Genomic DNA, 505,266 nt, shown 5'->3' with positions numbered 1-505,266 from the left:
TCAATTTTTTCAACATACTACATTTTCACTTTTTGGCCTTCTTTTGGATCTTTTTTTTCAACATGCTATGCTATTGCACGTCTTTTTGAACTATAATAAGCGGTTTTCAGCCATTTTTGAGACGGGTCAAAATTTGAGATTTTTGCCATACTATACTATGCGATTTTTGCTCAATTTTTCAACATGCTATATTTTGACTTTTTGGCCTTCTTTTGGATCTTTTTTCAACATGCTATGCTATTGCACGTCTTTTTGAACTATAATAAGCGGTTTTCAGCCATTTTTGAGACGGGTCAAAATTTGAGATTTTTGCCATACTATACTATGCGATTTTTGTTCAATTTTTTCAACATGCTATATTTTCTATGACTTTTTGGCCTTCTTTTGGATCTTTTTTCAACATGCTATGCTATTGCACGTCTTTATGAACTATAATAAGCGGTTTTCAGCCATTTTTGAGACGGGTCAAAATTTGAGATTTTTGCCATACTATACTATGCGATTTTTGCTCATTTTTTCAACATGCTATATTTTCACTTTTTGGCCTTCTTTTGCATCTTTTTTCAACATGCTATGCTATTGCGCGTCCCTATGAACTATAATAAGCGGTTTTCAGCCATTTTTGAGACGGGTCAAAATTTGAGATTTTTGCCATACTATACTATGCGATTTTTGTTCAATTTTTTCAACATGCTATATTTTGACTTTTTGGCCTTCTTTTGGATCTTTTTTCAACATGCTATGCTATTGCGCGTCCCTATGACCTATAATAAGCGGTTTTCAGCCATTTTTGAGACGGGTCAAAATTTGAGATTTTTGCCATACTATACTAATGCGATTTTTGCTCAATTTTTTCAACATGCTATATTTTCACTTTTGGGCCTTTTTTCAGACCTTTTTTCAACATGCTATGCTATTGCATGTCTCTATGAACTATAATAAGCGGTTTTCAGCCATTTTTGAGACGGGTCAAAATTTGAGATTTTTGACACACTATACTATGCGTTTTTTGATCAATTTTTCAACACGCTATATTTTGACTTTTTGGCCTTCGTTTGGACATTTTTTCAACATGCTATGCTATTGCGCGTCTCCATGAACTATAATAAGCGGTTTTGGGCCATTTTTGAGACGGGTCAAAATTTGAGATTTTTGCCATACTATACTATGCGATTTTTGTTAAATTTTTCAACATGCTATATTTTGACTTTTTGGCCTTCTTTTGGATCTTTTTTCAACATGCTATGCTATTGCGCGTCCCTATGACCTATAATAAGTGGTTTTCAGCCATTTTTGATACGGGTCAAAATTTGAGATTTTTGCCATACTATACTATGCGATTTTTGTTAAATTTTTCAACATGCTATATTTTGACTTTTTGGCCTTCTTTTGGATCTTTTTACAACATGCTATGCTATTGCGCGTCTTTTTGAACTATAATAAGCGGTTTTCAGCCATTTTTGAGACGGGTCAAAAGTTTGAGATTTTTGCCATACTATACTATGCGATTTTTGATAAATTTTTCAACATGCTATATTTTCACTTTTTGGCCTTCTTTTGGATCTTTTTTCAACATGCTATGCTATTGCGCGTCTTTTTGAACTATAATAAGCAGTTTTCAGCCATTTTTGAGACGGGTCAAAATTTGAGATTTTTGCCATACTATACTATGCAATGTTCGGTCATTTTTCAACATGCTATATTTTGACTTTTTGTCCTTCTTTTGGATCTTTTTTCAACATGCAATGCTATTGCGCGTCTTTTTGAACTATAATAAGCGGTTTTCAGCCATTTTTGAGACGGGTCAAAATTTGAATTTTTTGCCATACTATACAATGCGATTTTTGCTCAATTTTTCAACATGCTATTTTTTGACTTTTTTGCCTTCTTTTGGATCTTTTTTCAACATGCTATGCTATTGCGCGCCTTTATGAACTATAATAAGCAGTTTTCAGCCATTTATGAGACGGGTCAAAATTTGAGATTTTTGCCATACTATACTATGCGATTTTTGCTCAATTTTTTCAACATACTACATTTTCACTTTTTAGCCTTCTTTTGCATCTTTTTTCAACATGCTATGCTATTGCACGTCTCTATGAACTATAATGAGCGGTTTTCAGCCATTTTTGAGACGGGTCAAAATTTGAATTTTTTACCATACTATACTATGCGATTTTTGCTCAATTTTTCAACATGCTATATTTTCACTTTTTGGCCTTCTTTTGCATCTTTTTTCAACATGCTATGCTATTGCACGTCTTTATGAACTATAATAAGTGGTTTTCAGCCATTTTTGAGACGGGTCAAAATTTGAGATTTTTGCCATACTATACTATGCGATTTTTGCTCCTTTTTTCAACATGCTATATTTTCACTTTTTGGCCTTCTTTTGCATCTTTTTTCAACATGCTATGCTATTGCGCGTCCCTATGAACTATACTATAATAAGCGGTTTTCAGCCATTTTTGAGACGGGCCAAAATTTGAGATTTTTGCCATACTATACTATGCGATTTTTGCTAAGTTTTTCAACATGCTATATTTTGACTTTTTGGCCTTCTTTTGCATCTTTTTTCAACATGCTATGCTATTGCGCGTCCCTATGAACTATAATAAGCGGTTTTCAGCCATTTTTGAGACAGGTCAAAATTTGAGATTTTTGCCATACTATACTATGCGATTTTTGCTCAATTTTTCAACATGCTATATTTTGACTTTTTGGTCTTCTTTTGGATCTTTTTTCAACATGCTATGCTATTGCGCGCCTCTATGAACTATAATAAGCGGTTTTCAGCCATTTTTGAGATGGGTCAAAATTTGAATTTTTTGCCATACTATACTATGCGATTTTTGCTCATTTTTTCAACATGCTATATTTTGACTTTTTGGCCTTCTTTTGCATCTTTTTTCAACATGCTATGCTATTGCACGTCTTTATGAACTATAATAAGCGGTTTTCAGCCATTTTTGAGACAGGTCAAAATTTGAGATTTTTGCCATACTATACTATGCGATTTTTGCTCAATTTTTCAACATGCTATTTTTTCAGTTTTTGGCCTTCTTTTGGATCTTTTTTCAACATGCTACGCTATTGCACGTCTCTATGAACTATAATAAGTGGCTTTCAGCCATTTTTGAGATGGGTCGAAATTTGAGATTTTTGCCATACTATACTATGCGGTTTTTGTTCAATTTTTCAACATGCTATATTTTCACTTTTTGGCCTTCTTTTGGATCTTTTTTCAACATGCTATGCTATTGCACGTCTCTATGAACTATAATAAGTGGTTTTCAGCCATTTTTGAGACGGGTCAAAATTTGAGATTTTTGCCATACTATACTATGCGATTTTTGCTCAATTTTTTCAACATACTATATTTTGACTTTTTGGATTTCTTTTGGACATTTTTTACACATGCTATGCTATTGCGCATTTTTATGAAGTATAATAAGCGGTTGTCAGCCATTTTTGAGACAGGTCAAAATTTGAGATTTTTGCCATACTATACTATGCGATTTTTGCTCAATTTTTCAACATGCTATATTTTGACTTTTTGGCCTTTTTTCCAACCCTTTTTCAACATGCTATGCTATTATTGCAAAGAATCTTCATAAATTTAAATAATGCAGTCCAAATGGTGTTTTTTTTCTAAGAGTTTTTCTGACTTTTGAATCACGTTTTATCAAGCAAGATAAAATTCTTTTTTTGGTGACTTTAACATGCATGTCTACTGTCCTTCTTAGACTTTTGTCAATGATTTTATAGGTATTCTGGAATCTTTTAATCTCATTTAGGCAATTCTATGACTAAGGATATCTATGTGTCTTATCACAAGGTGGTTTTATTAAGTTTGATTTTTACCCAATGTCATTTTATTTAGCACACTTTTCTTTGGACAACATACTACACTACGACATTTCCTCATGGTTTTAGAAGACATACTATACTACAACATTTTTTCATGATTTTGGACGACATACTTTACTATGACATTTTTAATGACTTTGGGCGATATACTATACTATGACATTTTTGCATGATTCTGGATGACATACTTTTCTATTCAATATATAAAAATGTATATTATGTCACAGTATAATTTTATAATTTGCTGTCAAAAATCACAAAAAAATTGCATAAAAAATGTCACAGTATACTATGTCATCTGAAACCGCATAAAGAGTCATAGTATAGTATATCATCGGAAATAGCATTAAAAAAGTCATAGTATTGTATGTCGTCCAAAATTGCTTAAAAAGTCATACAAAACTTTGTCATCCAAAATTGCTTAAGTATAGTATGTCGTCCGAAAAAGCAGAGACATCACAGCATAGTATGTCATCTGAAATACCATAAAACGTCATAGTATATTATTTTGTATGAAATACCTTAAAAAAGTCATGATATAGTATGTTGAATGTTTTGCATCAAATATATCATAGTATGGTATGTCTTTGAAATATCACAAAAAAGTCATACTATAAATACCATAAACACGTCACAATATTGTGTGCTGTTCAAAAAAGCATAAAATAGTCATAGTATAATATGTTGTCCAAAATTGCATGACAAATGTGATGGCATTTTTGGTCATTATTTTAACCCTCAGATGACCAACTCTGAAAGTTGAAATCATTGAAAGCTTTTCCCAGTTTCATGACTCCTCAATGACAGATTAAGAACAGTATTATCCTTAACACAAGGAACTTTTTTTCACTTTTTTAATTTGGTATTAATAAATATGAAATAAAAATGTTTTTTTAAAAAAAGGAAAAAGTAAGTTATCAAAAAGTATAAAAATATCAGATGCAGTGATGAAATCTTAATGGAGGCAGACGACCAAGCAGCCAGGTAGTTTCATCTGTTTCATCCGTCACGGTTTGTTCACACCGAACGCGATGTGAGTGTATTGCATGGCGAATTTACATACAAAGTTAATGCAAAGACGCGAATAGATGCAAATTCATGGTGGGTGGCACAACGGACTTGTTGGTAGCAATGTGACGGAAGCGAAAATGCGTATTTCAGGTCCTTGCGTCCTTCACGCAATTTGACATTTTTTAACTTGAGCAAGAATGTTGTGTTGTGTTTTGTTGTGATAGCCTATCAGCATTAAGTCTAGCTGAGATTTTTGCTGACATTACTGAGATCCAAAAATGAAGGATAAACTATGTCACTGTCAGTGGACACACAGAGCTACACTCAGCACAGAGATACAACAAATAAGGACCTGCAGGACTCAGACATCAGTGAGCAAAGCTATAACATTACATGGTAAGCTGTGAAAATACACCTGTGTCTTGAGTAAGCTATTTTTGTTAAGTTGCTTCTTAGCAAAATGCTGAGTAATAAGTTGGTCTTTTATTTTGGAGAGTAAACCACAGATGTGCTGCCCTAAGAGTCTATTAAATAATAAAGAGTGTTCGCGTCTGGGCATGGAGACTCTGTGTTTACGTGCAGCTTTCTGTTGTATTTCACTGCAAACCAAGTTAGCCACTATCTTCCCCTCCTAGCTAACGCAAACACAACCACGGCTTCTGAGGGTAAATGAGCTGCAAAATGCTTCAAAAATACTCCAGCCGCCATATACACTAGAGTAACATGACACAAAAATGTTTATCGCATTCGGTGTGAACAAGGCTTTAGAATAAACCGTGTTGGTGCTGTCGTCTTTCATCTATTACCTCCCTGCCTGATAAAAAAAGAGCTAAAAAAACAAATTGCAATCATTTTTTATGTACCACAAACAGAAATCAGTCATTAAAACAAATTATTTTACCAGAAGCAACTGAACCATAAAATTTACAGCTACCTGTGAAAAGATCGTCCCTTCTACAACTTGATTTCTGAGTGAGATGTTCACAACAAAACAGTACAATCTGCTGAGTTTATCAAGAAAGCTTGTTTTTTCTCCAGTTTTAAGAGTGACATGCCAAGAAAATGTCCAAAAAAGTTACTGCATTCTTTCCAAGTCAACCGTTGATATTTATCTTCATTTCCAATCTCTCCAGTGCATTTAACTGTTACTCACATTTCCCTCCGGTGAAGACAAACACCTGAAAACACCTCAGGGTTTTTTTTTTCTCTCCCAAAGAAAGCCTTCAGTAGTCCTGTATGACTTTGAATTTACTTCCAGAAGAGGATGTTCCAGAAAAGCAGCCAGCAAGGATAGACAAGCAGGGCTATGAGCGGGTAAACCAGAGAGCCGTACAGGAAGTGGTCCAGGATGCCCTGCGAGATGACTGACAGGTAGAGCAACCATCCATCCATGAAGCTGATGGGCATTTCCTGCAGCTCTTGAAAGAAAAAGACAGAAAAGAGGAGTGTGCAGGCAGGGCTGAGGATGACCAGGACGAAGGCTGACAAAATCCTGAGGGGAGAAAAGGAGGAGAGTAAAGGTTTACTTCCATTTAACAAACACTAAGATCAAGCTAAGATCAAAGACTCTGTGCAGGTATATTACTTTGGTACGTGGGGTGTGATGAAGGCAGCCACAGGCACCAGCGTGAGAGCCAGGATGAAGCCCAGGGAGAAGTTGATGAGGGCGGTGCAGCCCAGCAGCACGGCGAGGTACAGCACAGCCACCAGCTTCAGCACTTTCCAGCCCTGCTCCGTCCCCTCGCCTGACAGGAGCCTTCAACAAGTTCCACACCGTCTCAATCATGTCATGCTTATTTTCAGATAATTGACAGCATTTTTAATTATGTGGATTTCCAACACCCTTAATAAACCTGTATTGATAATAATAATTAATAATTTTTTTCTACGCCTAAATATACTATGACATTTCTGTATGTCAATGACTTTTTCTATGACTTATTTTATAATATACTATATTTTTAAGAGCATTTTTATGACTTACCATACTTTGACATTTTCTATGACTTATTTGATAATGTGCTATATTTTTAATAGCATTTTTATGACTTACCTTACTATGACACTTTCCATGACTATTTCTGACAAGCTATGGCTTCTTCATTATTTTGTAAATTGTAAACTTAAATGTTTCAAGCATTTTTCTGTTTTCATTTTGATGATTATGGCCTACAGTTAGAAAAATTTGAAAATGCATGTTTCAAAATGTTAGAATATTTCGTTTCAAGTTTGAGTAATTACTTTTCAAACAGTATAAATACTGTGTATCTCTAAGTGTAGTTCAGTTTACGCAACCACAATCATGGGGAAGACTGCTGACTTGACAGTTGTCCAGAAGACGATCATCGACACCCTTCAAGGGAGGGTAAGTCACAGAAGGTCACTGCTGAAAAGGCTGGCTGTTCGCAGAGTGCTGTGCCGAGTATTAATGGAAAGTTGACTGGAAGGGAAAAATGCGGTAAGCAAAGGTGTACAAGCAACAGAGATGACCGCAGGCTTGAGAGGATTGTCAAGAAAGTCGATTCAAGAACTTGGAGGAGCTTCACACGGAGTGGACTGAGGCTGGTGTCGGTGCATCAAGAGCCACCACACACAGACGTCTTCGAGAGAAAGGGCTACAACAGTCACATTCTTAATGAAGTATTGGGGTAAAAAACGACGCAAAAATACAGACCAGCTGCTGCTGTCAAAGCAAAGTGGTCTTCAATAACACCTGAACATTGCCACAGGTTGATCGCCTCCGTGCCGTCGTTGATGCAGGAATCGAGCCCGAGTGAAAGAGCCCCAACCAAGTGTTGAGTGTATAAATGAACATACCTTTCAGAAGTTGAACATTTTTGTTTTGTAAATCATTCTTTGAATGGTCCATGGAAATATTCTAATAATTCGAGGTACTGGATTTCTGATTTTCATAAGTTATAAGCCATAATCATAAAAATTAATACAAAAAAGGCTTTAAATATTTCAATTTATGGGCAACGAATAAACAATGTATGAAAGTTTTCAAGATATTCTAATTTTTTTTAGATGCACCTGTACTTTGGCTTTTTTATCCTGTTTTTGTCGACATAGTGTAATATGACTTTTTTCATTCTATTTTGGGTAACATATTATATTACGTCTTTTTTTATGCAATTTGAAATGACATGCTGTTGGTTGATATTTTTGTGTTATTTTGGTCAACATGCTATAGAATGTTTTTTATGGTATTTCTGATGACTATGACATTTTTATGCTATTTTTGACAGCATTTTATTCTATAACTTTTTTAATGCTTTGTCAGACAATTTATTATAGTGCGAACATGATATAATATTTAATACTATTTTAAAGGACATGCTATGTTATGACATTTTATGCTATATCGGATGACATAGTATACCATGACTAGTTTATTCTATTTAGAACCACATACTACACAATAAGACTTTTTACATTTATTTTTAATGACATGCTATTCTGTGATATTTTCTGTTACTTATTTCATGACATTGTACAATATTTCATGTTAAATGATTATTTTCTGACAAATTCCACTACGTTTTATGATTTTTTTCATGTAATACTTAACTATCCCTTTTTTAATCTTTTTATAAGATAGTGCCAAATTATATTACGCCATTTTAAATTTTTTTAATGATTTTTTTACATACTATACTATGAAATTTTAATGATTTTATGAAATACTATAATATACTTTATACTTTAATAATTGCTTCATTATAAATACTGTTAAATTTTTTTAAACTTTTTGTATGACATATTATACTTTGACATTTTTCACGAACTTTTATGAATGATTATTTTTATGACATACTACACTGGTGAAGAAATGTACAATACATCGAGTGTTGCAGGTGTGAGTAGGTACCTGTGCGTGTTGTGAGGCAAAGCCAGGCCTGCTGTGTAAACAGCAATTGCCGTCAGGACCACAGCCTCGGTCTCAGACACTGGGAAGTGTTCAACAGCCATCTCCTGAAAACGTATGGGCAGGCTGTACAGAGCTACTCCAGTCAGATGGCTGATCACCAGAGGAGTCAACACGGACAGCACACCTGGACTGGACATCTGAGAGGAAGCAGATTAAACTAAACTGGTGATTTAACTGCCTCTTGTGAATAGTTTTATTTCTGGCCTGTTGTCGTGATGTGCATCTTACCTGCTCAGGGTCAGCGACTCCATCTTCTGTTCTTGCCGGTGGTGTCGACAGCTGAACCCACAGATCTAAGGCCTGTGTCATAGTCAAGGGCAAATCTGAAAATCATGCACAGTATCAATAACAATGTGTCATCAATAACCTGTGCTGCAATCAGGATAGGTCTACATACATGCATGCGATTAATTTGCTTTATCTCCATCGTATTTTTAGATAAAGTCAAACTGACAGTAAAATAACTGAAAGGATACACGAAGGAGCAGGATGACGGCAAGGAGGCCAAAGGCTGGCATGTAGTAACCAATGGAGACAAAGTGGGAGAGGGACGGCATGAGGTAGAAGAAGTACGACTGGTGAAGGCGCTCTAGAAGGTTATTCAGTTTACGGTACATTCCTTCCAGGAGCCTAAAGGATATTCAATGAGACAAAAAATAGTAGAAAAAGAGAATCATTAAAAAGTGTCAGCTTATGAAGGTGAGATCTAAAAAAGAAGCACACAAAGACTTAAAGGGACACTTCACCCACCCCAAATGACCAATTTAATATCAATTACTCATCTTGTGTTACTTTAACTTCCTGTGGATGGAGAATCCAAAAAAGGGAAAATTCTTAATAAATTGAAGTATAAGGGCTCCTGATTAAGAACAGCAAAGCTGAATCAAAATATCAGTTTCCAACTCGCACACAACTTATACAGTATAATCCAAGTCTCGTTCATTCAGTCAAAAGCTCAATACTTCCCAAACAGACGGCCCTTTCTGACAGAGAACTAGACTTAAATTGAAACTTTGCTCACTTAAAAGCCAGACTCCATTGACAAAAACAGTAATTTTATCTCACTGAACACAGAAGCTGCTGCCTCAGCCAGTTAAATTTATTTTGTGTTGTTGTGTGTCTTCTGTGTTTTTTAGGGATAGTTCAGATTCACTGAAGCCACACAATAATGCAAACCAACTACCAATCAAGGCAGCGGTAGACCAGCAGCTCCCCTGTTCTGTGAGGTAAAATTACTGTTTTGTCAAAGGAATCCAGCTATGAAGAGAGCATAGATAAGTTTTACTTTTAGCGAAGTTCCCTGTTGGTAAAGTCTTTCTGATGGCATGGTAATGTGATGTGTATCTGGATATATGTGACCTGAATTACACTGCACGAGTTGTGTGAGACATCATAATCAGATGTTTTGATTAAGTTTTGCTATTGACATGGACCCCTTTTACTCCAATTCGTCAAGAATTTTATATTGGATTATCTGTTTACTGGGGCGTGCAAGAAAAGCAAAGATGTTTTTCACAAATCAGTGTAATGTGGTGAGTAAGAGGCATATAAACTGTCATTTGGGGGTGAAGTTTTCCTTTCCAATACAAACACTGGCTCTGACCTCCCAATGGTGGTGGTGTCGGTCTTGTACTGCCGGAAACTGTTGATACCCTTGACGGTGGCGGCCTCAATGTGGTATCTCAGGAAAAGGCCATGATCCCCCCAGGGCCGCCCGCTAGCCTGCTTCAGCACCATAAGCATCATGGTCTGGACTGCATGGCTGTAGCCGGACACGCTGTCCCAGTCATTCCTCTGCAGCTGCAGAGACATCCACAGAGGAAAAGTCAAATAAAAACCAAAACACCATCAGGTATCTATTGACAAATTGTGTTTGGTTTCTACTCCATCTCATCACAAGCCTTCACCTTGCCCTGGATGGTGCAAAGGACTCCAATCTTCTGACAGAAAGCATAGAAGAGGTTAGCTAAATCCAGATTGGGAAGCTGGCCGTTGAGGCCTTCCAGCACCAGGTCCAAACTGGTGATGACATCACTGCTGAGCTCCAGGGACAAAGCAGCCTGGATCGAACCGCCGCGGCCTTGAAGTGGAGACCAGTCCATACCTGGATGCACCATCAATGAATAAAAGTCAACTGAGGAATGCAGTCTTGTAATGCAGATGATTCAGGAGATATTGAGCGGTGTGTTTTGTAACTGAGCGAATGCTGGTGATTACCTGTAGTGTTGGTGTGGTGGTAGCCCTCCAGCCAGGCCTGCATACCAATCAGATCATGCTCATTCACGAGGAAGATGATGTCCTTGGCCCAGTAAACCTGACCTGTTGACGATCAGTTGTTAAAACGTGATATGAATTATTCAACAAAAACCAGGAAGGAACCAAGGCACTCATCTTTAGGAAAAAAGTGAAATGCCTTTATTACACTGGCAGGTTCTAAAGGTAGAACATGATTAAAAACGTGTTTTGCTGTCCATACTTATTCAGGAAGTTACGAAACTGAAGTAACTTCCTGAAGAAGGCTGGACGCTGGAATGCGTCAAAAAAGTAATAGTTTTTAATCTTGCTCTACCTTTAGAACCTGCCAAGTTCCTTCCTGTTTTCTTCTCGATTTATTCACGCCCTTCACCAAAGAGCACCAGCTTTTTAATACTATTAATAGTTTCAAGAAGCTCTCCTCTTTTTAGGCTATTTTAAGATATTCAAATGGTGGAGATGGCCGTTTGGTTTCTGTACTCACTCCTGAAGTACTGTGCCAAGCCAAGCAGCAGCCCCACTGCCTGGTTGTTGTTATCGCCTGGGGAACAGGGGGCACTCAAGACCAGGGCTTCAGTCCGCGGAGCTCTCGGGGCCCGTAGGATCCCATACACATTTGTGCCCAATACTATCTGAGAGGAGACAGTAAGATAAAAAGGAGCAAAGGAATATGAAGAAAATGTATATAAAAACCAGTCAATCTCTTGTTGAGAGCAGGAATTTGAGAAAAAAAGGTGTCCCTATTTTTTCAATCACAAACTCACATATCTCTCTTTGTTTTCATCGGGGAAGGGCAGTGTGCGGGAGAACCTCTGGGTAAACACCTCCAGCCCTCGAGCCTGCATGGTCTTCACCAGCCAGTCCACTGGCATCCCACTGCAGAGAAGCAACTGGTCACATTAGACTGGTGTAACAAGGGCAAATATTACTGGACCTGCTTAGAGGCTTAAATAAAAATGAGAAAAGTGCTTACAGTAGGGTCGCAACAGTATGAGATTTTCATGGTACAATGACTGGTATCAAAGTATTCAAAAATTATTATTTTTATCATTGACATGACCCTTAAATGAATGAAAACAGAAGGGCTTTTGTAAATTATACAAAAGTTTCATTATTATAATTGAAACTTGAGGCCATAAAAAGTCTCCCTTTTGAAAATGACTAAAGTAAAGGTGAGATTCTCCTTACAGTTGCATTTTTACAAAACCATTAAACAACAAATGTACAAGGTATTATAACTGTCAATTTTAATATACACGTTGAAACTGGTATATCGAGAGCAGATCTCCACCAGGCGGTTGCCTTGCTGATCATGACCACTCTAGACTATTGTTGTAAGTCGAGCAGATGTAGCACAACACCTTTCAGAAAGTACAATATAACTGTGAAAATGAATGTATTTCAAGAAGAAAAACAGCCACAGATCTTATTCCACGTCATCCATAACTGGAATTTTAATAGTATTAACTTTTTTCGTAGGCTACAGAACAACTAAGAGGGAAATAAAAACAATAAACACAAAACAAAGAAATAATTAAACTACAAAACCTACTTAGTTATTTGTGGGTTGGCACAAATATCAAGGAAAAGTGACCACATCAACACAGGCTCTCACTGGTGAGACCCTGTGACCAAACTTTTCTATGGGTGCCAATTTTTGAGCCACAACGAAGGCCAAAATGTGGCCTGCAACACACAAGGCTTGATGTTTTTAGCCAAACTAATTTCCAAAAAACGTTACGGCCCTTACCAGCCAGTTAAGAGGACTGAGGAGTCATCAGTTAATTACTGTGCAAAACAGTCAATAAAACCATTTTTTGAACAACTGTGAATCACCACCATCACATGACGTGCTTGAGCCTTCAGTCACTATTGTACACACAAAATATTAGACTGATCCCTTCAAAAAACATGCTAAGAAACTTTTTATATCAACCTTTGAAAATATACACGTTAAGCTTTTAGTGTATAAACAGTCTGACCCAATGCTACAGAATAACCAGTGCGAGCTGTTCATAATACTCCATCCTACTTGGCACAGATCAGTGCTCTCGACAAAAACTGACATTAAAGTCTAAATCAGTGCTTTAAACTGACTTTTCCACTCACGTTGTGTCTTCTGTGTCTGTGTTTCTTACCCTGCTTTCTTCTTATGAGCTGCAAACTCTCTGCCTGTGGCCAGCGCCCTCTCCCCTGCTGGGAAGCGCTCCTCCACCATGGTGGACCCCATGGCATTCTCCGACATGTACGTCCGCAGAGTGAACGGCTCAAACGACAACCCCATGAACCAGGCCAAACCCGCAAAGTAGCAGACCACACTAAGATGCAGAGATGGAAGAAAAAGACAGAAATCAAACAAGTTATATGCTGATGCACAGTACATTGGGTATTTTTAGAGGTAAAAAGTAGCAAAGTACATTAACACGAGTACTGTGCTTAAATACAAATTTGAGGTACTTGTACACCACTTGAACATTTTAATCTCATGCCACTTTGTATTTCTACTCTACTACCCTTCAGAGGGTTATATTGTACTAACTCCACTACAGTTATCTGATTACTTTAGTTACTGGTTACTTTCCATCTTCACTTTTTCACACTTATTTGCACGTTTTTTCTTTTTTATTGCTCTTTTTAATTTGTTTGGTTTTTTTTTGTTTGTTTGTTCTCTGTACATACCATAATGTACATTACAAATTCGGATTTACTCACAGAACTTCATGAAAACAAATATGTTCATCTTAAACGATTAGTGAATTGATGGACAGAAAATTTATTGATATCAAGTCTGATAATATTTTAAGTAATTTTTCATGCAAAAACATTTTATTTTTCCAGCTGCATTTCCTTTAATTATTTTAAAAGATTAAATTGATTTTAATTTGTCTGCACTGAGTACCTGTACATTTAATACTTAACGTACATTTTACTGATTTTACTAAGATACTTCTACTTAAGTAAGGTTTTCAGTGCAGAACTTTTACATATAACAGAGTATTACAGTGTGGTATTAGTACTTTTACTTAATCCTTTGAAATCTGGGGCAACATCATTTTTTGTGCTGCTTTCAGTTGCCGTTCATAAGTATTTAACCCTATGAACCCTGAGCACATTATTACAATTTCTTTCAAAAACATGGGGAAAAAGGCAACAAGCAACTTACTAAGAAATGTCTCATAAACTGCAAAAATTTGTCGATTTAGAAGATGAATTTAGAAAAGCTAGGGAAAAAAGATTTATATTCATAGATAATTACACACTGAAAATGATGTTACAGAATTATTAATGTTTATTAGTTTTTATTTCTGTGTCATGCCATTTCTGGCCCACTCCACATGGGATTACAAGACACCATCACAATACAAAGCATGTGTCATTTTACATTTTCACATTTATCAGCAAACAGAAAAAGTAGGTACATAAAATAAATCTAGTTACAAAATAATATATGACCAGTATTCTTGCAAAACTTGAATTGTACAGTGAAGAATACATTTTACAAATCTACAGTTGATGCAAAGCTTTAAGTAAAGGATCTGAATACTTCCTTCACGCATGGCGACTGTAACAAAACTCGTGTGCACTGATTTTGTGATTTCATTTCGGCACATTAGTCTTTCAGTGACTAAAAACTCACCAGATTGGAGCATTGAGGCGAGTTAGCAGGCTGATCAAAGCCCGTCTCCTGTTTGGGTCCGACAGCAGTCCCATGTTGTTGTCCCTTGTAACGTGAAGCCTGGACACACTGGACCCTGAAGACAACACAAGCACACTTGATGATACACGATATGTGTTTCCACACAGCTAAAGCTGAGAAATCGTTTTCCTGCCTCCATTATCACAGCATCTACTGACAGCTGAGGTTAGCTTGCTGCTAGCTAGCTAACTTAGCTCATCACTTTCGCGTGATCGACAATGTTTTAGACTGTTGTTCTCCGAGACGGTGGTTATTATTAAAGGATGCACGGCTATTTGCTTCCAATTTCACATTATCTGTATGAAATCGTACCTTTTTCCAGTGCAAAGCCGGTCACATCCACCTGCAGAGATGGAGCTTGTTCATCAACCGCTGCTAAGTGTTTCACAACTTCCTTGTTCCTGCGGGAACATTACTGCGGCGGACTGACTTCCGGTCAAGAAACGGAACAAAATGAAATACAACAAAAAATAAAGTATACATTAAATCCAACGGAATTAATTGAAAATAAACTTAGCATAGCAAAAAATATGAATTTATTAAATTGTCCCCAAAATATAAACTTATTAGTTTTGAATCTAAGGTTATTATATTGCCTTTCCTCAGCTATTTAAAATAGCCTTAACAATTTGATTTCTGTGTATTAAAAGCTAAATTCAGACATTAAAAGCTAAATTCAGACTTCAGATTTCTGTGATGAAATACAGTATGCATTTCACGTTTTCTATTTCACATGTTCCAGAAATTCAGATTTTTACAAGTTTTGTGATTTTTTGGAAATACTGAAATACTTTTGAATCACTTTTTATGACAATACTATGCCATTTTATTGATTTATATTATCCAATATACTTAAACATTTTTAATTATTATTAATGGCATAGTATGTCAGAACATTATTGCTATTTTTATGAGTTATTAGAAATAAGGATTCTTTAAATCATTATATATATATACACATGACATTCTGTTTACATTTTTATGATGTTTATGACATATTATCCTATGACATTTTTATAATTGTATAATATGATATATTACACTATTACATTGTGCTTTAAAATAAGATAATGTATGCATCTTGCGTTCACAATTTCAGATTTTCACTTACAGAGGTCAACTCAGTATTTTGCGTTTCCAGAATTAATTGTAACGGTTATGTAGACATTTTTTATTACTGTTTACAAGCTACCACTATTTTACTCTGAGACTAATGATCTTACTTTTGAATACTTAAATGCAAACACACACAAACGGAAAAGCAACACAAATGGTGCAGTATTGACATATTTATGTGAGCTGCAACACACACAAACTGTACAAAAGTATAATTTCCGTGAATACATAAAAACTCAGAGATTCTTCCGTCACTCCTCTCCATTAAGTCCAATAACACTTTCCAGTCTGCAACAAAGACAACAGTCTCGAAGTTCGCCCCCCCCCTCACTGCATCACTCTCTAGAGAGTGTAGAAACTTCTTGGAGATGTTGTCGCACCACCTGATCCAGCACCTTGCTCACACCTTTACAGGCTGTCATGGCGGCTTCGATAAGAGACTCTAAGTGATCCTGGTGTAGCCTGGCGTCCATCTGCAGCAAAGCGATCTGTCCGCCCCGGGGGAGCAGCGCTAAGGCCAGAGAGCTCACTCCGCCACTTTCCTCTGCATAGCAAAGGTCAGCGAGGGGCGTCTCATCCACAAACCCGACTGTGCAGGCGCACACGTAGTCCCGCATGGGGATGCCGGCGTCAATCACGGCCAGAGTGGCAGCGTTCACACACACGCTGTAGTTTCCTCCATCTGACTGCAGGATCTGTTTGGAAGGAAAAGTGCAAAATAAATGTCTGTTATTAGTATTTTTCCCAAGATAGAGATCTTAACACATCAAATTCACCTCTCGCCGCTTAACACGAACCTTTACGTAGATGTCTATTTGAGAGCGAGGATAGAGCTGAGTCATCACAGCAGCCTCAAACGTCTGCTTCAGGTGGAGGCTCATCTCCGTCGACTTGCGGTCCCCATGTGGTCTCCTCTTCCTGTCCGCCGTGCTGAACGTGGCCATGCTGTACTGACAGTTGATGACGGCTCGATCGTGACGAACGCGGCTGCGTGAACCTCGAATCTAGCAGTGACAAACACATCGTATTGATCCGGCCTTCCCCATTCAACGATGTAATGAAATCTAATGTGCTGTTAAAGTAGGGCTGGTTGTTAGTTTGACATCACCATTTATAAACTTAATGTGAATTGTTGCAGCTTTTAACATGTTAAAACTCGATAAGCGAAGAAGTGATTTAAAGCAAATTATCGTTACAATCGGGAATACAGTGTACGGCATTAACCCTTTGAGCAATTACACGATTTCTTTGAAAAACATGGTTAGAAGGCAACAAAAGAAATCACCTAAAAATCAGCAAGAAATTAAGAAGTACAAGAAAAATACGTCCTGTAACATAATTTTAGACATGTAATTATTATATATATAGTTATCCCTAGTTTTTTTTTTTTTTTATTTACCCTAGACATTATTCCCTATCTTTTTAAAAAAAAATAATTTTCTAAATCTACAAATTTCGTGCAATTTGTGAAACATTTCTTACCAAGTAAAAAATTTAACAATTTTACTCAGTGTTCAAAGGTTTAAATTCTTCTGAAAGGCATCTGAGAGCAACACAAGGAGAGTGATGTTGTTCCAGCTTAAATATCAAAATGAGCATTTTAAATATGTGTTTTTTAATATCATGGCCCTGCTGGAGCTACAAATATTTTTCCTTGAGCCTCCGTGAGTGCCAGGGATTTGCATAACCTTCCCTCCACCATGAATAAACATATTTCACAGTTTAACCTCTCATAAATAATGAACAGTCCTAAATAAAGTGGCCAGAGGGAGAACAATTGTAACTATATATATATATATATACATACACACAACAACACACACACAATGAATTTTAAGAACCGATTTTGACCATATTTCCAGCCTCCATTAGTTACTATACATTACGGGTCGACAGATTATTATTGGGGCCGATATTTGGCATTTTGCAATTATGTGTATCAGCGTTTTATTTTAATGATCGCCGGTAAAGTTAGTTAAAAAGTGCAAAGAAAGTGTAAGCATGGTAGGAACTTTTACTTTGTGATACCTCAGGGAGGGTTTTTATTTATTAATTTTTAATTTGAATTTCTTCTTCAGAAAAAAAAGTTAGTGGGGAATTTTCTGTAGCCTATACAATATTGAAAGCTCTAGTTTTGATTAAACATTTGCTAAAGACGTTTGAACAAAGTTTTGTGTTGGAGTTAGTTATAATCCAAATTCTAAACACTTACAGAAAGATTTTTCATTTTTATTGTAAATGCATATTGTTTCCAAATATCGGTTATCAGTCTCATTTTCTACTAATAATCGATATCAGTTGAAAAAACAACATCGGTCGACTCTACATTACTATGTGTATGGCTGTTTGAGAAATTAAGCAGTTCAGACGATTTTGGCTCATAAATTTGACCTGTAGGAACTAATGATATGCATTATGGAAAGTGTTGTTGTCAACTACTAGATTGTTCAAGACAACAACAACAGCAAGCAATGGTATTTCCTTTGGAAATAATAACAAGCTCCTGCTGACACATTTGCAGTGTATTATTATTATTATTATTATTATTATTATTATCAAGAGCTGATGAAGACAGCCGTGTTTTGACGCTATTATAGCTGCCCGCTATTACCGCAGGCTAACGCATCCCTCCGCCCACTGCTAACTCACCTCATGCGGTCCGTACACCACAGCCAGAGCCTTCGTGTTTCCCTGCTCCAGATACGCGGAGCCGTCCGCCTGAGCGAAGACTCCCATCCGGGCCTGAACCTTCCGCAGCTCGGTGGCTTTTCTTCCATCCAGGCGGTAACCCTGGTCAGACAGCAGCTCCATCCCCGCCATGTTTCCGCAAACTTCGAATGAACAGCGACGTAACAAACCCACGTGTCTGCCGCTGTACTACATTACCCATAAACCTATTCGCTGGGAGGACTACGGCAAGGCTAAACGCCCAAAATACATTTTGTCTTATTAGCGACAAATGAAAATATATATTTGTTAGTATAGCCCGTATAGCCATACAGTTATCATTCAATAAAATAACATACATGTATGTTTATCTACAAGCAACTCATTTTTAAATTACCTATAATTAATGCTATTGATGTATATGTTTTGTTGAATAGCATAAAACATATTTTATATTTCTTAACCTTTACATACTAGTTTTATACTTTGTATTGTAGCATAATGAATTTTTCTATATTTTACATACTCAGCACATTATACATATTTTATATTCTTACTATTTTACATACAAGTGTTTAACATAGTAGCATAAAGAACATATTTTATTTTTATATTTTACATACTACTTAAAATTGTCTGTGCTTTTACATCAGAGTGGCTAATAATGTCACAAATCACAATATCCAATATATTCATCAAAAAAAGTATTTCTGATTTACTTTTCTCACTGTTGTATCCTTATTTTGATTATTATTTAAAGTTACACCTTTGACATTTTAATTCCATTATTCTGTGTTTCTGCACTGAAAAAAAAAGGGGGGGCGGGGGTAATCCCCACAAAACTGGCAACTAAACCTTTTTTGTTAAATACTGTATTAACCTACATTTTTGTACTTTTGTACACTGGATTTGTGAGTACATTATTTAAAAATATGATTTGAAAAGTCCACTCCCTAAGTACCTGTTCAAGGGCCACTAGATATCCAAATGGGACAAATTTACCCATGTCATTTCTATAATTATCTAGTTTTCCACTTCATGTGTTGGTACCAACGTACAGAACTGTATACTGTGATCTGCCTTTATTTTCAGTGATTTAAGTGAAAAGTCAGTATTTGCTCTTCTGACTCTGAAGACTTCAAAGTAAATGCTTCATAACCTGGGGACCCCTCCGGATCCCTGGATTAATTATTTTATCTAAATTTAATCAATTAATCACATCTAAATATCTTATTTATCTGTTTAATTTAATAATGCACTCGTTATCAACCACTGTGTTGAAACAAAGAAATCAAACTCTGCGTTTTTATTAATTTTACCATTATTTATCAAAATTATTTATGTGGCAAAATTTGGACCTGGCAATATGGTTTTTATGCAGGTGCTGCCAGTGAACAGATTCTTGTAGCAGTCAGCCTCACAATGCATGAAGAGTTACACAACTTCAACACTTTTAAAAATAAAATTTATTAGCATCTCTAATGTGTATAAATAAAAACATATATGAAACAATGTATATACGTATGATGTAATGAGTTTAACAATAACAGGGTTACATGTGATACAAAGGAGCAGTCTTTATTTTTAGCCAGTGTATTGTGAGGAAAACTGTACCTTGAAATCAAGCCTTCAAATATGCATACCTAGAAGTTGCAAATCTACATTCTTTGATAAGAATGAAACATAATTCTGTCCGGGGGTGGTAAAAGGGAGAATATCGTATGCAGTTTTGTGTTCCTGTTTCTTAAAATTTTAAATCATCTTTGATTGAATACATTAAAAATTCTGTACTTTTTTTTTTTTTTTAAGGTTTCACTGACAATGTTGAGGCACAGAGCCACAACACTATTCACACCGACCTTCTCAACGTAACATTACACTCAATAAAAATCCTAAAAAGGATTTCACATCACTCTTTTCCATTTACTGAAGTCACATTGTTCCACAGACTCATAACAAAGGGCCTTTAGAAGAAGCCCTGAAATCTAGGGACAATATGACTATAATGTTAGACACAGCGACAAAAGAAGAGTTAGATACCAAATGACAAATTTAATATGTAACTAACAGATCCGAAAGGATCAAACAAACAACTCGATTTGCTTTTTACTAATGTAACAAGGTTTGTCATTTTCTGCGATGGCTTGCTGTGCCAGGGTCAGAATACCAAGAAGACAGTGAATGGATGCTTTTGTGGGGGGTTAGAGGACTTGGCTCTCTAGGCAAAAAGCAAAGAAAGGAAAAGACCTCTCTTCTTGTGTCACCCAATGTTTTCTATTTGGTCATGCTTTCAACACTCAACGTGTTCAAATGTCTTACAAAACTGACAGATATGCACATAGGACGAATGCTACCTCTGGAAGCTGGCCAGAATTTTACAATAGCCAATGTGATGTGGACTTGTAACAGACCGTTTAATATACACTGCTGACGACTAGAGGGAGAAGCCTGCGACCCACTCAACTGTGTGTCAAACTGCCATAGACGAGTCAGTTACAACGTGTGGACTATTATTGGCCATTGTCGCAGTTTTTCCTCATAAATTGAAAAATATCACATTTTAAAAGGGGATAACAACATCCAAGACTAACTGCTTCAAAGTTAAAAAAAAAAAAAACAGTGGGTAGGTACAAAAAAAAAGAAAAAAGTGGTGTGTCTGCTTTAATACGCAGGTGTACGTGACAGTGAGAGGTTATCGGCACCCAAGGATCATGGCGACCTCATTCAGCCTTATGGAATGAAGGGACTATGTAGTAGATCTGAAAAACGATGGTCTCTGCTCCATCCCAAGTCTTTAGAAGAGTGCAAAGATCCCCTTATTTCCCTGATATATCCGTGTTCTCGCATCCTAAAACTCTGCAAACTCCTTCCCGCATTTTTCCGTTAAAGAAACGCGGATCTCCTCCTCCTCGTAGTCGTCGAAGTTGCTGGTGTCCCCTGGACCTCTGCACTTTGGTATGAAAGGGGCTTCCACCTGCAAGAGCAAGAGAACGGTTTATTTTAACAGGTAGGTTTTATATTTTGTGTCTACACTGCAAAACAGAAAAACACCCATTACAGTAAAACGACAGTAACTGTTTCTCTGAGGACGGACAAACTGTCTCACAGAGAAACTTCAAGAAACTTAAAATTCCTTTTTACAAGTACCTTTCATTGTCAAACTGGCAATAAAAAACACTGCTAAAATACACTGAATATAACTTTTAAGGGGTCAGTTTTTGAAGTTAATATGCTGCCAAAACTTAACAAAGAGAACATGTTTTACAAATGCCCTACAATTTACTGACAAACACAATGTAGTTTGCAAATAAAAAACATGATTAACAAACTAAAGCATGCTGTTTTGCAAATGCAAAATGTACCTATCAAACAAATACGCACATAATCAAGCTTCAGAAACAAACACGTCTTACAAGTATAAAAAAATATATTCTACAAAGACAAAAAAAATAGTCTGACAAAGTCTCTGAAACTATTTTTTCTCATCTTTTTTGTTTGTTTTGAAATCCTCCCTCATCAAAAACAAGTGCACCACCATGAATTTCTTGGTTAAAGGAGAGACTGTCAGAAAGTGTGCACTTTAATCCCAATTTTAACACATTCTGTGTCCCTTTGTTGTTGACAGCAGGCCTTTTAACCCACCTTTAAGTACTGCATTAGAAACAGTTTTAAACACGTGCCTTCAGACATGGTTGGAAGAACTAGTTCATTTTAAGCATGAAAGGTACATAATGTCGTGGATCTTGTTCTGCACCTGCCTGTAAACCTTGACTTTGATAATTGAGATTAACCATCACGACTAAATGGATACCTCTGTTTTTAACCAACTGTTTAGTCACACTGTACGGTTGAATTTTTTGCAGATAATTACTCATCATGTGTTTCTGCATTCACTTGTACACACTCCTTGTTAGAAAGTTGTGATTGGTTGACCTTTTATTGATTAAAACCCTGTGACTGGGAGAGTTTATGAAACAGCATATGGGTCTCGCATTGAAGTTCCTGAGCCTTTTCTACAGGGAAACTCAGTCAAGTGTCGATAAATGTCACTGTCACATCTGTGTACATGTTTACACACTTAGCACTAAGTACCAAGTAATAGTCATATTCTTCGAAGCCACCGCTTGACATGACACAAACTTAAGTCAAAGTTGTCAGTCAGCCTCCCTCAACCCCATATTTACTAAACATGTGGTGTGTTTGGCTGTCAGAGAAAAAGACGATGAAGGTGGAAAGCTACAGAGATATATGGAACATACAGTACATCAGGGATACACAACATGCTTTGCTTGGGGGGCCCTTTTGTAAAATGACAGGAGGTCAGGGGCCAGTCGCAGCAGCCCCCAACATCTTTCTAGGATTTTTGCACATTTCTAGGATTTTGGCCTGTGGGCCATAAGTTGAGTATGACTGCGGTGCATGGGTGTGTTTGTTTGCTGGTCAAGCCACCTGGAGATAAGTCCTTTTCAGGACAATGAAATGTCTTAAAAACAGGACTCAAAATGTTTCATCATATATGCTTAAATTGGAATTTAATGTAAATTATGATTTTTTTTATGTGTTTGTTATGTTTTTGTGCTTACTTTGCAGCACAGATGTACAAAGTTTGATATTTTCTTATAGTTATTTCATGAGTACAATGCGAAAATTTTATGGAAAACTACAGAGACTAAGTCTCATATAATCTCTTTGGATTTTGGACCGCTGGTCCAATAACAGACTATCTATAATGAAAATAAATGTTGTGAAGACAAAGGTATAATCTAAAGATAAGAAAGGGTGAAAGAGTAAGAATATCCTAAAAAAATACAGTCTAGCGTTGTCATACAGCTGTTTAAAGAGCAAAATGTTTTTTTTTCATTGAATAAAAAGGTGTAAATAGACAACTTTTATTATGTTAATAATAAAAAAATTAATACCATCCCATAACAAATCACAGCAATTTACAGATGCTTTTCAAAAAAAAGAGACTAATCTAGAGTCCAAAGTTTATAAAACCACAGAATGACTGCATAATGATAAGGTTAAACTGAACCAACAGATCAATGAGCTTCAATCCTGAGCTAATTATCTACTTTGACTAATCGAAGAACTCCATTATCATTGTCATCCTGCAAAATGGCACGTGGCACTGATGGCTCACAGTCAGCAGTGGAGCATGAAAAACAATCCGCGTGACCAGTTGTGAAATCACTGCTAACACTCAAGCAAAACATACTTCGTAAATATAATAATATATATAAATAATGACCATAACACAGGACCATAACTGATTAAACGTCCTCAGAAAACTTTACAGCAACAAAAAGTATGAAACAATGCTGTTGGAGCATCATAGCTGGCATAGCAAAAAAATAAAAATAAAAAAATCAATATCAACAAATCAATATCTAATTAACTTGGATTCTTAAAGGGGTATCAGTGTTTGGTGTCACTACAAAATGTGTGTGGTGTCTTACCTTTCTCTCATAGATTGCGATCCAGTCTGTTGTGGCGAACCATTTGTGGCCCTTGATGTCGTTGACGCCGTTCTTCAGGTTGCCGTAACGTTTGGTCAGATCCACCTGCAGCAGGTTTCTCAATAGGTCCTTCAAGTCGGAACTGAAGTGGGATGGGAACCGTACCTAGAAAGAGGAAGAAAGATGTTTAAATATGCGTTTTATGCATGCGCACCTAGACCTAACTTATTCTCAAACTACAGGTTGGAAGCACATTTCAAAATAAAAGTGGAACTATAACTAGCTCCATATAGCTACAAGGTAAACATGTAATCATGGTTCCTGATGTTGTTAATTTCGTCCAATTTTGGATCATATTTCTCCTGGAACATGTCCAATTGTGTTCAGAAGTTTTTATTGTTTTTTTCTTTTCCCAATAGAAAGTGACGCCATTCTTTGTTTTAGTCATTTTCCCTCCAATGACGGAGCAAATATACCATGATGTGGACGACCTGGAAACGCTGACCAATCATAGCAGAGACAGAAAGACGGGCGCTAAAACGGAGGGTGAATATAGATAGCTGTCCCAGCACAGACTTTATGTAGAAATATCTAAAAAAAAAACTTTAAAAAACTGCTTACCTTCCCAGACACGATCTTCTCATAGATCTGAATTGGTTGATCTGCAAAGAATGGAGGGTAACCAGCTGCCATTTCATAGATGAGGACTCCGAGGGCCCACCAATCCACAGCTTTGTTATAGCCCTACAAGGATTTGAGACAGATACACCTGTAACATCTTTAAAATTCAGAAAGAAACTTCCCAATGCCTCCTCCACTTTCAACTAGGTAACACTGAGCAAGAGCGCAATATAACCTCAATGTACAGTATAAAGAAAACACAAACTTGCTAGTGATATTTCTACCAAAATGTCTTCATTTTAGACACGTACTAAAATAAAAAACCTACCCCTTTTATAGTCTGCATACGATACATTTATGCTGGACTGTTCTGTTCTGATTTACTTTATGTAATACACCTTTTTTCAGCCTGACTCATACACTTCAGCTGGTGATTTCCTTGATTTTCCAGAATGCAGCTGTAGGTTTTACTTGTCAGAAGAGAGAGATGTTTTACAAGGTGGTAAAAATTAAGATCTGTACCCCTTACAAACAAATGCAATGTGTCTTTTTTTGCATGACACTGAAGTTTAACTGAGGCAACAGTGCAACAAAATTGGTGTTGCTTCTTCTTGTTGAGTGGATTTTGTTCTGTATGATTGTTCAGCATGGAGAACTTGTGAACATAGAGGAGGGGTAAGAAATTCCTGTCTCCGCTCACAGAGCTGTTTCCTCTCTGCTCACCTGTTATAAACCACTATGCTAAACACTGCTCAACGCTTAACTCAAATTTTATCCCGCTCACTGCTAGCCCATTTTCCTTTTGAAAGAACTTTGTAAACTCTGTTGTTGAATTACAGCAGCCAATTTTCGACAGAAAATAACGAGTGCGCGCAATACACAAATGCAATCTGAGCCGTGCATGCATCAAACTCATGGTGTGAGCAGTATCGAAGTGAAATTGGAGTCAGAGATGAGGCAATAATCCAACTTTAAAATAAATAAATAAATCAAATTTGCTCTGTGCTCCATAGAATATCTTTCCACTCTTCTCACATGTTCCGTTAAGCAGGAATACAAGCAAGTCTAAAAAAAAAAAGACTGACTTTTAATAAGGACACTTGAATTGATGTGACATCTGCTTTAAAACTCGTTTGAAGCTGTGCTCGAAACGTCAACATAACTAATCATGGTTCATGTTTTTCTAGTCATTGACAAGAGGAATAATGATAATAATCTGTTTCCCAAAAATGCAATATGTTTCAAAGGAGTTTTTGCTTGAGTACAGAGAAAGTGGAGTGAACATTGTGAAATCTGCAATTGAAAATTACATTATCTATCAATCCATCTGTTCTGACATTAAAAAAAAACCTCCATACTTTGCTGAGAATGATTTCTGGCGCCAGGTACTCCGGTGTCCCACACAACGTCCAGGTCCTTCCTTTTACCCGCTTGGCAAATCCAAAGTCTGTCACCTTCAGGGAGCATACAGAGAATACATGAATAAGTGAAGACAGAACAGCATTTGTTATTTATTCGTTGTTGTTCTAGCTCACCTGAATGTAGCCGTGGTGGTCGATGAGAAGGTTCTCAGGTTTCAAATCTCTGTATATGAGATCTAGCGAATGGAGGTACTCAAATGTCAGCACTATCTGGGCGGCATAAAACCGTGCGTGTGGTTCACTGCAAAGGAAGAGGAGAGAAGTGTGGTCACTTCTTGCTTAAATCTTGAAAACTAATCAATGTATGTTATGACACACAGCAGATAATACCGCAGAAGATTTTTAAACAGCGATAGCGCTTATAGGGCCGCTACAAAGTCCCTTCTTCATGCCTCCTTTACATTTTTACACAAAACCAAACAAGAGCTGCATCTTTTATCTCCTGTGTGTTATTTTAGAGAGCATGCGCGCATCGCAGAGGCAAAAGACGCGCAACAAGTGTGACGTTTCACACAACATCATTCACTAGTGCAACACACAACATACACATTGGCAGTGCTCTCTATGTAATAACAATTTCAAAACACGGCAAAAACAATAATTTACTATCCCTGTTATATAGTGGCTGATCTCGCCCTCTGCTCGGAGGTTAAGGAGTTCCTTGACCTCATTGTTTTCCCCATTTGCAGAGATTTTTGGCTGCTGTTTTTCTTCTTTGAGTTAGCCGTTAAGTGCTGCTAGTTGCTTTTTAAATCTCCTGTGGTGGGTTACACAAATAACTGGTCATTTAAACGTCACCCCTGTCCTGCCAGCTCTCCCTTTTATACAGACTTTGATTTGACACTTTAACTACCTCCATTGCTGGCTTAAAGGAAGGACAATTCTGCCCGTCCATTCTACGACAGTACCTTTTACACTCAACAGCCTACCGAGAAAAATATTGATACCACAGGGGAAAAAAAATTGACATTGAGTGCATAAAAATGAAAATGTATATTTATAACGACATCATAACATCACAAGTACGGCTTTTCTTTTCTTGGTTAGTAGCAGAGTACAGCAGACTGTAAACATTAACTTTAAGGCAGCGGGAGAAAGAGCAGCTGGTACCAGTGTATCAATGCTGGCGAAAATGAGACATTAAAACATTTGGAATATTTAAAATTGCCAAAAATATTGATTTATTGATACATATCAACAATCTTACTGAACAAATCTCACCTGAACCTTCCAATTCGTCTTAGGTGTGAGAACATCTCTCCTCCTGGAACATACTCCATCACCATGTACAAATTGGAGTTGTCCTAAGAAAAGGAAAAACACACTTATACCATGCTCCAAACTGAATAAAGGGATTTCAGTTACTAAAAAAAAAAAAAAAAGAAAGTACACTTTACCTTAAACGCATACTCAAGTTTGACGAGAAAGGGGAAGCTCACAGCCTGTAATATCCTCTTCTCATTTAGTGTGTGTTCTATTTGCTTGAGTTTCACCACCTGACAGACAGAAAGAGATAAGATGACCTTGTCGGGTAAATCTCACTTACACTAGCAGCAGAGATAGCAAGCACTGAGCGGAAAGGCAGCTTTTAGTTCTTTTTTTTAACTTGTGTTCCCTAGTAACCAACAAGAACAAGTTCTAATGTTATTTTTTTTGGGAGATAAGACTGTATTTGTATTACTGCACATGCCAACACTTTTATTCATTTGAAAACACTTGACACATGCTTCCACTGACCTTCTGCTTGTCCAGTATTTTCATGGCAAAGTATTGCTCTGTTCCTTTGTGTTTCACCAGCATGACTCTCCCAAATGAGCCAGTACCCAGAGTCTTTAATCTGTCAAAGTCATCTAGGCACGTTGTGCTCTGTGAAAATAACACATTAGCCAGTCAAGGTTCCCACACGTTTTCATGATCAAAATTTCAAAACTTTAAAAAGCCCCATTATAAAATATCCATGACCATTCAAAACATATAACACAAACAAAGCGTAAGAGTAGTAGGCCTATACTTAACTCCAAATTTTGATTATTATATGAAAAATAAAAGGCAACCTTTCCCATTATCTAAAACATGGTTATGTCCATATTCACTTCAAATACTTTTAAAAAGTGCAAAGTCAATACACAGCACTTTCCAAAAGAAATAAGCTTTATGAGCACTTCCTACTGAAACATGTTATATCGCGCTGTCACAACGTTATTGTTCTTGCCCAGGGTTAGTGTCGCAATACACCGGTTTCAGGCAATACTGTACTATATACATTTACTTATCTACTGTATTAAAAAAAACTACAATTGGATGGAAATCACATCTTTATTTCAGTTATTTCCAGAAGGGAGACTTTTTACAAATAGTTTCATTTAAAAATTGTAATTATATTGGCCTACTCAAGCGTTTGTTCAATCAAAAAAACCTTATGTCTAATATGGGAGTTGACTGTGAAAATCTCATACCATTGCAATCCTGAGGGTTAATCAAACATATCAGATTCAAATTCTACAGAGACATAAATCCAGCTAGCCGGCATACATGGAGGGAGAGACAGAGCGCAGCGAGAATTTTAAGAAATGCATGTTATAATAAACAAAACATCATACATCTACACATTTTAGAGCTACATTATATCAACAGCTACAGAAAATAAATCTACCGCTGCATTACATTACGTGGAAGGATATCCACGGGAGACTGGCGTAACAATTAATAACATTAAACAAAACAAAATTACATGATTTTTCCAAAACATTTGAGGATTAAATTTATTCTGTGATTTTTTTTCTAGGCTTGGAAAATGAGATTTCTCTTTCAGGTTTTCAGGTTTTTCTTGACCGTGGGAACCCTGGCCTGTTCCATGGACGCAGCTACAGTTGCAACGGTATGAAATTTTCACGACAGATAACCATCTCAGAAAATATCACAGTTTCACGGTATACAGCATTACACAATTAGCCTTAAAAGAATGAATACAGAAGTTTTTGGGGTCTAGCAAATGCTCTATTGTAATTGAAACTTGACACATTTTTTTAATGGAAGTATGTGTCAAGGGGGGAGGGAGATGTGCAGGCGCAGGAAAGACTCTCCATCGGATTGCATTTTTTTTAATACCACAGATAATGGTCTGATAACCGTCAATTTAAATACTGCAATATACCTTGAAACCAGTTATCACTGCAACCCTAGGTGCAGCTACCAAAAATATTAAGTTTTCATCATACTTACCTGTGGTGGGCATTCCCATTTCCGTAAGAAATCTTCTTTGGCTTTGGCTAGAAACTCTTTCACTAAAAAAAGAGCACAGATGGATACAGTTAGCATTTAGCGCTTGTCTAGTGAAACTAATTGGATTGTTGCCATTAAAAACACATTTGGGTTTTAGATTTTAGTCAAAAAGACCAGATACTAATGTACTAAGAGGTAAAAGGGAGAAACTTTTAGGATGGAAATTAAACTGTAAATCACTGGAGAAGAACATAGGAAAAGTCAACTCTCATCTGGACATACATTAAATGGGATAATAAAAAATAATAATACTAAGACAAATCACAAACACAAGACAACGACATCCACAGGCAGACAAGTAATGTTAAGACACTCAGAGTATTTGTTTCTGTTATTTAGTAGCCTTACTCAAACAGGGAGAGGAAACACAAAACTCAGAATCACAGGGAGGGTTTGCCTGAGCTTCTAGTGCATCACTTAATACAGTTTGGGAGAAGGCTATTAAACACAGCATAAAAAAATGGTAATCAAAGACAAACCAATGTATGAAAAATCCAGATTGAGAGAATGTGGATAACAAAAACACAGACTTATTATCAAAGCACACAGTGAAAGAAAAAGCAAGCACATCTAGCAAGTAGTCACACTGAGACCAATGCCGTTCTGCCATTCTGGTCATCTTTTGGAGGAATGAGCATACCAAAAGTCTCTATTGATCACCAAGGTTTTGCAGGAACAATCACCCACATGGATGGGATGATACGGAAGAAAGACAGAGAGAAATATAGAGTTCATGTACATAACAACAAGTATAAACACAATCAACAAACATGAAGCAATATGTAAGTGCGTAAAAGCGACAAGAATGAAAAACAGAGTCGACATTCACCTGAGGAATTTAAACACAGACTGACTGTCTACGGTGGTTTTCGAAGAACAGGTGTATCAAAATGCCATGTCGCCGGAATTCAGTCGTGCATATTAGTCAGATTGACAAGATAACGCTGCAGACTGGAGAACAAAATATTTAAAACCTACTTTATACTACAAAGCTTAAACATTTCTGAATATATAATGAAGGCTTTCATTTCTGCACCTTAAGCTGACAGCTTCACTCCCTATAACAGCTTCGAAATGATGATGACTGCTTTGAGGAAAAAGAGCTGAAAGAATCCACAGAAATTTGCAACCTTTTTAACAATCAATTCATTGTCATTGTTTAAGCATAAATGCCAAACATTTGCCGGTTTTAGCCTCTCGAGGAGGATTGTAAGAAGTTACTACTTTTCTTTGTTTTTTTTAGGACTGCAACTAACCAATATTTTTTGCCATTAACTAAACTGACCTTTTATTTCAGCACTTATTAATTTGGTCAAACCGTCCTTAAATCCAAAGATATTCCATTTCAAATGATCTAAATAAGAGAAAGGCTGTGAAATTCATTTTTGAGATGCTGGAACCATTCAGAATTGTTGCTTGAAACATGACTTAATTAATCAAACAAATAGAGTGCTCCAGTAATGAGTCCTAAAACCTGGAAATGAGTTCACATTTTAGCACGGTTTCCTCGTCTCAAAGTCAATGAGTTTTTTTAATGGGTTTTTGGTTAAATGCCTGAAAAAGGTCTGTGGTTAACACAAGCTTAATAGACTAATGTTTTGCACGACGACATACGACAAAGTCATTAAAAAAACCCACTCAGGAATTTTAAAGTCTTTGTGTCTTTAAAAAGGTAGTTGTTGCGGCTAAATCAGACTACTGAACCTGCACAGACCTTGGTTTGAGCAATTAATCATTATTATATTTCTACAGAAGGAAGCATGCATCTACTGCTTGCTCACCTAGCACCACTCAGCTTGCTAACATTACAGCTCAGCTGAGGAGGACGCCATTAATGTTTACATCTTACTCTATCATGAGCATGAGCCTCTCGTCTATGAGTAGATGCATGCTTCCTTCTGTGCACTGTTACAGTCGTTGACTGTAGTTTGGTACAAAGAAAATAGTTCCTACATGAAACTGCTCACAACAAGGTCTGTGGATAATGTTGAGTATCCGGGTCATGATATCTGGAGAGACATTGCTGTCAAGTTTTTCCATTTTTTTTGGCTCTTTGAGCACCACAAGCTGAGTGCCATATAGTCTGTTCGTACTAGAGAGACAGCTGACTCTACGGCCGATATCTCTAACACTTGGCAACTCACACCAAAACAATCTTGATTAATAAACAGCAATGCAGATAAAAGAAAATATATATTTTTCATTTTAGGGTGAACTATCCCTTTACTATTTCCCATCCAATCACAGACATTATATTTCAAAAAAAGTTAAATTTATGAGGTCATTTTGTACATGCAAATGTCTCTCCAACATTTTGTACCTAGAGGAACAAACCAATTGTTCTGCAGCCAGCACAGTTGGCCAGCCCTTCCTGACAGCAACGACAAAATCAAGACAAGCAGAACATGCTTTAGTCATGTCGGCCTGTTCTGTTACACTACAGAGGGAAACACAGTACATGAGCTCAGTGAAATAAAAGAGGTGTGATGATGGCAGCTGTTTAATCTTCCCGTGCAAGCGTGACTGTCTCTGTGCTGTTCCAACTGTTTCAGCTCGTGGCAGCTATATACAGTAAACACAGGTACTATGGTGTATATACAGCTCTGTAGGTAACCAGGTCGTCTTGTCAGAGCGGCTACACTCCAGACAAATCTGCAGCTCAGGGCACAGTGTCAGCTTAAACGGGTTTAACAGTTAGCTTGAGCACAGGATCTAAGGATCACAGTTACACTCAAAAAAATGCTTGGCAGTATGGGAACTACAGCTGATCTGATCATCTCTGTCTGCATGAGTGGCTCTATTTGGCACTGTTCACTGTGCCTGCCTGCCTGGTCTCTCTCAACAGGTCAATAAATCTCAGGGGAAGTATTCACTGCATCATAAAGTGACACTCCTTTAAACAAAATCAGTGCTTAACTTAACACAGACAGTTCTTTGCATTTTTCTCATTTTTTGCAAGTTTAAAAATACATGAAAGTAGTTGATTTTAGTGCATAAGTGACTGGTTTCAGGCGGTTACATGCAATTAATTTTGGAAAATATTACACAGCTTTTATCTTTACAGCCAGGTATAGGGAAACATTTGTGATTTATCACACAGGGTGTTCAACGATGACCAGCTGCACACATCAAAGTATATGAGCGCAAAGTAACACTGGCCTAGGCCTAGTTACGTCAAACCTTTCAAAGCTTGTAATACCCCTTATCCTCTGACGAAGGTCTGATGACAAGCTGCTCCAGTCAATGACGAGCTGAATGTGAGAAATGAGCCTTGTGGACCTCTACCACAGCAAGATAAGAAAAAATGGGACTCCAAATAACCCCACAATTCAAGTGTATTTGTCTCAGTGCGTGTGCATATGCCGGGAAGACAGTAGTAGGTCCCACTTTTATGAATGGAAAGAGGGCATTTGTCATTTCTTCACCATATTTGGTCAGGTTGCAGTACAGAGGGAAAGCTTTGTTTATGTAGCCAAGAATAAAATGTGGCATGGAAGCCCGTGGCTGAAACAGTCCCACACTGCCTTCAAGTAAAATTTATACCCCATTTATAACAATTACTCATGGGTTTGTGGTTTATTGCTGCAGATTTAACATCATCAGTACAAAGTTTCAGATAGCTGTGCTGCAGCTTAACATACAGTGATTGTTATTCACATAAGTTGAGGATGACACCACAGGGGAGATGATGAGGTGATGCCAGCCTGGAGACATTATCTTTAGATATAAAACGACTACACTCCTCTGCTAACTGTGTTATGTATGTGTACAGGCCTGCACCATCAAGAGGCAATGAAATGACAGGGGCCTTCTGAGGGCTAATCCCCCCCTCATAGCTAAAGTTAGCAGGCTAGCTGGTCACCAAGCTTGATCCCTCTTGTGATCCAGTTGACATGCAAACACCCCTTTAACGCCTGAAATAATCAATAAGGGGAATTTATCGATAAGCATTGCTGTAAGAGTCTTTAATAGGCTGTTAACACTTCCCCACCCCCCTTGCAGTCAAGAAAAAACATCCACGGGGGTCTTCTTGCTGCTAGCTAACTTAGCTTGCAAATTTTACATGCAAAATCACAAAATTTCCTGCATGTTTATTTATTTTTTATCACGAACTAACGAGTGTTAGTGGAATAACAGTGCGGGGGATGACGGACGGACGGCCCTCCCCTCTTCTTGAACGTTACTGTAGGGCACTTCATGTGTTATAACAGGCTAGCTACACACTTTGAGTTGCTTTTACGAGTTTCAGACGCATAAATGCAACATAAAACACATGTTAGGCCAAACATTAGCTCAGACTCACCGCTCTCTAGCTCGTTGCCCTTCTTGGCGGTGGCAGCGTTTCCCATGGTGTGGAAGACACGGCTCCGACTGAGAGGAGATGGCGGTGGCTAGCTAACCTTCCTACAGCTGGTATCCCCGAGCTCCTTTAAAAAAAAGCTAAAAACCAAAAACGATGTGATTATTGGGTCTTTTTAAGGGAAATACAGTCCAGTATCCCTTCCAGCGGCCCCCCTCTCTCCCTCTGTCTCTCCCTCTCCTTCTTCCCGGTGAAAGATTTCCGCTCCTGCTAGCTCGTCTGTGTGGTTGACATGTAGCTAGCGGTCACTTGTGTTTCGGACTCAGCTGCTCCCCCCCAACCCTCAGCTGCATTCACGGTGTGCTGCTGCTGCTGAGAGGAGCCGGGCTGAGCTGAGATGACTGTGTCAAGATACCAAACTTGTCTTGCTTCCGCGGTTTTCAAGCATCACGATTGCATTCGCAGATAAGGGGATGGCAATTGAGCACTGCGTGACTTTACTCCAGAGGCTAAATATAACTTAGGCAGGCAGGGACGCGTCTGTTTAATTTGTGTTTTTGCTACTAATCCAGCTGTTAATGGCCACAGCTGTATCCTCCCTAGTGTTTCTGCAAAGACTCTTTGAATGCATTCAAAATGTTTGTAAATTAAAAGTGCAAACATGTTTTCATCAAAATCATGCTGAATGGCTAATTTGAGTTATAGTTCCTTGTATTCAATATTCAGTTCCCTTACTTAAGTAAAAGTACTAATACCACTCTGTGAAAATACTCTGCTAAAAGTAAAAGTCCTGCATTAAAACTGTCACCATAAGTAGAAGTAAGAAAGTCTAATCTGGAAAATATACTTAAAGTATGAAACGTGAAAGTGCCTGATTCAGAAAAATCTGAAAATAAATAAATAAAAATTCAAAACTGTTAAAAAAGTGGAAGAAAAGGAAAATGACTTGAGTGTTTATTGAAATAATTACAAAAATACCCCATTCAGGAAAAAATAAAAACACCCCAAAACCTCAATACTAATTTATAAAACAATAAAATACAAAAATATTTTGTAAAAAAAAAAAAAAAAAATAGAAAATGTCATAAGTGTTTAAATATGCCAAAGTATCCAATTTAGAAAGATTTAAAAATAGCATACCCCAAATCAAAACTATTCAAAAAAGGAGGAAAAAAAGCAAGAAAATGATGTTTATCAAAATAGTTGCCAATTAATTATCTGTAGATCAGCTAGAAACAAGTAGAAACAAGTTTATTTGGTAGTTTAATTTGTAACAAAACATATTTTGTGCTCTCTTCTTATATGAAAAAGCAATCATAATTTGTAAAGTTTTCAGATAAATGTAGAGAAGTAAAAATACGATGAAGTACAAGTATAAGGTGGGATGAAAAGTAAGGACTCAAGTGAAGTACAAGAGCTTGGCATTTGTACTGAAGTACAGTACTTGAGTAAATATACTCAGTTACATTCCACCTCAGATTACATCACTGCATTATAATTAGCCAGGCATTCATAGGTCTACATCATATTAATGTTTCAGCTGGTAAAGGTGGGGCTCATTTTAATTAGCCTACCTCAGGGGCTTAAATGCAGGCAGTGCAATTGCACTGGGGCCCCTGGGTTGGTGGGGCCATAAAGAGAGCAGGACAGGCCCCCAGGAAGTACGACAGGCTTTGAGGCCAATTTTGCTAGTGGCCCAGCCATGGATATATTAAGAAAACCTGGTTACAGCATGGAGGCGGGGCCCCATTCATATGAGAGCTGCTCAGGGGTGCATGAAGCAAAAAATGCTCTATTTACATGTTATGAAAGTACCGGGATCTTCTGCATCATGGGACCCATAGAGCATGCCCACCAGAAACTTATGGCATCCGTGCACGGCCAAGTGTGTCTTAGCAGATAACTTCCACCAGCGGAGCTGCAAACCAGTGGTTTAGCATTTTAATAGCTCGAATAGTGATCAAATAATTTCATCTTGTGGCCCTTCAAATGTTATGGAACTGAATGAATTAAATCTTCATATTGAAATGAGATGTTTTGCTGAAGTTCTGTTACTCAGAAAAATATATCCACATACAGATGTCTCTCTCCCAATGTAAGTCAATGGGAAAAGTCTTTCTAATCTTTAAAATGATAAATAAATAAGAGCGGTGCCATTTTTCCATATATGCCCTTGAAAAGGCAAACCCGTCTCCATTATGGTTTTCTTTTCTTTTTGGGGTGTAAATAATAGGTACCAACTTACAACAAAAAAGGTTATATTCTATAGTAAATACTACAAATTAAGTATAAAAAATATAAAAGTGAAATACTGCTTGTTGTGACAACCTTAAGTCATCTGGTGTCAGGTTGGTTGAAGACCATGTTTTAATTCACAAGTAAAATAAATGTATTCACAATGGCAGTTTTTTTGTAATTTGAATGTAAAAAAATATAAAGAAGGTGCTAGCGTGCATAATGGAAGAAAAAAAAAATCAAAATAGATCTTGTTTATCCATAAACCAAACAAAAAAAGCAAGTGGGGAGGGGGTGCAGTGGAAGATCCTGCAGATTCCCCGAATGTTTGTAAATTCTACAAACGCCCCTGGGTGCACCTGATTTGTGCATGCGGGACTGCTGAAAATAGATTTGCTCCATTTATTAATTTGAGCAGATAAATACCATTAATGTTTGTCTTTTGACAGGGCCCCTGGCCTCTTGTCATTATGCAAAAGGGGCCCCTGGGCAAAGCAAATTCAGTATCCCCGCTTTATATATACTATTAGGTAGGTACCTTAACCTATGACAATGCATCTTACTTAATAATTGATTTTTATTATTTATTAATAGTTTAAATATGTAAAGCCACCTAAACTATCAAATAAATGCTGTGGAGTAAAAATTAATATATTTGCCTCCAAATGTTATAGTGTATAAAGTATAAAGTAGCAAAAGTAGTAATTAATTTTACTACAGCCCCAAATCAAAGAAGGGCTTCGAAAAAATAAAAAGTGAGTACTTATGTCCTTGAAAGTAGTAAGTATAGCACTACAATGTTAAGTCATTACATTACAGAATAAAAGTAAGTGTTACTTAAGTAAAGCACAGAATTATCATTTTAATATAAAAAATATATAAATCTATATATAATATATAAAAATCTTTTTTTTAATTTAATTTAGAAAAAGAAAAGAGTTGTTAAAATATACAATATTAAAAATAAAATGCGTTAATGGTCCAAGTCCAAAAAATCAAGTTTTAATTTTCAAGGTACAGTGCAAGAACCTTGTGCATGACCAAAATTTATTCAGTTACAGGAATTACGAACTGGTCATAAAACATTTGGTGGACTCCATTTTTCAGCACAGAGGCAATCCCTTCTAGCTACCATTCAGTTTTAAAATTTTGACCACATTTAACTGCATGCCGTCAAAATTACATAATTGCATGATGTATTAATTTGGCTCAGCAGCAGTCTATAATGTAGCATTAAATCACTGTAGTGACCACAATGAGCACTACAGATACCAGTGTGCAACTTTTTTGGTACAATTTGGTTCAGCAGTTTTGAAGTGGTGGAGAGTAACGACATCAATTTACTCAGTGAGGTGCAATTTTGTGGTGTCTGCACATGAATATCTACGAGTTACACTAGAGAGGGGAATTTCTGGAGAAAAAAAACTACAGTGTGAATGTTGGAAATCTAAAGCAACACTGCATTGGCTTGAATGTGTAAGAAGGTGAAGTCGTAGGAATAGTTGGAAAAGTGGGGATAGATTTAATTAGTATGAATGTAAATGTAGGTTACAATACGTGACTGAGATGTCAGAACTCACTGCTCAGCTCTATTCACATCTCATGCGTCTAATTATCAACAGCATGTGGGATGGGAGGTTCCTCCTTCACTGACACACTAATCCAGCTGTCATATTTTGATAAGGTGTCTGATGATTAGTGTTTCCTGTTTGATTGCAGGCTCACTGTATCGCTTGATCTCCTCTGTGGGGTAGTAATTACACTGTTCCAACGAAGGCTTATTTATGTTCCCCCATAAAATATTACAAGGGAACATAAAAAGTGTTCAAATTTACACGATTTATTGTTTTATAAGGCTCTAAAATATTAGACAGTGATGAAAAATGCCCATCACAAGTTCCCAGAGGCCAGAATGACATTTTCACAAATTGTTTTGTCCAACCAACAAGCGAAAAAAAAAAAAAAAAAAAACCCTGACGATATTGAAGTGACAATGATATGAAACAGCATAATCCTCATATTTGAGAAAATGGAACCAAAGTATGAAAAAAATGTCTTGAATTGTTGATTGGAAATAGTTGTAGAATAATTTCATGATGATAAACTGCTATCAACATTTCTGCTCTGTAGTTGAAAAGTGGTATTTTTTTATTAACCACACTTTCTCTGCAAGGGCATAGGCTTTATTTCAACATTCTCTTTTTTCTTATTTTCAAGTATTTTCTGCTAATGTTTGGGTCATGTTTTGTAAAGTTCCTTGTTGCCTTCCCCCTCTTTATTCTTCCCAGCCACACACACCACATCCCCACAAAAACAGGAAAGCACAGCTTTTTTAGCAGGATAATTGTACTCTACAGGTCTCAGTAATCTTAAAATGATAGAAGCTTGCCATTGCAATGTTGCTGGTTTGAATTCAAGCAGGAGGAAGGAAATTCAGGGATCCAGTGACAACCAGAGGCTGGAGAGCTGCAAATATCACATGTGAAGTTTAGGGGCCCTCACTGTGAGAACCAAATACTTAATTTTTTGCATTATGGTGAATTTGTATGCACAAATGAACATGGCATGTTCCTAAAAGAGACTGGCATAATAAATTGTTCTGTAAAGGAACAGCAACATGGAAATGAATGACTACCAAAAAAAAGGGGGATATGTTTTTCTGATAGAAACTCCTGAACAATCATATTTTTTCTGGCTGTTAAAAACATTAATTCAGTGATTCATGTTCTCTTTAATGACTCGCATGAAAGATTTGTGGCACCAGGAGAATATTAGCAAAATACTTACCAGGAAAAAAAACCCCACATTTTTTAAATTTATTTTGTTTTTTTTATTATATTATTAGAAAATTTACATCTTCCAGTTTTAATAAAACAAATACAATGGTTTCAATACAGATACAAGTGTTGGAAATGCCTCCAGTACTGCCTATAATGCAATTCTCCAACTACTTTTTAGTTTTTCATTAAATCTAATTTAAATGGAGTGTAATTCGGCCATACATTCAGAATAGAATATTGGGACACATTACTGTAATACAAATTTGAGGAACTTGTATTTTACTTGTGTATTTCCATTTTATCTTCATTGAGTGATACGTTTCTTTATGTTTCTTTATCTTTACTTGTAGTTCACTAAAAATAGAAACAAACTATTGTAAACAGACTTCTAGACATTCAAATAAATAGCTTAAAAGATATGATGATCTTCTAAAATATGTTACAAATCATACTGTAGGTATGTCAAATTGTCCTATTGTATTTAACCAGCTAAAACAGTAAAATAATTTACACATTATTACATTGATAATGTAATAATTACCCAATTATACAACACAGGGAGGTCTTTTGTCACATTTTTTCAGTAGTTAATTTTGCTGATAATATTTACATACTTGTATTTAAGGGGCATTTTCAATGCAGAACTTTAACTTGTAATAAAATAATTAGAGTAGAGTGAGGTATTCTTTACTTGTTCAAGTATGTAAAGGATATGAATACTTCCTCTACTACAGGATATACCTTTTTTGTCTTACTCTTCTTGTGTGGAAATTATACAGTGGTACACAAGAGGGCAGCAGATCTCTGTTCCATATCTGTGCTAAGTCTGTGTGCAGTGATGTTTTTGCTTTGATCGCAGTCACAGGGACTTCATTTAATTTCTTAATTTGAGTTAATTGTGGTCAGTATTGCATTCTCTGTTCAGCATCTCTAATTATATTACATTTGGCTCATGCAAGTCTGCTGCTCATCTGCTGTGTGGATTTTAGATATACAAACAGGGCTTTCTTCTGTAAGCAAGGAACACTTTTTGTGACAAACATGTGACAGTGCACTGTGTCCTGTTAGAGCTGTGGTATGTCTGATGCTTAAAAAAATAGAGTATTCTGTGTGTCCATTGTTCCTAAGAGTTTTTCACTCATCAAATAAAGTGAAGCGCTTCATGTTGTTTCTCACAGAAAAATGCGCGCTCGCCTGTGAGGAGATATTTTGGTTATTGAATGTGACACTCATCTGTTTTCACTCTTTTATCTCCTCATTTCTCCCTTCTTTCTATTTTCTTCCCAAACAAACAGCATGTCATGTTCATCCCAACTGACCAGCTGTTCTCCATATTGGCTTTCTTATGTTCCTTGCAAACAGGCTCGGCTGCGCTTCAAAGAGAATGATTTATGCCCTTAAATGAATGAATGAAAACCCATATCTTTCCTGTTTTCAGATTTGGTCTGCTTAGAGCTGTAACTAAAGACTATGCTGCGTTTATTTCAGCCTGACACATGCATCTGGTTTTAACAACACAAACGATAACAATTATGAGGATTTTGTCCACTTGTTTACCAAGATGGTTGGTGTCAAACATTTTATAACTTAAGCTCTACTTTGAGCCGTTATTTGTCCAGGCAATTGAAATATTGTGTAGAGCGGCTGTATTTCAGACACACCCTGCTACACATTCACACAGGAGCAGCCGAGTACAACCACAGATTTCCTCTGTTGGCTACCGACCAACTCCACTCCAGTGGTTGGGGCTTGAGTGCCTTCCTCCACAGCACATCAACTGAATTTATAGGGAGTGGGGTGTGTGATATTTGCAGCTCTCCAGCTTCTGGTTGTCACTGGATCCCTAATTTTTCTTCCTCCTTTTCGGATTCAAACCAGCAACATTGCAATGGCGAGCTTGCTTCTATCATTTTATGATTACCTGGAGAGTACAATTATTCTGCTAAAAAACTGTACGTTTCTGTTTTTGTGGGGATTTGACATGTATGGCGGGGAAGAATGAAGACTTTAAATGCTAAATATGATTTATTAACCCTTTGAAACCTGAGAGAATTGGTTTGATACCTTTCAAAAAGTGCTAAAAATAAATATATATATATATATATATATATATATATATATATATATATATATATATATATATATATTTTTTCATGTGACATCATTTAAAAATAAATCACTTTAATTACTTTTTAATTCACTTTTTAATTTTTTTTTTCTTAAAAATTCTTCCCTCTTTTAAGAAAATAATTTTTAGATAAAATTTCTTGCAATTTCTGGGACATCTCTTTACAATTTGGCCATTGCCTTTTTCCCCATGTTTAAAGAAAAAAATCAACCCAGTTTGCTCAGTTTTCAAAGGGTCAAATAGCTTGTGAAAGGGGTCGTAATGCAGCACTAGAAAACTTGTGTCAATCCGGGTTTCAAAGGGTTAAAGCTTTGCAGGTTAAAAAAGGGGAGCAATTTATGTGTTAATGTGTTAAAACCTGCATTATTTTTAGGTTTGTCAGCTAAAGACAGAAAGGTTAAAGGTTGCAGACAGGCAAAGATGAGCTGGTTATCTCCTTATCAAGCACTAGCTCCTATTAGGATGTTGCCTGTGGTTCCAGGACATTACCCATTTCCTCCTCTGTATATCAAAGCCTCCAGGTCCCCCTCCCTCCCACAGCCTAATTCACTCCAGATGAGCACAATGGGACATTTGATTTAGTGTGCAAAGACACATGTATACAGCTGTGTCAGCCTGCCTCAAACAGCTGGCGTGGAGCTGCAGTACAACTTTTAATCATGCATTTGTTTATGTAATTAAGCACCGAGGACTGTGTCGTATTGTCCTCAGCTGCAGACCGATCAGATATTTCAGTGTGATGTAGGTCCTGTCTTTGTTGTAGCCCATGCCGCTCGCAAATGCTCATAGTTTAATGACATGCAGGTGATACAAATCATGTGCAAACTGCAGAAGGTCTTCCAAGTGTGTGTCAGCACGCATGACAGCTCTCGCGGTGAATATATTTCTGTTGAATATGTACATTGGATGCAAGACAAGAGGCTCAAATGACCTGTTGCAGAGGTCGAAAGTATGATTTTGTAATGAACATGTAATAAATTTTTTGCTGCCTTTAAGACATGGAAAACTGGAGACAGAACAGAAGAAAACGCAGGAAACAAGCTGTGCAGAACACGCCTTATTCTCACTTCCTATTTGTGCTTTTGTAGCCGTCAAGTATTGATATTTGGTGCCCCCTTCCTGTGGCAGCCCCGAGCAGGGTGAGCTCTGGGCATCAAGAGGTATCATATGTATACAGTAAGTCTGTCTGGGAATGTTGATCTGAAAAACATGAGGGCTTTTCTGTATTCACTGTACTAGGTCCCTTTTGTGGCTTCATGCGGGGAATGTCCACGTTTTTTTGTCCTTTGGCAGCCTCAGTGGTGCACTACAACATAAATGCCTGTAATTTCACAACCACAAGATAATGTATTCCTACCAACAGAGGATGGTCTCAAAGTGCTCAGACAGTTGCACAGGCAGCTAATTTTGGATAGATGCACAACATCCCTTTGAAGTTGTGCTTTAGTGCAAGTGCTCAAACACCCCCCCTTAGAAAACGGCTTCTCTGTAGTACACTATTTTAGTTGCTGAGGGGAAGGTAATGTTGCATTTGATTAAGTGGAAGCTGATTCATTAACAAAACCGGGCATGCATGAGGAGTTTAAGTGCAAAGTGTGGCAAGAAAGTGGTCCAGGTCACCTTGCCTGAGTCATACTCAGTATATTTCATTTCAAAGATTTGTGTTATTTTCTTCCACGACAGACTGAATCATGTGTTTTTTTTTGTATCTGGAGTTCCCTCAGAAGATTTCTCTCCAGTTTTCATACATAGATAAGGTGATTCATGTTTTCTGCAAGGGGTGGAAATATTGGCCCAGGCAGTGCAGAGACAGAGAAACCCTGTCAGTGTCTTTTCCACTGCAGCATTTCAGAGATGGCAGAGATTATGGGAGGATAACACTGCACAACATGGCCGCCCCAAACCAGATCAAAGCAAAGACAATCAAAGCCAGAGTGAAAGCTACAGCAGTAAGCTCTTTTAAATGTCTGCCTCCCCCGCCCCAACTGAGCAAGAGTGTTACCCTCAACTCAACTGTTTCCATCCCCAATCTTTCCACTTCTGGGATCGACATAAGCCCCTTTTGCATGAATGCTGGACAGTGAGTAGGCTGGACATAAATCCTTCAAAGCAATGTAAACAGCACAGTAAATGACCTATGATAATATTAAACCTGAGCCATCGTGCTGTAAAGCCTGCATAATGCCAGTGCTGATAAGACATGACACTGGTCGTAATCATTTATGGCGCTGGATTTAGGCTATATAAGATCATCATGACAAACGACTTGTCATGACTCATGTATGGTTTTACATGAAAGGGTGTAACCACAGGGCTCCCGCACTGCACGGTCAAAGCGGAGTTTTGACCCACTTTCTCACATAGCTTATAAAAGCAGGCTGCCGAAATCACCTCCCCATACATCTCCGAGTCAAGCCTCCTTGACTTTTCAGCCTTTGACTTTTGACCCCCTCGACTTATGCCCACATGTTTTTAGATTGATGAATGCATTTTTTCTACCTCCCAGACAGCTACTGGTTTCAGTTCATTTCAGTTTGGTATGAAAATCAACATCAGAGACTTGCTTGAAAAAGGTAATCCATCATAATGGACATTCAGTCATCTTTATACTTTGTCAAGGTTATGTTAATGGCTGCATGGTAATGCACTTGAAAGGCTCGGATTATTTTGAAAATGTTTTCAAGAGCTGACAGGAAGCCAAGAGTTTCTCTGAGGTCGGCTGCTGAACAGCAACTGTTTTAATACATGAGGCTACAAATTCACATTTTCATGTAGTGAAGTGACTTTTAAGTTCCTCTTTTGATTTAACATTTTTGATTAAACATTGATTAAACCCCTAAAAACTCATCTCTGTACATCAAAATTACATATTTAATTTTTTTTCCACTAAAAAATCTCTTTATACCTTAAAATGGATTATATAAATGTAACTCTACACATTTGCCTTATTTGGTGCATGGATCTACGGATATGCAAATTAGCCTTGCGTCTCAACCCTTTCACCTGCAGCTTAAGCGTACATGCTTACCTTGACTGTGCTCATCAAACACACAATACTCTGTATAATAGACAATAGATTAAGCCTACATCACCCTTCAGTTTGATTACAATATCAGAGATCTAATAATGTGTTGCTAATGTCAGATAAACCTTGTCCCCGATCTCCAGCTCTGACAAGCTGAAGTGAAACTAAACTTGCAAAAATATGGCTTCTCCAGTTTCTCCGCATCATATCTGATTGGTTCCTTACGCTTGTGACATAACAAACCCTCAAAGTCTGAACCTGCATTTCTGAGACTGTTACTGGTACACTGCAACTCCAAGGTAAAAATGCTCAGCCATGGTGTTGACTATTTATTTTGCTCTTGATATCTATTGTAGCAAATTTAAAATACATCATATGGACATGTTGACATGGCTAAAATTTAGATTTTTACTGAAGGGGGTCTTTAAACCTGCAATCTTTTATGTATACTGAATTCGTAGGAACAGATATCAGTTCTACAACTGGTAGCTTGTAGACATTTTCAGTTCAGTTTTGCTTTCTCAGTGCACAGTAGTACTGCATTGATGAGTCCCACTGCTCTCATACAGCCTTTATTATAAACTCATAAGCAGTTATTTACAGCAAAAACTTTGGACAAAAGTAGTGCTTACAGAATTAAATGGCAGAGACCTAATGCAAAGTAGCACTGGAGAAGAAATTCAAGTAACTAAGTTAAAAATAGCTACAAATATTCCTTTGTGGATGCGAGCAGAGCTTAAAGGCGACTGAATAGTGAACTCACATTAATCTGGTCTTGTGAAACTCAAGTCAGATGCCATTGCTGCTCTGTTGATAGAAGCCTTTGAAACCTGGATTGACATCAGTTTTCCTGTACTGTTTTCAGATGCCTTTTATAAGCATCAAAAGCATCAAAACCTGTTTCCTCTATTATAAAACTTGGTAAAAAACAAACAAAAAAAAGGCAATGAGCAAGAGATGCCTTACAAATTGCGAGAAACTAGGAAAAGTTGACAAAAAATGATCTGGAAATGTATTATTATTATTATTATTATTTGTATTTGTTTTTTTAAGGAGAGACATGTAAAATTATTAGGAATTTACTATAAAAGATAGGGAAAATGTCCATAAAACCATTTACAAACATATAAATATTATACATTTTTAATCTAATATTAATATATATAATTCTTTATTTAATTCTAATGATATATTTAATCTGTGTTACAGAAATATGTATATGTATGGGTACATTAGCACTTATTTCACTTTTCTTGGCTAATTTCCAGGTCATTTTCTTAAGTTCAAATTATTTATTTATTTTTCAACCTTTTTCTGCCTTTGGATAATTTTCAGGTCATTTTCTTGTTTTTTTTTTTATTTTAATAGCATGTTTTTATTTCAGTTTGTAGTTTTCAGGTCATTCTCTTGTAACTTTATTTTTTCTTAATACATTTATTTGGAGTAGTTTCTTGTTAAGTTTCTCATTGCGTTCTACCCATGTTTTTGAAAGAATCAAGCCAATTTACTAAGGCTTCAAATGGTCAAAATGGAATTAAACTGAACTGTATAAGAATGAGGTATGTAGTTCATGTTACAGCGATACAAGAGCTGTGTTGACAGCCCATACTGAGCCTTAATGATCTAAAACTCTGATAGTGTAAAACAAGAGCAAAGCTAATATTAAGTTGCACTCAATAGTTAGTTATTCTAAATATTTAGTAGCAATGGGTAGCCACAGCACCCAGGAACCAACGCAATTACTGAGGACTTGTATGACAGGACTGTGTTTATGTTTGCAAAATGTTTGTCTTCCAGGTTTGAAAGAGAAATTCCCACCAGCACATGAATGCACCACCTGGAGGACACTTCAAAGCAATCCATCGTTTCAGTGGTATCACCACAACATGTTACTGTTAACGCAATAATTCATAAATAAAGTCTAAAAATATGTGCTGTAATAGATGAAGGAGAGTTTCAAATCCCTGCAAATGAATTTCAAATTGAACTGGCATGAAACAGTAAACAGTGGCTCCCTAGAAAGCACGAAAAACACATTGATTAATCTAAAAAGCTGGGGTGTGCTTTGAGGAATGTTTGGCAATATAAACAATTTAGGGAATGGGCAAATGTGCAGAAACACAGGTATGCTGCCGTGGAAATATCTACCAACTCTGCTCCTGACACTGCTGTCTATAGATGTTTGATTTCGCCTCGGGGACAGAGGTGACAGGTAGACAGAAGCACCTCCCAGGGACAGGTTTACCTCAGGGAGCATGGATCAAATGTTTCACCTGGACCTGCAGCGTTAGGGGACAAACCTGTGTCAATTAAAAGCATCATAATGATTACGACAGAGATCAAACACCCGACCTGGCACTGCTTGTCAATTCCACAGACAGCTGGGATGAGCACGCTGAGGGGGAACTCTCATTTTGATAATGTTTCATCAGTCTGAAGGTTTTTTTGGTCCCTTTTTTTTCCTTTTGGCTGCACTGTTGCTCGGTTTGCAAAAGCTCGCAGTCTTGGTGACTCATAGCAATGTTTTGCTGTCCTGGGTGTCCTTGAATATCTTTTATCAACTTGTATCAAAGCTAGCTGAAAGCTCTTTGTGGTATTACCACTGATTATATGAAGTCAACCCAGACACAATTTGTAGGTGGGACCCATGTGGGGCCCAAATGGGCTAAAAAGTAGGTCTCATATGGAATTGTAAAATGGGTTCTATTTTCTATTTGGGATTGTCAGCGGGTTCCATAATGGCCCCATGCCAACTACCCATATGGGTTTCACACAGGATTACACTGGGCAAAATACAGGTCAGCAGGTCCTCTACCAGTCCACCATGATACACCACCATGTTGCTACAGTAGCACAGAAAGGATGAGGCTCTAGATTCACATTTTCATGTCGGCCACTGTAGTTAGCAGCCCCTCTGGGATGAGCAGATTCGAAAAAACCCTGATTTTTTCAAACACGAAACTGCTTTATTCAGTGTTTTTACCTGTTTGAATCACCTAGTTGTTTTGGAGAGAATAATGCTGCTCCAGGTAAGAACCTCCTGAACGTCTGGATTTTAGGTTATTAGAAAGAAAAGGTCAGCACACATCAGCAGGTGCTGAGCTTGCAGCCTGTCTGTGATAAGCCAGACAGCATTGGAAAAACACTTTTATAATGTGAACCTGCTTTATTCAGTGTTTTTACCCGTTTAAATCATGGTTTCTGTTGGATCTGGACAGGACAAGATAACTCAGCTCCAGGTAAAAACCTCCTGAACATTTGAATCTTAAATTATCAGGAAAAAAAAGGCGAGCACACATTTGCAAGTGCTGGACTAGCGGCTCGTGCCTACTGAGACAAACAGTGTGTAGAAACACTGATTTGTAATGTTAAACTGCTTTGTTCAGTGTTCATGACCCATGTGGATAATTCAGTGTACTACAGTTTTGGAGAGGAAAACACCTCTTTGGATGCTGCGGCTTTCAGTTAAAACGTACTGATCAGTCAACAGTGGAGGAATCCTAACCTGGAGTTTGTACTTTGCACATAGGAGAAGAATGAGCCAGTTGTAATCAGCAATCACTGCTAGATGCCTCTAAATCCTTCACACTGCTCCTTTAAGTGTTTTTCTTGCTGGTTTGTGCAGAACTTTCCAGGTCAAATTGAAAATGATCGTATAAATGATAGTTTTCTTATCGGGTTAATCTTGGGTAGGTTTTTGACTCAACTTTATCTCTGTATTTATTCTCAGTAGTGCCAGCTGCTGCTTTTTTAATCTTCAGCATGGCCTTGTTTTATATTGACTGTTATTCTTATCAATAGCATTTCTGCGTTCGTGACAGTTCAGTTCATAACTTTTGTATTGTTCTGTTTTCCCACTCCTTAGTTTCCTGGGAGTTTTTGGCACCAGCACAGCACACTGCGGTTGTGTGTTTCAAGCAAATAAAACGACTGCTGCCTCTGCTCTAAATATTTAGCCATTGCAGACCTTGAGTTCATGCACTGTGTCTACTTTAATAAGATGTGATGGTGTCTGGATTTAAACTTCATTCACATTATTACAGTTTTCAAATAGCTGTATTTTTTTACCTTGGACATGAGAGACAGTTCTGGCCCTAGGTACCAGTGTTCAGCAGGGAATGAGGTTGTTAAATAGCTTAAAATCAGAGCTGAGGAGTCTGCACAGGCTTCTCACACATACTACTCAAGACATTGCAGATTCAAGGACTACTTTCTGATCTTTCAGTATTCAGTTTGACTCCAACTTTCCCTTTATACATCTAGTATGTGGGAGTGGTATTCTCTTCTCATCTTGGTTTTTTAACTCTCCTGATAGCTCTGCTTCCTATGTTCAACATCTTTTTGTTGCCCAGGTCTGTCTGCTGCCGTTGTAATTAAGACCAAGAATTAGCCGACCAGAATCAGATGAAAGGCTCATAAAGCACAGCTGAATTCAGTATTTGGTATGCCAGGGGGCAGCTCAGTTACAGACTTAATTCATATTCCCTTTGTTCCTCTCCAATCTCACAGAAGGCTTGAGGCAGCTGAAGGACTAGTGACAATATAACAGGTATTAAATAGACCATTTCCAGTGTCACCATGTGGTAACTGAAGGCTTCAAAGAGCCAACAATTTGCTATGAAATTAAACCAGGGATCAGTCTGGCCCACATGATAAAGTATATCTTCAGCCCTGCAATGTGAAATGTCACAATCCAGACACTTAAAATGCCCACAACCCCAAACAACATCATATTCTTGAAGATATTAAGGCAATCATGTGAAAGAGTTATGTTCATTCATACTGTATATAAATCAAATGTGTTTTTCTGACAATGTGGCGTGAGCTGGAGCATGCTACATGATCCGTTTTGCTTTCCCTTTTTTTTCTTTTTTTTTGGCTCAAACCCTGTAATAGGCTGTTTCAAGTCTATTTCTGTAAACATGGCAGAAATTATGCAACCTAACCTTGCAAGTGAAACGATTCTGTTTATAAAGCCTGTTTGGTATTCCAGTCATTCCCAACCGAACCATCTGGTGGCGGTCTTTGCTCTCTCCCAGTGGAACATTACTCTTAGTGATCTTGTTGTCCTATCAACTTGCTTCCTCATTAAAATGAGTGATGATAATAAATCCCACAGGCCACGTGCAATGAAATCATATTGATCTGCAAACACACACATGCATATCCCTCCCATCGTATGCACACTTATCAATCCATACACACAAAGAAAGCCCCTGCAGAAGCAGTATGAACCACTCTACTATTACTCAAAAATATTTCATTTCAAATCCCTTTTCACAGCCCAGCACCTTTGTAGGTGCTCACTACATTTACACATACTGAAGGCTGGGTTTTCAGAATACAGACCAGAGATGAATGTTTAATCAGCCAAGGTCACTCACTGTATGTTGCCACGCACTGTTGTTGAGGGAGGCTGTGGGAGAATAGAGGGACCATCTCTCATCTGTATTCTCTTCAGATGGCTTGCGTTAGTATGATCATGCAGATACAGGATTTTTCTCCCAGAATTAAAGCCCCAGATGTCATGCTAACAGACACACACATCCTCGCCACAGTAAAATATTATTTATGGCCATGCAGTCAGCATAACTAATGCCTCACACTCAGCAATCACTCACTGTGAACAAAGAAAAGATAGTCCTCAATTTGAACTTGTTGTCAATGATCCGTTTCGACCCATGTACCAGAATTTATCTGCCCCCTGCTAGCTCTGCTCACATACACACACACACACACACACACACACAGTCACACAAAATTGAATTTTTTTTCACACAAAAAGCAAAAAGATCTGCTGTTTCCTTGATTTTAATCTTACTTTGGCCTCTGTTATTTCTGGATGTTAGTGTGAATGTCAAAAACACTGACTAAAGGGACTTTTACTGCATAGAGGGGCACTGTAGTGGGGGTAAAAGTGGGGCCGATTACTCTGCACACCTATGAAAGGGGGACTGTTGATAAGATTGGTATGAAAAGTCTGCTTTTGTTTGCAAGTTTTTTGTGCGATTAACTCAATTAAGATTGGCTGAGTAATCTGTTTGACTGAAAAAAAAATACTGGAAGCTCTCACACAGTGATCATGCTGTAAGTCTCCTCTTTATGCCTCCTTTGCATTGCACAGAATCAAAAAATGGCAGCATCATGCCTCTTCCGTGTGTGATTTTAGATAGCATGCCAGCATCATTGAAGCAAAATTTGAGGACATTTTGACAGCTGTTTTTCATATTTGAGTTAGCCACTAAGTGCTGTCATCTGCTTTTTAAATTTCCTGCTGTGGGTCGCACACATAACACGCCATCAAAATGTCACACCTGTCCAGCCCATAATCCCATCCTGCTGGCTGACTTTTACACTGACACCATTTCAGTACACTTACTGCGTCCGTAGCTGTCTCAAAGGTGAGACAACTCTCTCTCCCCATTCCACAATTGTAACTTTTATACAGAGCGGCAAGGTCGCATTACAGTGCAATATTCCTTCTCGAACATATTGTGTAAAAGGGGTTTGTGTCTCAAATGCAGCTAGAGTCGACTGAGTGACTGCTTATGCTGCTGGAGCTCCAGTGTAGACTGTCATATCTTTTCCCAAGAAAGGAAATCAGGGTTCCACAAAAAAGTAAGTAAGGAAAAAGAAAGACAGCAAACTGACTTTATAAAATACATTTTTTTAAAAGGTTTGTGAGAGAGACATGGATCAAAACAAGAAGGGCAAGGGGCCCACAGAGATTACACAGGACCCAGAATTTGGTGCTACGTCCCTGACTGCATACAGTAGGTTAAAAAAAGTCTACACTTTGAAGATCATATTACACTGAATGGTAAATGCAAACACACACACACACACACACACACACACACACACACACACACACACACACACACACACACACACACACTGCCTGCTGCATTTGAATGTTTCATGTAATGTTCAGATGTGAAAGGTGTGAATAGTAAATTCAGTTAATTAATAATTTCATGCCAAGGTGAAAAAATTAACATTCACATCAGATATGCTATATCAAATTGCCTTTTCCCTGTACAGAAACACACACACACACACACACACACACATACATACGCACACACACAGATATGATGACAGGTCACATAGCACCAGTTTTTCTCACAAAGACATTTTTAATGCATTTCTCTTCATTTAATGTAGCTATGATAAATTCATGTGTGCAGAGCATCCCCATATCTGCAGATAAATTTGACAATATGACATGTTCATATATTTTGTTGTGTGGCAGAAATCCCACAGATCCATCCTGAAGTGGCAATTGACTGAGCTACAGATACGAAGCTGCCGAGAGCCTTTTGCATAGAAAACGGCGGCTTTGATGTTCCCAGATGAATTGTGCTGCAATAACTGCGTCTCAACAGAAGAGATAACATCAACACATCACAGGTACAAGCAATGTAACAATATGACAACTGTTTTTCATGCGATATTTGATTATGCTAATGCACCAAACAAATAAGGCTGAGGCATGAATATAGACACCAAAGAGCAGTTTAATATTTCTGTTATTTTGCTTTGAGACCAAAGAAGCTACAATTACTATTCTTGTGATTTCTACCTTACAAAAGAGAATAAATATCCCAACTTTTTAGCTCATAATTCCCCAACCCCTGATGGGATACAAGTGTAGTATGAACTATTCTGCCCTGCAGGGATCAGTGCCTGCATACACAGTGAAGTTGAGAGAATCAAATTAACCTAATATTTTTAGGCTTTCCAACAAACTGGTAACATATGCTTTATTTCATGTCTTCTGGCTTTACTGAAAAAAAAATGCCATAGCCTATATAACTGACATAATAGACTAATTAACTGAACACAATACATATGTTTACGTCTTGTCTTTAGCTTGCTTTTATAAAGAAAATAAACCTTATTTTCATTATTTAGTGTTCGTATATGTATTCGGTGTAGGCCTAACATTGTATTGCTATTGGTGGTAGTTTGTCCAACTATAATTATTTTCACTTAAAAAAAAATAAGGTAAGGGGTAATCATTATTTTAAATTGACTTTTTTAGTTATCAAAAGTTTTTGGTTTTTAGTATTTAGTTAACAAAAACCCATATCTACTGCAGTCATATGACCCGGGTGTGAATTCCAATTTTACACATTCTGATTGCATTAAAAAGCCAGATGTTAGCTATTTTTTGTGCAGTGGGAATGAGGCTTTGCTTTAGCTGTCCTCACTGAGTTACAATTTTTTCACAGACATTTCCGTTGCCTGTATGTTCTTTTTTCAGAGCCCCTAAAGTTTTGAAGTTTATACTTTTTTAATCTTCAACATTGTCTTGTGGGAGCAAGTTAATTATCTTGTGTGCACAAGATAATTTGCTATAAATTCACATGCATCTCTAACCACTTTAGATGCACACACCATAGCCTGTATGAGGAGAACTCGGCTGATCAAGTTTTATTTTCTGCAGAGCCCCAAAAGACCCGTAAGGTGATATTTTTCATCTAGTGTGCACAAGTTATAATTTGCACAAAATAATAACTCATACCCCCAAGATTTAAAAACAAAACAAAAAAAAAAACATCTTTAGGGCCTCCATATTAAATAGATGTCCAAAAGTCAGATTTGGGTTTAAATTGAATTTTGGCTAGATATCTTGATACTGCATTTTGCCTTTGAAGGGCAGTAGGTGCTTCGTGCAGTATGCTGGATAAAAATACTAAAGTAAAAGAAACGGAGATTTTTAATTTAATATTGTTCTAACATTTTTTGGCAAAACACAATTCTTTGGGGAACCAGTGAGTGAAACCTTTTTGAGCCTGCCTTTGCCCATATTACTGCATTCCCCATCCTGTCATTATAATTCCACACAACGGAAAAGCACTCTGAGCCAGTGCCAGCCACCTATACTTAGAGCGGAAGACATTAAATGGAGACATACCTGAAGTGACACAAACTTGGCAGGGCTGAAATAGTTTCCAGATAGTTAATTAACCTTAGTGACTGGTACCATAGTCATGCGTGGCTGGTCAGTCGCAACCTGCGTAGGGATAAATACAACCAGTCATGTTGACATGTCACAGTACATACATGTCATGTGTGCACTGCCAGCCTTTACACTTTGTTTAGAGCTGAGTTCACGGGGCATTTTCATCAAGGAGGGGAAAACGGTGCATAGACGTAATGTTATGCAAACATACCAGAAGTCTCTCTGCCCATAATTAACTTCAGTTTGTAAAATGGTACTTATGTGGACTGGTGATACAGACTTTGTGTTTTTTTCTCTCACTTTTGATATTCATAACAAATGTACATCATCTGTAGCCTACCTAAAGGCTCAGTTCACCCAAATGACAAAACATATTTTGTCACCTCTCTATGACATCCATGGAGTTAGTTGTGGTTTTACTTTTCCAGTTTTTAAGAATTCTGAGTTAAAGCAAATTTGCCTATGGTGCCACCAGCATTAAAGGTCCTGTTTAATGCTCATTTTCAAGCTCATACTTATATTTTTGATCTCTACAAGAATATGTCTGTTTGCTTTAATGTCTTTCTCATATTGTCAGTCCCTTTTTCACCCTCTGTCTATAAATGCTCCATTTTAGAACTTGTCTTTTTAAGCTCTCCTCCCTCAAAAACCCAGTCTGCTCTGATTGCTCAGTGTTTCTTTCACATCTGTGCTCTCTGCATCTGCACTGTTATTGCAGCCAGGAAATGATTGTAACGACACTGTAGCGGCAGTTTTTTTACTTTTTATATGCATAGCTGTGACATCACAACTTCACGGAAGTGCTGATGGATCGTTTAAAGCAAAGGCTACTTCATATGGACTGTGTGTGTTTGTCTTTTGACTGAGCACTTTGACACTTTCACAATGTTTATATTTATATATAACAAGAAAGACAAAGAGATCAGACTTTTTACTATACGGGTCCTTTCAAATTACATTTGAAATAAAAAGAAAGAATCTCTTTCCAAAAACACTATCCTAAAACTCTTAATAATTGAAAGACCTCACTGGGAAAAGTTTTAATTGTTAACAACCAGAAAATATCTGAATGTCTAAAATAACACTGGAGGTAAGTGGGAAAATATGTTTTTATTCGGGTTATTTTGGGAAAAGTAAACCTTAACAACAGAAATTACACCATCAAATCAGTTTAAAATAAAGTAAATGAGTTGAGTAAATTATTTGATTAGCAAATTAATCTGCAACAGATCTGCACTGTTCGTCGGGTGAAGCATGACATTTTAAATGTGGAAAATCGTTATGGACAATTTTCATTCTTTTCTGACATTTTAAAGACTAAATGATTAATCAGTTAAATGAGAAGAGTTAACTGCTAATGAAAATCATTGTCAATTTCAGTCTTAATTGAGATACTTTATTTCTAGAATGGCGAATGACTGAATACGTTATCGTTCTCCTCAGTTGGGGAGCAGTTTTAGTGCAGATAGGTAGTGAAAACCACCCTGACGTTTGAAGTATTACAGTGGTTTGCTGCATGAAGTCCAGATGTCACTCTGCTGTGATTTTATGGGGAGAAAATGTCAAGCTAGGAGGTGGCAGCCCAAAGTAACTATTAAGTCCACAGTGCGACACAGACATTTACGTGGATCACTCTCCCGGTTTGGAACATTTCCATGTTTCTCACCACCATCACACACATAGCTACATTTCAACAAGATAAAATCTAAACGTCTCCATGAGTGGACTGGGAATGAAACATCTGGTAAGTAACACCTCACAGCTCCTGGGGAAAGCAAAAAAAAGTCATCACATTTGTTGAAAGAGATTGCATGTGTCAGAGAAATGGATATAAAGTTGGTGGAATGAACCTCGAAGTAAAATGAGGGAATGATGACACTTGCATGGCTGCGATTGCACAAATGAATTGAAAACAGGTGGAATCGGCATGCGGCCGCTAGAGACACTCAATTTTGCCAGTGTTAATTTTTTGCAGGCTGTTTCTCAACCAAGTTTTGTGAGAAGAATCCCCCTATTTTGTACAAAGAATTCACACATACTTTCTTAGCCACAGAGCCTCCATGTAGCTTTTCCCACTGTATGCATGACAGTTTCTCATACCAGGCTCATCCTCTTAGTTCAAACACTGAGGATTGAGACCTAGACCTGGAACAAGGCCAGTCCTATCAGTGGAAAGACTCTATTAAATCCTCTAAATAGATGCCTAAAGACTTTTGTCCTGACAAACAAACTGACAGCGATATTTTGCATCAATTTGTTCAGCAAACGCAGTCAGTCTGAAAAGGTATATTAGCATGATATTGATGCCAAAAACAATCACAGCTGACATGCTGGATATCCCAAATTCTTTCCAATGTAAGCTCTATGAACGTCATACCCCCATGTCCATTGCCTGACGCGTCCCTGTCAAATTGCGCCCTGATATTTTGTTTTAGCAGAGCTGAGGTGATTTAAGAAAGCCTAACAGAAGAAGACATGCGGTTTGTATTCTCATGGCTGTCTCAGCTTAAATGTCTCCAGATTCTTTATGGAAGGGATTGTAGGGGGTGATTTGCTGACGTTATTTACATGGAGAAGGTTTTGCAGCCTCCCTGTTGGCCAGAACATCAGGATTTTGGAATTTTTCAGCAGTGACCTACATCTGGATTTCTGCACTAGAGGGTGCCCCACCCCCTGTCAGCTCTCTCACAGAGCCACAAGCCTGACTTCTCTCTCCTTTTCTCTGAGTCGCATTGCGAGCTGCTGCCGTTGTGAATGTAACCCTTCAGTGTTCCCTGTCACACCTATCAGAGCACAGTCCAGCTGAAAACAACACTTCCTCACTGGATCTCTTAAAAAAATGTGAGGCGAAAAAGAGACAGAAAGCAACGCCCGGGCCTTATTCTTTATGTGGAACAGTATGTGGAGCACCCAATCTGGTTTTCATCCTTAGTGCCCCACCCTGGCTGAAACACAATGGATTGGGAGCAGGCCTGTGACTTTTAACTCACTCTGCAGATTCTACGCTCTGCCGCCAGTCTGGCCAATCTGCAGTCCAGAAAATTCCCTTGATGTGTCGGCCAAAGCAGCTTTGAATCCAATCATAAGGCCATAGGTTCCCTTGTAATAGTTCATCCATGTTCTTTCACTTAGACACAGGGGAATTGCGTTTATGGTCAGCAATGTGGAAAGACAGATTGATTTTAGCCATGAATCTCGACTCCATAAGTGATGTATTGCAAGACACAGATAGTTTAGTAATCTTTCTCAATCGTTCGTCAGCGTACTCTCCCGGCATCCTTTGGCTTGAAAACACTTCAATTGGAAAGTGATGTTTTCAATTTTTCAATTCTACCCCCACCTAGCTTCACCAAGCAGTATTGTTGTTGACGCCACTGTCGCGAAGATTTGTGTGATTGCTTTCCGTTTTCGTCAGAGTGTAGCAACGATTCACAGACGAGCGATCAAAACTAAACATCATCAACACGCAAAGTAAAAATATGTTCATTTGGGAGGTGAAATTATTTTGTAATTATTTTAGAAAGACATATTTTTTTTCGTTTTAAAAGTCAAGAACCCGATAGTTTCTGAGATAATGTGAGTTTATTTCCATGGTACTTGATTTTGACTGTTGCTATGGACACCATTTGTGGCAGATCACCTACATTCAATTGCTTCTGGAAATAACATATAACTTTCCTTTTAAATTGCTAAACTCTTACAAACTTATATTTGGGACAGATCGCCATAGATTAACATCAGAAATTCTGCACTTTATTGTGATTAATTAAAATCAATCATCTGACAACCTTAGTTTGAACAAAAACATTATCTCTGGAGGCTTTAAAATTCTGTTCTTGTTGCCTGTTGTTGAAACATGACCATAATTTCAATATCCAGTCACATATACAGATTGGCGCATTTGATTTGTAATCAAATCTATATTTGTCTTCCAGCCTGTTATTGAAGTACAGTTTTCCATAATAGAACAAGAATGGACACTTTAATTAAAGAAAGCTGGGATGAATGAGTGAGTGACTATGTCAGTCTTTGAAAGCCCAGTTGTTCATCCGTCAAACTTTGAACTGCTGTTCTACAGACATTCGTGTCTCCGCAGTGGGTTTTGAATGATTTTCTTGTTGTAGCCACCGTACAAACAAAGGCACCCTGTAGATTTATGTCTCATCCCTCTCTCTCATATTGGACTCTGAGGGCTTTAAGGCTGTAATTAAATTCCAATCCCCACTCTCACTTCTCCGCTGACTGTCCCCGTCTCTGTGGGAGGTTGAGAAGCTGGGTTTACCGCCTGTTGTGGTTTGTTTGAAAGATCCAGACTTCTCTGGAAACCCCAGCCATTACGATAGAATTCACACATGTGGTGCAGAGAGAGAAAGAAAGAAAAGGCCTGAGCTCATGCATAGACGTGGGGCTGGTGTGACATCCGGTCTGCTCGAGCAGTTGAGACATGTGTGCGTGTTTTACCCTCGTCGCCGTTTCTCCCTGTGAACTGCAGGATTTGAGGATTCTCACGTCAAAGTCAGGGACTGCCATTCCAACACGTTGCTATTTCATGCATATGATAGTGCTTTTTGGGGTGTTAAGATGCCCATATGAATAACTCCATCAGTGTACCTATCAAAGCTTTTCCTTTACCAGACGGCCACCCACTGCCAAAGCACAGATTGCTGGCATCGGCCCGTAGCAGGGCCAACAAACTGGAATCAGCTGCAGCAGCAGGCTGTCAGATGGGACTCCTGACAGCGATATGAGGGGCTAGACTGAGCAAGTCCAGTCCGGCGGGGACCAGCGGGAGAGGAAGGATGAGTTCTGCACCACTGATCCAGAGTGACAGTGATGGACAGGTTCAGAGAGGAGAGCTGATGGCCAAGGTTTTTCTCCTGTCTGGACAGTGTTTGAAAAGATGGACATGACGGTCGCAAGGCTTCGAAGTCCAACAGGGCATGTGTGCCTGAGTGTGTGTGTGTGTGTGTGTGTTGTCTGTGAGTGGCTGTTCCAGAGTGTCGGTGTGTGTCAAACGGTCAAGCAGAGCAATAAATTTGAAAAGTGACACTGAAATGTGAGATCAAAAACTTGTTTATGTTCAATTGTAGCTCAGCATAGACAGAGGGATGAATTGAAAACACATGCAATTTGAAAATTGTAAACAAAGTATGGCTGCAAATGATTTTCATCATCTATCGAGGGATTTATTATAGATAAACAGAATAATTACTTTGACCTTTAACCCTTCAAAAAATGAAACTTGAATTTCTTGAACTATTTGGTTCAAAAATGGGAAGAAAGCAAAAGCAACTTATGAGAAGTAATTATCCCAAAATTTACAAGAAATTAGTAAAAAGTATAAGGAAATTCCCTGATAGTAATCACCAAAGGAGGGTTTAAAAAAAACACCAACAACAAGGAAATGGCCTGAAAATGTTCTTTAAAAAAAATAAAAAAAATAAAAATAATAATAATTATAATAACTGTAATAATAATAATAATAATTCTGTAACATACTATGAAATACATATCTAATTATGATAATTATAAATATAACTTTCCCAACATTTAAAAAAATAACTTTCTAAATCTACCAATTTCTTGCAATTTGCAGGATATTTCTTGACATGTTTCTCATTCCCTTTTTTCCCATGTTTTTTATTTTAAAGGAATCAAGCGAATTTAGTAGAGTTCAAAAGTTTAACTACTTGTGTACGGCCTCTGAATGCAAGAACTTTGATGTTTATCCAGGTTTCAAAGGGTTGAAAAAATTTTAAAAAGCACATCAAAAATTATGAGAATCCAAGGATGACATGTTCACTCTTTCACATGAGAGAAATAAAAGCATCACAAATGAGAAGCAGCAAGAGAAATTTGGCATTTGTTCTTAAAAATGCTGAAAGCAATTGTTTAGTTAGTTGCAGAATATTTTACTGTTTTAGTCAAACAATCAATTAATAATTTCCGCTCAGAAATGCAGGAATTTATGAAACAACATTCATATTAAATAGGATTTTTCTGAGGCCTATGCTGCAGCTGCAATTACTGTACAAGCACCAGTAACAGAGGGACACATTTGCTCTTTAGCGTGCTGGGAATCCGCTCCGTCTTGTTAAAAATCTGAATTATTTGTCACAAAAACGTGCTCCTCCGCAGCTCATGTTTCATCAAGAGTCAGGGCTCCCTGTGACAAGTAATTACGTCAAGAACAAACGTTCCCAAAGGCAGCAATTAATGCTGAACTCATAACACACAATGATGCCCAAGGCCCTGGATCTAATATGAACACTGGCACCCCTTGTTGTGCAGTTTACCCCATTTTCCCCTTTGATGACTCACATTCGTCAACAGATTTTCTTATTAAGTTGTGTGCATCCGTGTGCATGTTTCATTCACCGGCTCAGTTCTTAATTCTGCTGGCCGATGTCTTAGAGACAGATTATACGTGCTCTCATGCCCAAGGACAAGTCATAGAACTCATTTTTTCAGACACATACATTATCGAATACAACTCCAGCATGCAGCCTGGCTGTATATCCTCTTTATGATGGAATGAATCTTTTTTGACTACGACTTCTCCTTCAAGATTTGCTGCACCTCCAGGAAAAATATGTCCAGTACATCCAGGACAGATCCCTCTTCCCCCTTTCACAAGCCCTGTCCTCCCCATTTCTCTTGGATGCCTTCAAGGTCTCCACTATATCTCACACTCCCCAGTCCAAATTTGAATTATGTTTATTACAGTTCAACCGTGGTCAGGAGATGCTTTCAAAATCAATACTTGATAGGCTCGGTCAGAGGAATGAGAGTGAAATGGCCATTGCATCTGCCCCGATGTGGAAGATTGACATGCAGCATTTGGAGTCTGCGGTTTGAGGGACTGCTTCCTCTTTTGCGTGAGGTGGTCACAGACAGCTCTAGGTTGAGGCTTTAGGGGCTTTGCGAGGTTGTTAAAAATGTTCCTGTTCACTTTTCCAGCTGCAGCCTTTTAACGGTGCATTAAACGACGGTTACCCCCGGAGAAGTCACCAGGGAAAACAAGAAATGCCGTTTGAAAATCAAGGGAGGGTCAAGAACAATCCTTTTGGACTACTCAATCTTTTTAGGGGGGAGTTTTTTGGATGTGCAAAGAGAGAAAACAGATATACTTTTAAGGCCATTTTAGATAGGAAAAATTATTTAAACTCCCAGTGAAACAGTAGGCCTCTTTTGTCTATCTGTAGTTATAAGATATCTTATGAAGACATATTTTATATTACTACAACTTTTGCAGGCTTCCTATATTTTATAGGCTGTACATTAAGAAACTATAATATCTGCTTATATCTACCATATAGCGTGTTTTCAATCATTAATTAGGGCCAGATTGATTTAGGCTACTAAATGATACATTGGATTATATTGGATTGAAGTTGTTTTAATTAAAGTTATTAAAAATTCACTACAATTTATCGAATAGTTGATTGATTTTAAAAAAAAAAGATATTCTAGTCATTGCCAAAGTGGTGGACCAACCAATATAAAGCCATATGCAGCAAAGACTCCTCTGTTACTCGGTTTTGTACATATATTCCCTCTGTTGTGCTGTTTTAGGCAGAAAGCCATATTTTGATTTGGATTAGTTAGAGGAGGTTCATTTCTCCTTACACCTCAGAGAAAACAGCTCGCACTGAAGGACACATACTGTATATTTATCTTCATTTTTATGGGTATAACCCAAAGATAAATACCCTTTGCCATTGCTTCTTCTCTTATTTCTTCCACAACATTTCACCTAGTGAACGTCACAATACAAAAATTTCACAGTCTCAGCACTCTTAAAGCAGTCTTGAGTCAAGACCTGTCTTGATATATGGGAAAGTAAAATGATAAAGAAAGCAACAGTGGGCACACAACACAGGCCCTGCATGCAGTTGGGGATTTTACATATACATTTGCTGAAAATACCTTTCTTGCCCTTTTTGCTGAAGATATGAGTTCCTAAAATGCACATCCTCAAAAAGTAGACTATGCTTGTCAAATCACATCCAGTATGAGAAACAGAAATTTTTCTCCATAAATATTTGTAATGATTAAAAGATGAAAGATGATTTTCTTCTCTAAATATTTGGTGTTAAATCGACTCCAAGACACTGGATGGTCACTAAACACCTCCTGCTTCATGTTTCCTGTCGAAACAGCAACAGTGAACACAACAGCCGTACACAGCTGATCACTCACAGATCTGCTATACCGTTTGTTTAAATCACAGCCTCACGAATGCACATGCTGAATATAAACCAATGTGTTACTTGTAAAGCACATCTGGTCGGGTGTCTCTCAGTGTAACAGGCTACAGGATGAGCTCAGTTTCTCACAGTCACTTGTTTTTTGAACACTGGATCTGTCGCTGATTAGTCAATAAACCGGTTGACCCCCCCTCCGATGTCTGACCGAAGGTTCTGGCCTTGGATGTGACCAAAGTGGTAACAAATGTTTCACTGTGCTCTCCATAAAGTGAAATATGAAAAATGTGTGGGGTGAAATCTTGGAGATTTTTCGTGCCACCTCGAGCCTTTTTGGTCTGATCTCTCACAGAAGAGAGAACACAGAGCTGCAGCTCAGAGTGACTTTCCACAAAATCTCATGGTTTTTCTGCTGTCGACTTCTGACTGGCTTTTCTCTCTTACACTGCACAAATGAAAAAAAAAGAACCCAGACACAGAACAACACAGAAGCAGATATTTGCACTTGTATTCATTATTTATTTCGCATCATTACATTTCTTACATTTCTTTTCTATCCAGGAATCTAGCAAGTCTGTGTGAGCATGCTGGGTTTTTACCCGCGCTCTGATTCATATTCATGCAGTCATTCACAACCAGGAAAAACTATGGCGCAGTTGGAGGAAAGATCAAGAGGGTCCAACTGTGAACCTCAAATCTGTGGACCCCAGGTCGGAGAATCAATGAGAGAAGAGCAGGGTCTCCACAAAATTATGTGCGTCAGTTCCATTGGCAGTTTTTTTTCAGGGTCCCCATGGGATCTTGAAATCCTTAAAAGTTGGTCAATATTAGTTAAAAAAAAGAAGGATTTTGAAAATAGACATAAAAGGGTCCCTGTAAGTGCTTGAATTGTATGTATTTTGTGCAATAACAGAAATTCTCTGCCTCTGTTGCAAAATATTGTTTTGCTGTGCTGTGTTAGAGACCACACAGTCTTCCATCACTGAACACAGCAAATTTAAGAAGTGTTCACACATGCAAGCCTCTCTGTTTCTAAATATTGTCTTTTAGCTTCTGTACAGCCTGCTACTTCTCATTATAAAATGTCTCGGTGTTGTAACAGTAATCACCTCCATCTATGTCTCAATTATGCCATGTTGGGTCTTTGAATTTGGGGAAATTGGGCCTGAAAAGTCCAAATATTGCCCTAGAATTTGATTTTTAACAAGGCAAAACCTTTTGGTCAGTTTAAAGACTAGCTAATTTGTCTTGTAGTGAGTTGAGGGGGTATGGTTATGCCCAATCGGAAACCTCCAGGGCTTAAAAATGAAGCCAAGTTTCCAAGTCACTGCAGTAGCTATGGCCACTTGTAGTTGACTCCAAGAGTGAGCAAAATCCCCAAAGACCCCCATTTTAAAATGCCCAACTAAACCGCAGAAATAAACACATTTACAGCCCAGTACAAAATACTGCTTTGGTCTCTATAGCCAATTTCAACATACATGATAACCATGTGAATTTTTATATAATTCACTCATTTTCAATTTATTGAGGCTTAAAGGTACTCATGACTGACAGGCTGTCCGCTGAAAGTGTCCTCGGCTTTTCAGTCAGATCCACCTCTAACTCCTCCACAGGTCAAGGCCACTCGACCAAGTACGATTACTTCTGGCTCCAGAAAACCAGCATGGTGTTGTCCAAAATACCAAACTGAAGGCTTCAAAATGGCAGTCCGTGCACACTGTTTCACTTCATTTCAAAGAAACATGTCATTCAACCCTGAAACTGTAGCAAAGCAGTGAAAAACTGTTTTTATACTGAATGTGTCCCAGTTGGAACAAATGAAATTCACTTAAATCAAGGTCCATCTCACTATTTACGTACCAATATTCTGCAGGGGTGTGCAAACAATAATAAAACCAAAAACTCAGTTTTTATTGATTTTCGTGCTAATTTTTCAGACAAAAATCCTTGGTGTGAAATAACTTGCTATTACTTAAATTCAGGTGATCTGTTGGAGAAGCTAACATTTATGTTCACCTTATAAAACAAAGTATAACAGAGTGTAAGATGATATTACCTCTCAAATTAAACAGAAAACATTCTTCTGTTGTTGGTGACAGTGATTTTAATCGAAGTTAGTGTGCCTAAACTCATACTGCCTTCTGAAAATATACAGTACAGAAGTTCAAAAAAATTAGCTCCTTCCAAAAATCTTTATAAGACTATAGATGAAATAATATTTAATGATATTGTAACATTTCACACTTTGCAATGTGTGGCTTTTCTTTAAGTTTTATTTCCCTTATGGCAGATTTTCAGCACTGACGATTCTCTAACCGTCTTGTTCAGCAAAAAGATTTGAATTAACCAGAAAAGAAGTAGCTTATATGCTTTCACACTTTTGTGGCAGAAACTGAAGTGACATATCTCACTTGTGGGGACTCCACTTTGTCTCCATTTGCTCAGACGTGAGGTCCGATCCCCAGTTTGTCTTTTTCTTGAGCAGATGCCTTCAGGGCTCGCTGACAGTAGGAAGATGAAACAGCTGAGAAGCTTCTCTCTGGAATTTGATCTCCACCTCCTTGTAAAAGTGTCAAAGATTTTTCCAGAGCATAAAAGTGAAGCATACTCAGTGTAGCAATGAATCAGAAAGTTTATGATTTTTTTAAAACATTGTTTAGTTAGCAAAAAACTTCCCAAAACAAATGTCACAATGAAACATTTTAGTTATTTTGTCCTAGTTTTTCCTCTGTTTTTGTATATTTGAGGGTGCACGGTTTGGAGCATGTGTGTGCCCGTCTTAACTCCTAAACCAAATATTTTGATGAAATATGAACCTTTGTTGATGTGGTCCGCAGTGAAGGTCATTTAGCGACTACAAGAAAGCAATAATCAAACATGTCACCATGTGTAGTGGCTCAGCTCATCACGGTTTCAAAGCTGAAGCTAAATCTTTATTCAACTTACTTTCTTTTTTTTTGGACCCGTCACTTTGATTTTCTAACCAATGGCCCAAGAAAACATTGCTTTGGGCATCTTTTGAATGCAAGTTCAAGCATGACATCGATTATCATACCCTCATAATTATCTCCACATGCTACTGTATCACTGTATTTCACATTCAGACGTGGCTCCGTACGTCCTGGGTGAGTGATTAGAATAACTGTAAGTAAATTAGCTGTGGATAAAAGCCTTTTAGTCAAAGACGCCCTGCAGTTTAATGCTATAAATTTTCTCAGAGATCAAGCAGTGAAGTCACAAAAAAAGGACAAAACTCACACTGTTGGACAGAAAATGACTTACGTGCAACAACATTTTTATGACATTAAGCTTTTTCATTTTAAATTTGAAGCAGTTACTTTACTAAAAGAATCAGCACCTCATTTCAACTTGTTTTTTCTCTCTTTTTCATCCTTTTTTTGTGATATATTGGAAATGCAAAATAGGTACAGATGTGTTTGTATAATGGCGGGTTTTCGTGTAAATAACGGACACACAGCTTCAGAGATATATGAAAAACATCTGCTGCAATTATCACTCCGAAACACCACTGAATAAAACATTTACACAATGGAAGTTTCCGCCAGGAAAATAAATCTCTGTCTTATTTATCAAAGATTTTCCTGTCCGAGCTGTTTTTGACAATACTGTCTCTCTGAATTGGCATATCAAAAGGCACTTTGAAGTGGGACATACCGTAAAAAAATGGCCATATTTTATGTTCAAATGTGTTTTTTGAAGTCATGTTGGATAAGCTTGACTGGGTTTTATTCGCACATTCACATTTTTTTTCTCCTGAAATTGCAATCATTACGTTTTGTCTCAAATGGCCAAAAACTGTGGGACCAATTGCTTAAATAAGGGAAAATTCCTCTCTTGAGCTTTTGACTAATAGCAGTCGTATGTTATGTTTGCGTCCCAGGGGAATGCATTGCTATTATTTTAACAGAGACAACCCCAACAAAAACACGGGCCTCTGTTGAGTGTTTACTGTATAATGGGTGTGACAGGCTACCTTAGCCAAATTCGGAGGTCACTGCTGGTGTTTCCTACGAGGTATGACAGTTTTACAACAGCAGGGGCTCAGACTCGGATCATTTCTGACATCTTAGACTGCTGCTGCTCTCTGTCTGTCTCGCAACTCTTTTTTCTTTCTCTCACTTTCTCCTCTCCGGCTTCTCTATCTGAAATGCCTTCTTTCTTTCATTCCCTTACACACACACACACACACACACACACACACACACACAAGAAATTATATCAAGCCTTTCTCAGCCGGACTCAAAGGGGACTCTTGAGCATATTTTAAGCCTAAAGTCTTAATCTCTCATAATAGGCCTCTTTGTGGAAGTCGAGGAGGAAGCCCGTATATTTCTTCTTAAACAGCCCTCTGTTGGTGCTGCAGGGGGCGAGTTGTGTTGATAGCCTAAAAAGCATTAAAACAACAAACTACAAATGCCATAAGGCTAAAATTAAATTTTTGGCATCACAGTTAAATTGCAGTAATTGCACCGGGAGATTATGCAACAAATGCTATTTCTAGCAGGATTTTCAGGGCAATATTATGTGGTGTGTACAGCTTTTCCTTGACACATATGCTCATACATTTACATCCAGCCTATATATTCATTATGCGCCACAGTTGTAAAAAATGTAAAAAAAAAAAAAAAAAGTGAGTGAGCCCTGAGTTGTTTTGCTGTTTCTCTGCAGGCAGGAATTCTTCTGTCTTTGCTGGAGCTTTAAATGCACACAGAGAAGCCGAGTCAGCCAAGGCAGCGCGGTGTTGTTCAGTGGGACGGTGGCAGCAGAGCAGGAGCGATTCAGATGTTCTTTATCTTCCTGCTGCAGAGTGAAATGTAGAGGAATGTAAGCTGTACATTTACAGAGGCCCTGAGGAAATATAATACTCCTTCTGCATTGTGGCTGTGCTAATGTAATTATGCATAGTTTCTGCACCAGCTGAGGAAAAGATTGCAATCCACCAATATAAACATTGTCTGCAAGAACGCCTTTTTATTTTAATAATATTATTATTATTATGTCTTTTTTTTAAAGCCTGATCTGTAGGCGGAGCGGGTCAAAAAGCTGATTCTGTAAACAAGATATTCATTCCAGTTTTTAGCACAATTTGGAAGAATTCATGTGGAAAAATAATATGTATACCTCAAGTACACATACAAGCACTCTGCACACACACACACACACACACACACACACACTCGTGTGCGTGCATTTTGGACCAGGCTCTGTGATCTGATTTTGAATGCAGCATCTTGTTTGATGTCTTTTTGATGATGTCCAAATCACCAGAGGTTAGAGTTTCTCACATGATATTCACATTGTTCTGATTGACTCCAGGAACTGTTCACAAGACGTCTTTTTATGTGACAAACACGTTTTCTAACATGGTAATCAAGATGTTCTGATCGACTCGGGATGTCATTTAATGTGACAAATGGGTGTTTTTTCTACAATATTCTGCTCTATGTACTTGGCATAGAGTCTTTTTATCTGAAATGATTGCTGTTCATGTATTTTTTGATTTGTTTTGCTGTAGGTGGTAAATCATACTCTACACTGGGGCTATATTTATATTTACCTGTATTTATGTAGATAAATGTATGTACACATTTTTGCAGTTTTATTTCCCTTTTTTTCTTTCTTCTTGTCATTGCTTTTCTACACGTTTTTTCTTTTTTTTTAAACAGTCATGATACAATTAAAGTTCATATATAATGCATTGATGTTTTTTAGTCGTGACATTTCTGTCTTTAAGAGGCTGTACTGGATGTCATGATAGCATTTAAGGAAACACTGTTAAGTTAGGCTAAATTTTGACAAGGAAAAACAGCATTGCCATTTCACAGGGGTCCCTTGACCTCTAATGTCGAGATATCAGCATGAAAATGGCTTTTTCGGGTACCCACGAGTCTCCCCTGAACAGACGTACCCACTTAATGTCAGTCACATGCAGTTTTTTTGCAAGCAGTATAAATGTGTTATTTATGCATATCATATTTGTGTATTTCTTTATACTGGGGTCCCTAAACAGTCTTAAAATTGCTCCCACCTGTGAGCTGATGACACAGGTGCAGCTAATCGGACTGATGTCAGCAGGAAACTGCATCACCAAAGATGGCAAAGAATCGCCTAAAACCTGTGGATGAAGCTAAGTAGAAAACGAATGCTGTATGGGCGGCAGCTGACCGCAGACCATCCAACATCAGTCAACAAATGCTGTCATTTGATTTCAAACCAGTCTGGTAAGAATTGCTTCATTTTGCCAATACGGACCTCAAAACTGTTTTGAAATACAAAATAATGGAATTGTAAACGTGATAAAATACCTAAAATGATTAACTACTGAAATTCAGACATTAATTGTGATGTAAAAAATGAAAGCATTTGAAAGCCCTATAGTCTAAATGCGTATTTATGAATGGGAGCCTGCTTGGTAACCTGTCAGGTGACTTGGCATGTAAAGGTTCGTGTCTACAATGTAACTTGTGTGATGAGGAGCATCTTTTGTGCTGTGTTCAGATTAAAACTTTTGGAACTGAAGCAAGTTGGTTTTATTCCTAAACATGGGGAAAAACACAATGAGCAACTTGACAATATCCTGAAAAGTGCACGAAATTTAGTAGATTTAGAAAATTATTTTTAAAAAGCAAGGGGAAAATGTCCAGAAAAATATAGTTAAAATTATGTTACAGATTTATCATAATTTTAAACCTTCTTCAGATCGTTTCCTTGTTTGTTTGTTTGGTTTTTAGTTTATTTGTTTTACTTTCCGTCTTTATTTGTACTAATGTTCTGGTCTTGCCAAGTAATTGCTCATTGTTTTCATTCAGGTTTTTAAAAGGTGAAATATTTATGGGAGCACAGTCTAGTTTGCAAACATTATTTTTTCTTTTCTTATATAATCTCTTGTCCAGCAACTAGTTTTTTGTCATCTGGATGTGTGTGCTTTCTGATTTTTTTTGCATGAAAAAAACATGTATACCTCAAATACATGTACAAGCAGTCTACACACACACACACACACACACAGTAGTGTGAGTGCATTTTGGACCAGGCTCTGTGATCTGATTTTGAATGCAGCATCTTGTTTGATGTCTTTTTGATGATGGACATGAAATAATGTCCAAATCACCAGAGGCTGGAACATCAAACAGATTCAAATGAAAACACGGTAATGCCTCCTCGGACTGAGCCTTATTGCGCCTTCATTTGCCACTGCCCCATGGAAGCCGGGCTTTGACTGTGCACGGATAAAAGATGAGTCGATAAATGAGACACTTTCATCTTCAGCAAACTTCGACAACTTTTTTCATTGGCGGTGCAAACACTGCATGGCTAATATGCTGCATCATAATGTAATCGGATAATCACAGATGGTGATGTCAGCGACTCAATGAGGAGTCAAAGGTGGAGGGAGTATCTTTTGAAGAGGATGAATGGTCGGAAATCATCACAGCGGGATAAGGAGAGCCCAGGATGTGCTGATCTTTGTATCAAGGAGCCCTCCAGTCTTATTGGGGAGAGGACGATATCGTCTGTATATTGTTCAATTTCAGAACCCAATGTTCTTTAAGATAATAGGGTGAGCGAGCTAATACAGAGCACAGGTGACTTAGTGATAATGAACCAATATATATGCATCATGCAAAACCGATCCTTATGCTTGACAAAGGGAGCTCAGCACATTCACTCATCACGATTTTGTCTGTTATGAAAACGCAGACGGGGAAACTTCCCCTGCTCGCCGTGACATCACACACGCCTCCCCGAAGGGTTAGTCTCATGTGAAGTCGATTTTGAGCCGCCATGTCGATTCTTGCGTGTTTATAATAAAGAAGCTTTCACAGACAATGCCTGGCTCGCTCCTGACAAAGCGTGAGCGGGTCATCGACTTTGCATTATATTTGATTTATATCTGAACAGAAGCCAAGTTTCCGAATAATTTACAGACCAGTTCGGTGTCTCTCCGGGCTTTTTGGATGGCTCTGTGTAAACTGAGAGGCTGATGTTCAAACAACAAGGCACAGAGCCATAGTGGACTCAGAGCTTTGCCTTGGCCTCTGCGTCGAGTCTCCTGACAGCAAACTGGCACCCAGCTCCAACTAATAAAGTGCACCACCCAGATCCTACTGCGGCTGCATGTACTGCACGTCTGCCGAGTGTGTGTGTGTGTGTGTGTGTGAGAGAGAGAGTGTGTGTGGTCAGCTGGAGCAGGACACTCCTGGAAAAGCCACGGATGAAAGACATATCGAGCGCTAAATCTGCTAAATCTGTGTTGTGAGTCTCATGCACTCTGTCTCCTCTTCGGATGATCTGCTCACAGTTCAGCACGTGGAATGATTTAGACACCGATCAAAAGTGATTACGCCACATCTTGTTGAACTCGCATAATTACTGTCATAGTGTATGCTTACAGTGGCAGTGAAAGGATGAGGCTGGAGATATTCAGTATTTTAGTTACTGCTGACATCTTCACATGCAAAATATTTAAGCCAACTGTCAGAACTTTCAAACATTTAAATGATTTATATATTTAATCACTTTATCATAAAATAGCCAACAGCAGATGAATGTTAATGCAAAATATTTTGCGCAATTTATCGCATGCTAACAAAATTTTTAGTTCACAGGTGCAACTCCTCAGCTTTCTCAGAATACATTTATGCCACAATATATGGAATTATTGTATTTCTTCCTGTTTCCTGTCAACTTTCTTATAGAGGGGAAATGTTACAGCAAAAAACCTGTGGAGTCTGTCGAAACCTGTGTTTGTATATCATCACCTGCAAAGAAAATTTGACTTCATTACTGAGTTAAAATCTCAATGAGAACTGCATTGGTGTAAAATTTGGGGGTGATGCTAGGGACATGTCCTGCTCAATATTAAGGACACTTTTGTATTGTTAGACTTCAAAGCCAACTCTTTGGTGCTTTTTTTTTTTTTTTTTTTTACTGATTTTTATGTTTCATGAAATTGGTTGACAATAACAAAAAATATTCACAGCTTTTTAATTTATTGTTTTCCTACATGTTTAGATCATTTCAGATTTTTCATGAATAAGTAGCCAGACATATGCGAACAAGAAAAAATTCACATTTATTTGATATCAAACAGGAGTTGAATTAAATATCAGCTGATGATGGGCTCTTACAAAAGAAATAAAATGAACCTAATCAGTGCTGCAACAACTTTTCACTTTCCAACCATGTTCTTTTTTTTCTCCTTTTTTTAGTTAATAAATTAATTAGTGTCAAAGGATGAAATATGTCCGCCAAAACTGCAATATCGCCTTGACACGAACATAAGTCTTAAACCTGACAATTTCTTTCAAGTAAAATAAATTACACAAGTTTCCAATTCATTTCAAATCTGTGCATGGCGCCGGTGTTAACGAATATACTACTGGCAAAAAACTCATCATTCATGAAAGCAAAAAGCACTTCACAAGCAGAGATGTGAGCATGATTTCATATGGACTGATAGCTCCGAAACATTTTTTTTTTCATATTCAATACATACTACAACGAGTCAAGTGTGAGAGGAAAAAAAGCACATTTCCACCATTTTGATTAACCTTGTCCCTAACTGTAACCTTGAAGAATCTTATTAACATTGAAAGGGCATTACTACTGAATGGTTGCCGTTTCTTTTTTTTTCTTTCTGTTTTTTTTGACTTTTTACACTAGTGGTACAGCAAAATATATTTTCTTTAGCTGTTACTTTGACAACAGTTAAATGTGCAATAGAGAAAATATAAGGCCTGAGTCTGAATTAGTGGTTTCTTAACTTTACAGTCCTGACTGTGTAGTGGAGCCACACTAGTTCTAGTTCTGTACTTCATGACTAAAAAGACCCTGGTTCTGCAAAGTCTCTTAAGAATATGTCAGGAATTTCATAGTTCTTTCCTTGGAGTATGTTTTCGTCCCTTATTCTTCGACAGTACAGTACAACAGAAATGCCAGACTTCTCTCTGACGTGGCGGCCCGTGTGTTATTCTCTGCACCTCTGAAGTCCAACAGCAGAGCTTTCACAGTCCACATTTGTCTGGCCTCGCATGGACGTGTTTTGTGTGTTAATGGGATCTGTGTGCAAAAGTCTTCATTCCTTTTCCCACCCAACAACATTTCACTTCCTGTCCTAACAGGAAGGGCATGTGGGGTGCGGAATCAGACTTTGTCGGCTCTCTTGACATCAAGCGAAAGCACCCATCTGTTAAAACCTGTGCAAACAAAGAGCGCCGGCTCAGAGGCTGGTAATGAGCTGCATTTGTCCGTCACTGGGAGCCTCTCCTTCCTGTGCGCAGTCTTCGTTGTTGGGCGGGATGATGCACCCGTCGCTGGTGCCTCGGTTTATGTGGTAGTAGGACAGGGGCTGCGGCGCATCGCCGAGCTCGGGCATGCTTTTATGATACGCGTCCTCGCTCTCGCTTCGAGGTGAGGGGGAGAGCTCCTCCTCCTCCTCCGGGGGGTACGGCGAAGCAGAGGGCGAGGGTGAGTCTCTCAAGTTTGGCATGCTGGTGTAAAGGGAGTCTCTGTTATTGTTGGGTGAGTTGGAGCCCGTGTCCTCCACTGCGGTAACAGTCTCAGAGCCATGGCCGCCCTGCCCCTCCAGGCGCCTGGGGGCCTTCTGGGCGCTGTAGAGCAGGGAGTGAGTCCTCTGGGGCAGGAGGGGGGCCTCCAGCGCCTCCTTGTGGTGGGGGTGCAGGAGCAGCTCCAGGGTGGCGTGGCCTCCTCTTCCACTTCCTCTCTGGGGGGATGAGGCCTCGGCGTGATCCGCCACAATGGCGTCATCCTCGCTGCCGCTCCCGCCCCCACCTCGGTCCACTGTCACTCTGGTCTGCGGAGGCAAGGCTCTGTCCTGCTGACTGGGGGCGTCGCGACCTTTTGGGGCCCCGCGGGGCCTTAGGTTGTTGTGGACAATCTCAGATATGATCATCTTCTCAAAGGCGGCGTCATCCAGGTTGAGGCCCCCCAGGTCACCCGGGGCTCTAACGCCCACAGTCTCATAGTCGTCGTCTCGCAGGGAGTAGCTGTTGTTGAAATTGCCATTGAGGGGGAGGGTGTCCATGGCACTGATGTCCCTGCTGTTGCTCAGAGAGTGCTGTCCTGCAACGAAAGGCAAAAAGAGTGCTTGAGATATGATTTTTTTTCTCTTTCTATAGAACAAAACAGTGTCCACTACACCATCCACATACAACCTGATACTGCTCAGGACACTTCACTCTTGTGCTCTTTGATCTCAGGGTTAATTTTAATTTTATTCAAATACAGAAAAGTTTTAAAAATCAAAGGAGAACCCAATCAGCTCCCCACCATGTCCATCCTCATTATGGCTGAATATCATTAAAGCCAATCTAAAAGATTATCCTGAACAATATTGGAGAGATGAGAACAAAAGATGACTTGAAAAATAGAAAACAGCAACACGCTACAAAAAGTAGCTGATGACCAGGTAACAACACAGCCGCATACAAGAAGCAATACCATGAGAGCAAAAGAAATAAATTAATACAAGCTGATGAGGAAGTGTTGTGACATTCACAATGAATAAAACATTCCACCTGTTAAAAAAAGAAGGCAAGACAAAAGAAGTAATGTTGAACACAGATGGCCAGCCACCTCTCTTTGCACTGGGGCCCCACAAGCACGGCAACAACCCCCACACACCACGACAGGCAGGCACGGTGCAATGACTCACTTTGCCAACACTCACATCAAGTGTGTCTGCTCAGGCTATGTGGCCTAAGAACAGCTGATGTGCAAAAAAAGTAAAACAGATGCTTTTCTTCAATTGCAGCAGAAACAACAAAATCACTGAAATAAGACCAAAGTGGAAAGCTCGTAACATCCAGCCTGGATTCAGTCCATCCAACTCTTTGTGTCCTTGCCATTAACTGTAATTTTTTTTAGCCTGTGCGATCTTTTGGAGAATGACAGCGAAATGATGTGTTGAGAGCTAAAGGACAAATCAAGGACAACTGAATCCTGGACTCAGCAGGTGAAAGGGTTCAGCAGCAAGCACAGTCTGTTTCTTAAAACCTACAGTCAAAAAAGGAACATTTCCTGTTGAAAATATTTCTGAATGACATTTTGTTTTCCCACTTTGAAGCGCACATCAATTTCAAACACACACACACACACACACACACACACACACACACACACACACACACACACACACACACACACACACACTGTGGAGTACTAATTTTGTGCAACCTGATGACTAAGCGCAATTAGCAGGATGATGTGAAGAGGGGCTAGTTTGATTTGATACGAGGATTTTATTTACTGCGTACGCTGTGTGTCTATTAGGTTGAATATTTGCAAGGTGAGGAGGGATGTCGCCGCAGGCAGAAAAAAAAACTGCAGTCTTTCAAATGAATGTGTCAGAAAACGGATGATAGCAACTGAAGAAAAAAAAAGCTCCAAAAACAACATCAAAGACATTTCTAAAAAGAGTGAAACGAGAGCACGGAGAGCAAAAGGGCAAAAAGAGGGGGTGGAAGATTATTAGACACCTCTCTGAATAGACCCTACTTGCAAATTTGCATTTGTTTATGCTGTGATTTTATTGCAGACAGGTATTGTCTACCAGGAGGGGGGGGGGGAAATGATGTGAACAGAATTCAACTGGACACGGCGACAGCTGCACTCTGGGAACCGTTCCAGCGGAGATTCATCCAAGATGTTCTCCTTACCGATTTTACTGCATCGCATGAACATCTGCAGAGCATTACTTAGTATTAATACTCTTATAATAGAGGACACGCTCATCCTTTTCCAGGAGCTAAATGTAATGACTATAGCAGGCGAAATTTTGAGAAAGCTTATGTTAAACTTGACAGTCTCTCGGCACATATTTCATACTTGGTTGGTGATCTTCACACCAGGTTTTGACATTTGTGTGTCATGCCGGTGCCTGCAGTCCTCGAACTAGTTTCCATGTGGTTTTTTTTCTTCTTTCTTTTCTTTTAAAGTCGCTGCTTCCTGTTGTGTGAACCTAGCACATTGCAGCAGGGGTTCAGACTTGTTTCTAAAGGTAAAGGAGGTGTTTATGCTGAAACAAAATTAAGTGCTAATTAAATTATCGCCACATTTTTATACGTCTCTGGTGCTCCAGTGTTAACATGCAATTACAACAATGATTAAGCAGGTAAACATTTTAGGGCAATAAAGCACAAGCTGTCTGAGCACACACTGACTTCTGCGTCTGAGCTGCTGCTGAGCTCACAGAAAAAAAGAAATGTCTTTGATTTTCTTTGCCGACATTGTTTGGTCCCAGCCCTGCTTCATTATCTCCGAGTGTGAAGTGCTCTCTTTGTGCTGTAAGCGAGCTCACAGCACAAAAACGAGACCGTGATGACTGCAGCAGGTTAAAGCTATACATTACTGCATATCCTTACACACTTTCGCCATGCTGCTGTTTTTGTATATTCTCTTTTATCATCAAATGCCTGGGAATATCTGAGGGCTACGACTCTGCCCGCATTGCGTCATGAGCTTCTGTGTTTTTTTTTTTCTTTCTTTGATTGGGTTTCTTTTGCTCTGCCAGTGAGGAACTAGGTCACCATAAACACTGACATGTTTTAAATTGATCTAATTGGAAATAAACTAAAGACAATTTAAACATGGTATCGTCCATGAAAAAAGAGAAAAAGCATAAATGATCCAGACCAGCGTGAGAAGCTCATATTCAACAGATAGGAATTCCCATATGACTGCTCAGTGGAAGAGATAAGATAGCACTGACATTTATCTCCTTCTGTGTTTACAAAGGAGAAACTCACAGCGATAAGAATACTGGAAATAAGGCGAGGGTGTGAATGAAGAAGAACAAATGGTAAATCTAGAGTAATTATTCTCAACATAATGCATTATGTGTCAGAGTCACAACGAGATTTTTAATGTTTAAAAAAAAAAATCTATCATTTATATGAGAGACACCCACCCTTGCTACTAAAAATAGGTTTAATCTTGTTTGTTTAATCCATATGAAAACTTAAGTGCAAAACAAATAATGTGCCATTTCTCTCTGGCACAGTGCTTGCCTGGTTTTGCTTTCACATGTCACAAAGATTTTTCTGCTAGTTTTGGTGATTTTATGTCTCAAACATTTGACACTGAATATGAATACTGATTACGGTGTTCCTCAAGAACGTATTTTGGGTCCTTTTCTTTTTTCTTTATGCTCCCTCTTGCCAACACAATTTGTCAGCATAATGTCAATTATCACCGTTATTTCTTGCTTGGAAAACCACAAGTTGTGATTGGACTTGGACAATTTCTGGCCATGAAACTTTTTGGATACAGATACACTAGGAATAAAGCACATAATATAATTTGATCTCTGCCTTTGTACGTATATGTGTATATATCTGCATGTATGTCAATTTATATACAGCATATATTTTTGTTTATCATTTGGTTTTATTTGTCTGTGTTTAATTGGTTATACTGGGGTGGAGGGTAGGGATGGTCAGATATGTGCTGTCATGTTTATATGTTCACTCACTGGTGATTACTGTACACATCTTAAATCACAAGATGAGGTAAAAAAATAAAATAAAATAATTACTGTTATGCTTATGACACACAACTATATATCTCTGTTTTGTCAGAAAACACCAGTACTTTAAATGCTCTTTTAAACTGTCCTACTAATATCAGCATTTGGATGCGTATATTTAAAAAACAATGAGGAGAAAAGAAAAATTCTACTTGTTCCAAAGGCAGAAAGACAGAGACTACACTCAGTGTTTGCTATCCCGTCCAAACAGATTAAAATGCAATTTACAAATCTAGGAGTGATTTTAGACTTTGATTTTATTTTTATTTATTCATTTTAATAAGGTTACGAAAACTGAGGAACATTGCCAAAATCTGTCCGCTCTCAATTTAGAACGATGCTGAAATGCTGTACAAGCTTTTATCACAAAGCAATTAGATTACTGCAGCTCTCACACTGGTCTCCTTCAACGCCTAAGAATATTACTATCAATTCAGGATGCTGCAGCCAGAATTTTGACCGATACAATTAAAAAAAACAACAAAAAAACAGACCTCTGCTTGCATCACTGCACCTGCTGACTGTATCTTTCAAAATTCATTTTAAAGTCCTTTGAGTCATCTACAAAGCCTTGCATAATCTGGCACCTTCATATATCAGTGACTGCCTTTTATATAAGTTGCAACAAGAACCTTCAGATCTTCCACTGCCATTCTTTCAGAAGTTCCTAAAGTCTTCCAAAAGAAATGTGAAGCTCCCTCCCCTCAGATCTTAGAAAAGCAACCCCCTTGGAATTATCAAAGAAAAAAAAAGAAAAGACCAATCTTTTTAATTCAGCTTTCAATTTGGGTTAATTTTACTGGTATCATTGTTAAAGTTTTAATGTATTGTTACCAATACAACATCGTTAGTTTTGTTTTGTTTTTCTCTCACTTATTGCTATAGCTATATTTGCCTTTTTTTCTTCTTATCTGGATTTAAACACTGCATTAAATCCAGATAAAGGCTGCATTTCAGCATGAATGTGCTGTATAAATAAAGCTATTTTTTATCATTATTTATTTTTCTTTATTTTTTATTGATTTTGTGCTGGATTATTTATTGGCAGGGGGAAACTTGTAATCACATTACATTTATCTTTAACACAGCCATGTAATGTTTTACAGTTCCTAAATTCAGTAATCACATTACAGCTATGAATCAAACAATTATGTCGTTACTTGTGTTACATAAATTCTTCAATTATCTGCATAATGGGCAGATAAAAAATGATCAAACATGCCGACAACAAGCGTGCAGTGTGCCTGTGGAGAGGCTCTTAAGCCTGAGAAATCTTGTGCAGACTCTGAGGACAAAAGGATGTCTGACAAACAATTTGACAGACTCCTCCTTATGAGACATCACCACTGTTTTAGTGATAAACATGTCAAATACGCTGGACCAGTCTGTGATAAAGACCAAGCAGGGTGGAGGGTACACACATCCAAAAACTTCTACAGGAGCTATGATCAAAAATATCAGACTAAGGCAAGAATCAGGCAGGAGATCTGCACGCTGTACTAAAAGCTCCCAGTAATTTTCATTGAGGCAACATTTCAAACTAACAGAGATCTTCATCTGGCAGTGTCAAACCACCATTGCAGAGCAGAACAAGCAATATATAGGCACAAGCACATTCACCTCACAGGTGACTGTGATCTGCTTGATTGAGAGTCAAACTTCTCTCAGGTTGAAACAATCAGGCCAATCAGAGCAGAGCTGCATGGTGCTCTCTGATATTCCCATATGGGGGACACAGAATGCGTCCATGAAAAGTAACCAGAAACAACAAAAACAAGACCATACAAGCATAATGAATGAATCAAATATATATCACAAATCATTTGAGATACCACAAACTATTATATAGACAAATAAGTGAAGATCTCTTGTCTGATTCTTGTCCTACTTCTTCTATAAAGCCATGTTTTGGTGAGCAAGCAAATCAAGTGTGTTTGGCAAATAAATTCACTTCATATACCATCTAAGAAGTTTTCTTTTTCCGCTTTACGTCTGTCATCATCCAATGGTGTTAGGAAGGCCAGTTTCTTATACTGTTTTGAGGCCTACTGATATATGATTTTTCATATTTGTATAAGGCGGTGTAATGAAGGCCAATCTCTTTGAATTTATTTTTAATACATTGACAGTTTTTTAGGCAGTTACAGCCAACTGCAAGTGCTCACTTGATTCTCCTATTGAGCCTAGTTTTGTGCTGATATAATGCCATATGTAATGTTTTAACGTTATTTTAAAGGGGAACTATGCCAATTTTCAAAATTGGTATTAGCGAACATGAATAACTCTTTCCCAAATCAAAAAACTAGAGTGCCAAAACATACTCCATAGACAATGAATGGGAGCCTGATTTTGTGGTTCCACATAATGTTTTCTTTGTTTGCTTTTTATACCCAAAATGAGCTTTATTCTATTGCACTGTTCTCAGTTCTGAAACAGAAATTGTTCTTGTTTAGACTGAATCACAATGCCTATTCACAACAACCCCCGCACAAAAAATCCTCACATAACGCACATAAAATCAAATCAAACGCTGCCCTGTTTAGGTAGTTTTTAGCCACCTAAAAAAAACAAAAATCAATATCAAGTGTATGCTTATTTAAAATATTTTCATCGCTTTTCCTTTTTGAGCAGGTTATTTAGGCTATTACATCAAAGTCACCAAACTCCATTGGCAAAAACAGTTATTTAACTTAACAGAACACTGAGCTGCTGGTCTGCTGCTACACTGATTGGTTAATGTTTGAGGTGAAGCGGACCAAATATTCAAATATAGCACACACTTAAACTTACTTAGATTTTTTTTTAGGTGGCTTAAACATGTTTTGCTGCGGCCTTGTCCACAGGTCAGACTAACTTTACATCTTTTAATGTTACAGTTAAGGATAAAAATGACAACAGAAATAAACAAGTTTGCCAGTTTTACATATTTTCATAACTGTAATCAGCTGCACACTGTCTACCTGGAAGTGTTTGTTGTTGTTAGCGGGACGCCGCAGTGATGTGGTTTATCCTCAGAGCATTTCCCTGGCTGCTCTCCGTGACATCGAAAACATCTTTCAGGTTTAAGACTTCTCTGGTTTCTGGTTTTGAGGGAGTAACTCACGTTCACAGAAACTGATTGAACTTTTCTTGGCCATGTAAATAATATATTGGGATTCTTAACTCAGGTAGTGTTTCTCGTTTACATCTTACAGTTACAATGCATCTCACACAATGTTGCTAAGAAACCCAAAAAGTGATGCAATGAGTAGTATAAGAAATGTTTTCTACAGGGAGAGATTAAGTAATACTGCACTTTTTTTTTCAAAAAGTAACTTTTTTTGAGAAAGGACTCAAACACTGGTTGTGACCAATAACGTCTCTGAGTCTCTGTTGGTTGCCAAGCAACTGATCTGGTCCAAAAAATAATCCAGCACTCAACCCACTTTCGTAAACCGTCAAATTCTCATTTTTGAATGCAGTAAACAAACAAGATATGACAAGTTATATAATTATTGAGCATTTGAGGAGGAGGATTTTGTTAGTTTTGGCTACGTGTTTCCTCCTGTTTTCAGTCTTTATGCTAAGCTAAGATTATATATCTAACATGAGAGAGACAGACATGAGAGTCGAATCGATCACCTCATGTTATGCCGCCCCAGAAAGCCAATGAATGTATTTTCCAAACTGCTGAACTTTTGCTTTAAAACACACTCACTCACACACACACACACACACACACACACCTACACACAAATCGATGTAAGAATAAAAGTGGAGGGTGGATGTGCACCTGGGGAGTGAAAGGCCGGTGGAGAGGGGGTGTTGCACACCACTGTTTCTGCCAACAGGTTGTTATAAGGGTTAGTGTCGTGGGTTCGGAGAAGAGGGTTAGTTAGGAGGTAGTTGCCAGTCATCCCTGAAATAAAAGGAAGAGAGAGAGAGGGAGAGAAATCAGGAGGGAAAATAACAGCAGAGGAAAGAGAGCTGGAGGTGCTGTACTTCATGGTCTGTGGTGGTGCGCTGGGTAGCCATCGACATAAACAAACACTAACATTTGCTGTCCAAAATCTGACACCGCAAAAGATTTATGACCCGTCTGCCTTCTATTATGGACACAAAGCAGCCATAGAAACGTTGGTCAGAGCAAGACATTATCCAAACAGTCAGCTGATGTAACTGACAAACAATATTATCACGACGAGTGTTGACCAAAGCATAGCAACACAATCAACTCCAGTGTTTACGTGAAACATATTCATCCAAACAAACTCATCCAGTCGAGACACTAGACAAAACATGTCTAAGTGGCCTGCCATGAATAATACAGTATCCCTATCATCCTTAACATGCTTGTGTAAATCCCCAAGAATGTAATAACTATCCTCAGTCATTTGGACGGACCGCTAAGAAACTTTGCGCTGGCATGCGAGTAGAAAAAAAAATGAAGCTAATTCATAACTACAGCCAAATCTGCGCTGGCAGAGTCTGCAGCCTGAGATGCCGGGATCACTCCCAAAACCTGCTCTGACCTCAGCCTGACTTTGCTCATCTCCTCCACCTCTACCTTCATCCCGACAATCACTCCAGGGTGAAGATGAGTTAGCGCGGCTGCAGCACAGTCAGACTCACTGGCTTTTGAACTCGAGTCCTCATCAGTAACATTTGTGCCACACTAAATATCTCTTCTGTCTCTCGCTTTTTACGTGATTCCAGCGAGCAAGGAAAAATGCTGTGAACTTTGGTACACAGGCAGCATTTAACATTTTTTTTTTTTTAGAGCTTACTACTAAAGAAATACAACATTAAATCAGGTCTTATCTTCCTTTTTTCCCAGCTGCCGCAGAGCCACGGAAGCCGCATCCATTGATGTGTTTATTGTGAATTCAGAGCTTCTTCACAAACAGAATGGCGTATGTGTCTCGTCTGGAAGAAAGTCTTGCTTACCCTGGTTGAGTGTGGAGGTGCTGTTTATGTCTCCTGAGATGAAGGAGGACTCCGACTGCTTCCTCACAGTGTCGTTCCACATCCGCCTGATGCGGCTCTGGGTGGAGGGAAAAGCAGCCATTGATCAGAACTCGACATGGTGCCGCTGTTATTCAAGGCTCTGGATTGAGTAGCTACAGGGGTTTTGTGACCCTACACTTGTATACAAGATTCAACTAACCCCCTGCTTGATGACATGGTCATGCTACGATGAAACAAAGCCTCCGCACCTGCTTTTTATCCAACCGATGCCAAAAATGGATACTGCATGAATCTTACAGCTTGTAATTTGAGAGATCGTCTCAGAGCAGCTCTTCTTTTCTCTGGATAGTTAGAGCAGAAGCCGCCAACAAATTCCCAGAAGTGCTCTTAAGATAGATCTTACAAAGACCCGTCTGTCCAATTCATCCAATATTTTCATCTTTTCAAAAAATTATCTTAGTTTCGTGCTTTTTAAATAGTTCATGGCAACAGGTATAATAGATTATTTAAAAGGGAAAGTTTAAATATATGAATGCTGTCTGTCTGCTGGCTTTACTGACCTGTAAAACAAAAATCATTCCCAACCCTTGTTACATGACCTTGACAGTCATAGAATTTAGAAAAGAGTAAAGGCTGAAATGAGACAGAAAGTGCTGCAAGTTTCAAGTTTCTACTGAAATCCTTAAACTGTGCATAGTAATAATAATGATAATTATTTTTTGTTTGATAGTTACATTGCAGTTTAACATGGCTCAGTGTACATCTGGCAGTAGCTGATGATGGTGGGTGAGGACGACAGCCTACTTTTGTTTTGTTTTTCTTTTAAATGTGTGTGTCCCTTTGTATCATTCTGTGTCCCCTCTTTAAATTTTGAGTTTTTTTCCCTTGTGGTCTATCTGTTCAAAACTGACTGATAGATAAGAGGACCAGTTTCTGTGAGTGAATGCAAACTTTTAGACCCAGTACAATGAAAGCTTTAGTTACATTTTCTACTGCTCCATCTGTGCCCAGAGTACGTTTTGTGCTCTGAGAGTTTGGTGCTATAAATAACCAAACAGTATCGATGCAGATGCAAAGCTCTAAGATATAATCTGGTACGGTGCATCAAATGGTAACAATTATGTTTGAAACTGTGTATGGTCTCTCTTAAATTAATACATTATATATATATATATATATATATATATATATATATATATATTCATATATATTTCAACTATGCTCCTAATGCATGATCTAGTTCCAAAAACAGAAAATCTATTTGTGGCAGCAGATGTTTCAATCGTGGCAGGCTACCACAAATAAATTAATGGGTGTGAAACCATATAGAAGCTCAGCTTTACAATTATGTTTACTAAAGGATAACACTGATGTGTACTTTCTAATGTCAGAAAATCTTGTGCAAAGACCAAAACTAGTCTGTCCTATTTCCCCAGCTTCTCTGTAGCTCTAAGCCACAAGGCCATTTGTTCGTCAGAACATAAATCTTTACAGGTGGGTTATAAATATATACTTTCAGAGTTTGAAAAGGCCTCCTAAATTCCTAAAACATGTGGGCACTGTAGTGTTTAATCAAATGTTACAAAAAACTGCTTTTAATGTCTAATTAATGTCATATGAATTTTAATGTTGTGTGTATTTTATTATGTATTTTAATGTATTCTATTTTGCCACTTTCGCCGTGGCCACTGCGTTAGTGAGTGAATGGTGCATTTATTTAGGACTATTTTCAGCTACAACTGAATACACATTTGGTGCTACTGTGATTATTATTATTATGAGTGAATGGTGCATTTATTTAGGACTATTTTCAGCTACAACTGAATACACATTTGGTGCTACTGTGATTATTTACACCACCAATTTTGTGTAAATGGGATTACCTCAAAATAAACTGCAGCGCCTAAGTTCATCATAATAAAGGAATGCGTCACCCACTGCAACAGTGTGACTCATTTATGAGTTTTAAACAATTATGGAGGTCTATGAGTGCAGAGAAGAGAAAAGAGTGAAGAAGCGTGTCTGTTTTTGGCTGCATAGACAAATAGTTGTTAGCAGGATGAGTTCATTATAGTGTTGTCAAAGATACTCATTCATCTATGTATCGATTCTGAATTTTTGAAACTGCCCCAATACTCATTCAGTATACATACATTGGTATCTCTCGCTCATTCTCTTGCTCTCTACTACGAAGAAGAGAAAAGTGCTTGTTGTCACATTATAGTCTTGTTACGTTTACCTTTTGATTAAAAAAAAATGTATGCCCTCAATCAAGTTCCACTAGCTTTTTGTTGGTTTTAGTATTTTCATAGGTTTTTTTGTAAAATTCAAAACCTAATATCACTAGGCGTATTGTCCAAAAAAACCCCTGACATATAATTAACTAGATTTAATTTACACACAAAGCTTTTCATACGTTTTCTTTAAATCCTAAACCCCGATGTATCTGTGTCCCAAAGGTGTACACGTACTTGTGTTGCAGATGAGTAGCGGGCTGTGGATCGAGACGTAGCTGTCTTGGCTGCACTGTGGGGACCCTCAGATGGCAGCGCGCCGCAGCACTGGGACTGACGGAAACATTTGCTGTACTCTTTGCGGACCTACAGAGGAACAAAAGATCAGGAATGACTGAGCACTCAGAAAGCGACACAAACCCCCCCTTCCCATGAGAGATGCAAATCCCTAAATCTTCATCAAATGCCATCCAGCTGACAGCAGTTTAAATGCCATATCTGTAAGGACAGCAATAACAAAGCACTGTGATAACATGCCGAAATGTTGTAGAGAGGAAGCACTGTGATGTGTTGTGTCTGTGAAGTGTTGCTGAGTAAGAATTTGTTAAGTATCATGAAATGGCTCGTGTAAAATGTCAAAATGTTGCAGTATAAATATTTACAGATCCCACCTGCAGTACAATGATTAGATAGATTTGGAAAGAAACAGACATTCTTGTCAGTGGCATGTTTGAATTTTATGACAGTAACAGTCGACATACACAATGTGGGCGAGTTTTTTACCTGCAACACAACCTCCATCTTTGAAGCATTTTTGTTGCATGCCAGCAGACTGTGTGCATATTGAGATTTGTCAAGTGAAGATGAAGTTTGTTATTTGGGGTTTTGGACGTGTAGGCTATATTAACTGGTACTCAATTCATTAACTGGATTGTTTTATCTACAGAATGCATAGATTTATATTGATTTATTTTAATGTGAAATGTAACAACACCCAAAAGGTTGCTCTGCTGCACCACATTGCTTTTATTTTACAGATTTATCAGTTAATTGTTTTGTCAATACGTCAGAAAATTTTCCTGAGCAACAGGTGATGGGACGGATTTGACCAGAAACTTTAAACCCCAAAACCTCAGTTAACTCTATGAGGATTTTTTTACCTCGTAATTTGTTTTAAATGCACAAAATAGGAGCTTACAGTATTCCATTTTACTGAAACTGTATTTATTTGATCTTATCTGATAAATAAATTAATCAACATTAAAAAAAAGAAATGAAGAAAATCTCACATTAGAGAAGCATTTTTGCTTGAAAATTGGCTTTAATGATTCATTAATTAAGAAAATAGTTGCTGAATAATTTTCTTTTCAGTGACTAACTGATAAATCCATTACACTGTAGATTAATCTGTCAGACTTTGGGGGATCAGTTCCTTATTTATTTAGTCAATACAATTTGAGAAAATAGTGAAAAATGACACAATTGGTGATATTTTCAAAATTATTTTTCTTCCAAAACTTAAAGAATATATATATTTACATACTTATAAAATAAACCCAAAAAATAAAATCAGCAAATTTTTCATATTTAAAAAGATAAAAGAAGCTTTTTCCCCCCATTTTGTTTGCAATTTGGTTCATAAACAGCTTATTATTCATTCATCAGCTGTGGCTTAGTTAGTAGAGTGGGTCGTCTACTTATTGGTAGATCAGCAATTCGATCCCTGGCTCCTCCTCAACATGTCGAAGTATCCTTGGACAAGATACTTAATCTGAAATTGCTCCAGATGCTGCACTATCGGTGTGTAAGTGTGTGTGATTGGTCACTGAGTAGCAGGTGGCACCAGCCACAGACAACAGCAGCCTCGTCCACCGGTGTGTCAATGTGTGTGTGAGTCAGTAAATGTGACTAGAAAAGTGCAGTCCATTTATCATTCATAAAATCTGTTGTTAAAGTAAAAACAATTGATGCATTTTTTAAGATTATAATTTTTGGCAGTATTGCCTTATTTAGACAGGAAACGTGGGAGAGAGAGGAGGGATGACATGCAGCAAAGGGCCTCAGGTCAGTATCGAACCTTGGCTGCTGCAAAGGACTCAGCCTATTTGGGGCACACACTCTGCCAGGTAAGCTAGAGGTCATCCAAAACTAATTTTTTTATTTGATTATAGTTAAAAAGGCTCGGAAAATGATCGCAGACCCCTCCCATCTCCTCTATTTTGAGTTAAAATTGCTTCCATCAGGTAGACGCTGTATGGTCCCAAGTAAATACAGGAGGAGACACATGACAGGGGCAGTGTTGCACATATTCTGTTTCTGCACTACGTACATATTTTTATGCAGCAGCCTTAATTTCCAAGACAAATTTCCCATTCATCTATTCATTCTTTTTATTTTATTCAAAGCCTTGGAAAACACATTAAGGGTGAACCCTCATCTTCAATACTGAAGAGGTAAATACAACACTCAACTCAAAACAGTCATCAACAAAGTACAAGGCCTTTACAAAATGAAAAGAAATCAAAATTACTTTATTTGTCCCTATGGACAGAGAAATGTCACCTTGATCATTTCAGAAGAATGAAATCTGACCTTTTTCTGAAGGAGGCAGTGGAAGATGAAGATGAACATCCCTTGCAGAGTGTTGAAGATGGTGAAGAGGTAAGCCATCACTATGGACGATTCATTGAGGAAAAACAAGCCAAAGGACCATGTGAGCCCCAACAAACAAAGAAGGGCAAACGCTCCCAAAACCCACGACCTGCGAAACAGAAAGAACAGTGATAATAACTTGAAACAGTAAAGTTGCAGGAGATCTCATTTGGTTTCTCGGCTCCTGGACAGCAGCTTGTTAAAAAAATAGCAGATGCTATTTTGCGATCGGACAAGTTTCACTCACGGCGTCATGGTGTATAAATGCTGATACAAAGTTTTGGAATGAATGTGCACTTGGTATTTGACACTGAGTCAAAAAATATTTCCTTGGTCTTCCTTGGAGTTGTTGGCTAAAGAGACTGCAAACACAGCAGGTTTTCTCGGCGGCTTCCAGGAAAGCTTAGAGGAAATAAGATAACTTCACAGTCAGTTTCAATGACGATGGCTATTCGTTATTGATACACAAGAGAGCAATGAGTCACGCTGAGAGAGATATGGTGAAGAGGGAAGAAATGGGACAACAACTTGTCACTGAGAGAGGATCCACAGAAAAATGAGAGTGATGGTTGATTCAACTGGCTGTCTAGTTTTTGGTGCTTTTTTAACAATAATTATTTATTTAGTCCAAATAATTACACTAAGTGCCACCAATTATTTCACTTTTGACAGAAAAACTAAACAGAAGGGGGATCTGAGGTAGACCCTAATTAATGACAGTTAATGAGTTTTAATTTTTAAGATAATGTGTGAAATCCAGCATCCACAAATATGGGCTTTCTCCGTGCTAAAACAAAACTGAAGCCAATTCTATGCTTTTCTTTGTATTTTTTTTGTGTTTGTTTTGGACCGAAAACAGAGTGGCTGCCTTAAAATCAAGCGCCCACATAACATATGTTGGCCTGCCCTCAAAACACATTGTCGAACAAGAATCCAGGCACAGAAATGGACAGGGACTTGTCTTTTTATCGAGCAAATGCAGCTCACTTGAAGCAGAAAGATGGAGGAGGGGTCTTTTTTTCCTCCCCGTTTTCACCATCTTTAAATCTATAAGTCATGTGGTTGAATCCGTCTTCCAAGGAAGCCTGTAAACTATGCCAGCAAAGGAGCGCAAAGATACCCAAAAGGTCAGAAACTCAGTTATGAAGAACAGGCAATATAACCCTGCGTAGTGCAAATACTGAAATCATAAAGAGAACCAAAAAAGCACCCTCTGAAAGGACCGAAATAAAATCTGAAAGGGAAAAATATTGGCATGGTCGGGTTTAAGAGAAGAGGAAATCAAATAAACCTGTTGGTTGAAAGCGGCTTTTGAAATTTTCAGGAAGGAGGCAAAGGCAGTAATGGTGCATATTACCAACAACCCTGCTCGATATACCACACGCACGCACGCACACACACACACACACACACACACACACACACACACACACACACACACACACACACACACACACACACACACACACACACACACACACACACACACTCTCAACAAACCACAGTGCAGCCAGCTAATCTCCCACAGTGACAGCCCTCACCTGATGCCCCCAAGTCTGGACGAGTCTGGTTTCATGGAGGTGGAGTGCTTCACCATCTTGAACATCGTGACCACCAGGAAGATGACATTGACCTGTCAAAACAGACACGTATCACAGTTAACAGACTGCACTTAGAAAGGCATCCAATTCCTGGTGCTGACAGCAGCTGGACAAAGATCCTTTACTTTAGTAAAGGTACTAATATCACACTCAATAAATACTCCATAATTAGTAAAAGTCCTGCAGTACCGCTTCTTATACTCAATGTACAAACTATAACAACTTTCAGGACAGGTCCTTTTTTTTACATACTGGTGGTGGCAGTTGACATATCAGGATGTTGTCTACAAAACAGCTAAGAAGAGCTAAGAAAGTTTTTTTTCTGATCTTTGAGTCACAGTGAGTGACGTTTATGATATTGTGCCGCCAGGCTTTGATGGTCATGAAAGAATAGCATGCATGCTGGTATCTTTACCATAATATATCATAAGATTAGTACCACTCATTCATTAATGCGTAAGCAACATTTTACTGTTGTAGCTGGTTGAGGTGGCGCTCATTTTTTTAAATCATTTCAACTGATGACCACTTTCAATTTGAATTATTTTCTTTATTAATTGGTTGATGACAGGATTTTAAAAAAATGAATAAATAATGAGAATCACAATTACTTCAAAACTCAAAATAATGATCATAATACATTTACAAATTATTGTAAGACAAAGCAGAAAATATTCACATTTAAAAATATGGAGCCATAAAATATCTGGACTGAATTCTGCAAGAAAAACTGACTATTATCATCATAATTTTCAATTTACTTCCTGTCAATTAACTAATCGATTAATTAACTAACTGTTTTGACTGTACTTGTACGAGGTGTGGGCCTCACAATGTTATCACCACAAGTCTTAATAACTTATGTCATATGCAAATTATTATCCCAACGGAAAACTTTGCCAACATCTGTTTTATCTGTTTTATATAACAAATGTATTACAAATAATGTTATTTTTATTGTAATTATTATTATATTAATATTAATATTTAAAAAAATACTTGGCATCTGTGTATCGATACCATATGCCCACATAAATATTGTGATACTGGGCTTTATCTATTCCCCACCCGACCCTTTATTTGTACATCATGTTGGGCGGTTCAATCAAAAACAAAGGATTCTAAAAGCTCTTCATGTGTTCTTCATTTGTAAGCTGTCAATTAATAGTAGTGGAGTAAAAAGCACAATGTTAAAATAATAAAAAGATATAAAAAAAAATATATTAAAGTGTGTGAAATTTGTACTGATGTACAGCACTTGTGTAAATGTTCCTAGTTAGGCCCCAGCACTAGTTGCTACCACCCATAGTCGTGCCTCACACCGACTTTAAGTATTAATAATCTTTAGTGGTTTTGGCTCTTATAGTGAGCATCAACACCAGCATACCTTAACGGGAGAAACATAAAAATTTAATGCCTCAGTGCAGATCATAAAGTACACCAACTTCCAAAGAGAAAAACAACAGTGAGAGTTTAAAGCTTCGGTCTACTTCACACAGCATGGCCTTCAACATAAGCTGCACTGAACGTTTCTTTTCTTGTCTGACATTATAGTCGATCCCAAAGTGCAAATCCTCATTGAATACAAGAATGTATATCCGATGGACTCCAAACCGACCTGATGTATCATGGACAAAAAGCTCCAGAAAAACACAAAAAGGAAAGTACGGAGCTCAGTGCCATATTTTAGAAACAATTTTTATTGAAGCCAGGAAAAACATTTAAGTGATTCAAGCCATACATCTAGGGAGGTTTCCATACTTTCGGGATGACTCTCTAAGCACTGGAGGGCCCATCGCCACCGAGGGAAAGGGAGGAGATGAGCTTCGATTTGGCCCGATACCATATTAAACCTTTGAAATGCACTTCTGTAAATATTCAATGGAATGAAAGTATATGTTCAGATTTTTTATGTTTTTAAAAACTTGTATCCCCTATCTACTCAGGGTGTGCGTTTTGAAAGTGTGACCAATCGACTATACACAAAAGAAAACAAAAGACAAAAAAAGTTGGCAAGATAACAAAGCCTAATGATCTCCATGTAGTCTCAGTTTATCAAATACTTCATTTTCAATTCTACTCTCACAAATAGGCAAAAAGATCCTTAATTATTATCCCATATGGGCGCATCGTGAAACACTACAAGGCAACAGAAAAAAAAGCTCTTTAAATGGAAACAAAGAGAGTGCGAGTGGAAAGCAGATGGAAACCAGCAACAGCAGGGGAAAAGATGGAAGAAAAAGGAGTGGCTAAGACGACCGAAAGAGGCTTTTAGATCACAGCTTAGAGTAATGCCGAGTTTTGTCTTGCAGCCACTGGGGCCGATTTACGTCCGCATGAGTCGAGTGGCTGGAGATGCATTTAACACAGACGCAAGTGATGACACAGATCCGATGAGACAGACGGACGGACAGACAGGCAGGGAGGCACTCTGCAGAAAGCTGAGGCAAACTACATATGGCCCCCCCCCCCCGATCTCCAGGGGGCCGTCCTCTACAATATTCAGGTCTCTCACTTCTCTGCCAAATACAGCGCAAAAAAACAGCACCGCTGACACAGCACTTCCCTAGTTTTTGCATGTATTTACAGCTTACGGACAGATTTACACACGTGTTACCATATACGCCTTTATGGATACACGGTGAGTGTTTGTTTAGGGCTGTATGCATGCATTCCTGCATGTATGCATGTGTGACTGTGTGTGCGCGTGCACTGAGAACACCCAGTGCAACACATAAAATATTAAAAGGTGAAGATGGAGATGTCCATGTGCTGGGATTGGCTGGGGACGTGTCATGATCCTCAGCAGGGCTATGAGCTGTGGTAATGGTTGTCTGGCCCACCCACTCATTACTTCCATGTTCACCCCCTCCTCTCCACCACCATCACCCTTGTTTTCCCACTGAGCAAATGACCTTCATGCCTGAGACGATTTCTCCTCCTGATTGCGGGAGGGGAGTATTCTCTAGATGTACAGCAAGGACCAAACAGCTTTAAGTTGTTGCTGTGCACCAATTCTGATTTCAGAGGATTTCACAGCTGAGTGGACACTGATGTCCTCATGTCAGCTATAATGGGACCACTTTCCTTTCATGCAAATTGATCTGAGAAAGCACAGCTAAGAGGCTGCCAGTACAGAGAGACAGAAAATCTATAAACTGTTTTCAAAGATTTTCTTTGAAAGGAAAAAAAAAGTTATCACACGCGTGCGCAACATTATAACTTACCACGATTATGAAGGTTACAGGTCCGATAAAGCTCCAGATGAAATGGTTATCAACCCTCAGCCAGCATCTGCAGGTCACAAAAGGTGATATTCAGTTCATTAAATCATCGCATTGCCAAAACATAGTTGTGTCTCATCGATCAGGGCCCAGCAGAGCTGGCGGGATGATAGGCCACAGCAACAGAATAGAGACTCCTCTGACCACAGAGAAGAAAACCCGACCTTGAGGGAGCGTTGGCCTCGTGCCATGAGAGGCTGCAGTCTAGAAGGCAGCGGTTATTGGACTCATGACTTCACGGTCTGCAAATGTCTACAAATGTGGGATGTCTGACTGTGTATACTGAGACTCTGAACAGTAAACAATGTATTGTAGACAGTTCAGGAACAAATTGCACCTCACTCTGTGTATATCGCCAGGAAACAGTAATGAAGTGAGGAGTACAGCAATAAAATTGAGTTTGAAAAAAGCATTTGCTTAAATTCCATAAATTAGAGGACTGCAGTCTTACAAATCATACAGCTTGCTGCTTGGATGAAGACCAGCGGAGAAGTGCATAAACTTTTAACTGACAAGGACGGCAATTATCCTCATGCAAAGAATAAAAACCCAGCAGGCCAGAGCAGCTAGCCAGCACGTTCATTAATGTAGCAGCTTTGCTCACAGCCTCTTGAAATTAAGCAGGGGGGCAGAGATAGACTACTTTTTGTGATATTACTATCATTAGCACATATATGGGGCAGAAGGGATGACTAATGCTTCTCAATTTTATCCCACAAAAAAAAAAAAGAATTTCTACAAAGATGTCACACTCACGCCCTCTGTGTGCCGTAGCTTCTGTAGTCGATGGCTGCTGAGATGCCCACCACCACTGCCGGGATGAGGTATCCAGAGACATAGTAGTACTTCCTGCGCGAGAACTCGCTCTCAAACACCTCGACCAGCATGAGGTACAGCTGCACGCCCTCCAGACACATCCAGGCGAACGCAGCAAGGAAGCAGAAGTGGAGAACACCAGCGATGATGGAGCACACCAGCTGACAGAAAGAGACACGCAGACATTATACACAAAGTTATAGATCTGTTCAAAGGGAAATTTTGGGGTTAGTTGAATGTGACTGTTTTATGTTTTTGATAAGAGTTAAAAAGTTCACTGACTGGTGATGTTAGCCAGTTTAGTCAGATTACAATTTCTATTAAGGACTGGCTCTGCTCAAGGCTGCTCCGATCAATATTTTTGACTGGAATTAACAACTGCATATAATGTGAAAGGGGTTGTTTGAGCTTTCTGAGCATTTTTCAGCTCCATAGTCTTCTGCAGTAACAGGCAGCTGTTAAAAACCATTTGATGAACCTACTACCTGCCTACAACGTAGACAAACTTAATTAACTGCCAGTGAACAGAGTGGATAATTTAGCTGCCAAAGAGCCAAATCGTTCCCTCAGGAGATAAAATCAGGGCTAAAGAAGAGTAAATACTGGCCTTACATTTATCAAGTGGACAGAAACACTGCCCCAAATGAATGCTAATGCTGCTCCATGTCTGCTGGATGTGTAAAAAGGCAACCACTAACATGATAAAATGGCATTTTTTAAACCATAATTATTATTACATTATTAACACCTCAGAAATGAGGTAATGGTATTTGTGAAAATTTTAATGCTAGACCTAAGAGTACAAATACTTATCTGAGAATTTAAGAATGTTTTTTTTTCTATGTTAAATGGCACTGATTTATAACTATTCGATACATTAACTAAGCCATGCTAATATTACTAGCCAACAACAGGCATACAGTATTATACATACAAAGACATTTATGAGTTTTCTGCATTCTGACTAAGTAGAAGAGTAGCGCAAAATGTACAATTTCCCTAAAATCCACTGGTGGATCTTTCGTTAAAATGCACATTCCACAACAAAGCTTCGTCCAAAGGCTGAACATTTCATTCTCAGTTTTACTCAAGATCCCAGAGTTTCAAAAGATATAAATGATGTAGGAGGACTATGCATAAAATCCTGTACTGAATATTTCTATTTGATAAAATCATGTGGTCATAGAAAAAAACAGCCAAAAAAAAGTTGTCCTGCTTGAATATTTCACTCACACCTCTTTTCCACCACTGCAGATCTGTGCATTTCAACAGAAAATATACTTCTTTTTTTTTTTTTAAAAAATGCTTCTGGCTAGGAAAACTAGAAAAATATTGCAGCATCAAACTCAGGTTGGCCAGAACCTTGAAATTTGTATGTCACAGGCTGGGGGCAGGAATATTGTAATAACTTAATGAACGTAAACAATTGTTTCTGGAAGAGCCAAATGTTAGGTAGATCCCCTCCTCTTGAATACAATGACGACCAGCACTACAAATTTGATTGAAAAGTCCTGTTTGGATGCTGATGTAGGCTTGTTAAGCCAGGAGACAATTGTAAAGTTAAAATGTAGTTCGCCATTGTTGTTGCTTGAAGTTGGTGTTGGTGTTACTAGGAAACCGTAGCGTTTATAGAGATGTAATAACTTGGCTCATTAGTGTGTGGAAAGTCAGCTCGTAGAAGGCTAGAAAATGAACTTTGTTTGAGATACGTCTTTGTTTGTGCAATATACTCTTGCAATATTAAGCAACAACTGACGCCCATGGATATCAGAAATTAAGCTAGATAAAAACGAGCAGCAAAATGAGGAACAAACATTAAATTTGTACTGTATATGGTGTTGTATTGTTTTGAATCAAATTAAATCCATCCACACAACATTTGCTTCACCTCCAGACCAGGTTGGGGTATGCAGGGGAGAGATGACCAAGACCACTTAGGAGACGGGAGTGAATACCATTTCGTATCACTGGCGCAGCTTGTAATGAGGTAACTTCTGTTATAGAGTATCTGTGGTTGAACTAGCCAGCACAAGCCTGGAACCACAACTGGGTTTGAGTTGTCAGAAAGGGATATGAGAGTCTGCATCATAGATCCTCATGTATTCATGATACAAAATATACAGTATATGTTGTGGATTTTTGCCACTCAAGGAAAATTGAATGAAAAATTCAAATGGTTAAAGGTTAAGAGCGCAGACGAGCCCCTTCATCAGCAATATGAACATTAAAACCCTCTGCAGTATAATTTCTGCCTTACCTTTGGTTCTGTCATGTTGATGCCCACGAGGTAGACGAGCTCGCCAATGAAGAGGTTGAGGCAGAGGTTTTTGTGGATGGTGTTGCGGTCGCTTTGCAGACCTCTGAAGAAGCAGAAGGTGAAGAGGCTGATGGCGAGGCAGACGAGAGACACAGCGATACCCATTCGTGTGATGACAGTGAGAAGAAGCTCATGGACGCTGCCATCCCCCTACAGAGAAACAGACACATTGTCATATAACAGTAGTCATACGCCTGTATGTACACTGAAACAGCTGTTTTCTGATTATTTCTCCTGTTCAAACTTGCCCAAAAATGCCCCCTCCTAATGCTCTTTTAATGGAAAAGATGAGATATAAAATCCACAGTTTACATGAGTTGGACAAATCAGGTAGATATCTTCCAAAGCAGGAGCGTAATTTACAGGGGGGACACAGGGGACATGTGCTCTGCTCTTTTTCAGAAGACAGTATTATTACACTGTTTACAGTCCGAAAACTAACTTTATATTAAAAAAAGTTACACTCTTTTTAATACAAAATCCCTCTTCGTGCTTCTACAGTGTTCCCTGTTGAGCTGCAGTGGAACGACAGTAATAAAAAGACAATAACTTTGGAAGATATCCACTTGACTTGACAAACTCAGACTGTTGATGCCTCATATTATCTTCAGAAAACTGATCCTTTAACCTGATCATACCTGATGACAATTGGCGCTCAAACCATGCTTAAATCACATTATGCAGCCCACGATACAGAAAGCGACATCAGTTTAAAAATCTGGACCGCGTCATGTGACGTCCACATGTGGGTTCTCCTTTTTAAGGTCAAATCACACTGTGTGTCAGATCTTAAACTGAGCGCATTTCAAGATGGGCACCAGGCAAATTCGAAAATAGCAGACTTGACCATACAAAACATCACTCAAGGACAGGGTGGCCCGAAAGTGAGGCAATTCCTCCTGTGATATTTGTAATTTTTATTGGGGGCAGGAGTTGCAGTCGAGGTGATGTGCAGGGAATTGGTGTGAGGCTAAGCCTAGCCTCAGGGCTCTGGTTTCAAGCTGTGGTTAAGGTTGAGGTTAAGACAGATGACAGGGACAGAGTTCATGAAATGGGACGTATTATTAAACCAACCACAAACTTATCCCCCACATTTATAACTGGCTAGGTCCCTGCTGCACATGCTATTTATCATGTAATTGGATTGTAATTGCATTTCGCGACCGAATAGACCCTACACCACTTCAAGAGGGGTGGAAACATAAGTTAAAGCTGAGGTTGTACTGTTTCTCATGATTCCCAGGGACATATGCCTGGAGGAATATTAGACACGGACCATAGGTAAAATATAATTACCTCTGATAATGGTACGGTACTTCCTATCCTGATCCACAATCTCGCTCTTTTAAAGTGACAGCCCGCTTCCTTTCCTCCTCCTCCCCCACCCTTACCTTCTCCTCCAGCAATAATCTAATTATCTCCACTGAAATGCCATTCTTGTTCTTGCCGTGTGTGCACAAATCTGTCAGCGAGATGGAAGAACAACCAACTGAGACAGAAAAATGGCCTGAGCAAGCCACAAAACGAGAGGGGCCACTTACCACGTTCCCCCGGTGAGCCATGAGGATGGCAAAGTTGGTCAAGTGACTGCAGGAGCAAGTAGTGTGGCTCTTGTTGGTTTCTAGCAGTTTGCAGCCCTGAGTGGACCAGTATCCCATCATGCTCCGCTCCGAATAATTCCAGAAGGAACAGTTGGGATTGTAGTAGTGCTCCTTCTACAAAACACAAACACAGAGAGAAAGAGAAAGATGATTAAACATATATGAACATGCGCTGCAATATGCATGATCGTACACAAACACACCTTGTATATTTCATATCTCTAGTTGTAAGAAACAGGATGTCAGTGAACCTGATGTGTACATTGTGCTATACCTATTAGCAACTGTGCAATTAAAGTCCTTTAAATGCAATCGAATTGTTAGAAAAGGGATGCAGGAGATCAAAATAAAGACATTTACAAGCTCCGACAAAGGTTGGCACACTGGCACAATACAAATGCCCTCTCTTTTACTCACAACAGTTTTTCTACAACAATGATCCATCAAAGTGCTGTGTTTGCCCTTCACTACAAACGGCTGTGCAGCTGGTTCAGTATTTTAACACCCAGGCTCTATAATGTGGTCCGGGCGAGTCTCAGGAGGAGGCTTACATCCAGGTGCTCCAGCGTGAAGATCACGGGGTCTGCTACAAACACACGGCTGGACTCCTTGGTGATGGAAGCTGACAGAATGTGGGAGTTGACGGTGAGCGAGAGGTTGCGTTTGTTCAGGTCCCCCATTCCCCTCAGTGTTGCGTTCTCGGTGCTGAGGAACTGACCCAGGTGCTTGTAAAGTACAAATACCAGCTTGGCCACACCTGCAACCGGCAAAAACACAAATATTACACATACAGAGGGAGCAAAAGAATGGAAAATACAAATGATTTACTTTGTGAAATGAAATGCAGGGCTGTACCAGACTCAGAATTATGCCAGTCAAATCGGATTTGGGTGTTCAGTGCAAATGTGCGACGATTTGATTTGTTTTCCACACAAAGTTTTAAAGTCTGAATGGGCTCCGTGAGACATTCAGTGTGACAGCAGCAATCACGTTATATAATAAACAAGTTAACTGTGCTAATGATAGATGCTAATGCACAACAACATTTTATGTCGACACTAGATATCAAACAAAAGTCAGAAACTGTATCCTATTAACTTGCTGTGAGCTGTAAATTCATCACGTCTTCATCTTACAGTGCGGTCTCTGTTTCGCTCTTTGCTGCTGCCTGCATGTCCACAACTGCAAAGAGTATTGTGAAAGTCAAGAGCACTCACTCCACAGCAAAATCTGGGGACCAAAACATCCGCAAATGCAAGAAAAAGAACGACAGCTTGACTTTTGAATCTTAATCGACTGAGGGTCTCTGACTGATAATTCAAGCCTCCGACTTTCCGGGGCCAGCCCTAAAGAAATGTACCTTAAATTTTCAAATAGTGAACAGGGCATTTGTTTACCTCAAAAGTGCCTTTATATGAAGCAGGTTCATATTAGAAAGAGGCTGTTTTTCTAAGTTACTCTGTTTGATAGTATATTTGGTCATATTTTAGAATGAAATTTTCTTCTTTTCTCAGCTGCTCCTGTTTGCTCTCTTAATTGTTACTGATGTATGGCACGGCCACACATGCACGAAATTAACATTGGTGAATATTCTCCTGTTCACTTCCACCCAATGCAAGCGGGGTGAATGAAATATTTTCTTGGGTTGCAAAGCAAATTTGCGCCTTCGAATTGCGTGGAGGTTCAACTTTGGTGAACTCTTATTGGTGTCTAGCCTCAATCAATACAGAGAAATGTGTGGAGGAGGCTGTGATTGTTGCCATATTAACCAGCTGCCAAGAAAAACCAAAACTGCCCCACATGAAAGATGATGCCTGACAAGCAGTGAGTCAGGAGACAGGCATGGAACATAAGAAAAAGGATAATCTACCAAGAAAACCATGTAAGATAAGATAAGATAAGATAAGATAAGATAAGATAAGATAAGATAAGATAAGATAATCCTTTATTAGTCCTACAGTGGGAAATTCACAAATATATAACATATTTTGTGTATTTATTGGCAAGCTAGCTCATGTCATTATGCAATTATTTTGTTTCAGATCAAAAGCCCTGTAGCATTTCAATAGACAGAAATAATTTATTTCATAACAAAGCTTTTATTGTGAAAAATTTGCTGGGTTCCCGTGCGGTACTTGAAATATAGTAACTGCTATCTTGTGGCTCTTACTGCATTACTACAGTTTTTAATTTTTTAAATTTTAACATACAGTACAATAAAAACAATAAACAAACACATTTGAGATGAGTAATCCAGAACAACAAAATAGTGAAAATAAAATAATTACATTGTTGAATTTAATAAATTAAAGTAATGGAAATATACATTATTCTTAGTTCAACAGGCACCAGGAGTTTATCCACCCTTTATTTTCCATCGCTTGTATTTGAGGCCGGCTATTATTGGTTCGTATTGACCACTCACTCAGCAATTTTTAGAGTCGCACGCTTTGGGAAAATTGCTCATTCACATTCTTGATTTGCAAAGCTGGATACTTAACTACTTCATTTTTTAAAAAACTTTTGAATAACGTCAAACTATTCCTTTAAGATTATGTTTAAATATTGCTTTAATGGACTCATCACTACTCTACATATCCATAAAATGATGAACAACTTGGTCTATAGACCTTTTTCACAATAGACACTTTGACATGTCTTAATAGGAAAAGCACAGGTGTCTTCAGTAAAATTAATTATAGCTGTGTTCCACTTAGAGAGGCCCTGTCTGTGGCTCAGGAGGTAGCGCCGGTTGTCCGCTAATCTAAAGATTGGGTTGGATTTCTGGCTGCTCCAGTCTGCATGTCTAAGTATCCTTGTGCAAGATACTGAACCCCCAATAGCTCCCGATGGTGTGATATGTGTGAGAATGGTTAGAGTAGCAGGTCGCACTATGTGCGATAGTATTGGCCACCAGTTCGTGAATGTGTGTGTCAATAGGTGAATGTGACATGTAATGTAAAAGCACTTTGAGTGGTGGGGTGACTAGAAAGGCGCTTTACAAGTGCAGATCCATTTACCAAGAATGACAAGTCAAAATGTCTATTGTGAATAAGGTCCATTATTTGCTGAAGGCCACAGGTGTGTGAGTGTATTTTCTGATAAAGGAAACAGGGGGCAGCACTAAGGTCATTATGAATTTCAACCATGAGAGCTAAATTTGGCAGCCTTGCTGCCTTTTTTCCATCCGTGGCCAATCAAGATACTGCAATATAAGTATAAAAGACACATCTCTACTAGCTCGGTGTTCAATTTGATCTTTTTTATTTTATTTTTTTAATTTTTTAATTTAAGACGCACAAACTGTTGTTCCCAGAATCCAGGGTCAAGTATCTCTCTAATGAGATATCATATCTTGGTAAAGGACTAGTTTTACAACTTGCAAAAGTAACCAGTCGCGACTTGCCTGGGTCTGACCTTATAATCTTTACACTCCATCGAGTTAACTGATTGGTCTGGCATTGTGACAAGAAAATTAATCCAAAAAGCTCCTCGGGGAACCAACACTTGTCAAACTGTTATTAAGAATTGTCAAGCAGTGCACAGCAACCAATGAGCGAGCAGTAATAAAAATGGTGAGCGCAATAGACGCTGCTATTGTGGCAGTTTTAAATCAACATCATAGTTTGCTTATACTTTGCTCTGCTTCACAAGTATGCCGGCATGGCTATGCATTGGTGTGGATTTAAGGTGGCTTTAGATTCAGCTGGAGATGTTGGTGTCTAGTGAATGGTGAGGGGGAAATTGATTCTTCCTCCCTGTACAAAATTGGTTAGCGTGGAGGCAATTTCTGACTGAAAATAGAAATGGAGTGTTACAATTCTTTCTGATATTATAATATTCATGAAATTGAGCACACAAAATACACCATGTTAATTTGCTTATGTATTTAAGTTTTGGACAGAGCTAGGCTAGTTGTTTCTCCTCACTTCCAGCATTTATGCTAAGCTAAGCTAACTACTTCACACCTTTAGTTCCTCAGTTAACGCACAGATATTAGAGTGGTGTTCTTGTTTTCATCTAACTCTCGATGACGACAGCAAAGTTTCTGGGGTTTTTTAATGTCTTTTTAAATACATGTGTGTACAATCTGTGTCCACGCTTGAAATTCAGAGGAGTCATGGTGGGCCACCAAAAATAAATGAATGTGTGGGAAACCCTGTAGATGAGCGTATACCCCAAACTTTAAAAGTATCTGATGTGACTGTCCGCATCTTCACTGCACAAAAGACAACTAACACGTCCATCACCGGTCAACTCATTAAACAACCTGAAAAGGAAAAGAAAAGCTGAAAACTGACCATGATAAAATATTTGTTTTTCTCACCATTTTTGCTGTTGACTTTGACCGTGTTGGAGGAAAGCTGAAGAGATGCTCCACCCTTGCTTGTCTGAGGAAACCTGAAGTCCTGCACCTGACCATCGGTGCTTAACACATACACGTCCAACACTGAGAGATGGTGGGAGGTGAGAGAAATGAGCAGAAGAAAGAAAGAGAGAGAGATGTATTACTCAACATCTCAGAGGCAGTACATGGTGTTTAATAGAGCTGTATGGTTAAGGCTCAGCAGGGTATGTGTGAAGATTCGAGGTTCATTGTGCCATTAAAGGAATCTAATCTTATTGGCAAGACCCTGTAGAGTGTCATTTACTTAAAAAAGCATGTCACTAAGCTGTTGGTTGGCATTGTGAAAGCCTCTGAGGCAAGAGCAAAAGAAAAAATAACAACAAGGGCGGTGATAGAGGATGAGCAAATGCAAGCATGCAGCCTACTGCAGCATGAATGTCAAATATTCATAGGATCAAAAATATCATTGAGCTTTTACTTTTTACTTTTTCTCTCCCCTGTGGGTTTAGATAACTCTGGGCTCGACGAGCAAATCTCTGAAAATCCTCCAAATTCCAGCAGCCCCTCTCTCCGGTATGCCAGCTGCCGGGTGGTGCTCCCTTTGATGTGTGAAATTACTGAAGGGTCAGGAGGACACACGTATCAGCACACTCCCTCCCATCAGAAACGGCCTCACTTCCTCAGATAGATGGCTTCTGACAGACAGACATGAGGAATTGTTTTCTTGTTGCACTCCTCCCTCTGTTTAGTTTCTCGCTTTCTCTCTCTTTTCCTCCGTCTTGCCCTTGTTGCTCGCCTGGAGGTGCCGTTTTGGCTTCGACAAACTGCTAATTAGGAGCAACAATCATTTTCACATTTTTGCCAACTCTTCAAGGGAGGTCAGGTAAGCTGTTCACTGAGGTTGTGTCTCTTTCTTCATGTGGCTGTTTTTATGTTTCCCTGCTGGAATATTATCTATAATGCGCAGATAAGCGAGAGCTTGACATACTCATAAAAACTGCCTGAATGCGGTGATTAAGTAGCCAATATACAGCATATTACACAATGTATTAATCAGTGCTTTTGCTAGAGACAGCGCAACTAGTCCTTATCAGCTTAGCTAACTACCACTTAATGGGAAAGGCTTGGAGAGAACAGATAGAGTGCTGTGTGAATAGAACAATGCCATTCAATTGGTTTCTTTGTTTTCCCCCAGAGGTCTGGGCAGTTCATCTCGCAGCACACAGTGAATGAGGTGACTTTACTATGCAAGAAAAAGATTAAAAATCAATGAGGTATAAGACAAAAAAGGGTGAGTGGGAGACCATAACCATAGCAACAAAGAGCTGTGAGTAGAAATATGACAGTTCACTGCACCAAGCTGACATAAATGAAAAAGATCATGTTGCTAATAAACTGCCTGTGAGGACACAGTTGTTGTTTATTTGGACAAATATTTTTGTGACATCAGTGAGATGCTGCGGTTTTTAAAATCATATTCTCCTTGGGGAATAGCTAAAAAAAATCACCCTGGTGACAATTTTACCACTTAGGTTGAAACACTTTCACTGAAAGGTAGTGCACAGCCAAAAAAGCACCATTAATTGTGACTGACGGATATGTCGAGTGAGATGGAGGAAGATGCCCCCTCCCACGTAATTCCTCTCCTGACCAATGGCACTAAATCTAGTCATGTATTGAAAGGCTATGCTATAGTGGATTGTTACATTTCATCTTAACTGCTGCATTCTTGACATTTATTCCACCAGGACCATTTCAGGGTAAACTGATTTTTTTTTGTCATTGGGCAACAATAATATATGTTTTTATATAGAGCTGCACATAAAAAGCTTTGATATATATGATGATGACGACGATGATGATGATGGGGGGGGGGGGGGGGGGGGGTTGTCGGAGAGTCCTTTTGGGGGCAAGAATCCTGCCTCTGTATATTATTTAGTTAAATTGTCTAATCTACAAACATATGTAACTGTAATTTTAAAATACATGCGTACAGTAGTAGAATAGTATTGTAGTTTCAACAGCTAGAATTAGCTAGAATTTGAAAACAATTTTTGCAAGCTTCCTGGGGCAAGCCATCCTGAAATAATAAGAAGAAAACACTTAGCCTGAAGCAAAGGCTAAAGGGCTTCTAGGTAACCCATCAATGGGTCAGGGCTGGGATTTTATTTATTTAGATAGCTTGTTTTGAACTCTGGTGCTTCCTGCCCCAATAGTTGGGAAGGTAAGCTAAGGTGAGCTAATGTAATTAAGAAATAAAAAATCTGGAATACAAACATCATTGCAGCGATAAGTTTGATTCTGTTTTACCATAACTATAAACAGCCATCTCAACTGTTTGGTAGAGGCTTAAATTAAGATAAAACTATGGGGTCTGTTAAAAAATATACATTACTTTTTTTATTATCATAGCCCCAAGGACATAAAATATGCAAAGAAAAGAAAATTCCATTGTGTTTTTCTTGGTGGGAACATTAGGGGGGCATCACCCCCCCCCCCTTATGCTACATGTCTGTTTTTAGCAATCGGAGAAAAACTTACTTATATTCTCTGCAGGAACTTTGACGATCGCTGGCTCGATCAGGTTTTCCGCAAGGACAAACGCACCCTCCTCCAGGGTATCCAGAAGCATTGTGGCGGCGTGCGTTTGTTCCGTAGAATTCATGTCTTTCCAGGATTTCAGAGCTTCCTGCCTCAGAAGGTTGTCAACAGTGTCCACAATTGCCTGTATCCATGGAGACAAGTGAAATGTCAGCTTGCTGTTTCCCTCCCATCATAACTTCAGTGTAATAACAACGAGGGGGGGGGGGGGGTTGGGGGTAGCAAATGATAAAAAGGGCATGCATGGCCAACAGTGACAGCAGCAACAACGACTGACACTGATATATCAAGATCACTCCGACTGAAAGCATGAGGGTTGAAGGAAGTCAAGGGTAGCTGAAATAATAATGACAATAAAAAATGCAGTTTTATTTAATATTCTGTTTACGAAAAATAGACCTAATCTAAGGAAGTTTCACTTTTGAATAATGTAAAAATGCTTTAGGGGAAGAGGAAATACAAACCAAATGCTTTTTCCCTCCACTGGATGAAATTATCTGCAGCTATATGCTGCATTCTCAATTGCCTGGTTTTAAGCAGCTATTTTCCAAAAGAACAATTACCACCATGAACAACAGTCTTATTTCCCTGACAGGATCTGCTCATAATGGCCTTGAACACTATTCTCCTGGAGGAAAAGTGGGCATTATCATGAAATCCAGTGTCCAGAGTGGCAGTTTGAGTCAAGACGGAGGAACATTTAAACTTGTTTTCAATGGTAATCCTTTCATTTCCTGCTTTCTGATAAGCAGTAAGTAAGCAAAACATTCCACAAAACCCACACAAGTATCATATGTTGATAAAACAAGAGTTTCCTTTGACCCTGGCAGGGTGAGTTCATGACTCCTAGGTGACACGGCCAACCACAACATCGCTAACTTTCTAAAATCACACCCGACACAGACACTTGTACCAAGATTCAGAATGTAGCTCAACTCTTGGTGTGATTAATCGGAGTGACAATTTAACCATAGGTGCCATTAACCACAGCAATGCCCACCACAATAACGGTAATTAACCACAACAAGCCCTTGCTCACTGTACCAATTAGTCACAGCTGTGATTATCCAAAACACTAATTGACCACAGACAGGATTATCCGTTTGCCTGGAATAACAAGAAAGGGGATCAACCGAAGTCTGCACCGATATATGATTAACCGCAACATTTAACCACTGAGCTCATATTAACCACAGCGATGATGACTGTATCCAGACACAGGGCTCTCAGCATGTCTTTATGTTTCGGCCCGAGCGCAGAAATCAATCTTTGTGGCCCTGACCTTGCAGGCAACTGGAAGCTTGTGAGCATTGACTATGATGGGAGTTAAGTCGTGTGTGTGTGTGTGTGTGTGTGTGTGTGTGTGTGTGTGTGTGTGTGTGTGTGGGAGAGAGCAGTGGCCATTACAGGGTCGGAGCCATTACAACCAGACAGACACTAAATGGTCTCCCCCGTCCCCTGGTGAGCCATCCTCAAAGGACCCATGAAATCCAAAAGGGGAATAAAATGTCGGCTGTCTCTAATTTGTGTAGCACAGAAAGAATCCGTGTTCGGACTGAATCCTCTTTAATTTTCGCCTGGGTGGAGGTCACTTTACAAATCACAGGGGTGCTACAAGATGAGCCCCCATAGCTCACTATAGCTATAAATGAGCTCTGCGAACAGCAGCACTGTCTTCAAGAGAACAGCGCATGATAAAAGGTGAGCGAATTTGTGAATCGTAGGATGGTGAATTAACGGCCGGCTTTACTCTGCCTTACTCTACCTCTTTTTCGCTTTTCCTGACATTCTTAACCTCATCCTAACCAGTCACATTCCTTCTGCCTAAACCTAACCAATCCAACGAAAGAAGAGCACCTGCCAATCAGAGTAAGAGTTGGGAGGACAATTTTTTTCACTAGTATTCACAAATCTGAAACACAAAAACAAGCTAGCAGCTCTGTGGTGCTGTACATATTGTTGCCATAACAGTGCTTTAAGCTAAATATTACCATCACATGCTAACATGCTCACAACTATAATCATCATTTTAGTGTAGCATGTTCACAATTGCTAATGAGCGTCATTGTAAAGTCATCAGTTTTGGGGTTTTAAATTTAAACCTAATGATGGTGCTAGATGAGAAGTTAATGAATCAAAGTTATTACAAGTCATTATTAGGGTGACATGAATGTCTGGAGCAAATTTTATGGAAATCCACACAATAGTTGATCAGATATTTTACTAGAAGAGGAACTCCACCGATTTTAAAAACTAGTCTGTTTACAGATATTGAAATAAGTCATATGGGAGTGGCAAACATTTTCAGAAAATGACCTCAAGTGATGTCACTTGAGTCAGCATCAGTCGCAGCAGAAGTCTACAAGTTTGAAAATGATAAAACAGCAGAACAGCACAGAACAGCAGAAATGTCAGATAGGTCCGACTACCATAATCTAGCTATCTATCTATCATCTAACTATATATCTAACTATATATCCTTAAATGATAAAGTCACAGCTGAAAATGACAACATAAATAAACAAGTTTGCAAATTTGACATATCTCTGTAACTGAAATGTATTGCCTGTTGTCTATCTGAATGTCACTCTTGTTGTTAGTGCAACGTAACTGTGATTTGGTCAATAAAAGAGGTAAATGCTGGAATGTAACCACCGATGAAGTGTTTTGCTTAGTCCCGCCCTGCTGTGCCGTGAGTACATGCTGCGGTTGGTGCGTCAAGGTTGGAGGTGGTTAGGGTTAGTACTAGTATAGTAGCACAGTATCATAGCATAGCCAGGAGGGATTGAGCAAAACAATGTCTTTCGGTGGGTACATTTAAGCACCTACAAAAAAAAGCTGATCTGGATCTGCTGCACTGATTTGCATTCTTTTGAAAAACTGTCCATCGAGAGTCTGACAATATTATAGGAGTACAATGCTAAATCAGTGGGGCATACTTTTAAACTACAAATGTCAAACTCATTGTGGCGCTATCAAAGGAAAAGTCAGAGGATCACCAGAGTCATTAGGATTCATCCTCTGGGCACCATGAACGTCTGCACAAAATGTCATAGTAATCTATTTCAGTCTGGACCAAAATGGTGTACCGGACAACATGACCATCCATTGAGTCACGCTGTTAGACCGGCTACAAAGACATTTCTAAATCAGCTGAGGGAAATGTATCGCCCTTTTCTTTCAGTAAAATGAGACCTCAAGTGAAAACAACTCCAACTTATAGGGAGCCCCCTGAGCCACTAAAAAATACAAAATCTGTTCATTTGTATTAAGCCATGCAAGGCATCTCTTCCCCAGTGTTTACACCATGCCCTTGTCTTTGAACGGAAACCTACCAGAGGAAAAATACTCAGCACGGCAAAGGAGAAGTAAAATGTCTGGGGGACAGAGCGAAAAATCAGACTGGAACACAAACATATTAATGGGCTCAGAAATTAATCTCACAGATAAAACACAACTACAACGCGAAAGGAGACTTTTTTTTGCTAAAGGGACAAGGGAGACTAGAAATTGTACAATGTAAGCAAGTGAAAATTGAGCACATTGCCACTTTGATCACACTTCTGGCTGACAGGGAGGTGCAATTACGACCGTGGGAAGGCAATTATTCACACAACGTATGAAGAGCCGACAAGAGAGATGGAGAGAGAGAAAGAGTGTGGGGGGGAGGAAGAAACGGAGGAAGGAGAAAAAGGAAAGAAAGATGTACAAGTGATAGCACACAGAGGAGGGGAAACAGGACAAAGACGGAGTGATATTGACAGTGGCATCCTCACATGGACAGAATGACGAGAGAACAGACAGCCGAGTCAGATGAGGAAGCGGCCACATCTCGTACAAGCAGCTCACCAGGCATATACTATAACAAGACAATCAAGGACATGACAGTGCTGCATGCTGCTGATCAGGCGTTAGGGATCAGGGTACAAAAGCAACATGGAAAGCCTACAGTAGTAGTTATACCTTCATGTACGCCCTGCATGTCTTCTCTCGTTTTTGAAGCTTTTCCACACAACGAGAGGATCAAGCACAAAAGACAGATTGTAGAAAGAGGTGGTAAGAACACAGGAAGCATTAAATCATGCCACTTACCATAAATTACAGAATTAATGAAAAGAGGAAAGGTCTATAAACTGCAACCTTGAAATGATCCAACGGCTCTAAATGCATTTCGGGGGAATACTAAATATGAATATGGATCACATAATAGTGTGAGGAGGAGATGAGGAACGCACAGTAGTGTGGAGGGGAAAATGCTGAGACCAGATTCTGAAGCTCCCCATTAGTGATACTTTAAACTACATTGAGAAGATAAATAATGTGAGATGGGGTCATTTGTATTTCAAGGCATAGAGAGAAAAATATAGCATGAGCTCCTTTTTTAAAAACCCTTTGTAGGTATCTTGGCATAAAATAAGTCGCCTCCTCCTGACTAATTGAGTCAAACCGGAGAAAATCACATACTGTAGCTCTCACACAGAAACTAAAAAGATAAAATGTTCTTTGTATCCAGATTTACAACCTCCTAATCATAAACACCTCCTGCAAACACACACAGGAAAATATCTCTTACACCAAGAGAAGATTGCTGCCATGGACACAAAATTTACCACTTGTTAGCTACTTTTACATTGCCTGTTCAAGGCAGAGTGTTTCGCTGTTATTCCACTTCAGCAGTCTGTGTAAAATGTACGAACACAGAATGATGGCGGAGTTGTATGGTTGTTCTGCTTTAAGCTGGCAGCAGAGGTAGTAACAAGGCCAAAACAAAGTCTGTTTAAAATTACACTAGACACATTCGCTGTTGAGTTAAATGTTGTGCCTCTTTTGCTTCCAGAACACTGGCATACTTCCTTAAATCACAATTAAATCCATTTTGCACTGCCTGTTGAGGGTGAAAATGCTGCACTGTTATTCCAACTTGTCGTTCTATGTAAAAAGTACGATTGTGTAACTGGCAGACAGAGTTGTTCCGCATTTAAGCCGGCTGCAAAGGTTGTAACAGGGCTGAATCAAGATCTGAGCAAAAGGGACAGCTGGCGTGATCGACGAGTATGATGTTTTGTCGATGTGAGATTTACAAAAACAGCTAACAGCTAACTGAAAGAAGAACAGCAACCGAAAATGTGCTTATATTGGAGAGACAATGAGGTCCAGGAGCTCCTTACCCTACAAGCAGGGGATGGGATTAACCGGCAGCTAAATGACTGTTACTGTTTAAAAACACACTAGAGGCCAATGCTGTTGTGTGACACGTCATGTTGCCTCTTTTTCTTCTGTAACGCTGGCATGCTATCTAAAATCACACACTGGGGCAGCATGATGCTGCCAGTGCTTTGTTCAGTGTAAAAATAGCAAAGCTGACATAATCGTGGATCTTTTTTACAGCAGTATTGCAGAATAAATAATTAATGGACGTATATTCGAGTTTTTTAAATAACCTTTCTGTTTTATTTTTTCTGGTGTGTCACATTTGCTGTCAAGAATGCACCGAAAAACAGGGTTAGTTAACAGCTGAAAGCAGCCTGGAGGCCGGTGAAAATGTTATAGTGGTTACTTCTTTTTTGTATATGTTTCATGTTCAGTCTATTGATGCAGACTAATTTAGAACTATATCCGAGCACTGCTTTAGGCGGCGACGGACAGAATTTATGGCTGAGATAACTTTCCATTGCGCTGGAAAAGGGGTGAAAATGAGTGTGTCCACCCAGGTATCATGTTTCCATTACTGTCTAAAAGAGCCAATAAGACTTCCATCCATCCATTTTCATCCAATTATCCAGGGCCGGGTCACAGGGGCAGCGGACTGAATAAGGTACTCCAATTGTCCCTCTTCCCAGGAGGGTTTTCTAGATCCTTGTGGGGGATCCTGGGGCGTTCCCAGGGTTAGGGATATATAATCTCTCTAGCATGTTCTGGGTCAACCCCAGGGTCTCCCACTACTTGGACATGATCGGAAAACTGGAACCTAGAAAACCCAGAAAGTCGGAGGTGAAGCTAATAAAATACACGTGACTTCTGCAGAATCATTTGTCCCGAGAATAAATGCAGATTGTAACCTTTCCAACTAAAGACAAAAGTTGATGTTAGTGAGTGTTAGTGGATTTTTTGTCCAGTGTGAAAGGTTCTTTAAAGGACCATACCAATGTTTTAGCTCCATGAATACAAATAACATGTATGTGATTTCAAGTAAACCAGTATGGTCCTTTAACTTTTGTCATTGTTGCTTGTCATCAGCCATCACATGCTGCTGTTGTTGAAATGTATGACTTTTGAAAAACCTGTAAGCTCTTATCTTCAAATGCGTAATAGCAATGTAGCTGTTATGAACATAAAGGCACAAACAGCAGGCCTCATTTTGGTGAAAATAACCTTGTTTACAACGCAACTGCTGTCTAGAAAGTCTGAATAACAATGTAATTTTTCAAACTGTCACTCATCTCTCCATGGGACTGCCTGCAGCTGAGAGAAGTAGGTATGTCTTGGGCCTACTCTTTTCTTGATGAGCGCCTGCAGAAGCTCTGGGAGAGAGCAGCTCCACACTTGTCAGCTATGAAGAGTTATTCTTTGTGTTGGTGGGGGGCTCATGGCCATTAGCTCCTTTAAGTTAGAACTGCCAGGTGAGCCTGTGTTTCCAAAGCTGGTAATTACCAGGTAGCTGTAAAGGAATGAGCTTCCCCTCGGGGCCTGACCTGCCTCCCAAGCCCCCTCACCTGAGACGTGTGTGTCCATGAATGTCTGTGAGTGTTAGCGCATGTTTGTGTTTGGTGGGTGTCATGCTAATGAATTTCCTGAGTCATGCTGACAGAGAGTCGAGGCAAAAGGAGGACAAAGTTAAGGCTAGACAGCAATTTCACAGTACCTTGTTGAAGCTGCGTCCAGCTGAGTCCTTTTCGCTGGGTCTGAGCTCCTGCAGCTGAGCATCCAGGATATCCACGAGCTGCTCCATGAGGCGCACCGAGGAGCTGACGTCTCCGGCAAACACAGGGCCCTGTGTGTGGCGTGCCAGCTCATTGGCTAAATTAGCAGCATTTTCACCACTTCGGATCTAAAAACAGCGACAAGAAAAACGGGGGAGTCAGTGAAACAGGCCTAAGATGAAGGATGAAACTGAAATGAATTATCCCACATATACCTCAGAGTCATAATCCATTGCAACATTACTTATTCAGAGGGAAAAACATTGTTGTGTGTATCATGTATGTAAAAACAGGGATTGCATGTTTAGCAGGGAAAAAAACAGAATAACTGTAACGTACCAGCTGAAGAAAAGAAAACACTAGCTGTCAATGAGCGTGTACTCATCTGTGATCAGTGTCTTCCAGCATTTATTTTGTGTAACTTCTTTGGTGCACCGGGCCTCTCCCAACCAGACTTAACTGAGCTGTGACCCAATTTCATACTAATTTCGTACGATATATACTAATCTTCATGGTATGATGCTTTTGCAGTTAGTATACAGGAAATCAATTTACTTCTCCATTTTGTACAAAGAGGAAATGAAGCAAAACATGCACGCACATCAATCAAAATGTGACTCTGGAATTCCACTGCCAATTAAACTTCACAAAGAGAGAGCTAATGCAGTGATCATGTCATATCATACAGGCCACAATTACGAGTGACAGAGTGAGAACAACTTGCATGGCACTCAGATTTCAAGGTGTAATTCCGCGTCTGATACACCAGAAATTTCTGACAACTGTGATATCTCCTATTTGGTGAAAATAACCACAAAAAAGTTGATAAATCAGTGGCATAAAGGCTGCAAAAAAACAAAAAAACATTAGGCTGTTTGAGGGGGACATGGTGGGACAAGGGGGGACGCCATCCCCCTTGTTGGCAAAATGATCAAAAGGAGTTTCCCTTGTTAACCTGACATCCCTCTCCAACCCCTGGGTCCAGATCCAGACCCATTATCATTGAATTATTGAGAGTGGTTCAATATTGATTCAAGGCCTCTATTTTACCCTTTGAAAGCTGGAGCGACATAATTTTTCTTGTGCTGCCTTCAGAGGCCTTTCACAAGCATTTAAACCTATGAACCCTGAGAAAATTAGAAAATTGGTGTGGTGTCTTTCAAAAACATGGAAAAAATGTAATAAGCAACTTGTTAAGAAACGCTCCACAAATTGCAATGAATTAGGAGATCAAGAAAATTATTTTTTAAAAGCCAGGGAAAAATGTCAAGGGAGAAAGGAACAGCTTGGGAAAAACGACATTTATTATTATCACAATTACAGATAATAATTATGCAACAAAAATATGATTTTTAAGCACTCATTTTTTTACTTTCTCTTTCTTTTCTTTTCTTTTTTTTAAATAATCGGGTCATACTCTTGTACTTTTTACTAATTACTTGCTCATTTCCTTTTACATTGCCTTCCTCCCATGTTTTTTGAAAAACATGAAGCCAATTTGCTTCGGTTTCAAAGGGTTAACCAGAAAAGCATTTGTAACACTGGTTTAGCAACCAGCAAACTCACAGGCAATTGAATGTGTTAAGCCATCTCACATGACGCTACTCAGCCAATCAAACCTATGCATGATGACTCAAGTGAGTGAGATACACACACATCAGGGAGATGAGATGAGAAGGAGAGATCAGAGAGTCAGGGAAAAGTAATTTCATATTGCGTGTTCTAACAGAGCAATGGCGAGATGGAGCTTCATGAGGCATTAAAGCTTTCCAGCAAACTGGTTTGAGTGTAAAGAGAGTAAAAAAGGCATATAAATATTAGAGATGATCTCAAACTTGTTATCTGTGATATATTATCTGTAATAGCTATGAATTTTGCTCCAGTAAACGTTTGTAAATAATGACTGTCAGCAACAAAAAAAAAGTAATGCATCACTTGTGCACAAATCAACCCTTTGGCCAATAATTGTATGATAATGGAGCCCAATAATGGCAGAGAGAGAAATATTGGTGTTCTAAATCTGGAAAGTGGCAGAGGTTTAACCAGGCAAGGGGGCAGCGAATTTGCTTGTGTAACTAGAAAAATGATGTTGAGGTGAGACTTAATTTGTTTTCATTCAAAAACAATAATTTCTCAACTGCTCAACGGCTTTAAGTGTCATCAATGATGTCACAACACAAGCCTTGATTTGTGCTTCATGTAAAACTCATTCATTGACACAGGCTCTGATGTGTCCATTCTTCCTGCAGGCAGTTCAAAACCAGTGTGTCTCATCACGTGTTCAAAGACCGTGGATTTTTAATGAGCAAACATGACCACTAAAACACGAACTGAGGGCATGGAAAATAAAATCTTTTATCTGAAATTTATAACATTGTTTGTGGTTGTACTAGCTTCAGTGTGTGCATGCTGAGTTTTGCAAAGTTGCAACACAGTTGTTTATTCAGAGTTTGCAAGCATACAGGCTGTATTAACTGGTACAGAATCAATTAACTGGATCGTTTTAACTACAGGATGCATTGATTTGATTGACTTGAATGTGAAATGTAAAAACACCCCTAAGGTTGCACTGCTGCATGGCCTTGCCAATGGTATAATCAATAAGGGTATTTACTTTTATCATTTATGAACAGAGTGTTCTTGTTTTTTACAGTGTTGTGTAGTTTTAACCTGTAGAGAAAAACAGAAAAATAGACCAGCAACATGCATGGAGGTTCTGCCTACTGTGCAAAACCACAACATCAATACTTACATAATCAATTCAGCCAATTATACACTTTTGGTATTTGGTTTCACTTGTTAATGAGCACATGTGTGGAAATAAAAATACCTAGCTAAGGTATTTTTTTTGGGTAACTACAAGGCTAGGAACAACTTCGAAATAATAACTGAGCATTCCTAAATTGGCGTGGATGCAGCATTAATGTGTATCAAAAGATTTCCTTATTTTGTTTTTTCCAAGGTGATTTTGAGGCTGTATCATCACCATCTGCATTTATTTAAATGTTTTGCGTCTCTGTCTATATGAAAATTGTGTCAGCCACACTCTCAAACACCAAGCTGATTCAGTTCTTAAGTTTGTCAGTTTTTCAGACTGACAAAAAAAAAAACCTGCACATAATTAGCAGTGTAGTAAAGAATTGGGGCACAGTTCTTCACTTAGTCATGTCTATCTGTCCCAAAATGCCTGCTGACAGCAGCCAGAAACACTCTCTGAACCTTCTGCATGTGCAAGGTGTTTTTCAGGTCAACAGAAATCTCTTCTTTGACTGCAGTATGTTGCATGTTTGTGCATTAGGGTCTGTTCAGAAGACCGTTATCTGCGCGTCTCCATGAGATTTTCTACCGGCATGACTGTTGAGCATCAAAGCAGAAGAGTCAGCGAAGAAAGAAGCTCTGGCTCTTTGATTCTCGGTAACTGACTGCAGAACTTGGCATTTACTCCTCATAGCTCATTTCTCTCTGCTACCACACTAGCTCAAGTATTTTCATGATATTTACCCTTGACCAGTTCTCTTGCTGCTATAAGAAAAATAAACCAAGCAAGCAAACAGGTCAAAGAATTGCCACTAGATGTTTGATTCTAGACGTGTTTGTGTGCTGTTATATTTTGTAATTGACACATTCCTGTTTTACCTTTTGTGCCACTTGAGTCACCCAGTGGGAGGTGCAGTTGCTGAGGTCTGGGCCTTTGGAGCACCAGGTCCCTGCCACAGTGCAGAGAAAGGAGGCGATGCCTGCAGGACCATAGAATAAACACAACAGTTGGAAAGGGGCCAAAACCCTGCTTGGATACAGTTTCTCTTGCTGATCCTTCATTCATACAGACTCTGTGGTGCAGGAAACTAACTGTTGGGCAGGAACAACCGCTTCCAAACAATTTGAAAGGCTGTGAGCGTTGTAAAGTCTACACAAACTGCAGAAGGCAAACTTAAACATTATCAGGTTCCTACACAGCTTGGACAAAACTGAAAAAACAAAACAAAACAATGGACTCCGGTTTGTTATTGCCTGTAAACATTTCAGAATAGTAAACATTTTATATGCTATCCATGTCCGAATAAAAAATACTCCTAATGAATGCCTTCTCACTGACAACAGCGACAACATACTGTATGTAATCAAAGACTCGTTCCTTTTTCACCCCCACAGTCAAAACATTGTCTCTTTTTCGCTTTTATCCGCCAATAGCCCTGCTTTGTATTTTGACAGATCTGTCAGTCTCTGTGATGAGGTGTTAAGGTAACTTGTGAGAGATTCCTGTGTGAGTATCATTGTCAACTGATCTGGTATAACAGCACAATGTTCCCCTAGCTGCTGCTGACTTCCTACATTTCCAGACGCGATTTTAAAAATGAGAAATAACTGTGAATATACTGTCTGAATTTAATTTAGACAATAAGTAGACATTGACGCGCATTCTGTTTCATAACTTCCCAAATGGTTTCTGTGTTCTGCTAGGGGGGAAATGGGCAGCAGCATTTTTCTCTCTCCATGCACTTTGCAAAAAGAAATGGGTTTCAAAATTACACACAAACAGGAACAATGTCGCCAATTTTCGGGGGAAGTGGCAGGCTCTAATCATGCTACATTATATTTTTAAATTTGACATGCCCTCTAGCTGAAATGTCACAGACTTGGTACATGGAGGCAAAGATGGAAATAGCGCATTACCTAACTAAATAAGCAAAAATAAAGTGACAGGGCCATTTGTTTAAACACTGATTTCATCAGGTTGTTTGTAGCTTTGCTCCTGTTCATTTGTAGGCTAAAAATGTAATTCTGAGACTATTTGAAATGCTTGATTGTTAATGGGAAAAAAACACTTTACCCCCTACAGAGTTGTAGTAGTGCGAATAATCACAAGGATTAAAAATAGCTGAACTTACAGAAGATGAAAAAAATAACAGAAAGACATGGACACAATCAAATACGATTGACATTGTTTCCTTGGGAACACCTGTGCAATGTACTTGGATTTGTTTGACACATCACTGTTTTTTTAAAATGACTGCAAAAACAGGTGTACAGGACTAAGTCATTGTTTTACAAGTCACAGGTAAGCTTAAACTGCACTCTATCAAGTCAATTTCAAGTCAAGCATCTAGTATCAGGTCCTAATTTATATTGAGTACTGAGTCCTAAATAAGCCATAATTAAGGCTGAGTGACGTTCACATTTGAACAGATATTGGTTCTATTACCTGTAATTTGGTACTAGCACCCAACAATCCCTTTTTTCTATAATGACTTTCTCTGGAATAACAAAAATGTATTTCTGGGGTGCTGCAGAGGTGATGTAGTTGACTAAAATACAATTCAGCTTCTCTGCTCTTTTCTATCACTCATGGAGCTAATCCTCTGTCTCTGTCTGTCTCCTTGTCTCTGCTCGTCATAATATTAAGCTATTATTAAAATGCTATTTTAAAAAAAAAGACCTGACGCTGAAACTATGGCAATGGATTGGCACTGCAGTGATAGTTTTGGCTTGCTGGGAAGTCGATGTAGTGACTGTGGAGCTCTGTGGCTGGCTTCCAGGCTTCAGGGCTTTTTACTGCACTTCTGCCTCTTGTCTTAACCCAACGTTCTCACACAGATATGCTCTCAGGTACCGTCATTTGGCGATGATGGATTTTCATGAATTGGTACTTGGTAGTATGGATGTAATTTGGTTGGTACCCCTAAAAGTAAGGTAAGTAGTGTAACATTTGTTTTTTTTCTTATGGTTCTTTCCAAACTAAGCTGTAAGCCTTTTTATTTTGTCAAGTCAAATCTAGAGTCATAAAATTTGTGTCTTGAGTCCAAGTCATGTGTCCACATCTCTGTTGTTAGCTGTCCATAAATGTTCTACATAGTGCTTACATCCTGCAGGCAGAACAGTGGTTGGAAAAGGGTAAAAAACTCTAAAAACATTAGAAGAGATTACAATATAAATATTGAGATAATTCTAAATAAACTTATAACATGTCATCAGTATGTATCAAACACTAGCACACAGACTGTGGGGCCTACCTCTGGTCCCTTTGGGGCAGGGCCTCTCCACAGTGCTTCCAGTGTGCGTCTGGGGCCAGTCGATGGCTCTCCTCCTGGTCGCCTCACAGAAGCGTCTGGGCGTTGGTGGCAGCTCGGGGACGGTGGGCTCTGCTGTACTTGAGCCACGGCTGTCCTCAAACGGGTCCCTTCCATCTCTTGGATCTGCTCCTGCGACAGTGGTGTCACCCTGCCCCTTCACAGTGGTAACGGCGGTGGTGGTGATGACTATGGTCTTTGGCATGGATGACGAGACTGAGAAATCATCGCTGGTTGGCACTAGAGTGAGAGAAGAGTGAAGCTGTTAGAGCTGGAGTCATAAATGTCCTTGCCTTGAACTCCCATCGTTTCTAGCAGCGGGGGAACTGCGACTGTTTGGAGTCCCGTGGCTTGTTGGTATTGCCAGAGTTACTGCTGCCCATAATTCCTGGAAATAAAAAGCTTCGTGCAGCTTTCACTTGTAACTCCACCTCTTTTCTGCTCCTTCCCTAAACAAAATCAAGGCAACGCTGCCAACACGACACATCTATCTCTTGCTATTTTTATTTTACTTAAGCCCATAAATAAGACAAGCAGCCGTGGTGGTGCATCCTTTGACATCGCAGTGATTTCCTCCCAACAGAGTCAGTACCCTGGGCTGATTAAATGTCAACAATGAAGACAAAGCCTGTCTGCATTTTGCTTTTTTCCTGCCCAGTTCATCTCTCTCACTTTGATAAAGCTGGTGCGCGGAAGGAGAACTGCATTGCTCCAAGCGAAAAACATACATCAGCAATAATGCGATTCCACTGTATTCAATTCACGCCTACCCTGCGAAGCAAATCTATGTGTGAACATGCACATGCACGTGTGCAAGAGCGCTTGTGTTTGCTCTGTTGCTCAGGTGTGTTGCTTAAAACCTCAGCTTCTGCACAGATGGATAGGTGCTGCAGAGAGCCGAGAGATAACAAGGACATGAGAGCAGAAATAGGAAATCTATAAATTTTATACAGTATGAATTGCCAATATGAACAAAGCAGAAAACACAGTGAGTGTTTGTGTGTACTTGCATGTCTCTGCATGGATATATGACTCTTCTGTATGAATGATCATACATTTTTACCCACAACCACCTGATTGTATTTAGAGATAAAAGGAGCTTCCCACAATGAGGTCTGCCTTTGTGAAAGGCACTACAGTGTTGTCTTCACGTTCCCTGGGTGCTTCTGGGAAAATGCAATATCATGCTATCTGACACTCCATCATCAGACACATATCTCCATTTCCTGAGAGAGAGCGGTGACAAAGCCCACATTTCACGTTTCACACTAATCAGTCAGTCAGGGGAATCTTTGCTTTTTCATTCCTGTGAAATATCTGAGTTTATTACAAAGTTGATATCTGACAATATCTGGTCAGGAGGCCCCAGCAGGGAGGAAACACTGTTTCTGTGATGCTCTCTGTGGAAAAAAAATAAACCCCAAGCCACCCTACAGTGTTGGCTGAGTTGTGACATTTTACTCAATGACCTTTTCCCCTGGCAGCAGCTCTGGCTAATTACCTTACACTCTTTCAGTCATTGTGCGTCTGTCACCCACACATTCACAGGCTGGCCGGGGTGTAAAAAGTAACAACTGACGTGCAGTTAACAAGAGCAGATGATCATGCAGTGGTTTGCACTCACAGTTATGAGGATGTCCAGAAATACTCCTAGGGAACAAGGTAAGAAAAGGACCTGAGATGATTAGAAATGTCTTGTTACATTTCAGCCCTGTCTCCTATAAACTAGTTTATATTAGGGATGATAATGATTGAGGGACGATCCATTAATTAGTCCCGAAGAATTTGACCTTACATGTGAAGTTAAATCGATTGAATAAATATGTGATTCTGAAACGTGTAGCAATGTGTATGCTCCTATTACATTCTAGCTATAAGCAGAATTTTCAAAGCATGTTGCAATGATTAGCATCAGCAAACAAAAGGCGCAAATATTTTATTCTAACTATTTTAACTATCTAACTATTAGCCATTCTAACTATTTCATTACAAAGTGGCCATCTTGGGGTCTAGAAGAAAAGCTCAGCAGCAACATTAGGAAAACAAAGCTGGCAAAGCATAGCGTTCTTCAGTTAAATTGATTTGTTTTTTATGTCCAGGCTACTACATCTTCATATGTTTTTTCATAGGCAATGCAAAGCTGTCAGAGGATGTGCAATGTGTTGCTGTGATCTTTGCTCGGGGGACAATTTAATATTGTGTGGTATTAGTTTTTTTTGTAAGTTTTTATAAGGTTTTTAAATCATGATTAATCAATTAATTTCATTGATATTTTTACCAATGATCGATTAAAGAAAGTGCTTACAGTTTGCAACCCTGGTTTATATACAACCAATTTGTAACAGTGAAAACGTTTTGTGGGAAACATAATGCCCAGCATATTATGTTTTCTATTAACATAATGAGGAAATGTTGCTTATTAGCATACCTCGCAGGTTTCGCAAGTTATCAGTAAATGCTCACTTACATCTTATTTCAACTCAAAAATAGGCAATCTTGATATATACTATCAATTTAAAGTAACATTTTTTCTCTGCTCTTTTATAAAAAAAACTTTACCAAAATCATGATCTTTCCCTAACCTTAACCAAAGTACTGCAGAGGGAGTTGCTTTTGTTTTCTCTAGAATCAGTTTAATGCTGTGATATTTATTATTTATATATTGTTATTTATTGTGGTGTCCTCTGTCCAGACCCGAGCAAAATGAGTCCCCCATGAGGACTATAAAGGACATCTTATTTAAGCTCTGTTGCCTAAACCCAATACCCCTTATTTCTTTTTTATATCTCTTACCTATTCAGTCGCTCTTTTAAACTTGGTGCAGACTAATTTGTAACGATGTTTGAGCACTACTTGGATGGAGGCGGACGGTATTTTGTGATGGTGTGCCATTGCATCTTGCAGCTTAAGGGGATAAAATTAGCATGCTCATGTTGTATTTCCATCTGTGCTGATTGGAGCCGGAGACGATAATTAACAATGACTACTGCAGAGTCATTTTAACTGTGTGTGAATGTTGATAGTAACCTTTTACATTACAATCAAAAGCCTGATGTTAGCGAGTTATTGTGCAGTGGAAAAGTGGCTTAAGACAGGAGTTTGGGAACAAACTTGAAGTTCTGACATCACGGTCCTGCATTTTATGCACCCAACATCCTCCCCAATCACCTCTTTATGAAGCCTGTGAGGTACATGAATGTCATATTTCTTTTCCAAAAAACGCATTTTCTCTGAACTAAATCCAGGCAACTATTCCTTTGTCACGACATTGTAATTCAGAAGCAGTTTATTTACATAAAGACAGTGTTGTATATTTCTTTGTGAAACACAGGGTCACTTTTTCAGAAGATATATAAATTTAAAAACTTTTATTTATTCCTAAAAAATAAATAGCTGGCTATGTTTAAAAAAGGGTGAAAGAAATAAGTGTTTCAAATATATTATGTATTGCCAGTGATGATTTTTTTATTGACTCAGGAAAAGAGATGATTCATAGGGCTGACTGTTGATTCAATATACCCATATAATGCAATACAAGGGCAAGTGTAATTGGGTTTGAGAATATTAAACCTCTCCATACCTGAGCAAACGTCTGCTTCTCCACAGGCTGATATGAACCCTAATATGCATCTGCCTGTAACAGCTTGCTTGCATCTACTGATTAACTTGCTCCTGAGCCACTTTTGTCCGACTCATGAGTCCAAAGCCCTCGACCACCCACACTTCATCATAAATTATCACACGGCACACAGCCATATCTTGTTCGCTCTTGGCATTTTGTTTAAATGTTTCTTTGTCGTGTCAGCAAATGCTTTTTAATAGCATACATTATTATCAGTGATTCAATCTATTCAGAGATGATGCCAAGAACTCCAAATATTAAGTGAAAGATGATACAGAAATACATTTTATCCACATCTACATGTTACTGCTGCAAAGAGTATAAACTAATCTGATGATCATTCAATTGTAGAGCTGGAAACCAGTATTTGACTATGTGGATATTTGTTCCTTAGGTGTGGATTCCAATGTGGTTTTCAATTTTAGGATTTTAATACTCAACAGGGTTTTTTTTTTTCTTTTTTCCCCCATAGCACTTTGTCAGGCGTTATAAATGCTCATAGTAGTATAAGCGTTTATATCTATAATTTATCCATGATAAAAAATGTCACAAGCTGTTAATATGTTTTAAAAAGTGCATAAACAGGATTACAAAAATGCATAAAACACACCAAAACACACCAAATACCACTTTCCCAAAGGCATCTTCAATTTTCATTTGACTGTTTAACAGTCAAAGACAGTTTAACAGTTTAAGATACATTTATTTTCTTCCAGGGCTAAGAAAAACAGTAAATATTTAAATATGAGATATGTGACTTCAGCCCTATTTGCACGGGACTAATATTACAGTAATTTGCAATAATTGTCGAGGTCAACTGTGATCATAACTCATGAGAATATGCCACTGCTGTTATTTTCAAGCAAAAAATCCCCAAAATTGCCTACCATGTTTGGCCAAACCGAGAGGTCATGTGAAAATATTAGTCATGTGCAAATCCGTGTATCTGTGATTTAGGGTTGTTTTAAGACTTTTTGTTTTCGCTGTATCTCGTTTCTATCTCTTTCCCAGTGAGAATTACAGAGGCTGTGTTAGCAATTAAGAATAAAAGTTTGGACAGCACTTTGGGTGCAGGGGGCGCAACTCACCACACAGCATGGACCTGTTAGCAGAAATACCAAGCTCAAATCCATCAGAAGAGCAAAATCTCGAAAGATGGTAAGATGGATAATAAGTGCCTGTACATCACCACTTGTGGTGCTGTGTAATATTTCTGTGTTGTGTAGACAGGATTTACAAATGACATGTCATATTCGAGAGGTAACATCAGTACACTTGAGTAAAATACAGGCTTACACCCAAATGCGCTGCACGAAACACAGATCTTGGGGGGAGCCAATGTTTAAATTACATGAAGTCTCCAAGTAATTCTGTTCCCACGTGAAAAGGACATTTAAAGCCAGTTCAATTTTTTGGTATTTCTTTGTGACACTTAGCAATGAAATTTAATTAAAATGTAATTTATTTGGAGTTTAATAGTTATAACTAAGCTCATCTGCTTCATCAGTGTCCACTGTGTGGACGTGCTTTGAACGAATTTGATTGACAGCAACAAAACAACCCACCAACTGCCATCACATTGTAATTCAAATATTGCTGGATCCTGATGTGACATCACCACTATTTAATTTAGTCCCACCCACTTCAAACCAGCAAGAACAGCATAGAGAATTAAGAAAACTAAAAAGACAAGAACTAAACTAAAAATAAACAAAGAAATACATTTTCCTCACAGAGAATAAAAGAAAAAATAATGTGTTTTGTGTGAAATGATTAAAACTTGCAATTTTGTCAGAAAACAGATTGTTTGTGTAAAACCACATTGATCATTGTTAAACGCTGACTGAGAAAATATGTTTTCAGGGCCTTCAAGAATTCAGCAGTTATCTAAAATGTTGTCAGATAATTTTCTGTGAATCGTTTCTTCTACCTGTGTCAAACTTTCTAAAGAAAAGATGTTATTCTTGGCATTTCCATCATGCTTTCTTGGTGACACATACATGCATTTCAAAAAATTACATACACATTACTATTTCCATTTGAGTTGAAACAATTAGATGAGTAATCCATTAGTCAGACATTTTTCACAGTCATTTTTCAAGCAAAAACACCATTTAATCTCTGGTTCTAGCTTTAATAAGGATGAAGATTATCTTTCACTATTTTTGACATTATAGAGACCAAATGATTATTCTATTAATAGAGAAAATGATGAAATTGTTAGTTGCAGCCCTCATCCCATTAATCAATCACAAATTCCAATGGAGATAAAATCGTATGAACATTTATACTCATAAATGATATTGACACCATGTCTAGTTGTCTAGTTTCTGAAAAAAAGCACCACATTTCCTTTTTTCTACTAGTTAAAAATATTATTTTATGCTTTGGTCATTGTCTCTTTGATGTTCGCTCTCTCAGGCAGAGTCATGAAATCATATCGCTTTAATTAGGAGGGGCACTCAGTTGTCGACTGAGTGATTTTTTTAATCAAAGCAAAGATGCTATCTTTGTAGATATTTACAGTCAGCATGTCTTGGGTTATCAGAGTGTGATTGTGAAGGACATTGAGAACATCAAACAAACATCATATTTATTTAATACCACATCAAGTTATGAGCTTGCCAGATGTCGAAGCATTTTGTGGGCTTATTTTGATGTCTCTGCACCATGAGCGCTACAATTTTCTTTTGATTGCGAAGAACAAATTCCCCTCCAGTAAGAGCCTCGTGTCCTCTGATAGCACTCAACCAAAGAGAGGGCTGCTCCAATTAGCTGCCATTTCTCTCAAGAGGCAGTGAAGTCACTCTTTATGGGCAATCTGACACCAAAGGCATACTGTTGCCATATGCTGAATAATACCTCTTGTAAATAATGGAAGAGTTTGAGATTGAACACTTGACAAATGGCTGTCACCAGAGTCTCAAACGGAGTGTGTAAATTAAAATGGAGCTAAAAGGAAGGAAAACCATTATGCAAGATCATCAATCAAGACATCAGAGATGAAGCAGAATTAGTTTTATCACTTTATAGCCCCCCAGAGTCATTTATGTATCTGCGAGGGAGATGACACAAAATATTAAACCATAATCAGATGATCGGAGGTCTAGATTTCATGTTTGTCCTTGCTTTTGGAGCTTACAACACTGCATTAAAAGAGCATTTTAATCTCACATTACACACACAGTGTCAAGAACAGTAAATGTTATCTACCTGTCCATACAAACGCCACGATAAATGGATTATAAGCTCCCTAATACCTGCTATTAGAGAAAGGCCATGACAACTAGAAGCCAAATCAAATTGTTTTTAATTGGTTTAAATTTTTGAATATGAATCACTTACAAGGCTAATCTTCCCAGTACAATGGCAAATACACAGGTATAGTTGAAAGGAAATATCTAATAGGCAAAGCTCAGTTAAAAAATCATCTCTACATTAGCAGGGTCTATTTGCACTATTAAAAGCTGAAAATCTGTGTGAGCCACAATCCTTTTCTTCTCCTTGGAAGTTATGAAAGGTACCTGACTCAGCTGCACACTTTTATAAATGAAATAGTGTGCAAACTTCCTTTTGTCGATTCAAACGAAAAAGAGAAAAGAAAAACATGCAACAGCTGGGACAGTTTTCATTTTTCTTTTCATCATACTGTAAATGTGATCGAATGCAAAAGCAGGCAAAGAGTAAAAATACAGCACAATAACCCTAAACAAAGATGGACGACATGACAGCTCCCCCAAAAAGAAGCCAAAACATTTTAATCTCCCCCTGGTGGCTGGCTCCATGGATCTATTATAAATCTGGATACAGCCATGGGGGCGGGGCCTCATTCATTCCTATGAGAGCTGCTCAGTGGCGCATGAAGCGAAGAAAACTCTTTTTCTGGATTTAGAAAAGTGTAAAATACCCGGCTCTACTGGCCCAAATACGAGCTTGGAACTGGCAGCATACAGATATATAAAACAGTAAACTTGATTTACTTATGTTGCTAAAACTTAAAACAGATTATGGTAATTTAGCGTGCCAATTTTAAGTTACAGCAACTTCAATATTGAGTAAATAACCAAATTTTAAGTTAATTTAACAATTTCATATAACATCAACTTAAATTTAGATTAATAGTTCCTAGACAGTTCCTAACAGTTTCCTAGATTTGAATTTAAGCAAAGTCAACATGTCAGATTTCACAGTGTATGCAGACTCTGGCTCCAAAAAGACAAGCTGATACTTTCCATATCTGTGATATTTTGGCTTAATTGATATACAGTGGGAGGAAGTTGAGACGCATATGCAGTCTGTGATATAGCTTGGTAAATAAAAGGCTAAAGCCAGCAGCTTGTTAGCTTAGCTTAGCATGAAGAACAGTCGAAAACCACTAGCTTAGCTCTGTCTGAAAATAACAAAATCCAACTAACAGCACTTCTATAACTCACTTAATAAATATGTTAAATACAATTGTATTGCGATTTAGATTTCACTCTCCCACATAAAGCAAATAAATGTATTTCCCCTAAAATGTTGCACTTTTGCTTTCAACAAGGGCGCGTTCCCATGCTAACGGAGCCCAAAAGACGACAATACGTAAAGCATGGCGTGACTCTGTGTGTGTGTGTGTTTCTTCCTAGATCTTTATTCATTGTGCATTTAAGCTTGACACAATAACAAGACTGTCTCAGAGGATAAGAACTGTGTGCGAGCTACAGTTGGTCTTTTTGCCTCTTTACCTAGAGCCAGTGCTGGTAATTAATGACAGAGAAACAAGTCCCAGAAGACATGAATTTTACATTAGGCTGTTTATATGCGCTCATGCTGTTCTGCTTCATCAGAGCCTACGTGACGTGAGCACACAGCTTGGCATGGAAGGTAAAGGGCCGACGGACAATTTTTCTTATTCAACGTTTTGGAATACCATGTCTATATTTCTGCTGAAAACTCAAGCAGTTGAGAAATAGTTTCAGAGCCTCGCTGCTTTATTGACACTTGTTCTTTAAAGAGCAGCAGACAGAAAAAGCTCTGCCGGACATACCCTGTGTCTGAGCAGGGTAATTTATGTGGCCTGAAACTGAGCACTGTGGAGCAGCCGACACAGTGCTGTCACAACTAGACAGTCTGAGTCAGAGGTTGCTCACAATGAAGACACATGCATGCAGGAAGATATATGTGCAAACAGAAATACACTCAGAGGAAAACACTCTGTCATCTACGCCTATAGAGTCCACTTTAACGGTTTCCTGCCATAATCTCACCAGCACTGATCCAAAAGCAGAACAATTAGAGCCCCTGCAAATCTCCTGACTTCTTTACTCCAGCCTCTATTTCTGTTGCCAAACATCATGCCTCAGAGGGTGGAACACAGGCTTAGTGCGCGATACATCTATAAATGTCCTCTGTCTTGACGGCTCACCTGGAGGTGTCGTTCAGGGATATGAAAGCAAAGTGCAGCGAGGTGCACAGCTGGGTTTAGCCACAAAATGGCTGAGCAAAAAAAGAAAAAGTAATGATAGATATCTATCATGTGGCATGCCAGATATGAAATAGTGGTTTTGCTTGACATTTCAATTGAGCGCTGTGCCCACTGCTACCAGATTACGCCGAGTGGTTGAGCCTTTTGGACAAAGCCATTCATTTTATGCCTCTCGTTTTAAAGGCCTCAGATCAATGCTACCTCAAATACAAATTAATTTTCTCCTTTCCCTCCTTGTTAGTTTGAAACGCTCTCAGCAATTGCCTGCTCCTCTGATTGCTTTTTTTTTTTTTTTAATTCATTGGATTGAAATCAGTTAATGCCTTTGCACATCACAGAGAATACATTACTAGTGTCCCTCTAAGTTTTGTAACAGCGGGCGCTTTGGTGTGCTTTTTATTGGCATCCACCTCTTTTAGAGAAACCTCTGAGGAGATGGACTCTCTAAGTATTGATCATTGCTGTTTTGTGTTCACAATGCATTAGCAGAGCGCAGACGTTTTCTTTAAACGCGTGTGAATTGTTTGGAACAATAAGTGGGAAGATCAATATTGGGAAAGATCTTGGCTAATCACTTCAACCAGAGCCAGAATTAAGCAACCCACAGCGTTACAAACGCTCTACACAAGGTAAAGGAAAACGCAGACAAGTTGCTGAGATCAATTATTTTCTGCTTTGATCACTTTACTAAAACTCCGTTAATATAAACCCCTAATCCTGCCGACACTTTAGCACCTCTCCAGGATGAGCATTACAGCCAAGGTTGATGCTTCTGACAGAAAAGGACACAGACGCTCATTGTGTTACACGAGTTCTACAAAGGAGAGAAATACACTGGGTTTGGTGTTCGAGGTAACTTCACTCTGTGGTCGATGAATCTTAATGGGCACAATTAATTTCCTTTACGCCTCAAGTGCCCCTCAGTTTCAGAGAGAGACATTATTTCAGCACCATTAGATTACCCTGCAGAATAGGTTGTTTAATTCAACACCATATCATGGGCAGCAATAAATCCTAATAGCTACACAGTAAAGAAGTTAAAGGTGTAGATCTGAAAAAAAACCTAATAAACAAGAACCAATTATTTTCAAGTGCCATTCACATCGCCCGGCGTGCTGCTGCTGGCCGTGGCATCTCAAGATGCCTCCTCTCTTCTTCTTGAGCTCACAACATTTCAAAAATGTTCGCATAAAACACACTTAATGATCCACAGTGACAAGCTCTGGTGCAAGGACGCATTTCTGATTGGAGCTCCCTAACAGGACGGCAAAGTATTTGGAATGAGTGAAATCAACAACTATGTACTGTTGAGTTCCTTGATTAAGCGCACTGTTCCCGACACAAGTGGCAACACTGAGCCTATGTGGCATTTATGTTTACCGAGGCATTACAGTAGCTGAGAGAGCACATTAAACCCTTCATTGAAAATGCTCTGTGATGGCCACTTTCCTCCTCTCCCTGAGCCTCTTTTGAGACAAGAAGGGTAATTATGATAATTCAGTTGTTAATTACATTTACATACATCAGGACGTGAACAGTTGAGCAGGCAGTTTGCATGCGTGGAGAACTCATTAAAGTTTGAGCATTTTTCATATCTCTTCTAACATACTCTTAATTGAGGGTTTGGTTGTTCAGCAGAACAGACAAAAGCAGCTTTAACACTGCCTGTTCAAGGTGGGAATAGCAGGCCATTATGCCGCCTCGCTGTTCAGTATAAAAGGTGCATCGCGGAATAAAAGCACAGTGTGTCTTGTCTTTAAGGTAGCAACAAGGCTGGTGTCTGTCGGTGTCTGAAACGGTATTGCAATTTATTACCATGTGGATGCAAATTATGTCCCAAAAGGAAAACTTTGTTAGCATCTATTTAAATACTGCTTTTTTTTTAAATTTATGATCATTCGATTTTTGTTTTAGCTTTTTGCCTTAATTTGATAGGACAGCTTTTAGTGTGAAAGGGGGAGGGAGGAGGATGACATGCAGGAAAGGGCCGGGGTTTAAACTGAACCTGTGGCTGCTGCGGCAAGGACACAACCTTCGTATGGGGGGTGCGCTCTTCCAGGTGAGCTGCTGGTCACCCCTTATGTTTTTAAGATGTTTAAAGGGAGGTATTCATACATCCAGCTATCTTGGATGAAGGTGCATTGGAAAATATCACTTGATTCTTGAAAAGAAGATCCTGCACACTGCTCTTGCTAATCACCATAATTTATTGATTATAGTAACGTTTCGGTCCTTCTGGACCTTTGTCAAGAGTATTAACACTCTAATACTCTCCAAGGTCCAGAGGGATCAAAACGTATGATACTGCTGACGTGTATGTTTTATGTCTCACTAGAGGCCGACGCTGTTGTGTTACATGTCACGCCTCTTTTGATTCCATTTTGATGGCATTTTTTTTCTATAATCACACACTGTTGTTTGGTTCTGTGCAAAAATTCAAATGAGGCATACAAAAGTGACTTCATAGCAGCCCTAGAGCGCAATTTCTGTGTAAAAAGGGCTGCTGACTTGAAGTCCCCAACCCACCCCCCACCTCCACCTCTTGGGGTGTCGAGTTATCATGCTGGGGAGATTCCAGGGAGCGGCAGGAAAACAAACAGACTTGTTGACAAGAGGCCAGAGTTCAGGAGCACACAGCCGCCATTGAGACATCAACGCTAACCCCACTTCAACAGCTCAGGTCAAGAATCAGATTTCCCCCTGGCGACCCCTCCCTAATATCCAGAAGTTAAAAATCATAACTTAATCCAGACCGGTGCTCAAGGGCGACCTGAGCTTCTAACATAACCAGAAGTCAGGTCAAGATCCTTGTTTCCCCAATCCGTACAGGAGACTTAACTCGGCTCTGTGGGGTAAGGTGGCTGCAGTCAGGTAATTAAGCTCATTATCAACTTAATGTAAGGTCCCTGTTTGATGACACATATGTCACCTCTCGGCACTTCACAGATTAATTTAAGCCCCCTAACCGCCTGACAAGATTCTTCACTGTAATTGATCTCTCTTTCCAGCTACTCTTGTGCGCTGATTTACCATGTGGTGCACAACTCACACACACTTCAGCCTGGTGCTTTTAAAAATATCATGCCACAATAGGATGGTTATTATCTCCTGATCTAGTGCAGAATTAAAAAAAAAGCTTTCTGTGAAGTTGATGAGGTAGCCATGGCAACACAACTTGAAATCCGCAGATAAGGGGGAAGAGGATAACCTCTATCATACTGTGCACAATGCCTCTCAAATGTATTCCCAGTATTTAATATATATATATATATATATATATATATATATATATATATATATATATATAAAATGGGATAAAGCCTGAGATTAAATAATTTGTCAGGGTCCAAGCTTCAGCTGGAGTGAGTGCCTCGCCTTGCCTCATGGTAATAAAGAAATGTGTGTCTGAAGAGGCGCAATCCCATTGGGAGCTATCCCTCATTCCAAGGTGAATCTGTAATTTCTGTCTGCAAATGAGCCCTTTCCCCAAGACTAACACAACCCTCTTTTCTTTATCACACCTGAATTGCATCCAAAATTAAAAGGCAGCCATCTGTGACATGCCAAGTTGCAAACAAAAAGCAGAACAATCACACAAAGGAGAGTGAATTAAACACAAAATAGGATCGACTCTTACCTTCAGCTGGATCCGGTGGCCCGAAGTCCAAGTCGTAGCGCAGGATGTAAAAGTTATTCCACACGTACAGCTGGTTGTCTCTGGGGTTGTAATCCACAGCGGTGATGTACTGGTACTGGTTGGGGAAGAGGATGTCGGTGTACTCGCCCTGGCTCAGCTTGGTGTTGTAGATGTAATCAATTTGACTCCTGCTGGCCTCACTCTCATTCTCTTCATAGGTCGAACGCACCACGTGGAGCACGCCACACACCATGAAGGCGTTGGAGGCAGAGCGCTTGTCGTACGCTGTCTCCCATGTGGCCTCGAAACGGAGAGTGTATGGGTTGAGTTGGCTCACCACAATGCGCCCATTGTTCTGCTCCGTGGCATAAATGACCCATAAACCTCTTTCGTCTACTGCAAGGTCAATGTCCGTCTTGCCACCCCAGCGGTATGGTGAGGTGTCATGATAGTTGGCATTGTTAACAATCGCCTCGCCACTTTTGATGCGAGTGCGCAGGTCAAACTTGACAATGTTGCGAGTGCGTTCCTTGTTGAAGAAGATAGCACCATCATAGGCTACGAAGCCTGTCCCGTCAACACGGTGCGGCAGTTTATAAGTGGTCGTCTGGCGACCATTTTTGAAGTCCTCTAGAGAGGCGTACTCAATGAGAGTGTCAGTGCGGTACGGAGTCCAGGGCATGAAGAAGACTTTGTCACCGGCCTGCAGCGGGTCTTTGCACCACGACCCGGCTTGCTGCTCTGCCTCAAACAGGAAGGTGGCGTCTCCTACACCCTTCAGAGTCCCGGGACAAATGAAAACTAGTGACAGGGAAGAGAGTGAAAGAAAACACCATAAGGCGAAGAAATTTGAAACATACGTAGCACGTTTGACACGCATCATTCTTGCTGCTGTACAACTCAGGTGGGGGATAAAAAGATCAGGGACTGTGAATTTGGAGGAATGTTTTAACTAGTGTGTGCTACTGCCAATGAATAGGGAAAAAGGAAAATAAATGACATTGTTCAGAATGAGAAATATGACGTGAACTCGCATCTCAAGGGTCTGCTGCTACATCCTAACAGGGACAAAACAAAATAAAACGGGAACAAAAAGGGTAAAAATCCTGCAAATGAAAGACATGGCAAATGGGAGAAGTAGAATTCACACTTTTTAAAAAAAAAAAATACCAGCCTGTCTCTGACGTCAAATGCCACATGAACAGCTACACACTGCACATGCATACTGACATGACTGAGGTCATGAACCAAAAACAAAAAAGGGGACAGACTTCACATCTTGTGATAAGAGTGAACAACAGGTTGTCGATGGTGGTGGAGGCAGCAAAGCAGAGGTAAAATGAAAGTGGAGGTTGGGGGGGGTAAATCGAACAACAGTGGTAAAGGATTTTCACTACTTCTGCAGCAAAAGACAAAAGTAACCACTGATGGGTGAGGGAGGCCACGGCAAGGTTTCCACTTAGATGGTTTTAAATTAATTGGTTCTGGATAAAAGCGACACAAGTGATTTCTTGTTTTGCTTTTTCTTTTCTTTTTTTCATCTGTGCCAATCTCACTCAGCCATCACTGCTATTTCACATCACGTGCTATGGGTGCAGCAGAAGTTGGGCCAAGCAAACTAACACTATGCCAAATAAGAATATATACACACTCATTCTTCAAGGGTTAACACAGTGCTAGGCAAGAGTCCCTGGAACAAATCGACACCCAACAGTTGGTGTTTTCTTTCACGTTGCGAAAAAAAAAGAAGGAAAAAAAAAACTACATTCGATGACCGTGGATGTCATTTTGAAAATTCAGGGTTTTTTTTAATTCATTTGGACTCCATGGGTGCAAACAATCCTCCTATGGGGTTTTAGCATTTGACAGGAGAGGCAATCAGGAGGGGGGAGGAGACGTAAGGGGAGCTGTACTCAACACCACAGAACAAGGAGCCAGAGGGAGGGTGGGGGGGGGACCAGACCACTCATTTACCTTTTTGCTCCACTTCTATTTCAGGCATTGGAAAAGAAAGCAAAAAAGAGTGCAAAAGGGAGAAAAAGGTTATCATGAGTCAACTACCAGGTACAAAGAGAAGAATTAGCTGGAGGATATGACCATGAGATGAACTGCAGGGCTGCTTTGGGAAGAAGAGCTACGGGGGGGAAGAAGTGTTTGTTAGTGAAACGGCTTCTCATCCTAGGATATAAAAACAGACAAGTTATAGCTGGAGACAAGCTATGTGCCATGCTTTCCAGCGCATTAGACTTTTCATTTCTACCGCCTTTAACTGCCAACAAAATAATGCATTGGCCGATGTAAAAGCAGGATAAATCCCTCGAAAAAAATGCTTCTCCTAAGTGGCAGGAGAAAAAAAAACCTCCTGGTCATATTTAGATGGATAACAGTCTTAGAGAAACATCACAGCAGTTATTTTTGGCGTGTATTGACGGAGAGTGGAATTTGTTCAAACTTTATAAACACAAATCAAAACTCGATTCCAAACTTGCTCGCCCACACACGTAAAACATGACACGGTGCTAATGTTACAGACCAAACTCTTAAATGAGCCAAAGAGAGCAACAGCACATGAGATGACTGATGAACAGTCGGCCTAATATGGAGCTGCTTTAGTTGAAGCTGCGTACGCTCTGCGTGGAGGCGGTGGGGAGAGGCTGGAGACAACATGAGAAAGATTAGAAAAAAAAAATGAGAGCACATAGGTTAGTCAGGGAGGGAACGGGACAGGAGGTGAAAGGGAGGTCTGTTTGAAAGAAGAGAAAAAGAGGTGAATATTTCTGTAGATGTTTACAATTCATCAATTTAAATACTAAGTACTTTCACAGGCAGGGATGAGGCCTAAAGCTGCTCCTATAAACTACTCTACAGCACCCTTTTAGGGTAGATTAACTCAAATCAGATACCACAGACGTTTTAAAATAGTGCCGGATTTAAACAACTCTACAGTACGTTTAATTAAATCATGTTCACAGTGAAACACTAAAGCTGATCCATGACTGAAGACAGGAATTTGGTTAAACATTTAGGATTTTTATCGGTTTTACTCCAGAAGTCTCTGTAGTATATGTCTACAGGACTACAGGAGTGTCTACAGTTATCAACATTAAATTTAATATTTTTTAATGACAGTTTTGACCAAATTCTAGGCTGATTTTTTTGAGAAAAAGTGGTTTTCTTATTCAAGCATTGCAAGTGTGTATGAAGGTAAGTAGTATATTTGTACTCCAATGCAGAGGTTGGATTTCTATACGAATATGTTTACATATTGTTCATTTTGCCAACAGTGCAAATATTAAGTAAAAAGTATGTATTAGGTTCAGTGCTAAGTTTAAAGATCTGTAACATCCTAACTGTGGACTTTCACACAACAGATTTGAAAAAAAAAAAACAAAAAACTAAAAGATGGATAAATTAAATTAGATAAAATGTTTGTGGCAGTTAAGGCCTTAAAAATAAATTTAAACACTATTTCATGACTTTAAAGACTTTTTAAAAATTCAAATTACATTTTCAGATTCCTAAACACAACCTGTATAATATAAAAAAATTTTTTACAGAAGAACGCACATCCAGAAGATACAGACGCACGCACATCCAGAGGATAAACATTAGGTGCTGGACAAAAGATCATGCAAGTTACAAAAAAGCAGAGTTCACACACTATAACATTCGCCAATAAACATCAGATGTCTGTCTGATGAAGAGCATGAAGCTCTTTTTGTACCCTGTGTAATATACTGACTTCTTTGTATTCTCTCCCTTATTCTCTCAGGGGAAGACAGCCATTTAAAGGTTTAGTTCACCCAAATTATAGGAAAAACATTTTTTTGCAGTTGCCCCTAGTGTTATCTTGCTGTGCAGATAGCTTGGATAATATTTGCTCAGGTGTGAACATATCTTTCTAAGATTTCTTCCTCCACCAGAATAAAGAAGATGTGAATGGATTTTTGTTTCGGCTGCTCACAACAGCAACAAAAACATCTTTACAGGAAGTAGTTCTTTAGTAGAAGGATGTTCCAATCAAATTTTTTCACAGAAGAACAGGGAAGATGTTTCTGAAGAATATTTTTCTGTTATGATTTTTTTAAGTATCATTTTTCAGTGTTGTGAGCGCCACAAACTACAAACCACACATTCAAGTTATTTCTGTTGTGCTGCGGCGGCATCTCACACGTAACATTGTAATGAATTCAAATCTAATATTAAATCTGCTTAACATATTTGAATCCTTTCTAATCCCCTTTTTGAATATCATCAGCTTTAGCTTTCAACTTAAGTTATAGCTGAAACTCAAAGATTCCATTCATATCTCTTCTCACTTACACAAAAATACTTGTTTTATTGTAATATCAAGAGTATCTTAATTACTTTTACACCTTATTTTTTCATGAGCTACTTGCCCTAAAAACTGGAGATCCCGTCACAGAACTATGAGGTTAATGGACTTAAAATCTTGATACAAAATGTAAAATAATTGGTCTTTTGAATTAAAAGAAAAAATAAATGTTGATTGCACAATGTAATGACTACAGATGATAAAACCATTTGCGTTTAGACTGAGTCCCTATAGAGCGCTCTAGGGATGACGTTTCTCTGTAGACTTACGCAGAATTTAGCGTCACCCTGGTTCCCTTGACAAAAAGCTTACTGAATTTTTCCATAGGATTTTGTATTATTGCGGAAGCCAATAAAGCAGAAAGCTCAGCAGCAAGTCAGCTTGCTGTGTTGTGTACTTCTGGGACATTTTGGTCCCCTGATTTTGCTGCAGATTAAGCAAATTAATACCACACATTCTCTTGATTTTGTTTGATATCTAGTGTCAGCAAAATTCTGTGGTGTGGCGTCCTTTATATGTACGGCCGCTCCCTGAACCATTGTTCATATGTGTGGCCATAACCAGGAAAATGATGGCTTAATTAAAGGCACACAGTAAGTGCAGAAACTATTGTGTAACCAAAACTGGAAGAGGATAGTGCCTGTTTCCACTTTCTGCCGTTTCCACAAAATCTGCATGGCTTCAATCCAATGGAAATGATTGAGCAATTATTTTTCTTTTCATTTTTAGGTGAAATTCCTTTAAATGGCTGCAAAACTTCTATTCCTTTACTTATTATTAATGCAAGTCTTATGAAACAGAGACTGCAGTTACAGCACATCTGTCTATTCTACAGACACTTAAAAAAAACACACAATAAGAGTTCAGTATGAGATTTGGATGGCGATACTTACTATAGGGAACACACTCATACTGGACCTCTAAGTACTTGTAGGTGCCAGGGCATGGATCAGGAAAGACATCAGAGCCAGTGACAACCACACACTGCGTACGGTTGTTGCACCTAGAAAAAAAAGATTGACCAGAGATTTCATCATGACTACTCACAGAAAGAGAACTCGGCAAAGATAACATTAATAACACAAAGTGGGGGGAAAAAGTTCATCGTTACAGAGAAATTGATGAAATCCCAGCCAGGACTGTCACATATGCATTTTAGTGTAAACCTTGGCAAACAGAGAGAGAAATGAAAGTATTAAGGACATGTAAATGACTGCAAATGTATGTGATAATAATAAGAGAGTAAGAGAGCAGCTAAAGGCATGTTGAGAATTAGCAATGGTATTTCCTTTAACAGCGTCTTCATACCGCTATTGAAAGGGAAGACATTCATTAAAACACTCATTGGACAGGTGGCGGTGAGATGCGAGTGGACTGGAATGGACTATTCTGCATATAACAAATACTAGGTGAAGGTGTCATTTCAGTGAGAGGTTATCTGCCCTCCAGTTAGGGCTGGGCAATATATCAATTTATATATAAAATATATTGTCATCGAAAGCGTTGACCTTTTCTGATATCAAAGGCTGGATTTTAAAAAAATTATGCAAGTTTCTGAACTGCAGACTGTTTTTAGCTTTTCTGTTGAGCCCAGTTTAGACCAAAGATTGTGAGAATGTTAAAGTAAAAACATTGCAATGGCATGAATTGGCCTGTCTTAGCTCAACTCCACTTGCGACTCAGCTTATCAAGTCACCAGCTGCTGGTTTTAGATCGAAAAGCACGTCATTTGTTTCAGCAGCCAACCCACTTAGCAAAATCTTCTGGCCAAGTCCGTTAAAGACTGTCACTCAGGGGTCAGAACCACCAGGGGCCCAGTGATACCATATCATCATGTCGCTAGAGTCAGAATGCAATATTATTGAAATTTTAACCCTTTGAATCCTAGAACGACATCAGTTTTCTTGTATTGCGCTGAGACGCCTTTTATATACATTTAACCCTTTGAAACTTAAGCAAATTGGTTTTATTTCTTTTGAGAACATATGGCCAAAAAGGCAACAAGAAACTTGACAAAAGACGTCCCACAAACTGCAGGAAATTTGGAAAATGTAACAAGACAATGACCTGAAAGTTAGCTTTAAAAGAGAGAGATGGAGAACAATTAGGAAATTAATTAAAGTAAATGTCCAGAAAACTATGTTATTGTTAACTATTTCATCTACATATATATGTGTGTGTGTGTGTGTGTGTGTGTGTGTGTGTGTGTGTGTTTGCTTTTTACCTTTTAACTTTTATTCTTTCCTATTTATTTGGTAAATTTCAGGTAGTTTTCTTGTAACTCATCACAATTTGCTCAGATTTTAAAGGGTTTAATGTTTTGTGATATGCTGAGTAATGCGTTAGACATATAATGCAATCTATTACCCTTTTTAAAATGGAAATTATGCCCCCAAAGAAAAACTTAATCAGTATCTGTCTTATCAAATAGGATAAAGTTTTCAGTCTGTCATGTCAATCTTTTTTATTGCTGCAAAATCTATACAGCACACCGAAACAATAATTGATTGTATGATTCTAATAGTTCACAAGTTTAATTTGTGTTTGCAATAATTTATGCAATTTTTAAAAAGTGGCACTTGGCGTGTCTGTGTCGATACAATATTGTCATGAAGAATATATCACAAGCCCATACTGTATTAACTTTTTTCCCCCACTCCTACTGTCAGCAGACAGTGTATTTGTGTGCTGCAGCATGGTCAGACAACAGCCCAAATCTGAGCATGTGTCATTTACATCCCTGCGGCTGACACGTATGTTGGTCTCAGTCCTCACTGTGTTGGTGTCAGATGGTTAGACGTTGCTGCTGCTTGCTGTATGAGTGCATGTCACAAACACATAGTCTACTCATTGACTGATTAATCGGTGATTATTCAGTGACAAGACAGACCTGAAAAGCTGGAATCAGGACAGAAGTACAGAGAGTTGTTGCTATGGAGATGATATATCATCTTGTCTAGACATATTGGTGTAAACTAGCAGGTTTTTAGAACATTGCAGGCCTTGGTCTTAACTGGACTTTATATGCATTTACCCAATATCCTAATAACTAATGATAATTTATCAGACATCTCTTTGTGAACCTAAAATATTGATACAATAATAATGCCCAGCCCTTCCTCCATTATGAAATAATGTCCCTCTCTGGATTAACAGTCTGATGTGTGAACTACAAAGTTTGTGTTTGTGTGTGTGTGTGTGTGTTTGCAGATGTTTCTGGGTGCTACAAAAGTTCAAGTATAGAGGGAAAGGGGAGAAAAAAAAGAACAGCAGATGACTGAGTTTGTGTAAATACTGTATAGGGTGAAATTGGCTCCACTTCAATCAAGTTCTCTTGAGGCCGGGGGATTGAGAATAATGTCAGCAGTAACCAGAGGCAAACAAGAAGAAATTGGCACCAATATAGGACATTCAACAATTTGCAAGCCTGAGATAAATATTTCACAAGGTCAGTAGCAGTCATGCAAGTTGGACATACATTTCAACATTGGACATGACTTTCAGAGAATCGTTAGTAATTCAAGAGGTTTTCTGTCGCTGCAAAATGGGACTGTGCTGCACAACAACCACACAAAGCCTTGACTCTGCACTTTCAACTACGCTGGATATGAAAGTCATGAATATAAAGGTAAATGTATGTACATTAACCAGAAAGAGACTTTGCTTTTCAATCTGCACTCTAAATTCAGCTATGCATTTTCATAACAAAAGCCTTCCCTTTGAAACTAATGGATTATTAAACATTATATATGAATATAAAGGCGCAAAGTCCATTATGAAGTTAACAAATAGCATCAGCTCAAACATCACTGACAGTACAGTGCCAGCTGCACTTAAGAGACTCGCTTTTTATGGCTTCGCTGCAGTGAGAGCTGCCGAGAAGGACAAGGGTCACTGCATCAAAATGTGAACTGACTGACGGCAGATGAGAGCAACAAAATCACTTCAAATACACCCAGAGATCACTGATTTAATTCAGTGGCTTATAAATCCTACTGACACCAGCTCTGAATTGCAGAAACTGTTTTCACCCAAGCACTGTACTTTTGTGCAATTTTGAGATACTTGCCATTAACATAAGTATTTCATGTTATGCTACTTTGTGCTTTTATTCCACTTGGGTAGGTATAGAAACTTTCCCAGTAAAGATTTAACATACAAAAGACAGGGTTAGCTAATTCAGCATAATGCACTGTATGCATTTCGTTTAATTGGCATGGTGTCCAATGCATGGTATTGTTATCATTATTATTATTACTATTATCATTATTATTACAAAATGTTCTAATCTAATCTATTATTGTTATTATAAAACGTATACATATTTGCTCCAATTCCGCTGCCTACAATATCAAAATGTGGCTTATATGTGGATGCATCAGTAATAATAATCCAATAAAGAATGCATATAATAACTTAGACTGTAAAAGGAGCAATTATGCATCATAGTTTTTTTTTACTTTGACTCTGCTTTTAGCTTTGTTTTTTGATCTCCACCAACTACTGAGAGGAATAAGTGACCCCTCAGCTGCTAGATGCTCCACTTAATTCACCAGCTAGCAAACTTTATCTAATGTTGAGCAGGTAGCATACAGTCAGTTTTATCAGAGTTTTTTTTTTTTTTCACTGAAACAGCTGCTTTGATTGACTCCAATGTGAGAGGTGAGACTGGATCAAAACTTTAAACTTGTGGGTCAGAAAATCAAAACAATGAGCTGAAAGATGTTAAAGCTGCAGAGTAAGGCAACAATTCTCTTTTTTCCGTAAAATAAAAGTACATTTAAAGTACTGTAAAGTACAAAACAAAATTAAAAAAACATGTTTTTCCTCTAACCTGTAGCACTAATTATCAGTCTGGATTGTTTGGTATGACATGTGAGTGTTGGAGATATTGACCATAGAGATGTCTGCCTTGTCCCAATATAATATTACTACATGGTAAGAAAATAAAGAAATTTGAGAAACTTGAGAAAAAAAAAAAAAATTGAAATTCTTTTAAAAAAAATTAAAGTTTTAATTATTGCACTCACTACTAAGGTGAACTGGAGTGTTGAAATGTGTTAGGACACTGAGTGAAATAGACTTGTTAATTTAAGATGATGATTGCATTGTCAGGAGCTTGTACTGTCCGTGTGTGTGAATATGTGTGTGTTTTAGTCTTGTCCTGTTTATTCTGCAGTGTTACGTGTTACTTTGTTATTTTTTATGACATTTAGTTTTGCGCTGTGCATTCTATAATGTTGTGATCTGATGTAAGCTGTTAAATGTTATGGTGTAAGTTGTAAAGGGTACATGTCAATATGCTGAGTCTGTTTTGTAGACCCCAGAAAGAATATCGGCAGCAATGCTTTAACTTAAAGAGATCCTAAACTAAACTAAACCAAACTGTGAATTATATTGTGAAACTGGGTCAGAATTTCTGGAAAAAGACATTGCTGTTAAGTTTTGTTGATTTATTTTGGCACCACAAGCCGAGTACCATTTAATTCTACAACCAATATCTCCAACACTCTGCAACACACACTAAAACAATATAGATAATCTCATACACAGCACTGCAGGTAAGAGGAACACATACATTTTTTATTATGGGATGCACTGTCCCTTTAAGTCAAAAATCTAAATAGTTCTTCCACAGCTGCTAATTTCTTTCACATTGTAAGAATTCACTCTGGCATTTATTGTACTTAGAGGCTTTGGAAAAAGGGAGGTGTTGTTGCTAAGCACTTAGACACGCTTCCTCTGTTTCAAACTGCTGCTGAAATCGCTGCATGTGATCTGTATTGCACTGAGCACAATCTCATGGTAGTGAAGTGTTTGAATCTTGCTTGCTTCCCATCTGAGAGCTGCACCTCTAACTGGGAAAAACATTTATTCTGTTAGTTTCACTGGGTCCCAAAATAGGTGGCTATTGAAATAAAGTAATGTGAGTCAGCAAAACAGCCTTATTTAGATTAGCTTCTTGTGTGCAAATTGTGGACCTACACCGGTAGAAAACAGAGAGGTTGAGAGAGAACAAGGTCGGCAGAGAGAGTGCGGTCGGACATACCGTCCATTTACAGTACATCTCCAAGGGCACAATCACCTGAATATTAAACAGGCTCAGCTACCTGAGTTTCCATCACTTTCTTTATACATTTTCCATCCAGCCACTTTTTTTTTCCAAATCAACAACCAAACATTTTACTTGACAAAACACTTTGATGTAGACGTTGTTGAAAATCAAGCCACTTGATTCTTTTGTTGTGAAACACGGACTGCTGATGAATACTTTTTGACGCAATTTCCAAACCAACAAAACTGCCACTATGTGCAGCGGACTTCCCACTGTTTCTATCTCCCCAATCTTGTTTAATATGTTTGTTTATCTGTCTGCGGCGCTATTGCCTTTTGTTAATCTTCCCCGACATTGGCAGAGTCTTAATGTTTTTGCCGTTTAAACATCCTCCTTGTTTTAGTGTGCTGCAGACTGAAGGGGGACTGATTAGGCTCTCCCAAAGCTTTGTGACTGCTTTAACATCCCTGGTTATCGCATCAACCTTAATTACGGTCAGGAGCCCATTTCCTCTGATCTGAATCATTAGAATAATTCTGGCGAAGGGCTTGTGGTGCGGAGTCTTCTCAAAGCTTTCGCTCGCACACTGCCTCCAGGGAATCTTCCATGGAGATAAGTTTGAAGTTCAGCTCCGGCAAAGGAGAGTCTGACTTGTCAACAGATGCTGGCAAAATGTAGCAGGTTGCAGTCAAACAAAAGGGCATGGACACTGTCAGCAGTGTTTTACTGTATAGGAGTACTGGGACGCGGCTGCAAATGTAGGAAGACAGAGCAAAGACAGTAGCACTTGTTCTATTCCTGAGCTATTCTGTAGTGCAGCATCTCATGGGAGCAAATACAGAAGTGAATAAGGGAAAAGACCCAGAGGAGTGAGATGGTGGGCGATGATGCTCAGAAGCTAGCCTAAGGGGGGCCAGGTTAGGACAGAGCAGCGCATTAGAAGATGAACTGTGTTGGTTACTATTTATGAATAGTTCATCCAGTGCCCTTTAAAAATACACACACCTCTAGGGGAAGGCAGCAGTCGAGTTGAAGTGTTGCTGTGCTGTCGTTTGACAGCAAAGCAGCATCCTGCGAGAGGGTAACCGGGATAAAAGGCACGATGATGGGCACTGCTCACTACCTGAGGCACAGCCACTTCAATGCGGTACAAGTGTTTGAACAAAGCAAGCCCAATGTTCCAGATAGGGAATTAAGAGGGTGTTCATGTGACTCGCAGTCTCTCTGAGCTACACTGATTATGACTCAAACAGCGGCAACAACACGCAGCTGGTGTGAAGAGCTCCGCCGCACGGATGTCAATTCCTGCCTGTCAAGAATTTATCTGCGCCCCAGTTTTTCTGAATTTCAAAATGCCACCTACATAATCTAGTCAATGAGGGGAATAAAGGAAAATTTAAAAGGTGTGAGATGTTGATTAATTGTCCGGTGTGTAGGTGGCTGCATGAGCAGGGTGATAATTTAAACGTTTCTTTTGTGTGCAGACATGTTCAGTGCAGAGGGAGAAAAAAACAAAGAGGTCCATACTTTGCCAGCTCCTGGTTATGTTTGTGAAATAAGATCCCTCCTCTCCCCAGCATTTTACCTTTGTGATATAATCTTGTAGGCATCGGGGAGGTAGCAGTTGACGTTCTCCATCTGGAATGGGTCGGCGTCACAGATCTTGTCGTCAGTTCGGCCGTAGTTGGCTGTCTCGATCATAATGACATCACTCCCGGGGCAGCGGAGATCAATTGCATATCCTTCACATGAGAGCTCCCTCCTGACCAGGCCGAAAGGCAAGGCCGCGCGGCTGAACCCTGATAGAGACACATAGACAGGCAAATAATAAAACTAATGAGTTAAAAGGATGACTGCTTGAATACAATAAAGACCACACATCATGCAGTAAAAAATCCACTGGCACAAAATAAATAGGCAACAGCAGTCCAATGTTTACCGCAGTTTTAAACAGACGGGCCATTACACGCGATACAGGAATGGAGAAAGACGAAACAATCCATCTCTCCATCTCTCTGTGGTCTTGGATGTTGGCTAAGACATCAAATCTAAGCCATCGGAGACCAATGGTAACCTCATAAATTCTTGAGCAAACACAAAGGCTACAGAGCATCAGGAAGGCCTCCACCTAGAGAACATCCACCACGGAGCCAAGCCTATCTGGACCGAGAATAGTGTTTTACAGTCGTACAAGCCCCCTCATTTGTTTCTTTTGCTTTGCTTGCTCTGCGAAGAGAGATCGAGAAAAAAGGGCAGAATCCCGGCAGAATGGAGTGTAATACAACCCATTTTACAGTGTCGGCGATCGAAGAGTCTGGAGTCCACACAGGAGGAAAAATCCATACGTGGAACACAGCAGATGGGAGCGGAGCCAAATAGCTCTACTTTGGGGGAAAATTAACTATTTCGCTCAAATCTGTCCCTCCACTCTTTCAGCAAATTACAGTGAAATAGGTTATCCCTTTGTATTTCCTTTCTCTAAGTAATGAAATGTCATGTCACAAATAGGGTGGAACAGATATGCAGATCTGCAAAGAGAGAGAGAGAAAAGCAATAAAAAGAGAGAAAGAAATCCATTATCTAAGCTTAAAATGATCAGAAGTTTTTTTTTTTAAATCACAATTCTGAGAAAACAATTAGGTAAAATCTAAGTAGAACATGCAAATGTGTTCCATTTAAGAAGTGCAAGCAGAGAGCTGCATGAACTGTCAATAATCGGCGTTGTTTTCAGCAATAGTGGGTCCCTGAGGGGGCAGCTACCATTTGTATTTTCTGCACTGCTCTCTCCTAATTAGCCCTCCTTTCAGCCTGTTGCCTTTTCCATGCTCCCATTGGCTCCCGAGCATTGTCATGTACTAACACTTACCACCCCGGGTTCATTTTGCCCCCTCACTCTAATTATCCTCACACTTCTGACAATCAGGGCCTGACGCAATTAGCATTGTTTGAACTGCTCAAAGTTGAAGTGGTTCCGGCTTGAAATTCCTACCCTGAAACCCCCCAACCCACATGTCTGCTAGTCATTTCAGCCTGCTGCGCCTGGCTCACTTATAATGATATTCTATGTCAGTCTGCACATGTCACTCTCGCAAAGAGAAAAAAGAGGGAGAAAACACAGACATCTGTGAAACATTGTTGAGAATATAATGTTGAAGTCATCCCATATTAGGAGAAACTTCTGCACGCACCAGTAGTGGTAGCTGTATAACAAAATATGAAACTAATGTTATAAATTCTCTGGCATTCGGCCACTAGACATTTCATTACAGTGCCATGATCTGTCTAATGGCCAGTAGATTCTGCTTAGCTGGACTGTTTATCACCTCATTAGGAGACGTCAGTGTAGCCGAACCATAAGTGGAGGGCTGAGGGGTCACTCCATCTATTCCAATAACCACTACAATTACCCAAACCTTTCAGAAAACCTGTCCAGAATGGCGGATGATAAAACACAGAGTGAAGTTGCCGGCTTTACTGCAGAGACTAATGATCGGCCCGCCTGCCATTCCTCATGGAAGGAGTGACGGGTTTATCACGGCAGCTACAGACAGCAGACAGAAAGAATGCATTTCATGGGGTTTTAAAATTCTGAGCAAGGAGACCGTCTTTCGGCTAAAACACCCTGCACACGCCATCTGCCTTGGTAACCTCTTTTCTCTGGCTGTCCACTGGCGACTGCCCATCTATCAGACCACTATGGCATGATGGCATGCTGCTGTCAACAGAGGCCTAGCGATTGATTGGCCTTGTGGCTCGCTGGCCTCCTCCTACCTCACCAGTATAGATCTCCTTGGTCATAGGCTAACACTGCATCAATTAGGGGGAGTATCTCGCCTGTACTGGCGGCCTAAAGAACAAATTGCTTCTTCTCCAAACTGGGTATAGTCTCGATCTCATTAATGACTGCCTTGTCAAGTTGTAATTGGCAAAGTAATGACAAATCTGTCTAAAAAGTTAAAATATATATAAAGGCAGATTTTTTGCTCTGTAGGAAGAGAGCTGAATTCAAGGGGGTGTATTTTGGGTCGACTTAACTGGATGTCGCTTCAGATCTTCGGATTTAAGCACAGCTAAGAAAGGAAAACCCTGTGACAACAAAGGTTTCTGGATGTAGGTATTCTTCCGTGTTGATTTTCTCGGTTTAAACAAGTTTTGCGAGATTTTGGAAAGAGAGGAGGACTGTTTGTGTGCACAAATGTCAATGTCTTAGGGAGGTATGAAAAGCTTTTCATCTCACGTTCTGTGCTTTGTTTGACTGCTCGACTTTGCAGCAGTTGAAGACTGCGACAGAAGGGCACCAGCTGCAGGGAAAACGGTGTCAAGAAAACTGCAGGAAAAAATCCATAACACGATCCCTGTGTGTGTGGAAAAAAAGAGGGAAGAGAATGGCCTGCACTCTCTCTGTCTGTACCTTTGATTAACATTAAATTACACAATCAGAGGGGGAATTGAAAAATGCTTTATATCGCCATTTAGTCAAATTGCCATGGTAACCACTTTGACTTTGCCATAATTGGCTCTGATCCCTATTCCTGGCCTTGTTGACACGAAGCCTTATCATGCATTCTGGTCAGTGAGTGACTGTGAGGAAAGTAGCTTTTCAGATTCCTCCCCCTGACCTGCCTGCTAAGCCGTCTATTGAGCTCAAGAGAGCAAAGCAAGGGCCCGGGACTGCTTCTCAATATGTTGCATTCTGGGAGTTTTTCTTCTTCTCCAGTTGAAAGCCTATAATTCACTGGCGACAACTCCCCCTCCTTTCTCATAATACATATTTTGTTTTCTATCAACACCCTTGAAATTGGAAGTGGTACTGTGGCTCAGATGGGTGCACCCGAAGCCATTCACAGAGTTACACTGGGTGGTTTTTAAAAGAAAGCGAAAACATGATGGAGGTTTTGGATGTTGAGATTTTGCCATTTGGCGAATGCAAAGCCAAAAAAAACACAGGTTCATCTTTGCTGCTCCAACCTTTAACCCGACAAACTCCACTGCGTCAGGACATCAGACGGTGGGAGAAAGAAGTGGAGGAATGTTTGATCAGTCCTAAAGAAAAAAAAAACTGGGCCATTTTTGGGGAGGGTAGACAGAGTGGCTAGGGCTGGCACAGACAGAGAGCAAAGGCGTTGGTTGACGCTTGTCATCCTCCATTAAGGTTTCTTTGATTGGCCTTTGTGGTCCTGGAAACGGCAAACAGCTGCATGCAAATGGCCCTCTTTCCCCAAGGCTGGCCCCCATTGTTCTGGGCTTGGGTTTGACAGGGACGCTTTCTCTGCAGCATAAAGGAGGGTGTAGCCTTTAGTCAAATAAGAATGCCCCCACCGTGGTCACAGCAGGAGTACTTCAAGATTGTTTGTCTTTTTATGTTGTTTTATTCCCGATATTACTGGTAGCCAACGCAGATCTTAGAGTCAAGCTTTTCCGTCCAACAGCGGGGGATGCCTCTGTAATCCAATATCCGGAGTGACAGAGTGGGCTTACAGCATGTTTTGCTCTGGTGGACATTTTCAATGGGAATTCATTAAGTAGGACAAAAAAATAAAATAAAAAATATTTAATTGCATCATATAAGGGAACAAAGCTTCATCAATGTTCTGCCTCTTTTTTTCCAGCTCCTTTGTTCTTTACTGTGGTATTTCTCATCTGTTCAGTGAAACTTTTTGATTTCTAGCCATGGAACAAAATTTGTTAAAAAAGAAAAAAAAATCAAGAGACCATTGTGGTAAACCTTTTATGTAACACATAAAACAAAAGTACACTTCACTGTCTATGCACATGCCTCTCACACAACAACACTCCCACATCACTAAATTTGTAAGGCGTCCGGTGTCGCTGCCTAAAAATGTGCGACACAAATTCACAAATTCACAAATGCAGTACATGAACGCCCATCAGAACTGAGAGGCACGCAGAAGCGAGGTGAAATATGAGAAAGGAGATTTGGGATTCGCAAAAACAACACCTGCTTTTCAAATATAGACAACACCCTGAGAAGTCCTCGCTCTGCCACAGCGGCTCATATTTCATTTCAGCCGTCGAATTGCGGTGAAACACTGGAAATCTAGTTGGACATATGGCCCCATTTCCCATGACACTTTAGTCCCCGCTCTACTCCACCTTGCTGGGAATTGTTTCCAAAGACAGTGTCAGACAAGACCACAAACCCCGGGGCTACACCCGCCTTTCCCAGACAACTGCTATCAGACACTCTTGATTCCGATATAAGTATTCGAAAATAGAAACTGGCAATATAGGAGTCACACAGATAGAGTCCATTTGTGGTTAGATGAAGCGCTCTGAGTCATATCTTTTTTCTCCTTCTCATGATACATGAATTCAGCGTAGCCACTTCAAATTCCACATCCATCATTTGTATTCATGGCCATGGCCTTTTCTCTAATTCATCTCCTGAATGTTTCTTGACTTAAAAAAAAAAACAAAAAACATTAGGTGGGAGGAGAGAATCACATGCTCCACGTTGACGCATGTCTTGTTGAAGGGGTTTAAGGGTAAGGATTTGTCATATTGCTGAGGCTAAGCGTGACAGACCCCACTGCTGCTTCTTAACTCCTCAAGTGGCACGTTTTAGAGAAAGCTTGAACCAGATGCAGGTGTGTAATGTTTTCTCTTTTAGCTGAGTATCAACAATGTAAAGCCAGAATCCAGTATTTTTCGACCTGGGTCTTATACTCATAATTGTGATCATATTCACTACTCAGTCATGCTAGTTTTGCACAAACCACCTTCATCATAAGGATCATAAGGATTCAAGAAACACAAATCAGGCAAAAACACTTACAGTATATTGAGGTAGCTGCACAAGCTTGTAAACCTTTCCAAGTAAAATTCAATTAGACACAAATCATTTCGAAAATACTTTCAACATTTCGGGAAATGTGCTTATTTGCGTCATGTATTTGCATTCTGAGTGTATTCATGACAGACAAAAAAAATTACTAACATGAGAAGTCATCAGAATAAAAAAACATAATTGTCCTCATTCGCCAATGCCTCCTTTATGTTGGCACATAAACAGTCAATAGATGGCACTAAGGGGTGGAGTCAAAGGTTTCTGACATAAACAAACAAGGTGATGAGAAGGAAGTCGTACGTTGCACCTTTAAACAAAGGCAGCGTGGTACACAGCGGAGATCTGTGCATCCATCATATACATCCCTACATGTTGATAGAGAATTCTTCTTACTTATTTCACTATATATTACTGATATGTTCAATTACGCCATTATTTAAATTTCTCCTTTGGCTCCTAAATGTCTCAACTGAACTTTGCTACACTGAAATGATCTTCGGTAGTACTGCTCTGTTCTGTCAGTATCTGTAAGCTTTCACAAATGTGCACAAATACAGATGAAATGAACCACAGTGCATACAGTTGGATCCATCCAGCTCCATATCTAACGTTGGGCATAAATTAGCCCTTGCAGCTGCACAACAAAGCAACCTGAGCCTCCAGGGGATTTTATTGCGTCTGTTTTCCTCTGTTAAAGCAGAATCATGATACCTATGATTCAATACATAATGAATGCAGATGAAGAGGTAAGCTGGATAACTTAACATTTTTTGCTTAACTGAGAGAGGAGAGTTTGAAATGATTTATGTAAAATTAAGAATTAATGGTAAATTCATATATTTTTGGAGGCGCATGCTGCTTGTTACCTAGCATATATTGTTTTGCCGGAGACACATTCTGGAAGATTTACGGAGGTGGTGACTGTGAAGTTACCATGACTGTTTTATCAAAACAGTCCCAATTTCGAGAAAAAGACCTAGGTTTAAAAATACCAGAGTTTTCTTTTAAACATGCAAACCCCTTCATAAAGTATACAACAACCCCACAACATCCACAAAATATTTGAGATGCACAGACCGTTCTGTTTTGATGTTTGGAATTACACAAGTCACAGAAAATGTTTAAGTTTTGCCACAACTGATGCATAGTCGACACGGTGGATTACTTTGGTTCAACAGCACAGCCGGCTCAGCTGCAGAGAAGACTGCAGATGAAGAATCTCTCCCAAGGGAGTGAGAACTGAGGAAAAAAAGGCTGAAAGTGAAGGGCTATAATGACTGTGTCTTAATTTGGCCTCGAGAATCAAGGTTTTCTCCTACGTCGATTGGTTGGATGATCCCTGACCCTGTGGGTGCACATCAAAGAAAACCAGCCAGGAGGCAGGGGAACATCATTACATCACTAATACTTATAATCCTCTATATGTAAAAAGAGGGTCAGTGCTTAATGTAAAGTCACAGTGACAAGTGACAAGAATAATTCAGTCGCAGAGACATTACTAGATGAAATGTCTTCTTGTGTTCAGGTCCATGGCTATATCACTCGAATTAAAGCAAAGTATAATTCGACATCTTGTATAGTCTACTGAGAAAACAACCCTTTCATAAAGATACAAATAACTGTCACAGAGGCTAAACATTTGAGCAAAAAAAAAAAAAAGGTTGGCTTGCAAGATGAAAAACCTATATGCTCTCGGGGGAGATCCCTTTTGACAGAATTAGTTCATTGCTTGTTCAATATCTAACATATTGTTGCACGTCTTTTATGCAGGGAAGTTGATGAAACACGCAGAAAGAGGTGAGTTAAAGGGACCCTCCCAAGTGCAGCGGGGGTATAGTTTCACAGGTTTGATCTACCCTGAGTGATGTTTAACTCCCCTTAAAGCCCAAATTTTACCCATGCACTTAAACCCCAGCTGGATTTTCCGCTCAAGAAAATGTCTCAGAATGAGTCAGGTGCCTCCCTCAGGGTGCGAATAGAGAGGGGGGGGGGCAGGATGAAGAGCGGAGAGAGGAGGTGGATGTGGGGTTTGTCTCCATCACATGCTTGCGTCTCTGTTCTTGTTTGCTGGGGCAGAGTCTCCACATTTCACCCTCCTAATCAACCCTCCTCCATCCAGCCCTGCCTGCACAGAGCTGAGTCCAGGAGGCTTACTCAGTACGTCACGCAGACAGGGTGTCAGGAGAAGCTGCAACTGGAACACGGATTACATGAATAATGAGCCACAGACTACAAGGATGACTAGGAACAGAGATCGGGGGCCTCGAGACGATAATGAACAGACAATTCTGATAAGAGTCACAGTCTTTATCTCCATACAGAGCCTGAATTAGCCTTTAAAGCAGTGGGGCTATCATTTTCAATGGCCGCAAGTCCTTTTTGTTGCTTTCGTGTCTCCAAATAAACCCACTTGCGCCAAAGTGGATGGAGTAGTTTTGGTTGTTTATGCAGACGAAGTGGCACAGTGTAATTCTGGACTTCATTTTACCATGAAACTGTGTTTCATCCCCACACAGGAATTTTTCTTGTGGCTTCAACCGGTGCACAGGAAAAATACCCTTTCATGTATGTTTTGTTTTGCTTTTATTTTGACATACGTTTTTCATCTAGGGCACATTTCACAGCACATTAAAATTCAACTTTTTAATGCAATTAAGACAGAGTTGGTGCTGGCTTGGATTAATGGATGATTCTTATCAGGAATGTCTTCAGGACACATCCTGAGCTCCTGCTAACAATATTTATCCTGCTGAAGTCACTTTTCCGGGCTCACAGACATACCGTGCAACAGGACTGGACTTCTGGTCAACAAAATTTAAAAAATGTAATGGTCTAACTAATTGACATTTGCACTCCAGTTTCAGGGAAGCAGAGTCAATATGCTATTTGTACAGGGGAGACTGTCATAGTATCAGACAGCAACAATCTGGAAGGCTGGGGTCAAGTGACAACAGTAGCCGAGCTTGCATTACAGCTAGCAGGCTAATCTGCTGGCATGCTCACTGCCAGCTAACTGTGCAGCTATTACAGTGTTAGATAATTATGATTATTTGTTTTATGAGTTTTTATTGTATATACCAGGGGTTTTCAAGATTTTTTTCAGGTCAAGTACCCCTAGCAGAAAGAGAGGTGGAGCAGGGACCCCTACTACAAATTAGGTCGGACTAGAGATAATTTTCTGGATAATTTGTGCTTGCCTGCAGCATTGCTAGGTGTGTTACAGCCAGGACACATTGCATGCATGAGCAGCGTGTGATGGCAACCTCGCCAAACATTCGTGGCTTGCACAATTGTGGTGATGTCATCTTTGCTGCGGCAATGCTGCAGAGCTGCCTGCTGCTGTAACTGCTATATTTCCACAATTAAAAGCAGATACTCTTCTCATTTATGAAGCCATGCAAGCCACTATAATGTCAACAACACGGTCATGCAAATATTTCACAATAAAGGCTTTGGGTAAACAATTGAAGGGGTCTAGCTACAGAAATGTTGTTAAGAGGGCTGTCATTTTGAAATGGAAACAGGAAAGATTGAGTAAAACAGATATATTTGTATTTCTTCATGTCTGTGAAAGATGAAGACATTGGAACTGTAGAAAAAAGTGGATTAATGTCAATATAATTATCAAAAGACCATTTTCACTGTCTATTTTAGATGTGCCACAGCTGTGCTTTCTGCAATGCACACATGCTGCTAACACATGCAGTGTTGCCCGAGTGTGAGTCTCACTCTGCGCTTTTGCCAGTGGTTTCTGAGGTGGATGGTATTTTGGAGTCTTTTGCTCAAAGAATTGCAAAACAATTTATTTTGGCTCATGAGAATGTCTGTACACTTGAAATAATGTGGGAAAAAGGTGAGTCAAGGTTTCATGGGTAACAGTTAGCCTATCGTTCATGTTGTGTACTCTAAATAGGTTTTATGAACAGGCTGATTTATCTTTGCTGATATTTTGGATTTGTGTTAATGTGTATTTATGTGTATTTTAGACACACATTAATGTATTTTTTTAGAAAAAGAAAAATTTGATTATCAAGGTAATTTGGGAGCCCCCTCACAGTAACTCGGAGGACCCCCTGCTGAAGACCAAGGGTATTTAAACATTGAATTTAGAACTGACGTGTACATCAAAATTATATTGGTATATTAATGTGAGACAAGATATTGTCTTAGATTTTGTATATTGTTTTAAGTGTTGTCTTCTTCTGGTTTTAAAGGCTACATTACAGTACAGTGATGTAATATTTTGAACTTAACAAACTGTTCTATCTGTTTGGTATTAACCAGCCTTGGTCATTATATCCAAATTACTGATGATTATTTATCAAAAATCTCACTGTGTAAATATTTTTGTGAAAGCACCACAAACCCTACAATATTGTTGCAATACTAAGAAATGTGGTTAAAAATGTTGTTATGTTTGATTTTCACTAGCCCTAATTAAAAAAAACAAACTTTTTGGTAGGAACAACAATTTAACGTGGTATTTGTCTATTTACTTCAAGGACACTGAGATGTAACTCTGTATTATCTGCTATTTCTTCAGAGAGACGCTCTGAAAAGAGGAATCTTTGTGTTGGACCCTCACATTAAGGAATTTGAGAAATCTATGATAATAGAGCTGTCATGCTGAAAGTGGAAAATCACTTATTTTGAAGGGATCCTTCAATGTGGTTTTCAAAATCTAAGTTGTTCAAGTAATTCACTGCCATGCGTGACAATTTAAGTGAAGCAGACATTATCAGTTCTCTTGAACAGTGCTCTTACATACATCTATATATCTAAAATAATGAAAAATCCTCTGAAAGAATCTAACACATAAAATATTTGATGTTATGTTTGTATGAATATATACATGTTAGTTTCTGATGTAATCATTATACACTTGAATTTTGCATTGTTTGCATAATACTGTAGGTATTTGTGTTGAGCTTTCTTATCTGACACAGCTACATTGTACATATTTGTCATGTTATTGTACTTTTTTAAACATATTTTTATTGTATTTTTTTCTATTTTCTATTTACATTTTTGAGTATTGCAGAACTTTTCCTTACAAATATTATTATGATTATTATTATTATTATCCCTCTTAATATGTGTATTGTATGTTTAAAGTTCGCACCAGAAAGCAAAGCAAATTCCTTGAAAGTGAAAACCCACTTGGCAATACATCCTTTTCTGATTCTGATCCCAGCTTGTCAAAACTAAAGAGAGGTGAAAGAATTAGGAAAATGCGTTTGGCTGCTTTACTCGCACTTCTCGTTGTACTGTGCAGATTATAGCTAAAATTTTAAGCACAGTTGGCATGTGCTTTGTCAGTGTTTATCTTCTTCTACAGTAGTACCCATGCTAGCATGGCTACCAGAAATTGGCCTACATACTGCTAAAACATCGAGCATGTGACCCTTGTTTTGCAGGTCGCCGCAGGCCGTCAAGAGTTACCTATACATACAAAAATTTATTTTGCAAGCACACTTTGTCTGCATACTACACATGTGAATGTACTGTACATACAGGACAACAGGGGAAGTCTTTGTGGGCCCTTACACAGCTCTGTTTGGGGTGTATCGGAGATTTACCAGGAAAGTCAGTGAAAAAAAACACATCCAGGCACATTCCTTGGCAATAACCCGCTGCTATCTCTGGAACACTGACCACTTTGACTGGCTTGAGCGTGATGACCTTGCCCCTTTCCCTTCCACCAGCATTCCGGTCAATGCGAGCAGAAAACAGGAGCGCTGATAAGAGATGCACAGATGGGGAGATCTTGATGACAGACAGTTTCCTGCCCCTCATCTTTGATGAGGCCATTGTGCCTGGCGCACTCAATGGGGATATACGCTACAAGAGGGGGTCAATACCGATAGCGCAAGGCAAACAAAAACGTTCTTTGTGCTTCGCTGTTTCCCTGACTTTTTTCTTGCTGCGTACTTATTCAATTTCCTGCACGGCAGGAGAGGGCTTCCTTATCTTTGACTGTTTATACCTGCAAATCGGCTGGTGGCCTTTTGTTTGCAGGTGACCCACCCTGAGGTGACATTTAATTCCTTGACAAAAAATGTGTGGTCATGCTCTATGGCACAGCCTCTCAGCCTGAGGAGATTACTAATACAGTGAAAGCAACAGAGCTGCATTCATGGCCTGTAGTGAAAGCGAGCCGGCAGACAGACACAGAGAGAGACTCGACACACGTTATTACACTGGTTTGAATCATACATGACCACAAGCCATGCAAAAGCGAAAGAAATGAAAAGAAACCATTGGTAGGTGAACCAAAGTGGAACCAGTTTTATCTTATATTTACACACCAGTCCCTCTCTGCAAGTTTTCCCTCTTTTTTTTTTTAAAGAGCAGACACATCAGTTAAATCTGTGCGCACACTTAAACACACACTTGAGTAACAGACAGCACACAAAAGCACATTTACCAAATCCATCATAATTTCTTTTATTGATTGCCGTCCTTTCCCCACTGTCGACATTAGTTTTACCACCAGCCTTTACTGTGTAAATCACAACCAGCAGAAAACAAAAAATGTGAGACCTGAGCTGTTATGACATTTCTGATACGGAGCGAGGACGACAGCTAGAAACAAATGCATCATTTTTGAACGATTTTCACAGAGTAAATTTAATTGAGGCCTTGCTCTTTTTCTCTTTTTGGAACAGCTAGGGGGCTTTTGTTCAAATGGCCTTCGTGTTTTTTTGTTGTTGTTTTTTAACACGTGATGTGTCTCAAAAATCAACTCCCTTTAACAAATTAATGCTTAAAATGTATGTCACGATTAGAGAGAAAAAAAAAACCACAGCTGGAGTGGTTGTACTAAGAAAGAAAATTCGCTGCCGCAGGTATTTAGCGAGAGCAACAATCTGCTTTGATTGCCTTAGCACAATGTCCCTTTGGTGTTAAATGTTATACGCCTCCTTTTGTTTTTGCATGTTTATTTAGCTCTTGTGCTTTTTGTTCAAATGAAATTAGTTCTGACATGCCTCTAAGCTATTTAAAACTATTGGGTGAACATTGAACTGCGTTGAAATCCGACAGGTTCTTGTTGCCTCCGTAAATACTTTTGTCTCTGTTCCAAACCTGATTTATATTGTTGGCAAACACCTCCCTGTGCACAAAGAGAGCAAAAAAACTCAACAGCTTTCTATAGTGTAGACTTGATTTTATTTGAAACCCTTCTGCTTCCACTCAAGATTAAATGCATTACTTTGTTATGACAGCTGAACCCTCCTGTGAAGCAGACTTACACAGAGCAAATCCAAAAGTTTAGATTCTGAGGCAAACTACTTTGTGGTTGTAAGCGGGACTCATCTATTATTTGAATTAGGCTGCCTGGAAAAAAAAATACAAGTGCGGACAGCATTTAAGAAAGGAAAGAGTGAGGTAGGCATCTGCTCCAATGTTTATACAACCTGTTACCATAAGGGGTGTGAATTGAACTGCTCCGAGACGCTGCGAGCAAGAGAGATTTAAGAAATGCTTAACAAATGAAATCAAACTGTCAGAACGATGTTGCTCCCAGCCCATTAAATTAAGCGTTTGTTCATCAGCTGGTGATATAACAACAACTTTAACAATCACGTTTAAACACACAATAAAGCATAAGCTTCTCTCCTAGAGGGAAAAGAGCTTTGCTCTCACATTCGCATATTGAATAGAAACATTTCTTGCTGCTTTTGCTTTTACCAAAAATGCACTCAGGAAATCGCTGTTGCAATAAATCTAGGATGACCCTATCAGGGGTGATATTGTATTTCATTTCCTCTGAGTGAAACACTGATCCTGGAGATTCATGTGACTCTGGCTCATTTCAATTTCATGTTCTTGCATGATTCAAAACTTTCCAGGTCCTCAGTTATTATTAAAACAGCATATTGTTGTGCAACGCAGTACGGAAATATATCTGCGCTCTGAAAGTGAAAAACAGCAACAGGGATTGTGGCAGAACGATGACAAAACTGTATTAGAAATGAAGACAAAAATAACAAATGTGATGATTTATCTGTCTCCATGTGGCTCCCAATCTGCAGGGAAGCCTATTCAATCCAGATGATGAACCCCAGCCTTATTTCTTGAAATGCTTCCAGTTGTGCAAAATTTTCATGCAAGACTGATATATCAGGTTTTTTTCTTCTCTTCCTCTGTGCTTGTTCTCACCACACAGATTGACCAGTCATCTGTGAATCTCCCATGGTTTAGCTGATAATTCATGATCGCCCTGCCATAGACCCGCAGCATTCAATATGAATTATAAAATGGCAAGCCAAGCATATCAATGGATGACAGACTGGATGTGTATGGCCCAGGGCCAGAGAGGAGTTAGAGCACAATAGCTTCCCCCATTCAGTCAACCCCAGGACTGGAAATGCCAGTGTGGCACGAGGGAGGGTCCTCCATCAGCACAATGTATGGCACTGCTTGAGACAAATGTTGTGCTGAGACATATTGTTAACCTTTACAACCTTTTGGTGAGAAACACAAGCATGCTGGTATGTTCAGCCGAAGGAATATTTCACAATCTCCCTTAGAGAGAAATGTGCAGTGTGTTATCCAAAGCAGCGGGGGGCTCAGAACAGAGCGGGAAATCTTTTTTTAGGAATCTATTGCTCCTTTTTGCATTTTCCTTGAGTCTGCTGACTTGATTATTGAAGAAAACTGCATATTAATGTCCGTCAGTCGCTCACTCAACCCATGCTGAACACTTGCTTGGACCTAAACAAACACTGCCTCTTTACTCTGATCCCCGTCTCTGCAGATATGACACAAACCACTTAATCTTTTACATTTCCCTTTAGTGCAATATTTAGATATGAAGGCCAGAGTGGCTGCTCGCTCCTTCTGGCATTTAAACACAACAGCCAACTAAAAGCGTTGACACTAGACTTTACGGCATAATCCCCCCTGAATCTGGCTTTCTTTACTTTAAAGATTCAGATAACCGCTCTCATTCAGTCACAGCAGGTATGTGCCTGTGCACTTGGCCCACCTTTGTGGCTGCTCCCTTTGAATCTGGTCGTCTTCTTTCATATCCGCAGACTGGGCGGTCTGAAACATCTCAAACAAATCTGATACCTGCGTGACCTAGTTTACTCAAGCAGGAGCATCATTTTATAGATCTGTTATATAACGGCACAAGGATGAAACAGAAATGGAGTGCAAACACTGAGGGAAAAAAAGCATATAAAGAGAGTTTAGTGATGCTTTCTCTGCACTATAATTTTACCCACTCAGAAATGTTAAAAAGACAGAAATTTGACATTGTTTAAAGGTATTTGTTTTCATGCTAACTAATCACATTTTTTAAGAGTATTTATGGTCTTTTTTTTAGTAAAAGTAATTCATAAATCTAGTCTTTCATTATGTTTCTATATGTTAGTTTTCATTGTGACCGGGTCAGACATTCCTGTGCTAGATCAAATTCGCCTTCACACGCACAGGAAATTCACAGAAAAACAAAAGCATGAACGTAATCACAGTTGCTGTTTTTACTTCCATCTCATTGATAAGAGCCTCACTGTTCAATTTCTTTACACCGTATCAAAGCTGCAAATTACTGCTGATGCGAACCGAACATTTTCTACTATACTGTTGCAGATTAAAAGCATCTGACTGGCAAAACACGGGGTAGCTTTCACAACAAGTCATCACCTTTTAGGTTGATACGATGAATTTGTTCACAAACAGTTACTCATTTACACATCCAGCAGTTACAGAGCAACATTAGCATCTATTTAGAGTCATATTTCTGGCAACCAGGTAAACAAAAGTACAATACTGTGAAACTGCTTGTAATGATTACTGTTACTATGGTCAACCACTTTATATGGATCAAATAGTTGGAACAGAATTATCGCCCTACAAATGCTGTTTAAAATTTTGAAACCTGAGAGAATTAGCTTGAATTTTTCTAAAAACATGGGAAGACACCAATGAGCAGTGAAAGAACTGACTCAAAAATTAGAACCAAAAAAAAAAAAAAAGACAGAAAAAAGGAAAAGGAAAAATGGACAAATGACTTCAAAAGACCTGGAAACGGTGCTTAAAATTATAATAATTCTGTACCATCATTTTAAATATGTGATTGATTTCCCCTCAGTTTCTTTTTCTTTTTTACCCACACATTTTTCCTTAGCCCCCTTTTTAAAAAAATAGAAATTTCTAAATGGACAAATTTTTTGAGTTTGTGAAACATTTCTTTGCAAAAATTGCAAAGAAATTGCATCAATTTGCTCAGGGTTAGAAGGTTTAAGTATTGTGAAAGGCATCTGAAGGCAGCACAAGAAAAGTAATGTTGCTCCAGGTTTAAAGGGTTAGATAATTTGCTAATAGTGATTAAGTAGTTCTCTTACAGTGTTTATTTTGGGTCTGATCATACATGACAACATATGGGAAAACAATTTAACACTACAGTAATTCTATTTTGTTTGTTGTTGTTGTTTTTTTTAACTTGCACAGGGGAAGCACCTGTGGTTGAAGGCGCCCTCATCAAGTGGACTGATAATGCCCAGTTACATAATGCCCCCTTGAGTGGGCTCTTGGACGCAGAAGAATTGGCAGCTAGCCTGGGAGAGGACAGTATCAAAGTTTCCACAGGCTGGTTTGAGCAAATTAAAAAGAGAGAGAGAGAGCATAGTATTTAAGAAACTGCACGGAGAGGATGCTGAGGCTGAGAGGATTTCACGCAATCAATGGCTTAAGGACCAGTTGGGAGCATAGACTGTATAAATAATGGACATAGCTATCGTGCATCAACCATTGGTTTGTGGATTGTTGTTTTGAAGCCTCGACTTTTTGGCCATCACCATCTTGTTTTTGTTTTTTTGAACCAGAAGTGACTATATTTGGACGAGAGGGTGGAGCTATGGAGAAGCGATGGGTGGATCTGACCCGTGAACAGAAACCTCACAGACAGCATGTCACTCAAGCTGCCCTCCCCTAAATATGCATAACTTTATGTCTTAATAATTTGTAAACGGGTGAGTTGAAAAACAAATTCACCCCCCTGTACAGAATCATGAATGGTGAAATTAGCTATAGAGAAAGAAACCGCTTTTTTTAGCAGCATGTTTATTTATGCTATAAAGTTGAGCATTTTAAGATGGGGGTCTTTGGGGATTTACTCTGTTTTGGAGCCAGCCTTGAGTGGACATTAGAGGAACTGTAATTTTAAGCACTTACACACTTGCTTCATTTTTCAGCCTGGGAGGTTGCTGCTTGGTTGGGACAGACGAGTCAAAAAATACACGGAGGAAAATACTTGGAGTGCCAATGAGATTGGAATTAATTTTTAAATACTTGACAGTGATTTGAAAAGTGTTTGAAACAGCTGTTTTTAAAACAGTAGATAAAATTCAGTACGCTGTCTGTTTCGTTACTTTCTATCTATGTGTTATACATATAAAAAAAATATCAATTAGATAGTAATCTGCATTAGAAATAAAGACAAAAATCAGTTAAAATAATCATTATCTGCTTATAGTGAATAATTTGACCGGGGCAGATGTGATGATATCTGTCTTTTCAGCTGCAAAATGCTCCATTGTGTTCACCTGAGAGTCTCTAACTGTGTCTGTCTGGGCTTTGGTGCTGAGCAGGTAGTGTGCAGTGGGTTTTTTGAAGGTTTTTGCTGGAAAACTGCTGAGAGTGAACCAAAACAGTAAAGTTGGATCATCTGGCCAATGTCCTAATATTAGCTATAAAGCTCCATAAAATTAAGAGTAGCTTCATATTGAAGTGATAATTCATTTGTAGGATTGATCACTATGACTCATTCACATTGTCATTTGATACAGTTTTAATTTAAAATCATGATTATGGTTGCTTTAAGAATTATTACGTACACCGAATGTCTACAAGCAGTTAGCCCCATTTGATTTTGCCCATATTGATAAAGTTTGTCAAAACAGAGGCCCGACTGGTGTTCATTCTTCCAATGTGCTGGGAAAGTCAATACCACCAGAGAGAAAAATCCCTTACTTTTCAGCGATGTCAATGAGCATTTCAAAGCGTGGGGAATGTTTTGGGTGAAAGCGATAACCTGATTATACTCTCTCCTGGTGAGGGACAGGAGGCAATTATCAAGTGGAGTTTTTGTTTTGCCGGTGCTGTGATGGAAGCGTAGATCATAAAGCGCCTGGATGCCGGCCCTCAGGGCTGGACGGGCTGAAGGTGAGTGGCATGTGGATAGAATCAGATATTGTTTTCAGTGGGACACACACACACACACACACACACACACACACACACACACACACACACACTCCTTTATTGATGGATGGGCAAATATGCATTCTTAGGCCGGAGAGCTCTCACATCAAATGAAACCCAAAACCTGGACTTTCTACATACCAAAGCACTATTTCTTTTTAAGAAATCCAGCAACTCCAACTCTGTTTCTCAGCCAAATCAGAGGGCAATTCTTCAAATGCCTCAGTAAGACTCCTCTATATTATCTAAAATTGCTAATCTATGAAAGAAAAATGCACCTCTACTTAAAACGACTGCTGGGATAGCCTGCTCTGTAACAATCTGTCGTTGTTACCAACTTGTATACTACAGCCAGATCTGAAATAAAAACTGGAAGAGAAATCCATCACAGAACAAAACGTTAAGAGGGAGTTCAAGGGCAAAATCCAAATTGAAAAGGAAGCCCCCAAAATAATGCGCTTCAACTATGTATCTGTAATCAATGCTTGGCACACAAGCATGTGATTTTGGGTTACTTTGTTTCCCGGTACAATGGGACTGAAAGGGGAAAAAATGTAATGATCATCATTAAGCAGGCATACCAGCATCAGTGGTTTTGATGAGCATGTAACAGACGGGAGTGTTTTGTGACAATACTTGTAATTACAGCCAAATGTACTAATCAAAAGTGAGGGAAGGAAGCAAAAAAGAGCCTTGGGATGTCATTGCAGACAATTAAAAACACTGACACATACTTTCCCAGTTCCCAGAGTCTGGCGCTGAATCAATTGCCTTGCTTTTGATGCTTTCAGGTACACTGGCTGCACAGAATGATCTGATTTAGGCAAAAATAAAAAATGCATCTACTCTTGGCTGCTTCGGCACCTCAAAGTACACTCAGACAATCTGCTATGAGGCTCACATTGCAGAAAAGGTGCAGTTATGAACCTTCGGGGGAAGGTCTCTGACACATTGTTTGAGTGTTGCTCTGGGAGTGAATGAAATGTGTCAGTGAAAGTGTCCGTGGATTGGCAGGAATATTCAATTACTTTGGCACAAAGTGTTTGAAACACATTTTTCACAGTCCAAGGGTAAAACCATTAAAGAAGAACTATTACCACACGCTGTAGAATGTGTGCTAATAAATTCCACACATTCATACTGTAAGCTGAATAATAAGTGGCTTCTTGAAAGGTTGACCAGAATCACATTAACACTTTTTGTCATGCAACTCCATGGTAACTCACCTTGTGAGCAGTGAAAGCAGAAGAGAAGGAGCAAAAGGCAGCGAAACATCGGACACCTCCACAGGGCAGAGGCCATTGTGCGCTGTGTGCAGACAATCCAGGGAGCGTGCTGGCTAATAATAGTGGTATGTTGTGTTGCGGTGGGAGAGCGGAAAGCTGCAGCGATGTCAACGATCAGTAGTTCTCGGAGAAGCTTCACCAGTCATCTTCTCATCTGAGAAAAAGAAAGAGAAGAAAAAGCATAAAGTTAATGTTGCTTATTGAAAATCTGTTATATATGAGCACTATTATTTTTTATTGTTTTTTATTTGTTTGTTTTTATGCGCAAAGCATTTTACTTATTTATTTTTTGAATGTTTGTTTTGAATAAAATATATTCAATTTAATTCAATAAATGGAGGAAATTATTAGTATCATCACAGCCATAAACGCAGATTTGGTGTGCAGAGGACTTTTATTTTTACAAAATTAAAGACATTTACACCATTACTTGCATTTAAAATAACAGGTGTTCCAATGCCATTTTTTTCTTCACCTATTCTGATACCTAAACTTGCTTATCAGCCAATACAGAGCACCATCTAAGGGTTTTCCACGTATTGATTTAATTGTGGCACCACAAAACAATTAAAACATCTGCTACATTTGATTTTATATTTTGGATCTAGACTGTCAATTAAGAGTGCTATTGCGCCACACTCTCGGACCACAGAGTGTACTCTGGGCACAGCTGGCGCAGTAAAACATCAGTTGCAGTTAAACTGAATCATAATTGTAAATTGTGCTGGATCTGAAAGTCTGCAGCTGTTGCTCCTCGCATCCATCAATCTGATCAGCTAACTGAATTGACTGATCAATAATCCTCCAATTATTCACAAGTTCATAACTCCCCAAACTACTGTGAATTGGTCAGACATGGTGGGCATGCACCATTGCTGGTGAGATATTAAAGTGTACATTATTGCCAAATTAATGACATTTTGACAACAGCTAATGTTACACAATTTACCAGAAATCAATAATTTGTCTTTGCTTCTCGAAAACAACAGTGCTACTTGCTGTGCAGGAAACTACTTTCAAGTTTATTAATAAATTACATGGTATCGGAAAGGTGCACAGACTTGTGTACTCGTTCGATTCCAGGGCCATTCCAAAATCGTTTTTTGTACTGGAAAAAATTTAAAAGAATAAGAAGAATTTAAAATTTCCCACAATGCAGGAAATGTCTGACACTAATTTTTTTCTGTAGGAGGACCCCCTACCCATAATGAGTCCTAAAACCCAGAAATGAGTTAGCATTTTAGTACTCATGTTTCCCTCTTCTGAAAGTTAATGGGTTGTTGGAGTCCTCAAATAAGGTCCGTGGCTAACAAAAGTTTAAGAGACTTAAAGGTTTGGTTAATGACATAAAATACGTCAGTAAATATCTCACTCATGACTTTTAAAGCTTTAATGTGTCTGAAAAAAGGTGGTTACTAACAAGTGGCTAAATGAGACTACAGAACGTCATCAATTACAGCCTTGTTGAGGTAGGGATGTTACACGCAACCATAATGTCATTTGTTTATAGCCTAACCGTAAGTTTTTACGTCTGGTGATTGCATTTAGACTTCAAAATCATGAAAGTGGTGCTCATTTGTGACAATTATCTTCCTGAACAAAACATTCAAGTATCATAAACGCTCATTTACCACAGAGCTTTTTTTCTCCAACAATCCAAGATACAATGGAAAACTCTAATACGCTTTTTGACGAGGGAACCAGGGCGATGTCAACTTCCGTGTCGCCCTACAGAAAAACAACACACTGTTGATATAAAACCTACAGCCTTGATCACAACCTTAGGTGCGCCAATTTTAAATCCGGATTCTGCATGTGTGTGTTGCAAATAATGAAATGTAGTCAAACACAGTTCTAAACACCCTGAAAACAGAATTCCTGACTGCTGTTTGAATAAGCAAAAGCATTTTCCAGAAGTTTCACAGATATTTTCAAACATCCTCCACAGATGTTTATGATGGCAGCGACATGAAAACAAAGCAGATAAGGTGCCTGGTTCTCTGTACTTATTCTGCACTCTGCAGCATGTTACAACACAATGTTTACACTGCTTCATTCTCCCACTCTTCCCTGTTCCACCTTTCCCATTTACTCCCAGATCCCCGCGGGAGAAAGCGTGTCGCTCCGGCAACACGTTCACACAGGACGCCATTAGAGACACAGCTGCTTTGAGAGCTACTTTTGTCTCCCTCCTTATCAAGGGTGGGCAAAAACAGCCCTTTGTCTGCAGACGCAGCGAAAGGTTAGAGCCTGAGACGGACTAACACACCAGACAGATAAGCTGCTTACCAAAGTCAAACACCGAGGAGGGATGTGTTGTATCATATGTGAAATGCCACACACACAAACACACACACACACACACACACACACACACACACACACACACACACACACACACAAATTGTAAACAGAATTGGTCACTTGGTAGCCGTCGCTAAGCAGAGCAGAGTGAATGTTTCCCGTCTCTGAATGCCTCTCCTCCAGAGCCACTCGTCAACTACCCTGATTATTTTATAATGAACCTAAATTTGAGCAGCACAGCAGTCAGCTCTGATCGCTCTCCGGGCCTCACTAATGCGCTTGGATATTTTTGGCAACATGTGAACCCACAAAACATGGGAAGCTTTCACATTAGCATACTGAGTAATAATTTAAGTCACCATAGGATTCCTTCTATACATGACTGACGCCTGGTTGGAGGATAATAACTTAAAAAAAAAAAAAAAAAAGGCCTCGATTGGATCTGCACCTAGGAGGCTGAGAGTGTTTATTTTCATTTGAGGTCACCCTGGCCGAGCAGTTCTGTAGCACAGTCTGTGCCAAGGAAACGCACATACAGCTAACTTATAATTTATCAGTTAAACTTGGGTGGCTTTTATAGGAATTGTGGTTTTATTTGTCTTCCAGTTGTTTATCTGCCAGTGGCGCCGAACCAGATCAGATAAGACCGAATTGAAGGTTGTGAGCTCTCCTGTGCGGGAAGTCTCGCACCATGTCTAGCAACTGCTCACTAGGCATGGGCGGTATACCAGGGTATTTAGAAATCCTGTGATTTTAAATATGATCAGAAATATGGACCCTAATCTTTCTATTAACTTCATACTGGAGTGGCTGTATTAAGGATGTTTTGCATGCAGTGCCCATCACATGCCATGGAGTGGCCATGTGTGAGCAGTGTTCACAATGTGTGAAAAGTTTTCTATAAAAATCAGCAAAAATAATAGTTTAAAAAGAAATCCCCCAAAATTTTAAAACGAAAAAAATCTTTCAACAAAAAATGCCCTCCAAACATGTTCTCTTTAAAACAAACAGAAAAACCTTCAAAAAAAAGGTTTAAGGTTTCTCTAAAAATCACTAAAGTCTCCAAAATTTTTTCGTTCAATACCGGTGGTAAAATAAATACAAAATACTGGCTTTTAAAGTTATATGCCCCTCCTCTTGAAGCCAAAAGTGCTTAAAAAATTATCAGCATGCCTAATGGGCATACACTGGGGGAGAGATGGAAAATGGGGAGAAAATGAAGAAACTTTCGTGATGAATAAATAAACAAAAACAGAACATAACCTAAGGATTTTCACACACTGATGCATATTATGGTTCATTGTCAGCTATAGAGGATAATTTCACCATAATGTTATACATTAATGTAATTAATCTTTTACACACAACACATTTCCATGACTTTAACAAAACTTTGATTCATTTTAATAGTGCCATGGCTTTCAATGACCTTCCATGACTTTTCTAGGTTTTCCATGACCATGGGAACCCTTATATGACATCTCCTGAGTGAACTCTGTATTGAGTAGATTGAAAATGAAAATGGGGGGTGGGGGGGGGGCTCTATCAGCAGGAAGGTGAAAAAAAAGAGAGATAAACCCAAGCCTACTGCTCACGCTCCTCTAACAAGACTGCCATCACTTTAATATGGGGCACAACACCAAATCCTCCTGAGACACACGTGACTTCTTCCTCAGCCATTTATCTTCTGCAAATATGAGGCCTGGGGCCATGGGGTAACCATAATGGTGGTTGACAGGAGGAGATTGGAAACTGTTGGGGGGACATCCCCCTGCCCTTCTGGCCTGCTGGGCCTGCTGAGCCACTCAGCCCCTCCAGACACCAGGGGGCGAGAGCCTGCCAGGCCTGGCGGATGCAGACTTGCCCTCCACCCCGGGGTTCTTTCTCCTGATCAGCCGCTGCCCTGCTGAGTAACATGTCTTCTTTCTCCCTTAAGCTGGTGGAGGACACAGCTATGCTCATCTTCCTAAAAACACTGTTTTGTTTGGTGGGATTTCTGCTCTGAATCGGCCCCGGACTTGAGATAAAAGGATTAGGCGATTAACATTAAGATGCTTTACACAAGCACTGACAGACGTATCATAATTTCACATCAGGGGACAGGGGGGGATGATGGTTGTGGGGGGCTAAGATGTTCTCAAGCAGAAAATGATTTTAAGAGGTAAGAGAGGCATCGTAAACCCCTCAGAGATTGTGCTGAGGAATTATCTACACCAACACCCCCCCTGAAGCCCTGGAATTGAGGTTACTTGTTTCTCGGCCAGCGATTTTCGCATAATGATCATCATGTTCCACTGAGGCAGATTCGTAAAAAAAAAAGTACACAGTTATGACTAACTGTCACCACCTACACTAAATCTAATGAGCTCAACGTTTAATATACACCAGAAGACCACTGACAAAATACAAGTTATTAATTTTCATCTGTGCCTTCAGCTCCTCTTCCTAAAAAAATACTAGTATATACAGTCCCCCAGGTTTTCTCTCTCTCTATTAACAGTATGTCCTTCTGGAAACAAGACCAAAAAAAAATCCACCAATGAAATGAAAAATGGTACGCAAACATTCACGACATCTGTTTTTCTTTCTCTGCCATACATACACAGTGGAAACCCAAGGAGAGAAATCTATCATCAGTTAAGATAATGGAGAGAATCACAGTCCACAGCCAATTTTTCACATCAGCCTGATAGAAATAATAAGCAAGCATTTAAAAAGAGGACGGCAAGCAATTAAAACATAATTAAAACAAATGGATAGAAGGAGACAGCCCACATGTCTTCACATGAAATACAAGGCTGCGTGCAACAGCCGGCTGAATGAATGTGAGTTTCCTTTGACAAAGCTTGTGTCTGCCTCACTCAAGCTGGAGAGGCGTCCAGTGAAAGAGCGAGAGGGAGAAGGGGGGAGTTCGGGAGTTTCTAAGCCGGGAGGGACTAAATGGATGGGAGAGGGAGAGAAGAGGAGGAGAAGAATGGAAGGGGGAGAAAGAGAGGGGCGGTAGGGTCACGGCGGAGGATTGACAGCCTGTGAGTATGGCCTGACCTCCTGGGTTCGCCTCCAAGTTTTCTCCGCAGGCTTAGAGAAGACAAAAATAAAGCCCAGGAATGTTAATTTATTTTCAATTGTCAACGCCGAGAAGAGAGAGATAAAGAGCGCATACATACATATCAAGTAAGACCGGGACAAAACTAATGCGCAAGTCCAAGTGTAAGCTGAAAACCTACAAGTGAAATAGAGATGTGGCTCTGTTGAGCTGGATCTTGCCAACACAATGATCCGTCTTCCACTCTTTGAATAACTACTAATTTGGAGAACTTTCGGCCCCGCCCCCATGCCCTACATTCAGGGGCAAAAAAAGAACGCACATGTGAGAGGGGAATTTCAAACATCGCAAAATGGTTGATGGGCTAGAAGTAGGAGACGGGAACTACAGGAACTAAGAAAACACAGCCTCCAGACAGTTTTTTTTCTGTCCTCGGTGCACCCTGATGTTCCCAAGGAACTCTTTTGTCATGACAGTCCTGTCAGGGCTGCGCTTTCAACCCCTACAGGGACATGATGTCATTTCCTTGGCTCCACCAAAGATGTAGTGAACTTGCCATCAACCGCCGGAGACAGAGACGAGCTGACATCAAGCTCCGTCTGCAGAGTGTGTTTTCTCAACACGGAGCCGATAAGATACACCATTAGGATAAACAGGCTGTAAACTGAGGTTTACAGCTGCACACGCTGACACAATTAAGACCTCTCAAATGTCTTCACTACAGCAGGAATCATTTGAAAGTTGACAGAAAATTAAGTCATTTTGTTTAACACAACTGCTATTTAATGGACCAAGTGATTAACTTTAGACTGTACTGACTTGTGTATGAGCAGTTGTAACTTTCATGAGCATCACAATATCCCTAAAAAACCCTTTTTTGATGAAAGTAGAGCTATAAGTCGATTAAACACACAACTATTGTAATAATCAGTATATTAGTTTGAGTCTTTTTCTATAAAAGGAATTTCACTGGTTCTCAATTAAAAACATTTTCTGGTCTCTAAATCTTCTAACAGAGTCAAATGACTAAATAGACAGAACAACCAATTTGAACATATGTTTGGTGTTTTATACTAATTTTGGACCAACTGATTCCCAGAGAAATGTCTTTTTAAGAGCAGTTTTACCTCAATTTCCGAGCAACAAAACATTTTAAACAAACCTTTCTATGCTTTTTTTAATGAAAGTAGAGCTGCAACTATTAATCTACTATTAGATTAACAACTATTAACAACTATTTTGATTGATACATTATTCTGAGTTTTTTTCTTTTAGAAGAATTTGACGGGTGTTTTTTTTTTTTTTTTTTTAACAAAAGTAGAGTCGCAATGATTCGCTGATTCGCTGAATCTACAACTATTTTGATGATCTATCTATCTATCTATCTATCTATCTATCTATCTATCTCTCTCTCTCTATATATATATATATATTATATATATAGAGAGAGAGAGAGAGAGAGAGAGAGAGAGAACATTTTTTGGTTTTATTAGTCTTCGATTATGTGCAAATTAATATATATGAATTGTTTTTTGCTGTTGGTTAGACAAAGCAAGCAATTTAAACATACCATTGGACATTTTACACATTTTTTGGGACCAACTGATAAACTGAGAAAGTCTTGAGAAGGTTTAAAATCAGTTTTAACTTTGATTTGAGAGCAACCACTGAGCATGAGACGCTCAGTGAAGTCATGCGATGATACACGACATGCCATGATTACTTTTTTACTTATGATCTCTGAAACCTAATTCAGAAACCAATTCATTCCTTTTCTTTTTTAAATGAAGTTACATGTGTTGTTTTATCTGTTATTATCACAATTGTTATTTTTATTTGCTAAATTTATCTATTTATTGTAGTTGCCCAGGGATTCGATGGGATGAGAATTGTATCAATACTGTCTGACAAAAAAAAGTGTTCTATGCCTGTCATTTCTATTTTGTTTTCAATAAAAGAGTGAAAAGAACTTGTGCAGCAAAATATCCTTATATCCTTAAGAAACCATTTTTTAGCGATTTTATTTTCATAGCAATGGAAAAAAGAAGGGATTAGAGAATTTTTCAGAAATTATGTGGCTTTCATCTATTTTGATGCACAGTTTGCTTTAAGGCTGCAACTAACAAATATTTTCATTATTTGTTAAATTACTGAATATTTTTGTTTCATTTTTCAATTGTTTGGCCTAAACATTGCACAAAAGTAGTGAAAACATTTTCCCAGAGTCAAAGGTGACATTTTTTAAGTGTTTTGTTTTGTTTAGCAAACAGTCCAAAACCAAAATGTAGTGAGTATGTTATCTAAAAAGCCTGAAAAAACCCTGCATATATTTAATTTGACCCAGAGCAAAAGCTGTAGCTGCTGAATGCATCTTTGCTTAAAAAAATACAGGAATGACTCATTATCAAGGTACTCGCTGATTAATTAACAGAAAATCATTTTTTCAGCTAATTGTTTCAGCTCTCTTCCTGCTTTAATTATTTTTTTTTTTTAGGAAAACGTGTCTGTGGATTTTTTCCTATGGGCCCGTGTGTGCTACTTATTCCATCATAATTACAGCTTGGTTCAGTGCCTATAAATAATTTATGTGTCAACAGATGTTTATAAGACAGTTAATAGATCTCAGAACTTCTTACATCTTCTGTTTAGGTGTGGGGCAGAATGACTTACCCTAACAGTTAAATATGCAAAACTCTAATTCAAGGCACTTAAATTTCGTCTTTTATGTCTTTCTTTTGTTTCCAGGATGAATGGCTCTACATTAAAGTGACATTAGAAAAACTCTGAAAAGAAAATATGCTTTTAAGTTGAAATGTTCTTCAGTGCAGCTCAAAAGGCCCAGAGAGAAAACCCCCCAAAAGGTGCAATGCTTCACTATTTTATTGAGAGAGAGAGAGAGAGAGCACAACAGTTGGTGTGTTCAGCAGCTCTCGGCCAAATGATTGAGGCAGCAGATAAGATAGAGTGCCAGCGGGCAGATGGACATAGTGAAACAGAGAGGGGTGAGCAAAGAAGCTTAGTAAAGTGAGGAGAACAAAGGCGACCCAGACTGAACAACCAGGTTAGTGTCAAGCAAAGTGAAGGGAGGGCGGTGTGTAGTCTTCAAAAAGGAGCCGCGCGGAGGAGCAGCCACTTGAAAAAAAGGGTAAAAGTGGATGTTTCTGTCAAGGCTTGTAGTTGAAATCACCTGTCAACGAAATAATAAAACTCACTACCATTATTGTCTCTGCCTTTCCATCCATCATTAACAACAGTGACCTCAAGGCTGTAAGTTATTAACTCACTTACTGTTATTCTCATTATTTATTAAACCAATTTTTCTTTCCACAATTCATCGATTAATTGCTTTGTTTGTAAATTTTAGACACATGCAAATTTTTTAGAGTCCAACATGATGCCTTCAAATAACCCCAAAATAATTGCAAAAGCATGCACATATAGATGACAAAAACAAGGTGCTTTGCAAAAGATCATGCAAGATAAGAAAAAAACAGAGATACTAGACTATGCATAAATTTCTCATTAAATTACCATTTTTAGGTGGTGTTTGAAGCATCACGCTTTTTATCACGATTTTCTTTTTCCAAATTTTTCAAATCACCCAAAACAACAAAATATTGTTTTTAGTATATCTGAAGATTGAAAAATAATTACTTGAGAAGCTGAAACCACTGATTTTATTCTGTATGCATCAAAAAGATACCTAAATGATTATTACAATGGTTGTAGTTTGAATTTCTTTTAATTTTCTTTTGACTAATTTCTTCAGCTCTAACTTATATATGAATGTGACTTTGTAACTGGTAATTTTAAGATAATTAAAAGGTATAGTATGCAGGATTTGTATACAATGTATATGACTCAAACAATCATCACTTATGGTGAGAAGTGTGTGGCAGTGTTTTTATCTGCCCTCTGCCTGTATTTTTGTTTTAGACGGAACAGCTCACAGGATGAAATTTAATAAAAAGGTAGTGACCATGGAGGAGGCAGCATGCATCTAAGATAAAGCTACGAGAACCTTAGGAACAGAACCATAAATTGCAAATACAGAGAGGCAAAATGTCAAGCAGACAAAGCTTGTTTCAAAATCAGAATAAATCTGGGGTTGGCTTTCACTTTCACAGGTGAACAATGTAACAAATTGCTGTTAAAATATGTCCAAATTCTAACACTAATGCACTGTTAAGAGTTAACACAAACAATGAGCTGCTGTATTATTTTATGGCATTTAGCAGTATTTTTAATTTTACCAAAAGTAGGGCTAATGGAGGGACAGAAACCACAAGCAGCTACAGTATTACACAGTAAACCTCACATTCTACAGTAGAATACTGCAATCAATTTAACGCTTAAATACTGTTGAAGTAAATGCAGTAGTGACATTGAAAAATAACAGTACTGTGCTGGCAACTGCACTTGCCAGGAGTTTTACAGAAAATGCTGTCAAAGTGTAGAGATGGTAATCAAGAATTGGTTCTCATTGAGAGCCATTTCCAAAATGTCTGATCCACTGGAACTGGACCTTATCAAATCCTTATGCCAGTGCCGGCACGCTTTTCCAGCATTTGGGTATTGCAAAACAATGACGTCAAACTCATGCATCTACACTGCTTAAAATCTGCGACAAAGAGGTCCACAATGTGGCTTTTGTTTACAAAGAAAGATGACAACAGTGCTGCTTGTTATGTATGCAAAATTATTATTTCAATTCATAAAGGCAATATGCTGAAACATTTTTCTATTCAACGTGGGCTCAAATTCCAGGAATACCATATATTTGACAGTCTATGCACGAGTGCCACTGCTTCCCAACTGAGCAGCACGTACGTTACCGAGGGTAAACATCTTGTTATAATAACATAGGCGCCCCGCGGGCAGGCTTTGCATTTTTTGCCTTTGACTAAGTAAACGGTCAAACAGTAGAGCTTTTGCACACCTTAGTCACATGCATGTCTTCTGTTCTACAATGTGTCTACACGGTGTTCAGGCTCAGAGACAATGAACAGTCATGTTGACACTAAAAACCTGTGTAGGCTTACTTTTTTTCCATAGAAAAGTGATCAGAGATCAATAAGGAAATTAATAAAGAATCGGACCAAGAAGCAAAACCTATGATGGCACTGGGGTCAATAAAATCCTACTTAAAACTAATTTGTTCCATTATGACAAATGTAATGTTGCTACAATAGCTTGCAGTGTACGTACAGGAACAAGGGGCAAAATTTCCAAAAATGCCTGCAAAGCATGCCTTTAAATCTATATAAAAGTTTAATGGTAATACACTGATTTTCAAAATCTCCACCTCAACACTTTGCAAAGGTTACTATGGCTGATTTAGACCAGATGTATTCAGCAAAAGCTGAGCTGCAAATCTGAAAATGTGTGAGTTAAAAAATGACTAAAATGCCTGTTTCATTCCCTAATAACGGGCCACAGGTTACTCTGAGCGCAGTAGCCAATCCTGCTTGGCATTGAAATGAATAGGCTGACCCCAGAGCAGTTGGTTAAGCAGTAGGGTCACCAGAGAGGAGCAGAGAGCAGCTCCACTCTGACACGGAAAAAGAGAGCTTTCTCCTTTTCAATCAGTCTTTTCTGAAATGCACTGACAGCCGCACCTCTCACCTCCTCCATGCATAATTCTAGCACTCCCCACACAAACACACACTGCTCACCTCCAGCTCTCTGCGATGTTAAAAACACATTTTTACAAGAGACACCATGATTGGTCTGACAGCATCACCCCCACCTAAACTCACAACACTCTCACAACAAATTCATTCACTCCTTCAACACGTTTCCAGCAGGTGATCTGTTGATGTTCACACCTTCTGGGGGAAAAATGCAGTGACACCATGTAAATTTTTTACACACTGTAGCCCCATTCAAACTGGATTAGTTTTCAGCTAAATGTACATAAAGTGACTGCTAATACGAAACATGTGTGATGTTAATGAACAACATGCAGGCGGAGAGGAGGAACGTGCGTAATCAGTCTCCAGTGTTACAGAACTCCATTCATGTGCTGCCATTGCGACAGAAATGTATCATAATAATCAAACATAATTTCCGCAACTGACAGCAAACTTGTTTAAACGATGACAAAACAGGAAAAATGAGATGAAATGTTGCATCTGGAGCAGCAGAGTGATGTCAGTTTGGGGTTAAAGCCAAAAGAGAGAGATTCCCCCTCCCCCCTGCAAAGGAAATGACATATTATTTGCAAACTATCTTAGGGTTGTCATTTCGGATGGGACTAGCTGAGGTTTTTATCAGAGGTTATTTGGGAGGTCCCAGATTTGGCCGGCCGCTAAAATCCGCACAAGTTACTGACATGGCAAGATTCAGATGGGACTCAAATTTACAGACACGCTCCCATTTTCGATTACTTTTCCCCTCCTCCCTCCACCGTAAAACTAATCCCATCCAAATGGGGCTTACAACAAAGTGGTACAATGACGAAGTGACACGTTTGTTGCCAAAAGCGAAGAGCACTTAGTTTATTTTTACTAGGAAATATATGCAAATTGACCAAACACCATTAATCCTTGAGGGGAGGAAATAGTTGGTGGTGTAACCAAAAATCAAATTTTAAATTGCATGCAAGCGCAGAGATTTTGTGTCAGAAGTGGGTGAGGGGATCATGAAGTCAGTCATGAAGTTTCCTTCATTTATATATTCATATCAATCTAGCAAAAAGCACAACATTATGAAATTGGTATCTTAGCTGTCGAAATCATTGGTATTCTTTTCTTTTCAATGAAATAATATGTATATTACAGCATCATTAATACACCAACCCCACTGAAAATAATAATTAGTTTTTGCTGATAAACACTTAATTTGCAGACACCGAAACGACAAATTAATTAATCCAATAGTTGATTGACAGAAAATTAATCAGCAATTTTGGTCAGGCTGCAACAACTACTCAATTAAAATCAATTACAAAATAGCTGGCTATGAATTTTATCATCAATTAGTTGAATCTATGTTATGATGCACAGCACACACTGAGGCAATGAGAGCTGCAACTTTACTATTTTTTTCATTGTCATTAATTTTTTTCGATTCATTGATCAGAAAATGGTGACAAATGTCGGTCAGTGTTCCCCAAATAACCAAATGACATCTTTAACTGTACTGCTTAAAGCATAACCCAAAGATATTCAGATTACTGTCATAGAGGAGTTAAGAAACTGGAATCGCAGAAATTTAAAACAATTTTTCCTTTGAAAATTACTCAAACTTATTAATGTGTTATTAAATGAGTTGACTATTAAATTAAAAGTTACACAACTAATGTGTTAAATAAAGTGATAAATCATTGCAGCTCCGGTGGCAACATCACTGCATTTTGACTGCAAGCGACTATCAGGCACCCTCTGTCAATAATGTCCACTTGTTAAATATGCACTTTTATATATTCTGTCATATAAATATACTGAGTACCAGTCAGCTGTGCGATTGAAATCAGACTGGAGCCGTAACCATTTAAAAGATGGATGAGTATTTGCTGACTTCCTATGTTTGTTCTTTTTAAACAGAAAACACACATTTAATGTTATTATATGTAATGGAAATGACAAACAATATACAGCAAGAATGTTGTTTTTAGTGTCATTTACAAGAAACTTTCAACTCTAGCCAGTTATCACCTTATTTAGGTTTTTGTAGTGAAATAAGGAGGTGTTGTGTATAAAACTCAACTTCACAATCAGCTGTCCCTTATTAATTGTGGTGTTTTCAAAGCGAGTGGCATAAATAAACAGAAACAGGGTTTTCAACAAAGTTCAGCACAAAACAACTGTGCAGTGTAGTGCTGCTTGCAGCCAGTTAAGACTTGCAAATAGAAAACATAGTCATCAAACTGATTTTGTCGCTGACACATGCATGGTGTCATGGCATTTTGTTAGGACATGTTATCAAATAACATTTTTGGAATAGTAAATGCCATTAGTCAGAGCAAGTCTAAAGTGAATCCTTTAGTTCTTCAAGAGAAAACAATGAATGAATATGACAATCACAATGACAATGAATACATTTTGTTTTTGAATAAAGGCTGGAACACTCATCCAATTACTAATTGATTCATCAAAGTAATAATCATGAGATTAATTGATTATCAAAGTAACTATTGGCTGCCAACCTAGTTTTAATTATTAATCAGTCATTCTTCACACAGAAATAATATAAGAAGCGCTGATTTTAATTTTCAAAGTCGAAGATTTGCTGCATTCTTACTTTTCTTACATTTCAGTGCATTGATTATCTCTGAGTTATGGACTTTAGACGCCACATTAGGGTTCAAAGAAATTGTGGTTTTTCATATTTCTGAGATTTGATGTGAAGGCGACAGTTTAAAAAATGGTTTAATGCTTATTTTTGTATTTAACTCATGTAACACCTACTACAATCAACTCAGCTCTGCCAGTAGTACAAGCACCTCCGTTTCTTCCTTCAGTCGTGCAGCTGTTTGAGAGAGACTTTATTTTTAATCACAAGAACGTTAACTGTTAATCAGACATTTTACATCCTTCAAACAAGCTGCTTCTTCTCTCCTGACATCCTGATTTACACTTAATGCTCAGTGCGTCGTATTGATTTAGAAGCTATTTAAAGTTATATGGTTCCTCTCAGCTGGAAACAATTTAATGCAGTGACGGTTTTGCCACGATGACAACTTCATGGCTCGCTTCACGTACACCGACACATCCATCCCCCCGGTTTCATCACCCTCTGTAGTAGATTCATTGTAAAGTTTAAAGTTTTGTCCAACTTAAAGCACATTTTTGGCCAAAATCCGGTCTGCTTTGCATTACGCCTGCCTGGTCGGCACATGGGCTGCATTCTAACTGTGGACGATTTGTGTGGTCTCTATTCACTCAGTGTCTGCAGTGACTGACGTGCATTAATTCACCTTAATTCAGGGCTGTAATGTGCACTCAGAAGACGTAGAGAAGTAATGAATTGTTGAACTTGTGTTACGCTTGTACACAAAATTATCAAGGGACAATTTGTTAAATTAAGTAAGCATGACTTTGGTTTGTAAAATTAGAAAAACAAGCGCAGACACAAATCACAATACAAGCGCTGAGATCAACAAGCTGATATTAACAGGAATACATTTCTTATACTAAAATACACTGACCATTCAACAATCACACAGCAGCCTCTAAAATGACCATGATTGAGCTTCTTTTTACAAACTGAACAATATAACTTTCATAAAGGTAGGATATATTGTATTAAACTGCATTCTTTTTAGCTCAGTGTACCAAATTAACTGGCAGCACAGTGCACATATGACACATGCAAAATAATTTAAAACATGAAAAATAAACTAGATCTGAATCTAAAACTGTTTAGTTAACTGACAGATCACTAATCAGTAATTATTTTGCTACAGTTTTATAATCTTTTACATTTCTGTTGATTTTCTCTTTTTCACCTCATTGTAAAGTGAATATTTCTGAATTTTGGACTGTTGGTCAGACAAAGCAAGCTTTTTGAAGACACTGGATTCTGGGTAAATGTGATGTTAATTTTTGACTTATTTGTATAATTTTTTGGACTAAATGATTAAACTGTTAATCGAGAACATGTACTTGAAATATAACACACAAGATTTTAGCATTCAATCCATTGTATATAAGAACTCATTGTAGTAGAAAAGAATAAACGCAAGGAAAAATATTGCCTTCATTGTACATGGGATGAATTCCATCTGTCCTTCAATAAAATAGCTTTTTTAAATCACTAAATGTGAAAATCATTATTTGGAGTCTTTAAATGGGCAATTTCTTGTCCATTCACAAAGCCCATTTACTGTGTAACAATACTGTATATTATATCCTGCAAAACTCTGTACACATGTAAAGCAAAAAGCATTCACTATTCATTTTGTTATTTTTAATTAGAACTTGACTGGAATCATTAATCTGGACACTATATTGTAAAACAGTCTCACAGTCGCCTCAACACAATTCCCTGAAGCCAATATATGATATTATTACATTATGAACAAGATCTACTTTCCACTCAGCACACACACAACATGTAACACCCACATTAGGATTGTAAATAAAAAGAGTTAATATTGCCTTTAAAGTAGCACAACCCTAAAGATCAATGTGGGAGAGCTATGGTGGGTGAAAACCTATCGATATCACGATCCTAACAAGACGTAGAGTGACTGCAGTATCTAAGTCATGAAGTGTGTAATTTTCTTGAAGAAGTAAAGTCTCTGCTCGTGTGAGAGCTGAAAGAGGTGGAAATTGACTCTGCACACTGCTCTGCAGGAGTTCCCTTGATGTTTAATACTGTTTAGATCTGGTGACGGGGAGGAAACCATACCGGGAATTTGATTTAATTCATGAAACCACTGCAAAACACAGTGCTGCTACAGTTGTCCTCTAAAATGGTCTCATATACCTTGGCCATTACACAACTGTGTGGAGTAATCGTCAGTCCTAATGAGTCCCATGAGATGGCTGCCAATGCTATTATGGGCCCACCACCATGTTTAACAGTCCATGGCAGTGTGCTTTTTTTTCTGCAGGTAAACTCATCAAAAAAAAGGGCAAGAGACACTTAATATCAACTTGTTTTCTCACTTCCTCAAATTTTTCTTTTAACCTAATGCATGTTTGTGTTTAGCCTTGGACAAAAGCGCTTTGTAAAGGGCATCTGAATCATCAACATCTGCTTTGGAAATGCACTGACAATCAGATGAAAATGATTTCCAGGTATCTGAGGCCACATTCACACTAACATGTCAAAATTTTAAACAGCATTTTAACATTAAAACGATGTATGTAGACACGAGCAACTTAGCAGTTTTCAATATATAATCTCCATCCATACTCAGTGATGCATTATGTACCTTAAAGCAATACTTGAGTAAAAGTACAGACATTTTACCAGAAAATGACTTTAGAAGTAGGGGTGGGTAATTAGGCCAAAAATTAAAATCATGATATTTCAGGGTATTTTTGTGATAACAATATTCTTAATGATTAAAAAAATACTGAAAATATTTTATTATTAATTTCAAGAACCTACAATTGCTACAAAATAAGTGCTATAGTTGTTTATGTCAACATAAATGTAGTTTACCTTCAAATATTCGATAAAAACTGAACAAAAATTCTGTCTCAGTTTTTTGGTTTTAAAACAATAACAGTAACTCATAGGGAGATTCAGATTCTGTATAAAATAGAAATATTACAATAAAATAAAACCATGCTTGGAGCCGCTGACACTCTGAGCAGTGAGTCACAAAAACAGTCTCAAAAGTCTGTGGCTGTTAATAACATTCAGGATGCCCAGGCCACTGAGGTTACTGAGGTTGCTCCTGACCGATAGCATTTTCACTGTTTGTCGTTCTTGCTGTTGCTATATGTCAACAAGTCAAAATACTGCCAATACCACGATATGAATTTTTCTTATCATATGAAATATTACAAAAGCAATATTAAAGATGATATGATATGGCACACCCCTATTAGGTAAAAGTTAAAGTCACCTATTACAAAATTACTTAAATAAAAGTTTTTAAAACTATCTGATTTTTACTATACTCAAGTATCAAAAGTAAGTATTGAAAGTAAAAGTACAAGTAAATGCAGGCAATCAAAAAACAAGTGGCCAGAATTTTGAGAATTATGACATTAACTTCTTCTTAAAATACACCCCCTTAAAAATGGAACCTATAACATACTTACAAAAATGTAGTCTTTTTATTTTAAACTTAAAGGATTTAAAGAATAAATCCAGGTTTTCCTTTAGTATGATTGCTTCTGTTACAAAGCAAATATGGGGACATATTGGAGCGGATTATCCATTGCCAGAGGAAGCTGTTGCAATGCTATAGGGGTAGGGGCATAGGGGTACAAGGTATGTAAACTTAGCTATGATGTTTTGGCTTGACTGATGAGACTCATCTGTCAGTGAACGTGGGTATCTGCGTCATCATTTTCAAAAGTCTCAGTTTCTGTAGCCTCAGACAAAAATGCAGTCCCTGAGTTGTCAAACTAAAAGTTTCCATTTTCAGTTTTTAGCATTCCCTTTTAGGGCTTCCAAAGTTGTGAATTTTAAAACCAAAACGTAACAGTGCAGATGTATCCTGTAGCACCAAGTCACAAAAAGCTGACTCAGATTTGTACTTTTAGTTATTTGATTTAGAAGCTTGTGTTTGGGACATTGGCAATAATTTGAATGGAACTTGTAATTTCTTTTCTGCTTTGTTTGGGCCTCCACCAGCTCAGGGAAGAATCTGGCTCTTGAGTTGCTTAATGCTCCACTAGCTTGTCATTAACTTTGTCTACATGGCATTTGGTGCTAGTAAGGTAGGACATAGTTGGATTTGCATAACTTTTTTTACAGAAAAATTCTGCAAATAAGGTGTGGGTCGTAAAGCAAAACCAATGAGCTGTAGACTTAGGGTGTGGAGTATTTCAGATTTGTCAATATGAGCAACACTTTTACTTTTACTTTTACTTTACAGACTGATTTGAGTAACTGTTTATATACTTATCTAAAATTGTCATCTTCAAATCATGATTTTGCAGTTTTGACTTTTATTTTGTTTGGCTGCTTGTGTTTAGACAATATTTCCTATTTGTTTGGCATTTGTTAAGGAAAGGAAAAAAACCTATTCCACCAAAACAATTTAAAAATAAAAAGTTAATGGTAGCCCACCTCCTGTAACTCAGTAAAAACAAAAATACTCGGCACTATGTTAGCATAATGTCTGTAATCTTTTCCAATGCAATCTTATGTTTTTTATTAGCTTTTGTGGCTGATACACCTGCAATTCAGGCAATCTCTGTTTGCTAACTGCATCATTTCAGTTTAAAAAGTGGTAATTAGCCTCTTTTGAAGCGGACAGAACTGAAAATTCAACTTGATAACCATCACCATAGAACCAGCTGAAATATAGTTAACTTTCAAAAAAAAAAGTGTGAAAGAAAAAATAATGACACATTAGCAGTGGCAGCTAATGTGAGTGTGTGCACTCTGATTTGGGAATTGGGGGTCATTAAAAATATTCTATGAATGTCTGAGAGAAAGCAGGAAAATAACATTAAATTCAAATATGGTTCATGTATTCTGGTTATAATTGTCACAGAAATCCTGAAGGGGTGGGCCTGAATGCAGGACCTCAAAAGTTTAATTTTAATTTTAATTCGATTTCTCAAAACATTATTAAAAATGCTTTATAATCTTGAATGAAATCATGCTTGTACTGGCCTTCTCAAATCTAATAGCTTTTTTTAAAGGCAGATTATTCTGAATTACTGCTCTAATTGGAAAAATCCTATCGTAGAGATATAGTATTTCACCAAGGTTTAAAATATACAGCTCATATCTTTTAGCCATAATGTCCAGCTCTACAGTTTGGTTGTACTGAGTTGGAAAAGAGCCATGGACTTAATATGCACGTGCAAGCTGCAGGCCTAGATGGGTTTCGTGCTTGTTTTCAATTCAAAGTCTACTTTCCCAGTATTGGTTTCTATTAATTTGTCCACCCACTCTGTCTGTTCCTTTGGAAACCAAGACACAGGCATCAATCTGAAGCGTTTCCAGTGGGAAATGGGAACTGGTCGGACTTGTTTTTCTTGTTTCTTTGTACATAATCACTTTCTTGTTCTCTTCCTTTCTGCGGCGTGACAGTCTGGGGGTTATTATTTAAGTATTACTACCCCTTATTCAGCTGTAAAGCACTTCATTTTCATTTTGAAAGATGGGCCACTGCAGGTTTACCGGTGGGCTTAAAATGTCTCCTCCTTCATAGCAGTTAAGACCCATCCCTGCTGTTACAGAAAAAGCTGAAGACATACTTTTCTTAAGGAAGCCTCACTGATGAAACCTGAGCTTTAACAAGACAGAATGGGCTAAAATACAACATAGTCACACAACACAGCCTCTAAACAACTAGATAAGTTTCCAGAAATTTGGGTCCACTCTTGGAATGCAACATTGGCCAGACTTCATGTCCTAAATGCACCAAATCTGTGAGATTCTGACAAAAGACAGACTGTTTACGGGGCCAAATAGAGCAATTTTAAGCTGAAAAAACGTCCACATCCCTAAATGAACGTCAAAATGGAGCCTGAAGTGTGTCTTAAAGGACAATACTGCTGAATTTCAGTATGCCAAATTATACGCTTTACCAGCATTTTCCACAACGTCGTTCTGCTTGCTCCATTGTAATGCAAACTGGAGGGCCATACGAGTGCAGACAGACTGAATTGGAACAATGATGAAAGTGCGTGCTATAAGAACCAGGACAGCTGTCAGGGTGTACTGGCGTACATTTAGTGGTGAAGGACAGATTTTACTAAAATGTGTGTATGTTGAGGCAGTCACTCTGCGTGTGCAGCATGTCTCACTATTTGTCATTCAGGGTCAAAGGAGCAGCTCAAACCTTCATCTCACTGTTTAAAAACAGATTAAACTCTCGGTTGTGTGGTTTCTTGCTCCAAGAAATGTTCAGAAACGCTGTTTATGCTGCCTTGGTTCAAGGATATAACAACACAAAGACTGCACATAAAAAAAAGTCTATGTTGAAATTATGGAAAAATTCGCTTTTGGTTAAACAGTTCAAGAAAACCACTTGACCTGTGAACGCTCTGCAACAAGCAACTGTCACTACTTGGGCTCCTGCAAGGGATGGAGGAATATGAAAATTTCATGCCAAGATTATCCTTGCCAAAGTAATAGCAAGCCACGATATTTTCTGAATAATCATCAAAATATGCTTAAAACTTTTACAATAGCATCAAAACATAATGGAATCACTTTGAGTAACATGTTGTTAAAAAACAAATATTTTTTATTGCACAAAAAGTAATTGAGCATCCTTTAAAGTGAAAATCAAACAATCTCAAATAGGCCTGTAGTCATGGTGACAGGATTACGATTTTGGAATGACTGGAAAGATGTGGGCTCTGTCTTGTGTCAATTCAAAATAAATCAAGATGTCAATATATGACCATATTAATGACATAGACGGCGTTTCTGAATCACCATATTCACGATTATTCCAATAATAGAAATTCACCACAATTAACTTATAATGTTGTTTTTTTAATCCCGATTTCCAAATGATTCTAATGAGCTAACCTCCTATAGCTCCAGCTTCATTTTTTATTAATCTATTGATAGCTGGGATGTCAATTTCACTTATTTTTGCTTTTGATAGACCAACACCCACAACTACCTGGTTAAATTTTAAAAAAGAACAAGAGGCCTTTTTCTTTTTAGCATGGCACTCCTTAGCCTCAATGAGCCTCAGTGCCACATTTCAAAGCACTAGAGGTGTTAAAATCTTAATTTTTGGTGTCATAGCATAAATTGTCTTGCCTTTTATTGTGTTTTCTGCTGGCTTTGCTGAAAGACAGCCTGCTAGCTGTGTTATCATGTGGAAACATGGTGCCCACTGCCCACCCTCCAACCTCCACCGGTTAGCTTACATTACCCTTAGCCACATGACGAATTACCCTAACCCTAACCAATCCAATCAACAAAGACAACATGTACTAGCCAACTAAAGGGAGGCCAGGGCGGGTCATTCCTTTGCTATCATAGGATTCGCACATTTGCCACCTGGGTGGGGTGGGAGCTAGCTAGCTTTGCCACTCATTTGGCAACCCTCCACTTTCCCTCCCAGGCTGCCCTGAGGATTAAGTATGTTCATTTTGAGCCGCAAAACCTGTTTAGCATTGTTAACTAAGTTAGCACCACTAGCCATGCTGACACTGATAAATGTGGTAAGAGCACAAACAGTTACAAGGTACAAGGTAGATTTATTCATTTAATTAACAATTAATTAAAAATAACAACAATTAATAATTGATTTAATACTAACAATGCTAAAGGGGGTTTGCAGGTCAAAATTGAGCCGCTTACTCACCGGGGCAGCCTGTGGGGAAAACTGGAGGGTGGGCACTGCAACTTTGTTGGGTTGAGTCATATTTCTAGCAGTAATCGCAGATGAGCGACACTGTAGCTAGCTCCCATCAGACCCAGTTGGTGCACACTGCAGTCAGCAGAAGAGTAGCACAATTAACCTATAGACCAACATCTGTAACTGGTCAAAAATATTCTTTTCCAGTTAACCACACAAGTTCAATTTTTTTTTAATTATTTTAATTATTTTCCTTTTATTATATAGGCTAAAACATCAGACAGCAGAAAAAATTAGCTGTCACAAGTACCCAGAGCCCAATATGACATGTTGTTATTGCTTAATTTATCTGACAAACACTCCAAACCTCAAAGATATTAAGTTTGCATCGATACAAAACAGAAAAGCACAAAATCAAGTCAAAATCGAATCAAGTAAATAACTAATGATGATTAACAGCACAAACTACAAATCTTAATTGTCCACTCACACTCCCCATTACTGTCTGAGCATCCTGTGTTAACAAAAGTACCAAACTTGAAACATTTGTCTGTACAAAATAAAAAAAGCAGAGCCAGAGTGCCGTGTGTACTCTCATATAAGCCAGCAAATATAAGCAACAAACACACAGCCACCATACCGTACTCAATGCTTCAAAAACAGAGAAAATGCTTCAGTAGATGCAATGCTTTTCTCTGCTGCCAAGTTTTCCTTGTGCTGTGAGGCTTAGCCCAACAGTAGTGTAAAGGATGCATGCTTCTTTTATTTTATTTTCAGCCCCCCGCCTCCATTTCTTTTTTTCCCCTCCTCCAGTACATCATTCCTTCGGGTGTTTGTGCGGTGTCCCTTAGTTACCGGATAAGAGACCCAGCAGCTCAGAGAGTTAAAAGCCTGCCCTGTCCCACTCATACGAACAAGACCATCAATAATTCACCCTCATCGGGAAGCATTATCTAACAGCCTTATAAAAATTTAAAGATGGTGGGTGACAACACGGAACCATGAAGAAAGTGCTCCGTAAGAGGACACTCCAGGTGGCGACAGTGTCGGCAACAGATATGTTAAAGTGGAGGCAGGGGGAAGACGTCGTGTCAGCCAGCCCTGTGAGGCTGATTTAACCATTACACATAAAAGACAGACGCCTCACTGAATTAAGGGAAAGTCAACAAGAAGACACATCTCCTCTCGCCTCCACCGGCCCCGTGTGTGAGTGTGTGTGTGTGTGAGTGTGAGTGTGAGTGCAGCGCAGAGGTGGAAGCTTTTGCTCGGCTGTATTAACGCCCAGGCTCATTCTCATTGACAGTGAAATCCCTCTAAGCCTAGATCAATTACATCCAGCTCTGCTGTAATTAAAATGTCCTAACAAAGGTCTTAGGAGCACAGGACAGAAACCTACCCATTGACAATAAGCTCATTCCAATCTATAGCACCATCTCAAAGAAAATAGGCTAAGATTAGACTAAGGCTTTCTTTGGACATGAAGAAAGCACCTATGTGTGGCTGCTATGCTCAAAATAAGGCTTTTTTTCATCCTTTAATAAGATCAATATAGGACTTGAAATAATGTATAAAGTACACAAGCTCACATGAAACACTATATTTTCAATCAGTTCCATAAGTATGTGAATAAAATACTCATTAATAAATACTACACAAAAAAATGGTGCTTGTTGTTGTAGCCCTGGCTAGGAAGAAAACTAATTATTTGTTCTCTTAAGTACATCTAAAGCTCGACTCTGCTCTGCTGAGAAATGACATAATGCTTATGAGTCTCCTAATTAAAACTCAGCAGTGGAGTGATTAGCAATCACAACTCCACTCTTCAAATATCAAGATCTGATTTGCTTGGCTGATCAACAACAAGCCTCCTTCTCTCAGTGAAACTCACAGAGCCTGCAGTCTCTCTCTGTATTACGGAGGCTTTTGAAATGGAGGAAATCAGCACAGCTATACTAGAAAGGGCTCAGCTGAGTTTTGAATTCTATATTACTTTTTTGTTTTCGCCAGGATGACACTTATGTTGAAATATTTAGGGTTTTTTTTGTAATGTCGGCTGCCAGCAATCATAAACGGATTACACACCGCTGCTGATGAACACCTAAATGTTTTTTGGTTTTACATGATAATTCATCATAGTGTGAAACCCAAGTATAAAACATCTATAAAATTACTTGTGGCAGCCACCAAAATTAAACTTGAAAGCTGTTCCCTCAATGCACCAAGGAGGGACTATTCCACAGACACACAGAGAGAGCAAGATGGCTGACTGCACTGACACGTTGTGAAAGCACGCCTTGCCATCCTAGGTAATAGATTCTCTTTGCTGTGTGACTCCCACCGCTTCTCATCTTCGGTGACAACGCCTGCCAATCAAGGCCCCGGGAACATTCCAGGGCTTTGACAATATCTCCTCACCTTGAAAACACATTGGCTTCATCGCAAGACACCATGTGACACCAAGTCGGCATCAAATAGCCATTAGTCGTGGCAGACTGCAGGAGACCCTTTTCAACATGATAACAGCTCTGAAAATTGCCGTTATGAGTATTCTTTCTATACTTAAAGGAGTAGTGTGTACAGTGCAGGGGGATTTAATGCCATCTAGAAGTGAGAACTGCCGATTACAACCAGCTGAAACTTTTTCAGGTACGAATTTGTCAGTATTTATTGTTCAGGAGATTTTTACCAGGAGCAGAATTATCCACAAAGGTTTCTTCCTCTACAGAATATAGCAGTTTCACGTATAAAATGCACTGTCCTGGAAAATATTGCAGTTTCATGGTATCCCAATATTACAGAATTATTATGAGTTACAATTAACCTTAAAGGACTGAAAACATAAGGGTTTTTTGATTAAACAAATGTTATCTTACTATAATTGAAGCATTAAACATTTTTAATGAAAGTATGTGAAAAGAGCCAATCTCATATACAGTATATATATACACACATACTCGTATAGCACTTTTCTAGCCATTCAACTTCTCAAACTGCTTTGACACTACGAATCACATTCACCCATTTACAGACACATTCACACACTGATGAGACTACCATACAAGATGCCACCTGCTATCCAGTTTTAAAGCACTCAAACACAGTCACAATCAATTCAGGGTTCAGTATCTTGCCCAAGGTTACTGTGACATGTTGACTGGAGGAGCTGGGAATCAAACTACCAACTCAAACCTCCATTCGAGGACTACCCAATCTACTGTATATTGCTGCAGCCCCAGATTCACATTTAGAAAAATCATTGTTTTCTAATGCTGCTTGTCACAGAGGATGCACTAACTATGGTGGTCAGTATACAAAAGGTAAATGACCCTATCTAAAGCCAGTGTTTAGTTTGTCCGTTCTGGGCCACTAGAAACACGGCAGTGCAACATGGCGGACACCAAAGAGCAGGATCTGCTCCCTATGTAGATGTTAACAGTACTATATTACATTTCTTTTCTGTCAAAATATCCCCCTAAATCCTACACACTGGAACTTTGAAAGACACCACAAAAATAAACCCAGCAATACAGCGGAGTAAGTGCTGGACAGTGCATGAAAGCACTAAATGCAGGAGGGTTTTATGATCATCTGAGAAAATCTGCTTTAAAACTTCAAAAAATTCAATTTAGCCTTTCAATGCTCCGAACTGGTTCCTCGGGAAGCAAATGTACCTCTGCTGTTCATGTGAAAGCATTTAATAGAAGAATTCGCAGCTGTCTATCATATGCGGAGGCCCTGCAGATTACTCATTTGGAAAATAAAACATGAGTTTGGGTGCATACCTGTTACAATTTCTTCCTTTTCAAAGTAAAATGAGAAATAACAATGTTACACCACATCAGCAGAGTGATTTGCATTTTTATGCGATTCATGAATACCATGAAGGAGAACAGGGAGAGATTTTTCTGCAGTGAAGCATGGCCTGAACATCAATTTCTAGGATAATTATATGATACTATTTAGGAATTTGAGGAAGAAGAGACGCATTTCCTCAGTTGAAGACGGATGACCTGTCAGATACACCTAATACCAACACAAAGCCTTCAGCCTTTAATCTGCACACTTCCTGTGACCTATACTATGACAGAACCAAATAAAGCACACTATCTTTGTATCCCCCTGAGACAGAGCAGTGTCCTCATATGCTAATGTCAGCCAGTGTTGGAGAAGAAGCTCCGAGGGCGGCCCAGACAACTCGCAGGTCAGTGCTAATCTTCTGATATATGGAGCCTAAAGACCCGGGACACATCCATCACACGCTGCCAACGGCTCCCAACTGGGAGAGATCTGCACGCACCAAAGGGTTAACACACATCCCAAAGAGACCTCTGATGATCCATCACTCAAGAATCAGCCTCCTTTTGAGCGAGAGCGTCCTTTAACAACACAGAGGGGGTAGCTTTTTTAGCAGAGGCTCTGCAATGAGAGCCAGCGTGACTGCTAGACCTCGGCTCCAAGCCTCTGTTGATCATTAAACATCCATTTTAAAGCAGTGGGGGAAAGTTAACTGTCATTTTAAACGCAGGAGGTGGTGGTATGGGAGCCATCTTTTTCTCCCTCAGACGTATCTTCTGGGTGAAAAGGAGCGAGACCATATATCCATCCATCGGGTTAACTACCCTAACGCATAATCATTCGTTCCAGTCATCTGTCTCTTTATTTTTGAGGCAAGCCACAAAATGGCAATGATGGCTTTTTGCAGTTAAATGAGAAACTCACCCCGAAGCACTTTGCTAAATAAACAAAATGCCCTTTGCTTTTTTTATTTGCTCCTCTGTTGCATATTTTTCGTTGAGCTTCAGTGTCCTTTCAGATACATTTTTTCGGGGGGTACGCCTCTTCACATGACATCACCTGTAAATGTCAGGTCTGCTAAGAATCAGACACTGCTTTCTAGACTCTCAGACCATTTTGCAGCAACACTCACCCAGGAGGAAATCCATCTTAGGAGAAGCGCTGATGCCAATTTCTCCGGCGATAGCAGCCTCGGTGGAGCAGAATGCATGTACCTCTCCTCTTCAGCAGCTTTTTAATAATTTCAACAACCAGCCTCAGCCCAGCACACCACAGCATGGTTCCCACTCTCCACTCTCACTTTTTCTCCACTCAAGAAACTTACTACACTTGCTATCTCTCCTGCCCTATCCTCCTACACATATACAATGCAGAGCGAGGCCTGCTCTATGGGCTTTGTTAGAAGTCGTGGTAGGAAATATAGGAAATCAGTAACAGCAGAAGACTGGTGCAAAGTCAGGATAAAATAATTATGCATCAGAAAATGCACTTTCTCCTCCATAAGACCGTTGCAATCAAAATTGTCTCATCTACCATTAGTCATCACACCCTCTCTCTGTCAGTTTGTTTGTTCAACTTATTCACAGTCAGAGAACAAGACAGCTGTCAAACCCGCCCGCCGTGAGTGAAGATGGCAGGTGAAGTCTTCTCCTTTTTCTCCCCCGTCCTGCTCTCCGAGTTTAAAACTCCCACCCCTGCCTATTTTTTTTTGTGTGTGTGTGTGTGTGTGTGTGTTGTGATGTTATTTTGTCCGAACAAAGGAAGGAGCAAGCTTTCTTCTCTCGCAGGTTGAGCAGCAGTTGGCTCATGCTATTACCCAGGAGTGGGATGACCATGAAGGGGCCAACGACCCCTACTGCGCTCCCAATGGCATTTACATTCCCTGTCTCTGTCATACAAAAGCTGCACTTTCTTTCACTAATAACCTATGCTGATCCAAAGTAAAGGCATGCACAACTAAGAAAGCACTTTTTTATCTTGTGCTTGGTAAAAATAAGAGTTTATTTTCCTCTATTAAGCCTGTCTTAAATTGCAGAGAACATTGGGCCATGTATCAAAAGACAAAGAAGAAATCCATCAAAAATAAACAGTGTCTTGCCGCATTCTTTCACTGACAAACAACAGCTGCACAGAATGGGAAATAAATATTATCTCTGCGACAGAAAAACAATCAGACACCACTAGGTACTCAGAGTCACTCACGAAGCTTGAATGCTCTGTGTCTTTACATCTACACCCGCTGAATGTGGAATTAAGTCATTTATTTCGCACCTGAAAACAAATTCATTTTTGGAGTGTTTTTCGGTGTTCACTGCTGCAGCCAAAATACCAGTCAAAATATGCAAACAGATTTTCGTCAAGTCATTAATGCTTTTTTTTTCTCGCCATGGACACAGTGGGTTCTCCTTCTCCTTGAAAATATAACACAGACCTTTCTTTGTTGATGCTCTGTTTTATGCTCTTGCAGAGGAACACTGGGGGAAAATGTTTTTAACAGGACAAAACACTTTTTTAACATAACCACGTCTCTGGCATCCAATATTTCCGCTAAATACATGGCTTCTGGTGTTAGATTATAGCCAACAAATTCTCCCAATCCACACAAAATCTGCCTCCAACACAAACACTTGCTTCACACACACACACACATACAACCAACTGCAGTGTCCAGCAATCCTGTCAGAAGCCTCCACCACCACCAACAGCAGCAGCAGCAACACTCTATCAGAACAAAACTGCTTAGAGGAAAGGGGGCTGGTAGCTCAAGTTCTCCCTATTGAAATGCAGACACTTTGATATGGAAATTGGCAGTTACAAAAACCCGCTAGAATTCACACTAGCATGCATTGAAACCATTTGCGCAATGTGAGATGAGATGGCACTTCCTCCCAAGACAACACAGACAAATGGACCCAACCGGCATGTCTGGGGAGGGTGAGACATGGAGTGAAGGTAGAGGGGGAGGAAGAGGAGGGAGAACATTTGTCCTTCACTCTCTTTTGAATTCCTACTGTCCCAGCATTTGTTTCAAGAAACAGCCTGAGCAACAAAAGCAGAGGATTGCTCAAAATCTACATTCAACACTCAAACATCCCATTACGGGCCATTGGCAGGGGGATAAAATGACCTTTTCATCTACAGGAAGCACTGATGGGCATGTCAGCATCAAGCAGCCACATTCATCCTAGCTAAGGAGACTTTTTTTTCTTTTTTTAAAAAATCTAGTCTTCCAAAATGGCTGGCCTGACAGAGAAACTTCACCACGGTCAAAATATGCTCAGATTTGTCTGGTGGTGACTCAATTTCGCACACACTGTGCATGTGTCTTATATAATGTTGCAGTTCTTCAAGATCAAAACTGAATAGCCGAATACTCTTCTGTATAAAAAACAACTGGATTTGGAAAAGAGTCGTCATCTATACTTCCCTGCGTGAAAGCTGTTATATAAGTATATGCAGGGGGGAAGCTCTCAGTTTCCTAACTTGTCAGTATGGCTTATATAAGGTTGCACCACTATCCTGATTTGGCTTTGACAGTATGGATTATGTGTAAATGTTATTTAACCTCGATATTTCAGTCCGCCACAGTCGCGCTCTCCTGGGGTTTCTGGCTGAGGTCTATGCGGCCCTATCTCTAAAAGCTTCACGTGAGAATGAGATATGGCTCCCTTTGCCTGTAAAAACTCTATCTGTCTTTGTGTGTGTGTGTGTGTATGTGTGTGTGTGCGTGTGTGTCTCTGTAAATGTGTGTGTGTCCCATCATCACACATGGCTGGCTCAGGTCTGTGAATTATACATGCCCTGTGAAATGATCTTATTTTATAGCCGCAAAATGGAGAAGTAAATGGAGACAGTAACTGACATCCAACTACTTAGCTCCTGGTGTCCTGGAACTGGGTGGAGATGTTTGTGTGAGCTCTATCTTTTCTCACCACCATGTTATCACGCTAATTATCACATCTGAATATCTTATAAATCCACTCCCATTGGCTTTTTACAAGCTTTGGATTCACACCCATGACCTTATTTGTCATAGAATTAATATCACATACAAAATAATCCCACACATCTGAAAACACCTTGAATATAAGCATTTTCACACTTTTTTTTAACATGTGCATCCTCCAGTGGCAATTCAAATCAAAAAGAGATATATTCACTGAAATCCACATTGGGATGACCCCAATAGCCGAGCAACTTCACATTAATCAAAAGTCTGGAGGCTCCAGACACTACAGAATAAAATCAGATACTATGGGCTACGTATTGATCTCATCACAACAGTTTTGAACTGCTGGAGGAGCCCGTGGGCCCGTTTTCTGACATTTGCCTTCTGATATCCTGGGAGTGTAAATAAATGCTATTGATTGAACAGAGGCATAACCCAGCATCTCCGTTGAAAGACTCAAAACATCCGCTTGTAAACGCTACTTACTGTGGTACGCCGTGCCAAAATATGGATCCCGGCATGGAGTGTGAATTTCAGATCAACACCAGGAGCACCCCTCCTCTCCGTTTTTTTTCATAAGAGGCCCCCAGAAACTAAGCAGCGGGTCGCACAAAGACGGCTGGGGCTCGGCTGCATGCTACACTTTCTTCACAGTGGACAGACGGTGGGGTTTCCCGTGGCAGGTATCTGCTCCTCTTCAAGCCAAAACGTCCGGGACCGGACGAATAGCTCCATGGCGAGGGGTCTGTTCAAAAGTAATGATCGTTACTCCCCCCCTCCTTCCTCTTGTGCGTGCACCCAGGCTCCTTCCGACGGGAGCGCTACGGATAGACTGCATAAAAAAGGATCACTTCAAGGAGACGAGATGCGCCCCAGTCTCGCTACAAAAATGAAACTCCGAGCACGTCAAGTCTGTCTGGAGGTCTCCAGCGGCCTGGTTCACAGATACAGCCCGAAGAGGGGTAGTATGACTTCTTCTGTCTAGCTTTCGGTGCGCTCCCGGTTGTTCCCTCTGCGCCTCATCCACACGCCGTGCAGACAGTCGGAGCTGAAGCCGGACTGGAGGCAAAGAAGGCGAGGAGAAACGGCGCACCGGTCCCCTGCTCTGCAGCAGCTGGCTGTGGAGGGAGGCGCGCAAAACCTGGTGCGGAGTCCTGGCAAGGCACGGACCGGATCCTGATGCTAATTACGACAGCCCCGCATTAAGGCTAATATTAAACTCTTATCTCATGTATGCTCAGATATCATGCATTTGTTTTCTCTCCGAGCTTGAACCAACCCATGTTGCACGGCATTTTAATCAGGATCCCCCGCACTGTTTAATCAGGAGTGCAAAAAAAAGGTGCAAGGCCATTCATTACCATAAAAACACCTGACTGATAATTAGAATTTTGGGATAAAAACAAAAAATAATGAGTCTGAAATAGGACCTATTTTAATTGGGTTAGTATGTGTATAAAAATAAAGTAGAATGCATCAAGGTGATAGGAAAATCACTTTTTATCAGAGGTATTTGTTTAACGAGAAATACTCTCTTTAACAGGGTCATGATCCCAGAAAGATTAATCCTCATTTCTGCACTTGAAACTCTTCTTGGAGCTATTTTAGAATCCAATCAGATAGTGTAAACAGCAGCAAGGTGTAGGACACATAGATGAGTGTCAAACACTTAATTTTCTACATTCTGATGAATTTCTACGCACCAATTTGGGCCTTTTCTGGATGGGTTCCAGGTGGAAATGTCTTTAATTTAATTAAAATCAAAGTCCTCTGCTACTTTCTTGTTTTTATTGCGAGGGCAGAATGTACTAAATATTGAATAGGACTTGCCCCCTTCAGTTAGTGTTTGGGAGTAACTGGTGACATGTAAAGGAGTTATGTTACATTAAATTACAAAATAAATGTCACTCTAATCAGATATAGTCACTGAGAAAAAAAGTATAATTAAATTACAGTTGCTAATCAAACTAAGTGTTGGTGATTACAAAGGGGTTACATATGAATATAATATTTTTGGTTAAATGGTTATATGTTGAATAAAACATTCATTTTGTTTCTTTGCATCTTTTTGCTGTGTAGGAATGCTTTCTTTAGCATATTTTTGGACAAACATTTATGCACTTGTGTTTAAAGGACTTTTAGCTTTGTAGCCAAGTTTAAAACATTTGTCAGAAAGTAATCAAAAAGATACATTACTTTGATAAAGTAGTTAAAATAATTAAGTAGATTTTTCACAGGGTTACCAGTAATCAGTAACTTATGACATTTCAAAAGTAACCTTTGTAATTCTACCTGTGATCCCCAAAATCTACACCTCTGTAGCCTATATGTCACCGTTGCAAAGACAGGGGCAAGTTAAATTCACTTTCAAATACTTTTTCAAACACTCATTCTATTTTCAAAAAGTAAATTGTTTTTAGTTCACAACCATCACTTGTAAAAGAACTGAAAAAAATTGCTTCACCATTCACAGTCCACCACACACAGCTGCTTATTTACTGCAGAATTACAGCTCAAAACTCTAACACCTGACGCTGCTCCATAGTGAGTGTGCGAAAGATCCAGGCGCCGACTATCTATTTGTGTTCACCAAACCATTTCTGCTCTGAACTCATACAGCATTAGAAAATAATTCCAAGTATGGCCGTTCTTGGCTTCCAAGTTTAAAACATTCATCTAATATGTTTCATAAAATAATGTGTCATTCTGTTCTCCTCAATTATATTCAAATACTTTTTGAAGGACCATGTGTAAAAATTTAAGTCTTCCCGTACTTAAATTTCTGAGTTTCAATTTCAAGTACCTCAAGCACCTCAAGCACCTTGTACAAACCCTAAAATGTATGTAAGGATGAGTGAATATACAGCTGTACAGCAGGTTCTCACTTGTGAGGATTTGTTGTTTTTTGTCTTGATGTGATGATTAAACAGAATATTTTGAGTATCATAGTGTTGATCAGACAAAGCAAGCTATTTGAAGTAATCACTTTGGGCTTCAGGAATTTTTAATCAACTTTTTATTTTCTTCTAACATTTTATGGATCAAATGATGTCTCAGTTGGCCAAAAAGTTAGCTAATAAATTGATAATGAAAATACTCATTAGTTGCAGCCGTATAATTTAGGCTACAAACCGAGCAATTAACTAAAGAGAGAAAGTACAAACAGATGTAATGTAACACAAAATATAGGATAAATGATGACTACTATATAAGGTGTGTAAAGTTACGGTATGTCAGTAATGTAAATGGAAAATGTAGTAGTATGAGTATGTGCACCACGGAAATAATCAACACAAATCAATACAATAGTACAATAAAAAGAATCCAGCTATGTTATGTGCAATACAACCATCAAGCATGTATGTACAGTGTAAATATGTATTTAAAAATGCATTTAAAATTACTTGCTAAAGGAAACTGCAGTATACAATTCTATGGTTTTACCTTGCACTGTGTAAACCCACAATTTATGTTCGTGAAAATGTGCACCTCAACTACCAGAATATTGAGATATCCAATCAGCCTCCGAGAGCAGATGCTGATATACGTTGTGTGCAAACATTCAGTGTTTATCCATATGTTCACAGCAAGAAATTTCAATGTTCAGTGCCTTGCTTTAAATGTTATTCTTGTCCACATGGAAAAGCATTTGAAACAGGACTTAGACCACAAAATGTTACAATGCCCTGCTGAAATGTTTTGGATTTATTTAAATAAATTTAACTTCCTATACAATCACTTACAAAAATGAAAAAGAAAAAAAACTTCTGAATGAGCTGTTTGGACACACAGCTTTTTATATACGAAGAGACTCTGACCAATTTGGTGAGTCAAATCCAAAGTGCATTTTTCACTTCATAGGTAAAAGGCACTGAATATAATTTTCAGCACTGTACCACTCATTTTACTGTGTACGCTGTCATTTAAAAGCTTAAAAAGATTCTGCACCCTCAGATGGCTGAGAGGACTACACTATGTTCTAAAATAGTCTTTCATGCTTTTAGATTGTAGAAAGTCTTCTTTAGAAATTGATTTTATTCCATATGAAGGGTTTGCAAAGAAGTATTTTTTTGTACATGGAAAACAAAATGCTGTGTAATGGATCAGCCAGACTGACAATTGAAAGAGCAGAAAGAGACAAAGACACCTCTTAGCAACATTTCACTACAAATGAAAGAATCACCAGTCATTGGTAAAAGAAAGTGGAAGCTTAGCTTCAAAATGTGTGCAGATTTTAATAGGAACAGGTTCCTGTTTCAGTGTCAGGTGCACAATAATAACTATAATAAGCTGGAGATAACAAGTGTGTTGCTTTAGCAAAGCTCTTCTGAAAACTTCACAATAAAGTGCCCCAGGAATGAGTCATAAAACCCGGAAATGAGTTAGCATTTCAGTATTCCTTTCTCCCTCATCTTGAAGTTAATGGGGTTTTTTTTGTGGGTTTTTGGTTAGATGCCTGAAATAAGGTCTGTAACACAGGCTGAAGAGACTGTCATGTTTTGTTCTACGACATAAAATACATCAGTAAATACCCTACTCATTAACTTTAAAGCTGTTATGTATCTTAAAAAGGTGGTTGCTAGCAATTGGCTTAATGAGACTACAAAACTTTATCACATCGTACCACGCCAATCACAGCTTTACAGCCGTAATGGAAAAGTTAAGTCATGGGACTGTAGTGTAGTTTGTTTATAACCTAACATAAGCTCTTTACTTCATACGATTGTATTTAGGCTTCAAAAATCCTAAAAGCGGTGTTCATAGGTGAAGATTATCTACACCTATGAACGCCTATATTATCTAGGCTTTTTGTCGAGGGGACCAGGGCAACGCTACCTTCGGGTTTGCCTACAAATAAACATCATCCTTTTAGCACTACATAGTAACAGAAGGTCAGTCAATGGTTCGGACTATAGGAATTGGATCAGGGAATATAAAATAAACAAAAAATGGACTGCCAAATCACAACTTAAATCTCTTCGGTCTGACTACATATTTAGAGCCCAAATGTATCATTGTGCCTCAATAATAATTGAGGGTCACTTGCAGTTTTTCTGGACATGAGAACTAAATCAAGTTATTTTTTGGGAAAAACAGTATTCTGTACAACAGTAGCATCACTGTACAACACCGTGGGGAAACTGACTACAAGAAAGTTTTCATACTTTATTTATTCTTCTTTTGGGGTTAAAACTATGTAAAATGTGAATAATACATTTGGTGTCTGAATTATACTGTTATTATCTCATATAAGGGTAAATCATGCCATTATGCCGCCTCACTGTTCCGTATAAAAGGTACAGTCGTGGAATGGTGGGACAGAGTAGTCTCACCTTTAGGCCGGCAAGAGGCAGTAATGGCGCCTAAACGTGGTCTATGTAAAAGGGACTGTTGGCAGGACGGAACTATGACCTTGGGTGTGACATTTTGATGGTGTGTTACGCGTGTGACCCACCGCAAGAGATTTAAAAAGCAGCTAGCAGCAGTCAGTGGCTAACTCCAAGTGAAAGAACAATGGGTGAAAATGTCCACAAATCTTATCTCTAACTCCTATCCTCTGAGCAGTGGACAAGATCAGCCACCATATGCGAATGAATGTGAATGATTTTTATGCTGTTTTATGCTGTTGTTATTGTTTAGAAAGCGCTGCCAATGCATTTGTTATATGTCACAGTAGAGCTGATGTTGCTGAGTTAAGCTATACAACTCTTTTTGTATCGGCAAAGCTGTCTGAAATCACACTCTGGAGCGGCAAGATGCTGCCGTTGTTTGGTTCTGTGTAAAAATGCAAAGGCTTTGTAAAAAGAGAGAGCAGCCCTATATCACAGCCTCTGTATTAAAAGGGCTTCTTAGTAGCAGAAAGGCTGTAACTGATATCGCTGTTTGATGAGCTTAGACACAGATCTCCTGGCTCAAAGTCCTGTGCTTGCTGGACCCCTTGCGTGCCCTTTCAAGTACGCCCATTGCACTGATTATCTTACGATGATGCAAAAGCCCAGTGTATCTAACACAGACGCTAAACGGTCTTTAGGCCCACTGCTAAGGGTCCAAGCGCTGACTTTGATACCCTGGGAGTGAGACCAGGCTGAGCATATAAAGGACTAACCCCTAGTTTTATCTCTTAAAGTGCAAAAACATTTTTCCAGTGCATTTTAGTATTTTATCTTAAGTTCAGCCATAGGTTTTCATTTATTTCTCCATCGTATGATGAGCACAATGCATCACACTCAGCAGAAAATCTGTGTTAATTCAGGTTGTATCTCAAATGTGACGATTTTATGAAAGATAATAAATATACACATAAACAACCAGCATCATATTGATTAAATTGGAGCTGGATGAGGTTGAGTGGCTGCTATTTATTCTTTAAACAAAGGCTTGGTAGATCAGACAACAAAGATTTCTATAAACTGCATAATGTCCTAATGGAATATTGTACGGATATTATTGCAATAGGAGATGAAGACACCACAGAGTGCAAAGGGGCCAATATCTTGTCCTGCAGGCACATTACAGGTCCTCACAGGAATATTTAGGGAGCATTGATTTTTCAGACTATGATTCTATATCTTTGGTTGTCGTCTTTCTTATTGAATGTACCATCCTGGATGTGTTTATGTACAAAATATTGCCTCAGCTTCCACAGATGCTTGTCTTTAACTGAAGAAATCATCCATGATGCAAATAGGACTTTTGCTGTATTAACTCTGCCTTCATATTTAAAGCACACCATGCCTCCACTAGTGGTTACGATGGAAAAGTGGCAAATTGAATCCTGATATTACAGTCTTGAATGGAGACCAGAACTGTAACTGACTTGGCACCCCCAAAAACCATGAAACTGTAGCTGAGTTGACTGGAAATGATTCGGCCTTGTCAATGAAATTACACTTCAAAAGCTGAAAACCCATCAGGATTTTACTGTAAGCTGCAAAACATTAGCATTAAACTGCCATTTGCAAACAAACATGATATAATCTCAATGACAAACTGGACAACAGCATGTTTGAGCACAGCGGATCCCCAATTATTTAGTCGTGATTTGTTGACTGCTTTGGATATGCCAGCTGCAGGCTACATATTTTTGAGTCTTGCAAAAATGAGAACAAAAACCTCATGAAGAAATAGTAAGTATTTCATAATGTTCTGATTTATTGAGTCGCTACATTAAGGCTATCATTATAAACCATTACAGCCGTGATAAGCCAAAGGAACACAGCACACTAATGGTTCATGAAATGTATAATGTCTACCTATGCTGTACCTCCAGCTGTGTCCTCATTGTGAGCAGAGGTGCCTGCACAGTCTTCTTACGTGACATGTTATGTTTAATATGCTGTCTGAGCTGTGTCATTTTACCTCTGAATATCATGTGAAGTTTCTGTTGTCATTTCTCCACAATCGATGTACTGGAAGGAAAATGATCTGCCCAGCTGGAAGCAGGTTTATGGTAACATTTTCCTCAGGTTTCTAAAGTTCAGCCCCATGCAGCTTTTCTTTTGAACATGATATTATACTGCGAGTTGGAGCTTTCATTCTTCCCCAACACTACGCCTATTTTTAGATCCTTACTTATTCAGCATTGTAATAAAAGAGCCACCTCAGTGGTGCAAATTCAGGCGAAGGACATATTTGCCTGAGAAAAGTCTGTCTAAGAACAAACACTCAATTGCCAAGTTTGAAACTATTACTGTCCTAAATATCATTTCTCTTCTCTTCCTCTCATGAGCCAAAGTACATAGTCGGGTCAGTGGTCTCCGTTACACGTGGCTTCAATAAAAAACAGTCCCCTGGCCGCACAGGGGAAATGTGAATTTGGGTCAAATTCACCAGGTGGAAAGTGAGTGGATTAGTGCAGAGCTTGCATGTTTTCTGAGGCATAGTTTTACATAATAAAGAATAGAAGAGTAAAAAGAAAACAGATGTAATGATGCTGATCCACTGGCACATATTCTTATTTAGAGAAACAATGTTTATGTATGGCCTACTACTGAAAGTGTAAACTTTCTATTTCAGTTGAACTGACCCAGGAGAGCCTGGCTTGCTGGTGTTTTATTCATTGTGGTCAATGCAGTATATATGTAAATACACAGTCGGCCCTTGTGTCTCTCTCTCTTTTTTTTTTTTTTTTTTTTTGAGGACTGATGAAGTTGTCAGAAAATGCTTGGCTTTGCTTTTTTGCTGCAGCCTGTCATTCTTGTCTGAGTTCAGTGCGCAATCAAAACCCCTAGTAATAGCACAAAAGAACTAAAAAGCAGTAGTCAGTTTTTTGCTGCTGACTCATCTAAAGAGTGTAAATAAATTTCACTGAGAGAGATCAGACTTTATCATAGGAGCAGACTCCATGCTGTAAATTATAGGCCTTTATGAGCCACCAGTTTAAGCCACATTGAAATTATAGAAGCATAGACACAACATGCTCCCTTTTTTCTGTATACTTCTCTCAGTATTTGCAAAAGCCTTACTTCCGCATTAGACAATAGCTTTTGGTGACTCAATTTAAAATAATTGACATTGGGGGAGAATAAAAGCCATCAATACCTACACATTACTTCACCTGTAATTGCCACTGGCTTGCTTTGTTCAGCAACACAGGCAAAACGTGAAAGAACAGGAGAGAGTGAGGTTGGTCATCACACTTTTTACTTTCATTTGAACCCTTAAAAGTGGTATCTTTAATAGATTGCCTTTCAATATGTAAAGGAAGTCTAAAGTGTCAGGTAGGAGTAAAGTGAACTTACTCATCTTAAGGTTGATCTGTTTAAAGGATCTGGACCGCAAATATGTTTGGTGCACTTAGGTTGGTTATCCTTATGTTATTTTAATGGGGGAAAAATTTAAGTAACCTTAAAAATGAACCTAAAAGGTTCAAATTTATTAAGATTTTTCATTGAAATGCAACAACAAAACCAGTTCATGCAAGCAAAGCAAACAAAATGATTCCTATATGTGCTTTTTTTACGCTTATGTTACATTATAAAGACCAAAACAAGGAACCATACACGTGACAACCAACCCCAAAGAGAAGGAGAATGAAGAGAAGCAACACAGAGGAGCTGGATATTTACATTTTGACATGAAAAACACTAAAAGTCCTCTCATGCCAATGCCAAGTTTTTAACTCCTCAAATGAACCCAGTTCTAAAAAACCTCAGTACCAAGCAAGTGGCTACCCCCAAGACTGAAAACTTAAGCCAACGCGGAAGTGACAAAAACTGCCGTTCTTTGAATGGCCACTTGAGGCTGGCTCAGAAGCGAGTCAATCCCTATAGACCTCTGTGTTAAAATGTCAAAATTTATAGCTGAAAGAAACATGTTTACAGCATGGTACAAAATATTTTGGTCTCTGTAGATAAGTTTTCTCTTCATGAAAACTTTATATTTTTTTTTATTAAGGGTGACAGCTATGAGTGATAGGCTGTCATGCTGTCACAGGACACTTCTGGCTCAAAAAGAAACAACAAGATGGCAATTGCCAAAATGCCGTGCTCATGGCTTCAAAACGGCAGTCCACAAACCAATGGGTTACCATGATTTTACAGTAACTATGTCCATTATCTATAAGGAAAGGTACACATTTTTTAACTGTACACTCTATAGAGCGTGATCTGATGAATGTGACAATCAACCCTGCTCTCCCCTACATTGTATCAGGCTTAAAATACCAGTTTTTGGTGGGTGGAAATGCCAGAGATGTCTTACCAAAAACAACAACAACAACTGCTGTAGGTAGTGCAATCACCGCTGGAAATGCCGCCAAGATCTTGCTAAAATGCCTTTTAGTGAGCAAGATCCAACAAATGTGGAAACCAAGCCCGTTCTCCCCTACACTGTGGTCATGTTGTGTTGTTATGTGAATATATAAGTTCATTAGTTTAATTGGTTATTTAGTTGTAAATTCAATATGTACACTGTAAAAAAGAATATGATCAATAAGTCATAGTAAGTTATTTCTTTAAGTTACTTCTATGTAACATAATGAGTTATGAAATTTCAACTTAATATCACGAGTTAAGAGTATTCCAATTCAGGTTTGTAAGTCAGTTAAATGAAATGTAAATTTCAATGTCTTAACTTAACTCATCAGTGTAAATAGTAATTTTGGTAACCGGATCTCTCAGCATCAAGGGCCATATTAATGCACGTTGCAAATAGTCCCGGAAATTTGGTCTTGCCTAATATGGGACGAAGCTAACAACAAGGGTATAAGAATTTTTTAACACTACATCCCCATGCTCGTTCTGGTTGCAATTCACCATTAACAGAAGAGGAACACCAACAGAGCAGATCGGCACGGTTAAAATGCAAGCGGCGGATGAATATGTTTTGCCAGCGAGATCACATAATGTGACCTGCGGCGCAAATATTACTGCGCAGTAAAAATAGTCCCGGGAATTCGGTACTAATAAGGGATAAATAACAAGGATGTAAGATTTTTTTTAACACTACAGCAGGTGCCCCACCCGATTTTTAATTCGCCATTTACAAAAGAAGCAGAACACCACGTGAGCACATAATCGACGGTGAAAAGGCAAGCGGCGGAGGAATACGTTTTGTCAGCGAGATCACCGGCCCTTTGTGTGACCTGGCGGCGCGACGGCGGGACTTTTCACAGCAGCGAAGCAAGGTGAGTGATTGCATTCCTTTTCAGTCAACTCGATTTTTAAACTAGTAATAATAATAAAAAATTCAGTTATTGTAACATTTATACACGCAGGTTAGTTAGTGGAAGCTAACCAGGTTACAGTATTGTGAATACTTTTTACTTTCATAAAGAATAAATACAAGCAGTCAGACTCTTACAACATTCACCCCTCAGAGAAGCACATTCATGGCGCTTGGTAAAAGTTTTGTATGGTAACCGTTGTTTGTGGCTGAGCTAGCGGCTTTGAAAGAGGTTCTGTGTGTCGTGATATTCCTAATTAACGGTGTGTGCGTACCGCCCGCCTCTGCTGTGTTGTTACTGAGCTGCTCCAGAGAAATTGAGAGGGTTATTTAACATAACCGGGACTGCGAGTTGCTTTTTCTCATAAGCAACGTAAACGTTTGTTTTGTGTTCAGCTCAAGCTAAACCTGAGGGTTTTTAAGACGCGGGAAAAAGTTGACTAACGCCATCTTGGCTGTGGGGGAGCTGCCATTAACCCTTCAAATCCTAGTGCGTCATCGGCCACACGTTTGGGCTAGCGCACTTTGGAATACCATAAATGTCACCGTTTGTGCTATCGGAAAACATCCAACGGTTTCTGAAAGCTGAGGCGTTTAGCTTTACAGCTAATTTGGTGTTATTACAGTAATTTCCTTTCCCCCCCCCCCCAGAAAGCTCTTGAAAAACACACACAAAAAAGTATGCTCAGTTTCATTTTTTCCCCCCATTAAAACACTAAAATCAAATTCCGTTTTAGTGTTTTTCTTCATTTTAACTATCATTACACTCTGACAACAGGCAGTAAATCATAAATAACTGCCAGAAAATGAAAGTTTCTTCTTGAAAATGGGCACCAGCACTCACAGGACATTTTCTGACCTTTTTGTAATCAAAATAAGAAAAAAAGACCAGGCGGACATTTTGAGGCTCAGGTCTTAAAGGGTTAAGTAGGCTTTGCAGCAGAATTATGTTCATGTTGTTTGGTGTACCTTACAAGACAGAGCAGTGACAAATATATATATATATATGTGTGTGTGTGTATTGTAGACACACTTTTTGAACTGTTTTCCTTTCCCGTTTGCCAGTAATTTTGTCCGTGATACTGCATGTAGTGTTAATGGCAAGATAATGTTAAACCAAAGGATTTGATATTTTGTTAATGCTCCAATTTTTAAAAGCTAAATTGCTAATGCTAAATGGTTCTGATTACTGTTGCCATTGTGTGCAGTTTATTCTTTGTCATTTTTTCAGCTCATATGACTAAATACAGGTTATTTATACTATGTTCTAATTTATATTCTGTGTTTCAGGTGCAGATGGTTCTTTCATTGAAGTTTGGCTGCAACTGTGGATGAAGTGGAGTTGTAAGTTTTGCAGTTTTGCCACTTACAATGAAAAAACAATAGTGAGTCATTATAAAGACAATCATGGACGTGGAAGACGGGGCTTGAGCTGCATTTATCCAAACTGTCTAACAGTTCTCCAATCCCATGCAGACTTTGTGAGACATACAAAGGAGCACAAAAACGGATCAAATCCAGTTGCTAAATTACGCTGTGAACTTTGTACTTTTTCAGCACCAACCAACATCAAACAATATTTTCTTCATTTAAAGAGACATTTGAAAACTAGAGAGACTGTGAATTGCCCATTTGTGGGATGCTCTTTTAAGTCTAGGGTATTCTCAACTTTTACTGCCCATAGAAGTCGGTATCATCGTGCTTCTACGTTTCAGGATTTCAGACCTGACCTTGTTGTTAGGTGCCACAGTCAAGCCTTTGTAAATGATGAAGAGGATGACTTGGATTATTTAGTGTCACCAGATGTGTTGACTGAACCTGATTTTCAGCCTGTACATAAGTCTATTCAGCGGCGAATTGCATCCCTTTTACTTCGGCTGCAAGCCGTCCTTCATGTGTCACAGTCAGCAGTTCAAGTAATTGTGGATGATTTATTTGATATTGGTGAAAGTACTGGACAAATAAGTAAGCAGGCAATTGAAAATATTTTGAAGGGACATAATTGCTCATCTGAAGAATTGACATTGTCATTAACTGAAGCATTACGGAGTGCAAACCCACTCACTTTGCTTTCAAGAGAGGGACCTCTAGGCACAGAGTATAAAAGGCAGTCATTTTATAGACAATATTTTTCTGTCATTGAACCTGTTGAATATGTTTTGAGTATACAAAAAAGGTCTCATACTGTCGTTTATGTCCCTATTCTAAAATTACTCTCTGAAGTTCTCAAAAGAGAGGAGGTGCAGCATGTATTAGGGGAAAACAAACGAGTTGAACAGTCTGGCCACTACAGGTCATTTCTGGATGGTGACTATTGTAAAGAAAATCAAATTCTCTCAGGCCAAGATGTTAGTTTATGCATAACCTTGTACATTGATGATTTCGAAATTTGTAATCCTTTAGGCACATCCAGAAAAAAACACAAAGTCTGTGGTGTTTATTGGGTTCTTGCCAATTTGCCAAGAAAATACAAGTCAGCACTGTCATCAATCTATCTAGCTTTACTGTGTAAGACTGAGCATATCAAGATTTACGGGTATAATAGGGTTTTGGAGCCACTGATTAAAGATGTTCAGTATCTAGAAACAGTTGGTGTATACGTGGAGAAACTTGCTTGTAATGTAAAAGGGACCATTGTGTATGTTGCTGCTGACAACTTGGCTGCACACTCCTTAGGTGGATTCCAAGAATCTTTTAATGTGGAGAAGTTTTGTAGGTTTTGTCTGGCTAATCGAGAAGAAATACAGACTTGTGATGTTAGAAGTGGGAACTTTGTTTTACGGTCACCAGAGTTGTATGATGGAGCTGTAGATGTGTTGAAGCAGAGTGAACTTGTGTCTGTTGATGGTGTGAAACGAGAATGTCCTCTTAACAGATTGGCAGGTTTTCATGCATGCAGAGGCTTTCCACCTGATTTTCTACATGATGTGCTGGAAGGCATTGTACCTGTAGAACTAAGTCTGTGCCTTGCAGATTTTATTTCTAAGAAGTATTTCACATTGGATGAGCTTAATAGTGAAATACAAGGTTTTCCTTTTAAATTCTCTGACAAGACAAACTGCCCTCAGAAACTTCCATCAACTTTTAAACAGAACAGGACTCTAAATGGTAATGGACATGAAAACTGGAGTCTTGTGCGTTTCCTTCCCCTGATCATCGGTCACCGTGTTCCAGAAGGTGATCTAACATGGGAATTAGTCCTTGAGCTCAAAGACTTGGTGGAGTTATTGTCGACCCCATATTTCACTCCAGACTCAGTTTGTTATTTACAATCAAAAATATCGGACCACAGACAGTTGCTGCTGACAGTTTTCCCACATAACAAGTTGCGTCCCAAACATCACTTTATTGAGCATTATCCATATCTTATTCAAAAGTTTGGACCCCCAATTGAGTGGTGGACAATCAGGTTTGAGGCAAAACATTCTTTCTTTAAGAAGGTTGTGCATGATGCCAACAATTTTAAAAACATTCTGCTTACCCTGGCCACAAGACATCAACTTATGTTGGCACATTATCTTGAAATGCCAAGCATTTTCAAGCCTGAGACTGAGACTGCAAAGGTGTCTGATGTGTGCCTGGAAGTCTTAGACAGTGGTGTCAGACAAGCTATCTTGAATAGATACAGTGATGTTGACACAGTTGGACTGACCCCTTATGTCTTCCTAAATGGAACAAAATATTCAAAGGGAATGATTCTCCCTGCTGGGAGTACAAGTGGACTACCAGACTTTGGAAGGATTTTGGAAATATGCATTGTGCTGGCTAGTAATGTTTGCTTCATTATTGAACCTTTAACAACGTACTATGTGGAACATCTGCGGAGTTATCATCTTGTGAAGAAAAGTCCTACTGAATGCCTCTTGGTGAAACCAGAGGATCTCAATGACTACGTGCCACTGGTGTCATACTTCATTCAAGGTCGTCTCTTAGTCACTCCCAGGACATTCTTGCTGAAATAAACATGCTGTAAGTAATTACACACTTAATTAGGGCTGAACGACCTTAAAAAATGTCCAATTGTCATTATTTTGACTGCTTTGATTATATTGCAATTAAGATGATTTGTGTTACTAGAGGGAATGATCATTTTTACATTATATAATTTTTATTGAAAAACATTAAAATCACTATAGTGTGATTTTTGCAGGGAACTGGACCAAACAAAGATAATTCTTAAGTCTGTAGAATATGGTTTTAGGACATCTATTTAGAATGACAATTTTAAATTTAAAATGGCATTTTGTCTTTAACAAAAATGGCACCTCCCGTGATGTGAAAATTTAAGTAGGCCATATTGCAATTTTGATAAAATTTCAATTAATTGATCATTTCAATAAATTTGACTATTCAGCCCTAACTCGTATACATGCATAATATACATGCTTATATAGATTCAGTGGCCATTTTATTAGGACCCCTGTGTAATCTAATGCAATTGTTTACAACAGTTCTGCCCCAAATTCTACTTTTGTTAACCCTCATATCCTCTTTGGGCATTTTTGTACATTTTTCTTAACTTTGATTTTTTTGATCTGGTGATCTTTTTGGCTGTGTTACAGCCTGCGGCATGAATTTTTTCAAAAACGTGTCTTTTAGTTACATTTTCTTTCATGTCTTTTATACTCTGATGCATTTACTATACTCTGGACACCTTCGTGCCAAAAATGTACCCGCACAAAAAAACTGCTATGAAATCATAAAACATCTATATTTTTTTCTGATTTTTTTTTTTTTTTCATAAATCACTTAAATAGCTTCCAACTTAATCCAAAATATAAAGCATTCAATAATTTTCAGGATTTTCACCATTTAAATGCCAGTTTAACTATTTTAATTATGAATTATTATGACATAAAAGACTACATCTGAATAAATTTTTTTTTGCTTATGAGAAAAAAAATATCTAATTTTGGCCACTTTTGCCTGTACTCTGGCCTATTATATTTTTGAATAAATCCTATTTTGTGATTAAAAATGTTTAAGGACAGACATGTGGACCCTTTTACTGAATATTTGAACTTAAAAGGATATATTTTTTCTCCCTTTTCAGGTAAAAGTGGTCTACAATGCTGCTGCGCGTTATCATATCAGAAAATGAAATCAGACGTCTTTCAATTGAAGACATCCCCACAAGTGTTGAGGAGCTGTACCAGGTGTTAAGAGCAAACTTTGGCCTGAGAGGTGGATTCATTTTGCAGTTTGAGGATCCGGATTTCAATAATCAGTTGTGCAACCTGACAGATATCAAATACCTCCCTGCAGAGCGGGCAACATTAAAAGTTGTGTTCATAGCTGATGACGTCTCAGATTCTACACTGGACACATGCAGCTTCCCATCTCTCAGTAGTGTGGATTCTGCCGAATGGCCTGACCCCTTCCCGATTCCACAGTTCTCACATGATGTGGAGCTCCAGCTGAAAGAAGCAAATTGTAGGTATGCTAAGGATGGATCTGTGATGGTGATTCCTAAAGGTTTAAAGACTGGTATCCTTGACACACTTGCAGACAGTATGTCGAAGATTAGTGCTTATCCTGACAGGCATCACTACGAGAGTGTAGCCAAATCGCTCGTAGAGAAGCATCCCAGTCTGAAGGACCCAGGGTCTGAAAAAGGATGGTACTCGTGGTTTCACAGCCTGAAATTTAAGCTCGGAAACTATCGGCAAAAGTTAAGTGCTGCAGGATGTCCTGAGGTCATAATAAACAAAAGAAAAGCAGGAGATGTCAAGGGAAAACGTGTAAAGAAGTCCAAGAAAGGTGAGGTCAACTACTGTCCAGATCCACCTGAAGGACAGACTTCTGACGACTTGGAGGAAAAGCGTAAGATGATGGAGGTTGAAATGCTGAAAAAGGACCCTGATCACCAGCTGGTAGAAGACCTGATGGCCGCTACGTTTTCCCAGCGCAGAAAAGAGATTGTTGGAGATCAGCCACTCATAACAGAAGTCACTTCCAGATGGCCTGCTCTGTTCAATGAGAGACAGGTAATCAGTTACACAATTCAATCGAATTTTATTTAGAGTGTAAAATTACCATGCAACACATTGTACATTAATTACACAAAGACATAAAGCATGTTGTGTCAGATACTGTATACTGTGTCCTATTCAGCAATGTGTTTGACTAATATTTTCTGTTTATGTCTCCTCAGATTAGGGCAGAGTTTAAGAGAATCGTCACCACAGACTTGCTGGAATCTTTTCTCAACGGACTTGATGGCCTGGTACCAAGACTGCTGGAGATGTACAAAGCAGCAACCAGGTCTGGAAAGAAGCAATCACTCAGAGACATTTTGGACTGCCTTGAGAAAGATGTAAGTGGAGGAGCTGATGACCATAAACTTAGGCACCCTTTGTTATGTTTGCTATAAGATTTTTATGGTACTGCATGTTCCTTTGTCTCATAGGACACAAACGAGAGGAGGAGGACTGCTGCTCTGCTCGGCCTGCCACACTTCATAACCGGCGAAGATCCATCAGACGTCATCAGGATGTGTAATGTAAGACCATAACTATATCTGTCATTCAAAACTGCAGATGTGTGTATGTTTTTGTCTGTTTCACTTTTGTTGTTTTGTTTGTTTATCCTATTGGCTGTGTTCATTCTAATGGTCATAAATTTGGCTTTTTTTTTTTAAATAAAATTTTCATATTTAAACCGTACAACCTTAAGGATAAAATGTTCCCATTGGATCATTAAAACTAACATTTTTGATCCCTCTGCCGTTACGAGAGTAAAGAAGACCATTTAAAGGATTAAAATCCTGAAATGAATTAATATTTGGTTTTTATGTTGGTTCAGACTGTTCTGGGGACCGACGGACAAAATGGGGGGCATGACTTCCTTGTTCTATTTTTAAGGATTATGATGACTGAAATTTGAATTAGCCTTGTAAAGCCTATTTACTTGTCGACGACAACAATTACATTATCATTTCTGCTTTTTTCAAGGCTCATGTTGGGGCTCTGGATGAAGCCATGAAGGGGATGCAACTTGGCCTACTGATAGGCTATGAAGATGCTGAACGGAATGCCTTTCCACGTGAGGTCTTCGGTGTGGCAGTTGTGGTCGAGGAGACGATTGTGCTGCACAACATGAAAGATGTGCCATTCAGCTTTGCCATGCTGATGGGCGTCATCTACTGTGTGAATCTTGAGTATCCAGAAGCCATGAGGTATTCCTTTGAGTTTCTTCAGAGAGTGGTGATGAAGATCAAAGCAGACCAAGCCTCTGCTCGAGTACACGGTATAAGAAACAGGATCCTGAGGTACAAACTGTAACTTCTGTTCATCATCTGGAAAGAGTTCCTTGTCAATAATTTTGCTCATTCTGTTGAATACAGACTTGTTGTGTTAGAGGCTGGTTTGTCTGAGACTTTAAAAGGAAAGACTTGTATTTCACCAAAAAAAAAAAGTTCCCATTTCTATCTTTTCAGTGGAATAGGACTGAAGTGGACATGGAAATTACACACACTTAAAATAACTTTAAGCACAGTCTAAGGATATAAAGAACTGATATTGACCCACTTCATTTTGTTGGACTGATTATGAGAGGTGATGGTCTCTGCTGTTCTCTGCTCAGGCAGAATTTTATTTAAGACATACTGTATGTTTTATGGATGTTGAATGCAGTTGTATGGCAAGCCCTTTTTAACATTTAATCAGTAGGGCTGACTAGTATTTTAGTTTTCACTAGTGGAAATGATATTTTGTTTTAATTCAGCAAGTTGCAGACATCTACAATGAACATTTCCATTAGTAAGCAATTAATTACTGATATCAAGAATTAACATTTTGACTAGTGAGAAAAATAATTGTAGATATCCTTAATTAGTCTTGCTAGTAGTCAAAATTACACTATGGATATGCTAGCTCGGGATTCAAAGTAGTCAAAAAAAAAAAAAACATTTTTGCTGTGTACATTTGCTACCACTACTGATTAAATGTTAAAAGGGCTTGCAATATACTTGTCCATTGCAGTAGTCCAAAGTAGTTTCAGGATTTACAGCACAGTTATTTAACCACTTCATTTTAACCACTTCATTTTCTACTGTTCTCTGCTCAGGCAGATGATTTTCTTTTAACAGATTTTTTGAATGTGAAATGCACTTTTACACAAACCATAAGAACAATCACAGGGTTTAAAGGATTTCTATTGGCCCACTTCATTTTGTTGGACTGATTACAAGAGGTGATGGTCTCTGCTCAGGCAGACTATTTTTATTTAACATACTATATTATTTTATGAATGTTAAATGCCATACTTGTCTTATGTAAGCATTCAACAGTCTCAGGATTTAAAGCATGGTTATTTAATTGTTTTATTTTAAACTGATGGTCTGGGGTGCTCTCTTTTCAGACATGATTTTCTTTAACGCATTTTTTGAATGTGAAATGCACTTCACAAATCATCAGAACAGTCACAAGTGAATTAGGGCAGCTATAGGGTGACTGTTGTTTAACATATTGTTTAAATTTTCTTATTTAACATGCATAACAGTCTCACTTCAACACACATCGGTTTGTTGTGTAGGTCTTGGAGATAAATCCTTTCATTTATTTTGGCTTTTAGCATTGTGTGTTATCCGGCGTCTGCCCTAAGTGTGTTCAAATGAGTTGAAGGCTGAGGCAATTGTTCAAATAAATGTTTTTGAACAGATAAGTTGTAAGTTTGTTGTGAAACTGGTAAACTTGCCATTATTAGTCAAGATAAGGCATAAAAATTAAAAATGTTAGTTTAGTTAGCTTGAAAACTGAAGTTAATTTGCTGCCTTAAAAACATGAGTAAACATAACTTGAAAATCCAATTGGTATGAATATGGTAATTTAAAAATGTGAGTTGAAATAGTGTGGAATTGTGTGTTTCTTTGACAATAGAAAGCAAGTTTTATTGAATGTATAATGTAACATCGTAAGTTGTTTTAACTTGGACTATCAAGTTCAAACAATGAATTATCATTAATTAAAGACTTCTAGAACTTAACTTTGTGAGTTGAAATAATGTGGAATTGTATGTTGATTTAACAAGACAAAACAAGTTTTATTGAATGGATAATGTAACATAGTAAGTTGTTTTAACTCAAAGTATCAAGTTCAAACAATACATTATCATTAATTAAACAACTTGTATAACTTAAATGTGTGAATTGAAACAAAAATTATCTTTAAGTTGAGTTAACTCATGTTTATGAGGCAGCAAATTAACTTACGTTTTTAAGTTGAACCACCTTGATTTTTTTTACAGTGTAATACACTGCACCCACTTCTTTGAAATTGTTATCCTGTTGCTGATTCTTTCAAATGGGCTCCAGAAACACAAAAAAGCAGAAGCCCACATTCCTTTAGATACAAGTCAACTACACTTTTTATGAATCGAAACTTCAGATGTTAGATTGGATTATAGGAGTGATAATTAAATTTTTTGGTGGTGACATTTTTGTGGTATTTTGCAGCCACAGAGACCCCCACAGAGAGAAGTGTCAGAATTCATGTCCCTTCACCTCTACACGTTGTTTTTAATTTTGTCCTTTCGTGCATTGTGTGTGTTCCCCCCTCCAAATATGCACTTCTCATTATGGGCAAAAACCTCATGTAATAATGTGGGGTGTTTCAACAAACATCCATGCGGTAAATAAGAGGGTAACTGGGAATCCTGCGGTAAATATGTCTCGAGTCATTATTAGGTGGTTTTACTCATTAAGATCAAAAGCCGCAAATTCAAAGGCGATCTCAGAGCTTAAAGGGAAAAGACATGTATTGAAAAAAATAAAAATCAAAGGATCTTAACTGAGTTTTTTGAGGATTTTCTATGGGATTTGATAAATGCTCGTGCTCCCCGCAGACAGAAACAGTGTTTGTTCTTTCTACATCGAAAGGAAGCTAATTCTTTGCGGCATCCACTTCCAAGCTTATTGTGTGGAGTAGCTTTCTATAGTTTTGTAATCATAGGGCAGCATGAAAAAGGGTGGGAATTATCATGATCTTGATGGTCTGGTAATGACGGTTCCCATGATGGAACGTCCTCGATTAAAGGCTCAACCACGAGAAAACTCTACCACGTTTACGATAAGACAATAACTTAATTCAGTGAGGGCCAGGAGGACTGGTTTGCACCAGCTACTCATAAATCAATTACTTAAATAGTACGTGTAGTCTTCTTTAAGTGCTTAATAACTATTGCACTTATTGAAACTTAAAAAACATGAAAGCTATTAGCAGCTTGAATAATATGTAAATCAGCACACAGGAAACTACTGTACCAACTCACAATCACCTCACAAAAATATCAGTTTTAGGGACAGCTATATATTAAACTTAACTTAACTGTCAGTCTATTGTAAATGTAAGTAATACTTTGTTCAATTCATAAATGCATAAATGGAGAAATATATTTCGGAGTTATAGTATGCTAACATAACTTGAACCTATCATAATGTTTTGTCATCTGAAGTATTGAGTTATTTTTGCAAAAACTAATTTGAATTTTTTTAGTTTACACTGTGACCAAACTAAATTTGAATAAAATGTAAGGTCAGGTATGTTGACATACCATATTTTGAAATTGCCTCTGTCACTTCTTCAGGGTTTTTCACACACTCATTTATTTGTGGCAGGCCACCGCAAATAGATTTTTGACCATTCATTAGGAGCACTATTAGAATAAATATGCCTTTCTGTTATTTATAATGCACTCAAGGGGAAATTAACCATTCATTCGGCTGGGTCTAAAACTTTTCCTTTGCTTACAAACAGCTGCTCCTCTCATCCATTGATGTGATCTGATCAGTTGTGAACAGATCAAAAGATCAATTATGTACTTCGAGAATGACAAAGTGCTGCTGTAGAATAAAAGAACTCAAGGAAAGCTCTGCCTACGCCATGTTTATGAACCCGCAAAAATATCTGATTTTAGAGAAAGGGCACAGAATGATACAAAGGGACACTAAGGCATTTAAAAGATTTTTAATTTTTTTTTAAAAAAACCTCCCAAACCCCAAAGTACCCAGTACTAGTATCACCAGTAAAGACAGATTACAGTCTCTAACTTCTGTGTATGACACTTTACAGAATATTTTTAGATTTTTATTTCTTAGTTACATGTCTTGTGCTGGCGACAGAGAGATAATTGCTATATGACTCCCTCAAATCTTTTCTTTGCAAAAATACTCTGAAACAATACATATAGCTAAAAACCAGCTAATTTGGAAGCCACTGTTAGTCATAGTATAGACAGCAGACTCAATTATTATTTCAGGCCTTTTAAGTTGTTTTAGGGGTGTCTTTGAATTTCAGAATCGTACAGTATATTATCCCTTCTGGAAGTTATGTAGTTCTCCATTTTTTCCCCCCGTGAGACTTGTGTCGACTGCAGACTCCACTGAAAGAAGTTAGATCAAGCATAGAAAGCGAATTCAGCTCTCTACAATAGATAAAATCTGACAAGCAACATGGATCCAGACTTGTCTCCTCTCTAGATCTTTTTGGCTCACAGAACTTTGCCTTTCCTCTGTCCTTGGGACGTCTGTAAAAATGCTCTTATATGGGGGAAAAGCACCGAACAAATAAAAGTAATGTACCAGAGTGACTGCTTTCCAGCTGTGTGATTTGCTCCAAAAATATCAGCGTGCCTCAGCCGAAAAACAACCTTATCTGAAGAAAGCATCTCAATCTATACTTGAGCATTTTAAAGCACTTGGTAAAGCACTTGGGAACATTTGTTTTAATTTACTTTCCAATGGTGAATGTTTATCTTAGAGTGTAGTTAGAAGTGTTGCTGCTCTGTTGTTGTGCAGCGAGTCTACACTCTAGCAACGTATGAGACAGAAACACTGAAACATTGGAAACAGATGCTCATTGTTCTAGCATGAGAAAGGCAGAGAAAAAAACGACAGCAGGAAAAAAGAAAGATTTACAGCATCTAATAATTACATTCAACGGTAGCTGATAGTTAAGTTTCCTTCACACTGTTAATGCCCATTTGCCAAGTCTGATCTTTCTTTAAAGAAATACAGACAGAAAAATAAACTATATAACACTAAAAACAACTAGACTGGCAAAAAAAAACACCACAGCTAAATAAAGCACATTTACAACATAACATAAAATCATGCAGAAGGTGGTGTTTAACTTTTTAGGAAAAGAGGAAATGGGTCATCTTTGCGTGCCAGCGAAAGGAATCCTGTCACTCAAGTCGGAGTTCTGGGACTGCCTCTATTTATAGTACCTGAAGCTCAGACGCATACCATACAGTTTAACCCTGACACAAACACAGACGCAATAAATAATAAATCCACCAACAGGAAGATATTATCCTCTCAAGGGCTGGTTGGAAGTCATTAATTTGCAAAGCAGCTCACGGGGAAAATGGGGTGAAATAAATCCTTTATGCAAAAACACATGGAGGAATAGACACTAGTGGAACACGAGGAATCTTTATGGTGGTTTGGGACTTCGAATGTAGTCCTTCCCCCTTTTCAAACTAGCTTCTGTTCCACTTACTTAATATACTTCTCATAAAGGGTATCTTTAATTGGTCTTTCTGAAAAGCTGAAGCATGAAGCACTGGGGGGTTTCTGTCAATTCTCTAGCACACCTTGTAAATTGGTATCTGCTACTGTACCGAATAAAAACATTTTGTGTTTCACTTTTTCTGAAGGCTTTGTTAGTGTGAACAGACAGCGTTTTGACTGACATCTCTCTCACTCTCTTTGTTAGCTGTCTTAGCACCTGTTGGGGCAGGATAAATCACACACGTACCCCCTTTGTTTGGTAGTTATGTGAACTTAGGTAATTACCAACATTTCTCCTCCCATCTCTCTACCTGAGCAGAGCTCTAACACACCTGCTGGGTGTGGCTGTGTTTGGAGGAGCCTTAGGGCCTGTGTCCACTTGGCATTTTTTTTCTCAGCGAAGTCATCTTTTTCAATTGTTCCCTATGAGGAGCGGGCGTCTGCAGCTACATGCAGCTGCCTAGAGAAAAAGTGCTGCGCCCTGCTTCTTTTTTTAGAGCGCTCCGCCTTTTTTGTGCATCCTCTTCTGGCGCTTCTAGTTAAAAATCTCTATACTTTTCAGAAAAGCGCTGGTGATGTCACTGCTGCTTTTTAGCTCGGCTGCTGTCGACAACGAAGACAGAAAAGCCCTATGTGGGAGCAGATGGGCCAGCAGACACTGGATGTTGATGAAAAGTGTTGTGCTTTTATCACTGTATTGTTGTACGCTTGTTGTTAACTGTGTAGTCAGTCCTTTATTGAGGTAGCATCATGCTAGCTTACTAGCTCATTTTGATTTTGACATATTTTTGTCAGGGGAACATAACCCACATGCATTTAAAAAAGGCACTCTTTTATGACACACTCCACAGCGCCCTGCCACCACTTTTTGGCTGAAGAAAAACACTATGTGGACACAGGCCATACGCCACAGAAGTTAACAAATATGGATGCTTGAAGTTAGTCCACAGTTCAAGTGAATTAAACCCAAATTAAATGTATATATCCCCATATTGTCAAAGCACAGCATTGAACCCTCACAACCTCCTCAGTCATACAACTATCTTTAGAAATGTGATCTATCCTATTGCTACGTTCCAGCCCCCATATCGTTCAGACCATTACGAGCAGCTGCTCAGTTAATGTAGCTAATTCAGCCATACACTGTTTGTTTATATCTGATTTCACTTGAAAACAAATGCTACTTGTAAAATAAGCCATGTAAGAGTCCCCATCTGAAGACCAAGTCAAAATTACTGGAGGTTTTCCTGTTCTTCCAGTTCACTTTCAAAGCCTTATGGGAGCTGTACAGTAGTTATTGAATGCTAACACAAGAAACTGTCTTTTCTTTGCGAAAAGGTATTTATATGTGTATATGAGTTTTTAAAATGGATAGAGAACTCATAGCCTGTAAAAGAAATGAGTGCAGCCAAATTGACGTCACCCATTTGTTTGTGGACTCCTGTTCTGAAGCAACAAGTTTGGCATTTTTTGTCGCCATCTCAGATTTTTGGAGCAAGAGGTGGGCATATTTAAACAAGAGGGTGGAGATAACAAACATTAACTGCTAGCTTGGTTAGCAAGGTGCATTTACAACCATGGTTAACTGTGATAATGCCTTTTTTTTGTTGACAAAAAATAGGCTTTAAACCATTAAAACAATATGTACTGACTGGACAACTGAACAGCTGACTCCTTAGAGGGTCATTTTAGTACACCCAAATGCTGAAAAAGACGTTTTAAGGCAACGAATACATTTCAGTTAACTTCCATGAACTGGCATACTGCAACAGCTACGTCTACTCTGTAAATCTGGCGTTATGCTGTTGCCTTACCAATGCTGTCACCTTGGTGTGGCTTGTCAGGAGACAGCACCCTCCTGTCACTCAAAGCAGCCACACCTTTTATTATGCATAACTTTAAGCCTTTACAACATGGTGAGTTATATAAAAATTTCAGCATCTCACCATGGGGGTGTACGGGGTATTGATTCCCTTTTGGAGCCAGTCCCAGTTGGCCATTATAGGAACTTCAGATTTTGGTACTCCTGCTAACTTCATCTTTTAGCCACTTCTTAAGGTAAAGTTTGAGAGAACCTTGGTATCATGTTTTAGCTTTCCACAAAGAACCATGAAAAAATGTCCATTGAGAAAACGTTTGCAGAAAACAAGCTAGACTGAGAACTGGTTCTCCACAGTGTTGCTGTCAGACCATCAAGGCACTTATAATTGACCAACACTTTGATTTAAGATATCAATTAACACTACAGTAGACAAAACAACCAGGTGCCAAAAAAAGTAACCTAATTGTTAAATCAATAACAGCATGAAAAATATCACTGCCATCTATGACTTGAAAATTACCTTCATGCTCAGGTGAGTATGTTCAGAAAACATGAATCATTTGTTGACTGCCACTCAGCCAACATCTCTGCACAGCTCCCTTCTGCATCAAGTGATAATCACGGCATTTCACAGCCACAGGTATGAGCCGCCAGAAAGAGGCTGTTGTAGCCCAGGCTTCAGGCGGCGTGTGCTCTAAGTGCAGACTGTTGTTATCTGAAACGCTACAAATTGACGGAAAATACAGGTACAGTGTGCTACCTGGTGGGAGCAGAGGCAGAAGTATAGTATGATATTATAAATGACATGTGTGCCGTAAAAACACACTGAGAAGTGAACACAGTTGTTTGGTCTTTAGTGTATTTATGCATTTTCTGGTGTAAAAAAGTATGCTATTCTTGAAAACTACACTTGCAATAAAGGTCTTCCAAGGAGCTACAATAAAAGAATGCTGGGGTATGCAGAGATATGCATACTCTATTAGTCTTATTGTGATAGATGTGAAGTGGGAGGAAGCATGGGAGGGAGTTACTTGGCTATTTGCAAGCTACGAGTTGCAAAAGGTGTCAGTTTTTCAAAGCTTTTGTGGCAACCACATCAATCTGGGTCCATGTCAGATAAGTTTGACATAATTCAAGAGCGCATTACATGCCATGACATTTGTCTTGGGACTAAATTGAAACTGAAGAGCAGAGAAAATAAATATGCCAATCACGGCTACTGTCAAAATCTCATTGTTCTGGATATTTTATGATTTATGCCTTTCAAGTGGGATTGTTTCACATATCAGTTTTTCTACCTTTCCTTTCATATGCACGCCATGTGTGGAGGTCCGTGGACGTACTACTGTGGTAGTATTCAGGCGTAAGGCTTCATGACAGATACTTTACACATGCCAGACTGTTAGACGATGGAAGGCTGTGAGACAACGATAAAATGTTCATATTAAAAGCATTTACCCCTCTCCAGGCGCCAGACTGTCTGACAGTGGCTCAAATTGATTCTTAATTGGGTTTGTATGGACCCTGGATCTACTCTTGATGAGCCCAGTGAAAAGTGGACATCTACGGCTTCAACTCTCCGCAGAAACGTGATAACACAACTAACCCGGCAGAGGGGAAAATGACTTTGAGTTCTCCGCTCCGTTTTCAAACAATAATAATTATGAAACGGATAATCTGCACATCTTGAAAAGGGATTTAAAAGAATGATCCATCATCCAGACACGGCAGAACAAAGCGACAAACTCAAAGGGATGTCATTACTCATCACAAGTCACAACCAGTTGGCATTAACCAGCTGTGTAGCTAGATGTCTTTTTGGGGGACTTGTTTTTTTTTTTTTTTTTTGAGTAGTAATAAATCACTCAAAGTTGCTGTGGAATGCAATCCAGTCCTCTGGAACAGCTTGGTCTTGGTAGAGGTGATTTTCTGTTTCCAGGCTGACATTCCTCATTATCTATTTTGGCTTGCCTTGCGTGCACACTGGGTTGTGGAAAAGGCTGGTTAAAAACTGAGCAGTGAGGGGGAGAGGGGGCTTGAATGCTCCCCTGTGCCCCCCTACCGCCACCCTCTCCAGTGAAGCTCAGCATGCCTCTATTTGAAGAGGAAGGGAGGGAGGTTATCCCTACCTTTGCCTTGCTTATGAATTTTTTTTCTCCCTCGCTCACAGAAGAGGCTTGTTACCAGAGCAAGCAGACTCAGTGGAGAGCCACGATGCAGAGCTTTATTCAAGCTGAGGGGAGAATCTGCTGTGGATTACGGCCCGTCCACAGTCTGGTCTTAATTTCACCCCTTTTGTGCAGTCAGACTGAAGGAGTGCTTCTGATTACTGTCGATACCTTTGAAGGCTCAATGCAATTTGATCAATTTCAGGAGTCAATAATAATAAAATTAAAATATAATAATAATAATAATAAATGCATTTAATTGCCGGATGCATTGATGCTGTTTGGCATGATGATGCAAAACTGTCAATGTTACAAAGAAAGTTAATGGGCCTTCATAGACTTTAATGTATTATATAACTCATAATTACTTATAAATTGTAAATGTCATTATAATGAGCCTATTAAAACTTGATTTCTGTGGAACACTGTGTATTTTCTAATTTGAACAGTTTGTACTAATTACCGTGACAGTGATATTAATACTATGGAGTTCAATTTGAAAAGGTTTTGTTTGTTTAACATCCTCATAAGCTTTTGCATCGCAGTAGCTATTCTTTCTGGGGACAACACACTTTGCAGAAATACACACGCACACGTGCCATCACAACATAGCACATCCTAATGCATGTCTACTTTTTTTTTTAAATCTCAATTCGCGTAAAGGCTCCAACTGAATATCTACCATAATCTAACAGATAAATATAATTTACATAAAACAGGGTTCCTATACATTTTCCATTTTCATAATTCCATACATTACTAGACTTAAATTTCAAAAGCTCTCGACAGATTAAAGGCACCACATTCGACATCTTAGTACAAATAGCTCTATGGTGATTATGTAAATAAATGGTTTTAAAGTCCTTCTGTTAACATGTCTTTTGCATTATCACAATGTATGCTATTATGTCCCAAATAATTGCCAAATGATTGCAGCGAGCTACTGTAGCTCTGGGGTTGCAGTGGTACACCAGTTCAAAGGTGTACCATGGTGTTAAAATTGACGGTTATCATACCCTGTACATTTGTTTATCAACTGTATTAGAAAAAATGCAACTGAACGGAGAGTCTCACCTTTTTTTTGTTACTTTCAAATGGGAGACTTTTTACACATACTTAGTAATAAAATGTTTAACTAACAAAAAACTCTGTTTTATCCCTTAACTGATAATAATAATAATAATAATAAGAAGAAGAAGAAGAAGAATTCTGTAATACTATGATATCGTGAGACCGCAATAGTTTCTGAGATGGTTATCATACCATAAAAGTCTCCAACTTTTTCAACCCTATGTAGCTAATAAAGAGGTAGTAAGCTAACTGGTGATTATTTCTCCTAAACATATTTAACAAATATTAATATGTTTTTGTTTCCCCTATGATTTTAGTCTCTTTTATAAATAAGAAACACAAATTAGTTAAAAACTTAAAAAATTTCAATTTATTTCAAACTAATTTGGTCGCAGAAGTCTGGATCTGGTTGAGTTAAGGCACTTTGGACAGAGTTGTTTTGGGTTAGGGTTATTGAGACCTGAGAATCACTAAAGTGAAATCCCATACTTCCATACATTAGACTCGGTAATGCCCTTTAACAATGTTTAAAAACCAAATATAAATTCAACAGGTGGACAGTGCCATCACATTCATCCTGGCTAACCTCAGACATATCGCATCATACCTAACAACAGAGGCAGCCAACCTCTTTATGCATGGTATGACCGTCTCTCACATTACATACTGTTTTACAAGCTGCTTACAAACAAGCACGACAACACGAAACCTGCCTTTACAAACTGACACAAAAGAACACTTGACCAAAAGGCCAGTAGCTAACACCACTGCCATATAGTCCTAAGTAGAAAACATTTAATTTCATAGTTTTTAGGCATTTTGCAGATGCTCGCCTTATCTTTAAGGTCTTTCGTGGGCTTGCAGCTCCCACACAGAGTCAGCTCATAATGCAGAGGGAAAGTAACAGCAGGGCTACAAGGGCAACTACCAGAGGGGACTGTGTTGTACAGCACACAAGTTTGGTCAAACAGTCTTCTCAGTCAGAGCCACCCACTACCAGAAAAGTCTTCCTACTTAATTAAGAGATTACATTAATTACTTCATCTTCAAACATAATATAAGAGATGGTTTAAAGCAAAGTACACTTGCACTAATCATATTACCTTGTCTCTGGCACTGCTTTTACACACTCTCATCATTTTTACATATATCTGCTATTTTGTAATGTATTTCTTTGTTGCATTGTATTGTTATGTGCTAAGCAGTGGATTGATGAGTTTTGAGTGATAAATTTAATGGGAGTAAATGGACTTCTATAGACATAAATGCTATATATATATATATATATATATATATATATATATATATATATATATATATATATATATATATATATATATATATATATATCATGATGTCTCATATACTGTACAAGTTATCACAATGAGCTTACATTCTCTTAATCAGTGTGCAATAATAAGCATTTTAAGACTGTAATGGGGGTTGTACTGGATACAAATGCTGACTTATGAATTCAGTGGGAGTAAATGGTTTTTTATAGACTTAAATGCAATACATAATGCAGAATAACGCATAAATTGTACATGCTACCACAATAAGCTTATATACACCTAATCACTGTGCAATACTGAGCATTTTTAAATTCCCAAATGGAGGTTGCACTGTATACGACTGCTGCGCTATAAACTCGATTAGAGTAAATGGTCCCCTTTAGACTTTAAAGCAATATGTAACTTATCAAAACTCATAAACTGTACATGTTATCCTACAGAGCTTATATACACATAATTCGTGTACAATAGTGAGCATTTTAAGATTTTAATGTCGGTTGTTCTGTGTACAAGTGCTGAATTATAAAACCAGTGAGGGTAAATGGTCCTCTATAAATCTTTTCATTTAATTCAATATATAACTCAGGATAACTCCTAATTTGTACATGTTATCACAGTGAGCTAACATACACTTAATCAGGGTGCAATACTGAGCATTTTAAGATTTTAAGAGGTTTTACTGTATACATTTGCTGACTTTTGAATTCAGCTGGAGTAAATGAGATCTGTGTGCAATATTGAACATTCTGTAATATCAATAGAGTCTAATGTATAAAGTCAGTAAGATGAATATACAATGTACAGTATGTATATTGGATTGTTTTCGAATGTTATTGATTCATAAAATGTCACAATTATCAATAAGACAATTATCTTGGGAGATATAGGATGAGACATGATTCAAACAGGTCTTTATGCACAGTAAAATTATGCACATAACTATATTATTATATTGTAATTCATTAATGGTATTTGAGCTAGTAGTGACCACAAAAGGCACATAATAATAGTAATAATGATATTCGTAGCGGTATGATAAATGATTAGTGTGATTGCAGTAGGACAGCAATCACACTTATAATAGTACCGAGAACATGTGTTGACCTAACAAACTATCAAAAATAAACCCTTAAATGGAAGCAGGAAGCAAGGGAGCAGGTCTGTGACTCAGCCACTGGCTTTCTGAAGTGTCTGCAGAGCAATCGCCACTTGTAGGTGTCATAAATTGACCGAGGCACCCTGGGCTTAGCAGCCTGCTGGGGTGGTCCTCCACAAGCCTCATCCCAGGGTGGGCTAACGTCAGCCTGCAGGCCCAGTGGGCTCGTCAATGTCGCTCTGCTGCTTCTATTCTGGTCGCCAAGTGGAGAGGAGCAAGTGTGTGAGTGTTTGAGTGGGAGTCAGAAAAAATAGGAACCTGTTGCGAGCCAGTGAAGGTATGTTCCAAGCACATGGTGGTCTCTTCATTTTCAAAGCACTAAAATGCATTTAAAGCAGGGGGGAGGAATTTACAAGGTGACACTGCAAAGAGGAGTGAGATTCACAAATTGATATTGCGAGAATGTCATGTGCGAGTTGCAAAAAGCCTCTGTGAGTGCTGTGTTTATCTGGCAGCAGGAAGTGGATACAAGAAAGACAGAGCTTCTAACACTGATCTCTCTCCTAAATCAAGACTTTCAATTTACAGCGTGATTGTTTCGCCTTTGTCTCTGTTTTAAAACGCCTTAGTCATTAATCTTCAACGCAGACATTCACAACCATAATTATTGCCAATAAAGCAAGATTTGGTTTTTTTCCCAGCAATGGGATTTATGTTATTAATCTGCAATGCATTTGCAGCATTTTTTCATCTGCGCTGAACAAAGGAGCAAAGTGATGCCAAACCAAACGTCCAAATGTTTCTGTTTAAAGACTTCCATTATGATTCTCCCAGTTTGTAATGTAACACATTTTCAAAAAAGGAGGGCACTGTGTTAGAATTATACCCTTTTAATTAATATGCAAATAACAAGTAGTAAAACTGCCAACATTACTGCTTCCATGATCAGTTCCAAATTAGGATTAACAAATTGAATGATTTTACATGCAACAGATTTCTTTCTGCTCTGCAGACAGAACATTCCTATGTTATGTGATAATCAAAACCCTATTGCAGGATGTGACCACCCCTTTCTTTATAACCCATAAATAACAAGATTGTCATCTATTTGTTCCTTTATTTCCCTCGTTTGGTGCTACAACATTCTTAGATCCTTTGTGTAAAGTCAAATTTGGCTTTTTTTATACATTTTATTGCATTCCTTCTCTAACCAAATTCCTCTTGTGCTTTAATGGGTAGATGTTCCTCTGTATTTTCACTGAGAAAAAGCTGCTGCTGCCAGATTTGCGGCCTGTTGTGGTCCAAAAGAACAGCACCACAGGGAACTTCAGAAAAACTCACTCAAATTTCAGTTTTTGAAATACAGTCGTGCCTAAGGGGCAAGACAGAGCATCTCCCAGGCCCAATATTTCAAATCAGAGATGGAGTGGTACTCTGTTCTGTAAAGAAGGTGCATGGCCTCCCACAGAATAAAGTACTAAATAACATGAAGCTGCATGTATGAATGGCTGGCTGCATGTTTCTGGGTGCACGTGGTCACAGGCTGACACTTAAGTAACCCCTTGACAGGTGCTGAAGTCTTATGTGTCTGAAGGGCAGCTTAAGAGTTTTCTGCTTTTTTTTTTACAAGCCCAGCCTTGGTTTGTTCACCCCACACATGGCGGTGTTTTACAGTGCTCGGGCAAATGGCATGACGCGACTGCACTCCATAATGCTACAGTGTCCACAGAGTGAATAGAACCATTGTGGGTTTCTGGAAATACAAAACTATTTACAGTATCAATCGTACAGTATACTATATTGTGTAGTAATACTTTTTATTAGGCTAGGAAGTTTTATGTTATGCCAGGGTCTATGTATACTGTGAAAAACTGGAAAAACTGAAAAGAGCCTGAAGGAAACTGTAAACAGAGCTCAGTTTTGACTTTAAAAAAATGGCTTGTTGAAGAAATAGTTCAACATTTTGAGAAATATTCTTATTCTTGCCAAGAGTTAGATGAGAGGAGTAAATTACACACTCGTGTTTGTACGGTAAATATGTAGCTGGAGCCTGCAGCGCGTTAGCGTAGTGTAGCATGAAGACGAGAAACAGGGAGAAGTAGCTGGCTCTGTCTAACAAAATCCACCTACCAGCACCTCTAAAGCTCACTAAGATGTTATCTGTTATTTGTTTTGTTATGTGTTTCCTTATTTTCTGTCACATACATGTATTATCACAATATCAGATGTTTAAATTGAATGTGTCCAAAGTTGTGTTGTGTGTGTCCGGTTGTGTTTTTGAAACTTTTATAAGTGATTTTTAAGGGAAGAAAGTGGCGCTGTACATAGTCATTCCCTGGCTGCAAGTACACTGCTGCATGTAGCTATATGCTAACATCAGGGAAACATGTAATCTTGGTTGCTGATGTTGGTAATTTTTCACAGATTTCATATCATATTCCAGTTGAAACAGGTATGGTTGTGTTTTAAAACTTTTATTTTTCTTTTATTAAAGATTTTTTTATAGCAGAAAGTATCACTTTACTGACTGCAAAGACCTGACAGAAAACATTACTTTTTTACTGCGTGGCTGAGGTGAGGGTAGAGCAGAGCTGGGAAATGGCATGCATGTGGATTTCACTAGTTTAAATCTGATCATTTGAGTTTGAAAAACTTTTTTGCATAAAATATGCCAAGCCTCCTATGCATTGTCTTGTACTGGTTTCAGCCATACAGTGAAATCTTGATTAAATAGTTAATTTTCTTCAAATATGCACTTTGCCATGTTGTCCGAGGTACAGTCACAGCTAGCTAGCAGCCAGTAAATCCTCTGCTCTGAGCATCTCTGCTGGAAACAAAATCTGAGTGTTGTGCCACTCTGTATGACAATAAAGCAAGAGGCATTCGATTTTTTTTTTTTTTCAAATAGATACCACAAATTATTTTGAGATATTTTAATGCAACACAAAAAAAGAAAAAACCTATTAATAACATCTGACATCCCATGTCTTAGCATTTTTAAGACTTTTTAAATATTTAAGACATACTTATACCAATTAAGGCATTATTTTTAGAAATAATGACCTTAATGCCTTTTAAGATTGTTAAAGGATCCACAGGGACCCAGAGTGTACTCAGCAAACAGTAAATTAAGTATATGTAAGTGAAGCTTGCATTATCGTATATACACAGCACACATTGATTAGTTCCTGCATGGGATACACCCCCAACTCCCCCATCTCTGCTTCTAATGTTGCTCATTGGAAATATGCTAATGAGATCCGTCACGATCGCTGATTCCCTTTGAACTTTTTATTTCGTCACGGGCTGACTGAAATCACAGAGGTAGAGAGCAGGAGGTTTTCTGCCGCATGCCCACGGCCCCTCTTCCACCATCTGCCGGACCTCATTTCATTTGAATAATAAATGATAGCCTTTTTTTTCCTCGGCTACACAGAGGCGCTTCGGCTCCTCATATGTTTTTGCAGTTCAAGGGAGAAAAAACGGCCACCAGCCATGACGGAGGATTGTTGTCTCTCACTGTAGAGTCCTGCCCTGGGTCTACAGGCCACACCAGCCTGCAGCACACTGAATTTACTGTGAATCAAAGCTGAAATGTATTCTTCTAAGCCTCACACTGAAGGGATTGAATCCTTCTTTTATTTTGAGTAGCTGCGCATGAATTGAAAAGCTCAGGCATCCTGTTTTTCTTTAAGAACAAAAAGATACTAAAAAATATTTCCATACCGGGTTAATTCCCTCAAATGTAAAAAGTTCTGTCCCAAAGAACAAACCAGAAATAGATTTTATCAGCAGGACACACGCATATGGTTACATTCTCGCTGTTGATATCCCACAAGATAACAAGAGGAGCTCTATTCAATCATTGGTACATGACAATTTATAGACCAGTCGCTCAGTGTAGAGGATATAAAATTCTAGCGCCCATGGCTTTAGAGCTGATGCTTTAACTTTCCTTGCACAGATAAGGTTCCTTACTGTCAATTTACATAGTTCCCAGCTGGTGATGTGCTGAAGCAAATCTAATTCAAACTTTTCAAACCTCAAAGACACACAGCAGTGCTCCAAACAGCAATAAAGCCACTGGCCTCTGCCCTCTGGTGTACTTCCCATCGCCACACTTTATAACCCCAGCTCTAAGTGTTGAGATTGGAACATGTGCTCACCAATGGATTCAAATAAAGTCAATAGGCGCCTCTTTCCCCTTCAGCAGTCAGCATGTGGATCTCAAATAGCAAAGCGGTGTGATTAGCATGCACATACTTGGTTAGAATTCAATCCATTATAATTCCCACTTCATATGAAGCAGAATCAGAACATAAATGTTAACAGCATGCTAATCCTCCTTTTGTCAAAAAACAAAACAAATGATGTCTGAACCTTACAGTGTACATTTTCTTTGAAGAGAATATTTTACATGATTGTAAAAGCCGTGGTATTTATTAAGAACAAGCAGTCTGTCGAGGGGAATATGGAGAGAGTACGTAAATCTGGTCCCCTGCTGTGCGCCTCCACCAGCTTTTACAATGATTGTCCTCTGCAGGTTTCCAGAAGCATGGAAACAGGGAATGCCCTTGACACACTAGGTATGAGAGAAAAAAGAAAAACTAGCTGAAACCCGAGGGATCAACGGGGGCAGTGAAGCAGGTTGTTCCATTTCCCCTTCGTTTAAAAACTACTGCCAAGCACTGAGTAGACTTGGACCCATGTGCCTGGCCAGGAACAATGGGAGCCAGCTAGAATTAATGAAACAATTATCGGCAAACCTTGCAATTAGCCAGCTTTCCAAATTCTACTCTGCATGAGTTGCTGACGGAATATCAGTTTGGATAAAATACAGGTGCCATAATAAGAAAACACAAACTCAAACAGCCTCGGAGGATCTCTGGAGCTCCTGGGACGCAGAGATGGGCCTCCCCTTTCCCCTTCCTGTTTCCCTTTCCGATCAGAACTATTAGTAGTGATAATAGCTAAGCACGCATCCCAGCTGCGGCCTTGCACCAGCATTTCAATTAGCAGGGTGTTTAAAATCTTTCATTATCATAGCTTAAGTGAGATCACTGGGCTGTACCGACTGCGTGCAGTCAACAGTCTTGACAATAACATGGTGCTAATCACTGGGATCAGCACGAGCCCCACTGTGAAAACATTCTGCATTGTCACCTTTGATCAAGTGCACACCAGATGCATGAGAGGTAATAGCACTAACATGAAACAGCAGGGGTTGCAGCACATTGCAGCATTTTGCTAGTGTTTTGAATCAGCCCTGATCTTGAAATGGGTTTTGTCGATATAATGTGACATTGTGGTGCAGCACCTTTGGGCACCTATTAAGTGTAATTTCATGGTGAGTGCGGCTTGTTAGTTGTACTGGTCAGTGTGCCAATGGAGCTGCTGTGCTGGAAATCTATTTTGCCCTACAAAGAAAGAATGTAGTATTATTACGTTTAGTCAAAATTGACTTCAGATCCAAGCATGACATTTTGACATCTCCTTTATAAAATAAAAAACACATTATGCCTTAGGTCTGTCCTTCACATACTGACGTCAAACATATTTATGATATATTATATTGATGTTGCTAAACAAGTCGTCGTGTTACCTAAACCTAACTGTGACAGTTTCACCACGATTCATCAGTTTTTATCCAGGAGACGCCTTTGTGCAAGGCATGAGAAAACCAATAATTGACGACGTGGAAGCGTATTTGACGATCTGGAATGAGAATGCATTATGTGTAGCGGTAGGGGAAAAAATTGATACAGTACTTTATCACAATTGTTACAAAAAAAACAAAAACAAAAAAACAAAACAAAACAAATATGATAAAGTACTGTATCAATTTTTTCCCCTACCGCTACACATAAAGCATTCTCATTCCAGATCGTCAAACGGTGTAAATATATATATATATATATATATATATGGACTATAGGGATCCTAGGGAACTTTTTCATAGATTTAAAAAACATAGTTCTAAGAATCCCCATTTTAATGTGTCAGCACCGCGAAAATTAAAAACAATTATGGTTCTTAGAGCGCTGATTTGATTTTGTTTTTTGTTCCTATTTCAGAGTAGGTACTCTCCCAGCACAAGAAGAAACCTGATCGATGTAAATATACTCTGAATCGTCGAATGAGCCCCCATGCAGCACCAGAAACGTATTCACATTTACACACACTCACATATACGGTCTATGTTATATATATATATATATGGAACTATAGGGATCCTAGGGAACTTTTTCATAGATTTAAAAAACATAGTTCTAAGAATCCCCATTTTAATGTGTCAGCACCGCGAAAATTAAAAACAATTATGGTTCTTAGAGCGCTGATTTGATTTTGTTTTTTGTTCCTATTTCAGAGTAGGTACTCTCCCAGCACAAGAAGAAACCTGATCGATGTAAATATACTCTGAATCGTCGAATGAGCCCCCATGCAGCACCAGAAACCGCCATTTTAAAAGCCAGTTAGCCATATAAAACAACACAAAAGACAAAAACCAACATACATGCGACTAGGGAACAACAGTGCAATTTTGACTCAATAAAGTGAAATAAGCAGGCACTCAGGGGAGCTCCCCAGTGGGCAGTTCCTCTCAGGGAGTCCCTAGGACTGTCCGCCAATGCCTCACGATGCTGTTTAATTTAGCCTCTTGAGAGAAATTACATTCAACCTAAAAAGTATCTTGATGAAAATGTACACTGTAAGGTTCATATGGATTTTTAACTTTCAAACAGAGATGCAATTTGCAAAAAAAAAAGCATATGTGAGAGTAAAACTAAAATTAAATGTTTTATGCACAACTTTTACTCTATCCCCTGGACAAAGCAGCTGCTGCAGCGGTTACACTGAACGATAAACAAACATAAGGACATTACGTTTCATGCCGTGCACTCAAACAACTGTTCAGGTGATTCTGTTTTAACTATCCTCTTGAGGCAAACCTTTTAGTTTTGCTTTTCATCTTGCTTTACTATTTTCTAACAAATTTGAATTTGTCTGTTCCGCTGCCAGGTTTATGGTCTTTGTGTACAAATGCAAATAGAATAGAGAGACTTGTGGTGCATTGACGCACATTTGTCTGACAGTCCAGAATTATGGTAGGCAGACTGGATCCGGCCGTGAGCGGGAGGAGAGAGAGAGGGAGAGCGGGAGAGAGGGCCCCCGGCAAGCTGCCCTGGCTTTGTTTACAACAAAAAGCCATTGTTTGATGTGGTCGCGCAGCCGGCTCCAAAGCTCCCGCTCCCACAGGATGTGCTCTGGGTAAAATGCCAGACGGAGGCCACTGCTGGATGACTTCGACCTCGCCATACTGGGACTCTGAGCAAAGTCCTCCTGAGGCCTCAAGGGACTTAGAGAAGTATATAAAACAACAACAGATTCATGCATTTGTGTTTGGTGTCTATTATGGGAGAGATGTGTGAGGAATATTTGTGTGTCTGTCAGTCGAGTTCAGGTGGTATTAACACAGAAAAGGTAACCAATAGCGGCAAAATACTAATTTTGCGGATCTCTGACAACTTGAGTATCCTTAATTTTCTTTTAATTCAAAGACCTTTTTATTTGTCAACTTTTCTTCGTTTCTAAAATGGCAGGGTTGGTGACATTTTAAGCAGTGAGAGTCCTTCAGTTATTAATTTCCAGCCCACATATCTTCTATTCACAGTCCTCACTCCCCAGAAACATAATGAATTTCTAATTCCTTTCACTCATTGGAAGATTTCTCTTTCAGTCACGCTCTGCCTGACACCCCTTTTCTCTGCCAAATCATCAGTACAATCAAGCCACACGCTACCAGTTTACAGAGTACTGCAAACCCAGAGAGCTCTCATTGTTTTTCTGATACAACTATTCAGTTAAAACAAATGTAGGCCATGTAAAGGATGCGTCATCAAAGGAGAACTGCAAGCATATGAAGCTTTATTAATCTTTTATTACATGCAGTGCCCTTAAAGAGGTGTCTGGTTGAATGCCTTACTGGAAATCATAATAATATATGGTGAGAGTGGTATCATAGGTTGGGTTTCCATCAGAATGTACTGGAAATTTTAAGAGAATTTTCAGATAGTCTGCAAAAGAAAATTTGAATTTATGTGCTTTTCCACCCACTATGTTATGCCAATGTTGAGACAAACAGTAGGTAATTCTCCAGAGCATTGACAGTATGTCATGACTAGGGATGGGTATCATATGAAAAACTACACTACCAGTACCAAAACCAGTACCCTAAAAGTGGTACCAATACCAAGAGTTCTTTAGTTGATGCTTATTTTTTGGACTTCTTTGAATACCCATCATGTGAAATGAATGATTCAGGCGCAATGTCCTCGGCTTCAGCACACCACAGACTGTGGGGTTGTAGCTGCTGCAGGAATTGGACAATCACACATCACAATAAATCTAAAAACAGTTGTGGTCATGGGCTTCAAGCATAACCCTACCAAAATAATCATATGTTTCTAGATCTGGATACAAAAAGGATCAAATTCAGGTATTGATGACTGAAGAATTGGCACTGGGTTATTTTGATTGCTATCTTAATGGTATGAAATAGCAGCACCAGACCTCGTCTTGAATGAACATCATCATGTATTTATTCACTGAATTCGTTTCTATTGCACTTAGTTCCAAAAATGTTCTAAAAACCTTTTTGAAATATTTCACACCTTTTCAAATTGTTGCCGTTTTCCTATGCTCACATTGAAAATGCACATAAATAGAGGTAATTGGAGACTAGGCTTGGCTGGTATCACAGTATTATGGTATACGCGGGTATTCTGAAATCCTGTAGATATGATTTTTAATACCATCAAAAAAACAGATGCTCCTCGTTTTATTAAACTGATATGGAAATGCTGTATTAAGGTGATGTACTATAGTGCACAGCATACATCACCAGAGGTAAGTCACTACAGGTGGAAAAAGCAGGTGATCTGAGAATGATGGCAAATGCCAGTGGTGGGGACAATGTTGCAGGACTGAAAAAAAAGAAAAATGCCTTTTCCCGTTTGGGAGTATTGCCTCATATAACTGTATCTATAGATGATACCTACTTCTATGACAACTACAAAAGCATGTTATAAGTCATATGATTTTATTCAACACATCATCTCATTCAGCCCACTGATGTGTCGGTGTCTGCTGCTACAACAAGTATTATTGGAAAAAACTTGCTTAAGAGACTTTTATATTTTATTCTACAAGGTTGGTCGTTTAGGTAGGGATGTAATGTCATGTGACCATGGTGTAGTTAGTTTTTAAACCAGCTTTTCACTTCTGACAATTGCATTTACACTGCAAAAACCATGAGTGGTGTTCATTTGCGAAGATTCTTTTGCTGAACAAAACGTGTAAGTATGATAAACATTTATTTTTATTTATTTATACACTTAGCTTATTTTCTGCCACAATCCAAAATCCACTGGACAAACCCCACAGGTTTTTTGATGATGGGACCAAGGCGACGCTAACTTCCATGTCAGCCCAAAGAAATAACGTCATCCCTCAAGCACTCTATTTCCTATCTCTTTATTATTGTATGGACCCTAAGACCTGTTTAAATAGGCTAGTTGTACATTAAAACCATAGCATCATAGCCTAGAAATGACATAAATGCTACTATTACCTCTATCACCAGCAGCTTCATATACCATATTCCCCAGTGAAATATGAGGAAGGTATGAAAAAACATATGCCGACCACGCCAAAAAAAAAGATGCAACTAAAGTGTATGAAATCAAGAAAGAAAACCACAGGGTTATTCTTTTAATTGCTGAAGTAGCACACAAACAAGAAGTAAAGATAGGGCTAAACCTTCAGTAAACACAGGTGAAGCACTCCCAGCTAAAGCTCTGTAAATGGCTCCCAGCTCGCCTTTGTTGATGTATATTTTGGTAGGAAATCCTTAAAGAGGCTCCCTAGATTTTTTTGATGTTTGTGTATATTTTTATCAGTGAAGTGAAGAAAGGGCTTTGGCTGCATATATATGGAAGGAATGGTAGGAAGAGCCTCCTGACACGCCAATCAGGATCTGGCGTGGCACACAAGCCACAAAGGTAGAATGTAACAGTAGCCGGTATATGGTGATAATCTGTGCCTGAAGCAAGACTGGGCAAGCAAAGAAACATGTGGTGGGGAGCCAAGCTCAAATCCCCTCTGACCTTGCCCCTTTTCCTGCAGCCAGGAAGAGATGAAAGGAAGTCCTGATGCCTCTACTGCCCCCCAGAGGTGCTGGCTTCACAGGCAGGAAGGGGAATCATCTTCAAGGCTAATCTTCAAAAACACCACTAATAGCTCGTGTGTTACATAAACTCCACTTTGCCTGATGAGTTTAGATTCTGAGTCATTTAACCCAGACTTCAACAGCTTAACATCATGATTTACTGCTCTTGGAGAAACAAGGGATCTAGACAAGAGGTTCAAGGTACTGTAAGTCCCAACTGTTTCATGCAGGATCCATTTAATTTTTCATGTCAGTGGAAGTACAGAGCAAGCACTAAACCACTGAAAAAAGCCTACCTGTACAGTCCTTGAGGAATCCAAAGAAAAAGTCCTAAGTGAACTGTTGGGAAATTAAATATGCTTTCTTTCCTTTCTCTTAAGAAGTGATGGTTCTGGCAGAGTTGGGGGAAATGTAGCACAAGCGATGATAGAGGAAATAAAAAATCACTGACACAGAGACTATGTATGACTGTCCTTTCTTTTTTTTCTCTCTCTCTCTCCACACAACGCACAAGTTTGTCAGGATAGTTTATAGCCAGCTGTTTCATCTTTCAGCAGTCATGGCTGGAATTAATAGACCCTTAAACACAGGCAGCTGTGAATTTTCTATACTGTGGCTTGTGGCATCAGGAATAACAGTTGTTATTCTGATATGACGAAACATCCCTCTCCAGTATGGTTTTATCTCACTTGAGAACAAGGCGGCAGACAGACAGCACAATATGCAAACTCAATCGAATGATCAGATTGTATTGGAGTGGCTTTGATGAAAGCTGGTGATCTCGCATTTGTTTTGGTATTAAAGAAATCTATCACATAAATATGAGGCCGTGCTGGCATCTGATTGGCATTCTCCGCTTTTGAAAACAACAGGATTAATACAATTTTAAGCAATGTGTGAAGTCAGAAAGCAAACACAAGGGTTTCTGTTTCACAATCACCTGTCACATGTAAATGATTGATTTGCCTTTTGTTTGATGTCACTGACAAAAAGATTTCTTTTATTCCAGTGATATGGAGCACCACTCTTAATACTTCTTCCTGCACCATGATGAGTCAGGATAAATCTATACGCTGAATATAAATAAGATTGTGCCTGCAGAGCTCTGTAGTCTCTGTCTGCGCCTCCTCCCTCAGCAGCAGCTTCACACTGCAGGACCAGAAATCTGGGAGTGTGAACTGTCAGTGACCTGAGCAGCGAGCAGCTCCTGCTGAATCTGCTCCGTGTGTGTGTATAGGGGGGCTTGTAAACCTCACCAGGAGTCTGTTTTGCCCCATGCTGTCAGGACAGCTGGCTCTGAACTTGTCATGAGAGCACATCACAAGCTTTTCACCTCTTGATCGGTACACTATTGGATGCTGAGCAGATATGATCACTACCCTGCATGAGCAACCAAGCGCAGTCAACACCTATTCCAAATCCCCCAGGCCCCCGCATCTCTTATCATTTATTGCAATCCTCAATAAAACAATCATTACTGCAACTGAGTCAGAAATATGTATACTATATATATGCTACATATGAGCACACACCTAATTTCACATTCGACAAATACTTGTCGAGGGCTACTCCGTGATGTACACACATTCTTTTATCCAGTTATTCCATATTTAAACACTTAAGTTACCGGTTCAGCACCATTTGTGTAAATTATCCACTTTTCCAATTCCTGCCAAAAATCGTTCCTTTAACTCAGACAGCAGGTCAATTTTTCCATTGTATAAATTTCCCAGACAATCCAAAATAATTGCTCTTTCCCTGGAAGATCAGCTATACATGATTTTCTTGTTAAGATGGGATAATACTTCTTCAAAGATCCACGTAAACATGCACAGGGGAAGGGCGTTATGAAACTTTAAGTCCAAAAGGCCTGCACAGCTCACATTCTCAACTAAGCCATGTGCAGACCTGCGTGTCAAGCAAGTTGATTTATTAATTCAACTGGTGTCAGGAGGCAGGATAAGAGTGCACATTCGCCTTTGTGCAGTCCAAAGAACCATAATTCCAGCTTTGTAGCTTTTCTGTTGATTACAAGCACAATTTTATGCCAGGTATCTATTTTCCTTTCTATGGCCTCATCAGTGTGGCTGTATATCACAGCAAGCAGCACATCTCCTAAGTCTTTTCTGATTACATTTACATTGTCCCAGAGGGGCTTCAGATAAGTGCAACGCCAGAAGACAGTTTAGAGATTTGTTGACCTCCAAGTCATCAAAGTAACTCTCACATGGTTGCTGCGTGTTTAAGTGTCTGCATCTAGAATTCTGAAATATATAAAAGTATTTATTTAAAGGAACAGTTTGTACCAAAGTTTAAAAAAAATATTTCCCTACCTGTAGTACTATTTATCAATCTAGATTTGAGTGTTGGAGATATCAGCCATAGAGACATCTGCCTTCTGTCAATTATAGTGGAACGTATTAGTACTCAACCTGAGGTACTCAAAGCACCAAAAAATAAATACATTTGAAAAACTCGGACTCAAGAGCAATGGCTCTTTCTAGAAATCATGACCCAGTTACTCAAGTTAATCCACAGACCTTGTTGTGAGCAGTTTCATGTTTGAACTATTTTCTTTCTACCAAACTACATCCACCAACAGTATCACCATGCAGAAGAGATCTATCCAAGGATGCATTGGATTGAGTTTGTCAAAAAATCAGAGATGAACTGTGAGCTGTAAGAGCTGTGTGCATAAAGTGTTGATGGAATAACATGACATTCACCACAATGTTGCATCATTACATCTGTACGTTTTATATAATAGTTGGTATACAATTTAACATATTTTGTTTGACTTCTTGGAACATAAATGGGTAAACAGTATACATCTTTTTTATGCAATGGCATCAGATCAGTACTCAGTATCGGCAGACACACAACTTCGGGTATCAGAATCTGTATCAGAAAGGATAAAATGGTACCCAAACAAACGAGAGGCTTGTGCTTGTGACAGCATGAGGTGTAAACATTAATGTGCATCCTTCTCAGGTGGGTTGTTACATTAGCTTGTTTAGTGGTGATACCAGTAATATCTATTTTCCAAAAGCTTCTGTGTTGTTGGCGAGTGTGGTTCAGTAGAACAAAAATATTTCCTAAATGAAACTGCTCACAACAAGGTCTGCTGATTATCTTGAGTAACCTGGTCATGATTTTTGGAAAGAGACATTGCTGTCGAGATTTTCAAATGTATTTTTTGGCACTTTGAGTACCACAAGCTGAGTTCTGTCTACTTATTGGAGAGAAGGGAGCCATCTACGGCCGCTATCTCCAACACTCGGCAACTCAAACCAAACGATCTAGATTAATGAATAGCAGTAGAGGTTAGATAAAAATATGTAATATTGATTTTCAGATGGACTATCCCTTTAAAGTCACCAATAAACATTAGACTTGTTTTCATCCAGTGAATTGTTTTGGGTTTTTTTGTGCTGCATGCGTTTATGTATTCATTTTTTGTATTTTGTTATTTAAAAGGTCTCTAACAATGGAAATAAGCCATTTCAGGGCAACAAGCATACAATACAGACAAACACCAACAAAATAACTATAATAATAGATAATAAGCTCTGAGAAATAAATTAAAAATACTAAAGCAGATAAATTAAAATTAATATTCCCCATCTACATCTTTCTTTGAACACTTAATTATAGCTTGTCTGTGAAAAGGTAGCCACAGGTGTCACGGAACAACAATGGAGGGCATTTTCTTCAGCAAGTGACATTTTTGACACATTATTGTGCTTGTCCGACCAGCTCATTTTTAGCCAATATGCGTATTATCCTGCATAGGAGTATTTGACAGCTCCACTGCTTTTAAAACTGTGATTAGGATAATTACATAGGACCGCTTTTCAGCTGAAACTGAGGACAACTTTGACTGTAGCACTGGAATTTCAATCAGGCTCATATAGAGGATCTCACCTCTCTGTATAGGAGAGCCAGAAACTTTGGGGCAAAAAAAAAAAATCACTTTCGTATGAAATTTTTCTGAAGTTAAGCATCACTTTGCAGTCAGAGTAAACCAATGTCAAGCAGCTAAAATATGCAACATAAAAAAGAACGATAGAACGATACACAAATCTCAGTGGAGCTGCATCCATATCAAAGCCGATGATTATACGGGCCAGGCCTTGCCTGATTGCAATAGCAGCTAGTGAAAAGATGAAAAAATAGTTTACCATATGATGTCTTCCTCTGTGCCTTTGAAACAGCACCACATGTGGGGTGGATTGCTTTAACCTTTAAGTGGTGTCAAAAAATGTGAGCGGTATCCAGGAGTCAAATGGACATTGTGGCATCATTCAGGTGGCAACACATTTTGCATTAACTCCCAGTGGGCTGCAAAACATTAGCCACGACTGCCATTTTTGCAAGGAAAGAGCAAGTGAGGTTGAAAGGAAGATAGCTGGACAGACTAAAAGGACTAACTTATCCTTTTGTTTCTGTTGCCGTAGGCCTGTTAAACTCCTGTCGTATTTTTCCTTAACCACATGTCTGTGGTCTCTTTACTTTCACTTAACTCAGGCTTTAGATGTTATAAAAGCTGGAGTTTCACCTTTATCTTTTTATAGTTTTACTTTTGATTGAAGGTTTGGTGTTAATGGTGTCTGACTTGTACCGTGATATATGCCTGACTTGTTTTTGCAGAAAAACAGTGTTGGCATTATATGTTTCTGGAAACTACAAATAGACTAAATGTGCATGTTTCATACGTATTATATCAACATTTCTAAAGTGATGTAGTATATGAGCTGACCTTGTCTTCAGGAGGTAGAGGGGATGGTGGATGGTGCATCACCTAGGCGAGACGGCTGCCAAGCTGAAGACCACAGCAGAACACTGTTGAGGTCCAAAAAATAAAAAAATCAGTTGTTTTTTATCATTCCATCATTTTATCATTCTCTTTAAGTCATTCTTGTGTTTCCATATTCTCTTTCAGCTTCAAACATGGGTGTCTGTAGCAACCCATCGCGGCAATAACGGCAGTGTTTTAGAGACATTGCTGTGTTCCCAAACGGTGTGGTTTCATGTAGAGTTTCAACAAGGGCTATCAAACAAAACATTTTTAAATTGCAATTTATTGAAGAATTTTAATAGTTAATCGTAATTAATCTAATTTTTTAATTACATGTTTTCAATTCCAATATGTTGCATTACAAAACAATTTTGAAGTTGATATTGACAGGGTAAAGCAATTCTTACCAGATTGTCTTGATAAAGAATCAAATTACAACAAAAAATGCATAGGACTAGCATAACATGGGCATGTCTGCAAAGGGGAAACTAATTAGTACCCATAGAACTCATTTTCACTCATGCTTTCATTTTCTAAAGTTTTATATCTTAACTAGGGCTTCTCCTAGAAAGTCAGAGATTCAAATCATTAGTCAGAGACCCCCAGATTGCTTTAAGTTGAGCAATCGTTATTTTTTTGTTTTGTTTGTTTTGACTAGTCCGTGTGCTGTGCAGTGTACTTTTGGAGACGTTTTGGTCCCTATATTTTACAGCAGAGTAAGCGCTCTTCACTTTCACACTACTCTTTGTTGCAAGTAGCTGTGTACATGATGCAGTGGCACAGAGGAGAAAGAGACTCTGCCCCTTGGACTCCAAGATAACATTATCTTCTCTCTTCTGCTTAGAAGTGGTAAATTTTATGCCCCACAGCAACTAAATAGACCACAGTCTCTTTGCTCGATATCTAGTGTCTTCAAAAAATTTTGTTGCACATTCACAACCTGTGGTTAATGTAATTAGATCATACATATCTGATGCACCATTAACTGCCGTTAGCTTTACATAAAAGCAGCTGTCACTCCAAACATCCCACTGGATTGGCTTAAACTCTAAAACTTTATATGGAATAGAAACAAATCATCAAATTTTGCGATCAACCACTGCCATTTTTACCTTATCCACTGCGGTGAAACTATTGCAATGGAATGCAAAAGAAAGAAAAAAGAATTGTGAGAAAATGCTGAATTTATTGCAACATAATGTAAAAGATATTGGAAGGGAAAAAAAACTCACTGTGACCCTTGGAGGGCTCTGAAAATATGTGACTGACTGCTGTAAGTTGGATAGCTAATCTGGACATGCTCTTGGTCTGGGGCTGTCATGGTTTGGTCATTAGTGAGCTTTTGGGGAAAGCATGTGTCAATATGCCAATTCATCTGTGCACACCAGCCAGATTCATAAAAAATGACTTTCTGAGTTTTGTGTGGAACAACTTAACATGAGCTCTGACCTCAACCCCATCCAACACCTTTTGGGATGAACTGAAACACAGACTGCAAGCCAGGCCTTATTGTCCAACCATCAATGCCCTGACCTTACTAATGCTCTTGTGTCTGAGTGAAAGCAAATCCTTGCAGCCAGCATCAAAAAATCTAGTGGAAAGCCTTCCCAGAAAGAGTGGAGGCTGATATGGCAACAGATCAATGCCCATGGTCGGTGGATAGATAGATGGAAAGATAACATTCAAATTGGTAAAAAACAAACATAATTTTTGACCCATTTTGACTGGTTTCTCAGCATCGCATATAACAAGACAAAGCAGCGTTTCACAGTGTAACAAAAACACCAGATGTGGTGTCAAAAACGAGATGTGATCTCATCTAAACACCCTGCTCTGCATTGTTCAGAACACCACATGTATTGAATAGAGAGGCTTTTGCTGAACAATCCAACATAATACAACTTATTTTTGTGCCACTAATAGACAGACTGAATAATATCAGTAGTAGTAGTAGATGTGCCTGTGTTGGGGTAGAGAGGTTCTCACAGCATACAAAGGGAAAGTTGTTAGTGTTCATTGGCCCGGCAGCTCTGCAGAGGCCCGAGGATAAGCCTTAAGCCAGAGCACAGCAGATAGCCAGGGGTGAGGTGAAAGCTCAGACAATACAGTTAGGCTTTGAGGCAAGCATCCTGCTGCAATAGCAGAGTATACCAGATAATGTGTCACACAGCAGTATGTTGGTGTCGCAAACAACAAGAACCTTATTCACACTGTCAGGGGAAGCTTCATGGAGAGAATGAGAAACTACGCAGGGAAGAGCGTCACAGAAAGCAGAGCGAGGAAAGAAAATCTCTTGAGTGGGATCTTAAGAATAGGTTAGTAAAGGTGTGATGCTGCCGGCGCAGAGAATAGATCTAGATTTCTTTCTGTCCTTCCCTCTGTAGGAACTGAAAGGGCCCGGCCGGATAATATAATTGGTTCCAGGAGCAGTGAATGATGCAGGGAGGGACTTAAACGTATCCCAAGAAACTTGACAGTACATGCCGGAGAAAGAAAAGAAAAAAGGAAAACAAAATAAATGCAAGTTGACAGGCAAAATGGGGGACAGTTAGGCTTAGTGTTATTACCATGACAAAGAGAAAAGAGCACAGTGTCTACTCCCTGCATGGAGGGTGAAGAGGTTTAAGGACAGAGCAGCAGGAGACGAGGAAGTGGCACACTGAGCTGTGCGTGTGTGCCTCTGTGTGCTTGTATCAGCCTGCGGGTGTGTGCGTGTGAATCTGTCGCTCTCCGTCTCCCTCTGTCATGTGTGTGGATGTAATCATACCTCTTGCAAGGCGTAGCACTTTGTCAGCTCTGATATTAATACTCCGCAACTAGAACATAACCACTCTTTCTCCACTTCTAACGACAGAAATGATTTAGTATGTTTGTTATGTGCTTACACAGGGCCTGAAGTGATACGGATTGAATCAGCGGCAATAGAGACAACTATCAAAGACTGATAACTCCTAAGGGGCCCTTCAGGCATGCAGGAGACTGATTACTTCTCTGCAGGGCAAGAAGTGACATCATCCTTGGCTGGAAGCTTTTAGGAAGAGGCTAGCAGAGAGCATGCTTCATACACCATCTTCGCATGCCTCACACACAAAGTGCAAGCATTAGCATGGAGATCGGTTCGTGTATCTTTTCACAGTTGACTGTGGCTCTTTGCATCAGCCGATCACATCAAACAGCAGAGGACAGGGTTAATCTCTCCCCATGGTAAAGCCCAGAGGTTTCTACAGAGATGCAACTTTTCAGTCTGTGAGCAATCCTTACTGCCAGATCTAATGACACGAGCAGATGAAGCCCTCTTTTACATTTTCTCCGCTCAACATTGAACAGAGCTTAATTCATTACAATACAGCAAAAGATAATTGGATGAATCTGTATTAAGTGAAGAGTTTCATTCCAAAATTAGATTTCCGAGAAGCGGAAAACATCACAACCAATAACAAAACAGCAAGAGGAAGCAACCTTCTGTTTCATTTTCAATGAGGCTTTGAAGTCTAACTAAACAAACTCTGAAATTATGTGAGCAGTAAAATGTCGTTTCACATTAAGATAAAAACATATATATGTACGTGTGCAATTGCAAGTGGAAAAGGGGATGAGTAAAAGCTTAATTGAAAAGTGTGTTCTGTTAAACATAATTTCATACACAGCTTTTCAATCCTGGAAGCTATGGAGTCTCAAAATGGCAGTAAAATGCAGTAAAAGATTGTCAAAAATAGCCCACAGAAGAACATTGCATACGTTTTCAAACACCATGCTTCTATCTTCTTCACATTATCCTCATCTTCAGGTGCATCCTTGACCAAAGGTGTAGATTTTGGGGGGATGTAGTGGACACATTCCCCTCAATATTTGGAACATGTGCTTTTGTCCACCCCAAATAAAAACATTTATGTAGCAAAGGACCTTTATCCTGATAAAATTAAACAGATTTACACTAGAAAATTATCCAGCAAAGGCAAAAATTAGCACACAGAAATTCACCAGAATGCAGCATGTTTGATGCTCAAAATTCCTGGCGGACCCACCGAAGTTATGTTAAGTGTATATAAATGTATCCTTGAAATTTTGTAGATGTGTATGATTTTATGTGTCTTTATAAAACAAAAAAGTCGTGGTAGCATTACATTTACAATTAAATGTAATTGTATTAAATGTAATGCAATTATTATGTACAATTAATTATTATATTAAGTCAAATCAGATTTGGCTATTTAATACAATCATGACAAATGACTTAAAGTTTGAACAGGGTTCAGTGGGATGTTCAGTGTGACATCAACATTAACGCAATAAAGTAAACAATGACAGGTTAAAAATGTCCAGCAACAATTTTGCTGACACTAGATATAAAACAAAAGCCAGAGGCAGTGTTGTATTAAGTTACTGTGAGCTGTAAGATAATATTATCTCAGAGCCTTATGGTGCAGTCTCTTCTCCTCTGTGCCTTTGCAGCATGTCCTCAGCTGCCCGTACAAAAACGCAGCGTGAAAGTGAAGAGCACTCACTGTGCAATAAAATCTGAGGACCAAAACATCCTCAGAAGTACACTACACAGCACAGTGACTATCAAGTATGATTATTTATCAATTTTCTTTTTTACATATTCAAAATAAATCAAATCAAATTAAAAATCAAACTAATTATATAAACACTAACCTTTATTTAACCAGGAAGTAGCTTTATTGCCAGCTACAATGCCTTAGCATAAGGATTATTATTTAAGGACTCCTTGACATTTTGTAGATATGTATGATTTATGTCTCTTTTCTCATATTGTTAAAAAAAACTCAACAGAAACATCTGAGTAGTATTATTTAGGCAAGCCTTTTTTAAACTACGATGCAGCCAACATTGCTCGCATTTGCTTGCTGACTGAAATGATTCAGCCACTGCACAGTGAAGCTACAGCAGTTTGCAGGAGCCGACAGTAAAAACACTACATGCAAGTTAGCTTCAGCTTGCTCGGTACTTAAACAGGCTGATGGTGTTCATGTGCTTTTACCCACAAGATTTTTCAGTTAAGCTAGCGAGCCACTGTGCTCTTTATTGTGCCACTGATGTTGCGCGCGTGCGCGCGCATGCACACACACACACACACGAAATAATACGAGTTTTAATTTACTTTGATGTCAAAGGAAAAAATAAAAAACTTAAAGCTTTTTTAACAATTGAAAGTGTTGGTTAAAAGAGCTTTATTTTCTGTTTCCACTCCATTTTTTACTCTCCATCATTTAACTAACAATATAATTCATTGCTCTTTTTACATATCATTTTGACAAGCCTTAGAACATTTTACTGCATTTTGTCAGCTTCGAGAATTCAAAGCAAACTCCTGAATTTTGTCAAATTAAATTCACAAAAACACGTATTAGATAATAGCGGCAGAGAGTGGCCCTTTGCACAGAATGACTTCTCCCTGGGTTATCCATTATGTTAAGTAACTACTATTATGTAAAGAGGGCTAGCTTACCCCCATCTGTTCGAGCCTTGCAGACCCTCATCAAAATATTAATGTTTTTAAAATCAAAATTGCATGGTTATCACCGGCTGTGACACAAACAACCGGGTAATTCATTTTGTCAGTTTCTGGACCCAATTATCTGATTAGGCATTATGTTTTCTTGTCAGACTCTACAGAATGGGCTATTTTCTCTCGCTGGCACAGATTCTCACCGCTGATATTTTTTTTTACTTGTTTGGATTTTCTTGCACTGGGAATTAACAGAAGCAGCGGGTCCTACCACACCATATTGCCCCAGACAGGCAGGTTATGTTTTCCTAACCTCTTGTTTTTAAGCACCATAGAGTGTGACAAAATTCACTCTCCAGCTCCAGAGATCCACAGTAAGTGATCCGCAGAAAGTAAGAACAGCAGCAGCACACTTCCACAGTTTTTACAACACTGCCCAGTTTTACTTTGTTAAGATTGACCTATCAATTTGAATTTCATTGTATGCAATAAACTGAGCACCTGGGGCTGTTTCTGCACTGATTATATAGTCAACACCCAGAGTTACCAGGAACCTATTATAGGAATTATGTTACAGTCAAAGAGACATGTGGTGACAACATGCAGCGATATGGATTTTTACATAAGGTCTGCACCCACAGCAACTAAACAGACCGCCACAGCTGTGTTAACACGAGACCTGACTCTAATGTAAGTCAATTGGATGTTGTTGTTGTGTTATAGTGATCATGTTCCAGCTCCTTGTGGCTGATGTACACTCCTCGTCTCGCTAAATGATGCTAAGTGGCGCTGTGCATATTGCCACTGAGCATCCCAGCGCAGTTTACAGCACTGACAGTCGTATTTCCATGTGGTGCAAATGTTTATCCAAACACAGGATGATGGCGGGGACAAACTCGAGGTTGTGAACTGACAAATGCGCTGTGTCATTATCAACATGACATGTAACACAGCAGTGGCACGGCGCGGTGTGAATTATACAGCAGCGAGACATTTAGGAACGTAAGCAGGGCGCTGAGTCCTGGGACGCCTGAAATATGCATGTCAAAAAATATTTCAATCACAATTAGTGTGTTTTTGTCATTACTGTTAAAAACTCCAAGTTGTTATTAACTCTCTGGATTATGGTTATGTCAGTCATGAAAAAAATGACTGACACAATACCCCACTTTTGTGGACGAATTAATACTCTAAAAGTTTCTGCATAAGATTCCTGTAAAAACAAATATTGCAATTCAACTATGTTATTTATGTTTCATTTATTTTACCTAATTTTATTTGTGGTTATTTTGCTTTTGTTGTTTGTGATCTATTTGCTTGTATTATCATATCTTTACATTTTGCATCTTGCATCTTGCAGTATTTATCCCTGTTGTTTTAATTTTATCTTAAATATTGTACTTTTTGCTTTGATACATTTAACTCAAAGCTTAAGTTTCTAGTTATGTTACTAATTTAATTTTGATTTTATTTGAAAGAGTGAAAGGGGGAGAGAAAGGGAATGACGTAGCAAAGTTGGAATCAAACCTGCGGCCACTGTGGCGTAGACATAGCCTTTGTACATGGGGTGCCCACTGTACTATGTGAACTAATGAGTGACCCACTAATTAAGATTTTTGCATAAAAAACATCAGAAGAATTTTTTAAAACTACCCCACTGTTTAGGAAGGTGTAGCTAAAACAAACTTGACAGAACATTAATTGGAACTATTTTAGATAATCATTTAAGTTGTTTTATAATTTATCTTAATTGTCATTGTGGTTTATTTCTTTAGATTTTTCTGCATTGTGTACTTTAAGTACATTTTCAATTATTCCTTTTTTCATTTTACATTTTTAATACCTTTTACTTACTTAATTATGATTGGATAACATTTTTAATTGTAACAGAGTATTTTTACATTGTAGTATCAGTACTTTTACGTAAGTAAAGGATCTGAATACTTGCACCACTACTGATGACAATTTTATCTAAACTCATATCATAATGTCAACAATATTAATGCATTACAATCCCATAGCCCCACAAATTACATTCTCCATAAATACCTAATAAATAAATAATAAAATGCCCATTAAGTTGAAACTCAAACAATTATAACCTTCGTGATGGTGACATTTATTGAAGGGCTGCTGTATTAGTTACACATAGCTAATAAATGCTGTGTATATTTTTTATATTTTATTTTAATAATGTACACAAGATGAAGTGTAAGTGTAACAAGGTTAAGCAGTTGTCTTAGAAATTGCAGTTTTAAGCAAGTTATGTTAAAGTTTTGCTTTTTTATATATATTTAAAAAAGCAAGATTTTATGTCCTATAATGTTGTTTTTCTAGTTTATTTTTTAGTGTAGATACACAGTATGTCACTGCTCTAATTAACAGATTAGCAGATGGCCGCCTTCGTTTTTATCAAATCCAAGCACAGCTGCTATTAATACCATATTTTTATGGACTGTGTAATGCAGCTACAGTAGATTTTGAACTCTGCGCTGATGTAAGGGCTTGAAGTATTAAACTGTTTTACCTTTTAGAGAACAAAAGGTTATTTTGTCTATTTCTGGAAGGTTTTATTTATTATATAAATGTTAACTAGGACACAAAAGAGGCAGGCAGAGAAATTAAAATTAACCGTCTTCTAATTTTTTAGCAGAGGTTAACCTTCATCTGTGGCTAAAAGAAGGTTACAGTATAAATATGCCCCATCACTCATTATTAGATAAGAGACAATTAGATTCATAACATCGCCAGAAAATTACTAAACTTAAAAAAAAAATTGACATTGAAGGGCAAAAAAAAAGTCTGACATGATTTTGGCTTCCCTGTCAGTTTGCGTTAGGTGTGATCTGTGCTCTGTGCCTAACTTTGAACACGAGTATAGAAGCAGCTTATAACCCTGAGCGACAGGGAGCATGCTGACTGTAGCCTATATGAAAAAAAGTATAAAATCTCAGATCTCTCTTGTGAAAGCTCTCCTAAATTTAGGTCTAACGGCCACCCTGTAATCAATTTGAAATAGTCGAGCACGTCCGACCCTCCGACCAGCACCTGAGCGGTAAATGCTCTGCCTCAACTGCAATTTGAGAAAAATATTTCACTTTCTTTGCCAACTTTTTTGTCACTTTGCACCAACATGACAGAAACAGTGACGGCATCAGCTGCAGTGTTGTCTTAGACACACAAATTAAATAACACCCACTACTTATTGAGGGGTCATTTTTACACTCCTGTAGCAGTGTTACTTTCAATCAGCATGACTATACATTTCTGACCAACCAGAGGAATGAATGATATTTTCTATATTTTTATATTCCCTTCCTGGGAGGAAAAAGTGCTTTCCCTTTATATTGGGTTTCTCTGTATTGTTGCCAATGAATGGGATTTCCATGGAGTCCAAGGTCTCATGTATTTGATTCTTGGGCATTGTACCAACAGCAGGAGGGATATAGGAGTAGGAGAAAATGAAACAAATGTATACATACATGTAAGAGCCTTCAGTTCACGCAACAAAAGAGTGGAGGTGTTTTCACACATCAAGCCTTACTATAGAAACACATACAAGTCCTGCTGCAGCAGAGAAATCGTAAAGATCTCATTATGCTTGTGTTATAGAAGACGGCAGACTTTTGTAAATTTTACACAGAATTCTCTTTCATAACTGCATTTCATAAATTATTTTAAAAAAAACCTTTCATAAGAAATATGCTTAATAATAAGAGATTTAATGAGCAGCTTTTGGCACTCACATTGGAGACTGGGGTAAAACACAGTTCAATGTTATCTTAAAAAATAAATGCAGCTTTCTTTGTTTTATTGATTCATCCCTGGCCATGCAATACTTGATCTCATCATCAAGTCCCCACTGTACTTTCTTACAGGTAAACACATTAAAACCTGTGCAACCACAGTCATCTGCACCATACTGATTTGGTCAGTGTTGGGAGTGGACTACAAGTCATTCAAATAGCAGTTAAACTACATTTTGCAGTAGCTTGCTGCATTCATATTTGCGTGGTGATTTTTGCCATTTTTGTGTAGTCAACTGAAACTAAAAACTATTTTGGGCTATACAAAGAAAGGATGTTTTTACTTTTACTTTTATCAGTGTTCGTTCAAGGTACTTGAGGTATTTGGAGTACTTGAACTTGACACTCAGAAATGAAAGTACTGGAATACTTGGTCCTTGATAGAATACTTTAATGGATAGCTCAGAGGCAAACAGAAAGATATCTGCCATATTTTTTAACACGTATTAGATAAATGTTTTAAACTAGGAAGCCATGACGGTAGATTATTTTCCAATGCCTTCTGAGCAGTATGAGCTCTGACCGCCAATGAGATGTTAAACACCAGCAAATAATCGGCACCAGAATATTTCACTAACCTGCAAAACACTCACCGGAGCAGCGTCATCCTTCAGCAAAAGTTTTGATCTGTAATTTGACAGTAAATACGCAGCTATGTGTTTCTGACTGTGGATAGTGGAGCTGTTGAATGGATTTTATGAGTTGATGACTTCTCTGCATTCTGTATATATTCCTGTTGTTGTTGTTTTTTTTTTTTTTGGCTTTTGCCCATCACATGCCTGAATAATAACATATTAATCAATAATAACCCTATTTTAGGCCCTGGTAGCATGCTTGCTCAATTGCACAATTCTCTTGCAACAGAGAAAACAATTTCATCCTAAAAATGAGTTTTTTGACTTGCCCCTGTCTGTACGAACCCTGTTTTATTTTATTGATTCTCTACTGTAATTTAACCTTCTTTGACCAAAATTAGATAGTTAATTAGTATTGAACATTGCTTCTTATTGAATAATATTCAGAGAAGTTGTTACATGCTATTTTAGAAGTTACCTGGCTTACTGAGAAATCCTGCTTGGTGCAATATCCCCACCTGGACTCTAGTTTATTAAAGGCAGGAGCCTGACTGACAGACATATTATACAAAAAAGCCTGTATTCTTGCACTTTCCCATAAATAGTGTTTGTTTTGTTAAATTTACTTCAATGGCATTTTTTGCTGATGTGATTTACTTATTTATTTATTTATTTATTTTTTTGCTATAATTTTTTATCTCATGTGTATTATCATTTTATTTTTTTTAACAAATAGAATACATACAATACAATAGTCTGTAATGTATATTTTGTATGACATTTTATATGTGATGTTTTACTATTAATTATCTGTATCGTACTGTTATGTTATTGTCTTTTGATATTTTCCAGCCCAGGGTCCAGAGATGCAAAATAGCTATATAGCTAACTCTAGCACAACAGTGTTGTTGTGCATGGCTCCAATTAAACAAAATAATAAACCAAATTTAAATACTTTTTTATATAGCTTTATTAAGCAACCTACATTTCTCCTTGTTCATCCCCTTCCAGTGTAAGTAATTTGTAGCTAGCAAAGCTTCCCTAATACCAGGTTCAGTATACTTTTATGAATAATAACACTTGTTAGTCCTGTCAAGTTAAAAAGCCATGAAAAAGACCTATATGTTTACCCACTGTGTATCTAAAAATGTCATTATTAAATTGCATATTTACTGCCAATCTTGCGATCATAACTAAATTATTAATTCAATAGTTTAAGAATTGTGAATTTACACATATTGGAAACTTTTAAAACAACCTTTCCAGTTCATGACTTGTTTTGTTTTTTACATCTGATTTCATGGAATACCACAGGAAGATTGGCAGAGTTTTGCAATTCCGGCAACAGGATGTCAGACAAAGGGAGAAGTTGAGATGCTGCTTGGCAGGAGATTCTCTATTTCTGCTGGTATTATAGACAAATTAGATACGCCGCAGGCCTACTTTTTCCCCCCTATGGAAATGACCCGCGTAGTGTAATTTAGGAAACATGCAGTGGACGGCATAAATGCTCCACCTTCTCTCGTAATCCCTCCTGCTGAAGGTTTTTCACTACTGACTGAGAAAAAACGGCTGCACTCTTACACGGCAATGAGGTTTCTTTTCAGAGTCACTGTAGCTGTGTGGTTCATTGTCTAATGGGGGTTTTCCTTTATCCATCGAAGCAGACATTTTAGCAGTGTAGATGTAATAAGGTTGGTTCTGTAAACTTTCTTATATCATTTCAAGTGAATTTCAAGGATACTGCTCTTTTCAGGAGATATATTAGCTCTTACATTAACTATACACCATTCACCTGCCTGTCATAATTCTACAAGGCGTAGTTTTATATTTAAATAAAGAAATGTAGTGAATAGAAGGAACAGATATCACACTAAGCAGAACTCATTATTGTGTGGAGATAAATCCAGCAGGGTGGGTGCTCGGGCTAATAACTATTTCAAGTCCCAATAAAGCCCAAACATCTGATATGACTTAGGAAGCTGATAGAGGCTTGGCGAGAGAGCTCGCACAAAATGCTGGAACCCCTTTTGTCGGAGGCATCCTGCTCCAAAATCCCCACAGACATGCATAATCACCTCTCCCTCGTTTTATTTATTTATGTCTTATTAATGTTTGCGGATGGCACAAATGCCAAATCACTCACTCTGCAGGCAGTGATTTACCGCATGTAAATATGGCAAGAGAGCGTTTTTTGCTGCTCTGCCAACGCCTTCATCAATCAAACCTTTTATTACCTACATATGATAATAGGGCAAATGAGGGAATAGTTTTGTTTGCTGGCATTTCTCCACTACATTTGGCTACTCCGTCTGGTCGTTTTTAAGCAAATAAACATGTTCTACTCAATTTACTAATTACCTCAATTGCAAAATTCGGACAGAGTTAACCTTGAGCATAACACACTTTTTTTGCTTTAAAGTAATCCAAACATTAGATTGCAAGTAAATCCTTCGCACATGGTGAAAATCACAAGCCAGCGCTTTGATAACAACATTTCTTAGATCATTTCTCACACTCACAGTCTATTCATTAAGATCATTAAATTCCTTTTAAAATATTTTCAGGGTGCTTAACGAACCCATCTGCTGCCAAGGTGTTTGACCACATTTAATTGCAATTTAGAATGAATAATGACAAATTAAGTTATAATAGCGAAAGGGTTTCAGTGGCAGTGGGATTCAGAATATGCTTTTCACCACAAAAAATATGTGCCCCAGGAAAACATTAAAAGGTGCTGCACATGACCTTCAGCTCTTTATGCAAGTATCACATCTGCCACCAACATAACCTACACCAACCAATCAAAACGCTCCTCCTTTGTCTTGAAACGGTCTATGAATCCATTGTAAACAGCCCTCACACGAGCCACAGGTATTCTGCTACAGGGGCACGCTTGTCTTAGTGGGAGGCTGCACACACATTATCGGCCCTAATCCTCTTATTTCCTTTCTCCTTTTAAAAATTTGTCTTTCCTCTCGACCTCATCAGAGGAGGTAGTATTTCTATACTACATGCCGTCTGGCAGCTGCTGCGAGCTCTCACTTCATTTTGCGGGGGCTCCACGAACCTCAAGGTCCGGAGAAACACAAATAACACATGCTGCCGAAAAATATAGAATATCTTTTTCCATGTGCTGCTCGTCTGTGCTATAGGCTGAATCACTAAAGAGATCTGGCTGACAGAGAATGCTTTGAAGGTTTTAGTCATACCCAAATGTGCTGGTTTTCCTCTCATGCGCCTCGTCAAGGTTTCTCCCTCGTGCGTCTGGATCGTAGATGCTGGGAGAGGATCTGCTACAAAGAGAATTGCAGATCAACTTCAGCTTGACAGTAGATGAATGCAGCCAAGCACAAAGAGCCTAAACAGCGTTGCCTGCACCTCAACATAAGTTAGAAGCATATTTCATTTAGCGTGCTGTGTGCTGAGGAAAAATTATGCTCGAGCATAACAACAATTTGCAAATTTCTCTTTTGTTTTCTTCACATTATCGCAACAGAAACAACATTTTGCCATTTATAACTTAGGCACATCCCTGTTACTTGCAATGATTATGAGAATATTATTAGAGACATTCAGGAAAATGAGTTGCTTCTGCAGACAGTGAATCAGAGTCACAGGGCTGCGGTTAGCAGTACAAAGCAGGCTTTGCAGAATTAAGCAACACTGAGGGTGCTGCTGTGATTGTCCTTGCCAGGCATGATGGTTCCAGTATCTCATAAACAGATGCCCCCTCCCGCGCTTTCCAGGCAATGGACAACCCGCAACCCCTACAGTCAGCAATAGCTCTAAGGGCACAAAAAACCAGCTCATTAACGACCAAGATTGAGGGAGGTTAGCAGAAATCGAGCAAGCGAAAGGGTCGACCACAAACAAGTAAATAACAGCACAGTACGGCATTCAGATAGTGGAACCGCATGATGTTGGAGACAAGCTTAAAATGTCTGTATGATATTTTTTTCTTCCCCAAACACAGCTGTGTCAGTTTCTGCGACTGAGATGACGTTCAGAAGGCAAAGAAAAAAAATCTATTTTTTGCCACTTCATGTTTGTTTACACAGGAAAAAAAACATGTACTGGCCTGTTGTCATCAAAACATGCTGAAAAATGTCTACAGTTGAAATTTAAATTTCTATAAATATAACAAGAATGCAATAAAAAGTATAAATTAGATGTTTTCTTGAATTATTCCAGGCTAAATTCTACAGTAAATGAAAAGTAAACACTGACATTATTCCATGACCACATGTATGGATGTGATTAGACCATTAGCTCGGTGTAGTTGCAGCGTTCTCGGTTTCTGCGATCAGGTGCAGGCTGCATTAACACTGAGCAGATGTTCCTGTTAGTTCAAACCCCACATGTGTAAAGTCTTTGTGATTGAAACAGGAAACAGGCAGAATTCAGACATTATGAATAACGAGTGTAATATTTCACATTCTCACACTCGCGTGTTTTGTGTTAGAGTTGGTGAAATTATTAAAGTTAGATGAGGATAATTAGATTTTAAACTGGAGAATAATGCGATTAGGTGATACTGACGCCACAACGCAGCTAATGCATACACAGGATGTATTTTTCATTTGCTTGTTAAAGTTAAACACTAAAAGTTCTGTTAAAATGTGGAAAAAATAAAGGTAATTTGGAGGGACCATGAGCTATATGTGCACTACAAATACATCACTCATTCTTTGAAGTTAATGTTCAACAGTACAGTGGTGGAAAGTAATTATGTACATTTAAGTACAATTTCAAGGTACTTTATTTGAGAATTTCTATTTTCTGTAACTTTATACTTTTACTCCACTACATTTATTTTCAGTTACTATTTATTTGCAGATTCAGATTATTAACAAATGAACAAATAATGAACTAATGAATTACGGTGTTTTGTTATAGATTAACCTAGTGGTTCCAAACATTGGGGTCCCAACCCCACAGGAAGTCGCCAAAGCTTCATGGGGGGTCACAAGGCTTTCCTAAATTTAAGGAGTTTCAGAAAACTTCATAAAAAGTCCTATACTTTAGGATTTTATTCATTTCTGTCATGAAAATTACATAAAACTTGTTATTTTTAAAGTTTAGATTATTATTTAACATTTTAATTTTTCAGAAAATCTCACAGGTTAAGGATATTGTGAAGACCTAAACACAAGCTATAATCACAGAGCCTTCCCTCTCTGCTAAATATCCTTTTCCTACATTAGAAAAGTTAAAAGACTTAAAACAACCAAGGAGCTAATAGAACAAGTGTCAGGAGAAGAAAACACTGAATTTTGTAGAAAAAAAGAAGCCTATTAAGAATGTATGATGGTTAAATATTAACAATACATGTCACTTAGTCAGGATTTGTCAGTTTTCTCAATGATAGAAAAGGGATCCCTTAAGGAAAAAGGTTGGGAACAACTGGATTAAGTTATCTAGCAGTAATTTAAGTATTTAAAATGTACCCCATACGTATCAGCTGCAACATTAAAGTAAACCTCACTGACTGTAATGCAACTATTAGAGCCTGACCGATATTTCAGTCAGCCAATATTGGGCTCTCACAGATATATCAGCATACCTGTTGTCCAAAATGCAAAGACATGAAAAGTTTTATTTTATGAAACATAATCCAGAAAAAGAAGCTTGGAGTAATTTATAATAATTAAAATTCCCATTTAAGATAGCTGTTTCAGCGCTAATGTCATCACTTGATGTCGTAAAGTTTATCATTAAACTTATGTGTGTATATATATATATACATATATATATATATATCATGTAAATTATTATCTTGCAAATACAAATTAAACCTTTGGTAGCCTGTTGGAATAATATAATCACCTGGGTATTCTATCCATTCAGTTTCGATACTTTTTGCTACAATGATGGAAGTGAGATGAATGGACTGAAGACTTGTAAAAATAAAATAAGTTTTATTTTGGGGAGATAGCTAAAAGAAAAGAAAAGAGCTCCACCACTGCCACCACTGAAACGGTCACATGTAATGTGTTGTGAATGTTAAACTCGGTTAAACTACTACACTCAAAAACACTGCAGCCAAACACACACACACACACACACACACACACACACACACACACACACACACAAAATCCAGTTCATGCAACTGCCAATACAACTTACAAATTACAGTGTGTGGGATAGGATGTCACATTTCACTCCCTGTCTTTGAGGGGAGAAAAAATAACTCCTCTCTGTATTTGCCTTGGAAATGTTTTTTTTTTAACCACTCGGTGTGTAACAGACAGATGTAAGCTGTTAATAGTAGATTTTGGGGGAAACTCTAGAAAGAGGAATAAATAAGCGAGGAGATATGAGCAGAAATATGAAAAAAACATCTCACGTCTATTAATATAGTAAAACTACAGCAAGTAAAAACTACAGAATTTCCATGTCTGATAACAGCAGCGAATGCATAGCTGCATTTCACAGCACAAAACCCATCCGCCCGTGTCACAGATGAGCTGCAGTAAAGGGAGCCTGGTCTGCTGCAAGCTGGATGTACTTAATGAAATAGCCGCTGTGTGAGAGAAATCTAGGCCAGAGCAGTATTTCTGTTTACCACAATTTACCCCCACCATGCACTCTGAGGGGTTTCTTGGAAAAACAGGTACGATATCAGTAAAATCCTGTTCCACCTTACTGAAACAATAAAAAAATAAGCATTGCTCTTGTCTCTTCTGAGTGTCAATCTGCAGATATGCTGCCATCAATAAAAATCATCGCCCTCTCTGTCATGCTTTAATCACTCACATAAACAGTTTTTAATCAAATCTGCAAAACTTCAATGAATTTCTCCCCTTCAGATGCTCCGCGTTTCCTCTCGCCCCCATTTTCTGTCTCCTGATTTCCTTTACACGTCAACCAAACATGTCTTCTTCTTCCTCTGTTTGCCTCTTTGATTCTCCTTCTGTTGTTTTTTGTTCTTCTTCTGCCCTCTCTTGACTATGCTGCAAATCAGTAAACTTGCTTGAAACCATTTCAAAAAAAATGGAGAAAATGTGATTATGTGGATTTGAATTGTCTTTTTTTTCTTCTCCTCAGCAAATAAGTGAAAAGAAGATACCTAGTGCACTGAAGACATTACCAGGAAAACGAAGGGCCTATTTCACAGACATGGATTAAACTAATCCTGGTCTAATACAGTGAAAAAGAGAACTTTGGCTGTCTGTCTGTGAAACCAATCCTTAAATCTCATTGAATTTAAAATGTCTGATATTTCTGCCTTATATTCAGCTGTATTACACTACATGGGAGACCTATCAGTACAACTGCTTTATTAATAGCACAGAGAGGGGCCATGTGAGCCTCCATGTTGATTTACATGAACAAGTTTACGAGTGATATGAGGGAAAAAACGATTTACGATAAACAATAAGCTCTGACGGCTCTTAAATTTACTGCACATAGAGTTTGAACTTTCCACAGAATTCATTCAGAGATCCCTCTCCCTGCCTCATTTTCCTCCTCTCTCTCCTCTTTCATTTGCTTAATATATTAATCTATTCCCTTTTATCTATTTCAGATGATATCAGAACCTTTGCTGTATCACTGCAGTGGCGGCCTATACAATAAAGTGTCGCCACAGTGTGATTTTCTGGCAGAAGACAGAGAATAAATCGCTAAATCATGATGTTCCTGTCTGATGTCCTTTTACTTTAAGGCATTTAACTGACACTTCTACACAGAGGGAGTGACAACGGAAGCTGCAAATAGTCGTCAAACTGACGTTCCCCTCTTCGTCTCTGCTTTTACACTGAAAATATTTCCAGGCAACCCACAATGGCTGTTACAATTGTGTTAATTATTAATGGATACATGATCTCAAATGCATTTTTGCTCCCTAAACATAGCTGACTGTGTATGTATGTGGCTAATGTTGAGTCTGGCAGTGTGTAAAATATTTAGGTGTATGAGCCCTTTACAATCATAAGAGCCCTGCACAGGATGCTGCAGTCAATATCACAGCGCAGAAAATTATCAGTGATGACTGCTGTGCTGGATATGAGAGATACTTGCATTGCAGCCATTAGACTGAGCCAAGCCAGTGATTCTGAGCTCATCTGTCCTTGACTCAAGTGTTGCCGTTGTGCTGCATGTCTGGGATTGTTTGATGTGAGAACATTGCCCCCTGCTGATTCCCCTTTGTACACTGTCAGAGCCGAGTTGACTGACAGAAGACATGTGGGTTGGGGTCACTCAAATGCTACAGAGCGATCACTCTTTGCTTTGACAACTTTTTTTTTTTGGGTTCACTCTGCTCTCATGTCACTGTCATTTGTCATGCGGGCAAATGTATCATGTTCTGGATGTGCTGCTGACATATGGCTGGACTCCCCGTGACAAAGTGGTTGGAAAAATCAGACAGAATAAAGTTAAATTGGTTGAAACTTCTCACTCATACCCAAAATAATTATATATTACATAATTAAAACATACTCACTGCAGCCTTAAACCCCCTGAAAACTTTAAATATTGAATATTTCTCTATAACATTAAATATTCATAACTAAATAAGCAACAATCACAGCCAAAGTTTGGGAGAAAAACTCTATGAAACTGAGCTAACATACTCCATCAGGACTGCAAACAACCCTCCCAACCATCATTAAATTTAGATTCAGTCCTTACTGGGGCATGGAGTTACGTCACTTTTATATTCAGTATTAAGTATTTGTTTGATTGATTGATTGATTGATTGATTGATTTGTTGATCAGGAGAAAATAAACCAAAAAGTACTTTGGTAACAAATTAATCAAGTATTTTGGCCCTTGAGAATTATAAGGTTCTATCTGACATTTCTGTCAAAATTGGGTTTTTTTTAAGTTATATGCATTTTGGACTTTTTATTTTAAAAAATCAAGAAGGTTCATATCATTTTTGCTATTTGGACTGCAAAACTTTGAAGCTCAATACCTCAAAAAAGCTCAGAGTGCAGATAAAATTGTATAATTTTCAAACAAAAATGCCAAATATTACTAACGTCAAGTTATCTTTGGGTCTTGATATGTTCAAGACAAGTCAGTGGTCAAGTTGCGGGGTCGAGTTGGCTTCAGCTGGAGCAGCTGCAATGCTGTGCCAAAGTCTTAGGTCACCACAGATTTTTTTGTTTAAGCAAAGTTGCAGTGTCTTTATTTATTCTAATATCTTTATTAAGATACAAAAACAAAAACAAAAAGTATAGAAAACATGTACGATACAACACTAGAAAGGTAGCTCAAACAATCAGCACTGAGCTTTGGACACGTTTTGAATGTAACCTATTGCAAATACAGAAGATTAGTATTGTAAATCTCATATTGTCTGCCCAAGAGAGTTCAAGACGTGCTAAGTGAAAAGGGAGGTCACACTCAATACTTGTAACTTCAGGCTGCTACAGTTGTTATATTCTGAAATATTTGTAAAAATGTATACATATTCCCTCTATGTTCTGGTTGTATTTTAGAAAAGAGACTACTGAGCAATAAATATGTATGATCATTATAACCTTGCTAAAACTTTTGCATAATACTGTACATAACCAGCCCACCAAACCAAGATCAGCCCCAGAAGCCACGGTTTTCCACAAATTCATTTATTATCGTGGCTGATATTGGCAACCTGCCACGATAAAAAGATCTGCCACCACATAATTATTTTATATTTTCAGAGCTGGACCGTTCATTAGGAGTGTGACTGGAATACATGCTGTTTGGTTATTCATTGCACAACACTCTCTGAGAGTAGAGCGTACTCTGGGCACAGACAGAGCAGCAGTGGAAGAGAAACTTAACTGTTCATTGTACTGGGTGTAAAAGTTTGCCTTCACTCACCTCTGCAGCAGCTCCTCTTCTCATCCATCGATCTGATCAGCTCTGATGGGATCGACAGATCAATTATCCACTGTTGCTAAAAGAAAAAAAGAACTCATGAGTTCCACCTGCAGATACATCTCATTACTTCTAAGGTGAATTACATCTTATTGTATAATGAATAAAGTAAATGTAAAAAATTTGATTATTGTTACATTTGTTATCATATTTATCTATTATGTCACACTGTAGCCAGATTCAAATAACTGTAGTGTTGGTGGGTTTGTCTAGCACTGAAGGTGAGGGTGGTTTGTAGGGGCATGTCATGTAGGCTTCAAATGAAAAGTGTGGCTAGCAGCTAGCTCAGACATCAGTCAACAGCAGAAAGCTCAGTGAAATTCTATATATATGGGTGAAACCAAGTTACAGTACCTGCACTGCTGCATTTGTTTGTTAATCAGAGAAGACTTTGTTGTTGACACCAAAAGTAAAAACTCTTTTAAATTAAAATTAGCTGTAATTGATGGCAATTCTCAAAGTCAACCTTTAGTCTGTTGTTACTAGACTATGGTGTGATTATTTCCAGTTTGTAGCTGTGCAGAGAACTGCTGAAATTAAGAGTTTTTTTCCGTGACATCAACATGCTAAAGAGCTGCTGTGGGGTTGCTTACACAACTACCAAGACAAGACAAATCCAAGTCTGCATTTTATATCATACAGGTTGGAGAATCGCAAAGGTAAAAGTGGCTGGCACCCATCAAGAGGGCTCACCTAAACAATGATAGGAGGGTCAACCAAAATAGACCCTGGTCCCCCAACTTAAGTCACACTAATGTCTACTTTGCCCAATTCATAACAGGTGAGAATAATAAACAAACCTCATACTAGTAAGTCATATAATAACGGTACAATAGTGGTACTCTGAGCCTGCATGTTTGGTGCATTTTTGGCGGTCATTAAAGGCCCAGGTTGGCCGGTTTAAAGTGTGCATAGTCGTACTTAACTCATTTTTTAAGCTGGTGTGAAGGTTGTGGTATCTAAACTGAACAACCTGAGGTATCCAACCAATTACGGCAAACTGACTTTCAAATCCAATAATTAAACTAAATGTTGGTCTCAATATTTTCAAATCAAAACGTAACTCAAGGATATAAAAAAGAACCAGGAAGCATAAAAAACAAACTCACTGAAGATTTTGCAGTGTACTGACCAGATAATGCACACCCCCTTTCCCTCAAACAGAGATAGTGATGTGCTTATCACGTCAAACTGATTTGGTAATTTGCATAAAAATATGGAAAGTGAACCCTGCATTGAGTTACACAAGCTAGTGGAAAGGAGGCAAGCCTGGATGTGATGTCATCTTTGTGTCGTGGAAAAGTCGTTTAATATAAAAGTATGTGAAATTCATCATGTGTAATAGCAGTAATTGTATAAATATATGATTCTCTGACAACTCTGAAAATACCAAACCATGACAATGGATGAATCATACATTCATACAATTTTCCACGACAATTTGACTCTCTGCTCATAATCCTAACAGAGTGCAGAGAAGAAATGTTTTGAGGGCCTTTAATAACAAAAAAAACTGGCTCAAGAACAAACACAGAAAGCTGAGCAAATAAAAAAAAACAAAGCTTGTGCTTTGCTGTAAATTATGTTTGTCTCCTAATAAAGCATCAGTTGGCAGCTGTCAGAGATGAGGTTCGTAAGTTCAAGTATGTGTCACAGTTCCAAATACCATGTGGGTCCAATTTCATCTGTCAGCCAGCCCAGCATATATTTCATGATGAAATTTTCATGTACTAGTTGAGTCATCCAACATAATGGTTCAAAGACTCAAAATAAACGGTAGAAACGCCTGGTGAGAGACATTGGTATTCTAACAGCAGCCCTGCTTCCAACTGATGATGATCTGTATTCACACAGTCTGCCATGTCAGATGAAAGCCTTCAATTAGCAGTCAATTCTACTCAGTATTTCCTATCATGCCACCACTATTTACATTCTCTGTCAGCACCCAAGGCAGCTCCCTGTCTGACACTTGCAGAAATCACTCATGGTGAGAATATGAGAAACCCCACTGTGAACAAAGTGTGAAAACAAGTGTTTTGTAGTAATCAGAGTTGTGGGCTTCTAATGCCTGATGCACCCTACCTCGTGGCTGTAGATGTAAGGAGCCAGAAGTTGAAGTGTCATCCTTTCAGTCTTAACCCGGGATGAAAAACTGAGACTCCAGCGAAGAGATGAAACACCTCTGATGCTTTGATTTGCAGCCTTGCACTGGTGGGGGTCTGCATGGGCCCTCAGCGTGATGCTTGTCCCCTCACCAGGTGTTCTTAGTGGAGACGAGCCTCTGATTGAATTTTGCTCTGCTACCAACAGGTCGCCGCTGGGTTTGCAGTAAATGCATTCAAAACAATACAGTAGCTGGCTCCCAGGTTACTGCACTTAAATAACTGGGCAGGCACAGCTGTCTGACTATTATAATATTAGTTTTGTATTTGTGTGGGTGGCATCATGCTATTACTGGGAACTGACAAGCATTGCCTTGAGAAATTCTTTTCTGGGGATCATAAAGCATCAGCAGTAGGCCTCATCTCTTGCAACTCAATAACCAAACTCATACTGAGATGTTGAGGAGCATCTCAGTTCCTTTGTGAGTTTGTAAATTGGTCCAGTGTGGAGGTTTTCATTCAGTGTCATTATTATTAGTATTGTGGCGTGGTAGTATGGGGGGCCATGCACATAAAGGAACATATTTTCAAAGCCAAAAGCAGGCCAGTGGGAGTCCATTTTCAATGAAAAAGAGCTAAAGGCCAGTCTGCAGAGACCCTGCCTCGACTCAGTCCATGTGTCTTGCTGGGTCAGCCCAATAGCGCTCCAGGTCAGCTGGATTTCTGCCAGACCCCTGCTGGAAGAGGCGAATTGAAACAAAAATTAAATCCTGTTTCATAGAATGTGCTGTATTCATGAAAATATTATGTAAACATGGAGGACCTGAGGGATAACCTGTAAATCTAACAATAGACAGGATACAAATGTGGAAATTAGAGCTGCAACAAACAGTCAAATAATCAATCAGCAAATGTACATAAAATTGATTGAAATTTTGAACATAAATACATTGTTGGGGTAGTTTATTAACAAAAAATGTGCTGCTTTCAGCTTCTCATATGCAAGGATTTATTGCTTTTCTCTGTTAAATACAAATGTAAACTGTTTGGGTTTTGGTCAAAACAAGCAATATGAGGACATCTAATTAGGTTCTAGCAAAAATTCAGACCGACTAATAATTCACAGATGTATCGATAATGAAAACAATCTGCTTTTCTTCCCTCGTACAAATGGCTTTTATAAGGGTTGGCAATGTGGTTGGAATAATTATAATTATAGCAATAAGGATACTTTCCAGTATACATATATGTCACATTAAAGCAAACATATGCAAAATCCCACATCAAATAATCAAAGTAATGTTCCAATATATAACACTGTTATGAAAGGGACTGTGCTTTATTTATCAGAGTAGGAGGGTGACGGGTGTGACTTTTTTTTTTTTTTTTAATATCATGAATCACCCTGGAGCTACAAATTTTTTTCATCAAGCCTCTGCGAGTAACTTGGGGGGAAATACATGACCCTCCCTTCACCTTGAATAACCATATTTCATATTTTCTGGCCATGATAAATGGTATGATTTTGGACATTTTTAGAGAAAACATCCCTTTCAAGCCCTTGTGGGTTTTGATATTCTATGGGTATCTAAAATATATAAAAAAAATAACCATTTAAAGTTGAATGGCCCTCCCCTAGGCTATATCAAAAAGCATATGCCACCACCTCCCAGTGCCTAAAAATTATTATTAGTTTGTGCACCACCCCTTACCCTCTTATAAATAAGAAGCAGTCACTAAAGTGCAAAAATCATGAATGCAAGAAATTTGAAAAAGACAAATTTAAAATCATATTATCACAATAGTATACAATAAGCAGTCGATAGACTGTAACACTTAAAAAAACAATAATGCAAATAGAAAAGGGGGGGGCAGTAAAGATGACCTACTTCTCTTTTCGATTATTTCACTGGACCTTGAAATTAGCTTCGTGATTAAGAAAAAAAAGCCCTCCCCTGCCTACTTTAATGAGAAGAGTAAAAGCTTAGTGCAACATTGAACACACTCAGATGTAGAAAAGGGGGGTGGAAATAATTTAAATTCACTTTGACATGAGGGGGACATAAAATAAAATTGACATGGGGGCCGACTATGGCTTGGAACTAGCTATGGTCAGCAGTCAAGTTTAGCTTTATACAAGTGGCATTTCAAATGGTTATAACGTTAAACATTTTACACGTTAAAACACCAGAAGCCGTTCTCGTAGTCTTGAGCTAGTTAAAGTTTAATATATATCTATTATTTATTGATATATCGATCCCGTTTTATGTTTTTGTTAAGTTACTTACATCGTTTTTGACTTTCCTGCGGCATCAGTGTAAAGTGGCTGTCGCGAGCGGGAGGTGTTGTGTTCTGTGTTGCTCTCTTGACAGATCAGAGCACCGGAAGTTGTAGCTGCCTGTTGAACCAATCAGCTGCGAGGTTACTTGGACGCCCTGCCCAAACAATACAGGCAGTAGGACAGATCGCTGGATATACAGTGCGGTATATTTTGATTTTACGATAGATAGGTTATATTAATTTACTTAAAGACTTTTTGTAGCGTTACCAAAATGAGCGACGCCGTGGCACGTATTATCAAACCTCACTGAGACTATGTGATAGGTAACGATAGTCAGCCGCTGTTAGCTCCCATTAGCAAAGGTGTCAAATGCTAGCCGAGTTAGCTAACGTATGTGACAACCCGGCAGCTAGCAGGAAAAAAAAAGTTGTTTTGGAGGTGCTTTTTGCGGTAGAGTTGCGTAATGCCAACCAGCTGTTTAGTATTTTAACGTTTAAGCTGTAGATCAACAAGGTAACCAACCGGCAAAGTCCGATGTGTCTATATCCGTTTGCGACGTTACGTTGTTGAAATTCAAGCTAGCAAGACAGCATTAAGTTAGCATAGCTGCTACGTAAACGACAACATCCACCAAACTGGACAAAACTTTGGATTTAGTCGGGTTTAAATCGGGCTCGGCGGGTTCGCTGACCCCTCAGAAGAAGATGAAGAAGAGGAAGGAGCTGAATGCCCTGATCGGACTTGGGGACAGCAAGAGAAAGAAGACCAAAAAGGGATCCGGTCACCGGCTTCTCCGAACCGAGCCGCCGGACTCGGAGTCCGACTCCAGCTCGGACGATGACGAGTTCAACAACCTGAGCAGCGGTGCTAACTTTGGGAAGTGAGTGATCGGTTTTAATAACCGTTTATTAAAGTATAAAATGTAGTATGAGTGTGTTTTACATCGTCATTAACTTGCGGCATAAAACTGTTATTACATTTCCAATAAAATGCAAAAGTATGGGATTATTCGTTATATATGTGGTGGCCACAAATACAGCACAGTCCCTAAATCAAGTAGTTTTATTTCCTATCTGTAGATTGTTGTGGAAATACGCTATATGGGGTTGATTAGGGACTGTTAATTTTTTTTAAGCACTGGGGAGAGACTTGGGTTTTTTTTTTTAATTTGGGGAGGAACATAAACCTTTAAATGGTTGAATTTTGCATTTATTGTAGATATTTATTGGTGGTTAAATTTGGCACTTTTTCTTTAAAAAGCCGAAATCACACCAGTTATCGCAGCCAGAAATGGTAAATGGAATTATTGACACTTATTTGTTTTGGTAGTGAGTTTTACTCTCATGCTGATTGTGTGTTGCATTGGCTCCAATACCTACATTTGGTGTGACTATATAAAACATATGGTTAGGGTCTATTTATGATGGAGGGAGGGTTATGCATTTACCCCCAGTCACACAGAAATGCTCAACGAAAAATGTTAATAGCTTCAGAGAGGATAAAAAAAACTTATATATATATATATATATATATATATATACTATCAATCCACTTGCCCTTCTGTGCCCACATTAAAGCAAAGTATGACCCATCATGCACACTTAGAAAATAGCCAAGCCACTACCCTTACCTAAAAGCTCAGTATCAGCCAAATTAGAAATAATCAATACAACATTCAGCATGATGTGATGATATAACCCATATTTCAAAGCACCATTATTTACCAGTAATCCACATAATTCCCCTGAAACCAAATGCAGTCTTCTGAAAATATCTCCTTCATTAATAATGAAAAGGGGCTGTGCAGTTGTAATGTCTAACATTACATGTTTCTTCTCTTTACAGAAGAAGCTACACGCAATGCTGCAATGTGTGCTACCCCTTGTTTCTGTTCATCATACTTGCTGCCTGCGTTATGGCCTGTGCTGGACTCATATGGATGCAGATTGCTCTAAAGGAAGATCTAGACTCACTGAAAGAAAAGCTGCATAGCAGTAAGACTCACTGTGTCACACACACACACCTTGTGATGGTCATAAAAAGCCTGCTGCCCTTTGTACACTAAAACACTTTATATCCCGGTTGCATATGCTTTCTTTGTCTTTAACAGTGCTATTAACATACTATGATGTTTTCCTAACAGTGGAATCCAGCCAGAAGGTGTCATCAAGTGAAATACCAAAACTAAGTGAGGACCTAAAAAACAAGGAGCGAAAGCTTGATGACATTGAAAACGGGGACAAGGGGTTGAGCAAGCTCTGGTCTAATCTTACAGAAATGAACAGAAAGGTCAGTTGTTTTTGAAGCCACCTTAACATTCACATTGTCATACACTAACTAGAGCTAATTACAAAGTGTTGGAGAATATACTGAAGACTTTATTGTCCCTGGAGGAGATTCCTTTTTCCAGCACTGCACACTCTCAGAAACAGCATATACAACAACACACAAGATCAAAATGGGCAACATCATGCCCAACAGCTCACAGAAGCAACATGCAGGGACAAACAGTTGTTCACACTCAGGCCTGTTCAATGAGGCCTTTTGTTTAAAGCAGCTATGCCTGCAGGTTCTCTTTCCAGAATAGTCAGAAATATCTTCACTTTCACCTCTGTCATACTGCAGTTACTGTTTCTTGATATTAACTTGCTAACGTGCTGTGGGGTTGGGCCAGTGTAAAAATGTTCAAACCGGTTTGATATTTAAAGCAGGACCAGACCAAAGGTCAAAGGTCAAATTTATTTCGAGCACATTTAAAAACCAAGGTTGACCAAAGTGCTGTTCAAAAGTACTGGACAAAAATAAATAGTCAATAGTCAATAAAAGCACAGAGCAGCCCGGTATACTGGAAATTATGCACTTGACACAGCAGCTGCTCCTGAGTGGAACATAGTGACACCATGTCCTAATGACAAACGCGTGTCCAATTTTCACATCGTATTTCGTAACATTGGAGCTCTCTGTACACACTGAATGCGTTAAATATGTACTTCTGTGACTTCATGTAAACAAACCAATGCTTGTCTAATGCAGTGCTTTCAAAGCAAGCAACATGGATTAATAGAGACAAGGCCTCTGATAATAGTTCGGCTATAAACTGCACACCATGTCACTGGAATTCACTTAAGACACCTCCTTCATCTGATTAAAATCCCAAATGTTACCATATTGGCGTAGTTTTTGTTTTCTTGAGAGGTTAACTGCCATGTCTCATTTGGTCACCTAAGAAAACACAAACTTTCTAGTAAACAAACACAACCCGCACTGCTCCTACCCCTCCCACCTCTACTGACATGTGATCCTCTTCATGTTGTTGTGCTTGACTCATGGCTTGTCATACACAAGTGGCTCTGTTAGCCTTCAAAAAAAATATATTTTCATCAGGCTGCTTATTATTAATGTAAAAGATATATTTAGTGCAGTGATGCCATCAGCACAGGTTGATGATGTAGGTTACATTTTCAGTTGCAGGAAGATGTCATAATGATAAATATCTGTTCAGCCAGTTTGCATAAAACAAAACCAGTTTAAAAATGTACACTGGACCTGACTGGCAAAACTGGAAATCAGCACAACTCTATAATGCTGTGCAAATCTGAATTTTCTTTGGAAGTGGTTGATTCTGTCGCAAAGATGTAACTGAAGATTTTGTGTAATTTTCCTCCTGCAGATCAGTTTGCTGGACTCTGCTGTAAACCATTTAAAGGCCAACTTGAAATCAGCCGCTGATTTAATCAGCCTTCCTACTACAGTTGAAGAGCTTCAAAAGGTAAAGTCGAAGCAAAATTGAATAAATTTGTTGTACTGATTTTTGCAAGTGATTTTCACACAGTATTCTTCTTTTCCAGAGTGTTGCTACAATTGGCAGCACACTAACAAGTGTACAGCACGATGTGAAGACTATGCAGTCTGCTCTTGAAACTCAGAAGAAAGATGACGACTTGAAGAAGACAATGGTAAATTCATTTACGAATTTTTACTTATTTTGACACTGAACAACTGACAGTTGGTATGGTAACGTACAGATTAAATATGACATCGGGGATTGCAAACCTAAACGTCTCTGTCACAGCTCTAAATTTGCATCGTCTTTTTGAGATTACTTTGCTTGCTTGTTTTATCTTTCCTCGTTTTTAGATCCTTGTTTTTTATATTTTGACTCAATTTTAGTCTTTCATTTTGACTGATGTTGCAAAGTAACTGCTGCATACTGAACATTTTTACATCAAAATTGAGGCCAATCAATCTTCTATTTATATCTCAGAATGGATCAACAGATGTGTCTCAGAGAGGATGAATGTTTCTTGCACTGAGAGGCAGAATAGCCAAAGAGAATAGCCTTACCTTTCAGATTGATTTTTCAAACTGCACATTAAACTACTGAAAAGTCAGTACAGTATTGTGGGCAGCTGACAAACATCACAGAAGAAACTGAAGCTATGTTCCTTTGTAAATAGTATATTGGGCTGCGAGCTCAAGTATTTCAGATGAGCAAAGCAAAATGATTTTTCATGAGCTGAAGTCAAAGTTAAATTTCACTTATTTTGTTTGACAGCTTGTCGGTTTTTTACTCCTTTACGCTCACTGCAAACATTGCTGGAGGCTGATTTTCTCATTTATTATTTATGCATGAATGTATGGAGGTTGGTGTTTATAAGACGAGTTAACAGTGCATTGTGCTAAAGTGAATTAACTGAATAGCTTGGCGTGCAAGTGTCAAATGTACTGCATATAAATTCCTAGCTGTAGTGTTGCTTTTGCAGATTTGCCTCACTCAGAATTGAGGCAAATCTTTCAAATGCTTGAGATGAGTCTGTTGATGAAATGTCTGTCGATTTGCTCAAGTGCGGCATGAATCCAAACCAGAAACCGCAGTGAACTTTGCCACTGCCAGATTAATTTTGTTTATTTGTTTACCCACGCACGCATGAATGTTTTGCAGTTCTTGTCAGGCTTACATTGACAGAGTCGTCGGGTTAAGAAGGTCTTGTCATTTCTTGGATCCATGCGTTGGGCTTTCATTCATAATACATGAAACAAGTGCCAATCTATTTTGGGAGCTTAGACGCTTGAGTTTGCTGGGAGAAACTAGGTCAAATATCTGAGACAACCGCAGAATGTTTTCTCCACTTAAGTTTTTACAAGCAAACCAGGATGGGACAAGAAGATCAGGAAATAATCACAGAATTTTACACAATTTCTTTATACAGTGGCCTCAATAATGATGTGGTGAGTGATAAATTGCAAGCTGACTGAAATCTCCATAGAATCAGAATCGCTGTATACTGCAAATATTGACAAATATTGGACATAGTTTTGGTACTCTGGATTTCCTGGATGCCAACGAGTCTCAGATAATCATAGAAATGTCTGTAAACTGCAGGTTGCTTTACATAGATTTTTTGTTGTTGTCATAGGACATAACAGACCTGAGAAAAGCAGTCAGTGAGGCTAACAAGACGGAGGAGCTGCACCACACACAGTCTGATGAGCAGATCCACGTCCTCCTCTCTACAATCGCAGATCTTCAGCAGAGGGTGGCGTCATTAGAGAGCGGGTCAAAGCAAAGCGTAATATGAAGCTTTATACTTGTTTTTGGTTTTTTTTTTGCATTTTAAAAGTACAAGCAACCCTGACAGTAAAAGAAAACTTATTCCATTTTATATTTACAATATTCTTTACAGTCAAAGGACAATAATGCAGTAGCAGTCAACAGCGCAAGTCCAGCTACTGAGACAGTGAAAGAAGCCACTACAACCAAAGCAACACCTGGGAATGTGCAAGGTACAGCGAAAAGATAAAGCAGCTTATTAAAGTTGTTTGCTTTTTCCTATATCCTGTATAATTTTTCTTTTGTCCTTTATTTTTACAGAGGTATCCACACCACTGACAGAGCCTCAGACAAGCAGACGCCCGCGCTTCTTAACTCCAAACCGCTCCAAGAGAAATGCTAAGACATCGTGCCCAGAGAGGGTGTTCCTGCCTGGTGTCAGTTCTCTGAAAGGTGCAGACTATTACTCAAATTTTATAGTTCAGCCTTCATTAAAGGAATAGACGTAATCACGTAATCAACAACAATCACTTCGGGGTGGACAACTGGCAATTGATTTGAATTGCAGAGATATGTGAAATCGGCTTGTTTGTGTTTGTCATTTTCAGCCTCAACTGTAGCATTTGAAGAGATATAGTTCAACATGGTGGTCCGACCTATCTAATGTGTCTGCTTCGTTTATTTCACGAACTGTGTTGATTTTGTAGTATAGTTGATGAACAAAATCTACCAGCATGGAAGCTGGGCAATACTGATGTTGACGGGGAAAGCAGAAAAAGATATTTTGTGTACACTATATTTGGAATATTTTTGCTGCTTTACTTTATATACTGACTGGTTGAGGCAGCGGTAGACCAGCAACTCCCATGTTCCGCAAAGTAAAAAAATAGTTTTTGTCTATGGAGTCTGGTGGCTTTGAGCTTCAGTTCCCCATCGCAAGGTGCAGTCTGACAGCAAGGTAAAGCCTTGATAATATTCTAAATATAGCTCACTGATATTTAAGTTTTTGTAAGCAAACGTTGTGATTTGGTCTGTAGTTTAACACTTTAGAAAATACATATATTGGCTTTTTTGCCACGGCTGATATAACACTCATGTCTTTCAGATACAGTATATAAATTCTCCACTGTGACAATAAGTTAGTGCTCAAAGGGTTAGGGTAAAGTTGAGAAATACTCAGCACATGACACCCGTAAAACCCGGACTTTCATTTTTTACATACAGTTGAGATAAACGTGTTCATTAGTGAGCTCTTTTGCCTTTAGATGGTGCCAGGCTTGCTGTTTTCTGCATTTGAGTCTTTATGCATATGGAACAAACAAACATGAGAGCATCAGTCTTTCAGCAAGAAAGCAAATAAGCATGTATCTCAAAATATCGCAAGGCTACCAACTGAAGTGTGAATATCTTCAGTTTTGCAAAGTGCTATTTCAAGAGTGCAACGCCCTCACAGATATGTTTGCATGTTTCTGAATAAAACTTGTCTTTTCACAGACTTGGATCGAATCTTCCCGCAGGCAGGCAGTGGACGTAATTCCCTCACGCTGCCCTACCACAGCCTGAAGAAAGTATTTGGAACACCAGTTCCCAATGCTAGCACCATGAGGTGCTTTGACAGCGATGGAGACCAGAGGTACTCCCTGAAGGAGCTGAAAGCCGCTGTGGGTTTGTGAGCACATTATCACTGACAGCAGTGAACAGTATTGAATACCCAGAGAGGTCTCGGGGGGGGGTTGAAGTTCCCGACCCTTTACCGTAATTGCTGCACTTTTGCGAACTGAATATTTATCATACTGATTGTGGAACAGTGGCGCTGGCATGCCCCATACTCACTCCCCCTCCCCTGGTCTGTTTCAACACAACCTCATCCACAAAACATGCGCTTAAATTTTAATCCATGTGAGTACCTGTATGCTGACTATTCAGCTGTTATTTTAGCAAATATCATGATTTCCATGAATTAAACTGTGGATATTTTGAACCCTGTTTTCCACCCTGAATTATCAGAATTTCTGTTATCTTGCACCTGTTGTTTTTTTTTTTATATAACCAGTTTGTCTCATCTCAATGTCACATTTGTGTGTATTTAGCTTCTTCGGAGGCTGTAATTGTCAGTCTACTTCCCAACCCATCAACACAAAGACCTGGTACAACTCACCTGGACCTTATTTATAGAACCTGAGATAGAATTTTAGGAATGTTTACAAATTACTACTAGAAACTGAATTTTTGTGAGTCTTTTGTTTTGTTTTTAGACAGATTCCTAACCTAACTAAACACAATTGAGCATAAAGGTGAAGATTTGTGTATGTTTTTTTCTAGACTAAACAAAGTTCCAGGTTTCTTTCTGCTCAGTGTGTTATTTTCAGTTAGTTTCTCCATTTTGATTGATTTGTTTAGTCTCTGCATTTGTTTTTTGGGGTTTTTTTTGCATATTTTTGCAGCTTTCTTTTCAAGTTTTGAAGGGCTATGAACACTTTGAATCATTCAGAAAGTTTTGAAGTGGTAACTCATGAGGCATATGTAGCAATAACAAAAAGACGTAGATATTGCTTGTTTAAAATTGCAGTCGACAGGAGGCACACCTAGCTCACAATGTGTAACAGGTAGTATAAGAAGCACTGACCATCACTCTTTTACTTGATTCATTTTATTCCATTTTTATGGGCCTAATAATGGTGTATTTACATTACAAATTTGTCATTCTCAAATGTTGTTGTACTCTGTAAAAATGGTTTAAATGTATTCTCACAAATTATCTTGTGAAGGGGGTCGGGGTTGGTAAAAATTTCCTTTACGGTCTTAATCTCAACATTGTACATTTTTTAAATAGTTCTGTTGTGCTTTGCATGTTGCTTATAACGTAACATGAACAAATTATTTATAAACTTAACATAGTCGACTACTTGTTTTTGCAGGACAATGTAACAGCTTTGGCCATCATGACATAGATTTCGGGTCCATGCTGCTGCTGTTGTAAATGGGGAGATTTTATGAATGTGTTTTTGTGTGAGCACCAATGAATAAACACAAAGTTAAAGGTTTGAGTTGTGGTTCATCTGGTGGCTTTAACCCTTGAAACCTGGATCAACATCAGTTTTCTTGTGCACCTTTAAGAAATTAGGAACTGGTGAAAACAAAATGACTTAACAATTAGTTTAAAAGAGAGAAAATAATTTGATTTTAGATGTCCAAGAAAAAATAAATAAATAAAAAATATATAATTTAGTTCTTGCTAAATGTGGCTGATTTTGTTTTGGTTTTATCGTCGTTCTTATTTTTTGCTAATTTTTAGTTTGTGTTTTCAGGGGGTTTTTTTCCCCAAAGATTTGCTAAATTTGGGTGACTTTGTTCTCCTCTTTCCTTTTTGCTAGTTTTCATGCATGTTTTAATCGGGTTCTTGCTAAATTTGACTGATTCTGGTTTGGGGTTTTTTTGCTAGTTTTCTGGTATTTTTTTCCAAAGTTCTCTTTAAGTTTGTGTAATTTGGGTGGTGGTTGTAAAAATGCTCATAGTTTTTGAGAGAAATCAAGCCAAACTGCCTAGATTTTAAGGAGTTAACTTGTCTTCTGGTGGCACTAAATGATGTTTATATAGGCCGTCATATAACTGCATCACATTTAATCCAGTCGGAAATATACAAAAAGAAATTAAGAAGCGCTTTCAACAAACATATTTACAATTGTTGGACTGCTCATAAACTTAAGCAAAAACACACTGATACATGGCTTCTTTTTCACATTTATATGAGCTCTAGAGACTTAGGCCAGTGCCCCTTTAGCCCTCCAGTCCCGGGACAAAAGCCCCAGCAGCTCTTCTTCATCCTCCTCCTCCTCAATGCTGGCATCTATCTCCATGTGTTCCTCCTTCCTGGGCGGGAACTTGCTCTTCACCACATCTCGCTTGTCTCTTAGCATTTCAACCCTCTTGTAACACTCAATTTGTTCATCGATTTCATCAATCTGACGCTCAAGGCGGCCCTCCTCGTCGTCCTCCGCCACGATGGCCTCTGACTTTGTGTTCACCTGTCGTATCTCCTTCTGAAACTCTTCCCACTCCTTATCCATTTGATCTTTGGGTGCGTCGACGTTGCGCACTTTGGCATCTCTTACAGGGTCGTCGAAGAAGCCCTCCGGCAGCGCCTCGGCTGTGTTTTCTTTCTTTTCTGTGCTTTTTTCCTGCACTTCTGCTTTGAGGATGGACCCTGAGTGGGAGATGGCGGGTGTGGACGGGATGGAGCTGTCAAAGAAGTCAGCGGGGAGTCCCGCAGCAGCTTCAGCCTTTTGAGAAGGTGGAGTCCCTGCCTTCTCAGCATCATCTTCATCATCGTCGTCCTCATCATAAACCCCCGCCAACAAAGTCAGACCTGAAGTCTTTTGAGGAGCTCCCCTCTCGCTTGGTTTCTCAATGAAATCTGCTGGCAGTCCTGACGCAGACTGGCCTGCGCCTGAGGACGGTTTCACCTTTTTCAAGTTAGCGTCCTCGCTGTCCGGTGCTTTCCTCTTCAGTGGTTGAACCTGCGGTGCCACTGCTGGACTCTTTCCTCCCTTCAGCTCGTTAACTTTCTCTTTGTGCTGTTTTCCGAGAACATGCGCCGGCCACAGCAGCTCGGACTTCACCTGCACATTGCACAGGGTGCAGCTCAAGTGCCCGAGACTGTTGTATTTAGCAAAAGGAGACTCCACGCGCTTCTTGTCTGTTGATTGTCTTTGTTTTTTCTCTCATCAAGCGCCGAAGTTCCTCTTGATTCACAACTTTCTTCCCCTTCTTTGAGGACGCCATACTTGTAAACAACGCAGCTACTGTTGCTGTTAGCTAGCGAGCTACTTGCTGCGATAATGCTGACGCATAAAGATGACGTCAACCATTTTAACCCATGGATGTTTTAACTTTATTGAAAAAAAAATCACATTTACAACAATAAAGCAAGTCAACGGTCAGTGAAATCTAAAGTCCTGGAATAGAGCAATATTATATTAAAAGGCCCTGGATTTTCCTTTTAGAAACAGATATAAAATAATAATAATAAAAAAAAAACATTTGATTTTCATTTCATATGAGGACAGAAATGGCATGTATAGAACAGAAATACCACTTAATTTTCTTTTTATCCTGTCAAAACATTTTTTAAATGAATAAAATATCAAGAAAACAAAAAATAATGAAAAAGGAAAAAAAGAAAGTTTATATTTTTCATATTCTGAAACCGGAAGTTGTCCTGGGTTAAACTTAACTCACTGTTAAAATCAGTATAACTAGCCCTGCAATGGCTTTAGATCCATATACATATAGAAACTTTTTAGACTTGTCAAAACAAGGCCTGACACCTACATAAATGTCTGCTAGTTTGTCATATGTCAGTAAGTTGTATTTATTTATTTATTTATCTATCATTTTTTGTTTGTTATAATTTTCACCAAAGACAACTTCCAGTTTCAGAAAATGAAAAAAGTGAGGTTTTAAGTCTAGTCTAGTTTTAAGTATTGGTTTGTTCATGAACATATGTATCTGTATGAGTAAAAGGTGTATATTGTGTTTATATAGATTTTTTCTTTTTTCTTTTTTTTTTTTATTTGCATATTTATCTGTTTTTGACTCTTGAGCTTGCTGTAAGAGTGAATTTCCTTGGTGTGGGATTAATAAAGTCTAATGTTTTATTTACCTATTTTTATTCTGGTATTTATTTTTGACTTGCATTGTTTTTTCTCCTTTGAGGGGACACAGAATTGTGTTTTGTTTTTCATATATGGAAGTGTACAATGAAGATGACAGGAAATCAGAATCTAAATCTAAATTTGAATAATACAACATAAATAATACTAAATAAAGTTAATTGGTCACAATAATATATATCCTTCCAGTGAATAGCATATAATTAATTTGCTCATTATTTTAGCTAAATTTTACATTCATAAATTTATTATTTATTATATAAATGTATTATATAACTAATAAACCCCTGTGTGTTCATACTTGTGTCTATTTTATTTATTTATTTATTTATTTATTTTTATTTATTTATTGTCTGTCTGTCTGTCTGGTACGAGAGCCCTTTAACAGGTTTATTCTAGTGCACTAGTGCAGGTTTGTACTTACGTGTGTGGTTATTTTCATTTGTAATTTTTTGTATTGACCACTAAATACTGTTTAAATAAAATGTAAAAAAAAAAAAAAAAAAGAAAGAAAGAAAGAAAAAAAAAGCAACCCATGAATCAACAGCATGAACTCGCGTTCATACTGTGCGTCGTAAAAGAGTCTCGCGAGATTTGCCACTCGCAGCAAGCTAGCAGAGATGCTAGCTCAGCTGGTTGGTTTATTGTACCATCCAGTCCGCCTGAATTTTGCCGCAAAGGAAACTGAATCGATACCATTTTAAAACGTGCAACCAAGGAGCGGGAGAGACAACGATGTAGTCGCTTACTGTTCGATTTCTTTCTTAGCTGTTTGTTGATTTAGTGCGTGTGTTATGTTTAGCATTATTCTCTGTTTTCATTGCCGCACCCACCACATTCATTTTTCATTGTGGACTAGCTAGCGACCGTTTGCTGGGAGCTAACCGGAGCAGCAGGTGTAACGTTATTTTGAAGAACCAACTAGCAACCACCGAGCATCGCTGTTGTCTCAAATTGCTAATTTGAAATCATATTTTGATCAGCTCCGAGATTTATGCCACATCTTTACAATCGTTACAGCCCAGTAACGTTAATCGGTTAGCCCGTTAACGGTCATCATGACAGGTGAGAAGATACGCACCATGCGAAAGGACCACAACAAACCAAACAAAAATGAGGAGATAATGGACACGTACGATGAGACATCAAACGGGACTATCCCTAACGGTACCAGCAACCATTTCAAGTCCAACAAGGCTTTTCAGAAAGCAGTCAAATCCTCGGCACTGCAGCAGCAACAGCAGCTCAACGCGAACAACATCAACGGCAATCCATCATCGGTTGGCACCATCGTTAATGATAACAACAAGAATCCCATTATCCTGACCAGTGAGGACTTGGAGTTCCCAGTTCATGAGTGCGTGTTCAAGGGAGATGTGCGTCGGCTCTCCTCTCTCATCAGGACCCACAGCATCTCCCAGAAAGATGTACATGGTAAGTTTTTCTGCTAATACCTGATTGTTTTAATTAGGGCTGGGCAGTGGGTCAATATCAAATCGATATTGTGATATGAGTCTGGATATGTCTTGGATTTTGTATATGTAATAAGTGTTTTTTTCCTGGTTATAAAGGCTGCATTACACTGGGGATCTATAAAATGACTATATTGCCAACATTGTGCATTAATTGACATTTTAAAAATGCTTTATTAACTTTATTATAACAGTACGTTATTTAACTTTTCAATTTTTGGGTACCTCATTTGCCTTTATTATTTCAGTACCTTATTTAACCTTATTATAAAAGTAATTTATTTTACTTTTTATAACAGGTCTTTGTTTAATTTCATTATAACAGTACCTCATTTAACTTTTTTATCATAGGATGTATAAAATAACTATATTGCAAACATTGTGTGTAAATTGACGTTTTATTTTGAAAATATAATTTTATTATAAAAGAACAGGTCTTTAACTTCATTATAACAGTACCTTATTTACCTTTGGTATACAGTACCTTATTTAACTTCACTATAATAGTACTTTAACAGTAGTTTATTTAACTTCATTGTAACAGTAGTGTATTTTGTTAAATAGTTGTAGTACAGTAGTCAAGAGAGGTTTTTCAAAATATTAAATATCATGTATCAATGTAGCCTAAAAATATCATGATGTTACTTTTAAGTTAAATTGCCCAGCCCTAGTTGTAATTGTTTATTTTTGAGTAATTTGTTCTGATGCACAACATTACAGGTTTATATGGTCATGGAAGACCTGGGAAACTAGTGAAATTTACAAATGGCAATTTCTAGGCATGGAAAAGTTTTGGAAAACGAAATATACCCTGACAGTTTTGGAAAAGTCATGGAAATCTGTTTAACATGAAACACAGTTGAATATTAATTACTGTTTTTACAGTTTATGGCTGTGATTTTTGGTGATTTTTAAAGAAAACACGCGGTCGGAGAGTGGTGGTCTTTAAAATCTGCCTCAAAGATTATTGATGTTAATATTTATGTGCTTCTTTTTTAGGGAACACGCCTCTTCACCTGGCTGTGATGATGGGCCATAAAGGTAAAAGTGAAAAATAAAATGTATTGAATGAGCTTTTTGTTTAGATTTTTTTCATTTTAGCAGCCCATTGTCAACCACAGGATTAACAAAAATGAGCAAAAAGCTTGTCAGATGGTAATCTACCAGTCGCGGCTTGAGCCCAGAAAATTACACTAAATCTGCTATGCTCGATGACCTTTCATCTGTCATAATGAGGCTTTATTGAAAGAGCATTCGGGATCCTCATTAAAGGCCCTTCTGTAAAAACAATTCAGTTTTTCCTTCTTTTTTTTTTAAACTCCTCCTGCACTCATCGTGTCGTATAATATACAGTTGGTGTTTTAGCGGAATAGGAATGTTTAAATGAATCCACATAGATGATACAAGCAGTGCAGCCAATCTGTAAGGAAACTGATGCTTTGTTTTGCACTGCAAAACACTGAAGTCAGTTATATTTATATAGTTCAAAATCACAAATTAGCAGGGTTCCCACAGTTGTGAAATTCAGAGACCTTTCCAGGTTTTCAATAATCATATTGTCCAGGCTTGTAAAAGTCATGGAATTAGCAAAAATCATCAAAAGTTTTGGAAAAGTCATGGAAATTTGTTGTGCGTAATGAAATTGTTACAGTAATCCTCTGTCGATAACCTTCAATGTAACATAATGATAAATATATTTTCTGAAGCTGTCGACGTAACATAGCTCTAATATGTGTGACAACATTTTGTTGACCATCATATATGTTTTTTCATCCCACATTCTGTCTCTCCCTCCATGTATGTCAGCTAGCTGAAATTACGATTGAATATTGTTTGAATCTGATATGTTTGGAAAAAACACCAAGCAAAGGGAGCAAGAAGACAAAAAAGTGTCCTTGAAAAGACACGGAAAAGTTGAAATTAAAACTGAAATTTTAGCCATGACATTGTGTTGGAACCCTGAATCAGGGCTTTACCAACTGTGCAATATGTGAAACCCACCCTTAGACACTCAATATGGACACTGAAAAACTGCACAAATCAAACTGTTAGCAGAAGGAAAAGAGGGGAAACAGAAGTGGAAGAGGAAGGATCTCACTTCCACCACAGAAGTAATAGTTGCTGGTGCTATTGTTGATGCTGACCTGATTGAGAGATCTGATGAATGAAGCGATGCCACCTCTTCATTCAGGCCTCGAGCCACTGCAGACATTTTGGTACATTTCCCCCCTCTGAAATTAGAAAAACAGTTACCATGATTACACCACTGACATGGGCTTTGCATAGTGAGTCCTGCATTTGTCATTAAAGATCAGTAGTCTGTTTAACCATCTTTTATTTAGACTCTGTTACAAAGTTTACATTAAAATCTTAACAGTTTATATTCGGCATGGCTGCTCAAAACAACGTGAAATAAAACCAGGTGACAATACACAGGATTGACATTAATGTAGATAATTTGTAATTCGAATAATTTTATGGGTTTTTCTTTCAGAATGTGCCCTCCTTCTACTGGCCCATAACGCTCCTGTAAAGATCAAGAACGCACAGGGATGGAGCCCGCTAGCAGAAGCCATCAGCTATGGTGACAGGCAAATGAGTAAGTCAAGTCAAAACTGCTGTAAAAAGCCCGCTGTCCCCGAGTTTCTCATATTTGCATGATGATCTCAGTGGCATACCTACAATAATACACTCACTGTTATAATATTTAGGTTTAGTGCTTCCTGTCTGACAGCTCGATAGATTTATGACAGCTTCATGGTGTCAGCTTCAGTCTCTATTTGTCGGATAGTCAGTCATTCTGACATCTGGAGCGGCTTACTGTATGAATGCTAATGTCGTAGCATTAAATGTCAGCTTGATGGTTGTGGTGTGATCGGAAGTATCATTTTTTGGTTGAATTGTTTTGCCTTTTTTGTTGCCAGCTGAATGAGAAAATGATTTAGTCTATCATTTTTTGTGAAATACAATAAAAAAAACGCATGTAAATTCTAGAGTTAGTGCTTTGCAGAAGCATTTCCTTGCAGTGTGTACATTATAGAGTCTTTACATTTACCTTTTTACAGAGTCACTGCGGTCATATGGTGGATAAAATCAGTTGTGTTGCCCACAGTTGAAATCCAGTCAAGTTGCAGACAACATCTGAAGGAAAAAGGAAGAATTTGAAATTCTTAACTGATAAACCTTAAACAGCACAACTTCCATTAAATAGTTAATAATGTTCATATCATTAATAAATCCTCATTTCATTCATTCATCTTTGTTTTTACAAATGGGGACTAAATACTTTTGGAGGTCACGGCATGTGCGTGCAAGCTTTTGAAGGACTTTTTTTAATGTCATTTAATTGTTTAAAGATGGCTCTCTGGTCAGTTCAGCTAAAAAGCAAAAGGTGGGGATTTTCTCTGAGCACTCGTCATCCAGATGGGCTGGAACGCCGCCTGAACGATGGCTTAGTGTTAGGAAGCCCTGAGCTTACAGCCTGGTCACTCCCCTGCTTAATGACGCCGCTGCTTTTAGATCAGACATTCAGTGAAAAAGAGTGAAATGACATGTGAAAGGCAGCTAATGCCTCTGGGATGAATCCACTGCTCTTTCCTTTTTTTTTAAAGGTATGGTGTTAATTTTGTATACTCCGCTAAAGATAATAGAGAAGATAAAGGGCAGGCAAAGTGTACGCTAAATCATTAATCTCTGTTTATTACAAATCTGTGCTGACAAATTTCTTTTGCTGCCACTTGCCTAATTGTGAAACATCAGCATCCATTTCTTCTGCAGCCTGTAATGGATGTTGTAAGGCTGAGCTGTTTGAGAAATGACCCTCAACCTTGTTAGTATGCGTCTCTACTCTCCGTGCCTGCTGTGGCAGGCTGGCTTGGGACTGGGACCAGGAGTTTCGCTTTGAGAAGGTCACACTACTCACAAGGGTGAAGGAGAGGCAGAGAGGGGGCTGGGTACATTCACACCTTCAGCAAGGACAGGCACAGAGAGACATGACATGGGGTAGATTTAAGTCTTTGGTTAAATAACATGCACCTGGCTATCGCTTAGTGAGAAGGTAAGAGAGAATAATGTGTGCTCGATAATAAATCTGTGAGTTACAGCTATTCACAGAACACTGTCGTCTTGTCATCGGTCATCACCTTTAGCTTTTACACATGTGCTGATTGCGTCAGCAGCTCGCTCACTGGTTGTGACTTTGTGCAGTGACAAGCTGCAGTGAGTTCTCCGTCAGCACTTCTCTCCTTAGTCACGTCCATTTTCAGTCCAGTCTTTTCCCTCCTGGTCAAGATAACCGGGATACATCTGAGATATCTTGATTTGTTGTGGTCCGTCCAATATAATTAAGTGGTCGCTGGTCAGTTTGTGAGATCAAGAGCTGCACTTTACAAGACAGTGAACTGTATTGGCTCATCTAATTACTGCTACTGATGCATGTAATGGAAAAAATGTTACCTCTGTAGCAGGGTAGTAATGCTTCTTCATGTTTTTCTTACAGTGGCCAACAAGGACAAATACAATGCTACAGTGTCACAAAACAATTCCATGAGGAGAAATGTGCTGCAGTTTCAGAAGTGATGCCTTTTCAAAAACACATGCAACATTCGGAAATAAATACAATGAAAACATGCTGCAGAAAACAAAAACAAATACAGTAACAGCAAACATGATGCAAATACAGTAACTATACAAACTCAAAAACACACATCTCCCCAAAACAAATGCAACAGAAAAACGCTGCAACGTCAACGTAGTAAAAGTTCTCCAGTCCTCTAGGCGGAGCGCACAGTGAAACAGCTTGATTTTCAACCTGAGAGAGAGAGACCAGAGAGAGGCCTGGATGACTTCTTAGTCTTGTGTTGACTGGATATGCAGTGTTTTTCTGTTACATTGTTTTTGGGGGTTTGTGTGTTTTTGACTTTGCTTTTCTGTGTTTGCTGTTAACGTATTTGTTTTGGCTTTCTGCAGCATGTTTTCCATAGTGTATTTGTTTTGGATTTTCATTTTTGAATTGGCATCGTTTCTGCAGCTGCAGCATGTTTGTCATGACAGAAATGTTATGTTGTTGATCGTTTACCCTTGTCAGCCACCGTAGTTTATGTCTAACAGTGGTGTAATATTGAAATCTCATTAAGCACGTTACTAATGGTGCAAAATTGGACATCGCATACAAATATATCTGTGATATGAGTGATCAGCCAATAATTTCAATTTTTCAGTTACGCTTTTATTGGAAATACAAGTTGTGTGCCTGGTTTATATTCAGAGGTGATCTAAAGACTGTGGCTGTTTGAGGCATAATCCAAGTTCGCATTTGTTTAACTTGTAACTAAGCTTTTATTTTCTCACCCTTTTTTCCTCAGTCACAGCAATACTGCGGAAGTTGAAGCAGCAATCCAGGGAGAGTGTGGAGGATAAGAGGCCAAAATTACTGAAAGCTCTCAGGGAGGTGAGGAACACACTGCCGTCACTTCCACAGATGCTGCTGCATCACCACACTCAAGTTTGCAACTGGTTTCATTCTGCATCACTGAACTTTCACTCCTTCGTATTATCAAAAATCTCCGTAGGCTTCGATTTGCATAAATGACTTTTGCCTGTCCTTGAGTATGCATATTAACTGCTGAAGTGCATAATGTGAAATATTCACTGTGCTTTGCAATTCTACTGACCCAACAAGTTATTATACATAAGTGATCCTTCAGTTAGATGTGTTTGTGTCTTTTCTGTAGCTTGGTGACTTTTATCTGGAGCTGCACTGGGACTTTCAGAGCTGGGGTAAGTTTCAGATTTAAGCCCAAAAAAATGTTGTTTATATATATATCCAATTCTCAAATATTTTTACAACATTGATTATTGATAAGACCAACTTTAACTTGAAATGACTTTGCTGAGTTCTCCAAAGTTGCTGGATGGGTAAACTGTTGCCTTACTTCAGGATTTTATTAAAGATAAATAAGTGTTTTCCTTCTGTTGTCATTGCAAAACCTCCAGTCGGAAATACTTTATTAACTCTCTCTTCTCTATTAAAAGTGCCTTTGCTGTCCCGGATGCTGCCGTCGGATGCTTGTAAAATCTACAAGCAGGGAATAAATATCAGGTAATAATAATCCTTTACCAAAAAACTTTTTATGTGAAGTCACTGTTGCAGACAAATCGCCAAGAATAAACTCATCAGAGTTTCGTTAAAGATGTGGCATGGCCCCGTGATCTCACTCGTTTGATGTAAAGTGGTCATAAAAGTCCAAGCTGTCCTAAGTATTTTTTTCATCTTGACGTTTTGATAAAATCAAGCATGTTTAACATTATCTAAAGTTTTTAGTCTCAGCAAATAGTGAAGTTCAATGACGTGAATGTTGTCAGCAGCCAACAGCTGCGCTCTCTCCAGCAGCAAACTTGGTAGATTGTAAACATTAAGAGGATGTTGGGGAGGTGCGAGAACATGAAGTCTCTGTTCATTTGTAATTTGGAAAAGGAGGCAAAACGGTGGAGTTGTTGTGTGACCAAGAGTCCCCGTTTAACTCTGCGTGTATCTGATCCACCAACCAGCATTTATTTTAATAAGAAATATTAATTTTTTTAAAGAGATCGCCTCTCATTCCACGGTCCTCTCCCACTAAACCGGAGACTGGTAGCAATTGAAGTGAAAAAATCAAGAAAGTTTGTACTAAAATAAAGTTTCTTTATGAGTGATATTGATGCCGAAATTAGCAAGAATACTGTAAACATATGACACCTTTTATCTTGCGTTTCTAGAGTGATGTGATTTTACAGACGAGTTTGGCGTAATATTTTCCACCAGGAGCAGGTTTGCAAAAAGTGACCCTGCATGATCCCCAGTCTTTGAAAGTCTTAGTAAAGTTAAAATCTTTATAGTGTCTGACTAAAAACTTATATTGTCTTTAGATGTCAGAAGGTGTCACACTTTATTCTTTTAAGTCATTTTCAAAGTCTTCTAAGATATAGTAGGAATACAACATCAAATACTAGATTAAGGCTGTGGCTGCACCTATGAGAGAATCTAATTCACTTTGTGTTTAAAGCAACAAATCCAGGTCAAAGACTTCTTTTAGATCCAAAAAGTAGGACGTAGCAATCTGAACACTCACCCTCTTCTTTCTCTTGATTTAGACTTGACACCACTCTCATAGACTTCACTGACATGAAGTGTCAGCGTGGAGATCTTAGCTTCATTTTCAACGGCGATGCTGCACCCTCCCAGTCCTTTGTGGTTCTGGACAATGAAGCAAAAGTGTACCAAAGAATACACCACGAGGTGAGTGAGGGGCACAACCAGACCAGAAATATTTCATATAGTGTCAGCAGCTGTTTAAATATGAACGGTAGCATCTTACTGTTATTGTGTTGCTCTCCCAAGGAGTCAGAGATGGAGACTGAAGAGGAGGTGGATATTCTGATGAGCAGTGACGTCTACTCTGCAACTCTGTCCACCAAGTCCATCACTTTCTCTCGTAGTCAAATCGGCTGGCTGTTCAGAGAGGATAAAACAGTAAGCTTTAGGGAGTCAACCATCACTAGAAAACATTACACATTAGTTTTCATGTTCAGCAACATCATCAGACAATGTCAGGACTCATTTGCAGTATGGAGGAAAAAAAGTATGGAATTTGATTTCAGGAATTTTCAGGTCAGGATAACTATGGAAAAAAGAAGAGAGAACACAAAAAATATTTGTGTCCTATTATTGCCCCTATTCGTTTTTTTGAAACATAGAATTTGCCAATTTAAAAAAAATTAATTGATCATAGAAGCAGTGTTTTCATGGTGTTTGGAGAAGCTAAAATGTTTGCCACTATGAGGGAGTGTGCAGGCCAGAGTGAGCTTGATGTTGTCGAAAGCAAGGCAAGAAGTATGGCAACTGAAACATAGACTTTGTAAATAATGAACATAGCTACCATGATGTCACCCATTGGTTTGTGGACTTCTGCTTTGAAGCCTTAAATTCAGCATTACAGCTATTGCCAATTTGTGAGCATATTTGGGCTAAAGTCTGGCATTGTGGAGGAGTGAGGGCTGGATTTACTGAGAAGCTGAGGACACTATCAGCAGACAGCCTGTCACTCAAGCTGCCCCACCCGTAATTATGTGTAACTTTAAGCCTTAATAAAATGTGAAAGGATGAGTTAAATAAAAATTAGTTTGCCATTAATGTTGAAATTAGCTATGGAGACCAAACAGTTTTTTGTACCAGGCTGTAAACATGTTTATTCCTGCTGTAAAGTTGGCATTTTAACATGGGAATCAACTTGCTCCTGGAGTCAAAGATCTGTAGTTTTTGGCACTTCTGTCAATATTGGCTTCATTTTTCAGCCGCACAGGTTGCTACTTTAACCGAACACACACTCCTGAGCTGAGATGCTCAGCATTACAGCCTGCAAAACAGCTTTGCCACAAGTGCCTTAACTGAACCAAAACCAGACATCTGCGGCCAATTAGTTAGAAAGAAAATACGGCAATATCTTTGAATTGCAGATATTCGATTGCATCCCAAAGTTTGTCTGGACATTTGAGTTATGCAGTGTATCTTTTCTGTGTAAGGAAACTTTTTTGGCAGCGTTAGTCATTTATCAACTTTCCTCACTCATTTTCAGTTTGTATTTACAAAAGAGATTAAAAAATATGGAATTTCAAAATCACATTTTCCAGGCCTGGAGAAGTCATTGAATTAGTCAAAAATCTTAAAGGTTCTGGAAAAGTTGTGGAATTTTCTTGTATCTTCCATTGACAACCTTGCACGTAACTTAACAATACGGCAAATTATTTTCTGGAGCTGTCAACGTAAGATAGCTCAAATATGCATCAGTTTGTGACATTGCAAATAAAATTTCCATCATATTTCCCTGTACGGAGCAGCACAGCTCAAGTCTTTTTGATTTTTGAAATCTCTTATGGCACTCTGAATCGGAAAGACCTGTGTGTACCTCTGTGGTTTTATGAACTTTACTTGTCTTGCTTTGGGGATGAAAAAATAAGAGTTCTTAAAATCTTTTGTCTCCTGAGAAGTGAGTACCATCCCACCCTCGGGCTTTACCGCAGCACGTTTTAAAAAATCAGCAGTACTTTTGGGTAATTCACAGGGCAACATAATGACACTCCAACACCTGCTTGTTTTCTGTGCAGGAGAGGGTTGGAAACTTCCTGGCTGACTTCTACGCAGTGAACGGTCTGGTGCTGGAGTCGCGGAAACGGCGAGAACACCTCAGTGAGGAGGACATCTTGAGGAACAAAGCCATCATGGAGAGCTTGAGTAAAGGAGGCAGCATCAGTGAACAAAACTTTGAGGTGAGAGAAACAAATCGGTGCTTTGACTTCACTTAGAAATGGTTAACCCTTTGAAACCTGGATGGACGTTTTTATTTTGCTGCATTCAGATACCTTTCACAAGTATTTAAACATCTGAACCCAAAGAAAAGTGGTTTGATTTCTTTTAAAAACACTGGGGGAGGCAATGAACAACCCCACAAAGAAATGTCTGGCAAATTGCAAGATTCAGATTTAGTCACCTATTTTTTTTAAAGCTAGCAGAAAAATTCCAGAAAACTAGATAATTATCATAATTACATTTTTTAGATTTTATTCAAGAATCATTGATATTTTTAAGCATTTATTCCTTTGGTCATTTCCTTGTTTGTTTTTAAAATTTCAGTCTTCTTTTACGTTTTGTTTTTTTTTACCCAATTTTCAGATGGTTGTGTAGTTTTTCCGAGGTTGGCCATTGCTTTCTTTACATGTTTTTGAAAGAAATCAAGCCAATTTGCTCAGGTTTCAAAGGGTTAATAGTAATGGTATCCTGGTGACTGCCAATATGCCTCTGATGGATAATTTCCTGTTCCCAGCCTGTGAGGCGACAGTCCCTCACAGCTCCTGCACCCAACACGATTTCTTGGGAAGAGTACATCACCGCAGAGCACGGAAAGTAAGCGCCTCGTATTTTCCGTGATTTCATCAGTCTTCGTCACAATTATAAATTCAATCAGGACAGTTACAAGAAATCCAGTGCAGATTCTGAGTGTTAAATCCACGTCAAGCACCAAGAATAAAAGGTAGTTTCTTTGTGTTTGTGTCTTCGCGCCTTCAGGCCACCTCATCTTGGAAGAGAGCTCGTGTGTAAGGAAAGCAAGAAGAACTTCAAAGCTACTGTAGCCATGAGCCAGGATTTCCCTCTAGGCATCGAGTCGTGAGTACATCCCTTCCTCTTCAGATCTATTTACAAAGCTCTCGGCAGAGATTGATCCTGGGTGAATACGCGCGGATACTCTTGGGATTTTAGAAAAGGGTAATGTAGAGATGAAATAATTCCGATGAGATAATTGGGCCAGGTAGACGCTGGTTGTGTGGGGAAACCACTGATGAGACGATTGCAGAATCAACGGCTCCACCATGTGACAACAAAATGTCAGTGTTTGGAGTTCTGTTTTGTTTTTTAACTTAACTAAACCACTGTGTTAACTGCGCTCTGGACGTTTGAGGAAGAAAAAAAGGTTATTATCTCTCTCAGTTCCTCTACACTCGTCTTCATGCATCTGCAAGCATGTGACTTTTTTTCACGTTAAATTTGTACATGTAGATTATTAGAGCCTGACCAACACAGGGTTTTAAGGATCATAAATAATATTGTACTGATTAAAAAAGCCAATAAGCTATCTGAATATTATCTGACATTTTAATAAGAATCCATTAAGGATAAGATTTTCCTTTTTTTAAGTCCCACAGCGAAGAATTTCCATTGTTAAAGCAGCAAAAGAGAAAGTGCATCAGGGGTTAAAAAAAAGCAACATATAAGTAAACAGAAAAAATAAACTTTAAAGAGCCAAATATAATAAGTAAACATAGAAAAAAAGCAATATACTAAGTAAACGGTAAATAAAAGAAAAACATAATAAGTATATGGTAAAAAAAAAAAAAAAGTCAAAATATAAGTTTATGATCAAAAAGTATATAACCATTTAAAAATAAATGAATAAATAAAGCTAAATGTAATAAACACACAATGTCTGAATTAAAATTATTACATTATTGAATTAAGTTGTTAGAAAATTTGATATGTATTGTCCAGGACATTTTAGAGATGAAAAACGCTCTCTGGTGGACAGACTATGTAATGGTGACACTAATTCTAAATGGCCTCACCCAAACCTAAAAAAAGAAAAACATACTTTTTAACTGCATTTTAATGCTTGCTGCTGCTGGTAATTCATTTACACAAGCTTTCTTTTTATCTGGTGATAAAATGAAAATTGTCAAAATATGAAAGGATAAACACATTACTTTAAGCTTTTTTATTGCCTTTAGATGAAATAGTGTTATTATTTTTCTTTTTTCATGCATAAAACATTAAAATTGCATTATTTTTTTTAAATCTAATTTGGATTTTATGCAGCCAAATATGATGAGGGTTTGTCTTAAGAGCTTGTGATCATGTATGGGAGAGAGGGGGAACAAAATGAGAAAAGTAGGAATTTTAAAGGTTAAAAAGCATGTTTTACACTGTGCAGATGAGGAGGTAGGATTCAAACAGGATGTGGTTTTGTGTTTGCCTGTAATGGGTTACAGGCAGTGCTGTAAAATATAACTGGGACATAATGTAGTAAATTGCTTTATCTCCTCTGATTGAACCTTAATGGTCTGGCAATAAAACCCCACCCTTTATAATGCCTAATGGCTTTTTAATGTGATTTTTTCCCCCCTTCACATTCTGTGTTAAAAATATGATCCTACTTCTCCTAAAATGTTTTTAATTAATGTCATTATCTTAAAGTTATACTATGCAGGTGAAAAAAAAAGTGAACGCCAACCCCAGATTCACTCCGCTCGGTGTTTTGCTTCACTATATTTGCCTTTTTTCAGCGCTGTGTCTGGGAATTTATGTTTGTTTTGAAGCAGATATTTGGTCTCACATCTATGTACATGGAAATTGAGAGTCTGCATTGTGAGCCCATCTGGGCATCTATTGTTGCAGGATACTACACTGACATAAGAATTCAGCCATCCATATCAGTAGAATTTTGTTGTTGGACATCATTTAGTCAATCTAAATGCTAATTTATTTTAGCACTATTGAGTCGAACATATTTTCCAGTATAACATTATAATGTTCAATTCAAAAGTGTATCAGCAGTCAGGTAAAAGTCATTTGAAAATCTGCAGACAAGACTAACATTAGTCGCATTTACAGTCAAGGAGTGTATCTTCTTTAATCAATTTCAAAAATTAAGAATAATCCCTGAAGTTTCAGATTGGCATGAGTTTTGCTGTAGGTTTAATTTAAGGGGTTACAGCAAAGATTTGTTGATAAATAATTTTCAGGTTATAATTTAGGTAACTTATCTAAAAGTGGCAAGACAACCCAATTCTAGCAGCCAAGAAAAGTTTTTTTTGTTTTTTCAGCCGTATATATTCCTGTTCAAGTGGAGAGATGGACTTTATTCAATATTTACTCAAGATCTCAATTTGCAGTTTGACTTCACGTCATTTTTGTTGTTCAGATTTGGGGAAATGCTGGCAAAGCAAAGACTGAAATAAAACTGCTGACTCTGTCCTCTGCCTCCAGGTTATTAAACGTGTTGGAGGTCATAGCCCCGTTCAAGCACTTCAACAAACTCCGGGAGTTCGTTCAGATGAAACTTCCGCCTGGGTTTCCAGTCAAACTCGGTATGTGTGTCGACCTGCCGCTGTGTTCCTGTGAGTGGGCGAGCTCGACGGGAACTTTCACAGAGTAACATGTCTTCTTCTTGTGCTGTCTCCCTCGCAGACATCCCCGTCTTCCCCACGATCACAGCCACCGTCACCTTTCAGGAATTCCGCTACGACGAATTTGAAGAGTCGACTTTCTTCATCCCCGCTGAATACAAAGAAGATCCCAGTCGCTTCCCTGACCTTTGACTTGTAAACTCATCTGACGCAAACAGGAAATGACCAGCAGGCTAATGTGTTTAAGAGTTGGGATATTATACAAATGAGGAATCCTGTATTTTATTCCTATATATGTTATCCGTTAAAAAAAAGGGAACTGGTCTTATTGATCAGTTATTGTTAATTTTCGCTGATGGATCCAAAGCAAATCAATGCAAACAGATGTTAAAGAGCGCCATCTAACATATAGATGCATATCGGCAGTCATTTTATTGTGAAATGAGTGATAGCTTTCATTGTAATTGCTGTTCACCCCCTGAGTGGCTCAACGCGCTGCTCTGTGCTGCTGTTCTCTCCTGTGAAAGCTGTCAGAAGACACGGCCTGGACTCTTTATCATCACTGTTTTAATACCTACTTTTATCTCCTCATGTCCAAGGACTGATTACTGCACCGACACCGTGATCTGTAAAAAAATTCACGTCTCATCTGTAATTCATAAAAAAAGAACCACAAATATATCCTGAGCTTAATATTCATTTATAAATGATGTACTATATATATATAAATATATAGAAACTATATATAAACTCAAAGAAGTAACACTGTGTAGCAATACATTTCCAGTACGTAAGAATGTTTTTAACCAGCTGGGAGAAGGTTTAGCATAAAAACACATTCTTCTTAACAGTTCGATATCCAAGCCTTTTCCCCTGTGCAGGACGCGGTCTCCTGTGTTTTCAGGTTAGCTCATGTTACCTCTCGCCTGTCTCCATGTTTGTCGTGATAGTACGAATTCTGTGCTCGGTGTGAGTGAATTAACTGTACTGTACCAAGGGTTGTTGTATGTGCGTTTGTGTGTGGGAGAACCCAGATGGGATATCAGGTAAACTGTTCTTAGTTTAATACTGCACTGATATTAAGTATATTTAAGGCATGCTACTGGCTGTGTTGGCCTACCAGATCACATGCATCTTTAAGATATATCTGAGCGTTTGTTATATTACCTGCAGATTTATGGGTATTAGGATTAAGGAAAAACTGACAATTGTAACACTAACACTTTGGAACACCTTTTAGTGCTTATAAAAAAAATCTCTCCTTGATGGTAGTCTGCGCATATTTCTCCTGTTTTCTTTTTAATCCGAGGAGAGTAAACTAAGCTGTGAAGTTGATATTTGCTGGATATCCCGAAACTGTCCGGATGGGAAACAATCTGATCCACTGAGTTGTCTCTAGCTTCAGCTGATATGTACTGCAACCATACCTACTTCACTTCCCTTTAAATAAAGCACCAGCATCATGTTTCAACTGACTTTGTGCAACTATAATAAAAAGAAAGTATTCTATACGAGGCTTCCACATAGGGCTGGGTGTTATTAATTTCTCACTGATTTTTCTCTTCCACAGTATTTATCAGGTAAAGCTGGAGTGGATTTTATTTTAAAAAATGACTTTTTTTAAAAGAAAGAATTATGCAGTCCATTTACTTAAAAGTAAACGTGCTAATACCACACTGTGAAAATACTCTGTTACAAGTAAAAGTCCTGCATTGAAAATGGTACTTAAGTAAAGGTTTTTACGTATAATCGGGAAAATGCATTTAACCCTTTATGGTCAGCATTATGATGGCAATGCCTGGAATGTTACCAGTCCTGGCACTTTTTAAAGTATTGCAAGAGTTATTGTGTCAGTGTAAACAGCCAAAAAAGGGTGTTACCTAGAGTCAACACTGTACTGTAGAGGGTTAAAGTGTTGAAAGTAAAAGGGTTAAAAATAAAAATAAAACATCAGAATTGTCTGAAAGATAGATAGATAGACAAACAGATAGATAATATATAGAAAAATACTTAAATGTTTTCTAAAATTAATTATTATAATAGGCTAATTGATTAATCAGCTAATGAGTTCATCTGAACTTGTTTTAACAGTTTGATTGATTTTTTTTTTACAAAACAGCATATTTAGTAAACGCTTCCTATTATTTTATGCAACAATCTTAATTTGTAAAGTAACTAGTAACTAAAGCTGTCACATAAACGTAGTGAAGTAAAAAGTACATTTCCCTCGAGAGTACTCGTAGCGTGCTTGAGTAACGTACTTAGTTACATTCCACCACTGTTTTGTTTTTTTCACATTTGATGAAACTGTCACTATAACCTGTGTCACGAAAACAACCCTGGGTAACTCATACTTTTACTTTGGCAAACACTCGTCTAGGGTTTCCCGCACATTTTCATGGATAACATTTCAGAACTTTTTCCATGACTTCTGAAGGACCAATAATAAAAACAAAAAATGTTGTTGCGTATTAAAAAAAAAGAAGGGGGGGGGGGTTATACACGGAATATTACTGTAATATTTTCATTACGGACAACAAAATGTGGTTTTTTTTCGAAACTTTTCATGCTTTTTTTCTAATTCCATTACTTTGACAGGCCTGGAAAATAAGATTAGGAAATTCCCTGACTTTTAAAAGTTTTCCAGGACCGAAGGAACCCCGCGTTTCTAACCGGAGAGTGAGCTCGTGAGCCTACCTGTTGCCTTCCGGTCCCGGTGGCTCTCTGACGGCGTCGCTCGGTCAGCTGAAGTCCCACACTACGTAGCTCCGGTCCTCCAGATTTATTTGTTGACATTAAACACGCAAGCAATAACTTAAAACAAAAACTTCGGGGAAAAAAGAAAAGACGTCAACAGTTTGTTTTCCCATCAGCACTCTTCAAACATCTGATCCACTGTAGCCCACACACCTGGCTCCAATCACCTCTGATTACCTGGGCACGCGCCCCCTACACGCTCGACTACTGTGAGGTAAGCCCCGCCCTCATAGTCTGACAGCCACGCAGGACAGGTAATATGGACAATGTGCCTTGACACCTGACAGAAGAACATGAGACAGATGATCTGTGAAAGACATCAGTGCCTCTTCATAGTGTTTCTACCGGCATCTGCAAGAATCTGTCTGAAGGAAAGCCATTCAACACTTAGAGCATAAAAGTCAGCAAAGCGATGATATTGGATTGGATATTGGATAACAGTAAAAGAGCAACGACAATAATTGATATAAAGATACTTTTTTATACAAATAAAGCAAAAATAAACAGACAAAGGACACTGAAAACAAAGCGTTGATTGCTTGGGTTTAGTTAAATCTCGTGTAAGAGTTTGCAGGATGAATGTGGTTTGACGTTAATAATTCTTAATGCTCATGCCTACGCGTATACACTAGTCCTTTTTCATATTTCCTTTCCTGGTTTCCTCATAAAATATGTTTTTAGAAACAAATTATGATATATATGTAGTACTGCCCACCTGCCAGAGCAAGTTTTATCATTTTAAATATGTCTGCAAACATTTAACGTGAGAATTAGTGCAATTAGTACAATTAGTGTAAATGCAGTAATATAATTTATATTTGATCTGCCTAGTTGACTGCAGTTCACAAGCAGTGATTGATAGCAGAGTTAGAGACTTTTTGACTTTGATTGGTTGGGTTTTTTTTTTTTTTTTTTGCAGGTACAGTGCATTTTTGCAAATTCATCAAGTTGCACCATGAGGATGAAAATGATTTTTTTTTCTCACAAATTATCTGTTCCATGTACCACTGCATGGATAAAGCAAGTTATTTTTTTAACAAAGTTACATTTAAATACAAAGCATTAAGTGAAACTGCTTTACGCAATTTGAATTTTTTGTGTTTTTTTGTAGTAATGTGATAAAATATGTTTGTTAGGTTAGCCTAACAGACATCTGCGTCTGGTTTAGGGCGCAAATTCTAATTATTTACATTTTTAATACTTTTTCTTGATTCATTTTTTTTTTAAGTCTAGAGTGTCAATAAATAGTTAACAATGCCAGCCATTTAAACCCCAAAGATATTCAGTTAAAGGTGGAGCCAGTGATTCTAATCCAGTACACTTGTTAAATTCAGCAAATATCTCCTCACAGTAGGCGAGCTGTCGGTGTGTATGCTGGGAAAAAAAACAAGTGTTCATACAGTCCTTGCTCTGAAAACAGGTCACAAATGAAGTGGCTCAGCTGAGGCACACAAATTTTTTTCCAGCCAATCAGAAAGAGAAGAGAGAGAGAGAGAAAAGCAGTAGGAGTGAGAGGGACAGTAGATCTGGCACATGCTAACATACTAAACTCCAGAATTGCTGACTCTACTTTTAAATCTTATTTTAGATGAGAAAATCTGCAAGGATTTTTTTACATTTATGAAGCTGGAACTTCAGAATATTTTAATAAGGATTCTTTTTTTTATTAAAAAAAAGTTGCTGATGATTAATTATGCTATTATTTAAGCTCATCTGGTGTTTGTAACCTATGAAAAAAATTGTCAAAGTCTTGGTTCTTCAAATAGGCTTTATTATAAAAGAAATCCTTGATAAAACAATCAACACTCTCAAAGAACAAACAAATGCATTAACTGTTTTGAGAAGTTGGGGGAAGATGCCTCAACAACACACCACGACAACAAAAATGTAAAAGATACAATATGTGAAAAAGTGACGAAACCCGACAACACAAGCTCAAGAAAAGCAAAGCAAGCCTACTTCCAGTTTTAACCGACTACGTTAGTAGAGGCAAAAAGCACGTGGGTACATAAAGCAATGTGACGATGTCATCCGGCAAACTGCAAAAATGACAGTTCTGCAGTGAAATTTTGCAAAAAAAACGTTTTCTGCCTTTTCTCTGCCTTTTGCACGCCTCTTCTGTGCAAAAAACTACAGTTGACACTCACTTCACATTTTAGATTTACTCCAGTGGGGAATAAAAGTCGTAACATGTTCACAACCAAAATGGAGGGATAATGAGGGACAGAGAAGGACGGACCGTTTAGTCGCTGACGTCCATGTCCTCTTCATGGCGATCGTCGGCTCCGTTAACTTTGGCGTGTTTCACAAGTCGCGCTGTGCCGTTACCTTCTACAGACTGAGGAGACATGGCAGAGTCGTCTGAATCCTTCCTGTCCTCCCTCTCCTTCTCGCTGTCGTAGCCTTGTTCCTCCTCATCGTAATCCCTGGTGATCTGCGGAAGGAAACGGATGGATGTGACGTTTTAAAACAAACAGTCCGAGTCTGGTTTACATCAGAGCAGCCCTGCTACGTGTCAGATTAAAGACTCTTTAATTTACGATACTGACCTTGACATCTCCTTTCTCTCCGTCTGATTTCCTGTCACGCTCTCGTTCTTTGTCTTTACTTTTCTTTTTCCTGCTGGTGGAGCGTTCACGTTCCTCGCGACTGCGATCTTTATCACTCTTGCGTTCCCTGTCCCTTTCCTTATCCCTTTTCTTTTCTTTCTTGTGCCTGTGGAGGTTGGAGAGGAAAAGTCAGGTGTGACATAGAGTGACCAGGGTGTATCCACACACAGATACACAAAGACATTTAGTTTATTTGGTTCTCGATCAAAGTAAAAATTACACATTGTTCACGTTTAGTTCCAGGGCCAGATGCGTAAAACTGTGTTAAATAACGCCTAAAACTGTGTCACAGAAAACCATCGGTTTGTGTGTTTGAAAAGGCCTTAGTGCACATTTTGTGCATGCACATTGCTTATGCATCTGGCCCTGTTTTGGTTCAAGAATGCATCTCCTGAGAAAGTTGAAATAGGTGTGCAGTGATAAGAAGCTGGTTTTATCCTCAAATATTTCATTATATCAATACACCAACCTTCGAGGAGATGGAGACCTGGAGTTTCTCCTTTTAGGAGATTTTTTAGGAGATCTGCTGCTGCTTCGACTTCTCCTGCGTCTCCTGTGTGGCACAACAGGACAAAAAGCTGAGTGCTTGGAAAGAAAGGGCTCAGTCTCCGCAGTATAAAAGCTTGAATACACTTTCAACTGCCTTTTTCCTGAGCACACAGAATATTTTGCTGTACTCACCTCTCCTCGCTGCGTGACCTTCTGGTTGTGCTGTAGCTTTTAGGTGGTGTTTTGGATCTTCTTCTCCCTGAATCGTCTTTCTTTCTATCTCTGTAGATACATTTTATGTAAGAAATCTGATTTAGGATCTCAGACAGCCTCAATTACAACTTTTACTGACATAAAGCAGACTTGAGGTACAGCATTTGGATGGGGTTGTTTTGTAATTTACTTTTAATTGCTTTTTAAAAAACATAAACAGGAACAGTTAAAGAAAAAAAAACTACAAGAAACAAAACTTGAAAACAAAACAAAATGCATTAAGAGAGTAAGCAGTGGTTTCAACAAACACTATGCTGTCACTGCACACCATCTTGACAGAATAATGAATGGAAAATATAATCATCACTCCTATATTATCTTAAAGTGACACAGGGCCAGTATATTAAAACACAGTCGTTACTCATGTATCCAAAATTAATGACATACAAGAGCAAACATCACCTTAAGCATTTGGATTTTTAACCCACCTGGATCTGCTGGGAGATCGCCTGCCTCTATCCCTGGAGTCAGTGTGTTTCCTGCGGGGGCTTTTGGAGCGCCTCCTGGTTCTGGAGGATGAGCGCCGCCGTGATCTGCTCCTGGATCGCCTGCAACCAGACATTTACGCCGTTTAACTTCACTCTTTTAAAAATAAGGGACGCTTCTCCATCTCGACTCTTCAGATAATTTACAGTAGTTATCACCTGTGTCTCGAACGTGATCCGGACCTCCTCCTCCTGGACCTGGACCTAGAGCGGGAGTGCCTCTTTCTGCTCTCCTTATCTGCAGGACAAAAAGAATCTTGTTAAATATTGTCAGGGTACAATGTATCAAAGATTAGGACTGCGAAAATAATAGACTGCAAAGTCAACTTCTTGGCAAAAAAGGTCATTATAAACTTTAGTGCACTCACTTCCCGGTTCAATAGCAGCCGAAATGAGCGATTGGGCCTCTCTGACTCTCTTCATGGCCTCTTCGATTTCCTTATTAGATGCGTCAGCCTTCAGGCTCGCGCTGAGGTTTAAGCCTGCAGCCAAAGGATTCAGTCTGCACAAAAGAATATCAATTAGTTGACTCATCATAACTACAAACACGCCGACGCCTCTCTTTCTTAAACTGTTACTTAAAACTGCATTCAGGCACAATTTTCAGAGGACAAAGGAGCGTCTTCATACTCACTTTGGATCTGTCATGAACTTTAACAGCTGATCGGCAGCCTGGGAAAACAGTGGAAGAAGAGTCAAGAATTGTTTTATCAAAATGTACTGCATATTCAACTTCAAAAGTTTTGGGAAAATATTTACATGTCAGTGTCATTCAATAAAACCTCTCACCTGAGGATTCATGTTGGGTCCTGGGAATCCAAAAGCAGCCATTGCGTCCATGTTGGGTACACCGAAAGGGTTCCCTCCCATCTTGAATGAAAACACACACACAGGCATGTAAAGACACTTCTGTTATCCACGTCTAACGTGGAGATCGTGACTTCGCACAAGTGCTCATGAACACATATTGGTGTTAATATAAATATTTTCAAAAGTGAAAAATTGGCACTTTCTTAACTGCAGACCTTAATTTTTCACCCACCTATTAAAATATGTAATTTTTTTTCATTTTTAATAAGAAACTCAAATTCCACTAAAAAAATTACATTTTTGAGGTGAGACTGTTTTGTCAGCTGCAGTTTCCAAAATCAAGACAAAAACTATGAACATAAACGAGAAGTTCTTAAAGTAACTGAGCAAACTCCATCTGCTGATGAAGACCACGTGACATGAAGCTCCGTAACTGTTTGCCAAATCGACTCTGAGGTAAGATGTTCAGGCTAAGTTCACACAACAAGCAAATGTGGCCCAAATCCAATTTTTCTGCTCTCATGCAACGCAGGTCTGATATTTTCAGAGTATTGTGTACACAGAAACACGATTGTTTTCTCATCAGATCTGAGCCACTTTCATATGTGGTCCTAACTCAGCTGTGAGTACAGTCACACTGGTATTCATGCGTGTTTTTCTCATACATCAGTGGATTTTCGACGTCATACTTCAGTGCTGAGCGCAGTAGAGTCTTAGAGCTTCTAAGTCTAAACACCATTTCAAATCTTTTATTCCCTCTGAGATTTGTCTTTAAAATTTTCTGTTATTGTTATTTTTATATTAAATTTTATTTTATTGATGATAAAAATGTATTTTATTTATAAATGCCTTTATTGCACTGAACTATTTGGAATATTTGTATTTTTATTTATTACTAATGTATTCATGTCTACATGTTTCTGTATGTGTACAAAGCAAGTTGTTGAATTTCCCCTGGGGGTATTCATGAAGCTGTGTGAATGTGAATATTTTTATCTTTCTCTACTACTGTTTTTCCTACTTTCATTTCTGCTTTTATTTTTCTTTCACTCTATTTTTATGAATTGCTTTTTCCATTGTTTTGTTTGTTTTTAAGCCATCCTGTTAAGCACTTTGAGCTGCATTTCATGCATAAGAGGTGCTTTACAAATGTCTTATTAAACAGTATAATTTTCCATGATCAGAGAGTTTGAAGTCTTACCGATGGATTGGGGATGGGATTGGGCGTAGGAAGAAGTCCTCCTCCAGGCAGAATCCCTGCAACAGCATTTGCTGGCGCCAACAGTGACAAAGCTTTCGCCTCATCTGGAATAGATCCTACAGGAAAATAAAAGCAGGCATTAGAGGAGAAAGACATCTTCACACACATCAACTACAGAGATGAAGTCTTCACACTGCAATTCCTCTTATAGGTTCAACAAAATGGTTACCTTACAGATCACAGAAGAGTTCCCTTAACATAATCATTGCAGTGACATAACTATTGCTGGAATATATCACACTACTCCAATGAACACTGCCAAGAATATATCACCTGAACGTGTTTTTTAAGTCATGAACCAAACGTTAGCAAGCACAGCTGCTTCTCCCGTTGGGTGAGCCCTCAATTTTCATTAAGACGTTTACTGAAACAAGCGACTCACGCTGGCGGCTTCGCTACTAAAAGCACACAGAGAAAAATCGAGATACACACAACAGAGAGAAATTTAGGGATTTGGCAAGAACACTTTACAAGCTATCAGTGTTTACTTACCAAAAACACAAATGTCAAGGCATAAAGTGATTATGTACTAAATGACAATAGCAGAATTCAGAATGGTAGCGTGTCTGCTGTACATCATTATTCTGATATTCTTACCTGCCACTGCAACAATCAACCAAACCTAGGCAGAGGATGACTGGTTTGATTAATTTGTGCTACCACAGTCCAAATTAAATTAATTTGATCATTGTTATTTGCAATACGCCACTGATTTCAATGAGCCAAATTTAACAATGTAACACCTCATAATCATCTCACAGTAAATCCACCCCCAAAACAACTCTTTCACAAAGAGACATGGCCTAAATACGGACACACAACAATGACAACATTTAAATAAAAAAAAAGCACACTGAAGAGAGAAATTGCTGCAGGAGACAAAACTGTTGGATGGTATTTTCAGCAGGGCCTGGTTTACAGGACTGGCTGAGCCAGGAAAAAGAACTGTAAAACACAACAACAAAAAAAGACCACTGTTAAAGAGAATAGATTTTACCAGCATTGTGTCATGTCGGGTGGGCATCTTAGACAAGTTAGGATGTATGCCTATTATCTATGATAACCAATCATTGACTAGCGCACCTTTGTTTAAGGAAAACTGAACCACAAAATGACGTTTTGTAAATCAATTAGTCATGCCAGTCACATTGAATTCATAAAGAACACTGTGTTTTTCTTGTATGCTTTTGCAAAAACCTGTGAATGTATTGATTTTTTTTGGTGGGGACCATGTTTAACAATAGAAAAACTATAAAACATTAAAGTATAAAACATCTGTTTGCAAACTCTCACTTAACTCATGCAGAATAATCCAGGTCTCATTTATCCAGTCGTATAATCAGTACTTCCAAAACACATATATTTTTGAACATATATATATATATATTTTTAAAAACTTTAATATTAGAGTCTGACTTTAAAAAGCGCATTAATAAGTTTCACTTACACTTCAGATTTAAATAGTAATGTTTATGTGAAAATGTCTTTGGGAAGTACTGAGCATTCGACTGGATAATTAAGACTTGGATTATACTGCACGAGTTGGGTGAAAATTTGCAAACAGATGTTTTGATGAAGTTTTTTCTTGTTAAATGCGATGCCCAATAAATCAATGTTTTCCATTTTCTATGGAGGCATGCAAGAAAAACAAAGCTTTCTTAACAAATTCAAGGTGACACAGCATTACTTATGGATTTACAAATGGTATTTTGTGGGTGAATATTCCTTTAAGTCGCAAAATTAGCTGCTCACATATGTAGGTAAGTATGTTTAGTGTATGTTCAGTATGTTCAGTGTTTAGTGAATATTAACATCCGGTATCTTTGTATAGGCTTTTACCAGCAAAGCCAAATAACTAATTTTCAAATATTTTTCTTTCAAAAGTGAATTTACACATTTTTATAAGATAAGGCTGATAATATTAAATGTTTCACTGTTATCATCAATATTTTATGCTCTCAGCCACAATCCTATTTGTTACCACTAAAATCACTGAAGAAAGGTCACAAATATATCCTTTAAATTCTAACAAAATGTTACGTTTTCAACAGTATTTTACAGCAAAAGTGACTAGTACAGGACAGAATAGTGCATTTGTTTGGGACTATTTTAAGCAGCTGATTAATACACGTTTGGCATGCTAGCAAGAATTCACGGCTGCAGGGCATGCCAGTGGCACTGACTTAAAATAAACTACAGAGCCTTCGTTCATCTATTGAACAAAAAAGTCACTCAGTGCAACAACGTCACTGGTGTGGTTTTAATAGTTAAATGATGGTCTTTTCGTGGGGTTTGCTGCCATCAAAAAATGAAGAATATTAGCAGCCTTATCTGTTTAGGAACAATGCTTAAGCCGTAAAATGGCTAAGCAGCATTAAAAAATGTTGCAAAACAATGCAAAATGAGCACCGTTTCAGGCTACGTCCCCGATATCTGACCTTTATACTCTAAACTAAACCACCTAGAAAAGATAAATTAGACTGAAGGAAAGAGAAAGAGAAGGCAGAGAAAGAACAGAGGACACAAAAAGAGCGGGGTGGGACTTGAATGCTTGCTGGCCTTTGCAAATGTCTACAATCCCCTGTTGGCAGGCAGAGGACCACTTTCAGCCATCAACGAGGGGGCTGCTTTTGCCTTCTTCACTACAAAAACCACACACACACATACACACACACACACAAATAACAGAGAGAAGTTTAACAGAGGATAGTCCAATATGGGGGAGAAAATAAAATGCATATGGTTAAGAGTTTAAACTACTTCACTTCACTGTGGCACCCACAGCTTGTGACTGTTCACCTCCTGCTCTTTAAATGTCTGTACAGCAGATTTTGGTATACTGCGCTTTCTAAATACAAAACAAATGACTGTTTTAGGAAGAGACATATCACTCAGTATGTATTTCCCCACATTAATCAAATCTAGCTAGTGACACCACAGTATACCAAAAATCTGACAATATAGGTCTGCTTTAAGCACTTCTTTTAGACAATGGGAGGGAATGGCATTACCGATATCATTGAAATGATCTTAAAATGCTGTTATAAACAGACCAGGGTGAGCTGACTTGTGCAATTCACAAATGGGATAGATGAAATCCTTTTTACTCTTTTACATTTTCACATTTCATGCCATTCAATCAACAAGTACCACTCATACGAAGAAATAATGATGTGACAAACCTTCAGCGAATGGGACCACAATCAATGCTCTGTCCACAAACACGGTGTTAGTCAGATGTTGAGAAACTCCGACAGACTCTGGCTCCTGGAACTTCACAAAGCAAACTCGTGACGTCACCGGCATCGGAGAATCACTGTTGAGGAAGTCACAAACATTAAATCAAACAGCATTAAGTCACAATCAATAATCTAAACGATGCATCTTTTTTTTTATCCTATCATCTGGCAATTTTGTGGGATCCAATTTTACCCACTTGCATTGTTATGCACTGAATTGTGGATTTGGCACTTTAATTTTTAGAGAAAATAAGAAAATGCAGTACACGCCCCAAAAAAAGCATGTCTACACACAATACTGAAATATGATAACACAGGGGTGCAGGGACATTTGGCTGGGTTTAAGCAATAGCAACAATGACTACTTAGAAACAATAAATGTCTAATTACACTAAATGTGAATGTTGTAAATTATCAACATAAAATTAAGACCAGAATCAGTCAAACACTATTGTTGTCAAAATGATATGATATTGACAGAAACTTTTAATGATTTCTCAAATATTCAATAGACAAATCAATAGATAAATCAAGGCCTAAAATAATTGCGTATTATGTGACAAGTTAAGATCATGATAGAAAGGAGGAATTGTTTGATAGTAAGTGAATACTGTGACTTTGTTAGGCAAAATCATGTAAAATTTTCTCAAGAAAATTGTGAGAGTAAAGTAAAAAACAATAGATCCAAAACGACTTGTTTCATTTTTTTCTCTCCATACATACACAACCAAATTTCTGATCTTTTTTGGGGACATTTTTCCCTTTTTGAAAAACTATAATGTTGATCATTTTCTCTCTCTCTTTTACATTGATTTTTACTTATTATTACTGATTACTTATTTTTCATAATCTGCGGGCTCTGTGAACATTCTTAAGCAATAGCTAAAAACCTACTTATTTAGTCTGGCTTTTAATTATTGAAATTCTTATGAATATTATTTAATATCAATTCTCTTATTATGTTTAGTCTTTCTTTAGTGTAATTTTCACTTTAACAGTTATATCTAGTTTATCATCATGTCTTTTTATTGTCTAATCTTGTTTTCTGTGTTGCATTTTTTATTGTGAAGCCCTTTGAGCTGCATTATTTGAATGTAAAGTGCTCTATAAAGACTTTCTTATTATTACTATTTGCGTTGCTACCCAAATAACGCAAGAAAAGCCAAATTTGGCTTCTAAAGCGCCTAATGTTTTAATTCCCCCTTCATTACAGTTACACCTCCCTTAAAGAAATGTTTCTGTTCGTGTGTGTGATACTGAGACATATTCAACAGGTCAAATTACGATAAATGTGATTATAGCATCAGTTAGCCTTGTTAGGTAGCTAAAAGGTTATTAGCTACGCTGTTAGCATGTTAGGCCGAGATACGTTTCCACTCATCGAAGTCAGGCTGTTTATAAAAAAAATACAGCTATTCTGTGACTTCATAATGTAAATTAAATCACCAGATAGTTTAACTCACTCTGGTGGAAATAACTTCAGTTCTTCGATGGTTCCCAAAAAGCCGAAAAGAGTCCTCATCTGCTCCGATGTTGTGCTCGGCGACACATTGGTCACCTGGACCACCTTCGTGGTGTAACTCATTTTACCGACTACAACCGTTTAACGGACAAGCACTACCGTTAACCACGAGACTCGTGTCACAGCCGCCGTGAACCGCCGGTTATTGAAACAGCTCGTTTGTTGTTAATTAGCTGACTAGGCTAACTGTTAGCTATCAACTACGTCAACACACTCACGCTGCCGCCATATTGTAATTCCAGAGCAAAGTGCGCATGCGTATGGTTGAACTCTGTTGGTGTGGAAACTTCATTAACTCTTTAAAGCCTGAGCCAATGATGCACAGACCTGAGCACTTTAAAAAAAATATTTCGGATGTTATGTTCTTTCTCAAATTAGAGAAGATACGTTGTGCAGTGAAAGGCCATTCCAATATATTCTCTTTGAAATGGAGTTCTTTCTTAAACTATTTTAATTCCATACCAATTTTGCCCCCAGACTAATCCCCCCTTTACCCTTCTTCTTTGATTAATTTATTTATGCATCTTTATTTTTACTTTGCCACTAATTCATCTATTTCATTTGATTAGGTATGTATTTATTTCTATTTTTGTTACTCGATTTCATATTATTTTATTTATTTATTTATTTATTTATTCTTTTAATACTACAACACAGTTTTACTATAGTAATCCTTTACTGACAACCAGACTCTGTCACTTAACTGTCACCATAATATGACAGTTTATTGTTTTATTTTGGATAATACTTATGTTTAAATGTTTTATTTTTTTTTTTTTTTTTTTTTTTTTTTTGTGGTTTTGGTTGTTGTTTTTTTTGTTTTTTTTTAATGCAGAGAAAATGTTCATTGTTCCTGATATGTTTAAGGAAAAAACAATAGGGCGATACTTGCATTTTTGTACTCCGTTATGTAATTTCTGCTCTTAATAAAACATTGAAACAAAAAAAATATATATATATATTTCAAAAACATGGGGAGAAGGCGAAGACTAACTTAACAAGACATGTTTTTAAAATTAGCAAAAAAAAGCAAAAAAGTTACAAGAAAACAAACAAACAAAAATTAAAAACAAAAACAAACAAGAAAAATAATTAAGAAAGGGTGAAACATTTATTTCATATATTTTTCTTTGACATATTTTAATAAATACTGTTTTTTGGAGATTTTTTCCCCTGTTTTGGATAATTTTCTAATTACCCTCTTCTCTTAGGATAATTAGATAGTCTACTATGTTGGAAAAGTTTCAATAGCCTGCAGTCAACCAACAGAGGTCTCCCTTTCTTGCCATACAGTAAATAAACGCGGATGTGGACACAGAGGCACGTAATTGAAAATAAAGCATCTATATCTTTACCATGGTTACATCTCTTACCTGTTTTCTATTCTGATAATTTCTGCAAATATACAATTTAAATATTCTACCACATACAACATCACCCACTCCATTTACTGTATTAATGTATATCTCTGTATAAACATGAAACAAAGTTTATTCTTGACCCTGGAAATAGCAGTTACATTTATGAGCTTTAGATTGGGCTGTTTGTGGGGGATCAAATGCAGCCAGAACCCAAAAAGGGAAATCTGCCTTTAGATTTAAAATCAACCATAATGAGACACAAGAAGGCACATGAAAAACATAAAATTACCTCAAAGAGAAAGTAAATTATCTAAAAGAGACACAAAATGACTACAGTGAGACACATAAGACTAAAAAAGACACAAAATTATCTGAGAGTGAGACAAAATGACCATAAAGGACAAAAAATTTAGTTAAAAGAAAAACAAAATTATCCAAAAGAGACACAAAATGACTACAAAGAGACACATAAGACTTAAAATGACACAAAATCACCTCAGAGAGAAACAAATTCTCCAAAAGTGATGCAAAATGACCAATAAGGACATAAATTGTCCTTAAAAGAGAAACCAAATTATCCGAAAGAGGCACAAAAGGTCTACAAATAGACACAAAATAACAAAAAAAGACACCAAACAATATGAAAGAAAAAAAAGGAATCAAAAGTGAGTATTTAAATGGCTACAAATTGACCACAAAAAACACACACACATAGACACAAAAAATAACAAAAAGATGCAGAACAACAACAAAAAGAGGCTAAACAATCACAAGGTCTTCGTGTCTTGCTCCAGTGTAGTAGAGGTGTTGGGGCCTTTTGCATATTGGTGCCCAAGGGCCCTTTGTTTTATAATCCGCCCATGCATAGAGTTTGATCTGTAGATCTGCAGTTGTCATTATTTCTATAAGTCATCACAACCGCTATGTCTAACAAGCAACCTCTATTCACAGATGAACACCATGTAATGTGGTTGAAAGCTGCAGGAACTATAGTTTCAACAGACAGAAATATATAATTGTCTAATATGTGTATATAATTTGGGGTGACTGACAATGACTGATTGTCTGTCACTCTCACTGAGTGGTAATTGATAGCTGAGTTTTTTCCTTTTTGATAAGTATCCTAGATTTTTATTCAAAAATTGCTAGTAAAGATCAGTTCTGCATGTCTTGGCAGGCACGCCACATCACAACCCATGCCACTGAAAAAACTGCTCCTGGTGAAACTTTCTCCACTAATGGTGTTTTTTCCCAGGAGGAACAAAGCAGCGTTTGTCCTCGGGCTACGTCGCACATAATCCCTACACCTGGATTATAGCTGCACTGAGACAAGCAAGTTAAGGCATTCTGGGTTCAGACCAAGGAACAACTGGCCATGTTTCATCCAATTAGCCATGTGTGCAACCATTACTTTATACAAGATGACCTAATAATATCTGTGAAGGCTTACTGTTGTTATTGTTGTTTCACAATAGATCCTCATTCTATAACTGCACTATTTCAGAAAACTATTAGGCCTTTTTAATCCAATCAAAGTGTTGATACTTGGATTTGGCCACTTTGGTCCCAGTGTTTCTATAAATTCACTATTAATAAGGATTGTACACAAATTTGTAAATTAGGCTACTTAAGTTAAAGTGGAAACAGACAACTTTTCAAAGACAATGAGATCACTCTGTTTTCCTCAAAGCTTTGTTTCTACCACAGTTTTCTAGTTAACTTTGGCTCTGTCTTTCCATTTCTGCTACTCATGGGCAGATAATGAGGCAGTGGCCCCCTGGGCACAGACATGTGAAGGCCCTACCACCTCTCCTTAGGAACAAGACTAACAGACTTTGTGGTGATTTAACCTCTTTTTTTCTTGTTTTTTTATGTCCCTTTAGAGTTGGTGTGTATTTTTTGTGGTTTTGTCGTTGTAGTCGTTATGTGTCCCTTTGAGGAATTTTTGTGTATTTTCTGGTTGTTTTTCTCTTTTTGTTGTCATTTTGTGTCTTTTTGTGGTTGTCTTGTGCATTTGTGTAGTTATTTCGTGTCACTTTGTGGTCTTTTTGCAGCTTGTGCTAATTTTGTGTCTCGTCCTGGTAGATTTGTTAATTTGAGTGACATTTTGCAGGTGAAGGCCAGGGGGGTCCCTAACACTTTGGGTCACTAGCCCTGTGCCCAGTAGGCCCATTCAGTAATCCATCCATGCTGCTACTGTGGATAGTAACTGCAAAGAACTTACACTGATACTCTTTGGTAATGGGGGATAGCTGCCGGGAAAACACAAACGCTATCCTGACACGCCTCCTTTATGCCATAAATTCAGTCTTCAATCCAAACGCAGATGGTGTCATTAATCTATAGATATTACTGTGTGCAATCAACAATTACTTTGGGGCTGTCAGCATAAAAGAGTTAATCGAGATGCTATTAGGGTCCGTAATTTATGCGTTAATTTTTTTTAATCGTTTTAATCACCTGTTGACTCCTATCTTTAAGAGGAGGCACCGGGTTGAGTTTTAAAGCTAGAATCATGATACTGGTATCATATGAAAATAGAAGACCTTAGAAATCCAAAGCATCTCAGTAAAAATGCTAAATAACACTCCACAGCAAGTCTAAATTTTGGTGATGAAAAAACAGCATGGTCATTTCACAAAAGTCTCTTGACCTCTGACTTATCTGAAAGAAAATGGGTTCTGTGGGTCCCCACGAGTCTCCCCTGTGCTCCTCCTGTGCATTTTGTTTGTTGTCATTTGAAACCTAATCAAGACAGTTTGGTAAGAATTCTTTTAACATTTAAAAACAGACTTCATAACTGTTTTGAAATGCAAAATAATGGAATTGAAAACATGTGATTAATCACGATTAACCAGTGGAATTCTGCAATTAATAATGATTGTAAACATGAATTATTTCACAGCTCTAATGATATGTTAAAACAAAACTTGTTTGTCACTTTAAAACCCACTTTTACTTCTGTCTTCTTGCTGCATGTGCTTTTATAGTCCTGTACACTGCATCATTAGCCTGCACTGAAATATTCTGTACTTTGTATGACTCAGCTCAACTATATCTCAAAGCACAGCCATTGATTCAATTGAAAAAAGAAATCACATGTACAATTGCAACATCTTTGCCTATTCTGTGTAATAAATATTCCCTGCAATAAATCCGGTTTCAGTGGGGTTGCCATTGAGTCATCCAGCAGAGGATATTGGCACAATAGGATTCTTGTTCACGGTGGGCCATGATTGGCCAGAAGAAAGGTTTACAGCGCAGATTTTCAGTGGCCATGACGGGTACTTGACAAATAAATACCCCAAATCCACTGGGAGACCAGAGAGGTCCAGTTCAGAAGTGACCACAGGTTTTCTTAATAGCTTGCTTTGTGTGGCGCCACAAGAAGAAGGAAACATGGTCAGCCGGTGAGTTTCTGATGAATTACTACTATTACACCTGTAATTCTTTGTTTTTATCTCATACTGATGACTGGAGGCATCATAATAAAACTTAAATTTTTCATGATTTGCAATTGTCCACAATGTTATTGAAGTATTCTATATACGTTTCTTTAACTTGATCCTGTGACTTTTACGCTGGTCTGGTTGTCTGCAGCTGATTAAGCTCCTGAAGGATTTAAAAGCTAAGATTGAACTGCATGACCTGTCAGCAATGCAGCTTTTAATGACTTCAGCTAACAGACTCGTACATTTAACTTGCTGGAAATTTCATTATGTTTCATTTGCTTGGCTGCCGTGTTGGTTGATGTCTTTACTTTTTGATAACAGATTTGAACACCCAGCTGGTGGCTACAAGAAGATTTTTGAGACATGCGAGGAGCTGGCAGAGCCTCTTCCAGCAACAGTGACAGGTTTGTTTGCATCGTTGAGACAGAAATAGACTGCAGGAGAACAATATTCCACAGTCCTATACTGATTGAATTGTTCAGAAGATTCACTTGTAGCTGGAGTATCTTTCTAATTTCTTCTGGGAACACAGAACATTGTTTTTACAGACCTATGCATGACAAAACAATCTCTGATTTGTTTTTATTATGTTGGTGTTTTGCAGGTAGGATTCCCCCATTTCTGAAAGGAAGTCTTCTGCGTTTGGGACCTGGGCTTTTTGAGGTTGGAGATGAACCTTTCTATCACCTCTTTGATGGTCAGGCCCTCATGCACAAATTCGACTTCAAGAACGGCCAGGTCACCTACTTCCGAAAGTAAGACATTAAGGACAATACTTTGACATTTTTTAGTGTATATGTATAATTTACATCCCTGCCAGTTACAACCGTGATTCCAAAAAGTTGGGATGCTTTGTAAAACAAATACAAACACAAAGAATTGCAAATCTATTTTCATATACTGCAGGGAAAATCTGTATAAAATGAGTAAAAGACAAATTCAGTACACTTTTTTCAATGCAGCTATTCACATACTTTAGACCAGACATTGGTATTAACTCAATAAATACGTTCATTGTAATATTTCAATCAATGAAAATCATGTGCAAAAAAGTGGACACGGGAAAAAACAATTAAACAGACTAATTTGAATGTATTTAATACTCAAAAGAGCCTTTGTTTGTTCAATATGCTTCCTGTAAGGAACTAATGTCACAGTGTACAGATGGGATTTTGGCCAATTCTTCCACGGTGACAGTCTTTAAGTCTTGAAGATTATGGGGGGCCTTCTTGTGAATCTTGAGAAATAATTTTACTTGCAAAACTTAAGCTATGGTTTCCCCAGTTCCCAAAGAAAGGATTCAAGAAAAGATCAAAGAAAGGATGATGTATCACACCTGCCTCTGTCCCAATGTTTTTGGATCAGGCATCATATTCAGTGTATATTCACAAAAATGAATAAACTGTATCAGTTAGAGCAATAAATATTTTGTCTCTGTATTGTGTTCAATAGAATGTATGTTAAAAAAGATATGCAGATCATTGCATTTTGTTTTTATTACGTTTTACATAGTATCACATCTTTTTTGGCATCAGGGTTGCAGCAAAATAAACCTCCGGAAACTTGAGCATGTGTGTGCATCAGGTCTCCATTTTAAATTCTGTGCAGACTTTTCTCATCAATAGCAATTATAATAAACAAGAAACGTATTATAAAATTAAAGGACATCCATGAATCAATTAATTAAACTTTTTTTTTCTCTTCCATTCAGGTTTGTGAGAACAGATGCCTACGTGAGAGCCATCACAGAGAAACGCGTGGTGATCACTGAGTTCGGAACATTTGCGTACCCTGATCCCTGCAAAAACATTTTCTCAAGGTGGGTTTTTTTTTCTGGATTCTTTAAAGGAGGCAAAGTCATCCAGCAAATAAATGTATTTGATTTTCTTTTGTCACACTGCTACATCTTACCTTTCAACTCGTGACAGTATCATTACCTTTGTGTTATCTTTTTTTGTTTGTTTGCAGGTTCTTCTCTTACTTTAAGGGTGTTGAGGTCACAGACAACTGCCTGGTGAACGTTTACCCTGTTGGTGAGGATTTTTATGCTGTAACAGAAACCAACTACATCACTAAAGTAAACGTTGACACCCTGGAGACGCTGAAGAAGGTACGTCAATACATAACAGAATTTTATGTGTAAAATAAATGATAGAAGCACTAAATGTAAGAACTTTACATTTCTTCATTTTAAAACTCAGTAAAATCTTTTCTATGCAGGTTGACATGTGCAACTACATCAACATTAACGGAGTGACAGCCCACCCTCACATCGAGAGAGATGGCACAGTGTATAACATCGGAAACTGCATGGGAAAAGGAGCGACGCTGGCCTACAACATCGTCAGGATCCCTCCCACACAGAAAGGTTCACTGGCATCACCACATATTACAACAGCAGTTAACAGCAGTGACCTCTCAGTTCCTCTAGTTAACCAAAATATGCTGCTAAATGAAAATTTGGGGTTAAATGAATCACTCTGAACCCTTTTAAAAAACCAAGAGAAATGTTTTATTACGGATGTTTTCTCTCTTGAGGTCAGTCCCCTTGAGAAATTAAAATAATTCAAAATGGTGTTGTTGTTTTTTTCTTAGATAAGTCTGATCCCATTGAGAAGTCCAAGGTGGTGGTGCAGTTCCCCAGCGCTGAGAGGTTCAAGCCGTCCTACGTGCACAGGTGAGTCCGACTCAGGATTTTTGTCAGTAATCTGTTTAGCATTGGTGTTTTTGTGGGAACTTTTGACATTGTCTCCTCAACAATTTCAGCTTCGGCATGTCAGATAACTACTTTGTCTTTGTGGAGACCCCGGTGAAAATCAACCTCCTCAAATTCTTGAGTGCCTGGAGCATCCGAGGCTCCAACTACATGGACTGTTTCGAGTCCAATGAGAGCCAAGGAGTAAGAACAAGCAGTAGACTGACACCTCTGGTGATTCTAATCATTGATAATAATCACCATCGTCACTGAAATCTCATGATATCTTTTCTCATGCGTGTTTTCTAGACCTTGTTCCACATTGCCAGGAAGGACCCAGGAGAGTACATTGATCACAAGTTCAAAGGTGCACCCATCGGTATGTTTCATCACATCAACACCTACGAGGACCAAGGATTCATTGTTGTTGACCTCTGTGGATGGAAAGGGTAAATGTTGGACTATTTTAAAAACCTCTCTGCACATCCTCTGCAGATCTGTTTGGTACAGAGATATTGTTGTTCATGATCTGTTCATCTGTGCAGTTTCGAGTTTGTTTACAACTACCTGTGGTTGGCCAACCTGAGAGCCAACTGGGAAGAGGTGAAGAAGGCGGCCATGATGGCACCTCAGCCCGAGGTCCGCAGATATGTTATTCCCCTGGACGTCCACAAGGCGAGTCACTTGTTTTGCTCATTAGCCCATTTTAACCAGTGTGATATAATAAAAAAAGATCATTTGAGCCATTATAAGTAGAAACTTTATCTAAATAATGACAAACTACAAACTATTTATCTCAAAACAACAAGGTAGTGTCTCAACATACTTAAAAGGTCCTTTCCTGTTATTTTAATATAGTAAGTATGCATTTTAAGAAAGTTTGACACAATATCTACAAATATTATTTTGAGATTCAAAGTCACAACCAGTAGGGTACAGAACGACTCAAAAATGCACAGTTCACACGGGGGCCGATACAAATAGGCAGTCTGTGTCGGTACACAGGTAATCAAAAAATTCATGCAAACAAATCCAGATAAGGTGAAGGCTTAAAAGTAAGATCAAAGGTAAAGGCTATGGTCATACACAAGAAGACTTACTTGACAAGGATGCGAGGACAAGAGGACACCGGCAACATGAGGGGGAACACACAGGGATTATATACCCAGAGAGAGACGGGGTTAACAAGATACAGGTGAGACTAATTACAGCGAGGTGGGACACAAGGGGCTAAGTACTACAAAATAAAACAGGACATGGCAATGACAAAACAAACAGAAAACGAACATGACTGATCTGACTTGGCTGACTGTGTCACTAACTCATGATTCCAAAGAGGGTTTTCATTATTTCTCACATACTTGATTATTATTTTGAGTTTCTCAATATTTTTTTGAGAAATCGCATTATTTTGAGATACATTAGAGATACATAGATATATTGAGAGAGTTTGTCATTATTTCAGACAGATTATTTTTAGAAACTTTCTAATTATTTTGAGATACTAAGACCTTTTTTTTTTTTAAAATCTCATTATTTTGAGGAATATTCTCATTATTCTTTTGGGACACCAAGTCATTTTTTAAAAATAAAGTTATTATTATCATTTTTTAAAACTATTTTGGAAAAAATAATCTCTATTTCTGAAAATTTCTCACTATTTTGGGATACTAAACCATTAATATTATTATTATTATTATTATTATTATTATTATTATTATTATTATTATTATTATTATTATTATTGTTATTATTATTATTATCGAAAAACTAAGTCATTTTTTGAGATTCTCATGCATGAGTCTGAGATACTAATTATTTTTATTATTTAAGTTTCCAGTTGGTTAACGACTTACAGGACATTTTTTTCCTTCACACTGGGCTTCCATAGCACACAAATAGCCACCTCCAGATGTAGAATCTCATGTTGTTTGTTTTCACCTCATTGCGGACTCGATGCAGGAGGAGCAGGGGAAGAACCTGGTCAGTCTGCCGTACACCACGGCCACAGCGGTGATGCATGCTGATGGGACCATCTGGCTGGAGCCTGAGGTGCTGTTCTCCGGGCCTCGCCAAGGTGCAGACACATAATACAATACAATAAATATAACTTACTCAGTCATGGTGAATACATTAATTTATACTGGAAATATTCTCACTTTGTCATTATTTTAATGTTGCCTTTGTAGCCTTTGAGTTCCCTCAGATCAACTACGAGAGGTACGCAGGGAAGAACTACACGTATGCCTACGGACTGGGTCTCAACCATTTCATTCCAGACAGGGTAAGTTAACAAAATAGCTTCAGTTGCAAGTTATTCAGAGTAGAAGCTTTTTCGTTAACTGATTTCGTTGTGCGTAGATCTGCAAGTTGAATGTGAAGACTAAGGAGACCTGGGTATGGCAGGAACCAGACTCCTACCCCTCAGAGCCCCTGTTTGTTCAGACTCCCGATGGAGTAGATGAGGACGATGGTGAGTCAAAAGCAACATAAAAACACAAGATATTTAATCCTACACTCACTCTGATGGAAATTGTTGGATGATAATCTGGTTCTGTGTCCTCAGGAGTGCTGCTGACCATCGTGGTGGCTCCTGGCTCTCAGAGACCAGGATACCTCCTCATCCTCAACGCTAAGGATCTGTCCGAGATCGCCAGGGCAGAAGTGGAGTGCAGCATGCCCGTCACCTTTCATGGGATGTACAAACCATAATGATGCTTTACCCAACAGCAGTATGCCACTACAGTGTTAATGACTGCCACCAACTATTAAAAACAGGAAAAATAACGGTTGTATGCTCTCATCTGCAGTTGACGTGGATTGTTTAAGGTTCTGTATACGACATTCGGAGCATTAATACAGCAGGAAACAACTATCTATTTAAAGATAAAGAGGGGTAACGGCTTCCTGATCAGAGAAAGACGTCACGCCTTCTGTTTTAATTCAAGCCTCTCAGTTTTTTGTTTTAATCAGAGCAGTGGTAGCCAGTCCTGTCGTGCATGCATGTTCGTGCATGGGAATCCTGTGTGTGTATCCCAGTGGCTAGCTATTCGTCATCGCTCTGCACTGCTCTCATACGGCAGTTACCGCAAAAATGGCGACAGCGTCATCACAGTTCCACCCCAAGATTACCGCTGTTAGCCCTGTTAGCTGCTAGCAGTCTTCTTAACCACCTCCATGTTGAGAGCTGTGTGGAGACAATCCAGCGTCAGACTCTGTATGCTCTGAATGTCGTACACAGCTTCTTTTAATAAAAATAACATGAATTTGTGTGCCTTTTTAAGTCTAGCTACCTAATATACTAGAATTTCTAAACCTGAATTATCAACATTGGTTTAATAAAAGAAAATATTGATTTGTTCACATGTTGTGTTATGTGAATATTTCATGCAGTTGGAAAAATAAATTTGGAGAATCAAAATGTGGTTGTTTTATACTCCTTTGTGGTGCTTTTTGGTATCAGCTATGTCTTTCACTGGTCTTCTGGTTTATATCCTCCTGGGGTGCTGGCCCAGTGCTCTAATCTCTCCAAATATATTTTTGGGGGTTAAAAAAACCTGAAGTAGATTTTGATGTTTTCTTAAAACAAAGAGGCATTTTACTTGCTATATCATAGATCAAGTCCTGCTTTTAGTGTGGTTCAAAAATGTTATAAATAATCCTAAATTCTTGAGATACTTGTAGAGATTTAATATGTTGCCACAAAAAAAAATCTTATTATGGCTGCATTCAGACAAGTGACCTTTCCATATCCTCCCTTATTGTGTCTCAATCTGATGCTTATCTTGTAACACTGCAAAGCTGATTAACTACGTCACTGCTTAATCTGCAGAAAGAAAGGAAGAAAGAAAGAACATGTTGCCTTTCATTATTCCTTTTTAGTGCTTTAAGCAAGATGCATGATTCATGTGTTTGGTTTAAATGGATCTTGTGTGAACACGTTCCGAAACAATTTACCTTCTGTTTTTTAATTACAATTCCTCTCCGATGTTTGTGCGTCATATATAAAACACTTAACACTCATTTTGACTCACGTTTGCTCCCAGCTGTTGCAAGCCGAGGAAACAAAGCATCAAACATTATTAATATGGCTCAAGCTCGCTTGCTACATCAGTCAAATGGAGAACGCTGATTATGTAGTCACGTTTTACACTCTGCTGCCAGATTTTAGGATTGCATTAATGAAAGGCTTAAAGGAATATTTTGCAATCATGCTTTCTGTAATCTCTCATTTCGGTAATCGTTGCGTGCATTTAGTCAGGTCTGCCTCAGTGATGCAAACAGATTTTTTTTTTTAATGGAGTTCTTGTTGTTAATTAAACAATACGATCTTTTTTCCTCTTTATTTCTTTTACACGACGGCATTTCAGCCTTCCATAAAGAAAGAAATAAAACAAGATTACGGGAAATATTAATTTTCTGAATAAACTTATGAGGAGAAACACAGCAAAGGAAAAGCTCAATGGAAAATCGATATCAGTTGTAACTAATCACACCATAAAAGAAGTCTCTCACACTCTGAAATTCATTTGGGACAGAGGTTTGCACAGTCAGGCTTAAACCAGTGTAAAAGTGATACTGTCCTAAATACACAGTGGATTTTACACAAATGTAACAAGAAACGTGAAGATAAAATATGTAACAGAAAAAAAATACAGCCACGCTTTCGCCAAACAATGCCACAAATAAAAGGAAATTGTTGTAACTACTGCTATAGTAAATGGATACAAAGCAACATTAAAGTGTAATTTAACAAAAAATGACATAAAATAAAGAAAATCACTTAATGTGGATTCAAAAGTTTCAAGTTCACCTCAAATTTAGCCTCTTTTCTTTCTTAGAGGAATAGTACGACATTTTGGGAAATGTGCTTCTTTGCTTTCATGCAGATTTAAACCTCTGTCACGTCTGTACGCAAAGTATGAAGCTAAATGACAGAGACAGTTAGCTTAGCTTAGCATAAAAACTGGAAGCAGATCAACAGCGTATTAACCCATTGAAACCTAAGCAAATTGATTTGATTTCCTGTAAAATCTTGAGAAGCCAATAAGCAACTTGACATAATATGGCCCAAAAATTAGCAAGAAATTCGTAAAAAAAAAAAAAAAAAAAAAAAAAAAGTAAGCACAAGACTAAATAATAAACAAAAAATGACTCTAAAAAGTGCTAAAAAAAACAAAACACAAAAAAACCCCAACTTTAAATATATAATTAGAGTCACTGTGAATATAGTTTTATATTTTTCCTAAATTTTTTTAATATCCCATTTTTGTGACCTTGGACCTTTTCTTGTAATTTATGGGACATTTCTCGCCAAACTGACGACTGCCTTTTCCCCATGTTTTCAAAAAAAAATTTTGTCGTGTTTCAAAGAGTTAAACAGTTTGAAAAAGGTGCCGGAAAGGAGCAGAATAAAACTGATGTTGATCCAGGTTTCAAAGGGTTAATTAACATATTATATCTAGTTTGTTTAAGCTGTACTGGAAATGTTTTGCCCCTTTTTTAAAGACACAAAACCGAAGCTCCATGCAGGGGGATTTTTATGAACATATTTTAAACAACACCCTAAAACACTGTATATTTGAAACTTTCCATTAATTTCAAAATATTTCCATGCCTGGAAAACAAGTTTCTCCAAACTTAAAAGTCTTTAAGCTAAGCTAAGCTCATCACCTCACAGAATCATTAGTATCTTACTCAATAAGGAGACAAGCACATTTCCCAAAATGTCAAACTTCTCCTTTAAACCGGAGCAAGCCTCTGTCCCTTCACTTATACAAAAAACACACACAAGAATCAAAAGTCGAGCAGAACAAAGCGGAGGCTCACACTACTGAATCACAGATTTCATGAAATACATCTTCAGGCTTACTTTGACGTGATAAGTGACTACTGACAGCTTTGAAAATACCCTTTCAGCTATTTAACTTTTGCATCTCAGGAAATAGAGGAATGACGTATTGATAGTGCAAGGTTATAAGGTACATATATTAATATATTGTTTAGATACTGTCCTATAAGTAAAGTGCAAATCTCTGGATCAGATGAGAAGTGTGTGCAAGCATTTCTAATTTTTGTCGGACTGATCCACCTGCCCATGCACATATGAGCCCTTTACATTGGCTGCCAGCTACTTTAACACACCCCTGGAGTAAAACATTCACGTACACATCATTTTCCCTTCAACTCAAAGCATTTTCTTAAAGTCTGGCCATTTGGAGAGCCGAAGATCAAGTAGCCTTTGTACTTAAAAACTTTGGGTGATTTTTGTTAAGCATGTGCATATTTGTTTTTGTTATCCTCACAAACTGGAGAGTGATTTCTTCTTTACAATCAAACACCAACAGTGTAAACTTCAGATGTGTATTCCCATACTTCCCATAAGTGTAGGGCCATCTTAACGTGAGCTCAGTCTGCAGAGTCATCCTGTTGCCACGGGAGACTTCAAACTGAATCCAACTGATTTCTAGCGACACCTCATAGCATTTTGGTCAATAATCTGTTAACCTAATTATCCATTTTACTGACAACTAACTGGGAATGAAGGTGAACTGGGATCAGTTGGGGAGAAACACCACTGAGACCGGCTCAAGTGGAAATGCACAGTCATCAAACAGCCCGAACAGCTCACACACACACACACATACATGCTCACCGTCAGCATGACAAACACACAAACACAATCATGCAGGGTCGTCTGAAAACAGTTTTTTACCGACTTATGTGACTGATGTTTAAGACCAGCTTATTATTTAGACCTGGGGGCATGGAAGGCCAACACTAGGTGAGTAAATTTGGAATTTTTCAAAGTGCAAGAAAACAGCCAACACATGTTTTTAAGCTCCTCTCAGTCTATGAGAGGGCAGCTGTTGGGTTTGTGTGTGCGTTTGGGGCTAGAGGGGCCGTGTTTGAGCTAAGCTTGGGGGCGGAGGGGTGAAAAATCAGTTGGTCTCATATGTGGAGAGCAGGGCAGCATCCACTGGCTCCATGCAGGAGGGGCAGGTGAAGGATCTCATCAGCCAGTCGTCTATACAGTCCATGTGGTAGATGTGCATACATGGCAGGAACCGGATGGGGTCCCCGTAAACAAAGTCCAGCATACAGATCACGCATCTGAAAACAGATGAAATGAAGAGCTTAAAATCCTCCTCCAGGCATGTTTTACTCAAAACAATTTGTTAAAGGAAACATCGGAGGTTCAGCCATGCACGTCTGAGCCTCGGTCAGATGCATTACAGGTATATGAACTTAAAATAATGCATAAATTAATGCAGTTTAGACACAAAAAATGATTTGGAAATAGTCAATTTGTCACTTAATTTGTTAAGTGACAAAGTTGTTTTTTTTTGTTTTATATGATTTTATATCAGTGAAAATTATTGTATGCATACTGTTACGACGGCATTTTATAGACCGATGTTTCGACTGCAACAAAAAATCCTTTTGATCATCAGTGTTTTTGTTTAACCTGTAAAATGTCTTAAATAGTATAACATTTTCCAGGGCTTGAAGTGACTTCTTAAAATTACTTGTTTTGTTTGACCAACAGTCTAAAACCAAAAGATATTTCATTTTAAATGATACAAAACAGAAAAAAAACAGTAAATCCTAATATTAAGAACCTAAAACCAGCTAATGTTTTTAATGGCATTTTCTCTTAAAAATTGACTGTAAATTAAGTCTAAGTTTAAGTTTATTTATGTATCCCGAAATCACAAATTTGCTTAAAAGGGCTTCAGGTGTATAATATATGACTCACTAAATTCAGACTTTGGCAATTAATAGATTATCACAATCATTATTGCTTATATTTTCCTTCATTTGACTCTTTGATTGCCTCTATGATCTTTTCAGAACAATTAAAATAAAACAACAACAGCTTCACCTGCATTATTTGACCGTCACTCATGGCTTGTTTCCCATTGACCCTATCATAGCATCTTTATTTGAGATGAAATAATCGGTCACATTTAAAAGTCTCGAAATGTGGATACTGAGGTCAGGAGATAATAACTAAAATAACTGTCTGAATTAGTTAATATCACTCAGCTCTATTGACCTCGAACCTCCCTCTGTGTTAACATCACAAAAATACAAAGCGCTCACTCTCGGATCTTCTTCTCGGAGCCGTCTTGCCCGCCATCATAAACACCCTTAGGGAGGTGCTGAATGAGGCCGATGCGCTGAGCTATGCGGATCTGCTCCTCCTCTGTCAGCTGGGTGGCCAGACGAGCCTGACTGGGCGTGGGATGGTACATGGGCATGTGAGCCTGCTCCTGGAAACAGACAAAAGATAAACGGAAATGAAACAACAACATTTATCCTCTTGTAACAACTGACTTTGCCTGTACATGGTCTGAATGGTGAAGCTCTGTGAATAAAGCAGCTGTCTGGTTTGGACATTCCTGACAAGCCAGTTAATTTGCTCTGCTGAGAAGACGATCAGCTAACTTCACGTCCAGCCAGGAAGTGAACGTCTCCAGGACTCCGAGGTCGACGGGAAAGACTGGGGTTGACCCCTCCCACCCTGCACACAAACACTTAAAACCACTCGGCTGCGGCCCATCAGGACCTAAACCTCACACCACAAAAACAGTTTCTTCCCATCTGCAGCTGGGCTCATCAACAAGGCCTGGGACCCCCACTGACAGGGACACTGGACAATATTTTTGCACATTTCTGTATAAAACGACCACTTCTAAAAATGACACAGCTCTTTCATTTTTTTGATATATTGTACATTTTAATAGTATTTTTAAAAAATGTTATTTGTAATTTTCTTTGATTTTTTGACTCAAGGATTTGCAATCCTTGATTTTAATGTTTGTTTCACTGCTTCTTAATATGTGTATGATATGCACCAATACTCCAAAGCAAATGTCTTTGATGTAAAAAAAAAAAAAAATAAGAGTACATGGCAATACACCAGAGTCTGATTCTGACTCTTGAACACATTTGTTGGGGTTCATGCACATTTTTCCTAAATACATTTCCATGACTTTTCCATTATTTTCATGCAAATTTTCATGACCACTTCTATAAGTGTTACTCCTTTTCTTATTGAGTTATATTTATTACTATTTAATATCTTTTTTAAAAATACATGTTACTTAAAAGATAATGACTTCAGGACAGGATTAGTACTGATAATTAAACGTAACTTAATGTTGTTTTCCAAAGATCTTCCAGGCCTGAAAATTATTATTTGCAAATTCCATGCCGGCACAAGCCCTGGTTTGTTTACTCAGGTGTTCTGACTCGAGGCAGACTTAGAAAAAGGTCACAGACATTAAACACGGGACACAAGTGTGTTTTTACAACATTCCTACTGCATACAGGGTCCTACAGCTTAAAGTAAATTAGATTTACGATTTAGATTTTATTGCCTCTCTGGAAGAAAATTAAGACCAATTTTCCAATAATGAATTTTTGTTACTGTACATTAAGACATGACATTTTGTGAAAACCTTAGATTATCTATACCAAGTGTTGAAAAAATTAATAAAATTTAGAGTAGAAAACATGGAAGATAACGGATATATTATAACGTAACAATCTATTTGGTTTACCAGCTGAAGTGGGAATATATGGCATTTTCTGGCTGGCTTTCTTGGTGGTTTTGTGTTTTTCACACTGAGATCACACCGCCTGGATTCCTGTCATGCCGAGTTTAAGAGGAAGAATTTGGGAAATTATGTAACCAAACGTATTTGTTACCATTTAATGAGATTTCACGTCAGAAATGTCCTAAAAATGTTTAAGACTTTGATTACTGATTGATTTTAAGATATTTTAATAACAATTAAGGCCTTATTTTTGGATTAATGAATTCAATGCCTTTTAAGACTTTTTTTAGGGATCTGCGGGAACCCTGTGCATATGAATTAAGGGCTTTTTATTAAGATTATTCTTATAACCACCTGTCCTACGTGTAGCAGACACTTTGTTTTTCCAAAATGAATGACACCATGGAAGTTGAGTGTTATCAGTGTCTCACCTGGTACGGTGGGGGAGGCTCCAGGTCAGGGTCTGTCCCATCACCGAAACTCGCCCTGTCTGACTGGGAGTCATGAAGCAGAGAAATGTCGTCTGATGTCGGAGACTTGAGACAGTTGCCCATATCTCCGTGTCTCCGGTCCTGTCCTGGCCGACGCAGAAAATCAGACCTTTGTTGCTAAAGTTGCTCTCGGTGGCTAATGTTAGTTTTGTCAAATATCCCAGAGACCATTAACTTACAGCTCAACTACACTCCACTAAAGACACCATGTATATGCTTATAAAACTCCTACATGAACGTTAAATGTTAAAGTACATCAGTCTCTCCTCATCTTTACACGGACCTCCACCAGAAAAACAAAACAAAGAACTCCTGTGCTAACGTCAGCTAGCAGCTAGCCTGGCTAGCTACTTTTTCGCTAGCCAGCTGGACGACTTCCTTGATGAGTATCGCTCATTCCTTTCTAACAAGCACAATTTCTACAAAGTATCTGCGTCAGCAGCAGCTGTGGCTGTTAAGCTAAGTGGCCTAAGTGTTGGACTGTAGCGACATTTCCGCGTTTTAACTTCGTGAGTGACATTAAACAGTTTGCTTCCTTGCTAGCTCTTTCTTCAACCGGACGACATGTTATCAGTCCGTTGGATATGACGTCCGGGTGTGATTCTGCGCGCTGATTGGATGCTTTTCTGTACGTAGTACTACGACAAAGCCTAAGTCCCGCCCCTTTCAATGATAAACATAATAAATAAAACAAAATAATAAAAAATCTCTATATATCTATTAGTTAAATAACACTTCAATTTCGATTAAAAATTAGTTAAACAGCACTTTAATTTTGCTCTAAACGATAATCTCATAATTAGTGTATTGATAAATTAATATTTGTAATAAAAATCATTCAAAATGATCCACACTGTTGTAATGTAAAAATGTGCAACATGTTACAAAAAATATTCACTAAACATATAGATTTTAATAAAACTTGGCTATCATGCAAATTCTGTATATCCAGGAGAGTTAAAGAAAACCCTGCATAGCATACATATACCCTGCTATTTTTTTATTTTTCTATTTTTATTTTTCAAGCATCTATTTATATAAAATGGGCCATTTTTTTTACTTTCCTTTTCTTTAGGTAGACTTTTATTGCAAAATATTGGTCAGATTTTCCACATTTTTACACAGTTATAAGCAAAATTTGCATCTGTTGAAGGTGTAATCGACTGTTTTTATATCTAGACTACATCGTTAATGGTCTTCTGTGGCACAATAAATAAACACTTAAAATACAACTGCACCTGGAAGTTATCACATTATAGTATTTATAGTAGTATTTTATATAGCATTTCAGTATATAGCATTTTATTATATGCAATATTAATACAACATATCATATACTTATTTCATTTAAACAATTCTCTATATTCTTAATTTTTTGTCGTTGTAGGCTAGTAGTTGAATTGCACTCCCTTTAAAATCAGTTGTCCTTGACAATATTTGATTATATATAACATGTATCTGATCAGTCTTTTTAATGCTTACCTTATTAATATTGAAATGAGTTGAACTTTTTGAAAAACAAAAAACCTTTTTACTCTTTACTTGTAATATTATTGCAAAATGTTTTGTAAGTAAAAATTAAGTATTAAAGTATTTTCAATACAGGTCCCTGAAGACTGATCTTACTGTAAACATCATGAATGACTGCTGTTAATGTTTTATTCACAAATGTTTACTCCACTATTTCCCTCTGAGACTCAACAGTTTTTTCTAAAGTCTTGAAAATGACATTACAGGCCCTGTTCACCCACACAGGTGTTTTCACTGATTAGCGCTCTTTGTGGAGCTACACTGATCACTAACAATAAACACAATGACAAAAATGCAAATTTTCAACAAAACAAATAGATAGAATATTATTATCAGGCTGAATTCAATTTAGCTGTCTCTGTTTCAGAGTCTCGTTGTTGTTGCATGTTGCCTCACTTTCACACCGTCCTGCTGAATCACTTGAAAAAGTGGATCCATCGTTAGTTATTAGTAACACCTGTGCGTTTCCTACTGTGAGAGGTCAAAAGCTCAGGTTGCACTCTCCCACTCAGATGCAGAGGTCCAATCAGGTGCAATAAGTGGAAGCACCTGTGTGGGTGAACCAGAGATGTGTAGGACCTTTAAAAATGTGTCTACAGAATTAAATTTTTATAATAAAAATAAACTAAAATTTACACAATAAATGTATCCTTGTTTCTTGCTTGTTTCCTTTTTATTTGAGCTATGAAATTACCTTCACCTTCAATTTACCTTAAAATCTTCATGATAAATGTAATATGAAGATTTTAAGTTTTGCGACCCCCACCTCTAAAGTAACTTGCTTCACTACCCTTTGTATGCAACACTGAAGTCATACTATATAGTGTATAATATATACAGAAAACATGTGTGTCAGGTAACGAGAAAGATATATTGAGAAAATTTCTGCAACAAACTCCTCTTTGAAACAAGCATGTTTCAGGAGCCACAATAATAACAGAGGTACGGTCAGGGTTAGCAACTAATAAGTAAAGCAAGCAAAGACTTTTTAAATGCACAAACTGCCAGTTTGCCTACATAAACTGGTTTCTTTGTGAGTTGTTATTGCCAGAGGCTCCAAGGTCTTACTTACCAAGGTTGTTGATGCTTTCAAGGATTTATATTTACAGCTCAAATTACCGCCTCATGGGTGCATGCCTCTGAGAATCACTCAAGTTGCAGTTTACATCCGTGTGTGAAACAACAGATGCTTTGCACACATCGTCCCCCGGCAGCACAGAAGATCTATACAATCAGCAAAGAAGAATTAGTGTCACAAAGTCAGTATCCAACCAAATGTTTACATTTCTGAGATATGACACTGAGTGATGGACAGAAAATGTTTTTGCAGAGCATCATAAAGACACAGTGGAGTTGACCTTTGACGTCTCGGAAAAAAAAAATTGTCACAACATTATTATTTTATCCTATTGGCCGTTTGTGTTAAATTTCAAAATCAATTTTTTGTGAGGTCACAGCGACCTTGAAGCTCATGATAACCCAGGCCATGCTAACCTCTGAACAGCAGCATGTACTGAAGACCTTCATGAGCTACCACTGGACCGGATACCCCACCTCCCATGGATAACTTTTTGGTAATTTTTGGATCTTACAAAAGGCTACATGCCAATTCGTTGTTGAAGGTAGCTAACAGACAGGAGGAGACTATGTGCTCACAGACTTCTGTTAAACACAAATCAGCTGAATGGAAATGCCACTACGAAGTTGTTATAGCACATTTCAAAACACAAACACTGCATAAATGTAAAATTGACGAATAGGCAATACTGCGTACCATTTACCACGTGCGCGGTCATATTGCTGTGGCGTCAATGCAACCGACTCGGTCTACATGGATCTTGCCCGAGTTTCCGATTCAGAATCCCGACCTGAATGGCTGTTCCACTGCACTTTTTTGAGTCGGAGGTTGGTTTTTCCGAGTGGAACGCAGCATGAGGGGCGCACACGGTACCAGGTGAGCTAAAGGCAGTCCCGTGACCTTCGACCTCCAACTACCAAATTCTAATCGGTTCATCTATGACTCAAAGTGAACATCTGTGCCACATTTGAAATTTTTTTTCGTATTGCCTTCAAATAATTAGATGGAAGCAAGTCCTCAGGGACTTTTGACCACCAAAATCTAATCAGTTCATAATCGAGTCCGAGCTGACAATCATACCAAATTTGCAGTCAGCACAGAGGCATTTAAAATAAATAAAAAGACATCCAATAACAGTGGCAACTTGAGGACACCTTTATTTGTATATACAGCTATTGTACACATAAAAACCCACAAAGTATTTGCATTCCAGGAACGTATGATACAAATCTCCATGTTTTTGGTTAAGTGAGTTTCACATAATGGGCCCTCTTCAGGCAAATAAAACAAAAACACAAACCTTAAAATGAACATTTCCAAAGATTCCTTTACCTTTAAAGCTCATCAGCTGATACTGTTTACTGTTATTTTTTTCTCTCTAAATGTTACAAACAGCATAATTTCTCTGTACATTATTAGTAAGTAATAGAGCGATGTTACTTTGTGAAGCAAATGCGTCATGGGGTGTCTACAGTGTTTCTACAGTCATCGTCTGCAATGGTTCATATGATATTCACAAGGAAGAAAAAGGTGGAAAAAAGATGAATGATCACTTTTTCAGTTCAGTTCATGGTTAAATTACAACCCAACAATCCTCAAAATCATGAATTAAACATAATTGTTGGGAAAGTCTCATTTAAAGGGTTTAGACTGGTAAAAATAGAAGTAACACAGACTCCTCTGAAGGATAATTTTAAAGGTTTGTTGGAGGCATGATGTAACAATAACGCAGGGTGAAATAACAAATAAGCATCTCTTCTATGTTATTCTATAACTGTATTCATATCTCACAACTTATTAATACCAAAAAAAGTAAAATGACGGGGGAACTCAGGCAGTTTTTTTCCCCTGCACATTCATTCACACTATAAAAAAATCCAGCATTATTGAGTGTTACTTATTAGTATCCACATTGTCTGGTAAAGTATCAGATCGCCTCTTCGTCATGGCTTATTTGTATTGATCTGGTCTAATAAATGGCGATGGTGTGATGATCACAATGTATTTACAAAACAATTAATTTATAAGAAAATGTAGTTACATATTCACACACCCCACAGATAAATACTGTAAAGAGCAACACTGAATCATTTAGAAACATCTTCAGAAATGAAAATACCTATTGATACAAATTATGTAATTTTGATCCGTTTGTTGATTTTCTGCATCCCGAAACTATTTGAGATGTATTATTATTTTCTGTCATCAAGTACAAGTCAGGAAATAGACCTTATTTATTGTCAGTGTTCTGTGTGAATTGGCAACTACAGTTTCAGGAAGTTCTTTTTGTTTTGGGTTCACATTTGATCAAACATCCAGCGGGCTCGTGGCCTCGAAGCACTGATGCAAAAAGAGTCACATTAACCCCCGCTCTGCCCACTACAGAGTCGTCTAACACCTCTCTGGGATTCCCCCTCCTCCCGCCTGTCCCTAGCACCTGTCGTCCTCCTCTGTGTCGCTGAGAGGATCACAGCCCGCAGCAGAGGTCGTCTGTGCCAGGCGCTTCCGAAAGTGTCCGTTGGGGACCTGCCAGCCAGTCCGCAAGCGCGGACGGGCCGTGCTGATGGTGTTTGAGCGTCCCAGGCTGCAGGCCACGGCCGCCTCAAAGGTCAACGTCTCCATGGGGCCGGATGGGTCTGGGCTGTGGTCGCCCTCTTGTGAGGCCAGGAACGGCTCGGAGGGGTAGCGTCGAGGTGGGGACGGGTGTCTGCCCGCCTCGCTCCGCCTCTCGCCTGTGCCACCCTCTTGGGTCTCCCAGTTGGGTTTGCCCCGCCTCATGGTCTCTGGGCTGCCTTGCTCATCCTCATCCTCGCCGACGGAGGGGTGTAGAGGGGAGTAGGAGATGTGAGGGCGAGAGCGGGTTGGGGTCTGTGACATGGGACGTCGGCCGCTCGGGGTGCTAGACTCTGAGGTGGAGGGCACCGGGCTGTCCGAGCTGTTGCCCTGGAGACAAGAACAAAGACAAAAAGGAACAAACGGTGACTTTATGAACTGTCTTCCTTCTACCTGTAGTCGTATTTATCAATCAAGATCGTTTTAGTGTGAGTTGCCGAGTGTTGGAGATAATAGCCGAAAAGATGTCTGCCATCTCTCAAATATAATGAAACCAGGTAGCACTTGGCTTGTCTTTCAAAATATACAACACTATATTATACTATACTATATATATATATATATATATATATATATATATATATATATATATAACCTGAATTGGTTTGCTTTCTGTCCATAACATGAGGAAAAAGGCAATGACCACCTTGGTAGAGAATTATCCAAAAATAGGGGAACATGTCTGAAAACTATATTTATAATCATAATAATTTTATTTTTAAAATTATATTACAGAACAAGTAAAATATAAAATAATTTTAAAAAATTGTTTGCTTTTTATCTGTCCCCTTCAATTTTTAAAGTGGCAATCGAGAAATTTAGTAATGGAGGGGAAATTTGCTCATTCATTTATTTTTTTTTTCTGACCTTAAAAATGTTTTGGGCCAAAGCCCTTGGTATTTTCTGACCCTGCTTTGTTGCTGTCCAAGTCTCTGAATCAGAGCTGTTCTGACACACCTGTTTATCTTGGGTGTGTGCTCTCTCTACACTTGAGGATCGTGAGGGGTGCAAACTTCTTTCCTCTGAGTTACAACGAGACTCGTCTGGAGAAAGGAGGTGACAGCGCTCCTTGGACCGTCCACGCTCCCTGTCCCCCTGCTGCCAGTGCTCTGACCGAGATACTAGAGGGAAGACATTCAGGAGAGCAGGGACAACATAAAAAAATGGAGATAAAGAGCAAAAGAGATGGCTATAGTGGGCGTTGTTCTGGATTTGACCGTTCCTGCATTGAACACCAATATTCAATGTTTACTAATGGTGAAAAAAGAACATATTCTGATGTGATATTAACAGGTGAGTGAGACTAACCAGCGGCCTTGTAGCTTTTGTGCCGAGGTCGATAAACTCGCTCAGGACTTTTCTCCTCCTGCCAAAGGCCGTTTACCTGCTGATCCGCAACAGTGGAGGCTGAACGCTTCATGGAGCCGCTAGCAGCCTCCGTCTGCTTGTATGTGAAAACACACAAACAAAGCAGACAAACATGCAAACACAAGGTACATACACAAAGAAAACATTACACATGCTGTAATTAGAATCGGATTATTCAATTTAGAAACAAGTGGACCATTGCAGAGTTTTTTTTAAAAAACATGCTTTAGTCAGTGCAAAAGAAAGTAGTGCATCCTCATAAACAAGTTAGGTTTAGTTTCCTCATTCTGGAGATGAAAAATCTCAAAGATCACACCCCTCTTTACCAATTGTCGCCTCAGTCAGACTCCCAAAGTAACAAAAGACAAGCCCAAACAGATTTAAACTTCACGGCATCACAAAAGGAACGATGCACTTTGGCGTTAGAGCCCATGCAGCCACTGACGTCCTCAGGATCCAGCCTAGAGGCCATGTCATGGAAGATGTGTGTACCTGCGACTCTACAGCCAGACGGGGCATGGAAGAGGCCCGCACACACAGACCCCTGCCTACTGGAAGCTCCTGAGGGGCTTCACTCCCCCTACTGCTCTCGCCCACCTAGGTGAGTACAGAAACAAGAGAGGAGGGCAAGCAGAGACACCAATCAGGCTCGTCCCCCGCCAGGACTGCCTCTATATGCACGGAGGTCCAGTTCGGGTGAGAGGAGGGCAGCCATTTCATCACTGAGGCTCATCTATGATAGACATCGTCATCGCCATCCAATCAGAAGCCATTCCAGCCAAAAATGGACAACTAGCAACAGGAAAACTGACTCCAAGGCGGAATTGAAACAGTGGAGAAGACGAGCGAGAAGAGACAATAAACAAAACAGTTCACAGGGAAAGATGGAGTCCATATTTCAGCTTGGAGGTACATTTAATCATGCACGTTCAGGTCTTCATAGCTACACAAACAGAGCCAGACGACATCTGTCTCGGAGCCGAACACATTCCTCTGCAAGAACAAACACTAATATGTTTCAGAATAATTTCATATCATTCATCTAGCAAGCAATGTAGACCAGTAAAACCAGACAGTTCAGACACAGCAAAACAACAAGTTTGACAATCTGCCTTCGCTATTCCAACCTCCACAGGACTAAAAGACAGGAGCACAGAGAGCAGCGCTGCCGTGCTCTGCAAGGCACGGAGAAAAGTCACAGTAACGCCATCAATTTAAACACGTTTATACCATTTTTGTGTACTTCAGAAGATAAGATAGATAGATAGTAAGATAAAGTTTTGTTTTGTAAATGTTCTGTGTTCTAAAGACAGTGGTTCCAAACCCGAGGGAACCCCAAAGGGGACATAAGATAAGTGCAACACACATCAGCGTCATATGATGCTTGTTTAAAACAAACATCCATTGTTTTCTATGGAAGTAAGCAGGCTTGACACAACCTAACTACTGTAACAGGACTGTCGTGATAGTTTTCTTCTGTGCAGCTGTGCTGTTCTATTATTCTGAACATGGCATGGTGTGTTTTTAACAAAGAAGCTTAGAGATTTAAGTAGAGGTCGATATTGCTTTTTCAGGGCCTATACCTATACCAATTTTTCGTGGTTAATGACACCAATAACCAATACTTGGAATGGATATGCATTTACAATAAAAATGAAAATATTTCCGTCAATGTTTAGAATTTGGACTTCAACACAAAACTTTGATTAAATGCCTTTAGCAAATGTTTACTCAAAACTGAAATGTTCAACAACATATACAGTAAGATCCCAGCAACTTTTTTTAGAAATTCAAATTTACATAAAAAATGAATAAAAAAAAAATAGCTTCCTGAGGTTTTACAAAGTAAAAGTTGTGTGTGGCACTGACAAAGAGGCATTTTTTTGATATAAAGAATGTGACTTCATACAGCCATCTATTTGTTCGGACTCTTTTCAAACCTGCAGTGTGTTTTTCTGAATAACAGCATTAGTTTATAGTATAAAGAAGAGCACGGTGAGTGTTATGGGCATCAGGTCACGTGACACTCTGAAACACTGCAGATGTGTGTTGCACTTATGGAATTGTGAAATTAATAACAGGATAAGAAACTGAAAATAAAAAATTCTCCTACTTACTACTTTTTTATTTTGATCTCTACAGTTATTCAAGAAACAAGAAGGAAAATTGCTGTTTCATTTAACTGCCTGCAAACCCTACACTTAGAGACAGAGCGCAACACGTCACACTCGGAAAACCACCCCCACTGGAGGGGAAAACAATCGGCACCACAATATGCAATTAAGGGATGAAACAAAATGCCTGTGTTGAAGTAGAAACATTAGATTTTAACTTGTCAAAGGATTACTTTAGCACCTTATGACTTCCAGAGAGTAAAAGTTACATTGAAAAAGTCAGTAGTGTCCTTCTGTCTCATTGTCTTTTCTCCTTACCTTGCAGATCATGAAATGATCCCTCTAAATAGCCAGAAGTGAAATACTTTGATATTTACAAGCTTAGCTAGCTTCGACTTCTACGATTGGTCTGGTAAAATTAGCAACTGTAACTCATGAGAGTCAGGATCCAACAGTTTTCTCATTCTTCCTGCTAAAGCCTGATTTGTTAACTGTATCCACTTTTATCTTCTTAAAGACTGTTTTTCTGTTAGGCACCTTACAAAAAATAAATTCTGGATTGTTTACTATGTTTGTCATCCCACCACAAAGCAGCTTTTAGACATTTTTTTTGTTTGCCCAGAGACATATGTGACAAGGAGGCACCTTTACACAATACAAAGTCACTGGAGAGCCATGACTTCCTTCCCCTCCGGTGTGGGTGGGACCTAATTGCGTTCTGTCTCTATAGACACCCTGTGACGAGCTGACAGTGTTCAGTTAAAAGGTTATGAATCCCTCCTCTAAGACATGGTTGCAGTGGTTGCATGGTTTTAGGCGCATGTTGGTGCTTTTTCTTACCAGATTCTGCTGCTGACCAGCCTCTGTGTCAGAGCTTATGGGCTGTAAAAACAGTTCCTGAGGTGAGATGGGGCTCAGAGCCACAAAGCCTCCCCTGGTCCTGTATTGTGACAAGAGAGAAACGATAAAACAAACGCATAAATAGAGACACAAATGTAAAAAAACTAAAAAATCTGCAAGCATGCACAGACTCACAGGGCTGAGCCAGCGCTGTGGGCCATCATCGGCAGCGTCTGGGTGTTGGACAGAATGTCCTCAGGGAGTGTAGAGGCGTCAAGACGCTTGAACATTAAGTTACTCTTCTGAAATGAGTGAAACAGAAACACATCACATCAAATAGAGGTCAGAGGGCTTTGTTACAATTTCATTTTCACATTGTTCAAGCCCAAATTTAAGAATTTGAAAGGTCAAAGAAGACTGAGTACTATAAACCCCAAATACAGAACAATTAAGTAACTTCCACATACATTCGCTACATTCTTCCCTGAATGTACATAGTTCTGTTTGGTAACAACGGATGCGTAAGAAATATAACTAACTGGGAATAAACGTGATTCTTTTGCTCGACTGCAATTTTGCCCCATTTTTTCCCCTTTTTTCCTTGTTGTGCTTCTTTTTTTAACATCCTAAAGGTAAGGTCATATCACAGCTTATAATGTAAAGCTTGTTTTGTTTCTCTATGTAATACATCACACTATGCTTAGAAGTGTGCCATAGTACTGCAATAGAAAATTCGAACAAGTCCCATATTATAGATGATAAACATCTACAGCTCAGCTATCTGAAACTGTGCTCTAATGTTGGATGCTTTTTGTTTTTCTTCTTCTTCCTTAAAATCAATTTTTAAATATATCTTTTTCTGTGAATATCTAATTTTAAAACAGCGTAAGAAATTGAAGATTGAAGTGCGACAATGCTACTAACAGCATGCAGAGCTGACCTGAGCTTCAAGTTGTTGCCGGAGCTTCTTGGCTTTGTTCTGTTTGAAGTAGTCCATTATCATCATGGAGGCGTAGATCTTCCCCACCGTCATATCCGTATCTGTGAGGGCAGACACGCTACATTAACTGTTACTGCTTGTCTCTCAGCGTTACATTGAGTATTTCCTCCAGTGTTAGAGCCAGACCTTTGTTGATAGGTACCAGTAGGTCCAAGGTCTTTTGGGGCAGATAAGGCCAGATGATACTGATCTCTTTTTGCAGTTCACTATCCAGAGCGATACGGTCCTCACCACCTGCGACAAACATCCACATTTAGCCACAGAATATGTGATATTAATGAGTTTGAAGCTAAAAAAATCGTGGTTGATCAGACGAACATAATCATAAAGGTTCCTACAGCTTTAGGCAAGTTAGATTTAAGACTTTTTAATGCCAGCTGGCCTGAAATTTAAGACCAATGTTACAACAACCAAATCTGACATCAATGGTTTAGGGACAATTTTAGCTCAAATCTTTATCTTAACATAAAATGTGATTTTTATTTTTTGTTGATGTTCATGTGAGAGGAATTTGAAAGATTATATATAATAAAAAATGAATAATAATAAAATAAAATAAAATAAAAGACATTAACCAGTTATTTTTGAGATTTTACAAAATGACATGTTAGGGCATGTTAGCCGCAGTATTCACAGCTGCATGTAAACAGGAATAGTAGTTGAATAGTCTTTTTCATTTCTTTTATTTTTCCCCAGGACTTTAATAATTCATATGTGTTGTCATGTTCAAAGAGAAAGTAAAGAAAACTTGGACGAGAAAAAAAACTGCTGATTGGTGCATTTCAGTTTCTGGGTCATTTAAGAACAATTTTAAGGTCATGCACATTCGTTTCAGCTATATTTACTTTGTGTTGATGTTTTCTTATTATGCAAATAAACCTCTCTCAAAGCATTTCTATTTGTTAGTTACTCTTTCTTGGAAAAAAAACAAATTATACTTTTAGAAAGTGAGGAAAAAATCAGCTATTTCAAAAAGTGGTGGGGACATGTCCCCAGTGTAAATGACACCTATTTTGCCTGTGTACCTAATCTTTTTTTGACAAGTAAAGACTGTTTTTAAAATCATGTTCATGTCTCTGAGATGTGCTATTGAGCCCTTTTGCCTGTGTTTATTTACAAAAGACATGCTAACTAGTGACTCTGACCTCTGGCTATTTTGATATCCAAAGCTGTACGGATGAGCGACATCAGGGTGGAGGTGAAGTGGACGGTCATGTCCTCATCCACAGGCATGTTCATCAACACCAACCTCTGGGGGACAACATGGGACACAGAGAAAACAGGATATTCGTTTAATCATTTCTTTATTCAAACACCTCCGTCTACACTACCAGCCAAATGATTAGGTGTCTTTACATTTTCTTAAACAACCTTTGAAGTGACTCCATCAGAGAGAGCCACAGTGTGACTCCACATACTAAAATACACAACTGCTTTAATGCAGTTTGAGCAAACTGTGGTGCAAATAAAAACGAGTTTGTTGGTTTGTTCCCTTCATTTACCTTATGCACCATTCATATTTCTCTCTTCTGTAGTGTGTATATGATGAATTTAGATCATATAGAAAGAATTTCACTTGAGTTTTCATTCCATCTGGCCCTTCTGAGTTTAGAAAGAAGTGATAATGTTTTCGGTACCTTGTAGGCGATCTTAGCAGGACATTTTTTGCCCAGTCCCAGCGGTGGTGACATGTGCGTTAACATCTCATACATGGCAGTGTAGTGGATACGACCACTTCAGGGTGATGAGTGAGGGGAGGCACAGAGAAACAGAAGCAGAAGACGAATAGGTTAATGAAAAGTGGCATAAAACTCAGATTTAATGCAGAAGAGGGCAAACAGCAAGTTCCCTTTAAAAGGTCTTGTTGTTATTCTGTGGCATTTTACATTTTTGGAACAATGATTTGGTTTTTTTTAGCAAAAAGATCTTAAGCACACTGAACTCTAGATGCTCTCTTGGACTTAAATCTGATGGTGCTTAACATGTCAGCTCGCTGCACAGAAAAATGTGTTTCACATGCTTTGGCAGCCCTCTGCTGGATAAAGATAGAACATGAATGTAAGTGGGTCTGCATTTGGAAACAAAATCAAACTGAGCTTATAAAAATGCAGCAGTAACTAAAAGGCCCCTGGTAAAGGCCAACAGTCCATTCTTCTATGGTATGCAAATCTGCAAATGCAATCACTACATATATGTCTGAAGTAATTCAAAACTATTAGAATTATGACAAAATATGGTTGCTCCTAGATGCCATGTCACTTCACCAGTGCATTTATTATGTACTTCTAAATTGCAGTCAATATCATTGCTTGTTCTATAAAGCCTAAAGTCCCAACCATTTTTTTAATCAATATCTCTGGTGGATTTTTTTGCAAATAGTTCACATTTAGATGCGAGTATGAGTACGACTAATTACATGATGGCCAAGGCACAGCTTTATTTAAGAGACCAAGCTCCCTGAGTGCTCCAGAACGACTGTTTTCTGTATTAAGCGAGCAACTGCATGTGTAGGCTACCCCAGAGGATAACTGGATTGTGATATGGAGTCATCATATTTCTACAATTGGTTATGTTATGTCTTGTGTCTTTTGTATTTCTACAAAAACATGTTTGCATGCTTTAATGGTGAAAAACAAACAAAAACAACAACAACACTGTCCCAACACCCCTAAGATCAAGTCTCACCATGCAAGACGATCATACTCCCCCCAGATGCGAACAAACTCATCCAGGTGATGGGGCCCCAGGATTGACGAGTCTCGCGTCAGGTACTCAAAGTTATCCATGATCACAGCCACAAACAGATTGAGCATCTAAAAAGGACAAAGAGCAAACAATTGGAAAGAAAAGCTGTGTGTAAAGACAATGGAGAAATTGACAAATATACAAATAGAGTGTTATTTTGGTGCAGCCCTGACCAGGAATGAGCTGAAGAAGATGAATGAGACAAAGTAGCAGTAAGCAAAGTCAGTCCCACAGCCTCCCTCGTGGTCTGGAGACGTGATGAGGGGCGAGATGGAGGGGTCTGGTTCACACTCCTGACCCGACAGACACGAAAGCATAATCTCCTGCCAGGACTCCCCCGTCGCACTCCTGGTGGTTTAAACAAAAACACACATAGTTAACAACAAATTAAGATCCAGATTGATTTAAAGGGATAGTTAACCCCAAAATAAAAACACATATTTTTCTCTTACCTGCAGTGCTATCTATAGAACTATATTGCTTTGGTTCGAGTTGCAGTGTTGGAGACATCAGCCATGGAGACGTCTGCCTTTCATATATACTTTTTTAGCACTCTGAGCAGAACCAGACAAGTGCCGCCAAGTTCTATTATAGTAGAGATAAGGCGGACATCTCTACAGCTGCTATATCCAACATTCTGCAACTCACACCAAAACAATCAAGATTTATAAATAACAACACAGGTAAGAGAAAATATATGTAATGTTCGATTCAGAGGTATATTGTCTCTTTAAGAGAATTAAAGCTGAAGAAATCAAGGCTTGAAAGTTTGTTTTTGTTGATAATCTCACCTGAAGAGCAGCATCAGTGCACTGAAAAAGGTCTTAAAATTGTTGTGTTGATTGATGTGACTCTCGTCATTCAGCTTGATGTTTCCAAACACCTGCAGAAAACAGGTTGTGTTTATTTATAGGAATTCCCATTGGCTTCTGACATAGTATTTGTTAATTTGTCAAAAAAAAAGTCAAACAAAACATTAAACCTGAGGATGCATGACATCGTATTTTTTTGCCAATATCTGTTATGCCGATATATAAAAACTAATTTGGCCGTTAACAGACATATCCACCCTTTTCTATACCTAATTTTAGTGATCATCAAGTCTCTTATGTAGTGGAATTTAACATCATATTATGCATACATACGCTTATTGTGACAGCCCCCCAGCAGATAGTCACATAAAACAAAATGCTTTTCAGTGTATGTAATATTCATTCATTGTGCAAAATAAAAAAAATACTTCAACTTAGGGTTAATATTTTATACATGCTCAATATATCAATTAAATAACTAACGTAAAAAAAAAAATACTGGTTTGTGATATCAGCAGAAATCGGCATGATGGCCGATACCAGTATCTCATTTTAAAGCCAATATCTGCCGATACAGATGACGTGCCGGTATTATCGCGCATTCCAGATGATAACAATCTTGAAAGCAATCACTTGTATTAATAAATGTATATAAATGGCTCAAACTACCTAAAATAATATAAATAATAATAAAGAAAATAATACACCAAATACAGGTTAAAACAATATCATCTGTTAAATCCAGGTAAACTGAGACAACAGAAAAACATGTAAATTCAGTCACATACTCAGAAACCATTTACATAACCGAATGTTTGGCGTCAGCTGAGAGCTGTGACAGTCTGTTATGTTATTTTTGATATATAAGCAAACAGATACCTGCATTCCAATTATGGCGTATATGAAGAAAAGCATAGCAATGAGGAGACAGACATAAGGAAGCGCCTGTTGGAGAGGAGACAGCAAAGACAGTTAATTAAATCTCATCATCATGCTTGTGTGAGGAATCAAAGTGACAGGAGAGAAGACTGTAAAACATCCCACCTTGAATGATTGTACGAAGGTCCACAGCAGGATGCGGATGGTGTAACCCTGTCTCAGCAGCTTGATCAACCTGGCCGTTCGGAAAAGCTTCAAGAAACTCATGTTGATGGTGTTCACCGACTGACACACAAATGGTTGGAGAGAGGGTGACACAAGAGGGAGGGAGGGTGGGAGGGAGAGAGTGGCAGACAGAAGGGAGAGCGAGGATGTAAAACACAGATGGCGAAATTCATCACAACATGACTTAAGTTGTGTCTGGAGGCAGGGATCGTAACACACGCGGGAAACTTGGACAGAAAGAATGCTGCATTTAACGCTGGCTATTTGTGTCGTTTTTTTTTTTTAGGGTCACAACATTGTGAAAATGAATGGTGTCTTGGCAGAATCTTACCTGTAAATCTACAATTATCTCCGTGATGCTGCCAAGAACAGTGATGAAATCAAAAATATTCCAAGTATCTCGAAAGTAGTTCTGCGGCAAAAGAAAATATTTTAAGTAATTTGATTCAGCATAGACAAATTGTTTATCAGTGGTCTCTTCTTGTGTTAACTCTCACCACAAAACCAAATGCCATAATCTTGAGTATACACTCCATGGAGAAGAGGACGGTGAAGGCCGTGTTGAGGTGTTTTAGGACCGTGTCGTAGGCTGCCGGGGCCGAGTGGTACTGAAGAAACATGTCAGAAATTTGAAAATAACATTATTTTTAAAATTAAAATTGCTGACAGACATGACAAGTACCTCCACACCTACTTTAAAATTATTTTGTGTGACTTCACAATCCCCACAGCCATTTTCCAAGAAATATCATTAATATATCGATTTTCTGCCTTCCCCAAAGCTGTTCGTTTCAGTACACATTATGAAAATGTTGAGGATTAAAACTTGAAGTCAGTGAACATTTGATTGCCTCAATTCATATTTTTTCAGCGTTTAATTTGGTGTTTTGCAGCGTTAATTCTTCACCAAAGTCACACAATAAACTAATAGATCAAGGCAGTGGTACACCAGAAGCTCCCGTGTTCAGCGCAATAAAAGTACTGAGAGTATAGAGAAGTTTCACTTCCCGCTCAGTTCCCGGTCAGAGAGGGCTGTCTGTTTGGGAAGTACTAAGCATTCGACTGGATGAATGAGACTTTGATTTTACTGCACAAGCTGTGTGTCAGTGCATTTCTAAACCTAACCTACATTACTGTACGTTAAGCAGTATTCATGGGGTGCTGATTCGTTCAATCATACGAACTGTTGTATGTTGCATGCACATATAGTTAACACAAGGCCCTTTAAAGTATATTCTGTCCCACCATGAATCCTGTTGTGAGGAGCGCTTTACCTTCATCATGAGGACCACAGTGTTAAGCGCGATCATGACGAGCACCGTGTACTCAAAAGACGGCGATGCCACGAAGTGCCACAGTCTATACTGGAAGGTTTGCCTGTTCTGGGGCATGTAGCGGGTCATCGGCTTGGCACTGATGGCGAAGTCGATGCAAGCCCTCTGATGTAGAAAAATTAAAAAAAAAAAAAAAAACAGACATGAATGAATATGAGCATGTGTGTGTGTGTGTATGTTTGCAAATGTCATGTGTTTTATTGCTGCACACCTCGTTCTTTTCCAGGCTGCACTCCTGAATCATCTTGTCACCCTGCTCCTGGAAGGTGATGATGATCAAAGCCACAAAGATGTTGACAAAGAAGAACGGGAAGACCACAAAGTAGACCACGTAGAAAATGGACATCTCCATCCGGTTCCCCCGACTTGGCCCCATGCTCTCCTCTGTAACATCGGTGGAGTGCTGCAAGACTCTAGCAGAAAAATTGTTGCAAAGTTTAAATTTAAACACATCTTTTTCCTTAAACTGAACATTTGGGGGGTAAATTGTGTAGTTGGAATCTAACTGCACTTACTGAGGCCATCCCTCTCCAGTGGAGACGGTGAAAAGTGTGAGGAGGGCCCAGCAGACATTGTCGTAGTGAAACTCGTGTCTCCTCCACTCTCTTCTCTTCACCTCCTTTTTGTCTCTGCTGTAGTCAATGTAGTAGCCTCTGTAGGGAGCAGAGTGGCCCAGAGGTCATTGTTTCACCTAATTCACTCATTAAATCAGCAGACTGAATGAAGACAAAAGGTATTAAAGCTTTTGTTAGGTGAAAATATTATTCACTGGTGAGTCTGGGTCTCTGCAGACAATCACAGGCCACCTGGGAGTGTGTTAAGAGTGAGGAGCTGCACTTTTTAAAATATTTTCTTCTGCCTGCTTTCAGGCAGAATCTCTCTCTCTCTCTCTCTCTCTCTCTCTCTCTGTATCATAAGCTGTTTGTGTCAAGACTTTCTAAAAGGATTTGTCAATTCAAAAGTCACAAATGTTGTAGCAAGATCTATTTGTCAGTTATATTGAGTTGTTATTAATATTAAATTCTTGCCAGGAAGTTCTTCACAGGAGAGATGTTGCATTGTTTCTCTCCTGTTTTAATGTTCTGGGAATCTGCTACATCATAATGGAAATGTGTACTGTATTTGTGGTTTGCAGAAATGTTTAATAGCCACTTTTTGGGGGGTAATTGGGTTGATATATCTATGATTCTGAACTGGTCCTTTCTGCATATTGAGTACTCTTACTTTTGCTATATTTTGGTATATGTTAAAGTGGTAATATATTTGTTCTTTTACTCAAGCAATTTTTTTATGCAGGACTTTTACTTGTAACAGAATATTTCTACTTTACAGTATCACTACTTGTACTTGAGAAATCGTTTTGAGTGCTTCTTCCACCACTGGTTTAGTTGTGTCAACTTACTGGCATTCCTTCTCTGTATTCATGGAGCTGTCAGTGCAGTAGAAGAACTTCCCCTTGAACAGCTGCACAGCGATGACAGCAAAGATGAACATGAAGAGCTGGTACACGATGAGGATGTTAAAGACGTTCTTCAGAGATGTGACCACACAGTCGAAAACAGCCTGCAGAGAAGAAAGATGAGAGGGATGGCAAAGTGAACGCAATCTGTCAGAGATATTTGAACTGACAAAAAAACAAAATACTGGGGCGTGTTTGCATCATACCTTGAGTTTAGGGAGCCTCTTGATGGTTTTAAGAGGCCGCAGAACTCTCAAAACTCTGAGAGACTTTATTGTCTTGATGTCTCGGCCTTTGTTGTTTCTGTCGATATTGAAATACAGCACTTAGGAACATAGATGTAAACTCAGACTAATGCACATGGACACATGGAATAGACACATTTAAAACAGTGAAAAAGAAAAACACAGTTAAAGCAAAAATGTCAACTCAAGTGCATATCAAAAAACACAATGAAACACTTCACCTTGAGTGTGTTTGTACGGAGCCAAGCAGGTAACACAGGTAATAGATCTCATAATTTTTTTCAGTTTGTAACCTTGAATTTATTATCTGTGAGGACAAATTAACTTTGTTGCATTTATAATTTTTGTCCTTAAATCGTGAAATGACTCCTTAAAAAGCAGGTTAAAAGCACCACCCTCATCAACTGAATTTATTATTAAGGTCATAGAACTCAATCACGGTAATTTCTCTTTGTCCTTTTCCTTACTTTCAACCAAAGTTTCAACTGTGTGCGTGTAGTTTTGAGTCTGAAATTAGAGATGCTGATACAATTTATCCATTTTACCGAAAGAAATATTTTTATATTGATTACTGTGCAAAAATAAATGATGTAAATGACAAAATTATCCATTAGAGGGCATGAATGATTAGTGTGCAAAAATTATCAAAAATGTTACCAATGGTACCACTCAGGCTCAGCAGATTGAGGTGAGATTTAAAAGACAACAAAAAACTCCAAAAAACACTGAATACAAAAGGGCAAAATTACACACATGAAAATAATAAAAGAGAGAAATATTTATGAGAAGCTTATGGGAGACGTTTACATTTAGTGTGACTGAAATTTTTACCCCATCACATTCCTGGTAGCCCCAACAGTGATAAAATCCACAGGAACAACAGAGAAATTGAGGCATAAAGAGAGATACACCGTGAGCACAGCTCGGAGGATCACAGCTATATTCACAACAGAGAAATTAACAATACAGTCCTCTACAGTACAACAAAAGGCACAAAAGGTTTAGTGAGTTATCTGACACACTCATGCTGGCAACGACGACAAAGAGAAATATCGTAGAGGCCTTTAGCGTCACACTCCACTCATGTGTAGACCCTCAAATTTCAACTATCTTTCCTCTTGTTGTAGGACCATAGCAACAGTTAAATCTGAGATACACACTGCACAGGACCATGCATGCCTCCATATTTGCAGTTCTTGAGCTGCAATGTAGGAAACACTTTTTTGAAGCTGCAAAAGGTGTCTTTGAGGGAAGGTCGTTTATAGCAATACTGTATGCTCAGAAAATGATTTGCTGCAGTGAGTCAGTCATTAGTCATCAGCAGGCAGCACCATATAGTGACTCACGTTAGAGCAAAGGCAATCAGAGCTCCCACCACCACAATGAAGTCCAGGATGTTCCACATGTCTCGGAAATAAGCGCCGTCGTGCAGGATGAGACCCTGGTCTATCATCTGGAGGACAAACAACACACCCACACAGACATGTAAAGTGAACAGATCAAATACACACAGGGACTGGAGCACCCCTGAGAAAATCTAGAGCTGCTATGTTTTTGTCGTTAAAAGTGTGATTGGTGTGGTGAAAGTGGAGAAAAGATACGTTTCAGTTACCCACCTTGATAATCATTTCAAAGGTGAACACTCCAGTGAAGACGTAATCAAAATAACGGAGGACCTGCATAATTTGCAAACATAAAAAAAGATTTTTCTGAGGGGGCATGCTCTTATTTTTCATCATTCTGGCACACACTCACCTAAAGTGTGTCCCAAATTACAAACTTACAATTACAAACTTATTCTGTAACACAGCGGCGGCAGTTGAGAGACTGTGGACAGTTGACTGAAATATCACCTGTTATGCATTCAATTGAATTTGATTCAAATCTTTATTTAAGACTTGAGAAATAAATTGAGGGTGTCCCTCACTCTCAATGATCTATCATGAACAAATACATAAAAACAATCACTAAGCAACCTAAAATAAGGTAAAATGAACAGATGATCAATAAGTAAACCAGAAAATCCAAAGAAAGTCTTAAAAAAAATGAACACTAATAACAATATATACCAGATAAAAGTCAAACAAAAAAAAAACAAGAACAATGTTTAAAACAAGATCTGAAATAAGGTTTTTAAAGAGCTGTAATGGTGGCAGATTGTCCAAATTTTAAGTATGATGCAGATTATTTCACGTATAAAGTGGACTGTAAGAGAATAATATTTTTCCTAGATCAGCTCTGACTGCAAGAATAAGGAGCAACAACTTATTCTGTGAACTAGTATGGAGATTGTTCAAGTTCAGAGTTAAAAGGGATGTGATACAGAGTAGAAGCATCTGTGTTTATATGCTTATGCTTGTGAAACATATGTTGAACATATGTTTTGGCCAAACCCAAGACTGAGACACGTGCAACACTTAAAAAAGTGGTTTCCCCACAAGACTCGAATACAACAGCCGTAATCATATCTATATGTATATAAAGTTTATGTCAGACATCTAACAAATTGCCTTGCAATATCTCAGCCAATTGAACTTTACAAAGAGTGCATAAAATTTCCCATCTAAGATTCAATACTTGTTATTTGTTTTCCGAGATCTTTTTGGAGTGGTTTCATTATTAACCACAATTTGATTTACTTTGTTTTATTTATTTTGTTTTACTGTTTTTGCAGCTGTTGGCAGCTTCAATATTTCATTATAACTGAGTCAAGTTTTCAAACTGCGAATACTAAAATAATGTTGTCTCTGGCTGTTAATACTACGTTGGATCCCCCTCACCCGTTATTTGAAGAAAATCAGCTTTTGCCATCACACAGCAGATTTAGAGTCCCACAGGCTCGAATGAACTGCACTGAATCCACTTTTCGTAATGTCTGTAGTGATTTGGAGCGTTAATTGTGTGATTTTGTTGATGGTTAAGTGTTAGGTGAAACAGCTGATGTCCTGGGATGCAAGACAAATTTCAGAATTGTTTGTGACGATAAAGTGAGTCTAAGCTATTTCAGACTCTCAGTGTTAAGCTATTGTTTTAAGATACACAATGCAGGATTTTCCTTTTTCTAAAAAAACAAACAAACAAAAAAACCCACTATATTCTCATACAAAAGTAATCCCTCTCAGTCATCACTTATGACCCATTAGCAGTGTGTGGCAGTGTATGTATGCGGAGAACCTGCTCTCTGCCAGTCTTTTCTCATTTTCTTCTTATTTTGGTTCATTCAGGACGTTTTTTTGGATGTCAGTCAGCCAATAGCAGCACTGGGTCAGGACTCTATAAAAGCGTAGTGACCAGGTTACACTGCTGTGTCTGCATCTCTCCTCTGCTCTATGTAACTGACATGAAACAATCAGCAAATGTTTCATTTCTCTGATTCACTCCTTTTTTCTCATAACACTGCTCTCTCTTCATCCACTCCCTCGCTCGCTTGACCACCACTAGTCTCTCAGTCTTGTTGAGCTGAGGAGGAGGGGCCAAGTTTGAATGTTGCATTTAGAAACAGTTAGTGACAAACCCTGCATAGTTTATCTTTAATGCATTTTTCTGTTCTCCTTCGAGAGCAGTACGAATTTCGGGTCTGTGGTGATGTTAGAAAAAGCCATCCCAAAGATGAGAAATGATTGGCAACCACGTGCATAGATGGTGTGGAACATGTCAAATGTGAGTCTGCGTGTCCTTCGTGTGTCTCTTTACTCTGTCTCTCTCTCTCTCACACATAAGTGTAATTTTTACTAGTTTGTGTTTTTCTGGTTACTCGTGACACTCTCCATGACACAGAGTTGTGAAAAACTAACTGCACAGCTATTTCCCCAGCAAAACTGCTGATTCTCACCTTGTGCGTGTGTGTGAAATCAAACGTGTCACGACACATTGTTGCTGACACAGTGTAATGTCAACTCGACATCAAACAGTAAACCTGAAAGCTAAAACGTCCTCGGTAGGATTGCAGAATGAGTAAGTTCAAAATTTTCATTCATTCTTTGCAGTCTTGCTTCGTTGAGGATAAGGTCTGTAAAAGATGACGATATATCAGGTGACAGCAGTCAGTTTTAACATCTGTCCTGCCTATCAAGCTGTCAAACTTTAAATGGAAAAACAAAATAATTTGTCTAATATTCGTATTGAACTGCCAAATCTGATTTGACTTTGACTGATTTGACGAAATTATGAGAAAGGTACAGCCCTAATACTGCATGACTTGTGTGAGTTTGTCTATGGATGTTTTGATATAGATCTCCTGTTGTAAACTTCGCAGATGAAATTAATTCATAAATAATTTTCATCAATAAAAGAGTCATGCAAGGAAAACGTTTCCTTGACAAATTCAACACACTGATACAGTGTGAAAAACTGATACAGAAATGGTAATTTATAGGGTGAAATAATCTCTAAGGTGTCAGTACACATCATATGAAGTTCTTTTCAGATAGCTAAACAGCACCTGAAACTCCCTTCCCCCACACACCCCACTGACGTCAAAATTGTACCTTTCCCAAACTGACAATCAGCCATTCACACCCATGCAGCGATTAGCCAGCTGTGTGGAGATGAGAAAGTATTTGACTATGTTCTCAAGCTTCCCACATAAACCTGCATCCCGTTTTGCATGTACAAAATAATGCAACACAATGAATGCCTTTGAGCCTCCATATCAATATCCAAATTTGAACAATACGAGTTCATCCATTTGGAACAGCTTTTTACATTTCTGCCTGCATACATGGTCGACATGTTTGAACCAATTAGTTTGGTTTTAGCTTTTTTTCTAGCAGTTCTTTTAAACTCACCTATTATGCACTGCTGTGTTACCATTTTGCAGCTTTTCAAAGGTTTCTTCTGACATCAAATTGACTTTCTTACATCCAAATTCAGATCAAGGCCACTAGGGGAGGTGTATTTTGATCTTACCTTGTTTCTGTCTGAATTGGTACACACAGGGTCCTCAGCAGCAAGGGCGATGCTGCTCGCCACAATCACAAGGAGGATGGTCATCTCAAAGTAGCGCATGGTAACCACATAGTGACAGATCCTCCTGATACTGAGGATAAATGACAGGGAAGATGTTGGTTAATGAAGAGCTCACACAGAGAGGACAAGGTTTTTCAAATAAAAAACAAACATTTTGGGGGTGTTTGCAGCATCTTACGGGTTAGAGGCCTTGAAGATGAACATGCTATCTGGAGCTACAGGTTTGGGAGGAATGGGAGGTTCCTCCTCCTCCTCTTCCTCCTCTGTGTCGTCCTCTTTGTCTGTCTGTTCAGAGTGGTACGCCTCCAACTCTTTACTGTTCACTAAAATCCAGACAGAGGTGCGAGAGGAGAGAACAAAGCTGTTTCAGTTGGACATGGACAGCTATGATGAAGAAAGAACAACGTGAGTCACCAGCACAATGGATTCATCAAAAAAAAAAGACTGTGGCACTCTTATCAGATGTCAAACACCTACACACGGTGATCCAGAGTGATACCGACACTGAATCCCACTTTATGATGCACAGTAAAGGAGTGTGAAGTGATCACAGCGCTACCTGTCATGGGCGTGAGCTCCAGAAGCGGTTGTGCAGACATTTCGATGGCCACGCTTCCTGCCAGGTTTGATTTGTCACGTTTGATGGAGACCGGGCGGCTCTCAGACTCGATGGCCCTCACAGTGAACTCCGTGGCCTCCAAGGCCGGCTCCACTGGGATGTTTTGGTCCGAGTCTAGCAGCTGCTCACACTGAGGGGGATCGGGGATGTCTCTAAAACATGAAAAAAAAGATCAGAAGAACGTAAATCAGTGCAACACCACTGAGATAGGTGAGAAAAGGAAAACTTTTCTGAAGAAAGAGCTATGGAAATGTTCTTGTATGCTGTATTTGTATCATGCTTTTTGCGTTGTATGTGATTAACGTCTGTTTCATCTGAAATGTCATTTCCCTCAAGAGAGATTTTAACTACACAAGCGGCATGTCTCCGTAGATGACAATACCCATCAATCAACCACTTTTGACTAAAATGTTTCAACATTTTTTGAATGGATTGCCAAGAATTTCAGCACCGCTGCTCAGGATGATTTGTGATCACTTAACTTTTTCTTGGTTGGTTTCTCGTTTGGTTGGTTGTTCTGCTCTTGTCCGACCAAACATCCAACATTCAGTGTTATAGAGATATTTAACGGCAGTAACGTTAAGTTCCATATGACATTGCAAACCCAAAGTTGCCTTCTATAGTGTTCAGTATGTCAGATTTTTTTAATCTGTCCTGTCCAACCCCTTGCTTGAGACAGACTTCTGCACTGTAACGCTGAGCTGTGTGCATGAGTCTAGTTTATATATAGATATTATCACATTGGGGATCACATTTATTTTTCACTTGAGGCATTCCACTTGCCTGAACATGGGTTGTGTTAATGTCAAGCCCTGTGATAGATTCAAAAAAATAAAAAAATCACACTTTGGTGGACACACAATGCTACCAGGTAGAGTGAACTGTGGCAATTTAGTTGATCTAGAGATAACGTTCAGGTTTTTTCTCTAGTTTGACCTATCGATTGGTTGAAGAGTAGGTAGAATTTCAGTCGACTGAGATTTTCTTTGGTTGATTACCGCTCTACTTTTTATCTGGTGAAAATTTTAATTTGTCCAGCACTTTGGTTTGTGACCAAAAACCTGTAACTAACAACATTCCCATCAGCCTCAGTGGTGTTTTCAGTGCTCATCAGCAAATGTAACTAAGATGATGGCAAACATTAAATCTGCTAAACATTACCATATCAGCACTGTCACAGGGAGCGTGTTAGCACGCTCCTGTTAGCACTGATCTCAAACACCACTGTACAGCGTCAGTATGGCTGTATTGGCCCACACTTTTATCAAGTCTGTCTTAAAACAACACTCACACAGCAATATGTACATTTCACGACTCATTGGTTGTGTAATTGTTCCTTCCTAATGTGACTGTAATAGAAGAGATGTGGGGCAAAATCCACTATTTTTGTTCTGTGCTAAAATGCTCTCCAAAGTTTAAAGTGAAGCAATGAGGCCTCATCAGTTAGACAAAACAAATGTATATCTTTGAAAATGTTTAGGATGAAACAATAGGAGGCAGTTTTTAACTAAAAGACAGTCTGACCCAGTCTTCTGAGGCCTTATTTTACGCAGCTGAATCACTATGGGGATGCAGTTTTGCATGAAAGGTAGGCTTTGGATTTTGTCTAAAATGGCAACCTGCAGAGCCGAAAAATGAAGCCAATGTGGAAGTGCAGAAAACTGTAGTTCCTAGAATGGCTACTTTAGGCTCCAGAAGTGAGTCAATCTCAAATGACCCCCATGTTAAATTTACTGCAGAAATAAACATGTTTACAACCTGGTACAAAAAGTGGTTTTGGTAGCTAATTTCCTGGTTCACAGCAACTGTAAAAGGGGTGAATGTCTATATAACTCACACCTTTAAATGTCATTTAGTGTTAGTTATGTATTACTAAGGTCTTGGTTGCTTTAGTGAAGGGTGGGTGCCACGTCACTACCACAGCGACTTCATAGATAAGGTATGGTGTAACGTCAGAATCATAGACAATGTCGCAATTTCAGTCTGTTTTCATGGAAGTCAATTGTAACTAACTGTAACTAAATGGCCCTCTATGGAGTCGGAGCTCATTTTTTTCAGCAAATACATTTTATTTTCATGGTTTTAAGCCTGTTTTTCACTAGCAAAAACCATAGTTATAAATGTACTGTGCTGAGCAAGCTAGCAGCGTGTTTAGCTCTACTCTCGCGTCCAAATATCACTTCTGGCTCCAATGATTCAAGATGGCGAAGGCCAAAATGCCTCACTTGGGGGCTTCAAAATAGCACACCAGTGGCTAACATAATTAAATTATACAATCTATATTTTGTCCCTATCTCTTGGAAAGGATCTCTTTTTAGTTAACAACTTAAATGTTCATCATAAATATGGGCATGTCAATATTGTTTTGAGATAGAATTTAAATGTGAACGTATCCTGTAAAGAAAAAACAGAAAAATGAAAGGGTTCGCTTCTCCTTCAGGGAAAAATGTCCAGTGAAAGTGCAGTTAAAATGTCCTTTTCCACATACAAAAAGAAAAAGGGGTCAAAATTACTAGAGTTCATAGTAGAGAGTTTAACCTTATGACCCCTTTTCTTCATCAAGGCTTACCTTCGACAGTCTTCTCCAACTTCTGCATACGGGTTGGCGATGCACGTTCCACAGTCGTCTTGAACCGACTCTCCTTCTGCCTCTGCTTTCTCTCTCTCCTCTCTGTCGTCCTTCTCTTCCCTCTCATCCAGTATCTTCCTCTCCTGGCTGTGCGACCGTCTGACTAGTGGCACCTCATGCGGCGACTGGGTGCAGTCCAGACTCTTGGCTTCAGTGCGAGCATCGCGGTGGCGGTGCCGTCTGTGTCGGGCCCCATCGTCTGGCCCCTGACTGGGTCTGAATTTGCGGGCCATCCTGTGCCTGCCGCCGCTCGAGGCCCGGTGGTTGGCTCCTCCTGTCTTGTCCTCGCTCAGGTTCACCAGAGGCTCGGCTGCCGGAGGCTCAGGGATGGGGATGGAAATGGACATCGGGGGCTCAGGAAGGGGCATCCCCACAGACATGGGGGACTCGGGCAGGTGAGCTGGGCTGGCCTCAGGGGAGAGGGTGGAAGTGTGTTTGGGGATTGTAGGAGTTTCGATGGTGTCTTCTGTAGGGCTTCCAAACAGCTCCTCTCTACTTGCCATCTGTCGACGTTTGCGTAGCTGGTTGGCTCTCTGCTCCCACACTGACATGTTAACCTTTCTCCTCCTCTCGCGGCGGGTGACAAAGGCGTTGGAGCCATTGAGGGGCTGCTCGTCTGCTGCCCCTGTTGCACTCTCGGGCTCATCTGGGAAGTTTGGTCGACCTCTGTGGATGGCTCGTTTCCTGTATAGGTAGGGTCTTCTCCTCCCACTGAGGACCACAATACATTTCACATCAATATGAGGCAGCAACAGGCCAAAATTTAACGAATGATTGACGAGAAACACCAAAACTTGTGTCCATTTAGCATACCAGTTATATAAAAGAATATTCAAACAAATCAAACAAAGGTTGCAAGAAAAGGGCAGAGCTTTTCTGTGAATTTATAATGTTAGTTAATCAGTAACACAAAAAGATTCCCATGGAAAAAATATGCAAAATACAAGCTAAAAAATACAAATACATCCAGAAATGAAAAAATGAAGATACCTGAGAGGTAAGGACAGATAAAAAGAACCAAAACCACAAGGACAATAAAAGGTAAGGTGCAGGATTTAAGTATAAACATAGTGTAGAAAATAATCTCAATAATTGAGTAGGAAAACTGAAGGGAGAAATTCTGTGAGACAGAGATGCATACAATCATACTTACTGGTATTCAGATTCTTTTGTTGTCCATGTAATCAATGAGTGATTATTTGAAAACAAGACATTAGTGTTTTACAACATACACTGAACATTTGTTGTGACACAGAACAAAATGTGTAGAGGGGATGCAAAGATTATCCAGTTTAAACAGGTTCTGAAAGGACTGAAATCAGTTCTTTAAGATTATCAGTGTTTCATTGGAGGAAGCGCTCCATTTTATGGCCATTACTGTTCAATATATTCTTAACCCTTTGAAACCTGGAGTGATATCACTTTTCTTGTGTTGCTTTCAGATGCCTTTCACAAGGATTTAAACCTTTGAGCCCTGAGCAATTTGTGCAATTTCTTTTAAAAACATTGGAAAAAAAGGCATTGACCAAGTTGGTAAGAAATGTTTAACATATTGCAAGAAATTAGTAGATTTAGACTTTTTTTTTTAAAGCTAGGGAAAAAATTCTCGGGAAAAAAGCAAAAAGTTAGGGAAAACTGAATTTATACTAATCATAATTACATATTTAAAATTATGTGACAAAATTATTGTAATCAATTTAAGCATGCTTCCAAAGCCCTGTCTTTGTTGTTGTTTTAAACTTAAAAAAATTAAAGATTTTTTTTAACCAACATTCATGAAATTTTCTTGTAATCATTTCCTTTTTTTTTAAAGATTATTTTTTTATGGCATTTGCCTTTATTATGTATAGGACAGCTTAATGAAAGGAAGGAGAGAGAGGGGGTGACATGCAGCAAAAGGAAGCAAGGACACAGCCTCTGTTTATGGGGTGCCCCCTCTACCAGCTGAGCTACAAAGTGCCCCACTAATTTCTAATTAATGAATTTTTGGATAGTTTCCTCTTTTGTTGCGTATCGCCTTCTTCCCAATGTTTTTGAAAGAAATTAAGCCAGTTTTCTCAGGTTTCAAGGGATTAATTTAAGGTTAAAATTGACTTAAAGCTGGCAGAATGACAATATATACAACATTTTGGTCAGTGCCACATAACAGGCATAAAACAAGACAACGTGATGGAACCAGCAAAACACTGTAATGCACATCAGAATCAGCATCTTGGTAGCTGCAATACATACAAGACTAACATTCAAATATGTAACAGACAAATGATACATTTAGTGTCTCAGCTAGAGCCAGTTACCTGTCTGAGGTGATTATTTGCCTTTTCTCTCACTTTATGGAGTTAATTAGTGCCTAATTTTTTATTGCTCATTGTGTGTCATGCAGTTTGTATCTTTGTTAAGAAATGTGATACACATAATAAAAGTTTATTGTAATCATCATTATGTGATTACAGAGGTTACCACTCAGCTGCATTTATGCACTATCCATTTATGGCCACTAAAAGTTCTTTTTTTTCCACTGACAGGCTCAGATTGTTATTGTAAGTGTCTAAAAACATCATGGAGAGGATCCCTACAGAGATAGACCTTTTACGTAAGAGGCTATATGCTTTATGTTTAACCAGAAAAAGCCCAAAATTGCTACTGCCAAATCCACCAGACTCCATTTAAATCAATGGTCTCCAACTGGTCCAGCCACTGGCTCCCGATTTCTCCTTTGTCATTAGTTCAAGGTCACACATAAGAGAAATGACCACATATTCAATTTTTTTTGACAAAAAGGTAAACAACATGAGGGCATAAAACACAATGAAATAAAACATATTGCAAAAATAAGGCGCAATTAGTTAATAGAAGGTGATTGTTAAAACAGTAGAAATACAAACCAAGATGACTTTTATCAGTTGTATTTTGTTCTGTTGACCTTGAATGAAGTGCGTTTTATGATAATAGTCTGGTGGGTTTGGTGATAGGAATTTTGGGGCTGTTTCTGATTGAACAAAAAGTTCTTACTCTTTAACAAAAGGGTCAATCACAGAAGAAATCTTTTTCAATGAGTTGTCAGACACCTATAATAATAATCTGAACATGTCAGTGGCAAAAACAAGCACTTTCAGTGGACGTACTTTGACAGTTTACAAATGCAACAAAGGGTTGCATTGCAGCCTGTTATGCAGCTCTCTTTCTTTAAAACTGGACCAACTTTATCTCCATAAATCACTTAGACACAAAAACATGAGAAAATAGGGGCCAGATAGTAACAAAAAACAAAGCCCCCCTAAAAGTGTCCCTGCACTATGCTTAAGCATTATTTATCAATCACTGCTTTAAGATGTGGTTACTGGTGGTCAGTAACGCCCTAATGGGACATGTACTGTCATAATACTGTCAACTCCTTTGTCAGACTGGTGATGCTGATCAGGTGGAGTCACACTAATCAGGAAAATCTGACACAGTCCAAAGTGTGCCTCCTCCCAGTAGAGTGACACACTGAGACTTCCCACTGTTCCCGAAAATCTGAAATCTGAAAACTACATCCTGCCCTCCTCCTGACTTACTGGATCATTAGACCTGTGGGAAAGCCACCAGGTCATCGGAAGAAGCAGGAGGTCAGTGAAGAATCTCATTAACAAAAGAGGCTGCCCATTACCACTCACAGGCCAAGACAGTTATAGAAGACAATTTGTGTCTCTGCAGACCGCAGACTTGGAGAGGGCAAGGTAACCACTTTTGGGGCGTTTCCACCAGCAGGTCGGTTTTGTTCAGTTCAGCTCAGTACACATTTTTTTGAATTTCCACAGTGAAAAGTTGTGGATGATACCTTTGGAACTGTCCCCATTTTTTCCACCCCTCTACTTTGGGTACCCAGCACACAGATCCAGTACTAAAAGGTGGAGCTAGACACACTGCAGTCTGTTGACTGGTCAAAAGAGAATCAACACTCAGTGCAAGGTCGTGACAAGTTTAACCATTGTTCATAACGTTGTCATACATTAGTTAACTATAACTTATGAAATAATGTTTTGCAGCCTCTAGCAGCAGCTGTAGACTGAGGAAAAATTAAATGAATTCACTGGGCCGACTGCCGACAACTTTTCTTGTAATGTTACTCAATGCATGAGATGACGACGTGAATCCATCAACACACCTTAAATTTCAATATGACAACTTTGACCACTCTTCTGTTTTATTGTCTCTCTTGGATGACATACCCTTTTGGTACTGAGTGGGTCTTCAGTAATGGTACTTCATCACTGTCCACCACTGAGTATAGGCATAAAACGTAAAAAAATAATCAGACGGATTGCGATTTGTGTTGCTGCCCTATAATACTGTCGAGTGAAATTAAAACTGATTCACCCAGTTCAGGTGGCTTACTGGTATATTGTAAACCTCTGATTGGCCAGATTAAAAAACAAATGTCAGTTAGCATGCCCATTCAAAGGCTCTGGGCTGCAGAGACACTATACTGGTTATAGAGGTAGTTTCAGTAATGCTGCAAATTCAGTCTGTAAGAGATCATGCTTTTAAATCAGGCACATTCAATTCACATCCAGCATTATGTCATAAACATGCCTTTCTAACTTTGCATTCACCATGCAGCTAGAGGCATCGAGGAACAAATTAAAGCATTCCCCAGTTACACCTTGAACTGGTTCTCAGAGTCCACAGTTGATGACATTGTGGAAATCTTATTGGCTTCAGCTCACTGATTTTTTACACATCTTCTCTCCAGAAAAAGACGATCAAATTTAGGATCATCACCAGTTTTCCACAGCCATCCACAATGATTTTTCCAAGTAAGCCCAAGGCTGATTCATCTACTTGCATATGCTGCAAAAAGACCAAACAGTTTGAAGAATGGTGACAAATTTTTCAGTCCAATGTGGATTTTCCGTTTGCTCAAGAGGAGCGCTCATCTGAGAAACAGTCACACACTCACAACTAAGAACTACTCGAGAGTATCTCATCCTAGAACGCTCAATTTGTTAGCTGTTGAAACAGTAACTTACTCAGATATCAGGCCATCTCTGCCTCTGGCATATCTCTGGTTGAAGAACTCCTCCTCCTCCTCTTCATCCTGATAACAACAAAATGAATGTGCATATTAAGAGACAACTTATTATTATACATATATTATACTTCCATCATTGAACGTGGATACATGAATACATTCATGTACACATGAATACATTCATGTACATTCATCTTTTGGTAAACTGCCAAAACAGTGGCAAAATAGTTCAAACCTTTGTCAGTTCTTGTGCGTTGGCCAGATTATCCACAGCGATGGCCAAGAAGACGTTTAACAGTGTGTCTGTCATGAAGGCAGTTAAGAACAAACACACCAAACTGTGGGAACCTTAAATTGTTTGTACTCCCCTCTCCTGTTCATCAATGCATACTAGTAAGACTGAGACAGTTTGCAAAAATCTCTTCCAAAAATCAATGGATTGAAACATTACTGCCTACAGTAACCAACAAATCCTACGGATGGCAAAGTATCCTGGCCACCCTGAGGCATGTCCTTGCAGGTGAATTTTCTCTGTTGCCATCAGGGCGTCGTTATGCATTACCTGCTTGCAAAACAAACCACAATACAAAATATCTTATCCCTTCGGCAGTCAGACTTCTAAATTCCCTGTAAGTGCCATCCACCTGTATACTGTGTGGTTTATATTGTGCTGTGTGCACTTTTTTCTTATCCCGGTTCCTCGGCTCCTGGTGCACTTGCCTGGCTGTATGTTGCAAATGCTGCTGTGAGTGTTTTTGTGTGGGTATTTGTTTTGTAGTTTCAACATGCTTTCAACTTAACTAACCCCATGTCCCATGCAAAGTCCTAAACTTGAGATTTGAATCCTGAATAAGTCATAATAATAATTTGATAAAATCTTTGGTCAGTATCCCCAAACTTTCATTTTGATACAAATAGCAAGTCAAGAAAAGTGTGGACAGTGTTATAAAAACAATGCCTTATTGACTGTATAGTGAGTCAGTGTTTATGTGACTTTTGGTGAAATGCCCTAAAATTTTATGTTTCCTGCCTTGTTTAAACTGGGGAGCTATTTTGGAGAGAAAAACAAGTAGAGTGGCACTATCTGGACTGTAGCTGGTTTAGTTATAAACTAATATGTAGTTACTAAGCCTCTGGTGTCGACTTTCACCCTCACTTAGGAGAGAACTTACACAGAGCTGGTGCAACCCAGTGCAGGCCTTTTCCATGTAACAGAGTATTTCTACTCTGTGGTATTGATACTTTTACTTCAGCAAAGGATCTAAGTATTTCCTCCCCCACTGATCGTAAACAGACTGAGAGGTTACATCGGAGCTTTTGAAGGGTAAATAAGGATACAGTTTCCAAACAGGGTGAGAACTATGAAGTAGATTGATGACCACATGCCATACTGTACTCCACCCTGCGAGCGAATCCCATTATACATCACCTCGTTCCAGTCCTCACCAGTCAGAATCTGTAGGCAAATGCACAGAATATTTAGCATAAATAATTACATTGCTCATATTTGATCGAAGACCTCAAAATACATAAAACAGGAGACATATCTTCTGTCTCTAAACCAGCTCAAGATGTGGTATTAAAAATGGCAGCGAGATCAGTAATTACTATGTGCGCTGATCAAAACACTCTTTCACAGTGTGGTTGGTTTTGTAGCAGATCTGATGTGGGTTCGTTCACGTTTCACTTGTCTGATATTCATGTGCGCATATGTGTGCATGGATGTGTGGGATGATAGCGGAGGCAGGGGGTGGAGAGCGAGCGAGCAGAGTTGTTTAATCTGCGCCTGGGGTGAGAAATATCCCAGGGTGCAATGTGTCATGGAGAGCAGGCAGAATGAGGGGATCTGTGGGAGCCAAACCTGAAACACTGTCATGATGGCAGCTGGAAACGTGTCAAAGTTGGTGGGAGTGTAATCTTCAAAGATGAACCTAGAGGGAAGGCAGATAGAAAGCGGGGTCAGATATGACCAAGGAAAAATAGGAGGAGGAAGACGAGGAGGAGGAGGAGGATGCGGAGCTATTTTCATCTGGACATGTCATTTCCTTTCCTCTTCATCATTCAAGAAACTGCTGTTCTGTTTGTGGGGTGTGTAGCTACTGTTTCAAAACTGCGGCATGATCAAATCTAAGGCTTAAAATCAGGGCTGTCAAATGATTAATTTTTTAAATTGCGATTAATCACAGAATTTAAATACTTAGTCACGCTTAATCTCATTTATCAATCATGTTTTTAATTCAAGTATTCTGCAAGTATTTTGCATCACAAAACAGTTGAGGTTTATATTGACAGGGTGAAGCAATTCTTACCGAATGTCTTGAATAGGATATAAAAAGACTGCATTGGACTAACATAAAGTCAGCGTGTCTGTAAAGCGGACTCGTGGTGGGCACCCACAGGATCCATTTTCATTTAGATATCCTGAGGTCAGAGGTCAAGGGACCCCTGTGAAATGGCCATGGCATAGCAAAAAATGATCCTAAATTTGGAGTGTTATCAGGCCCCCTTTCTGAGACGCTAGCATTAAAAAGTACTACTGGATTCCTCAGGAGCTCTAGTTTCAAGGCAAGGCAGCATTATTTGTATATATATATATATATATATTTGTATCCATATAATAAAGGATACAGATTTACAATAAAAGAGTAAAGAGATGAGATATGAAAGGTCAAATTAATTACTAAATTATTTAAATTTTTCTTTTTTGTTAAAATAAAAAGCATTAAAATAGCAGAGGTGCAGACAAGAGATGCAAAGATGCATAGATTAGTAAAAATGATATAAAATCAAGTTTAAAATATATTTAATTTGTGGGTTAAGTACGCAGTCAAAAAAAAGGGATGTTTTTTATCTTTGACTTAAAAGTGGTCACAGTTGGCGCTTATTTAACATCATCTGGGAGATTATTCCAGGTCTGTCTTGCATGATAACAATACGCTGCTTCATCATGTTTAGTTTTAACTCTTGGGATGGTCAGCAGGCCGACCCCAGATGTCCTGAGGGTCCTAGAAGGTTCATATGTCACAAGCATGTCAGAGATATATTTTGGCCCTGAGCCACACAGTGATTTATAGACAAGCAGTGAGATTTTAAAATTTATTGTCTGAGTTACAGGTAGCCAGGATAAGGACTTTAGAACTGGAGTAATGCGGTCATATGATACCAGTATTATCGCTCTAGCTTTAAAACTCAGCCCGGTACAGCCTCTCAAAGATGGTTTAGCAATTAACACTATTATAAAAGACCCAAAAAAACCCACATTAGGTACGGACCTTTATCGTATCGCAATTAACGCATTAATGCTGATACCCCTACTTCAGATATTTGATGAAAATCAGCACCACAAATCAAGAACAGAATCTGTCCTCATTAATTGATGTCTGTTTTAAAATCCTTTACTCACCTTCCTCCAAAAAGCTGCATCCCCAGCAGAGCAAACACCACAATGAAGAGAAAGAGAAGAAAAAGCAGACTGATAATGGACTTCATGGAGCTCATGAGGGACACAACCAGGTTCCTGAGAGACGCCCAGTATCTGATAGAAAGAAATCACACACTTATTTTCTTTTTGAACAGAGCTTTATGGAAACATATGCACAAATATTCTACAACCCAGGCCTGATTTAGCTGAAGTGCTGTGATTTTTCTTGTCCCTCTTACTTGGTGATCTTGAAAATTCTCAGCAGTCTCAGCGCCCTCAGTACACTGATCCCAAACGACATGCCAGGCCTGAAGAAGCCCCAAACCACCTCAAAGATGCTGCCAACAATGACCTGCAAAACATGTCAGCATTAAAAAAGTAATGTCCTCATCATGGGCTCCATCTTATAAGCAGCAAACCGGCAAAACCATTTCTTTATCTGGTGTAAATGAGATTTTATTATATTATTATAAATTGTCACTAGCGTAAGATGGCAGTGTCTGTATCTGGGTTATTTTGACTTCATTTTTATGTCCATCTTTATATACAGTCTCGGATCCAAACCCATAACACATTCAGGGTTGTGGAAGACTTATAGTTAAGCTGACATTTAAAGAATGCCTTATTAACCCTTTTTTCCCTTCTTTTATCGTACAACCAATTACCAATATATGCCAAAAAATACATTTGTGTTCATTTGTGTCATTTGTGTTCTTATATCAAGACCAACAAGCCCCCCTCCCCCTTAGTTTTAATCTTTAATTTCCCCTGGGAATTTTAGGGTGTTTATATATTATGTTTGTTTGAGATTAGTTTTACTTGCTGATTTATATTTTGGAAATACATTCAAAATGTTTGAATAATAAAAAACTTGTCTGAGGAGTTAATTCGTAGAAATCCTCACTGCTTCATTACTAGTAAATTAGGATAACCCATAACTTACTTTTTCTTTGATAAAATACAAAAACGTTTTGAGTCACTTTTTGTTTTCTTTTCTGGAGTCTGAATAGGAGATGATGAAAGACCTCACCCCACAGTCGAAGCAGTTGAAAGAGGAATGGAAGTAGAGCCGGAAACCCAGGCCGTACATTTTCAAAAACATCTCAGCCAAAAACAGCCCCAGGAAAACAAACTCTGCATAGTCTAGAGAGGAGAAAAGAAAAAAAAATGCAATTAGTCAAAGGAGGGGATTGTCTGCTAAAAGCATTCATTAGACATGACCTGAATTATTTCAAGTAGTAAATCGTAGAACAATGTAAAAAACAAAACATAACAGCACAATCATTCAAAACTGAAACCCACAGAGGAAGATGGTCAGCCAGTCGGGCTGGTTGTGGTGCACGATGGCCACACAGATGGTGTTTAGAGCCACCAGACTGAGCACCATCAGGTAGAAAGTGTCTGTCTTCACCATGCGGCGGATGGAGATGCGTAACATGCGCTCTTTACGCCGAAGATAGGCAGCGGGGCCTCGCCGGCCACTGCGGAAGTTCATCCTGGATCGTGACATGCCTGAGAGAGAAAAAGGGAGAATCACAGGAGGGAGAGGAAGTACAGGAGGGTGAGGAAGTGGTCATATATAGGTGAAAAGTGCTTTATGTAACTTCATAAAGAAAGCCTGCTCTAAAGACAGTGAGTAACTGAACAGTATGAAATAGTAAAGTACTCACTGGCAGTTGACATGTCTGTATACTTCTCGTCCCCGGGTGCTCCTCTCCGTGCACCAGTCTTCTTACTTGCTCTCTTTAGCACTGAAAATGTTCCACATAAACTTACATTTGTAACGATTACAAAATATTTCAAATAGAAGTGAAAATAACATGAAATCATTCTTGGTACACAAAGATCTCCTTAAAGGAATACTTCAGCCACAAAATGACCATTAGTATGTCGATTACTATCCCAGTGTTCACTCATGCCTCCAAAGTGAAAGAAGATTCCAAAAAAAGTAAACATTTTTAATGAACTGAAGTCATTGGGGTTCATGTCAGCAAAAAGCAAAAGTATATCAAAACATCTGTTAATAAACTCTCACAATGTAATCTAACTCTTATTCGTCCAGTCTTATGCTCAGTACTTAAACACATACATTTTCACTAAAATGTTACTATTTAAAACACTTTTGCATAAACAATCTTATGCACAAATAAGTAGCACACCTGGGCAGGCGTGTGCATTTGCTTGTGCAATTCGTTGGTCTGAATTCAAAATTCAAATGCACACACTCACCCTAGCGCGCTAACTTGTTTGTGCATGAGATTGTTTACGCAGAGGCCTTTTTAAGGATCCTCAAGGATTTCTCTGTTTTTTAATTTTTTTTATTGACCTTGGAGGCATGCAAGAAAAAAATGTTTCCCTTACAAATATAACATAGCACGGGATGAGTAATTGAAATACAAATGGTCATTTAGTGGGTGAAGTATTCCCTAAACAGTCAATAGGATGAGTTCTGACTTTTTTTTTGGTGTCATCTACAGCCATCACAGTAAACTGTCTCTATGAATCAAACAGTTCATACATGTTGGACTGAATTTATGCACGTGATTTACAAGATGTCAGCACCCTAGCTACTTAGAGGAGCAAAAAGAGGGCATGTTTGTCATATGTTTTACCCATGATTAAGTATGTAACATTACTGGAGTCAGCCTGCAGTGATGGCTCTTTAGGATTCAGTTTAAGCTTTATTCAGAGATCACAGGACTATCACAGACAGATCTAAGGTGCTTTTGGCTCCTCATGCACACGAGGGAATTTTGGCACTGTTGAAAGGTTTAATGATATAAAGGAGGGAGAGTGTTCTCAGTTCTCTCACAGGATGATTCAGTGACAGATTTTAAAGCTTATTTTGCCATAAATGCCTAAATTAATGAGTAATCAATTCAGAAAGAAAGCTCAAGGGACGGTCGCCCCCACTTCTCACTCATGAATTTCATCATTTATTAGTTTAGTTTATAACTTTAATTTCATTCTACCGCCTATTTTATAATGTCGGTTTGGCCATTTTTGAAATTTCTTTTTGTTCCCATGAGGGCACGTGATGCTGATGTTATCAGCCCATTAAATGGTCGTTAACGGTGTTTTTTAGCTGCATAGATATGGCTTTAAAGCGGCCTACGTTGATAGACTGAGGAAAATATATCATGGTGCGTCAGTTAAAACAATTGTCTCTGGTTAAAATGAGTCAACACTGAGTTTTGGTTTCACACTGGAAATGACCCGTCCATTATTCCTACACTGCCTGATGCAGACGTTTTTGCTCTGTATTCTACATCAGCTGACTTCTTCCTTTTCATCCTGTCAGAATTATCACGGCCACGAGGTTGCTGCCTGACAAGAAACATCAGCCGTTTAATGGCTTGATAATGGCCCTCTGAGCCTAGTATTAGGTGTGAGAGGGCCCCTCTAACTCCTGTCTATAGCCCTTTTTACACAGAGTTCATGTTTCTTTATGCCACCTTTGCATTTTTACTCAGAATCAAACAACAGTGACATCATAATGCTCCAGTGTGTAATTTTAGACAGCAAATCAGCATCACAGAAGCAAAAGAGATGTGTTGGGTGCAATAACAATCATTTACTCTCTCGGTTATACAGCAGCTGATCTCTTCTTTAACTTGGAGGGTAAGGAGCTCCCAGACCTCATAGTTTTCCCAATTTGCTAGCTGCTTTTTAACCAGCCCTGTCCATGGTCTTGCCAGCTGTTCCTTTTATACAGATGTTGTTGTGACACCACTGTAACTACCTCCTTAGCAGTTTAAAGGTGAGACAACTCTGTCCCCCTAGTCCTCAATTGTATAGTATATACAGAACGATGAGGTAGCGTAATGGTGCCATATTCACACCTTGAACAGGCAGTGTTAAATGGGGTTTATAAAGCTTAACCACTGATAACGGCCATTTAATGTTCTGATATGCGATTTGCATGACTTCATCCATGCAGTTGGCATAACTTCACAATATGTCTATTGTTGTTCAACTTCTTTCCTTTCTTTTTATTTTTTAAAGATTTGATATTAAATGATGAATGTATGATAGCGTTCTTAATCAGGGCAAACACAGCGTGTCACTGCTGTAATTTTTACGCAAAAGTGACTTCCTCAGACGTGAGACCGAAATAATAAATTGCCTACACATGTAACGAGGTGCATGTCTGAAGGGAGCATTAGTTTCACCAAAGAGCCTTAATGTTAAATCAAGCATCAGTATTGTTGCCATGGTTACCTGCCGCTTGCACAATGCCTCACAGTACAGAGGTGGATTAAATGTTGACCGGAGCTACGTCTGACATCTTTCAATATACAGTAAAAACAGACACCAGTGAATCTCATCAGACAAGAGTATATTTGTGACCATTGCATTATATTTCATAAAAACAGATACATGTGTAATGAGGCGTGCTTAGTGTAAAGTGTGTCAACTCACCATCTAACGGCGATCTCCCTGAATTTTTATTCTCCTCTGCCAGCATTACCTCCTCTGTAATACAATAAAACTGGAGGTTATACACAGACGTACTTGTTTTCATCACGGCACAATTTAAATGATCAGATATACATCACAGGGTTGTATTCTTTAGGACAAACATTTACAGGAACTGAGGCCAAACTGATGTAAACGCTGCGTTAAGAGGCCAGTATGACCTTCTTTAGAGAAAGAGCTCTTATTCTCTCTTACATTCTCGCAATATCGCTCTCTCCCTTTTCCCTCTCTCTTCCCACACTCACCCACATCCATGCACACATAAATATGCACACACACATTTGCATGTAAACTCACACTAATGCGCGTGCACACAAATTTAAGTCAGTGAGTCAGTATCACCTTTTTCTCACCCTCTATGTGCGTGGGAGGCTAGCAATGTAGATTGCCATTACACCATCGTGTGTGCGCGTGTGTGTGCAACTCAACGAAGCTACTCTACTGTAGATCTAAAACTGTGATTATAGCAGAGAGATCACTTTACAAAATCAGCTGCAAAAAAGACCATTTAGCTCTAAAATCATTGTGATCATACAAAATCTTCACATCTTAAATCTTCTTAATTCATCTTTTGCAAGTCATTGTTTTCTCACAAAATGAATTTAAAAAATGAAGTCTGCACTAAAATTAAAGGAATAGTCTGACATTTTTCATTTACTTTAGTGCCAAGAGTAAGATCAATCCTCATATCTGTCTGGTAAACACGAAGCTGCAGCCATCCATGGGTTCTGCAGCACCTCCTTATAAAAAGGGGTGAAACACTACAGTTTGTAAACAGCTGGCTATTTTACAGTTTCTAACGACTGGGTTTTAAATATTGGTGCCTTTCAGAAAGATTTAAATAAAATAATTTTGCCCTTTGTATGATGTACAAATTATCATTGTACGGTCAATGATTCCAAAATTGCTGTAATGTACAATAACTTGACCACTGTAACAGTTACAATAAGCACTTATATTAGCTTACACATCTCATTTTAACTCATTTCCTGGCTCCTACATCTGTGTTCACACATCACTTCTCACATGATCTCACATGAGATCTGCACGTTGCTTAGACTTAAGGCTGATGGAATCACAGATGTAAGTATGTCAGGGTAGTTTTTCTGCAGCTCCTGTAAGTGTGTGCATATAAATATTCATGTGTGCACATTTATACTGTGTAGCATTCCTCAGTGGAAAAATGTAAAGACTGGAAACAAGGGGGTAAGCCTGACTCTGTCCAAAGTAATCCAAGTAGTGAATAACCAGTGAACCTGGGGGGTTTGCTGTTACTGTCCCTTTTGCTGGCAAGCATGTTTACAAACAGCAACCCACAATCTTCGATATCAGCAGGGATACTCAACTTGCTTTGCTTGGGGGCAACTTTTGCAAATGGCAGGAGGCCTGTGGCCAGTTGCAGCAGCCCCATACATGTTTCTCGGATTTAAGGGCATTCCTAGGATTTAAGGACATTTCTCTGAATTTAGGACATTTCTAGTTTTTAGGATGTTTCTGGGATTTTAGGACATTAGGGGCTTAGCTAGGACCTCTGTCAGGAGGTGCGTGGGATCCTCCACTGGCACTTTTTTTTGATAAACAAGCTCTATTTTGCTGCAGTTTTATGCACTCTGGCACCTTATGTATACTAAAATTACAAAAACAATTCCCTGTCTGAATCACTATATTTTCACTGTGAATTAAAAAATGGTTGGGGGGGCCACAAGGCATCCTATCGGGGGCCAGATTTGGCCCCCTGGCTGTAAATTGAGTATCACTGCTATACAGCGTACCTTTAACTGACCGACATGAGAGAGGTATTGATCCTCTCATTCAACTCTATACAATAAAGCAAATAAATGTATTCCTAAACTAAAGAACACATCCTTTAAATGCATTTGACTGCTTTATACAGTTTAAAAAGAGTTATAACTGAATTTTACTTTCTGTTGTACTTAACTTAATTATGCATTTACATAAACAACATAATCTAGAAAAAGCTAGTAAAATGAAAGAACAAATCTGAAAAAAGTCACATAAGAGAGGTTAATCACTCACTCACTCACTCATTGTAAACCTCCACGTAACGTAATAAGTGTGTGTCTGCAGATGTAAAGTCGTTCTGCTGCCCAGTACCTGCCCTGTCTATCCAGGCTCGGTAGCCATTCAGTTCTCTCTCCACCTGCTGCTGGCGGCGGAGCTTCATGAAGGCCCGCCTGTTCTCCACCCTCTCCCTCTCCTTGGCAAATTCTCTGAAGAGGAAAGGATTTAAAGAACAATGCATCATACAGATAGAAACACCAGTGTTTCACACAAAAGAAGAGTCACACTCACCCAGACAGGACTCCCAACACCAGGTTCAGTACAAAGAATGAGCCAATAATGATGAGAGGAATGAAGTACATCCAGTTCCATGTGGTGCCCAAGGCATCGTTGGTCTGAAACCCACAATATTCATGTTACTAAACAACAACTGTGGTTCATTTTGTCTCAGCAGAACTAAAGCTCACATTGTAGAGAACGGCTGTCCATCCCTCCATGGTGATACACTGGAAGACGGTGAGTACAGCAAACAGGATGTTGTCGAACTGCGTGATGCCGTCATTGGGTCCGATCCAGGTGTCGTTGCAGTCATATTTCTCTGGACACTTCCTCACTCCGCAGGCAAACGCTAGCTCTGATGAGTCAACAGTCTCATTGTCTACAAAAAAAACCAAAAAACGTTTATAGTAACTGTTGCGGTCTTTTGTTGCTGTCACGATGTCCGTGGTATATGTTAATGACTCACACCCCAGTCATATCCTACTTTTTTCCAACCATTTATTATATATTTTGCTTGTTCTTGTTACACTTTGGTTTAAATATGGGTTAAACAAATTAGATACAACAATGCATATTTGAGCTATGTTGCTTTGATGGCTTAAGAAAAATAATTCGCCATTATGTTACATTATGTGTAGGGTTGTCCACGGAAGATAATTATGACAATATCATTATACACAAGATAATTCCTTGTGTGAATTGACTGTTTTATTTTGTGGGACCATAAGAAAATTAAAGAATACAAATATGTTCATATTTTTCCTGCTCTAAATACTGTTTATACAGGTTTTATTTCTGAATCCATCTTTAGGTTGTGTTGGGTGATGACAGTAAATGCTATGGTGTGGCTTGTGATTACAGAGTAGTTGTTGACTAATTAAGCAGTAGCTAAATTGGCCAGCAGCAACTCTAATAATACATCTCAGATTGCTGATACTATAATCTATGAAAGCCTGAGGTTCTGAAACAAAGACGTTCATACGCTTTGTTTGAGAACACAGAAAAAAACACACATTTGGTGAACCTGCTGGTAAATAGGTATATAATACAAGTACAAAAGCAGTACGATTTGCTATTTTGATCTGTGTAGATACTCATAGATAGCAGTTACATCACTGCGCCCCGTCCAAAAAATGTTAACGTTTAATAAAGAACAGTATGTTTTCCTATGAAAAGTAATGCACCACAATTCATATATTACCAACATAATCATGAGCTGGGAAATTGTGCATAACCCACATAATCAGGAAGGCTTTGATCGCATGAGCAATGCACTGACATTATCTGCCGCCTCACAGATCTACCTTTCTTGCTATTCGAATCTGTACAGATATTCATAGATATTCACAGCAGTTACATTACTTCATCCTATTCAAAAAAATTTAACTATTAACTTTTAACTTAGAACAAGTCAATTTACATTAAAATATATTATAAAAATATATGTTTTTTTTTATAAAGCAAGTTCGTGATTACAGTTTTTGCCTCTGGGTTTAGGGCGCTTTGGTGCGTGTCATCCCCGTTCTCTCTCCCCCTTTGCTGTCACTCTCTGACTGCACTACAATACAGGCAAAAAAAAATCCCCCAAAATATTCTTTTTAAAAAAAAAAGAAGTGATTACTCTATACGTTGAATGAATACTTACGCCCAAATTGGCATAGTACTAGAGTACTCATGCCCGTTACTACTTCATTCAAAACCCATCATGTGAATGAAAGCATTCAGCTGCTTGAAATACCGCCAGACGCTACAGGCGTGTATGGCCAGATTATTGAACGTTTTGTTGGCATCTCTGCACGCTGAAGTGCCAACTCTGTCAAATACACTGTGCCCAACTTCACCTCACCACAGACTGTATGGATTGTAGCTGCTGCAGTACATGTCATCAAAGAACATTTGCATTGGACTGGCTGTGAGCAAAACCATACAAATAATGTTGTTTTTTTCTAGTTCTGGGTTCAAAAAGGATCAAATGCAGATTTCATTTGACTGGAGAAGTTCCGGTACTACTTGATATTGGGTTATTTCGACGAATACCTTAAAGGTTTCGAGTAATGATACCCTGCCCCACTGGCAAACCAGTCAAAGTGAATAATAAATAATCCAAAAACAGAGAATTACAACACTTCTAAAGGCACTGATATTATGATAAAAGCAGGCACACCTCAGGACAGGAGGTGCCCACAGATGGCGAGGTGGTCAAGCCAAAATCTATCCTTATACAATCAAACTGCTGTTCATCATAATGCTTTCCAAGCATTAAAAGTAGAGGGTGAAAACTGTTTTAACTTTAGTGTGAAGACACACTTTTGACTCTGAGAAATTGATGCCAAAATGTGTTTTTTAGATTAACGTTTAAAATAGTTTCCACATTTGTCCGCCTCCAAACTTTAGGAATGTCTTTTGGTTTAGTCTTATTTATGTTTAACTAGTTATTTAGCAGAACAATAAAACAGTCCCAGAAATGCAACGGCATCTCCAACTCAGTGAGAAGTATTTTAGGAGGTGGTAAAACACTCAAAACTAACTCAGGACCAAATCCAAAGCTTTTTCTCTTGTGACTAGCTGTTTACTTTCACACTGTCTAAACAAGAAATGAACATAAAATAAAAATATTTGTTGAGAGTGGACCGTCTTCTTGCTTTACAACAGAAAGAAACTTACCGAGGATATCGACAGACGGCAGGCAGGTGTGGTGAAGCTTCCCGCTGTAGAACTCCAGGCCGATGATTGCAAACATGAGGATGGCAAAGAACAAGAGAAGGCCGATCTGGAGCAGCGGGATCATGGCCTTCATTATGGACTTCAGCACAATCTGCAAACCTTATTCACAAAGAAAAAGACATGTTTTTAAAGAAAAACACTGCATTATTTGTATTGCATTAATGCAAAAAATGTATGTCAGTAACCACTCCCTTTTCTTAAAAAATTAAATTAATCAAATAGGGTAAATTTAATATTATTCTACTGGGACCCTATTTTCCTGTGTATGTTTTGGGGTCTATATTTTGCTTTTCTCTTTTACTGCCTCAAGATGAACAAGACATTGTGGTAATAAGATGACAACAATGTAAAAAAAAAATGCAATACATGTATTTTCAACACGTTATTCAGTATGTTTCTACAACTCTAAAATGGTTTTCACAAGTTTTTATTAAAACAAAAGTGCCAACGACTTCCAGCAAACAGTGTTCCCTGAATGTGGCAAAACAACTGCTGTTTAATGCGAAAAAAGACCTTGGTATCAATGTCAAGACTGGTCAAGACCACAGCTGTAGGGATATCAATTAACTGCATGTGCGAAAATGGAGCATTGTGTAGAGATGGTTATGTTAATTTTAGTTCCTTAGTGTTTGTTTGCTTATAGAATTCCCACTTAAAAAATGCACCTTTGCAATGTCTTTTGATGATTTATCAATACATTTCTAATTGTTCACTCGCACACACAGCATGTACTTATGTCAATAAAAGGTGAATGAAGAGCGATCTTTATTTGTTTGCTGTGGGTGTTTTTACGGGAATGTGGATCGTTCAGATCAATTTGAGGAGGGCCTATGGATTGTGTGTTCCACATTTTATCAAAAGTATGTCATGCAGAGAGGGACTGGTCTTCTCTTGGTCATGACTGGGTCTCTGTTTATGTGTTCTTGACAACAACGCTGCTGACACACACTCTCAAATGACTAGATTTGCTAAAAAAAATAAAAAATAAATCTAAAAAATCCTAAAAATTACCCACAAAGAAGAATAATTTTTATTTGCATTATAACTACAGTTTGTTTGACCTTACAGTGCAGGGTTAAAGGTCAGTGACTCACTGGGGATCCCGGAGACGAGTTTAAGAGGTCTCAGCACTCGCACGGCCCTCAGGGTCCGAAGGTCAACTGGGATGTTCATGTGGGCACCAGCAGTGGCCAGGATCCTGATGGACAACACACACACACAAGATGTATACTTGATTCAGTGATATTTTTGATAGTAGGATTGCTGGGCATATTTTGTTAACCTTTGAAACCTGGAGCAACGTCACTTTCCTGGTGCTGCTTTCAGATGCCTTTTACAAGTATTTAAAGCTTTGAACTCTGTGCAAATTGGCATGATATCTTTCAAAAACATGGAAAAGAAAAATTAATGAGCAACTGGGTACTAAATATTTCACAAATTTCAAGAAATTAGTATATTTAGAAAATTGTTTTTTTAAAAAGGCTGTCTACAGAAGAAATAGCTAGGGAAAAACTATATTTATGCTTATCATAGTTACATATTTACAACTGAGTTAAAAAATTATTCTAATTTTTTAAGGACCCTTTCCAGGTCATTTCTTTTTCGTGCTCACTGCATTCTTCTCATGTTTTTGAAAGACATCAAGCCAATTTGCTTAGGTTTCAAAGGGTTAAGACAGTTACACTAATAGATATTATTTCTGGTGGCCTGAAAAGGAAAAAGACATTTGGGTTACAACAGAGAAAATGCTACAGGGACATTCATTAGCAGCTAAATTTGGCACAAAGACTCTCTCTTTTTATTGAGATTAATGTTTTTTGTCTGCTGTGTTTGACAAATATAGTGACAAAAATAGGTAAAAGGACACAAATGGATGCAACTCAAGGACGGTTTTGGAACTGAGTCATTTCAAAAGGAAATAAAGGGAAAAAATAAACTGATTTGTTGTCATACAGATGACTTTGGGGCCAGTGAGCAGTACAGTATATCTATTTAGTGTACCAGACTCGTATGGTGAGAGACAAAGAATGCACAGCTTCATACACCTGGCAGGCATCTCTACTCACATCTGCCTACGCACACATTGATGTCCCTCCTCCCACACACAAACAATGAAAAACAGCAACAGGAGCAACCAACAGGCAATATCTTACCAACGTACACCAAAAATCACCTCTGAGTGTTTCTTGTTGCGATGGCAAAAAAGGCGTTTTTATCTTACTTTCAATTGGGAAGGATAATATTAAAACAACTAATACAAAAGTGCTGCAATGAATCTGCCAAAAAATAGAACATCCACGAAGCCCATTTGGTGACCCATAACCATCAAAGCTTTCACTGCGGAGAAGGTCAGTGTCCACTGCTAATCTGCTAATTTTATCTGAATTGTGAAAATTATCCTAGAATCATAATTATTTTTCCACGTTTTTACAGATTTCTCTCTCAGTTACACACAGATACAAATATACCAACTCATGAAATCTTTGGACAGTGTCGAGAAGTGTGGGGGAGGGTAAATGTGTGTATCTGTATCTGTGTGTGTGTGTGTGTGTGAGTGTGAGTGTGTGAGTGTGTGTGTGTGTGTGTGTGTGCAGGGGGGTAGAAAGCACATGGCAGAAACTCAAGTGTAAGCCCACGCAGAATCTCTCCTGAAAGCAGTGGGAGGGAGGCAGAGAGGCCACATGAGCGAGTGAATGAGTGAGGCCACGTTCACACTACTGTGGATAAAACATGAAAATGTGGTGAAAGCTCACCGTCTGTACCAGTGTTCAGGACCTTTTTAAAAAGTTTACTGCCAATACTGAACACTAAATCACATGCAGGACGACCAAGCAGCTGCTGGGTTAAAGATCATCTAAAATAATGAATCATATTAAAAGATTTTCGTGATTTAAGTGTTTGTTTTTTTCCATTCCACACTAAAATATGAGCTATTTGAGTTGTTAATGTTAGAGTGCTGTCATCACAAAGACGTGATTTTGTAGTAGTAGTGCTCCACGTTAATGAGAAAATTGTGACAATTATGAAACACTCCAAATATGCCTATAATGAAAGACTGCAAGTTTTTTTTTTCCAGCGCTATATTTTCTATATACCACTATTTGTACACTCAACAATAAAGGACACTTGAACTAAGTCTCCAATACAACTACTGAAGATATAATGCACACAGACACAATCCATCCCTCACCCCAACTAAAAATATATATACATAAGTATAATAGTAATAATAATAAGAATAATAATTAGATATATGTGTATATATGTGTTGTGTGTGTGTGTATATATATATATGTATATATATATGTAGCCAAAAGACATCCTCTTTCATGCACTGGTCTTTCAGCTATTGTCTTTAAACAGATATCTGCACATGAAGCAGATAAACAAAAATTTGCGTTATGCAAATATATGAATAGAAATAAGTAAAACCTTACAAGAAATTTACATGAAATTTAGCACACAAAAGAAAGAGATTAAAAAGTAACAAAAAAAACAAAACCAGGAAAAGCTTGAAAAAAGTGCTAAAAATGTAAATGTTATTAACTTAAATTAGAGTTCTGATTATTTTTTTAAATATCTATGTTTCAGAATTTTCTCCCTTTCTTAATATAATATAAATTTAAGTTAGGGGACACATCCTGGCTAAGTTGCTTGTTGCCTTTTTAGCAATGTTTTAACAGATATCAAACCAATTCCCTCAGGTTGCTTGTGAAATGTATCTGAAAATAGAAGAAAACTGATCTTGATCCAGGTTTTAGAGGGTTAATAATCTCCAGCCTCCGGGCACATCAGCAGGGTTATCTTATTAAGAATGGCACAATGTCAGTTTGTTGGTCAGTTGGTGGATCAGTCAGATTTAAGTTGAATTTAGAGCACACTGTAACATAAGTGGCATAACTGTACGTCAAAAGTCAGAAATTCAATTTACTGTGGCATGCATACTCCTTAGTGTGATGTTATTTCTATGTTTTAATTTAGTGCATGTGTCACAAGTGTCGTTTCTACACACAAATAACAACACAGCAGCAGCGGCAGAATATCAAATCAAATTAAATGTAAATTAATCAACACGACAGACAATAAGCACAAATTGAGTCTTTCTATTTGGCTTTCTCTTATTTTGTGGCACGAATGAGGACACAAACAATCGCTTTCACGTCAGAGCTGTTATTAGCAGTAATTGGGTTTGAGTGAGTGAGTGAGTGAGTGAGTGAGTGAGTGAGTGAGTGAGTGAGTGAGTGTCAGACAAAGAGATGACACAGCGAGAGACACTGAGACAGAGCGGGAGCAGAGGAGTGGGAGTCTGTTGAAATAGCCTTCAAACCAAACACACTGAACAAAGGCAGGCAGCAGCACAGCTCCTTCAAGGCGAGCAGATGAACAATTCATTGGAGGCCTCAAAATTAAAGCAAATATTCTGTCTGTTTGTGGTATCTTATGAATCATCCCTACACACACACAGAGGCCATTTTCTTTTGTTTAGTTTAAAAATTGTTTTCCTGCAGAAACAAAATTTACAGAAACAGCTGCCACTATCAGCCATATATTTATACAGTTTAGTTGAGATACTGTAGGACCAATTTTCATCTAACCTTTTGGGTAACACAAAATATTTTTGGAAAAATAAAAAAAATGGGTGGGACTGGTTCAAGTGACTTCATACGGGGTTCCAGGGGGTTCAGTTCTTGGTCCTGTTTTATTTAATCTCTACATTCTTCCTAAAGTTGAATTTTTTCACAATAACGATGTGTCCTATCACAGTTATGCAGATGATGGTTAACTTTACATATCAATGCCCCCTAAACATTCAGTGCATTGACCAGATCAAGCTCCAATCTCAAAAGGGACAAAAGCCAAGTACTTGTTTTGCTCATCATATCTCTACATCATCTAAAACAGCAAAATGAATCAGGAATATGGGGGGGGGGGGGGATTTAAAGAGAGCTTTAAAATCAAATCATTTCTAAAAGATACAGGTAGCCTGTATAGTGACTTTAGCAACCCTTATTTTTGTAAAATGGTCACAATTATACTACAAAACTTAGGTTTCATTAACAAAACTAGGTGGTTAGGTTTAGAAAAAAAAGCATGGTTTGGCTTTAAAGAAGTACTTTTGTTACTGACTTCACATAAGTCATGTAACAGACATATGTCATTAACTAACACACTATGTCACACATTCTAGCATATCACGATACACTGTTATTTTATATAAAAAAAAAGATTTTTAATTTGATATCTTAGACTCCTGGCCATAAACACCTTTAAAAAAAACAAAACTTTGGCATATTCAGAGCGGTTCTACCAGGATCCTGACAAAGAGAGAGAGTACAACATTTAATAACCTCTTAAATTCTCGGAAGAAGTTGCTTGCTATTCCAACAGTGAGAACAAAGATTGACAAACCCTCTTTTGTAACACCAAGATTGCCTCTAAATTTGAATTCATAACATTTTCTCATCTATAAAAGTTTGTTTTCTGTTTAAATGTTTGATTGTTCTGTTTTACTACATTTGTGCTTTGACTTGTTTATCCTGCATTTTCGCCAGCAACCCACATGAGAAAATCTAATTTTGCAGAAGTGAAGATTCATTTGGCAAGAATTTGTAATGAAATTGATGCAGGTGGAAAATACATCACTTTCAGGGCTTTCAGTTGAATAAAGAGACAATAAAACACTTAGGACAGCAATAAACACATGCCCCTCTACATATTCAACTCTGTAACAATCCAGCAGTGAGTTAATGTTCATACTGAGAGGCTAATCTCTTCCTCGTTGGCTCTTAAAGTGAAGCACTGTTGCACAGTATTATACCAAACTGGCTCTGGAGAGGCTGAATTCATTACATGCACAGAATGCAGCCTCTCCCACACACCTCCACCTACACTATGAACACCACCAAAAACTACAGTAATCAGCAGCATCACGTTGCTCACCATTTCAGCACAGCTCTGCATATGGTAATGTGCAGCTGAATCAACATCAACATAATGCGTCAACAGATTAATGGCTTTGAACTAAATCTGGGAAAAACATCAACCGTGCGTCTAATGGCAAAATTAATACTGCTCTGTTGAATTGGGATTATATATAAAAAAAAAAAAAAACATTTATTCACTATTAGTCATAGGATAATCAGCTGGGTGTATGTTTTTCCAAAGAAAACCCACCTGGGATTGTCAGCTATTGTTTGTTCAGTTCAATTATGAGTGTAAGATAAGTGATGAGATCACTGCAGACGTCCTTCAGAACACCTGACTTAATATGACTTTTTTTTTGAGTCACTGAAACACAAACAATTGAAAGTTTTAAGTTGGGCTGGTGCTTACTGGTTTAAATGCAGTAATAAATGTTCAACGCACAGGTATATCACACTAATTTACCACCATGTATATAAGGTTTCATGGCTGGGTTACCAAACTGGCCTCAAGCAATAGACCCCAGACCTCCAGTATTTGGGTTAAACTGGCTTTTTGTAAATTCAATACAAAGGCTGTGTGACAAGTCCCTCCTAAATGAATAATGACATCTAGCTAGTGTCAAATTGGTTATTTGCTACATCAAGTTGGACCGTTAAAACTTGAGTAGTGCCTCACCTAGTAGCAACTTTGGTAATGTGTAAATTGGTTAAAACATCTGTAGCATTATCTAATCAAAAACAATCAACTACCATAACTTTTTTAAAAAAACATTAGTGTCAAACAATATATCAAACAGGACTGCCGATAATTATGTTGGAATTATTTGGGCATACATTGAAAAAAATTGTGTTTCAGTGTTCATACAGTTGAATAAAAATATCGGTGCAACCCTAACTGACAGCATTTAGCATAACAATTTACATAAACACATTTTATCAAACTGTGTCGTTTCTGTCCCATTACCGTTTTCCCCTAAACGGGTCATATATAAGCAGGCTAACATTAGCATTGCCAATTATCTTTAAGCGTCAACCTCCAAGGCTGAAAAATTAAGCCAACGTGGAGTTGACAAAAACTGCAGTTCTTCTAATGAATGGCCACTTGAGGCTGGCTCCAAAACAGAGCAAAACCCATCACAACCCAATTTTAAAATGCCCATGTTTACAGCAGAAATAAACATGTTTACAGCCTGACACAAAAACAGTTTTGGTCTCTATAGCTAATTTCAACATACATACTAAACTCTACAGGGCATACATCATTTGTATAACTCCTAAATCTACATTTTATTTCCCAAATTCACGCATATTTAAGGGCGGAGTTGGTTGAGTGACTGCGAGGCATTGCCACAGTCTCTGAGTTAGATCAACCCCTCGCACCTCCACAGCCCAAAAACTAAAAAACTTTTTGGTATATGCATCAGGGGAGAACTTCTCATTGAACTGACTAGGTGACATCTTGGGGTCCAGTATCAATATTTCATAATACATCCATGCTTATCTCAGTTAGCTAAAGAACAGTAACCTTGTTGGATGTAAATATTAGGTAACAATCAATCTTGATATATAAACTAGTTTGTGTGGTACGGCCCCTTTCAATTTAGTGATGCTCAAATCTCCATTTAGTAAAGACTTGCATTTAAACTGGGCCAAATTTGAACTTATGAACAGCTGATGCAACCAGCTTTAGGGGCCCACAAGCCCCTTAGGGTCCACTGAGAGCTATTTGGTTTCAGACTGATTTCAAATGTGTGAGCCCTGTGTCAAAATCTAATTGTTTTGTTTATATTTTCCCACATGGTGCATTTTCCCTCAATAAAGTCATATTAATGACATCACCACAATCAAACACTACACATAAAAAATGGGGCCGGGCAGTACGAAATCAGCACTGGTTGTGTTTTAGCTCTTATGGCAATATGACTGAATTTTCATGTTCTGCTGTGTGTGCTGTACTTGACAGGATCTCAGAGGTGACAGAGTTCATACCAAAAAAATTGGTTAATCCAGTGATACATGCTCATACACATTAAGTGATACAGATGAAAACTGCTTTGGCGGGCAAAGACAGACTCACTTCTGTGTGTCTGTCTTTGTGACAGATGGCTAATGAATCACTCCAAACTCCCACCCAGTTGTATTATTCATCCAGTATAAAGAGCAACGATTTTAGCAAAGTATCACACTGTGTAAGAGGGACAGCAGACTGAGGCAATGAGGGAAAGCTGATATCCTTTATACAATGTGACACCTAGGGATCAATATCATTCAGGTCGGATGAAAGAGTTGTCAGAACTATTCTTACAACATGAGGGCAACAGGTTCATGGGCAACAATTTGTACCTTCAGCCTGATAAATGGAGTAACAAGCACACACACGCACAAGTCATTTGGGAGATATTTTACTGCTAATCAAAGCATCAAGTCCACCTGTGCCAATCTGTTTGCCGCAGGATATAATTGACCATTTTAGGAATCCGTGAATTAATTTGGTTTGTGGGTAAGTTGTTCTAGCTGTTGTCCTTTTTGCTACACACTCTTTGCTCAGATTAAGGATTTTAATTGAGCTCAGTGTCCCAGCAGATTCGCTTCTAGCAATTCATTAATATGAAATGGAATGAATGCCGCCAGCGCTGGCCCAGTGGCCTCAATTTTATTCCCAAACGGCCTCTATGACACATGTGTGTTTTCTTTTAAGTCTGACTTACTTGTGCTGTGCCACCAGTGTGTGTGTGTGTGTGTGTGTGTGTGTGTGTGTGTGTGTGTTTGAGAGAGAGAGAGGAGAGGAGAGCAGCATATGTGCTACCAGAAAATGTGTCAGATAGGTGGCAGGAAACCAGGTCGTCAGTTACCAGCTGTGGCTGGAACTGGGCAAGATGATCCGTGAGCTGCAGAAAGTACATCAACGACTTTGTGCTGTTACAGTGTAAAGTCTTATTTCGACTGCACAGAAACCCGCTGACGCCCGCAAACATCTGGCTTTTTAATGCTATAAGAATTAGTACAATCAGCATTCAAATCCAGGTCAAATAACTCTGCAGTAGTCATGGGTATTTACTGCCTTCGACTCCGATCGGCATTGATGGGAACACAACACCCAGGTGAATGCACTAATGTCAGCTCCTTAACTGGCAAGATGCAATGATGCGCCATAACTAATTACTGTATGTCTCCTCCTAAGCAGCACTAAAACACTGATACAAATTAGTCTGCACCGAGTTTGAAAAAGAGACTGAGTAAGTAAGAGATACATAAAGAGAGGTAAGCACCTTTTTCATACACCTCTTTTCCTGCTGCTGTCTGCTATTTACCTGTTCTCTGGTCCGTCCATGACGTCGCACGGACACACAAGTGCTCAACCACCACAGTGACACATCAGAAGTGAAACAATTAGTCAATTTTTCAATCCGCGTAAAATTAATCGTCAACAAGTTTGATAATAGAGCAATTATTTAAACCCCTTTGAAATAACAAATGCTAAAATTTAGGTGGTTAAACCATCTCAAACATAATTATTTTCTAGTTTTCCTGAAGATAGTAAACTGAATTCTTTAGATTTTGGACTGTTGGTCAAACAAACACGCAATTTAAATATGATACCATGAGTAAATCTTGTTTTTTTGTGGTCACATGTAGGGGATGGAGTTGGGGAGGGGGGTTATAGAACAAATGCGTTAACTGTAAAAGTAACTGTTAAAAATGCATAGATGATGACAATAATTGTTATGCAAGACACATATTTCCAAGCTCCCACCAATGTGTTTTTTGGAGGACTGTAATTGGGTCCACACCACGGCTCGCTCTGAACTTCCTGAACTCCATCAAACTGTTACACAACTTGCCTAACTAGCCTTCGAGTGATATCCTACGCCAAATCTCTATTTTTAGCAACACTCATTTTTTGCATGCTTGATGGGCCGCTGGTAGAAAACAAAAGTTCTCTGCAACTGTGGTCATCTGGTTCGTTGCAGCAGATTCGCAGTTAAAGCTGTAATTGATAACTTTTATATAAAATATAACTTTATGTCATATCTGCTTAAAGTATGTCCACACAGTACTTAATGAGACAGAAAAAAATCATATTACTCTGCCTGCTTTATCACCTTGTAATACTTCTAATGATCTTACCACAGCTGAATGAAAACAAACAATGAGAGCTGAAGAGTCTCTGACACAGCTGTCAATCATGTCCATCACTGCTTGTGAACTGCTGTCAAACTAGGCAGATCAAATATGAATCAATATTCTGTTAATGCACTGTCTATTTCTCACCTCAAATGTTTTCAGAATTATATTTTAATGTACTGTTTAGCTGTAAAATTAGTAAGTTTTTGACCAGGCCACCATGTTGGAAAGCAAAAAACAAAGCTGTGCCCATTCCCTGCAGCAAACTTTCTAATTTTACAGCTAAACAGTACACTAAAATATGTTTCTGAAAAAACTTGTAGCTAGAAATACCCAATGCAGTAACAGAATTTTGATTTGATCAGCGCTGCCTAGTTTGACAGCTTGACCGCAATTCATGGGCAGTGACTGACATGACTGACAGCTGTATTAGAGATTCCTCGGCTCTCATTGTTTTGTTGTTGTTGTTGTTGTTGTTCAGCCTCAGCAGATTTTAGCAAATGTCATTCGTAGCAATAGGAAGAGGAGGAAGGACGAGATTTTTCAAGACAAGTTTTGACTTGATGTGCTTTATTTAACAGAAATTGCCACCACAAAGATGGTCTCTCTTACGTCCCACTGTCAGTATGTAGTGACAGTTTGAGCAAATATGATGAAAAGTTATTTTTAAAGGTTACCAATTGTAGCTTTAAAGTGTAAAATAATTTATTTATGCAATACCTTGTTTAAAGATGAACTGGAATATACTGAGCATACGTATATATCACAAAGATGTGGATTTTGCAATGTTTTTTTCTCTCTTTTTTTAATGTTTCCATAGATGTTTGATTTGAAAAATCCATTGCAACTATTTTAATTACTTCATCAAAGTAATGTAAATTATTACAGTTAATTCCTTTCTGATTACTTCTCTGAAAGAGAGAAAAAGGAAAGTAATCAAATAGGAATCAACTATAATAATTTACGTTACTTTGATGAAGTAACGTAAAAAATTGATTCATTTTTGATTACTTTCATAACAAATGTTTTAAACAGGGCGATAAAGCTGAAAAAACTCACAAAAGAAGGCATTCAACGGAAAGCATCGAAATGATCATATGCTACGCATAAACTTTTTACTGAAAATAATATATTCTGATGTAATCCCTTTATAATTACTAACATTTTGATCAGTTACTGTAATTTAATTTCTTTTTTCTCAGTAACTAACTGAATGCAATCACATTTGATTGTTACTTAATGCATTTAAGTAGTTAATATAAATTGAGTACTTTAAGGTTTAAATCACAGATTGTCCTGAATGCCTATGAAGAATTGGAAAAATTTCATTTTACTGACATGTTTATCAAGCCATGTGTGGTCAGCACTGCACGTCAAAAAAACTGTTTTAAATCCACAACTAGTCAAAAGGATTGTGAATAACGAGCTGTTGCTTTATACCAAACAGTGCTTTTCTTCTTCTGGCTAATGAGCCATTTATCGAAAAACTGAAAGCAAATGTTCTGTTGCAAACTTTGACGGATGCCTAATGAGAGAATTTCAAAGCATCCCACTAAAGAAGCCAGCACTGTTACGGTAACAACTGTTCAGAGTCGATTATTAAAACCGACTGAACGCTTCAACCTTGCAAATTCAAATCTGTCAACAACACAGCTGTTGAGCGTTCAGGCCGGCACTAACTGGTCTGCAAACGTGATGCTGATGTGCCTTTTATGTAAGAGGCAGCGAGAGAGAGAGAGAGAGAGACACAGCGGGATAGAAAGACAGACAGAGAAATAAGAGATACTGAGAAAGAGAAAGATGTGGGTGTCAGGTTGAAATGAGATGTCAACACGCCAACAGCAATCTTCCCTGCATGCTGAATACTGTACACTTAGCCACAAACAGCGTGGTAACAATGCTTATCATCTGCACAATTAATTCACTAAAACCCAGTCTTAAAGGGAACAAATGAGGCCTCTCGTGGTTTTTCTGTCTCCCCACGGTCCTCTCTTCCCCTTGTTTCCCCTCTCCTTTCTTCTCTCTGTCTCTCAACCATCCATCCATTCTTTCAATGCTTTTGCATAACATCTCCAGCGCTGCATTCACATTTAATTCACAGAGGTCCTGGGGGCGAACCGAAGCAGGTTTTAGACACAACTGCCAATCCACTTATCCACCCACCTATCACTGACTGCAGAGCCTGACTGTACCATGGAAACACACATTTCCTTGCATTTATGTGTTGTGTTTTTCTGTAGATGTATGTAGTGTGCTTACAAAGAATCAACAACATGACAACAATAAAGACCTTCCTACAGGCTCGACCGCTGCTAACCATGTGTAAGACATGAGGCGTGCGAGAATGAGGAGCTTTTAAAATGCAGTAAGAGCAGCACGCATGGCAACAATATTGATAAACGTTGACACAAGCAGCGTCACATGCATGAATGCACCAACATAACTTGACAATCAGTGTCTCAAAATTAATCTTTTGGTTCACCAGCCACAGCCTGGTGAAGTAAAAATGAATTCTGTCAAAATTAATTGCAGAATCAGTTGCTGAGCATTAATTTGAAACTTTCTTTCCCCCCTCCACTCTCTCATACAATCAGTGAAGTTTGTAATTCATCACGGAGTTCACCCAAATTCAAAATTAAAAGAGAGCAGTTGGAGACGTACCTCCAGATACATATGTACATACACAAACCCACTCTCTTAAGAGTTACACTTGGCATTTAAAAGGCTACTTTGCTGCCCTTCCACTAGATCAGCCGTCTGAAACTAACTGTTGAAAAGAGGCTGAAAGACCTGTTCATGCAAAAGTGGCAAAGCAAGCTCAGAAGTACGACATCAAGTGACATAAACATATATATATATATATATATATATATATATATATATATATATATATATATATATATATATATATATATATATTTAAACAAAAAAGCACAACAGCACATGACAACCAAAAGCACAGACAGGCTATTTGTTATTTTTTGGGTAAACAACACCAAAAGAATAAAAGAAGGTCCTTGCCTTGTTCAAGTAACATTAGTTGTACTTCAGTCATGTTCTGCTTTTTTTTGTTGTTTTTTTCTATGTAATGTTTGTGCTTCATACTATGTGATATGGTCTTGAGCTAAATAAATGAATGAAAATAAAAAAAGAATCTAGAAGGTAGTTAGAATAAGGTTTGTAATTTTCTACATTTTTCTTGCAAACAAATCCCATGAAAAGACCATATTTGAAAATTGTACTGCTTCTACTAACAAGCATGTGTATCTTAAGCCTGGTATAGCTTATTCCTCTGTGCATACACCTCCACTGTTGTCCAATGTCACATTAATGAGCCTCATCGCTGTACTGAGTGACATGTTCCCACTAAACGGTGAACACAATCACTGCAGTTTATTTTAAGTTGATCCCACATTCACCGCCCTGCTGCTGGGAATACTCACTACAGTAAAAAGCAGTGAATGTGTATTGATCCTTGGCTGAAAATAGTCCCCAACAAATGCTCTATTTACTCCTGTTTGACTAAAGCATGTCAAATACTACCGCACCCTGCAGTTTTAGGAAATGACTCAACTTTTTATTTTTAAAGTACCTTTATATTTTTAAAATTCTTACATCAGATTTATGTTTTCAGTAGAGAAGACTCAGCCTGACACTGCCAGACCAATTTGCAAATGCATAATAGTCTGGCTCAGTTTTAAATTCTCACCGAGTATCATTGAGTTATCAACATGTGATGTGTGATGACCAGGCCTCCTGGAAGAGTGCCAGGCTTTGAAATTAATTTTCATAGAGGCAGTGGAATCAAATCTGGTACATGATGCCCTCTGGCCCAAAAAGACCCTTGACTTACATGGCATGAAGACATCTGTAAATTAGTGGATACATTTTTTTGAGTGTCATAATCACCTCTAAATGACTCATTTCACTATCAGAATTTGATTTATTTGGTCCAATAAAATTTGGAGAGTTGTTGAAAAATTTGCAAAAAAATTGTAAAAAGTACAAGAAAATTACCAAAGCATTTGAAAAAAAAAGAAGAAAATAGAAAAAAAGATACAATAATAATAAAAATAATAATTAATATTATAATATTTTCCCTCGACATTGTTTGCCTAGTTTTTAAAAAATAATTTTCTAAATCTAACAATTTCTTGCAATATGTGGAACATTTCTCAGCAAGTCGTACATCGAAATCACACCAATTTGCTAAGGGCTCAAAGGTTTAAATACATGTGAAGGGCATCTGAAAGCAGCACAAGAAAAGTGATGTTGCTTCAGGTTTCAGAGGGTTGAATCATTTTATTGTTAGAGTTTTGCCGGAAGTAGCTGGCTCTGCCAGCAAAAGTCTCTAGTGTACTTGCTCTATGGGCCGCACAGTGCAGAAGCAATGCTGATCATATGGCTATGTTAAACCCAGAAGTTGAACTTTTTTAGCTTCATGTGCTACTGAGCAGCTTTCTTAGGAATGAATGGGGCCCTGCCTCCGACGCTTTCTGTGTATATGCATTAGGGTGGGACATCAAAAAAAATGAATGTTGTGAGCTATGTCAAAGTGTAGACAGACTAGCCTACAGCATGTAAGGATGAGCTGGTATATTATATGTTGGTAAATTAAACATAATGCCAAATTCTGTCTGAAACAAGGCATACACATCTTTCTTTTCCAGGAAAGCTTTATGTGCAGTTGATTCTTATCTTAGTAAAAACACATGTCCAGTTTATGTGAAGCTGAAGCGATAGTGGCTTCAACAGAAAGTTCCACATCAGCTGTGGCCAACTTGGTTGTTTTTGAAAATGCCTCAACAGCACTCCTCGTTACGGTCTTTGTCTAGATAAATGGTTGTGATTGACCACGCACAACTCAAGTTGCTTGAAATCAGTCCAAAGCGGAGGTGTACTAGCCACATCTGCCACAGCAAACAAAACATGAGCTTGCAGATTTGTCTGCTTCCCGAGCAAGGAGAGAATGGGCTTGGATTTGAGTGCCACAAAGAATTAAGAGACGGGCTGACACATTGTTGTGTAGGTCTTTTCATGTAAGTTGTGAACAATAAGAAATATATAGGATAATAATGCCAGCCTTGTTCTTAAAATTTATAAGAGCTTAAAAATGGTTATGATGAAGTATAAGATTAGGCTTCTGATTAAGTTTAGATATGGGTCTACATTTTCAGGGTTTCTGTCTGTGTGTGTTTCTTTATTTTTTGTCCCATTTGTCTCTGTAGACATAAAAGGCACATTTTATTCTAGCAGACTTCTCTACAGTGGAAACAGATTGTTACCTTGTTAGCAGCCAGAGCTAACAAGCTGTAGTACAAAAAAATGAAAACTCTGAAAACACAAAGTTACTATTAAACTTAGATATTCAGAGGAATTTCAAAATCAGACAAAACAGTGGATACTTCTTTTACATGGTGGAAAACAGCCACAGCGATGGACCGCTACATAACGTACTAGCACAACTAACTAGCTGCTGTTTTCAGGCAGTCATACTGTAGCCCACATTAGCTACTTTTATCAAAAATATAACCACAACATATGGCAATACATCACTGTTAATATGCAAACACAGCAGCACATTAGAGAAACACTTAGTCACTAGTCATCTGCTCCTGTACAGAAAGCCAAACTCCACTTCAGCGCCAAAGTTAGCTTCTGCTCCAATAGTTTTAGTTGCTCTGCCAGAGCCTCTGTGTGCTAGCTAAATAATCGTTGTTTTATTATCACTACTATAAATTTAGCTAAGAATATGGACAAAATAGCAAGTTTCATCTTCCAGTTTTTCAGACTGGTTAATAAAATAAACCCCTTAAGGGAAAACACATGACTGGACTGACTGTTTAACTAAAGTTACGTACCACATACATTTTTATGTATAAAGATAAACTGTTAGTAGCTAATGGTACAATAGCTCGCTGGTTAACAGAGCTGCTGGGAGATAATCCATTTCAAGCAGCCATTATTCTGTTGTAACCCACAGTGTTGCCAGAGGTGGCAGCAAATCATTGTTTTGCAAGTCACAAGTTTCAAGTCTTTGCACTCAAGTCCAAAGTAAAGACAGGCGAGGTCAGACTCAAGTCCCAAGTCAAGACTGACAAGTACAATTCAAGTCACAAGTCCTAAAAATTGTGTTTTGAGAACTAAACAATTATAATAGGCTATGATGATGCAACCATTATTTACATATTATTGTTTACATATTGACTTTGTATAACATTAACTTGTTGGTATTCAGGGTTTTTTTGTAATTTTTTAATATCTATTTTTCATTTATTATACATTTCTTTTCTAATGTATACATTTTTCACTTATTTTTATTATTATTAGTAATTGATTGATTTTTTTACACTTTGATAAAGGTGACCTTATACACACTGTATGTACATTGCACCATTATTTCTCTGCATTTTGTGCAATGGCACAAGTTTACACAACTCCAACACACAAATATGCAGAAATTTAGCCATGCATTACAGCTTGACTAACCAAGTAGAAGCTAAACAGTGACAATACATATTGTAGGAGGAGCAGATTGGGACAAATTTTGGCCCTTGTAACTATAAAAACATCCACAATTCATAACATCCTCAACAATAATAGCAAAATAACACTTTAATCCTCATTTAACAGTAGTCTAATTGACCTTTTTCACAGCAGGCATTTTCACACGCCATAGTAAGAAAAATACAGGTGTAATTAATAATGTTAACGGTGGCTGTATTCCATTTAGGTGAGCCAGCTCCGGGGTCCTGGTATTGTGCACACCGGCTCACTGAAATGAATGGCTTATATGGAAATGAGCCATCGTTAATGTTATTAGTCACACCTGTGCTTTTCCCGGCTATGAGTGCTTTGAAGAAGATCTACTAAGCATAAAGACCGAAATAAAAACCAAGCGAAAAGCTTAACATTCAGACACTTCTGCCAATCCAAAGTGCAACTGCTTTGCTCTGATTTGATTGGCTCACAGTCAGAGTGTATGGTAATGTTTAAAAAGTTGGTTAGTTACAGAGAACTGATATTTGTTTCGCCTCCAAAAGCAGATTTCACCAATATGCTTGGCAAGTGGTAACTTCGGAAACTGTTGACAAAGTTTACAACAAACATTTCTCACTTCCAGGCTTGCATAAAGACCAACTGAACAACTCACTCACCCGCTGAGCACGACTATGAAGTCCATGACGTTCCAGCCGTTCCTCAGGTAGGAGCCTTTATGGAAAACAAAACCGAGGGCCAACAGCTTGATCCCTGCCTCAAAGCAGAAGATCCCAATGAAGTACGGCTCTGTCTTCTCCTGTGGAAGTAAAGGACAAGGAGCGGTCAGCAGAGCCTGTAAGACTGCTAAGCTGATATATTCACTTCAGTCATGATCAATGGCAAGACTTCACCCCGCTGGGTTTGATATGTAAACACAGACCTCAAATATAACGTTTGTATGTATGTATGTATGTATGTATGTATGTATGTAGATAGGTAGATAGATAAATTGATTTTTGCTATTTTATTAGTGTTTGTATACGTATTTTTTCACAATTTAATTTGATACACAGATTTTTTATGTTTTTTATATCACTTGAGAAGACTATTTTTTTGGAAGGTATTCTTATAATTTCTTTTTAAAGGACTATTTCATCATTATACTGTAACTCACTCCTGAAATTAAACTTAAGTCTTGCACTGATCTGTTTTAATTTTAAATCCAACCATTGTTTTTATATTTGTTACTTATTTTCTTTTTAATTTTTGTCCTGTGTGTTGTTTTTATATATATTTTTGTGATGTATTTTAAAGCATTATTTTTTTAATTACCTTTTTAATTAACAATTAACCTAAATCATGACATTTCCATAAACTTAACCAAAGTGCTTTTGTTACCTCAACCTAAGACAGCAGTCTGGACAGCCAGTCGAGGTCCTGCACTTTGTATGCCCACCATCCACTACAAGCCTAAATAGTACATAAATGTAGCGTTCTGTTATCAATTGCCGCCTCTGAAGCTAAATTTGTATGCGGCATTTGTCCTCATGCTTCCAAAACATAGTCACAATGTACGTACAGTATCTAGCGTTAAATCAGCCATTTCCTTCTCACCCCTTTTAAGTGCTAAACTATCCACCACCTTCTTTTTTCTTCTTCTTTTTTTAAAATTAAAGATTATTTTTTCCTTATTTTTTGCCCATATTGACAGGACAGCCTCAGCATGAAAGGGGGAGAGAGAGGGGACGACGCGCAGCAAAGGGCCAAGGCCGGAGTCGAAACCCACGGCCGCTGCGGCGAGGACTCAGCCTCTTCACACCACCTTCTTAAAATGCGACATGCAACATGCTAATCACATAGTTTTAGGGGATTTGGACCTTACTTTTGTGACCTCTGCAGTTTAACAACAACTTGACAATAAAACAACTTGATCATCACATAAACTCTCAGTGATTCTGCTTCGTTTTGTGTCTGCATCTCTCAGTGACCTCACTCACAGCTCCGTCTGTGTGTGGAAGATGTGAAAACAGAATTTGTTCCTCACCAGTCTCTTTGCCATCGGGGTCTTATCCTCTCCGGGGAGGTGCTGCTCCAACGCCAGGACAACACAGTTGGCGGTGATGGTGGCCAGGATCATGTACTCAAAGGGTGTAAAGGCCGTAAAGTTAAGGAACGTATTATTATCACAACACAGGGAGAAAACTAACACATTAAAAAAAAAAATCACCATATTCAACAAGCTTATAATGTTTTCTTCTAAATTCCACAAATACTTCAGAGTGCATGCATACATGGTTCAATGGAGAGGAAAAAAAAACATAGATGGATGGATGATTAAATGACAGATGAATTATGGCATGGTTCATATTCTCTGGTATTGGAAGCAATCTGTTAGAGATTGCAGTATCCATGGCAACCTGCTTTTAAAAGTGCTTTTCACGTCAAGGAAAAAGAGGCAGGTTAGGGAGGGAAAGAGTGAGCAGTGAAGTCACCTTGGCCCGACTGACTACACAAACTACAGCAAACTCTCCTCATAGCTCCTTTTACTGCGTACACTACAGGAACACTACAGGATGCTGTATACAGTACATCAGATTTTCACATCTTCAAATTATCATCGCTTTGCTACTTAATAAAGGCAGTCAAGGTTTTAACTTGAGCTGTTTTTGATTTACTTTGTGAGGTTTCTTGAACCAGACAGTTATGAAATTTTCTCTAATAAAAAAGGAGCAATGTCACATTCAGCTACAGTTTAAAGATTAAAATACACACCCTTTCACATATGCTTTTGCTTTGTCCAAAACTACATAGTTTCTGGCAAGCAATTTTTAAAATATTTTCAGATGTTTTTTAAGTACCCATTGAACCTTCTGCTACTACTGCAGAATTATGAGTAGCTCCACAAAATGTACATCCTTGTCACACAAAATATAATGATAGCTTTTGTATCTCTTTTAGCTAGAAGACTTATACTCCTTAATTGGAGGGGAAATTTTCCTCCAACCTTTAAGCCATGGATTAAAGATCTTATACACCGTCTGACTTTGGAGAGAATGTGTTATTCGACAAGAGGATATGCTCAGAAACATTATGCTAAATGGCATCTTTTTTAACCAACACTGAAAAATCGACACCACTGATACTGCAGTCTTAAAATACTGACCCAATTTTATATATAGCATTTATCATTTGTATTTTGGTACTTTTTAAAAAAATGAATGTATTATTTTTATTGGGGTTTTAAGGCATTTGTTTGTTTGTTTTATTTACTTGTCTATTGCACTTTCCCAATTTAATTTATTTTGTGTCTCACATTCAAGTACTTGTAATTTTTCTGCGGTTAATTCTGTTTGATTGCTAAATGTTACAGAGGGGATGGGGCTCTGGCAGAGCAGAAACATAGGTGTAGGGGGGAATACTGCATTTTTCCACTTCCACTTCTTGCAAGAAACTTACTCGAGGACTCAAGTGTGCGGTTTCAGCTTTGGAAGTGAGCAATTTTGGCAGCTACAAAAGGTTTTCCATTTTAGTCACATTTTAGTCATTTTTATCCTTCTTAGTTTTAGTCGATGACAACTTAAAACGTTTTAGTCGAGTTTAAGTTGATGAAGTAATTTTTCACTAAATGTTTTCTCTCTTCACAGTAATACAATTAGGCTGACACAGGCATCAGAAATTGGAATCTAGCTAACAGGTAAACATTGACATTTTATAATTTTTTTCTCAAATACAAATAATTTCTACACAATACATAGTTGTATTACTTCAGCAGAGTTTTTGACAGGTTTAAATGAAGATTTACACACACAAACTTACTCATCATCATTAAAAAAAATGCTCAGAATCTATTTAAATAACTATTTAACTAATTTTAGATCATTAGACAACTAGAATTTGTATCCAGGCTCACAGTGAGAGCAATTTTTCTTCTACATTTGTATTTTCATGATGTGAATTTGGAACATAAGTGTGTCAATGTTTTCTTTAGTTTTTAAAGCTCCAAAGTTCAAATTATATCTAGAAACTCTTAAGTAATTTCTACAATTTCTCATGAGTAATATCTACATGGCTGGGCCCTATGGATGTGTGCGTACGTGTGAACCAGCATGCACTGTGTGTGACTGTACGTGCCCCAACACTTTTGTGTGCGTGTGACTTTCAGTCCCCTGGAGTTCCCATGAGGCAGCTGCTCCTTGTTATTAATTCTCCTGCCTTCAGTGAAATGGGGTCACTGACTCACAGAGGAGTGCTGCGATGGAGGCCTCTGGGACCAACACTGACTCACATTGACAGGTCCACATTGTTGCCATTGAAGGCAGTTGAAAATAGCTAAAGTGGGAAATACTTAATAAATCTCTCCCGCTCTACCTGCCCTCACTACCTGTTACCTGCATGTCAGAGATTATGAATGTTTTAGGCCATTTGGGACTGATCGCACACAGTTAACCATTTTGCATACTATGCTGTTATTTTTGTAGTATTTTAATATGTTTTCTGAACCTCCAAGCAGAAATTAAATCAAAGTAAATCAGCAAATCATTGCAGTTATTGTGATAATTGTTTTTCTCCCTTCTTTTCTTTTGTCTTTGCTAATAAACTTCATGTATTCGCCTTTTTACTGTACTGTATTTTTTTGAACACAGAAGAGGGGAATGTGCACAGTAAGACAGGGTCCAGGATAAGCAGGTTATTTTTCATAGTGTGACTGTTTTCTGTATTGAAATGTTTTCTTTGTTTTGTGATGTGTGTGTGTGTGCGTGGGTGTATATATGTGTTTATTTAGATCGATCTGTTCTTGTTTTGTCTTAATTCTTGTTTGATTTGATTGAGGTGTGTATGGTGAATACTGAAGAAACTGGGAATATTTATGTTTAAAATTAATTTGTTTTTTGTGATAAGCTTGGAAAAAAAGGGTAGGATTTTGTAAGATTCGCTTCCTCTTAATCCTTTTCAGACATTGTTTGTGTTATTTTACTGAATATGTGCAATGGGCATTCTAGTGTGGTTTTTCTTACTTCTATATTATTTTCATTCTCCCATTTTATTTGGGGTTCCTTGAAAATAAAGATCGAAAATAAAGATGATTGGTTATGAATGTGGTTTAGTTTTTCTTTTCTCCAGCTCTGTGTTGCTGTGTTTTTTTTTTTTAATTCGTTGCTCCTGAAGCAAAACAAATTGCCCCTCAGGGATAAATTTTCAAAACTGATTGATCTTTTGACTGTTGGATTCATTTTGCATCTGCATGTGAAGTAAGCTGCTCAATAAAACATTTTAAGAATCGACTTTTGAAATTCTCCCGAGCTGAGTAATCCACCACAGTCAACATCAGTACTGCTGTTATTTTGTCAAAGTTTGATTCTTCATGGAGTGTGATGGATTAGATGATTAATTAAAGCTTTCAGCGTGTGCTAATGGGTCTTTGTGTTGTATGCAAATTAATGGAAACCAATGGCCGTCTGGAAGGTAGGAAAAATAACTTCACAAAATCTCACAATGTTAGACTTTAAAATGGCCAGCAGTGATAAAAGCTGAAACTAATGGTTATTTTCAGGAACCATATATCGTCATACATCTCTAAATCAAGAAAACGGCTAATAATATCCAACCTAGTTTCCAAGACTCCAAAGTGACATATTCAAATATCTTGTTTGTCTGTCCAACAGTCAAAAACACAAATATATAGATTAAATAAAACAAAGAAAAGCACACTGGAGAAGCTGCAACCACAGAGTTTTGACTTCACAGTTGAATAGTGTAAAAATATATATTATGAGACTTCCCCAGTTGATTACTTATATTAAGACAATAGTTTTTCGTATTACACTTTTTGTATTGAATTTTCTGAAATTTTCTGTTCAAACATGCAAATGAGGAACTATGGAATTAAAAATGAGCTAATTTGAATACATTTCCAGATCAGAAATCTGAACATGGCTGAGGGCAAGTTCTAAATTATTTTTTAAATTTACTGACATATTAGAGTCAAAAGTTTTTAGAAAGTAAATTTTGGATATCTCTTTTTATCACTTTATTAAAAAAATACTGTTAACTACCATAAAGAATCTTTGCCATGTTTTAGGAGTAAAATGCTAATAAGATAAATCAGGCTATGAACGATATATGAACAAACCCCTCTCTTAAAATCTTTAGAATATCAACAGAAATAAAACTGGAGAATTTGGTGTACGTAAGTACTACTAAAGTGAAAATCTTTGTATGAGAAAAAAACAGTTTTGAGTAAATGTCCTTAAAAGATGAGTATTGTAAAATTCCATAATTTTTAAGACCACAAATAAGACACTGTAGGTGAATGGGGTAAAATTTAAGACTAATAGATACAAGTTTTCAAAAATGTATTACAAAAAATGTTTACACACGCAAATATGGCATTATCTAATTAAATGTATTCTTTTCGCATACATTTTCAGAAACAGAAATCTGACCTAAATTAAACACCTAAGTGTGTGTTTTGGGCATTTTCTTCCAACTGTAGTCTGAAAGGAGACATGTTATGGAAGCTTACTAGCCCCAAAATTTCAAAAATGACCAGATCATGAAAAACTGTTTTCACCTGTAGTGTCTCCCCTTAAACAATTATTCAAAGATATTAATTGATTACCAAAACACTTGCAAATTGATTTTCTGTCACAGTAGCAGTGGTTTTGTACTTTAACTTCTCGTTCTTTAACTCTCCGGTGCAGAAACTTTGGCCTGCTCTGGGCAACAAAAGTCTCACCAACTTCTCAACTTGTCAGAAATATCAAACTGTAACACTCCAGTGTGTTTGTGCAGAAACACACAATCAAAGAAACTCCACTGCCATGAATGCATACAAGTCTGTTTTTCACTTGCGATCTCATAAGTTTGACGCTGTTAGCAAAAAATCTGGGTCTCACCCAGTCAATACTCTGACATGTGCTGCTTTTACAGCCCACGAACCACCACAGTACTACTGGCCAGCTCTCTCCCACACACCTCTGCCTCTGTGAAACCGACAGTCACATTACCGTGCTGCCAGTGGCCAGCTAGTCTTGACCACTAGCCCCACTCCCACACACCACACAGAGCCTGTGGTTAGGTAACAGTGGGAGACTGGCACGCTGCACTGAAGGGGGTGTAAGACAGGAGGAGCAGTGGGTAGATATGGCAACTGACTGATGCTGTTGAGCTGATAGCACTTCAAAAATGTCTAAATATGTACACGATTCATCAGAAAACGGCTTGATTTAAGTAAACAAAAATGAATTAGTGAACAAGAATGGATTCTAGTGTTTGGCCTGAGTGATGGTGCACACATATCCCCTGAACTCTGCATTCACATTTCATGAGTTAACTGCTGGAAAGACAACTTCCTCGCTAATCTTTGTCAGATCTGCAGAAGTTCAGCAGAGAGAGAAACTGTTGGCCGACGCTGCAGCAGGAAGCAGAGAAAACGCTGCCTGGTGGATCTGAACTGACACCTACTCATGGCCAGGTTCATATTCCAATGAGCACTAAGGCAGCAGAGATATGCCTACATGCCACCCCCACAGCGAGCAGAGCTGCTTCTAATGATCACCACATGCTAACTTTCTGTCTTCTGCCAACAACCAGAGCACATGGAGCCCACAGATGAATAAAAATCAGGGGCAAAGTTTACTAAGCACCATTATAAGAAGAAGGGTTAAATTCAGCTGTGCAGAGGAATTAATTAACAAACAGCTGGAGATCATTATGCAGATAAACACTGAACAAAGAGCATGCAAGGCAGATTGCTATATGTGGAGGAGTCACGTAAAACACATTCGACTGCACTTGAGAAACTGTCACTTTTTAGATGTGGATGGGAGTTACATGCTGCAAGCTCATGCTGCCTGTAGCTGTCCATGGTGCTGAACTGACAACATGCATTTCATCTCCAAAACAAACACCCTTAGACACATAGATGGACATCACTTCTCTTGTGCGGCTTTCAGATGCCTTTCACAAGTATTTCAAACCTTTGAACCGTGAGCAAATGGGTGTGATTTCTTTCAAAAACTTAAAAAAAAACATAAAGCAACTAGGTAAGAAATGTTCCACAAATTGCAAGAAATTGGTGGATTTAGAATTTTTTTTAGAGTATAACATAATAATACAAAAAACTATATTTATAATTATCATCAGTGCATTATCAAAATTATGTTTCAGAATTATTATCCATTTAAAAGCACTTTTTCAAAATCTTGTTTGCTTTGTTTATTTGTTTACTGTCTTTCTTTTATTTTTATTTTACCAATTTTCAAGTAATTCTCTTGTACCTTTCACAAATTTCTTACCAATTTCTAACTTATTTCTTCTTATCTTGCCTATTGCCTTCTTCCCATGTTTTTGAAAGAACACAAGCCAATTTGCCCAGGTTTTAAAGGGTTAAACATGCTTCTTTGGGAAGGATATGGCCATTCAATGATTCGCCTTGCGGTTTTCCTAATGATGTTGTCCTCTGCGAATATGAAGAGCGACCTGTTGACGGTGAGGCAGTTTTGCCGGTGGGGCACGGGGTTGTACAGAGCCATGGTCCGGGCCCGCTGCGCCTTGGCTTGTTTCATGGAAGCCGTGAGTGACGCCGCCGCCGCGTCCTGTCCTTCCCCGCCGCGCTCCAAGTCCCCATCCCCGGAGTCCACCGTGCTGGGAGCGGACTCGTCTCCGAACCGAGCCATTCTACAAAAGAGATGAGCCGGCTTAGAGTGTTTTCACAACAGGACCTGAAGTGGAACTAAAAAGGGATCCACCTTCAATCCGGTGACAGCTTTTTTGAAGATTCCCCAGAAAGTTGCGGATTCCTATCACTCCATATCCACAAGAAAAAATATCATTCAGTGGGCTTATATTCTAAGAGAAAAATCCATTTACTTAATGATGATTCAGGTGCTCAGCATCTGTGTTATCCCATCAGCTCCGGACAACTTTTAATACGCGCGCGTCTCTAAACTCTGCACGCAGAGATCCGTCAATTTTCTATTAACATCCAAGCTCTGACAAAACTACTCTGCGCTCAGTCGATGCAGACATCCGAGGGAAGTCTTCGCAAACTTTACGCATCTTCTCGCCCCGGTAAACTTGACAAAGAGGAAGATCTCACGTGGAAGGAAGCCCCTTTAGCGCGTCTAAACCGGATTCTTTATTTAAAATAAAAAAAAAGATGCACATGAAGTTATTCTCTAATCAGTAGCGACAGAGTTGCTTGCAATCTTATCACCTGCTGGAAAATGATCACTGCAGCCAGGAGCGCATAAGCACCGGCAGCCCCCTCCCACAGTAATATTTTATGATGGCGATTTCAAAATTCATCTGAATGAAAAGCTGGTGGAGAGGAGGGACGGTTTTTTTGTTGTTTCCATAGCAATTACAGTTTGCTGGGGATGAACAAAAACACTTTCCTAAAAAAAAAAAAAAAAAAAAGAAGCCTATATACAGTAGGCTGTGTGGGTATGTGGCTCAAAAACAATTATGTAAAGATGTTAGTGGGTGCAAGAGAAAAGGAGTGTGAAAATACAGTTAGGAGGAGAGACAATGCACAAATAAAGGCAACAAGTGTTTGGACAGAGCAGGTAAAAGACCTAAACAGGGTGTAAAGAGCTTGACTCATTTCCCCCCCTATTTGAAAGCATTGTCATATTTTCATTAATGGAGACAGACAGAACATTTAAAAACTAGGCCATTGTGCTAATATTGGAGTAAAAGTCAGGAGTAAAAATAGAGCATGAAATAGATCTTAGGGCTGCTCCCTTTTTGAGGGAGCATGGAGAAAAGCAGGGTCTTTTTCACACTCATGTGCCACAAGTGAGACCTCATTAGGCGACTGGGCTCTCTCGCTCCATCTGCTGCTCTCCTCCCTTCCCCACTGTCTCCTCAAGATGACCACTTCAGCCCCCACAGGCACGATATTATTCAAACATGGATTTCTGTTTTGTCGAATAAATGCAATTAAAATAATCCAAAATGCCACTTTCTGCTGCAACTGAGTACAATGCAGGTATCACAGTGTGCAGACGGGCAAGAGCTCAGACAGGGGAGGAGGTGGAGGAGGTGGAGGAGGGGTGGGGGGGGTTGTGAAAGCAAGCCAAGAGAGAGTGACAAATTTATGCTTGGCAAACAAGTCGAAATCTGGGGGAGCAGCGGAGAAAAAAAATCGATTTAACAGGATCTATGAATAAGTCCCTAAGTGAGCTCCGAAAACTGAGCCACGACTCTGTTACCTCCTCTTCTGAATCTGCATGAAGCAGGCGGGCGCGTCACCCAATGCAAAGCAGGAGAGCAGCAAAAGGCTGACCTATCCAGAGCAGAATGTAAAAATAGCAGACTGATTATTGCCATGTAATATGTAATACATGTAAATGCATCTAAAAGTATCTGCAACATATCTCACATTCATCTCCACTTTCTACTGAAAAATCTTACATAAGCATTCATTACAAAAAAAGACATCATCTACTTGTATGATGCCCAACAAAAATATTTGTCCATCTTTGCAAACAGTACATCTCTCTCTCTCTCTCTCTCTCTCTCTCCCTTGCTCTCTCTTTGCTGTTGTTTCCATAGCGACATAGCTCTCTTGAATTCCTGCTCCGTTCTTTTCATTTCTGCCAACAAAAGCCATGTTGCACAATGGAGCAACCTCTTCCTACAGAAATCTGTTTCTCCCAATAAACATACACACACCTCCATCAGGGTCACTGGACAAACAAGAAGCAAACGGACTGCGCAGCAGCGTCACTACTCTGATGATGATCCATGGCGCTCTATATGTGACCAGATGCAGTCTGCTTAAAGAGTGTTTAGCTTTTGTTTCTGCTCTTGCTCACAGCCTACTCAAAGGCTGCTAAAAATAACTGTTAGCGGATAAAAAGCAGAAGAAAGCTTGTATCAATTTGCTTGGGCCTGACCAAACTTTGAATAAGATCAACTTGGAAGAAAAGGTGCCTTTTCTTTTCATTATGTGAAGTCCACCTGCGACGTATTTTCATGTCCTTGGTCCAGCTGAAAACATCTTCATAAATACCGTATAGGAGGAGACAGATGAAACGAGGCTGCATGTGACATGCACTGTGAGGTAAAACGTTAATGGGTGTACTTTGTGCCAGAACTCTGAAGAGCATTTATATAATTGCAGACAGGCTTTCATCCAGCATTGACTGGAGTGGTTTTAGCATTTTATTTTTCTCTCTGTTCCCTAGCAACAGACATCCTCTAGTACTGAGTTATGTCAGTTTGATTCGATCAATAACCGTCACTTATATCATCGCAGATTGGCGTGACACTGTGTCCAGTTTACCTTGGAACAAATTAACAGTATGGCTGCAGATCAATATCAAGACCCTGCACAAAAATGTTGCAAATTCCGTGAATCTGGAAAAGTTTCCTGTTGTGAGAGAAAAAAAACAAGCTTTTCTAACTCTCAAAAGTCATATTGTGTACAAAATCCATCACATTTTCTCTGACTTCATCTTAAAAGTTTACAAAATCTGATCAGTATTTCTATTGTAAAATTCAGCAACGTCCAAACTCTACTGCTCAGCTCGACATCACACGCTGCCTCCCTGCCGCTCCTCTACTTTGATTCCCTAGCATCCCCTAATGGACAAATAACCACAATACATGTACAGTAGTGCTCTGAAATCTATGTTTGTTGATCATTTTTAGCCCCTTGTTTAGTATTTTGTACTTTTGCGTGCTGCAGTTGCTCCTGCCGGCGATACTTACAGGTTGAAAATAAAAGAACAGGTCAGAGATCAAGGACGAAAAGTGTTTGTGTGTCTGTAGATGAGAGAAAAAGAAGCATGAGAGAGAATGACAGTACACCAGTAAAGTGGATGTGGAGTGGGTGGTGGTGGAGATACAATAAAGAGAAATCAGAGGATGGAGGAAGGAGAAGGTGGAGGAGGAGGAGGAGGAGGAGGAGGAGGAGGGAGGGGGCCTGTTGGTGGGTTGGGGGTTACGCTGATGGAGTACCACTCAACATTTGAGTGGTGGGAAGCAGATAATCAGAGCTATGTGGCTCCACAATTCAAAAGTTCACACCCAAGCACCCTCAGCTGCGCCATTAATAACGCTATCCAGGATCTGATTGCAATAAACTGCAGCCGGCAATGTTACACGGGCATTAAAAAAACACATCAAATCATCTGATGAAAGCGGTGGGAACTGATTCGGTGATTCATTGTTGGAAGTATAACAATGCTGGAAACAAAAGGCATCTGCATATGTATCGCTAGTATGGAGCACCCTTTGAAATGAGTACTTTGTTGCTAAGCAACAAAACAACAATTATAAGTGATTTATACAGTAATCGCTAAACATTTGAACACTTGAGCCACTAGTGGCACGGCGGAAAACGTTTTAAAGGATGTTTTGTGTGTGCGTCATGTATGCGAACAAGGATGCACATAAGTGACATGGTACACAGTCACTGACAATGGCTTCACATTATTCCACTGATCGAGAATGGGTGGAAATAACGTGCCAAGAAATAGCAGGCCACCAATAAAAGCAAGGAAGAAGAAGGCAACATGGGTGTAAAACCCAGTTTGTTTACAATTCCACAGGTTAACTTTCAATTTTCTCCTGAAAGATGCTATGCATGTTTTGACCACTAGGAGGATGATAGAGCCTTTTTATGTCTGTTATTAACTATAGATTGTAAAATAATGAATGCCGCTACCGTGACGTCACCAGCTGGTTTGTGGACTGCATTTTGAAGCTCAGAATTCGGCATTTCGGCCATTACCATCTGGGTTTTTGAGAGCCAGAAGTGACCATATTTGGATAAGGGGGCAAAGCTGTGGAGGAGCAAGGGGTGGATCTGACTGAGAAGCCAAGGACAATATCGGCAGACAGGCTGTCACTTAAAGCGGCCATGCCCTTAATTATGAGTTATTTTAAGCAAGTGAGTTATATAAGAACTCACCTATGTGAAGTTGTCATAAATAAATTTCTATACAGACCAAAACCTAGGCTGTTGTACTAGGCTGAAAACATGTTCATGCATCTTGGGCAATTGGATTAAAGCGTAAAAGGCCACCAAGTGATCATTTCAAACCACTTGGCAAGGTGGTGTGGGACACAGTCGACCACATATCTTTTGTAGCGTGTAAATGCTAAATGCAGCCCGATGCATCCCTAACAAGCACGTTGCCGAAAAATATGTCATTCGTGCAGGATATGGTGGTTGTTTTGGTGACAGCATGCTAATGCTCCGTAACTTGCACATTTTACCATCTGAACAATGTGTTGCCTTATTGTCCATCATTTTGCCTCCTGGAAGAAGACGTGTTGAATTCTGCTGACAACTATATCCCAAGCTGTACTGACACAGCTGTTCATTAGCAAGCATGCCAGTGAGCTGCTAGCAAGAGTAAGGACGTCGGCAGTAACAAAATCTGAACACAAGTGGTCTGCTGGAGACACATGATAGACACAGATGTGTTCAGATAACCGAAATGCATTAAAATACCAGGTGTAAATAGGTTCAAAGTCTGCAAGCCTGACATACCATTGTTATTATTGGTTCATCATAAAGCAACAGCGGTGTCCCAGCTGACCTGACTAATTTAATTTAAAACTTCTCTCACCATTTACTACTTTAGTCGAGCTCCTGAGACAATATCTGGGGATGTGCACGTTACTAGATGCTGAACCTTCCTTACTATCCTGTAGATAACTTCGGCTTTCATCCGTTTCATGGTAAACACTAGCTCAGTTTTTGCTTTTTATGTAATGATTGTTTACATTACATTACATTAAAATTCTGCCTCATGAGTCAACAGAACAGTGAAAGCAGCAGAGCTGACCCTTTTACATTATATGGTGTAATCACATTATGTATTTCAATGTGGAACCTGCATTAATATATTTATTTTTGGATACTTGGGGGCAGTTGAACAAACTGAAAACACAACACTGACAGGGAAATATTATTATCTTATATAGTTGATCCACTTTCAGCTGACATAGTGCAACATTGTATTCATTTGGAAGTCATTTTCTAGATACTTTAAGAATGTAAGTCCAATATGGACTTTGTTTACACGTATACTGCGCTTTTATTCTGAAAATCACAATATTCTGATTTTATACAGATCATATAATTAAATTCTACCTTATCCGAAATGTAGCATTTTCTGATTAAGACGTGAGATTTGCTGATATTATTCAGGTTTTAGGAGCATTCTCTGGACATGTATGCTGCAGATTCACAATATGCTTCTCAGCTTTACCGCAGATGGCTACATGCCGTCTCTTGCCAGTTTAGGGTCGGCTGTGTGTGTTTTACTCAAGCCAACAGTTTGCAAGGCTGTGGGGTAGAGTGACATGCCCCAAAAAAAAGCCCACATTTCCAGTCTTTTAAACAATGTAAAAGACTTAGAGATCAAGTGTTTTTTGGATATGTACGAATATATCCCACTGCAAACATTTTAAAGACGATGGTTCCAGGAATGACGCTGTGTTTGCACAGTCGAAGAAGTGGGCAAAATTCTGTATATTTTTGTCTTAACCAACTCTTGAGGGGAACTATCTCTCACAATAGTGGTCATTTAACCCAGTGATCAATTAAAGATATTAAGCAGTTCAGCTTTAAGTTAAGGTCATACACTGTATATGTTTGTATCTGATGGTTTTACATCATTGAAGCTGCATTATGTCAAACTTCTGCAGGTCATTTTCACGACAGGCACCATATCAGGAATAATTAACAACAATAAGTGTCCATTCCATCTAAGTGCCTTGAATTGGGACACTTGGATAGAAGGAAGCCGCCATTAACGTTATTAATTACACCCATGCTTCTCCTGTAATGACAAGCCACAGTGTCTGCAATGAAAAAGGATTAGTGACTAAACTATCCCATTTTTTTGTGACACCATCACTTCCTCAAATAGAAAATTTTGCATCCTGTTGCATAAATTTTTTCACATTTCTGTGAAATTTAGCACATATTGTATATCTTTAGAAGTCTTGAGACCTTGTTTAACTTTAAAAAGTTCTGTTGCTTCGCAGTAGGTGTTTGTAATGACGAAGGCTCAACAGGTTGAAAAGTTATACTGCATTATTCAGCATGTCTGTTCTTTTACACCAGCACTTTCATCCTCCTCCATGGAGATTCATCATCTTTACACATGCAATTTAAGAAGAATCCTTTGCCTCTGAATCTCTTTTATACTCACTCCCACTCCTTCCTGCGGGCCTGCGGCGTGCTCTGGATTTTGTGAGCCTGGTGAGCCATGATGATGTCCTTCTGCTCCACCAGTCCCCCGCGCCTCCGCTGCATGCAGTTGGGGCTCAGAGACCCTGAACCCTGATCGGACGAGCCATCCTCCTGACCACAAGGCACATCGAAGCTGGCAGCTCGCGGGGGCAGCCCCAGGTACTCGGGGAGGGCATGAGGGACCTGAAGGGAGCTGGAGCGGGCTCCTTGTGCCAGGCCATGACGGGGCGTGGAGCTGGGCTTCCTCCAGGCCTCAGGCTCAGGGAGGGACAGGGAGGACTGGACGTGCGTGTTTCCACAGCTGGATGGGGAGATGAGGGAGAGGGTCTGGTCTGAACTGGTGAGCATCTCTACGGAGGACGGGAGTTAGCAGTTTCACCATAATGCTATAAATGGGAGAAACAATTTATTAGTGAAAAGTGGCGAAAAAACATTCATGAAACATTTCACATCCTGCCTGTCCCTTCTCTGTTCGTCTATTTTTAGTCCCCGATAGAAGCCTGGCTCCAGGGACGGCAATGTTGGTCTGTTGGTCAGCCCACCACTTTGATCCTGACTGAAATATCTCAGCTACTGTTGGATGGATTTGCCATGAACTTACAGATATTCATGATTCCCAGAGGATGAATTCAAGTAGCAGGCAGAAATCTAGAACAGGGTTAAGCTCTCTGAATGTCTCATATGTTTATTAATAACTGTTAAAAAAAATACACATATCTTAAAGGGAGGTTCCTGAGGCAAAAACTGTCTGAATGCAGAATGAGTACTACCATTTATAAGTACTTCTTCTAGATGATCACTTCAGCCAGTGGGATCTTTGATGCAAGCAGTGCATAAAACTGGATGAACACAAGCTTTGAATCAGCAGCCATGCAAATATAGTACCAGTGATTGAAATGGTGTGGAACTCTGAGCAAAAAGTGGGTCAGAAAGGCGAGATTTTATTTGTCTAAAAAGCATTACGCACAGTTTCTTGCTTTAGTCGTCTCATGTTTTGTTTCCAGAATATTGAGCACAATGTAACAGACCTCTTAAACCATTATCTCATTGTTGCTGCCATTGTCCAGTTAAGCGTGTGTGTGACTAAGACAGAGAAATATGAGCGAGATGAGGTGGCAAGGCTGGAAAACAGCAAGTTTGAAGCGAGTCAGTCGGAGACAGACGAAACAAGGCTGTTCCCACTGAGCCGAAGCCGAAAGGAAGATGACTGAGTGTGGGAGAGCTGAAGCAAAAGGCACAGTGACTCACACGTCAGCAGCAGGGCTCCTCAGACATGAACTGGACACAGTCTGAGTTGAGCTCTGCCCTCAAAGGCAGCGCGGGGAGCTGCAAGGTCAGTGCGTACATTTACACGGGTGGTGTGGTGGCAGCTTTTAAGCTGCTGATGGGTGGGCCGCCTTTGATTTTAACACAGCCCTGGAAGTTCAAAATACATGAGACACGTTGTGTTATCGGTCAGGTTTGCAGCAGCTGAGGGGAAATTCATTGTGAAGACACTTGTAACAATGCCTTCAAAAAGCAGCAGTCAGCAAGCTGTGATGATGTACAGGGTGAATCCATGACATCTGGTTACTTATACAAACAGAAATGAAATTAATCATGAATGGCAGCATTGATGAGGCTGCTTTGTAGATGAGAGCATCACTGCAGTGTGCCTTCAGGCAGTAATTACTGCTACAAGAGGCGTCCACCTTTTCTGTAGCATGCATTAAAGTTAAAACACTTGCTTCTTTTATTTTAAATTCAAATTTCTCTCATCTCCTTTAATTAGTGCAACCACTGTAGAGCCTACTGGCACAACAGGCTGCCCCCACCTTGACTAATTTGCGCACGTCAGCTGCAGGTCTGCAATCGTTTTACATTAACAAGCCTGTTAACAGGTATGGCTAATTAGGATCTTTATTCTCGTGGAGTTGTTTGACGCAAGTAAAGAAAGATTTAAAAAGCACGCAGCAGTCCTAACAACATGAATAGATGATGCTAAAAATGTTCACAGGAGGGAGAGGTTGAATTCAGCGCGCGCGACAGGCACAAATACCAATAAAGTAATGAAATGATTAATGAATTTGACAGTTTTACCTTGAGGTGCCGCGCGCTCCTTCATCGTCAGAGAAGCCCGGTTCAGGTGGATCCTAAAATTCAGCCTCCTCTCACTCAGTCCAAGTTTACAGGTCTGAGGATGATTTCGCGAGGATTCCTTGAGTGATGATTACTGCTGTTTGGCTATAAATACCGTGGGGTGGCAGCCAGCCAGAGGAGCGCGGCTCACACGAACGTAAACAGGCACGGGGACAGGAGCGAGGCATGGAGATAATCCCAGTCATCTTCACGAGCGGAGCTGCGGTGATATGAGTCACTTAATGTGGGTCACTACGAGTATCTCCAAACTTCATCTAAAGAGTTAAATTAATTGTGCAGGCACGTTTTGTCTAGCAGCCTTTAGTTATTTACCTGTCAGTATATCAGATTTTAGTGAAATGCAACAGGTCTGCTGCATTTAAACGGGGGTCTGGTGTGAGCACAGTTGCATCGAGTAAGATATGTTTACCACTAGATGGTGGACTAAAGCCGCACCTGACACACTGTAGATGCATTGAATAAGACATTGACATCAAAGGTATAACGTACAGGTTTTGCACTGCCCCAAAGATCTATCATATACTGTCAAAGACCAGTGAGCAAGAGACATGGCTGTGGACATTTCTCCAGAAGACTGGAAATCATGTTTTAGTAACATTAATACAGTGTATAAAAATGGACACTATGTATATCAAACTGAAAGTAATACACAAATCGCACTGGACAACACAACAAGTAGGCTATAGAAATGGAAACTGATACATGTCGCCCAGGGATATTCAAATTGCTTTGTTTGGTGGACAGTTTTGCAAAATGAAAGGAGGCCAGGGTCCAGTCACAGCGGCCCCATACATGTTTCCAGGATTTGAGGACATTACTAGGATTTTAAGACGTTTTAAGGATTTAAGGACTTTTCTAGGATTTCAGAACATCTCATTTTTAGGGACATTTCTATGATGTTTGGACATTTCTAGGATTTCAGGACATTTCTAGGATTTCAGGACGTTTCTTCCATTTCATAGGACATTTCTAAGATTTTAGGACGTTTCAGGAATTTTAGGACTTTTATAGGGTTTTTTTTTTCATTTTTTAAGATTTTAAGACCTTTTAAAGATTTTAGGACAGTAAGACGTTTCTAGGATTTTAGGACATTTCTCAGAGTATTGGACATTTTTACGATTTCAGGACGTTTCTTCCATTTCATTTTATTGTGTTTTTTCTTTAGTTTACCCCTTCCATTTCATTTTACTGTGTTTTTTCTTTAGTTCACCCCCCCACACACCACCCACCCCCTCTATCTTTCTCTTTATTAGCCCATGTAGCTGAGAATATGCATGCATTTATGATACTAATTTGCGATGGCTCTTGATTTGTGGTTTCAACTTTCAATAAAAAGAAAAAGGTGCAGTATATATATTTAAAAGGTGTACATTTTATCTTAATATGCTGCATATTACTCTATTTTTGCATGTTTTTTTGCACCCAGGGACACCTGTTTGTGTAACAACAGAACAGGTATCGAAGACTGTTTCCCCGTCGATTTATGTCCTCCCCAACCGGAACCTACACCAAACCCTTGGGGGAGACGCAATTCAACACCGGCATACCCCGTTTTGAGATCCATAGTATCGCTTTTATCTCTCAAATTAGCAAAAAGGGTGAAATAAGTCCGTTAGCGTTTCACAAAGATGTAGAAACAGAGTAGAAACGCGTCACAAACAAGGCATCGAAAATGTTGCCGATTGCAATTTTTTTACGCTACCTAAAGAGATACTTTGCCTATTTTCAACCAGCTTTTTATCGAAACAATGGTGTAAACAAACTATGGTAATCTCACCCAGCGTCGAGATCTCCTTGCTCCCCTCACAGCGCAAACATTTCTCTCTGTGAGACAATAAATTGTTATTAGCATTACTAAAATCTAAGGCTGCTGCTCAAACAACAGATTATACTTCCGCATTCGTTTTCCCGCCACTATGGCCTCAAAGAGTACAAGCGGATCGAAATAGAAACCTGCCCTCTTTTTCACTTAAACAGACTAAACTCACATCAAATGGCAAAACGAGGAAGTGCTGATCAAATTTTAACCATTATTATGTTTCTGTATTGCCAATGCCTCGCCTGAAATGTCTTTAGAAACTATTTTAGTGCCTTTTTTGGTTTTAATAATGGCATTTAAGAACAGGAAGTGGGCGCCATACTGATTCCTGTATTGTAAAAACAGGGGCTGAAAATTCTGAGATCAAATAGCAAAGACTAAGCAGTGCTGCTAAAAAATAAACTGAGATTCTGTTACTGCTTTGTATTTTTTTGAAAATTCAAAAATATTTCCAGCTGTGAAATATGCCACTACTTCAAATAGGCCTACAGTATAAAAACAAAATAGACTTACATTATCTTAAGTGAAGGTACAATATCATAATAGATTATTGCTAATGTAATTTTAAGTAAGCAACACTGTAGCCTACATATTGTTTGGTTGTAGCCTACATATGACAATTTATTGAATATCATAAGATGATGATGATGTGTGTAAAATCTGAATCTGTAAAGTAAGGATAGCTGCCATATAAATGTAACTAAAAGTGCATTTTTTTGCCTCTGAAATACAGTGGAATTCAATAATCTATAAGCTAAATTCAAATAGGTTGCCTCAAAATTATTCTGAAGTTTTTGAGAAAATGTGCTTTGTTACATTTCAAAACTGTTAAAAAAAACATAAATACAGAAAAATAAACAAATAAAAACTATAATTTCCATGAATAATTCCTTTATAGAACTTCTCTTTTTAATACCAAGAAAGTATAAACAGTAGCCTATTTCCCCACAAAAGAATTATTAACAATCATTAAAGCAATCAGTTTTATTAAAATGCACTTAAGTGTGTCTACAGTGTTTATTTTGTTTCTTTGAATCTCTTCAGTGTGTCTCAGGGTTAGAAGAAAAGATGAACTGAGGTCTAAAAGACGGAGTAATTGAAGCTGCAGAACAGCAAATAACAAGGATGCTGTATATAAGGAGAAATAAAACATAGAAATGAATGCTAAGAATAAGGAGCCGGAGCAGGAAAAGTACAGCACATACATTAGAGCATAATGCTTTATATAGAGTGCTTTTTCAATTTTTCAGTGGTTCACCTGCCTTCATTCTTATATCCTCAACACAAATAGATCCTATAGGGTTTGAGGGTAGAATCAAACATACAGTCGCTGCAACAAGGACCACAGCCTGTGTACACCCGCACTACCAGCGCCCGTGAAAATTATTTTTTTAAAAAGTTACAGAAAAATGTTTAGGGAACAAAGAAAAAAAATGTGGAAAAACTATTTACATAATTACATATTTAAAAAAAAAAAAAAAAAAAATATATATATATATATATATATATATATATATATATATATATACCGCAGAATCATGTTACAGAATTATTATTTTCCCTGTAATTTACTTTTTTTTTTTTTTTTTTTTTTAACTAATTTTAAGGTATAATTTTCTTGTTTTTTTTACTAAATTATTGATAATTTCTTCTGGTAATTTCTTCTTTCATCACTCATTGCTTTCTTCCCATGTGTTTAAAAGAAATCAAGCAAATTTGCTCAGGTTTCAGAGGCTTAAACAAGGACCATATATCGATATAAATGGCTCATTCTAAGGTTACAAAAACATGATTTTTATTTTCATTTCATTAAAGAAAACATACTTATTATATCATATTCCATTTCTGCCAGTATATCCGCCTTTTCAGTGCCTCAGAAAAAGGGTGTCCTGTGTCTGTGCTATATTATGAAACTAGAGCCAAGGACAGAGAATAGTTTTTCTGTGATTAACACATAGCCTTGATGGTCCATGTACTTAATTAAAAGGTCAAGTGTGTTCATTTTAACCAATCCCGTTATTCCCTAAACTGAGGACAAGGTGTTAGCTGTGGGACTGAGAGTGGTGCAGAAACCATCTGCTGCCACCAACACTGAAGGGTAAATGAAGACTTCAAATTAAAACTGTATTCCTCTTCATTTTTGTCCTGGGACAGCTATACAATTTTTTTTGTCTTAATCAAGAGTGTATTATTACCCAGAGTCCCGTCATTTATCAATCAAATATCTCCTCAAATATCTCTATAAACTGCAGATTCTCAGTAGTTGTTGTCAGACGCGTCTCTGAGGATTTTGCGACAGTATTTTCCAATGCCCCCGATGCCATATTATATGTGAATTAGATATGGATTTATGTAATCTAGCAGAATCATCTCGGTGAGGAAATAATTGCCGTCTTATCCTCCAGGCACGCGGCCAAGTGGATGCATGACGTGGAGACGCCAAGCAGAGAGAGTGCTGCTATTGAATGAACATCAGGGGTGTGTGTGTGTGTGTGTGTGTGTGTGTGTGTGTGTGTGTGTGTGTGTGTGTGTGTGTGTGTGTGTGTGTGTGGGAGGACAAGCATGCTGTTTGCTGCATGAGACAGTTGGTAGTAAATGGTTGGCAAATCAAATCTGCTCTGGCTTGAGAGGCTGCCCTGAGGGGAAACATCAGGTTAGCTTTGTATGCTCACTGCTTCACACTTTACAGACTCCTGCTCAGTGTAATACCGTATTCTTTTAATATTGAATCCAGATTTATTATTAATCTAACCTTTTGTAGCCTCAGAGTGCGGAGACAAGTCTTAATTAGGTATTATTAAACAGCGGAGTCTTCAGATTAAGTGTTGAAAGCAAGCTCTAGTTTCAGAGAGGGAAAAATGTTCCTGCTCAAATATTTTAAATGTCCTTATGAGTTGTGAACACTTGGCATTTATTTTGTGTCTGAGCTTCATTCTGTCAAAGTGTGAAGTTGTGTTTTAATCATTTAGATGAGTTATTACACAGATCTCGAAGTTCCTCTGTGTTCAGTGGCTCTCAAACTTTTGGTTCACGACTCCTTAAAATTAAAGCAATTCCTACTTGAGCGGTGAGCAGTTCAACCGGAGAATGATTTTGTGTCTTTGGGTTGTTTCATTTGATTAAATTTTGAGACGGGGAAATATTTTGAGAAAAATACAAAATGTGATGGTGGAAGTATGTTTTCCAAAGCCCATCCGTTTTAGCACAGTTTATGTACAAAAAGGGAAAACCCTCTCTTATATCAGAAGATGCTGAATTATCTGAAAACAAAAAAACATGCATTTGACTGCTCACACCTAGTCCACAATAAATAAATGATGAAATTTTCTGTCCAAAATTTGAAACCCCACAAAAAGGTATTTTAATCATCAAGAGTCAATTTATTTTCATATTCTAAAATGCAAAGGACATAACAGGATTTGAGAATAAATCCAAGGTTGAGTGCACAAAAATGTTTCACTGCAAGCGATTATGTACAAGAATGAAATCAACAAATCTTTACAGAATTCAACAGGTACTGCATCGATACTTAGAGTCAACTTTCTGAACCTAATGACGTAGACTAGACTGGACTTAGATTCATCTGATCTTCTTTTTTTTAAAAACACAGCACATTAATTAATTTACATTTTAGTGAACTTTGCTGAATTTAAAGTTCACTTTTAGTGCATTGAGGACCATTGTATGCTTGTTTGTTTTCGTACATTAAAGATTAAAATACCATTGAGGTAAATGCTATGTGGCCTTATAAACAGGCCTGTTAGCATATAACAAACCAATGTCCTCTTCATCTGTTTATGCCAACATGCTACCCATAAATACACTGGCTAGCAATTACAATCTGATTGTACCATCATTGTTTAATTAAAGGAATACTTGACCCCCCAAATTAACTTTTGTATATTAGTTATTCACCTCATGTTACATTGATTTTGTGAAGAAAACGTTGTTTTCCTCGCATGCCTCTACAGTGAATGAAGAATTTAAATACAGACAAAATTCAGGATAATAGCATACTTTTTCTTTTTAAGGCAGTGCTAGACCAGCAGCTCCCATGGTTAGTGAAGTAAAATTACTATTTTTGTCAATGGAGTCTGGCTTTAAATACTCATACGACTGGATACATGAGGCTTGTATTATAGTGCACAAGTTATGTGAGAGTTTTTAAACAGATGATTTGATATAGTCTACTGTTGTTAATTTCAGACCCCCTTTACTTAAATTTAAGAATTTTCTCAGTTTTTGTATACTTTGTTCACAGTACAGGCATGTGAGAAAAAACAAAAAGTTTTCTGCACATGTTTGACATCACACTGGGTGAGTTACTGAAATACAATTGGTCATTTGGTGAGTGAAGTATTCCTTTGGGTGAACATTAGCATGTTGTATGAATACTAAGAATCAAAACTTAAATTATTTTGCTTGCAGCAGGAATACCAGTTGCCACAAACACTTGGCAAGTTTTTTTTCTGTCAAGTTATAGAAAAACATGACTTCAGTCTGGGTGTAAATTATTAAGAATATTAGTTGTAAATTAAGGCTGGGTGATGTGGACACATCCTCATATACAGTAGATCATTGTCTTTTGTACAATGGCCCCTTAGTTGTGTTTGGAACCAGTATATGTACTTCCAGATCTAGTTACAGTGTATTTTTTGTTCATACCATGAACGCAAATGTTCTGGAAATGTGTCAGTTTTAGACAGTTAGTTTTCAGAGACAACATAACAGTTGCTTAATGATTCGACAGTGGGATAAGTGCAGAATCCAGCCAGAGAGAAGTGAGTTATAACATGAGGGATGAAGAATATTTATACAATTTGATCATCACAGTTAATGTAACTCACCCAGCCCTAGTTTAACTCAACGCCATGACAGTTGGGGACTGATCACCTTTTCTGCCAGCCCATGAAACAACACTGCATTTAGATGGAATTATGCCTCTACTGAATACAAGATACAATGGATCTGAAAGCTATAATTCAGTTCAACACTATGCGTGCTATAGAAGAGAAGCCAAAAACACGTACTATCAGTTTAAATCAAATCAAATATGAAACTGACCATTTCTCAGTACACAGATGAGTTTAAATACATGAGTTACACAATTCCTTTTTTTTTCAAACCTCCAGTAGGGAATAACGAAAGTGCTCTGGTCAAACCTGTAAAAAAATAATTTATACACACCCCCGTCGTCCGACTGGAGGGTTTTTCACAAAATTGTTGACGACTGTTTTGCTTATTGATGGTCCTCCCCCCATTCACTCTGCTGCTCCTCACCCTTACCGCCCGTTGGTTGGATTAGTTGTCATTTGTTAAAGGGAAGGCAGGCAGGCAGTATGACGGTGGAACAGGCTGGGCCTGCTAAGGGCTCTGCCACCTCTCCCTCCAACTCTGTCCATGTTCCCTTCTCTGGGCTGTAGCAGATGGTAGAAGACTTGTAGGCCCCCTGAGAATCAAAAAGAAAGTCAAGTCATTCTCTTTGTTCCTGTTGGGATTTCTGACTGTGGCATGGAGAAACTCTGTTTTACATAAATGCATCAAACACAGAACAGGACAACTTTAAAGATGACATCTGGTACATTTTTTTGTCAATAAATTTTATAAAAAGACCAACAATGAACTGCTACCTCTAACAAGTAGTGTCTGTAGCCAAAGCCAGATACAGCTCATTGCTCTGTGCAACAGACCTCCACTGTTGTCCAGAAACTAGGAAAAACTGATGCACTCGGTGACATGTTCCTTAAAGGTGTTGCTGGGAACTTTTAAAAACTGTCAATGTATAAATAAATAAATATACAGTCAGTAGTACATGAGATAGATAGTCTTAATAAAAGTATGTTCCTCTGCCTCACACTTGTGCTTTTGATGGTATGTGCAAAAATCCACGGCATGTAAGAGAAAACATCCAATCAGAGCTGAGGAGTCTGTAACGCAGCTGTCAATCATGTCAATCACTGCTCATAAACTAGGCAGCGCAACTCTGTGAAGCCATTGTGGGAATGTGATCTGGATGTCACACCGAGTTCTGCATATTGGTCCGAGATTTAAATTGAAACCTTTCTGTAATGTACTTTGACATCCACACATGAACAACATTTTAAATTCTTTCACCTGACTTATTTTGCACCTAGTGTTGTGCTATTTATTTCTTTCTTTCATATGTCTTTCACATTCTACAGCTTAACAGTCACTAAAACAAAAATTAAAAACATTTGAGGCAATACGAAATAAGCATTGCAGTAACAGAATCGTGACTCATATTTGATCAGTGCAGCCCAGTTTGACAGTTTGACCGCAGCAGTGATTGGCACGATTGACAGCTACATTACAGACACCTTAGCTCTGATTGGTTGTTTTCAATCATGTTTTCATTTGGGAAAATGTTATTAGAAGTGCTGTAAGGAGGCAGAGGAACATGATGTTTTTCACAGATTACCTGCCTCATGTCCTACTGTGTGGATATAGTGACAGTTTCATCAAACATGGCAAAGTTTTTTTGATAAAAGTTACCATCTGTAGCTTTAAATGCCATGAACGCTGGGGCTGAATGATTAATCAAATTCAAATCAATATCACAATGTTATAGAAAGCAATTTTCAAAGGCCAAAAGTGGTGATTATTTTAATGCTAGACTATCTAACCCAGCAGAGAGTCTGAACACCTGGCCCTGTGGGCTTCACCTGCACACATGCTGCCCTACCTCCATGTGACAGATGGAATCAGAGTATATAAAGAAAACAACTTGTACAATGCCACGTGTAAGCTTTGATGCTTGCAGTACTACTGAGTGAAAATGGCGAAGGCCGGGGTTTAAGTGCAATCCACATTTACTTTTAACATTGCTGTAAGAGCGGCGTAATGTGCGAGTGGTGAGCATGTGGTTGAGAGAGCGAGAGAAGAGAGTGACGGTGGATGCGCTTAGTGCAGGCAGGTGTTGGCAATCAGAGCAGAGAAGACATTAGTGGTAAAATTGTCATGTAGTGGTAAATGTACAGTGAAGGTTTCAGTTTGTCTATGAAAAACAGCTGTAGCTCATCAAGACCCAAATAAAGTTACCATGTCTTGCTTCCCAGCTGCTGAGTGAAGTAAAGAAGGTTAACCCTGAAGTGAGCATAACTGTCCAGATCACGGTTCACATGTTTACAATGAGGCTTTAAGCTATCTAAATATTTTTAGAGTGGTAGAGCAATAGTAAGTGTGCACTTTAGTTTGTGTGATTTGTTGCAATACTTTACTGATAACAGATCAGTAAGGTTCATATTTATATTTAAATAATGATAATACAAATAAGAAGAATGAGAATTGTTTGAAAAAAGCATATTAAATTGTTATTACCATATTGGTCTAAACAAGTCACAATCTGAATATTTTTCCCTAATTATTCATCCCTAAAGACCACAAATGCGATATTATATTGGGTCAGACCATCCTGCTGCCAGAAACAGTAGCTAGTACACCAAATCTGCATCAATCCACAGCTGAAAAAAGTCTCCAAGAAATCCATTGTTAACTCCTTTTTGAGTATTATTTGCGAGAAATATACAGTGCCCAGATGTAGCAGATGTGCTGCAGACAGGTTAGGCAAGTCGTAACACCATTGAGACAAACTCTTTTTTGGTTTTAGTCTTTTTGTGGGATTTGTTGATAATAATAAAAAAGGACCTATGTTCTTTAAATCTAGAATAATTGAATGTAGTCTAATGATGTGTAAGAATTTACCATGCTCCAGCTGTAGCCCCCCACAAGGAAGATGCTGTCATCCAGCACAGCGCAGCCCGGTCCGCTGCGACCCTCCAGGATGGGTGTCTGCAGGATGTTCCACTGGTCAGCTTTTGGGTCGTAACACTCCACCAACATCACGTCTAGATGGGAAAAACCTGAGTAAGAGAGGAAGAAAAATTAGTTAAAATAACAATACTTTAGTGTATCACATACAGGTAATATTTTAAGTCCAAGTTACAGTAAAAGCTGCTTGTTTGACTTTAAAGTTCTTGAATTTTTTTTTTTTTTACGATCCTCCCACTCTGAGTGTCGGGTTCCTACATGACATCACAAATTTTTCTGTGTTTGCTGTTTTCTTTGTATTCTTCTGACAGGTATTTAAATACCAGGTGATCAGAGAAGAGAATTCTTGCACACTGTCCTATTACTTGCAATGACTGTATTAGTAGTATATAGTAGTATTAGGACAGAGTGCAGGAATTCTCTTCTCTTACTTCTGGACATTTTCCTCCTACACACCTGTCTAGAAGTTACTGGTGATGTGCTGTCACTCGGGTCTCTCAATCAAAACAATAACAAAAGACGGACTTTGACTATGTAGTGTGGGATCATGGCAGTTGTTGTCCTCATTGGCAGAAATCATGTTCACAGAAAAAGTAATGTATTAAAGTTTAACTCACATTATGTGATTTCAATCTAATAAAATAGCCACAAGTGGCATTAGCAAATGTAACATTAACTCGCTAACTTCCTATCAGCATTGGGTGACTCAACTACCCACATAGTTAATGTAGCTGTAACTGTGTCTGTGTCTAGTTGTTTTTAGACATATTAATGCAGAAATATTTAGTATAACATCTTTACTGTAAGTGAGTGGGAAAAAAGGTGAAATCACATACTTCTGTGCACCAATCATGATTTCACAACATTGGAAACAAGATCGAAAGTAAGGGGAGCTTATTTTCCCACTTTTGTTTGACTTTAAACTTTATATGTACCAACTACATCATGATAGTCTCTATATATGCAGGTAAATAGAGGAGAAAATAACAGATGAAACACTGACATGTGGATCAGTCTAAAGAATTTTCTGTTTGTCTTTTGTCATTTCTCTCAGGGCTGGTTTGATTAAATCTACAAACGTCTGTATTTCCCAAGAACCTGAACATTGGCAAAATCTGAAGGCAAAGAATTTATAAATATAGCATTTTTCAATAGAAGTAAACTGTACAGACGCTCAGTAAGGACAGTAAAGAACACACATCGACTCTACAAAAATAAACCAAGGACAAAGACATGTACAGACACATACATGCAGTAATTAATCATAAGGCTGGAAAGACAGAAAATTCAATTTGCCTTTGAATGTTGATACAATTGTGAGTCAGCACACTTATAGAAATGTTTCATGAGCTAAATTTGAAACCGAGGCAGTGAGAAGTTAATTAGAGCTTGCAAATTATACAGTACGTAAAGTATGCTGTAAAATGAGTTTGTTAAAAACTGGATTTCAAAAGAAAAACACACCAGATCCAGCTTTTCATAATTCCCATTCAAATGCACAAACACATGTATGATTTAGTTGCTTGTTCACTTTTTTTTTTTTTATTTTATAACTTGAATGCTGACGTGTGAAAGAGGTCTCATGCTGTAATAAAGGTCATTGCCGCCTGCGCATAATAGCAGCATGTCTTTCACAAGGTTAAAAAAAAAGATCTTGACCTCTTTTCTGTTAATTTCCTGAAATGCTCGAGTGATTACCTTTCAAATGGTTTCCACCAATAGCATATAGGCGGTCGTTCATCCCAGCCAGCGCATGAATGGCACGCTTTGTGTTCATGTCCTGTTTACGAGCCCACACATCCATTATAGGGTCATAACAGTAGAGCCAGGAAACGTACTCTCCATTGTGCACTCCTCCTGCAACAGGTGAACACAAAACCTTTAATAGTGTGTTCAAGTTCACACTGTGGGAAGACACACCAGCTGCTTGTGTAACACTCGGACACAGACGTATGCTGATCGGTGATATATAATGATTTATTGCTGAACCTAATAAACGCCAGAGATGAAATATATTGTAAAATTTCTGCTTCCTCAGTACTTTTAATATTATCCAAGTACATGTGCTTACAGAGAAACGTGTTGGCTCCTTTATAATCTTGATCTTTGTATCACTAGACATCTTTTTTTTTTAAATATAGATGCGTCAGAGTTAATGGCGTCTTCTCCAACTGGCTCTATTCAAACACTCAAGGTTGGTTCCTTTGTTCCCCTCTCTTGGTTTTATATTGTAAAACCGGCGTGGTGCATAATACAGCACAAAATTCACTGATGATTCAGTAATGGTCTGCTTTGGGAAGGGGAGGATTTTGGATTATGACAATCAGTGCTGATGTGATGAGTTTTTGACTCATTTAAATGTCACTAAAACAAAGTATATCGTCACAAATTTTATAATAAATATAAGTATTGTAGAAAATTTATTTTTAAGTTAAGTTGAGTTGGTTTTAAACCATATGTAATGCTGTCTTTCTTGGCACACGTGACCTGTGAATACTTTGCGAAAAACCTTACCTGGTGACAAATCAAAAAACATAATTTAAATGCATTATGCATTATAAATTGATCCTCTTTCATTATAAAATCCTAATCTGCAAAGTGGTGTGTAACTACAGCTGTCAAGCTAATTAATTGATGTAAAAAGTACAATATTTTTCCCTAAACTGTAGCACAGAAGTTTAAATATTCTAAATAATAAAAAGTACTTCAATTGTATACTTGAGTAAACATACTGAGCTACATTCCACTATTGCTTTGTAATGCATATATGATCAAAGTTGTCACTGATGTTTTAATATGATGAATATGACGTGATAATAAAGATGATTGATTGAAACTGTTAGTTGTTGTACCAAATACTTAACATATAATAATGTTTCGGAGGATGTGTTTGTCTTTTTACACACAGCTACAACAACAAAAAAATCATCCTGTTTATTGTATGTAGCAGAGGAATAAAAAATTATCTGCCGAGAGTTAAATGGGATTTTCTTGACAAAAAAAGATGTAATAATAGGTGAGACAAGTTCTCTCCTGACCTGATATGTAGATCTTGCCATTGTGCACTGCTCCTGCATGGGCGGCCAGAGGCTGAGGCAGAGACGACAAGTAGTTCCACTCGTTAGTCTCCAGGTTGTAGGACTCCACGCTGGAGAGGTAGCCGCTCTCGTTCCTACCACCAATCACGTACAGGTGCTTATCCAGGCGGCAGGCAAAGAAACTGGCTCTCCTGAGGAAGGAAGTGTCAACCAGACAACATCATTAAACCAGAAATAACAAGATTTAATGTAGGATTTCCCTGTTTGTGTCTAAGTTGGAAATCACCTCACACACAACTTAACTGTGCTAGTTACACACTAACCAGCTGTATTTCAATGGGGTGCATCATTAAAAAAAAGTTTGATCTCAAAAATACCATACACACTCTGTGACATATAAACAAGACAGATTATCTGTTCTCATTGTTTGTCTTGAAATGGAAAAAGGGCTTTGAGGTTTGCTCCCTTGTAGTCTAGTCAATGGAGACTTTCCTGGCTAGATACATTTTGAATAAAAATAGATTAAAAAACACTGATGTATTTAACCACAAATAAACGTACCTCTCCTGCATCGGAGGCAACTGTATCCAACTGTTGAATCTGGGATCATAGCGGCTGACAAAATTAGTGCTGTGCTTTCCTGAAAAACAGACAGGCATCAAGATCAATGACATTGATTACTCAAATGACTTAGCTGAGTCTTTCCAGTATGCTACAGTTCAGGAAGATTGTGGCAGTGCTCAGATATAATGTGTTAATTCATTGCCAAATTCTTTGTTTTACACAATACCAATGCTACACATAACTGTGACTCTGCAAGTCTTCATGTAATATAAACATATTCGAAAATCATCACCCACATATAATGATTTTCAGTGTTAATAGGTGCTGCTTTTCACCACCATTAGAGTTAACAAGTGTTGACTGAACTCTTGTTTTTCCACTAATAGAGTGATCTGGTTTTAGAGGATAATCTTTTCAAATCATCTTAAATTATCTCTAATGATGTGTTTGTATTGTGTTGATTTTCTCTCTCAGAGCTAAATAAACACTACTGTTTCACTGCGTGCAGCTCTGCATTGTTATGATACTTGGTGGAATAAGAACAATAGGACAGTATCGGATTTTCTGATCATTTACAGTCTTTGTTTCCAACTATGGCGGTGTGTTCCCACCCTTTTGCAAAAAGCACTTTTAACACTTCTACACCACAAATATTTCATTGTTAATAACAGTTATGTGTCTATGCCAATTACTGACAAGTGTTAATTGGAGTGTTGTTTGTCCACTCAGATCTGAACTGGCTCTAGGATAAGTGTTTGAAACTATCTGAAAGTGTTACATTAACTCTGATGAGTTTGAACTTAATAAACTCTGTCTCAGAGCGCTCTGTAAATCCAGTCAACGCAGACAAATACGCTGCGTGAAGTCACTGGGAAAAAACATGTTCAGCCTGTGGTGGTACTGTACCGTTGGGGTTCCACTGGTCCTCTCCGCCTAGCAGCAGCAGGAAGTTCTCCACCTCCACCACGCAGTGATGGGCGCTGTTGTAAGGCATTACTAGATGAGACACAGAAATCAAAGGTGTCAGTTACTAATAAACGTGTGAGCGATGATCAGTAAAGTTTGAAACAAAATCCTAAATTATTTCACATTTATGTATTGTAAATAATATTACAAATACAAAGCTAACACAACCGTTGATAAAAATAAAAATGTTTTATCATCAAATATTAATCTATGTCCCAAAATGAGGAGCACCATGTAAACCAGGCTATTTAGGCAACACTAAAGACAACCATAATCCAGACCATGGTGCGTAAAATAAAAACTAATTTATTTACCTGATAAATTATACTTTAAATGAAAAAAAGCACCCCATGAACACAGTTTTATTTACACAGCTTTGGCCTATTTGATCATTACAGATTTGCCTCTCACAAACACAAGTGGTGATTTAAAAGACATAACATGCTGAAAAAAAAAACAAAAAACAATATCAACGACAGTGCATTAATTCAAACAAATTAATAGAGCCCCAGTTCATTGTTTGTGGGTATCTTACCAATTACATCTCCAGTCTTATAGTGCAACACAGAACATACAAATGTGTACTTGTGTTTTTTTCTTTTACAAATGACTTAACATTAGCTACTATGTCTATGGTAACACTCACAGAGCCTGTTGGTGACATTCAGAGCATTAAAATAGCAGAAAACCACTATTCTTTATGTAAAAATTGAAGTGGAGTAATGGCATCCTGAGCATAGAATTAAGCCAGGCTCCCTCTGTGTGTGCTGTTATTCGAGCTTCTCTGATCTTTGTCATGGTAGATGGTCCAGATATGTGTATATCTGAGTGTGAGTCCCTGTGTGTGTACTGCAATAGCTAGCTAATGGCACTGATCTGCACTCATACAGTGGTTAACGCAGATAAAACCGTCCCTACCTACAGTAGTGGAATGGAGTCGTTGCAGAAGCTGGACCATATTTTCCCATGTTTTTGTATCTATGTGACTATGCGAAAATTAAAGTGACTATGGAAACATTTTTAATTGACTGATGCAACTAGTTAAATGTGAAAATATGCTGGTTCTATACATGCTAACATTACTGTTTATTTAAATGCAATCTGGTGGAACTAACAATAGCAATTTTTGGGGTTGGTGGTTACACAAAAGGGATCTTATTTCTTGACATTCATTAACAAAGCCAAAAGTGATAACACTGCAGCCTGTTGGGCGGCTGCCACTGCAGCCATGTCTTTTAATACTGGACCATTTCCATTAATAGTCAATCATTATTTACATTGACAAAAAAATCAAATGAAAATAGGGGCCAAGTTCCCTTTAACATAATTACCTGTCAGCACTGTTGCCATTGACAGCACATTTAGCAGCCACCTCCATGTTGAGAACCATGTGCAAACAATCCCAGCTCAAACTCTGAATCATAGATTTGCTCTGAATGTCACATACAGATTCGTTAAAGTGCTAAAAAAAAAAAAGTTTTAAAAAACAGTTTAAGCTAGTTAAAAAATTCTTTTATAAAGCACTGTTTATTTTTTAATTAATTACAATAACACCCACTGAACAAACAAAATAATTGAACAAATCTTAAAAGACTAGCCCCATCTGAACTCAAACTGCCAATCCCTGGTATACTGTAGGTCTACTGGTCTGGACAATAAAAGTCAGTCTCAATAACATGACGCTCTTTTGTCTCTGATTCAGTGTATGAGCCTGGGTTGTCTGCACACGGCTCTCAACATGGAGGTGGCTAACCCCTCAGCTAGCAGGTAATGGTGCTAGCGGCATTAACAGTGCTAACAAGAGTCAAGTTTTCCGCTTTAGTATTGTCCAGTTATTGGTGGTAGCTGTCATCTGACAGCAGTGTGGAGCGAAGGCTATGTGCTAGCCAGTGTGATACCCTCACAGGGACTCACATGCACTAACATGAGCGCAATGCCAGACGGTTTACCACATGAACCAAGAGAAACTCAGATCCTAAGGAGGTGGCATGAATTTATTCTCTGATTTGACTTGACACAGTCAGGACACCATTACTCAACTTTATCTTTACATAGCAAATAGTAGTTTGCTGCTGTTATAATGTTCTGAATGTCAGAACAGTTCTTTCAACTTTTTAATAAGCAACATTTGTACTGGCAATGTTTGTCATTCAGTGACTATTTTTGTCACGCTGAGTGTCCTGTTGTTTGACAGGGAGTGCTCATGGTAAATATTAAGGTCAAGATTGATTTAATTTCCAATGTACTCATCACAACAGACCAATGTGCTTGTTACAGCGACACAGGCAGGCATCTATTACACAATCCTCAGAGTGGGTCTATGTTATAGGATTTATTTCCCCTACTCGTTGCTTTTGTTTTGTAATCTTCCATTCATCCATCTACAGGAAGTGATTTCTTGTGGGGAATCAAGCCTGTAGACTCTTTAACTGGAACAAATGAAAGTATGAGGCAGAGCAAACGGTCTACTGTGTGTCATGTTAATTTCTATCCATCTACTGTATCTATCTATCTATCTATCTATCTATCTATCTATCTATCTATCTAAATTCAATTCAATTCAAAACACTTTATTCGTCTCCGAGGGGCAATTTGAATCTATCTATATTCCTTTTTTTCTTCATCTAGAATTAAGATATTCCACAGCAGCTATTCATCTCAAAATACATTGTGTCCATCCAATAAATAAGATTTTCAGTGTATCATACTCATACAAGTTAGCACAAGCGGCTAGAATCCCCCGGCTGCAGCGGGACCCCTTGTGGAGGATTTTCCCCTGTGTATGTTTTTGTACTCCCCTCCTCTCCTCCATCTTCTTTTGCTGAAGTGACCCCATTGAGATGTAGAGAAATGGTCTTAGGTGACAGTCATAATGAACATGATCGTGTTCACTCAATAAATCTCAGGCCCGGTGCTTTTTGAGCACAAATCAGTGAAATGTTAAAGCCCACCTGTCTGTCTCCATCAGTCATTTCCACTGTCACCTCCCCACCGCCTGATGGATCACAGTTGCTGCAAAATTAGACAGCCTTGAATCTCATTTCTTTCCAATTGGCCTCTCCCTGCAATCTCACTCTGGCTGGCTGACATGTGCCGGTCCTCTATGGGAGGGGAGTCTCAGATAGGGAACTAATACTACATACACTAAACACAGCTTTATCTCAAAACGAGGGGATTAGGTTGCCTGCCTCCAGTGCACCTCAAAGACGAGTGCCATATGACTGCCAAATTCCCTTACATGCTATTTACATTATCATTCAGTCAGCAGTATATAGGACATGGATGGGCGGCTTTTTATTTGATGTCGAGCGACTTGTACTCGTACTAAAAATCATCTTGTACCCATGTGAAAAGAAGATTATTGCTTTACAGTATGTCACAGGCTGCAGTGTGAGGAGTGCTGTGGGAGGATTTGGGACATTTGCCTGCCTCTACAGGTGCCTCAGATACAGGTGAACGCCAGGATAAATCGCTATAATAATTGATTGTAATAGTGTTGTGCAGTGAAAATAATAACACATCAATTATTTTTTCTTCTACGCTGTATAAGACTTTACTGAGATATCACCTGAGAAAGAGTATGAAATTAATCTACCTATCCGTCCCCTCGCACCCTAAATCTTGCACTAACCCCAGGGGTGAGCAGCCATAGAAGGGCAGGATGAGCACATCCTCTCCGAGATGGACGCCATCACTCCAGTCTACAGTGAGCTCTAGGGCTCACTAGAGGGAGTCAGAAACCTCTGCATAGAGGCACAGTCGGGGTTGGTTGAATGACTCCACAGCTAATGCACCACTGCTGCTTGAGCTCTGACGTGCCTTTAACACCATTACAATTGCATCCCACTGAGCTGAATTCCTTTGTTCTAGTCCATGCTGTGCAGATGAGGTCCATTTCCAAGTGGGAGATTTTAATATCAGGTTTAAAAGAAGAAGAAGCAGAGAATAGTCCAGCATTGTGGCTGAGCCTGCGCCTGCCTTTGTCTTGTGTTCGTCCACGCTGCCGTGGGTACACTAGATGGCAAACTTTACACTGGAATCACCGAGCGGCAGATATATCTGACACAAACGAGAGGGATCAGTTTCTTCCCAAATTGTGTTGATGAATGTCTTAATCAAAGGCTGTCCCTCTCAGGTTTCGCCTCATTGAAAAGTTATGATTGAATGTTAATAATCTTCTATTCCACATCCATTGTGTGGAGGCTACATCAGATGGTCACTGATGTGTTAAGGGGATGATTTTGCAGTTTTGTCCTTCCACTTGGCCACGGACCATTTGAGTGTTAACTTTTTAGTTTTGAGTGATGGAAATCCCTATTGACCTTTTGCTTTGTTGCAGTCTATACCCAGGAGTGTGAGTTAAATGAGAAAATGACAATATAAACAGCAGTGTACTGCAGGCTGTTGTGTATGCATGGCTCCTTTAGTAAAATGCACCCTGACAGATTTGGCCAAACATGAGCTAAAATAACAAATTACTGCCAAGAAATGCTGTATTTGAGCAGAGTAAGACACAATGTCCAAAACTTTCTCTGAATTTAAGACACAGCAAAAGAAATAAACCAAATTCATAACAAACTTGTGCCATACAGTGAGAGTATAAACTGCGCAGTACCGAGCTGACAGAAAACAGACCTATGGCTAATATGTATGAATGGAGAGACATGTCAGAGGTATGGCTCCAACCAAAAGAAAAGGACAAAAAGTCAATATCTGGCAATGATGATGCAAAGGACAAATATGGTTTCCCATTAGCTCGTGTTTGACCTTTGCAATATGACAACAATATAGTGGTGAGCCATAAAAGGTCAGGGAAGTCAGAGAGAAAAAAGAGCACACTTTAAGGAAGTGAGTGCTGCAGGAAGTCTTCAAATATGCTCTATATAGGAACTATATATTTTTTTGAATAGCATAGATTTTTTGGAGAAATTATGACAACTTGCTTTCAGTATGACGTCATGAAATCAATATCATGAACTGAACCCGAGCATAAAATTCCTACAGGTTAGAAGATATTTTGTTTTTGCTGTTTAGTCAATAAAAATCAACATTACAGCTGCTATTTCACACTAACCCCATCCATCTCTATGGTATTTAACTCACCTCATATAAACCTAATATCAACAGTGACACCAGGTCAACAGGCTGCATTTTAGCGTGCATGGGGTAATTCAATCCCATGTATTGATCAATGTGAGTGACTAATCAAGCTACATTTAAAAGCTATCGAGGAGAGATGTCATTCATTATTGTTCTCTCTCTCTGCCACAATAGATCATTTGATTCAAGTAAATCTCATCATGCATCCTGCCAGCATATTTCAGCAAAAACAAGGGAAACCGGGCATGAAGCTCCACAGTGCTGTGAAGTCACGCTCTGATTAAAAACTTATATTAAAAGTGATAGTGATACATTATTACCTAAAGGATTTAGGGAACTCCTTTCCCTCATTTTCCATGGAAATTAACCTGTGTAAGAGTCATCCATAGGAACAACTTTTTCTCATCATAAAAGCCACTAACACAAGATGCCCCAGGTAAAAAGAAAAAGCAGCACAGCCTTTTTTTACTCACTTGTGAGGATCTTCCATGTCTTTTTCTCGTCGTCATAGTACTGGACCAAATTGCTGGGGAGACGATCAGGTCCAGGAGGCAAACCACCCACCAGTAACAGCATTCTCTTATTGGAACGAATTCTGTAATGTCAAAAGTGTGGGTGTGTGGACAAGTGTTAGAAAACAGAGAACAAAACAGGTATTAAGGCTGGAAATAAAACTATGAAAAAAAAAGGCCAAAATAAACTTAACCTGTACCTGGATACCTTTAATTTCTAAATTTAGACAATTACACTGTTTATATAAGCAGCTGCTGCCTGGAGTATTTTGATTTTTCACTCTAAAAAATGCTAAATGTATGAATGAAATAATCAGTGAATGAATTAAAGAAAAAAAATAATGGTTAAATGAATATCTGCTCCTTGTCTGGGTACAACCACTAAACTTGAAGCTACTAAACAGGCAGTATGTGGCCACGTTTATTATAATTAACAAAAAATTGCACAACAGCGTACTTATCCTTTTGATGTGTTATTGAATGGTTATTGTACTCTAAAGATATCCTTTCAATTAGCTGTGAAGCGAGGTTGATCCTGCAGGGTGCCATGCTGGAGGCTAAAAGCGCAATTGAGTACATAAACCTGCCTATACAATGTCTCGATTTCATTGGCTGCAATGATTCATGTGACATCCAGAGCCAGTTGTGAGATATTTCCTGCTGTTTGTATATGATATATAACCCCTGAGCTGCACACTTTGCTGTACATTAATGACCGTTATCTGGCTCCTAATGGATTTGAACACAAATCTACCAATTAATCACAATATGCAGTAAAAAAAATTAAGAGCAGCTGGCCTTTATGTTCAGTCACATTCACCTTTTTTCATATTTTACTTTTTTACGCTTGAAAGAATCGCCATCGTCTCGGTACATTCTCTTTGCTACTGCCCCACTCGGAAGTGTTTTGGGGTTATTCATATGCAAATGAGCCCCTGGACATAGATAATGGTGATTAATTGAGAGGAGAGAAACAGTGGCATGTGAAACTAATTATGAGGATTCCTGATTCTTTGCTCATTCAGGTCCATATGTGGAAATAGATATGTTATTGGGATAAAGTAGGAATAGACATAGGAATAGACATATGTAAAATTATTTCACTCATTGTTTGTGCAAAATTTGATTTTCAAGTTCTTAGTGCCAAAGCTCTAATTTTCTGCTCTTTGGAGATAAATGCAGTGAATTTAAAATTTCAACTGTGATGCCATCACTAGTCAAAAGATTTTGAGCCTTGGCTTTACAGTCAGCTTTGTAAACAAAATCTGACAACAGCACCATCAATCAATCAACTTACTGACAACACCTGCCAACTTATCAGCTCCTTAAAGTGCTGATCAGGATAAACATGGAAGTAAGACATGCAGTTTGGCCTATTTTTGTGTGTGTGAGACACATTTGTTGAACCTTAATATAGGGAGCATTGTCAAATTAGGTTATATCTTCAATTATAACCCATACCCAAATATCTATCTAATTACCTCTGCCATTTCTGTTCAATGTAAGCTTCATAGCTGGAGTATCCTCATAGCAGAATTGTTACATAATTACCATGTAATTCTGGCAACAATTAAATTACAGCATTTCAAATTATATTCATGAGAGTTGCTACACATCAAACACGTAACCTTTATCTAGTTTTCTGCATCTTGTCTACACTGATTTGAGAGCAATTACACAGATGTGTGAGGAAATAAAGAGTTGTTTTTTGCTCAACAAAACATAAGGTAACCTTGTAATTATGCAAACAGTGTAACATCAAGTAGATCAAGCCCCTTGACAGCTGGCTGTTTTTTCCAGAAAAAAAAAACCCACAATCCTCATTAAGTGGGCCTTAGACCTCACATCTCTGACTGACCACCTACAAGATCTAGACAACACAGGCGCTGTGACCAGTGCTTGAGTGAGTGGGCAATACTTGAGTCGGCAATTTGTTTAAATTTAACAAGAGGGAGGTATTTAATCGCCTTGCGTCCACTCTTAAACAGCTCATTGCTGTGTGTGTGTGTGTGTGTGTGTGTGTGTGTGTGTGTTTCTTTTGTATATTTGTCTCATCCTCACCTGCTGGCCGTGGTCTGCCTGCAGTGCTGCCTGAAGGGCATCAGGTGGTAGTTCATGGCATCCAGGAGTAGCTTCTGGCACACGGGGTCACTCCTCATGAAGTCAACAGACTGCACCCTCTCCACCAGCTCTGGAGCAGGTATGAGGGCGAAGCGCAGCCTCTTCATAAGGTCCGGCGCATAGTGCATGCGAGTCTCCCGGTCATGCTCCAGCCAGAGGACTGACATCTGGAACAGAGCCAGCTCAGACTCCACCGGGGGTGGCAGAGCATCTAGCATGGCGCACATCTCCTCAAAGTTCAGCAGCAGCACATCCTCCACCAGGTACTTGTTGGCCAGCTTCTTGGTTTCATCCAGTCCGTGGAGTGCGGCAATCTTGCAGATCTGCTTGTAGTTCTGCACAGAGATCTGGTCATTGAGGAACTGCACGCTGAGTTTAGTAATCTGGGGGATGTTGAGGATCTTGCTGACTGACAGCACCTCTTCCACTGTGTCCAGGGAAAGAGTCACATTGGCAGTGTACAGGTACTCCAGCACTAATCGTAGTCCAATAGAGGAGCAGCCCTGGAGTACCAGGTTATTGATGGGCCTGGCATTGGGGGTCACCAGCTTGTCATCAGGAGAGGATGAGGGGGTCCCACTACTTCCCTGGTCCCCTTTGCTCCCCTCATTGTTGATCACATTGTGGGAAGAGAAGAGGGACCTGAAATACTGGGAGCATGATGCCAGCACAGCTTTGTGGCAGTGGAACTGCTGTCCCTGGGCAGTGAGAGTCACATCACAGAAAAGCTGTTTTCTCCATAAGAGATTGAGCCCGTGCAGCAGGGTGTCACTGTGTGTTGGGTCAAAGGTGGATGTTCTATCACCCGATCTGGACATGACTTCCTGACTGTGAACGCCACCTAGGCAACAAATAAACCATGCAAGCCATTTACCTCAGGTCATTTTTTTTTTTTTGCACAACACACGCAGCCTATCAGTCAACTATTACAATAGATTTCACGAGCAAGTTATTGAACAGATCTGCCGTCCATCCAGCGGGGAAGAGCCATCACGCCATACCAGCCGGCGAGCATCCAATACGGCTTCTTTCAACTTTGAGCTCTGGTCGTAAAGCAACAAACAAAAACGCAGTAGTTCCCACAGCGTGCCACTCTTATTCATTCTTAACTCGAGATGATTTAAATGGAGGCTGAGGTTTGAAGGGCGCTGTCAAAACAAAACGAGGATACGGAGATGCTGCAGCGCTTTCCCCCTTCTCGGTTACGCGGCTGAAGTTGTCGGATCAGGAAAAAGAGACACGGCGGACGGATAACATGCAGCATTCAGCCAACACTTAGCCCTTCTTCTATCTTGCTGCACACCACCCACAATGAGAGGACATTACACATCGCACAGATTTTACGGAGTCATACAAAAGCAATTAGTTTGTCTCCGAGCCGTCAGCAGCAGTACGGGTGCGTTTAGCGTTTACATGAGTTAAGCGGACGTGAGTATCGAAAAATATTCACTGAAATGCAGCTTTCGGTAAAGTTAAACGTAAAATGCATATCTATCGTTTCGTATCCGCTACAAAAAAGCTATTTCTATGTGCGTAATGTGTGCAAACTTGACACAAGCGTGCTGTAACGTTGTCGCCAGATTCACTAAAAGCGCCTGTCACAACTAAATGATGTGAGCAGCTCGCCTGAGAAGGAGCCAAACTTACCTGACTTCAGCTCTTGACAAAAAAGAAAGTAAGCTCCGGGTTCCCAATATTCTCACTTGAATTTTTCCTTTGTTCTCCTTTTAAAGAAATGTCCTTTTTTCCCTTTAAAGTCTATAGTCGGTGGTGATGTCTCAAAATAACCATTGATTCCAACTCATAAAGTCACTATTTTCAGGTTATTTGTTGACGTTGATCATTTGTTCTTCTGAATTAACAAGAAGTGTGTGAGTGTGTGAGAGGGAGCTGTGCTTTCTGCAAGAGAAGAAGAAGAAGAAATATACGTGTGACAAATTATGCTACCAAGAAACAACACATCATTATCCTTGGGCCTGGGGCTCAGTGAGTCGTAACGAGAGTAATAGGAAATCCACGGTTGGGGAGAGAAACGGTCGTGCATGGCCGGTGGAGAGAGACCATGCAGGGGTATGGATGCTGGAGAGACTCGCAAAATTATGGCTCAAGGCTATTGTAAAAACTGTCGAGCGTAAATGACTGCGATTTCAAACATCTATGGAAGAAAGAAAAGAGAAAGGGGGAGAAAAACCGAGTCTTTCCCTCGCTGTTATAGAGAGAACCGTCAAGTTTTAGTGCGCATTGCTAATTAGTCAATTTCTCTCTGCCTTCACAGCCCGACGACTTTGCTGCTGAGCTGAAACTGCTAATTTCTGGGACCAGCCTTTTTTTGGCTGTGAACTGGATGGATGAATGGCTTGTCTCGCACAAATGACAAAAAGCCCCTGCCTTAATCTCCATCGCCAAAATAACCCCTCATCTCATTCTGCTCCTGCTAGTCCTTCAAAAGAAGGTGCTCTACACAAACTCAAGTTTTGCATCTGCATCATAAATACCAAATGCACTATAATGTACACACATTGTTTATGTGCGCCCCCTTTTTAATTTTAATGTGACAAAAGCACCAGGGCACACACACACACACACACACACACACACACACACACACACACACACACACATACACACAACATGAAACACAGTACATGCCCAAAGTGATGTAAAGTTATAAAACAACAAGATAGCATACAGTGTTTCATGTGTTGTTATCTTGTCTGATCAGTTCACAAGCTGAGGTCTAGCTGCAGGCCTGAAAACACAAAGGCTTGAAACCTAATACAACATCCATCAGTGCACAATAGTGTTTTGTTGTACAAGAAAGTCCCTGTTGGATATTCAGATTCCATATGGCTACACATTTAAACCTACAAGATTGACATTTATCCATTAAAACAGGTGGATCGATGAAAAAAGACTTGCTGTCTTATGGGAATGTCCATTTGACCTTCTGGTGCAATTCGCTGCACTCAGAAACAACCATAGGTGTAGATATTAGGGGTATGTGGGGGGCACATCCCCCTCAGTATTTACATTGTGCCCTTATTCAGTCCTGAGTTATGAATCCAATCACTGTCATAATATTTTAGGGCACCCAACTGGCAATGGATGCAAACATAATGTCATAAGGACATTGGACTCTTGCACTGGAAATTCTGGTTGGTATGAAAATCAAGTTAAAAATATTTCAAATGTTTAATGACGTTAGAATTTCATGTTGTGTGAACGTTAACATTATGATGTTTTACAGACTTTAAGTTTTGGTCTCCAAAGACTGTAAAATAATGGATGTAGCTACCATGATGTCACCCATTGGTCTGAACTGTCATTATGAAGCCTTGAGTTTGGCATTTCATCCGTCGCCATCTTGTTATTTTGTCGCCAGAAGTGAGCATATTTGGATGAGAGGGTGGAACTGTGGAGGAGTGAGGGGTGGATCTGACTCATAGACTGCAGCGACTTGTAGCAATGACTTCAAGACAGCCTGTCACTCAAGTGGCCCTGCCCATAAATATGTGTAACTTTGGGCCTTAATAAAATTTAAATGGGTGAGTTATTAAAAAATTCACTCTTGTACAGTTGCTGTGCATGTTTAAATTAGTTATAGAGACAATTTGAGTCCCTTTTGAAGCCAGCCTCAAGTGGCCATTTTATGAACTGCAGTGTCTGACACTTCCACATTGGCTTCATTTTTCAGCCTTGGAGGTTGCTGTTTATTTTAACGTTAACATTATAACATTTTGCAGACATTGGGTTTTGGTCTCCATAGTTTGCGACTAAATGTCATTATTCTGCATCAAGATGATGTTGGTGTGAGACGTTTGGAAGACACTGGATTTTAATTACTTAACAACACAACTTAAAACAAAGCGGTAGCCTCTGGGGCTGAAAAATGAAGCCAGTGCAGGAGTACCAAAAGCTGCCGTTCCTCTATTGGCCACTTGAGGCTGGCTCCAAAACAGACAAAACGTTCACAGCCAGGTCTAAAGATGGTTTAAATTTCTATAGCTAATTTCAACATTTATGACAACTTTACAGGGGGTGAATCATTTACCTAATCGGTTTACATTTTAATAAGGCTTAAAGTTTCACTTAATTAAGGAAGTGGCTGCTTTGATTGACAGGCTGTCTGTAAATAGTGTCCTCAACTACTCAGTCGGACCCACTCCTCGCTCCTCCCCAGCTCTAACTTCTCACCCAAATATAGTAAATTCTGGCCCCCTGAAAAAATACAGACAAAATTGCGACAGCCAAAAAGCTGAAAAGGGGAATTGGAGGCTTCAAAACGGGAATCCACAAACCCGTGAACTGGGTGAAATCACTATAGCTGTGTCCATTATTTATATAGTCTATGCTTAAAATATAAAATATCAAAATCATCTTTCGTCAGTATTCCATGTCAAATTGACAACCAAATATCAATGTCTGACTATGTTGGTGGCCAATGGGGTATCTTCATTTACAAGTATACAAACTCCCTTTGGTGTGAGGACTGGATGTCTCACAATGATATTTTAAAACTTTGTAAAAAATAAAAATAAAAAAAAAATTAAAAAGTCATCTAATCTTATCTAAATTAAGGCCGCATCCTATCTATGAGCCTGAATATATATGATCAGGTAATCCTAATCATTAGTAGCACCAGATGGTTGCAGGTTCAAAGCAAGCCAAAATAACACTCTTGAAAATCCAATCAGAAAGGGTTTGTTTTATTAGGACAGAATAAACTGTCAGTTAAATAAAGAGCTAAATTAGAGTAAAGAAACTTACATGCAGGACTCCCATGGGACCAGAAGTGACAGATACCTCACAAGTTATGAAATGACAGATAGGGATAAATGGGTTTGTTCATGTACTATGAAACAGAGCAACACCATGCTACCGTCAAGCAAAAACAGGCCACATATAGGCAGCATTTATAATAGATGGCACCAGAACATTGTTTGATGTTTGATTATTTGACAAGCACACAGCCTGCATATCCCCCACTCGTACTTATACTGAGCAGATTCATTCTACACGAACCCTGTGAGATGAGTGATTGGACTGTGCACTGCATCTCAAAACAATAATCATCACTGAAGGAAAATATAACGCTGTTGTATTAATTAGTGGTTTGTAACCACTAAGAAAGCAGTTTGTATTGTTGTTTTACGGACATTATTGTGTTGCCTCATTTTCAAAGCACTTGCAGAGCATTACAGTAGCTCACTGTATTTCACTTCGCAGTCGCACACTGTTATCTCTACTAGCACTCAGTTAGCACTACATTACCCAAGTCTCGAGCGAGCTATTCTAACGCAATAAAATGACCATTTCCAACTCTTTCAGCTCTTTGTAGCAACTCAGTCTCCTGAGGCCACTGGTCTTCAGATTGCAGGGCGTTTATGGTTGTAAGTTGTTGCAGTGTGCAGAGGGAGGGGGGGTCATCAGATAAGAGAAGAATTTCTAGACTAATTAAACCCTTTGAGACAAAGAATCACACCACAGTGATTTACAACTCTCTGTACCAGTTAACCCAACTCATATTTATCTGTCATATTACTCAGATACCATATCTACCTCTATGGGTAAAAATTCTTTACATTTTTGTCCACAATAGTATGAATAGAGGGGGGAATATCAGAGTAAATAACAGCTACATGAGATTTAAATACTGCAGTTCACTCAAAAAGACAACTGCTAAAAAGGTACACAGAGACTCCAGCTTACCATCTGTGTAAAGTTTGCATTATAGCATGATTTTCGCATTGTTTATAATACATAAATATAAAACAAATAACACAAACTGTAGACATTTGTGTTGCCTTGAAAAACTGATTAAAGAACAAACATTTAATCTAATCAGTGCAATGAAACAAAACAAAAGGAGAAGCTCCAAAGTTGTGAATAGCAAAGTCTACCAGGCATAATTCCTTTTGCTGGCTGCTGCAGAGGGGTATGCTAAGATAGAAAGTATTATTTTCCTAAATGGAAGGTGTCAGATGGTCACGGAAATGTGATCGGCTGTTCAAGATCACTGCTTCCCATCTGCAATTTGTGACGTGTGAAAGATTCAGCCCAAATGTGCTCACCAAGCGTAAATCCTCAGCACTTTCTCTTATCGTGGAAAAGCAAGATAACCAGCTGTTTACAGATCAGAGAACATATCATATTAATATCATGGAGAGGGTGATATCATCTTGTTTGTAAAATATTTTGTTAACTAAGTGTGGTGTGGTATGGCAACCTATAAAGTGAAAGTTGTAATTTATGTGTTAGTGAAAGGTTGTTTTATGATAAAAATATTAAAAGGGGGGAAAACAGAAAATGCAGCAGGCAGCCTCTTTAGAAAGACTGTGCTGAGACTAAATTAATGCCAACTGCAGTTTACAGTAAATACTGAATTATAAAGCAGTTACATTTAAATTAGAAACCCCCCAGCCTCTATTTCAGTTAACTGCATGTCTAAACACAAGCAGGGTTCCTTTAATTCCATGTCTCCCTGTAATTTATATGATCTGAGATCTGTGTGAAATTATATTATAGTATGATATTAATGCTTTGGATATGCAAACAGTTACTATACTGTATTTAAAGGGGTTTTTATTGGGAGTCCCTGTTTCAGAGTCCCAGCACAGTGTAACTTTAACTGTCTGTGGCAGTGCTTGTACCAGTTTGTCATCTCCCGGGAGTAACTTCGACACAGAAGGAACAAATGAGTTCACTTGAAGCATTAGTTTAATCTATAGAGGTGAGGGGAAAGTGAAAGGGTCAGTAAAAGTGCAGCTTTTCTAACCACAGCAATCGAGACGAAGCTAGAAATTTGAACACTTCATTTAATATTTTTTATGTATATTTTGATACTGGCATTGATTAGCATGTGCTTGTCATCTCAGATCAAAGTTAGTCAGAGATGATTCATAAAACATCCACTGTGTAATAAATCGGAAGCACTTATATTTGCCATTCAGGGAGTATGGGAGGCCTGCTGTTTTAAACCCCTAGATCCCCACACATGGCGTATAGCCACCACAGACACGGCTCAGAGAGTCAGCCGGCAGCCGGGAGGTGAGCAGAAAGGAACAGGCGGTGTCCCCTTCAGAGTGAGCACAGGAGCATGTGTGAGTGTGTGTGTGTGTGTGTGTACAGTATGTGTGTGTGTGTGTGTGTGTTGCATTTCTCAAATGACAAAAGGATGCCAGTTGTGCAGTTCAGGTGGGAGGAGACATGGAGGTGGTGTGGAGACTCACCTGAGGGAGAGTCTGGGCTGTAGGGACTGGGGCTGTAGTGGCGACCTGGAGATGTGTAGGGGGTCCATGGGAGGCCACCGTGCTGTGGAGGAGGTTTGGGGGGCTGGTGGGAGAGGGGGCTGCTGTTGCGCAGTCTCCCCAGCGTGATGCATCTACCTTCAGGGTGGCAGCAGGCGTGGAGTGGGGTGCGATGGAGCGAGCACGGGCTCAGTGGCGCGGTCACCTAGGGACGCTGAAGCTGCTGTAGCAGGACTGATAGTTATTCCTTGGGAGAATTGCAAGATGAGCCCCATTGTATTAGCAACCCCCGTCTACTGAAACCGTATCAATGTTCTCATGCCTTTAAAGAAATAAGTTGGGGTGCAAAATATCTGACACTTACCTGAGAAGCAAATGCTGCATGCCTTAAAGTTTTGACAAAAGAAATGTAAAAGTACTGTGTATACTCTCTCTTCAAAAAACATAATAAAATAATGAACAAGGTTTCTCTAATTTCCCATAATATTCTAAAATGTATTTTTCGCTGTGAATCTGAATTACTGTTGTCAGAGTTAAACTTCAGTAAATTCCTTTGGCAATGGGAAGCCAACAAATTATTCCATACTGATTTGAAAATTCTCAGACATTAAGCTTTTTAATTTCCAAGCCATAGTTTTTGTATTGCAACTGTTTGAGTCGTATGTTTTAGAAATTCTCTGTGTCTAATATGGTCAGCACTCCCAATTATTCACTCCACTGACAAGTGAAACAAATGGGACCAACCAGTGCATTCTGTATTATCTACACCCCTTGGATTCCCTGACAATAATTAATACAATGGCAAGCTGCTGTTACCAGCCCCGACGACATGAGCTCAACAACATAAGCTCTCTCCTTTCCAAAGAGCTCTTGAGGGGAAATTACATCCAGCGCTGAGGTCATATACATCGCGGCCACCAGCAGCCAGGTCACATCATACTCCTGTCTGTGAGCCTAGATCAGATGAAAAGGTCCTATTGTAAGGTGCTGTTAACATCACCAGGTTATTACTCACATCATTACACCATGAATGTAAGGTGCATGGAAAATGTCAAGAATAAAGAGATATACACTGACTCCAACAGCAAAGACTGTCCTGTACATATATCAGGGAAGTTCATTAGAAAGTGCTGACCACCTCTCTGCTTTGGTCACACACCATTATGTAGTGTTACTTCATTTGTTCATAATACATATTAACATGAAAACAACATTACTAATATGTCACATAAATAGCATACTCTGTGCTGGGTAATTTAGGTGTGTTTTTGTTGCAATAGAAACAGTCTTATGAAATAAATGCAGTCAATTTTTTGGTTCAAGAATCAACTGACCAATATGTCCTTTTAAAGAGTTGTCATGTAATCATAAGAAGCCCTCTTATTTTAGCCTGCAAGGATATTAACAGGTTTTTTTTTAATTATAGAGGAGCACATTCTCCTAACATCCATTAAAGGAATGCCATGCTAATTTTAAATCCTCGCAGCAGGCATTGGCATCAACAGAAGAAAAGTGGATGAGTTTCTCTTTAACAGCTGTAATTTGTGTTTTCCAATCACCATGCTGATTTCTGCTCATTATACTCCGGTTTCACACCGGTAAGTGAGCAAAGTTTGGATTGATTGACTCTAATTAACTAAAAAATGTTCCAAGCCATGGATTTATTATCATGCTAGCTAGCCACAAATGTCAGAGACTTTCACAAATTATTATCCTGTTAAGATAAATATCTTTGAAATCAAACGAGTGTGGCAACACAAGGAACATGTATTGTTATACTGATGAATTTGTTTGGCATGTTTTCCGCAGAGTTCCACATTAAAGACTCACCTGGGCAAACACACTGTTCCAGTGTATTGTTAAGCTGTGCAGTATGACTGAATGACAGATGCTGTAGTTACCTAAACTTTAAAGGAACACACTCCCTAATAACCTACTGTGCTGTATAAACACTGGAGGGAATGAATAGACAATGCTTTCAATCAAAATTAAATATTCTTCATAATACAAGATATTAACAGCTATGATATGAAGCAGTGCAGAGCTGCCTGGTCTACTCTATGTTAACATAAGACCCATTCCCTCTTGTGTGCTCCAAAACTTGGCAGTATCTCCCTCATTGATATTTTAGACACAGTAGCACCTCTCTCCACTCACATTCTTTCCTTGGCTCCATCAGCTCCATGGCTCAACTCTCCACTTGCTCATGGACAAAGACAGGATGCTTTGAGTGGACACCTCCATTTTTTCCCTGATTTTGAAAAGATCTCAAAACAGAATGTTGGTTAGCTCAAGAAGGCAGAACGTTGCTCTGATTCACTCCGGTTCACGTCAACGATCAGAAGTGATCACTGGAGTGAATCCAGACGAAACAGGCCCATCGTCTGCATGGTGGCGCCCGGCTGAAATTGAGAATCATGCTGCCTGTAAAATCAGATTGCAAAATCTGCCTTTATACAAAAAAAATCTTCTAAACCAGCTTTGATGTATCAGACTACAACAACAGAGAGAAGCTTGTGCTGCATATTTTATCCTCATCATACTGAAACAGGCATCTAACATAGAGGAAAATACATCTTAGCTGTCAAGTGGCCCCATCAGTATTTCCCCAGTCCACCCTCTTTAGAGAAGCAGCATTTAGGTGTGTGCACTTCGAGGCACGCCTGCAGATAAATGTGATGACATCTAGTTGTGGCTCACTTTCATTTATTTAGGGGATTGATTAGATGCAAAGAGAGTAGATAAATGTGTTGGGGAAGCACTTTCATTTGAGATATTGCCATATAGTCAGTAAGGAATATGAGACGGACTGAACATTTTTCTCCTCAAGGTGCTTTTGGAGATCTAGTGGCACCATGCGAGCAGTTGATATGAAGCACTGCATTAATGCCATTATGCAGGTTGTTCTGTATGTGTAATATTATATAGTATGTTTAAGTTCAAAGCTACAGAAGAAAACTTTCTTAAAACTTATTTTTTTGCAGATAAAAGAGACCAGGTATATAAAAGTGTGAATACTTATTGTTATTTCTAATATTCCAGTTGACCGAATACTGATAATCCTTAATTTGAGATGTTAAGACACTAGACTGGACTGCGTTGCAGTTAATTATGTCTTTTTAAGGTTGTTGTGTTCACACTGCCCCCTTCTGTCCCCACAAGAAGGAGAAGCATCCAGTGTATCAACAAAACAACAGCATCTCTATCAACCAGACACAGACAGAGGGAGAGGGCAACACATATTTCTAAGGCTATAAGCATCGGCCCAGAGAAAATCAGCAGTATGTGCACTCTGCAAAGAATTATATGACCATTATTATTAACTTATTTCTATATTCTGAAGTAAATCAAAAATATGTAATAAGTCTAATTATATTTTGACTATAGACTAAGTATTTTTTATGAAGAAACATTTTACTTAACTTTTTAAAGTCTATGTGGAAAAGGCATTAGTGTTGTGTACCATTAGTATGACATTGTTGAAACATGATGAAACAAAAATCTATTTTCTACAAGTACTAAATGTGATTCAGTTAAGATACCAAATTGAAAACAGTGTTTCCCTCGGGTTCTTTAGAAAGCCAGTGGATAGTGCGCACACAACATCCTTTTGTGCACACTATTTACCCCTGGATTGCTTCAGGCTAATGTCTCAATAATTTTCACTCCTTTCTCAGGTCCTTCCCACAAAGGACTTAACTAATGATCCATGGACAAAATGAAGCATTTAAATTTATTCATTAATCATTCATCTCCAGCTCATTGAAAATGCTAAACTTCCACAAAATTAAGATTGAATATTGAAAAGTGATTGAGGGAGACAGCTCTCAGAGAGTGAGGAGAGCGGAGGAGTGTGGGGAGCGGCAACAAAAACAGGGTCTTTTCAAGAGACAGTGGTCTCTACATGGGCATGGTCAAGGTGGCCAAGGTGTACTAAGTGCTAGTTAAGGTCACGGGGTTTCACTAGTTGTAATTAGATCTTGGAATCTGGAGAAGCGTAGAATTTCTGTCAACACTGCCTGTAATTATTCTCTTTTCCAATTAATGGTGACATAGATTAATTATCTGATGAGGCAAAGCCAATTGCAATCATTCACCCAGCTAAAATTAGATCAGTCCTGACAGCAGCATGAAAGTCACCTGTTTCATTGTTATGGATTTGCTGCAAGTAAAGAGGGGGGAATAGTGAAGCGTGCTAGGGTAAGTAAGTTGTCTGGTACAGGTGAATGTCCAATTACTCTGCTATTTGAACTGAAGGCATCTACTCATTCGATCCTAGACCAGCTTGTTTGTTGACCCCGACATCATCCGTGGCAGAAGAGTCATCTGTGAGGGACTGCAGGAACGCAGAGATGAGCCGAATTTCTGTTGACAACCCCTCCTGTTTGAACAAGACAATAAATGAAAACAAGCTAATTATGAAAATGTTTTTGAAGAAAGGCAATAATACAACCTCCCTGCTCTATGTGCATCCCACACACAGCTGATGGCGAGTCTCCATTTGTGGAAGTAAAGTTACCATCTTGTTCTTATTTTTGAGAGGGAGGAGAACAAGAGGCTCCTGGTGAACCATGTCCAGGTTCAGTGCTCTTCTGTTTTAAAAACCTCAGCATCCAGTTTTTCTATTAAACTGCCTGGCACTGTCAACCAGCTTGGGAATCTGAACCGGCCTAGCCATGCAGAAATTCTCTGACTAACAATTATATCAGAAACAGGATCTTGGATTACAGTCCCCTGGGACTGGGGCAGTGGGCGTCTGCTCCAATCATTACTGGCCATTCAACAAGGCTCTGCACTGCTCTCCGCTGTTAGCCATTGTCAATTATGCCATCCCTAGTGTAAACTCGCAGAACACAAAGCTGAACTGCCAGTTCTGGCAGGAGTGTAACAGGATGACAGCCCGCCGCCCCCCCACTCCCACTACCACCACCCCCGCCCACTCCCACCCGCCCACCCTAGGGTTCCCCAACCTTCCTCCCCTCAAGCTACTTTTGAGCAAACTGCCATTTGGCTTCTGATTCAAGCACGCCTTTGCCGTGAAAGCTCTAACCTGACCTCTCTTACGTTCTGCTTGTGGGGTTAAGTGGACATGATGGATTAGTATGGGCCTCGTCGGAATTCAGCTGGGTTTGACTCCAGTCACAACTGGTATCAGTTCAATTGATTTCTTCATTTCTTTCTCACAAAGTGGCAACAGTATTGATAATCTATTCGTCATGTAATTGTGAATCTGTGTTTAGCAATGACCAACTGCAATATCATGTGCACTATCTGCATACAGGCAGTGCATTTCTGTGTGCATCATAAAATCACATTGAGGTCTTAACATTTATGTAATCATGCAGATTGTGTGTTTACACCTGCTCATAAACTCATAGAGGATTTTTTCTCTATTCCTCATAAAGGTTGTACTTTCTGGAGGGTAGACGCTGAGCTGGACTGTTCATGAGGAGCCTGTTTAAAGTGAGTGTTGCCTGCTCTGATGGACCCTGTGCTGAGCTGTGACGGGTGACGGTGTGGTGCGCTTGAATACACCAGCTCTTTTGTCCTTCACACTCTGCAGCTCTCTGATAGCTCCTCCCCCTGTGCCCCACTCCTCCCTGCCTTGAGCTGTGATCTGCTGGGGCCTTTTGAGGCTGGGCCACTGAGACATGGCTGCTCCCTGTAATGTCTGGACCAGACCCATCAAAAAAACATGTCAGCCGTCAGAGGAGGAGGAACAGAGAAGGAAACCACTTAATAGTATTTTCACTAGGTACTTCCCTGGAAAACCTCTAATCAAATCTGAGCATGTTTTTCCTCCAGTGTATCTGATAAAGTTAAATTTGAAACAGAAAATTTAACCAACAAAAACAAGATATTTAGCACAAAAACCAAATATTGCAACTGACAAGCATTGCTAGTTGAGGAGTAGGGATGCCCTACTAAAGATGTAAAAAAGGTGGAAGTAGTTCATGGTATGGTTGCATGCCACCTGGCTCTGCGGTACTGCTGGACAGGACATTTCATAAAGATTCATCACTGTCCCTCTGTCCGCTTTGACCTCATCTCACATCACAGCACAGATTAGACACCGATTATCCTCTAATTGAAGATCCTTACTTCTCAACCTTGCAGACTATGCCGCTGCTCTTCTGCAAGACAGACAGAAGGTTATTCTGCTCACAAAGAAGAAGCTGCAACATGAATACATTCCATGTTGTGCAATGAACTCACTCTGAATTAGTCCAAAAAATGCCTTCTGCTAAACAGGAAACAGGCTCAAATGTTAATGTGACCAAACAAAAAATGTTGTGTATATAGAGTTATCTAGAATGGCAGAGCTAGCCTCAGACATGGGGTCATAGGCATAGGCACTCTAGCAGACACATCATCCATCACATGAGTCTGTGATCTGATGAGTGAATGTATAGACTGTAATGTAACAGTGGCGTCTTTAACTTCACCATGGCAGTAAGGCACACAGCCTTGGTGGATGTTTGCCTGGCTGCCCTTGCTTGGCAAAGAAGACACAAGGCAACTGACTAGCCGGATGAGGCTCAAACAATGCCATGCATAACATGGAGTTACTGTAGTATGCAAAAGAATACGCTTCCATCCGGTAGAATACCTAGACCAGGATAAAAGTTGAATAAAGGGATTTACCATTTAAATGAATGGTGACAGTTTGTGCAGTTTTCCAGCCTGTTTTACATGTATATGTACAAATACCTGAGCTGTTTTTATTTTCTGGTCGGTCTCTTGAGAAAGAGCCTGGCACCGGTCCAGTTCAGCCTGGCTGTAGAGGCTGCGTTGTTCAAAGTATTTCACCAAATCTTTGTGCATCCTCTTCTGCAACAAAGAGAGCTAGGGGGAGAGAAGGCAGAGAAAAGGAATTGGTAAGGCAGGAGAGGAAATTAATGGCAGTGTTCAAGAAGAATGATGGAGGGGAATAGAGAAAGCAGTCAATAGCCCATTCTGCAGTACACGGGCCTGACAGGAATTTCACAGTCTCTTGGTTTCTCTGCCCACTCGTGTGCACTCATCAGAATCCAGTCACATCTGGCTGCCAGGATGGGGGGTTAATTTTCTCTAAATGCTTCAGCAGTTTTGTTCTAGCCGAGGCAAACTCTGTGACTGCAAAGCTGATGAGTAAAATATTTCTACTTCACCCAGTTTAACTTTATACCAATCCCCTCAAGACATATTTTACACATACACACAGAGTCATGAACCCCCCACTGAAACCAGAAATTATTCCTAGTCTCTTGGAAAGACATGCTGCTTGCTTTATTATTTGAACACAGTTTCAAGCAAAGAGGTTTAAATTCTGATAGATGCCATTGCTTTTCTTCCCCCTCCATCTCTCTACTCTTCCTACAAAGCTTATCATTGCTTGGCAATGTGTTCCCCAGTGCATTGAAAACTAAAGCGAATTAGCTCAGTCATCAGCTCCTGAAGGAAAGACAATAACAAGAATGCTCTTTATGGTGTACCCTGTTAAAACCCAAGAGCTGAAAGCCTCCGCATAAACAAAGCAATGCTTACACATACAGTAAAATCAAGAGGATTTTTATAAGAGGCACATACGGACAAGTGTTATCAGATGCAAATTCATGTGTTTTTTTTATTTAGAAATGAGAATTCTGCATATTTAATTGTATATTCATACTTGTTGAGTATTGCTAAGAAAGTATCCTGTCTCATGTTTGAAAGAAAAACTACTATCTCTAATATTACATAAATCTGCTTATGTATGTCTTGAATGGGCAATTGATAATAGACATACTTCTTCTGCTATAAACGAACAAAGCCTTCACAGTCCACAAAATATGCGACACTTGCATGGCTGAATCAAACTTTTTAGTTAAATTAAAATATCTGAAATGTAAGTATATTAAAACTGCAATCTGCAAAAAGTGTTTTAATTAATATGTTTTTAGATCCCATCTGTTATGATGTTGTATGGCAAAACACGCAAAGTAGCACATTTGTTGTGTTGTATTTGTCTGGGGTGACAATGGTAATAAATATAGAATAACAAGCAAACTATCATCAGTGGTGGACAAAGTGCTGAGATCCTTTCAAAAGTAAAAGTAGCAACAAAAAATCCATTAAAATCAAAAGTCTGGCATTGAAAAAGTCACTTAAAGAGACACACCCCAAAATCACGTAGTGCTATTTATCAGTCTAGATTGTCATGGTGTGAGTTGCCAAGTGTTGGAGATATTGGCTGTAGACATGTCTGCCTTCTCTCTAATATTATAGAACTAGATGGCATTCAGCATGTGTTGCTCAAAATGCCAAAAATACATTTGAAAATGCAAAAATAATGTCTTTTTCCAGAAATCATGACCTGATTACTCAAGATAATCCAAATACTTTGTTATGAGCAGTTTAATGTAGGAACTATTTTCTTTCTACCAAACACCACACAGAAGGAAGAAGGCATTCACTCATGGATTAGAGGCTTGTGCTTGTGACTGTGCAAGACGTAAACATTAATTGCTTCCTCTGTGGCTGAGCTGTAATGCTAGCTAGCTAGGTGAGCTAGCGGTAGATGCACGCTTACTTTGCACGGTTTTGCAACTGGTGGCAGTTCTGTAAAAAGAAAATCGTTCCTACATGAAACTGATCACAACAAGGTCTGTCGATTATCTTGAGTTATTGGTTCATGATTTCTGGAAAGAGACATTTGCCATTGAGTTTTTCAGATGATTTTTCTTTTTTTTTTTTGTGGCACTTAAAGCACAAGCCAAGTGCCATCTATTTTCATTATAGAAAAGGCAGACATCTCTACAACCGATATCTCTTACACCCGGTGTCTCACATCAAAACAATCTAGTATGATGAATAGCACTACAAATAAGAGTAAAAATATGTATTGTTCAGTTTGGAATGAACTGTCCCCTTATGTAAGTAGGCTATTATTAGCAAATACCATAAGTATTTAAAATTTAAGTAACGTTTTACTGTGGTGGAGCTAATTTTAATGTTTCTACAAACTGATGGGTAGTTCTATCTTGAACAATGCAAAAGTAAAACTACCTCAAATTTGAACTTAAATATGGTGAAACATGTACTTAGTTACATTCCACTAATGTTCAAGTTATGTGGCTGGTAACACTCTACCCAAAACAAAGTAACAAGCTTGAAACTAGATTTTACACTGACTTAGCTGCATTTTAACATGGAGAGTTAATAATTTCAGTTTTAAAGGTTGGACTATAACCTGCATTTTAACATGTAAATATTAACTATGGTTTGTGTTGCCATGGATGGAAAAGTTTATATCCCAACTATGAGCCCATTCCTAATCATTTATTACACATGTTACAGGTTTCCATGTCTAAGATACTTGTTTGTCTTTGGATGAAAAGGCAAGGTACAAGGAAATGTGTTTATGTCAGTAAAAATCTTACCTTACTTGATCCCAGTTTATATGTAAGGAGTTATGTTTTGTATAAGTAGCTGTCTTAAAAGCGCAGTAAAGGTTGTTTTGAACTTGTCACTTGAACTATATGTCAGGAATGCCTGCCATCAGGATTCTATTTCAATACAGATGTTTTTTTTATCGCGTCTCTCACTCGAATGTAATAAAAGAGATTATGGGCTCTGAAAAAACACAGGCATCTCACACACACGCACTAATGTTGTGATCTCTCAAATGATCCTGACCATATTAAATGCATTTACCCTGTTGCCTCCAGTTACTAACAGACCAATTAAGGGCAATCGCATTGTGTAACATATGTACTAACTGGGACATAAAATGCAAACATCATAAGGATAATTGTAAATTTGAAAGAGGAAAGAAGGGGGCATCAATGCCCCTGTATAAATCAGATTAAATGTGATCTACATTTTAGAAACATTGTTGATTATAAGCTTGTTATACAAAACTAAATTCAAGCATAAAACACTAGCCGAGAGGCTGCTGTTATAGAAGTGTAGAGTTGAAACAAACAAAAATGGTGAAGGCTGAATCCGGAGTAAAAGAAAATCAGGCTTTGATCATGAGCGTGGAAAATCCTGTCCACAGGATTTTATTTTTGCATGCATTTTTCACTTGATAACATTCATGCAGTTAGATGAGGAATTGCTCAAGTAAAGGTATTAGTCATTTTTGGAACAAATAATATGAATTTTTCATTGCAGGAGCAGTGTGGCTTCTTCCTAGTGTTATGCTTGTCATGTGTAATTCTATTCCAGTTAAATAGTGTCAAAAACTATAAAGATTAAACACTAAAAGGCTGCTGAGGTGTCTCCCTCAACTAGTCAAGACCTCTGCTGCTGTTTTAGCACTGAAGGCACATTCGTTGTCTGATCCTAACCTGTGTTTGCTGCTGATCCCTACCCAATGGTGTGTGTGAGCTGTGGTGAGCGGAGGCAAATTTGTAACACCCTGATAATAAAACGCTTCACCTCTGACCACCTTAAAAAAACTATAATCAAGAAAATGTAGACGGTATAGTATTTACATGTACCATCAACCTCTCTCTTTACTCCCTTTAGTGGGAAAACTACACAGCTATCATTACATTATGACACATCCATCATCCTCCTCCACTCAAGTTATCTCATCATTATGAGATTGCTGCAGTTACCTCCTCACTGGTCAGCAAACTAAAACCTTAAAATAACTGCCCATGCAAAGAGAAGCTATTTGGTGCAAGGTAGAACAGCATAAACTAGAACACAAGACAACATAACAAACATCCTACGTCATTAAACATATTAATAAGAGAGATGATAGCAAACATCACAAAAGGTTATATTAACTGTACCTGTGTGTAATAATGAAAAGATTTATGTGCATGGTTCTTCTCGCTCAGTGCAGATACTTCCTCTTGTTTGGCCTCCATGAGGATCTTCTTAAGACCTTCATACTCGTTTGCCATCTGTTGGTTCTCCTTTAGTGCAACTTTTAGTGCTTCCTACACACACATGAAAACAAAATGTTCGGTTAAAATTGTAAGGATAAATAATATGTTAAGGGTAGCTGTAAAATAACCACCAAAACACAAACAGATGCAGGGTCAGCTGCAGACCAATAATGTAACTTTTGGAATTTAATCTACACTACAGTGTGAGTGGTGATGCACTAATACAACTTCTTGTCTCGCAATCCTCATTCTGGTAAATTGTGAGTATCTTTTAATACAGTACCAATCCAATATCATTTTTTTGTCTTTTTACCCTCATCAAAATTTGTACATCTTACTGCACAAAAGCGACTGGAATCATTTTTATGTACAATATCATGAGGCCAGGGATCACTGTGGTGTTAAAAACTCAAACTAGAGTCCCTCTGTGACTAAATTAGCTGATAAGAAACTCCACATTTTATGATGACATTAAGAAAGAAACCCATATAACCTGGATCAGTCAACCCGTGGCCAATCCAATTAATAACTAATTTATTACTGTCCATACTACACATATTGAACCTATAGGTATTTGTGCATTAGATTTGTAGCAAAGTACAACAATGCATTTATGCACTAGGACTGATGAATTTGTTGCACTGCATCCACTTTTCAGAATGTCTGATGTGAATTGTAACATTGGTATCAGGTTTTTGTTCTTCGGTTAAATGTTTTGGATTTTTGTATTTAAATTGAAATAGTTGATTTTCTGATAATTAAATGGAAAAACAAACAAACACACAAAAGTTTGTTTTTCCAACACTGCTTGTCGTGGAGGGGCTTCTAACTATGGTTGCCGACTTTTTTTCAAAAAAGAAAAAGAAAAAAAAAAAAAAAAGCGACCGGCCTTATCCAGACACAGTGTTTGGTATTTCCGTTCTGGGCTACTGTAAAAACATGGCATGAAAAATGGTGGAGGAGGACCCGCTCCCTATGTAGATATAAACAGCTTGTTCTAACGTCACGAATACACAACTTATTGTTACTTATTTTTTAGGTGATTATACGCTGATGATATATTATTTATGTTCAGTTTCTTCCAATATCTCCCTCTAAATCCTAAACACTGAACCTTTTAATATGAATCTTACAATTAGAGCAATCATCATTCACACATGGATTTGTGTTTGTATATTGATCATTTTACCAATATGCTAGTGGTAAACCACAGTTACACTGGCAGAAGAATAACTGCTGAGGCAGCATAATGTACAGTGCAGATGTAAAATGCATAATCAATTATCACATAGATCAGTGTTTTCATGATGAGAGCGAAAAGATTTTATATGATGAAGGGGACGGGAGAGTTAATACACTGTACTCTACATACTTAATAGAAACTTACTTGCCCTACTGACCATTTAAAAGAAACTTTAGTGGTACTACTGACCTGCTATGGGTTGGTGTGTACAACACAATCCAAGCTTTCTCTATTTGTGCTGTTAATTAAGGGAATATAAATAGCAGGGATACAACAATGGACACTTCTCTGGGAAATCAAGCAAATAAATCACAGTGAGTATGTGTCTCTCTGCTTGTCCTCTTTTCATTTGAACAATGTTCCCCCAAGTACTGGATATGTGACTGGTGAATATCTCAACTCTACCTGCAGACATAATGAAGTGTGTCTCTGCAGTAAAACAGAACAGCACTAAAGTGATGAGTTTAACCCAGCAGAAAGAGGGGCTGTAAACATGACAAATGCCTGCTATTGATTTCAGGTTTAATTACTCCATGCAGCACTGACAAAGCCCATCTGATGCTGTTGTGAAGTGTAAATGGAACAAATTACACTTCATTGCCCATAAGAAACTGATAGCGTCGGCAGTTTGCATTGTTTACTTTGTGCTCGCCAAACGACAAGCCCTGATCAAATCAAAAAATAGGTGCATGTATGAAAGACTAAATACTTTCACACATTGATATGATGACCACAGATTTAGCAGAAATAACCTATTTCACCTGTATCTTTAAAATAACCATCTACAGATTGTATTTAATACAGACACATACTTATTCCCATCAGCCCTATTAGCTTCACTGACCTGTATTAGTTTTTATAGAAAAGAGGAATTGCGACCTACAGGAACTTAGAAGAGTATGGGTCAGCATTTTGAGAAGAAATCTCTTCTATAAGAAATATCTGAAAGAGTCTAACCATTCTGCTTCATGCACTGTGGTTTCTGAATGCACACTCTGCTTATTATGTTATGCTAATGCAGACATTATGTGTGCTTTATATTGGTCTCAATGATTAAAGTGACCAATTTCCCTCCAACTTCAGACTCTCTCTGATCTTTTTATTTGCTGAGGAGTATTGTTGTTATATCATCTTATTTCGTCAAGTGAAAGACTAAACCCTTTTTTGCATGGCTAACTTTTATCTGGCTAATGGGAGTTGTGTCTATGTGGAAGACTTCTAATTCTTAAATTGTCTCACGCCAACAACTTCTTTAAAGTTGCTGCACTTGGATGCATGGCGGCTTAAGCTCCATTGCCTTTTCTTGTTTTGAACTAATGCATTCTTGATCACCGTTTAATGAAACTATATACCACATGGCGATTTCACATTAGATAAGCCATGTGAAACCCCCATCAGCAAAGAGGCTCTGGCTGGGGCTGATAATCCTGCAGATGAAAACCTTACAATAAATAGGGGTTTCTCTTACAAAGAAGTGTTCAAATACATGCCATTTTGTGCACAGTGTTTTTACAGGAGCATAGTTCTGACATTAATAAAAAAAAGGGTGCAGATTATATGCGTATTTGATATTGTGAACTATATGCTTACATTGAAATTGCTATTGAAAATGTTGGCCTACAGGTAAGAAAACAGGCGCAGCATCTCACCACGACACGCATCATCAAATTCGTCCAGACAAAAAGACTATAACAACAGTGAGTTGTCATTTGTGGGAAAAGCACTTAAACAAGATTGACCATGGCTTGTAATTTTAATTGCACACAGCTCTTTTCTCTGCATCTTAAGGGAAGTATTGTGACAAGCAATGTGCTGACACTAATCCACAAACAAATAAACAATGAGATGTTTTTTTACAGCTTGTCTCCGATTTCACAGCGTTTGACACAAACAAAGTCATGTATTTACAGAAAGCAATACTGAACAACATTGTGTTACCTTGGTGTCTTCCATTTCCTTTTTTCTCGCTGTAACATGAGCAGTGTGTGTCTGCATGGATCGCTGTGTTCGTTGTCGGCAGTTATTAATATCAGACTGCAAGGTGCTCATTACGAGAGCAGCTGATTTGTTTTTGAATTCCACCACATCAAAAACACTTCTGAAAGGAGAAACCCAACACATAAAAAATCATTAGTTTTCTCAAATTAGTTTTGAACACCATAAATGTATGATTACTGCATCATCAGGGGAGCTTGCAGAAATGTAAATTTATTAAGAAATATTCAACATTAATATTATAACATATACTGTATAATCAAACAAATACTAGATATCAGAAAAGGTTGATTATTCAAAAAAGCTGATATTGTGAGTATTCTCCAACAAAAATATCCCATATTTATTTATAAACTATTACACTGAGTGTTTCCTGTGTGTAACTAACTTACTGTAGTGCTACAATGACTTCTGGCATGCTTTCAACTGCTTTTTCCATTTTATCTGAAGCATCTCGGTATTCTTCGCTCTTCTTCGTAAGGTCACTAATCCTGCCCAGGGTGCTGTCGTATCTTTTCACAGTGGCAGCGTGTAAATCCTGAAAACAAATAGTTGCATTAATGTTAAAACCTTATTTTCTTCAAAGTGCTTAGAGCAAGAGATTATTTTGTTCAACAGAAGAATGACATGATAAATAGCTGTGACTAGCTTTGTGTTCAATGAGCTTTACAGAGTAAACCTGACTTAGCAACTGTTCTTTGACTCAAGAGGAATTGCTTTATGCAACCCGTAACTTTCCTCGTTCCTTACCTGAGCAGCTTTCAGGTGCTCACATTTGAGTTTTTTCTCCTTCTCAAGGTTGACTAATGTGTTCCTGTGTTCACACTGAATCTTTTCCAAATTTTCTGTCAGTACCTTGATTTTCTATACAAAGAAAATATTCATCAGAAATACAGTTGATTTAAAGACATTGTTCCTTTTTTGATGTAAAATAATCTACAGAGTTTTAATAATCATTATTAAAGGGACAATTCACCCCAAAATCAAAAATATATATTTTCTTCATACCTGTAGTCCGCTTTATCAGTCTAGATTATTTTGGTGTTAGTTGCTGGAGATATCAGCTGTAGAGATGTCTTCCCTCTCTCCAATGTAATGGAACTAGATGTTACTAGCTAACTAGCTTGTGGTGCTCAAAGTGTTCAAAAAAGGAAAGGATGAATTTGAAAAATTAAACAGCAATGTCTCACTCCAGAATTCATGACCAGATTTTTAAAGATAATCCACAGATTATCTTTGTTGTGAGCAGGTACATGCAGGAACTATTTCTTTCTACCAAACTACACACACCAACTGTGTCACAGCGCAGAAGGAAGTGTTCACCTACTGCTAGCTCACCCAGTAGCTAACATTACAGCACAGCAGAGGAGGAAGTCAGTAACGTTTACATCTCATGCTGTCACGAGCACAAGCCTCTCATCCATGAGAAGATCGGGGTTCCTACACATTTTCCATTTCAAAATCCCACTCTATTTGTCACTCAAATTTTCAGACTTCTCCATAGATTTTTCAAACCATATTCGACATCTAAGTACAAATAGATGCTATTATTAAAATAAAGGTTTCTAAAATCCAATCATTAACATGTATGTTGCAATATGCTATTAAGTTGACAAATTATTGCTAGATGACGCAGCCATAAAGGTATGGTTTCCTTACACAGAAAAGATAGTCCGTTTACTTTTCTGATAGTACATCATTGCAAAACTCATAATTAAAAATAAAAACTTTCAGACATGCTTAATATTTGTGCTGCTGTATGCAATTTAAAGATATTGCTGCATTTCCTTTTAAACTAATTTAGTTACAGACATTCAGATTTGGTAACATAATTATTTTATAATTCTCTCTTTTCTTTTTCCATACTTATCCAGACTTAGAAAATCACTAAAATCCAATTTCATATTTTTCCATACAGCGCAGGAACCGTGATAGATGCATGCTTCTCTCTGTGATACGGTTGGTGTAGTTCTGTAGAAAGAAAATAGTTTCTACATTAAACTGCTCACAACATGGTCTGTGGATTATCTTGATTAACCGGGTAATGAATTCTAGAAAGAGACATTGCTTGAGTTTTTCAAATTAATTTTTTGGCGCTTTGAGAACCACAAGCCGAGTGCCATCTAGTTCCATTACATTCAAGGCAGACATCTCTACGGCAAATATCTTCAACACTCTACAACTCACACCAAACAATCTAAGTTTATCAATAGCACTTCAGGTTAGAGGAAAAAATACAAATTTCTGACTTTGGGGTTAACTGTCCCCTAAAGCTTTATCATCACCTCAATTTTTGTTGCCAGTTCGTTGGTTTCTTTGCATACATCTTCAAATTCTTTCTGAAGTTTTTGGTTAATTAGCTCTGAGCTCCTTTGCTGTTGATGCAATTCTTCGTTTTTATTTGCACACTGAGACTGATGCAAAAGAAAATAGGCAGAATGTCATTATTCTAAAGTCTTAAAACATGTACAGGGGGTAAAAACAGTAACAGGAAATGTAACAGGAGTGGGAATGTACAAAATTATGCAATTGAATACAGCAGGGCATTTAAAACTATCTTTATGAAACGTATAATGTTCCATTTTTATTGAGACTGTGCTTTGTGAAGCTTCACCTCTTCATACCTTTTTTCATAGCTCTATGCTTATACAGATTGTTCCACTAAAACTGAAAAAGTTTGCAAAAATGCAGTGTTATAATTTGTAGATTTCAGCTTGAATCTACTTTGTTTATCAAAATTTTGTGATTACATTTTTCCTTTCTGAAGCGCCTCATTAATTTACCTTCATTCGTTCCAGGGCAGCCGTCTGACCTGTCAGATCTTTCTTCAAGTTTTCAATCTCTTTCTGTAGTACACAGAGAGAGCCCTGAATAACACTGGAGAAAGCATTTAGTAGCTCACATTTCCCCTAAAAACTGCGACCTGGGTCGCAGTTTTTAGTACACATAGAGCATGCACATATGTTGTCACTGACCCTGGTCCTCTGTTCTTCCATGAAGGTGAGCTGCTCCTGCTCCTCCAGTTTAGTCTGGGTGACACTGTGCTGGGCAACAACTTGGGTCACTTCCTCCTCGGCCTTTTCCCACTGCTCGTCATTGTCAATGATTTTCTGGAGCATCTGCTTTTTCTCCTCAAGCATCTGCTTCACTGCCTTCTTACTAACAACCACACAGGAAAGTAATGATAAACACACATAAGTGGCCTATCATGTAATACCAAATAGGGGATGTTGTATATTTGCCGTAGTTTTTCATTGACACTGTACCTCTCGGAAATTTTTATTTTGTAGTCATCAACATTCTGTTCATATTCCATGTTCTCTTTACGAAGAGCTGCAAAAGCACTACGCTTTGAATTGAACTGCTCTTCTAGGCAGGAAACCTCTGCTTCCCCATGAAGTCTCTGTGGATAACATAACATACAGTGTGCTGCTGAGTGGATGCTCTTATTTAAAACACCTTACAGTAGCATGAATTCAAACATTATTAGCATGCACAGCTCCAGTGAGAGTTTAGTTGTAGTCTGGTAGTTATATACCAGGCTCTACTAAATGAATTATCAAGACACATAAGGGACTGTACTTTATTTATCAGAGTAGGGTTTGGCTGGAGTGCAACTTGCACCCTCCCTAGAGCTAAAAATATTTTTCCTTGGGCCACCCTGAGAAACTAGAGGAAAATGCATGATCCTCCCTCCATCACAAATAACCATATTTCAGTTTTTTGCCATGATAAATGATGTAATTTTGGAAATATTTAAGGAAAACATGCCTTTCAAGCCCATTATGGGTTTGAGGGTTCTTAGGATTTTTAAAATAAATACAAAACATGACCATTTAAAGTTGAACGTCCCTCCCCTATTTCAAATCAAGATTAATAATTCCCTCTCCAGTGCTTAAAAAAATATTTAAAGTGCCTCTCTCATTTTGCACCAGCCCCCTCCACTATTATAAACAAGAATAGTCTCTAGGTAGACAAAGAAGCATAAAAATCATAAAGAAATGTCCAGATTTTTTTGACATGATTTAAACACTATCCTGATAATACTTACCGTTTTCTCAATTTGTTGCTGCAGTGCAATTAGTTTCTCTTTTATTTTCTGATTGTTTTGCATTTCTTCCTCAACTTGAAATTTCAATTGCAAAATCTGTTATAAAAGAGGGGAGAAAACATGACTTTGACTATTTAGCAAACTGCTGAAAGCTATCTCTCTTTTTTTTTTTCCTTTACTTTAGACATTATAATATAGACAATGTCTGTTACACAGTCTTTTTCAGTTTTCTCGAGCTCCATCAGTTCAGGGATACGTTGTGTTATGGCTGCACACTGCTCGTCTGTAAGTGCAACCGTCTTTTCAGCATCCTTTATTTCAGCACACAGACCTTTCTCAAGCATCTTCAGCTGGTTTAAATCTTCCCTGGAGAGAAAAACAGTTTTGTCTTTTGTTATTAAGTTCGTGGATTAAAGGCAGTTTTCGAAATCCAATGTTCACTTAGTGTTTGGAATTACAGAGTAAATCAAAACACAATGCTGTCATTGAAGCAACTCATGATACTCAATATGTTTTAAGAAAATCATATACAAAATGGAAACATACCCTAAAATAAGCAAAGTTATTCTTTACAAAGCAGATCTCAAACGTATATGGATTTTCTTTACAGCATCAATTAATCATTAAGTGATTTTTGATAAAGTTGACATGCAACATGACCTGGCCTCAGCTTTGAAGCAAAGCAAAGCAGCAAAGAACAGATCTAAAAGTAAAAGTTTAAAATCACAGACACTTGCATTCAAATCATTTCCAAAGTTTGTTTGTAGTCTTGTTATATGGTGACATTGATTACACTGCATCTTGTTATCTGGTAATGCAGCATCAAGCACAAGTATTGTTGCTATGGTTACATGCAGTTTAATATACCTTGCACAATGATTTTAAGCAGTGGTTAAATCACTGACCATATCTTTGTTTGAGGTGTCCTGTTATATGATTTTAATAGACATAAGAAAGCCAAACAGACTGTTTTTTCCACAGATATGCCATAATCCTAAATTTACAAATGCTTAAATAGATAGAAAATATGAAATGCTGAATGACTATGATCTTATTTAGCACAAACTATGCAAAAGGGATATACACTTGATGTCCGTTTTAGTTTTGTGTAAAAAAAAAATTAAGGCAACTACTACTTTGATTGTGAACCTGTTTGTTTTCACCAGTTAGAATAGATACTCACAATCTGTTAGCCAGCTGATTCTTCATCCCAGACAGCTCATGATCTTGTAAAATCTTTTCTTTTTTGGCATCCAGCTCCATCCTTTTTAACTCTGTCTGAGCCAGTTTAAGATCACTTTGTGTTTTTGAACAGATCTCATCAGCCTAAAAAACGAAGGGAGAGATTTATGGGTTTCCTCGAATATTATTTGGGAACAATTTCATTAAAAAATCATAGCCTCTTAAAACTAAATATTCAGAATCCTATGCCTATAGTGAGCGACTGTCAAAAGCCAACAGTGAGCTTATGCACTTAAAGGGCTTTTACATTTTTTCTAGTTTTGGAAAATCTTAGAAAATCCAGAGAGCTCAAGTCTAACTATTAATGCTGGGCTAGACCTGGTTTTAAATATTAACACTAAAATATCAGAGCTCAGAGTTACTATCTACAGAACAATCGCATCCAATGACTTGTTGAGGTGTAATTAAAAAACACGTCATATGTTTGAATTGAACCAGCCTGGTGTTTCATTTTGCAAACACAATGATGCAATTGTTTAGAGTTAAAGCTGACCTATCTGTATGTTACCCATCACCCTGTTGGTACACTTTCATGGGATATCTGCGTGTCGGCATTAAGGGATACTTAGCCAATTTTCGACCAACTTTGTATCATAACAGTACGGGTTGTATGTGTTAATCAGCTGTGGTAAACTTTTCCTAAGTTTTACCAGTGCCCAGATCTCTCTACTCATCTCTCAGCTCAAATCCAACAGATGATGCATTTCATATTACTAGCAGATTTTTGCTGGCTCTAAAGAAACCAAAAGAAAAAAAAAAGCCCCCGTCCTTTTCCTCTATTTTCTCTGGTCACAAAGCATTAATTTCAAAAGTATTTGTGTCTTTCTTCAGCATAGGCAGCCTAGTTTTACAAAAAAGGACCATCCATTCCAGCAGTGAAATACTTCTTTGAACTCACATCTGTGCTGTGAGCAAAATTTGGTCATTACATGTTGGTGCATCCTGACATGAACTACAGAAATAACAAGGTTAATAACAAGTAGAAAAGCTAAATGAAAAGTCGGGGAATTATCAAAGTTATTAGGATCCATCCTCTGGGGACCAAGAATGCCTGTACCAAATTTCATGGCAATCCAGGCAATTGTTAAAATGGAATGATTTTATTCAACCAAAATGTTGAATGGACACTGGACCAGCAGACCAACAAACATAGCAATCCCCAGTGTGATGCCTCTTGTGGTTTGAAAATAGTTAGAAAAGAGTGAGAGGGTGAGTGAGATAGAGCGAGTTTGCGAGGGAGAAACTAATCTGAAAATGTATTTATTTTTGTTGCTTTCTCTATGGTTATTATAAGGTGGAAAAAATGCACCAGAGCACCGTTTAGCATTAATCTGTATGGAACTAGCACTGAAGACAGAGTTATCAAATTAGAGGTTACCTCAGCTTGTGCAGTGTTGATTTGATTTATGATGTCTCTCTGGATCTCCAAATTTTCTTTCACTTTGGGAATTTGTTTTCTGGCAAAGTTGATGTCTTCGTGTACGCTCTGATTCAACACCTCAGTTTGTGACAGTTTCTCCTGGGCTTGGTCAAGTTTCTCTCTTTCTTGTTTTAGCTGCCACCTCAGTTCAGTGATGTCTCTGATGCAAGCCTCATGCTCTAGAAAAAAAGCAACAGTCACAATTTTTGTTAGCTGTTTTGAAGAACAACAGCATCACAATGTTTTTATGAGATGATAACACACCTCTCAGTTACTGACCTTTCTGGACGACAAAAGAGTGCTCTTGTTGCTTCCACAAAGAAATACTGTCAACTTTGTTCTCCAAAAATCTTCTTCTTCTCCTCTCTTTGTGGAGAGCTTCCTCTGCATACTGACGATCAGCCTCCAGCCGCTCAATCAGATACACAACCTCTCCAAGGACATCATTTATTTTCTTCTCTAGTGGCGATAAAGGACAACTTTCTAGAGGATGAAAAAACTTTACAAGATTGGTACACTGTATTGTACTGTATTGTCACTTTCATTTCAATAAACAAAAGCATAAACAAGTGACCAATTTTTTGTTTTAAGTTACGTTTAAATAATCTGACCAACTACAAAGTGCAGATAAACTCGATCCATGGTATTTTATTAGCAAAACTGGATACTGGATGGTATCTAATTAATCATTACGTAGACAACAGATGTGAACCAGTAACTGGGACTGCCAAGAATTATTGTCACACTGACGAGCAACTACTGCAAAGACTACAAGATCAAAACATTGAGTGTACACTACATACTTATGTGCTGCTCTTTTATCTGCATGTGATTTGGAGAAAATGTTTACTTTTTTACTGCATAACAAATATTAACATCAAATATTTTAGCAATGACTTAACATTACTTAAAAAAGGAAAGGGGTTGACCTCTTGCACTAATTGCGATGCCTTCGACGAACACTGAATCCCAATCTGATTCTCTTGACTGAAATCTGTCAAAAAGGAGTTAAACTGATGTCATGTTTTTATGTCCAACTGAATAGGTCAAAAAGAAATAACAAATTAAATCAACAAAGGACCTCACCTTAAAGTTTTGCTGTATTGGTGCTTGTCTTGATTGATCTTTTTCTGATATTTTCCAGACTAGTACAAGACAAAAGAAAATAAAATGCTTTTAAAATGATTTTCACTTCACTATCTGATATTTGTCTTATAATCTCTCAGGTCTGATCACATCTGACATTAGCTTACCTGATGAGACCAATTTTCCACTGTCATCTTCAGCTCTTGGATATGGCAAATAGCATTGTTGACACATGGTGAGGGACTGTTGAGCAAAGCACAAGTGCGACGTCTACCAGAGCAGACAGCTTGAAGATCTGCTTGATCTTGAGAAACACAACATATTGAAATCTGTTAATCCAGCTTTACTTTAGCATTAACAAACAATAGCTTTAGGTAAGCAAAGGAAAGGCAACCCTAACTACAGGTTTCTTTTACATAATGGCACAAAATATTATATAAATAACACAGTGATGAACCAGCCCTCATAGAAAAAAAAATCACAAAACGACAGACTTTTGTTGGAACAAACACTTACCCTACTTCAGTAACTTTATTTTGAAAAGTAATTACGAAAAAGTATTTGGCTGTGAAAGATGTTCTGCGATTCTTTACTTTCTCTTTGATTCTGGTTGCATAAACCCAGCAATATACTGGAGGCATCAGTGAGAGAGCAGAGTCAACTAATTTGAACATCTCAAGACAAACCCAAGGGCACAATTCTAAGTGGTGAAAGGACGCCATCTGGCTGACAGAATCGGTAAAAAGCAGCACTAATGCAGATGACAATACTAGTAGATACTAATAGATGACAATCCATTCAGATTGATGTATCATTACGCGCTGATCTCGTACAGGGATTTCTCACAGAAGTTCTGTAAAATCGAATTTGTGATAAACACAAGTGAGTAAGAAACCACAGAGAAAGAGACATAATTCAAACATTGTTTCCAAGCTTACATATAGCCCAATTTTAGACCAAAATCTGAAATAATCTTTAAATATATGCATTAAAAAACTGCAAATAATGGACAAAATACTGCAGACCCATGCATTTACATTATGACTATTTATCATAATTTACATTATGATTCTGTTCACTCTTTAATCTATGCTAAGACTAGATGTCTACTAAACTTTCACTTATCAACCTTGAATAATCGAAATCTAAACTAGACTTCTAAAGACTAGATATAAGAATAGATATTTATTGAATGTCTTTTCATGTAAAATTGCTCAGTGGGAAACAAACACAAGTATTTATAAACTAATTAGAAAACCATGTATTTAAAATAAGTGTGAAGTTACCATATAATATAACTCGCATTAGTTTTGTATGACTGACAAAACTGTACAGAGATGAACATTATATTACAAATTCTTATGAAATCAACAAAGGGTGTAAGACACCAGACTAAACAGAGCACGAAGGTAATTCTTTTTCACTGCAAGGCCCACGAGAGTGGAAGAGATATATTCTTAGCAAGCAATATATTTTTAATAAATTTCATTTCATTTATTCAGTTTTCGCACATTACATTGTTAACGTTTTGTTCTTTTAGTGCAGATAATTGTCTTTACCCAAAAAACAAATATAAACCAACTGTTAATGAGACCACTGCCCACTCTTTGATAATTTCTCACTTGACTTCTCCATGGCTGCCCTCTCCATCTTCTCTGTCCAACCTGTAGAATATGACGTTGTCACGGTTCGCATTTCAGGTCAAGAAAAAACAGCTTTTTTGAGTTCCAGCTGAAAACCAACTTAACTGGTTCCAAACCAATTTATTTTTGGACAAAATGCTCTGAACAGTTCAAAATAAGGTGCAGGAACCACAATGCAGCTGGTTCCATGTTGGTGGAAAAGGGTTTGAAAGGAGGACCAAGCGTATGCACACCAAATCTTCAATTCTCTGTCTTCAGTTGTGTGACATGCACCACTGGGTGACAGTATACCTGTCTTGCCAGCAGTGCCATTACAGTGACATCTGGTGTTGCCTGACACTCTAACTCAAATACTACATGTTTGGGGTTGTTGAAAGGCCCCTTCATTAAAGTTAGACAAGTAAATGACCATCTAGCGGAGATACAACAAAAACTGTTAAGGACCTGTAGACAAACTAGTACTCTATTCAGTAAGAAATAGAGCACAAACTTGAAAATAGCAGTAATCCTGCCATCATGGTCTGAGAATGAGGACAATGAGTTGAGTGAGTGAGTGAGCTGACTCAGACCAATACAGGAACAGTGGAGGAAAAACTGTGGGGAGACCCGAAATGAAGGCCATCTGTTGCTGAGCAGCTCAGATGAATAATACACAGTGAAAGAACCAAGTGGGGTAGGAAGGTGGTGAGGCAATATGTCACCAGCGGGCTGAATAAGCTCTAAATCATACTGGCAGAGTGTATTATAGCCACAGAGCAGGCTCATGTGAGTCTGAAGGCCAATCACCTTGTTACACCTGTCATTTGACTAATGATATTAGATATTTAAATGCAATTATCATAAAAATGTATTCACCTTAATATAATTTCTGAAGTGCAGTCCAGTTAGTCGAGTCTACAGGCTGGACTTAGTGTTTGTGGGCACCTTTCTTATTACCGTACTTGAAGACAGTGTGGTCTCCCTATTTGTAGACAATCCAAGAACTACTAACTAGATTTGGTTGTGCGTGTTAACCTAATTGACTGACCTTAATAACTAATGGACTGTGACCACTGACCACACTTGTTACTTTCTAGCATACTTTTTTTTTTTTGCAGTTATTTTGTCCATAATGTTGTATCTCCATCAGATTTTACTTCTGTTCGGACCTTATAAAAAGTTAGTCAAGCGAACTTTTAGTCACAGAAAAGGTCAGTGCATAAAGTTAAAGCTAAATTATTTCATAAATTAGTTAAATTAATCATGAAACAGTCCTATGGGACTGTACGTTATTTAGCATTCATGAGAGGGGAGGGGGCAGTGTATTAAGGGCAAGGCATTTCGAATCATTTTTTCAGCACATGTTTTTTATTTTGGCTTAGGGAAGGGGGGGTGCAACTTTAAAAAGACGGTATTTTTCATTAATTTTTCTGCCAAAATCACCAAAATTACACCATTTATCACAGCCAAAAACTGTAAAAACAGAAAATGTAGTTGGACATTTATTTTTCCTGTGAATGTAGTCTGATGCTTTTTGGATTGATATGCATGACTGGCTTTCCCGAAAGGTTTTTAAACTTGAAAACTCTTCTTAAAAGTACATTGTTTTTGGGCTTGTCATGGACAAAAGCAAAGATGACTTTCTGGTTAATAACATTTTAATACTTGGAAAACTTTATTTACGTAAATCCAAGTCTATGAAGTTGAAACCTAGGATAAGTGTGTTTCATAATGATCTTCTTTCCTATCCAAAGGCCCTAAATGCATGAGACACAAAAAACAATGAAACTGTTAAGCAAAATAGATTAATATGATTTACAACAAAAGCCCTAGCCCCTAATCTTTTTAAATTATTCTTTATACAGATATATTTTCATACAGCTGATACTCTAACTCCTTGTCTGTTTGTATTTATATTTTCCTTTTTTTTTTTCTTTGTCTTTGTTGTATGCACTTGATCCTATCAATCTAATCCAAGATGACAAAGCTATTTTGTTCATATTCTAATTTTGTTCAATTAAGGAAAAATAAAAGGAAAAAAATATATATAGTTGGACTTTCACATTTTTGACAGTCCTTTAACACACAATAATAACTATAATTATGAAAAAAATTAGATAAATAGTAGTTATATAGCCCCTTTAAAAACACAGTTTACAAAGTGCTTTGATGATCAAAGCAAAGCCAAGGCAGTAAACTCCAGAGTTTATAAAACAATTGAAGTTAGTCAATAATACAGAACATAGGCCATTATATCCGATGAACTCTTCCTTCAGTAACCAAATCTGAGCTTACAATAGTGATAGTTCATCAAAATCAGTTTATTCTACATGTCTTATTCAAAACTGTGGCTTTTTTTCAACCCATCTTCAACTTTTTACTATCAAACATCAAACTTTTTAAAACCTAACAACTAATTGATGGTGGTGGGAGAGACACAAATTATCCCCCAAATCCCTCAGGGTAAGGTAACTCAAGGTAAAATATTTGTAGCTATTCTTTTGGACAAGTTTGTTTTACGAGTCAGACCTAGACAAAAGAAGCCATACACATAGTGATGTAGTTGCACTACTGCTACTACAATTTAAAGCCATTTGAATGTTTTTTGATAAAGGTGTGGACAGCTGAAAGACTAGGAATATATATACATACATACATACACACATACATACATACATACATATGTATGTATGTATGTATATATATGTATATATACATATATATACATACATACATACATATGTATGTATGTATGTATGTGTGTATGTATGTATGTATATATATTCCTAGTCTTTCAGCTGTCCACACCTTTATCAAAAAACATTCAAATGGCTTTAAATTATATTTTTCTTTAGGACTAATTTCCTTAAAGAAAATATGTAAATTGTATGAATTTTTTAAAGATATATTTTTTCAAACCCATTTGCAGGTTTGAAGGGGAAGTTAAAAAATAAAAAAAACCCATTATATATTTATATATATATTATATATATATATATTTTTTTTTTTTTTTTAATAGTTGCATGTCCCTCCCGTAAGTCAAATCGTCACTCCCCATTTCTTAAAATAATATCTGAAGTGCCCCCTCGTTTTACACCAACCCCTCTCCTCTCATAAATAACCAACAGTCCCTAAATCGACGTGTTCAGCGCCTCACCTTGCTTACTAGTTCGTCCTTCCGTTGATGGGAATCTCAGCGGTTCAACGTCCGACATTACTGCAACTTGTCCGACAAGAGTAGAAAATGCTGCCAGTTTTATCTCCACCGTCGTGTGGAAACGCAGGGACCTCTGACGTTCAACGTTTACCTGAAAAGTTGGGAGGTGAGTTAAATTAAGCCGTTAATTAGCTTCTTCTTTTACACACTACACGATATAACTTTAATATTTTTCCGTTAATCTTTCGGACAAAGTTAGCTAACGTTAGCTTAAAGTTGCAACCGTCACCTTCACTCGTCTCGCGCTCTTAGCTAACGTTAAGTTGACGGTTAATTAACTAAGCTAATGACAAATTAATGAGCACGGGGGGGGTTGTTGTCATGGCAGAAAGTGAAAGCGAAAAATGGCAGGCTATCAACTTACTTGAATTAATATATTTTTGACTGCTAGCCATCCGTTAGCAGTCTTGAAGTTGTTTTTTTTCGCCGCGGCCGACCTGTAAAAACAGCTGCCGTGAAGTTTTTTCTTTTTTCAAATGAATCCTCTGAAGTTGCCGTCAATCTTCTGTGGAGGTTGCGTAGCAACAAGGGGCAGCGCTTGGAGAGGGTGAGCTGCGTTCAAGAGCGGCAATAAAGGTTTGTGCTTTTGTTTAGCAGCACTGAGGAGTGTTTCCTACTCGTTTCGTGTGAAGTTAGGCACATTTGAGTGGGATATAATCATAGAGATGGTAGAGTAAATGAATGAGAAAGTATTTCAATTCTATTTAGATTATGAAGGCAATGATAGTATGGGCTCCTGTCAATAATATAGAACTGTAAACATATACCAGGCCAAAATTAAAATGACAAAATAAAATAAAACTTTATTTATCCTCAGGGAATTGCTTTGCAGCACTTGTAATACAAAGTTAGAGGTGTGCAGATACACAGTATACAATAAGGACTAACATCACAAAGTAGAAGAGTAATGTATAGCAAATATAAAATACTATATATAGCAAAAATTAAAGTAAATATAAACTAGATAATAGTAAGGTGCAAATATAGCCTAAGAACGGACCAACAGGAAGGATCAAAATATAAAATTAAAAAATAGCTAACAGTTTGTAGAAAATATACTAAAACTAGCTCATAGTAGGGTTCAAAATACAAAAACCAGCCAACAGTAAGGTGCAACATTATAACAAAAAAAACAAACAGTTACAAACCAATGTATACGATTTTTACAATGACACAAACAGGTCACTAGTGTATATATACATAAGAATGGTTGCTTATGAATGTTTGTAAAGTGAGGTTTGAGAGTGCCAACATGCCACAGTGTCTTTACCTATGTAAGTATGATTATCCCGATTGGCTAAAACCCAAAGTTAAAAACTATGTGATGTATTATTTGTATTTGCTTGGACAATTTTGTCTTTCAAGTGAGACCTAGATTAAGGCAGTCATAGACATTGTGATACAACTGCACTACTACTACAACTTAATGCCATTTGAATGTTTCTTGATAAAGGTTTGGACAGATGAAAGACTACAGATCATATGCAAAATCAAATAAAAACTATATCATCCTTAAAAATTTAAATTGGTTGCAAAATTATTTTTATTTTATTACTGCTAGTAGCCTAAAGTGTTCACAACATAAAGAATAGCCAGGCCTATTGAGATTTGTGATTTACTATCCAAATTGCGTAACAACAGGAGGAAATGGCAAAAAATGAGCAAGTCTATATCTATCATCAGGAAAGATAGATTTTCTGTAATTGTAATTATTTGGATGAATAATGTCTTCATGTAAAGATTTTTTAAATGTATTATTATTGTATCGTGTTCATCCATATAATTGTCTTTGAACCAAAATAGTTGCTTATATCTATCGTTTTTATTACTTCTCCATTCCTCAGTCCATGTAATGTTTCCATTTTTTGCACGTGTAAATATAGAAATTTAAATTAAGAGGTTAAAAATACACTTTTTTCCCAGTGGATACCATTATCATCTTAAAAAATTAAAAGGTTTACTAAAAAATACACTATATCGATGACGTCATCGTACCAAAGCTAAAACACAAGAAAGCTTCAACCACGGAATTAATATCTTTGCATGATAATCTCTATGAAAATATATAGATCAGGTAAACCTTTCTATTTTCTCTTCTCCCCCTCTTTTTGTATCAAACTTTAACATTTTGCAGCCAGAGCACTGACGCAAGTGAAGAGATTCCGCATTACGTCATCGCGAAGGCCACACACTGGAGGCTGCCTCTGTTCTCCTCAGCCAGCAGGCTACGCTACCCGAAAATTTCCACAACACAAGCTTTTGCAGGAGAGCGGCACAAGATCGGCCGCTTCGTGCAGTGATGCAGCACCCTACTACACCAAAGAAACCCTGATCGCACCGCGGGACACGACCGGCTGTCGGATTCCTGGGTGGAAAAACAGTGATGTTGCATGACATGCCTCGAAACAAATTGTGGTAAGTGTTGTGCAAAGTGCGCTGCTGCAGCTGCTGGAGGCTGGCAAAGCAGCAGAGGAGCGACCTTAACCTACTTTGTCACTTTGGGTGAAATGAGTTTCTCCGATTCGAAGTTTCAGCGATAAAAACGGGGATGTGCGTGGATAAAAATATTAGAGAGGGACTGGTGTATGCAGGAGGATATTTATGAAACAATAAGATCTTTGTGTCGCGTACACACAGGTGTCTCTGGCGTGACAGGTGATGTGTGAGCTCAGTATGTAACATCAGGTGCCTGTTGCCTTTCTGCCCTTTTTACCTTTTGGTCAGTGGTGGCATTTAGATGTTTTTCTTAATGTCTAGATGGTACCATTTCTATGCCAAAGAGTGCATCCCTTTTTAAGGCTGTTGTTGAAATGCTAATGTACCCCTGTGTTGTCTGTCACATCACATTCACACAGGCAAACATACTGTATTTCCGTTTATTCCTTCTAATTTTAATACTTCACAGAATTCTCCCTTTTTAGTTTGTACAAAAAACAAAAACAAAGAACAATTAAAGCACCAGGACTCCGTAAATTGTAGCTGCACTCTCCCAAAGTTTTGGCCTTTTTGCTGCTGAAACCATGGTGATCATCAGCAGGCGACAGAGCGCACAGGGCCCTCCAGCAGACATCCCTAGCTGGTACCAGACAGGAAGAGAGAGAACTGCTTCACTACCTACACACAGCATTTACTACAACACTAGCACTGTGCTGTGCTGAGTTCCAACTGATTAACCTTAAGTCAATGGCACAGCTTTTTTATTCCTGTCTGGGGATGAGATCCGGATGCCAGTGTAGTTTATAGTGTAGTGATGTAAAAATAACTCTGGCAAATCAGTGGTAACAGCTGCAATGTACTGTACCGAACCGGCCAAACACAGATTGCTCTGTAACTCAAGTAAGTGCTTGGAAATGTTGCATGACAATCTGTTCCAGCATCGAGGAGGATATAAATTAACAGCGCTGTCTGCTATGTTTTATTGAGCTGCTACAGAAATAGACTCATAATGTAAACAACCTACTAATAAGGCATTTTTGCAGTTTCATCCAACAGATGTCTTTGCAGTTTTAAAGGCATAGTTCAGATTCTTTGAAGCGGGGTTGTATGGGGTACTTAAACCCAGTCAGTGTTTTATGTATATTAGATTTTACTCAGCATGCCCCCAGTTTGGAGTGCGACATGGAAGCTAAGCAGTGTACTGCTGTGGAGGGGGATCAGCAACAAAACATGTTTTTGCCACCCAAAAAAGTCACACCTAAAAGAATTAATATCAGTTTAAGTTCATATTATATTCAGAGTATTTTCAGTGTTTTCACAGTTTCCCATCTATGCTCTCATCAAAGCCACCAGACTCAATTGGCGAAAGCAGTAGTTTTAACTCGCTGAACCCAGGAGCTGCTGGTCTACCACAGCTTTGATCAGTTAGTTAGTTTGCGTTATTGCTTGTCTTTATTGAATATGAACTAACCATTTTAAACACCAAAGTCACACAGTAACACAAACAAAATAACTGTTTGAGGCAGCAGTAGACCAGCAGCTCCTGTGTTCGGCAATGTTAAATCACTGTTTTTGTCAATGGAGTCTGGCATTGAAGAAAGTGATACAAGGACTTCATTTTCCAGTTGGAAGTCACTAACATAACAAGATAAAACAGTGAAAATACTCTCAATATAGTGCACACTTCATCATTTGAAATCTGAGCTAATTGGCTTGATATCTTTCAAAAACATGAGGAGAAGGCAACAAGTAAATGGCCCAAAAATTAGCAAGAAAATAGAGAAAATAACAAGAAACTGCCTTAAAAATAATCTGAAAAAAGCAACATAAAAAAACAAAAACAAATTAAAAAGACCACAAAAAGTTTTGAAATAAAAAAATGTATCCATGTCTTCTGTAAAACTGATTATTATTTTCTAAAAATTAATTTTCATGTATTTTTTGTGTCACCTTTTACTTTTTTCTTGCAATTTGCTGGACATTTCTTTCCAAGTTGCTCATCGCCTTTTTTCCCATGTTTTCATAGAAAATCAAACCAATTTGCTCAGGTTTCAAAGGGTTAAAGAACTTGTCAGAAATGTCTGAACGCAACACAAGAATAGTGATGTTGATTTCATTTTCAAAAGGTCAAACTGATTTTTTTACGTGGAACTTTTTTTAGGTGGCTGAAACATGTTTCGTGCTGACGCGTCCACAGCAGTAATCGCTTAAGTTTTGTGTCAGACTCCAGCCTGCTTCTTCAAACTGAGGGCGCAGTGACTGACATCTACTGTATGTATTATACTGTCTATGGATAAGTACCCCATACTCCATACAAAAAAAAACTTAACTATCCCTTTAAAAGACAAAATGAGTCATTGCTGTGAGACCCTTGGTGCGGTTTTGGCAGCTCCCTTGCAATGTTAATGGTATACGATGATTTGTTCTTTTAAGGGAAGTTATTCTCTAATGCTGCCAGTGTGACAGTGCCACAGAGAAAGAGTAATGTTTGCTGGGCGCATGCCAGGAATGAGGTTTGGGGTCTGCAACTAGAGAGCCAGTAAAGCTGTTCAAGAATGTGGAGCCTTCGCATTTGTAGTTAAAGATAGAGGCAGCACAGGCTGTATCCTCGCTGACAGTTTCTAATTTCAGATATCGTCAGTCAGCTCGTCCATTTGGGCTGCTTTTGTCGTAACGTTTCCTTGTTAGAAAGGTTGTGTACAACTGTCTCTAGAAGGAGGACTTGGCTTTTGTAATAACTCAGCTGAGGGCAAAGGGAATGGAATACGACCATGGTATTTTATGAAAGGTATGTTGATCATCTTGCTCCCCTACACTTGGTATTGGCTGTGCTGGTTTAATATCTGCTCTTGCAATAGATTGTATCAATCTCAGTTATTTCAGAAAACAGACCACAGAAGGTCACATATCTGTCACTCAAGATTTGTTTGCTTGCAATGCAGAAAGGATGTCAATATTAATCTATAAGTAGTGTATGTTTTTACTGAGTAAGTGATGAATGGGCTTGCATATCTGTTACTTTCAAGATGACATTGGACTACATGCTGCTGGCAGTGGCCTGACATTGCTGTGTTTAACATCTGTTTACTGTTGCCGTTAAACTGATGAAACACTCATTTATTATTTGTATTATTAGAGTTGTCATTTGCAGCATCTCTTTATAAAAGGCAGATGATTTTAATTCTAATGTGCATGTTTTGCTCTGTCTCATTGATATAAATATGCAGTTTATAATAAGTCATTACCATTTGTTTTTTGCATTGTTATGCTGTGAGGTGATTTCCTGAAATACTGCAATTGATTCTGTAATCCCAGGTCTATTTATTATTTTAAACGATCTCAAAGATTCCAAGAGCTCCCGTACTGACTGGAGTCAGAGGGAAAAAGTACTCTTGCTTTAGGTGAATTCTCATTTCCACACCATGGGTCTGTGTAGCATAATATTTGGGTTTGCCAATTAATGTCAGAGTAATTTGAAATGCCATGCCTGAATGATTTGTCTTGAAAAAAAAGTGTTTTCGAGCCACTAGCCCAAGAAGTGCCAGTGTGCTCTCGGCTATCATCCCACTGAGCGTTATCTCATGAAAGATATTTACTTGTGAAAAAACTTTTTTTGTCCGCAAACTTTGCTTGTCTGCAGTGGGAGGTGTATTGTGTATGTGTGTGTGCCTGTGTGTGTGTGTGTTGGAGTTGGGGGGGGGTGATTAGTACTATGTTTTTACGAATGGAGCGGCTGGGATCTTTGCTGCCATGGCAACAAACCACATGACTAGGTGTATTAGATTGCCTCGGACAGTGTGCAGCGAGGCATGGTGTGAGCATTCTCTCTGCTGCTCTGCCCCTTTGAAAGTCTTGTACTTGTCTTACTTAAGTTTTTCTGTGCCCCCCCACCCACATACACACACACACACACACACACACACACACACACACACACACATGTCTGGTAAGCACTGTAGTGTGCTACATTCAATTTGCAACTGTACTTTAACTTTAACTAAAAAAAAGTGAGGTCAGTGTGTATTTACCAGGGCCGGATTAAGCTGCTATGGGGCTCCAGGGGCCAAATGAATTGTGGGCCCCTGTCGTCTGCCCCCCTTTAATATTTAAATATCTGTTTTTGGTCATTTAATTAAGCATTATAATGCACAATTCAGGCTCATTTATTCTGCCTTTACATATGAAAGTACATACATCTCTTTCGAACCTGGTAAATTTCACTGCCCTCATATTTCCATGCGTCTTTTGTGATGGCACAGATACAGCGAATAGATGGTGCTAGGGCAGAATCAAAAGGTTCAGACAACAACAAACAAGGTGGCAGGGGTTGTAAAAATGTACCTTTAAAATGGAGGCAGTGTTGTAGACAGCAGTGTTTTTATGGTCGTATATCACTTCAGTTATGCTATACTGCCCCCATGACCTCTAGTGGCCCTGCTCCATTTCATCAGTATCTATAAACTTTCAGGAAACCTGCACAAATACAGACAAAATGAGAGCAAACTAAGGACAGAAGAAAAAAGATGAAAAGAAAAGATGCCAAAATACACTGAAAGTGTATTTATACTGAAGTGGGGCTTTAATATTTAAAGCTAGATTTGAACAGGGATGCATCTGTGAGATAAGGTCATTATGCATGTGTTGCCTGAAGGCCCTTGTCATTTCAGTTCATAATTAGCTTTAGAAGTACCAAAACAAATGTGCAATTTATCAAATAAGCACAAACCAGTTTGCCAGTTTGTCAAAACCCCTTTCCCAAACAGTGATTGTCCAATCATATGTTGATTGGCAGCATTTGAAATTAAGCCCATCCTGTTGAAAAAAAATAGCACCTGAGACAAAAAGATATGTATGAGAGAATTCTGTGACAGTTGAGAAATGCAAATGAACTTATAACATTATATATATATATATATATATACACACACAACTGTTTTTCCTTATATATATATATATATATATATATATATATATATATATATATATATATATATATGTATATATATATATATATATATATATATATATATATATATATATATATATATATATATATATATATATATGTATATATATATATGTATATATATATATGTATATGTATGTGTATAAATGAACTTATACCATTATATATATATATATCTTTATCTACACACACAACTGTTTTTCCTAAAAGGGGCGCAGCCTCTGCAGTTTTCCCTTGATGTTGCCATGCCTGCTGGTCTATCTAATTAAAGGGGTGGGGATGTATATATCTGTTTATAAGTATTCCTATAGGATTGTTTAAGTATATAAACAGTAATTATTTATATTTAAAGTGAAATGACACAACACACCTGTGAGTTGTCAAATGTGCATAATGTTAATACAGTTTGTCGACTATGTTAACTAAGGGCTGAATGTTTTAAAGGTTTATTAGAGTAGTTTAACGAATGCTTTGCAATGTTTCTGAAAATACAGTTCAATAAAGTAGACAATGCTTAAAGTATTAAGATAAAAATAATAGGAAAAGCATATCTGGTCATGGATAAATGCCTTCATTTGAGCAGGTTCTGTGTAGACAGGCTCTGACTTTACTTTCTCTCCTCTTGATCAGAATGATTGAAGACTTCAGGCGGAGCGGTGACAACATGGCAGATAGAAGGCAACTGTTTGTCGAGATGAGTAAGTGTTCAGGGCCACAGCTCTGCGTGATCTATGCTGGACTGTTTTACTGACTGACCATAAAAATTCTTCTCTGTTACTTTCTTGTAAAGCAAATATCATGAAGATCAAGTATCTCCACTGGTGTCATCCTGATTGATTTTTAACACTGACGGACACACATCCAGTATGACCTCATGCTCTCTCACTATTTACACAGTGTGGAGGCACCCTCCTCTGGAGATCCAAAGTGTTCAATATGATACAATAAATAAGAATGATGATAAAAACGATTGTAATAAATGCAAACAAAATGAGACTGTCCTCTCCCTAAAACTGACGCAGCAAGCAGCTGATGTTGATCCATATTTACGTTTATTGTCAGGCGGCATCTTCTAGTGGCTGTAGCAATTATAATAAGAGCAAAAGAGGAAGTCAGGTGACACAGAATAAAATGTGGTTAAGTCCGCATAAGGTGGACGTCTGGTTTGATGGATGGGACAAACAAACACAGGACTATCCCCCAGGAGACTGCTGTTTGTGTCCCATGTGAAACAAAAAGTTGACATTGAGTTATTTACGTACGTCACATACCTAACTAACGTCATGTATATAATAAATGTACTCTAAAAACCAAACCATGATCTTTTCCTAAACCCAGGCAAGTTATCTTGATGCCTAAACCCTGTTTGCAACCATTTCATTGTGTGCCAACCACATGTCTGAAAACTAAAACTGTTAATGGTCATATATGTCACTTTTGTGTGGCTCTCCTGCCACTATAGGCAGCTAATAGGCAAAAAAACACTTGTGTGGGTCGTATTGTAGTTATATAACAATGGTTGTGTGGTTTTGGGGACTTGGTATTGAACAATTTTGGCCTCCATACACTCTCCCTCAAAGCTATACAATAACAGGCACTGACATTTCCGATGTCATTTAATGATGAGTAATTCTTCCTTAGGGGCTCAAGATCTGGACTCCATACGATTATCGACATACAGAACAGCCTGCAAACTCAGATTTGTCCAGAAGAAATGCAATTGTGAGTATGATGCAGTGGACATTTAACCACATCCCCATGTTCATGGTCCTTATTTTCAGTTTTTCTGTTTCCAGTGCATTTGGTCGACATTTGGAACGTCATCGAGGCTTTCCGAGAGAACGGCATCAACACCATGGACCTCAACGCTGAGCTTTCTGTAGCTCGTCTAGAAGTGGTACTGTCCACCATTTTTTACCAGCTGAACAAGCGCATGCCCACCACACACCAGATAAACGTGGAACAGTCCATCAGCCTACTGCTCAACTTCCTGCTGGCGTCCTATGACCCGTGAGTAACACATCACGTGACATGTTGGCGGCTGGCTGTGTATTCTTGTCTGAGGTTTTGACGTGGTCTAATGTAGTGTGAAATTTGACTCTTACGTGTCTGCCAGAGTGGAGTGGAAATACACAAGACTGTTTGGTCTCATAATGTCACAACACACTTGTTTACAGTAGAGTGTATATTTAAAGAGATTGTAAAAGTCAAGCTAGGCTTCTCTTTAAGAAGATGCTCACTGTGATTCAAGTTTGTCTTTGAATCTGTTGTAAATCTGTAGTTCTTTTTACATATTTGCTGAAAGTGTCTCTATATTCACACAGGACTAAATGAGACAGATAATCTGTAATAAAAATCATACTCCTTTGCCTACTCCACTGCTGTGTAGAATTTCTTGTGGCCTCACTGCATATAAACAACCAGGAGGAGTCTCTAAAGTATCTGTCAGTCACAGCTCGTGAACTGCTGTCAAACTGTCAAACTAGGCAGTACTGATCAAAGATGAATCAAGATTCTGGTACTGCATTGCCTAATTTTCTCCACAAATGTTTTAAGAAACATATTTAAGTGTACTCTTTGGCTGTAAAATGAGAACGTACAGTATGTGACCGGTTGCCATGTTGGAAACAGGTGAGCCGAAACAACAGCCCATAATTCCGAAGTAGGAGTTTGATGGTAGTAGTAAATAGTTTGATAGTTCGAGAAATGTCCCATAGGACTGAAAGTTTATTTGAATGACACCCAGTTATTCAGAAAAAACAAATGTGCTTCGCTCAGAAGGGTCATTTCTCTGAAAATATGCTACACTCTAATAAACACAGGCACACGGCTAATCATTCATAAGACCTTCCTAAAATGGCAAAGGCATGACCCGACCTACTCTGCTTCTGATTGGCCTACCCTGATATCCTTGTGTTTCCCACAGAATAATAAAAAACTTTGTCCTATTTTCTAAATTTGGACATTTTTGCATGTCTGTGAACACAGCGCAGGCGCAACACGTCATGGGTTCTTTTTGAGGAGTTTGAGTCACAGGGAAAGATAATTAATCTGTCAAAGGCAAAGCTGATCAGATTGATAAATGAGAAGAGCAGCTGCTGAAGAGGCAAACGGATGCAAACATTTAGATTTAGAGGAATGAACAGTTAAGTTTCACTTTCACTGCGGCTGCTGCTCCGTCTGTGCCCAGTCGAGCTCCAAAAATATCAAATCAAACTTAGCTGTAGATGTTTTAATAGTGGTGGGCTGCCACGAATGTGATTAACATAATTGTCTGCTGTGTTAGAGACTCCTCAGCTCTGATTGGTCCTTTTCTTTCAGATTCTCGCAAACGCCATTAGAGGCAGTAGAAAGAGAAGGAAGCACATTGTTTTTTTTTTACTAAATTATCCATTTTATGTACTTCTTTCAGAACACAGTGACAGATTCAGCAAATATGACAAAAAGTTATTTTTATAAAATTTACCAACCATAGCTTTAGACATTATGCATTTTAGAAAAACTGTTGAGTTCATAGGATTCAAGGCAGTGACAATTTCTTGTAGAATAACTTATTACCATGAATTTTGTAATTGTTCCTTTTTAGGGAGGGCCATGGCAAGATATCTGTCTTTGTTGTGAAGATGGCCCTTGCAACCATCTGTGGAGGGAAAATCCTGGATAAATTAAGATGTGAGAAACACAACAAATATTTTTTTTTACTTTTTAATTGTGAAAAATGAAATTAAAATAACTTATTTTACCTGTAATAAATCAGCTAATTTTCCTCATACAGCCTCTAGTCTGAGTAATGTACTGCTTTGGAATTTCTAATACAAATTTATTAGTGTATTTTTTTTATCTCTGTCTGCTTAGCCTATTGTTCCTAAAGGAAGAAGCAGTACTGGCCGAGCTCTTCATGGCTGGAAGAAGTCATTATTCATTATCTGAAAGATAGGCTTTATTACGTAATCTTCAAAATCCGTGGGAGCAGTCACAATCGCTCATGAAGGGAAAAAAAAGGAGGGCTATGTTGCTGTTGTATTATGACAATTGATTTGAGTAACTGCTTTACTTTGTACAAATAAGTGGGATAATTGTATTGTGTAATGCTGTAATTAGCCGACTGTGGTGGCAGCTGACAATTAGTTTGATTCATTTGTGTAATGTCTCCCTGCGTTGTTCCCAGATATTTTTTCACAGTTATCAGATTCTGCTGGAATAATGGTGCATTCGCAGTTTGACCAGTTTCTGAGGGAGGTTCTTAAATTACCCATGGCTGTTTTTGAGGGACCTTCTTTTGGTTACACTGAACAAGCTGCGAGAAGTTGCTTCACACAGCAGGTGAGGCTTCATTAACCACAGAGTGTGATTGTTCTGGCATTGATGTTCCTGTTGAATCATCTCACTTTTCCTCTGCACCCCACGTCAACAGAAAAAGGTCTCCCTCAATACATTCCTGGATACGTTGATGTCAGACCCGCCCCCTCAGTGTCTGGTGTGGTTACCGCTCATGCATCGGCTCGCCAACGTGGAGAATGGTAAGAATATTTATAAACGTGGGGAAGCTAGCAGGGCTGGGAGGATTTAAAGTTCAGCTTTGCATCATAATCTTGAGTCACTGCACACACAGTTGAGTAGACATACACCTCTAGTGATGATGACCCATAGGGACCTTACACTCTGTGCATGAGTGTGTGTGTGTGTGTGTGTGTGTGTGTGTGTGTGTGTGTGTGTGTGAGATGAAGTCATTGTCACAAGCCGCCTCCATGTCAGCAAGAGAAACACAGTCACATGCTTGCACATATACAGCACACTGGTGTTGTACTGATTTTTGCTGTTGAAGTATTTCATTGTTGGAAAACTTGGCTTTTCATAAAAACTAGGCTGTCTGTGCAGTAGTAAGATGCAAATTGGTGCTATATGACTGTAAAAAAGGAAAAGGATGCTTTTGCTCAAGAGGCAGAAAACCTACAACTATCAGAATGCTCTACAGAGCACCAGACCAATAAATGCTCCCGCTGATGGGTGACATAATTTGAACTTGTACATGTGAAACAATGGCAGCCGGCCAGCAAGAAACAATCTCGTATTACATTTAAACGGTAAGCTAAAACATGTTTCTGAAAACATTTGAGGTAAGAAATATACAGTGCGTTTACACAATCTTGGTTTATATTTGATTCAGTGTTGCTTAGGTTTTATTGTTTGATCACAGCTTTGTTTTCATTGTACAGGAAGCAGTATGGCGCCCACTTTCTTTTCACAAACTCTCGCTATTACAGCCTAAAGAGGGCCGTAAAATATGTTTCCTAAACCATTATAAGCAAGATATGGGCAGTGTGGTAACATTTGTCTTGTAATCTTTGTTTATATTTAAATAACACTGCCTAGTTTTACAGTTTGATTGGATTTCAGTTTGAGAGAGAGAGCAAGAAAGAAGAAGGTCAATCTCTAGATGCACCTCTATACTCCTTCTGTCCACGGTGGCAGAGAAGCCACTCAGCCTTGCAGCAAAGTTTTCCTAGATGCTGCAGTATTGCAGTGAAAAAATCTTCTGTGGTCCAAAAAGTATTTTCCCCACAGACCACCATTCTAAAAGACATGTCTGTAAAGCTGTTGACAGGACATCTTGAATTCCAAGCAAGGTCAATTATGACTCTTTTAATGAATTTTTGAGCTATTTTGGTAGATAGATAGACTATATGGTAGGGTTTGGAGTCAGGGTTAGGGTTAGGAATTCATCGTTCTAAATGTAGAAGTCATAGTACAGCATTTTGAAGAAGTTTTTGGTGTAGAATGTTTAAAAGGACAGTCCGAAAAACCAATATTTAAAATGTTGAAAGAAGTCATACTATAGTGTGTTATAAAATGCCATACTATAGTATGCGGAAAAAATGGTCGAAAAATTCCAGATTCCAGATGTTCCAGATGTAAAAAAAAAAATACAAAGGTCATTGTATAGCATTTTGAAGATCATTATAATATAAAATGTGGAAGAATCATTCCAATAAGTCTTATAGTATAGCATTTGGAAGAAGTAGTGTAGAATTTCAAAAGAACAGTCCAAAAAGTCAACATTTAAAATGAAATGATCAAAACAGACTGAAAAGCACATCTGTGCTTAAATTAATGAAAAATGAATCCCCTGCTCTTCGCATTGTGCCAAATATCAGGTTTTACAATCACATCTGTTTGTGCGTATGTGTTTGTCCATCTGTGCATCTGACCCCGCCTCTCCTCCCTGCAGTCTTTCACCCGGTCGAGTGCTCCTACTGCCATACTGAGAGTATGATGGGCTTCCGCTACCGCTGCCAGCAATGTCATAATTACCAGCTCTGTCAGGACTGCTTCTGGAGGGGGCATGCCAGTGGTTCCCATAGCAACCAGCACCAAATGAAGGAGTATACGTCATGGGTAAGAAAAGGAGAAGGGGAGGAGGAGAGGGGCGGGCTCAGGGAGGTGTGTCTGCACTGGACCAGTCATTGTGGCTGTTTTCGCTCTGCTTCACCACAATGTAAGGATGCAGAATGTTCGATGCAGGTGACAGCATCGCTGTAATGATCTCTATGTGAATTTGCACCTCACCTCTGTGTTTCTCCCAGAAATCTCCTGCTAAGAAGTTATCCCATGCCCTCAGTAAGTCATTGAGCTGTGCATCAAGCAGAGAGCCTCTTCACCACATGTTTCCCGAAATGACAGACAAACCCCTCAACCTAGCTCATATTGTGTGAGTTTATCTTCTTTCTTTCTTTCTGATTTCTTTCTCAGATTTTGAAACGTTTGGTTTCATCCCTCAGTTGATAATTATCTTGTAGCTGCCTGGAAGTCTAAAGTGATTCCAGTCAATCTCTTGGGTCAACTGATCAATGAGGCTTAATTATCGCCTTGGGAATGACTGCGATCTGCAACGCTGCTGCTACCTTTGCCTTGACTGATGTTTTGTGCTGTGTTGTAAATAATGAACAGCTTACACAAGCACAGACTCTAATGCTGTTTATTAAACGCATACATACTAAAGGCTACGTGTGCTGCAACCTTTATCTGTGTTTATTCATTTACCTTTAAATTCAAGGTAAAAATTGAACTTCTTTCCTTTATAATTGCAGGATTTTATAACCTTTAAAGTGACAGTTCACCCCAAAATCAAAAATACATATTTTTTCCTCTTACCTGTAGTGCTGTTTATCCATCTATAGTTTTGGTGGGAGTTGCCAAATGTTGTAGATATCGGCCATAGAGTTGTCTGCTTTCTCTCTATTGTGATGGAACTAGATGGCACTTGGCTTTTGGGTCTCAAAGCGCCCCCCCAAAAAATTGAAAAACTCAACAGCAATGTCTCTTTCCAGAAAAGTAAGATAAGATAATTCACAGGCCTTGTTGTCAGCAGTTTCATTTAGAAACTGTCTTCTTTCTAGCGAGCTATACGCCCCAATCGTATCACTGTGCAAAAGGAAGAGTGCATCTACTGCTAGCTCACCTAGCACCACTGAGCTCGCTAATGTTACAGTTTAGCGACAGACAATGGCATTAATTTACATCTTGGGCTATCATGAGCAACAGCTTCACGTTCATGAGTAGATGCACTCTTCCCTCTACGTGGTGATATGATTGGTGGGTGTAGTTTGGTAGAGAGAAAATAGTTTCCACATGAAACTGCTCACAACAAAGTCTGTAGATTATCTTGAGTAGTCGGGACATGATCTCTGGAAAGAGACATGGCTGCTGAGTGTTTTTGGTGCTTTGACCATCACAAGCTGAATGCAGTCTAGTTCAATTTGTTCCAAAGATGGCGGACATTTTTACAGCCGATATCTCCGACACTCTGCAACTCACACAAAAACAATCCGGGTGATTAATAGCACAGCGTAGGTGAGAGAAAATATATGGATTTTTGACTTGGGGGGTGAGCTGCCGCTTTTAAACAGCCAAAACTATTTCGATTATTGGAGCTAGTACTAAATGTGTGTTTTAGACCCCGATCAATGTCGGATTTTTGAAGCCAATACCAATATCAGTATTTGATAATTAAAAAATCTGATTATGATACAAAACAGTTGATTTTTTTTTACATAAACAAATAACTAACTTTTTTTTAAAAAAATTGTCCAAGATTTAGATTTTCAAGATAAGATTTTTGGTTCTGCAATTTCTTGTTACCTATTGGCTGAAATTTATGCCAATAATAGGGCAATATTATTGTCCTACATAGTTAGTAATATTCTTTTTTGGTGAATTTATTGAAAAATATTTCTACATTTAGTGTATTCTGTGTGCTGCTGGGCTGATTGTAATGAATTATTTTCATTCTTTTTCTTGTTCTGTACTTTCCTCAGAGATACGTGGTGAGTTTGCTTTGATTCTTTAACACATCCTTAAGTGTGTCTTTGTACATTTTTGTTTCTGTAGATTTTAATTCTTTGTTTCGTGTTAATCACACAGTATTGTCAAGTCCCATCCACCCTAGCATCCTGACAGTCATTATTGTTAATTCCCAGAGGTGCGAACTTGAGTCACACGACTTGGACTTGTGTCAAACTTTATAACTTTCATAAAAGACTTGAAATTCGACTTGGACTTGGACATTACACCAACGACTTGTGACTTCACTTGGACTTAAGCCTTTTGACTTGGAAATGCTTGATAGCCTCCCCCAAAGATTAAAAAGTATATTTTTGGGGTTGCCTTCAGCTCACCTGCTAGAGTGTGCGCCCCTTATGCATCGGCCTTTGCAGAGGCCCGGGTGCAAAATCCAGCCTGTGGCCCTTTGCTGCATGTCATTCCCCCTCTCTCTCCCACATTTCTTATTCTACAGCTGTCCTATCAATAAAGGGGAAGTCCCCAGAAAATAATCTTTAAAAAGTATATTATGTAAAAAATTTGCTACAAATTAGTTCATTTCCTGAATCAACTAACATTAACGCTGTTCATTCACAGCAAGTTGACACTTATTCCCCCAGATGATGCACTTGGTTTCAACAATCCAACAGCATCGAGTCAAGTTGTAGGATGGAATTAAATATATATATAATATAAATGGAATTATATTTTGTGAAGAGCACATTATAACTTGACTCAAAACACAAAGTTTAGGACTTTGGACTGGACTTTGGACTCAAGTGCAAAGACTTGAAACTATCTTGTATCCTGCAAAACATTAGCCCTTTTTACTCAGAGATCACATTATAGGAAAGCCTCTCAGTCCTTTCTTTATGCCTCCTCCAAACAAAGGTGACATCATCCCACTTCAGTGTGTGATTTTAGACAGCATGTCTGCATTGTGGAACCAAAAGAGGCACGTTGGGCGCAACGTTTAGCATATATAATGAATTGGCAGCTCTTTCTTAACATTAGCAATGGCCTAACATGGCAATAACAGTCATTTAATGTCTCTGTTATATGGTTGATCTCATCCTCTACTCTTCAATCTCATTCTTTTCCCAATTTGCAGATGGTCACTGTTTTTCTTCTTTGAGTTAACTGCTAACTGCCCGTAGTTGATTTTTTTAATCTCCCGTGGTGGGTCACACACATAACATGTCATCATATCGTCACATCTGTCATGTCCATGATCCCAACCTTGTAGCTGTCTTATTTGCCACTGTTTTGGTGTTTTTACTACCTTCTGTTACATCTTAAAGGTGAGACAAATCTGTCCCCCCCATTTCGTATACAGAACGGTGAGGCGGCCTAAGGGTTTGATATTTCTGCCTTGAACAGGCAGTTTAAAAGGGGCTAATGGTCTCACCTCTGTTAATTCCCAAACACCTGCTGTGTTTGTTAGTTCACAGATTCATTTCTGAAGTCTTTGCATGTTTTCAGGCCATCTACCAAAATTAAAAAACTCTGAGATTGTAAATTTGCAGGAAATCCACATAGACAAAAGAAAAAGGCTCTGTCTCTTTAACATAACAAACAGCATTGTCAGTTCGGGATTAAAAAACATTTGTTTCCTGTTCAGGCCACCGAGACCAGTGAACATCACCAATGACTACTCCCTCTCCCACTCCATGCCGACATCAGGGAACCCTTACTCCACCAAAAAGTGAGTACCGCCGTTACAATGGATGTCCTGGATTTTACAGCAAATCCTTTTGGTTTGCCAAGCTCCCTTAAGGCCCCATCCCCTGTAGACTCTGTGACCCACACTGTCTTTATTTTCCTGCCTTTATTTTCCAAAGTGTGTGAGTGAGTGTGTGTGAGTGTGTGTGTGTGTATGCGTGTGTGTGTGTGTGTGTGTGTGTGTGTGTATGTGTGTGTCTTCTTTTCCTTCCTTGTGGTTCCTTGTGCTGAATGTCAATGGCTTGCCTTACAGCAAGAGTAATGATTTTGAGCAAAGAAAGCCCTTGACTGAGGCTGCTCCACATCTGTTGAAAGGCAGAGGGTAAGTGACACAGGTGTGCACATGAGAATGCCCTTTGTAGCTGAAATGCATGTGTGAACTAATACAGATAATAATCATAGGGCATAAACTAGAGTGCTTATCATCCTCAGGAACCAGTTTTCTTACAGCAGAGTTTACATTGTTGTACTCGAGGGGCTTTGTAAACGCTAGATGAAGCATGCATCATAAAGATCACCGGCAATTAGTTTGGTGCGTTTCTTACAATTTTTCCATTCACACAGAAATGGAAAATGCTAACTGCCAGTTTTGAATGTAAACTGCTCTGAATGTTATCCTCAATCTCCTCTGTGCTGAAGCTGCAGCAGTTAAACAGTTTAAATTCCCAGGCAAATTGTTTATGATGCGTGTGAACAAGTATACCTGTTTATATAAAATGGGATTAACTTGTTGTCTTCAGTTGCTATTCATGTTATATTTTGGAAGATTTTTTCTAGCAAAATGCCTTCAAGCTCCTCTGCACCTGCACTTGATGAAGAAAGTGTTTCTTTATGGAACACTGCACCCTTTCATAACTCGGGCTTACTTTAGGTCATGCTTGATGTGCATGTCAGAGCATCTGACATTGCAGTTACTGTTTGCATAAGCACCATATGATACAGGACTTTTTCAGCTCATGTGCCCTTTGGTGGTTTACTGTCCAGCTTTTGACTGGCAATATCTGATTGAATACCCTAACTTTATGACAAGAGTTCTGACTTTACATAGCTGGAAGACTGTGAGAATTTGAAAAAGCAGTGGTCAAAATCTAAGTAGACTGATGCCAAGATATCCTGAATAGTACTCTTGGTCACGCTCTCAAACCTTGGACCCTACACTTCCCATAATGCAACACAATAGGCTTACCAACTTATAAAAGGTTCATTCCAGCAGTTTCTAATGCAAGCTTTCTACTAAAGCTGGACTGTAAAATTTTTGTATATCGACAATGGATTAAATGATGCGTTATGTCAAAAGAGTCACTCATAGTGGTTTGTAGTCACCGTTATGATTTAGCTATGCAGCAGCTGCTAGAATATCTTTCAGTTTAATTTGCGGCTTTGCTGAAGTAGCTTTTCATTTGTATATCATTTATTCACCCCACGTTAAATTGAATTTGTGAAGACATTTTCTTGCATGCCTCCATGGTAAACAAAGATTCCAGGAAGTGAGAAAAATCATGATGATTTGGAGTAAAAGGTGTACAACAAAACTATGTCAAAACATCAATTTAATCACACAGACTTATGCAGTTTCATCCAAGTCACATTTATCCAGTTGTATGCTTAGTACTTTCCAAACAGACAGCCCTTTTTGATTGGGAAGTACTGAACTAATACTGAAAATTATCTATACTCTCTCTCCAAAGCCATACCCCATTGACAAAAACACTAATTTAAACTCGCTGAACACTTGAGCTGCAGGTCTACTACTACATCAATTGGTAGTTTGATTGTGTTATTTTCTAACTTTAATAATTCTGAACATACCCTTTAAATTCATGACGAATTTTATTTATTTTTGTATTCGCTGTTTCCCGTGGAGGCATGCAAGAAAAACAAAAAATTCTCCACAAATGCAATGTGACAGAGGTGAAATGAAAATTATAGTTTTGTGGGTGAAGTACACTTTTAATGGTTTGTTGGATTGCGAATATTTTAGGGTAGGTGGTTACAATTTGAAATACTTCATAGCTTAGATTTAAGAAGCAAATAAATAAAACAAGTTAAACAAGATAATATGGACTATTTTTCAGTATTTTAAATTTTCCGCTGGATGGATAGATGTGTTTATTTATTGCTTTGAGACATTTTATAGTCAAAGCTTTTTCTGCCTTGACCCTCCATAATGACTTTAGTAATGGCTTCTATAGGAGTTTGTGATGCAGGTGGAAAGCCTCTATAAATATAGGAGCTGCATCAAAAAGACTGCATGCTTGACATATCTTGGCTGGCAGAGTGTTTGACTTAAAAATAATGACTTTCAGTAGTTTTAATAACAGAGCACTGAGTGATTGATGCTTGTAGAATGTAAACATGTAGCTTGTAGAGTTCTTTTTTTTTGTTGGGCATGTCCTTAATCGTGCTCCTAGCCTTCATCTCTGGAGTCTCTCCCAAACATAATATGGCCTTGTTTCTCTCTAGTCACCCATGAAAGGCTGCTTTTCAGCCACTCTCCTCCTCCTCTCTTTTGTTGGGTTTTCTCCTTTTCTCTCTCTCTGCTGCCTCTCCCCTCTCGTCCCTTGGCCCTCTATTGTCACCTGTGTAATGTCATGTTTTATGTTTTGTGAAACCCTGCACTGTTCCAGGTTAAACTACAACCTCGATGTTGCTGATAGACTTGCAGACGAACATGCTCTGATTGCCCTCTATGTGAATCTCCTCCAAAACAACCCCAAAACATGGTTAGTTTGGTGTGCCGCTGTGTTTGCCAAACACCAGTGGGAACCATGTGCTCTGCTGAACTTCCCCTTCGCAATCCTTCCCCTACCGTTACCTTATTCTGAGTGTGTCACAGCCCTAACACTGCATGCTATCAGCTTTACAGACTAGTCACCTCAACCTCTGACACTTGTGTCCACTCATTATTGTTCAGAACTATTAAGTGTTTGACTTATTTGTTTCCAATTCATTTCGACCAAATGATCCATATATATTTGATTTAATTTCAGGGTGAAACATTTTAGTCCTAAAGACTTTAAAGACTTTTACACAACTACATAATATTAAAGGGACAGTTCACCTTAATATCAAAGATATATATTTTCCTCTTACCTGTAATGCTATTTATCTGTCTAGAATATTTTGGTGTGAGTTGCTGCATGTTGGAGATATTGACGCAGAGATGTCTGCCTTCTCTTGAATATAAAGGACCTAGATGGCACTCAAGATAATCCACAGACCTTGTTATGGGCAGTTTCAAGTAGGAACTATTTTCTGTCATCCGAACTACACCCACCAACTGTATCACCATGCAGAGGGAGGTGTGCATCTACTCAGATCTAAACATTAATGGCGTCCGCAGCTGAGCTGTAACATTAGCTTTCTCTGAAGTGTTAGGTGAGCTAGCAGTAGCTCACAACAAGGTAATGAATTCTGTAAAGAGACATTGCTGTTGAGTTTTTCAAATATGTATATTTTTTGGGCGCTTTGAGCACCACAAGCCGAGTGCCATCAGTGCCATCAGACATCTCAATGGCCGATATAGCCAACACTCAGTAACTCACACTAAAACAATCAGATTGATAAAAAGCACTACAGGTTAGAGGAAAACTATGTATTTTAGATTTTGGGATGAACTGTCCCCTTAAATTGATCACTTATAAATCATAAAATCTAAGTATTGTTGTCTCTGACTGAAATTTCGAAAAGAAAAAAGGCCAAAATGTTCTCATATTGTCACGGTAAAGTTGTATGACTCCATTGTTTACTGCAGATTAGTTAGTTAATTGGTACCAAATACTTTAAACACTTTTAGCTGCTGTTTTTGTCGGATTTGACTGCCTACTGAGATGGTAATCTCTAAATAGAGTTAGGTTCAGTAAATCTTGTGGCAATTGTTGTAAACAAAGACAGACTGGTGAGTGAGCTGACTGGTTTTTATTTCAATGCTGGGAATATGACATATTCTCTCCTTTTTCAAGCATTGATGCTTTTTTCCTCACAAGCAACATGAAAACAGGGATGCCTGTGTTTTTTATATGTGTGTGTGTGTGCACACTAATATACCTGCGTGTGTTTTAATGCTGGTTAATGTCATCTATCATGTGGCTATTTGTATTATATTAGTAACTCCTCCATTTACCTCTGTGTGAGTGCATTTGGGTGCTTTTACTGTACGTGTGATTGGAAATTCATAACCATAATTTGACTTTATCAGTGATCAGACTGTATAATCACTATCCCCTCTGTGCTTTCAATACAAAGCAAATGATTACTTCACTTTTATGTTCTAACCCAACTTCATTCCTGCTTTTGTGGTTTTACATAAGTAGCTTATCATGATTACACAGGCTCTGCTGTAAAACTTATGGAGCTTTTCTGCCAGAGAACTAATGTGACTGTTGAACAGACTTTCTTGGATTTTTGCTTTCTTTCCTGCATCGTTAGAAGTCCAGTGAGTAGGATTTAGTGGCTTCTATAGGCCAGCCAAAATTTCTTCCGTGTTTCAAACGTAAACTCCTGGTTAGGATTCTGGGTTATTGATGTGTGTATCATGGGCAAGATACACACTGTGGTCACATGCATACTGACTCACACGAGGACCAGGCAGAATAAGTTACACAAATACAAAAATTTCGACGCTTCAATACATGTTTGCCTCATTGGGGAGGAGGCTTCTTACAACAGTGGGAAATGGCCCTATCTTAAGCCAGTGTTTGGTTTGTCCATTCTGGGCTACTGTAGAAAGATGGCAGTGCAACATGGTGGTCTCCGTAGATGAGGACCAGCTTCCTGTGTAGATATAAACAGCTCGTTCTAACATCAGAAAAACAACTGTTCTTATTTTCTGGTGATTATACACCAAAGAAAACATACTTATTGTAATATATTCAATTTCTACACACACACACACACACACATATATATATATATATATATTTATATTCCCTAAATCCTACACACTGGACTCTTTGTATAAGTGTGACTATGTGGTAATCATATCATGTTATGACTCCATATTCCTCCTCCTCAGTTTGCTGGAGAGCAGTAACCATCAAGATGAGGAGCACAGTCTCATCGCCCGCTATGCTGCTAGACTGGCTGCTGATGCTGCGGTGAGATATATTTGTTTAAGACATTTATTGCTCACATATTGTGGCATTTTTCATCGGTGTCCTCTGCCAGAACTGTCGGTGATGAAAAGAAGGTTAAACGTAGGCTACTACTCTACCTTTGAGGGTTTCAGTCTTTTTATTGCTGAAATGATGAAGGGATTTACAGACGGTGATTGTTCCTAACCGGACTTGTATGCCTGTTTATGTTCTTGATGGATGTTTGGTGACTTGACTGTTTTATTCCTCCCTCCTGTGAGATATAAGATAAGGTTATGGATGACGTCATCCAGAGGTAAAGCCAGCTCACGTGATGTCTCTTGCTTGGTTTCACCGACAGGCTCAACAGCAGAGGATCCCCACAGACCTCCCCTGCTCTCTGGATGCCAACAAACAGCAGAGGCAGCTCATCGCCGAGCTCGAGAGCAAAAACAGGTTAGGGATGACTGCTTTGGTGACGCTGTTCAGTTTTCTTCTGTTTGTCTCGTCTCTTTTTTTTTGTCAACTCAACAACAAGAAATTCACCTTGAGAAACAGATTCTTGGTCTGACAAAATGAACAAACCTCAAAGCACATTTACTGAAAACTATAATAATAATAATAATAATAACAATTATTATTATTATTATTATTATTATTATTATCATTATTATTATTATTATAGACTTTCATTATTAGCCAAGGTATGACATTTGTTTGTCAATGTTAACATTTTAAGGAGGTAAGGAACGGTTGATATACCAGTATTGTAGTACTTAAGACCGGTCTTCGTCTCAAGTGCACTTTTTGGAGGTTTGAGTCTCATCTCAGACTCATTTTCCCTTGATATTGTCTCGTTCTCAGACAAAAAGGAATTGTTATTTTATATTAAGGCCATTCTAGACCATCCCTGCAAAGATATCGCTAAATTGCCTGAACAAAAGATAAGTGTTAAATAAAGATGGTTAACATCCCTTTCCAGAAACATTTTAAATAGGCTTACTTAAACTGAGACTAATATTTTGTTTAACATCTTTTTTCCACATAATATTTAAAAAGGTATGGAGACACAGGAGTGTGCATCAAGGTAGCTAGCGTTAGTGTTTGATGAAACATCAGTTCAGCCATACATGTGTGAGCCTCGGTCAGACCCTGACTTATGTTTGCAGGCAGTTGTTGTGTGTAACCTCTCTCCCACCTTTCCTGTTAATCTTCAGCTGACCTGTCAATAAAGGCAAAATATGATCTGTCAAAAAATAATTTTAGATTAAAAAAAATGTAGGGTAAATAAACAGAAAAAAACACATATGAGTGGAAGGAAACCTTAGGTTGATCTCATGTCCATAATATTTGTTCATATTTGTTTGCCCATAGAAAGCAAAGGAAAATTAACATCTGCTGAGCCTTTTGATTACTATATCCACATACTTATCATGGTACACTTAGCCTATACATACAAACACATACATATATAGTATATTGCAATTAAAGAGGTGAATGAAGAGGAATCTTTTTTGTTTTCTGCGGGTGTTTTTATGGGAACACCGATCTCTCAGATCAATTTGAGGAGGGCCTATGGATTTTCCACATTTAATTGTCACACAGCGTGGGACTCACACTGGTCTGCAGTTGCACTTAAATCGGTCTTAAAACACTCTGGTCTTGTTCATGACTTGGTATTCAATACATCACTGACGTATACTGTAAAGTGCAGGCCAGTGAATATGGGATCATACAAGGCAAGTCAAGGTGATTTATTTATATTATACAGCATACATCGCACACAGTGGCAAATTTTAAATGGCTTAAAAAAAGTAAAATAGGATAAGAAAAAAAACAGTCAAGAAGTAACAGCAAATTTAACATTAAAATTACAGTAATAAATAATACTGAATAATGAAACCAAAGTGGAGACAAAAGTTCAATTACAGGCAACAGTGAACAAGTACGTAGGTTTTAGTGCAGCTGTAATTTAATATTTTTATATCAACAGAGGATCTCATGACTACATGTATAGGATGGCAGTCTCGTGTGGTGAGAAACCCACAGGGAGTTATCACCCGACTGTGCAGTTCCCCTCTGCTCTGCAGAGCTTTATTAGGCTCACTGTCACACTGTCATGGCTTCAGTAGAAAAAAGACGTGTTTAATGAGATTAGTGACACCTGTGCATGTCCTATAAGGAAAATATATGTTATAAAAAAAGGGCTAAAGTGTCTTTTGCATCAGCGTTTTGGTTTTCTGGCCAGCATCTTTACTGTTCTGCTCCATTCTCACCGCTCTGGAAGTTTTGTTTTCCTCTTAAAAAAATTCTAAAATTCTTCTGTACACTAACTTGTCCAGCAATAAACTGCAGACAAAGTTAGCTACTAGTTGGTAAACATAATGGAGTATAAAGAAGCTAAAGAGCCAAATATTTCCCTCAGGAGTCAGAGGAAACATGAGAGTGAAAATGTTACCAACTTGTTTCCACTGCCCCCAAGTGGCTGAAATGATGTTTGGGTTTTTTTTCCAATCACTTAAGTCTTTATTGCTGGTATACATACCAAGGTTACTATCCTACCTAAAAGAGACATCAAATGACAAAAATATCACAAAAAAAACCCCACAAAATGACCACAAAGAGATACAAAATGATCAAAAAGACACTCAATTACCTCAAAGACACACAAAAAACACCACAAAATACCCCAAAAGAGACAAAATTATTAACAAGACACAAAATTGCTTCAAAAGGATGCAAAACCCTAAGAAAAAAAAGATGCAAATCCACTAAAAAGAAACAAAAAACTACCACAGAGTCTTTGTGTCTTTCTGCTTTGTGGGAGAGGTAGTGGAGCCTTTTGCATGTCTGTCCAGGGGCCCATCCAACCATCCATGCAATGAACATGAAAAAACAGCAGCAACATGCAGCTTCCCTGGTTTTTGTGTTGACTCAGGGTCATCTACAGACAAACCATGTGTGAAATTTAACTTTTCTTCTATATATTTGCACGTCACAGAGAAATCCTGCTTGAAATCCAGCGGCTGCGCCTTCAGCATGAGGAGGCCCCCCAGCCGCCACCTGACAGAGGTCAGCAGAACCCCACTCTCCTGGCTGAGCTACGACTTCTCAGGTAACTCAGTGTACTGTAATCCTGCTTTGCGCAGTGTGTTCATAACAGACATGTTTGCTTAGGCTGCACTACAAAGTACATATTGTAATTGCTTGCATTTTTTTAGCATATGTTAGAGTCTACAGATGGTTATTGTACACATTTTTTTCCCTCATTTTGCTGTTGACGTGACATTATGGTATCATCACACAGTACAACTTGTGTCCTCTTCTTCTGTTAGGCAACGCAAAGATGAGCTTGAACAAAGAATGTCTACTCTGCAGGAGAGTCGCAGGGAACTCATGGTGCAGCTGGAGCAGCTAATGATGCTTCTCAAGGTACTGCAGTCACTCCTTTCATCTCTTTGACTTCACAGCACTCAAATACACATGCAGATAAGACGCCTTCATGATTACTGAACGCACATTCTGTGTCCTCTGGGGAATTATATGGTTGTGGTGGTAATTTTGTTTCAGTATCTTTTTGCAGTTGAATTTTCCATGTTTATTTACATTGGCATGTGTATTGTAGCTCATGTTTTTTTATGTTATTTTGAGGCAGGTGGTGACCAATATGGCCAGATGATGAATCTCCCTTGTATAACAATTTTCTCCCAGCTGTGGGTGATCACTCCAGCTAATGTAAAGCAAACGCTGCACTTTGCAGAGGAAACATTAAGCAATTACCCAACATGTCCATTAGAGGGCAGACGTCTCTAATAGTCGAGCTCTGTTGAAATAAATCAAAATTAAATCAAAATGTAAATATAAATGCTCACATATTCATGCAAAGAAACAGATGTATACATTACTCACAGTTGTCTATAGCTACTGTAATTTGCTTTGAATGAGAATCAGTTATGGAAGAGAACACAGTTTAAGCATTTTCATATTTGTCCAAAATGGTTGCCATGCTCTATAAAGTTTACCTGCAGAGCCACCCAGTGTACATTTTATTAGGAGTTGACCAATATTGGTTTTTCAGGGCTGATACTGATACAGATTATTAGTGGTTAATGAAATTGATAACTGACATTTGGAACCGATATGTATTTACAATAAAAAGAAAATCTTTCTGTCAGTATTTATAGTTTGGAATAGAACAAACCCCATAACAAAACTTTGTTTAAATGCCTTTAACAAATGTTTAATCAAAACTGAAACGTTCAACATCAAATACAGCAATTTCCCAGCAACTATTTTTGTAAAGTCAAGTGAAAAACGAAATAAAAAAAATAAATTTAATAAAGACAGCTCCCTGATGTTTTACAAATTAAAGGTTCCTCCTATGCTGACACTTTATTTGCACTTTTTAATTAATTAATTTAATCGGCGATCATTAATATAAAACGCCAATGCAGATAATCAGCAAAAAGCCAAATATAGGCTCCAATAATTGGCCAGGCCGCTAATCTGTCGACCCCTACACTTTATTTTCTCGAAGTTTTAAACATTTTACAAGTTCTCCAGCCCACTGGGGGAGAAGCCTCCTGCTACACTTCATAAGGACAATGTGTCTAGCAATTCAGGATGCAAAAGTAAAAGTGTTCTAATAATAATTTGACTCCAAAAAACACAGAAAATATATCAAATATTGATTTCCAATAATTATGAAGTATGGATGAGGGATCCTGTTACTGTCAAGACAGGATGAGCAGTTCGGATATTTTTTTGTAATGAGGTCTCTGATCCAAATTAAAAAAAACAACCTTTTAAACAAACCTTTAACAGCATCAGAAGAAATGTCTTATCTAGTTGTTGTTTAGTGTCAGTCCTGTTCAAAGACAACTCAGTTGATTTATGAGTGACAGCCGACTCCAATGCTGTTTTGATCTTTCTTCCAAATGCCATCTGTTTCCATGTGGATCATCTCTCATATCATCTCTCATATGTATAAGTATGTTATACATTGCCTTGATTAGCTATGTCAGCTGATAGTCCGTACAGGCGATTTAAGAACAGGATATTGAGTTTGGGATTATGCTCCATCACCTGATGTGACAACATGTCTCCCCCCCTCTAAGGAGGATAACCTTTGCTGCAAGAATATCTTCTGCAGTCGACAACATGGGAGTTCCTCAAAGCCGACATGAACTGCTCACTATACTGGCTTAAGTGGGGAGGATATCAATCTAATTAGGCTAAAAGGATCAATGTTAATCCATTAAACTTGCATGAGGAAGCCACATGCTTGTCACGTCCTGGAGGAATTACTGATTGGATTTTCTTTTAGAAATACCCAAAGTATTATGGTTGTTGTTTCATGAGCCATAAAATGTTGTTTTTCAGCTGGAAGAAGAACGGAAACAGGCTGTAAGTGTGAAAACTGTGAAGCAAAAAGAGGCTGAAACTGTGCTTGGGTTCAAAATTATTGCATGTTTGGAGTAAATACTTTGTTACTGGGTGAAAACTTTGTGTCTCAAAGTTAGAGATACATTGTGTTCACCAGACGGCACCAACTTGGGGTTTGGTCTGTGGGAATAATTGGAGTAGCCCTGAGAGAGAAAATCTGTTTTAACTGCGTGTTGAGTATTTGAAAAATACTGAAAATGCCGTTTATGACTCAAATTGCATATTTCTAGCATGTGTGCAATGTTTGTAAAGCTATTGTGGTGTGTTTTAAGGACAGATGAACTCCTCTGTTGCCTTAAAAATTATTGTAGTGAATGATTTGTTGCTGTTTTTGGAGTTTGATGTGAGATTCTTTGCTGTGATTTGAGCACTGGGAAAAAAACCCCCAAAAAACAACACTTGTTGCATTGCCCGTTGAAAGCTTGCTTTGAAAAGAAGCCCTTTTATCGAGATAATGGTATGTTTTTCTTACAGCGTGGGTTTTCTGGTAACCAACACAGTGGCACAAGTAAAAGCTGTAATTGGTAACTTAAAAAAAAAAAACTGTACTGCTTACACAGCACTAAATGAAAAAAAAGAAAAACTGAACTGCTGAGTCTGTCAAATTAGTCAATACTGAACAAATAATCGAGATTTTGTTTCTGCATGTCTTATCTCACATTTTCAGGCACATACTGTAGTGTACTGTTTGACTGTAAAATACAAAAGTTGATCAGACTGCCAAGCCGTGTTTGTTACTTCGGTTGACTGTATCCAACATGGCGGCTGGGTCACAAACTTAATTATTTTACACCTTTTTGCCTTAAATATGAAATATTAATATGTTAATAATACACATACCATAATATTGTGTTCAGAATTCAGGGTAACCTGGTATCTCACCACATAGAGCACTACCTGACTGAGTCCTGACTGCAGTGGCCAGGGTGTGAGTCCGGCCCTCTGCTACAGGTCCCCCCATCTGTCTCCCCTTTACTATCTGTTTCTCAATAAATTATGAAAAATACCCCAAAATATCCTTTAAAAAAGTCATATCTGTTTCTTTCCGTTCTAGCTTTATCTTCCTCCCCCAACGCCATCTGGTTGATTTTTCACATACACATGGTTTGAGTGTAATTTATTCATTTGCCAATTATTTGTCTGATCATTATTATATTATTATTTTTCAATTTTCTGCAGATATCGCAGTGACATTCTTATCCTGAACCCTTTTGGCCATGATAATCGAGCAGTGAAAATCTGATATCTTATGTAAATTTACTGTGTATTTACTGTTTCCATGCAATGCCTTGATAACCTGCTGCTGTAACACCAGAATGTCCTACTTTGGGATCAGAGAAGTGCATCTGTCTATCTGTATATCTAAAACGGTGCGTCTGTATTGCAGACTCAGGGTCCCGGCTCTCCACGCTCTTCCCCCAGTCACACCATCAGCCGGCCGATCCCCACACCAATCCTCTCGGACTCTGCTGGCACGACCCCAACTCACACACCTCAGGACTCACTCATGGGCGTGGGAGGGGACGTTCAGGAGGCCTTCGCTCAGGGTAACACGGTCACACACAGAAAAGCGTGCATTTCAGTTATGGATATGGAAAGTTTGGTTGGAAGCTAAACTTTTTTTTGTCTGTGTGTTTTCAAAGGTCCAAGGAGAAATTTGAGAAACGACCTGCTCATTGCTGCTGACTCAATCACCAACACAATGTCATCGCTGGTCAAAGAACTCAATTCAGGTAGAAATCGATAGAAAAATGTTGTATTTTGCTTTCTGTTCTTTTATACCACAGTTTTAAAATGTTTTTTTTTTCAGAGGGTGGAAGTGAGACTGAGAGCACTGCTGATTCAGACTTTGGGCGTGGTGACCTATTGGCTGCAACCTCTTCGGATCCTTTCTTCACATATAAACCAAGGTACTTATCAGATATACTGCAGGATGTGTCATCACCAGTTGCGCACAGGATCTAATGTAAGATGCTTTAGTAGGAGAGCATGCACATAGATATGGAAAGAAGAACCTGTGAAAAAAAAAATTGTGAACATCTACCATTTGGACAACTGACCAAATATGACCTGAAACATCTTCAAGTGGCAAAAAATTCCTCTGTACAATCAAAATTCTTACTGTAATTTGTTTCTTGTGCTACATTTTCTAGGCTCGTCCATTGTAGCTGCTTTCTCTTGGCAGTTTATTTGCTCTGTTGCCAGCTTTCCCAGTAGTGTTAACTGTGTTTTCTATATACATTTGTGCCAAATACTTTACACATCAGATCATACCCTACATTTCTTTAAACCACTGATGTGAGTCAAATTGTTATAAAAGATTACACGTCAGTGGGTCTTGTGTCGTGTTTTAAAAGTGCCTGTTGTTTTCACAGGAGTGCCGGCGCTGCAGAGGAGGAGAGCTTCGAGAACGATCTGGAGCAGCAGTTGGAGAACGAGCTCAAGTTGGAGGAGCTAATGAAGCACAGGCAGGAACCAGACAAAGCGTGCATAGTGAGTTCTACTTTTCCAGGACTGTAAATAGAAGATGATGTAGTCTGAATTATTAGATTACACTTTGTCTATGCTTTTTCTGATCTGCTGCATGCGTTTTGGTTGTTTGGTGCAGGTGACGCTGCAGCAGTGACTGTGTTAGTCCTGGTGACTGGTAAGTATCTGAAACAATGAAATGTATCCTGTTCATAATTGGTGTTAGACTTTTTATTCTAGCATGTAAGCACTGATGGATTACAGAATGGGAATAGTGGGCACAGGCCCAGGGGCCATACATGTCAGGGACCCCCTTGGCCTTCACCTGCAAAATGTCACTCAAGCGAACAGGTACTGACCAGGATGATACTCAAAATGACCACAAAGAGATGAGAAGAAACTACAATGAGACACAAAAATAACCACAAAAAGCGACACACAGCCACAAAGAGACACAGAACAACCACAAAGACTCAAATCAACCAAAAAAAGATGCTTAATTAATTCAAATTCAATTTTGAATATCTGTGCTCAGGGGCCAATTTTCTCATAATCCACGCATGCATGTTGGTCATTAATACAATGTTTCTCATCTTTTTTAGAAGGTTTTAACAAGTATTAAAACCTGTAAACTCCCCACAAAAAAATATTTATTTCAAAAACATGGGGTAAAAAGACAACCAGCAAATTGGCAAAACAAAAAAACATCTTGGAAATTGCAAGAAATTTGAAGATTAAGAAAAAGTATTTAAAAAAAATAAGGGAAGATTTTCTGGAGAATTATATTTCAAATGATCATAATTCTACTTTCCAATTGTTTGGTTTGTTTGTTTTTGTATTGCTGTTTTTTTTTTGTTGCTAATTTTCAGGTAATTTTCTTGTAATTTTTACTAAATTTGAGATTATTTTTGGGTAATTTTTTTCTTAAATTGCTCATTGCCTTCTTCCCGTGTTTTTTGAAAGAAATCCAGCCAATTTGCCTCGGTTTTCTGGGTTAACATGTTCTGTATCCTGAACAGGTGAGCAATATGAAAAGCAACAATAGTAAAAGACGAGACAACACTGGACGAGACGACACTGGTAGAGACAACACTGGGCCGACGGTAAAGAGCACTGAAGATATGAAGATTTTGAGTTGAATAAATGGCTGAATCCAACCATAGAATACATTTATGTAAAGATATATTTTTTAACCAACCACATATTTAAGGTAATACTGTGAGCTGATGTAAAGAGATTAACTAGTGAGCTGTCTATTACACCACAGGTGCCATAAAAACCACATGACTTTGGGGAATTATTTCTTAGTTTTTAGCTTTTTTTATATGAGTTGTCAAGCAAATGTACATTGTTAGTTCAGGGTGGTAAACCTGACTCTTTCAAATTCTCATGTTTCTGCAAACGGTGACCCAGGTTTAAGTGTTTGTTTGTCTTCTGATTTAAGATATAAACCTGCTTTGGAGTTGAAGTTGTAGATGAAAAAAATGCAATATTTTATAAGTGTATAACTCCAGATTTAACCACTAGTCCACTGATTTCTTACTGTTGCTGTTGAGTGGCTTTTGTCATAGTTTTTTTGTTTTTGGAGCAGGCCGATCAGATTTTATTTGATACATTAGTGCACACATGCCTTAGCTGATTGGATGACCTCTCAGAGGAGCTCATTCAAACTGTCAATGCAGCATGTAGCTAACAAGAAAACACACCTGTTCAACAGAAATAGCTTCACTGGAAAAATCTGATGCTGGGGAATAATAAATATGTATACTGTCTACATATAAACTGTCGGTTAAATATCAGATGGATTGGTACAGTGAAAAAGATGTAACTCAGAGACTTCCAAATCTCTCAAAGTCAAAGGTTTACACTGGTAAGGGCATTGAACAAATTGTGTTTACTCTCAATGGTTTATGAATTAAGGTTCGATCATTTGCCATTGTTTCATTTGTTAGCATCAATGCTCTCACACATAAATCTCTGTGTGACTTGCACACCAAACACAAACACACTCTTGATGTATTTTCCGAGTGTGGGCGAAACTTTACTCAGTCACTTTTGGGGAAAAGTGGCAAGCCAATCTAAAATCATAAATGTGTGAAATATATGTAGTTTGATTTTTGAGCAAGTTCATAGCAGTGATTTTGCATGGTGGTGATGCATAATAAAGTGTTGACACAATATCACATTTTTTTGCCTATGAACTCCTTTTTTTTCTTTCCTTTTTCCATTCCAGACCGGCACACTTCAATTGGCCTGGTTTGGCAGCGCACATTTATTATCTGTCATAAATGCACCGTTGGCTGCCCTCAACCTATTGTCTATAATTCATCATATAAACCCACCATCTGAGGTAACATAAAAGCAGCCATCCAGCACTGAATCTCACCGTCATGTGAATATTAGGAGGGAGAAGTTGGCTCTCAGACTCAGGTAATATTAACAGCATATGAATTAACTATATTAGTCTTTATTACCATTATTATCAGTGTTTTGAGGACGCTCCCACAAGCCCATTTTTTTTAGATTCAAAGAGTATTTATAAGATGGATCTACAGCATCAATCATCAGGTCTTTGTATGATTATCACAATCTGCTCACAATATGTCCTTTATTTATCTGGTCCATGTTTCCTCCACTCCATCAGCATAGTTTGCAAAGCAACTATAAGGGAGATGAATTTCATACTGAGCCTCGAACAGATATCTTTTGTCTTGTTGGTGCGTGACTGCTCCCTGGTGTTAAAACATGAGGAATGCAGCTCTGCCAGAAGCAGAAAATCCGTTTTTTGCAAAATCAAAGATGCAAAATTTGTGCACTTTATGTTCCCCTGTTTCGAACAGTAGAAATGTATTTGGAAATAGGAACCATTCTTTCACAATAACCTTTAAGTTACTGTCTCATCAAGACCCTTGAAATTCATACCCCTGCAGGAAAATGTTTCTTACAATTTTTCAAATTTAATTTACAGTTAATCTAAACCTGTATTGTTCACAAAAATAATATTCTCATTCTTTAAAATATAGTTTTTTTTTTTATATATATATATTTCAATTGGTGATTTGGTTTGAAAAATATCCATAAATACACAAATAAACAAAATTAAAACATTAATATTAAAAAGTGGCAATCACAAATTGACAAGAACTCAAGGTGACCTCTTTATATGCCTTGTTTTGTGTTACCAGCAGTCCCAAACCCAAATAAACCAGCAAATAATCATTTCTGAGAAGCTGGAACAGTCACTTCTCAGATATTACTTTTATACTTACTTTTTTATATATATATATATATATATATATATATATAATGTTATAATTTAATTTGCAATGATAGGTTTCTCAACTGTATGAGACTATATATAAGAAATTAAAATATTTCATAATTATTTTTTCTGAGATACGTCTATTACGTCATTATTTTAGTATTTGGGAAGAAAAAATAAATAAACTGTTGTGCCTTGAGTCCATTTTACATTTCTATTAGTTTGGGCAAATAAAATATTTCATAATTGTATTTCATTTTTTAGATGTATACGCGTATATATACATATGGGAAGAAAAATCATTTTAATACACATCAATACATATCAATTTGTGAAAATATTGTGCGTCTCTGTCACAGAGTGTAATAATAACAGTCTCTTTGTGGTGAAAGTGATGTGACACGGAGCGACAAGACGGAAAGCTGTCGGATGTTCCGAATGATCAACGCATCAGGCCGTGATTGGTCAAACGTACAACAGATGTCACAAACGAGCCAATCATCTGCCTCACCGATGACGCATTGCCCAATCAACTGGCGCTCTCCGCTCAGCGTGTAGTAAGAATGGGCGTTTGAGGGTGGGGTGACTCAGCCGGAAAACAGCTTTTTTAACACCTTGTAACCTGCGGATCGGAGTTCACTGGTAAGTCTCATTTGTTTTGCCGAACCTTTCCAGTCTGTTATTCTATTTTTAGACGTGCAATGTGGTGTGTAAATGCCAAAACCGGCGCGTTTTTACGTGTGTGTCGGTGGTTCGTACGGTGATGGTACCCGGGGTCAGGGCATATGTCGGCTGTCACCGTTCAAAGTGTTGGTAGGAACAAAATTAGCTTACTGCAACTTGGCGGTTAGCTGAACAAGATGTACCACCGTCACTGTAAGTAACGTCTAACTTGGTTAAACCACACTCTCTTTTGATTTCCCATTGTTTAACTGTGTATTAGCTTGCTTTCCAATCATTGTTTCTCATTCAACTGTCATTTCCAACACGACGCTGAGTTAGCTTAATTCACGACACCAAATGCTGCTAGCTGCTTCGTTGCAGAGCTGCTTTATAAAATTAAGAAATTAGCGAAACTGTTGGGTGTTTTCAACAGTTAAGGCTGTTTCTGAGCAGTGGCGTACACTGGGGACAGGCGAAAAGAAGAGGGGGGTGACCATTAATCTCTTCAGTTCCTCTGTTTCTCATGGCGATGAAAACTTTTCTCAACACACGTGTAATAGAAGGAAAATCTTAAAGATATCGTGTAAGATATGAGAGATTATTGCATCCCTCTCTCTGGTCCTGGCCCTCCCTGCCTTCATTTTGTTCAGGTTTGAGGTGAAAGTGATTGTGCATGCCCTGACTCTGAAAAAAAGATCTTTGTGAAGAATATTACTGTTATTATTGCATTTCTTTTATTATTATTATTTTAGGATGCCTCATAACATCAGGCAACGGGCTACCAATGAAAATTATCCGCCCAGCTAACTTGGGTGCATTTACGTTTGTCGATTAATGTACATTGTCCCCTTTTAAATATATAATTTACAAATTATTAAGCAGCCTGAATAGCAACAAACACTTTAACCTGCTCAAATTGTGATTCAGAGAAACACTGACCTCCTTGCTTTTGAGTGCTGTGTCTGTTGGATGGAGATGCTATCATCACTAGTGCAGGGGTGTCCAAACTTTTTGAAATGGGGGCCAGTGGCTTCTGGCATCATATGGGTTACTAAAAATAATAATAATAAATACATTTTTTAAAAATCAGAAAAACAGCACAATGCAGCTGCTGCATCTTTAAGTGAAAACGTGTCCAACTTCCCATCACTCCTGAGAGCGGCGGCCCTCGCTGATGACTTAATGCTTTTCTGCCATGACCATATCTGTTACGTCACAGGAAATATCCAGTGTTAGGTAACCGTTCGTTACCTTGTTTACCATCTGTTTGTTAAAAAATACATCAGTTTTTTCCACATAATTCCTACTTGGTGCATGTCTACAAACTGTATGCTTGTCATGTCATTGTGGGCGTAATGAAAACAAATGCCAAGTAAACTTACTTGATTAACCAATATTCTCTTGATCACATAGTATATTTTGAAAGACAAGCCAAGGGCCGTTTAACATTGGTCTGTGGGCCACAATTGGCCCTTGGGCCAGACTTTGGACATAACAGTGCAGAGAAAGCCTGGTGAAATGTGAATGGAGAGCAAGCACAGCTCTGTGTTCCTCTAATGGATGAGCTTATGCCCAAATGATTTATTGTAGCTGACCAGCATGAACAGAGAATGTAAAGAAGCAACATGAGCAAGGATGCAAAACACAGCTGTTATCAAAAGCTTGCTTGCGTTATGTGTTTCTGGACAGTTGTTTCTACCATAGCTTATTTAACCCCAGTCACTTATATCACACAAAAGCACAACATTAGTGGTGTGTACACGCATTGAGGTCACTGTTTCCTGAAAATCCAGCACTGGACTTAACAAATGATTTGGTTGACATGTCTTTTTTTAAATTTACCTCTGCAGGAAGGCCTGCTGCATATTTAGTATGTATTTTCTATTGCCAAAGTTTCACCTTAACAGTCTTGAATCATTTAAAGCCATGCTCAGACAGACCGTAGCACTGTGTACATTAAATGCAGCACCCTAATTCATTTCAGACGTGGAACCTGACTCACTTTTTACTGCAACACAGTGCAATGTCATCTGGCAAAGCACCATGTTGGCCAGTTAAATATATTTAAAGGGACCCCCTCTTAATTGTCTGTAGTGCTATTTTTCAACCTGTATTGAAGATATCAACCGGAGAGATGTCTGCCTTCTCTGGGTTTTAATGGAATTTGATGGCACTTGGCATGCACTGCTCAAAACGCAAAAAAAAACCCAAAAAACTTTTCAAATATGGCAAGCAGAAATCATGACCCGGTTACCTAAAGATAATAAACAGACCTTGTACACCTTGTTGAGCCTGTTGTCCATGAGAAGATGAACGCTTCCTTCTGCACAGTGATACAGTTGGCGGGAGAAGTTCCATAGAAAGAAAATAGTTCCTACATGAAACTGCTCACAACAACATCTGTGGATTGTCTTGAGTAACGGGGTCATGATTTCTGCAAAGAGACATTACTGTTGAGTTTTTCAAATGTGTTTTTTTTGGTGTTTTGAGCACCACAAGCCAAGTGCTATTTAGTTCCATCATATTGTAGAGAATGCAAACATTTCAGTCTAGACTGATAAATGACACCACAGGTAAAAAAAAAAAATTTGTGGGGGGGGTCTGTCACTTTAAGCACATAGTAACTTATGTTTCGATTTTTGTAAAAATCCTTCCATCTGTTTGATATAAGTGCTAACCTTTTGTCAAGAGCGCCAAGGAGGACAACCCTTCTGCAGGTGAGGGCAAAATTAAAAACAGACCAAGAGGCCACGTGTGTCTCGTTTTATGGCCTCATACTTAAATATTTAATTCCTAAGCTTCATAGTCTGAACATTTATTTTAAACAGGACATGCATGCTTCACCCCTGGTGACACTTACAGGCCTGTCAAACTGTGAAGTGGCAAGTTTGTTTTCATAGCAGCCTGCCACTCAACCAAACAGTGGCACAGTGTGGGATGCAGCTGTTTACTGCCCATGTAAATAAGCACAGAATTTCCTGATTTCCTGCTGCCCCTGAAGTTTGTCAGGAATGTCACCAGATACAAAGCGGACCTCTGTGCTCGCTGTTGCATGATTGTGATGAGACCATTGTCACTTTCCAGTCTAAAAGGGCCTTTAGCATAACTGTAGCAGAAATGTAGCACAGCATGCTTTTGGCTCTTAATGCAGACATTTTTAGTGTCAAAAGTTTGGTCATTTAATGTGATTAGCCTGCATTTGTGCCCAGTGTTTGGCTCTGCAGATTTTTTTTTTCTGTAAGTGTACTTTTGACCCATTAGAGGCAGGGGATCCTGAATATATGTTCTTCCATACTAACCACACAAAATGGATTTACTGCATTTATGCCACTGCCTTGATTATTTCTGGCATTTTCAAAATTTCAAATACACTTAACCCTTTGAAACCTGAACAAATAGGTTTCAAGATGGCAATTAGAAATTTAAGAGGACATGGCTAAAACTGAGCAAAAAATCTGTAAAAAGTTGCAGGAAAATTACCTGAAATTAAGCAAAAAAAAAAAAAAAAAAAAGTTAAAAAAAGAAAGAAAAGAAAATTATCCCAAAAAAGTGATGAAAATTGAAAATATTTAGAGATTGTTTTCAGGGCATTTTTCCCTATTTGATAAAATAAGATAAAATTACATTTAAAAAAAAAAAAAAGATAATTCTCTAAACAAAAAACCTCTTCCCTTTAAAAAGAAAGTTGCCAATTTGATCATGTTTTTAAATGAATCAGTCAACTTTCAAACAAGGTTAACAAAGGATTAAACAGCTTGTGAGAGGCGTCCGAACCCAGCACAAGAAAACTGACGATCCTGGTTTCAAAGGGTTAAAAGAGTAGGTTAAAAGCACATTTTAGTACTACTACTGCAGCCAAATATGTGGTCTGCCGCACATATATCCACTTTGCTGACATGTGACTTTTTAAAGCTCCAGAGTGATTAGTTTAAGCTGAAAAATGAGCGCGATGGTGTAAATTATGGCCATAATTTCACAGTGAATTCCTGTTGGATTTGGAATACATGTTGAAATATCTTTAAAGCAAAGATTTAACAGAAGGCGACTTCATCAAGCCCTGACTCTACTTACAGTTTGGAGAATGAAAATCCTTTTGAGTAACCATAATAGGCTGAGAGGTGCATTGAAATAAGATTAACTGGTACTGCAAGACAAAACTTATAATGTAGGTCAATATTATTGGGTAAAATTAATCAGAATTCATTTATCATAGCTGTCTCTGCGTCAGATTTGTTAGGGGTCAGAGATCAGTCTGTCTATAGGCTCTGTGTAAAAGTTCATAAGAAAGTAGTAGGTAAACGGAGGCCTCAGCTTTGGCCTGATGGTGGCACCAGAGGAGCTGCTGAAACTGAGCACACAGATGGTGACCAAATGTTGTGACTATTAGACATCCTTTTACCAATTTTAAAAGCATAGATGGATTGTTTTAAACTGCTGCCACTGCAGCTGGACGTGGATGTGCATTCTGGAGTGTTAAATCTTTGTTGATAAGACCTGTAATAGGCTTTAAGAAGAAGATTTATTTCTACAGAGGCAGGGCTTTGATCAGTTTGCATCATAAGAACCATAAAAGGTGTAACAAAATAATTTTGCCAAGTGACCTGGCAAGGGCTGGGTATCTTTTAAAATTATTATGATACCAGCACCAGCACCCTTTAAGTAATATTAAAACCAAAAATATATATACAGTATATATTTGAATGGAAGTATTCAGATGTGCAAAATGCTACCAGATACCACAAGCGTTCAGTATAGCTGTAATTTTTTTTTTTTTTGGCATGCTGAACTGCCAACTCTGTCAAATACACAGCAGCACTCAGCATAACTTACTTAATTACCTTATTTACATAGCACCTTTCAAAACAACCGTTACAATGTGCTTCACACACAAGGACATATAAAAGAAAGCAAGAAAGAATCAAATACAAAATACTGAGGTAACAGGGTTTTTTTTTTTTGACCAGTAGCAACATTACTTGCTACTGGTCTATTTCTGTCAACCACTTAAAGGTGCCACCAGATGTCACAGGGGTTCAGCATAGCCATCGGGGTTTGAAATTATTTTTTTTGTCCACCTGCCACTATGGCTGGTGGATTCCGAAATCTACCAGCCACTTAATAAACCACCATTATTTTTTTTTGGTTGGCAAATAAAACAAATCTAGCAGCCACTTGCATATTTTAATAGCATTTATTTGGTGGCTGGTGCCAATTTCCAACTTAACTCTGTTTTTAAATTTTACATAAAAACGTAAAGGGCTGTCATAGAAGGTAGCCTTTTGGATAAAGCAAAAATCAGCGAAAATGACAAAATGACAAAAAATCAAGGCAGTAAAACAGAATACGCCGTACCTTTTCCCAGATGCCTCTGCTGTCACGGTAAAGCCACATCATCGTTAGAGGCCATATGATTGGCTGGACAAACTTCATCATGCTGTATTAAAAACCACAGCTGTGTTGCAGCGGCTCAGTGCTGTTATGGAGCTGTGTCATCAAATCGGTTTTCTATTATACACGACCTGCTGGTCCACATGTCATAGCTCCAAATCACTGATTACTAACCATGTTCATATAAAGTCAGGCTGAGTCGACCGTTCTTGCTGACACAGAGATATTTTGACTTTTGGGGTGTAATGATTCATGGCAAGTTTTAAGGCGTTGTCACTCTCACAGTTTTTCAATTTATATTTTCATTGTAATACAGCAAAGTAAGATGTAGTAGAGAACTCACTTTAAATATAGCACAGTACTTGGCTGAAACAGTAGTATTTCCTCTGAATCACTTGGAGTTATTGCTCAGCCATAAATTTGATACAAAGCAAAAGGAGTATTTTTGAAATTAAAAATAACAGATGGTGCAACACAAATAGGCGATAACATCATGTGAAGTAAATATAGATATTTGTATGAAATATAAACCATATTGTTACATCCCTATTGGATAGTTATAAATTCCTACTCATTTTAGAGCAAAATGATTAATCAATAAACCAATTTATTGCTTGACGGCTGCCGTTTTGATAGTAAATTCATTATTGAAGTAATTTATCATTCAAAAATGTACTGGTTTCAGTTTCTTAAATGTGAATATTTACTATTTTTCTGTATCTTTTATGATAGCAAATTGATTTTTTTTGGTACATGTATTAAGACTTGATCAGACCATACAGAAAAATCTACAGACATTACTTATTACTTACTTACTTATTATTTGTGAATTCCTACACATTTTAAAGCAAAAAAAAATTAGTCGATTTTTATTTGTTGGTTGACAGAAAATAAATCAGACCATTTGATAATTGATTCATGATTTAGCTTCTATGATAGTAAATTGAATATTTTTAGTAGGCTACATATAAATATTTTTGGGGCTGTTGAGCACACAAAACAAGACAAATCCACACACTTATCTGTCATTTAATTACAGAAAATATTCACATTTCAAAAGCTCAGACCAATTTATTTATTCTTAAAAATGTCTTAATGCAATTTTTACACATTTTACATACTCAGCATGTTATACATATTTTACATCATTACTTTTTCTCATACTAGTGTAGAATTGAAGCACCATACACAATTTTTGTTTTGTATTTTTACTTATTTCTCATTTTCACACTCATTTCTACTTTAAAGCATTTTTGAGTACATAGAAAAGTGCTACATAAGTCATATTGATTATTATTATAATTATTATTATTATTTTACAATTCACTATGTTTTACATCAGAGTGAAAATCAATTGAGATTTCTAAGATTCTAAAGTAGATTATCAGAATTATTGCTGCTTTCTGTCAGTTAACACTTTGAAACCTGAGCGAATTGGTTTAATTAAAAAAAAAAAAAAATTTTGAGAAAATAGTAAAAACTGACCTGAAAATTTGTTCAAGATTACTTGAACAAATTATAGAAGAAAAATAGAATAAAATAAAATAAATTAAAAATTATTATTATAAATAATAATTATTTTATAATTATTATATATTCTATTATATATTAGATATATTATTATTATATATTAAAATTATGTTACAATACAAAAACTTTTACATATAGTTTTTTTTTTATTTCTTGACGGTCATCTTCTTGTTTTTTTATTTTTCTATTTTCTTTTTTTTTTGTGCTTATTTTCAGCTAATTTTCTTGTTACTTTTTACTAATTTTTGAGCTATGTCTTGTTAAGTTGCACATTGCATTTTCTCCATGTTTTTGAGAGAAATCAAACCTTTTTTATGTTTCAGGGGGTTAAGCAATAAATAAATTATTCGACCAGTAGTTGCAGCCTGTAAACATTTAAGTAGACAAACTGATATGCTTTTGTGGTGATATTTTAATTGATTGATGTGGTTAGTAATCAAATTATTTTACTCTACTTTCCCATAACATTTGTTGCAATCATTTTCATCAGCACTACTTCTATCGATATAGTACCTCTTTTTTTTTTTTTTTTTTTTTTACTCATTTTTTGGAGTGTTGTAATCATGTTATCACCTAAAGATCTGAAGGTGAAAATGGGTGGGCTGAATCTTCATTTTTAATCAAGTCAGATGATTGTCTCTGAGCATTTGTTGAATTGTCACTAAGATGATCTGCATATCAAAAGCGACCAGCATTGATCTGATTTGATGCTTTTTAAAACACGCGAGTGATCAATGTATTTTGGTGTACTGAAAATAGCCCACCATAGGGAACAGGCAGCCAGCCCCATCAGTCACGTGGTGCAGGGTGCAGCAACGTCATTAGGGCAGAGATTTGTGAAGAATAAGCAGACAGCAGGGAAAGATCCTCGGAGGTGCGGCATTTTCTTAGCATTTGCATCGTTCCTGTTGGTTTCTTTTTCCCGGCCAGAGAGAGAACAGAGTATCTGTTCAACATTTTAGAGACCCAAATGCCCGGTCCCACCCAAGCCCTTTCCCCAAATGGAGAGAATAACAACGACATCGTCCCGGACAACGGAACCAACATCATTCCTTACAGGAAAAATACAGTGCGGGGAGAGCGCGCCTACAGGTAAATCAGTGTAATGATCCGCATTTAATGTCATGTAAGAAAAAAAAATCATAAAAAGAAACATTGCTGCAGATAGAAACCTGCATTTCGGCCTCCTCCTCGTTGTGTGTTTGGTTTTGCTTTGCACCCATTCGCTATTTTCCCCTGTTGTCTCTCAGTCTGCTGTCATGTTAGCTCTGTATGTGGCGTAAATCGCTCTCAAGTTAGCTTCTTTCACTGGTATATAGCACCCCAAATTAGCTGGCACCACTACGTAGTTGTGAACTGTTTTAGTGCGCAATGGCACTGGAGGAGTGGATCGCTTGTTAAATGACAGGAATACACAGGCAGCCGCCCCTGCACGACGCCGAAGTTCGCTTTCGATTCGTAGCCCTCCTATTCAACAGTTAAGGGGAGAGTTAAGGGGAATGTAATTTGCAACATTTACTGACGGATTCTCGTGTTTTGCACCTCCTGTTGTGGTGACAGCATGTTGGACGCTTTGATTAAAGCCTTAGCGTTGTCTGAAACACAAGTTTAGATTTGTGAAACGTTTACTTTAGATGTGAAAATGTAAAAGAAGCCCTTTTTTCTGTTTTTTTTAACAGACTACTTTGAATCTGAATCTGAACTAGATTATCCCAGACAGGCAAAAGAGTATTTAATACAAAATCTTAGCTTTGGGAAACATTTATTCTATGTGTGAATATGCCCATAAATAGCGAGATCTACTGCATTTTTCACATGTAAATCAAATTGAACCAGGTCTTGCTCAAAAACCACTAACTTATATGGATCAGATCTGGACTCAATTATTCCAGACAGGCTAAAGATAATTTAAAACACAATTTCAGTTCTGCGAAACCTTTATTATATTTTTTGAAAATTCCAAAAAGCAAAGTTTCACTTTGTTTATTTGCATTTAGATTATTATATACTTAGGTGAATTCTGGACTCACTCATTCCAGACAGGCTAAAGATTATTTAAAACACAATTTTCAGATTTCTGAAATGTATATTCTATATGTGTAAATACAGTAAGTAAGATTTTATGTATTTTATGTCGAGAGTCAAATCTGGACTGTATTATCCGAGAGAGGCTTAAGAATTATTTAAGCCACACTTGTAGATTTGTGAAACCTTTATTATATTCGTGTAAATTCAAAAATTACATCTCCGTTGAACCAGGTCTCTCTTGAAAACCTCTGTAGTGAGACAAGTGAAGTCTGATTATTCCAGACAGGAAAAAGTTTATGTAAAACATAATTTCAGATCTGTGAAACTTTTATGCTATGTGTGGAAGTGCAAAAATAAAAATAAAAAAATAGCAAAATTGAAAAAAAAAAAAAAAACAGTAAAATCTTTATGTAATTGTAAAATAGTAAAACTTTCACAAATCTGAAATTGTGCTTTAAATAATCCTTGGCCTCCCTGGGATAATCTAGTTTAGATTTGACTAGTTTTAGTATAGTGGTTTTTGGTTTGGACCTGGCCCAATGTGGTCTACATGTGAAAATTTTAGTAAAATCTCTCTTTTTTTAAGAATTTAACATAGAATAAAGGTTTTTAAGAAAATTGAAGGTGGGCTTTAGACAACGCTTAGGGTTTACTTAAAGCATCTAACGTGCTTTCACCACAGTCTTGGGTGCAAAAAGCTGAGAATCGGTCGATGAGCATAAAAAATTACGTTTCACCTTAACTCTCCCCTTAATTGCTGAATTGGAAGCTACGAATGGAAAGCTAACTTCAGCGCCGTCGCCCCTGTGCCGATATTACCATCATGACATGCAGCTATTTAATAATCCACTTTCTCACTTTATGTGTGTCTTTAAGGGGATGTTTTGATGTGTGAACCCCCTCGCGAAGTGCTGCACAAGCCCGATTCCTCCCCCTCTTTAAATATCAGCCCTGCCCCGGTGTCGGCTGGCTATCCCTGCCCGGCTAACAAAGCATGCTAGCTGCACATACATCCGCTTTGTTGACATGAGATCGGCTGGCCCAGTTTCCTTCCTTCCTTCCCCGAGAATCAGTCAACCGAGGATCTGCTCCTGCAGTGCTATGATAGCCCAACTTTATTGCTGAAGGGTTATTATTATACCCTGCGTACCCTGGTGTCGGCTAGTGGATAGCAATGATGATGATGATTTAGCATGATTTAACACCATATCTGTCGCCGCCATAAACCAGTAAAAAGGGGGTGTTTAAATGCAGCTGTCCTGCTGTTCCCTGTCATTGAGTCAAGATCAAATTGTTATGCTGCAGTCTTCATTTCTGTTTAGGGAATTAAAGAGGACTGAACACTTGATTAATGCTAAATATGATGGCTATTACTGAGTACTACTTTGTTATATATGATAATATACACACCATATAGCAGGGATACTCAACTTGCCTTGTTTGGAGTTCACTTTTGCGAAATGACAGGAGTCCCATGAAGCCCCATACATGTCTCTAGGATTTCAGGACATTTGTTGGATTTAAGGATGATTCAAGGGTTTTAGGATGTTTCTAGGATTTTAGGACATGTCTTGGATTTTGGCACATCTTCATGATTTTAGGGCATTTCTAAGACTTTAGGACATTTCTAGGATTTTAGGACATTAGGGGCTTAACTGGGACCTCTGTTGGGGTGTGCAGGGGATCCTCCACTAGCCCCCTTTCTTTAAAAAAAAAAAAAAAAAGAAGAATAAGCTCTATTTTGATGCATTTTTATGCAGTCTGGTACATTATGTATACTAAAAGCACTATAACAATTCCCAGTATGAATTACTTTGTTACTCTGAATTAGAAAAAGGTTGGTGGGACACCCGGCACCCTATCAGGGGCCAGATATAGGTTAGGGCCATAAGTTGAGTATCACTGCTTTATAGCATATATTTTTGAAAGAGTTACCATGTTGGCTTTAAAGTCCCATACTATACAAATGTTCATATTCATAACTGTATTTTGACTTTCTACTAACATGTTTACAAGCGTTAACATAATTTTTCTCATAAGGTGTGCTGAATACGCCTGTATTCAACCCTCTGTCTCTTTAAGACTCTTCCGAAAAAGCCCAGTCTGCTGTGATTGGTCCAAACCTCCAGGAACAGCTCCGGGCTTTGAAGCCAATTTTTGTAGTAGCTAAATGTGTAATTATACTGTCACGTGATGCCATGCGGCCCCAAAACTTTTCCCCATAGTCATATGTTGTGAAAAAGATGTCTGTTAATTAGTAAATTCATTTTATTGAGCATCAAAATCCCCGTAAAATGAGTTGTTTTACGTTGAGGATTTGATCCATTCGGTCCGTCAACATTTCATTTGTCTAGAAGAGCCACAAGATACAATTATTTTAACCCCATTCAAGTAAGTGGAGAGCTCAACTAGAAGTTAGCTGTTCATCAGCTGAAGTTAGCTGTTTGGCCACGGCCGCTGTCATAAGTCTCTGGTGTGCATGCTCTATGGGCCCCATAATGATCCAGCTCATGTCATACTGCAGCAACAGAGCGTTTCTTGGCTTCATGCGCCACTGAGCAACAATCATAGGAATAAACTGGACCCACCTCAAATGTTATATCCAGGTCTCTGGTACATCCATGGATTGGTCAACACTTCTAGGTTTATGTTGCATTATAATAAAAAAAGACATGGGAATCAGATTTTTATAAAATGGGACCTAAATAAAGACACATGCATGTTGACAGGCAAACAAGGTATTTGTTAAAGTGATTAAAAGTTAAATTTTCTCTTCACAGCCAACAAAATTGCTAATGTTTGTTAAAAATGGGTCAAAATATCCCGGTACTTGGATGGTCTTTAATATACTTTGCTGTCAGATGTACCTGATACATGTGGAAAAACCAAGGCGCCTTCCAGTGTTTCTGTTGCTAAAGATTAGCAAATGGAATTGTATGCATTTATTCATTCACATGCTTTAGGATCAATTTCTTCTGTTGTAAATATGCTTAAATATCCCTTGTGTAAATAGATAAATCGGGCAGGTGCCCTGAAAGCAAGCAGGTAAAATTACAGCATCTTTCTAATCCAACTTCGTGACAGTTTCTATTTATCATGCAGGCAAAATCAGATTAAGGGATCCCGGGTACAAATTCAGAGAGGGCCTACAAGGTCTGCTTGAGCCTGGGTGTTAATTTAAGACAGGTTTATGACTGGAAAGGTATGTTACCACTATTCACAGTTCGTGAAGATATATTTTAATTGATAATAATAAACTTGATTTGTATGGCACTTTTCAAAACAGTTACAAAGTGCTCTACGGAACAATATAAAATAATACTCACCGTCAAGATAAAACCAGCAAAAACATGAATAAATACATTTACCATAGCCTAAGACCAGATAAAACAGTGTGTGTAATAAAAGCAATAACATTTAGAAAAGAGGGATAGAAACTAGGCAACACATTTACTCTTAAAAAACCTTCCTGCAGAATTAGGTTTTGAGTTTTGAGGGGGGATTTTTGTCAAGATGTAGAAAGGTATTGAATGTTGAATGTACTGACGATGTTTTAAAAGAGCGATAGCCAAAGTTTGCAATCTGAATGAATCTGTAGACAACGGGACAAGATTTTGGAAGCGTCCTGATTTCCGTTGTAGTCTGAAGGTATTGACCAATCACGTCGAAGCGGCAGGTGAATAGTGTGCGTGAAGAGGTGGAACACACTGGCCGAAATGTAATCTCAAAACCCGTCGGTTGTAGTCTGATAACAATAAATTTTACTTGAGCTTAAAAAAAATGTATCTGCATTCATATGCAGGAGGAGTGTAACGGTACATCAGTCTGGATTAATTTATGGATTCAACGATCAATAATCCGTTATCATTGATTAGAGGTGGTGGGGGGTTGATACAGCATAGTATCACAACATTTTGTGTGGCAATTTTGAATTGAACTGAAATACACAGACGCCGATTAACATTTTTTTTATCATACAAATTATTAATGAAAATAAGAAAGTAAGAAACTTTATTTTTAAAACTTTATTTTATTAGATAAAGCAAATGCTGACAAAACCTTCATTGGGAGACATAATTTTTATTTGACAAAGGATCAAATCACAATGCATCACATTATATGTCATTGCAAATTATTTAGAATTGCAACAATATTATATTGTGCTGAAAGTATTGTGATAATATCATAACGTGGGACCTCTGGTGATTCTCACCGCTGTCACTGGTGCAAAGTGAAAACACTGATGCATATCGTCATCTTTAAGATACGCCGTTGTTTTGAAATTCCTATAGTGTGTGTGTGTGTGTGTGTGTGTGTGTGTGTGTGTGTGTGTGTCACCATTTCCATCAAAGCTCATCTCCTTCCTAGACATTCAATCGGTGCTGGTGTCCAGGCACCAGGCAGACGATGATAAACAGCCAAGACAGCAGTGAGGATATTTTCTGATATCGATCACAGGCCCCTGAATTTAATCAAATTGTTATTGTATCGTAGCAAAAATTGCGATTTGAGCAAAATGTCATGTTGTTGTCCAAAGAATCAGAATAATATTGTATTGTGATAAAACTTTTGATTTCCACCCCAAATATGCATTTATTTGTGTATGGAGTTTAGCTGAAATGCACATAAGTCTTGGCCTGGATATCTGCCTGTTACAGCAGATCTCCTGAAATATTGGCCCTGGTCCTCAGAGGCTTATTGTCGTCAGCTGATGTGTTCAGAGACTGGCAACACGACAAACTCACTGACACATTTTTCAACATGCACCAAAGGGCTGGTTGTTTTGGTCATTATTATATCATTAAAATATGTGTTGTGTGTACACTGTGTACAATTTTATAAAACTGCAACTGCAATTGGCAGAAAATGAATCTGCAAGAATTTTAATAGCCGATCTGAGAAACGAGGAAACTGCGCATTCATTCGAGATGCATTGCTTTTGTTATCAAGTGTTGTTTTTCTGTTGCAGTTGGGGGATGGCGGTCAACGTATATTCTACCTCAATAACCCAGGAGACTATGAGCAGGCATGACATCACTGCCTGGGTTAACGATATTCTCTGCCTAAACTACACGAAAGTGGAGCAGCTCTCCTCAGGTGAGAACTTGAGATATTTCTCTGAATCCTCTACCCTCTGCTTGTGTCAAAGAAGCTGTTTGAGATGAGAGAGCCTGTTTTACAGATTACGTCTTTGCCTGCTAAAGCAACCTGTAGAAACATGCTCACCTCTCCCTGGCAGAGAGTTGTCTATAAATAAACTTGTAGTCTGTCGTGTTTTCCTGCTGTGACAGAGTAATCCAATTTCAATCACCCTCAGAAACAAACACACGCCTCTTCTCTTAAGGTATAAGCTACTTGTTTGATGCAGATTACCCTTTACGTGCTCTCTAGTTGGGTTTATGTGAGTTTTATCTGATGGCTTGGGCACTACCAGGTTGAGCTAGTGCCCTCTTTTTCAAATCTGTGTCACCAAGAACCTGCATTAAAGGGATACTTCGTCGATTTTTAACCATCTTTGTATCAAAGTAATGTATAGTTGACCTTTTATAAACTTCCCTCAGTCTAACCAGTGCATAGATATTCTCCCACAGCAAAACTCTGCCAGGTGACGTCTTTTTGCGTCATCCTGCAGAGTTTCGCTTGCTCTCAGGGCTGTTTCTCGACCTATAGACCATTCTTCTGCATTTTTGCACTCTGCCTGCCACCCATGCCACCGCTTCGGAAACAGAGCATACAAGCAGATTAAGACGCAAACCCACTCCTCAGTCTGTCTCTTAAACTCAGTCCGAAATCCAATTAAACTGTAAAACTAAGCAGTGCTGATTGAATATAAATCAAGATTATGTTAGTGCACTGCCTATTTCTCACCTAAAATGTTTTCAGGAACATATTTTAATGCTGTTTTAGCTGAGAAAGAAAGAGTATTCCCTAACACCGTCCTATTACTTGTTACTTATCATTTACTTAAGTTTTAGTCATCAGACCTTTATCAGGATGAATAAAAAAACAAAGAAAATTTGAAAATATGTAAAGATAATGTCGACTCAGGCAAGGCCAATCAGATATGAGATGAGCTCACAATCAGCACCACAGTCTGTGTGTATTTAACCCATTATAAGCCAACTCCCATCATCATATATGTTACGTCACAAAAAAATGCAATAATATACACATAGAATACTATAATTTAAAACAATCACCACAAATTGTCAAAAGAGGCTACTTTTAAATACCTGGGCAGAATTAATCCATTAAAAACCAAGCTTCTGTTTCTTTGTTGCATATTTCTGGCCTCAAATGTTTTCAGAAACATTTTCTAGCTTACAGTTTAACTGTGATACAGAATTGTTTTTTGCCAGCCAGTTGCTATTGCTTTAACAGAACAGAGACAAGGACAGGGACACATAAAATCAACCACCTGAGGGAGCATTATTGGTCTGATGTGGCGCGTGCATTTTTGTAGTTGTAGTTTTTCTTTTTCTCTGTAGTCTCCTGTCATGCAGCACCAATTTCAAAAGTGTTTGCGGCTTTCTGCTGTTTAGACAGCCAGCTTTATCTTTTAAGCAGTGAAATACTTCTTTAATAGTTTTGTTTTTAAAGAAACACGGTCATTGATCTGGACATGAAAAGACTCCCAGGTTTTTCTTTTTTTTTTTCATTTATTTCAGAGGATTCTTGCCGTGCAAAGGCAGGCATGATAAATCCTAGCCTATATCTGGACTCTACTTTTCAAGCAAGGGATTTTGTACTGACTTTTTGTTACGTCTTTAGGAGCTGCCTATTGCCAGTTCATGGATCTGCTCTTTCCTGGCTGCATCAGTCTTAAGAAGGTCAAGTTTCAAGCTAAGTTGGAGCACGAGTACATTCACAATTTCAAGCTGTTGCAGGCATCCTTCAAGCGGATGAATGTGGACAAGGTGAGTATAATCTTGTTCAGGGTCATTTGTGCTTTGAGTAAACTATGGATTTATATTTTGATTCTGTTTCCCCTCCAATTCAGATAATTCCTGTGGAGAAACTGGTTAAAGGCAGATTTCAGGACAATCTTGATTTCATCCAGTGGTTTAAGAAGTTCTTTGATGCCAATTATGATGGTAAAGAGTATGACCCAGTTGCAGCCAGACAGGGTCAGGATGCCATTCCCCCACCTGACCCCGGTGAGCAGATCTTCAACCTGCCAAAGAAGTCCCACCATGCAGCCAGCTCCCCGACTGCAGGTACGCTTCATCTGCTGCAGAAAGAAAAGTGAAGGTTATGCTGCAAAAGTTTTTTTTTTTGTTTCTTTGCTGTTCAAGTATATGTGAAATGTTTGCAGACACAAAGGCATGAGTTATTATTTATGTATTTGCCTGTGATGGTATTTTTTTCATGTCAAGTCAATTTCCTTTAAACTCAGAACACAGACAAATTGTGTCATTTCATGTGAGAGAATCACAAAGGCTACATTCAGACTGCAGACAAATCAGATTTGTTTCAAATCAGATCTTGAAGACAGACTGCCGTCACTTTTATTTGCAAGTAAACAGATCAGATTTGTGTCTCGGGACTGTATATAAAGACGAACAGCGCTTTTCCACTTACCCCCACTGTACAAAAATGACACATGTATTGGCAAACACAGCTGTCAATCATGACAATCCCCTTTTTATAGCATAAAATGACGGATCAAAACCAAACTTATCAGAAAAACAACCACTTGAATATACATCTGTGTGATAACAACTACCTAAAATGACAGAAACCATCTTTGGGGAAAAATTGATTTGATGTGTATTTTTTAGTTTGACCCATGTTCCATTTATTAACATGACGGGGACGGGGTTTATGGCCTGTTCTGCTGCCAGCCACACAGTCAAAGGTCCAGACATTACCGACCTATCTGCATGGTGTCAATAACTACGTAGAAACGTTGGTGACGCTTCTTTCCAATGCGAAAGCATGAGAATTGGAGGTCCATCATTTCACCCTCCAAACAATTTATTTTGGCGTTTTTTCAGCTGTTTCTCATGTTACATGTTGCTGATAGCAGCTTGGATCTGCTCAGCACTTCATAGCTTTCGGTGTTGTCATTGTGTGATGTGTTCAAAGACACTTTGAAATCCAATTAGAGGGGCCAGAGCATCTGGACTGAGACACATCTGTATCTGATTGGAATAGCAATTTAAACCTACAACAATGTGCTTTGATTCAGACTTGCAAAAATGACATTTCGTACATTTTCTAGCTGTCCAAACTTCCTAAAATCAATATGAATATCCTGAAAAAATGTCTGGGCTGTCAGTCTGAGCAAGGCTTAAATTACCACTAGTTGCCAGTCACCCATCCTTGAATACTGAACCTTTTATCTGCCGTAGGAGCATCGAGGTCGAGTGCCACAACCCCCAAGTCTTCAACACCAACATCCAGACCCTCGTCAGCCAAAAAGATCCCTGCAACTGCAGTTCCAACTCCTGCCAAAGGAGAGAAAGAACTGGAAGCACAGGTCACACAACTGACCGAGCAGGTTAGTGTTTGCCACACCCGCGTTTGCTGCAAATAAAAGCTCACTTTTATTTGTGGCAAACCAAATGTCAAAGTTTACAGTCGTTCTGAAACTGAAAACCAACAATAAGACCATCAAACTCTTTGTTTTCTTCATGTCGCTCACATTCCTGCTTTCAGCAATGACTATGTTTACTTGAAACCGCCACTGATGGTAGTAAAGTTGCAACTAATGATTATTTTTATTTTCAATTAATCGTTTTATCTTTTCACTGTAAAAAAAAATGGGCCAAAGCTGGCGTTAAATTTTGCTTGTTGTTTTTTTTTTCCAAAACAGCAAGGACAAGGAAAATCTTTGAGAAGCTGAAAACAGTACTTTAGTTGATTATTGATCAGTTTTCTCTCCATTGACTGGTTTCAGATCTAGATTTCAGTGACAGAGACTGTGCTTTAAGAGGAGAGACCAGAGAACTGAAACTAAACATTACTAAATAACATTTTTAACACCTCTACTGCTGGTTTTGCAGTGACTTGTAAAAACATGATTATTTTTTCTTTTGCCAGTTTATAAATCTCTTACACCGAACACTACTCTCGCATTCAAACAACCTCTTCATCATAATGACTAGTTTGACTGGCATACAACAGCAGCTGCTCTTAAAAATCTATTCCAATTTGGCTTTGTTTATGGGATTAAAGCTGATTCAGACCAATCTACATAAATAAAGGCTGTAATTGCTGCCAAAGTTTGTTTTTTTCTATATTTACTTGTACTGTGATTTTTTACCTTTTGTTTTAAACCGTGTTAAAACCGTATGTGCAACCATTGTGATTTAGTATATAAAGAAAAATACATCAATAATCAAAATATATTTTATTGACACTTTATGCAGCTGAGCAGGTGTAAAAATGTAGAGCTGCACATTCATAGTTCAGTAAAATAAAAGACATGTCGTGTCGATGCTCCATTGTCTGATCCAACATATTTCAGCAAATGAAACCATTCATTCTGAATGTGAGCTGTAACTTATAGGAGCCAGCAAAAAACCCCAAAAAGTTTTGAATTTGAAACTGTACCAAATTCAAATAATATATGGTAGTTTTACTTGAAAAATGACTGAACAGATCAGTAGATAATCTAAGCACTGATAAATTAAAGATTGAGGTCCAATCAATAGAATAATCAATTAAGCAACATAGTCTTGACGACTCTGGTTACACGTCACTAGTGCACTTTAGACAGCTTTTATCAGGTAAAGCAGCTGTAGTCGATGTTTTTTAAAAAAAACAATGTATCAGATGACCATGTGAAAGGGTTTACTTGTAATGATAAACCTGCAGAGAAAACAATAAATTATTGCAGGTTTAAGCACTTTTTACATCTTATTTATGCTTAACTTTTATTTCATGATTGATTGATTTTTATTTATTTATTTATTTATCATGCACACAAACCTCACAGGTTTAAAATAGGGGTCGACAGATTATCAGCCTGGCCGATTATTGGAAACGACATTTGGCATTTTGCAGATTATCTTTATCAGTACTTTATTTTTATGACTGATAAAATTAATTTATTAAAAAGCGCAAAGACAGTGTCAGCATGGAAGGAACTTTTACTTAATAAAACCAATTTTTTTTATTTAAATTTTTACTTGACTTTACAAAATAAGTTGCTGGAAACTTTGTTTAAATGTCGTTAGCAAATGTTTGGCCAAAGTTTTGTGATGCAGTTTGTTGTATTCCAAATTCTAGATATTGACAGGCAGATTTTCATTTTTATTGTGAATGCATATTGGCTGCAAATATTGTTTTTTGGTCTCATTAATTACGAATGATTGGTATCGGCCCTGAAAAACCAGTATTGGTCAACCCCTAGTTTACAAAGCACCATTACGGTATCTTTGGAGTGATCAATCCAAACTGCACGTTATCTTACTGGTCAGACTCCAAACAAAATACTTTTCCTTCTATCTAAGGCCCCGCAAACAAGGTTTGCTTTCTTTAACACAATTCAGATTTTCTGACAGTCATCCCACCAAAAGAAAGTACACCCCTTATGTCTTCATAGGCAGGACAATAACACAAAAAAACAATCTCGTTGTAGCTTTCTCCTGTTACAGAACAAACAAAGTCTGTCGTCCTCTGGAGTGGCATTAAACAGGCTGGTGGTAATGTTCTTGAGCGTAACTGTACACATAAGGATCTCTGTCTTTTGTTTAAATTATACTTCACATAATATTCTACGCTGTAGATTTTCTTTGTGAGACAGTGGGTTTGTCATTTTGGTGTATACCTTAAATTAACTGACTGTTTTTCTCCACACATGATACACATTGTGTTCAAATCTCCTGAATATTATAGAGTAACCTGTTGTGGAAAGTAAATAACACATTTTTTAAATAAAATTGTAATAATAATAATAATATTGGTCATCTTCAGATATGCATTTGTATACATAGATAAAAATGAAATTACATTCCCTCTAAAAGTATAAAAACAGTGCAAGTTAATAATAAATATCAGAAAAAAATAATTAAATAAAAATCATAAATGAGTAGATATAAGTCATAAAGAAGTTAATAAAATGCATCACTGCAGAGACATGAATGGCCCCTTTAAGTGTCCACAAAGTGCATAGCCTTTTGTAATATGGATTCCCAAAAAGGTATATATATATTTTTTTAATTTAATCTAATTTTAATTTAATAGCACACAAGATTTGACAAAGGCAAATAGATAATGACAAACATAACAAGAATTGTGCATGAGAGGTTAAGAAACCTGAAGGGGCTGATAGTTAAAAAAAAAAAAAAATCAAATTGTAACAGTATTTCTCTCCTTAACATGACAATATAACAAACTGCTTGTTTGTTTGTTATATTGAAAAAAAAAACATACATAAAAACATTTGTTTGATAAATATTGATATTAAAAATGGACAGCAGATTTAATTTCTTGCGTTTTGATGCAGTTGCCAATCGGACAAATTTCTTTTGGACTAACATAATTTTTTGCAGGGAAGAAGGATGTATACTGGCCCAAACAAAGTGAATGACTTTATTTTATGTACAGTGTTACAACTTGTATGTTTTTAAAAACCCAAACGCCATAAGCGAATGATTTATCTAATCCTTCCTTATCTACGTCCTTTTACATGCAACAGTTTCTCAGAATTATGCTTTCATATCACTTAAGTGCAAAACAGTTTGTGTTACTCCTCTGTAATTAAGATTAATTTATGTCTGCTTATCGGTCGCCTTTTGTCTGTAACCAAAGTCCATAGTTTTGTTGTTGTTTTTTTTTTTAAATGACCTTTTTATTTTTGCAGTTGAACACATTAAAGTTGGCACTGGAAGGAGTGGAGAAGGAGAGGGACTACTACTTCAGCAAGCTGCGAGAGGTGGAGCTGCTGTGCCAGGAGCAGAGTGAAGAAAATGCCCCGTTTGTTGATCGGCTAATGGAGGTCCTTTACGCCTCAGATGAACAGGTCAGTCTGCGACCCTCTATTGATCTGAACAGGAGTCAGGAGGCTGTTTTTCACAGAGTTAGATAAGTTTTTTTTTTGCAGCAGTGAAACCTGATGGTGCTGTTTTTCTTGGTGGTAAAATCATGTGGACGTTATTGTGCCGTAGAAGGAGATAAGAAGTCAGTCTTTGTGTGTGTAATCACATGCGTTTGCCTCGGAGCATTCTTCAGTCACACTAGTGTTAAGTTGTCTTTGGCCCCTTGTTTTTAGGAAGGAGCAGAGCTGGCTGAGGGGGACGGACACGAAGTGGACCAGCAAGCCCATGATGAGGCGCCAGATGATCAGCAGGAAGAGCAGGATGAATACTGACTGCCATCATCCCTCACCGCAGTCACACCCCACTTTTTAATATGTGAGAACTGTTAAAGGATTTTAATTTTTTCCTCATGGTTTATTCTTTTTGTTCTCTCCAAGACTGAGCACATGAAGCAACCTCCTGCGTAGAAGCACCATCACGGTTTTTTGAATTTTATTTTTTGTATCCCTCTGCTCACTGTTTGATGTTTTTTGTGACTTTTGGTGAACTGCTGTGGCAGGTTTGTGGTGACGACCTCCACCAGCAGAACAAGCTCAGACCATCACAGAAGTTTCCGAGGACTGTGTGGGTGGAAAGTCAGTTCAAATCCTACAGTAGACGTGATGAAATGCTGAAGTTTAGACAGGTCACTGTTACCTGTCAGTGCAAGTGTTACCTTCCCAGCTTCCCTCCTTTATTTTATTTTATTTTATTTTGCATATCAACAATATTAATCACAAGAATGCAATAAGCAAAGCCCTGAAAGGGCTCGTAGTAGCTCTTATTTAACCCCCTTCCATAAGTTGCACTGACATTTTGACTCTGTATTGGACAATCTGTCCATAGACCCTCACCATATTTATTATTATTACGCCTTAGGAATAGTGCGAGTTTCTGCATTGCATCCTCATGAAGGAGGACAATACAGTCAATGCATTGTGAATAAAATGTAGTGTAATGTCATCTTATGACTGTTTGACAACTATCCTCACAAACGACAGATAATCCGCGTGCTCAGCAACGTGTTATTCACACCATACGAGGTTGTTTGGTAATAGAGTTATCTTGGTATGCCATAAACATAAGGAAGGAGGAGACATTATTGTGGAGTAGTCTTATTATGATGCAGCATTTTAAGTTTTAAACCTCAGCTGGAACTTGTGGTCTGTTCAGATTTCAGATGTTTTCTTAGAAGCCGCAGGTCTTAGGGAGAGTCGGTTCACTGAGTAATTCGCCATGCTATATTCCAGTAAGTACATTGTATACCCTTTCTTAATATTGCATTTACTAATATTGGACTGGGCAGTGCACCATAATGCTTTAGTTATATATTATTGTGTAAATGAAAAGGAATGTAAACATGTACTGTCAATAATTAATGAATGGTAAATGTTTTTTTTCATGTCCCACTCATTATGCATTCCCCAAAAAACGTGTTGCATGTTTGCATTTTATTTGTGAATAACTTGACCTGCTTTTTACATATTTAATAAAAAAACAAGTATGTTAAGTGAGCTTTTTGTATGTTTAACCTGCTATTTGAAAGTTGTTGAGATTCGGATGGATTTGCTGTAATAAAATCACGTTTTGAGTCCATGGGAGTGTTGTCATGTGACTCCAGCAGCAGCAGGAAGCCTTGGTCATAGTTCTGTAAGCGCTAAATTAAGTTAACTACTTTAAGTGTGTCTCAAATGGCAAGACAGCATGCAAGAGAAATGATTTAGCAATTTACATATATGTTTGTATAATTATGTAATTACTTTATAATTTAATAGCCTTTTCTCAAATGCAGAAATTAGTGGTAGTAGTGTTGAAAGAGGTACTCCAGTGTTTACCTTGTTAAAAACACTAATACCACAAAATGAAAATACTGTTTTTGATCAAGTTAAGTATGAAAGTATTATCAGGAAATGGACTGCAGAAATTTCAGGAAGAGCAACTCAGGATGGATCCCCCCCTCCTGGATGTAAAGATGTGTAATAGATATAAATAAACATTTTAGAATTACAGTAATCCATATGACAAAATCAAACATGGAAATACAGAGAGAGGGCAGTATTGAGATTAAAACATATTCAAAGTGATCAAAGTAAAAGTACTCATAATGCGTAATGGCCCTGTGTATTAACGCATTATAAATGAATGATGCAGTCACATCCTCATCACTTTAATGTTCCCACCAATAAAGCTTGGACTCATTTAAACTACTTCTA

General features: G+C 38.4%; 15 protein-coding genes and 1 long non-coding RNA gene across 42 annotated transcripts; 5 read left to right on the top strand and 11 right to left on the bottom strand.

The window, feature by feature from the left end:
• Positions 1-5,720: 5,720 nt before the first annotated feature.
• Positions 5,721-15,143, bottom strand: gpaa1 (glycosylphosphatidylinositol anchor attachment 1). The gene is made up of 13 exons (XM_042497653.1): positions 15,075-15,143; positions 14,703-14,817; positions 13,204-13,383; positions 11,830-11,941; positions 11,550-11,697; positions 11,030-11,131; positions 10,720-10,916; positions 10,416-10,612; positions 9,289-9,442; positions 9,041-9,112; positions 8,753-8,949; positions 6,467-6,637; positions 5,721-6,373 (listed from the first exon to the last, which is right to left on the bottom strand). The coding sequence occupies exons 2-13, from the start codon at positions 14,774-14,776 to the stop codon at positions 6,130-6,132; spliced, it is 1,848 nt and encodes a 615-aa protein (XP_042353587.1). The 5' UTR covers positions 14,777-14,817; positions 15,075-15,143; the 3' UTR covers positions 5,721-6,129.
• Positions 15,144-16,036: 893 nt separating this feature from the next.
• exosc4 (exosome component 4) lies at positions 16,037-18,768 on the bottom strand. The gene is given in 4 exon segments (XM_042498282.1): positions 16,037-16,573; positions 16,676-16,882; positions 18,528-18,728; positions 18,730-18,768. Coding segments are annotated over 4 exon segments (807 nt in total). The 3' UTR covers positions 16,037-16,213.
• A 1,241-nt stretch (positions 18,769-20,009) lies between these two features.
• Positions 20,010-34,100, bottom strand: LOC121951289 (cAMP-dependent protein kinase catalytic subunit beta). Its single transcript, XM_042497554.1, has 10 exons — positions 33,632-34,100; positions 29,269-29,330; positions 27,784-27,912; positions 27,444-27,542; positions 27,268-27,350; positions 26,161-26,287; positions 25,984-26,079; positions 24,626-24,748; positions 24,005-24,169; positions 20,010-21,519 (listed from the first exon to the last, which is right to left on the bottom strand). The coding sequence occupies exons 1-10, from the start codon at positions 33,675-33,677 to the stop codon at positions 21,394-21,396; spliced, it is 1,056 nt and encodes a 351-aa protein (XP_042353488.1). The 5' UTR covers positions 33,678-34,100; the 3' UTR covers positions 20,010-21,393.
• Positions 34,101-70,057: 35,957 nt separating this feature from the next.
• LOC121950919 (adhesion G protein-coupled receptor L2-like) lies at positions 70,058-252,729 on the bottom strand. 13 transcript variants are annotated; one of them, XM_042497038.1, is made up of 25 exons: positions 252,688-252,729; positions 246,078-246,161; positions 232,976-233,058; positions 158,297-158,510; positions 139,635-139,848; positions 132,888-132,997; positions 129,633-129,647; positions 127,659-128,459; positions 114,879-115,175; positions 112,504-112,604; positions 108,810-108,995; positions 105,911-105,949; positions 101,888-102,071; positions 99,326-99,448; positions 95,550-95,755; positions 94,939-95,112; positions 93,338-93,547; positions 91,021-91,241; positions 90,208-90,274; positions 86,921-87,012; positions 85,320-85,488; positions 82,965-83,093; positions 80,473-80,569; positions 79,319-79,444; positions 70,058-72,083 (listed from the first exon to the last, which is right to left on the bottom strand). In XM_042497038.1, exons 4-25 carry the CDS (start codon positions 158,370-158,372, stop codon positions 71,221-71,223), a joined length of 4,500 nt encoding a protein of 1,499 aa, XP_042352972.1. In that variant the 5' UTR covers positions 158,373-158,510; positions 232,976-233,058; positions 246,078-246,161; positions 252,688-252,729; the 3' UTR covers positions 70,058-71,220. The 13 variants fall into 13 exon arrangements, with proteins under 13 accessions (XP_042352972.1, XP_042352971.1, XP_042352977.1 ...); XM_042497047.1 differs by lacking the exons at positions 232,976-233,058; positions 246,078-246,161; positions 252,688-252,729 and adding exons at positions 72,691-72,729; positions 187,850-188,404 and having other exon boundaries at positions 72,008-72,083; XM_042497048.1 differs by lacking the exons at positions 232,976-233,058; positions 246,078-246,161; positions 252,688-252,729 and adding exons at positions 72,676-72,729; positions 187,850-188,404 and having other exon boundaries at positions 72,009-72,083.
• Positions 252,730-252,734: 5 nt separating this feature from the next.
• Positions 252,735-257,188, bottom strand: LOC121950918. Its single transcript, XR_006106362.1, has 3 exons — positions 257,135-257,188; positions 254,827-255,583; positions 252,735-252,763 (listed from the first exon to the last, which is right to left on the bottom strand). It is a non-coding gene; the product is annotated as an uncharacterized LOC121950918 (long non-coding RNA).
• A 92-nt stretch (positions 257,189-257,280) lies between these two features.
• Positions 257,281-265,722, top strand: efcab14 (EF-hand calcium binding domain 14). Of its 2 annotated transcripts, none has more exons than XM_042498291.1 (9): positions 257,281-258,007; positions 258,976-259,121; positions 259,271-259,416; positions 260,798-260,896; positions 260,976-261,083; positions 262,545-262,697; positions 262,812-262,911; positions 263,000-263,131; positions 264,173-265,722. In XM_042498291.1, exons 1-9 carry the CDS (start codon positions 257,832-257,834, stop codon positions 264,349-264,351), a joined length of 1,239 nt encoding a protein of 412 aa, XP_042354225.1. In that variant the 5' UTR covers positions 257,281-257,831; the 3' UTR covers positions 264,352-265,722. The 2 variants fall into 2 exon arrangements, with proteins under 2 accessions (XP_042354225.1, XP_042354223.1); XM_042498289.1 differs by having other exon boundaries at positions 258,973-259,121.
• Positions 265,723-266,282: 560 nt separating this feature from the next.
• LOC121951696 (zinc finger protein 830-like) lies at positions 266,283-267,538 on the bottom strand. Its single transcript, XM_042498130.1, is given in 2 exon segments — positions 266,283-267,393; positions 267,395-267,538. Coding segments are annotated over 2 exon segments (1,020 nt in total). The 5' UTR covers positions 267,461-267,538; the 3' UTR covers positions 266,283-266,439.
• Positions 267,539-268,969: 1,431 nt separating this feature from the next.
• LOC121951946 (ankyrin repeat domain-containing protein 13C-like) lies at positions 268,970-284,055 on the top strand. Its single transcript, XM_042498446.1, has 13 exons — positions 268,970-269,784; positions 270,822-270,863; positions 272,317-272,421; positions 275,186-275,271; positions 275,555-275,600; positions 275,856-275,922; positions 276,954-277,098; positions 277,201-277,332; positions 278,964-279,125; positions 279,680-279,759; positions 279,922-280,020; positions 282,394-282,494; positions 282,595-284,055. Exons 1-13 carry the CDS (start codon positions 269,409-269,411, stop codon positions 282,723-282,725), a joined length of 1,572 nt encoding a protein of 523 aa, XP_042354380.1. The 5' UTR covers positions 268,970-269,408; the 3' UTR covers positions 282,726-284,055.
• A 2,989-nt stretch (positions 284,056-287,044) lies between these two features.
• Positions 287,045-296,213, bottom strand: LOC121951386 (serine/arginine-rich splicing factor 11-like). Its single transcript, XM_042497686.1, has 12 exons — positions 295,920-296,213; positions 294,400-294,533; positions 291,158-291,273; positions 289,936-290,016; positions 289,781-289,818; positions 289,515-289,648; positions 289,306-289,384; positions 289,090-289,209; positions 288,581-288,670; positions 288,369-288,452; positions 287,840-288,005; positions 287,045-287,724 (listed from the first exon to the last, which is right to left on the bottom strand). Exons 1-12 carry the CDS (start codon positions 296,039-296,041, stop codon positions 287,533-287,535), a joined length of 1,356 nt encoding a protein of 451 aa, XP_042353620.1. The 5' UTR covers positions 296,042-296,213; the 3' UTR covers positions 287,045-287,532.
• Positions 296,214-300,738: 4,525 nt separating this feature from the next.
• On the top strand, positions 300,739-306,198 carry rpe65a (retinoid isomerohydrolase RPE65 a). The gene is made up of 14 exons (XM_042497496.1): positions 300,739-300,749; positions 301,113-301,195; positions 301,396-301,546; positions 302,503-302,610; positions 302,760-302,901; positions 303,012-303,159; positions 303,387-303,468; positions 303,558-303,690; positions 303,796-303,935; positions 304,032-304,161; positions 305,449-305,563; positions 305,676-305,770; positions 305,848-305,959; positions 306,053-306,198. Exons 1-14 carry the CDS (start codon positions 300,739-300,741, stop codon positions 306,196-306,198), a joined length of 1,596 nt encoding a protein of 531 aa, XP_042353430.1.
• Positions 306,199-308,678: 2,480 nt separating this feature from the next.
• On the bottom strand, positions 308,679-314,122 carry LOC121951337 (RING finger protein 11-like). Its single transcript, XM_042497617.1, has 3 exons — positions 313,484-314,122; positions 311,593-311,762; positions 308,679-310,599 (listed from the first exon to the last, which is right to left on the bottom strand). The coding sequence occupies exons 1-3, from the start codon at positions 313,604-313,606 to the stop codon at positions 310,428-310,430; spliced, it is 465 nt and encodes a 154-aa protein (XP_042353551.1). The 5' UTR covers positions 313,607-314,122; the 3' UTR covers positions 308,679-310,427.
• Positions 314,123-317,613: 3,491 nt separating this feature from the next.
• On the bottom strand, positions 317,614-393,665 carry cacna1eb (calcium channel, voltage-dependent, R type, alpha 1E subunit b). 2 transcript variants are annotated; one of them, XM_042496945.1, is made up of 49 exons: positions 393,609-393,665; positions 389,652-390,078; positions 382,885-383,148; positions 376,514-376,619; positions 375,147-375,286; positions 359,035-359,138; positions 357,881-358,039; positions 355,405-355,595; positions 355,229-355,332; positions 355,031-355,146; positions 352,859-352,912; positions 350,107-350,187; positions 349,739-349,948; positions 349,467-349,579; positions 348,676-348,788; positions 348,419-348,550; positions 346,877-346,946; positions 346,354-346,471; positions 345,251-345,318; positions 345,014-345,081; positions 339,942-340,712; positions 337,313-337,524; positions 336,932-337,076; positions 336,694-336,823; positions 333,402-333,461; positions 333,132-333,238; positions 332,617-332,628; positions 331,747-331,843; positions 331,484-331,644; positions 330,597-330,734; positions 330,293-330,494; positions 330,022-330,186; positions 329,245-329,355; positions 329,079-329,159; positions 328,688-328,807; positions 328,523-328,588; positions 327,623-327,714; positions 327,005-327,179; positions 326,772-326,899; positions 325,724-325,820; positions 325,232-325,337; positions 324,213-324,320; positions 324,027-324,127; positions 323,282-323,388; positions 323,087-323,186; positions 320,625-320,729; positions 320,073-320,205; positions 319,722-319,885; positions 317,614-319,094 (listed from the first exon to the last, which is right to left on the bottom strand). In XM_042496945.1, the coding sequence occupies exons 2-49, from the start codon at positions 390,038-390,040 to the stop codon at positions 318,582-318,584; spliced, it is 7,107 nt and encodes a 2,368-aa protein (XP_042352879.1). In that variant the 5' UTR covers positions 390,041-390,078; positions 393,609-393,665; the 3' UTR covers positions 317,614-318,581. The 2 variants fall into 2 exon arrangements, with proteins under 2 accessions (XP_042352879.1, XP_042352878.1); XM_042496944.1 differs by lacking the exons at positions 320,625-320,729; positions 332,617-332,628; positions 376,514-376,619; ... (1 more) ...; positions 389,652-390,078; positions 393,609-393,665 and having other exon boundaries at positions 375,147-375,275.
• A 5,248-nt stretch (positions 393,666-398,913) lies between these two features.
• klhl14 (kelch-like family member 14) lies at positions 398,914-421,185 on the bottom strand. Its single transcript, XM_042498394.1, has 9 exons — positions 420,969-421,185; positions 413,680-414,580; positions 411,580-411,701; positions 405,947-406,036; positions 405,038-405,116; positions 404,477-404,667; positions 403,137-403,295; positions 401,373-401,530; positions 398,914-399,099 (listed from the first exon to the last, which is right to left on the bottom strand). The coding sequence occupies exons 2-9, from the start codon at positions 414,555-414,557 to the stop codon at positions 398,959-398,961; spliced, it is 1,818 nt and encodes a 605-aa protein (XP_042354328.1). The 5' UTR covers positions 414,558-414,580; positions 420,969-421,185; the 3' UTR covers positions 398,914-398,958.
• A 3,526-nt stretch (positions 421,186-424,711) lies between these two features.
• LOC121951081 (coiled-coil domain-containing protein 178) lies at positions 424,712-448,166 on the bottom strand. Its single transcript, XM_042497289.1, has 20 exons — positions 448,092-448,166; positions 447,668-447,818; positions 443,056-443,192; positions 442,889-442,947; positions 442,732-442,796; positions 442,082-442,300; positions 441,761-441,981; positions 440,324-440,466; positions 439,353-439,506; positions 439,141-439,236; positions 438,356-438,492; positions 438,065-438,248; positions 437,873-437,935; positions 437,375-437,503; positions 435,840-435,953; positions 435,482-435,627; positions 435,033-435,192; positions 431,753-431,902; positions 427,698-427,832; positions 424,712-425,367 (listed from the first exon to the last, which is right to left on the bottom strand). The coding sequence occupies exons 2-20, from the start codon at positions 447,723-447,725 to the stop codon at positions 425,248-425,250; spliced, it is 2,490 nt and encodes an 829-aa protein (XP_042353223.1). The 5' UTR covers positions 447,726-447,818; positions 448,092-448,166; the 3' UTR covers positions 424,712-425,247.
• dtna (dystrobrevin, alpha) lies at positions 447,805-480,341 on the top strand. 11 transcript variants are annotated; one of them, XM_042497280.1, is made up of 25 exons: positions 447,805-447,833; positions 449,862-450,142; positions 455,760-455,827; positions 456,771-456,851; positions 456,926-457,139; positions 458,716-458,801; positions 459,298-459,452; positions 459,544-459,649; positions 461,359-461,525; positions 461,714-461,838; positions 463,445-463,453; positions 465,070-465,153; positions 465,424-465,492; positions 467,798-467,893; positions 470,185-470,266; positions 470,604-470,698; positions 473,244-473,357; positions 473,578-473,674; positions 475,625-475,648; positions 477,075-477,234; positions 477,331-477,420; positions 477,498-477,597; positions 478,063-478,180; positions 478,296-478,334; positions 479,176-480,341. In XM_042497280.1, exons 3-24 carry the CDS (start codon positions 455,761-455,763, stop codon positions 478,311-478,313), a joined length of 2,157 nt encoding a protein of 718 aa, XP_042353214.1. In that variant the 5' UTR covers positions 447,805-447,833; positions 449,862-450,142; position 455,760; the 3' UTR covers positions 478,314-478,334; positions 479,176-480,341. The 11 variants fall into 11 exon arrangements, with proteins under 11 accessions (XP_042353214.1, XP_042353212.1, XP_042353213.1 ...); XM_042497278.1 differs by lacking the exons at positions 447,805-447,833; positions 449,862-450,142 and adding an exon at positions 452,845-452,951; XM_042497279.1 differs by lacking the exons at positions 447,805-447,833; positions 449,862-450,142; positions 463,445-463,453 and adding an exon at positions 452,845-452,951.
• A 1,669-nt stretch (positions 480,342-482,010) lies between these two features.
• On the top strand, positions 482,011-504,649 carry mapre2 (microtubule-associated protein, RP/EB family, member 2). Of its 3 annotated transcripts, none has more exons than XM_042497158.1 (7): positions 482,011-482,060; positions 495,997-496,124; positions 497,799-497,944; positions 498,028-498,244; positions 499,382-499,530; positions 502,840-502,998; positions 503,248-504,649. In XM_042497158.1, exons 2-7 carry the CDS (start codon positions 496,004-496,006, stop codon positions 503,344-503,346), a joined length of 891 nt encoding a protein of 296 aa, XP_042353092.1. In that variant the 5' UTR covers positions 482,011-482,060; positions 495,997-496,003; the 3' UTR covers positions 503,347-504,649. The 3 variants fall into 3 exon arrangements, with proteins under 3 accessions (XP_042353092.1, XP_042353090.1, XP_042353089.1); XM_042497156.1 differs by lacking the exon at positions 482,011-482,060 and adding an exon at positions 482,204-482,294; XM_042497155.1 differs by lacking the exon at positions 482,011-482,060 and adding an exon at positions 489,664-490,091.
• The last annotated feature ends 617 nt before the right edge of the window (positions 504,650-505,266 follow it).

This window comes from Plectropomus leopardus, chromosome 12 (assembly GCF_008729295.1).
Source record: "Plectropomus leopardus isolate mb chromosome 12, YSFRI_Pleo_2.0, whole genome shotgun sequence".
Taxonomy (NCBI): domain Eukaryota; kingdom Metazoa; phylum Chordata; class Actinopteri; order Perciformes; family Serranidae; genus Plectropomus; species Plectropomus leopardus.
The sequence above is the reverse complement of the archived record's forward strand: the minus strand, read 5'-3'. Positions and strand labels throughout refer to the sequence as shown.

What these genes read in the sequence shown, in the direction of transcription:
- LOC121951081 (XM_042497289.1), bottom strand. Translation starts at nt 447,725, where the DNA reads ATGTCGGACGTTGAACCGCTGAGATTCCCATCAACGGAAGGACGAACT. An exon ending in AATCAGCTGGCTAACAGATT is followed by an intron (nt 439,507 to 440,323) that starts GTGAGTATCTAT and finishes TTTTCTCTCCAG; the next exon opens with GGAAGATTTAAACCAGCTGA. An exon ending in AACTGGCAACAAAAATTGAG is followed by an intron (nt 435,954 to 437,374) that starts GTGATGATAAAG and finishes TTCTTTGTATAG; the next exon opens with AAAATCAAGGTACTGACAGA.
- cacna1eb (XM_042496945.1), bottom strand. Translation starts at nt 390,040, where the DNA reads ATGCTCACCAGTTCAGACCAGACCCTCTCCCTCATCTCCCCATCCAGC. An exon ending in AGAATTTTCAAGATCACCAA is followed by an intron (nt 348,551 to 348,675) that starts GTAAGAGGGACA and finishes TCTTTCTATCAG; the next exon opens with ATACTGGGCGTCTCTCAGGA. An exon ending in TCTCACCCTGTTTGGAAACT is followed by an intron (nt 345,319 to 346,353) that starts GTATCCTTATTT and finishes CCTTCATGACAG; the next exon opens with ACACACTGTTAAACGTCTTC.
- mapre2 (XM_042497155.1), top strand. Translation starts at nt 489,970, where the DNA reads ATGCCCGGTCCCACCCAAGCCCTTTCCCCAAATGGAGAGAATAACAAC. An exon ending in CGGGGAGAGCGCGCCTACAG is followed by an intron (nt 490,092 to 495,996) that starts GTAAATCAGTGT and finishes TTTCTGTTGCAG; the next exon opens with TTGGGGGATGGCGGTCAACG. An exon ending in AGCGGATGAATGTGGACAAG is followed by an intron (nt 497,945 to 498,027) that starts GTGAGTATAATC and finishes CCTCCAATTCAG; the next exon opens with ATAATTCCTGTGGAGAAACT.
- LOC121951289 (XM_042497554.1), bottom strand. Translation starts at nt 33,677, where the DNA reads ATGGGAAACGCTGCCACCGCCAAGAAGGGCAACGAGCTAGAGAGCG. An exon ending in AGACGAATTGGAAGGTTCAG is followed by an intron (nt 26,288 to 27,267) that starts GTGAGATTTGTT and finishes CTTCCTTTGCAG; the next exon opens with TGAACCACACGCACGGTTTT. An exon ending in TCGCAATCTATGAGAGAAAG is followed by an intron (nt 21,520 to 24,004) that starts GTAAGACACCAC and finishes TTGCTCTTGCAG; the next exon opens with GTGGAAGCCCCTTTCATACC.
- efcab14 (XM_042498289.1), top strand. Translation starts at nt 257,832, where the DNA reads ATGAAGAAGAGGAAGGAGCTGAATGCCCTGATCGGACTTGGGGACAGC. An exon ending in GAAAGAAAAGCTGCATAGCA is followed by an intron (nt 259,122 to 259,270) that starts GTAAGACTCACT and finishes TTTTCCTAACAG; the next exon opens with TGGAATCCAGCCAGAAGGTG. An exon ending in TGGTGTCAGTTCTCTGAAAG is followed by an intron (nt 263,132 to 264,172) that starts GTGCAGACTATT and finishes GTCTTTTCACAG; the next exon opens with ACTTGGATCGAATCTTCCCG.
- LOC121950919 (XM_042497038.1), bottom strand. Translation starts at nt 158,372, where the DNA reads ATGGCCTCTGCCCTGTGGAGGTGTCCGATGTTTCGCTGCCTTTTGCTC. An exon ending in TACAAGATTATATCACAAAG is followed by an intron (nt 132,998 to 139,634) that starts GTAAAATGCTGG and finishes TTTTTTTTCTAG; the next exon opens with GTGCAACAACCGTACGCAGT. An exon ending in CACCTCCACACTCAACCAGG is followed by an intron (nt 79,445 to 80,472) that starts GTAAGCAAGACT and finishes CTTTTATTTCAG; the next exon opens with GGATGACTGGCAACTACCTC.
- dtna (XM_042497278.1), top strand. An exon ending in GAAGTTGCTTCACACAGCAG is followed by an intron (nt 459,453 to 459,543) that starts GTGAGGCTTCAT and finishes CCACGTCAACAG; the next exon opens with AAAAAGGTCTCCCTCAATAC. An exon ending in CAAAACAACCCCAAAACATG is followed by an intron (nt 467,894 to 470,184) that starts GTTAGTTTGGTG and finishes CCTCCTCCTCAG; the next exon opens with TTTGCTGGAGAGCAGTAACC.
- gpaa1 (XM_042497653.1), bottom strand. Translation starts at nt 14,776, where the DNA reads ATGGGACTGCTGTCGGACCCAAACAGGAGACGGGCTTTGATCAGCCTG. An exon ending in CGCCTCAATGCTCCAATCTG is followed by an intron (nt 13,384 to 14,702) that starts GTGAGTTTTTAG and finishes TCTGCATCTTAG; the next exon opens with TGTGGTCTGCTACTTTGCGG. An exon ending in CTTGGCACAGTACTTCAGGA is followed by an intron (nt 11,132 to 11,549) that starts GTGAGTACAGAA and finishes GATCGTCAACAG; the next exon opens with GTCAGGTTTACTGGGCCAAG.
- klhl14 (XM_042498394.1), bottom strand. Translation starts at nt 414,557, where the DNA reads ATGTCCAGATCGGGTGATAGAACATCCACCTTTGACCCAACACACAGT. An exon ending in GACATGGAAGATCCTCACAA is followed by an intron (nt 406,037 to 411,579) that starts GTGAGTAAAAAA and finishes TGTCTCATCTAG; the next exon opens with TAATGCCTTACAACAGCGCC. An exon ending in TGGCAAGATCTACATATCAG is followed by an intron (nt 403,296 to 404,476) that starts GTCAGGAGAGAA and finishes CACCTGTTGCAG; the next exon opens with GAGGAGTGCACAATGGAGAG.
- rpe65a (XM_042497496.1), top strand. An exon ending in CAGGTCACCTACTTCCGAAA is followed by an intron (nt 301,547 to 302,502) that starts GTAAGACATTAA and finishes TCTTCCATTCAG; the next exon opens with GTTTGTGAGAACAGATGCCT. An exon ending in TGGAGTAGATGAGGACGATG is followed by an intron (nt 305,960 to 306,052) that starts GTGAGTCAAAAG and finishes CTGTGTCCTCAG; the next exon opens with GAGTGCTGCTGACCATCGTG.
- LOC121951337 (XM_042497617.1), bottom strand. Translation starts at nt 313,606, where the DNA reads ATGGGCAACTGTCTCAAGTCTCCGACATCAGACGACATTTCTCTGCTT. An exon ending in AGCCTCCCCCACCGTACCAG is followed by an intron (nt 311,763 to 313,483) that starts GTGAGACACTGA and finishes GTCTGTTTCCAG; the next exon opens with GAGCAGGCTCACATGCCCAT. An exon ending in TCCGAGAAGAAGATCCGAGA is followed by an intron (nt 310,600 to 311,592) that starts GTGAGCGCTTTG and finishes ATCTGTTTTCAG; the next exon opens with ATGCGTGATCTGTATGCTGG.
- LOC121951386 (XM_042497686.1), bottom strand. Translation starts at nt 296,041, where the DNA reads ATGAGTTACACCACGAAGGTGGTCCAGGTGACCAATGTGTCGCCGAGC. An exon ending in AGGTCTCCATCTCCTCGAAG is followed by an intron (nt 288,006 to 288,368) that starts GTTGGTGTATTG and finishes CAACCTCCACAG; the next exon opens with GCACAAGAAAGAAAAGAAAA. An exon ending in GAGAGAAAGGAGATGTCAAG is followed by an intron (nt 287,725 to 287,839) that starts GTCAGTATCGTA and finishes TTCCTTCCGCAG; the next exon opens with ATCACCAGGGATTACGATGA.
- LOC121951946 (XM_042498446.1), top strand. Translation starts at nt 269,409, where the DNA reads ATGACAGGTGAGAAGATACGCACCATGCGAAAGGACCACAACAAACCA. An exon ending in TACTGAAAGCTCTCAGGGAG is followed by an intron (nt 275,272 to 275,554) that starts GTGAGGAACACA and finishes TCTTTTCTGTAG; the next exon opens with CTTGGTGACTTTTATCTGGA. An exon ending in ATCACCGCAGAGCACGGAAA is followed by an intron (nt 279,760 to 279,921) that starts GTAAGCGCCTCG and finishes TCGCGCCTTCAG; the next exon opens with GCCACCTCATCTTGGAAGAG.